The following is a 566,667-nucleotide window of genomic DNA, read 5'->3' as shown; positions in this document are numbered from 1 at the left end:
CTGGTAGTGCAGGCAGGGCAGGCAGTGCAGGCAGCGCAGGCAGGGCAGGCAGTGCAGGCAGGGCTGGCAGTGCAGGCAGTGCGGGCAGTGTGGGCAGTGTGGGCAGTGTGGGCAGTGTGGGCAGGGCTGGCAGTGCAGGCAGGGGGGGCAGTGTGGGCAGGGGGGGCAGTGCAGGCAGTGCAGGCAGTGCGGGCAGTGTGGGCAGTGTGGGCAGGGGGGGCAGTGCAGGCAGTGCAGGCAGCGCAGGCAGCGCAGGCAGGGGGGCAGTACAGGCAGGGGGGGCAGTGCAGGCAGGGGGGGCAGCGCAGGCAGGGTGGGTAGGGAGGGCAGTGCGGGCAGTGCAGGCAGCGCAGGCAGGGAGGGCAGTGCAGGCGGGGGAGCAGTGCAGGCAGCGCAGGCAGGGCTGGCAGTGCAGGCAGGAGGCCGAGCCCGTCCTGCAGCCGCCCCGGGCCGGCAGCTGCCGGGGGATGGCACTCGAGTGTCGCGACAGGAGATGTCGGGCCAGAGAGGGCCAGAGAGGGAGGGCCGGGCCCTGAGCTGAGCCCCGGTTGTGGCCCCGGATCCTGAGCTGAGCCCCCGTTCCTGTCCCTGAGCCCCATTTGTGTCCCTGAGCCCCGTTCCTGTCCCTGAGCCCCCATCGGAGTCCCTGAGCCCTGAGCTGAGCTCCCATTCATGTCCCTGAGCCCCCGTTCGTGTCCCCGAGCCCCCATTTGTGTCCCTGAGCCCCCATCGGTGTCCCCGAGCCCCGTTCGTGTCCCCGAGCCCCCGTTCGTGTCCCTGAGCCCCCATTTGTGTCCCTGAGCCCCCGTTCGTGTCCCTGAGCCCCCGTCCCTGTCCCCGAGCCCCCGTTCGTGTCCCCGAGCCCCCATTTGTGTCCCTGAGCCCCCATTGGTGTCCCCGAGCCCCGTTCGTGTCCCCGAGCCCCCATTTGTGTCCCTGAGCCCCCATCGGTGTCCCTGAGCCCCATTTGTGTCCCTGAGCCCCATTTGTGTCCCTGAGCCCCCATTTGTGTCCCTGAGCCCCGTTCCTGTCCCTGAGCCCCGTTGGTGTCCCTGAGCCCCGTTCCTGTCCCTGAGCCCCCGTTCCTGTCCCTGAGCCCCCATTTGTGTCCCTGAGCCCCGTTCCTGTCCCTGAGCCCCCGTTCCTGTCCCTGAGCCCCCATCGGTGTCCCCGAGCCCCGTTCCTGTCCCTGAGCCCCCATCGGTGTCCCCGAGCCCCGTTCCTGTCCCTGAGCCCCATTTGTGTCCCTGAGCCCTGAGCTGAGCTCCCATTTGTGTCCCTGAGCCCCATTTGTGTCCCCGAGCCCCGTTCGTGTCCCTGAGCCCCCCTTTGTGTCCCTGAGCCCCCATTTGTGTCCCCGAGCCCCCGTTGGTGTCCCTGAGCCCCCATTTGTGTCCCTGAGCCCCATTTGTGTCCCTGAGCCCCGTTCCTGTCCCTGAGCCCCCATCGGAGTCCCTGAGCCCTGAGCTGAGCTCCCATTCGTGTCCCTGAGCCTCCGTTGGTGTCCCTGAGCCCCCATTCATGTCCCTGAGCCCCCGTTCGTGTCCCCGAGCCCCCATTTGTGTCCCTGAGCCCCCGTTCCTGTCCCTGAGCCCCCGTTCATGTCCCTGAGCCCCTATTTGTGTCCCTGAGCCCCCATCGGTGTCCCCGAGCCCCCTTTGTGTCCCTGAGCCCCCGTTCGTGTCCCTGAGCCCCCATTTGTGTCCCTGAGCCCCCGTTCCTGTCCCTGAGCCCCCGTTCGTGTCCCTGAGCCCCCATTTGTGTCCCTGAGCCCCCGTTCCTGTCCCTGAGCCCCCATTTGTGTCCCCGAGCCCCCGTTCGTGTCCCTGAGCCCCCGTTCCTGTCCCTGAGCCCCCGTTCCTCTCCCTGAGCCCCCGTTCGTGTCCCTGAGCCCCCGTTCCTGTCCCCGAGCCCCCATTTGTGTCCCTGAGCCCCCGTTGGTGTCCCTGAGCCCCATTCCTGTCCCTGAGCCCCCATTAGTGTCCGGACCAGCAGGAACGACCCCAGCCCTCCCCGGCAGTGCCGGAGCGGGGACGGTCCCTGACAGCGCCGGGGAACGGGGAATGATTTCACCGAACGTGCGCCTCGACTGCCTTCGCTCAGCTGCTTTTATGTGTCCCCCACGAGACCCTCACGGTGCCCCGAGGAACCTCCAGTTCCCCCCGATTCCCCCCAAAGATCCATCCCGTCACCCCTCAATTCCCCCCCATTTCCCCCCAGATTTCCCCCATTTCCCCTCAATTCCCCCTCAAATGCCCCCATTTCCCCTCAGATTTCCCCCCATTCTCCCTCAAATCCCCCTATTCCCCCCATTTCCCCTCAGATTACCCCCATTTCTCCTCAATTCCCTCTCAAATGCCCCGATTTCCCCTCAGATTCCCCCCATTTCCCCCTCAGATTCCCCCCATTTCCCCTCAATTCCCCCTCAACCCCCCCATTTCCCCTCAGATTCCCCCCATTCCCCCTCAAACCCCCCTATTCCCCCCATATCCCACTCAGATTCCCCTCATTACTGTTCAATTCCCCCTCAAATCCCCCATTTCCCCTCAGATTTCCCCCCATTTCCCCTCAATTCCCCCTCAAATCCCCCATTTCCCCTCAATTCCCCCTCAGATTTCCCCCCATTTCCCCTCAGATTTCCCCCCATTTCCCCTCAATTCCCCCATTTCCCCTCAGATTCCCCTCATTACTGTTCAATTCCCCCTCAAATCCCCCATTTCCCCTCAATTCCCCCTCAAATCCCCCATTCCCCCTCAGATTCCCCCCATTTCCTCTCAGATTCCCCCTCAAATCCCCCATTCCCCCTCAGATTCTCCCCATTTCCCCTCAGATTCCCCCTCAAATCCCCCCATTTCCCCTCAATTGCCTCCATTTCCCTGCAATTCTCCCTCAAATCCCTCCATTTCCCCTCAGATTCCCCCCATTTCCCCTCAGATTTCCTTCCATTTCCCCTCAGATTCCTCTGATTGCCCCTCAATTCCCCCTCAGATTCCCCCCATTTCCCCTCAGATTCCCCCCATTTCCCTCTCAACCCCTCCCATTTCCCCCTCAAATCCCCCCATTTCCCCTCATTTCCCCTTCACACTCCCCCATTTCCCCTCAATTCCTCCTCAAACTCCCCCATTCCCCCTCAGATTTCCCATTTCCCCCTGATTCCCCCCATGTCCCCTCAATTCCCCCTCAAATCCCCCATTTCCCCTCAGATTTTCCCCATTTCCCCTCAATTCCCCCTCAAGCCCCCCATTTCTCCTCAGATTCCCCCCATTTCCCCTCAAACCCCCCTATTCCCCCCATTTCCCCTCAGATTCCCCTCATTACTGTTCAATTCCCCCTCAAATCCCCCATTTCCCCTCAGATTTCCCCCCATTTCCCCTCAATTCCCCCATTTCCCCTCAGATTTCCCATTTCCTCTCAATTCCCCCTCAAATCCCCCATTTCCCCTCAATTCACCCTCAAATCCCCCATTTCCCCTCAATTCCCCCTCAAACCCCACCATTTCCTCTCAGATTCCCCCCATTACTATTCAATTCCCCCTCAAATCCCCCCATTTCCCCTCAAATCCCCCATTTCCCCCTCAAATGCCCCAATTTTCTCTTCAGATTCCCCCTCAATTCCCCCTCAAAACCCATTTCCCCTCAGATTCCCCCCACTCCCCTTCAATTCCCCCTCAAGCCCCCTATTTCCCCCTCAGATTCCCCCCATTTCCCCTCAACCCCCCCTATTTCCCCCATTCCCCCTCAAATCCTGCCATTTCCCCTCAGATTCCCCTCATTACTGTTCTATTCCCCCTCAAAATCCCCCCATTTCCCCTCAGATTCCCCCCATTCCCCCTCAAATCCCCTCAAACCCCCCCATTTCCCCTCAAATCCCCCCATTCCCCCCCCCCCGGCCGTCGCGGTTCGAGTTTCCCGCGCTCGGAGCTGATTGGCTGAGGGGCCGGTGAGACCAGCGCTGATTGGCTGAGGGGCCGGTGAGACCGGCGTTGATTGGCTGAGGGGCCGGTGAGACCGGCGCTGATTGGCTGAGGGGGGAAAAGGCGGGAAAAGGAGCACGGGACGGGGGGGGGAGGTGAAGGGGGGAGGGGCTGAGGGAGCGTGAGAGGAAAATGGGGGAAAATTGGAAATAATGGGAGAGAAATGGGGTAAAATTGGAAATAATGGGAGGGAAATGGGGTAAAATTGGAAATAATGGGAGGGAAATGGGGTAAAATGGGGGATAAAGGGAGGGAAATGAGGGGAAGTGGGAGATAATGGGGGAAATGGGGTAAAATGGGGGATAATGGGAGAGAAATGGGGGGAAATGGAGATAATGGGAGGGAAATCGGAGAGAAATGGGGGATATTGGGAGGGAAATGGGGGGAAATTGGGGATATGCGGAAATGGGGGATAATGGGGAAAAATAGGGGAAAAATGGGGAAATGAGGGAAACTAGGGGACAATGGGCAAATGAGGTAAAAAAGGGGATAATGGGGAAATAGGGGACAATGGGGGTCACTCCAAGACCTCCCTTCCCTCCCTTTCCCCCCTCCCATCAGACCCTGAGCTCCCATCTGCCTCCCCCTCCCGATTAATTAACCCCTCGTTAATTACTAACGAGTAATTAACACCCCCCCAAGTAATTATCCCTCCAAAAACCCACAGGAGCCCCTCGGGCAGTGCAGCAGCTTTATTTTGGGGGGGTCAGGAAAGAAAAGAGGCTCTGTCACACTCCTGAGCCCCTTTCTGAAAGGGCCGTTCAAGGCAAGGCCCAAGCCCTGCCCCGGGCTCCGGGATGCAGGAAAGCCTTTGGGGAACTGGAACCGGCTTTAGTGGCACCTCCTGCACTGGGACCACTGGACTGAGAAAAACCTTGGGAGCTGGTCGGGCAGGAAAGGTCCCCTCTGGCACTGGGAGTGTTGACACAAGGACTGGGATCCTGGAAGAGCAAAGGGACCCCCAATTCTCCCTGTCCCCAGAGAGCAGAGCCACGGGGACCAGGGCAGGTCCCCCAGCAGGTCCCACTGCAAATGGCCTGGTTTGTGCTCCAGGGAGGAACAGGCAAGGACCCAGCTTGGGAGAAGATGCTCCAGGAAAGGACCGAGTCTGTCCAAGACACAGGATTTGGACAGGAACACACCTCAGTGCCCCCTCACATACATGTGGTGTGAGTGAGAACAGCCCAGGGCAGAAACACTCACCTGCCCGGGGGCCCCAGCAGTGGGTCAGCACCAGGCTGCAAACAGGGCAGGGCAAAACTTGGCCCTGCAGACCCCACAGCCGAGGCCAAAGAGAGACCAGCCAGGCCACCACCCCCAGCCCAGCCTATTGCACCTCCGGACACAAGAGTGGGGACCAAAGCTGTGCTTCTCCTTCCTCCTCTGCACCCAGGAGCCACAGCCCGGGGCACGATCCTGCCCCCAGCAGCACAGACTGCCAGGTCCCTGAGCCCCTGGGGCAGGAGCTCCTCGGGGCACAGCCCCTGGGCCCTGCAGCACCACAACCTCCTGGAGGGCTGCCCCTGCCTGGGCTCAAACTGCCCAGCACGAGGGAAACCAGGAGCCAGAGAGCAGAGCTGGGGGCCTGCAGAACATCAGCATTTCCTGCCCTGCACAGCCAGGACAGTTTTCCAGAGCTCACTTAAAACAGCCCCTCCAGAACTTTCAGGGTGTTCCACAGGGCCCAGTCAGTCCCAGGATGATCCCAGTCAGTCCCAGCCTGTTCCCAGTCAGTCCCAGCCTGTTCCCAGTCAGTCCTGGTCTCTCCCAGTATATCCCAGTTGCCCCCAGCTGCCCCCCCACCCCGAGCTGCCGTCGGACGCCGCCCCCCAAGATGCCGACGGGGGTCGGGGGCTCCGTGCTGGGGTTCCTCTGCCTGGGCCTGCATGGAATGAAGGGGCCAAGGTGACACTGCAGGGCCTCCTGGAACCAAAGAACCCTGAGACATTTGGGAACCTCCTGCAATCAAGGGACAATTGGGACCCTGCAGGGCCTCCTGGAAAAAAGGGACCCTGAGACACTGTGGAAACTCCTGGAATCCAGGGGCCTTTGTGACATGGGGGCCTCGTGGAACCAAAGGAACCTGGAAACATTTGGGGAAGTTGTGGAATCAAGGGACCATTGTGACACTGTGTCAGAGACTGAGATAGTTGATGATTTATGCATTCTCAGGCTTTTGACACACCTACTGTCCTGAAAACAACAACTGACCTTGGGTTTTTGACACACCTGCTGGGCGATTAGTTACCTCTGATAGCCCATGAAGAGTCAACCTTGCAGGCTCTTGCCTATTGACACCTCTGCTGGGCGAACAACAACTGAAAAGACAATGTGCCTCTGGAGGACTAAGTCCAAAAAAGGGAAAAGCAACCCCTCATGCCAGGGAGGCGCCAGAGCATATAAACTTACTGGTGACTTTGGGAATTTGGGAGTTCTTCTCCCCCACCGCCTGCGAATCAAGACCATCAAGCATCGCTGGACCCCGTGGGCGGTGACTATGGACATCTATCTACTCTCTTACTCTCCCTGGCTCTTATCCTGCCTTTCTCTCCCCTATGCATTTTTCTCCTCCCCAGAAAGCTTATGACAGCACCCAAAGGTGTTAGTTTACTTATTGATTATGACAGCACCCAAAAATGTTAACCTATCTGTTGATACAAAACTGTTAAAATAAATCTTATTAACTTACCTGTTGATACAAAACTGTTGAAATAAATCTTATATATTTTCATACACCGATTATTTAGTGTCGCTTCGCTTTAATCCACCCCAAAGGAATTTTTGATAAAACCTGAGTTACCCCCCCCCCCCCCTCTTTTCCTGGGGCGGGTCGTAACACACTGCAGGGCAGGATGGAATGACAGGCACACTGGGACACTGTGGCAGGACATTCCCCCCTGGAATGGGACCAAGACAATGCCCTATTTGCAAATGTATCAGTGCTGAGCTGAGAGGGGCCCAGGCCAGGCCAGGAGATGTTGGAACCAGTCTGGGTTCAACCCTGAATTAACATCCTGATGGTGAGGCAACCCTGGAGTCCAAGGGCTGTCAGTCCATCACTTGATACTATAAAGTTCCAGTCCCCTTTCCCAGGGGCAGGTTCTTCCAACATAACCCCTCTTGGGGTGTATGAGTGGAGATTCCTCCCTTGGCTGGGGAACCCCCCAAGGTCAGTCCTGGAGGGTGAGCAAAAGAGATCTCCCCAGGAGCCTTGGTCTAGGTAAGTTACATCAAATGTCTACTTAATAATTATTTTTTTTTGCCAGCTTTAGTATAATTCCTTCAATTATATTGTACTTATCCTGTACTACTGGTAGTTTTAGTGTTTATATTGTGTAGTAAATAATACTGATTAAAATTTTTTGTCTGTTCATCTGTGATAATGAATAGTTCATTTTATATCAATATTTCTGATTTGCCATCATTAAAACCTGCAGGACAAAAGTGGTTCAATCACAGCTCTGTAATTCCTTAAATTCCAACCCTTGGCATAATCCCGGGCTGAGATTGGATCCAGCCACCCCCGGGCTCCTCTCTGAGCAGGAGTTTAGAAAGCCAGGGAGTCCTTTCTGCACCTCGGGACTCAAGGGCAGGACTTCTTTAATGAACTTTGTCTAAGCCTTCCACTCCCCCCGGCAACAGGGGATGACAGGGAAAAGGGAGGGGGAAAGGGGAGAAAAGGTGGAAAAAGGGGGTGGGACCCCCAGAGCAGGGCACGGGGAAGCTGTGGTTTGATGGGATGATCAGAAAGGGGTGGGAGAGAAGGGAAAAGGGGTGGGATCCCCAAAACTGAGTGTGAGGGGGGTTGTGACCCCCAGCCTAAGGGGGAGGGGTTGGGAGCCCCCGGCTGAGCACGGAGGGTCTGGGGATTGGGGGGACGTTGGGAAAGAGGAGGGAGAGGGGGGAAGAGGGAGGTGGGACAGAAGGTTCAGGGGTCCCTTTGTGTCCCCCATCACATGGGGCAGAGGGGGGTGGCAAAGGGGGGTCCGGGGTGGCCCCCTGTTTGTCCCACCCGGCTGCAGGAACAGCAACGCCAGCGAGGGCTGACAGGCTTTGGAAAGCTCCGACCTGCAGGAGCTGTCAGGGCTCCGAGGCACAGCCCGGGGGCCCAACAGAGGAACGGGGCCGGTCCCCAGCACAGCTTGGGAACAAACGGTTTCCATCTGTCCCGCTGGGAATTGGCACCGGGGCACAAACTGTCACTGCTCCGAGCAGCAGCACTTTGGAGGTGTTACTGCTGTTTTTTGGGATTACCAGGCGCAGCTGGGGATGTGGGAGGGGATCTCCTTCCAGCCGGGATCCGGGAGCTTCGTAGCGGCCACCGGCACCACCCAGATCAGCAGAGGTGCTGGGAATGTGAAGGGATTGAGGATGAGCAGTGGATGAAGTACCTGGGACACAACTGCATCAAAGAGCTCCAGGAATACATCAGATACGGGCAGGAGGCACTGGAGTGTAAAGCTGGGGGGAGGAGGAATTCCCTTGGAAAGATGGGATTTGGGAACATGGGATTTGGGAACATAGGTGGATCTCACCCCCATCCCATTCCCATGGGAATTCTATGAACAGATCTCACCGTTATCCCATTCCAGAGCCTCCTGTTGTCCATGTGTCCAGAAAAGTGGAACTGGAACACGGGATCCTGACAATGTCCTGCCCTCCGTATGGATTCTACCCCAGGACCATCGGGATCAGCTGGATGAAGGGGCATGAAATCTGGGATCAGGAGACAGAGTGGGCTGGGATTGTTCCCAACAGCAGTGGCACCTTCCACAGCTGGGCCAGGATGGAGGCAGCATTCTGGGGATCCTGTGCCAAGGGTGCAGATCCCGCTTCATTTCCATAGGGAAGAGGGAGAGGAATGGATACAACACGACAACTGTAGAGTTGCAGTGGCGGATCTGGCTCTGGATCCTCTCCATATGGATGCCGGGATGGATCCAGGGCTCTGCAGGCTGCCAAAGAGCCATGAGGTCCCGTGCTGTCCCAGGGGCTCCCTGGTGACCTCCCAGGGGTCTCTGGGGATGAGGAAGAGCCCCGTGGTCAGAGGCTGTCACAGCAATTCCATGGTGACATCCCAGGGGACTTTTGGCTGCTACGGCACCGATCTGTCCCAGGCACTCCCAGGGGCTCCCTGGGGACATTCCCAGGGTCTCCAGGCTGCTAAAAAGATGGGATGTCACAGGCACTCCCAGGGGTTCCATGGGGACATTCCCAGGGTCTCCAGGCTGCAAAAGAGCCGGGATGTCACAGGCACTCCCAGGAGTTTCTGTCCTGGGCACAGTGGGAGCTTCAGGCAAAGTTTATCAGAGAAGCTGCCACTGAGTCATGAGGTGCAGAAACACCCCCAGAGACCCCAAATCCCCCAGGACTGCCCTGGATCCAATCCCAGTCTCAGACTTTGTCAATGGTTTCTGTGTAAAGGATTATAGAGGTGTGATTAAACCTTTATACAGCTTTGTCCCCCAGGACTAAGGATGGCAAACCAGATATATATATATAGAAAGAGATATGATTTATTATGATCATGACTAGATAAGATCTTAATCAAAATTTTTACTACCCAGTATAGGATCTATGACAACTATTATAATATAGTGCACTAGGAAGCAATATTGAAACAATTGTATTAAGGCAAACCCAATTATTAAATAGAGATTGGTGTCACTCATCCAGACCAACGACTGTGGTCAAATCGCTTTGGCTCAGCCTCCAGGAATCTCCACCCCCCACCCCCCCAAGAAGGGACACGTCACAAGACCCTGCCCTTAAAATTTGGGGCTTTTCTCGTATAAAGTGCTGGACTGTCAGTCAGCTGTGTCCAGGCTGTGCCAGCCCAGCAGCCTTGGAGAAGTTCTCAGGGGTGTCACCTGTTTGTTCCTTTGCCCGGGGATTTTCCCAGCTCTGCCACATCTTCCCCTCCCTCTCAGGATGTTTCCCTTTGGAATTGAGGAGTCAGGCTGGTTTCAGCATTATTCAACCCAAAAGCAGCGTGATCCCCCCTTCTTCATTTCCCTCGGGGGGCTTTGCAAACAGGGCCTTGTTGGAGTTGTTTTACCCCATTCCAGGCAGAGCATCCTGCTACAGGACCCCCATGGGACCCCCTACGCCCTTTCTCACCCTTTTCCTCACTGTCCCACCCGTTTCCCACCCTCCCTGCAATCCCCTGCTCCCCCCACAGCTCGGTTTGGGGGTGGCCCCCTCCCCCACCCTGCTCAGTTCAAGGTCTCAGCCCCTTCTCACTCAGTTTGACCATGCAAAGCTCGTCCCTTTTCCCCCCTCTCCCACCCCTTTCCCGTCAGACCCCCAAACTCCAGCTGCCCCAGTTGCTCCCACTAAATCTGGGAGTCCTACCTCCCCCTTTCTCTCAGTTTTGTGGGTCCCACCCCCCTCCTTCTCCATTTGGGGACCCCAGCTGTTCCAATCCACTTCGATGCAGAGGGGAACCAGGTTCTAAAACACTCCCATAAGCCAGGTTAAGGCACAAACGAGGCCAGATGCTGGATCCCAAAACGATAATTCAACTTTGTTTTGGAACACAAAAGAGCAGAGAGAAAGAAGGGAGATAGGACAGTGGGACAAGCTAAGGGGAACTGTTAAAAGCACAGGACAGGAGTTAGCAGCCCCACGAAGAGCCGCTGCCTTGCAAGCTGGTAGATCTCTGCTGGGCTTCTGCCCTGGTCGCCTTGTAGCCTCTGAGGAACGAACCCAACCCTAGGGGAAGGGGGTGGCAGCAGCTCCCGCAGCAGTCCTGCAACAGCTCCCCACAGTCCCCGGGTACAGCCTTAAATCCCCTCGCCGTGGGAGCCCTGGATGCCCCCTGGCCCGTTCACCGGGATCCAAGCAAAGGTCTCCTGGCACCGAGATGGGCCCCGAGTGTCCCTTGGCTGGTTCCCCGGTCTCCAAGCGAGATCCGCCTGGCACACCTTCTCACAGGTTTTGATTGTCACAAGTTTTTCTCTTTTTTGCTCCTCTGCCTGCCTCTGCTGGCTTGCTGGGAGCCTCCTGGAGCTTTTGCAAGGAGCTCGGCTCCTGCAGCAGCCCGGCTGTGGCACCAAGGCTTTTGAACTCTGCTAAGGGAAAAGGTGAAGTCGCTGTTGGGCCAATGTTCCATTGCTGTTGCTAAGGGAAAATGTTAAGCTGCGGTGCATGGGGAGGATGTTGAGTTGCCCTGGAACCGGCCCAGTTTAATTAAAGCGCAGGTTGAAGGGTCGGTGCCGTTGCTAAGAGAGCAGCCCTGTTGCCGGGGAGCAGCCAATGGGGAGCTGCCCAGAGGCAGCCAATGGGGAAGCTGCGTGGTGGCGCGAAGGGCCAGCCAATGGGAGAGTGCGATGGAGCCAAGTGTAGCCAATAGACAGCCAATGGGACAGCGAGCGGACGGGCAGCCAATGAGGAGCTGTGGCCGGGAAGGTGCTGAGGGACTGCGCATGCTCGGGGCCAGGCCCCACGGGGTGCTTTTCCCAATTGTCCCCTGTTCAACTCCCTTCAGCCTCCAACACTGATAATTCCTGGCATCCCCCTGGCACTGCAGAGATCCAGATGGGTTCTGCACTTGACCGCCCTGGGGGAGGGGGTGAGCGGGGCATAACCAAGCTCAGGTGTGGACACCTGACATTTCTGGGGGTACCTAGAAGAGAAGCTTTGGGCAAGGTGACCGTGGTTAAACCTGTCGGGCCATCCAGGGACAGCCAAGATGCTCTCTCACTTCCTCTCCTCAGTCAGACAACAGGAGAAAAGCAGGTGAAGAAATCCTTGGTCAACATAAAGGGAGATTAACTGGAGAGAGGAAAGCATAAAGCAAAGGCCACATGCAGAAACAAAGAAAACCCCTGGGAGGCAAGAATTCAGTCCATGGAGAGGTTTCTTTGGAAGACAAATGTATTAATGAAGGACATCCACGTCTGCCCCCTGCCCACCTTCCTTTCTCCCTTCCTTTCTCTCAGTTTAGTGCTGATCATGCCATCCCATGGAATGGAATATCCCTTGGGTCAGTCCAGCCCAGCTGTCCCAGCCATGTCCCCTGTGAAACACTTGCCCAGCAGAGCCCATTGGGTGGGGGGGGTTGCAGAGAGGCTTCCTGCGGGGCCAGCACTGCCCAGGGACAGCCAAAGCCTTGGGCTGGGACCACCAGCGCTGCAGCCACGAGCACCAACCCAGCAGGACAGGGGCTGCTCTGGGCAAAGGGAACTGCAGCCCAGCCACAGCCAGGGCAGGGCTGCTCAGGGGGCTCTGCCAGCCTCTGGTATTCTGTGACTCAATGAAGCTTTTCCTTGGAGAGCTCTTTGAAGGCCCAAGTGAGAGAGAGGCAGAAGTGCAGCTGTCAAATGCACCAGGATAAACACAGCAGTTCCACTGAGGAACATTTCTGCCCTCAAGCTGGGCAAGGGCCTGTGAGGTCCCTTCTCTCTGCAGGAGCTGATGGCTCAGCCCGTGACTCAGGGCTGGGCCAGGGGCTCTCCAGCTGCCCCTGCCCTGGCCTGTGACAGCCCAGCACAAGGCCCCTGGCTGGCACAGGCCCTGGGAGATCCCCTGTGCCTGAGGGCCTGGGCTCCCTCCAGCAACGGGGCTTCTCTTTGGGCTGCCCCGTCCCTCGTGCTGAGCGCAGGATGGGACAGCAGCAGGCACAGCTGGGCCCTGTCTGTGCCCGCAGCTGAAAGGAGCAGCCTGGGCACAGCACGGGGAGGCTGCTGCTGGCAGGGCACAGCAAAGGGCCCGGCCAGGCTGGGCACTGGCACCCCCTTGTCCTTCCCTCAGCGTCACCCCCCAAGGCAGTGCCCCCGGCAGAGCCCTGAGCGAGGCAGGAGGGACAGGATCTGCCTTCCCCGGGCTGGGGGTCAGGGCTGGGCCTTTCTGCTGCCTCCAACCAAGCCAGGCTGTGCTCAACATCTCAGCTGCCTGCACAGAGCCTTTGCCTCCCTGCACTCACGGCCCCCAAGGATCTGCTGGAGAGTCCCTGGGGAGGCTTTGGCAGGAATGGCCCTTGGGGGCTCCTGAAGGCTTCAAGGGGCTGCAGGGTTTTCAAAGGCCTTCGGGTTTTGCTTTGGAATCTCGCAGAAGTTTGTGCAATCCTGACCTCCAGTTCTCTGCTCTAATGAGCCCCTGAAGAGGCTTGGTCAGGAAGGGCCCTCAGTGGGGCTCGTTAATGCTTGAAGGGACTAAAGGTTTATTCAGGTCCTTTGCCTTTCCTTTTGACTCTGAGTCTAGGAGAGGTTTGATCAATCATGGTCTCCAATTCTCTGCTTTAATTAGTCCCTAGAGAGGCTTTGTCAGTAGGTCCTCCAGGGTTTTTAAGGAGCTTTGGGATTTCCTTTGCAAACTGAGCCTTTGAGAGCTTTGTGCAATCATGGCCTCCAATCCTCTCCTCCAAGCAGTCCATGAGGAGCCTGTATTGGGAATGGCCCTCAGTGGGACCCATTAATGCTTTGAGATACTTTGGGTTCTCCTTCTGACTTTCACTTATGGACAGGTTGGTGCAATCTCCCCTCAGTACCTGAGGTTCAAGGACTCAGCACCAAAAGCCCCACGGGGCTCATTCAGACAAAGCAAGTCCTAACAAACCACGGCCCTTCCTGTGATTTTCCTCTAGTCTAGACAGTACATTAGGAATGTTGTCCCATGGAATCAGGGGACCATTGTGACACTGCAGGGCCCCAGGGAACTCTTTTGCCCGCGACGAGGGTCAGCACAAGAGACACCGACACCGACTCTGGAGAACAAGTGTGTAATTTTACTGCAGTGCAAAGCAGCAAAGAATGACAAAAGGCTGAGCTCAGTAATGCACCTCATCGTTCCTACCAAGAGTGCCTGGAGTGAGTAGAAAAGATCCCTGCCCAGTTGCCCTCATCTGTTCCCCTCAGCCAGGCCCGCACGGCCGAGGGGGAGCCCCGGTCGCAGCCAAGGGTTGGAGAACCCCTCCTGGGGAAGGGAAATCCTACCCAGGGCGTCCACTCGTAGGGGAGGGCTCCAACTCTGCTGGGAGGGGGTCCAGCTTTTCTGGCCTTGGATAAACGAGCTCACAGAGCTACCAGTGTGCAAAACCATCTGGGTCCCTTCTCCTCCTGGGTTCCACCCACAGCCTGGCCAGGGCTTAAGGGGAAAACCCAGGCAGTCAACCTGCCCCATCTGCTGCCAAACAAGGCCACACATCCACTGCCAGGGCCTTGACCACTCTCTAAAATCAGGAAGATAAAGATCACATTTTGCTCACAATCAGACATAAGATTTGATTAATGAACACATACAAATATCATTCACTAATGAGCTGAGACTCACAGATCTCACTAATAAGCACATTTATTTTGTTCGTGGGTGTGATCGATAAAATGAGGCTATAATTTAGGTTGCAAGGTAAAACAAAGGTTTATTAATGCCAACAAGCAAAAGCGGCCAGCCGGGCGACCGGGGAGACCCTTGCTCCACCACAGTCTGCAAAATGGGGAACCGAAACAGCAACAATTATACCCTTTGTTGACACCACCCCCCAAAGTCATGTTCATAGTCCATTGGTGGGAGGTTCGCGGGATGCTCCCTGCTTGGTTCCTCTTTCGCGGGCAGATCTGTGGTTGGCTCCTCCACTCGCGGGCATCTGCCGTTGCTGAGGGGCTTCCTCCAATGATTTTAAAGTCATTAGTCCCTATGAGGCCGTGGTCCTGGAATTTTCCATCGGGAGATGTCATCTAATCATAGGACTCCTCGTGGCTTGCCCCTCCATATTAGTCCATATCAATATGCCTGTAATCAAACAGCTCCAAAATACTGAGTCACTCGGCGTTGTGTTCTACAGCATACAAACCTGTGGTTAGATATTTCATAATCAGTCAACTCATGACTCTTAACAATGTGGTTAGTAAAATACAGCAACTTTATTAACCCCTTTGAGCAGCAAATTTCCTGGGTTCACTTATAACAATCCCCCCTCCTGATTTCCTCATAAATTTACTGATCAAATCCAATCATTGCTTCTCTAGTTGCCTCCAAAAGAGAGGCTTGATCTTCATCAGAAGATCTTCTACTCATATCCTCATATTGTTGTTTTATTGTTAATAATTGTACTGTCTCAATCCTATTCTTGGCAAATGCTATAACTTTGTTGAGGATACATGGCCCAAAAATTAGAGAAGCAAACAACATTACCAGGGGGCCTGCCAGAGTTGAGATCAAGGTTGTTAGCCAAGGAAACTGGTTATGCCAAGTATCCAGCCAACTTTGTGTGGCTTCTTTTTCTCTTTTTCTTTGCAAAATTCCTTCACGTAATTTGGACATGGACTCTTTGATAACACCCGAATGATTGGCATAAAAGCAACATTCTTCACCCAATGCCACACATAATCCTCCCTGTTGCAGAAACAGCAAATCTAGTCCCCTTCTATTTTGCAAGACCACTTCCAATAGTGAATTTAGGGAGGTCTCTAAGTATGATATGGATTTTTCTATTCGGTCCAAATCCTCATCGACTGCTGTCCTTAGGGCAGTCAACCCATGACTTTGTTGTACCAGAGAGGCAACTCCAGCTCCCGTAGCTCCCAACCCCAAAATCATTGCAATTGTTACACTTACTGGTTCCCGTTTTTGTATTCGATGCTTGCTCACTTCCCAAAATTCATAAACAGATTCTTCAGAACGATATAACATGCGAGGTAATACAGTTATTTGAATACAAAATTCATTATTCTTTCTGAATGCAGAAACGGACACACATGGAACTAGGCCTGTTTTGGAGCAAATCCACCATCCACCCTGATGTGGAATGACCCCTTTATTCCTTCCCCCTTCCAATTTATTCACCCTGGTACCACATAGGTCTTCACTACCTGGGGAAACATTTCCAATACATGTTCCTTGTCCACTAATTTGAGACATAGTGAGACCTATTTCTTTTTCTCCCCATCTGCACTGACTTGGGTTATCTTCAGTGCTGAAATTGAAAGTGAGATTTAACCCTACTCCCTCATAAAAGGGAGGTGTCACATTATAACATAACCAACAAGATTCGGTCATGTCTGGATCTGTGTAATTAATAGCTTTATATGAGGCCTCTACCATGTTTAGCATTGATCCCACTCCCCCGTGTGATACCTCGTCCTTTTTGACTGATTCGGTGGGAAAGATTTGGGTAGCCTTTGACTCCTGTGACGCTGGTCTGGTGAGGACTTTACTCTCCTTCTCCCTTTCTCTCTCCTGATTGTTATCTCTGGATTCTTTTATCTCCAGATTGGGTCCTAGAAACTGAGAATATGTCGTTAATGGCTGTTTCCTTATGGTCACATATTCACCTGGATCTGCGGACAGTCGGTCTAACCTTACTCCCCACGTTCAGCCAGTTAACCATCCCTGGTCCTCATGGTTAAGAACTTGAACCTGCAAATATTCACAATTAGAAGGTTCATTAGGGAGTACAAGCCCTCCCAAGGCGGGTGGAGTACAGTGTGGGGGTCCCCACTGCACTCGTAAGTACTTGTCTGGTCTCTCAGGTCTCCAGGCAGTAGCTATTGTTTCACAACCCCAATATCCACAGTGATAGTGCCCTGGATAATTACAGAAAGACTTCCCTGGATTAGGAGTTGGGCACCAATATGTGGCTCCTTTGTTAACTGTCACAGAAGGTTTCTTTCCTCCTTGTCCACATTCCTGGGGTATATTGGCCATCAGCAAATCACACACTGTCACATTGAATCTAGGACTTATAGCGGTTATGACATTCCTCACAACCTTAGAATCCTTTGACCTAATTATAGTCCATTCAAATGGTTGGTGGGCACATCCCAGAGGACTCATTATACTTATTAAGCCAGCAATTAGTAACCAATTTTACCCCATTTTGTTTGAGTCCCTCCTCACCGTTTTCAGTGACTCTTGTTCTTTATTCCCCACACACATATCTCTCTGCCTTCCTTCGTCTATTCCTGTGCAGGGAACAACGAGGTTTTTGAATTCTTCTCGGCAGCAGAGATATTCTTCAAGGGATAATTTAGCTCACTGAATGTTCGGACTGAGACTCGTCTACTTCAAGATTTTGGACTTGGTCAATCAACCCCAATAGATCAATATGTCTCCTTCTATTGGGTTTCTCCAATTTCCAAGAAAATCTAGTTCGGCATAACTCTATTAATGCCTTATACCAATTGTTTTCGTAGATTTCCCAAGTCTCTGGGACTAACCACTCCCAACCACAAAAGGTTTTTATTATTTCCGCTTTGGCTAATTGCTCCCTTACTGATTCGTCAGACCTTGTCCTGCACTTCATACAATAAGGTTGTCCCCTTATCGACACACAGCGCCACCTCTTACCACATTTCTTACATTCACACAGTACCCAACTGTAGTGTGTGGACTCTGGATGTTTTATACAGGGTATTCCATGCGGGCCACGTCCTTCAGGTATGTCCGTTTCCACTTCACAGCAAAAGGGTAAAACTGTTTGAGTTCCTATGACCTTATACAGTCCTGAGCCTCCAGTCTGTTCAGGTATCCTTTCTAAGTTCCAGAAGGCAAAATGCACTCTCCTTAGAGTCTGTCCTTGGGGTATCTGCAAGAAAGAATACAGGCTGGGCCTTACTGCTTCTTCATCAAAGTCCATCTGCGGGCCGTACTCTTTCAAATTTCATCTGTAAATCCCCTGGATTCGAGGTCACTTTCCACTCTGGTCCTGTTACTGGTCCCTTCACTCGTGATGCATGGGTCCACCCTGGCTCAGCTGTCCTTACTGCGGTATCTGTAGTAAGAAGAACAACAAAGGGCCCCTCCCATTGTGGAGTTAGAGATGTTTCCTTCCAAGTTTTAATTAGCACTTGATCACCCGGTTGAATCTTATGGATAGCTAAATCCAAAGGTGGTCTTTGAGTCACCAGTCCCTTCTTTCTTAACTCCTGTCTCCTCCTCATTAACTCAATGACATACTCTCTTAGATGTGTGTCTTCAACCTCAGGATGGTCTACTGGGGTCCCAAACTCATAAGGCACACCATACAACATTTCAAAAGGTGAAATACCAGTGTGTGCCCGAGGTTGAGTTCTGATGTACAGTAGTGTCAAAGGGAGACACTTTACCCAATTCATCTTTGTTTCCAACATTAATTTGGTCAAGTGTTTCTTAATTTCTCCATTCATCCTTTCTACTCTCCCCGAACTCTGAGGGTGCCAAGGGGTATGATATTCCCACTTGGTACCTAGCAATTCTGTTATTCCTTGAATTACCTTTGAAGTGAAGTGAGTTCCCCTGTCTGAATCTATCACAGTGACCACACCACACCTTGGTACAATCTCTTCTAATAAGATTTTAGATACCACTTTAGTTGTACATCTAACAGTGGGAAAGGCTTCCACAAAGTGTGTCAGATGATCCACTAACACCAATAAATACTGATACCTCCCCACCTTTGGCAACTCAGTGAAGTCAACTTGAATTTTCTCAAATGGTCTTTTCGCTAATTCTCTCCCTCCTTTGACTTTATCTCTCAAATATCCTCTATTCACCTTCTTACAAGTCAGGCATCCCTCCAGGACCTTTTTAGCTATATCATACACTCCAACGCATACATATCTGTTCCCAAAATGGTCTACCAAGGCTTGGGTACTCCAGTGCGTCTGCTCGTGCAGCCTTCCCATAATCCTACGGGCAAGGCCCTTGGGAATTACTTCTCTTCCATCTGACAACAACCACTTTCCCTGTTCTTCCCTTGCACCGACTTGCAACAACTTCTCCTTCTCTTGATTGCTAAAAGACTTAGGAACTTGTTCACTGCCTGGCTCTTGTTCATTCACCACTAACAGAGCTGCTTTCTTTGCCTCAGCATCAGCTAGATTATTTCCTCTGGCTGTCATTTTCAATCCCCTCTGATGACCTTTTACATGCACTACTGCAATCTGGTTTGGACCTCTCAAAGCTCGCAACACCTCTCGAATCAGACTCTCATGAACCAGCCCTTTTCCTCTCGCATTTGTCAGCCCTCTTTCTTCCCATATCTTCCCAAACGTGTGTACTACCCCAAAAGCATATTTTGAGTCCGTGAATACGGTCCCTATTTTCCCTTCCAACAATTGAAGAGATCTTAACAAGGCATAGAGTTCACATACTTGAGCCGACCAGGTGCCACACAAAGATCCAGATTCCCTGACTTGCAAGGTAGCTCCATCCACTATAGCATAACCTGACCTTCTTTTTCCATCTACCACTCTAGACGAACCATCAATATACAGTTTTTCCCCTACATCTAGTTCTTCTTCCTCCAGATCCTCTCTAATTTTTGTCTGTAGACTTATAACCTGGGTGCAATCATGTACTATACTTCCTTGAGGTTCACCGTATAAAAACTGAGCTGGATTTTGAAATGTGTTACTTCCAATTCCAGCTTAGAGGTATTTAGCAAAATACTTTCATATTTCAACAACCTGCTATCAGTCAACCACTTTTCTGCCCTCTGCTTTAATACTCCTCTGATATCATGAGGAGTATACACCTTTAAATCTCCACCAAAAGTAACCTTCACAGCTTCTTCCACTAAAAGTGCAGTGGCCACTATAGCCTGCAGACAGGTAGACCAACCTCTGCTGACTGGATCTAGGATTTTTGAATAATACCCTACAGGTTTCTTATGTTCAGCCCACTTCTGAGTCAATACCCCATAAGCTGTTCCATTCTCCACATTCACAAATAGATAAAAGGGTTTTCTGATGTCTGGAAGACTGAGTACAGGAGAGTTCATCAAGTCTTCCTTTAATATCTCTAACTTACTCTCATCTTCATCAGTCCACTTTACCAACCTTTCCTTAGCCAATTTTTCATATAAAATTTTATCTTATTACTATAGTTCTCTATCCATTGCCTACAATATCCCAAAAGTCCCAACATCTGTCTGATTTGCCTTTTGCTTTTAGGTGCAGGCCTGGATAATATTCCCTTTACCCTTTCAGGATCTAACCCCTTACATCCTTTACTTAGCCAATGTCCCAAGTACTTTACTTTCTCCTCTGTAAACTGTAACTTAGACTTAGACACTTTAAGGCCTTTGCCACCCAGAAAATTCAGAAGCCTAATACTTTCTTCCCTTACAGTCTCTGCATCTTTCCCTGCTATCAGCAGGTCATCAACATATTGTACCAATACTGTTCCTTCCCTAGGTTTGAAGGACTCTAACAGGTTTTCCAAAGCCTGCCCAAACAGATTTGGTGACTCTGTAAACCCTTGGGGTAGGACTGTCCACCTTAACTGCTGCTTCCTGTGGGTGTCGGGGTCTTCCCATTCAAAGGCAAAATAGTTTCTACTTTCCTCTTTAAGAGGACAAGTCCAGAAAGCGTCTTTCAGATCTATGACACTGTACCATTGATGTTCTGAGGGCACTTGGCTCAACAGAGCGTAGGGGTTAGCAACCACCGGGAATCTTGTCACTGTTCTTTTATTCACTTCTCTTAGATCTTGCACCAACCTATAAGTCCCGTCTGGCTTTTTAACCGGTAAAATGGGTGTATTATGAGGGGACATACAAGGTTCTAATAACCCTTTTGCCAACAATCTTTCTATAATAGGCTTAAGGCTCACTCTCCCTTCATTTGGGATCGGGTATTGTTTTACCCTGATAGGTCTATCTGGATCTTTTATAGATATTTCAAATGGCTCAACATCTAGCCTCCCCACAGTCTCAGGAGTAAACCACACTTCTGGGTTTATTTTCGTTTCATCTTCTGCCGTAAGGGCATAAATTTTTACCTTCAGCTGTTGTTCTGAGACTTCTAAATTAATCCCCAATTCAACCATTAAATCTCTCCCCAACAGATTATACTCTGCTTCTGGAACTAACAAAAAATGTTCCCAAGGCAAATTTATTGGAAGCCTCTATTTCAACGTTCTTAATTATAGGTACTTTAAAAGGCTCCCCTTTAGCTCCAATCACTTGAACTTTGTCGGATGAGATTACACATCCTTGAGGTAGTTGTTGTACAGTTGATCTCTCTGCTCCCGAGTCCACAAGGAACTCAATAACTTGTTGTTGAGGACCCACCTTTAATTTTATCAAGGGCTCTGTATTCTTTGGAGTCCCCAGAAGATAGAGCCCCTGACCCCCCTAGTCTTCTAAGAAAATCTGCTCGTCCCTTTGCTTCTTTTTGCAATTTTTCTGAATATGTCCCTTTTTACCACAATAATGACACAATTTCTCTGAAATTCACCTTCCTACTCCGTCTTGGCTGTGCCTGATCATGGAGCCTAAAGGATTCTTTTCTCTCTTGTTCCCTGTTACTCTTTTGTTCTCCTTTGATAGCTGCTACCAAAACCCGTGTCTGTCTTCTCTGCATATCTTCCTTTTTCTTTTGCTTCTCCTCCTCTCTTACCTCATCTCTCCGAACATACACCTCCTGCGCTTCTCTTAACAACAAATCCAAACCTTTTGTTTGCCAATCTCTATTCTTCTCTAACTTTTTTCTGATATCCTCCCACGATCCCTGGACAAATCTAAGTTTGAGTACCACCTGTCCCATGGCATCATCCTCAGGATCCATTCCTGAATACAGTTGAAAACTCTTTCTCAGTCTCTCCAACCAATCTGTGGGTGACTCGTCCTTCTTTTGATATTCCTTAAATGCTCTATCTATGTTCTGCCCTCTAGGGACAGATTCCCTTATTCCTTGCACTATCATGCCTCTTAGGTCGTCCATTTTGGCCCTGTCGTCCGGTCTCTGATTATCCCAATTAGGTTTCTCAACAGGCCACTTTGTCTCAGCAGTCGGTCCCTGCTGGTGCCTCCTATCCCAATTTTTCATACCAGCCACTCTAATCATCCCCCTTTCTTCTACCGTAAACAAGATGCCCAGTATAGCTTGCATCTCGTCCCAGGTATAGGTATTTGGTCCCAAGAACTGATCGAATCTTTCAGAAACCCCTATGGGGTCCTCTAGTAAATTCCCCATTTCCTTCTTAAAAGCTCGTACATCTCCAGAGCTAAGGGGTACCGACACAAATCCTATCCCTCCTTGTCTTCCCGTCAAAGCGGTCTCACGAAGGGGGTAAAATTGTGACTGTAGAGGGGGGTGTTCAGTTTTTCCATGAGCCGATGTCATGTCATGATTTAAGAACGACTCACTGGCCCTTTCGGCTGATAGAGGTGTAGAGGTAGATACTAAAATGGTAGGCTCTTGCCTTTGCTCAGACAAAATGGCGGACTCCCGCCCTGTTAGACACAAAATGGAGCGTCCCCGCCTTTGCGCAGGTAAAATGGCGGATTCCCGCCCTTCTGATGGTTGAATAAAAATTTCCCGCCCCTGTGTGAGTGAAATGGCGGACTCCCGCCCTTGCTCAGGTAAAATGGCGGGCTCTGTCACCGTTGGAGCACTGGGTATCACTTTACTAGCTCCACTATATGGGGGAACATAAGGTGGAGGTGAACTTCGAAATTCAGGATCTCTACTAGAGTCTACTTGCTTCCCTTTTTCTCTTAGAGGAAATAACCGGGTAGGTGTACTAGCTCCCAACCAAATAACGGCACATTGACTTTCTTCTAGACAATAGGGTCTCTTATCGCTAACATAATAATTTAAGATCTCACAAATCCAGCCTTCTAAGGTACCATAAATTGGCCAATGCACACCATCTCCGATCTGTCTACCTCCCCACACTTCAACACAATAATAAATCAGCTTATCCCTCGACTTCCCGAGAGTATGTGGGTTACTATTCCAACTTCTCAACAATATTCCTAATGGGCTGTTTGCTGGAATGCCCTGCGACCTAGCCTCAAAGCCGCTTTCTTCACATCCTCTCTCCTCCAGAGGATCTACTTTCGTCTTGCTCACAACTCCACTTCCCTTTTCGGTAGATAAATCCCTAACACGGTTCCTTTCACTCTGGGAGCCGCAGCTGCCTAGTACAGACTGTCTTTTCTCCCGAGGGCACTTCTTCGCCACATAGATTTTACTCCCTAGTCCTTTCCCCCTCTGGGAACCACCAGACCTCAGGAGCTGTTCCTCATCAGAGGACCTACCTGGCTGCTCTACCATACAGCCACCCATGGGTGGGGAAACCTTGCTCTTCCCCGAATCCATCTTCTGGGGTGCCTTCTCTCACACACACACTCACTCAAAACACAGACGCTTCCCCCTGGTCGTGGTCTGCTCCCTCGCGGGCTACAGGAACCGCACTACTGAGGGGTCCACAATCGCTTCGTTCTCAGAGAACGTCTCACGCAGGCACACCCCAGGACCCCCTCCCAACCGCCAAGGGGGTTCGCAATACTCACCTCTCCTCAGATGAGTCTTCGCTCTTTGTGGCAGCGTCACTCTGGACACTGGAGCGGACCCTCCCCAACCGGACAAACCACAACCACAACCACAGCCGCCTCGCCTTTGATCGGCTGTCGCCCTCAATCAGAGCTCACCACAAATCCTAGCTACCCTTGAGCTAGACGTTGTCCGGACCTGCATGCAGAGATTATGGAGACCGGCAGAAACCCACTTCCTTTTGCTTGTTTGCCTTAATAAACTGGTCGGTATGGAGAAGCTGAATAATAGAATCTCCTAGGGCCGTCCAAAATGGGACGGGGGCGCCCTCCCCAGAGAGTGTTTCTATCACTCAGGGGGTCTCCATCCGAGTCACGGCACCAATTGTGATCGATAAAATGAGGCTGTAATTTCGGTTGCAAGGTAAAACAAACAGGTTTAATAATGTTAACAAGCAAAAGCGGCCAGCCGGGCGACCGGGGAGACCCTTGCTCCACCACAGTCCGCAAAATGGGGAACCGAAACAGCAACAATTATACCCTTTGTTGACACCACCCCCCAAAGTCATGTTCATAGTCCATTGGTGGGAGGTTCGCTGCTCCCTGCTTGGTTCCTCTTTCGCGGGCAGATCTGTGGTTGGCTCCTCCACTCGCGGGCATCTGCCGTTGCTGAGGGGCTTCCTCCAATGATTTTAAAGTCATTAGTCCCTATGAGGCCGTGGTCCTGGAATTTTCCATCGGGAGATGTCATCTAATCATAGGACTCCTCGTGGCTTGCCCCTCCATATTAGTCCATATCAATATGCCTGTAATCAAACAGCTCCAAAATACTGAGTCACTCTGCGTTGTGTTCTACAGCATACAAACCTGTGGTTAGATATTTCATAATCAGTCAACTCATGACTCTTAACAATGTGGTTAGTAAAATACAGCAACTTTATTAACCCCTTTGAGCAGCAAATTTCCTGGGTTCACTTATAACAATGGGCAGATACACGGGGAGTCTTTCCACACTACATCTTTGACCAACAAACATACACAGTTTTAGCTAAGGAGCAAATACATGGATAAACAGACTGCTAGGTTGGAAGGTTCATCTAGAGCTCAGCTTTGGCTCAGGGCCTGTTGTTCAGCCTCAGCACTTCAGTGACAGCCACACAGGGCTTTACATTACACACACAGGTTCCAGATTCATTAGAGATTCTCCCTTACTTAAGACATAGATGTTACTTTGCTTTACACAGTCACCCCCCCTATTGCAAGTCCTTAGTTGGTCCTTTGGGGTCTCCTTCAGGGCTCTCTGGTGGGTTTTTTGGTATCTGGTGCCCCCCAAAGTTGAGGTGTCCACTTCTTGACCTCGGTTCTGAGCAGACACAGTGTCATTACCTTTCACCACAAAGACTGGAACGTTTGGGTTTGATCTTCTCTGGGCCACAGAGCTCAGCTTCCATCCTGTTTGCTTAGTTACATCCCTGATCCAGTTCTCCAGGACCTCTCCAAGATTACAGTTCTCCTTCCTTGGCCATAGAGAAATGTTGGGAGCAGTCTTCTATATCCCACATCAAATCCCCCCTTTTTTCAGACTAAGCTCCTGAAGGGATAGAGTGTCTTAGGAGCTTTATTTCATTTTACAGCTCAAGGCATTAGAACAGCTACAGCACTGAATCCTGATGCAAGCTGAAATACAAATGCCCTTCCAGCTTTGGGCAACCCTTCACAGGTGTTATTTCCACACCCCAATCCCATCCCGTTCCTTTGGGGACCAGCCAAGGATCAGTCATTTCCCCAGCAGGAAGGGTTTGAGGACATTGGGGGTGATTTCCCACAAATGGCCACTCTCATTAACACAATCCACTTTTCCTGTTCCTTCAGTGGGGGTCACAGCTTTGGACACAGGCAGGATTGTCACAGGTGGTGGGGGGTACTTGCACACTGACTGCTGGGTCTACTTTTTGGGGAACACAAGTGCTCACCCAGTGACCAGGAATCATTTCTGCCAGAATAGGGAAGGCAGAAATGGGGAATGGCTTCCTTGTCTTTTCAGGTAAAGGAGTGCACACCCAGCAATCCCTTGGAGGCAACACTTGGGTCACGTTTGAGACTAAAAGGAGATGTAAATTTTGCTCCCAAGTCAAGACCCAATTAACTATTGGCAGGAGAGCCAAAGCAGACTTAAGCATTTGGTTTCTTCTCAGACAACCTCTCAATTACCCAAGGGGCTCTGGCCTTTGGAATTCTGCAATAATGCATCCCTGACTTGACTTGTTGTACCACTTCTACAATCAAGTGGGCACCTCTGTCTGATGACATTCCCAAATGTACCTCGAATCCAGGGATTCTTGGATTCAACAGTATTCCACTCACTTCCCCAGCCCGGTTGGTGTGACAAGGAAAAGCCTCTGGCCATCCAGAGAAGGTATCCCCCAAGACCAGGAGATCTTTACACCCCCCTTGTCTGGGCAATTCAGTCACATCCATCTGCCAACATTCACCTGCAGCATTTCTGCATTTTCCATCACCTCTTCCCACTCCACTGGCAGGGTTTGGATTATTTCTCTTGCACACACCACACTGCTGACTCACTGCTTGTACAACGGGGTCAGTTTGGACCAAGAACCCACTTGGGCAAATGTTTCAATAATTTGCTTCACTCCAAGGAATACCCTCATGTTCCCCATCCACCAGGTCACAGGAGATTGGCTCAGGGACTATTATTTGCCCACTTGGGGTAACTGCCCAGCCTCCTGGAGCAAATTTTGCTCCTGAGGTTTCAAGGAGTTGACAAGCCTTAGCACTAGACTCATTTTCTTCTCCTGGGAGAAGGATCTCTGTCAGGATCTCTGACCTGGGGGTGGGGAGTTCCTGTGCATCCAGGGAATTGGTTTCCATGCCGGACAAAGCTGCCCCCACTGGGAAACAATTCCCAACCAGGACTTTCCAAGGGGCTGTCTCCTAAGCCAGCTCTGCCCGAATACACTTCTCCTCCAGTCTGGAAGCAATCCCGCTCTGGGCTTCCTTTGCTGGGGCTGGGGCAGTTGACAGGTTGCTTCTTTCCTTCCTGGCCCAGCCTCCCTTGTCCTTGGAGAATTTCAAAGCCCACAGAGGCTCCTGGGCTCTGGACTACTTGCACTTTGGGGTTGGGATACCCCCTATCCACTCAGCCCAAGGGAATTCCACAGGGCCACACTCTGACCCCAACGTTGCTGCTCAGCATCAGTGGCCATCAAAAGATCATCCACACACTGCAATAAGGCTCCAAGAGGGTGGGTTTGGACTTCCCCATTCCTCCAGTCCCTTTGCCAGTCGAGTTCCAAATATTGGGGGGCTATTTTTAAACCCCTGCAAGAGGACCACCAAAGTCAGATGGGTTTTCCTCCCCATCTTTGCATTTTCCCATTGGAAAGCAAAAAGCTCTTGACTTTCCCAACTCAAAGGGAGACATGAAAAGGCAGCTTTCAAATCTAACCCTGTGAAAAATATTAAACTCTCATTTAGGGGAGTTAGCAAAGTGTAAGGATTCCCTACAACTGCTTGTATATCTTCTACTCTATTCTTTATAGCTCTGAGGTCTTGGACTAACTGGCATAGCCTTCCATTTGCCTGCTTGACTGGCAAAACTGGAGCATTCCATTTAGATTCACGTTCTTTTCACAAGCAAAATTTCACCAATTGTTCTACAAAGGGTGAGAATCCCTTACAACTGTCTATTTGCAAAGGACATTGCTTTGGCCCCACCAACCCCACTCCAGGTTTCACTGGAATTCTCGCGGGTTCTGCTCTCTTGGATCATGGAGGCACCTCTCCAGCCCATCCTGTTGGAACCACTGCATCCCCAAGTGATGGGGGCAGATGGATTACTTCTGCTTTTGGAGACTCTCATGCAAAACCAGAAACTTCCACAGAATTAGGCTCTGCAATAATAACCTATATTGGACCAATTTTAAATTGGATTGTGGCATTTCATTTTGCCAAGAGATCTCTCCCAAGCAGAGGCTTTGGGGAATTGGGGAAATACAAAAACTGGGGAGCCAACCACTGTTTTCCCAATTTAAAAGCCACAGCATTAAAAATGGCCCAGTTTCCCAATTCCCTGGCACACCAGACAATTGTTCTAGAATTGTCCCTTGAGTTTCATTTTCCCGGATTTAACACAGAGGAACAAGTTCCCACAGCCACAAACAATTGTGCTTAGCTTGGCTGGAACCAGATGTTCTGATGGGGAAGAATCCTCTGGTGCCCCCTCAGTCGTCTTCAGTGATGCCACGAGAGGGTTGGGAGGGTTCTGAAGTTTCAGTTGCGGACAATCCCATTTCCAGTGTCCATCTTTCTTACAGGATGCACAGGGACTGAGCCCAAGTCTCTGGGGGGGATGTTTGAAGCAGGCTGCCCACGCTCTCGTCCTCTTCCTCTCCCCACGGGCACCATTTCCTCAGGGATTTCTTCCAGAACTGCAACTCCAACCTCCAACAATGTCCCCAAATTAGACTGATCTTGTCCCTCAGCTTGATTTTCCTTCCCGGGCTCACACCAAGGGCTCTGAGGGCGCTGCATTCACACCACAATCTTTCTGCCATTTCACAGGTTCTGCAAAGTGAAAAACACATCACCAGACATAACCTCCTTCCACTGCTGTTCCCCTTCTAAAACAGCATCAACTGGAACAATGGATTCTAATTCAGTGTTCCAGAACAGCCACCCACTGATTCCAACACTCCATTAAATTCTCCCTGGGAGCTGTTCCTCCGGGGGGGCCACCAATCTTCATCCAATATTGCAAAAGGCAACCAAGGGGCGACTTCTTCACAATTCCCCCTTCACATTGCCCACTTCCCAGCTCTAAACAGCAGACCCAAAATGTTACAATACAGAAACAAATACAAGTACAGAACAATAGTGATCGATACAACAAAGCCAGAGACCAAATTCCAGAGTACCAAAGAACCCACCCAAAGCGCTGGAAGATCCACAGGTCTCAGGTGAGCAGGATTCCCAAAATACCAAAGAACCCCCAGTGCGCTGAAAGATCCACACGTTTGACATGGGCAGGATTCCCCAAAAGAATGCCTTGTTATCCAGTGGGATCTCACCTGTGTCCCAGACTGGGCTGGGGATCTGTGCTCTTCTGCAGCAAAGTCCTGGGGCTGGCGTGAAGATCCAGAGATCCCTTGGATCCGCGGGAGATCAGGCAGAGGGTCCTGTCTGGGGGCCAGAAATGATACTGAAAAGCAGCAGAAACAAACTTCTTCACCCCAATTTGGAGATGTTAAAAAGAGCATTCTTCTTTATTCAGCATGCTGGGTGTTCAGAGGAGAGCTCCTCTAATCCACCGTGCCAAAGGACAGACAGGGCTTTTTATTACACACACTGTTTACATGTGCAGTCAATAGTCTGGCTTACTTAATACATATTCAGTACTTTGCTTTACATAGCCACACCCCGATTGGAAGTCCTTTTCTGGGCCTTCCGGGCCTTCTCTCTCATCCTGACCTCAGTTCTTGAGCAGCACAGCACCATTGTGTTTCACCACCAAAAATAAAGTTTGTTCTTTATTTTATCTGGGTACCCAGAGCTTAGTTTACATCCTGCTTGTTTGGGACATCCCTTATCTAATTCTCTAGGACTTCTCCAGGATTACATTGTTCCTCATTTGGGCACTCCGGGGGACTGTGAGTAGAGTTTCTATTTCTTCTCTCAGGGGTTTGATGGAGACTATGAGGAGCTGGGAACTCATTGCAGGGACAGGAGGGAGCAGTTGGGAAGTACTAGGCAGGTGGGGGAGAGAACTGTTCAGAGAACAGCTGAGATACAGCTCGAGCAAGCTGGAAACTAAACTGTCATTTGGGGTCATCCCAGATGGATTGGATTTCAGAAATTACTCAACACAGGTGCCACCTCGTCCAGCCAAGCCCAGGAGATCAACCTGCTCAGCAGCTGCAAGAGCGGGATGTTCATGTGCCTGCTGCCATCTCCCCAAAGCCATTATCCCACTCCTGCTGACAAGATGGGCAAGATGAGCATCTACCTCACAAGATCTGCTGCCGCAAGAAGAGCGTGTCCCAAAGGATGTCCTCAGCCTTCTCAGAGGGGACGTCAGATCCTCTCCAGGGATGGTCCCAGCCCTTCCCAATCCGGACTGGGCACCAGCTCCAACTCTTCCCTGGAAAACAAACAACAAATTCATGACAAGAGATTACAAACCAGAAGTGGAAACAAGAAAAAAAGGTAAAATGTTAACCTTCTGTCAGGGTTCTGAGGAAGGCCCAAGCCCTCCAGGCCAAAGAAAAACCCCACCTCCTCCAGCTCAGGAAAACCCAGGCCTTCTCCCTGCCCTGCTGCACTGGCCCAAAGAAAGGCTCCTAAGCCAAGGCAGCCCCAGCCTTTCCTGGCCTGCAGCCCAAAGCAGCTGGTGTTCTGCAGCCCCACCTTTGCTCCCCCCACGGGGTTTGTTTTTGGCAGGCTGGCTGCCCCTGCCCCAGCCCCGCCCAGCAAAGGGGCAGTGGCAGAGGCTGGGGGCAGAGCCGGGCTCCCATTTCACACCCAGCCCAGAGCACCCGCCCGCCCTCCTGCCAAGAAGCAGCTTGGCAGCTGGCTGAAGAATTCCTCAGGTTCCCCAGCAGCAAAGGGGGACCCTTCGGTGCCCAGCCAGGCTGAGCAATGCCCGCGGCCGGGAGCACCCCCGGGTGTGGACTCATCTGCAAACGGCCTGTGGAGCACGGCTTGGAGGAAGGGGCCACAATCAAAGTCCATCATCTTCAGCTCGCCGGCGTCCAGGTCAACTAAGAGCTTGTCATCCCTGACGTCGTCCTCGATGTCTCCAGCAGCAGCCCCACCCGGCACAGCTTCTCCAGAGGCCCCTTCTCCTTCCCTGGGGGCCAGACCAGGCTGTCAGCGTTCTGCCGAGGGCCCAGCTGTCTGTGAAGCGGGACCAGCAAAACCAGGTTGGATGGTGGCCACCAGCACTTGGGAGACCGGCTCTGCAGCCCAGCTCCAGCACAAAGAGGGGCGTGTTCCCGTGGGATGACCCCCCCTCAGTGCTACAGGCTGACAAAAAAGTCTGGTTTTCTTGGCTTCTTCTTGCCAAGGGATGTGTGGAGGTGTTACTTGCCAGGGCCCTGGATCAAAGTGAGCACGTGGATCTCTCCCGTCTTCTAGGGCAGGGGAATGCCCTGCACCCAAGGATGGCACAAAAGGTCTTCCAATGCTGGCCTGTCCGAGGGGCGGATGGACAAACACCACCTGATAAGGTCCTGGCAGCCTGGGGGGAAAATGGCCGGTCAGTTGGAGAAGGATCCTGTCCCTCTGTCCCACTGTCCACGTGCCCAGGCTGTGCTGGCTGTGCTCAGAGCTGTGCCCAAACTTCTCCATCGATTCTCCCTTTGGAGGAGAGCAGGATGGCAGGACACAGGCCACCTCCTCCAGCCACCCATGGGACACAAACAGCTTCAAGAGCGGCGTCCTCGTGAGCCCGCTGCCCTCTCCCAACACCGTTATTCCCCCCGTGCCACAAAGATTGGTATCCACCTGGAGAGACCCGTGCTGGGAACGGGAGCTGGTCCCAGATGGTGTCGGTGCCTTTGCAGAAAGGGTGCTTCCCGCAGACCATCTGGTAGAGCAGGATGCCCAGGGACCAGATGGTCGCCTCCTCGCCGTGGTAGCGTTTGAGGTAGATCCACTCTGGCGGGCTGTAGGACAGTGTTCCTACGGAATACAGACGCAGCTCATCAGGTGGATGCTGCCTGCTCCCAGAGCCTCACCCCAGCATCCCTGGCAATGTGGGGCCTGCCCCAGTGGCACACGCTGTGACCCACTGCCTTCTCGCCGGCCCCTGACTCTTGGTTACAAACTCTGGGTTGGAGAAGAAGCCGCTGGTGTCCAAGAGGGCAGCGGAAGCCCTGGCAAGGCCCAACCATTACATGCAAGGGAAAAACCCACCCAGAGGTGGGAAAAAGCCATGCCTTCCCCCGCCCCAACAATTCATCATAAGCCAAGGCAAAGAAGGCGAGCGGAGCAGCCCAAGCCCTTCCTCGCCTGCACACCAAGCCAGCTGGTGCACAGTTCTGACCCCCTTCTCTGCTACCCTTGCAGGGGTTTTGGTCAGGCTGGCTCCCCCCTGCCCCAGACCCAGCCCGGGACGGGGTGGCTGGCACAGGCTGTCGGCAAGGCCGGGGCCTGTCTCACAGTAACCCCCCAGCCCCATCCAAAAGCAACTTGGCTGAAGAACTAATCCTGTTCCCCCTCAGCCAAAGGGGCAATCTCCAGTGCCACACCCGGGCATGGCCACGCGATGCCCGGCACCAGGAGCATCCCCCGGCTGTGGGCTCACCTGCAAACTGGGTGTAGGCCGTGTCCTGGAGGAAGGTGCCACATCCAAAGTCAAGGAGCTTGGCCTCGCCGGTGGCCAGGTGGAGGAGGATGTTGTGGGGCTTGATGTCCCGGTGCAGGACGCCGCAGCTGGTGCAGTGCCGCACGGCCTGCAGCACCTGGCGGAACAGCCCCCACGCCATCTCCTCCGGCAGGAACCCCCACGCCGTCAGTAAGCCAGAGAGGTCCTGAGACGGCTCCGGACGCTCCATCACCAACAGGAAACCGTTGGGGAGCTCGAACCACTCCAGCAGCTGGATGACACCAGGGAAGCCATTGCACACCTTGTCCAGCAGCACGATCTCCAGGGGGGCCCGGGTGCCGTCGGGCTGCGGGGGGACCACGGGGTCGTCAGTGGGGCTGATGCCGTGCCTGTCTGCCTGCTACCCCTCGGCCAGCCCTGGATGCTCCCCGTCCCCCACCGAGCCCACGCCCGCTCTCCCTCCAGGTGTCCCGGCGGCTTCCACCCTCCCGGGCCTCGGCTCGTCCCCGCCCGGCCCGCCCCGCTTTCTCCCGCTGGCCCCGCTCGCTCACCAGCTCGCCCCAGCGCCGGATGCCATCCCGGGACACGGCTTTGATGGCCACCTGCAAGCCAAGGGGAAGGGCGGGTTGAGCTCGCCGCCCGTCCCGCTCTCCTCCTCCTCCTCCTCCTCCTCCTCCTCCTCCTCCTCTTCCTGCACTCACCGGGGCTCCGTCCGCCAGGCGGGTCCCCGCGTAGACGCGGCCGAAGCCGCCGCTGCCCAGCAGCGAATGCAGCCGGTAGCGCTCGTGCAGCGGCTCCTTGGCCTTCCGTGCGGGCGAGACGTGGCCGTCAGCGTTCGGGCCGGGGCCCGGCACGGCCCCCGAGCGCCCCTCGAGCGGCCCGGGCCGGGCTTCCCCAGCCGCAGCGGGCAGCGGCGGCTCGCTGCCGGCGGCCGGGCTGGCGAGCGGCGGAGCTCTGGCCGGGGAAGCCGCCGAGGAGGCGGCAGCGCCCGCGGCCCCCGCCGGCCCCGGCAGGCGCCGGGCTCGAGCCAGGCGGAGCCAAGGGGCGGCGAGGCCGAGCCCGTCCCACAGCCAGCCCCACAGGAGCGCCCAGCAGCGCCACAGCCGGCGCGCCGGGAGCCGGGCGAGGGCGAGACCGCGCCGGGCCGCCCAGGGCCGGGGACGGGGCGGCCCCGCCCGGCAGAGGGGAACGGCCGGGGCCATGGCCCGGGCCGGCAAGGGGAGGGGGGACCGGGAACGGGACAGGGACAGCGGGAATGGGACACCGGGAATGGGACAGGGACAGCGGGAATGGGACAGGGACACCGGGAATGGGACACCGGCACAGGGACACCGGGAATGGGACAGGGACACCGGGAATGGGACACCGGCACAGGGACACCGGGAATGGGACAGGGACACCGGGAATGGGACAGGGACAGCGGCACGGGGACACCGGGAATGGGACAGGGACACCGGGAATGGGACACCGGCACAGGGACACCGGCACAGGGACACCGGCACAGGGACACCGGGAGAGGGAGAGGAGGAGGAAGAGCTCGAGCAAGGAGAGCACGAACAAGAGTCAGAGCGAGAGCGCGTCGCTGCAGTCGCTGCTGCTGCCGCTGCTGCTGCCGAAGCGCAGGGGCCGTTGGTCCCTCGGTCCGTTTGTCCGTTCCCCGTTGGCCCCCGCCAGCCCCGGGGGCAGCCCCGGCCGCTCCGCTCCCAACCAGCCCCGGCCGCAGTCCCGGAGCTCCCCTTCCTCCCGCCCCCACGCCAAGACCACGGCCTTTTGGAGCTGCTTCACTTCACTTCAACTTCTTGGCTGCCAAGTTTGCAACTTCCCGCCGCTGCTCCCACCCCAGCCCCCCCGCTCGGCCCGCGCTGCTGTCGCTTCCTCCCAGGCCAGCCGGGCTCTGCACTTGCCCCTCAACTTTGCCAAGGGCTTTGCTCAGGGAGGAGCCCCGGCACGTCCGGCCAGCGCCAGGCAGAGCCAGCCCCGGGGCAGGGCAGAGCAGGAGGATGGGCAGGGGAAATGCAGCCCTTTGGGCTCAGCGCTGCTCCCCGACCACACCAGGGCTGGGCCTGTTTTCCTGCCCGCTTCCAGGGAAAATCGGCGGCTGCAGAGAGGATTAAGCAGAAGAGAATTAGAAGACTCTTCTTGCTGCCCTTTGGATGCCAGTCCCTCCTAATAAATGCAGGCTTAATTTGGAATGGACACGATGTAGCAGCTTTTTCAGCACCCAGTATTTAACAGCTGCCTTTCAGGGGACAATGGGAAAAGGGGGGGAGAACGGGAGAAAAGGGTGTCTGGGACCTCCAAAGTGAGCGAGGAGGGGGCTGAGACTGTGAAAGCGAGCAGGGCAGGGGGAAGAAACACCCCCAAACCGAGCTGGGGGGGAGCTGGGGACGGTGGGGATGATGGGAAAGGGGCGGGAGAGGGGAGAAAAGGGGTGTTGGACAGTGGGCAGGGGGACAGAGGGCAGGGGGTTCCCACATGGGTCTCCCCTGTCCCCCATCACTTGAGCCCTGGAGCGGTTCCCTGGGGCTCTGGGAGGGGGCAGGTCCGCACTGGGAATGTCCACTGCTTCTGTAACCCTTTGTGTGCTTGCTCTGGTCACGACTGTCCACAGGTGCCCAACCCCCCTGTCCATCCCTGGGGGGCTGATGGGGGGACTCCCCCACCCAGTAACTGGTGCTGCAGCAGCTGTGGGGCAGAGGGGGGTGGGAAAGGGGGGTCCGGGGTGGCCCCCTGAGCTCCCAACCTGCTGGGGGGGCTGAGGGCTGCTGGGGGGCACCCCCTGACCTGTGTCCCTGCACACCCAGGGCTGTTCCAGGTCCTGGGAAAAGCCGAGTGAACGGCCCCGACCGGGAGAGGTTCCTGCCCGGGTACATCTACAACTGGGAGCAGCTCAGGCACTTCAGCAAACATTTGGGCACCTGGGGGGGACACCCCGTGTGGGGAGACCCAGGCCAGGCACTGGAACGGCCAAGGGGAGTTCCTGGAGAACAGACAGGATCAGGGGACATGAACTGCTGCCACAACTACGAGAATGTGACCCCGTTTGCCCGGCCTGGGAACCCCCATTTTTGGGGTAATCTCCCCCACATCCCACCAGAAACTCCAAATCCTCCCAAATATTCCCCTGAATCCCCAAATGCCCCCAAATGCCAGTAAAATGGTGGGGCTTTAGATGTCTTTGTTGAATCTCTTTGTTTTAAATTCAACAAATCAGCTCTTCCCACTGAATTTCCCAGGTCAGTTTGTGACCCCATGGATGTTTCTCCCACTGTGTTCACCCAGGTGCCTGTGGGGAACCAGGAGGATGTGGAGACCACCAGCCAGCTGTCTTCCCAATGTGGGAAGACATCACTCCTCCAGTGGGTGATGGAGTTGGAGCAGCAGACAAAGCTCTTCCCACAGTCGAGGCACCTTTAGGGCTTCCCTTACTGGTGGGTCCGTTGGTGTGAGGTCAAGGCAGAGCTCTGGCTGAAGCTCTTCCCACACTCCCCACACTTGCAGGGCCTCTCCCCACTGTGGATGCGCCGGTGGGTGACGAGGTGGGAGCTGCGGGTGAAGCTCTTCCCACAGTGGGTGCAGAGGAAGGGCCTCTCCCCTGTGTGCATCCGCTCATGCAGGAGGAGATTCCTGCTGGTCTGAAACCTCTTCCCGCATTCCAAGCACTTGTAGGGCCGTTCCCCGGTGTGGGTGCGCTGGTGGCAGATCAGGTGGGAGCTCTGGCTGAAGCTCTTCCAACAGTCCAAGCACTTGAAGGGGTTTTTCCTTGTGTGAGACTGCTCATGGACATCCAGGTCAGGGCTCTGGCTCAAGCTCTCGTCACCTTCCCGGCACAGGCTGGCTCTTTCCTCCTCAGAGCACCCTGGGCTGGCTTTAGAGACCCTCCTCCTGGGGTACCTTCGTGGCTTTCCCTCCCCGCTGCCTTCCTGCGCCGTGGAGCCCTTCAAAACGGCCTCTCCCACCAGGCTCTGCCGGGGGGATTTGTCCTCCGGGCTCTCCGTCCTCAGCTCGGGGCCTGGGGCAGGAGGGAAGAAGGACAGGGAGGGGATTTGCCTCCGGCCCAGAGGGAAGGCCAAGGACATCCCCCCAACTCCGGCCCCGGCAGGACGGCGGCGGCAGCGGGGTTGTCCTGCAGCCGGGGGCGATGCTCAGCTGGGAGATACAGGACAAGACAGGGCAAAGGGGCACTGACTTCCTCCTCACCTGCCTGGGGGTCCTGGGGCATCTTCCTCTTCCTCGCAGCCTCCTCCTCCACCTGGCCAAGCTTTGGGAAGGAATTATTCTATGTAAACTCATTCCCTTCTGCCCAGAGTAACTAAAACTAATACACATATATCAGACCTACAGGCTCATGCCATGGAGTTTAGAGGCAGACTTCCCAAAGGGATGAATTTTTCCTGGTTTAGGAGGGAAAACAAGGTGTGGGTGCATTGGGTTGGTGGTCCCTCTGTTACAACCCGCCCCAGGAAAAGAGGGGGGGGAACCCAGGTTTTATCAATAATTCCTTTGGGGTGGATTAAAGTGAAACAACACTAAATAATCAGCGTTCAAAAACATATATTGACAAGATTTATTTTAACAATTTTGTATCAATAGGTATGTTAACATTTTGGGTACTGTCATAACCTTTTGGGGGAGGAGGAAAAAAAATGCATAGGGGAGAGAAAGACAGGGTAAGAGTAAGGGAGAGCAAGAGAAAAAAGAGGAAAGATGAGAGTGGTATAATCACCACCCACTGGATCCAGCGACGTCTTGATCCACAGGTGGTGGGGGGAGAAGAAGAAGAAAAACCCCCCAAACCCCCAAAAGTCACCAGTCAGTATCTATATCCTTTGCACCTCCCCCAGGGCGGGGGGTTGTTTTCATAGGGTGGTGTCTCCCTTTTTGGCCAGGAGTTCGTGGTCTCTTCCCGCCTTTTCAGGGCTTGACATCTTCTGCACTGGAGGAGGGGGGATGGGCCCAGTTGCCCATCAGAAAGTCAAAAGCCTGCAGAAGTCTCTTAGAATGCATAAATCATTAACTGTTCCAGTCTCTGACACCCTCCTGCCCAAGGCCATCTCTACAAGTCACCTGGAATCACCAGGAATCACCTCCAAACCACCAAGATTCAGCCCAAAACAACCCTCTCAGCAGTGGGGTTCCCCCTCACTGGTCTATCCACTTTGGGGTGCTGGGGTCCCTCCTGTGTGGGCTGCTGGAGGTCTCACATGTATTGGGGAACCCCCTCTCCAGGGTTCCCGCCCTTTCTGGGCTGCTGGAGATCCCGGGAATCCCAGGGGTCCTTCCTTTATGGGCTCCTCACTTTGCCATTCTGGGGATCCCCCTCCTCTGGGCTGCTGGGGGTCCCGGGGGTCCCGGGGGCTCCCCTCTCCGGGGTCCCTTTTAGGGTGGTCGGGGGGTTTGGGGGTCCCAGGGTCCCTTCTCCCCTGACTCTCGCCTTCGGGGTGCTGGCGATCCCAAGGTGTCCAGCCCTCTCTCCAGGCTGCCGGGGGTCCCGGCTCCCCCCACAGCCCTCGCTGCTCCCCCCTCCTCTCCAGACTGCCGGGAGTTCCCCCTCTCCGGGCCCCCGTTTCAGATTCCAACCCCCGCCTGTCCCAGGGGTCCCCAAAGCCGGTGTGTGTGTCCCGTGTCCCCCCCACTCCCCGCCGGTATCCGGCGATCGCCACGTGGCTCCGGGCACCCAACATCCCCCTGCCCAACCTGGGCACCCCCCACCTCCCCTTTCCCCAAATTCCCGTCCCGGGGGCGCTGGGGCCGAGGGGGGACCCTGGGGGGGTCCGGGGGGAGCGCTGGGCGCTGCGGGTCTGGCTGGCAACTGATGAGTCATCAGCGCTGCGCGCTCGGATTGGCTGAGCACTGCTTTGGGGGTGGGGCTGCAGGAAAGGGGGTTCTTTGCAGGGGAAGACATTTGGAGCTGGAAGGACTCCAAAGCTGAGCCGCAAATGCCCCTTGTGTGGATCGGGGGGGGTCCGCGGGAGGTGATTTGGTTTTGGGGCTGTCCCGGTGGCGGTTCCCGGCAGAGCCCCGGCGGTGGGCGGGGGGATGCGGGGTCCCCCCCCGCCGTGGGGGTTGGTCTTGTTGGAAATGATCCAACTTGCCGAAAATTTTAGGCAGGGGCAGCAGTTGACCGGGTTTCTTTTCACGGGCTCTTGTCGGTTTGATCTTTAAAGCACCCAAACTTGGAGTTTCTCTGCACTGGCTCTGATGAGCTTCCATAAACAAAGCCCCAGGGAGCTGAAGATGGGACATCTGGGATCTTAAATTCCTGGTCCTTCAAGAACATGTTGGAGGAACCAGAAGGTCCAGAGGGGATTAACAAAGACATTGCAGTCTGAGAGCTGGAGACTCTGTGTCTGAGGAGGAGTGCTAAGAGGACCAAAGAACGTGGACCAAATTAGCCAATAAGGATAGAATACTAATTAGAGTATTAATTTGTCACTGATAATGTCGGAACGGCCAAAGCGACACGAAAAAAGGTTCCAGCAAAGTTTATTCCAAGGAAAAAGCAGGGACCCCGGGGCTGCTGCGCAGCCCCTTAAGTACAGTTTTTGAACACACGTAATGCACACGGATAGGACAGTTCAAACTTTCACACCAGAATTCTTACAGCTAATAGGTGCATTTTCTAAACTCTACTTTCTCACAACAACTTTGCTCTTTCTCAAAACAGCCCAGTTCTTTCCCACAACAGTCCCGAGCACCTGCTCTTATTTTTCTCTCATGTTGATGTTTTTCCCAACTACTCTTGTTCAAAACAGGTCCTTGTTCTCATGAGACAGTGCTCCTGTTCTCATGAGACAGTGTTCTCTGTTCCCACGGGACAGCTTTCTCAGGATGCATCAGGATGTTGTCAGGATCAGGGCCTCCATTTTCAGTCCTCTCTTTCAGTCCATCTCAGGGGTATACTTTGATCTGGTCAACATCTATTGCTTCGTCAGTATGTGCCAAGGTGCTGGCAGACCCGCTGTCACCCGTGACAATTCCCCCTTTTTGTAGTTGTGCCACAAAGATGGCCTTAACAGTCTGCTGCAGGGCCCTTTGCAACAGGCTGATCAAACAGGGCATCATTAATAGCACAACCACAATAATTATCAAAATCAGCAATCCTGTTTTTATGATGGATAACAGCCAACCAGACAAACCCCATTTACCAAACAACTTATTTAACCAATCCCATCCATCATCAATTTGTAATTTGCGGACACCTTCTTTCAAAAGCTGAATGCTTCTGTGTATGGATTCACTATGGTCCGACAAATTCATGCAACACATGCCTTCAAACTCATTGCAACCGTGACCTTGTGCTAACAACAGAAAATCAATCGCAGCTCTATTCTGCAGTGTGGCATGCCTAACACTATCTACGTCAGTTAATAGACCACTCAGTGCAATAGAAGTAGCATTGGTTTGCTTACTCAACCAACATCCCAAGTTTGTCAACTTTTTTAATGCTGCCGCTGCTGCAACTCCAGGTGCAAGCGCTGATGCTGCTATAATTTCCCCGGGTCCCCAAAAAGTTACCCAATCATCACATTGTTTTGAAAATTGATGAATGCTGCGCTTCCCTCTCTTTTTATTATGAATCATAGTAAGATTAGGAGTGAGTAGAGTAAGCCTCCCCAAGCTACATGGCCCACCATTCAGTTTAGATGGAATTCCACCCCATGCTCTATCTCCACAGATAAGAAAAACTCCACTAGGTAAAGCAACAGGTACATTAAAAGATCGTGAAATGTGCTTAGAAGTATAATTACACCAAGCAGTAGCATTTCTATATACAGGCAATGTTGCATTCACACTTTGTCCTCTTCTCTTGGAGCTATATGTATAATTAAACATTATACAAGCATCCATGACCACTGAGCCTAGCAATTCCAGTTCTTGAGGTTCTTGTGTTACCTGAGGTAAGTATGCATAAACGCGGTCCCAGTTATCAACATTGATCTTTGGTGCAGAGCTGTTGCAGACTTTCTGGAACTCTGGACAAGGCCACTTATCCAGAGGTAGTCCGACCAAGCAGGTAGAAAAAGGATTCTCTGGGTTGGCTAGAGAAAGGCACAAGGTTTCCTGATGGGTCATCTCAACTAGGGTCACCCACACATTCTGCTTGGGTTGCGGGACCGTCCATCCGTTGACGGGAAGGATCATCAAGCACAGGACGGACACACCGGGCAGGTACCCAACGAGGGCCATCACCTGTGGAGACACAAGCATATCCTTTCCCCCAGGTTATAAGTTCATGAGGTCCAGACCATTGGCCTGAAACCAAATCTCGAACCTGCACTGGAGCATTGCGTGATAATGGCTTCGTGGAAGAAAGAGAAGAAAAATGCATAAAAGAAGGTAAGAGGAGTCACCAGGAAAAGTTAAAAAGTTCAGCACATATACAGCTTTATCTAACCGTGCCTGGGGGTACTCCCGACTCATTCCCCCTTTTTGTTTTTGAAGCTGTCTTTTCAAGGTACAGTGCACACGCTCTACAATAGCCTGTCCTGTTGGAGAATGTGGGGTACCGGTAACATGAGTTACACCCCATGTTGCAAAAAAGGTTTGTACCTTTTGAAAAATGTATGCCGGGCCATTATCGGTCTTCACTTCATGAGGAACGCCAAGAGTAGCAAAAGCATGCTGAAAACGACGGATTACATCACTCCCCTTTTCTCCAGAATGGGCTGTAGCAACTATAGCATGTGAAAAGGTATCTACTGACACATGTACATATTTTAAACGACTGAAGTCATCAATATGAGTGACATCAGTTTGCCAGATTTCTAGAGCTTTAATGCCCCTCGGATTGGTTCCGAAATATATTGGAATGTAAGTTCCCTGACAGTCAGGACAAGCAGCAACAACAGAGCGTGCTGCAGCTTGAGTTATCCCGAACTGTCGTCGCAGTGCAGTGCTACTCTGATGAAAAAACTGACGTGATAAGAGAGCCTGTTGCTGTATATTGGGCGTAGGACCCAGGGCTACAGCAGATACAAGGGCATCTGCCTCGGCGTTACCTTCAGTGAAAAACCCTGGCAAGGTAGTATGGCTGCGGATATGTAGAACGAAATACGGCGTAGTTCTCTGTTGTATGGTTGTCCATAACTCTAAAAGAACTGTAAACAGCTTCCGTTGGTCAACTGAGGACAAAACAGTCTGATCTAAATGAGAAAGTAAATTAGCAACATAAGCAGAATCAGTAATAATATTCACAGGTTATGGAAACAATTGAAAGGCTACAGTTACAGCTCGCAATTCAACTACTTGAGGTGAGCCTTCTTGTGTGACTACCTTATCATGCCAGCCGTGTTCATCACGCCAGACTACAGCGGCTTTACCTGTCTTTCCAGAGCCATCTGTGAAAACTGTGAGTCCATCAACCGGTTCTGATTGACTCAATATCTTCTGTCCTACGGGCACTTCACGAAAAAATTTAATCAGAGGGTGAGAGGGCAAATGATAAGAAACTTGTCCCTGAAAGTCAGACATGGCTGCTTGCAGTTCATACTTATGAGCCATGCACCATTCAAAATACGTAGACTGAACAGGCACAACAATTTGACTTGGATCTCTTCCCAGTAATTCTATGCATCGTTTTCTGGCTTTCATGATTATTTCTGCAAGAAGTTCAAACAGACCAGGAGCAGTTTTGTGAGGGTTAAAAGGGAGAAATAACCACTCCAAAATATGCAGAGGGTCAGTCCACTCAGTATTCCACTGCACAAGTGCACCAAAAGGAGTCACGTGGTCTATAAAGACAAACAACTGAACCATTTGTGTTAGGTCAATACGAGATATGAATTTAGTGTGCAGCAATGATTCCACCTTCTGGCCTGCTTGAACTGCCTCAGAATTCAGTGTTCTAGGTTCCAAAGGATTGGCAGAATGTTTGAGCAACTCTAACAAGGGTCGCAACTGAGTATTTGTAAGACCAAGATAAGGCCTAATCTAATTTATAGATCCCATCAATTTTTGTACATCCGTTAGGGTTTGTACATCAATGTTAAGTTTGACAGGTTGTGGCATCACTCTACGAGCAGTGACTATAAGGCTTCCAAATACTTCCAAGGCTCTATTTTTTGCACCTTCTCAGGTGAAATGATTAATCCAAACTGCTGTAGAGACTGTCTAGTTAATGTTTCTAATTCACTCAGTTGCTCCTCCTTGCTGGCTGCCAGCAATATATCATCCATGTAATGAAAACAATAGCATTCTGGGAAATGTTCACGTACGGGTGACAACGCTTGGGCTACAAACCACTGGCAAATCGTGGGCGAATTTTTCATGCCCTGGGGCAACACCTTCCACTGATATCTTTTGGATGGTTCAGCATGATTGATTGATGGAACAGTAAAGGCAAATTTCTCTTTGTCAGATGGTGCCAATGGAATAGTGAAAAAGCATCAATGACACCCACACGAACATCTAACCCAGCTATGATACTGCTAGATCGTCCAATTAACAGTGCACTAAACCCCTTTCCTGTTGGACCATGAGCGTCTAGTGGCACCTTGACAACATCTCTTGTTGTTATAGTTACTGTGTCGGCTGTGGATACATCCATTCCTGCTGCTCCACGGGTTTTTCCGGTGAGGCGGTCGCAGAGGGATAAGCCATCGGGGCTGTTCTCATGTATGGATTGGGTGGGTGAGGTACTTGTATCCTCACGCGCCTCATCGCGCTCTTTTTCCTGTTTCCCTGCAGCAACTGTCCATTGACATGGTATTTTGATCTACACACTTTAGAAAAGTGCCCTGCCTTTCCACATCGGCTACAAGTAACTTCTGCCTCTGCTGTTTTATTTTTCTGCTTGTTCCCCTTTTGCTGGACTGGGCATTCAGCCTTAAAATGTCCTTGCTTTCCACACCCATAGCATCTGGGATTAGGTCGAAGGACAGCAGCTAATGCAGTCATTTTATGAGCCACCGATCCCACCTTAGAGTATGCTGCCACCATTTCAGGGATTGATGGATTCCCAGGCATTGCCTCGATTATTCTTTGGCAATCCTCATTAGCATTATCTTTAGCTAACTCCAGGCAGAGCCTTTGTCTGAGATCTTCATCGTCTACCTGCTTTTCCAGTGAAGTGGTTATGCGTTTTACAAACTGCAGGAACGGTTCCTTAACCCCTTGTTTCACTGTGGTATACTTAGGCTTTGGAGCTGCTAGCTCCATTGTTTGTATGAGTGCTGACATTCCCATATGCTGGCATTGCTCTAGTACTGCAGGGGGCCACTGAGCTTGAACTTGAGGGTTTGAAAAAACTGGACCCGTTCCCATCAACGCATCAACGCCAGCCCCCCTTCTCGGGTCTCCTTGAGGCAGCTGCATGTTATCTAGTGCTGCTCTCTCAGCGAGCTTTCTCCAATTTGCTAGAAATACTTGATACTGAATCGGTTGAAACAGAATTTGTCCAAGATGTGAAATGTCATAGAGTGCTAATTGATCTGTATTTATCACCCTTATCAGTCTCATTACCTCTGCGGAATTTATCCCATATTTAGAGGCACACATCTGCAAATCCTGTACCACTTTCCACGCAAATGGAGTGTGCTCATCCTGTCTTCCCGAGCCTGGCACCGCCTTGAAAACTGGGAAAGCCCCAGGACCTGTAGACGCAGCTGCATCACACGTCTCAGAGGGATAACCGATCCTGTCCAGCAGATTCCAGTCCCCCACCTCTGCTGCCCGTTGTTTCACCTGATTCCAGAATCTGCCTGGATGTCTAGGCAGCACAGTAACAGTTACAGGGGGCAGAGTCCACGGCTCTGCTGCTTTCCGAAGGGGCCGAGAAACAGCTCCTTTCTTCCGATCAGTGACAGAGGGCTGGCAGGCCCCTCTCTCCGTGTTATCAGTGACAGGATGACTAACTACAGCCTCCTCATCCTCATCACTACTAGGCAATGCAGTATGAAGTGGATCCTCCTGAGCTTCAAACTCTGCTAGCTGCTGCGCAGGGGTCCTATAGGAAGACGGGGTGATATCTGTCAGGGATGTCCAGTACTGAGGCATTTTTAATTGCTCTTCAGGTGTAACATATTTACGACTCGGCTTAGACTCATGTTTGCTGGCAGCTAGTTGCTCGTTAGGCATGGGATATTTACGACTTGGCTTCGTGTCAGTTTCGCTATTAATTAAGCCTCCGTCCGAGCACTGCGAAGCCTGCAACTGGCCTGGATTGCTGCCAGCTGAGTCTCCACCTGAATTTTTCAAGGACTCTGACTGTCCTTTTTCTTTTTTAGTATCAGTTGAGCTCCCTTCCTTGGAATTTGGAGCATTCTGCACTGAAGCTGACTAAGTTTCATTTTCTCCTGTCTGCTGTTCTGCCTGCCACTCTTTCAGAGTATCGAACACCAAACGCCAGGTGACTGCTAGATCATTGGCGTCTTTCGATCCCTTAGATATTTCATCCCACAGCTTATCACCGACCTTTTGCCATGCAGATATACTAAACGTGGTACTAGATGTGGCCTCAAAGCCCTGCTTCCTGCACCACAACAATATGCGCCGCAAAGCAAAATCAGTAACCTTGACATTCTTTCGGCTTAGGAGGGATTTCCATGTGGATAGAACCACACTTTCCTCCTTCGTTATGTGCTGTCCCACTGTTAAAATATAGTCCCCGGTGGCACCCCCGTTAGCTTACCTAATGAGGGTCAAAAAGTTCAGGTCCGGACCATTTGGCTGGAAACTGCCCCGCTCTCAAGCTACACCGGGCTCCGTTCCCCCTGTGCCTCGCCCCACAGGTCCAATCTCTCTCTAGGAGAGAAAATCTTATTCCAAGGAAAAAGCAGGGACCCCGAGGCTGCTGCGCAGCCCCTTAAGTACAGTTTTTGAACACACGTAATGCACACGGATAGGACAGTTCAAACTTTCACGCCAGAATTCTTACAGCTAATAGGTGCATTTTCTAAACTCTACTTTCTCACAACAACTTTGCTCTTTCTCAAAACAGCCCAGTTCTTTCCCACAACAGTCCCGAGCACCTGCTCTTATTTTTCTCTCATGTTGATGTTTTTCCCAACTACTCTTGTTCAAAACAGGTCCTTGTTCTCATGAGACAGTGCTCCTGTTCTCATGAGACAGTGTTCTCTGTTCCCACGGGACAGCTTTCTCAGGATGCATCAGGATGTTGTCAGGATCAGGGCCTCCATTTTCAGTCCTCTCTTTTCAGCCCATCTCAGGGGTACACTTTGATCTGGTCAACATCTATTGCTTCATCAGTATGTGCCAAGGTGCTGACAGACCCGCTGTCACCCCTGACATTAATTAATGAAGATCATTCATTAGTTCATTAATTCGGGTAATTTAGAACCAATGAACAATCATTTTTTTGTTTGTTCAAATGTATAAATGTGTGAAAAGTCCGGAAAGGGACACGTGTGGCTGGAATGACTGGCTCCCTGTCTCTGGGAGCCAGAACAAAGCAGTGCCTGGCTCACCAACACTTCCCGGGGCGTTGGAGGGTTTCATTTCTTCCCAACGATTTTCAGGGACAATTCTTGCTGACCCAGGTGGGACAATGCTGTCGACCCTCCAGGGATTCCGGGACCCTGAGGACTCCAGCGAGCCGTGAAAATATTCTTCTGGGAGATCTCAGTCCCTGGATCTGGTGAGTTCAAAGCAAGATCCCTGGAATTTTATTAAGGCATTCCTGAGCATATAAAAGGTATACCTAAGCATCCTAGAAATGGAGCTCTAGAACAGAATAGAAAAGAATTGGGTTGTAAAAGTGATGATATAACTGTAAAAGAAGGAGTGTGATATTTGGCTTATGAGAAGAAATCACTACTGAGTGAGTGAAAGGGGTGGGTTCCAGGCCCCAGGTGTGGTTCAGGGGTGGGTTCCAGGCCCCAGGTGTGGTTCAGGGGGTGGGTTCCAGGCCCCAGGTGTGGTTCAGGGGTGGGTTCCAGGCCCCAGGTGTGGTTCAGGGGGTGGGTTCCAGGCCCCAGGTGTGGTTCAGGGGTGGGTTCCAGGCCCCAGGTGTGGTTCAGGGGTGGGTTCCAGGCCCCAGGTGTGGTTCAGGGGGTGGGTTCCAGGCCCCAGGTGTGGTTCAGGGGGTGGGTTCCAGGCCCCAGGTGTGGTTCAGGGGTGGGTTCCAGGCCCCAGGTGTGGTTCAGCGGTGGGTTCCAGGCCCCACGTGTGCTTTGCCCACAGATCAGTCACACACAGAGCTCTTGCCCATAGAGCTGCTTTGGGGAGGGCTTTGCTCAGGTAACTGTGTTTGTCAAACCCAATGGTCAGTGCTGGAGAAAGTGAAGTGTTTGGGGAGTGTGTGTTACTGGGAGTGTGTGTTATAGATTAGAATCCTGTCTGACTCAGGGACGCCCATAATAGATATAAAAAAGAAAAAATTCACTTACTGTAAGAGTGTTAAATGCAGTAGTTTGTTCTTGTGTGCATTTTAAAGCATTTGGTGCACATTAAATATTTGAAGGAAGGTAGCTGTTAAGCTGGGATTGTGTGTTCAGAGCATTCTTTAGTGTCAGCTTTAGTGTTTGCAGGGGTTGGATTTGTGTTAATTGTGCCGATATTCAATTAGTGATTAGTGAATTAGAGATTCAGGTTGTGGATTATAGTACAGTTATTCAGTTGCTGTTGTTTTGTCAGAGAAAAGAGAAGTGAACTGAAATCTCTAGATTTGTTCTTTGAACTGAGCAATATCAGGGTTTGGGAAGGTGTGGTTTGATGCCAGGGAGCAGCAGCAGCTGGGAAGGTTCCTCCAGCTGCAGGGGAAGGAGGCAGAAATGGTCCCAGTGAGAGAGGAGCAGAAGAAAGGATTTGGGTTTGGAAAGCTTTGGAGGGTTTAGTGTGAGAGCAGGGATTTGGAATGTGCGTGGGGAAGGGACAAAGAGGAGCTGCCACAGCCTGGACTCCCCCCAGGGCTCCCGGCCAGGCAGGAAGGCTCCTGCCCTTGGAAGGTGTGTGGGGGCCCAGAGGTGTCATCCCCAGCTGAACCTCTGCTACATGGACACTGGGGAGGGAGAAAATGGATTTCTTGGGAGATCCTGGAGTGGCGTGTTGGGTTTGAAAGAAGAGTAAAGGACAATTTAGTCAGAAACGATTCCTGTTGTTGGTGGCATAGGGCAAAAGGAAAATGGGCCTTTCTTTCAACCATTAAAATTTGGAATTGGTAAATGGGTGTTGGCCCTTCAATTTCTTTATGTGCCTGACTGTGCTGTACCATTCCTAGGCAAGAGATGTATTTAGTGAGTTAAATGACATTTGAAAAAGGGAAAATCCAAGTTTGTGGGTGCAGCTGCTCTGTCATTCCTGGGTTTTGGTGTCATTGTGTCACTCAGGGGTCCTGAGGAGGGTGAAGCCCTTCTGTGCAGGACATGGAGATGGTCCCTGGCCTGTCCAAATGCATTAAATGCTGCTGCTGAAGGAGCCCCCCCAGTGATTTTATCTGCATTGACCCCCTGGAGCCCACGGGCACCTGCTCCTGCCTGGACAGAAACCAGGAGCTTCCTTGGACTGATGTCCCCCAGGAAGGACATTTTCACCCCTGTTTCTGAGGCTTTTAATAGTCTTTGATCAATAAATATTTCTCCATGTGATTTCTCCTTGTGGTGTCTTCTTGAAGCCTGAAGCAAGCAGAGGAGGGGATGCCAAAGATCCGCCCTCCCCTCTCTGTTGTCACTCTGCACCCCCCAGGCCCTTCCTCTGCAGTGTCCTGTCTCCCTGGACATCCCCCCTGGAACTTGTGCCCTTCCCTGCTGGCACGGGTGGGCACACCCCCATCCCAGTCATGTTCCCAGGCACTGCCAGGGCCACCTGGGTGACCAGCAGGACATGAGTGGGGGTGGCTTGTGAGAGAGTCCCCAAAGGCTCCCTGTCCCCAGAGAGCAGAGCCACGGGGACCAGGGCAGGTCCCCCAGCAGGTCCCACTGCAAATGGCCTGGTTTGTGCTCGAGGGAGGAACAGGCAAGGACCCAGCTTGGGAGAAGATGCTCCAGGAAAGGACCAAGAGTGTCCAAGACACAGGATTTGGGCAGGAACACACCTCAGTGCCCCCTCACATACATGTGGTGTGAGTGAGAACAGCCCAGGGCAGAAACACTCACCTGCCCGGGGGCCCCAGCAGTGGGTCAGCACCAGGCTGCAAACAGGGCAGGGCAAAACTTGGCCCTGCAGACCCCACAGCCGAGGCCAAAGAGAGACCAGCCAGGCCACCACCCCCAGCCCAGCCTATTGCACCTCCGGACACAAGAGTGGGGACCAAAGCTGTGCTTCTCCTTCCTCCTCTGCACCCAGGAGCCACAGCCCGGGGCACGATCCTGCCCCCAGCAGCACAGACTGCCAGGTCCCTGAGCCCCTGGGGCAGGAGCTCCTCGGGGCACAGCCCCTGGGCCCTGCAGCACCACAACCTCCTGGAGGGCTGCCCCTGCCTGGGCTCAAACTGCCCAGCACGAGGGAAACCAGGAGCCAGAGAGCAGAGCTGGGGGCCTGCAGAACATCAGCATCTCCTGCCCTGCACAGCCAGGACAGTTTTCCAGAGCTCACTTAAAACAGCCCCTCCAGAACTTTCAGGGTGTTCCACAGGGCCCAGTCAGTCCCAGGATGATCCCAGTCAGTCCCAGGATGATCCCAGTCAGTCCCAGCCTGTTCCCAGTCAGTCCCAGGATGATCCCAGTCAGGCCCAGCCTGTTCCCAGTCAGTCCCAGCCTGTTCCCAGTCAGTCCTGGTCTCTCCCAGTATATCCCAGTTGCCCCCAGCTGCCCCCCCACCCCGAGCTGCCGTCGGACGCCGCCCCCCAAGATGCTGACGGGGGTCGGGGGCTCCGTGCTGGGGTTCCTCTGCCTGGGCCTGCATGGAATGAAGGGGCCAAGGTGACACTGCAGGGCCTCCTGGAACCAAAGAACCCTGAGACATTTGGGAACCTCCTGCAATCAAGGGACAATTGGGACCCTGCAGGGCCTACTGGAAAAAAGGGACCCTGAGACACTGTGGAAACTCATGGAATCCAGGGGCCTTTGTGACATGGGGGCCTCGTGGAACCAAAGGAACCTGGAAACATTTGGGGAAGTTGTGGAATCAAGGGACCATTGTGACACTGCAGGGCAGGATGGAATTACAGGCACACTGGGACACTGTGGCAGGACATTCCCCCCTGGAATGGGACCAAGACAATGCCCTATTTGCAAATGTATCAGTGCTGAGCTGAGAGGGGCCCAGGCCAGGCCAGGAGATGTTGGAACCAGTCTGGGTTCAACCCTGAATTAACATCCTGATGGTGAGGCAACCCTGGAGTCCAAGGGCTGTCAGTCCATCACTTGATACTATAAAGTTCCAGTCCCCTTTCCCAGGGGCAGGTTCTTCCAACATAACCCCTCTTGGGGTGTATGAGTGGAGATTCCTCCCTTGGCTGGGGAACCCCCCAAGGTCAGTCCTGGAGGGTGAGCAAAAGAGATCTCCCCAGGAGCCTTGGTCTGCAGGAATTATCAAATGTCTACTTAATAATTATTTTTTTTTTGCCAGCTTTAGTATAATTCCTTCAATTATATTGTACTTATCCTGTACTACTGGTAGTTTTAGTGTTTTACTGCGTAGTAAATAATTCTGATTAAAATGTTTTGTCTGTTCATCTGTGATAATGAATAGTTCATTTTATATCAATATTTCTGATTTGCCATCATTAAAACCTGCAGGACAAAAGTGGTTCAATCACAGCTCTGTAATTCCTTAAATTCCAACCCTTGGCACAATCCCGGGCTGAGATTGGATCCAGCCACCCCCAGGCTCCTCTCTGAGCAGGAGTTTAGAAAGCCAGGGAGTCCTTTCTGCACCTCGGGACTCAAGGGCAGGACTTCTTTAATGAACTTTGTCTAAGCCTTCCACTCCCCCCGGCAACAGGGGATGACAGGGAAAAGGGAGGGGGAAAGGGGAGAAAAGGTGGAAAAAGGGGGTGGGACCCCTTCAACTGAGCGGTTGAGGGGGTGGGACCCCCAGAGCAGGGCACGGGGAAGCTGTGGTTTGATGGGATGATCAGAAAGGGGTGGGAGAGAAGGGAAAAGGGGTGGGATCCCCAAAACTGAGTGTGAGGGGGGTTGTGACCCCCAGCCTAAGGGGGAGGGGTTGGGAGCCCCCGGCTGAGCACGGAGGGTCTGGGGATTGGGGGGACGTTGGGAAAGAGGAGGGAGAGGGGGGAAGAGGGAGGTGGGACAGAAGGTTCAGGGGTCCCTTTGTGTCCCCCATCACATGGGGCAGAGGGGGGTGGCAAAGGGGGGTCCGGGGTGGCCCCCTGTTTGTCCCACCCGGCTGCAGGAACAGCAACGCCAGCGAGGGCTGACAGGCTTTGGAAAGCTCCGACCTGCAGGAGCTGTCAGGGCTCCGAGGCACAGCCCGGGGGCCCAACAGAGGAACGGGGCCGGTCCCCAGCACAGCTTGGGAACAAACGGTTTCCATCTGTCCCGCTGGGAATTGGCACCGGGGCACAAACTGTCACTGCTCCGAGCAGCAGCACTTTGGAGGTGTTACTGCTGTTTTTTGGGATTACCAGGCGCAGCTGGGGATGTGGGAGGGGATCTCCTTCCAGCCGGGATCCGGGAGCTTCGTAGCGGCCACCGGCACCACCCAGATCAGCAGAGGTGCTGGGAATGTGAAGGGATTGAGGATGAGCAGTGGATGAAGTACCTGGGACACAACTGCATCAAAGAGCTCCAGGAATACATCAGATACGGGCAGGAGGCACTGGAGTGTAAAGCTGGAGGGAGGAGGAATTCCCTTGGAAAGATGGGATTTACGAATATGGGATTTGGGAACATAGGTGGATCTCACCCCCATCCCATTCCCATGGGAATTCTATGAACGGATCTCACCGTTATCCCATTCCAGAGCCTCCTGTTGTCCATGTGTCCAGAAAAGTGGAACTGGAACACGGGATCCTGACAGTGTTCTGCCCTCCGTATGGATTCTACCCCAGGACCATCGGGATCAGCTGGATGAAGGGGCATGAAATCTGGGATCAGGAGACAGAGTGGGCTGGGATTGTTCCCAACAGCAGTGGCACCTTCCACAGCTGGGCCAGGATGGAGGCAGCATTCTGGGGATCCTGTGCCAAGGGTGCTGATCCCGCTTCATTTCCATAGGGAAGAGGGAGAGGAATGGATACAACACGACAACTGTAGAGTTGCAGTGGCGGATCTGGCTCTGGATCCTCTCCATATGGATGCCGGGATGGATCCAGGGCTCTGCAGGCTGCCAAAGAGCCATGAGGTCCCGTGCTGTCCCAGGGGCTCCCTGGTGACCTCCCAGGGGTCTCTGGGGATGAGGAAGAGCCCCGTGGTCAGAGGCTGTCACAGCAATTCCATGGTGACATCCCAGGGGACTTTTGGCTGCTACGGCACCGATCTGTCCCAGGCACTCCCAGGGGCTCCCTGGGGACATTCCCAGGGTCTCCAGGCTGCTAAAAAGATGGGATGTCACAGGCACTCCCAGGGGTTCCATGGGGACATTCCCAGGGTCTCCAGGCTGCAAAAGAGCCGGGATGTCACAGGCACTCACAGGAGTTTCTGTCCTGGGCACAGTGGGAGCTTCAGGCAAAGTTTATCAGAGAAGCTGCCACTGAGTCATGAGGTGCAGAAACACCCCCCGAGACCCCCAAATCCCCCAGGACTGCCCTGGATCCAATCCCAGTCTCAGACTTTGTCGATGGTTTCTGTGTAAAGGATTATAGAGGTGTGATTAAACCTTTATACAGCTTTGTCCCCCAGGACTAAGGATGGCAAACCAGATATATATATATAGAAAGAGATATGATTTATTATGATCATGACTAGATAAGAAGATCTTAATCAAAATTTTTACTACCCAGTATAGGATCTATGACAACTATTATAATATAGTGCACTAGGAAGCAATATTGAAACAATTGTATTAAGGCAAACCCAATTATTAAATAGAGATTGCTGTCACTCATCCAGACCAACGACTGTGGTCAAATCGCTTTGGCTCAGCCTCCAGGAATCTCCACCCACACCCCACCCCCCCAAGAAGGGACACGTCACAAGACCCTGCCCTTAAAATTTGGGGCTTTTCTCGTATAAAGTGCTGGACTGTCAGTCAGCTGTGTCCAGGCTGTGCCAGCCCAGCAGCCTTGGAGAAGTTCTCAGGGGTGTCACCTGTTTGTTCCTTTGCCCGGGGATTTTCCCAGCTCTGCCACATCTTCCCCTCCCTCTCAGGATGTTTCCCTTTGGAATTGAGGAGTCAGGCTGGTTTCAGCATTATTCAACCCAAAAGCAGCGTGACCCCCCTTCTTCATTTCCCTCGGGGGGCTTTGCAAACAGGGCCTTGTTGGAGTTGTTTTACCCCATTCCAGGCAGAGCATCCTGCTACAGGACCCCCATGGGACCCCCTACGCCCTTTCTCACCCTTTTCCTCACTGTCCCACCCGTTTCCCACCCTCCCTGCAATCCCCTGCTCCCCCCACAGCTCGGTTTGGGGGTGGCCCCCTCCCCCACCCTGCTCAGTTCAAGGTCTCAGCCCCTTCTCACTCAGTTTGACCATGCAAAGCTCGTCCCTTTTCCCCCCTCTCCCACCCCTTTCCCGTCAGACCCCCAAACTCCAGCTGCCCCAGTTGCTCCCACTAAATCTGGGAGTCCTACCTCCCCCTTTCTCTCAGTTTTGTGGGTCCCACCCCCCTCCTTCTCCATTTGGGGACCCCAGCTGTTCCATCCACTTCGATGCAGAGGGGAACCAGGTTCTAAAACACTCCCATAAGCCAGGTTAAGGCACAAACGAGGCCAGATGCTGGATCCCAAAACGATAATTCAACTTTGTTTTGGAACACAAAAGAGCAGAGAGAAAGAAGGGAGATAGGACAGTGGGACAAGCTAAGGGGAACTGTTAAAAGCACAGGACAGGAGTTAGCAGCCCCACGAAGAGCCGCTGCCTTGCAAGCTGGTAGATCTCTGCTGGGCTTCTGCCCTGGTCGCCTTGTAGCCTCTGAGGAACGAACCCAACCCTAGGGGAAGGGGGTGGCAGCAGCTCCCGCAGCAGTCCTGCAACAGCTCCCCACAGTCCCCGGGCACAGCCTTAAATCCCCTCGCCGTGGGAGCCCTGGATGCCCCCTGGCCCGTTCACCGGGATCCAAGCAAAGGTCTCCTGGCACCGAGATGGGCCCCGAGTGTCCCTTGGTTGGTTCCCCGGTCTCCAAGCGAGATCCGCCTGGCACACCTTCTCACAGTTTTTGATTGTCACAAGTTTTTCTCTTTTTTGCTCCTCTGCCTGCCTCTGCTGGCTTGCTGGGAGCCTCCTGGAGCTTTTGCAAGGAGCTCGGCTCCTGCAGCAGCCCGGCTGTGGCACCAAGGCTTTTGAACTCTGCTAAGGGAAAAGGTGAAGTCGCTGTTGGGCCAATGTTCCATTGCTGTTGCTAAGGGAAAATGTTAAGCTGCGGTGCATGGGGAGGATGTTGAGTTGCCCTGGAACCGGCCCAGTTTAATTAAAGCGCAGGTTGAAGGGTCGGTGCCGTTGCTAAGAGAGCAGCCCTGTTGCCGGGGAGCAGCCAATGGGGAGCTGCCCAGAGGCAGCCAATGGGGAAGCTGCGTGGTGGCGCGAAGGGCCAGCCAATGGGAGAGTGCGATGGAGCCAAGTGTAGCCAATAGACAGCCAATGGGACAGCGAGCGGACGGGCAGCCAATGAGGAGCTGTGGCCGGGAAGGTGCTGAGGGACTGCGCATGCTCGGGGCCAGGCCCCAAGGGGTGCTTTTCCCAATTGTCCCCTGTTCAACTCCCTTCAGCCTCCAACACTGATAATTCCTGGCATCCCCCTGGCACTGCAGAGATCCAGATGGGTTCTGCACTTGACCGCCCTGGGGGAGGGGGTGAGCGGGGCATAACCAAGCTCAGGTGTGCACACCTGACATTTCTGGGGGTACCTAGAAGAGAAGCTTTGGGCAAGGTGACCGTGGTTAAACCTGTCGGGCCATCCAGGGACAGCCAAGTTGCTCTCTCACTTCCCCTCCTCAGTCAGACAACAGGAGAAAAGCAGGTGAAGAAATCCTTGGTCAACATAAAGGGAGATTAACTGGAGAGAGGAAAGCAAAAGCAAAGGCCACGTGCAGAAACAAAGAAAACCCCTGGGAGGCAAGAATTCAGTCCATGGAGAGGTTTCTTTGGAAGACAAATGTATTAATGAAGGACATCCACGTCTGCCCCCTGCCCACCTTCCTTTCTGCCTTCCTTTCTCTCAGTTTAGTGCTGATCATGCCATCCCATGGAATGGAATATCCCTTGGGTCAGTCCAGCCCAGCTGTCCCAGCCATGTCCCCTGTGAAACACTTGCCCAGCAGAGCCCATTGGGTGGGGGGGGTTGCAGAGAGGCTTCCTGTGGGGCCAGCACTGCCCAGGGACAGCCAAAGCCTTGGGCTGGGACCACCAGCGCTGCAGCCACGAGCACCAACCCAGCAGGACAGGGGCTGCTCTGGGCAAAGGGAACTGCAGCCCAGCCACAGCCAGGGCAGGGCTGCTCAGGGGGCTCTTCCAGCCTCTGGTATTCTGTGACTCAATGAAGCTTTTCCTTGGAGAGCTCTTTGAAGGCCCAAGTGAGAGAGAGGCAGAAGTGCAGCTGTCAAATGCACCAGGATAAACACAGCAGTTCCACTGAGGAACATTTCTGCCCTCAAGCTGGGCAAGGGCCTGTGAGGTCCCTTCTCTCTGCAGGAGCTGATGGCTCAGCCCGTGACTCAGGGCTGGGCCAGGGGCTCTCCAGCTGCCCCTGCCCTGGCCTGTGACAGCCCAGCACAAGGCCCCTGGCTGGCACAGGCCCTGGGAGATCCCCTGTGCCTGAGGGCCTGGGCTCCCTCCAGCAACGGGGCTTCTCTTTGGGCTGCCCCGTCCCTCGTGCTGAGCGCAGGATGGGACAGCAGCAGGCACAGCTGGGCCCTGTCTGTGCCCGCAGCTGAAAGGAGCAGCCTGGGCACAGCACGGGGAGGCTGCTGCTGGCAGGGCACAGCAAAGGGCCCGGCCAGGCTGGGCACTGGCACCCCCTTGTCCTTCCCTCAGCGTCACCCCCCAAGGCAGTGCCCCCGGCAGAGCCCTGAGCGAGGCAGGAGGGACAGGATCTGCCTTCCCCGGGCTGGGGGTCAGGGCTGGGCCTTTCTGCTGCCTCCAACCAAGCCAGGCTGTGCTCAACATCTCAGCTGCCTGCACAGAGCCTTTGCCTCCCTGCACTCACGGCCCCCAAGGATCTGCTGGAGAGTCCCTGGGGAGGCTTTGGCAGGAATGGCCCTTGGGGGCTCCTGAAGGCTTCAAGGGGCTGCAGGGTTTTCAAAGGCCTTCGGGTTTTGCTTTGGAATCTCGCAGAAGTTTGTGCAATCCTGACCTCCAGTTCTCTGCTCTAATGAGCCCCTGAAGAGGCTTGGTCAGGAAGGGCCCTCAGTGGGGCTCGTTAATGCTTGAAGGGACTAAAGGTTTATTCAGGTCCTTTGCCTTTCCTTTTGACTCTGAGTCTAGGAGAGGTTTGATCAATCATGGTCTCCAATTCTCTGCTTTAATTAGTCCCTAGAGAGGCTTTGTCAGTAGGTCCTCCAGGGTTTTTAAGGAGCTTTGGGATTTCCTTTGCAAACTGAGCCTTTGAGAGCTTTGTGCAATCATGGCCTCCAATCCTCTCCTCCAAGCAGTCCATGAGGAGCCTGTATTGGGAATGGCCCTCAGTGGGACCCATTAATGCTTTGAGATACTTTGGGTTCTCCTTCTGACTTTCACTTATGGACAGGTTGGTGCAATCTCCCCTCAGTACCTGAGGTTCAAGGACTCAGCACCAAAAGCCCCACGGGGCTCATTCAGACAAAGCAAGTCCTAACAAACCACGGCCCTTCCTGTGATTTTCCTCTAGTCTAGACAGTACATTAGGAATGTTGTCCCATGGAATCAGGGGACCATTGTGACACTGCAGGGCCCCAGGGAACTCTTTTGCCCGCGACGAGGGTCAGCACAAGAGACACCGACACCGACTCTGGAGAACAAGTGTGTAATTTTACTGCAGTGCAAAGCAGCAAAGAATGACAAAAGGCTGAGCTCAGTAATGCACCTCATCGTTCCTACCAAGAGTGCCTGGAGTGAGTAGAAAAGATCCCTGCCCAGTTGCCCTCATCTGTTCCCCTCAGCCAGGCCCGCACGGCCGAGGGGGAGCCCCGGTCGCAGCCAAGGGTTGGAGAACCCCTCCTGGGGAAGGGAAATCCTACCCAGGGCGTCCACTCGTAGGGGAGGGCTCCAACTCTGCTGGGAGGGGGTCCAGCTTTTCTGGCCTTGGATAAACGAGCTCACAGAGCTACCAGTGTGCAAAACCATCTGGGTCCCTTCTCCTCCTGGGTTCCACCCACAGCCTGGCCAGGGCTTAAGGGGAAAACCCAGGCAGTCAACCTGCCCCATCTGCTGCCAAACAAGGCCACACATCCACTGCCAGGGCCTTGACCACTCTCTAAAATCAGGAAGATAAAGATCACATTTTGCTCACAATCAGACATAAGATTTGATTAATGAACACATACAAATATCATTCACTAATGAGCTGAGACTCACAGATCTCACTAATAAGCACATTTATTTTGTTCGTGGGTGTGATCGATAAAATGAGGCTATAATTTCGGTTGCAAGGTAAAACAAAGGTTTATTAATGCCAACAAGCAAAAGCGGCCAGCCGGGCGACCGGGGAGACCCTTGCTCCACCACAGTCTGCAAAATGGGGAACCGAAACAGCAACAATTATACCCTTTGTTGACACCACCCCCCAAAGTCATGTTCATAGTCCATTGGTGGGAGGTTCGCGGGATGCTCCCTGCTTGGTTCCTCTTTCGCGGGCAGATCTGTGGTTGGCTCCTCCACTCGCGGGCATCTGCCGTTGCTGAGGGGCTTCCTCCAATGATTTTAAAGTCATTAGTCCCTATGAGGCCGTGGTCCTGGAATTTTCCATCGGGAGATGTCATCTAATCATAGGACTCCTCGTGGCTTGCCCCTCCATATTAGTCCATATCAATATGCCTGTAATCAAACAGCTCCAAAATACTGAGTCACTCGGCGTTGTGTTCTACAGCATACAAACCTGTGGTTAGATATTTCATAATCAGTCAACTCATGACTCTTAACAATGTGGTTAGTAAAATACAGCAACTTTATTAACCCCTTTGAGCAGCAAATTTCCTGGGTTCACTTATAACAATCCCCCCTCCTGATTTCCTCATAAATTTACTGATCAAATCCAATCATTGCTTCTCTAGTTGCCTCCAAAAGAGAGGCTTGATCTTCATCAGAAGATCTTCTACTCATATCCTCATATTGTTGTTTTATTGTTAATAATTGTACTGTCTCAATCCTATTCTTGGCAAATGCTATAACTTTGTTGAGGATACATGGCCCAAAAATTAGAGAAGCAAACAACATTACCAGGGGGCCTGCCAGAGTTGAGATCAAGGTTGTTAGCCAAGGAAACTGGTTATGCCAAGTATCCAGCCAACTTTGTGTGGCTTCTTTTTCTCTTTTTCTTTGCAAAATTCCTTCACGTAATTTGGACATGGACTCTTTGATAACACCCGAATGATTGGCATAAAAGCAACATTCTTCACCCAATGCCACACATAATCCTCCCTGTTGCAGAAACAGCAAATCTAGTCCCCTTCTATTTTGCAAGACCACTTCCAATAGTGAATTTAGGGAGGTCTCTAAGTATGATATGGATTTTTCTATTCGGTCCAAATCCTCATCGACTGCTGTCCTTAGGGCAGTCAACCCATGACTTTGTTGTACCAGAGAGGCAACTCCAGCTCCCGTAGCTCCCAACCCCAAAATCATTGCAATTGTTACACTTACTGGTTCCCGTTTTTGTATTCGATGCTTGCTCACTTCCCAAAATTCATAAACAGATTCTTCAGAACGATATAACATGCGAGGTAATACAGTTATTTGAATACAAAATTCATTATTCTTTCTGAATGCAGAAACGGACACACATGGAACTAGGCCTGTTTTGGAGCAAATCCACCATCCACCCTGATGTGGAATGACCCCTTTATTCCTTCCCCCTTCCAATTTATTCACCCTGGTACCACATAGGTCTTCACTACCTGGGGAAACATTTCCAATACATGTTCCTTGTCCACTAATTTGAGACATAGTGAGACCTATTTCTTTTTCTCCCCATCTGCACTGACTTGGGTTATCTTCAGTGCTGAAATTGAAAGTGAGATTTAACCCTACTCCCTCATAAAAGGGAGGTGTCACATTATAACATAACCAACAAGATTCGGTCATGTCTGGATCTGTGTAATTAATAGCTTTATATGAGGCCTCTACCATGTTTAGCATTGATCCCACTCCCCCGTGTGATACCTCGTCCTTTTTGACTGATTCGGTGGGAAAGATTTGGGTAGCCTTTGACTCCTGTGACGCTGGTCTGGTGAGGACTTTACTCTCCTTCTCCCTTTCTCTCTCCTGATTGTTATCTCTGGATTCTTTTATCTCCAGATTGGGTCCTAGAAACTGAGAATATGTCGTTAATGGCTGTTTCCTTATGGTCACATATTCACCTGGATCTGCGGACAGTCGGTCTAACCTTACTCCCCACGTTCAGCCAGTTAACCATCCCTGGTCCTCATGGTTAAGAACTTGAACCTGCAAATATTCACAATTAGAAGGTTCATTAGGGAGTACAAGCCCTCCCAAGGCGGGTGGAGTACAGTGTGGGGGTCCCCACTGCACTCGTAAGTACTTGTCTGGTCTCTCAGGTCTCCAGGCAGTAGCTATTGTTTCACAACCCCAATATCCACAGTGATAGTGCCCTGGATAATTACAGAAAGACTTCCCTGGATTAGGAGTTGGGCACCAATATGTGGCTCCTTTGTTCACTGTCACAGAAGGTTTCTTTCCTCCTTGTCCACATTCCTGGGGTATATTGGCCATCAGCAAATCACACACTGTCACATTGAATCTAGGACTTATAGCGGTTATGACCTTCCTCACAACCTTAGAATCCTTTGACCTAATTATAGTCCATTCAAATGGTTGGTGGGCACATCCCAGAGGACTCATTATACTTATTAAGCCAGCAATTAGTAACCAATTTTACCCCATTTTGTTTGAGTCCCTCCTCACCGTTTTCAGTGACTCTTGTTCTTTATTCCCCACACACATATCTCTCTGCCTTCCTTCGTCTATTCCTGTGCAGGGAACAACGAGGTTTTTGAATTCTTCTCGGCAGCAGAGATATTCTTCAAGGGATAATTTAGCTCACTGAATGTTCGGACTGAGACTCGTCTACTTCAAGATTTTGGACTTGGTCAATCAACCCCAATAGATCAATATGTCTCCTTCTATTGGGTTTCTCCAATTTCCAAGAAAATCTAGTTCGGCATAACTCTATTAATGCCTTATTCCAATTGTTTTCGTAGATTTCCCAAGTCTCTGGGACTAACCACTCCCAACCACAAAAGGCTTTTATTATTTCCGCTTTGGCTAATTGCTCCCTTACTGATTCGTCAGACCTTGTCCTGCACTTCATACAATAAGGTTGTCCCCTTATCGACACACAGCGCCACCTCTTACCACATTTCTTACATTCACACAGTACCCAACTGTAGTGTGTGGACTCTGGATGTTTTATACAGGGTATTCCATGCGGGCCACGTCCTTCAGGTATGTCCGTTTCCACTTCACAGCAAAAGGGTAAAACTGTTTGAGTTCCTATGACCTTATACAGTCCTGAGCCTCCAGTCTGTTCAGGTATCCTTTCTAAGTTCCAGAAGGCAAAATGCACTCTCCTTAGAGTCTGTCCTTGGGGTATCTGCAAGAAAGAATACAGTCTGGGCCTTACTGCTTCTTCATCAAAGTCCATCTGCGGGCCGTACTCTTTCAAATTTCATCTGTAAATCCCCTGGATTCGAGGTCACTTTCCACTCTGGTCCTGTTACTGGTCCCTTCACTCGTGATGCATGGGTCCACCCTGGCTCAGCTGTCCTTACTGCGGTATCTGTAGTAAGAAGAACAACAAAGGGCCCCTCCCATTGTGGAGTTAGAGATGTTTCCTTCCAAGTTTTAATTAGCACTTGATCACCCGGTTGAATCTTATGGATAGCTAAATCCAAAGGTGGTCTTTGAGTCACCAGTCCCTTCTTTCTTAACTCCTGTCTCCTCCTCATTAACTCAATGACATACTCTCTTAGATGTGTGTCTTCAACCTCAGGATGGTCTACTGGGGTCCCAAACTCATAAGGCATACCATACAACATTTCAAAAGGTGAAATACCAGTGTGTGCCCGAGGTTGAGTTCTGATGTACAGTAGTGTCAAAGGGAGACACTTTACCCAATTCATCTTTGTTTCCAACATTAATTTGGTCAAGTGTTTCTTAATTTCTCCATTCATCCTTTCTACTCTCCCCGAACTCTGAGGGTGCCAAGGGGTATGATATTCCCACTTGGTACCTAGCAATTCTGTTATTCCTTGAATTACCTTTGAAGTGAAGTGAGTTCCCCTGTCTGAATCTATCACAGTGACCACACCACACCTTGGTACAATCTCTTCTAATAAGATTTTAGATACCACTTTAGTTGTACATCTAACAGTGGGAAAGGCTTCCACAAAGTGTGTCAGATGATCCACTAACACCAATAAATACTGATACCTCCCCACCTTTGGCAACTCAGTGAAGTCAACTTGAATTTTCTCAAATGGTCTTTTCGCTAATTCTCTCCCTCCTTTGACTTTATCTCTCAAATATCCTCTATTCACCTTCTTACAAGTCAGGCATCCCTCCAGGACCTTTTTAGCTATATCATACACTCCAACGCATACATATCTGTTCCCAAAATGGTCTACCAAGGCTTGGGTACTCCAGTGCGTCTGCTCGTGCAGCCTTCCCATAATCCTACGGGCAAGGCCCTTGGGAATTACTTCTCTTCCATCTGACAACAACCACTTTCCCTGTTCTTCCCTTGCACCGACTTGCAACAACTTCTCCTTCTCTTGATTGCTAAAAGACTTAGGAACTTGTTCACTGCCTGGCTCTTGTTCATTCACCACTAACAGAGCTGCTTTCTTTGCCTCAGCATCAGCTAGATTATTTCCTCTGGCTGTCATTTTCAATCCCCTCTGATGACCTTTTACATGCACTACTGCAATCTGGTTTGGACCTCTCAAAGCTCGCAACACCTCTCGAATCAGACTCTCATGAACCAGCCCTTTTCCTCTCGCATTTGTCAGCCCTCTTTCTTCCCATATCTTCCCAAACGTGTGTACTACCCCAAAAGCATATTTTGAGTCCGTGAATACGGTCCCTATTTTCCCTTCCAACAATTGAAGAGATCTTAACAAGGCATAGAGTTCACATACTTGAGCCAACCAGGTGCCACACAAAGATCCAGATTCCCTGACTTGCAAGGTAGCTCCATCCACTATAGCATAACCTGACCTTCTTTTTCCATCTACCACTCTAGACGAACCATCAATATACAGTTTTTCCCCTACATCTAGTTCTTCTTCCTCCAGATCCTCTCTAATTTTTGTCTGTAGACTTATAACCTGGGTGCAATCATGTACTATACTTCCTTGAGGTTCACCGTATAAAAACTGAGCTGGATTTTGAAATGTGTTACTTCCAATTCCAGCTTAGAGGTATTTAGCAAAATACTTTCATATTTCAACAACCTGCTATCAGTCAACCACTTTTCTGCCCTCTGCTTTAATACTCCTCTGATATCATGAGGAGTATACACCTTTAAATCTCCACCAAAAGTAACCTTCACAGCTTCTTCCACTAAAAGTGCAGTGGCCACTATAGCCTGCAGACAGGTAGACCAACCTCTGCTGACTGGATCTAGGATTTTTGAATAATACCCTACAGGTTTCTTATGTTCAGCCCACTTCTGAGTCAATACCCCATAAGCTGTTCCATTCTCCACATTCACAAATAGATAAAAGGGTTTTCTGATGTCTGGAAGACTGAGTACAGGAGAGTTCATCAAGTCTTCCTTTAATATCTCTAACTTACTCTCATCTTCATCAGTCCACTTTACCAACCTTTCCTTAGCCAATTTTTCATATAAAATTTTATCTTATTACTATAGTTCTCTATCCATTGCCTACAATATCCCAAAAGTCCCAACATCTGTCTGATTTGCCTTTTGCTTTTAGGTGCAGGCCTGGATAATATTCCCTTTACCCTTTCAGGATCTAACCCCTTACATCCTTTACTTAGCCAATGTCCCAAGTACTTTACTTTCTCCTCTGTAAACTGTAACTTAGACTTAGACACTTTAAGGCCTTTGCCACCCAGAAAATTCAGAAGCCTAATACTTTCTTCCCTTACAGTCTCTGCATCTTTCCCTGCTATCAGCAGGTCATCAACATATTGTACCAATACTGTTCCTTCCCTAGGTTTGAAGGACTCTAACAGTTTCTCCAAAGTCTGCCCAAACAGATTTGGTGACTCTGTAAACCCTTGGGGTAGGACTGTCCACCTTAACTGCTGCTTCCTGTGGGTGTCGGGGTCTTCCCATTCAAAGGCAAAATAGTTTCTACTTTCCTCTTTAAGAGGACAAGTCCAGAAAGCGTCTTTCAGATCTATGACACTGTACCATTGATGTTCTGAGGGCACTTGGCTCAACAGAGCGTAGGGGTTAGCAACCACCGGGAATCTTGTCACTGTTCTTTTATTCACTTCTCTTAGATCTTGCACCAACCTATAAGTCCCGTCTGGCTTTTTAACCGGTAAAATGGGTGTATTATGAGGGGACATACAAGGTTCTAATAACCCTTTTGCCAACAATCTTTCTATAATAGGCTTAAGGCTCACTCTCCCTTCATTTGGGATCGGGTATTGTTTTACCCTGATAGGTCTATCTGGATCTTTTATAGATATTTCAAATGGCTCAACATTTAGCCTCCCCACAGTCTCAGGAGTAAACCACACTTCTGGGTTTATTTTCGTTTCATCTTCTGCCGTAAGGGCATAAATTTTTACCTTCAGCTGTTGTTCTGAGACTTCTAAATTAATCCCCAATTCAACCATTAAATCTCTCCCCAACAGATTATACTCTGCTTCTGGAACTAACAAAAAATGTTCCCAAGGCAAATTTATTGGAAGCCTCTATTTCAACGTTCTTAATTATAGGTACTTTAAAAGGCTCCCCTTTAGCTCCAATCACTTGAACTTTGTCGGATGAGATTACACATCCTTGAGGTAGTTGTTGTACAGTTGATCTCTCTGCTCCCGAGTCCACAAGGAACTCAATAACTTGTTGTTGAGGACCCACCTTTAATTTTATCAAGGGCTCTGTATTCTTTGGAGTCCCCAGAAGATAGAGCCCCTGACCCCCCTAGTCTTCTAAGAAAATCTGCTCGTCCCTTTGCTTCTTTTTGCAATTTTTCTGAATATGTCCCTTTTTACCACAATAATGACACAATTTCTCTGAAATTCACCTTCCTACTCCGTCTTGGCTGTGCCTGATCATGGAGCCTAAAGGATTCTTTTCTCTCTTGTTCCCTGTTACTCTTTTGTTCTCCTTTGATAGCTGCTACCAAAACCCGTGTCTGTCTTCTCTGCATATCTTCCTTTTTCTTTTGCTTCTCCTCCTCTCTTACCTCATCTCTCCGAACATACACCTCCTGCGCTTCTCTTAACAACAAATCCAAACCTTTTGTTTGCCAATCTCTATTCTTCTCTAACTTTTTTCTGATATCCTCCCACGATCCCTGGACAAATCTAAGTTTGAGTACCACCTGTCCCATGGCATCATCCTCAGGATCCATTCCTGAATACAGTTGAAAACTCTTTCTCAGTCTCTCCAACCAATCTGTGGGTGACTCGTCCTTCTTTTGATATTCCTTAAATGCTCTATCTATGTTCTGCCCTCTAGGGACAGATTCCCTTATTCCTTGCACTATCATGCCTCTTAGGTCGTCCATTTTGGCCCTGTCGTCCGGTCTCTGATTATCCCAATTAGGTTTCTCAACAGGCCACTTTGTCTCAGCAGTCGGTCCCTGCTGGTGCCTCCTATCCCAATTTTTCATACCAGCCACTCTAATCATCCCCCTTTCTTCTACCGTAAACAAGATGCCCAGTATAGCTTGCATCTCGTCCCAGGTATAGGTATTTGGTCCCAAGAACTGATCGAATCTTTCAGAAACCCCTATGGGGTCCTCTAGTAAATTCCCCATTTCCTTCTTAAAAGCTCGTACATCTCCAGAGCTAAGGGGTACCGACACAAATCCTATCCCTCCTTGTCTTCCCGTCAAAGCGGTCTCACGAAGGGGGTAAAATTGTGACTGTAGAGGGGGGTGTTCAGTTTTTCCATGAGCCGATGTCATGTCATGATTTAAGAACGACTCACTGGCCCTTTCGGCTGATAGAGGTGTAGAGGTAGATACTAAAATGGTAGGCTCTTGCCTTTGCTCAGACAAAATGGCGGACTCCCGCCCTGTTAGACACAAAATGGAGCGTCCCCGCCTTTGCGCAGGTAAAATGGCGGATTCCCGCCCTTCTGATGGTTGAATAAAAATTTCCCGCCCCTGTGTGAGTGAAATGGCGGACTCCCGCCCTTGCTCAGGTAAAATGGCGGGCTCTGTCACTGTTGGAGCACTGGGTATCACTTTACTAGCTCCACTATATGGGGGAACATAAGGTGGAGGTGAACTTCGAAATTCAGGATCTCTACTAGAGTCTACTTGCTTCCCTTTTTCTCTTAGAGGAAATAACCGGGTAGGTGTACTAGCTCCCAACCAAATAACGGCACATTGACTTTCTTCTAGACAATAGGGTCTCTTATCGCTAACATAATAATTTAAGATCTCACAAATCCAGCCTTCTAAGGTACCATAAATTGGCCAATGCACACCATCTCCGATCTGTCTACCTCCCCACACTTCAACACAATAATAAATCAGCTTATCCCTCGACTTCCCGAGAGTATGTGGGTTACTATTCCAACTTCTCAACAATATTCCTAATGGGCTGTTTGCTGGAATGCCCTGCGACCTAGCCTCAAAGCCGCTTTCTTCACATCCTCTCTCCTCCAGAGGATCTACTTTCGTCTTGCTCACAACTCCACTTCCCTTTTCGGTAGATAAATCCCTAACACGGTTCCTTTCACTCTGGGAGCCGCAGCTGCCTAGTACAGACTGTCTTTTCTCCCGAGGGCACTTCTTCGCCACATAGATTTTACTCCCTAGTCCTTTCCCCCTCTGGGAACCACCAGACCTCAGGAGCTGTTCCTCATCAGAGGACCTACCTGGCTGCTCTACCATACAGCCACCCATGGGTGGGGAAACCTTGCTCTTCCCCGAATCCATCTTCTGGGGTGCCTTCTCTCACACACACACTCACTCAAAACACAGACGCTTCCCCCTGGTCGTGGTCTGCTCCCTCGCGGGCTACAGGAACCGCACTACTGAGGGGTCCACAATCGCTTCGTTCTCAGAGAACGTCTCACGCAGGCACACCCCAGGACCCCCTCCCAACCGCCAAGGGGGTTCGCAATACTCACCTCTCCTCAGATGAGTCTTCGCTCTTTGTGGCAGCGTCACTCTGGACACTGGAGCGGACCCTCCCCAACCGGACAAACCACAACCACAACCACAGCCGCCTCGCCTTTGATCGGCTGTCGCCCTCAATCAGAGCTCACCACAAATCCTAGCTACCCTTGAGCTAGACGTTGTCCGGACCTGCATGCAGAGATTATGGAGACCGGCAGAAACCCACTTCCTTTTGCTTGTTTGCCTTAATAAACTGGTCGGTATGGAGAAGCTGAATAATAGAATCTCCTAGGGCCGTCCAAAATGGGACGGGGGCGCCCTCCCCAGAGAGTGTTTCTATCACTCAGGGGGTCTCCATCCGAGTCACGGCACCAATTGTGATCGATAAAATGAGGCTGTAATTTCGGTTGCAAGGTAAAACAAACAGGTTTAATAATGTTAACAAGCAAAAGCGGCCAGCCGGGCGACCGGGGAGACCCTTGCTCCACCACAGTCCGCAAAATGGGGAACCGAAACAGCAACAATTATACCCTTTGTTGACACCACCCCCCAAAGTCATGTTCATAGTCCATTGGTGGGAGGTTCGCTGCTCCCTGCTTGGTTCCTCTTTCGCGGGCAGATCTGTGGTTGGCTCCTCCACTCGCGGGCATCTGCCGTTGCTGAGGGGCTTCCTCCAATGATTTTAAAGTCATTAGTCCCTATGAGGCCGTGGTCCTGGAATTTTCCATCGGGAGATGTCATCTAATCATAGGACTCCTCGTGGCTTGCCCCTCCATATTAGTCCATATCAATATGCCTGTAATCAAACAGCTCCAAAATACTGAGTCACTCTGCGTTGTGTTCTACAGCATACAAACCTGTGGTTAGATATTTCATAATCAGTCAACTCATGACTCTTAACAATGTGGTTAGTAAAATACAGCAACTTTATTAACCCCTTTGAGCAGCAAATTTCCTGGGTTCACTTATAACAATGGGCAGATACACGGGGAGTCTTTCCACACTACATCTTTGACCAACAAACATACACAGTTTTAGCTAAGGAGCAAATACATGGATAAACAGACTGCTAGGTTGGAAGGTTCATCTAGAGCTCAGCTTTGGCTCAGGGCCTGTTGTTCAGCCTCAGCACTTCAGTGACAGCCACACAGGGCTTTACATTACACACACAGGTTCCAGATTCATTAGAGATTCTCCCTTACTTAAGACATAGATGTTACTTTGCTTTACACAGTCACCCCCCCTATTGCAAGTCCTTAGTTGGTCCTTTGGGGTCTCCTTCAGGGCTCTCTGGTGGGTTTTTTGGTATCTGGTGCCCCCCAAAGTTGAGGTGTCCACTTCTTGACCTCGGTTCTGAGCAGACACAGTGTCATTACCTTTCACCACAAAGACTGGAACGTTTGGGTTTGATCTTCTCTGGGCCACAGAGCTCAGCTTCCATCCTGTTTGCTTAGTTACATCCCTGATCCAGTTCTCCAGGACCTCTCCAAGATTACAGTTCTCCTTCCTTGGCCATAGAGAAATGTTGGGAGCAGTCTTCTATATCCCACATCAAATCCCCCCTTTTTTCAGACTAAGCTCCTGAAGGGATAGAGTGTCTTAGGAGCTTTATTTCATTTTACAGCTCAAGGCATTAGAACAGCTACAGCACTGAATCCTGATGCAAGCTGAAATACAAATGCCCTTCCAGCTTTGGGCAACCCTTCACAGGTGTTATTTCCACACCCCAATCCCATCCCGTTCCTTTGGGGACCAGCCAAGGATCAGTCATTTCCCCAGCAGGAAGGGTTTGAGGACATTGGGGGTGATTTCCCACAAATGGCCACTCTCATTAACACAATCCACTTTTCCTGTTCCTTCAGTGGGGGTCACAGCTTTGGACACAGGCAGGATTGTCACAGGTGGTGGGGGGTACTTGCACACTGACTGCTGGGTCTACTTTTTGGGGAACACAAGTGCTCACCCAGTGACCAGGAATCATTTCTGCCAGAATAGGGAAGGCAGAAATGGGGAATGGCTTCCTTGTCTTTTCAGGTAAAGGAGTGCACACCCAGCAATCCCTTGGAGGCAACACTTGGGTCACGTTTGAGACTAAAAGGAGATGTAAATTTTGCTCCCAAGTCAAGACCCAATTAACTATTGGCAGGAGAGCCAAAGCAGACTTAAGCATTTGGTTTCTTCTCAGACAACCTCTCAATTACCCAAGGGGCTCTGGCCTTTGGAATTCTGCAATAATGCATCCCTGACTTGACTTGTTGTACCACTTCTACAATCAAGTGGGCACCTCTGTCTGATGACATTCCCAAATGTACCTCGAATCCAGGGATTCTTGGATTCAACAGGATTCCACTCACTTCCCCAGCCCGGTTGGTGTGACAAGGAACAGCCTCTGGCCACCCAGAGAAGGTATCCCCCAAGACCAGGAGATCTTTACACCCCCCTTGTCTGGGCAATTCAGTCACATCCATCTGCCAACATTCACCTGCAGCATTTCTGCATTTTCCATCACCTCTTCCCACTCCACTGGCAGGGTTTGGATTATTTCTCTTGCACACACCACACTGCTGACTCACTGCTTGTACAACGGGGTCAGTTTGGACCAAGAACCCACTTGGGCAAATGTTTCAATAATTTGCTTCACTCCAAGGAATACCCTCATGTTCCCCATCCACCAGGTCACAGGAGATTGGCTCAGGGACTATTATTTGCCCACTTGGGGTAACTGCCCAGCCTCCTGGAGCAAATTTTGCTCCTGAGGTTTCAAGGAGTTGACAAGCCTTAGCACTAGACTCATTTTCTTCTCCTGGGAGAAGGATCTCTGTCAGGATCTCTGACCTGGGGGTGGGGAGTTCCTGTGCATCCAGGGAATTGGTTTCCATGCCGGACAAAGCTGCCCCCACTGGGAAACAATTCCCAACCAGGACTTTCCAAGGGGCTGTCTCCTAAGCCAGCTCTGCCCGAATACACTTCTCCTCCAGTCTGGAAGCAATCCCGCTCTGGGCTTCCTTTGCTGGGGCTGGGGCAGTTGACAGGTTGCTTCTTTCCTTCCTGGCCCAGCCTCCCTTGTCCTTGGAGAATTTCAAAGCCCACAGAGGCTCCTGGGCTCTGGACTACTTGCACTTTGGGGTTGGGATACCCCCTATCCACTCAGCCCAAGGAAATTCCACAGGGCCACACTCTGACCCCAACGTTGCTGCTCAGCATCAGTGGCCATCAAAAGATCATCCACACACTGCAATAAGGCTCCAAGAGGGTGGGTTTGGACTTCCCCATTCCTCCAGTCCCTTTGCCAGTCGAGTTCCAAATATTGGGGGGCTATTTTTAAACCCCTGCAAGAGGACCACCAAAGTCAGATGGGTTTTCCTCCCCATCTTTGCATTTTCCCATTGGAAAGCAAAAAGCTCTTGACTTTCCCAACTCAAAGGGAGACATGAAAAGGCAGCTTTCAAATCTAACCCTGTGAAAAATATTAAACTCTCATTTAGGGGAGTTAGCAAAGTGTAAGGATTCCCTACAACTGCTTGTATATCTTCTACTCTATTCTTTATAGCTCTGAGGTCTTGGACTAACTGGCATAGCCTTCCATTTGCCTGCTTGACTGGCAAAACTGGAGCATTCCATTTAGATTCACGTTCTTTTCACAAGCAAAATTTCACCAATTGTTCTACAAAGGGTGAGAATCCCTTACAACTGTCTATTTGCAAAGGACATTGCTTTGGCCCCACCAACCCCACTCCAGGTTTCACTGGAATTCTCGCGGGTTCTGCTCTCTTGGATCATGGAGGCACCTCTCCAGCCCATCCTGTTGGAACCACTGCATCCCCAAGTGATGGGGGCAGATGGATTACTTCTGCTTTTGGAGACTCTCATGCAAAACCAGAAACTTCCACAGAATTAGGCTCTGCAATAATAACCTATATTGGACCAATTTTAAATTGGATTGTGGCATTTCATTTTGCCAAGAGATCTCTCCCAAGCAGAGGCTTTGGGGAATTGGGGAAATACAAAAACTGGGGAGCCAACCACTGTTTTCCCAATTTAAAAGCCACAGCATTAAAAATGGCCCAGTTTCCCAATTCCCTGGCACACCAGACAATTGTTCTAGAATTGTCCCTTGAGTTTCATTTTCCCGGATTTAACACAGAGGAACAAGTTCCCACAGCCACAAACAATTGTGCTTAGCTTGGCTGGAACCAGATGTTCTGATGGGGAAGAATCCTCTGGTGCCCCCTCAGTCGTCTTCAGTGATGCCACGAGAGGGTTGGGAGGGTTCTGAAGTTTCAGTTGCGGACAATCCCATTTCCAGTGTCCATCTTTCTTACAGGATGCACAGGGACTGAGCCCAAGTCTCTGGGGGGGATGTTTGAAGCAGGCTGCCCACGCTCTCGTCCTCTTCCTCTCCCCACGGGCACCATTTCCTCAGGGATTTCTTCCAGAACTGCAACTCCAACCTCCAACAATGTCCCCAAATTAGACTGATCTTGTCCCTCAGCTTGATTTTCCTTCCCGGGCTCACACCAAGGGCTCTGAGGGCGCTGCATTCACACCACAATCTTTCTGCCATTTCACAGGTTCTGCAAAGTGAAAAACACATCACCAGACATAACCTCCTTCCACTGCTGTTCCCCTTCTAAAACAGCATCAACTGGAACAATGGATTCTAATTCAGTGTTCCAGAACAGCCACCCACTGATTCCAACACTCCATTAAATTCTCCCTGGGAGCTGTTCCTCCGGGGGGGCCACCAATCTTCATCCAATATTGCAAAAGGCAACCAAGGGGGGACTTCTTCACAATTCCCCCTTCACATTGCCCACTTCCCAGCTCTAAACAGCAGACCCAAAATGTTACAATACAGAAACAAATACAAGTACAGAACAATAGTGATCGATACAACAAAGCCAGAGACCAAATTCCAGAGTACCAAAGAACCCACCCAAAGCGCTGGAAGATCCACAGGTCTCAGGTGAGCAGGATTCCCAAAATACCAAAGAACCCCCAGTGCGCTGAAAGATCCACACGTTTGACATGGGCAGGATTCCCCAAAAGAATGCCTTGTTATCCAGTGGGATCTCACCTGTGTCCCAGACTGGGCTGGGGATCTGTGCTCTTCTGCAGCAAAGTCCTGGGGCTGGCGTGAAGATCCAGAGATCCCTTGGATCCGCGGGAGATCAGGCAGAGGGTCCTGTCTGGGGGCCAGAAATGATACTGAAAAGCAGCAGAAACAAACTTCTTCACCCCAATTTGGAGATGTTAAAAAGAGCATTCTTCTTTATTCAGCATGCTGGGTGTTCAGAGGAGAGCTCCTCTAATCCACCGTGCCAAAGGACAGACAGGGCTTTTTATTACACACACTGTTTACATGTGCAGTCAATAGTCTGGCTTACTTAATACATATTCAGTACTTTGCTTTACATAGCCACACCCCGATTGGAAGTCCTTTTCTGGGCCTTCCGGGCCTTCTCTCTCATCCTGACCTCAGTTCTTGAGCAGCACAGCACCATTGTGTTTCACCACCAAAAATAAAGTTTGTTCTTTATTTTATCTGGGTACCCAGAGCTTAGTTTACATCCTGCTTGTTTGGGACATCCCTTATCTAATTCTCTAGGACTTCTCCAGGATTACATTGTTCCTCATTTGGGCACTCCGGGGGACTGTGAGTAGAGTTTCTATTTCTTCTCTCAGGGGTTTGATGGAGACTATGAGGAGCTGGGAACTCATTGCAGGGACAGGAGGGAGCAGTTGGGAAGTACTAGGCAGGTGGGGGAGAGAACTGTTCAGAGAACAGCTGAGATACAGCTCGAGCAAGCTGGAAACTAAACTGTCATTTGGGGTCATCCCAGATGGATTGGATTTCAGAAATTACTCAACACAGGTGCCACCTCGTCCAGCCAAGCCCAGGAGATCAACCTGCTCAGCAGCTGCAAGAGCGGGATGTTCATGTGCCTGCTGCCATCTCCCCAAAGCCATTATCCCACTCCTGCTGACAAGATGGGCAAGATGAGCATCTACCTCACAAGATCTGCTGCCGCAAGAAGAGCGTGTCCCAAAGGATGTCCTCAGCCTTCTCAGAGGGGACGTCAGATCCTCTCCAGGGATGGGCCCAGCCCTTCCCAATCCGGACTGGGCACCAGCTCCAACTCTTCCCTGGAAAACAAACAACAAATTCATGACAAGAGATTACAAACCAGAAGTGGAAACAAGAAAAAAAGGTAAAATGTTAACCTTCTGTCAGGGTTCTGAGGAAGGCCCAAGCCCTCCAGGCCAAAGAAAAACCCCACCTCCTCCAGCTCAGGAAAACCCAGGCCTTCTCCCTGCCCTGCTGCACTGGCCCAAAGAAAGGCTCCTAAGCCAAGGCAGCCCCAGCCTTTCCTGGCCTGCAGCCCAAAGCAGCTGGTGTTCTGCAGCCTCACCTTTGCTCCCCCCACGGGGTTTGTTTTTGGCAGGCTGGCTGCCCCTGCCCCAGCCCCGCCCAGCAAAGGGGCAGTGGCAGAGGCTGGGGGCAGAGCCGGGCTCCCATTTCACACCCAGCCCAGAGCACCCGCCCGCCCTCCTGCCAAGAAGCAGCTTGGCAGCTGGCTGAAGAATTCCTCAGGTTCCCCAGCAGCAAAGGGGGACCCTTCGGTGCCCAGCCAGGCTGAGCAATGCCCGCGGCCGGGAGCACCCCCGGGTGTGGACTCATCTGCAAACGGCCTGTGGAGCACGGCTTGGAGGAAGGGGCCACAATCAAAGTCCATCATCTTCAGCTCGCCGGCGTCCAGGTCAACTAAGAGCTTGTCATCCCTGACGTCGTCCTCGATGTCTCCAGCAGCAGCCCCACCCGGCACAGCTTCTCCAGAGGCCCCTTCTCCTTCCCTGGGGGCCAGACCAGGCTGTCAGCGTTCTGCCGAGGGCCCAGCTGTCTGTGAAGCGGGACCAGCAAAACCAGGTTGGATGGTGGCCACCAGCACTTGGGAGACCGGCTCTGCAGCCCAGCTCCAGCACAAAGAGGGGCGTGTTCCCGTGGGATGACCCCCCCTCAGTGCTACAGGCTGACAAAAAAGTCTGGTTTTCTTGGCTTCTTCTTGCCAAGGGATGTGTGGAGGTGTTACTTGCCAGGCCCCTGGATCAAAGTGAGCACGTGGATCTCTCCCGTCTTCTAGGGCAGGGGAATGCCCTGCACCCAAGGATGGCACAAAAGGTCTTCCAATGCTGGCCTGTCCGAGGGGCGGATGGACAAACACCACCTGATAAGGTCCTGGCAGCCTGGGGGGAAAATGGCCGGTCAGTTGGAGAAGGATCCTGTCCCTCTGTCCCACTGTCCACGTGCCCAGGCTGTGCTGGCTGTGCTCAGAGCTGTGCCCAAACTTCTCCATCGATTCTCCCTTTGGAGGAGAGCAGGATGGCAGGACACAGGCCACCTCCTCCAGCCACCCATGGGACACAAACAGCTTCAAGAGCGGCGTCCTCGTGAGCCCGCTGCCCTCTCCCAACACCGTTATTCCCCCCGTGCCACAAAGATTGGTATCCACCTGGAGAGACCCGTGCTGGGAACGGGAGCTGGTCCCAGATGGTGTCGGTGCCTTTGCAGAAAGGGTGCTTCCCGCAGACCATCTGGTAGAGCAGGATGCCCAGGGACCAGATGGTCGCCTCCTCGCCGTGGTAGCGTTTGAGGTAGATCCACTCTGGCGGGCTGTAGGACAGTGTTCCTACGGAATACAGACGCAGCTCATCAGGTGGATGCTGCCTGCTCCCAGAGCCTCACCCCAGCATCCCTGGCAATGTGGGGCCTGCCCCAGTGGCACACGCTGTGACCCACTGCCTTCTCGCTGGCCCCTGACTCTTGCTTACAAACTCTGGGTTGGAGAAGAAGCCGCTGGTGTCCAAGAGGGCAGCGGAAGCCCTGGCAAGGCCCAACCATTACATGCAAGGGAAAAACCCACCCAGAGGTGGGGAAAAGCCATGCCTTCCCCCGCCCCAACAATTCATCATAAGCCAAGGCAAAGAAGGCGAGCGGAGCAGCCCAAGCCCTTCCTCGCCTGCACACCAAGCCAGCTGGTGCACAGTTCTGACCCCCTTCTCTGCTACCCTTGCAGGGGTTTTGGTCAGGCTGGCTCCCCCCTGCCCCAGACCCAGCCCGGGACGGGGTGGCTGGCACAGGCTGTCGGCAAGGCCGGGGCCTGTCTCACAGTAACCCCCCAGCCCCATCCAAAAGCAACTTGGCTGAAGAACTAATCCTGTTCCCCCTCAGCCAAAGGGGCAATCTCCGGTGCCACACCCGGGCATGGCCACGCGATGCCCGGCACCAGGAGCATCCCCCGGCTGTGGGCTCACCTGCAAACTGGGTGTAGGCCGTGTCCTGGAGGAAGGTGCCACATCCAAAGTCAAGGAGCTTGGCCTCGCCGGTGGCCAGGTGGAGGAGGATGTTGTGGGGCTTGATGTCCCGGTGCAGGACGCCGCAGCTGGTGCAGTGCCGCACGGCCTGCAGCACCTGGCGGAACAGCCCCCACGCCATCTCCTCCGGCAGGAACCCCCACGCCGTCAGTAAGCCAGAGAGGTCCTGAGACGGCTCCGGACGCTCCATCACCAACAGGAAACCGTTGGGGAGCTCGAACCACTCCAGCAGCTGGATGACACCAGGGAAGCCATTGCACACCTTGTCCAGCAGCACGATCTCCAGGGGGGCCCGGGTGCCGTCGGGCTGCGGGGGGACCACGGGGTCGTCAGTGGGGCTGATGCCGTGCCTGTCTGCCTGCTACCCCTCGGCCAGCCCTGGATGCTCCCCGTCCCCCACCGAGCCCACGCCCGCTCTCCCTCCAGGTGTCCGGGCGGCTTCCACCCTCCCGGGCCTCGGCTCGTCCCCGCCCGGCCCGCCCCGCTTTCTCCCGCTGGCCCCGCTCGCTCACCAGCTCGCCCCAGCGCCGGATGCCATCCCGGGACACGGCTTTGATGGCCACCTGCAAGCCAAGGGGAAGGGCGGGTTGAGCTCGCCGCCCGTCCCGCTCTCCTCCTCCTCCTCCTCCTCCTCCTGCTCCTCCTCCTCCTGCACTCACCGGGGCTCCGTCCGCCAGGCGGGTCCCCGCGTAGACGCGGCCGAAGCCGCCGCTGCCCAGCAGCGAATGCAGCCGGTAGCGCTCGTGCAGCGGCTCCTTGGCCTTCCGTGCGGGCGAGACGTGGCCGTCAGCGTTCGGGCCGGGGCCCGGCACGGCCCCCGAGCGCCCCTCGAGCGGCCCGGGCCGGGCTTCCCCAGCCGCAGCGGGCAGCGGCGGCTCGCTGCCGGCGGCCGGGCTGGCGAGCGGCGGAGCTCTGGCCGGGGAAGCCGCCGAGGAGGCGGCAGCGCCCGCGGCGCCCGCGGCCCCCGCCGGCCCCGGCAGGCGCCGGGCTCGAGCCAGGCGGAGCCAAGGGGCGGCGAGGCCGAGCCCGTCCCACAGCCAGCCCCACAGGAGCGCCCAGCAGCGCCACAGCCGGCGCGCCGGGAGCCGGGCGAGGGCGAGACCGCGCCGGGCCGCCCAGGGCCGGGGACGGGGCGGCCCCGCCCGGCAGAGGGGAACGGCCGGGGCCATGGCCCGGGCCGGCAAGGGGAGGGGGGACCGGGAACGGGACAGGGACAGCGGGACGGGGACACCGGGAATGGGACAGGGACACCGGCAATGGGACAGGGACACCGGGAATGGGACACCGGCACAGGGACACCGGGAATGGGACAGGGACACCGGGAATGGGACAGGGACACCGGGAATGGGACAGGGACACCGGCACAGGGACACTGGGAATGGGACAGGGACACCGGCACAGGGACACCGGGAATGGGACAGGGACAGCGGGAATGGGACAGGGACACCGGGAATGGGACAGGGACACCGGCACAGGGACACCGGCACAGGGACACCGGGAATGGGACAGGGACACCGGGAATGGGACAGGGACACCGGCACAGGGACACCAGCACAGGGACACCGGGAATGGGACAGGGACACCGGCACAGGGACAGTGGGACACCGGCACAGGGACACCGGGAGAGGGAGAGGAGGAGGAAGAGCTCCAGCAAGGAGAGCACGAACAAGAGTCAGAGCGAGAGCGCGTCGCTGCAGTCGCTGCTGCTGCCGCTGCTGCTGCCGAAGCGCAGGGGCCGTTGGTCCCTCGGTCCGTTTGTCCGTTCCCCGTTGGCCCCCGCCAGCCCCGGGGGCAGCCCCGGCCGCTCCGCTCCCAACCAGCCCCGGCCGCAGTCCCGGAGCTCCCCTTCCTCCCGCCCCCACGCCAAGACCACGGCCTTTTGGAGCTGCTTCACTTCACTTCAACTTCTTGGCTGCCAAGTTTGCAACTTCCCGCCGCTGCTCCCACCCCAGCCCGCCCGCTCGGCCCGCGCTGCTGTCGCTTCCTCCCAGGCCAGCCGGGCTCTGCACTTGCCCCTCAACTTTGCCAAGGGCTTTGCTCAGGGAGGAGCCCCGGCACGTCCGGCCAGCGCCAGGCAGAGCCAGCCCCGGGGCAGGGCAGAGCAGGAGGATGGGCAGGGGAAATGCAGCCCTTTGGGCTCAGCGCTGCTCCCCGACCACACCAGGGCTGGGCCTGTTTTCCTGCCCGCTTCCAGGGAAAATCGGCGGCTGCAGAGAGGATTAAGCAGAAGAGAGTTAGAAGACTCTTCTTGCTGTCCTTTGGATGCCAGTCCCTCCTAATAAATGCAGGCTTAATTTGGAATGGACACGATGTAGCGGCTTTTTCAGCACCCAATATTTAACAGCTGCCTTTCAGGGGACAATGGGAAAAAGGGGGGGGGGAGAACGGGAGAAAAGGGTGTCTGGGACCTCCAAAGTGAGCGAGGAGGGGGCTGAGACTGTGAAAGCGAGCAGGGCAGGGGGAAGAAACACCCCCAAACCGAGCTGGGGGGGAGCTGGGGACGGTGGGGATGATGGGAAAGGGGTGGGAGAGGGGAGAAAAGGGGTGTTGGACAGTGGGCAGGGGGACAGAGGGCAGGGGGTTCCCACATGGGTCTCCCCTGTCCCACATCACTTGAGCCCTGGCGAGGTTCCCTGGGGCTCTGGGAGGGGGCAGGTCCGCACTGGGAATGTCCACTGCTTCTGTAACCCTTTGTGTGCTTGCTCTGGTCACGACTGTCCACAGGTGCCCAACCCCCCTGTCCATCCCTGGGGGGCTGATGGGGGGACTCCCCCACCCAGTAACTGGTGCTGCAGCAGCTGTGGGGCAGAGGGGGGTGGGAAAGGGGGGTCCGGGGTGGCCCCCTGAGCTCCCAACCTGCTGGGGGGGCTGAGGGCTGCTGGGGGGCACCCCCTGACCTGTGTCCCTGCACACCCAGGGCTGTTCCAGGTCCTGGGAAAAGCCGAGTGAACGGCCCCGACCGGGAGAGGTTCCTGCCCGGGTACATCTACAACTGGGAGCAGCTCAGGCACTTCAGCAAAGATTTGGGCACCTGGGGGGGACACCCCGTGTGGGGAGACCCAGGCCAGGCACTGGAACGGCCAAGGGGAGTTCCCGGAGATCAGACAGGATCAGGGGGACATGAACTGCTGCCACAAACTACGAGAATGTGGCCCCGTTTGCCCGGCCTGGGAACCCCCATTTCTGGGGTAATCTCCCCCACATCCCACCAGAAACTCCAAATCCTCCCAAATATTCCCCTGAATCCCCAAATGCCCCCAAATGCCAGTAAAATGGTGGGGCTTTAGATGTCTTTGTTCAATGTCTTTCTTTTAAATTCAACAAATCAGCTCTTCCCACTGAATTTCCCAGGTCAGTTTGTGACCCCATGGATGTTTCTCCCACTGTGTTCACCCAGGTGCCTGTGGGGAACCAGGAGGATGTGGAGACCACCAGCCAGGTGTCTTCCCAATGTGGGAAGACATCACTCCTCCAGTGGGTGATGGAGTTGGAGCAGCAGACAAAGCTCTTCCCACAGTCGAGGCACCTTTAGGGCTTCCCTTACTGGTGGGTCCGTTGGTGTGAGGTCAAGGCAGAGCTCTGGCTGAAGCTCTTCCCACACTCCCCACACTTGCAGGGCCTCTCCCCACTGTGGATGCGCCGGTGGGTGACGAGGTGGGAGCTGCGGGTGAAGCTCTTCCCACAGTGGGTGCAGAGGAAGGGCCTCTCCCCTGTGTGTGTCCACTGATGCTTGAGGAGATCTGAGCTGGTTTGAGAGCTCTTCCCACACTCAGAACACTTGTAGGGCCGTTCCCTGGTGTGGATCTTCTGGTGGCAGATCAGGCTGGGGCTGTCACTGAAGCTCTTCCCACATTCCCCACACGTGTAGGGCCGTTCCCCCGTTGGTGGGTGAGGAGGGCAAAGCTCTTGATGAAGTTCTTCCCACATTCCAAGCACTTGAAGGGCTTCTCCCTGCTGGGAGGCTGCTCAGGGACCACCAGTTTGGAGCTCTGGCTCAAGCTCTGGCCGCATTCCCGGCACAGGCTGGCTCTTTCCTCCTCAGAGCACCCTGGGCTGGCTTTGGAGACCCTCCTCCTGGGGTACTGTGACAGACAGATAACATACAAAGGCCAAAAATTATGTTTCGCCATTGTTCCTGCCTGTCAAAAACTTCCTACCAAAACTTCTGGGTCAGTTTTCCACCAGAAGTTCTCAACAAAGTTTCCCACTGGAGTTTTCCTGCCAAAAGATCCTGGTATTGTTCATCCTTATCGTATCTCTGCGGACATCTGAACAGGGCTACGTGCCAAAACACCACAGACCACCTCCTTTGAACACTATAAAAGCTGAAGAGAAATTTGGGAAGATCAGGGAAAGAGGAGTGGGAAAGACAATTGGCTTTACCAGCTGAGAGATATTTTCCCCCCGCCTCGCCCTCCCCTTTTTTCTCTTGCCACCGAAAGCTGCCTGCCCGTCACCAGAGACTGAACCTCTGCCGTCTGGAATTGGACCGGGACCCTCCGTGCTACTCCCGTGAGTTTTTCCCCCCTGACCATATCCCGAGAACCTGGCCCGGCCTGGGGCCGCCCGATGTGAAGGGTGAGCTGTGGAGAAGCCCCATCCTGGCTGCATTCCAGACCCCCTGCAGCTAAAGAGACAACATCACACCAAAAGCCACGGAGCCAGAGAGAAAAAAAAAAGGCAAAGCTGCTTCTTTCTCTCCCTCTCCCCTCCACTCCACAAGTCAGCTTGGACGAACAGGTAGTTCTTGGGGGTAATCTTTTTCTATGCTTCTAAGAAAGTAATCTTAGCATTTTCTAACCTTATCTTATGTTTTCCTCTTTCTCTTCGCATCTCTTAGCAATTAATAAAAACAGTTTTGGCATCAACAGTTAACTTGTAGGAGTTTCAATTTTGCTCAAGGGAAGATTCGAATATAAAAATTCTTTCTGCAATATTTTAGCAGATTGTAACAGGCACCTTTGTGGCTTTCCCTCCCCGCTGCCTTCCTGCGCCGTGGAGCCCTTCAAAACAGCCTCTCCCACCAGGCTCTGCCGGGGGGATTTGTCCTCCGGGCTCTCCGTCCTCAGCTCGGGGCCTGGGGCAGGAGGGAAGAAGGACAGGGAGGGGATTTGCCTCCGGCCCAGAGGGAAGGCCAAGGACATCCCCCCAACTCCGGCCCCGGCAGGACGGCGGCGGCAGCGGGGTTGTCCTGCAGCCGGGGGCGATGCTCAGCTGGGAGATACAGGACAAGACAGGGCAAAGGGGCACTGACTTCCTCCTCACCTGCCTGGGGGTCCTGGGGCATCTTCCTCTTCCTCACAGCCTCCTCCTCCATCTGGCCAAGGTTTGGGAAGGAGAAATCCTGCTGTGGGGGGGAAAACAAGGTGTGAGTGCATTGGCTTGGGGGTTTCCCCCGCCCAAGTCCATCTCTAGATGTTACTGGGTGGCTTCTGGCCAAGAAAACCTCCAAACCACCAAGATTCAGCCCAAAACAATACTCCCAGCAGTGGGGTTCCCCCTCGCTGGTCTATCCACTTTGGGGTTCTGGGGTCCCTCCTGTGTGGGCTACTGGAGGTCTCACATGTATTGGGGAACCCCCTCTCCAGGGTTCCCGCCCTCTCTGGGCTGCCAGAGATCCCGGGAATCCCAGGGGTCCTTCCTTTATGGGCTCCTCACTTTGCCATTCTGGGGATCCCCCTCCTCTGGGCTGCTGGGGGTCCCGGGGGTCCCGGGGGCTCCCCTCTCCGGGGCCCCTTTTAGGGTGGTCGGGGGGTTTGGGGGTCCCAGGGTCCCTTCTCCCCTGACTCTCGCCTTCGGGGTGCTGGCGATCCCAAGGTGTCCAGCCCTCTCTCCAGGCTGCCGGGGGTCCCGGCTCCCCCCACAGCCCTCGCTGCTCCCCCCTCCTCTCCAGACTGCCGGGAGTTCCCCCTCTCCGGGCCCCCGTTTCAGATTCCAACCCCCGCCTGTCCCAGGGGTCCCCAAAGCCGGTGTGTGTGTCCCGTGTCCCCCCCACTCCCCGCCGGTATCCGGCGATCGCCACGTGGCTCCGGGCACCCAACATCCCCCTGCTCATCGTCGGGGCTGTGCCGGGAACCCACCCCGGGACCCCCAAAAAACACCTCCCGGGGATCCCCAATATCCCCCCAAGGGGCATTTGCGGCTCAGCTTTGGGGTCCTGCAAGATCCAAACATCCCCCCGCCCCCCACAAAAAAATTCCCAGAGTGCCTCAAGATGTTTGGGGCGAGCTCCCCCTCCCCGGTCACCTGCGGGATGCGGGGGGCGATGCTCCCGGGACGCGGGGGCTGCGGATACAGCGGGCGGTGCATCCACGTGCGTTTTCTCCTCCTCCTCCCCCTCTCCCTCCCCCTCTCCCTGGTTTTCTTTCTCCTCCCCCTCCTATTCCCGTTGGAGCTGGGGCAGGTCGGGATGGGGCAGCGCTGGGCTCTTGGCCGCTCCCGCCCGCACTCGGCCGCCGCCGCAGCCGCCACGGCCGGGACGGCGCGGGGGGGCCCGGCCTGGGCACCCCCCACCTCCCCTTTCCCCAAATTCCCGTCCCGGGGGCGCTGGGGCCGAGGGGGGACCCTGGGGGGGCCCGGGGGGAGCGCTGGGCGCTGCGGGTCTGGCTGGCAACTGATGAGTCATCAGCGCTGCGCGCTCGGATTGGCTGAGCACTGCTTTGGGGGTGGGGCTGCAGGAAAGGGGGTTCTTTGCAGGGGAAGACATTTGGAGCTGGAAGGACTCCAAAGCTGAGCCGCAAATGCCCCTTGTGGGGATCGGGGGGGGTCCGCGGGAGGTGATTTGGTTTTGGGGCTGTCCCGGTGGCGGTTCCCGGCAGAGCCCCGGCGGTGGGCGGGGGGATGCGGGGTCCCCCCCCGCGGTGGGGGTTGGTCTTGTTGGAAATGATCCAACTTGCCGAAAATTTTAGGCAGGGGCAGCAGTTGACCGGGTTTCTTTTCACGGGCTCTTGTCGGTTTGATCTTTAAAGCACCCAAACTTGGAGTTTCTCTGCACTGGCTCTGATGAGCTTCCATAAACAAAGCCCCAGGGAGCTGAAGATGGGACATCTGGGATCTTAAATTCCTGGTCCTTCAAGGACATGTTGGAGGAACCAGAAGGTCCAGAGGGGATTAACAAAGACATTGCAGTCTGAGAGCTGGAGACTCTGTGTCTGAGGAGGAGTGCTAAGAGGACCAAAGAACGTGGACCAAATTAGCCAATAAGGATAGAATACTAATTAGAGTATTAATTTGTCACTGATAATGTCGGAACGGCCAAAGCGACACGAAAAAAGGTTCCAGCAAAGTTTATTCCAAGGAAAAAGCAGGGACCCCGGGGCTGCTGCGCAGCCCCTTAAGTACAGTTTTTGAACACACGTAATGCACACGGATAGGACAGTTCAAACTTTCACACCAGAATTCTTACAGCTAATAGGTGCATTTTCTAAACTCTACTTTCTCACAACAACTTTGCTCTTTCTCAAAACAGCCCAGTTCTTTCCCACAACAGTCCCGAGCACCTGCTCTTATTTTTCTCTCATGTTGATGTTTTTCCAAACTACTCTCGTTCAAAACAGGTCCTTGTTCTCATGAGACAGTGCTCCTGTTCTCATGAGACAGTGTTCTCTGTTCCCACGGGACAGCTTTCTCAGGATGCATCAGGATGTTGTCAGGATCAGGGCCTCCATTTTCAGTCCTCTCTTTTCAGCCCATCTCAGGGGTATACTTTGATCTGGTCAACATCTATTGCTTCATCAGTATGTGCCAAGGTGCTGACAGACCCGCTGTCACCCCTGACATTAATTAATGAAGATCATTCATTAGTTCATTAATTTGGGTAAATTAGAACCAATGAACATTAATTTGTTTGTTTGTTCAAATGTATAAATGTGTGAAAAGTCCGGAAAGGGACACGTGTGGCTGGAATGACTGGCTCCCTGTCTCTGGGAGCCAGAACAAAGCAGTGCCTGGCTCACCAACACTTCCCGGGGCGTTGGAGGGTTTCATTTCTTCCCAACGATTTTCAGGGACAATTCTTGCTGACCCAGGTGGGACAATGCTGTCGACCCTCCAGGGATTCCGGGACCCTGAGGACTCCAGCGAGCCGTGAAAATATTCTTCTGGGAGATCTCAGTCCCTGGATCTGGTGAGTTCAAAGCAAGATCCCTGGAATTTTATTAAGGCATTCCTGAGCATATAAAAGGTATACCTAAGCATCCTAGAAATGGAGCTCTAGAACAGAATAGAAAAGAATTGGGTTGTAAAAGTGATGATATAACTGTAAAAGAAGGAGTGTGATATTTGGCTTATGAGAAGAAATCACTACTGAGTGAGTGAAAGGGGTGGGTTCCAGGCCCCAGGTGTGGTTCAGGGGTGGGTTCCAGGCCCCAGGTGTGGTTCAGGGGTGGGTTCCAGGCCCCAGGTGTGGTTCAGGGGTGGGTTCCAGGCCCCAGGTGTGGTTCAGGGGTGGGTTCCAGGCCCCACGTGTGCTTTGCCCACAGATCAGTCACACACAGAGCTCTTGCCCATAGAGCTGCTTTGGGGAGGGCTTTGCTCAGGTAACTGTGTTTGTCAAACCCAATGGTCAGTGCTGGAGAAAGTGAAGTGTTTGGGGAGTGTGTGTTACTGGGAGTGTGTGTCATAGTATTAGAATCCTGTCTGACTCAGGGATGCCCATAATAGATATAAAAAAGAAAAAATTCACTTACTGTAAGAGTGTTAAATGCAGTAGTTTGTTCTTGTGTGCATTTTAAAGAGTTTGGTGCACATTAAATATTTGAAGGAAGGTAGCTGTTAAGCTGGAATTGTGTGTTCAGAGCATTCTTTAGTGTCAGCTTTAGTGTTTGCAGGGGTTGGATTTGTGTTAATTGTGCCGATATTCAATTAGTGATTAGTGAATTAGAGATTCAGGTTGTGGATTATAGTACAGTTCTTCAGTTCCTGTTGTTTTGTCAGAGAAAAGAGAAGTGAACTGAAATCTCTAGATTTGTTCTTTGAACTGAGCAATATCAGGGTTTGGGAAGGTGTGGTTTGATGCCAGGGAGCAGCAGCAGCTGGGGAGGTTCCTCCAGCTGCAGGGGAAGGAGGCAGAAATGGTCCCAGTGAGAGAGGAGCAGAAGAAAGGATTTGGGTTTGGAAAGCTTTGGAGGGTTTAGTGTGAGAGCAGGGATTTGGAATGTGCGTGGGGAAGGGACAAAGAGGAGCTGCCACAGCCTGGACTCCCCCCAGGGCTCCCGGCCAGGCAGGAAGGCTCCTGCCCTTGGAAGGTGTGTGGGGGCCCAGAGGTGTCATCCCCAGCTGAACCTCTGCTACATGGACACTGGGGAGGGAGAAAATGGATTTCTTGGGAGATCCTGGAGTGGCGTGTTGGGTTTGAAATAAGAGTAAAGGACAATTTAGTCAGAAACGATTCCTGTTGTTGGTGGCACAGGGCAAAAGGAAAATGGGCCTTTCTTTCAACCATTAAAATTTGGAATTGGTAAATGGGGTGTTGGCCCTTCAATTTCTTTATGTGCCTGACTGTGCTGTACCATTCCTAGGCAAGAGATGTATTTAGTGAGTTAAATGACATTTGAAAAAGGGAAAATCCAAGTTTGTGGGTGCAGCTGCTTTGTCATTCCTGGGGTTTGGTGTCATTGTGTCACTCAGGGATCCTGAGGAGGGTGAAGCCCTTCTGTGCAGGACATGGAGATGGTCCCTGGCCTGTCCAAATGCATTAAATGCTGCTGCTGAAGGAGCCCCCCCAGTGATTTTATCTGCATTAAACCCCTGGAGCCCACGGGCACCTGCTCCTGCCTGGACAGAAACCAGGAGCTTCCTTGGACTGGTGTCCCCCAGGAAGGACATTTTCACCCCTGTTTCTGAGGCTTTTCATAGTCTTTGATCAATAAATATTTCTCCATGTGATTTCTCCTTGTGGTGTCTTCTTGAAGCCTGAAGCAAGCAGAGGAGGGGATGCCAAAGATCCGCCCTCCCCTCTCTGTTGTCACTCTGCACCCCCCAGGCCCTTCCTCTGCAGTGTCCTGTCTCCCTGGACATCCCCCCTGGAACTTGTGCCCTTCCCTGCTGGCACGGGTGGGCACACCCCCCATCCCAGTCATGTTCCCAGGCACTGCCAGGGCCACCTGGGTGACCAGCAGGACATGAGTGGGGGTGGCTTGTGAGAGAGTCCCCAAAGGCTCCCTGTCCCCAGAGAGCAGAGCCACGGGGACCAGGGCAGGTCCCCCAGCAGGTCCCACTGCAAATGGCCCGGTTTGTGCTCGGGTGAGGAACAGGCAAGGACCCAGCTTGGGAGAAGATGCTCCAGGAAAGGACCGAGTCTGTCCAAGACACAGGATTTGGGCAGGAACACACCTCAGTGCCCCCTCACATACATGTGGTGTGAGTGAGAACAGCCCAGGGCAGAAACACTCACCTGCCCGGGGGCCCCAGCAGTGGGTCAGCACCAGGCTGCAAACAGGGCAGGGCAAAACTTGGCCCTGCAGACCCCACAGCCGAGGCCAAAGAGAGACCAGCCAGGCCACCACCCCCAGCCCAGCCTATTGCACCTCCGGACACAAGAGTGGGGACCAAAGCTGTGCTTCTCCTTCCTCCTCTGCACCCAGGAGCCACAGCCCGGGGCACGATCCTGCCCCCAGCAGCACAGACTGCCAGGTCCCTGAGCCCCTGGGGCAGGAGCTCCTCGGGGCACAGCCCCTGGGCCCTGCAGCACCACAACCTCCTGTAGGGCTGCCCCTGCCTGGGCTCAAACTGCCCAGCACGAGGGAAACCAGGAGCCAGAGAGCAGAGCTGGGGGCCTGCAGAACATCAGCATTTCCTGCCCTGCACAGCCAGGACAGTTTTCCAGAGCTCACTTAAAACAGCCCCTCCAGAACTTTCCCAGTGTTCCACAGGGCCCAGTCAGTCCCAGGATGATCCCAGTCAGTCCCAGGATGATCCCAGTCAGTCCCAGCCTGTTCCCAGTCAGTCCCAGCCTGTTCCCAGTCACTCCTGGTCTCTCCCAGTATATCCCAGTTGCCCCCAGCTGCCCCCCCACCCCAAGCTGCCGTCGGACGCCGCCCCCCAAGATGCTGACGGGGGTCGGGGGCTCCGTGCTGGGGTTCCTCTGCCTGGGCCTGCATGGAATGAAGGGGCCAAGGTGACACTGCAGGGCCTCCTGGAACCAAAGAACCCTGAGACATTTGGGAACCTCCTGCAATCAAGGGACAATTGGGACCCTGCAGGGCCTCCTGGAAAAAAGGGACCCTGAGACACTGTGGAAACTCATGGAATCCAGGGGCCTTTGTGACATGGGGGCCTCGTGGAACCAAAGGAACCTGGAAACATTTGGGGAAGTTGTGGAATCAAGGGACCATTGTGACACTGCAGGGCAGGATGGAATGACAGGCACACTGGGACACTGTGGCAGGACATTCCCCCCTGGAATGGGACCAAGACAATGCCCTATTTGCAAATGTATCAGTGCTGAGCTGAGAGGGGCCCAGGCCAGGCCAGGAGATGTTGAAACCAGTCTGGGTTCAACCCTGAATTAACATCCTGATGGTGAGGCAACCCTGGAGTCCAAGGGCTGTCAGTCCATCACTTGATACTATAAAGTTCCAGTCCCCTTTCCCAGGGGCAGGTTCTTCCAACATAACCCTTCTTGGGGTGTATGAGTGGAGATTCCTCCCTTGGCTGGGGAACCCCCCCAAGGTCAGTCCTGGAGGGTGAGCAAAAGAGATCTCCCCAGGAGCCTTGGTCTGCAGGAATTATCAAATGTCTACTTAATAATTATTATTTTTTTGCCAGCTTTAGTATAATTCCTTCAATTATATTGTACTTATCCTGTACTACTGGTAGTTTTAGTGTTTTACTGCGTAGTAAATAATTCTGATTTAAATCTTTTGTCTGTTCATCTGTGATAATGAATAGTTCATTTTCTATCAATATTTCTGATTTGCCATCATTAAAACCTGCAGGACAAAAGTGGTTCAATCACAGCTCTGTAATTCCTTAAATTCCAACCCTTGGCATAATCCCGGGCTGAGATTGGATCCAGCCACCCCCAGGCTCCTCTCTGAGCAGGAGTTTAGAAAGCCAGGGAGTCCTTTCTGCACCTCGGGACTCAAGGGCAGGACTTCTTTAATGAACTTGGTCTAAGCCTTCCACTCCCCCCGGCAACACGGGATGACAGGGAAAAGGGAGGGGGAAAGGGGAGAAAAGGTGGAAAAAGGGGGTGGGACCCCTTCAACTGAGCGGTTGAGGGGGTGGGACCCCCAGAGCAGGGCACGGGGAAGCTGTGGTTTGAGGGGACGATCAGAAAGGGGTGGGAGAGAAGGGAAAAGGGGTGGGATCCCCAAAACTGAGTGTGAGGGGGGTTGTGACCCCCAGCCTAAGGGGGAGGGGTTGGGAGCCCCTGGCTGAGCACGGAGGGTCTGGGGATTGGGGGGACGTTGGGAAAGAGGAGGGAGAGGGGGGAAGAGGGAGGTGGGACAGAAGGTTCAGGGGTCCCTTTGTGTCCCCCATCACATGGGGCAGAGGGGGGTGGCAAAGGGGGGTCCGGGGTGGCCCCCTGTTTGTCCCACCCGGCGCTGCAGGAACAGCAACGCCAGCGAGGGCTGACAGGCTTTGGAAAGCTCCGACCTGCAGGAGCTGTCAGGGCTCCGAGGCACAGCCCGGGGGCCCAACAGAGGAACGGGGCCGGTCCCCAGCACAGCTTGGGAACAAACGGTTTCCATCTGTCCCGCTGGGAATTGGCACCGGGGCACAAACTGTCACTGCTCCGAGCAGCAGCACTTTGGAGGTGTTACTGCTGTTTTTTGGGATTACCAGGCGCAGCTGGGGATGTGGGAGGGGATCTCCTTCCAGCCGGGATCCGGGAGCTTCGTAGCCGCCACCGGCACCACCCAGATCAGCAGAGGTGCTGGGAATGTGAAGGGATTGAGGATGAGCAGTGGATGAAGTACCTGGGACACAACTGCATCAAAGAGCTCCAGGAATACATCAGATACGGGCAGGAGGCACTGGAGTGTAAAGCTGGGGGGAGGAGGAATTCCCTTGGAAAGATGGGATTTACGAATATGGGATTTGGGAACATAGGTGGATCTCACCCCCATCCCATTCCCATGGGAATTCTATGAACGGATCTCACCGTTATCCCATTCCAGAGCCTCCTGTTGTCCATGTGTCCAGAAAAGTGGAACTGGAACACGGGATCCTGACAGTGTTCTGCCCTCCGTATGGATTCTACCCCAGGACCATCGGGATCAGCTGGATGAAGGGGCATGAAATCTGGGATCAGGAGACAGAGTGGGCTGGGATTGTTCCCAACAGCAGTGGCACCTTCCACAGCTGGGCCAGGATGGAGGCAGCATTCTGGGGATCCTGTGCCAAGGGTGCAGATCCCGCTTCATTTCCATAGGGAAGAGGGAGAGGAATGGATACAACACGACAACTGCAGAGTTGCAGTGGCGGATCTGGCTCTGGATCCTCTCCATATGGATGCCGGGATGGATCCAGGGCTCTGCAGGCTGCCAAAGAGCCATGAGGTCCCGTGCTGTCCCAGGGGCTCCCTGGTGACCTCCCAGGGGTCTCTGGGGATGAGGAAGAGCCCCGTGGTCAGAGGCTGTCACAGCAATTCCATGGTGACATCCCAGGGGACTTTTGGCTGCTACGGCACCGATCTGTCCCAGGCACTCCCAGGGGCTCCCTGGGGACATTCCCAGGGTCTCCAGGCTGCTAAAAAGATGGGATGTCACAGGCACTCACAGGGGCTCCCTGGGGACATTCCCAGGGTCTCCAGGCTGCAAAAGAGCCGGGATGTCACAGGCACTCACAGGAGTTTCTGTCCTGGGCACAGTGGGAGCTTCAGGCAAAGTTTATCAGAGAAGCTGCCACTGAGTCATGAGGTGCAGAAACACCCCCCGAGACCCCCAAATCCCCCAGGACTCCCCTGGATCCAATCCCAGTCTCAGACTTTGTCGATGGTTTCTGTGTAAAGGATTATAGAGGTGTGATTAAACCTTTATACAGCTTTGTCCCCCAGGATTAAGGATGGCAAACCAGATATATATATATAGAAAGAGATATGATTTATTATGATCATGACTAGATAAGAAGATCTTAATCAAAATTTTTACTACCCAGTATAGGATCTATGACAACTATTATAATATAGTGCACTAGGAAGCAATATTGAAACAATTGTATTAAGGCAAACCCAATTATTAAATAGAGATTGGTGTCACTCATCCAGACCAACGACTGTGGTCAAATCACTTTGGCTCAGCCTCCAGGAATCTCCACCCACCCCCACCCCCCCAAGAAGGGACACGTCACAAGACCCTGCCCTTAAAATTTGGGGCTTTTCTCGTATAAAGTGCTGGACTGTCAGTCAGCTGTGTCCAGGCTGTGCCAGCCCAGCAGCCTTGGAGAAGTTCTCAGGGGTGTCACCTGTTTGTTCCTTTGCCCGGGGATTTTCCCAGCTCTGCCACATCTTCCCCTCCCTCTCAGGATGTTTCCCTTTGGAATTGAGGAGTCAGGCTGGTTTCAGCATTATTCAACCCAAAAGCAGCGTGACCCCCCCTTCTTCATTTCCCTCGGGGGGTTTTGTAAACAGGGCCTTGTTGGAGTTGTTTTACCCCATTCCAGGCAGAGCATCCTGCTACAGGACCCCCATGGGACCCCCTATGCCCTTTCTCACCCTTTTCCTCACTGTCCCACCCGTTTCCCACCCTCCCTGCAATCCCCTGCTCCCCCCACAGCTCGGTTTGGGGGTGGCCCCCTCCCCCACCCTGCTCAGTTCAAGGTCTCAGCCCCTTCTCACTCAGTTTGACCATGCAAAGCTCGTCCCTTTTCCCCCCTCTCCCACCCCTTTCCCGTCAGACCCCCAAACTCCAGCTGCCCCAGTTGCTCCCACTAAATCTGGGAGTCCTACCTCCCCCTTTCTCTCAGTTTTGTGGGTCACACCCCCCTCCTTCTCCATTTGGGGACCCCAGCTGTTCCGATCCACTTCGATGCAGAGGGGAACCAGGTTCTAAAACACTCCCATAAGCCAGGTTAAGGCACAAACGAGGCCAGATGCTGGATCCCAAAAGGATAATTCAACTTTGTTTTGGAACACAAAAGAGCAGAGAGAAAGAAGGGAGATAGGACAGTGGGACAAGCTAAGGGGAACTGTTAAAAGCACAGGACAGGAGTTAGCAGCCCCACGAAGAGCCGCTGCCTTGCAAGCTGGTAGATCTCTGCTGGGCTTCTGCCCTGGTCGCCTTGTAGCCTCTGAGGAACGAACCCAACCCTAGGGGAAGGGGGTGGCAGCAGCTCCCGCAGCAGTCCTGCAACAGCTCCCCACAGTCCCCGGGCACGGCCTTAAATCCCCTCGCCGTGGGAGCCCTGGATGCCCCCTGGCCCGTTCACCGGGATCCAAGCAAAGGTCTCCTGGCACCGAGATGGGCCCCGAGTGTCCCTTGGCTGGTTCCCCGGTCTCCAAGCGAGATCCGCCTGGCACACCTTCGCACAGTTTTTGATTGTCACAAGTTTTTCTCTTTTTTGCTCCTCTGCCTGCCTCTGCTGGCTTGCTGGGAGCCTCCTGGAGCTTTTGCAAGGAGCTCGGCTCCTGCAGCAGCCCGGCTGTGGCACCAAGGCTTTTGAACTCTGCTAAGGGAAAAGGTGAAGTCGCTGTTGGGCCAATGTTCCATTGCTGTTGCTAAGGGAAAATGTTAAGCTGCGGTGCATGGGGAGGATGTTGAGTTGCCCTGGAACCGGCCCAGTTTAATTAAAGCGCAGGTTGAAGGGTCGGTGCCGTTGCTAAGAGAGCAGCCGTGTTGCCGGGGAGCAGCCAATGGGGAGCTGCCCAGAGGCAGCCAATGGGGAAGCTGCGTGGTGGCGCGAAGGGCCAGCCAATGGGAGAGTGCGATGGAGCCAAGTGTAGCCAATAGACAGCCAATGGGACAGCGAGCGGACGGGCAGCCAATGAGGAGCTGTGGCCGGGAAGGTGCTGAGGGACTGCGCATGCTCGGGGCCAGGCCCCACGGGGTGCTTTTCCCAATTGTCCCCTGTTCAACTCCCTTCAGCCTCCAACACTGATAATTCCTGGCATCCCCCTGGCACTGCAGAGATCCAGATGGGTTCTGCACTTGACCGCCCTGGGGGAGGGGGTGAGCGGGGCATAACCAAGCTCAGGTGTGGACACCTGACATTTCTGGGGGTACCTAGAAGAGAAGCTTTGGGCAAGGTGACCGTGGTTAAACCTGTCGGGCCATCCAGGGACAGCCAAGATGCTCTCTCACTTCCTCTCCTCAGTCAGACAACAGGAGAAAAGCAGGTGAAGAAATCCTTGGTCAACATAAAGGGAGATTAACTGGAGAGAGGAAAGCAAAAGCAAAGGCCACGTGCAGAAACAAAGAAAACCCCTGGGAGGCAAGAATTCAGTCCATGGAGAGGTTTCTTTGGAAGACAAATGTATTAATGAAGGACATCCACGTCTGCCCCCTGCCCATCTTCCTTTCTGCCTTCCTTTCTCTCAGTTTAGTGCTGATCATGCCATCCCATGGAATGGAATATCCCTTGGGTCAGTCCAGCCCAGCTGTCCCAGCCATGTCCCCTGTGAAACACTTGCCCAGCAGAGCCCATTGGGTGGGGGGGGTTGCAGAGACGCTTCCTGCGGGGCCAGCACTGCCCAGGGACAGCCAAAGCCTTGGGCTGGGACCAACAGCGCTGCAGCCACGAGCACCAACCCAGCAGGACAGGGGCTGCTCTGGGCAAAGGGAACTGCAGCCCAGCCACAGCCAGGGCAGGGCTGCTCAGGGGGCTCTGCCAGCCTCTGGTATTCTGTGACTCAATGAAGCTTTTCCTTGGAGAGCTCTTTGAAGGCCCAAGTGAGAGAGAGGCAGAAGTGCAGCTGTCAAATGCACCAGGATAAACACAGCAGTTCCACTGAGGAACATTTCTGCCCTCAAGCTGGGCAAGGGCCTGTGAGGTCCCTTCTCTCTGCAGGAGCTGATGGCTCAGCCCGTGACTCAGGGCTGGGCCAGGGGCTCTCCAGCTGCCCCTGCCCTGGCCTGTGACAGCCCAGCACAAGGCCCCTGGCTGGCACAGGCCCTGGGAGATCCCCTGTGCCTGAGGGCCTGGGCTCCCTCCAGCAACGGGGCTTCTCTTTGGGCTGCCCCGTCCCTCGTGCTGAGCGCAGGATGGGACAGCAGCAGGCACAGCTGGGCCCTGTCTGTGCCCGCAGCTGAAAGGAGCAGCCTGGGCACAGCACGGGGAGGCTGCTGCTGGCAGGGCACAGCAAAGGCTTTGTCAGGAATGGCCCTTGGGGGCTCCTGAAGGCTTCAAGGGGCTGCAGGGTTTTCAAAGGCCTTCGGGTTTTGCTTTGGAATCTCGCAGAAGTTTGTGCAATCCTGACCTCCAGTTCTCTGCTCTAATGAGTCCCTGAAGAGGCTTGGTCAGGAAGGGCCCTCAGTGGGGCTCGTTAATGCTTGAAGGGACTAAAGGTTTATTCAGGTCTTTTGCCTTTCCTTTTGACTCTGAGTCTAGGAGAGGTTTGTTCAGTCATGGTCTCCAATTCTCTGCTTTAATTAGTCCCTAGAGAGGCTTTGTCAGTAGGTCCTCCAGGGTTTTTAAGGAGCTTTGGGATTTCCTTTGCAAACTGCGCCTTTGAGAGCTTTGTGCAATCATGGCCTCCAATCCTCTCCTCCAACCAGTCCATGAGGAGCCTGTATTGGGAATGGCCCTCAGTGGGACCCATTAATGCTTTGAGATACTTTGGGTTCTCCTTCTGACTTTCCCTTATGGACAGGTTGGTGCAATCTCCCCTCAGTACCTGAGGTTCAAGGACTCAGCACCAAAAGCCCCACGGGGCTCATTCAGACAAAGCAAGTCCTAACAAACCACGGCCCTTCCTGTGATTTTCCTCTAGTCTAGACAGTACATTAGGAATGTTGTCCCATGGAATCAGGGGACCACTGTGACACTGCAGGGCCCCAGGGAACTCTTTTGCCCGCGACGAGGGTCAGCACAAGAGACACCGACACCGACTCTGGAGAACAAGTGTGTAATTTTACTGCAGTGCAAAGCAGCAAAGAATGACAAAAGGCTGAGCTCAGTAATGCACCTCATCGTTCCTACCAAGAGTGCCTGGAGTGAGTAGAAAAGATCCCTGCCCAGTTGCCCTCATCTGTTCCCCTCAGCCAGGCCCGCACGGCAGCGGGGGAGCCCCGGTCGCAGCCAAGGGTTGGAGAACCCCTCCTGGGGAAGGGAAATCCTACCCAGGGCGTCCACTCGTAGGGGAGGGCTCCATCTCTGCTGGGAGGGGCTCCAGCTTTTCTGGCCTTGGATAAACGAGCTCACAGAGCTACCAGTGTGCAAAACCATCTGGCTCCCTTCTCCTCCTGGGTTCCACCCACAGCCTGGCCAGGGCTTAAGGGGAAAACCCAGGCAGTCAACCTGCCCCATCTGCTGCCAAACAAGGCCACACATCCACTGCCAGGGCCTTGACCACTCTCTAAAGACAGGAAGATAAAGATCACATTTTGCTCACAATCAGACATAAGATTTGATTAATGAACACATACAAATATCATTCACTAATGAGCTGAGACTCACAGATCTCACTAATAAGCACATTTATTTTGTTCATGGGCAGATACACGGGGAGTCTTTCCACACTACATCTTTGACCAACAAACATACACAGTTTTAGCTAAGGAGCAAATACATGGATAAACAGACTGCTAGGTTGGAAGGTTCATCTAGAGCTCAGCTTTGGCTCAGGGCCTGTTGTTCAGCCTCAGCACTTCAGTGACAGCCACACAGGGCTTTACATTACACACACAGGTTCCAGATTCATTAGATATTCTCCCTTACTTAAGACATAGATGTTACTTTGCTTTACACAGTCACCCCCCCTATTGCAAGTCCTTAGTTGGTCCTTTGGGGTCTCCTTCAGGGCTCTCTGGTGGGTTTTTTGGTATCTGGTGCCCCCCAAAGTTGAGGTGTCCACTTCTTGACCTCGGTTCTGAGCAGACACAGTGTCATTACCTTTCACCACAAAGACTGGAACGTTTGGGTTTGATCTTCTCTGGGCCCACAGAGCTCAGCTTCCATCCTGTTTGTTTAGTTACATCCCTGATCCAGTTCTCCAGGACCTCTCCAAGATTCTGTTTTCCCTTCCTTGGCCATAGAGAAATGTTGGGAGCAGTCTTCTATATCCCACATCAAATCCCCCCTTTTTTCAGACTAAGCTCCTGAAGGGATAGAGTGTCTTAGGAGCTTTATTTCATTTTACAGCTCAAGGCACTAGAACAGCTACAGCACTGAATCCTGATGCAAGCTGAAATACAAATGCCCTTCCAGCTTCAGGGCAACCCTTCACAGGTGTTATTTCCACACCCCAATCCCACCCCGTTCCTTTGGGGACCAGCCAAGGATCAGTCATTTCCCCAGCAGGAAGGGTTTGAGGACATTGGGGGTGATTTCCCACAAATGGCCACTCTCATTAACACAATCCACTTTTCCTGTTCCTTCAGTGGGGGTCACAGCTTTGGACACAGGCAGGATTGTCAGAGGTGGTGGGGGGTACTTGCACACTGACTGCTGGGTCTACTTTTTGGGGAACACAAGTGCTCACCCAGTGACCAGGAATCATTTCTGCCAGAATAGGGAAGGCAGAAATGGGGAATGGCTTCCTTGCCTTTTCAGGTAAAGGAGTGCACACCCAGCAATCCCTTGGAGGCAACACCTGGGTCACGTTTGAGACTAAAAGGAGATGTAAATTTTGCTCCCAAGTCAAGACCCAATTAACTATTGGCAGGAGAGCCAAAGCAGACTTAAGCATTTGGTTTCTTCTCAGACAACCTCTCAATTACCCAAGGGGCTCTGGCCTTTGGAATTCTGCAATAATGCATCCCTGACTTGACTTGTTGTACCACTTCTACAATCAAGTGGGCACCTCTGTCTGATGACATTCCCAAAGGTACCTCGAATCCAGGGATTCTTGGATTCAACAGGATTCCACTCACTTCCCCAGCCTGGTTGGTGTGACAAGGAACAGCCTCTGGCCACCCAGAGAAGGTATCCCCCAAGACCAGGAGATCTTTACACCCCCCTTGTCTGGGCAATTCAGTCACATCCATCTGCCAACATTCACCTGCAGCATTTCTGCATTTTCCATCACCTCTTCCCACTCCACTGGCAGGGTTTGGATTATTTCTCTTGCACACACCACACTGCTGACTCACTGCTTGTACAACTGGGGTCAGTTTTGGACCAAGAACCCACTTGTGCAAATGTTACAGTGCAGAAACAAATAGAAACACAAAACAAGGATCAGTGGAGAAAACAAAGCCAGAGACCAAATTGGGGAACACCAAATAACCCACCCAAAGAGCTGGAAGATCCACACGTCTTAGAGGGACAGGATTCCCCAAAAGAATGCCTTATTGTCCAGTGGGATCTTCCCCCATCCCAGACCAGTCCGGGGATCTGTGCTCTTCTCCAGGAAAGTCCTGGGGCCGGCGTGAAGATCCAGAGACCCCTCGGATCCACGGGAGATCAGGCAGAGGGGCCCATCTGGGGCCAGAAATGGTGCCCAAAAGCAGCAGAAAGCAATTCCTTAACCCCAGCTGGGAGGTGTTAAGAAGCAGGCATTCTTTAGGGCAGCGTGCTGGACACCTGCAGGAGAGTTCTAATCCAGCCTGCTCAGGGACACAGGCAGGGCTTGGGATTACACACACTGATTCCAGAGGCATTGGGTATTCCCCCTTACTGAACACATGTCCATTACTGTGCTTTACACAGTCACCCCCCTATTGCAAGTCCCTATTTGGTCATTTGGGCTCTTCTCTGGGGGTCTCTGGTGGGTTTTTTGGCATCTGGTGCCCCCAAAGCTCAGGTGTCTGCTTCTTGACCTCGGTTCTCAGCATCACTGGTTTTCCCCACAGAGACTGTCACGTTTGGTTTGATCTTCTCTGGGTCCCCAGAGCTCAGCTCACATCCTGTTTGCTTGAGTTCCAGCCCTGATCCAATTCTCCAGGACTTCTCTAACATTCTATTGTTCCTTATTTGGCCAGAGCAGAATCTTGGGAGCAATGTTCTACTTCTCCCAAACCAAGGCTCCCCCTGCCCCATCCACTGCCAAACAAGGCCAGACATCGACTGCCATGGCCTCGACCACTCTCCAGATACAGAAAGATAAAGATCAGATTTTGCTCACAATCAGACATATTTGGTTAAGGAACAGATACAAACAGGATTCACTAATGAGCCCAGACTAACAGATCTCCCTAATAAGCACACCTGTTTGGTTCAGGAGCAGATACACAGGTGGAGTCCCATCACACCACATTTGTACCAACAAATAGACCCAGTTTGAGCTCATGAGCAGATACATGGAGACACAGCCCATTAGGTTGGAAGGTTCATCTAGAGCTCAGCTTTGGCTCAGGGGCTGTTGTTCAGCCTCAGCACTTCAGGGACAGCCACACAGGGCTTTACATTACACACACAGGTTCCAGATTCATTACAGAGTCTTGCTTACTTAATACAGACACTTGTAGGCAACACTTGGATCACCTTTGGCACTAAAAAGACATGTAAATTTTCCTCCCACGTCAACAGTGCTTGAACTGTTGTCAGAAGAGCAAAACAAGAGTGAAGCATTTTGTTTCTGCAGTCAAGTGGGAACCTCTGTCTGATGACATTCCCAAAGGCATCCCAAATACAGGGAGGATTGCACTGAACAGCATTGCAGTCTCCTTCCCAACCTGCTTAGTGCAACAAGGAACAGCCTCTGGCCACCCAGAGAAGGTATCCCCCAAGAACAGGAGATCTTTACACCCCCCTTGTCTGGGCAATTCAGTCACATCCATCTGCCAACATTCACCTGCAGCATTTCTGCATTTTCCATCACCTCTTCCCACTCCACTGGCAGGGTTTGGATTATTTCTCTTGCACACACCACACTGCTGACTCACTGCTTGTACAACTGGGGTCAGTTTGGACCAAGAACCCACTTGGGCAAATGTTTCAATAATTTGCTTCACTCCAAGGAATACCCTCATGTTCCCCATCCACCAGGTCACAGGAGATTGGCTCAGGGACTATTATTTGCCCACTTGGGGTAACTGCCCAGCCTCCTGGAGCAAATTTTGCTCCTGAGGTTTCAAGGAGTTGACAAGCCTTAGCACTAGACTCATTTTCTTCTCCTGGGAGAAGGATCTCTGTCAGGATCTCTGACCTGGGGGTGGGGAGTTCCTGTGCATCCAGGGAATTGTTTTCCACGCCGGACAAAGCTGCCCCCACTGGGAAACAATTCCCAACCAGGACTTTCCAAGGGGCTGTCTCCTAAGCCAGCTCTGCCCGAATACACCTCTCCTCTAGTCTGGAAGCAATCCCGCTCTGGGCTTCCTTTGCTGGGGCTGGGGCAGTTGACAGGTTGCTTCTTTCCTTCCTGGCCCAGCCTCCCTTGTCCTTGGAGAATTCCAAAGCCCACGGAGGCTCCTGGGCTCTGGACTACTTGCACTTTGGGGTTGGGATACCCCCTATCCACTCAGCCCAAGGAAATTCCACAGGGCCACACTCTGACCCCAACGTTGCTGCTCAGCATCAGTGGCTATCAAAAGATCATCCACACACTGCAATAAGGCTCCAAGAGGGTGGGTTTGGACTTCCCCATTCCTCCAGTCCCTTTGCCAATTCAGTTCCAAATATTGGGGGGCTATTTTTAAACCCCTGCAAGAGGACCACCAAAGTCAGATGGGTTTTCCTCCCCGTCTTTGCATTTTCCCATTGGAAAGCAAAAAGCTCTTGACTTTCCCAACTCAAAGGGAGACAGAAAAAGGCAGCTTTCAAACCTAATCCTGTGAAACATAATAAACTCTCATTTAGGGGAGTTAGCAAAGTGTAAGGATTCCCTACAACTGCTTGTATATCTTCTACTCTATTCTTTATAGCTCTGAGGTCTTGGACTAACTGGCATAGCCTTCCATTTGCCTGCTTGACTGGCAAAACTGGAGCATTCCATTTAGATTCACGTTCTTTTCACAAGCAAAATTTCACCAATTGTTCTACAAAGGGTGAGAATCCCTTACAACTGTCTATTTGCAAAGGACATTGCTTTGGCCCCACCAACCCCACTCCAGGTTTCACTGGAATTCTCGCGGGTTCTGCTCTCTTGGATCATGGAGGCACCTCTCCAGCCCATCCTGTTGGAACCACTGCATCCCCAAGTGATGGGGGCAGATGGATTACTTCTGCTTTTGGAGACTCTCAGGCAAAACCAGAAACTTCCACAGAATTAGGCTCTGCAATAATAACCTATAATGGACCATTTTTAAATTGGATTGTGGCATTTCATTTTGCCAAGAGATCTCTCCCAAGCAGAGGCTTTGGGGAATTGGGGAAATACAAAAACTGGGGAGCCAACCACTGCTTTCCCAATTTAAAAGCCACAGCACTAAAAATGGCCCAGTTTCCCAATTCCCTGGCACACCAGACAATTGTTCCAGAATTGTCCCTTGAGTTTCATTTTCCCGGATTTAACACAGAGGAACAAGTTCCCACAGCCACAAACAATTGTGCTTAGCTTGGCTGGAACCAGATGTTCTGATGGGGAAGAATCCTCTGGTGCCCCCTCAGTCGTCTTCAGTGATGCCACGAGAGGGTTGGGAGGGTTCTGAAGTTTCAGTTGCGGACAATCCCATTTCCAGTGTCCATCTTTCTTACAGGATGCACAGGGACTGAGCCCAAGTCTCCTGGGGGGGATGTTTGAAGCAGGCTGCCCACGCTCTCGTCTTCTTCCTCTCCCCAGGGGCACCATTTCCTCAGGGATTTCTTCCAGAACTGCAACTCCAACCTCCAACAATGTCCCCAAATTAGACTGATCTTGTCCCTCAGCTTGATTTTCCTTCCCGGGCTCACACCAAGGGCTCTGAGGGCGCTGCATTCACACCACAATCTTTCTGCCATTTCACAGGTTCTGCAAAGCGAAAAACACATCACCAGACATAACCTCCTTCCACTGCTGTTCCCCTTCTAAAACAGCATCAGCTGGAACAATGGATTCTAATTCAGTGTTCCAGAACAGCCACCCACTGATTCCAACACTCCATTAAATTCTCCCTGGGAGCTGTTCCTCCGGGGGGGCCACCAATCTTCGTCCAATATTGCAAAAGGCAACCAAGGGGGGACTTCTTCACAATTCCCCCTTCACATTGCCCACTTCCCAGCTCTAAACAGTAGACCCCAAATGTTACAGTACAGAAACAAATACAAGTACAGAACAACAGTGATCGATCAAACAAAGCCAGAGACCAAATTCCAGAGTACCAAAGAACCCACCCAAAGCGCTGGAAGATCCACAGGTCTCAGGTGAGCAGGATTCCCAAAATACCAAAGAACCCCCAGTGCGCTGAAAGATCCACACGTTTGACATGGGCAGGATTCCCCAAAAGAATGCCTTGTTATCCAGTGGGATCTCACCTGTGTCCCAGACTGGGCTGGGGATCTGTGCTCTTCTGCAGCAAAGTCCTGGGGCTGGCGTGAAGATCCAGAGATCCCTCGGATCCGCGGGAGATCAGGCAGAGGGTCCTGTCTGGGGGCCAGAAATGATACTGAAAAGCAGCAGAAACAAACTTCTTCACCCCAATTTGGAGATGGTAAAAAGAGCATTCTTCTTTATTCAGCATGCTGGGTGTTCAGAGGAGAGCTCCTCTAATCCACTGTGCCAAAGGACAGACAGGGCTTTTTATTACACACACTGTTTACATGTGCAGTCAATAGTCTGGCTTACTTAATACATATTCAGTACTTTGCTTTACATAGCCACACCCCGATTGGAAGTCCTTTTCTGGGCCTTCCGGGCCTTCTCTCTCATCCTGACCTCAGTTCTTGAGCAGCACAGCACCACTGTGTTTCACCACCAAAAATAAAGTTTGTTCTTTATTTTATCTGGGTACCCAGAGCTTAGTTTACATCCTGCTTGTTTGGGACATCCCTTATCTAATTCTCTAGGACTTCTCCAGGATTACATTGTTCCTCATTTGGGCACTCCAGGGGACTGTGAGTAGAGTTTCTATTTCTTCTCTCAGGGGTTTGATGGAGACCATGAGGAGCTGGGAACTCATTGCAGGGACAGGAGGGAGCAGTTGGGAAGTACTAGGCAGGTGGGGGAGAGAACTGTTCAGAGAACAGCTGAGATACAGCTCGAGCAAGCTGGAAACTAAACTGTCATTTGGGGTCATCCCAGATCGATTGGATTTCAGAAATTACTCAACACAGGTGCCACCTCGTCCAGCCAAGCCCAGGAGATCAACCTCCTCAGCAGCTGCAAGAGCGGGATGTTCATGTGCCTGCTGCCATCTCCCCAAAGCCATTATCCCACTCCTGCTGACAAGATGGGCAAGATGAGCATCTACCTCACAAGATCTGCTGCCACAAGAAGAGCGTGTCCCAAAGGATGTCCTCAGCCTTCTCAGAGGGGACGTCAGATCCTCTCCAGGGATGGGCCCAGCCCTTCCCAGTCCGCACTGGGCACCAGCTCCAACTCTTCCCTGGAAAACAAACAACAAATTCATGACAAGAGATTACAAACCAAAAGTGGAAACAAGAAAAAAGGTAAAATGTTAACCTTCTGTCAGGGTTCTGAGGAAGGCCCAAGCCCTCCAGGCCAAAGAAAAACCCCACCTCCTCCAGCTCAGGAAAACCCAGGCCTTCTCCCTGCCCTGCTGCACTGGCCCAAAGAAAGGCTCCTAAGCCAAGGCAGCCCAAGCCTTTCCTGGCCTGCAGCCCAAAGCAGCTGGTGTTCTGCAGCCCCACCTTTGCTCCCCCCACGGGGTTTGTTTTTGGCAGGCTGGCTGCCCCTGCCCCAGCCCCGCCCAGCAAAGGGGCAGTGGCAGAGGCTGGGGGCAGAGCCGGGCTCCCATTTCACACCCAGCCCAGAGCACCCGCCCGCCCTCCTGCCAAGAAGCAGCTTGGCAGCCGGCTGAAGAATTCATCGGGTTCCCCAGCAGCAAAGGGGGACCCTTCGGTGCCCAGCCAGGCTGAGCAATGCCCGCGGCCGGGAGCACCCCCGGGTGTGGACTCATCTGCAAACGGCCTGTGGAGCACGGCTTGGAGGAAGGGGCCACAATCAAAGTCCATCATCTTCAGCTCGCCGGCGTCCAGGTCAACTGAGAGCTTGTCATCCCTGACGTCGTCCTCGATGTCTCCAGCAGCAGCCCCACCCGGCACAGCTTCTCCAGAGGCCCCTTCTCCTTCCCTGGGGGCCAGACCAGGCTGTCAGCGTTCTGCCGAGGGCCCAGCTGTCTGTGAAGCGGGACCAGCAAAACCAGGTTGGATGGTGGCCACCAGCACTTGGGAGACCGGCTCTGCAGCCCAGCTCCAGCACAAAGAGGGGCGTGTTCCCGTGGGATGACCCCCCCTCAGTGCTACAGGCTGACAAAAAAGTCTGGTTTTCTTGGCTTCTTCTTGCCAAGGGATGTGTGGAGGTGTTACTTGCCAGGGCCCTGGATCAAAGTGAGCACGTGGATCTCTCCCGTCTTCTAGGGCAGGGGAATGCCCTGCACCCAAGGATGGCACAAAAGGTCTTCCAATGCTGGCCTGTCCGAGGGGCGGATGGACAAACACCACCTGATAAGGTCCTGGCACCCTGGGGGGAAAATGGCCGGTCAGTTGGAGAAGGATCCTGTCCCCTCTGTCCCACTGTCCACGTGCCCGGGCTGTGCTGGCTGTGCTCAGAGCTGTGCCCAAACTTCTCCATCGATTCTCCCTTTGGAGGAGAGCAGGATGGCAGGACACAGGCCACCTCCTCCAGCCACCCATGGGACACAAACAGCTTCAAGAGCGGCGTCCTCGTGAGCCCGCTGCCCTCTCCCAACACCGTTATTCCCCCCGTGCCACAAAGATTGGTATCCACCTGGAGAGACCCGTGCTGGGAACGGGAGCTGGTCCCAGATGGTGTCGGTGCCTTTGCAGAAAGGGTGCTTCCCGCAGACCATCTGGTAGAGCAGGATGCCCAGGGACCAGATGGTCGCCTCCTCGCCGTGGTAGCGTTTGAGGTAGATCCACTCTGGCGGGCTGTAGGACAGTGTTCCTACGGAATACAGACGCAGCTCATCAGGTGGATGCTGCCTGCTCCCAGAGCCTCACCCCAGCATCCCTGGCAATGTGGGGCCTGCCCCAGTGGCACACGCTGTGACCCACTGCCTTCTCGCTGGCCCCTGACTCTTGCTTACAAACTCTGGGTTGGAGAAGAAGCCGCTGGTGTCCAAGAGGGCAGCGGAAGCCCTGGCAAGGCCCAACCATTACATGCAAGGGAAAAACCCACCCAGAGGTGGGGAAAAGCCATGCCTTCCCCCGCCCCAACAATTCATCATAAGCCAAGGCAAAGAAGGCGAGCGGAGCAGCCCAAGCCCTTCCTCGCCTGCACACCAAGCCAGCTGGTGCACAGTTCTGACCCCCTTCTCTGCTACCCTTGCAGGGGTTTTGGTCAGGCTGGCTCCCCCCTGCCCCAGACCCAGCCCGGGACGGGGTGGCTGGCACAGGCTGTCGGCAAGGCCGGGGCCTGTCTCACAGTAACCCCCCAGCCCCATCCAAAAGCAACTTGGCTGAAGAACTAATCCTGTTCCCCCTCAGCCAAAGGGGCAATCTCCGGTGCCACACCCGGGCATGGCCACGCGATGCCCGGCACCAGGAGCATCCCCCGGCTGTGGGCTCACCTGCAAACTGGGTGTAGGCCGTGTCCTGGAGGAAGGTGCCACATCCAAAGTCAAGGAGCTTGGCCTCGCCGGTGGCCAGGTGGAGGAGGATGTTGTGGGGCTTGATGTCCCGGTGCAGGACGCCGCAGCTGGTGCAGTGCCGCACGGCCTGCAGCACCTGGCGGAACAGCCCCCACGCCATCTCCTCCGGCAGGAACCCCCACGCCGTCAGTAAGCCAGAGAGGTCCTGAGACGGCTCCGGACGCTCCATCACCAACAGGAAACCGTTGGGGAGCTCGAACCACTCCAGCAGCTGGATGACACCAGGGAAGCCATTGCACACCTTGTCCAGCAGCACGATCTCCAGGGGGGCCCGGGTGCCGTCGGGCTGCGGGGGGACCACGGGGTCGTCAGTGGGGCTGATGCCGTGCCTGTCTGCCTGCTACCCCTCGGCCAGCCCTGGATGCTCCCCGTCCCCCACCGAGCCCACGCCCGCTCTCCCTCCAGGTGTCCGGGCGGCTTCCACCCTCCCGGGCCTCGGCTCGTCCCCGCCCGGCCCGCCCCGCTTTCTCCCGCTGGCCCCGCTCGCTCACCAGCTCGCCCCAGCGCCGGATGCCATCCCGGGACACGGCTTTGATGGCCACCTGCAAGCCAAGGGGAAGGGCGGGTTGAGCTCGCCGCCCGTCCCGCTCTCCTCCTCCTCCTCCTCCTCCTCCTCCTCCTCCTCCTCCTCCTGCACTCACCGGGGCTCCGTCCGCCAGGCGGGTCCCCGCGTAGACGCGGCCGAAGCCGCCGCTGCCCAGCAGCGAATGCAGCCGGTAGCGCTCGTGCAGCGGCTCCTTGGCCTTCCGTGCGGGCGAGACGTGGCCGTCAGCGTTCGGGCCGGGGCCCGGCACGGCCCCCGAGCGCCCCTCGAGCGGCCCGGGCCGGGCTTCCCCAGCCGCAGCGGGCAGCGGCGGCTCGCTGCCGGCGGCCGGGCTGGCGAGCGGCGGAGCTCTGGCCGGGGAAGCCGCCGAGGAGGCGGCAGCGCCCGCGGCGCCCGCGGCCCCCGCCGGCCCCGGCAGGCGCCGGGCTCGAGCCAGGCGGAGCCAAGGGGCGGCGAGGCCGAGCCCGTCCCACAGCCAGCCCCACAGGAGCGCCCAGCAGCGCCACAGCCGGCGCGCCGGGAGCCGGGCGAGGGCGAGACCGCGCCGGGCCGCCCAGGGCCGGGGACGGGGCGGCCCCGCCCGGCAGAGGGGAACGGCCGGGGCCATGGCCCGGGCCGGCAAGGGGAGGGGGGACCGGGAACGGGACAGGGACAGCGGGACGGGGACACCGGGAATGGGACAGGGACACCGGCAATGGGACAGGGACACCGGGAATGGGACACCGGCACAGGGACACCGGGAATGGGACAGGGACACCGGGAATGGGACAGGGACACCGGGAATGGGACAGGGACACCGGCACAGGGACACTGGGAATGGGACAGGGACACCGGCACAGGGACACCGGGAATGGGACAGGGACAGCGGGAATGGGACAGGGACACCGGGAATGGGACAGGGACACCGGCACAGGGACACCGGCACAGGGACACCGGGAATGGGACAGGGACACCGGGAATGGGACAGGGACACCGGCACAGGGACACCAGCACAGGGACACCGGGAATGGGACAGGGACACCGGCACAGGGACAGTGGGACACCGGCACAGGGACACCGGGAGAGGGAGAGGAGGAGGAAGAGCTCCAGCAAGGAGAGCACGAACAAGAGTCAGAGCGAGAGCGCGTCGCTACAGTCGCTGCTGCTGCCGCTGCTGCTGCCGAAGCGCAGGGGCCGTTGGTCCCTCGGTCCGTTTGTCCGTTCCCCGTTGGCCCCCGCCAGCCCCGGGGGCAGCCCCGGCCGCTCCGCTCCCAACCAGCCCCGGCCGCAGTCCCGGAGCTCCCCTTCCTCCCGCCCCCACGCCAAGACCACGGCCTTTTGGAGCTGCTTCACTTCACTTCAACTTCTTGGCTGCCAAGTTTGCAACTTCCCGCCGCTGCTCCCACCCCAGCCCCCCCGCTCGGCCCGCGCTGCTGTCGCTTCCTCCCAGGCCAGCCGGGCTCTGCACTTGCCCCTCAACTTTGCCAAGGGCTTTGCTCAGGGAGGAGCCCCGGCACGTCCGGCCAGCGCCAGGCAGAGCCAGCCCCGGGGCAGGGCAGAGCAGGAGGATGGGCAGGGGAAATGCAGCCCTTTGGGCTCAGCGCTGCTCCCCGACCACACCAGGGCTGGGCCTGTTTTCCTGCCCGCTTCCAGGGAAAATCGGCGGCTGCAGAGAGGATTAAGCAGAAGAGAATTAGAAGACTCTTCTTGCTGCCCTTTGGATGCCAGTCCCTCCTAATAAATGCAGGCTTAATTTGGAATGGACACGATGTAGCAGCTTTTTCAGCACCCAGTATTTAACAGCTGCCTTTCAGGGGACAATGGGAAAAGGGGGGGAGAACGGGAGAAAAGGGTGTCTGGGACCTCCAAAGTGAGCGAGGAGGGGGCTGAGACTGTGAAAGCGAGCAGGGCAGGGGGAAGAAACACCCCCAAACCGAGCTGGGGGGGAGCTGGGGACGGTGGGGATGATGGGAAAGGGGTGGGAGAGGGGAGAAAAGGGGTGTTGGACAGTGGGCAGGGGGACAGAGGGCAGGGGGTTCCCACATGGGTCTCCCCTGCCCCACATCACTTGAGCCCTGGAGCGGTTCCCTGGGGCTCTGGGAGGGGGCAGGTCCGCACTGGGAATGTCCACTGCTTCTGTAACCCTTTGTGTGCTTGCTCTGGTCACGACTGTCCACAGGTGCCCAACCCCCCTGTCCATCCCTGGGGGGCTGATGGGGGGACTCCCCCACCCAGTAACTGGTGCTGCAGCAGCTGTGGGGCAGAGGGGGGTGGGAAAGGGGGGTCCGGGGTGGCCCCCTGAGCTCCCAACCTGCTGGGGGGGCTGAGGGCTGCTGGGGGGCACCCCCTGACCTGTGTCCCTGCACACCCAGGGCTGTTCCAGGTCCTGGGAAAAGCCAAGTGAACAGCCCCGACCGGGAGAGGTTCCTGCCCGGGTACATCTACAACTGGGAGCAGCTCAGGCACTTCAGCAAAGATTTGGGCACCTGGGGGGGACACCCCGTGTGGGGAGACCCAGGCCAGGCACTGGAACGGCCAAGGGGAGTTCCTGGAGAACAGACAGGATCAGGGGACATGAACTGCTGCCACAACTACGAGAATGTGGCCCCGTTTGCCCGGCCTGGGAACCCCCATTTCTGGGGTAATCTCCCCCACATCCCACCAGAAACTCCAAATCCTCCCAAATATTCCCCTGAATCCCCAAATGCCCCCAAATGCCAGTAAAATGGTGGGGCTTTAGATGTCTTTGTTGAATCTCTTTGTTTTAAATTCAATGAATCAGCTCTTCCCACTGAATTTCCCAGGTCAGTTTGTGACCCCATGGATGTTTCTCCCACTGTGTTCACCCAGGTGCCTGTGGGGAACCAGGAGGATGTGGAGACCACCAGCCAGGTGTCTTCCCAATGTGGGAAGACATCACTCCTCCAGTGGGTGATGGAGTTGGAGCAGCAGACAAAGCTCTTCCCACAGTCGAGGCACCTTTAGGGCTTCCCTTACTGGTGGGTCCGTTGGTGTGAGGTCAAGGCAGAGCTCTGGCTGAAGCTCTTCCCACACTCCCCACACTTGCAGGGCCTCTCCCCACTGTGGATGCGCCGGTGGGTGACGAGGTGGGAGCTGCGGGTGAAGCTCTTCCCACAGTGGGTGCAGAGGAAGGGCCTCTCCCCTGTGTGCATCCGCTGATGCTTGAGGAGATTCCCGCTGGTCTGAAACCTCTTCCCGCATTCCAAGCACTTGTAGGGCCGTTCCCCGGTGTGGATGTGCTGGTGGCAGATCAGGTGGGAGCTCTGGCTGAAGCTCTTCCAACAGTCCAAGCACTTGAAGGGGTTTTTCCTAGTGTGAGACTGCTCATGGACATCCAGGTCAGGGCTCTGGCTCTGGCTCTGGCTCTGGCTCAAGCTCTCGTCACCTTCCCGGCACAGGCTGGCTCTTTCCTCCTCAGAGCACCCTGGGCTGGCTTTGGAGACCCTCCTCCTGGGGTACCTTCGTGGCTTTTCCTCCCCGCTGCCTTCCTGCGCCGTGGAGCCCTTCAAAACAGCCTCTCCCACCAGGCTCTGCCGGGGGGATTTGTCCTCCGGGCTCTCCGTCCTCAGCTCGGGGCCTGGGGCAGGAGGGAAGAAGGACAGGGAGGGGATTTGCCTCCGGCCCAGAGGGAAGGCCAAGGACATCCCCCCAACTCCGGCCCCGGCAGGACGGCGGCGGCAGCGGGGTTGTCCTGCAGCCGGGGGCGATGCTCAGCTGGGAGATACAGGACAAGACAGGGTGTTGGCCCTTCAATTTCTTTATGTGCCTGACTGTGCTGTACCATTCCTAGGCAAGAGATGTATTTAGTGAGTTAAATGACATTTGAAAAAGGGAAAATCCAAGTTTGTGGGTGCAGCTGCTCTGTCATTCCTGGGTTTTGGTGTCATTGTGTCACTCAGGGATCCTGAGGAGGGTGAAGCCCTTCCGTGCAGGACATGGAGATGGTCCCTGGCCTGTCCAAATGCATTAAATGCTGCTGCTGAAGGAGCCCCCCCGGTGATTTTATCTGCATTAAACCATTTATCTGCATTAAGCTAGCTCACAAAAGGAGGAACCAACCTGGAATCGGCCAGTGAAAGAGGAACCAAACAGGACTTAGCCCACGAAACCGCAGCCAATGGACTAATGGCATGACACTGGGGGAGGTGACTGGAAAAGGGTATAAGAAGTGTTGTTTGCTGTTCCCTTTTGCAGACCACGGCAGGAACAAGGGGTTTCCTCCGGTCGCTCAGCTGGCCGTTTTTGCTTATTTGTGGCTTTAATAAATTCGTTATTCCTTGCAACCTAAATTTATCACCTCGTATTCATCTCAATTTGGTGCCGTGACTCGGATAAAGACCCCTGAGTGGTGAAACCACTCTCTGGGGAGGGCACCCCGTCCCAATTAGGACGGTCCTGGAGAGATTTTACTACTCAGAATCTTTATTCCGACCAAATTTATTAGAGGCCAACAAGCAAAAAGAAACTCTGCAGACCCCTATAATCTCTGTATACGGGTCCGGACGACGCTTGGCTCAGGGGGAGGCCGAGGCAGGTAATATTGCTCAGCACGGGGCTGAGCGAGGTCACTTGGCTTCCAGGGAGAGAAGCCAGGTGAAGAACTGAGCCAGGAGAGGCAGCTGTGCTTTGGTCGTCCGGTCAGGGGAGGTCCGTCCCAGCACCCCGGGTGGTGCTGCTTAGGACGAAGACTCATCCAGGGAGAGGTGAGTGTTGCGGACCCCTTGGCGGTTGGGAGGGGTCCTGGGCTGTGCCTGAGTGAGGCGTCCTCTGAGGACAAAGCGAGTGCAGACCCCCAAGTGGTGTGGTTCTTGTAGCCCACGAGGGAGCAGACCACGAACGAGGGGAAGTGATTGTGATTTGAGAGCATGTGTGAGAGCAAGAAGGCACCCCAGAAGATGGGCCAGGGGAAGAGCAAGGCTGCTTCGCCCATGGGAGGCTGTAAAGTAGAGCAGCCAGGTGTCCCTCATGGTGGAGGGAGACTCGTGAGCTTTGATGTCCCCAGGAGAGGGAAAGGCTCAGGAGCAATGCTAGGAACTCGAAGAAGAACCCCCTGGGAGAAAAGGAGCTTACAGTAGGTGGCTACAACTCCCAGGGAGAAAGAAGCTTATGGTGTGGAAAGTATTACAGAAACATGGTTGATAGAAAGAGGACATGAGAGAGATGCCATAGCTCTGGTCCCACGGTAAAAAGAAAGATATTAGAAGGTCACTGTATCTGAGAAACTGGGTACGTGACAGAAGAATAGGATAAAGGGAAAGTAGAGTAAACAGCAAACAAGTAACCATAAGAAGGTGAAAGAAACAGCATTTGCACAAATATAACTTAGGTAATTATAAACCCATGATGAGCTTAGCTTTTGTAATATGCATGAGGCTAATTAGTAACCTTTATAAGCACAAAGCCTGCAGCAATAAAGTTGGATAAGTTATGATCAATTCTGTGGTCCTGTATTCTTTTCCCGTCGTCTACAACAAATGGTGAGCCCGACTTCTCGACTTAAAGAAACGGGGGAATCACGGTTGGATGGCAAGGTGTCTGAGCCTTAGCAGCGAGGCTGGTCGGAAAAAGTTGGCATAAAGAGCGACTTCGGACCCGGAGCGTTGTACAGACAAGTTCTGCCGTATGTGCTGCCGGACCTTGAAGGGCTGCAACAGCGCTGACGTAGGTATGGATAGGCAAACAGCATATAGTTTATTTTCTGAATTTTTACAGAAAAAAGGGGTTAAAGATTTAGATTTAAAAAAGGAACTCCCTGGGTTACTTGATTATGGTAATGAGAAAGGGTGCTTTGTTAATCCTCATACTGTGCATTCTTTAGAGGAATGGCGTAAATTTGGTGATAAAATATGGGAGACTGTTTTAGATGATGATAAAGTTGCAAAAAAGCTGGGAAAGCTTTGGAGGGTGGTTTATAATGCATTGTTACAACATGAGGCAGAACACCAAGCGGCAGAACAGGCTCAAAATGTGAGACAACAGAACAAAGAGTATAAGAATGCTGATTGGTTTTCTTATAAGCCTTCTCCCCCAGCTATGCAGACAGTTCACCTCCCTGCTGTGCCCCCTGATCTTTCTAAAATAAATACAGATGGGTTGCTGGAATCAGAGACATCTGCAGCTCCTACTGCACCACCTCCCCTGGCCGATGTGCCCAGCGGTCAGACCGACCCTTGGCCCAAGCCTCCTCCTCCTGCTCACTCAACCAAAGAGCCTGTCCCCGGGGCATTCAGTGACCTGGCGGAGGCCGTGGTAAAAGAACGGAGAGAAACTTGGGCTGCATTTGCTAAGCACTGTGTGGAGCAGGGTGATTCTCATGGGCTGCAGGCTGTGGATTCATATGCTTTTCCCGTTATATATAATCAGGATGGGCAGGGAGGAATGAATGCTGCTATCACTCCATTAGATTGGAAACTCTTGGCACAGTTGCGAAGTACAGTCAGTGAGTTTGGATTACACGCGGAACCAACTAAACAAATGTTAGATTATTTTTGGTATACACATCTTTTACTGCCATCTGATCTCCGATCTATAACTCGTATGATACTGACTGAACATCAACAGTTGTTATTTAATGCACATTGGCAAGCGTTAGTTCATGAAAGTGTAGCAGAACATCGGCCACCCGGAGACCCTTTGCACGGCGTCACTATAGATGAATTAATGGGTATGGGGCCATATACACGCCCTGAGGCACAAGTTCATCTTGGCCCAGATAAGATCAGAGAGGCAATGGATCTCGTTAGAAGAGCTATAGATAGAGTTAAGGAGCCAGGAGGAGTACCTTTGTATATGGGCTTAAAACAAGGAAAGGATGAATCATTTGGAGAATATGTTGACAAGTTAACAGCTGCTATCACTCGAGCAGGGGTACCAGATTATATGAAAGGAACTATGTTAAAGCAGTGTGTGTTGCAAAATGCTACTTCAACAATTAAACAAATAATAAGTACAATGGGTCCTTATTGGACTATTGAGGAATTATTAGAAAAAGCATTAGTTGTTCCTACAGGAGAAAATACTATTCAAGATTTAGCTAAGGGACTTAAGGAGCAGGCTCAAAGTTCCCAGGCTCAGGTTTTAGCTGCTCTTGCACCCCTTCAAGCAAAAGCACATAATTTTGCAGAAGGAAAAACTCGATTAAAATGTTACCAATGTGGAGCCACTGGACATTTCCAAAGAGAGTGCTGAGCAACAGGAATCTGGTGTCAGCAGTGCCAGAACTCCACCCACAACACTGCTGCCTGCCGAAATCGTTCGGGAAACTCACGACGGAGCGCGAGGAACAGCAGTGGCCACACGGACACAACTCATCACTGCAGCACAGATGACTCCAACCAACAGCTTTTCACCAACAATCCATTCCACGGACAGAAACAGCTGCAGTCTACCCCAGCCGACAGCTGCGGATTACAACTCTCCTCAACCAACACTCTCGGACTACAACCTGCCACAGCCGGCAGCCTCGGATTGGATTTGGCAACAGCAGTAGAAGTTACCTTGCTATCCACCCAACCTCAAAAGATTCCCACTGGGATTTATGGACCTTTAATAATAAATAAACAAGTGTTTGGTGCACTGCTGATAGGAAGATCATCAGCTAGTCTTGCTGGATTATTTGTGTTACCTGGACTTATTGATGCTGATTATACTGGGCAGATAATGGTTATGGCATATACTATTTTTCCACCTTTAAAAATTCCTAAAGGACAATGCATCGCTCAATTAATACCCTTACCCCAGTTAACAAAACCTTTGACCAATGACCGACAATTAATGCAACATGGAGATCGTGGATTTGGTTCTACAAGAGGACTTACCTTATTGACATTAGATTTAAGCGAACGACCAAAACATAAAGTTACAATTATCTGGAAAGATCAAACAAAAACATTGGATGCTTTACTAGATACAGGAGCAGACTCTAGTATAATAGCACCTCATTGTTGGCCGAAACATTGGCCTCTGCAACCTTCTACTACAACTGTGACTGGCATTGGAGGTGCTTCAATTGCTATGAGAACTCCTACTTTAAGTATAGAAGTGGAGGGTCGTGTAGCTAATGTTGTCCTGTCTGTTGTACAACTTCCACCAACAGTACAATGCCTAACAGGGAGAGATGACTTAACACAAATCAGAATGAAACTCTCCAATGATCACCCTTTGGGGGAATAGCCATTGCTTGGTCTTTCCCAATTCCTATTACTTGGGTTGTGGATACCCCGGTATGGGTTAAGCATTGGCCTTTAAAACGGGAAAGCCTGAAAGCTGCTCATGAATTAGTGCAAGAGCAATTTGATCAAGGGCATTTAAAACTTTCTACTAGTCCCTGGAATACACCCATGTTTGTAATAAAGAAAAAGTCCGGAAAATATCGATTACTGCATGACCTGCGAGCAGTTAATTCACAAATGGAAGCCATGGGGACTTTACAGCCTGGACTACCGAATCCCACAAGGTTTCCTATGGACTGGTCTTTACTGATTATAGATTTAAAAGACTGTTTCTTTACAATTCAATTACATCCTCGTGATACTAAGCGTTTTGCTTTTACATTACCTGCCATCAATCGAGAAAAGCCTGATCAAAGGTTTGAATGGACAGTATTACACAAGGGATGAAAAACAGTCCTACCCTATGCCAACTATATGTGGACACTGCGTTACAAGCCCTGCGGCGTAGATGGCCTGATTGTATAATCTATCACTATATGGATGAGATTTTATTCTGTCAGCCTGAAGATTTTGTACCCCAACAGATACAAATAATTCGTAAACATTTGGAACAATTTAAATTAATGATAGCGGATGAAAAAATTCAGACAACAGAACCTTGGAGATATTTAGGATGGACTATTTCCCGCCATGCTGTTATCCCACAAAAATTGATATTTCAGACAAAATTATGCACTGTAAATGATGCACAAAAACTCCTTGGGGATTTACAGTGGCTGCGTCCAGTGGTGGGAATCCCTGGCTGAGCTGCGACCCCTATTAAAGGGAACAGACCCAGCAGCAAAGATTACTGTAACAAAGCACCAACAACTCATCCTCCAACAAATTGTAGACTGTGTCACTCAAGGCCGTGTCCGAAGGCGACAGTGGGATCTACCTTTGGAACTTACATTTTGGGCTGATAAACGATATGTCCTAGGGGCCATTACACAGTCACAAACAGAAAGGGGGGAGGATATAGGTGTTATAGAATGGCTCTCAACTAGCATACAACAGTCTAAAACACTCTTACTAAAAATTGAAATGTTAGCAGCTTTAATAAAAAAGGGCAGAGAGCGTGTATTACAGATTGATGCTCAGGAACCTGTATGCATACGATTGCCAATGCAGAAAAATGTTCTGGATTGGTATCTGTGTACTGATGAAAATCTTCAAGGAGCATTATTAGGGTTATCATGTCCTATAATTACCAGTAAATTGAGCGATGTTCCTACGGCATGGATTGGCTCCTGGCAATGGATACTGAAACCTAAGAAACAGGAACAACCAATCCCACATGCCCGGATGGTTTACACAGATGCTGGCAAGAAATCTCATACAGCAACTCTCACTTGGGTAGAAAAAGGAGAATGGAAACATGAAATCATAACAGGAGACCCCGCAGACTCATTGCAGACCTTAGAGTTGCTAGCAGTAGTCAGAGCCTTAGCTAGCATGAACAGACTCCTTAATATTGATTCATTTTATGTGGCAGGAGTAGTAAACAGGATAGAAGGAGCCCTAATTAAAGAAGTTCAGAATAAGAGATTATTCCAGTTATTTTGTCAGTTATGGTTAGCAGTAACTAACAGAGATCATGAATATGCTGTCATACATGTACGAAGTCACAAATGAGACATTGGGTTAGGTGAAGGAAATGCTAGGGCAGACAGGTTAGTTTCTATGGCTACAGAGCATGAAGAAGAATTTATCAAAGCACAGAAAAATCATGAACAGTATCATCAAAATGCTAGAGGGCTAAAGAGGATGTTTGATATCACCTTAAATGATGCCAAAAACATTGTTAGATCCTGTGCAGCATGCAGCAATCATAACAGTGGTGTAGGATTAGGTATGGGAGTGAATCCTAGAGGGTTGAAGAGTAATGAGATCTGGCAAATGGATGTCACACATTATGCACCCTTTGGGAGGTTTAAATATATACATGTGTGTATTGATACATGTAGTCATTTCATATGGGCTACAGCTCAGACAGGAGAAAAAGCCCTGCATGTTAAAAGACATCTGTGTGAATGCTTTGCAGTAATGGGGAAACCACAACAAGTGAAGACAGATAATGGACCTGCTTACACGGGTACCAGAGTACAGCAGTTTATGCAAAAATGGCAGGTGACTCATCGTACAGGCATTGCTCATTCTCCCACTGGACAAGCCATTATAGAGCGGGCTCATCATACTCTAAAAATATATTTGGAAAAGCACAGACAAGTTGTAGATATAAAAGAGAGATTGAGTAAAGTGTTATTTGTGCTAAATCACCTCTGTGTGTTTGGGGACCAGAAGGTTCCCCCAGCAGTAACTCATTTTATGGCAGAACAAAAAGTAGAAAGCTCACCAGAGGTATGGGTAAGACTTAAAGATCCACATACAGGTCTATGGCAAGATCCAGCAAAAGTATTGTATTGGGGTAGAGGTTACCTCTGTGTGTCTTCGCCACAGGGACCTCTCTGGATACCTGCCAAGTGGACACGAGCTGTGGGGGATGAACAGACCCCCGGTGGCAACAGAAGCGGAAAGGAGACAAATTGAGACAAGGATCAGTCTTCTGTTGCTGCCCCAGACACATGAGATAAAAAGACTACCCAGAAATCTACGATCACAGATACAGCAGAGTGATACTTATGAATCTTATATTCAATTATTAGATGCACTATATCGCTTTATGCTGAAAGACTTTGGAATTTGGCATTGTTTTGCTTGTAAGGAATCAGGAAGCTTAGCTTGGGTTGCTATTAAGTGCTGGACTTGTGGAAATAAGTGGTGGATAGAACAATATAGTCTATCAGGTATCTGGTGTAAACTTTGTGCATTTATAATATTATTAGAAACGTGGCAGCACGAATTACAACAAACCACTGGTTTGCCACTAGCCACAGCTCTGCAACTATTTGAAAGCAGTGAGCAAAAAGCCTTGGCATATTTGGGACACAAAGTATGTTATCAAGCACATAGGTATCATAAGAGGCATTAGGATAACAGCTGCCCGTTGTCGGAAACGAACACCCTTGACAGTTATAATACCTGAGGAACCCTTTCAAGGGAATCCACAGAAATATTTAAACCTTTGTGTCAGGAAATATAATCACAGTATCCACAACAATATCTAGATTTTTGTGTAGAGGTACATGGTCGGAAATTTAAAAGAAAATGATGATTTCTTTATGGTTTTGGATTTTGAAGACAATTCTAATAATACAAGGACATCCCAGTATCGCTGTTGGGCCCAGAGAAAACATTTGGGTAACGTTTGCCAACCAAACAGGTCAAATGGGCTTCTGTCTAAGTTTAGCCTCAGCGTCAGATCCTTTTCAAACATGTTTGATTGGCATTCCTTACCTTGATACAAATGATTTTGCAGGATGGGTTAGCTCTAATCATAACAAAACCAAGGTGGAATTAACCTGCAATGCAACAAAAGAATGCACAAACGGCACCAAAGGTATGGCATCTAAACAGGACCATGATAGATAGCCCTAGTGAGTTACAATTGTTTGGAGCTGTGTATGGAAATGACTCTTGTTTTAGACTCAATATGAATAAGGAAAGGACCTTTCTACAATGGCAACAAATGATTGGGAATGTATCCACCACGAACATAACAGCACAGAACCCTCCATACGATAACATAACCTGGTGTCAAGGCTATGTCAAAAATGTGTCAGTCAGTGTGACAAAGCCAAAATATTTACCACCTGGTTATTTCTTAATTTGTGGTAATAGAGTGTGGTCTGGCATTCCTAAATACCCCATTGGTGGACCATGTTACATGGGAAAATTGACCATGTTCACACCCACTATGAGACAAATAACGCAGTTGAAAAGGAGAAATATTCGGAACAAACGAGACACTGAATTTGATAAATATTGTAAATCAGTAGAAAACCAACCCATTAAATTTTGGTCACCTACGGCAAACTTCTTTGCATCCATATTTGCCCCCATTGGAGCAAAAAAGAGCCTGGTTCTTGTCCAAAGAACAGTTTGTTGGGCAAGGAATCAAATTAATAGAACCTCGAAAATTCTAGGGGAATTGGCTCATGACTTTGATGAAATAAGACATGCTGTTTTACAGAACAGAGCAGCTATAGATTTTCTATTGTTGGCTCAGGGACATGGATGTGAAGAATTTGAAGGTATGTGTTGTATGAATCTTTCTGATCACTCTCAGTCCATCTACCAAAAACTAAAAGAAATGCAAGGTCATTTGAATGACTTTCAGATCCAAAAAGATCCTATTAGGGAATGGTTAGCAAAGTTAGGCTTAGGACCATGGCTCGCTGAGATCACTAAACAAACTATTTCCCTTTTGCTGATACTGTTGGCTGCTTTATGCGTCGTTCCTTGTGTTTTTAAATGTATACAGAACATGCTAATGAAGGCAATGAATGATGTATTTTTAACAATATCTAAAGAAAACGGGGGAAGTGTGGAAAGTATTACAGAAATGTGGTTGATAAAAAGAGGACATGAGAGAGATGCTATAGCTCTGGTCCCACGGTAAGAGAAAACTATTAGAAGGTCACTGTATCTGAGAAACTGTGTACGTGACAGAAGAATAGAATAAAGCGGATGGGAAAGCAGAGCAAATAGCAAACAAGTAACCATAAGAAGGTGAAAGAAACAGCATTTGCGCAAATATAACTTAGGTAATTAGAAGCCAATGATGAGCTTAGCTTTTGTAATATGTATGAAGCTAATTAGTAACCTTTATAAGCACAGAGCCTGCAGCAATAAAGTTGGATAAGCCATGATCAATTCTGTGGTCGTGTAAATTGTTATCCCGTCGTCTACAACAACCTATTGATACAAAATTGTTAAAATAAATCTTGTCAATATATGTTTTCAGACACCAATTATTTCGTGTTGTTTCGCTTTAATCCACCCCAAAGGAATTATTGATAAAACCTGGGTTCCCCCCCCTCTTTTCCTGGGGCGGGTTGTAACAGAGGGACTGCCAACCCAATGCACCCACACCTTGTTTTCCCTCCTAAACCAGGAAAAATTCATCCCTTTGGGAAGTCTGCCTCTAAACTCCATGGCATGAGCCTGTAGGTCTGATATATGTGTATTAGTTTTAGTTACTCTGGGCAGAAGGGAATGAGTTTACACAGAATAATTCCTTCCCAAAGCTTGGCCAGATGGAGGAGGAGGCTGCGAGGAAGAGGAAGATGCCCCAGGACCCCCAGGCAGGTGAGGAGGAAGTCAGTGCCCCTTTGCCCTGTCTTGTCCTGTATCTCCCAGCTGAGCATCGCCCCCGGCTGCAGGACAACCCCGCTGCCGCCGCAGTCCTGCCGGGGCCGGAGTTGGGGGGATGTCCTTGGCCTTCCCTCTGGGCCGGAGGCAAATCCCCTCCCTGTCCTTCTTCCCTCCTGCCCCAGCCCCCGAGCTGAGGACGGAGAGCCCGGAGGACAAATCCCCCCGGCAGAGCCTGGTGGGAGAGGCTGTTTTGAAGGGCTCCACGGCGCAGGAAGGCAGCGGGGAGGGAAAGCCACGGAGATCTCCCAGGAGGAGGGTCTCCAAAGCCAGCCCAGGGTGCTCTGAGGAGGAAAGAGCCAGCCTGTGCCGGGAAGGTGACGAGAGCTTGAGCCAGAGCCCTGACCTGGATGTCCATGAGCAGCCTCACACTAGGAAAAACCCCTTCAAGTGCTTGGACTGTTGGAAGAGCTTCAGCCAGAGCTCCCACCTGATCTGCCACCAGCACATCCACACCGGGGAACGGCCCTACAAGTGCTTGGAATGCGGGAAGAGGTTTCAGACCAGCGGGAATCTCCTCCTGCATCAGCGGATGCACAGAGAGGAGAGGCCCTTCCTCTGCACCCACTGTGGGAAGAGCTTCACCCGCAGCTCCCACCTCGTCACCCACCGGCACATCCACAGTGGGGAGAGGCCCTGCAAGTGTGGGGAGTGTGGGAAGAGCTTCAGCCAGAGCTCTGCCTTGACCTCACACCAACGGACCCACCAGTAAGGGAAGCCCTAAAGGTGCCTCGACTGTGGGAAGAGCTTTGTCTGCTGCTCCAACTCCATCACCCACTGGAGGAGTGATGTCTTCCCACATTGGGAAGACACCTGGCTGGTGGTCTCCACATCCTCCTGGTTCCCCACAGGCACCTGGGTGAACACAGTGGGAGAAACATCCATGGGGTCACAAACTGACCTGGGAAATTCAGTGGGAAGAGCTGATTTGTTGAATTTAAAACAAAGACATTGAACAAAGACATCTAAAGCCCCACCATTTTACTGGCATTTGGGGGCATTTGGGGATTCAGGGGAATATTTGGGAGGATTTGGGGGAGATTACCCCAGAAATGGGGGTTCCCAGGCCGGGCAAACGGGGCCACATTCTCGTAGTTGTGGCAGCAGTTCATGTCCCCTGATCCTGTCTGTTCTCCAGGAACTCCCCTTGGCCGTTGCAGTGCCTGGCCTGGGTCTCCCCACACGGGGTGTCCCCCCCAGGTGCCCAAATGTTTGCTGAAGTGCCTGAGCTGCTCCCAGTTGTAGATGTACCCGGGCAGGAACCTCTCCCGGTCGGGGCCGTTCACTCGGCTTTTCCCAGGACCTGGAACAGCCCTGGGTGTGCAGGGACACAGGTCAGGGGGTGCCCCCCAGCAGCCCTCAGCCCCCCCAGCAGGTTGGGAGCTCAGGGGGCCACCCCGGACCCCCCTTTCCCACCCCCCTCTGCCCCACAGCTGCTGCAGCACCAGTTACTGGGTGGGGGAGTCCCCCCATCAGCCCCCCAGGGATGGACAGGGGGGTTGGGCACCTGTGGACAGTCGTGACCAGAGCAAGCACAGAGAGGGTTACAGAAGCAGTGGACATTCCCAGTGCGGACCTGCCCCCTCCCAGAGCCCCAGGGAACCGCTCCAGGGCTCAAGTGATGGGGGACAGGGGAGACCCATGTGGGAACCCCCTGCCCTCTGTCCCCCTGCCCACTGTCCAACACCCCTTTTCTCCCCTCTCCCACCCCTTTCCCATCATCCCCACCGTCCCCAGCTCCCCCCCAGCTCGGTTTGGGGGTGTTTCTTCCCCCTGCCCTGCTCGCTTTCACAGTCTCAGCCCCCTCCTCGATCACTTTGGAGGTCCCAGACACCCTTTTCTCCCGTTCTCCCCCCCCCCGTTGTCCCATTGTCCCCTGAAAGGCAGCTGTTAAATATTGGGTGCTGAAAAAGCTGCTACATCGTGTCCATTCCAAATTAAGCCTGCATTTATTAGGAGGGACTGGCATCCAAAGGGCAGCAAGAAGAGTCTTCTAATTCTCTTCTGCTTAATCCTCTCTGCAGCCGCCGATTTTCCCTGGAAGCGGGCAGGAAAACAGGCCCAGCCCTGGTGTGGTCGGGGAGCAGCGCTGAGCCCAAAGGGCTGCATTTCCCCTGCCCATCCTCCTGCTCTGCCCTCCCCCGGGGCTGGCTCTGCCTGGCGCTGGCCGGACGTGCCGGGGCTCCTCCCTGAGCAAAGCCCTTGGCAAAGTTGAGGGGCAAGTGCAGAGCCCGGCTGGCCTGGGAGGAAGCGACAGCAGCGCGGGCCGAGCGGGCGGGCTGGGGTGGGAGCAGCGGCGGGAAGTTGCAAACTTGGCAGCCAAGAAGTTGAAGTGAAGTGAAGCAGCTCCAAAAGGCCGTGGTCTTGGCGTGGGGGCGGGAGGAAGGGGAGCTCCGTGACTGCGGCCGGGGCTGGTTGGGAGCGGAGCGGCCGGGGCTGCCCCCGGGGCTGGCGGGGGCCAACGGGGAACGGACAAACGGACCGAGGGACCAACGGCCCCTGCGCTTCGGCAGCAGCAGCGGCAGCAGCAGCGACTGTAGCGACGCGCTCTCGCTCTGACTCTTGTTCGTGCTCTCCTTGCTCGAGCTCCTCCTCCTCCTCTCCCTGTGCCGGTGTCCCACTGTCCCTGTGCCGGTGTCCCTGTCCCATTCCCGGTGTCCCTGTCCCATTCCCGGTGTCCCTGTGCCAGTGTCCCTGTGCCGGTGTCCCTGTCCCATTCCCGGTGTCCCTGTCCCATTCCCGGTGTCCCTGTCCCGGTGTCCCTGTGCCGCTGTCCCTGTCCCATTCCCCGTGTCCCTGTGCCGGTGTCCCTGTCCCATTCCCGGTGTCCCTGTCCCATTGCCGGTGTCCCTGTCCCATTCCCGGTGTCCCTGTGCCGCTGTCCCTGTCCCATTGCCGGTGTCCCTGTGCCACTGTCCCTGTCCCATTGCCGGTGTCCCTGTCCCATTCCCGGTGTCCCTGTCCCGGTGTCCCATTCCCGGTGTCCCTGTCCCATTCCCGGTGTCCCTGTCCCATTCCCGGTGTCCCATTCCCGCTGTCCCTGTCCCTGTCCCGTTCCCGGTCCCCCCTCCCCTTGCCGGCCCGGGCCATGGCCCCGGCCGTTCCCCTCTGCCGGGCGGGGCCGCCCCGTCCCCGGCCCTGGGCGGCCCGGCGCGGTCTCGCCCTCGCCCGGCTCCCGGCGCGCCGGCTGTGGCGCTGCTGGGCGCTCCTGTGGGGCTGGCTGTGGGACGGGCTCGGCCTCGCCGCCCCTTGGCTCCGCCTGGCTCGAGCCCGGCGCCTGCCGGGGCCGGCGGGGGCCGCGGGTGCCGCGGGCGCTGCCGCCTCCTCGGCGGCTTCCCCGGCCAGAGCTCCGCCGCTCGCCAGCCCGGCCGCCGGCAGCGAGCCGCCGCTGCCCGCTGCGGCTGGGGAAGCCCGGCCCGGGCCGCTCGAGGGGCGCTCGGGGGCCGTGCCGGGCCCCGGCCCGAACGCTGACGGCCACGTCTCGCCCGCACGGAAGGCCAAGGAGCCGCTGCACGAGCGCTACCGGCTGCATTCGCTGCTGGGCAGCGGCGGCTTCGGCCGCGTCTACGCGGGGACCCGCCTGGCGGACGGAGCCCCGGTGAGTGCAGGAGGAGGAGGAGCAGGAGGAGGAGGAGGAGGAGGAGGAGAGCGGGACGGGCGGCGAGCTCAACCCGCCCTTCCCCTTGGCTTGCAGGTGGCTATCAAAGCCGTGTCCCGGGATGGCATCCGGCGCTGGGGCGAGCTGGTGAGCGAGCGGGGCCAGCGGGAGAAAGCGGGGCCGGGCGGGGACGAGCCGAGGCCCGGGAGGGTGGAAGCCGCCGGGACACCTGGAGGGAGAGCGGGCGTGGGCTCGGTGGGGGACGGGGAGCATCCAGGGCTGGCCGAGGGGTAGCAGGCAGACAGGCACGGCATCAGCCCCACTGACGACCCCGTGGTCCCCCCGCAGCCCGACGGCACCCGGGCCCCCCTGGAGATCGTGCTGCTGGACAAGGTGTGCAATGGCTTCCCTGGTGTCATCCAGCTGCTGGAGTGGTTCAAGCTCCCCAACGGTTTCCTGTTGGTGATGGAGCGTCCGGAGCCGTCTCAGGACCTCTCTGGCTTACTGACGGCGTGGGGGTTCCTGCCGGAGGAGATGGCGTGGGGGCTGTTCCGCCAGGTGCTGCAGGCCGTGCGGCACTGCACCAGCTGCGGCGTCCTGCACCGGGACATCAAGCCCCACAACATCCTCCTCCACCTGGCCACCGGCGAGGCCAAGCTCCTTGACTTTGGATGTGGCACCTTCCTCCAGGACACGGCCTACACCCAGTTTGCAGGTGAGCCCACAGCCGGGGGATGCTCCTGGTGCCGGGCATCGCGTGGCCATGCCCGGGTGTGGCACCGGAGATTGCCCCTTTGGCTGAGGGGGAACAGGATTAGTTCTTCAGCCAAGTTGCTTTGGGATGGGGCTGGGGGGTGACTGTGAGACAGGCCCCGGCCTTGCCGACAGCCTGTGCCAGCCACCCCGTCCCGGGCTGGGTCTGGGGCAGGGGGGAGCCAGCCTGACCAAAACCCCTGCAAGGGTAGCAGAGAAGGGGGTCAGAACTGTGCACCAGCTGGCTTGGTGTGCAGGCGAGGAAGGGCTTGGGCTGCTCCGCTCGCCTTCTTTGCCTTGGCTTATGATGAATTGTTGGGGCGGGGGAAGGCATGGCTTTTCCCCACCTCTGGGTGGGTTTTTCCTTTGCATGTAATGGTTGGGCCTTGCCAGGGCTTCCGCTGCCCTCTTGGACACCAGTGGCTTCTTCTCCAACCCAGAGTTTGTAACCAAGAGTCAGGGGCCGGTGAGAAGGCAGTGGGTCACAGCGTGTGCCACTGGGGCAGGCCCCACATTGCCAGGGATGCTGGGGTGAGGCTCTGGGAGCAGGCAGCATCCACCTGATGAGCTGCGTCTGTATTCCGTAGGAACACTGTCCTACAGCCCGCCAGAGTGGATCTACCTCAAACGCTACCACGGCGAGGAGGCGACCATCTGGTCCCTGGGCATCCTGCTCTACCAGATGGTCTGCGGGAAGCACCCTTTCTGCAAAGGCACCGACACCATCTGGGACCAGCTCCCGTTCCCAGCACGGGTCTCTCCAGGTGGATACCAATCTTTGTGGCACGGGGAGAATAACGGTGTTGGGAGAGGGCAGCGGGCTCACGAGGACGCCGCTCTTGAAGCTGTTTGTGTCCCATGAGTGGCTGGAGGAGGTGGCCTGTGTCCTGCCATCCTGCTCTCCTCCAAAGGGAGAATCGATGGAGAAGTTTGGGCACAGCTCTGAGCACAGCCAGCACAGCCTGGGCACGTGGACAGTGGGACAGAGGGGACAGGATCCTTCTCCAACTGCCTGGCCATTTTCCCCCCAGGCTGCCAGGACCTTATCAGGTGGTGTTTGTCCATCCGCCCCTCGGACAGGCCAGCATTGGAAGACCTTTTGTGCCATCCTTGGGTGCAGGGCATTCCCCTGCCCTAGAAGACAGGAGAGATCCACGTGCTCACTTTGATCCAGGGGCCTGGCAAGTAACACCTCCACACATCCCTTGGCAAGAAGAAGCCAAGAAAACCAGACTTTTTTGTCAGCCTGTAGCACTGAGGGGGGGTCATCCCACGGGAACACGCCCCTCTTTGTGCTGGAGCTGGGCTGCAGAGCCGGTCTCCCAAGTGCTGGTGGCCACCATCCAACCTGGTTTTGCTGGTCCCGCTTCACAGACAGCTGGGCCCTCGGCAGAACGCTGACAGCCTGGTCTGGCCCCCAGGGAAGGAGAAGGGGCCTCTGGAGAAGCTGTGCCGGGTGGGGCTGCTGCTGGAGACATCGAGGACGACGTCAGGGATGACAAGCTCTTAGTTGTTGACCTGGACGCCGGCGAGCTGAAGATGATGGACTTTGATTGTGGCCCTGTGGTGGATTGTGGCCCTGTGATATGGTTTGAAGCTGGCTCCCTGCCAAGTCTCCAAACCTTACCAGGCCCCTTCCTCCAAGCCGTGCTCCACAGGCCGTTTGCAGATGAGTCCACACCCGGGGGTGCTCCCGGCCGCGGGCATTGCTCAGCCTGGCTGGGCACCGAAGGGTCCCCCTTTGCTGCTGGGGAACCCGATGAATTCTTCAGCCGGCTGCCAAGCTGCTTCTTGGCAGGAGGGCGGGCGGGTGCTCTGGGCTGGGTGTGAAATGGGAGCCCGGCTCTGCCCCCAGCCTCTGCCACTGCCCCTTTGCTGGGCGGGGCTGGGGCAGGGGCAGCCAGCCTGCCAAAAACAAACCCCGTGGGGGGAGCAAAGGCGGGGCTGCAGAACACCAGCTGCTTTGGGCTGCAGGCCAGGAAAGGCTTGGGCTGCCTTGGCTTAGGAGCCTTTCTTTGGGCCAGTGCAGCAGGGCAGGGAGAAGGCCTGGGTTTTCCTGAGCTGGAGGAGGTGGGGTTTTTCTTTGGCCTGGAGGGCTTGGGCCTTCCTCAGAACCCTGACAGAAGGTTAACATTTTACCTTTTTTTCTTGTTTCCACTTTTGGTTTGTAATCTCTGTTCATGAATTTGTTGTTTGTTTTCAAGGGAAGAGTTGGAGCTGGTGCCCACTGCGGATTGGGAAGGGCTGGGACCATCCCTGGAGAGGATCTGACGTCCCCTCTGAGAAGGCTGAGGACATCCTTTGGGACACGCTCTTCTTGCGGCAGCAGATCTTGTGAGGTAGATGCTCATCTTGCCCATCTTGTCAGCAGGAGTGGGATAATGGCTTTGGGGAGATGGCAGCAGGCACATGAACATCCCGCTCTTGCAGCTGCTGAGCAGGTTGATCTCCTGGGCTTGGCTGGACGAGGTGGCACCTGTGTTGAGTAATTTCTGAAATCCAATCCATCTGGGATGACCCCAAATGACAGTTTAGTTTCCAGCTTGCTCGAGCTGTATCTCAGCTGTTCTCTGAACAGTTCTCTCCCCCACCTGCCTAGTACTTCCCAACTGCTCCCTCCTGTCCCTGCAATGAGTTCCCAGCTCCTCATGGTCTCCATCAAACCCCTGAGAGAAGAAATAGAAACTCTACTCACAGTCCCCTGGAGTGCCCAAATGAGGAACAATGTAATCCTGGAGAAGTCCTAGAGAATTAGATAAGGGATGTCCCAAACAAGCAGGATGTAAACTAAGCTCTGGGTACCCAGATAAAATAAAGAACAAACTTTATTTTTGGTGGTGAAACACAGTGGTGCTGTGCTGCTCAAGAACTGAGGTCAGGATGACAGAGAAGGCCCGGAAGGCCCAGAAAAGGACTTCCAATCGGGGTGTGGCTATGTAAAGCAAAGTACTGAATATGTATTAAGTAAGCCAGACTATTGACTGCACATGTAAACAGTGTGTGTAATAAAAAGCCCTGTCTGTCCTTTGGCACAGTGGATTAGAGGAGCTCTCCTCTGAACACCCAGCATGCTGAATAAAGAAGAATGCTCTTTTTACCATCTCCAAATTGGGGTGAAGAAGTTTGTTTCTGCTGCTTTTCAGTATCATTTCTGGCCCCCAGACAGGACCCTCTGCCTGATCTCCCGCGGATCCGAGGGATCTCTGGATCTTCACGCCAGCCCCAGGACTTTGCTGCAGAAGAGCACAGATCCCCAGCCCAGTCTGGGACACAGGTGAGATCCCACTGGATAACAAGGCATTGTTTTTGGGAATCCTGCCCATGTCAAACGTGTGGATCTTTCAGCGCACTGGGGGTTCTTTGGTATTTTGGGAATCCTGCTCACCTGAGACCTGTGGATCTTCCAGCGCTTTGGGTGGGTTCTTTGGTACTCTGGAATTTGGTCTCTGGCTTTGTTTGATCGATCACTATTGTTCTGTACTTGTATTTGTTTCTGTATTGTAACATTTTGGGTCTGCTGTTTAGAGCTGGGAAGTGGGCAATGTGAAGGGGGAATTGTGAAGAAGTCCCCCCTTGGTTGCCTTTTGCAATATTGGATGAAGATTGGTGGCCCCCCCGGAGGAACAGCTCCCAGGGAGAATTTAATGGAGTGTTGGAATCAGTGGGTGGCTGTTCTGGAACACTGAATTAGATTCCATTGTTCCAGTTGATGCTGTTTTAGAAGGGGAACAGAAGTGGAAGGAGGTTATGTCTGGTGATGTGTTTTTCACTTTGCAGAACCTGTGAAATGGCAGAAAGATTGTGGTGTGAATGCAGCGCCCTCAGAGCCCTTGGTGTGAGCCCGGGAAGGAAAATCAAGCTGAGGGACAAGATCAGTCTAATTTGGGGACATTGTTGGAGGTTGGAGTTGCAGTTCTGGAAGAAATCCCTGAGGAAATGGTGCCCGTGGGGAGAGGAAGAGGACGAGAGCGTGGGCAGCCTGCTTCAAACATCCCCCCCAGAGACTTGGGCTCAGTCCCTGTGCATCCTGTAAGAAAGATGGACACTGGAAATGGGATTGTCCGCAACTGAAACTTCAGAACCCTCCCAACCCTCTCGTGGCATCACTGAAGACGACTGAGGGGGCACCAGAGGATTCTTCCCCATCAGAACATCTGGTTCCAGCCAAGCTAAGCACAATTGTTTGTGGCTGTGGGAACTTGTTCCTCTGTGTTAAATCTGGGAAAATGAAACTCAAGGGACAATTCTAGAACAATTGTCTGGTGTGCCAGGGAATTGGGAAACTGGGCCATTTTTAATGCTGTGGCTTTTAAATTGGGAAAACAGTGGTTGGCTCCCCAGTTTTTGTATTTCCCCAATTCCCCAAAGCCTCTGCTTGGGAGAGATCTCTTGGCAAAATGAAATGCCACAATCCAATTTAAAAATGGTCCAATATAGGTTATTATTGCAGAGCCTAATTCTGTGGAAGATTCTGGTTTTGCCTGAGAGTCTCCAAAAGCAGAAGTAATCCATCTGCCACCATCACTTGGGGATGCAGTGGTTCCAACAGGATGGGCTGGAGAGGTGCCTCCATGATCCAAGAGAGCAGAACCCGCGAGAATTCCAGTGAAACCTGGAGTGGGGTTGGTGGGGCCAAAGCAATGTCCTTTGCAAATAGACAGTTGTAAGGGATTCTCACCCTTTGTAGAACAATTGGTGAAATTTTGCTTGTGAAAAGAACGTGAATCCAAATGGAATGCTCCAGTTTTGCCAGTCAAGCAGGCAAATGGAAGGCTATGCCAGTTAGTCCAAGACCTCAGAGCTATAAAGAATAGAGTAGAAGATATACAAGCAGTTGTAGGGAATCCTTACACTTTGCTAACTCCCCTAACTGAGAGTTTAACATGTTTCACAGGATTAGGTTTGAAAGCTGCCTTTTTCTGTCTCCCTTTGAGTTGGGAAAGTCAAGAGCTTTTTGCTTTCCAATGGGAAAATGCAAAGACGGGGAGGAAAACCCATCTGACTTTGGTGGTCCTCTTGCAGGGGTTTAAAAATAGCCCCCCAATATTTGGAACTGAATTGGCAAAGGGAATGGGGAAGTCCAAACCCACCCTCTTGGAGCCTTATTGCAGTGTGTGGATGATCTTTTGATAGCCACTGATGCTGAGCAGCAACGTTGGGGTCAGAGTGTGGCCCTGTGGAATTTCCTTGGGCTGAGTGGATAGGGGGTATCCCAAACACAAAGTGCAAGTAGTCCAGAGCCCAGGAGCCTCCGTGGGCTTTGAAATTCTCCAAGGACAAGGGAGGCTGGGCCAGGAAGGAAAGAAGCAACCTGTCAACTGCCCCAGCCCCAGCAAAGGAAGCCCAGAGCGGGATTGCTTCCAGACTAGAGGAGAAGTGTATTCGGGCAGAGCTGGCTTAGGAGACAGCCCCTGGGAAAGTCCTGGTTGGGAATTGTTTCCCAGTGGGGGCAGCTTTGTCCGGCATGGAAAACAATTCCCTGGATGCACAGGAACTCCCCACCCCCAGGTCAGAGATGCTGACAGAGATCCTTCTCCCAGGAGAAGAAAATGAGTCTAGTGCTAAGGCTTGTCAACTCCTTGAAACCTCAGGAGCAAAATTTGCTCCAGGAGGCTGGGCAGTTACCCCAAGTGGGCAAATAATAGTCCCTGAGCCAATCTCCTGTGACCTGGTGGATGGGGAACATGAGGGTATTCCTTGGAGTGAAGCAAATTATTGAAACATTTGCACAAGTGGGTTCTTGGTCCAAAACTGACCCCAGTTGTACAAGCAGTGAGTCAGCAGTGTGGTGTGTGCAAGAGAAATAATCCAAACCCTGCCAGTGGAGTGGGAAGAGGTGATGGAAAATGCAGAAATGCTGCAGGTGAATGTTGGCAGATGGATGTGACTGAATTGCCCAGACAAGGGGGGTGTAAAGATCTCCTGGTCTTGGGGGATACCTTCTCTGGGTGGCCAGAGGCTGTTCCTTGTTGCACTAAGCAGGTTGGGAAGGAGACTGCAATCCTGTTCAGTGCAATCCTCCCTGTATTTGGGATGCCTTAGGGAATGTCATCAGACAGAGGTTCCCACTTGACTGCAGAAACAAAATGCTTCACTCTTGTTTTGCTCTTCTGACAACAGTTCAAACACTGTTGACGTGGGAGGAAAATTTACATGTCTTTTTAGTGCCAAAGGTGATCCAAGTGTTGCCTACAAGTGTCTGTATTAAGTAAGCAAGACTCTGTAATGAATCTGGAACCTGTGTGTGTAATGTAAAGCCCTGTGTGGCTGTCCCTGAAGTGCTGAGGCTGAACAACAGCCCCTGAGCCAAAGCTGAGCTCTAGATGAACCTTCCAACCTAATGGGCTGTGTCTCCATGTATCTGCTCATGAGCTCAAACTGGGTCTATTTGTTGGTACAAATGTGGTGTGATGGGACTCCACCTGTGTATCTGCTCCTGAACCAAACAGGTGTGCTTATTAGGGAGATCTGTTAGTCTGGGCTCATTAGTGAATCCTGTTTGTATCTGTTCCTTAACCAAATATGTCTGATTGTGAGCAAAATCTGATCTTTATCTTTCTGTATCTGGAGAGTGGTCGAGGCCATGGCAGTCGATGTCTGGCCTTGTTTGGCAGTGGATGGGGCAGGGGGAGCCTTGGTTTGGGAGAAGTAGAACATTGCTCCCAAGATTCTGCTCTGGCCAAATAAGGAACAATAGAATGTTAGAGAAGTCCTGGAGAATTGGATCAGGGCTGGAACTCAAGCAAACAGGATGTGAGCTGAGCTCTGGGGACCCAGAGAAGATCAAACCAAACGTGACAGTCTCTGTGGGGAAAACCAGTGATGCTGAGAACCGAGGTCAAGAAGCAGACACCTGAGCTTTGGGGGCACCAGATGCCAAAAAACCCACCAGAGACCCCCAGAGAAGAGCCCAAATGACCAAATAGGGACTTGCAATAGGGGTGTGACTGTGTAAAGCACAGTAATGGACATGTGTTCAGTAAGGGGGAATACCCAATGCCTCTGGAATCAGTGTGTGTAATCCCAAGCCCTGCCTGTGTCCCTGAGCAGGCTGGATTAGAACTCTCCTGCAGGTGTCCAGCACGCTGCCCTAAAGAATGCCTGCTTCTTAACACCTCCCAGCTGGGGTTAAGGAGTTGCTTTCTGCTGCTTTTGGGCACCATTTCTGGCCCCCGATGGGCCCCTCTGCCTGATCTCCCGTGGATCCGAGGGGTCTCTGGATCTTCACGCCGGCCCCAGGACTTTCCTAGAGAAGAGCACAGATCCCCGGACTGGTCTGGGATGGGGGAAGATCCCACTGGACAATAAGGCATTCTTTTGGGGAATCCTGTCCCTCTAAGACGTGTGGATCTTCCAGCTCTTTGGGTGGGTTATTTGGTGTTCCCCAATTTGGTCTCTGGCTTTGTTTTCTCCACTGATCCTTGTTTTGTGTTTCTATTTGTTTCTGCACTGTAACATTTGCACAAGTGGGTTCTTGGTCCAAAACTGACCCCAGTTGTACAAGCAGTGAGTCAGCAGTGTGGTGTGTGGAAGAGAAATAATCCAAACCCTGCCAGTGGAGTGGGAAGAGGTGATGGAAAATGCAGAAATGCTGCAGGTGAATGTTGGCAGATGGATGTGACTGAATTGCCCAGACAAGGGGGGTGTAAAGATCTCCTGGTCTTGGGGGATACCTTCTCTGGGTGGCCAGAGGCTGTTCCTTGTCACACCAACCGGGCTGGGGAAGTGAGTGGAATCCTGTTGAATCCAAGAATCCCTGGATTCGAGGTACCTTTGGGAATGTCATCAGACAGAGGTGCCCACTTGATTGTAGAAGTGGTACAAGTCAAGTCAGGGATGCATTATTGCAGAACTCCAAAGGCCAGAGCCCCTTGGGTAATTGAGAGGTTGTCTGAGAAGAAACCAAATGCTTAAGTCTGCTTTGGCTCTCCTGCCAATAGTTAATTGGGTCTTGACTTGGGAGCAAAATTTACATCTCCTTTTAGTCTCAAACGTGACCCAAGTGTTGCCTCCAAGGGATTGCTGGGTGTGCACTCCTTTACCTGAAAAGACAAGGAAGCCATTCCCCATTTCTGCCTTCCCTATTCTGGCAGAAATGATTCCTGGTCACTGGGTGAGCACTTGTGTTCCCCAAAAAGTAGACCCAGCAGTCAGTGTGCAAGTACCCCCCACCACCTGTGACAATCCTGCCTGTGTCCAAAGCTGTGACCCCCACTGAAGGAACAGGAAAAGTGGATTGTGTTAATGAGAGTGGCCCGTTTGTGGGAAATCACCCCCAATGTCCTCAAACCCTTCCTGCTGGGGAAATGACTGATCCTTGGCTGGTCCCCAAAGGAACAGGGTGGGATTGGGGTGTGGAAATAACACCTGTGAAGGGTTGCCCTGAAGCTGGAAGGGCATTTGTATTTCAGCTTGCATCAGGATTCAGTGCTGTAGCTGTTCTAATGCCTTGAGCTGTAAAATGAAATAAAGCTCCTAAGACACTCTATCCCTTCAGGAGCTTAGTCTGAAAAAAGGGGGGATTTGATGTGGGATATAGAAGACTGCTCCCAACATTTCTCTATGGCCAAGGAAGGGAAAACAGAATCTTGGAGAGGTCCTGGAGAATTGGATCAGGGATGTAACTAAGCAAACAGGATGGAAGCTGAGCTCTGTGGGCCCAGAGAAGATCAAACCCAAACGTTCCAGTCTTTGTGGTGAAAGGTAATGACACTGTGTCTGCTCAGAACCGAGGTCAAGAAGTGGACACCTCAACTTTGGGGGGCACCAGATACCAAAAAACCCACCAGAGAGCCCTGAAGGAGACCCCAAAGGACCAACTAAGGATTTGCAATAGGGGGGGTGACTGTGTAAAGCAAAGTAACATCTATGTCTTAAGTAAGGGAGAATATGTAATGAATCTGGAAACTGTGTGTGTAATGTAAAGCCCTGTGTGGCTGTCACTGAAGTGCTGAGGCTGAACAACAGGCCCTGAGCCAAAGCTGAGCTCTAGATGAACCTTCCAACCTAGCAGTCTGTTTATCCATGTATTTGCTCCTTAGCTAAAACTGTGTATGTTTGTTGGTCAAAGATGTAGTGTGGAAAGACTCCCCGTGTATCTGCCCATTGTTATAAGTGAACCCAGGAAATTTGCTGCTCAAAGGGGTTAATAAAGTTACTGTATTTTACTAACCACATTGTTAAGAGTCATGAGTTGACTGATTATGAAATATCTAACCACAAGTTTGTATGCTGTAGAACACAACGCCGAGTGACTCAGTATTTTGGAGCTGTTTGATTACAGGCATATTGATATGGACTAATATGGAGGGGCAAGCCACGAGGAGTCCTATGATTAGATGACATCTCCCGATGGAAAATTCCAGGACCACGGCCTCATAGGGACTAATGACTTTAAAATCATTGGATGAAACCCCTCACCAATGGCAGATGCCTGCGAGTGGAGGAGCCAACCACAGATCTGCCCGCGAAAGAGGAACCAAGCAGGGAGCAGCCCGCGAACCTCCCACCAATGGACTATGAACATGACTTTGGGGGGTGGTGTCAACAAAGGGTATAATTGTTGCTGTTTCGGTTCCCCATTTTGCGGACTGTGGTGGAGCAAGGGTCTCCCCGGTCGCCCGGCTGGCCGCTTTTGCTTGTTGGCATTAATAAACCTTTTTGTTTTACCTTGCAACCGAAATTATAGCCTCATTTTATCGATCACAATTGGTGCCGTGACTCGGATGGAGACCCCCTGAGTGATAGAAACACTCTCTGGGGAGGGCGCCCCCGTCCCATTTTGGACAGCCCTAGGAGATTCTATTATTCAGCTTCTCCATACCGACCAGTTTATTAAGGCAAACAAGCAAAAGGAAGTGGGTTTCTGCGGGTCTCCATAATCTCTGCATGCAGGTCCGGACAACGTCTAGCTCAAGGGTAGCTAGGATTTGTGGTGAGCTCTGATTGAGGGCGACAGCCGATCAAAGGCGAGGCGGCTGTGGTTGTGGTTGTGGTTTGTCCGGTTGGGGAGGGTCCGCTCCAGTGTCCAGAGTGACGCTGCCACAAAGAGCGAAGACTCATCCGAGGAGAGGTGAGTACTGCGAACCCCCTTGGCGGTTGGGAGGGGGTCCTGGGGTGTGCCTGCGTGAGACGTTCTCTGAGAACGAAGCGATTGTGGACCCCTCAGTAGTGCGGTTCCTGTAGCCCGCGAGGGAGCAGACCACGACCAGGGGGAAGCGTCTGTGTTTTGAGTGAGTGTGTGTGTGAGAGAAGGCACCCCAGAAGATGGATTCGGGGGTAAGCAAGGTTTCCCCACCCATGGGTGGCTGTACGGTAGAGCAGCCAGGCAGGTCCTCTGATGAGGAACAGCTCCTGAGGTCTGGTGGTTCCCGGAGGGGAAAAGGACTAGGGAGTAAAGTCTATATGGCGAAGAAGTGCCCTCGGGAGAAAAGACAGTCTGTACTAGGCAGCTGCGGCTCCCAGAGTGAAAGGAACCGTGTTAGGGATTTATCTACCAAAAAGGGAAGTGGAGTTGTGAGCAAGACGAAAGTAGATCCTCTGGAGGAGAGAGGATGTGAAGAAAGCGGCTTTGAGGCTAGGTCGCAGGGCATTCCAGCAAACAGCCCATTAGGAATATTGTTGAGAAGTTGGAATAGTAACCCACATACTCTTGGGAAGTCGAGGGATAAGCTGATTTATTATTGTGTTGAAGTGTGGGGAGGTAGACAAATCGGAGATGGTGTGCATTGGCCAATTTATGGTACCTTAGAAGGCTGGATTTGTGAGATCTTAAATTATTATGTTAGCGATAAGAGACCCTATTGTCTAGAAGAAAGTCAATGTGCCGTTATTTGGTTGGGAGCTAGTACACCTACCCGGTTATTTCCTCTAAGAGAAAAAGGGAAGCAAGTAGACTCTAGTAGAGATCCTGAATTTCGAAGTTCACCTCCACCTTATGTTCCCCCATATAGTGGAGCTCGTAAAGTGATACCCAGTGCTCCAACGGTGACAGAGCCCGCCATTTTACCTGAGCAAGGGCGGGAGTCCGCCATTTCACTCACACAGGGGCGGGAAATTTTTATTCTACCGTCAGAAGGGCGGGAATCCACCATTTTACCTGCGCAAAGGCGGGGACGCTCCATTTTGTGTCTAACGGGGCGGTAACCGCCATTTTGTCCGAGCAAGGGCGGGAATCCGCCATTTTGTCTGAGCAAGGGCAGGAATCCGCCATTTTACCTGCACAAAGGCGGGAATCCGCCATTTTGTCTGCGCCAGGGCGGGAGTCCGCCATTTTGTCTAAGCAAGGGAGAGAGCCTACCATTTTAGTATCTACCTCTACACCTCTATCAGCCGAAAGGGCCAGTGAGTCGTTCTTAAATCATGACATGACATCGGCTCATGGAAAAACTGAACACCCCCCTCTACAGTCACAGTTATACCCCCTTCGTGAGACCGCTTTGACGGGAAGACAAGGAGGGATAGGATTTGTGTCGGTACCCCTTAGCTCTGGAGGAAATGGGGAATTTACTAGAGGACCCCATAGGGGTTTCTGAAAGATTCGATCAGTTCTTGGGACCAAATACCTATACCTGGGACGAGATGCAAGCTATACTGGGCATCTTGTTTACGGTAGAAGAAAGGGGGATGATTAGAGTGGCTGGTATGAAAAATTGGGATAGGAGGCACCAGCAGGGACCGACTGCTGAGACAAAGTGGCCTTTTGGGAAACCTAATTGGGATAATCAGAGACCGGATGACAGGGCCAAAATGGACGACCTAAGAGGCATGATAGTGCAAGGAATAAGGGAATCTGTCCCTAGAGGGCAGAACATAGATAGAGCATTTAAGGAATATCAAAAGAAGGACGAGTCACCCACAGATTGGTTGGAGAGATTGAGAAAGAGTTTTCAACTGTATTCAGGAATGGATCCTGAGGATGATGCCATGGGACAGGCGGTACTCAAACTTAGATTTGTCCAGGGATCGTGGGAGGATATCAGAAAAAAGTTAGAGAAGAATAGAGATTGGCAAACAAAAGGCTTGGATTTGTTGTTAAGAGAAGCGCAGGAGGTGTATGTTCGGAGAGATGAGGTAAGAGAGGAGGAGAAGCAAAAGAAAAAGGAAGATATGCAGAGGAGACAGACACGGGTTTTGGTAGCAGCTATCAAAGGAGAACAAAACAGTAACAGGGAACAAGAGAGAAAAGAATCCTTTAGGCTCATGATCAGGCACAGCCAAGACGGAGTAGGAAGGTGAATTTCAGAGAAATTGAGTGTCATTATTGTGGTCAAAAGGGACATATTCAGAAAAGTTGCAAAAAGAAGCAGAGGGACGAGCAGATTTTCTTAGAAGACTAGGGGGGTCAGGGGCTCTATCTGCTGGGGACTCCAAAGAATACAGAGCCCTTGATAAAATTAAAGGTGGTTCCTCAGCAACAAGTTATTGAGTTCCTTGTGGACTCGGGAGCAGAGAGATCAAATGTACAACAACTACCTCAAGGATGTGTAATCTCATCTGACAAAGTTCCAGTGATTGGAGCTAAAGGGGAGCCTTTTAAAGTACCTATAATTAAGAACGTTGAAATAGAGGCTTCCAATAAATTTGCCTTGGGAACATTTTTGTTAGTTCCAGAAGCAGAGTATAATCTGTTGGGGAGAGATTTAATGGTTGAATTGGGGATTAATTTAGAAGTCTCAGAACAACAGCTGAAGGTAAAAATTTATGCCCTTACGGCAGAAGATGAAACGAAAACAAACCCAGAAGTGTGGTTTACTCCTGAGACTGTGGGGAGGCTAGATGTTGAGCCATTTGAAATATCTATAAAAGATCCAGATAGACCTATCAGGGTAAAACAATACCCGATCCCAAATGAAGGGAGAGTGGGCCTTAAGCCTATTATAGAAAGATTGTTGGCAAAAGGGTTATTAGAACCTTGTATGTCCCCTCATAATACACCCATTTTACCGGTTAAAAAGCCAGACGGAACTTATAGGTTGGTGCAAGGTTTAAGAGAAGTGAATAAAAGAACAGTGACAAGATTCCCGGTGGTTGCTAACCCCTACACTCTGTTGAGCCAAGTGTCCTCAGAACATCAATGGTACAGTGTCATAGATCTGAAAGACGCTTTCTGGACTTGTCCTCTTAAAGAGGAAAGTAGGAACTATTTTGCCTTTGAATGGGAAGACCCCGACACCCACAGGAAGCAGCAGTTAAGGTGGACAGTCCTACCCCAAGGGTTTACAGAGTCACCAAATCTGTTTGGGCAGGCTTTGGAAAACCTGTTAGAGTCCTTCAAACCTAGGGAAGGAACAGTATTGGTACAATATGTTGATGACCTGCTGATAGCAGGGAAAGATGAGGAGACTGTAAGGGAAGAAAGTATTAGGCTTCTGAATTTTCTGAGTGGCAAAGGCCTTAAAGTGTCTAAGTTACAGTTTACAGAGGAGAAAGTAAAGTACTTGGGACATTGGCTAAGTAAAGGATGTAAGGGGTTAGATCCTGAAAGAGTAAAGGGAATATTATCCATGCCTGCACCTAAAAGCAAAAGGCAAATCAGACAGATGTTGGGACTTTTGGGATATTGTAGGCAATGGATAGAGAACTATAGTAATAAAGTAAAATTTGTATATGAAAAATTGGCTAAGGAAAGGTTGGTAAAGTGGACTGATGAAGATGAGAGTAAGTTAGAGGTATTAAAGGAAGACTTGATGAACCCTCCTGTTGGGGAACACAGAGCCGAATGGGAAGAGTTTCAAGCTTGGCGCAAGATCTACAGCCCTGAATGAGACACCTTACACCGGATAAGACACAACCTCACCGAAATGAACCTTTATTTACTGGACTTGACATTGTACCGGACTGGACAGTTTTCTTGTCATCCCCAGTTTTCGCCAGTTTGTTGTTATACTGTTATATGGTTGTGTGTACCCCAGTTGTTGTTTTTAAAATTCTACCCTCCATATTGTCTCCTTCTTCCCCTCACAGTTTTTCCCGCCTTAACCCTGTTTTCCCGCTCCTCTGCCTGCCATTGGCTGATCCTTGGTGCAGTGCAGAGGCAGCTACCATTGGCCCGTTTCCCCGGTTACACCCAAACTCCTCCCCTCCTTAGCCAGTTGCCCAATCACCTTCATCCCTGAGTTGCCAGTCCTATGCTCCTCCCTAGCCCAAACTCCACCCTTGAACCTACCCTGTATAAGTTACTGTTTCCCCAGTAAAGTTTGGCATTGCTTCACGGGACCTCTGCTGTGTCCCGGACCGTTCTTGCAGTGCCCGATCCCTTTCCTTTCCCCGCGGGTCGTGGCACCTCCCGTGCTCTGTCTTCCAGACATCAGAAAACCTTTTTATTTATTTGTGAATGTGGAGAATGGAACAGCTTATGGGGTATTGACTCAGAAGTGGGCTAAACATAAGAAACCAGTAGGGTATTATTCGAAAATCCTAGACCCAGTAAGCAGAGGTTGGCCTTCCTGTCTGCAGGCTATAGTGACCACTGCACTTTTAGTGGAAGAAGCTGTGAAGGTTACTTTTGGTGGAGATTTAAAGGTGTATACTCCTCATGATATTAGAGGAGTATTAAAACAGAGGGCAGAAAAGTGGTTGACTGATAGCAGGTTGTTGAAATATGAAAGTATTTTGCTAAATACCTCTAAGCTGGAATTGGAAGTAACACATTTACAAAATCCAGCTCAGTTTTTATACGGTGAACCTCAAGGAAGTATAGTACATGATTGCACCCAGGTTATAAGTCTACAGACAAAAATTAGAGAGGATCTGGAGGAAGAAGAACTAGATGTAGGGGAAAAACTGTATATTGATGGTTCGTCTAGAGTGGTAGATGGAAAAAGAAGGTCAGGTTATGCTATAGTGGATGGGGCTACCTTGCAAGTCAGGGAATCTGGATCTTTGTGTGGCACCTGGTCGGCTCAAGTATGTGAACTCTATGCCTTGTTAAGATCTCTTCAATTGTTGGAAGGGAAAATAGGGACCGTATTCACGGACTCAAAATATGCTTTTGGGGTAGTACACACGTTTGGGAAGATATGGGAAGAAAGAGGGTTGACAAATGCGAGAGGAAAAGGGCTGGTTCATGAGAGTCTGATTCGAGAGGTGTTGCGAGCTTTGAGAGGTCCAAACCAGATTGCAGTAGTGTATGTAAAAGGTCATCAGAGGGCATTGAAAATGACAGCCAGAGGAAATAATCTAGCTGATGCTGAGGCAAAGAAAGCAGCTCTGTTAGTGGTGAGTGAACAAGAGCCAGGCAGTGAACAAGTTCCTAAGTCTTTTAGCAATCAAGAGAAGGAGAAATTGTTGCAAGTCGGTGCAAGGGAAGAACAGGGAAAGTGGTTGTTGTCAGATGGAAGAGAAGTAATTCCCAAGGGCCTTGCCCGTAGGATTATGGGAAGGCTGCACGAGCAGACGCATTGGAGTACCCAAACCTTGGTAGACCATTTTGGGAACAGATATGTATGCGTTGGAGTGTATGATATAGCTAAAAAGGTCCTGGAGGGATGCCTGACTTGTAAGAAGGTGAATAGAGGATATTTGAGAGATAAAGTCAAAGGAGGGAGAGAATTAGCAAAAAGACCATTTGAGAAAATTCAAGTTGACTTCACTGAGTTGCCAAAGGTGGGGAGGTATCAGTATTTATTGGTGTTAGTGGATCATCTGACACACTTTGTGGAAGCCTTTCCCACTGTTAGATGTACAGCTAAAGTGGTATCTAAAATCTTATTAGAAGAGATTGTACCAAAGTATGGTGTAGTCACTTGTTGGAAGGGATGAAGACGAATGGCAAAGATACGAAGCCTGGAGGAGGATTTACAACCCATAAATGGACACTTATATGTTGGACTTGACTCATTTATACTGGATGTGACACCCCATGAATATGACAGTTTCACCCCAGTTCTCCCCAGTTTATTGTTATATTGTTGTATGTTTCTCTATACCCCCAGTTGTTGTTTTTTAAATTGTCCTCCATATTGTCTTCTCCTCACGGTTTTCCCGCTTTTTCCCTGTTTTCCCGCTCCTCTGCCTGCCATTGGTCAGTGTTTGGTGCAGTGCAGAGGTAGCTGTCATTGGCCCATTTCCCTAGTTATACCCAAACTCCTCCCCTCTTTACCCAGTTATCCAATCACCTTTATCCCCAAGTTGTCAGTCTCTTGCTCCTCCCTAGCCCAAACTCCACCCTCAAACCTACCCTATATAAGTTGTTGTTCCCTCAATAAACTTTGGCATTGCACCTCGACCTCCACTGTGTGAAGAACCCTTCTTTGCAGTGCTCGACCCCATTCCCTTTTTCCCCGCGGGTCGTGGCAGTCACTGTAATAGATTCAGACAGGGGAACTCACTTCACTTCAAAGGTAATTCAAGGAATAACAGAATTGCTAGGTACCAAGTGGGAATATCATACCCCTTGGCACCCTCAGAGTTCAGGGAGAGTAGAAAGGATGAATGGAGAAATTAAGAAACATTTGACCAAATTAATGTTGGAAACAAAGATGAATTGGGTAAAGTGTCTCCCTTTGACACTACTGTACATCAGAACTCAACCTCGGGCACACACTGGTATTTCACCTTTTGAAATGTTGTATGGTATGCCTTATGAGTTTGGGACCCCAGTAGACCATCCTGAGGTTGAAGACACACATCTAAGAGAGTATGTCATTGAGTTAATGAGGAGGGGACAGGAGTTAAGAAAGAAGGGACTGGTGACTCAAAGACCACCTTTGGATTTAGCTATCCATAAGATTCAACCGGGTGATCAAGTGCTAATTAAAACTTGGAAGGAAACATCTCTAACTCCACAATGGGAGGGGCCCTTTGTTGTTCTTCTTACTACAGATACCGCAATAAGGACAGCTGAGCGGGGGTGGACCCATGCATCACGAGTGAAGGGACCAGTAACAGGACCAGAGTGGAAAGTGACCTCGAATCCAGGGGATTTACAGATGAAATTTGAAAGAGTACGGCCCGCAGATGGACTTTGATGAAGAAGCAGTAAGGCCCAGCCTGTATTCTTTCTTGCAGATACCCCAAGGACAGACTCTAAGGAGAGTGCATTTTGCCTTCTAGAACTTAGAAAGGATACCTGAACAGACTGGAGGCTCAGGACTGTATAAGGTCATAGGAACTCAAACAGTTTTACCCTTTTGCTGTGAAGTGGAAACGGACATACCTGAAGGACGTGGCCCGCATGGAATACCCTGTATAAAACATCCAGAGTCCACACACTACAGCTGGGTACTGTGTGAATGTAAGAAATGTGGTAAGAGGTGGCGCTGTGTGTCGATAAGGGGACAATCTTATTGTATGAAGTGCAGGACAAGGTCTGATGAATCAGTAAGGGAGCAATTAGCCAAAGCAGAAATAATAAAAACCTTTTGTGGTTGGGAGTGGTTAGTCCCAGAGACTTGGGAAATCTACGAAAACAATTGGTATAAGGCATTAATAGAGTTATGCCGAACTAGATTTTCTTGGAAATTGGAGAAACCTAATAGAAGGAGACATATTGATCTATTGGGGTTGATTGACCAAGTCCAAAATCTTGAAGTAGACGAGTCTCAGTCCGAACATTCAGTGAGCTAAATTATCCCTTGAAGAATATCTCTGCTGCCGAGAAGAACTCAAAAACCTCGTTGTTCCCTGCACAGGAATAGACGAAGGAAGGCAGAGAGATATGTGTGTGGGGAATAAAGAACAAGAGTCACTGAAAACGGTGAGGAGGGACTCAAACAAAATGGGGCAAAATTGGTTACTAATTGTTGGCTTAATAAGTATAATGAGTCCTCTGGGATGTGCCCACCAACCATTTGAATGGACTATAATTAGGTCAAAGGATTCTAAGGTTGTGAGGAAGGTCATAACCGCTATAAGTCCTAGATTCAATGTGACAGTGTGTGATTTGCTGATGGCCAATATACCCCAGGAATGTGGACAAGGAGGAAAGAAACCTTCTGTGACAGTTAACAAAGGAGCCACATATTGGTGCCCAACTCCTAATCCAGGGAAGTCTTTCTGTAATTATCCAGGGCACTATCACTGTGGATATTGGGGTTGTGAAACAATAGCTACTGCCTGGAGACCTGAGAGACCAGACAAGTACTTACGAGTGCAGTGGGGACCCCCACACTGTACTCCACCTGCCTTGGGAGGACTTGTACTCCCTAATGAACCTTCTAATTGTGAATATTTGCAGGTTCAAGTTCTTAACCATGAGGACCAGGGATGGTTAACTGGCCGAACGTGGGGAGTAAGGTTAGACCGACTGTCCGCAGATCCAGGTGAATATGTGACCATAAGGAAACAGCCATTAACGACATATTCTCAGTTTCTAGGACCCAATCTGGAGATAAAAGAATCCAGAGATAACAATCAGGAAAGAGAAAGGGAGAAGGAGAGTAAAGTCCTCACCAGACCAACGTCACAGGAGTCAAAGGCCACCCAAATCTTTCCCACCGAATCAGTCAAAAAGGACGAGGTATCACACGGGGGAGTGGGATCAATGCTAAACATGGTAGAGGCCTCATATAAAGCTATTAATTACACAGATCCGGATATGACTGAATCTTGTTGGTTATGTTATAATGTGACACCTCCCTTTTATGAGGGAGTAGGGTTAAATCTCACTTTCAATTTCAGCACTGAAGATAACCCAAGTCAGTGCAGATGGGGAGAAAAAGAAATAGGTCTCACTATGTCTCAAATTAGTGGACAAGGAACATGTATTGGAAATGTTTCCCCAGGTAGTGAAGACCTATGTGGTACCAGGGTGAATAAATTGGAAGGGGGAAGGAATAAAGGGGTCATTCCACATCAGGGTGGATGGTGGATTTGCTCCAAAACAGGCCTAGTTCCATGTGTGTCCGTTTCTGCATTCAGAAAGAATAATGAATTTTGTATTCAAATAACTGTATTACCTCGCATGTTATATCGTTCTGAAGAATCTGTTTATGAATTTTGGGAAGTGAGCAAGCATCGAATACAAAAACGGGAACCAGTAAGTGTAACAATTGCAATGATTTTGGGGTTGGGAGCTACGGGAGCTGGAGTTGCCTCTCTGGTACAACAAAGTCATGGGTTGACTGCCCTAAGGACAGCAGTCGATGAGGATTTGGACCGAATAGAAAAATCCATATCATACTTAGAGACCTCCCTAAATTCACTATTGGAAGTGGTCTTGCAAAATAGAAGGGGACTAGATTTGCTGTTTCTGCAACAGGGAGGATTATGTGTGGCATTGGGTGAAGAATGTTGCTTTTATGCCAATCATTCGGGTGTTATCAAAGAGTCCATGTCCAAATTACGTGAAGGAATTTTGCAAAGAAAAAGAGAAAAAGAAGCCACACAAAGTTGGCTGGATACTTGGCATAACCAGTTTCCTTGGCTAACAACCTTGATCTCAACTCTGGCAGGCCCCCTGGTAATGTTGTTTGCTTCTCTAATTTTTGGGCCATGTATCCTCAACAAAGTTATAGCATTTGCCAAGAATAGGATTGAGACAGTACAATTATTAACAATAAAACAACAATATGAGGATACGAGTAGAAGATCTTCTGATGAAGATCAAGCCTCTCTTTTGGAGGCAACTAGAGAAGCAATGATTGGATTTGATCAGTAAATTTATGAGGAAATCAGGAGGGGGGATTGTTATAAGTGAACCCAGGAAATTTGCTGCTCAAAGGGGTTAATAAAGTTGCTGTATTTTACTAACCACATTGTTAAGAGTCATGAGTTGACTGATTATGAAATATCTAACCACAAGTTTGTATGCTGTAGAACACAACGCAGAGTGACTCAGTATTTTGGAGCTGTTTGATTACAGGCATATTGATATGGACTAATATGGAGGGGCAAGCCACGAGGAGTCCTATGATTAGATGACATCTCCCGATGGAAAATTCCAGGACCACGGCCTCATAGGGACTAATGACTTTAAAATCATTGGAGGAAGCCCCTCAGCAACGGCAGATGCCCGCGAGTGGAGGAGCCAACCACAGATCTGCCCGCGAAAGAGGAACCAAGCAGGGAGCATCCCGCGAACCTCCCACCAATGGACTATGAACATGACTTTGGGGGGTGGTGTCAACAAAGGGTATAATTGTTGCTGTTTCGGTTCCCCATTTTGCGGACTGTGGTGGAGCAAGGGTCTCCCCGGTCGCCCGGCTGGCCGCTTTTGCTTGTTGGCATTAATAAACCTTTGTTTTACCTTGCAACCTAAATTATAGCCTCATTTTATCGATCACACCCACGAACAAAATAAATGTGCTTATTAGTGAGATCTGTGAGTCTCAGCTCATTAGTGAATGATATTTGTATGTGTTCATTAATCAAATCTTATGTCTGATTGTGAGCAAAATGTGATCTTTATCTTCCTGATTTTAGAGAGTGGTCAAGGCCCTGGCAGTGGATGTGTGGCCTTGTTTGGCAGCAGATGGGGCAGGTTGACTGCCTGGGTTTTCCCCTTAAGCCCTGGCCAGGCTGTGGGTGGAACCCAGGAGGAGAAGGGACCCAGATGGTTTTGCACACTGGTAGCTCTGTGAGCTCGTTTATCCAAGGCCAGAAAAGCTGGAGCCCCTCCCAGCAGAGATGGAGCCCTCCCCTACGAGTGGACGCCCTGGGTAGGATTTCCCTTCCCCAGGAGGGGTTCTCCAACCCTTGGCTGTGACCGGGGCTCCCCCGCTGCCGTGCGGGCCTGGCTGAGGGGAACAGATGAGGGCAACTGGGCAGGGATCTTTTCTACTCACTCCAGGCACTCTTGGTAGGAACGATGAGGTGCATTACTGAGCTCAGCCTTTTGTCATTCTTTGCTGCTTTGCACTGCAGTAAAATTACACACTTGTTCTCCAGAGTCGGTGTCGGTGTCTCTTGTGCTGACCCTCGTCGCGGGCAAAAGAGTTCCCTGGGGCCCTGCAGTGTCACAATGGTCCCCTGATTCCATGGGACAACATTCCTAATGTACTGTCTAGACTAGAGGAAAATCACAGGAAGGGCCGTGGTTTGTTAGGACTTGCTTTGTCTGAATGAGCCCCGTGGGGCTTTTGGTGCTGAGTCCTTGAACCTCAGGTACTGAGGGGAGATTGCACCAACCTGTCCATAAGGGAAAGTCAGAAGGAGAACCCAAAGTATCTCAAAGCATCAATGGGTCCCACTGAGGGCCATTCCCAATACAGGCTCCTCATGGACTGCTTGGAGGAGAGGATTGGAGGCCATGATTGCACAAAGCTCTCAAAGGCTCAGTTTGCAAAGGAAATCCCAAAGCTCCTTAAAAACCCTGGAGGACCTACTGACAAAGCCTCTCAAGGGACTAATTAAAGCAGAGAATTGGAGACCATGATTGATCAAACCTCTCCTAGACTCAGAGTCAAAAGGAAAGGCAAAGGACCTGAATAAACCTTTAGTCCCTTCAAGCATTAACGAGCCCCACTGAGGGCCCTTCCTGACCAAGCCTCTTCAGAGACTCATTAGAGCAGAGAACTGGAGGTCAGGATTGCACAAACTTCTGCGAGATTCCAAAGCAAAACCCAAAGGCCTTTGAAAACCCTGCAGCCCCTTGAAGCCTTCAGGAGCCCCCCAAGGGCCATTCCTGCCAAAGCCTCCCCAGGGACTCTCCAGCAGATCCTTGGGGGCCGTGAGTGCAGGGAGGCAAAGGCTCTGTGCAGGCAGCTGAGATGTTGAGCACAGCCTGGCTTGGTTGGAGGCAGCAGAAAGGCCCAGCCCTGACCCCCAGCCCGGGGAAGGCAGATCCTGTCCCTCCCACCTCGCTCAGGGCTCTGCCGGGGGCACTGCCTTGGGGGGTGACGCTGAGGGAAGGACAAGGGGGTGCCAGTGCCCAGCCTGGCCGGGCCCTTTGCTGTGCCCTGCCAGCAGCAGCCTCCCCGTGCTGTGCCCAGGCTGCTCCTTTCAGCTGCGGGCACAGACAGGGCCCAGCTGTGCCTGCTGCTGTCCCATCCTGCGCTCAGCACGAGGGACGGGGCAGCCCAAAGAGAAGCCCCGTTGCTGGAGGGAGCCCAGGCCCTCAGGCACAGGGGATCTCCCAGGGCCTGTGCCAGCCAGGGGCCTTGTGCTGGGCTGTCACAGGCCAGGGCAGGGGCAGCTGGAGAGCCCCTGGCCCAGCCCTGAGTCACGGGCTGAGCCATCAGCTCCTGCAGAGAGAAGGGACCTCACAGGCCCTTGCCCAGCTTGAGGGCAGAAATGTTCCTCAGTGGAACTGCTGTGTTTATCCTGGTGCATTTGACAGCTGCACTTCTGCCTCTCTCTCACTTGGGCCTTCAAAGAGCTCTCCAAGGAAAAGCTTCATTGAGTCACAGAATACCAGAGGCTGGCAGAGCCCCCTGAGCAGCCCTGCCCTGGCTGTGGCTGGGCTGCAGTTCCCTTTGCCCAGAGCAGCCTCTGTCCTGCTGGGTTGGTGCTCGTGGCTGCAGCGCTGTTGGTACCAGCCCAAGGCTTTGGCTGTCCCTGGGCAGTGCTGGCCCCACAGGAAGCCTCTCTGCAACCCCCCCCACCCAATGGGCTCTGCTGGGCAAGTGTTTCACAGGGGACATGGCTGGGACAGCTGGGCTGGACTGACCCAAGGGATATTCCATTCCATGGGATGGCATGATCAGCACTAAACTGAGAGAAAGGAAGGCAGAAAGGAAGATGGGCAGGGGGCAGACGAGGATGTCCTTTATTAATACATTTGTCTTCCAAAGAAACCTCTCCATGGACTGAATTCTTGCCTCCCAGGGGTTTTCTTTGTTTCTGCATGTGGCCTTTGCTTTATGCTTTCCTCTCTCCAGTTAATCTCCCTTTATGTTGACCAAGGATTTCTTCACCTGCTTTTCTCCTGTTGTCTGACTGAGGAGAGGAAGTGAGAGAGCATCTTGGCTGTCCCTGGATGGCCCGACAGGTTTAAGCACAGTCACCTTGCCCAAAGCTTCTCTTCTAGGTACCCCCAGAAATGTCAGGTGTGCACACCTGAGCTTGGTTATGCCCCGCTCACCCCCTCCCCCAGGGCGGTCAAGTGCAGAACCCATCTGGATCTCTGCAGTGCCAGGGGGATGCCAGGAATTATCAGTGTTGGAGGCTGAAGGGAGTTGAACAGGGGACAATTGGGAAAAGCACCCCTTGGGGCCTGGCCCCGAGCATGCGCAGTCCCTCAGCACCTTCCCGGCCACAGCTCCTCATTGGCTGCCCGTCCGCTCGCTGTCCCATTGGCTGTCTATTGGCTACACTTGGCTCCATCGCACTCTCCCATTGGCTGGCCCTTCGCGCCACCACGCAGCTTCCCCATTGGCTGCCTCTGGGCAGCTCCCCATTGGCTGCTCCCCGGCAACAGGGCTGCTCTCTTAGCAACGGCACCGACCCTTCAACCTGCGCTTTAATTAAACTGGGCCGGTTCCAGGGCAACTCAACATCCTCCCCATGCACCGCAGCTTAACATTTTCCCTTAGCAACAGCAATGGAACATTGGCCCAACAGCGACTTCACCTTTTCCCTTAGCAGAGTTCAAAAGCCTTGGTGCCACAGCCGGGCTGCTGCAGGAGCCGAGCTCCTTGCAAAAGCTCCAGGAGGCTCCCAGCAAGCCAGCAGAGGCAGGCAGAGGAGCAAAAAAGAGAAAAACTTGTGACAATCAAAAACTGCGAGAAGGTGTGCCAGGCGGATCTCGCTTGGAGACCGGGGAACCAGCCAAGGGACACTCGGGGCCCATCTCGGTGCCAGGAGACCTTTGCTTGGATCCCGGTGAACGGGCCAGGGGGCATCCAGGGCTCCCACGGCGAGGGGATTTAAGGCCGTGCCCGGGGACTGTGGGGAGCTGTTGCAGGACTGCTGCGGGAGCTGCTGCCACCCCCTTCCCCTAGGGTTGGGTTCGTTCCTCAGAGGCTACAAGGCGACCAGGGCAGGAGCCCAGCAGAGATCTACCAGCTTGCAAGGCACCGGCTCTTCGTGCTGCTGCTAACTCCTGTCCTGTGCTTTTAACAGTTCCCCTTAGCTTGTCCCACTGTCCTATCTCCCTTCTTTCTCTCTGCTCTTTTGTGTTCCAAAACAAAGTTGAAATATCGTTTTGGGATCCAGCATCTGGCCTCGTTTGTGCCTTAACCTGGCTTATGGGAGTGTTTTAGAACCTGGTTCCCCTCTGCATCGAAGCGGATGGAACAGCTGGGGTCCCCAAATGGAGAAGGAGGGGGGTGGGACCCACAAAACTGAGAGAAAGGGGGAGGTAGGACTCCCAGATTTAGTGGGAGCAACTGGGGCAGCTGGAGTTTGGGGGTCTGACGGGAAAGGGGTGGGAGAGGGGGGAAAAGGGACGAGCTTTGCATGGTCAAACTGAGTGAGAAGGGGCTGAGACCTTGAACTGAGCAGGGTGGGGGAAGGGGCCACCCCCAAACAGAGCTGTGGGGGGAGCAGGGGATTGCAGGGAGGGTGGGAAATGGGTGGGACAGCGAGGAAAAGGGTGAGAAAGGGCGTAGGGGGTCCCATGGGGGTCCTGTAGCAGGATGCTCTGCCTGGAATGGGGTAAAACAACTCCAACAAGGCCCTGTTTGCAAAGCCCCCCGAGGGAAATGAAGAAGGGGGGTCACGCTGCTTTTGGGTTGAATAATGCTGAAACCAGCCTGACTCCTCAATTCCAAAGGGAAACATCCTGAGAGGGAGGGGAAGATGTGGCAGAGCTGGGAAAATCCCCGGGCAAAGGAACAAACAGGTGACACCCCTGAGAACTTCTCCAAGGCTGCTGGGCTGGCACAGCTGGACACAGCTGACTGACAGTCCAGCACTTTATACGAGAAAAGCCCCAAATTTTAAGGGCAGGGTCTTGTGACGTGTCCCTTCTTGGGGGGGGTGGGGTGTGGGTGGAGATTCCTGGAGGCTGAGCCAAAGCGATTTGACCACAGTCGTTGGTCTGGATGAGTGACACCAATCTCTATTTAATAATTGGGTTTGCCTTAATACAATTGTTTCAATATTGCTTCCTAGTGCACTATATTATAATAGTTGTCATAGATCCTATACTGGGTAGTAAAAATTTTGATTAAGATCTTCTTATCTAATCATGATCATAATAAATCATATCTCTTTCTATATATATATATCTGGTTTGCCATCCTTAATCCTGGGGGACAAAGCTGTATAAAGGTTTAATCACACCTCTATAATCCTTTACACAGAAACCATCGACAAAGTCTGAGACTGGGATTGGATCCAGGGGAGTCCTGGGGGATTTGGGGGTCTCGGGGGGTGTTTCTGCACCTCATGACTCAGTGGCAGCTTCTCTGATAAACTTTGCCTGAAGCTCCCACTGTGCCCAGGACAGAAACTCCTGTGAGTGCCTGTGACATCCCGGCTCTTTTGCAGCCTGGAGACCCTGGGAATGTCCCCAGGGAGCCCCTGTGAGTGCCTGTGACATCCCATCTTTTTAGCAGCCTGGAGACCCTGGGAATGTCCCCAGGGAGCCCCTGGGAGTGCCTGGGACAGATCGGTGCCGTAGCAGCCAAAAGTCCCCTGGGATGTCACCATGGAATTGCTGTGACAGCCTCTGACCACGGGGCTCTTCCTCATCCCCAGAGACCCCTGGGAGGTCACCAGGGAGCCCCTGGGACAGCACGGGACCTCATGGCTCTTTGGCAGCCTGCAGAGCCCTGGATCCATCCCGGCATCCATATGGAGAGGATCCAGAGCCAGATCCGCCGCTGCAACTCTGCAGTTGTCGTGTTGTATCCATTCCTCTCCCTCTTCCCTATGGAAATGAAGCGGGATCTGCACCCTTGGCACAGGATCCCCAGAATGCTGCCTCCATCCTGGCCCAGCTGTGGAAGGTGCCACTGCTGTTGGGAACAATCCCAGCCCACTCTGTCTCCTGATCCCAGATTTCATGCCCCTTCATCCAGCTGATCCCGATGGTCCTGGGGTAGAATCCATACGGAGGGCAGGACATTGTCAGGATCCCGTGTTCCAGTTCCACTTTTCTAGACACATGGACAACAGGAGGCTCTGGAATGGGATAACGGTGAGATCCGTTCATAGAATTCCCATGGGAATGGGATGGGGGTGAGATCCACCTATGTTCCCAAATCCCATGTTCCCAAATCCCATCTTTCCAAGGGAATTCCTCCTCCCCCCAGCTTTACACTCCAGTGCCTCCTGCCCGTATCTGATGTATTCCTGGAGCTCTTTGATGCAGTTGTGTCCCAGGTACTTCATCCACTGCTCATCCTCAATCCCTTCACATTCCCAGCACCTCTGCTGATCTGGGTGGTGCCGGTGGCCGCTACGAAGCTCCCGGATCCCGGCTGGAAGGAGATCCCCTCCCACATCCCCAGCTGCGCCTGGTAATCCCAAAAAACAGCAGTAACACCTCCAAAGTGCTGCTGCTCGGAGCAGTGACAGTTTGTGCCCCGGTGCCAATTCCCAGCGGGACAGATGGAAACCGTTTGTTCCCAAGCTGTGCTGGGGACCGGCCCCGTTCCTCTGTTGGGCCCCCGGGCTGTGCCTCGGAGCCCTGACAGCTCCTGCAGGTCGGAGCTTTCCAAAGCCTGTCAGCCCTCGCTGGCGTTGCTGTTCCTGCAGCGCCGGGTGGGACAAACAGAGGGCCACCCCGGACCCCTCTTTGCCACCCCCCTCTGCCCCATGTGATGGGGGACACAAAGGGACCCCTGAACCTTCTGTCCCACCTCCCTCTTCCCCCCTCTCCCTCCTCTTTCCCAACGTCCCCCCAATCCCCAGACCCTCCGTGCTCAGCCGGGGGCTCCCAACCCCTCCCCCTTAGGCTGGGGGTCACAACCCCCCTCACACTCAGTTTTGGGGATCCCACCCCTTTTCCCTTCTCTCCCACCCCTTTCTGATCATCCCATCAAACCACAGCTTCCCCGTGCCCTGCTCTGGGGGTCCCACCCCCTCAACCGCTCAGTTGAAGGGGTCCCACCCCCTTTTTCCACCTTTTCTCCCCTTTCCCCCTCCCTTTTCCCTGTCATCCCCTGTTGCCGGGGGGAGTGGAAGGCTTAGACCAAGTTCATTAAAGAAGTCCTGCCCTTGAGTCCCGAGGTGCAGAAAGGACTCCCTGGCTTTCTAAACTCCTGCTCAGAGAGGAGCCTGGGGGCGGCTGGATCCAATCTCAGCCCGGGATTATGCCAAGGGTTGGAATTTAAGGAATTACAGAGCTGGGATTGAACCACTTTTGTCCTGCAAGTTTTAATGATGGCAAATCAGAAATATTGATATAAAATGAACTATTCATTATCACAGATGAACAGACAAAAAATTTTAATCAGAATTATTTACTATGCAGTAAAACACTAAAACTACCAGTAGTACAGGATAAGTACAATATAATTGAAGGAATTATACTAAAGCTGGCAAAAAATTAATAATTATTAAGTAGACATTTGATAATTCCTGCAGACCAAGGCTCCTGGGGAGATCTCTTTTGCTCACCCTCCAGGACTGACCTTGGGGGGTTCCCCAGCCAAGGGAGGAATCTCCACTCATACACCCCAAGAGGGGTTATGTTGGAAGAACCTGCCCCTGGGAAAGGGGACTGGAACTTTATAGTATCAAGTGATGGACTGACAGCCCTTGGACTCCAGGGTTGCCTCACCATCAGGATGTTAATTCAGGGTTGAACCCAGACTGGTTCCAACATCTCCTGGCCTGGCCTGGGCCCCTCTCAGCTCAGCACTGATACATTTGCAAATAGGGCATTGTCTTGGTCCCATTCCAGGGGGGAATGTCCTGCCACAGTGTCCCAGTGTGCCTGTAATTCCATCCTGCCCTGCAGTGTCACAATGGTCCCTTGATTCCACAACTTCCCCAAATGTTTCCAGGTTCCTTTGGTTCCACGAGGCCCCCATGTCACAAAGGCCCCTGGATTCCATGAGTTTCCACAGTGTCTCAGGGTCCTTTTTTTCCAGGAGGCCCAGCAGGGTCCCAATTGTCCCTTGATTGCAGGAGGTTCCCAAATGTCTCAGGGTTCTTTGGTTCCAGGAGGCCCAGCAGTGTCACCTTGGCCCCTTCATTCCATGCAGGCCCAGGCAGAGGAACCCCAGCACGGAGCCCCCGACCCCCGTCAGCATCTTGGGGGGCGGCGTCCGACGGCAGCTCGGGGTGGGGGGGCAGCTGGGGGCAACTGGGATATACTGGGAGAGACCAGGAGTGACTGGGAACAGGCTGGGAATGACTGGGAACAGGCTGGGACTGACTGGGCCCTGTGGAACACCCTGAAAGTTCTGGAGGGGCTGTTTTAAGTGAGCTCTGGAAAACTGTCCTGGCTGTGCAGGGCAGGAAATGCTGATGTTCTGCAGGCCCCCAGCTCTGCTCTCTGGCTCCTGGTTTCCCTCGTGCTGGGCAGTTTGAGCCCAGGCAGGGGCAGCCCTACAGGAGGTTGTGGTGCTGCAGGGCCCAGGGGCTGTGCCCCGAGGAGCTCCTGCCCCAGGGGCTCAGGGACCTGGCAGTCTGTGCTGCTGGGGGCAGGATCGTGCCCCGGGCTGTGGCTCCTGGGTGCAGAGGAGGAAGGAGAAGCACAGCTTTGGTCCCCACTCTTGTGTCCGGAGGTGCAATAGGCTGGGCTGGGGGTGGTGGCCTGGCTGGTCTCTCTTTGGCCTCGGTTGTGGGGTCTGCAGGGCCAAGTTTTGCCCTGCCCTGTTTGCAGCCTGGTGCTGACCCACTGCTGGGGCCCCCGGGCAGGTGAGTGTTTCTGCCCTGGGCTGTTCTCACTCACACCACATGTATGTGAGGGGGCACTGAGGTGTGTTCCTGCCTTGGGAGAAATAGCTCTCATTAAAATTTTGGAGATGGCCAAATAAAGTGAAACAAAGAACTTTATTAACAGCACTGGGTGCACCCAACTCGTGACCAGGTTCCAGCACCCCGGGATGGGAGGGACGAGCCCTTTTAAGACCCTTCGATTTGCAGAACCACTCCCTCGCTCCTCCCATGCCAGGCCTTGCTCTTTTCTTCCTTCAAAGGCCATCTTTGCTTTCTGCTGCAGTCCCTTGGTTGTCCCCATGCCCCTGTCAGGTTGTTTCCCTGCCCCGGCCGCACGGTCCCTTGGCAGTGAGCCCAGGCTGCTCTCACCACCTCACGTTCTTCCCGGCTCACCTTGGCACTGCAGCAGTGAGAAGCAGAACTGTCAGTAGCAGTAGGAACAATGAGCAGCAATGGGCAACCCCAACAGAGCTGTGTGGAGCAGCAGGTAGGCAGGACTGTAAGCAGCAGCAATCAGTAACTTTAAGCAGAACCACAAGCAGCCCACCAGTCCCTGACCACAAAATGGCTCCTCAGCTTTCCAAACAAAATGGTCCCCAGGTGTCTGGGCACGAGGCAGCCCTGGAAACCCCTGCTTGTGATAAAACCCTCTTATTTATTTCCCACATGCCCCAAATCCTGTGTCTTGGACAGACTCGGTCCTTTCCTGGAGCATCTTCTCCCAAGCTGGGTCCTTGCCTGTTCCTCCCTGGAGCACAAACCAGGCCATTTGCAGTGGGACCTGCTGGGGGACCTGCCCCGGTCCCCGTGGCTCTGCTCTCTGGGGACAGGGAGCCTCAAAGGCGGGAATCCGCCTATTTGCCTGCGCCAGGGCGGGAGTCCGCCATTTTGTCTAAGCAAGGACGAGAGCCTACCATTTTAACATCTACCTCTACACCTCTATCAGCCGAAAGGGCCAGTGAGTCGTTCTTAAATCATGACATGACATCGACTCATGGAAAAACTGAACACCCCCCTCTACAGTCACAGTTATACCCCCTTCGTGAGACCGCTTTGACGGGAAGACAAGGAGGGATAGGATTCGTGTCGGTACCCCTTAGCTCTGGAGACGTACGAGCTTTTAAAAAGGAAATGGGGAATTTACTAGAGGACCCCATAGGGGTTTGTGAAAGATTCGATCAGTTCTTGGGACCAAATACCTATACCTGGGACGAGATGCAAGCTATACTGGGCATCTTGTTTACGGTAGAAGAAAGGGGGATGATTAGAGTGGCTGGTATGAAAAATTGGGATAGGAGGCACCAGCAGGGACTGGCTGCTGAGACAAAGTGGCCTGTTGAGAAACCTAATTGGGATAATCAGAGACCGGACGACAGGGCCAAAATGGACGACCTAAGAGGCATGATAGTGCAAGGAATAAGGGAATCTGTCCCTAGAGGGCAGAACATAGATAGAGCATTTAAGGAATATCAAAAGAAGGACGAGTCACCCACAGATTGGGTGGAGAGATTGAGAAAGAGTTTTCAACTGTATTCAGGAATGGATCCTGAGGATGATGCCATGGGACAGGCGGTACTCAAACTTAGATTTGTCCAGGGATCGTGGGAGGATATCAGAAAAAAGTTAGAGAAGAATAGAGATTGGCAAACAAAAGGTTTGGATTTGTTGTTAAGAGAAGCGCAGGAGGTGTATGTTCGGAGAGATGAGGTAAGAGAGGAGGAGAAGCAAAAGAAAAAGGAAGATATGCAGAGAAGACAGACACGGGTTTTAGTAGCAGCTATCAAAGGAGAACAAAATAGTAACAGGGAACAAGAGAGAAAAGAATCCTTTAGGCTCCATGATCAGGCACAGCCAAGATGGAGTAGGAAGGTGAATTTCAGAGAAATTGTGTCATTATTGTGGTAAAAAGGGACATATTCAGAAAAATTGCAAAAAGAAGCAAAGGGACGAGCAGATTTTCTTAGAAGACTAGGGGGGTCAGGGGCTCTATCTGCTGGGGACTCCAAAGAATACAGAGCCCTTGATAAAATTAAAAGTGGCTCCTCAGCAACAAGTTATTGAGTTCCTTGTGGACTCGGGAGCAGAGAGATCAACTGTACAACAACTACCTCAAGGATGTGTAATCTCATCCGACAAAGTTCAAGTGATTGGAGCTAAAGGGGAGCCTTTTAAAGTACCTATAATTAAGAACGTTGAAATAGAGGCTTCCAATAAATTTGCCTTGGGAACATTTTTGTTAGTTCCAGAAGCAGAGTATAATCTGTTGGGGAGAGATTTAATGGTTGAATTGGGGATTAATTTAGAAGTCTCAGAACAACAGCTGAAGGTAAAAATTTATGCCCTTACGGCAGAAGATGAGACAAAAATAAACCCAGAAGTGTGGTTCACCTCTGAGACTGTGGGGAGGCTAGATGTTGAACCATTTGAAATATCTATAAAAGATCCAGATAGACCTATCAGGGTAAAACAATACCCGATCCCAAATGAAGGGAGAGTGGGCCTTAAGCCTATTATAGAAAGATTGTTGGCAAAAGGGTTATTAGAACCCTGTATGTCCCCTCATAATACACCTATTTTACCGGTTAAAAAGCCAGACAGGACTTATAGGTTGGTGCAAAATCTAAGAGAAGTGAATAAAAGAACAGTGACAAGATTCCCGGTGGTTGCTAACCCCTACGCTCTGTTGAGCCAAGTGCCCTCAGAACATCAATGGTACAGTGTAATAGATCTGAAAGACGCTTTCTGGACTTGTCCTCTTAAAGAGGAAAGTAGGAACTATTTTACCTTTGAATGGGAAGACCCCGACACCCACAGGAAGCAGCAGTTAAGGTGGACAGTCCTACCCCAAGGGTTTACAGAGTCACCAAATCTGTTTGGGCAGGCTTTGGAAAACCTGTTAGAGTCCTTCAAACCTAGGGAAGGAACAGTATTGGTACAATATGTTGATGACCTGCTGATAGCAGGGAAAGATGAGGAGACTGTAAGGGAAGAAAGTATTAGGTTTCTGAATTTTCTGAGTGGCAAAGGCCTTAAAGTGTCTATGTTACAGTTTACAGAGGAGAAAGTAAAGTACTTGGGACATTGGCTAAGTAAAGGATGTAAGGGGTTAGATCCTGAAAGGGTAAAGGGAATATTATCCATGCCTGCACCTAAAAGCAAAAGGCAAATCAGACAGATGTTGGGACTTTTGGGATATTGTAGGCAATGGATAGAGAACTATAGTAATAAAGTAAATTTTTTATATGAAAAATTGGCTAAGGAAAGGTTGGTAAAGTGGACTGATGAAGATGAGAGTAAGTTAGAGGTATTAAAGGAAGACTTGATGAACCCTCCTGTTGGGGAACACAGAGCCGAATGGGAAGAGTTTCAAGCTTGGCGCAAGATCTACAGCCCTGAATGAGACACCTTACACCGGATAAGACACAACCTCACCGAAATGAACCTTTATTTACTGGACTTGACATTGTACCGGACTGGACAGTTTTCTTGTTATCCCCAGTTTTCCCCAGTTTGTTGTTATACTGTTATATGGTTGTGTGTACCCCAGTTGTTGTTTTTAAAATTCTACCCTCCATATTGTCTCCTTCTTCCCCTCACAGTTTTTCCCGCCTTAACCCTGTTTTCCCGCTCCTCTGCCTGCCATTGGCTGATCCTTGGTGCAGTGCAGAGGCAGCTACCATTGGCCCGTTTCCCCGGTTACACCCAAACTCCTCCCCTCCTTAGCCAGTTGCCCAATCACCTTCATCCCTGAGTTGTCAGTCCTATGCTCCTCCCTAGCCCAAACTCCACCCTTGAACCTACCCTATATAAGTTACTGTTTCCCCAATAAAGTTTGGCATTGCTTCACGGGACCTCTGCTGTGTCCCGGACCGTTCTTGCAGTGCCCGATCCCTTTCCTTTCCCCGCGGGTCGTGGCACCTCCCGTGCTCAGTGTTCCAGACATCAGAAAACCCTTTTATCTATTTGTGAATGTGGAGAATGGAACAGCTTATGGGGTATTGACTCAGAAGTGGGCTGAACATAAGAAACCAGTAGGGTATTATTCGAAAATCCTAGACCCAGTAAGCAGAGGTTGGCCTTCCTGTCTGCAGGCTATAGTGGCCACTGCACTTTTAGTGGAGGAAGCTGTGAAGGTTACTTTTGGTGGAGATTTAAAGGTGTACACTCCTCATGATATTAGAGGAGTATTAAAGCAGAGGGCAGAAAAGTGGTTGACTGATAGCAGGTTGTTGAAATATGAAAGTATTTTGCTAAATACCTCTAAGCTGGAATTGGAAGTAACACATTTACAAAATCCAGCTCAGTTTTTATACGGTGAACCTCAAGGAAGTATAGTTCATGATTGCACCCAGGTTATAAGTCTACAGACGAAAATTAGAGAGGATCTGGAGGAAGAAGAACTAGATGTAGGGGAAAAACTGTATATTGATGGTTCGTCTAGAGTGGTAGATGGAAAAAGAAGGTCAGGCTATGCTACAGTGGATGGAGCTACCTTGCAAGTCAGGGAATCTGGATCTTTGTGTGGCACCTGGTTGGCTCAAGTATGTGAACTCTATGCCTTGTTAAGATCTCTTCAATTGTTGGAAGGGAAAATAGGGACCGTATTCACGGACTCAAAATATGCTTTTGGGGTAGTACACACGTTTGGGAAGATATGGGAAGAAAGAGGGCTGACAAATGCGAGAGGAAAAGGGCTGGTTCATGAGAGTCTGATTCGAGAGGTGTTGCGAGCTTTGAGAGGTCCAAAAAGGATTGCAGTAGTGTATGTAAAAGGTCATCAGAGGGGATTGAAAATGACAGCCAGAGGAAATAATCTAGCTGATGCTGAGGCAAAGAAAGCAGCTCTGTTAGTGGTGAGTGAACAAGAGCCAGACAGTGAACAAGTTCCTAAGTCTTTTAGCAATCAAGAGAAGGAGAAATTGTTGCAAGTCGGTGCAAGGGAAGAACAGGGAAAGTGGTTGTTGTCAGATGGAAGAGAAGTAATTCCCAAGGGCCTTGCCCGTAGGATTATGGGAAGGCTGCACGAGCAGACGCATTGGAGTACCCAGGCCTTGGTAGACCATTTTGGGAACAGATATGTATGCGTTGGAGTGTATGATATAGCTAAAAAGGTCCTGGAGGGATGCCTGACTTGTAAGAAGGTGAATAGAGGATATTTGAGAGATAAAGTCAAAGGAGGGAGAGAATTAGCGAAAAGACCGTTTGAGAAAATTTAAGTTGACTTCACTGAGTTGCCAAAGGTGGGGAGGTATCAGTATTTATTGGTGTTAGTGGATCATCTGACACACTTTGTGGAAGCTTTTCCCACTGCTCGGTGCACAGCTAAAGTGGTATCTAAAATCTTATTAGAAGAGATTGTACCAAGGTGTGGTGTGGTCACTGTGATAGATTCAGACAGGGGAACTCACTTCACTTCAAAGGTAATTCAGGGAATAACAGAATTGCTAGGTACCAAGTGGGAATATCATACCCCTTGGCACCCTCAGAGTTCGGGGAGAGTAGAAAGGATGAATGGAGAAATTAAGAAACACTTGGCCAAATTAATGTTGGAAACAAAGATGAATTGGGTAAAGTGTCTCCCTTTGACACTACTGTACATCAGAACTCAACCTCGGGCACACACTGGTATTTCACCTTTTGAAATGTTGTATGGTATGCCTTATGAGTTTGGGACCCCAGTAGACCATCCTGAGGTTGAAGACACACATCTAAGAGAGTATGTCATTGAGTTAATGAGGAGGAGACAGGAGTTAAGAAAGAAGGGACTGGTGACTCCAAGACCACCTTTGGATTTAGCTATCCATAAGATTCAACTGGGTGATCAAGTGCTAATTAAAACTTGGAAGGAAACATCTCTAACTCCACAATGGGAGGGGCCCTTTGTTGTTCTTCTTACTACAGATACCGCAATAAGGACAGCTGAGCCAGGGTGGACCCATGCATCACGAGTGAAGGGACCAGTAACAGGACCAGAGTGGAAAGTGACCTCGAATCCAGGAGATTTACAGATGAAATTTGAAAGAGTACGGCCCGCAGATGGACTTTGATGAAGAAGCAGTAAGGCCCAGCCTGTATTCTTTCTTGCAGATACCCCAAGGACAGACTCTAAGGAGAGTGCATTTTGCCTTCTGGAACTTAGAAAGGATACCTGAACAGACTGGAGGCTCAGGACTGTATAAGGTCATAGGAACTCAAACAGTTTTACCCTTTTGCTGTGAAGTGGAAACGGACATACCTGAAGGACGTGGCCCGCATGGAATACCCTGTATAAAACATCCAGAGTCCACACACTACAGTTGGGTACTGTGTGAATGTAAGAAATGTGGTAAGAGGTGGCGCTGTGTGTCGATAAGGGGACAACCTTATTGTATGAAGTGCAGGACAAGGTCTGATGAATCAGTAAGGGAGCAATTGGCCAAAGCGGAAATAATAAAAGCCTTTTGTGGTTGGGAGTGGTTAGTCCCAGAGACTTGGGAAATCTACGAAAACAATTGGAATAAGGCATTAATAGAGTTATGCCGAACTAGATTTTCTTGGAAATTGGAGAAACCCAATAGAAGGAGACATATTGATCTATTGGGGTTAAATGACCAAGTCCAAAATCTTGAAGTAGACGAGTCTCAGTCCGAACATTCAGTGAGCTAAATTATCCCTTGAAGAATATCTCTGCTGCCGAGAAGAATTCAAAAACCTCGTTGTTCCCTGCACAGGAATAGACGAAGGAAGGCAGAGAGATATGTGTGTGGGGAATAAAGAACAAGAGTCACTGAAAACGGTGAGGAGGGACTCAAACAAAATGGGGTAAAATTGGTTACTAATTGCTGGCTTAATAAGTATAATGAGTCCTCTGGGATGTGCCCACCAACCATTTGAATGGACTATAATTAGGTCAAAGGATTCTAAGGTTGTGAGGAAGGTCATAACCGCTATAAGTCCTAGATTCAATGTGACAGTTTGTGATTTGCTGATGGCCAATATACCCCAGGAATGTGGACAAGGAGGAAAGAAACCTTCTGTGACAGTTAACAAAGGAGCCACATATTGGTGCCCAACTCCTAATCCAGGGAAGTCTTTCTGTAATTATCCAGGGCACTATCACTGTGGATATTGGGGTTGTGAAACAATAGCTACTGCCTGGAGACCTGAGAGACCAGACAAGTACTTACGAGTGCAGTGGGGACCCCCACACTGTACTCCACCCTCCTTGGGAGGACTTGTACTCCCTAATGAACCTTCTAATTGTGAATATTTGCAGGTTCAAGTTCTTAACCATGAGGACCAGGGATGGTTAACTGGCTGAACGTGGGGAGTAAGGTTAGACCGACTGTCCGCAGATCCAGGTGAATATGTGACCATAAGGAAACAGCCATTAACGACATATTCTCAGTTTCTAGGACCCAATCTGGAGATAAAAGAATCCAGAGATAACAATCAGGAGAGAGAAAGGGAGAAGGAGAGTAAAGTCCTCACCAGACCAGCGTCACAGGAGTCAAAGGCTACCCAAATCTTTCCCACCGAATCAGTCAAAAAGGACGAGGTATCACACGGGGGAGTAGGATCAATGCTAAACATGGTAGAGGCCTCATATAAAGCTATTAATTACACAGATCCGGATATGACCGAATCTTGTTGGTTATGTTATAATGTGACACCTCCCTTTTATGAGGGAGTAGGGTTAAATCTCACTTTCAATTTCAGCACTGAAGATAACCCAAGTCAGTGCAGATGGGGAGAAAAAGAAATAGGTCTCACTATGTCTCAAATTAGTGGACAAGGAACATGTATTGGAAATGTTTCCCCAGGTAGTGAAGACCTATGTGGTACCAGGGTGAATAAATTGGAAGGGGGAAGGAATAAAGGGGTCATTCCACATCAGGGTGGATGGTGGATTTGCTCTAAAACAGGCCTAGTTCCATGTGTGTCCGTTTCTGCATTCAGAAAGAATAATGAATTTTGTATTCAAATAACTGTATTACCTCGCATGTTATATCGTTCTGAAGAATCTGTTTATGAATTTTGGGAAGTGAGCAAGCATCGAATACAAAAACGGGAACCAGTAAGTGTAACAATTGCAATGATTTTGGGGTTGGGAGCTACGGGAGCTGGAGTTGCCTCTCTGGTACAACAAAGTCATGGGTTGACTGCCCTAAGGACAGCAGTCGATGAGGATTTGGACCGAATAGAAAAATCCATATCATACTTAGAGACCTCCCTAAATTCACTATCGGAAGTAGTCTTGCAAAATAGAAGGGGACTAGATTTGCTGTTTCTGCAACAGGGAGGATTATGTGTGGCATTGGGTGAAGAATGTTGCTTTTATGCCAATCATTCAGGAGTTATCAAAGAGTCCATGTCCAAATTACATGAAGGAATTTTGCAAAGAAAAAGAGAAAAAGAAGCCACACAAAGTTGGCTGGACACTTGGCATAACCAGTTTCCTTGGCTAACAACCTTGATCTCAACTCTGGCAGGCCCCCTGGTAATGTTGTTTGCTTCTCTAATTTTTGGGCCATGTATCCTCAACAAAGTTATAGCATTTGCCAAGAATAGGATTGAGACAGTACAATTATTAACAATAAAACAACAATATGAGGATATGAGTAGATGATCTTCTGATGAAGATCAAGCCTCTCTTTCGGAGGCAACTAGAGAAGCAATGATTGGATTTGATCAGCAAATTTATGAGGAAATCAGGAGGGGGGATTGTTATAAGTGAACCCAGGAAATTTGCTACTCAAAGGGGTCAATAAAGTTGCTGCATTTTACTAACCACATTGTTAAGAGTCATGAGTTGACTGATTATGAAATATCTAACCACAGGTTTGTATGCTGTAGAACACAACGCAGAGTGACTCAGTATTTTGGAGCTGTTTGATTACAGGCATATTGATATGGACTAATATGGAGGGGCAAGCCACGAGGAGTCCTATGATTAGATGACATCTCCCGATGGAAAATTCCAGGACCACGGCCTCATAGGGACTAATGACTTTAAAATCATTGGAGGAAGCCCCTCAGCAATGGCAGATGCCCGCGAGTGGAGGAGCCAACCACAGATCTGCCCGCGAAAGAGGAACCAAGCAGGGAGCATCCCGCGAACCTCCCACCAATGGACTATGAACATGACTTTGGGGGGTGGTGTCAACAAAGGGTATAATTGTTGCTGTTTCGGTTCCCCATTTTGCGGACTGTGGTGGAGCAAGGGTCTCCCCGGTCGCCCGGCTGGCCGCTTTTGCTTGTTGGCATTAATAAACCTTTGTTTTACCTTGCAACCGAAATTATAGCCTCATTTTATCGATCACACCCACGAACAAAATAAATGTGCTTATTAGTGAGATCTGTGAGTCTCAGCTCATTAGTGAATGATATTTGTATGTGTTCGTTAATCAAATCTTATGTCTGATTGTGAGCAAAATGTGATCTTTATCTTCCTGTCTTTAGAGAGTGGTCAAGGCCCTGGCAGTGGATGTGTGGCCTTGTTTGGCAGCAGATGGGGCAGGTTGACTGCCTGGGTTTTCCCCTTAAGCCCTGGCCAGGCTGTGGGTGGAACCCAGGAGGAGAAGGGACCCAGATGGTTTTGCACACTGGTAGCTCTGTGAGCTCGTTTATCCAAGGCCAGAAAAGCTGGACCCCCTCCCAGCAGAGCTGGAGCCCTCCCCTACGAGTGGACGCCCTGGGTAGGATTTCCCTTCCCCAGGAGGGGTTCTCCAACCCTTGGCTGCGACCGGGGCTCCCCCGCTGCCGTGCGGGCCTGGCTGAGGGGAACAGATGAGGGCAACTGGGCAGGGATCTTTTCTACTCACTCCAGGCACTCTTGGTAGGAACGATGAGGTGCATTACTGAGCTCAGCCTTTTGTCATTCTTTGCTGCTTTGCACTGCAGTAAAATTACACACTTGTTCTCCAGAGTCGGTGTCGGTGTCTCTTGTGCTGACCCTCGTCGCGGGCAAAAGAGTTCCCTGGGGCCCTGCAGTGTCACAATGGTCCCCTGATTCCATGGGACAACATTCCTAATGTACTGTCTAGACTAGAGGAAAATCACAGGAAGGGCCGTGGTTTGTTAGGACTTGCTTTGTCTGAATGAGCCCCGTGGGGCTTTTGGTGCTGAGTCCTTGAACCTCAGGTACTGAGGGGAGATTGCACCAACCTGTCCATAAGGGAAAGTCAGAAGGAGAACCCAAAGTATCTCAAAGCATTAATGGGTCCCACTGAGGGCCATTCCCAATACAGGCTCCTCATGGACTGCTTGGAGGAGAGGATTGGAGGCCATGATTGCACAAAGCTCTCGAAGGCTCAGTTTGCAAAGGAAATCCCAAAGTTCCTTAAAAACCCTGGAGGACCTACTGACAAAGCCTCTCAAGGGACTAATTAAAGCAGAGAATTGGAGACCATGATTGAACAAACCTCTCCTAGACTCAGAGTCAAAAGGAAAGGCAAAGGACCTGAATAAACCTTTAGTCCCTTCAAGCATTAACGAGCCCCACTGAGGGCCCTTCCTGACCAAGCCTCTTCAGGGACTCATTAGAGCAGAGAACTGGAGGTCAGGATTGCACAAACTTCTGCGAGATTCCAAAGCAAAACCCAAAGGCCTTTGAAAACCCTGCAGGCCCTTGAAGCCTTCAGGAGCCCCCCAAGGGCCATTCCTGCCAAAGCCTCCCCAGGGACTCTCCAGCAGATCCTTGGGGGCCGTGAGTGCAGGGAGGCAAAGGCTCTGTGCAGGCAGCTGAGATGTTGAGCACAGCCTGGCTTGGTTGGAGGCAGCAGAAAGGCCCAGCCCTGACCCCCAGCCCGGGGAAGGCAGATCCTGTCCCTCCCACCTCGCTCAGGGCTCTGCCGGGGGCACTGCCTTGGGGGGTGACGCTGAGGGAAGGACAAGGGGGTGCCAGTGCCCAGCCTGGCCGGGCCCTTTGCTGTGCCCTGCCAGCAGCAGCCTCCCCGTGCTGTGCCCAGGCTGCTCCTTTCAGCTGCGGGCACAGACAGGGCCCAGCTGTGCCTGCTGCTGTCCCATCCTGCGCTCAGCACGAGGGACGGGGCAGCCCAAAGAGAAGCCCCGTTGCTGGAGGGAGCCCAGGCCCTCAGGCACAGGGGATCTCCCAGGGCCTGTGCCAGCCAGGGGCCTTGTGCTGGGCTGTCACAGGCCAGGGCAGGGGCAGCTGGAGAGCCCCTGGCCCAGCCCTGAGTCACGGGCTGAGCCATCAGCTCCTGCAGAGAGAAGGGACCTCACAGGCCCTTGCCCAGCTTGAGGGCAGAAATGTTCCTCAATGGAACTGCTGTGTTTATCCTGGTGCATTTGACAGCTGCACTTCTGCCTCTCTCTCACTTGGGCCTTCAAAGAGCTCTCCAAGGAAAAGCTTCATTGAGTCACAGAATACCAGAGGCTGGCAGAGCCCCCTGAGCAGCCCTGCCCTGGCTGTGGCTGGGCTGCAGTTCCCTTTGCCCAGAGCAGCCCCTGTCCTGCTGGGTTGGTGCTCGTGGCTGCAGCGCTGTTGGTCCCAGCCCAAGGCTTTGGCTGTCCCTGGGCAGTGCTGGCCCCACAGGAAGCCTCTCTGCAACCCCCCCCACCCAATGGGCTCTGCTGGGCAAGTGTTTCACAGGGGACATGGCTGGGACAGCTGGGCTGGACTGACCCAAGGGATATTCCATTCCATGGGATGGCATGATCAGCACTAAACTGAGAGAAAGGAAGGCAGAAAGGAAGGTGGGCAGGGGGCAGACGTGGATGTCCTTCATGTAATCGATAAAATGAGGCTATAATTTCGGTTGCAAGGTAAATCAAAGGTTTATTAATGCCAACAAGCAAAAGCGGCCAGCCGGGCGACCGGGGAGACCCTTGCTCCACCACAGTCCGCAAAATGGGGAACCGAAACAGCAACAATTATACCCTTTGTTGACACCACCCCCCCAAAGTCATGTTCATAGTCCATTGGTGGGAGGTTCGCGGGATGCTCCCTTGTTTTACCTTGCAACCGAAATTACAGTCTCATTTTATCGATCACAATTGGTGCCGTGACTCGGATGGAGACCCCCTGAGTGATAGAAACACTCTCTGGGGAGGGCGCCCCCGTCCCATTTTGGACGGCCCTAGGAGATTCTATTATTCAGCTTCTCCATACCGACCAGTTTATTAAGGCAAACAAGCAAAAGGAAGTGGGTTTCTGCAGGTCTCCATAATCTCTGCATGCAGGTCTGGACAACGTCTAGCTCAAGGGTAGCTAGGTTTTGTGGTGAGCTCTGATTGAGGGCGACAGCCAATCAAAGGCGAGGCGGCTGTGGTTGTGGTTGTGGTTTGTCCGGTTGGGGAGGGTCCGCTCCAGTGTCCAGAGTGACGCTGCCACAAAGAGCGAAGACTCATCCGAGGAGAGGTGAGTATAGCGTACCCCCTTGGCGGTTGGGAGGGGGTCCTGGGGTGTGCCTGCGTGAGACGTTCTCTGAGAACGAAGCGATTGTGGACCCCTCAGTAGTGCGGTTCCTGTAGCCCGCGAGGGAGCAGACCACGACCAGGGGGAAGTGTTTGTGTTTTGAGTGAGTGCGTGTGTGAGAGAAGGCACCCCAGAAGATGGGTTCGGGGGTAAGCAAGGTTTCCCCACCCATGGGTGGCCGTACGGTAGAGCAGCCAGGTAGGTCCTCTGATGAGGAACAGCTCCTGAGGTCTGGTGGTTCCCGGAGGGGAAAAGGACTAGGGAGTAAAGTCTATATGGCGAAGAAGTGCCCTCGGGAGAAAAGACAGTCTGTACTAGGCAGCTGCGGCTCCCAGAGTGAAAGGAACCGTGTTAGGGATTTATCTACCAAAAAGGGAAGTGGAGTTGTGAGCAAGACGAAAGTAGATCCTCTGGAGGAGAGAGGATGTGAAGAAAGCGGCTTTGAGGCTAGGTCGCAGGGCATTCCAGCAAACAGCCCATTAGGAATATTGTTGAGAAGTTGGAATAGTAACCCACATACTCTTGGGAAGTCGAGGGATAAGCTGATTTATTATTGTGTTGAAGTGTGGGGAGGTAGACAGATCGGAGATGGTGTGCATTGGCCAATTTATGGTACCTTAGAAGGCTGGATTTGTGAGATCTTGAATTATTATGTTAGCGATAAGAGACCCTATTGTCTAGAAGAAAGTCAATGTGCCGTTATTTGGCTGGGAGCTAGTACACCTACCCGGTTATTTCCTCTAAGAGAAAAAGGGAAGCAAGTAGACTCTAGTAGAGATCCTGAATTTTGAAGTTCACCTCCACCTTATGTTCCCCCATATAGTGGAGCTCGTAAAGTGATACCCAGTGCTCCAACGGTGACAGAGCCCGCCATTTTACCCGAGCAAGGGCGGGAGTCTGCCATTTCACTCACACAGGGGCGGGAAATTTTTATTCTACCGTCAGAAGGGCGGGAATCCACCATTTTACCTGCGCAAAGGCGGGAACCCACCATTTTGTGTCTAACAGGGTGGGAGTCCGCCATTTTGTCTGAGCAAGGGCGGGAATCCGCCATTTTACCTGCACAAAGGTGGGAATCCGCCATTTTGTCCGCGCCAGGGCGGGAGTCCGCCATTTTGTCTAAGCAAGGGCAAGAGCCTACCATTTTAGTATCTACCTCTACACCTCTATCAGCCGAAAGGGCCAGTGAGTCGTTCTTAAATCATGACATGACATCGACTCATGGAAAAACTGAACACCCCCCTCTACAGTCACAGTTATACCCCCTTCGTGAGACCGCTTTGACGGGAAGACAAGGAGGGATAGGATTTGTGTCGGTACCCCTTAGCTCTGGAGACGTACGAGCTTTTAAAAAGGAAATGGGGAATTTACTAGAGGACTCCATAGGGGTTTCTGAAAGATTCGATCAGTTCTTGGGACCAAATACCTATACCTGGGACGAGATGCAAGCTATACTGGGCATCTTGTTTACAGTATAAGAAAGGGGGATGATTAGAGTGGCTGGTATGAAAAATTGGCATAGGAGGCACCAGCAGGGACCGGCTGCTGAGACAAAGTGGCCCGTTGAGAAACCTAATTGGGATAATCAGAGATCGGACGACAGGGCCAAAATGGACGACCTAAGAGGCATGATAGTGCAAGGAATAAGGGAATCTGTCCCTAGAGGGCAGAACATAGATAGAGCATTTAAGGAATATCAAAAGAAGGACGAGTCACCCACAGATTGGTTGGAGAGACTGAGAAAGAGTTTTCAACTGTATTCAGGAATGGATCCTGAGGATGATGCCGTGGGACAGGCGGTACCCAAACTTAGATTTGTCCAGGGATCGTGGGAGGATATCAGAAAAAAGTTAGAGAAGAATAGAGATTGGCAAACAAAAGGTTTGGATTTGTTGTTAAGAGAAGCGCAGGAGGTGTATGTTCGGAGAGATGAGGTAAGAGAGGAGGAGAAGCAAAAGAAAAAGGAAGATATGCAGAGAAGACAGACACGGGTTTTAGTACCAGCTATCAAAGGAGAACAAAATAGTAACAGGGAACAAGAGAGAAAAGAATCCTTTAGGCTCCATGATCAGGCACAGCCAAGACGGAGTAGGAAGGTAAATTTCAGAGAAATTGAGTGTCATTATTGTGGTAAAAAGGGACATATTCAGAAAAGTTGCAAAAAGAAGCAAAGGGACGAGCAGATTTTCTTAGAAGACTAGGGGGGTCAGGGGCTCTATCTTCTGGGGACTCCAAAGAATACAGGACCCTTGATAAAATTAAAGGTGGGTCCTCAGCAACAAGTTATTGAGTTCCTTGTGGACTTGGGAGCAGAGAGATCAACTGTACAACAACTACCTCAAGGATGTGTAATCTCATCCGACAAAGTTCAAGTGATTGGAGCTAAAGGGGAGCCTTTTAAAGTACCTATAATTAAGAACGTTGAAATAGAGGCTTCCAATAAATTTGCCTTGGGAACATTTTTGTTAGTTCCAGAAGCAGAGTATAATCTGTTGGGGAGAGATTTAATGGTTGAATTGGGGATTAATTTAGAAGTCTCAGAACAACAGCTGAAGGTAAAAATTTATGCCCTTACGGCAGAAGATGAAACGAAAATAAACCCAGAAGTGTGGTTTACTCCTGAGACTGTGGGGAGGCTAGATGTTGAGCCATTTGAAATATCTATAAAAGATCCAGATAGACTTATCAGGGTAAAACAATACCCGATCCCAAATGAAGGGAGAGTGAGCCTTAAGCCTATTATAGAAAGATTGTTGGCAAAAGGGTTATTAGAACCTTGTATGTCCCCTCATAATACACCCATTTTACCGGTTAAAAAGCCAGACGGAACTTATAGGTTGGTGCAAGGTTTAAGAGAAGTGAATAAAAGAACAGTGACAAGATTCCCGGTGGTTGCTAACCCCTACACTCTGTTGAGCCAAGTGTCCTCAGAACATCAATGGTACAGTGTCATAGATCTGAAAGACGCTTTCTGGACTTGTCCTCTTAAAGAGGAAAGTAGGAACTATTTTGCCTTTGAATGGGAAGACCCCGACACCCACAGGAAGCAGCAGTTAAGGTGGACAGTCCTACCCCAAGGGTTTACAGAGTCACCAAATCTGTTTGGGCAGGCTTTGGAAAACCTGTTAGAGTCCTTCAAACCTAGGGAAGGAACAGTATTGGTACAATATGTTGATGACCTGCTGATAGCAGGGAAAGATGAGGAGACTGTAAGGGAAGAAAGTATTAGGCTTCTGAATTTTCTGAGTGGCAAAGGCCTTAAAGTGTCTAAGTTACAGTTTACAGAGGAGAAAGTAAAGTACTTGGGACATTGGCTAAGTAAAGGATGTAAGGGGTTAGATCCTGAAAGAGTAAAGGGAATATTATCCAGGCCTGCACCTAAAAGCAAAAGGCAAATCAGACAGATGTTGGGACTTTTGGGATATTGTAGGCAATGGATAGAGAACTATAGTAATAAAGTAAAATTTGTATATGAAAAATTGGCTAAGGAAAGGTTGGTAAAGTGGACTGATGAAGATGAGAGTAAGTTAGAGGTATTAAAGGAAGACTTGATGAACCCTCCTGTTGGGGAACACAGAGCCGAATGGGAAGAGTTTCAAGCTTGGCGCAAGATCTACAGCCCTGAATGAGACACCTTACACCGGATAAGACACAACCTCACCGAAATGAACCTTTATTTACTGGACTTGACATTGTACCGGACTGGACAGTTTTCTTGTTATCCCCAGTTTTCCCCAGTTTGTTGTTATACTGTTATATGGTTGTGTGTACCCCAGTTGTTGTTTTTAAAATTCTACCCTCCATATTGTCTCCTTCTTCCCCTCACAGTTTTTCCCGCCTTAACCCTGTTTTCCCGCTCCTCTGCCTGCCATTGGTTGATCCTTGGTGCAGTGCAGAGGCAGCTACCATTGGCCCGTTTCCCCGGTTACACCCAAACTCCTCCCCTCCTTAGCCAGTTGCCCAATCACCTTCATCCCTGAGTTGCCAGTCCTATGCTCCTCCCTAGCCCAAACTCCACCCTTGAACCTACCCTGTATAAGTTACTGTTTCCCCAGTAAAGTTTGGCATTGCTTCACGGGACCTCTGCTGTGTCCCGGACCGTTCTTGCAGTGCCCGATCCCTTTCCTTTCCCCGCGGGTCGTGGCACCTCCCGTGCTCTGTCTTCCAGACATCAGAAAACCTTTTTATTTATTTGTGAATGTGGAGAATGGAACAGCTTATGGGGTATTGACTCAGAAGTGGGCTAAACATAAGAAACCAGTAGGGTATTATTCGAAAATCCTAGACCCAGTAAGCAGAGGTTGGCCTTCCTGTCTGCAGGCTATAGTGACCACTGCACTTTTAGTGGAAGAAGCTGTGAAGGTTACTTTTGGTGGAGATTTAAAGGTGTATACTCCTCATGATATTAGAGGAGTATTAAAACAGAGGGCAGAAAAGTGGTTGACTGATAGCAGGTTGTTGAAATATGAAAGTATTTTGCTAAATACCTCTAAGCTGGAATTGGAAGTAACACATTTACAAAATCCAGCTCAGTTTTTATACGGTGAACCTCAAGGAAGTATAGTACATGATTGCACCCAGGTTATAAGTCTACAGACAAAAATTAGAGAGGATCTGGAGGAAGAAGAACTAGATGTAGGGGAAAAACTGTATATTGATGGTTCGTCTAGAGTGGTAGATGGAAAAAGAAGGTCAGGTTATGCTATAGTGGATGGGGCTACCTTGCAAGTCAGGGAATCTGGATCTTTGTGTGGCACCTGGTCGGCTCAAGTATGTGAACTCTATGCCTTGTTAAGATCTCTTCAATTGTTGGAAGGGAAAATAGGGACCGTATTCACGGACTCAAAATATGCTTTTGGGGTAGTACACACGTTTGGGAAGATATGGGAAGAAAGAGGGTTGACAAATGCGAGAGGAAAAGGGCTGGTTCATGAGAGTCTGATTCGAGAGGTGTTGCGAGCTTTGAGAGGTCCAAACCAGATTGCAGTAGTGTATGTAAAAGGTCATCAGAGGGCATTGAAAATGACAGCCAGAGGAAATAATCTAGCTGATGCTGAGGCAAAGAAAGCAGCTCTGTTAGTGGTGAGTGAACAAGAGCCAGGCAGTGAACAAGTTCCTAAGTCTTTTAGCAATCAAGAGAAGGAGAAGTTGTTGCAAGTCGGTGCAAGGGAAGAACAGGGAAAGTGGTTGTTGTCAGATGGAAGAGAAGTAATTCCCAAGGGCCTTGCCCGTAGGATTATGGGAAGGCTGCACGAGCAGACGCACTGGAGTACCCAAGCCTTGGTAGACCATTTTGGGAACAGATATGTATGCGTTGGAGTGTATGATATAGCTAAAAAGGTCCTGGAGGGATGCCTGACTTGTAAGAAGGTGAATAGAGGATATTTGAGAGATAAAGTCAAAGGAGGAAGGGAATTAGCAAAAAGACCATTTGAGAAAATTCAAGTTGACTTCACTGAGTTGCCAAAGGTGGGGAGGTATCAGTATTTATTGGTGTTAGTGGATCATCTGACACACTTTGTGGAAGCCTTTCCCACTGTTAGATGTACAGCTAAAGTGGTATCTAAAATCTTATTAGAAGAGATTGTACCAAGGTATGGTGTAGTCACTGTAATAGATTCAGACAGGGGAACTCACTTCACTTCAAAGGTAATTCAAGGAATAACAGAATTGCTAGGTACCAAGTGGGAATATCATACCCCTTGGCACCCTCAGAGTTCAGGGAGAGTAGAAAGGATGAATGGAGAAATTAAGAAACACTTGGCCAAATTAATGTTGGAAACAAAGATGAATTGGGTAAAGTGTCTCCCTTTGACACTACTGTACATCAGAACTCAACCTCGGGCACACACTGGTATTTCACCTTTTGAAATGTTGTATGGTATGCCTTATGAGTTTGGGACCCCAGTAGATCATCCTGAGGTTGAAGACACACATCTAAGAGAGTATGTCATTGAGTTAATGAGGAGGAGACAGGAGTTAAGAAAGAAGGGACTGGTGACTCCAAGACCACCTTTGGATTTAGCTATCCATAAGATTCAACCGGGTGATCAAGTGCTAATTAAAACTTGGAAGGAAACATCTCTAACTCCACAATGGGAGGGGCCCTTTGTTGTTCTTCTTACTACAGATACCGCAATAAGGACAGCTGAGCGAGGGTGGACCCATGCATCACGAGTGAAGGGACCAGTAACAGGACCAGAGTGGAAAGTGACCTCGAATCCAGGAGAATTGCAGATGAAATTTGAAAGAGTACGGCCCGCAGATGGACTTTGATGAAGAAGCAGTAAGGCCCAGCCTGTATTCTTTCTTGCAGATACCCCAAGGACAGACTCTAAGGAGAGTGCATTTTGCCTTCTGGAACTTAGAAAGGATACCTGAACAGACTGGAGGCTCAGGACTGTATAAGGTCATAGGAATTCAAACAGTTTTACCCTTTTGCTGTGAAGTGGAAACGGACATACCTGAAGGACGTGGCCCGCATGGAATACCCTGTATAAATCATCCAGAGTCCACACACTACAGTTGGGTACTGTGTGAATGTAAGAATTGTGGTAAGAGGTGGCGCTGTGTGTCGATAAGGGGACAACCTTATTGTATGAAGTGCAGGACAAGGTCTGATGAATCAGTAAGGGAGCAATTAGCCAAAGCGGAAATAATAAAAGCCTTTTGTGGTTGGGAGTGGTTAGTCCCAGAGACTTGGGAAATCTACAAAAACAATTGGAATAAGGCATTAATAGAGTTATGCCGAACTAGATTTTCTTGGAAATTGGAGAAACCTAATAGAAGGAGACACATTGATCTATTGGGGTTGATTGACCAAGTCCAAAATCTTGAAGTAGACGAGTCTCAGTCCGAACATTCAGTGAGCTAAATTATCCCTTGAAGAATATCTCTGCTGCCGAGAAGAATTCAAAAACCTCGTTGTTCCCTGCACAGGAATAGACGAAGGAAGGCAGAGAGATATGTGTGTGGGGAATAAAGAACAAGAGTCACTGAAAACGGTGAGGAGGGACTCAAACAAAAGGGCAAAATTGGTTACTAATTGCTGGCTTAATAAGTATAATGAGTCCTCTGGGATGTGCCCACCAACCATTTGAATGGACTATAATTAGGTCAAAGGATTCTAAGGTTGTGAGGAATGTCATAACCGCTATAAGTCCTAGATTCAATGTGACAGTTTGTGATTTGCTGATGGCCAATATACCCCAGGAATGTGGACAAGGAGGAAAGAAACCTTCTGTGACAGTGAACAAAGGAGCCACATATTGGTGCCCAACTCCTAATCCAGGGAAGTCTTTCTGTAATTATCCAGGGCACTATCACTGTGGATATTGGGGTTGTGAAACAATAGCTACTGCCTGGAGACCTGAGAGACCAGACAAGTACTTACGAGTGCAGTGGGGACCCCCACACTGTACTCCACCCGCCTTGGGAGGGCTTGTACTCCCTAATGAACCTTCTAATTGTGAATATTTGCAGGTTCAAGTTCTTAACCATGAGGACCGGGGATGGTTAACTGGCTGAACATGGGGAGCAAGGTTAGACCGACTGTCCGCAGATCCAGGTGAATATGTGACCATTTTGCAGACTGTGGTGGAGCAAGGGTCTCTCCGGTCACCCGGTTGGCCGCTTTTGCTTGTTGGCATTAATAAACCTTTGTTTTACCTTGCAACCGAAATTATAGCCTCATTTTATCGATCACACCCACGAACAAAATAAATGTGCTTATTAGTGAGATCTGTGAGTCTCAGCTCATTAGTGAATGATATTTGTATGTGTTCGTTAATCAAATCTTATGTCTGATTGTGAGCAAAATGTGATCTTTATCTTCCTGTCTTTAGAGAGTGGTCAAGGCCCTGGCAGTGGATGTGTGGCCTTGTTTGGCAGCAGATGGGGCAGGTTGACTGCCTGGGTTTTCCCCTTAAGCCCTGGCCAGGCTGTGGGTGGAACCCAGGAGGAGAAGGCAGCCAGATGGTTTTGCACACTGGTAGCTCTGTGAGCTCGTTTATCCAAGGCCAGAAAAGCTGGAGCCCCTCCCAGCAGAGCTGGAGCCCTCCCCTACGAGTGGACGCCCTGGGTAGGATTTCCCTTCCCCAGGAGGGGTTCTCCAACCCTTGGCTGCGACCGGGGCTCCCCCGCTGCCGTGCGGGCCTGGCTGAGGGGAACAGATGAGGGCAACTGGGCAGGGATCTTTTCTACTCACTCCAGGCACTCTTGGTAGGAACGATGAGGTGCATTACTGAGCTCAGCCTTTTGTCATTCTTTGCTGCTTTGCACTGCAGTAAAATTACACACTTGTTCTCCAGAGTCGGTGTCGGTGTCTCTTGTGCTGACCCTCGTCGCGGGCAAAAGAGTTCCCTGGGGCCCTGCAGTGTCACAATGGTCCCCTGATTCCATGGACAACATTCCTAATGTACTGTCTAGACTAGAGGAAAATCACAGGAAGGGCCGTGGTTTGTTAGAACTTGCTTTGTCTGAATGAGCCCCGTGGGGCTTTTGGTGCTGAGTCCTTGAACCTCAGGTACTGAGGGGAGATTGCACCAACCTGTCCATAAGTGAAAGTCAGAAGGAGAACCCAAAGTATCTCAAAGCATCAATGGGTCCCACTGAGGGCCATTCCCAATACAGGCTCCTCATGGACTGGTTGGAGGAGAGGATTGGAGGCCATGATTGCACAAAGCTCTCGAAGGCTCAGTTTGCAAAGGAAATCCCAAAGCTCCTTAAAAACCCTGGAGGACCTACTGACAAAGCCTCTCTAGGGACTAATTAAAGCAGAGAATTGGAGACCATGATTGATCAAACCTCTCCTAGACTCAGTGTCAAAAGGAAAGGCAAAGGACCTGAATAAACCTTTAGTCCCTTCAAGCATTAACGAGCCCCACTGAGGGCCCTTCCTGACCAAGCCTCTTCAGGGACTCATTAGAGCAGAGAACTGGAGGTCAGGATTGCACAAACTTCTGCGAGATTCCAAAGCAAAACCCGAAGGCCTTTGAAAACCCTGCAGCCCCTTGAAGCCTTCAGGAGCCCCCCAAGGGCCATTCCTGACAAAGCCTTTGCTGTGCCCTGCCAGCAGCAGCCTCCCCGTGCTGTGCCCAGGCTGCTCCTTTCAGCTGCGGGCACAGACAGGGCCCAGCTGTGCCTGCTGCTGTCCCATCCTGCGCTCAGCACGAGGGACGGGGCAGCCCAAAGAGAAGCCCCGTTGCTGGAGGGAGCCCAGGCCCTCAGGCACAGGGGATCTCCCAGGGCCTGTGCCAGCCAGGGGCCTTGTGCTGGGCTGTCACAGGCCAGGGCAGGGGCAGCTGGAGAGCCCCTGGCCCAGCCCTGAGTCACGGGCTGAGCCATCAGCTCCTGCAGAGAGAAGGGACCTCACAGGCCCTTGCCCAGCTTGAGGGCAGAAATGTTCCTCAGTGGAACTGCTGTGTTTATCCTGGTGCATTTGACAGCTGCACTTCTGCCTCTCTCTCACTTGGGCCTTCAAAGAGCTCTCCAAGGAAAAGCTTCATTGAGTCACAGAATACCAGAGGCTGGCAGAGCCCCCTGAGCAGCCCTGCCCTGGCTGTGGCTGGGCTGCAGTTCCCTTTGCCCAGAGCAGCCCCTGTCCTGCTGGGTTGGTGCTCGTGGTTGCAGTGCTGTTGGTCCCAGCCCAAGGCTTTGGCTGTCCCTGGGCAGTGCTGGCCCCGCAGGAAGCGTCTCTGCAACCACCCCCACCCAATGGGCTCTGCTGGGCAAGTGTTTCACAGGGGACATGGCTGGGACAGCTGGGCTGGACTGACCCAAGGGATATTCCATTCCATGGGATGGCATGATCAGCAATAAACTGAGAGAAAGGAAGGCAGAAATGGTGGGGGGAGGGGGCAGACATGTATGTCCTTCATTAATACATTTGTCTTCCAAAGAAACCTCTCCATGGACTGAATTCTTGCCTCCCAGGGGTTTTCCTTGTTTCTGCACGTGGCCTTTGCTTTGTGCTTTCCTCTCTCCAGTTAATCTCCCTTTATGTTGACCAAGGATTTCTTCACCTGCTTTTCTCCTGTTGTCTGACTGAGGAGAGGAAGGGAGAGAGCAACTTGGCTGTCCCTGGATGGCCCGACAGGTTTAACCACGGTCACCTTGCCCAAAGCTTCTCTTCTAGGTACCCCCAGAAATGTCAGGTGTCCACACCTGAGCTTGGTTATGCCCCGCTCACCCCCTCCCCCAGGGCGGTCAAGTGCAGAACCCATCTGGATCTCTGCAGTGCCAGGGGGATGCCAGGAATTATCAGTGTTGGAGGCTGAAGGGAGTTGAACAGGGGACAATTGGGAAAAGCACCCCGTGGGGCCTGGCCCCGAGCATGCGCAGTCCCTCAGCACCTTCCCGGCCACAGCTCCTCATTGGCTGCCCGTCCGCTCGCTGTCCCATTGGCTGTCTATTGGCTACACTTGGCTCCATCGCACTCTCCCATTGGCTGGCCCTTCGCGCCACCACGCAGCTTCCCCATTGGCTGCCTCTGGGCAGCTCCCCATTGGCTGCTCCCCGGCAACAGGGCTGCTCTCTTAGCAACGGCACCGACCCTTCAACCTGCGCTTTAATTAAACTGGGCCGGTTCCAGGGCAACTCAACATCCTCCCCATGCACCGCAGCTTAACATTTTCCCTTAGCAACAGCAATGGAACATTGGCCCAACAGCGACTTCACCTTTTCCCTTAGCAGAGTTCAAAAGCCTTGGTGCCACAGCCGGGCTGCTGCAGGAGCCGAGCTCCTTGCAAAAGCTCCAGGAGGCTCCCAGCAAGCCAGCAGAGGCAGGCAGAGGAGCAAAAAAGAGAAAAACTTGTGACAATCAAAACCTGTGAGAAGGTGTGCCAGGCGGATCTCGCTTGGAGACCGGGGAACCAGCCAAGGGACACTCGGGGCCCATCTCGGTGCCAGGAGACCTTTGCTTGGATCCCGGTGAACGGGCCAGGGGGCATCCAGGGCTCCCACGGCGAGGGGATTTAAGGCCATGCCCGGGGACTGTGGGGAGCTGTTGCAGGACTGCTGCGGGAGCTGCTGCCACCCCCTTCCCCTAGGGTTGGGTTCGTTCCTCAGAGGCTACAAGGCGACCAGGGCAGGAGCCCAGCAGAGATCTACCAGCTTGCAAGGCAGCGGCTCTTCGTGGGGCTGCTAACTCCTGTCCTGTGCTTTTAACAGTTCCCCTTAGCTTGTCCCACTGTCCTATCTCCCTTCTTTCTCTCTGCTCTTTTGTGTTCCAAAACAAAGTTGAATTATCGTTTTGGGATCCAGCATCTGGCCTCGTTTGTGCCTTAACCTGGCTTATGGGAGTGTTTTAGAACCTGGTTCCCCTCTGCATCGAAGTGGATTGGAACAGCTGGGGTCCCCAAATGGAGAAGGAGGGGGGTGGGACCCCCAAAACTGAGAGAAAGGGGGAGGTAGGACTCCCAGATTTAGTGGGAGCAACTGGGGCAGCTGGAGTTTGGGGGTCTGACGGGAAAGGGGTGGGAGAGGGGGGAAAAGGGACGAGCTTTGCATCGTCAAACTGAGTGAGAAGGGGCTGAGACCTTGAACTGAGCAGGGTGGGGGAGGGGGCCACCCCCAAACCGGGCTGTGGGGGGAGCAGGGGATTGCAGGGAGGGTGGGAAACGGGTGGGACAGTGAGGAAAAGGGTGAGAAAGGGCGTAGGGGGTCCCATGGGGGTCCTGTAGCAGGATGCTCTGCCTGGAATGGGGTAAAACAACTCCAACAAGGCCCTGTTTGCAAAGCCCCCCGAGGGAAATGAAGAAGGGGGGTCACGCTGCTTTTGGGTTGAATAATGCTGAAACCAGCCTGACTCCTCAATTCCAAAGGGAAACATCCTGAGAGGGAGGGGAAGATGTGGCAGAGCTGGGAAAATCCCCGGGCAAAGGAACAAACAGGTGACACCCCTGAGAACTTCTCCAAGGCTGCTGGGCTGGCACAGCCTGGACACAGCTGACTGACAGTCCAGCACTTTATACGAGAAAAGCCCCAAATTTTAAGGGCAGGGTCTTGTGACGTGTCCCTTCTTGGGGGGGGTGGGGGGTGGGTGGAGATTCCTGGAGGCTGAGCCAAAGTGATTTGACCACAGTCGTTGGTCTGGATGAGTGACACCAATCTCTATTTAATAATTGGGTTTGCCTTAATACAATTGTTTCAATATTGCTTCCTAGTGCACTATATTATAATAGTTGTCATAGATCCTATACTGGGTAGTAAAAATTTTGATTAAGATCTTCTTATCTAGTCATGATCATAATAAATCATATCTCTTTCTATATATATATATCTGGTTTGCCATCCTTAGTCCTGGGGGACAAAGCTGTATAAAGGTTTAATCACACCTCTATAATCCTTTACACAGAAACCATCGACAAAGTCTGAGACTGGGATTGGATCCAGGGCAGTCCTGGGGGATTTGGGCGTCTCTGGGGGTGTTTCTGCACCTCATGACTCAGTGGCAGCTTCTCTGATAAACTTTGCCTGAAGCTCCCACTGTGCCCAGGACAGAAACTCCTGGGAGTGCCTGTGACATCCCGGCTCTTTTGCAGCCTGGAGACCCTGGGAATGTCCCCATGGAACCCCTGGGAGTGCCTGTGACATCCCATCTTTTTAGCAGCCTGGAGACCCTGGGAATGTCCCCAGGGAGCCCCTGGGAGTGCCTGGGACAGATCGGTGCCGTAGCAGCCAAAAGTCCCCTGGGATGTCACCATGGAATTGCTGTGACAGCCTCTGACCACGGGGCTCTTCCTCATCCCCAGAGACCCCTGGGAGGTCACCAGGGAGCCCCTGGGACAGCACGGGACCTCATGGCTCTTTGGCAGCCTGCAGAGCCCTGGATCCATCCCGGCATCCATATGGAGAGGATCCAGAGCCAGATCCGCCGCTGCAACTCTACAGTTGTCGTGTTGTATCCATTCCTCTCCCTCTTCCCTATGGAAATGAAGCGGGATCTGCACCCTTGGCACAGGATCCCCAGAATGCTGCCTCCATCCTGGCCCAGCTGTGGAAGGTGCCACTGCTGTTGGGAACAATCCCAGCCCACTCTGTCTCCTGATCCCAGATTTCATGCCCCTTCATCCAGCTGATCCCGATGGTCCTGGGGTAGAATCCATATGGAGGGCAGGACATTGTCAGGATCCCGTGTTCCAGTTCCACTTTTCTGGACACATGGACAACAGGAGGCTCTGGAATGGGATAACGGTGAGATCCGTTCATAGAATTCCCATGGGAATGGGATGGGGGTGAGATCCACCTATGTTCCCAAATCCCATGTTCCCAAATCCCATCTTTCCAAGGGAATTCCTCCTCCCCCCAGCTTTACACTCCAGTGCCTCCTGCCCGTATCTGATGTATTCCTGGAGCTCTTTGATGCAGTTGTGTCCCAGGTACTTCATCCACTGCTCATCCTCAATCCCTTCACATTCCCAGCACCTCTGCTGATCTGGGTGGTGCCGGTGGCCGCTACCAAGCTCCCGGATCCCGGCTGGAAGGAGATCCCCTCCCACATCCCCAGCTGCGCCTGGTAATCCCAAAAAACAGCAGTAACACCTCCAAAGTGCTGCTGCTCGGAGCAGTGACAGTTTGTGCCCCGGTGCCAATTCCCAGCGGGACAGATGGAAACCGTTTGTTCCCAAGCTGTGCTGGGGACCGGCCCCGTTCCTCTGTTGGGCCCCGGGCTGTGCCTCGGAGCCCTGACAGCTCCTGCAGGTCGGAGCTTTCCAAAGCCTGTCAGCCCTCGCTGGCGTTGCTGTTCCTGCAGCGCCGGGTGGGACAAACAGGGGGCCACCCCGGACCCCCCTTTGCCACCCCCCTCTGCCCCATGTGATGGGGGACACAAAGGGACCCCTGAACCTTCTGTCCCACCTCCCTCTTCCCCCCTCTCCCTCCTCTTTCCCAATGTCCCCCCAATCCCCAGACCCTCCGTGCTCAGCCGGGGGCTCCCAACCCCTCCCCCTTAGGCTGGGGGTCACAACCCCCCTCACACTCAGTTTTGGGGATCCCACCCCTTTTCCCTTCTCTCCCACCCCTTTCTGATCGTCCCCTCAAACCACAGCTTCCCCGTGCCCTGCTCTGGGGGTCCCACCCCCTCAACCGCTCAGTTGAAGGGGTCCCACCCCCTTTTTCCACCTTTTCTCCCCTTTCCCCCTCCCTTTTCCCTGTCATCCCCTGTTGCCGGGGGGAGTGGAAGGCTTAGACCAAGTTCATTAAAGAAGTCCTGCCCTTGAGTCCCGAGGTGCAGAAAGGACTCCCTGGCTTTCTAAACTCCTGCTCAGAGAGGAGCCTGGGGGTGGCTGGATCCAATCTCAGCCCGGGATTATGCCAAGGGTTGGAATTTAAGGAATTACAGAGCTGTGATTGAACCACTTTTGTCCTGCAGGTTTTAATGATGGCAAATCAGAAATATTGATATAAAATGAACTATTCATTATCACAGATGAACAGACAAAACATTTTAATCAGAATTATTTACTACACAATAAAACACTAAAACTACCAATAGTACAGTATAAGATTGTTGAAGCAATTATACTAAAGCTGGTAAAAAAGAAATAATTATTAAGTAGACATTTGATGTAACACCCCCAGACCAAGGCTCCTGGGGAGATCTCTTTTGCTCACCCTCCAGGAGTGACCTTGGGGGGTTCCCCAGCCAAGGGAGGAATCTCCACTCATACACCCCAAGAGGGGTTATGTTGGAAGAACCTGCCCCTGGGAAAGGGGACTGGAACTTTATAGTATCAAGTGATGGACTGACAGCCCTTGGACTCCAGGGGTTGCCTCACCATCAGGATGTTAATTCAGGGTTGAACCCAGACTGGTTCCAACATCTCCTGGCCTGGCCTGGGCCCCTCTCAGCCCAGCACTGATACATTTGCAAATAGGGCATTGTCTTGGTCCCATTCCAGGGGGGAATGTCCTGCCACAGTGTCCCAGTGTGCCTGTAATTCCATCCTGCCCTGCAGTGTCACAATGGTCCCTTGATTCCACAACTTCCCCAAATGTTTCCAGGTTCCTTTGGTTCCACGAGGCCCCCATGTCACAAAGGCCCCTGGATTCCATGAGTTTCCCTCTCAGGGTCCCTTTTTTCCAGGAGGCCCTGCAGGGTCCCAATTGTCCCTTGATTGCAGGAGGTTCCCAAATGTCTCAGGGTTCTTTGGTTCCAGGAGGCCCTGCAGTGTCACCTTGGCCCCTTCATTCCATGCAGGCCCAGGCAGAGGAACCCCAGCACGGAGCCCCCGACCCCCGTCAGCATCTTGGGGGGCGGCGTCCGACGGCAGCTCGGGGTGGGGGGGCAGCTGGGGGCAACTGGGATATACTGGGAGAGACCAGGAGTGACTGGGAACAGGCTGGGACTGACTGGGATCATCCTGGGACTGACTGGGATCATCCTGGGACTGACTGGGAACAGGCTGGGACTGACTGGGAACAGGCTGGGACTGACTGGGATCATCCTGGGACTGACTGGGCCCTGTGGAACACTGGGAAAGTTCTGGAGGGGCTGTTTTAAGTGAGCTCTGGAAAACTGTCCTGGCTGTGCAGGGCAGGAGATGCTGATGTTCTGCAGGCCCCCAGCTCTGCTCTCTGGCTCCTGGTTTCCCTCGTGCTGGGCAGTTTGAGCCCAGGCAGGGGCAGCCCTACAGGAGGTTGTGGTGCTGCAGGGCCCAGGGGCTGTGCCCCGAGGAGCTCCTGCCCCAGGGGCTCAGGGACCTGGCAGTCTGTGCTGCTGGGGGCAGGATCGTGCCCCGGGCTGTGGCTCCTGGGTGCAGAGGAGGAAGGAGAAGCACAGCTTTGGTCCCCACTCTTGTGTCCGGAGGTGCAATAGGCTGGGCTGGGGGTGGTGGCCTGGCTGGTCTCTCTTTGGCCTCAGCTGTGGGGTCTGCAGGGCCAAGTTTTGCCCTGCCCTGTTTGCAGCCTGGTGCTGACCCACTGCTGGGGCCCCCGGGCAGGTGAGTGTTTCTGCCCTGGGCTGTTCTCACTCACACCACATGTATGTGAGGGGGCACTGAGGTGTGTTCCTGCCCTGGGAGAAATAGCTCTCATTAAAATTTGGGAGATGGCCAAATAAAGTGAAACAAAGAACTTTATTAACAGCGCTGGGTGCACCCAACTCGTGACCAGGTTCCAGCACCCCGGGATGGGAGGGACGAGCCCTTTAAAGACCCTTCCATTTGCAGAACCACTCTCTCGCTCCTCCCATGCCAGGCCTCGCTCTTTTCTTCCTTCAAAGGCCATCTTTGCTTTCTGCAAAGGGCCGGGAGCCCTGGGGGGAGTCCAGGCTGTGGCAGCTCCTGTTTGTCCCTTCCCCACGCACATTCCAAATCCCTGCTCTCACACTAAACCCTCCAAAGCTTTCCAAACCCAAATCCTTTCTTCTGCTCCTCTCTCACTGGGACCATTTCTGCCTCCTTCCCCTGCAGCTGGAGGAACCTCCCCAGCTGCTGCTGCTCCCTGGCATCAAACCACACCTTCCCAAACCCTGATATTGCTCAGTTCAAAGAACAAATCTAGAGATTTCAGTTCACTTCTCTTTTCTCTGACAAAACAACAGGAACTGAAGAACTGTACTATAATCCACAACCTGAATCTCTAATTCACTAATCACTAATTGAATATCGGCACAATTAACACAAATACAACCCTTACAAACACTAAAGCTGACACTAAAGAATGCTCTGAACACACAATCCCAGCTTAACAGCTACCTTCCTTCAAATATTTAATGTGCACCAAACGCTTTAAAATGCACACAAGAACAAACTACTGCATTTAACACTCTTACAGTAAGTGAATTTTTTCTTTTTTATATCTATTATGGGCGTCCCTGAGTCAGACAGGATTCTAATACTATAACACACACTCCCAGTAACACACACTCCCCAAACACTTCACTTTCTCCAGCACTGACCATTGGGTTTGACAAACACAGTTACCTGAGCAAAGCCCTCCCCAAAGCAGCTCTATGGGCAAGAGCTCTGTGTGTGACTGATCTGTGGGCAAAGCACACGTGGGGCCTGGAACCCACCCCTGAACCACACCTGGGGCCTGGAACCCACCCCTGAACCACACCTGGGGCCTGGAACCCACCCCCTGAACCACACCTGGGGCCTGGAACCCACCCCCTGAACCACACCTGGGACCTGGAACCCACCCCCTGAACCACACCTGGGGCCTGGAACCCACCCCCTGAACCACACCTGGGGCCTGGAACCCACCCCCTGAACCACACCTGGGGCCTGGAACCCACCCCTTTCAGTCACTCAGTAGTGATTTCTTCTCATAAGCCAAATATCACACTCCTTCTTTTACAGTTATATCATCACTTTCACAACCCAATCCTATTCTATTCTGTTCTAGAGCTCCATTTCTAGGATGCTTAGGTATACCTTTTATATGCTCAGGAATGCCTTAATAAAATTCCAGGGATCTTGCTTTGAACTCACCAGATCCAGGGACTGAGATCTCCCAGAAGAATATTTTCACGGCTCGCTGGAGTCCTCAGGGTCCCGGAATCCCTGGAGGGTCGACAGCATTGTCCCACCTGGGTCACCAAGAATTGTCCCTGAAAATCGTTGGGAAGAAATGAAACCCTCCAACGCCCCGGGAAGTGTTGGTGAGCCAGGCACTGCTTTGTTCTGGCTCCCAGAGACAGGGAGCCAGTCATTCCAGCCACACGTGTCCCTTTCCAGACTTTTCACACATTTATACATTTGAACAAACAAACAAATTAATGTTCATTGTTTCTAATTTACCCAAATTAATGAACTAATGAATGATCTTCATTAATTAATGTCAGGGGTGACAGCGGGTCTGTCAGCACCTTGGCACATACTGATGAAGCAATAGATGTTGACCAGATCAAAGTATACCCCTGAGATGGACTGAAAAGAGAGGACTGAAAATGGAGGCCCTGATCCTGACAACATCCTGATGCATCCTGAGAAAGCTGTCCCGTGGGAACAGAGAACACTGTCTCATGAGAACAGGAGCACTGTCTCATGAGAACAAGGACCTGTTTTGAACAAGAGTAGTTGGGAAAAACATCAACATGAGAGAAAAATAAGAGCAGGTGCTCGGGACTGTTGTGGGAAAGAACTGGGCTGTTTTGAGAAAGAGCAAAGTTGTTGTGAGAAAGTAGAGTTTAGAAAATGCACCTATTAGCTGTAAGAATTCTGGTGTGAAAGTTTGAACTGTCCTATCCGTGTGCATTACGTGTGTTCAAAAACTGTACTTAAGGGGCTGCGCAGCAGCCCCGGGGTCCCTGCTTTTTCCTTGGAATAAACTTTGCTGGAACCTTTTTTCGTGTCGCTTTGGCCGTTCCGACATTATCAGTGACAAATTAATACTCTAATTAGTATTCTATCCTTATTGGCTAATTTGGTCCACGTTCTTTGGTCCTCTTAGCACTCCTCCTCAGACACAGAGTCTCCAGCTCTCAGACTGCAATGTCTTTGTTAATCCCCTCTGGACCTTCTGGTTCCTCCAACATGTCCTTGAAGGACCAGGAATTTAAGATCCCAGATGTCCCATCTTCAGCTCCCTGGGGCTTTGTTTATGGAAGCTCATCAGAGCCAGTGCAGAGAAACTCCAAGTTTGGGTGCTTTAAAGATCAAACCGACAAGAGCCCGTGAAAAGAAACCCGGTCAACTGCTGCCCCTGCCTAAAATTTTCGGCAAGTTGGATCATTTCCAACAAGACCAACCCCCACCGCGGGGGGGGGACCCTGCATCCCCCCGCCCACCGCCGGGGCTCTGCCGGGAACCGCCACCGGGACAGCCCCAAAACCAAATCACCTCCCGCGGACCGCCCCCGATCCCCACAAGGGGCATTTGCGGCTCAGCTTTGGAGTCCTTCCAGCTCCAAATGTCTTCCCCTGCAAAGAACCCCCTTTCCTGCAGCCCCACCCCCAAAGCAGTGCTCAGCCAATCCGAGCGCGCAGCGCTGATGACTCATCAGTTGCCAGCCAGACCCGCAGCGCCCAGCGCTCCCCCCGGACCCCCCCAGGGTCCCCCCTCGGCCCCAGCGCCCCCGGGACGGGAATTTGGGGAAAGGGGAGGTGGGGGGTGCCCAGGCCGGGCCCCCCCGCGCCGTCCCGGCCGTGGCGGCTGCGGCGGGGGCCGAGTGCGGGCGGGAGCGGCCAAGAGCCCAGCGCTGCCCCATCCCGACCTGCCCCAGCTCCAACGGGAATAGGAGGGGGAGGAGAAAGAAAACCAGGGAGAGGGGGAGGGAGAGGGGGAGGAGGAGGAGAAAACGCACGTGGATGCACCGCCCGCTGTATCCGCAGCCCCCGCGTCCCGGGAGCATCGCCCCCCGCATCCCGCAGGTGACCGGGGAGGGGGAGCTCGCCCCAAACATCTTGAGGCACTCTGGGAATTTTTTTGTGGGGGGCGGGGGGATGTTTGGATCTTGCAGGACCCCAAAGCTGAGCCGCAAATGCCCCTTGGGGGGATATTGGGGATCCCCGGGAGGTGTTTTTTGGGGGTCCCGGGGTGGGTTCCCGGCACAGCCCCGACGATGAGCAGGGGGATGTTGGGTGCCCGGAGCCACGTGGCGATCGCCGGATACCGGCGGGGAGTGGGGGGGACACGGGACACACACACCGGCTTTGGGGACCCCTGGGACAGGCGGGGGTTGGAATCTGAAACGGGGGCCCGGAGAGGGGGAACTCCCGGCAGTCTGGAGAGGAGGGGGGAGCAGCGAGGGCTGTGGGGGGAGCCGGGACCCCCGGCAGCCTGGAGAGAGGGCTGGACACCTTGGGATCGCCAGCACCCCGAAGGCGAGAGTCAGGGGAGAAGGGACCCTGGGACCCCCAAACCCCCCGACCACCCTAAAAGGGACCCCGGAGAGGGGAGCCCCCGGGACCCCCGGGACCCCCAGCAGCCCAGAGGAGGGGGATCCCCAGAATGGCAAAGTGAGGAGCCCATAAAGGAAGGACCCCTGGGATTCCCGGGATCTCTGGCAGCCCAGAGAGGGCGGGAACCCTGGAGAGGGGGTTCCCCAATACATGTGAGACCTCCAGCAGCCCACACAGGAGGGACCCCAGAACCCCAAAGTGGATAGACCAGCGAGGGGGAACTCCACTGCTGAGAGGGTTGTTTTGGGCTGAATCTTGGTGGTTTGGAGGTTTCCTTGGCCAGAAGCCGCCCAGTAACATCTAGAGATGGACTTGGGCAGGAGGAACCCCCAAGCCAATGCACTCACACTTTGTTTTCCCCCCCACAGCAGGATTTCTCCTTCCCAAAGCTTGGCCAGATGGAGGAGGAGGCTGCGAGGAAGAGGAAGATGCCCCAGGACCCCCAGGCAGGTGAGGAGGAAGTCAGTGCCCCTTTGCCCTGTCTTGTCCTGTATCTCCCAGCTGAGCATCGCCCCCGGCTGCAGGACAACCCCGCTGCCGCCGCCGTCCTGCCGGGGCCGGAGTTGGGGGGATGTCCTTGGCCTTCCCTCTGGGCCGGAGGCAAATCCCCTCCCTGTCCTTCTTCCCTCCTGCCCCAGGCCCCGAGCTGAGGACGGAGAGCCTGGAGGACAAATCCCCCCGGCAGAGCCTGGTGGGAGAGGCTGTTTTGAAGGGCTCCACGGCGCAGGAAGGCAGCGGGGAGGGAAAGCCACAAAGGTGCCTGTTACAATCTGCTAAAATATGGCAGAAAGAATTTTTATATTCGAATGTTCCCTTGAGCAAAATTAAAACTCCTACAAGTTAACTGTTGATGCCAAAACTGTTTTTATTAATTGCTAAGAGATGCGAAGAGAAAGAGGAAAACATAAGAAAAGGTTAGAAAATGCTAAGATTACTTTTTTAGAAGCATAGAAAAAGATTACCCCCAAGAACTACCTGTTCGTCCAAGCTGACTTGTGGAGTGGGGGGGAGAGGGAGAGAAAGAAGCAGCTTTGCCTTTTTTTTTTCTCTCTGGCTCCGTGGCTTTTGGTGTGATGTTGTCTCTTTAGCTGCAGGGGGTCTGGAATGCAGCCAGGATGGGGCTTCTCCACAGCTCACCCTTCACATCGGGCGGCCCCAGGCCGGGCCAGGATCTCGGGATATGGTCAGGGGGGAAAAACTCACGGGAGTAGCACGGAGGGTCCCGGTCCAATTCCAGACGGCAGAGGTTCAGTCTCTGGTGACGGGCAGGCAGCTTTCGGTGGCAAGAGAAAAAAGGGGAGGGCGAGGCGGGGGGAAAATATCTCTCAGCTGGTAAAGCCAATTGTCTTTCCCACTCCTCTTTCCCTGATCTTCCCAAATTTCTCTTCAGCTTTTATAGTGTTCAAAGGAGGTGGTCTGTGGTGTTTTGGCACGTAGCCCTGTTCAGATGTCCGCAGAGATACGATAAGGATGAACAATACCAGGATCTTTTGGCAGGAAAACTCCAGTGGGAAACTTTGTTGAGAACTTCTGGTGGAAAACTGACCCAGAAGTTTTGGTAGGAAGTTTTTGACAGGCAGGAACAATGGCGAAACATAATTTTTGGCCTTTGTATGTTATCTGTCTGTCACAGTACCCCAGGAAGAGGGTCTCCAAAGCCAGCCCAGGGTGCTCTGAGGAGGAAAGAGCCAGCCTGTGCCGGGAATGCGGCCAGAGCTTGAGCCAGAGCTCCAAACTGGTGGTCCCTGAGCAGCCTCCCAGCAGGGAGAAGCCCTTCAAGTGCTTGGAATGTGGGAAGAGCTTCATCAAGAGCTTTGCCCTCCTCACCCACCAACGGGGGAACGGCCCTACACGAGTGGGGAATGTGGGAAGAGCTTCAGTGACAGCCCCAGCCTGATCTGCCACCAGAAGATCCACACCAGGGAACGGCCCTACAAGTGTTCTGAGTGTGGGAAGAGCTTTCAAACCAGCTCAGATCTCCTCAAGCATCAGTGGACACACACAGGGGAGAGGCCCTTCCTCTGCACCCACTGTGGGAAGAGCTTCACCCGCAGCTCCCACCTCGTCACCCACCGGCGCATCCACAGTGGGGAGAGGCCCTGCAAGTGTGGGGAGTGTGGGAAGAGCTTCAGCCAGAGCTCTGCCTTGACCTCACACCAACGGACCCACCAGTAAGGGAAGCCCTAAAGGTGCCTCAGCTGTGGGAAGAGCTTTGTCTGCTGCTCCAGCTCCATCACCCACTGGAGGAGTGATGTCTTCCCACATTGGGAAGACAGCTGGCTGGTGGTCTCCACATCCTCCTGGTTCCCCACAGGCACCAGGGTGAACACAGTGGGAGAAACATCCATGGGGTCACAAACTGACCTTGGAAATTCAGTGGGAAGAGCTGATTCATTGAATTTAAAACAAAGAAATTCAACAAAGACATCTAAAGCCCCACCATTTTACTGGCATTTGGGGGCATTTGGGGATTCAGGGGAATATTTGGGAGGATTTGGAGTTTCTGGTGGGATGTGGGGGAGATTACCCCAGAAATGGGGGTTCCCAGGCCGGGCAAACGGGGCCACATTCTCGTAGTTGTGGCAGCAGTTCATGTCCCCTGATCCTGTCTGTTCTCCAGGAACTCCCCTTGGCCGTTCCAGTGCCTGGCCTGGGTCTCCCCACACGGGGTGTCCCCCCCAGGTGCCCAAATCTTTGCTGAAGTGCCTGAGCTGCTCCCAGTTGTAGATGTACCCGGGCAGGAACCTCTCCCGGTTGGGGCCGTTCACTCGGCTTTTCCCAGGACCTGGAACAGCCCTGGGTGTGCAGGGACACAGGTCAGGGGGTGCCCCCCAGCAGCCCTCAGCCCCCCCAGCAGGTTGGGAGCTCAGGGGGCCACCCCGGACCCCCCTTTCCCACCCCCCTCTGCCCCACAGCTGCTGCAGCACCAGTTACTGGGTGGGGGAGTCCCCCCATCAGCCCCCCAGGGATGGACAGGGGGGTTGGGCACCTGTGGACAGTCGTGACCAGAGCAAGCACACAAAGGGTTACAGAAGCAGTGGACATTCCCAGTGCGGACCTGCCCCCTCCCAGAGCCCCAGGGAACCGCTCCAGGGCTCAAGTGATGTGGGGCAGGGGAGACCCATGTGGGAACCCCCTGCCCTCTGTCCCCCTGCCCACTGTCCAACACCCCTTTTCTCCCCTCTCCCACCCCTTTCCCATCATCCCCACCGTCCCCAGCTCCCCCCCAGCTCGGTTTGGGGGTGTTTCTTCCCCCTGCCCTGCTCGCTTTCACAGTCTCAGCCCCCTCCTCGCTCACTTTGGAGGTCCCAGACACCCTTTTCTCCCGTTCTCCCCCCCCCCGTTGTCCCATTGTCCCCTGAAAGGCAGCTGTTAAATACTGGGTGCTGAAAAAGCTGCTACATCGTGTCCATTCCAAATTAAGCCTGCATTTATTAGGAGGGACTGGCATCCAAAGGGCAGCAAGAAGAGTCTTCTAATTCTCTTCTTTTTCATCCTCTCTGCAGCCGCCGATTTTCCCTGGAAGCGGGCAGGAAAACAGGAGCAGCCCTGGTGTGGTCGGGGAGCAGCGCTGAGCCCAAAGGGCTGCATTTCCCCTGCCCATCCTCCTGCTCTGCCCTGCCCCGGGGCTGGCTCTGCCTGGCGCTGGCCGGACGTGCCGGGGCTCCTCCCTGAGCAAAGCCCTTGGCAAAGTTGAGGGGCAAGTGCAGAGCCCGGCTGGCCTGGGAGGAAGCGACAGCAGCGCGGGCCGAGCGGGGGGGCTGGGGTGGGAGCAGCGGCGGGAAGTTGCAAACTTGGCAGCCAAGAAGTTGAAGTGAAGTGAAGCAGCTCCAAAAGGCCGTGGTCTTGGCGTGGGGGCGGGAGGAAGGGGAGCTCCGGGACTGCGGCCGGGGCTGGTTGGGAGCGGAGCGGCCGGGGCTGCCCCCGGGGCTGGCGGGGGCCAACGGGGAACGGACAAACGGACCGAGGGACCAACGGCCCCTGCGCTTCGGCAGCAGCAGCGGCAGCAGCAGCGACTGTAGCGACGCGCTCTCGCTCTGACTCTTGTTCGTGCTCTCCTTGCTCGAGCTCCTCCTCCTCCTCTCCCTGTGCCGGTGTCCCACTGTCCCTGTGCCGGTGTCCCTGTCCCATTCCCGGTGTCCCTGTCCCGGTGTCCCTGTGCCGGTGTCCCTGTCCCATTCCCGGTGTCCCTGTCCCATTCCCGGTGTCCCTGTCCCATTCCCGGTGTCCCTGTGCCGCTGTCCCATTCCCGGTGTCCCTGTCCCATTCCCGGTGTCCCTGTGCCGCTGTCCCTGTCCCATTCCCGCTGTCCCTGTCCCATTCCCGGTGTCCCATTCCCGCTGTCCCTGTCCCGTTCCCGGTCCCCCCTCCCCTTGCCGGCCCGGGCCATGGCCCCGGCCGTTCCCCTCTGCCGGGCGGGGCCGCCCCGTCCCCGGCCCTGGGCGGCCCGGCGCGGTCTCGCCCTCGCCCGGCTCCCGGCGCGCCGGCTGTGGCGCTGCTGGGCGCTCCTGTGGGGCTGGCTGTGGGACGGGCTCGGCCTCGCCGCCCCTTGGCTCCGCCTGGCTCGAGCCCGGCGCCTGCCGGGGCCGGCGGGGGCCGCGGGCGCCGCGGGCGCTGCCGCCTCCTCGGCGGCTTCCCCGGCCAGAGCTCCGCCGCTCGCCAGCCCGGCCGCCGGCAGCGAGCCGCCGCTGCCCGCTGCGGCTGGGGAAGCCCGGCCCGGGCCGCTCGAGGGGCGCTCGGGGGCCGTGCCGGGCCCCGGCCCGAACGCTGACGGCCACGTCTCGCCCGCACGGAAGGCCAAGGAGCCGCTGCACGAGCGCTACCGGCTGCATTCGCTGCTGGGCAGCGGCGGCTTCGGCCGCGTCTACGCGGGGACCCGCCTGGCGGACGGAGCCCCGGTGAGTGCAGGAGGAGGAGGAGCAGGAGGAGGAGGAGGAGGAGGAGGAGAGCGGGACGGGCGGCGAGCTCAACCCGCCCTTCCCCTTGGCTTGCAGGTGGCCATCAAAGCCGTGTCCCGGGATGGCATCCGGCGCTGGGGCGAGCTGGTGAGCGAGCGGGGCCAGCGGGAGAAAGCGGGGCGGGCCGGGCGGGGACGAGCCGAGGCCCGGGAGGGTGGAAGCCGCCCGGACACCTGGAGGGAGAGCGGGCGTGGGCTCGGTGGGGGACGGGGAGCATCCAGGGCTGGCCGAGGGGTAGCAGGCAGACAGGCACGGCATCAGCCCCACTGACGACCCCGTGGTCCCCCCGCAGCCCGACGGCACCCGGGCCCCCCTGGAGATCGTGCTGCTGGACAAGGTGTGCAATGGCTTCCCTGGTGTCATCCAGCTGCTGGAGTGGTTCAAGCTCCCCAACGGTTTCCTGTTGGTGATGGAGCGTCCGGAGCCGTCTCAGGACCTCTCTGGCTTACTGACGGCGTGGGGGTTCCTGCCGGAGGAGATGGCGTGGGGGCTGTTCCGCCAGGTGCTGCAGGCCGTGCGGCACTGCACCAGCTGCGGCGTCCTGCACCGGGACATCAAGCCCCACAACATCCTCCTCCACCTGGCCACCGGCGAGGCCAAGCTCCTTGACTTTGGATGTGGCACCTTCCTCCAGGACACGGCCTACACCCAGTTTGCAGGTGAGCCCACAGCCGGGGGATGCTCCTGGTGCCGGGCATCGCGTGGCCATGCCCGGGTGTGGCACCGGAGATTGCCCCTTTGGCTGAGGGGGAACAGGATTAGTTCTTCAGCCAAGTTGCTTTTGGATGGGGCTGGGGGGTTACTGTGAGACAGGCCCCGGCCTTGCCGACAGCCTGTGCCAGCCACCCCGTCCCGGGCTGGGTCTGGGGCAGGGGGGAGCCAGCCTGACCAAAACCCCTGCAAGGGTAGCAGAGAAGGGGGTCAGAACTGTGCACCAGCTGGCTTGGTGTGCAGGCGAGGAAGGGCTTGGGCTGCTCCGCTCGCCTTCTTTGCCTTGGCTTATGATGAATTGTTGGGGCGGGGGAAGGCATGGCTTTTCCCCACCTCTGGGTGGGTTTTTCCCTTGCATGTAATGGTTGGGCCTTGCCAGGGCTTCCGCTGCCCTCTTGGACACCAGCGGCTTCTTCTCCAACCCAGAGTTTGTAAGCAAGAGTCAGGGGCCAGCGAGAAGGCAGTGGGTCACAGCGTGTGCCACTGGGGCAGGCCCCACATTGCCAGGGATGCTGGGGTGAGGCTCTGGGAGCAGGCAGCATCCACCTGATGAGCTGCGTCTGTATTCCGTAGGAACACTGTCCTACAGCCCGCCAGAGTGGATCTACCTCAAACGCTACCACGGCGAGGAGGCGACCATCTGGTCCCTGGGCATCCTGCTCTACCAGATGGTCTGCGGGAAGCACCCTTTCTGCAAAGGCACCGACACCATCTGGGACCAGCTCCCGTTCCCAGCACGGGTCTCTCCAGGTGGATACCAATCTTTGTGGCACGGGGGGAATAACGGTGTTGGGAGAGGGCAGCGGGCTCACGAGGACGCCGCTCTTGAAGCTGTTTGTGTCCCATGGGTGGCTGGAGGAGGTGGCCTGTGTCCTGCCATCCTGCTCTCCTCCAAAGGGAGAATCGATGGAGAAGTTTGGGCACAGCTCTGAGCACAGCCAGCACAGCCCGGGCACGTGGACAGTGGGACAGAGGGGACAGGATCCTTCTCCAACTGACCGGCCATTTTCCCCCCAGGGTGCCAGGACCTTATCAGGTGGTGTTTGTCCATCCGCCCCTCGGACAGGCCAGCATTGGAAGACCTTTTGTGCCATCCTTGGGTGCAGGGCATTCCCCTGCCCTAGAAGACGGGAGAGATCCACGTGCTCACTTTGATCCAGGGCCCTGGCAAGTAACACCTCCACACATCCCTTGGCAAGAAGAAGCCAAGAAAACCAGACTTTTTTGTCAGCCTGTAGCACTGAGGGGGGGTCATCCCACGGGAACACGCCCCTCTTTGTGCTGGAGCTGGGCTGCAGAGCCGGTCTCCCAAGTGCTGGTGGCCACCATCCAACCTGGTTTTGCTGGTCCCGCTTCACAGACAGCTGGGCCCTCGGCAGAACGCTGACAGCCTGGTCTGGCCCCCAGGGAAGGAGAAGGGGCCTCTGGAGAAGCTGTGCCGGGTGGGGCTGCTGCTGGAGACATCGAGGACGACGTCAGGGATGACAAGCTCTCAGTTGACCTGGACGCCGGCGAGCTGAAGATGATGGACTTTGATTGTGGCCCCTTCCTCCAAGCCGTGCTCCACAGGCCGTTTGCAGATGAGTCCACACCCGGGGGTGCTCCCGGCCGCGGGCATTGCTCAGCCTGGCTGGGCACCGAAGGGTCCCCCTTTGCTGCTGGGGAACCCGATGAATTCTTCAGCCGGCTGCCAAGCTGCTTCTTGGCAGGAGGGCGGGCGGGTGCTCTGGGCTGGGTGTGAAATGGGAGCCCGGCTCTGCCCCCAGCCTCTGCCACTGCCCCTTTGCTGGGCGGGGCTGGGGCAGGGGCAGCCAGCCTGCCAAAAACAAACCCCGTGGGGGGAGCAAAGGTGGGGCTGCAGAACACCAGCTGCTTTGGGCTGCAGGCCAGGAAAGGCTTGGGCTGCCTTGGCTTAGGAGCCTTTCTTTGGGCCAGTGCAGCAGGGCAGGGAGAAGGCCTGGGTTTTCCTGAGCTGGAGGAGGTGGGGTTTTTCTTTGGCCTGGAGGGCTTGGGCCTTCCTCAGAACCCTGACAGAAGGTTAACATTTTACCTTTTTTCTTGTTTCCACTTTTGGTTTGTAATCTCTTGTCATGAATTTGTTGTTTGTTTTCCAGGGAAGAGTTGGAGCTGGTGCCCAGTGCGGACTGGGAAGGGCTGGGCCCATCCCTGGAGAGGATCTGACGTCCCCTCTGAGAAGGCTGAGGACATCCTTTGGGACACGCTCTTCTTGTGGCAGCAGATCTTGTGAGGTAGATGCTCATCTTGCCCATCTTGTCAGCAGGAGTGGGATAATGGCTTTGGGGAGATGGCAGCAGGCACATGAACATCCCGCTCTTGCAGCTGCTGAGGAGGTTGATCTCCTGGGCTTGGCTGGACGAGGTGGCACCTGTGTTGAGTAATTTCTGAAATCCAATCGATCTGGGATGACCCCAAATGACAGTTTAGTTTCCAGCTTGCTCGAGCTGTATCTCAGCTGTTCTCTGAACAGTTCTCTCCCCCACCTGCCTAGTACTTCCCAACTGCTCCCTCCTGTCCCTGCAATGAGTTCCCAGCTCCTCATGGTCTCCATCAAACCCCTGAGAGAAGAAATAGAAACTCTACTCACAGTCCCCTGGAGTGCCCAAATGAGGAACAATGTAATCCTGGAGAAGTCCTAGAGAATTAGATAAGGGATGTCCCAAACAAGCAGGATGTAAACTAAGCTCTGGGTACCCAGATAAAATAAAGAACAAACTTTATTTTTGGTGGTGAAACACAATGGTGCTGTGGTGCTCAAGAACTGAGGTCAGGATGACAGAGAAGGCCCGGAAGGCCCAGAAAAGGACTTCCAATCGGGGTGTGGCTATGTAAAGCAAAGTACTGAATATGTATTAAGTAAGCCAGACTATTGACTGCACATGTAAACAGTGTGTGTAATAAAAAGCCCTGTCTGTCCTTTGGCACGGTGGATTAGAGGAGCTCTCCTCTGAACATCCAGCATGCTGAATAAAGAAGAATGCTCTTTTTACCATCTCCAAATTGGGGTGAAGAAGTTTGTTTCTGCTGCTTTTCAGTATCATTTCTGGCCCCCAGACAGGACCCTCTGCCTGATCTCCCGCGGATCCGAGGGATCTCTGGATCTTCACGCCAGCCCCAGGACTTTGCTGCAGAAGAGCACAGATCCCCAGCCCAGTCTGGGACACAGGTGAGATCCCACTGGATAACAAGGCATTCTTTTGGGGAATCCTGCCCATGTCAAACGTGTGGATCTTTCAGCGCACTGGGGGTTCTTTGGTATTTTGGGAATCCTGCTCACCTGAGACCTGTGGATCTTCCAGCGCTTTGGGTGGGTTCTTTGGTACTCTGGAATTTGGTCTCTGGCTTTGTTTGATCGATCACTATTGTTCTGTACTTGTATTTGTTTCTGTATTGTAACATTTGGGGTCTACTGTTTAGAGCTGGGAAGTGGGCAATGTGAAGGGGGAATTGTGAAGAAGTCGCCCCTTGGTTGCCTTTTGCAATATTGGATGAAGATTGGTGGCCCCCCCGGAGGAACAGCTCCCAGGGAGAATTTAATGGAGTGTTGGAATCAGTGGGTGGCTGTTCTGGAACACTGAATTAGAATCCATTGTTCCAGTTGATGCTGTTTTAGAAGGGGAACAGAAGTGGAAGGAGGTTATGTCTGGTGATGTGTTTTTCACTTTGCAGAACCTGTGAAATGGCAGAAAGATTGTGGTGTGAATGCAGCGCCCTCAGAGCCCTTGGTGTGAGCCCGGGAAGGAAAATCAAGCTGAGGGACAAGATCAGTCTAATTTGGGGACATTGTTGGAGGTTGGAGTTGCAGTTCTGGAAGAAATCCCTGAGGAAATGGTGCCCGTGGGGAGAGGAAGAGGACGAGAGCGTGGGCAGCCTGCTTCAAACATCCCCCCCAGGAGACTTGGGCTCAGTCCCTGTGCATCCTGTAAGAAAGATGGACACTGGAAATGGGATTGTCCGCAACTGAAACTTCAGAACCCTCCCAACCCTCTCGTGGCATCACTGAAGACGACTGAGGGGGCACCAGAGGATTCTTCCCCATCAGAACATCTGGTTCCAGCCAAGCTAAGCACAATTGTTTGTGGCTGTGGGAACTTGTTCCTCTGTGTTAAATCCGGGAAAATGAAACTCAAGGGACAATTCTAGAACAATTGTCTGGTGTGCCAGGGAATTGGGAAACTGGGCCATTTTTAATGCTGTGGCTTTTAAATTGGGAAAACAGTGGTTGGCTCCCCAGTTTTTGTATTTCCCCAATTCCCCAAAGCCTCTGCTTGGGAGAGATCTCTTGGCAAAATGAAATGCCACAATCCAATTTAAAAATGGTCCATTATAGGTTATTATTGCAGAGCCTAATTCTGTGGAAGTTTCTGGTTTTGCATGAGAGTCTCCAAAAGCAGAAGTAATCCATCTGCCCCCATCACTTGGGGATGCAGTGGTTCCAACAGGATGGGCTGGAGAGGTGCCTCCATGATCCAAGAGAGCAGAACCCGTGAGAATTCCAGTGAAACCTGGAGTGGGGTTGGTGGGGCCAAAGCAATGTCCTTTGCAAATAGACAGTTGTAAGGGATTCTCACCCTTTGTAGAACAATTGGTGAAATTTTGCTTGTGAAAAGAACGTGAATCTAAATGGAATGCTCCAGTTTTGCCAGTCAAGCAGGCAAATGGAAGGCTATGCCAGTTAGTCCAAGACCTCAGAGCTATAAAGAATAGAGTAGAAGATATACAAGCAGTTGTAGGGAATCCTTACACTTTGCTAACTCCCCTAAATGAGAGTTTATTATGTTTCACAGGATTAGATTTGAAAGCTGCCTTTTTCTGTCTCCCTTTGAGTTGGGAAAGTCAAGAGCTTTTTGCTTTCCAATGGGAAAATCCAAAGATGGGGAGGAAAACCCATCTGACTTTGGTGGTCCTCTTGCAGGGGTTTAAAAATAGCCCCCCAATATTTGGAACTCGACTGGCAAAGGGACTGGAGGAATGGGGAAGTCCAACCCACCCTCTTGGAGCCTTATTGCAGTGTGTGGATGATCTTTTGATAGCCACTGATGCTGAGCAGCAACGCTGGGGTCAGAGTGTGGCCCTGTGGAATTTCCTTGGGCTGAGTGGATAGGGGGTATCCCAAACACAAAGTGCAAGTAGTCCAGAGCCCAGGAGCCTCCGTGGGCTTTGAAATTCTCCAAGGACAAGGGAGGCTGGGCCAGGAAGGAAAGAAGCAACCTGTCAACTGCCCCAGCCCCAGCAAAGGAAGCCCAGAGCGGGATTGCTTCCAGACTAGAGGAGAAGTGTATTCGGGCAGAGCTGGCTTAGGAGACAGCCCCTTGGAAAGTCCTGGTTGGGAATTGTTTCCCAGTGGGGGCAGCTTTGTCCGGCATGGAAACCAATTCCCTGGATGCACAGGAACTCCCCACCCCCAGGTCAGAGATCCTGACAGAGATCCTTCTCCCAGGAGAAGAAAATGAGTCTAGTGCTAAGGCTTGTCAACTCCTTGAAACCTCAGGAGCAAAATTTGCTCCAGGAGGCTGGGCAGTTACCCCAAGTGGGCAAATAATAGTCCCTGAGCCAATCTCCTGTGACCTGGTGGATGGGGAACATGAGGGTATTCCTTGGAGTGAAGCAAATTATTGAAACATTTGCCCACGTGGGTTCTTGGTCCAAAACTGACCCCAGTTGTACCAGCAGTGAGTCAGCAGTGTGGTGTGTGCAAGAGAAATAATCCAAACCCTGCCAGTGGAGTGGGAAGAGGTGATGGAAAATGCAGAAATGCTGCAGGTGAATGTTGGCAGATGGATGTGACTGAATTGCCCAGAAAAGGGGGGTGTAAAGATCTCCTAGTCTTGGGGGATACCTTCTCTGGGTGGCCAGAGGCTGTTCCTTGTTGCACTAAGCAGGTTGGGAAGGAGACTGCAATGCTGTTCAGTGCAATCCTCCCTGTATTTGGGATGCCTTTGGGAATGTCATCAGACAGAGGTTCCCACTTGACTGCAGAAACAAAATGCTTCACTCTTGTTTTGCTCTTCTGACAACAGTTCAAACACTGTTGACGTGGGAGGAAAATTTACATGTCTTTTTAGTGCCAAAGGTGATCCAAGTGTTGCCTACAAGTGTCTGTATTAAGTAAGCAAGACTCTGTAATCAATCTGGAACCTGTGTGTGTAATGTAAAGCCCTGTGTGGCTGTCCCTGAAGTGCTGAGGCTGAACAACAGCCCCTGAGCCAAAGCTGAGCTCTAGATGAACCTTCCAACCTAATGGGCTGTGTCTCCATGTATCTGCTCATCAGCTCAAACTGGGTCTATTTGTTGGTACAAATGTGGTGTGATGGGACTCCACCTGTGTATCTGCTCCTGAACCAAACAGGTGTGCTTATTAGGGAGATCTGTTAGTCTGGGCTCATTAGTGAATCCTGTTTGTATCTGTTCCTTAACCAAATATGTCTGATTGTGAGCAAAATCTGATCTTTATCTTTCTGTATCTGGAGAGTGGTCGAGGCCATGGCAGTCGATGTCTGGCCTTGTTTGGCAGTGGATGGGGCAGGGGGAGCCTTGGTTTGGGAGAAGTAGAACATTGCTCCCAAGATTCTGCTCTGGCCAAATAAGGAACAATAGAATGTTAGAGAAGTCCTGGAGAATTGGATCAGGGCTGGAACTCAAGCAAACAGGATGTGAGCTGAGCTCTGGGGACCCAGAGAAGATCAAACCAAACGTGACAGTCTCTGTGGGGAAAACCAGTGATGCTGAGAACCGAGGTCAAGAAGCAGACACCTGAGCTTTGGGGGCACCAGATGCCAAAAAACCCACCAGAGACCCCCAGAGACCCCCAAATGACCAAATAGGGACTTGCAATAGGGGTGTGACTGTAAAGCACAGTAATGGACATGTGTTCAGTAAGGGGGAATACCCAATGCCTCTGGAATCAGTGTGTGTAATCCCAAGCCCTGCCTGTGTCCCTGAGCAGGCTGGATTAGAAGAACTCTCCTGCAGGCGTCCAGCACGCTGCCCTAAAGAATGCCTGCTTCTTAACACCTCCCAGCTGGGGTTAAGGAGTTGCTTTCTGCTGCTTTTGGGCACCATTTCTGGCCCCAGATGGGACCCTCTGCCTGATCTCCCGTGGATCCGAGGGGTCTCTGGATCTTCACGCCGGCCCCAGGACTTTCCTGGAGAAGAGCACAGATCCCCGGACTGGTCTGGGATGGGGGAAGATCCCACTGGACAATAAGGCATTCTTTTGGGGAATCCTGTCCCTCTAAGAGGTGTGGATCTTCCAGCTCTTTGGGTGGGTTATTTGGTGTTCCCCAATTTGGTCTCTGGCTTTGTTTTCTCCACTAATCCTTGTTTTGTGTTTCTATTTGTTTCTGCACTGTAACATTTGCACAAGTGGGTTCTTGGTCCAAAACTGACCCCAGTTGTACAAGCAGTGAGTCAGCAGTGTGGTGTGTGCAAGAGAAATAATCCAAACCCTGCCAGTGGAGTGGGAAGAGGTGATGGAAAATGCAGAAATGCTGCAGGTGAATGTTGGCAGATGGATGTGACTGAATTGCCCAGACAAGGGGGGTGTAAAGATCTCCTGGTCTTGGGGGATACCTTCTCTGGGTGGCCAGAGGCTGTTCCTTGTCACACCAACCGGGCTGGGGAAGTGAGTGGAATCCTGTTGAATCCAAGAATCCCTGGATTCGAGGTACATTTGGGAATGTCGTCAGACAGAGGTGCCCACTTGATTGTAGAAGTGGTACAACAAGTCAAGTCAGGGATGCATTATTGCAGAATTCCAAAGGCCAGAGCCCCTTGGGTAATTGAGAGGTTGTCTGAGAAGAAACCAAATGCTTAAGTCTGCTTTGGCTCTCCTGCCAATAGTTAATTGGGTCTTGACTTGGGAGCAAAATTTACATCTCCTTTTAGTCTCAAACGTGACCCAGGTGTTGCCTCCAAGGGATTGCTGGGTGTGCACTCCTTTACCTGAAAAGGCAAGGAAGCCATTCCCCATTTCTGCCTTCCCTATTCTGGCAGAAATGATTCCTGGTCACTGGGTGAGCACTTGTGTTCCCCAAAAAGTAGACCCAGCAGTCAGTGTGCAAGTACCCCCCCACACCTCTGACAATCCTGCCTGTGTCCAAAGCTGTGACCCCCACTGAAGGAACAGGAAAAGTGGATTGTGTTAATGAGAGTGGCCATTTGTGGGAAATCACCCCCAATGTCCTCAAACCCTTCCTGCTGGGGAAATGACTGATCCTTGGCTGGTCCCCAAAGGAACGGGATGGGATTGGGGTGTGGAAATAACACCTGTGAAGGGTTGCCCAAAGCTGGAAGGGCATTTGTATTTCAGCTTGCATCAGGATTCAGTGCTGTAGCTGTTCTAATGCCTTGAGCTGTAAAATGAAATAAAGCTCCTAAGACACTCTATCCCTTCAGGAGCTTAGTCTGAAAAAAGGGGGGATTTGATGTGGGATATAGAAGACTGCTCCCAACATTTCTCTATGGCCAAGGAAGGAAAACTGTCCTGGAGAATTAGATCAGGGATGTAACTAAGCAAACAGGATGGAAGCTGAGCTCTGTGGGCCCAGAGAAGATCAAACCCAAACGTTCCAGTCTTTGTGGTGAAAGGTAATGACACTGTGTCTGCTCAGAACCGAGGTCAAGAAGTGGACACCTCAACTTTGGGGGGCACCAGATACCAAAAAACCCACCAGAGAGCCCTGAAGGAGACCCCAAAGGACCAACTAAGGATTTGCAATAGGGGGGGTGACTGTGTAAAGCAAAGTAACATCTATGTCTTAAGTAAGGGAGAATATGTAATGAATCTGGAAACTGTGTGTGTAATGTAAAGCCCTGTGTGGCTGTCACTGAAGTGCTGAGGCTGAACAACAGGCCCTGAGCCAAAGCTGAGCTCTAGATGAACCTTCCAACCTAGCAGTCTGTTTATCCATGTATTTGCTCCTTAGCTAAAACTGTGTATGTTTGTTGGTCAAAGATGTAGTGTGGAAAGACTCTCCGTGTATCTGCCCATGAACAAAATAAATGTGCTTATTAGTGAGATCTGTGAGTCTCAGCTCATTAGTGAATGATATTTGTATGTGTTCGTTAATCAAATCTTATGTCTGATTGTGAGCAAAATGTGATCTTTATCTTCCTGTCTTTAGAGAGTGGTCAAGGCCCTGGCAGTGGATGTGTGGCCTTGTTTGGCAGCAGATGGGGCAGGTTGACTGCCTGGGTTTTCCCCTTAAGCCCTGGCCAGGCTGTGGGTGGAACCCAGGAGGAGAAGGGAGCCAGATGGTTTTGCACACTGGTAGCTCTGTGAGCTCGTTTATCCAAGGCCAGAAAAGCTGGAGCCCCTCCCAGCAGAGCTGGAGCCCTCCCCTACGAGTGGACGCCCTGGGTAGGATTTCCCTTCCCCAGGAGGGGTTCTCCAACCCTTGGCTGCGACCGGGGCTCCCCCGCTGCCGTGCGGGCCTGGCTGAGGGGAACAGATGAGGGCAACTGGGCAGGGATCTTTTCTACTCACTCCAGGCACTCTTGGTAGGAACGATGAGGTGCATTACTGAGCTCAGCCTTTTGTCATTCTTTGCTGCTTTGCACTGCAGTAAAATTACACACTTGTTCTCCAGAGTCGGTGTCGGTGTCTCTTGTGCTGACCCTCGTCGTGGGCAAAACAGTTCCCTGGGGCCCTGCAGTGTCACAATGGTCCCCTGATTCCATGGGACAACATTCCTAATGTACTGTCTAGACTAGAGGAAAATCACAGGAAGGGCCGTGGTTTGTTAGGACTTGCTTTGTCTGAATGAGCCCCGTGGGGCTTTTGGTGCTGAGTCCTTGAACCTCAGGTACTGAGGGGAGATTGCACCAACCTGTCCATAAGTGAAAGTCAGAAGGAGAACCCAAAGTATCTCAAAGCATTAATGGGTCCCACTGAGGGCCATTCCCAATACAGGCTCCTCATGGACTGGTTGGAGGAGAGGATTGGAGGCCATGATTGCACAAAGCTCTCGAAGGCTCAGTTTGCAAAGGAAATCCCAAAGCTCCTTAAAAACCCTGGAGGACCTACTGACAAAGCCTCTCAAGGGACTAATTAAAGCAGAGAATTGGAGACCATGATTGATCAAACCTCTCCTAGACTCAGAGTCAAAAGGAAAGGCAAAGGACCTGAATAAACCTTTAGTCCCTTCAAGCATTAACGAGCCCCACTGAGGGCCCTTCCTGACCAAGCCTCTTCAGGGACTCATTAGAGCAGAGAACTGGAGGTCAGGATTGCACAAACTTCTGCGAGATTCCAAAGCAAAACCCGAAGGCCTTTGAAAACCCTGCAGCCCCTTGAAGCCTTCAGGAGCCCCCCAAGGGCCATTCCTGACAAAGCCTTTGCTGTGCCCTGCCAGCAGCAGCCTCCCCGTGCTGTGCCCAGGCTGCTCCTTTCAGCTGCGGGCACAGACAGGGCCCAGCTGTGCCTGCTGCTGTCCCATCCTGCGCTCAGCACGAGGGACGGGGCAGCCCAAAGAGAAGCCCCGTTGCTGGAGGGAGCCCAGGCCCTCAGGCACAGGGGATCTCCCAGGGCCTGTGCCAGCCAGGGGCCTTGTGCTGGGCTGTCACAGGCCAGGGCAGGGGCAGCTGGAGACCCCCTGGCCCAGCCCTGAGTCACGGGCTGAGCCATCAGCTCCTGCAGAGAGAAGGGACCTCACAGGCCCTTGCCCAGCTTGAGGGCAGAAATGTTCCTCAGTGGAACTGCTGTGTTTATCCTGGTGCATTTGACAGCTGCACTTCTGCCTCTCTCTCACTCGGGCCTTCAAAGAGCTCTCCAAGGAAAAGCTTCATTGAGTCACAGAATACCAGAGGCTGGAAGAGCCCCCTGAGCAGCCCTGCCCTGGCTGTGGCTGGGCTGCAGTTCCCTTTGCCCAGAGCAGCCCCTGTCCTGCTGGGTTGGTGCTCGTGGCTGCAGCGCTGTTGGTCCCAGCCCAAGGCTTTGGCTGTCCCTGGGCAGTGCTGGCCCCACAGGAAGCCTCTCTGCAACCACCCCCACCCAATGGGCTCTGCTGGGCAAGTGTTTCACAGGGGACATGGCTGGGACAGCTGGGCTGGACTGACCCAAGGGATATTCCATTCCATGGGATGGCATGATCAGCACTAAACTGAGAGAAAGGAAGGCAGAAAGGAAGATGGGCAGGGGGCAGACGTGGATGTCCTTTATTAATACATTTGTCTTCCAAAGAAACCTCTCCATGGACTGAATTCTTGCCTCCCAGGGGTTTTCTTTGTTTCTGCACGTGGTCTTTGCTGTTTGCTTTCCTCTCTCCAGTTAATCTCCCTTTATGTTGACCAAGGATTTCTTCACCTGCTTTTCTCCTGTGGTCTGACTGAGGAGGGGAAGTGAGAGAGCAACTTGGCTGTCCCTGGATGGCCCGACAGGTTTAAGCACAGTCACCTTGCCCAAAGCTTCTCTTCTAGGTACCCCCAGAAATGTCAGGTGTCCACACCTGAGCTTGGTTATGCCCCGCTCACCCCCTCCCCCAGGGCGGTCAAGTGCAGAACCCATCTGGATCTCTGCAGTGCCAGGGGGATGCCAGGAATTATCAGTGTTGGAGGCTGAAGGGAGTTGAACAGGGGACAATTGGGAAAAGCACCCCGTGGGGCCTGGCCCCGAGCATGCGCAGTCCCTCAGCACCTTCCCGGCCACAGCTCCTCATTGGCTGCCCGTCCGCTCGCTGTCCCATTGGCTGTCTATTGGCTACACTTGGCTCCATCGCACTCTCCCATTGGCTGGCCCTTCGCGCCACCACGCAGCTTCCCCATTGGCTGCCTCTGGGCAGCTCCCCATTGGCTGCTCCCCGGCAACAGGGCTGCTCTCTTAGCAACGGCACCGACCCTTCAACCTGCGCTTTAATTAAACTGGGCCGGTTCCAGGGCAACTCAACATCCTCCCCATGCACCGCAGCTTAACATTTTCCCTTAGCAACAGCAATGGAACATTGGCCCAACAGCGACTTCACCTTTTCCCTTAGCAGAGTTCAAAAGCCTTGGTGCCACAGCCGGGCTGCTGCAGGAGCCGAGCTCCTTGCAAAAGCTCCAGGAGGCTCCCAGCAAGCCAGCAGAGGCAGGCAGAGGAGCAAAAAAGAGAAAAACTTGTGACAATCAAAAACTGTGAGAAGGTGTGCCAGGCGGATCTCGCTTGGAGACCGGGGAACCAGCCAAGGGACACTCGGGGCCCATCTCGGTGCCAGGAGACCTTTGCTTGGATCCCGGTGAACGGGCCAGGGGGCATCCAGGGCTCCCACGGCGAGGGGATTTAAGGCCGTGCCCGGGGACTGTGGGGAGCTGTTGCAGGACTGCTGCGGGAGCTGCTGCCACCCCCTTCCCCTAGGGTTGGGTTCGTTCCTCAGAGGCTACAAGGCGACCAGGGCAGAAGCCCAGCAGAGATCTACCAGCTTGCAAGGCAGCGGCTCTTCGTGGGGCTGCTAACTCCTGTCCTGTGCTTTTAACAGTTCCCCTTAGCTTGTCCCACTGTCCTATCTCCCTTCTTTCTCTCTGCTCTTTTGTGTTCCAAAACAAAGTTGAATTATCGTTTTGGGATCCAGCATCTGGCCTCGTTTGTGCCTTAACCTGGCTTATGGGAGTGTTTTAGGACCTGGTTCCCCTCTGCATCGAAGTGGATCGGAACAGCTGGGGTCCCCAAATGGAGAAGGAGGGGGGTGGGACCCCCAAAACTGAGAGAAAGGGGGAGGTAGGACTCCCAGATTTAGTGGGAGCAACTGGGGCAGCTGGAGTTTGGGGGTCTGACGGGAAAGGGGTGGGAGAGGGGGGAAAAGGGACGAGCTTTGCATGGTCAAACTGAGTGAGAAGGGGCTGAGACCTTGAACTGAGCAGGGTGGGGGAAGGGGCCACCCCCAAACCGGGCTGTGGGGGGAGCAGGGGATTGCAGGGAGGGTGGGAAACGGGTGGGACAGTGAGGAAAAGGGTGAGAAAGGGCGTAGGGGGTCCCATGGGGGTCCTGTAGCAGGATGCTCTGCCTGGAATGGGGTAAAACAACTCCAACAAGGCCCTGTTTGCAAAGCCCCCCGAGGGAAATGAAGAAGGGGGGTCACGCTGCTTTTGGGTTGAATAATGCTGAAACCAGCCTGACTCCTCAATTCCAAAGGGAAACATCCTGAGAGGGAGGGGAAGATGTGGCAGAGCTGGGAAAATCCCCGGGCAAAGGAACAAACAGGTGACACCCCTGAGAACTTCTCCAAGGCTGCTGGGCTGGCACAGCCTGGACACAGCTGACTGACAGTCCAGCACTTTATACGAGAAAAGCCCCAAATTTTAAGGGCAGGGTCTTGTGACGTGTCCCTTCTTGGGGGGGGTGGGGGGTGGGTGGAGATTCCTGGAGGCTGAGCCAAAGTGATTTGACCACAGTCGTTGGTCTGGATGAGTGACACCAATCTCTATTTAATAATTGGGTTTGCCTTAATACAATTGTTTCAATATTGCTTCCTAGTGCACTATATTATAATAGTTGTCATAGATCCTATACTGGGTAGTAAAAATTTTGATTAAGATCTTCTTATCTAGTCATGATCATAATAAATCATATCTCTTTCTATATATATATATCTGGTTTGCCATCCTTAGTCCTGGGGGACAAAGCTGTATAAAGGTTTAATCACACCTCTATAATCCTTTACACAGAAACCATCGACAAAGTCTGAGACTGGGATTGGATCCAGGGCAGTCCTGGGGGATTTGGGGGTCTCGGGGGGTGTTTCTGCACCTCATGACTCAGTGGCAGCTTCTCTGATAAACTTTGCCTGAAGCTCCCACTGTGCCCAGGACAGAAACTCCTGTGAGTGCCTGTGACATCCCGGCTCTTTTGCAGCCTGGAGACCCTGGGAATGTCCCCATGGAACCCCTGGGAGTGCCTGTGACATCCCATCTTTTTAGCAGCCTAGAGACGCTGGGAATGTCCCCAGGGAGCCCCTGGGAGTGCCTGGGACAGATCGGTGCCGTAGCAGCCAAAAGTCCCCTGGGATGTCACCATGGAATTGCTGTGACAGCCTCTGACCACGGGGCTCTTCCTCATCCCCAGAGACCCCTGGGAGGTCACCAGGGAGCCCCTGGGACAGCACGGGACCTCACGGCTCTTTGGCAGCCTGCAGAGCCCTGGATCCATCCCGGCATCCATATGGAGAGGATCCAGAGCCAGATCCGCCGCTGCAACTCTGCAGTTGTCGTGTTGTATCCATTCCTCTCCCTCTTCCCTATGGAAATGAAGCGGGATCAGCACCCTTGGCACAGGATCCCCAGAATGCTGCCTCCATCCTGGCCCAGCTGTGGAAGGTGCCACTGCTGTTGGGAACAATCCCAGCCCACTCTGTCTCCTGATCCCAGATTTCATGCCCCTTCATCCAGCTGATCCCGATGGTCCTGGGGTAGAATCCATACGGAGGGCAGAACACTGTCAGGATCCCGTGTTCCAGTTCCACTTTTCTGGACACATGGACAACAGGAGGCTCTGGAATGGGATAACGGTGAGATCCGTTCATAGAATTCCCATGGGAATGGGATGGGGGTGAGATCCACCTATGTTCCCAAATCCCATATTCGTAAATCCCATCTTTCCAAGGGAATTCCTCCTCCCCCCAGCTTTACACTCCAGTGCCTCCTGCCCGTATCTGATGTATTCCTGGAGCTCTTTGATGCAGTTGTGTCCCAGGTACTTCATCCACTGCTCATCCTCAATCCCTTCACATTCCCAGCACCTCTGCTGATCTGGGTGGTGCCGGTGGCCGCTACGAAGCTCCCGGATCCCGGCTGGAAGGAGATCCCCTCCCACATCCCCAGCTGCGCCTGGTAATCCCAAAAAACAGCAGTAACACCTCCAAAGTGCTGCTGCTCGGAGCAGTGACAGTTTGTGCCCCGGTGCCAATTCCCAGCGGGACAGATGGAAACCGTTTGTTCCCAAGCTGTGCTGGGGACCGGCCCCGTTCCTCTGTTGGGCCCCCGGGCTGTGCCTCGGAGCCCTGACAGCTCCTGCAGGTCGGAGCTTTCCAAAGCCTGTCAGCCCTCGCTGGCGTTGCTGTTCCTGCAGCGCCGGGTGGGACAAATAGGGGGCCACCCCGGACCCCCCTTTGCCACCCCCCTCTGCCCCATGTGATGGGGGACACAAAGGGACCCCTGAACCTTCTGTCCCACCTCCCTCTTCCCCCCTCTCCCTCCTCTTTCCCAACGTCCCCCCAATCCCCAGACCCTCCGTGCTCAGCCGGGGGCTCCCAACCCCTCCCCCTTAGGCTGGGGGTCACAACCCCCCTCACACTCAGTTTTGGGGATCCCACCCCTTTTCCCTTCTCTCCCACCCCTTTCTGATCGTCCCCTCAAACCACAGCTTCCCCGTGCCCTGCTCTGGGGGTCCCACCCCCTTTTTCCACCTTTTCTCCCCTTTCCCCCTCCCTTTTCCCTGTCATCCCGTGTTGCCGGGGGGAGTGGAAGGCTTAGACCAAGTTCATTAAAGAAGTCCTGCCCTTGAGTCCCGAGGTGCAGAAAGGACTCCCTGGCTTTCTAAACTCCTGCTCAGAGAGGAGCCTGGGGGTGGCTGGATCCAATCTCAGCCCGGGATTATGCCAAGGGTTGGAATTTAAGGAATTACAGAGCTGTGATTGAACCACTTTTGTCCTGCAGGTTTTAATGATGGCAAATCAGAAATATTGATATAAAATGAACTATTCATTATCACAGATGAACAGACAAAAGATTTAAATCAGAATTATTTACTACGCAGTAAAACACTAAAACTACCAGTAGTACAGGATAAGTACAATATAATTGAAGGAATTATACTAAAGCTGGCAAAAAAATAATAATTATTAAGTAGACATTTGATAATTCCTGCAGACCAAGGCTCCTGGGGAGATCGCTTTTGCTCACCCTCCAGGACTGACCTTGGGGGGTTCCCCAGCCAAGGGAGGAATCTCCACTCATACACCCCAAGAAGGGTTATGTTGGAAGAACCTGCCCCTGGGAAAGGGGACTGGAACTTTATAGTATCAAGTGATGGACTGACAGCCCTTGGACTCCAGGGGTTGCCTCACCATCAGGATGTTAATTCAGGGTTGAACCCAGACTGGTTTCAACATCTCCTGGCCTGGCCTGGGCCCCTCTCAGCCCAGCACTGATACATTTGCAAATAGGGCATTGTCTTGGTCCCATTCCAGGGGGGAATGTCCTGCCACAGTGTCCCAGTGTGCCTGTAATTCCATCCTGCCCTGCAGTGTCACAATGGTCCCTTGATTCCACAACTTCCCCAAATGTTTCCAGGTTCCTTTGGTTCCACGAGGCCCCCATGTCACAAAGGCCCCTGGATTCCATGAGTTTCCCTCTCAGGGTCCCTTTTTTCCAGGAGGCCCTGCAGGGTCCCAATTGTCCCTTGATTGCAGGAGGTTCCCAAATGTCTCAGGGTTCTTTGGTTCCAGGAGGCCCTGCAGTGTCACCTTGGCCCCTTCATTCCATGCAGGCCCAGGCAGAGGAACCCCAGCATGGAGCCCCCGACCCCCGTCAGCATCTTGGGGGGCGGCGTCCGACGGCAGCTCGGGGTGGGGGGGCAGCTGGGGGCAACTGGGATATACTGGGAGAGACCAGGAGTGACTGGGAACAGGCTGGGACTGACTGGGATCATCCTGGGACTGACTGGGATCATCCTGGGACTGACTGGGAACAGGCTGGGACTGACTGGGAACAGGCTGGGACTGACTGGGATCATCCTGGGACTGACTGGGCCCTGTGGAACACTGGGAAAGTTCTGGAGGGGCTGTTTTAAGTGAGCTCTGGAAAACTGTCCTGGCTGTGCAGGGCAGGAGATGCTGATGTTCTGCAGGCCCCCAGCTCTGCTCTCTGGCTCCTGGTTTCCCTCGTGCTGGGCAGTTTGAGCCCAGGCAGGGGCAGCCCTACAGGAGGTTGTGGTGCTGCAGGGCCCAGGGGCTGTGCCCCGAGGAGCTCCTGCCCCAGGGGCTCAGGGACCTGGCAGTCTGTGCTGCTGGGGGCAGGATCGTGCCCCGGGCTGTGGCTCCTGGGTGCAGAGGAGGAAGGAGAAGCACAGCTTTGGTCCCCACTCTTGTGTCCGGAGGTGCAATAGGCTGGGCTGGGGGTGGTGGCCTGGCTGGTCTCTCTTTGGCCTCAGCTGTGGGGTCTGCAGGGCCAAGTTTTGCCCTGCCCTGTTTGCAGCCTGGTGCTGACCCACTGCTGGGGCCCCCGGGCAGGTGAGTGTTTCTGCCCTGGGCTGTTCTCACTCACACCACATGTATGTGAGGGGGCACTGAGGTGTGTTCCTGCCCAAATCCTGTGTCTTGGACACTCTTGGTCCTTTCCTGGAGCATCTTCTCCCAAGCTGGGTCCTTGCCTGTTCCTCCCTGGAGCACAAACCGGGCCATTTGCAGTGGGACCTGCTGGGGGACCTGCCCTGGTCCCCGTGGCTCTGCTCTCTGGGGACAGGGAGCCTTTGGGGACTCTCTCACAAGCCACCCCCACTCGTGTCCTGCTGGTCACCCAGGTGGCCCTGGCAGTGCCTGGGAACATGACTGGGATGGGGGGTGTGCCCACCCGTGCCAGCAGGGAAGGGCACAAGTTCCAGGGGGGATGTCCAGGGAGACAGGACACTGCAGAGGAAGGGCCTGGGGGGTGCAGAGTGACAATAGAGAGGGGAGGGCGGATCTTTGGCATCCCCTCCTCTGCTTGCTTCAGGCTTCAAGAAGACACCACAAGGAGAAATCACATGGAGAAATATTTATTGATCAAAGACTATGTAAAGCCTCAGAAACAGGGGTGAAAACGTCCTTCCTGGGGGACATCAGTCCAAAGAAGCTCCTGGTTTCTGTCCAGGCAGGAGCAGGTGCCCGTGGGCTCCAGGGGTTCAATGCAGATAAAATCACTGGGGGGGCTCCTTCAGCAGCAGCATTTAATGCATTTGGACAGGCCAGGGACCATCTCCATGTCCTGCACAGAAGGGCTTCACCCTCCTCAGGATCCCTGAGTGACACAATGACACCAAACCCCAGGAATGACAAAGCAGCTGCACCCACAAACTTGGATTTTCCCTTTTTCAAATGTCATTTAACTCACTAAATACATCTCTTGCCTAGGAATGGTACAGCACAGTCAGGCACATAAAGAAATTGAAGGGCCAACACCCATTTACCAATTCCAAATTTTAATGGTTGAAAGAAAGGCCCATTTTCCTTTTGCCCTGTGCCACCAACAACAGGAATCGTTTCTGACTAAATTGTCCTTTACTCTTCTTTCAAACCCAACACGCCACTCCAGGATCTCCCAAGAAATCCATTTTCTCCCTCCCCAGTGTCCATGTAGCAGAGGTTCAGCTGGGGATGACACCTCTGGGCCCCCCCACACCTTCCATGGGCAGGAGCCTTCCTGCCTGGCCGGGAGCCCTGGGGGGAGTCCAGGCTGTGGCAGCTCCTCTTTGTCCCTTCCCCACGCACATTCCAAATCCCTGCTCTCACACTAAACCCTCCAAAGCTTTCCAAACCCAAATCCTTTCTTCTGCTCCTCTCTCACTGGGACCATTTCTGCCTCCTTCCCCTGCAGCTGGAGGAACCTCCCCAGCTGCTGCTGCTCCCTGGCATCAAACCACACCTTCCCAAACCCTGATATTGCTCAGTTCAAAGAACAAATCTAGAGATTTCAGTTCACTTCTCTTTTCTCTGACAAAACAACAGCAACTGAATAACTGTACTATAATCCACAACCTGAATCTCTAATTCACTAATCACTAATTGAATATCGGCACAATTAACACAAATCCAACCCCTGCAAACACTAAAGCTGACACTAAAGAATGCTCTGAACACACAGTCCCAGCTTAACAGCTACCTTCCTTCAAATATTTAATGTGCACCAAACGCTTTAAAATGCACACAAGAACAAACTACTGCATTTAACACTCTTACAGTAAGTGAATTTTTTCTTTTTTATATCTATTATGGGCGTCCCCGAGTCAGACAGGATTCTAATCTATAACACACACTCCCAGTAACACACACTCCCCAAACACTTCACTTTCTCCAGCACTGACCATTGGGTTTGACAAACACAGTTACCTGAGCAAAGCCCTCCCCAAAGCAGCTCTATGGGCAAGAGCTCTGTGTGTGACTGATCTGTGGGCAAAGCACACGTGGGGCCTGGAACCCACCCCTGAACCACACCTGGGGCCTGGAACCCACCCCTGAACCACACCTGGGGCCTGGAACCCACCCCTGAACCACACCTGGGGCCTGGAACCCACCCCCTGAACCACACCTGGGGCCTGGAACCCACCCCCTGAACCACACCTGGGGCCTGGAACCCACCCCCTGAACCACACCTGGGGCCTGGAACCCACCCCTTTCACTCACTCAGTAGTGATTTCTTCTCATAAACCAAATATCACACTCCTTCTTTTACAGTTATATCATCACTTTTACAACCCAATTCTTTTCTATTCTGTTCTAGAGCTCCATTTCTAGGATGCTTAGGTATACCTTTTATATGCTCAGGAATGCCTTAATAAAATTCCAGGGATCTTGCTTTGAACTCACCAGATCCAGGGACTGAGATCTCCCAGAAGAATATTTTCACGGCTCGCTGGAGTCCTCAGGGTCCCGGAATCCCTGGAGGGTCGACAGCATTGTCCCACCTGGGTCACCAAGAATTGTCCCTGAAAATCGTTGGGAAGAAATGAAACCCTCCAACGCCCCGGGAAGTGTTGGTGAGCCAGGCACTGCTTTGTTCTGGCTCCCAGAGACAGGGAGCCAGTCATTCCAGCCACACGTGTCCCTTTCCGGACTTTTCACACATTTATACATTTGAACAAACAAACAAATTAATGTTCACTGGTTCTAATTTACCCAAATTAATGAACTAATGAATGATCTTCATTAATTAATGTCAGGGGTGACAGCGGGTCTGTCAGCACCTTGGCACATACTGATGAAGCAATAGATGTTGACCAGATCAAAGTATACCCCTGAGATGGGCTGAAAAGAGAGGACTGAAAATGGAGGCCCTGATCCTGACAACATCCTGATGCATCCTGAGAAAGCTGTCCTGTGGGAACAGAGAACACTGTCTCATGAGAACAGGAGCACTGTCTCATGAGAACAAGGACCTGTTTTGAACGAGAGTAGTTTGGAAAAACATCAACATGAGAGAAAAATAAGAGCAGGTGCTCGGGACTGTTGTGGGAAAGAACTGGGCTGTTTTGAGAAAGAGCAAAGTTGTTGTGAGAAAGTAGAGTTTAGAAAATGCACCTATTAGCTGTAAGAATTCTGGTGTGAAAGTTTGAACTGTCCTATCCGTGTGCATTACGTGTGTTCAAAAACTGTACTTAAGGGGCTGCGCAGCAGCCCCGGGGTCCCTGCTTTTTCCTTGGAATAAACTTTGCTGGAACCTTTTTTCGTGTCGCTTTGGCCGTTCCGACATTATCAGTGACAAATTAATACTCTAATTAGTATTCTATCCTTATTGGCTAATTTGGTCCACGTTCTTTGGTCCTCTTAGCACTCCTCCTCAGACACAGAGTCTCCAGCTCTCAGACTGCAATGTCTTTGTTAATCCCCTCTGGACCTTCTGGTTCCTCCAACATGTCCTTGAAGGACCAGGAATTTAAGATCCCAGATGTCCCATCTTCAGCTCCCTCGGGCTTTGTTTATGGAAGCTCATCAGAGCCAGTGCAGAGAAACTCCAAGTTTGGGTGCTTTAAAGATCAAACCGACAAGAGCCCGTGAAAAGAAACCCGGTCAACTGCTGCCCCTGCCTAAAATTTTCGGCAAGTTGGATCATTTCCAACAAGACCAACCCCCACGGCGGGGGGACACCCCGCATCCCCCCGCCCACCGCCGGGGCTCTGCCGGGAACCGCCACCGGGACAGCCCCAAAACCAAATCACCTCCCGCGGACCGCCCCCGATCCCCACAAGGGGCATTTGCGGCTCAGCTTTGGAGTCCTTCCAGCTCCAAATGTCTTCCCCTGCAAAGAACCCCCTTTCCTGCAGCCCCACCCCCAAAGCAGTGCTCAGCCAATCCGAGCGCGCAGCGCTGATGACTCATCAGTTGCCAGCCAGACCCGCAGCGCCCAGCGCTCCCCCCGGACCCCCCCAGGGTCCCCCCTCGGCCCCAGCGCCCCCGGGACGGGAATTTGGGGAAAGGGGAGGTGGGGGGTGCCCAGGCCGGGCCCCCCCGCGCCGTCCCGGCCGTGGAGGCTGCGGCGGCGGCCGAGTGCGGGCGGGAGCGGCCAAGAGCCCAGCGCTGCCCCATCCCGACCTGCCCCAGCTCCAACGGGAATAGGAGGGGGAGGAGAAAGAAAACCAGGGAGAGGAGGAGGGAGTGGGGAGGAGGAGGAGAAAACGCACGTGGATGCACCGCCCGCTGTATCCGCAGCCCCCGCGTCCCGGGAGCATCGCCCCCCGCATCCCGCAGGTGACCGGGGAGGGGGAGCTCGCCCCAAACATCTTGAGGGACTTTGGGAATTTTTTTTTCGGGGAGCGGGGGGATGTTTGGTTTCTGCAGAACTCCAAAGCTGAGCCGCAAATGCCACTTGGGGGGATATTGGGGGGATATTGGGATATCCCCGGGAGGTGGTTTTTTTTGGGAGGAGGGATTCTGGTGACGGCTGCCGGGAGAGCCCCGACGACGGGCAGGGGGATGTTGGGTGCCCGGAGCCACGTGGCGATCGCCGGATACCGGCGGGGAGTGGGGGGACAGGAGACCCCCTGCAGCCCGGGGAGGAGCCCACGCGGAACAGGCTCCTGCAGGACTTGTGACCCCGTGGGGCACCCACGGTGGAGCAGCCTGTTCCCGAGGGACTGTCTCCCGTGCCAAGTACCCCACGCTGGACGGAGCAGACACGGACTCCTCTCCCTGAGCGGAAGCAGCGGTGGGACCCCCATCCCCCTGTGCCGCGGAGCGGAGGGAGGGAATAGGGGATAAAGTGAAGTCCGTGAAGGAGGGAGGGGTGGGGGGAGGTGTTTTATTAGGATTCGTTTGGCTTCTCATCCTCCTGCTCGGATCTGAGCCGTTCCCAACCCCATCAATGTCCCCCAGTCGGGTCTTTGGGACGGCGATCGGGCAATGCCCTGTTCCTGCCCCCCGGCCCGGGCCGCGCCACAAAATGGCGGCGGCAGAGCTCGAGTCCCGCCATGATTGGCTGCTTCTCCTCGCGCTGATTGGTCGGATCGGGCGGGCACTCCCCGCCCCCTCTCTCTGCCAGGCCAGGGCAGCGGCGGCAGCGCCCGGACGGTGCTGAGGCGGCGGCGGAGCTCGGAGGCGGCGCTGGAGCAGGTGGGACCCGCGCTCGGTCCTGCCGGGGCTCGGGGCTCGGGGCTTGGTCCTGCCGGGGCTCGGGGCTCGCTGCGGGCGGAGGGGGCGGGAGGCGCCGCGGGAAGCGGGGTCTGGCGGGCTCGGCCTGCCCCGGGCGGGCCGGTGTCGGCGGCCCTGGGGAGCGGGGTCTGGCGGGCTCGGCCCGCCGTGTCCCCCCGTGTCCCCTCCCCAGGGGCCGCTGAGGGAGCGGCTGCCCGCGGGCTCCTCCTTCCCGCTGGGCCTCGGCGGGCTCGCAACGGGTTTGTGCCTCGGCCTTGGCCGCAAACATCGCGTTCGTTCCCCGGGCTGCGACAAGCCGATAATGACACACTCGAGAGACACATTGAGTCGTTATTGTTTCAGAGTTGGCTGCCCGGGGCTGTTTCACAACTCAAGCACAACTCGCAAAGCTTTTTACGATTTCCACATGTTAGCAAACAAAGCAAAACAAGCTCACAAGCAGCTACGAGACATTAGAGCTCGAGAGAACACTTGCTGTTTTAGACTCAGCTGCTTTCCCTCCTGGAGGTTCTTGGAGAGACGGGGGGGGTGGCCTCAGGTGGGTCTGAAGGGCCGTCCAGCACCTTGGGGGGTGACCGGGGGGGCCTGGGACTGAAAACACCTCCCGGCTGTGCAAGTCCTTGGGACGACACCTTTCCAGGTGTGGTGGTGCATCCCCACCCCCCCAGGCCTCCCTGTGATCTGAGAAATGCTCCTCAGGCCTCAGCCTTGATGAACAGCCCTGGGCTGAGCTGCTCTTGAGCTGCTCAGAAACACTCTCTGCTGCCAGGAACTGGTGCTGTCTAACCAGCTCCTGCAGTTTAACCAACAGCCTGGGAAACTTCTTATTTTTCTTGCCTGAAGAACAACCAAGTGGAATCCTATTTTTGTTCTCCAACTTTCAGAGAAAGTCACAGACCTGACTTGGGGCCAGGATGGACAATTCCTGTGCCTCAAGCCCCCTCTGTGGGGGCCCCATGACCAGCGCTGCTGAGTGAGACCCTTTGAGGTCTCTGGGGCCGCAGCAGCTGCAGGGACTCTGCTCCAGCATGGGCTTCCCATGGGCTCACATCCTTCTTTTTGGACATTCCCCTGCTCTGTGGGCTCCTCCTTGAGCTGCAGGGGAATCTCAGCCCTGGTGCCTGGAGCACCTCCTGCCCCTCCTTCTGCACTGCCCTGGGGGTCTGCAGAGCTGTTCCTCTCCCCTGTTCCCACTCTGCTCTTCTCTGCACCCAATTCCATCTGCACAAGGACTTTTTCCTCCTTCAGTACTTTTTCCCCAAGGCGTCACTGCCATCTCTGATGGGCTCAGCCTTGGCCAGCGGTGGGTCCATCCTGGAGCCAGCTGGAATTGGCTCTGCTGGACATGGAGGAAGTTTCTGGCAGCTGCTCACAGAACCCAGCCCTGGAGTCCCCCTGCTACCAAAACCTGGCCACACAAACCCAATACACTGCCCAGCATGGATCACCTGGAATGTGGGTCACCAGGTCTGTGCCCAGCCTGGATCACAGTTGGGTCACTGTGGAACCAATGTGGGTCCTCCGATGGGTGATGGAGTTGGAGCAGCAGATGAAGCTCTTCCCGCAGTTTAGGTGCTCACAGGGCTTCCCTTACTGGTGGGTCCGTTGGTGTGTGGTCAAGTTAGAGCTCTGGGTGAAGCTCTTCCCACACTCCTCACACTTGTAGGGCCTCTCTCCAGTGTGGATGCGCCTGTGCAGGACAAGGTGGGAGTTGCAGTAGAAGCTCTTCCCGCAGTCAGTGCAGAGGAAGGGCCTCTCATCCGTGTGCGTCCGCTGGTGCAGGAGGAGATGTGAGCTGGTCTTAAACCTCTTCCCACACTCAGGACACTCGTATGGCCGTTCCCCGCTGTGGATCTTGTGGTGGTTGATCACATCGCATCTCAGGCTGAAGCTCTTCCCACATTCCAAGCACTTGTAGGGCCGTTTTCCGGAGTGCCAGCTCTGGTGGGTGATGAGGTTGGAGCAGTCCTTGAAGCTCTTCCCACATTCCAAGCACTTTAGGGCCGTTCCTCAGTGTGGACGATCTGGTGGCGGATCAGCAGGAGCGCCAGCTGAAGCTGCTCCCACACTCCAAGCACTCGTAGGGCCTTTCTCCGGTGTGGATGGGCTGGTGGTGGATCAGTAGCTCTGTCTTGCTAAAGTTCTTCCAACATTCCAAACACTTGTAGCGCTTCTTCCTGGTGAGAGGTTGCTCAGCGACCTCCAGGTCGGAGCTCCCACTCAAGCTCTCGTCACCTTCCCGGCACAGGCTGGGTCTTTCCTCCTCAGAGCACCTTACTGGGAGCCAACTGGGATCAACTGGAAGATACTAAAACCATGCTGGGCGGACTGGGACCACAACTGGGGCAAATGGGATCATTCTGGGAGCAACTGGGCCCACACTGGGGTCATACTGGGAGTGCCTGTAACCATACTGAGGGTGACTGGGACCACAAGGGCAGCAGGTGGGATCAACTGGCAGTGACTGGGTCTACACTGAGGACAACGGAGTGACTAGGACCCTGCTGGGGGAGACTGGGATCATAGTGGGAGTGACTGGCACTACACTGGGGCCAATTGGGACAATGATGTGGGCAAGTGGGATATAGTGGGAGCAACTGGGCTCATATTGGAGGTGTCTGGGCTCTGGAAAGTGCAGGATGGGCAGGAGGGAGTGGGCAATCCCCCTCCCACTGCTCTGCATTCCCAAAATCCTTGTTCCCAATTCCCACTCTGGCCCTGACCAGCAGATCTGCTCAGGGATCCCTTTCCCTGGGGGCACTTCCCTGCCCAGGAAGCACTTGGGAGCCTCATCCCATTGTTCCCTCCTTCTCTTCCCTATTATTATTGGGATCCCCCTGCACCCCATTTTCCTGGGCACTGGGTCCCCCTTCCCGGCCATTCCCAGTTTTCCAGCCCCCAGATCCCCCTTTCTTTGAATCCAGGACCCCCCTGGCTGTGTCCCTGGCTGTCCCTCACCCATGTCCCTGTCCCTTGGTTCTCTCTCTGCCAGCTCAGTGTGGGGCACACGGGCTGGGGGTCCCTCCTGTGCCCCCTGGGCAGCTGGCGTTGGCTGGGGGGATGTGAGGGCTGGGCCTGCTCAGCACAGCCCCGGCCTCGTGCCCAGCGCCTCTTTCCTGCCCCACACAAGAGCTTCCCAGCCCCCCCAGGGCTCCCCTGCTGCTGCCTCTGCTCCTGGCCCTGCCTTTGCTGCTCCCTTGGCTGGGGCAGCAGCTGCAGGGGGGGATGGCAGCAGCTTCAGCTCCGCGGCACTTCCTGGGGGGAGCTCAGCCCGGGGGGACGGGCAGGGACCTGATGGGGATGGACAGGATGGGGATGGACAGGGGCCCAGCAGGGACAGCCAGGGCCTGCAGGGGAAGGCACAGGGACAGTCTGCCCCCCACACTGCCAGGGCTGTCTCTGCTCCTCCTTGCAGGCTCCGTGGCCAGGCACAGTTGGTGTTCCTGGGTGCCCACCATCTCAGCACTTGGAGCCGCTCAAATCAGCGCCCGCAGCTCTGCAGCAAAGCCCCAGCTCACCTGGCACACAGGGGATGGAGAGCACCTTCTTGGTGCTGGGCACTCACAGCTTGGCCTCGTCCCCACCACGGGGCTGTCCTTCCTCAGCAGCACCTCTGCCTTGCACTTATTCTCAGGGTCACCTCAGTGCCTTTGTCTCATGAATACCTCAGTGACAGGTCTCAGGGTCACCTCAGTGCCTTTGTCTCATGAATACCTCAGTGACAGGTCTCAGGGTCACCTCAGTGCCTGGTCTCAAGGAGATGAACCTGCAGGAGGGGGAGATGATGGGGCAGCTGATGTGTGCCTGCTTGGACTGGGGCTGCGTTGGGAGAATAGAGATTGTGCGTGAACAATTTCCTTTGCATTTCTGTGAGCCTTGCCTTGGCGTGGCTGGGTGCAGACAGTAAAAGAACTGCATAGCTAATGTGGCTACAACCTTTGAAGTTAGGACAAAGAAGGCTCCCTGCCAAGGTTAAGGTGGAGTTTTGTCCTAGTTAGGACAGCTGAGATCAGTTCATCATGGTGGGTGTAACCCAAAACTGTATTCTATAGCCTTCCATGTCATTTCCCAGAAACTAGACTATTGTTGTCAATAGACTATTCGCACCCTCTGCCCATAGAGCCTGACTCCTCAGGCTATAAACTAGGTGTTAAGAGGCCTGTGAGATAGGAGGATGTTTCTGTCCTCACACCCTTTGTGAAACTCCCCGCCCTGAGGGGAGTACCAAGCATTCCTGCCTGAACTGGAGGATATATAATCTTGGAGTTTTGGAACATTTTGGAACCCACTCGTGGGATCCAGAGGACGGCTGCATCTCATCGCTCTCAACCAGACTTAGACCACCACTGGACTGCGATCACCAGTTCTGGCCAGACTGCAGCAGCTCTCCCACCAGCAGGTTCTTCCCCTCTCCCTTTACTTTGGACTCAAACAGGGCCCAAGGAACACCACTTTGTTCAGGCCCCAGGGTACTGGGTTATACATTTGGGTTTTTGTGGGTTGAGACCAATTGTTTGTTTGTATTATTGTACTTACTGTATTATTTTAATAAATTGTTATTCTGACTTATAATCTCTCCTTTGAGTTGAGTTCATTCCCCCTGCTGGTTAACTTTTAAACCAGCACAAGTTTCAAGAGGGTGAACGTGTGCCCTCAGCTCATATGGACACCTGCTGTGGTCCAATTAGCAGTGGACAACAAAGTATGTTTTCCTTATGTATCCAATGCTGTGTGAAGAAGAATCACGCCTCTGGGTGTAATAAGCAGTATATAAAGTGTGTCTTTCTTCTAATAAAGCCGACATTTGCTGATCAAATTGGTCTGTGAGCAGCCTGTCCATGCCTCTCCACCAATAGGGCTGTGGGTTTCTTTGTCCTTCTAGGACCATCTCAGAACTAACACCACATGTTTATACACCAACCTTGTATGTGTGTGTATATATATATAGATAGATATAACACCGTGTATAAAGCCTCAATTGTGTGCTGCCTTATGAATGTGCAATGTCCTTATGGGACACCCATCAGTGTTACGGTGCCAGTGCTGCTGCTCTGCTTCTCTTTCCTGTTTTTACTATTTCTTGATGCAAATCCTGATGAAGTCCTCCCGCTGCCAGCCCTTCCAGACAGCACCGGCAGCCCCGTCCCCCCTTCCCCTGCTCCTCCCGCGCATATTCCATCCCGGCTGTCCGGCTGTCGGAGCCCTGGAGCTCCTGGGGGTGATGTGGGCCTACCCCAGGAGCTGAGCCCTGAGCCGGGGCCCCTTCCCGGTGCTCCCAGTCTGCCCAGCCACCCTCGAGCACCCCAGGGAGGTTTTCAGATGGGGATGGCACACAAGTGCTGCTGCAGGGGTCTCACCTCAGCTGGGTTTGGTTTGTGCTTCCCAAGATGGGCAAAACCGTTTGCTGGAGTTTTCTGTCAGAAATCTGTCCCCTCCTGTGCTCGGCCAAAGGGATTTGGGACCTTTTTCCCTTTTTGGGGCAAATAAAACCAATGTGTTGAGTCCTGGCAGGACACAGCAGCCTTGCAGCCTGCAGAGCCCGTGCTGGCCTGTGCCTGGCAGAGGAACAAAGCAGCTCAGGGACTAATGAATCAGTGGTTAATTAGCCTAAGAAATTGCTTCTAAGTAGGGGTTGAGGGGGGGGCTTCATGTTGGGCTTTGTTGTCCTGGTGCTGGGGCTTGGCTTCTACCAAGGTGAGGGGGGTCCCCAGGGGTCGTGTCCACCCCCAGAGCGTCTGTGCCCCCCCTGCACCCCCTTTTCTCCCCACAGAGCTCCTGAGCTGCCGGTAGCCACAGCCCCTCCCCGTGGGCTTGGGCTCAGCCAGGACGCCCCCCGCAGTCCCTGTGCTGAATTTGGGGGTGTCACGGGTCCCCCCCATCCCTGCTTTTATTCCAACATCACCCGTCTGCTCCCAGTGATCCCAATAAAGCTTCCCAGTTCTCCATCTTCCTCCAATAACAGTCCCAGTTAGTGGGGGGCAGTGGGGGCGTCTTGGGGGGCAGAACTGGCCCCAGGATGGATCAGGAATGGGGAGCCCCCTGTGTCCCCCCCATGTCAACCTGCTCTAGGGGGATTCTGGGTGGCACCTGCACCCCAACACAGCACCCAGCACACCCTGAAAGGTGTCGGGACCCCCTCTAAAACACCCCACAGCTCCGCAAAGACCCCTCAAACCCATTCAGAGCTCACCCAGGACCCCCTCAAACCCTTATTTGGGGGGACCTTTAGGGGCACTGGTGGTGCTGGGACCCCTGGCTGTGGGTGAGGAGCTCTCAGCTCGGGGCGGGCAGGCAAGAAGAGGGGGGGATGGTGGGAAAGGGGATAAAAGGGGTAGTGGGACCCCCACACTGAGTGGGACCCCCCAAAAATGGAGTGGGAGAGGGGACGACAAGGATTAAGGGACAATGGGGAAGAGTGGGGAAAAGGGGAGGGTGGGACCCCCCAGAAGTGATCAGGAGGTGGCTGGGGACTGGGAGGCTGATGTGTAAGGGGTGGGAGAGGAAGTACAGTGAGGACTGTGACCCCCAAACTGATCGGGGGGGGGGGGGGGGCTGGGGACTCAGGAGATGATGGGAAAGGGGGGGAATAGGCAGAAGAGGGGAAAAGCAGAGGTTGACTGGTGGGATGGACAGTCCCATGGGGGTCTTTGGGCACAGGGAGGTTGGGAAAGGGGAGTCTGGGGTGGCTCTTTGAGCTCCCAACCTCCTCTGGGGTGTTGCAGGCTGCTGAGGTTGGGGGGGGGCACCTGTGGTGGAGGGGAGTGGAAGGCTTAAAGTTCATTAAAGAAGTCCTGCCCTTGAGTCCCAAGGTGCAGAAAGGACTCCCTGGCTTTCTAAACTCCTGCTCAGAGAGGAGCCTGGGGGTGGCTGGATCCAATCTCAGCCCGGGATTGTGCCAAGGGTTGGAATTTAAGGAATTACAGAGCTGGGATTGAACCACTTTTGTCCTGCAGGTTTTAATGATGGCAAATCAGATATACTTATATAAAATGAACTATTCATTATCACAGACAAACAGACAAAAGATTTTAATCAGAATAATTTACTACACAATACAAATACTAAAACTACCAGTAGTATAGCATAAGGTAAGACAGTGCACTACACTAAAGCAATTGTTGAAGCAATTATACTAAAGCTGGCAAAAAAGCAATAGTTATTAATTAGAGATGGATGTGACTCACCCAGACCAACGCTTGTGGGGAGATCTCTGCTCTCAGTCTCAAGGAGTGACCTTGGGGGGGTCCTCAGCCAAGGGAGGAATCTCCACTCATACACCCCAAGAAGGGTTATGTTGGAAGAACCTGCCCCTGGGAAAGGGGACTGGAACTTTATAGTATCAAGTGATGGACTGACAGTCCTTGGACTCCAGGGGTTGCCTCACCATCAGGATGTTAATTCAGGGTTGAACCCAGACTGGTTCCAACATCTCCTGGCCTGGCCTGGGCCCCTCTCAGCTCAGCACTGATACATTTGCAAATAGGGCATTGTTTGCTGTGGAGGAACAAGAATTGGAATGGCAATGCTTCCAGGCATGGAGGGACCTGTATGGTGCTTGAAGAGATGACAGCCTATGGACTTTCACATTTATATCCCCGTTCTGAACCCCATTTAATGTATTTCCCCATATATCTCTGTATTAATCCCCTTGAAATGTATTACCCAGAACTTGCCTGGACTTGCCCACAATTTTTCCTGCCAAAAGTTGCTTACTCCCTTGCTCTCCCCTGCTTTCCCGCTCATCCCACGCTGACTGGCTGAGAAGTGCCGCAGTGCGGCATCGGGGATGAGGGAGGAAAAGCACGCGAAGGGTGAAGGCGGGAAAGAGCAGCACGGGAAAAGAGTAGGCAGGTCCCTTCAGCACCACCTCCTAGGCCGCCCCCACCTCCACCTGCATACTCACAGACTTCCCCTCTGACACGCCTTCACTCACACCCTCTCCCTCCAGCTCTGCCTCCTCACCAGACCCATCCCCCTTCCGGGGTAGAAGGGGAGAAAGGGGCAGGGTCAGGCCTAGTTCTGGGACAAACTTCTGGCAACATGGCCGCGCCCATGAGGCCTATTCCACCCAGGCTTATGACACTCATTACACTCAGGACATAGACACGCACTACTCACATCATTCACTGGAAAGACACACTAAACATCTGAACATTTGGAAAGCCTTCAGGGATGAAGCGGTCCAAGCCAATGATGTGGAATTTCTGAAGGTTTTCCCCATTTACTTAGAGGAAGTCCATGCCCCTGAATGGAGGCCCATATCCTATCCAATGTTAAAGGATATAAAAAAGGCCATCATACAGTGTGGCCTTGGAGCCCCATTCACCGTGGGACTCCCGGAGTCTTTTTTCCTGGCATACCGATTAATCCCCTATGGCATCAGGGCAGTAATCAATGGCTTGCTATCCACGGTGCAGTCCTCAGTTTTTGAAACTGAGTGGAAAAAACTAATTACTACATATATAAATGAAAAGATGGAGAGAAGAGGGATTCCAGTTAGACAGGCAGTAGATATGTTATATGGAGAAGGAAACTATGTGAGCAGGGACGATCAATAGAGAATAGAGTTAAAGTATCTAGATGTTACCGAAGAGCTGGCAGTTGAGGCCCTAAAGAGGGTGGTGGACGCTTATGTCCAAACGCCACCGTTCACCCTCATCAATCAGGGCCCGAAAGAACCTTCTGTTGATTTTATAACAAGGCTAAGAGAGGCGATAACTCATCAAGTTCAACAAAAAGAGAGCCAGGATATCCTATTTAATAAATTAGTGTACAAGAAAGCCAATGAAGACTGCCAGAAGGCTCTAAAAATGTTAAAAAACCCTACCCTACTTGAAATGATAGAAGCATGCAAGAATGTAGGGTCAGGGTCACACAAGGCCCGCTTGCTTGCTGCCGCCTTGACTGGTCCCAGTCTTGTTTCAACTGCGGACAAAAGGGACACATGAAAAAACATTGCCCTAAGCTAACAACAGCATCTGATGCCCCAAGACACTTTGTAGGAGATGTGGGAAGGGCCGCCATTGGTCCTCTCATTGTAGATCCCTTACAAATGTTAACGGCGAACTCCTTCTCCCAAGGAAATCACCCCATCTAAAGAGGAAGATTGAGGAGGAACAGCAAAGTGACTGGGAGAGATTCAAGGCCTGGAGGGACTTGTACGGAGCCTGAATGACAATAATTCACGGACTTTCACATTATTCCCCAATTTATTACTATGTTCATTGCACCCCTACAGCTATTCCTATGTTAATCCCCTTGGTTTATATTTTTCAGGGCTTGTCTGGACTTGCCCTCACGTTTTCCTGCCAAAAGTTGTTTACTCCCTTACTCTCCCCTAGTTTTCCCGCTCATCTCTCACTGACTGGCTGGTGGGTGCCGCAGTGCAGAATGAGCTCTCATTGGTCCCCTTGCCTAGATACTCCTAAGTTCTACCCATCTTTTCCGTGTTCCCCAATCCTGTTCTACCCTGAGGTGTCAATCCCATGCTCCACCCCCGTTATCAGACCTCCCCTTACCCAAACCTTCTATAAGTCCCTGTTCTCCTTAATAATTTGGCCATTGCACCCTGATCTTCTACTGTGTCAGAACCCTTTTGTGCAGTGTCACGTCCCTATTCCCTTTTCCCTCGGGCCATGGCAGATGGCCCCCAACTGCAAGGCACAGTAGAAGGTCTCTCACATTGAGAGAACTCCTGTGTGCTTGCTGGGGCTCAGGTGACACCAGGAGCAGTGTCCACCCTGCCAGTCCTCCTCAGCTGGACGGACAACTGTGGACCATTGGGTCGCACAAGTCAACGCACCGGAGAAGGTGAGCAGCTGGGGACATTCCACTTCCCACCCTGACACCCAAACCCATAAAAGGGAGGATTAATAACATCACGGACAATTGTTGAAGTCGTTGTAGTCACCACGGGACTCTCGTTGTCCACCTCCCAAAAGTTCGTCTACCGACGACTCAAAGACTTTATCATTGAACACGGTCACCCCCTGGATAAAAAATACGCTAAAGTGCTTGCTAAGTGGCTGGACCACAAGGGTCACATACTTGCAGAAAACACCTCTGTGGACCAGTGGCATTTGATAGGCTATGATCTGTGGCGAGCTAATGATAGGGGGGACTGGACTGCAAAAGAAGCACTGATTACCTGGAGACTAGTTCTGATGGTGCTACAGCACCAGATGATGAACCTGGACAGTGGTCTCCACGAAACCCAAGAAGTCACATACAAAACTGCTATCTGACAAAACAACAACTACCTTGGCACGCAAACTTCACCGGTCACAAGATGGTGGGGGGGAGAGAGAAACTGCATCACGGCACAAACAAAATGGCATCGGGAAGGAGGGAGGCGAGATGCACGAGGAGCGAAGGCGGGAAAAGCTGCCACGGGAAACGCCAGTGTGGGAAAGAAGGGGGTAGGTTCCCTCAGCACCACATCCTAGACCACCTCCGCCTGCATACATCAGGGACTCCTCCCCCAACACGCCCACACGTACGCCCGGCTCCGCCTCCTCCCTGGAAAGAACCCCCTCAGGGAGAGATGGGAAGTTAGGGGTGGGGCCAGGCCAAAGGTCAGGTCAAGTTTCCGAAAACATGGCCACACCCATAGGGCCCATTCCGCCGAGCCCTACCCCACCTACCAGTCACAAGACACTGACTCAGACTATTCGCAGCACTCCCCTGAGAGGCAGGCAAATCATCCGAACATCTGGAAGTCTTTCAGGGAAGAGGCTGCTCAAGCCAGCAACGTGGACTTCCTTAAGGCCTTTCCAATTTATTTAGAGGAGGGCAAGGCCCCGGAGTGGAGGCCTATCTCTTACCCAGTGCTGAAGGACATTAAAAAAGCTATCATTCAGTAGGGGCTAGGAGCGCCCTTCACGGTTGGCCTTTTGGAATCACTCTTTTTAGCATATAGACTAGTCCCATACGATATTTGTGCAGTTGTAAATGGACTATTTTCCACTGTACAATCATACATCTTTGAGATGGAGTGGAATTAATCACTACTTATGTCAATGAAAAGATGGAGCGGAGGGGAATAGCAGTGAGACAGGCTATAGACATGCTTTATGGTGAAAGGCATTATTCAAGTAGGGACGATTAGTCCAGAATTGATTTGAAATATTTGGATGTATCAAAAGAATTGGCTATGGAAGCAGTTAAAAGGGTAGCAGATGCATATGTTCAGACTCCCTCATTTGCGCCAATTAACGAAGGTCCAAAAGAACCTTTTGCGGACTTCATTACTAGATTAAAAGAGGCTATTAGCTGACAAGTCCAACAAAAGGAAAGTCAAGACATCCTCTTTAACAAATTGGTAATTGAAAAAGCAAATGAGGATTGTCAAAAAGCTCTCAAAATGTTGAAAAACCCCTCACTACTTGATATGATAGAGGCCTGTAAGAACATTGGCTCTGGGTCCCATAAAGCATGCCTATTAGACGCCGCTCTCACCGGATCCCAGTCCTGTTTTAACTGTGGTTTAAAAGGTCATTTCAAAAAACATTGCCTGGAGTTGATGACAGAACCTAATGTCCCAAAGACACTTTGCAGGAGGTGTGGGAAGGGCCGCCATTGGTCTGCCAGTTGTAGGTCCCTAACCAATATTAATGGTGAGCCTCTTCCCCCAAGGAAATGCCCAGGACTTAAAAGGAAAGTGACTTTTAGTTCGCTACCAGACCTTCGTCCGTGCTCTTGTGAGCTCTTGGGAAACAGGGGGCAGAGCACTCAGGGGGGTGTGAAGACACAAGCATCCCCTCAGCTGCACTCCATCCTGCGCCCGACACCGCGCCCAGCTACCCCGTAGTGTGGGAGCCCGCACCGGTTCTGGTCCCAGTTAGGCAGCAATACACCCTGTTGGAGTGGATTACTCTACCTGTCATTCACCCCTCAACCCATCTCAGTTCATAAGAACAGTTGGCCAGAGTTAGGTCATCTGCCAATGTATACTCAGAACAAACGTACTTATTAGTCTCTCACTTCTCGGCAATGGAAAGGGGCGTGATGGTAGTTCCAACCCTCCTAACAGGTCTTGCCAATGACAATATTGTTGTGCTCCCACCCATGCAGCTAGAAGATCGGTTCCCTGTCGCCAAGATGATCTCTACAGATGCCCTGACTTATGTGATGTCTAAGGATGAGGAAGAGAGGAGTGAGGCACTGAAGGAGGCCACCTGGGCAACCTCTCGACCTCTCTTGACGTCTTATTTATTTTTCAGCACTGAGACATCAGCAGAAAATTAAGGTGGAAGGGCTATTGGACACGTGACTATTCTGGTAGCGCGGGACTGGCCATCCAGTTGGCTGGCCCAGTCCACTGACACCTGTGTAAGTGGTGTAGGAGGTTTGCAGCATCCAGTCAGAAGCCGAGAAATACTGACATTATGTGGGCCAGAGGGCAGGTCTGCATCCCTTCAACTGTATGTCTTTAATATTCCAATAACATTGTGGGGACAGGACGCCATGGAACAATGGCAGCTGAGCTTGAGGACAAAGGAAAATTTTTAGGGGGGGTCACTGAGCAGGTGCAGCTGCCCAGACTTAACTGGAAAACTGAAACCCCTGTTTGGGTGGATCAGTGGCCCGTACCCAAAATGAAGTTGCAAATTTTAAATGAACTAGTTAATCAAGAATTGGCTAAAGGACACTTGGAGCCTTCCACCAGTCCCTGGAACACTCCAGTGTTTGTAATACAAAAATCCTCAGGTTCCTGGAGATTTCTCCAGGACCTGCGCAAAGTCAACGAAGTCCTGGAACCGATGGGAGCCCTCCAGCAGGGAATGCCTTCTCCATCCATGCTCCCTGTTGAATGGCCCCTAGTGGTAATTGATATAAAGGACTGTTTCTTTCATATCTACCTCAATCTGGCTGATTCGATCAAATTTGCGTTCTCAGTCCCAGCCATCAACGCTTGTGAACCCCATCGCAGGTTCCAATGGAGAGTGCTTCCCCAGGGGATGAAAAATTCCCCGACACTATGCCAGATGTTTGTGGCAAAAGTGTTAGAACCCATTAGACAAAAATTTCCACAGTCAATCATCTTCCATTATAAGGATGATGTACTGATCTGTGCCAAAACAGAATCGGCAGTCGAAAAGACTCTAAATTTGATGATTTCGGCTCTAAATTCCTGAGGATTGGAAGTATCCCCTGAAAAAGTGCAGAGGGAAGCACCCTGGAGTTACCTCGGACTCCAAATCACCTCTAAATCTATCAAACCTCAATCGGTTATGATTGATAAGGAAGTCTGAAATTTAAATGACCTCCAAAAACTATTGGGAGCGATCGATTGGATCTGACCAGTATTGGGGATCACAACTGGTGATTTGTACCCCCTATTCAAATTGCTAAAAGGAGATGCAGACTTGTCCTCCCCCAGAACTTTAACTCCTGACGCAGAAAAAGCCCTTTCCACAGTCGAGAAGAAAATATCAGAGAGACAAATAGGCAGAAAGATGGAGGGACTGCCATCCTCTTTAATTATTATCAGAGAGCACAAACAGCCACTGGCCATATTAGGCCAATTCTCAATGGACACTAAAGACTTCTGTTTGTGGGAATGGATATTCTTCCCACACCAATTCCCAAAAACAATCGTTACCCTAGCGGAAATGATTGGAAAATTGGTTTTCAAGGGATGCACCAGGTGTTTGAAACTCAGTGGAGAGGAGCCAAGTTGCACAGACCTCCCACTGACTTCTGAGCAGCTGGAACAACTGCTGCGGAATTCCATCAATTTCCAGATTGCCATCGGAGGCTACCCGGGAGGAATTAAATTTCACCTCCCGGCGTGCCAATTTTTACAGAGGTTAATTCTGATCCCGGTGAAACTGAAAATTATGCAATCAGAAATGCCAATAAAAGGTGCCAAAATGTTGTTTACCAATGGGTCTGGGAGAACCAGGAACGCTGTAATCGTGTGGCAAGAAAACAGTAATTAGCAAGAAGATATTTATAAAGCCCAAGGTTCTCCCCAAATCGTGGAGTTGTCAGCAGTTGTTCGCGCCTTCGAAATCTTCAAAGATGAAGCGATCAATATTATATCAGATTCAGCTTATGTTGTGGGCATTGTGAAAAGAATTGAAAACTCGTATTTGAAAGAAGTTTCAAATGAAAAGCTATTTGGTCTGCTAAAAAACTTGTTGTTTCTAATTCATTACAGAAATTTTGAATATTACATTGTCCACACAAGATCTCACACTACTCTACCAGGCCCTGTGGAGGAGGGAAACCAGACTGCTGATCATCTGGCAGGTATGGTTGTTACCCCTAATTTGTACCAATGGGCTAAAATTTCCCACGAATTTTTTCACCAAAATGCATGGTCACTGCAAAACCAATTTGTCCTGAAATTAGCACAGGCAAAAGAGATTCTAAAAGCGTGCCCTGACTGTCAAATGGTTGCTCCGTTAGTTCCAGAGGGAACTAATCCTAGAGGATTGACGTTGTTAGAGATTTGGCAGTCGGATGTCACGCACATACCTGAATTTGGAAAATTGAAATATATACATGTGTCCATTGACACATTTTCGAAGATGATTGTGGCCACTGCACATTCTGGTGAAAAAAGCAGAGACGTGAAGAGACATTTTTTATCAGCATTTGCCAGAATGGGAGTCCCGAAACAAATTAAAATGGACAACGGGCCTTCCTATGTCTCTGCAGATACAAAAAAGTTTTTTGAGGAATGGGGTGTACACCATACCACTGGGGTCCCACATAACCCCACAGGACAAGGTATAGTAGAAAGAGCCCACCAAAATATAAAAAATTTACTAAAGAAACAGTACAGGTATGATCCCCCCAAGAAAGATTGGAAAAAGTAATGTATGTTTTAAACTTTTTAAATTTGTTGGAGGAATCAGAAACTCACACAAACAGAAGTCCAACTGGTAAGCACTTTAACTCAGGTACAACACAGGATGTAAAAAAAGCGAAGGGGATGTATAAAGATCCTTCCTGAGAAGGTGCAAAGAGAGGCACCCTGGAGATATCCTGGACTCCAAATTAATGCAAAATCTATCAGACCACAATCAGTTGCAATTGACAAAAAAATTCAAAACCTAAATGATCTCCAGAAACTGTTGGGAGCAATTCACTGGATGCGTCCTGTGCTGGGAATCACAACCAGTGATTTACACCCCCTGTTTGAGTTATTAAAAGGAGATGGAGATCTGTCCTCCCCTAGATCCTTGACTATGGAAGCAGAAGAAGCCCTTTCCATAGCTGAGGAAAAAATATCTAGACACCAAGCAAACAGGAAGATGGAAGGACTTCTTCTTTAGTAATCATCAGAGAGACCCAGCAGCCGCTGGCCATTTTAGGCCAGTTCTCGGCTAATGACAGGGACTTCTACTTATGGGAATGGATATTCCTCCCACACTAGTTTCAAAAGACTATTGTGACTGTAGCAGAGATGATTGGCAAGCAAGATGATTTTCAAAGGGTGCATGAGAAGCTTAGAGCTCAATGGAAGTGAACCAGATCGTGTCTACCTCCCATTGACCTCTGAGCAGCTCGAACAACTGCTGCAAACCTCCATAGATTTCCAAATTGCCATTGGTGGATACCCGGGAGAGATAAAATTTCACCTCCCGGTGTGTCAGTTTATCCAAAGATTAATACAAATCCCATTGAAATTAAAGATTGTTCAATCAGAGGTTCCCATAAGGGGACTTTTCACCGATGGGTCCGGAAATGTGGTCCTTGTTTGGCTGGAGAATGACCATTGGCAGCAAGACATCCACAAGGTACAAGGTTCACCACAAATTGTGGAGCTTTCAGCAGTTTTGCGTGCTTTTAAAATCTTCCAAAATGAAGCAATCAGCATTGTGTCTGATTCGGCCTATGTTGTGGGCATTGTGAAAAGAACTGAAAACTCCTACCTGAAAGAAGTTTCAAACAGACGTTTGTTTGAATTACTAAATGAATTATTATCCTTGATCCACAGTAGAAGATTCGAATACTACATTGCACATACCCGGTCTCACACTGGACTACCAGGCCCTGTGGTGGAGGAGAACCAAATTGCCAATCAACTGGCAGGTATGGCTGCAATACCAAATTTGTATCAACAGGCAAAAATCTCTCATGAATTTTTTCACCAGAATGAGCGATTGCTACAGAAACAATTCGGTTTAAAGTTAAATCAAGCGAAAGAAATCTTAAAGGCATGCTCTGACTGTCAAACGGTTGCTCCACTCACCTCAGAAGGAACCAATCCCAGAGGGCTGGAGCTGTGGGAAATTTGGCAATTGGATGTTACACATGTGCTAGAACTCGGGAGACTAAAATATGTACACGTGTCCATTGACACATTTTCAAAAATGATCGTGGCCACCGCACATTCCGGTGAAAAGAGTAAAGACGTTAAGAAACATTTCCTATCTGCATCTGTGAGAATGGGGGTCCCAAAGCAAATAAAGACGGATAATGGCCCTTCCTATACGTCTACAGAAACCAAAAAGTTTTTTAGTGACTGGGGTATTCACCATACCACAGGGATTCCTCAAAACTCCACAGGGCAAGGTATTGTAGAGCATGCCCACCAAAATATAAAAAATTTATTAAGAAAACAAAAAAGGGGGAGTATGGGTATGGCTCCTCAGGAAAGATTGGAGAAAATTATGTACATCCTAAATTTTTTAAACATTTTGGAGGAATCTGACATGCCCATAAGCAGAAGTCCTGTAGAAAGACATTTTAAATACAGAGAATGCACAAGGTCCGAAAAAAGCAAAAATACTTTATAAAGATCCTTTGACTGACAAGTGGACAGGCCCCTTTCCCCTGATTACCTGGGGGAAAGGGTATGCCTGCATTTCCGCAGATACTGGACCCAAGTGTGTCCCAGCAAGACAAGTGAAAATCTTTCAAGGAACAACATGTGGACCACATACGTCATCTCCCTTGGTATCGGAATAATCCTCACAGCACCGGAACCCACACCAGCCGTTCCAGTTTGGGCATACCAGCGACCCGAGAACATCTGGGTGAAACTGTCGCAGAAAACCAAAAATGGGTGTTATATGTCTGTCTGTTAACAACGTCAATAACTTGTTCCAAACGTGTTTGGTTGGTCTTCCCCTCAATGATAATTTTAAAAATTATTTTGAGTCTCCCTCATATACTGAAGAAGAGCCTGTCGAATTTGAGACCCTAGGATCAGTAATTACAAATCAATGCTTCAAATTTGTGTCCCGGTCCACTTCCCAAATCGAGAAAAATGATGTTACCCCTTTTAAAGAATTATACAAAGATACTTTCCTGTGGTGCAACAACACTATACCAGAGATAATCACTATGAAATCAGTGGGCTCTAAGCCTAGGGAAAGTTCTTAATATTTGGAGAAACAGTGTGGATTGGAGTCTCTTTCTACCCCATTGGAGGGCCCTGCACCACAGGTCAAATTACCTTGTTCCATCCTCTCAAATTTAAATTAATTAATGAAAAACCCGCTACCCTGATTCGGCAGAAACGGGACTTTGAATTGATAAAAATGCAGAACCCTATTCTCAAAGATATTCTGAAAGCGAAATATCCTGCAGTAGGGCTGGAGGTGAAGCCTCTCACCCCCCGACCACCAAGTCTATATACCACTCCTAAGAAACCAGTTGTTACCACTAAAAAACTTACCACAACTCGGCCCCCTCTGAAAAGTGATTGGAGACTAGCCCGTGGCCAGTCCATTGAGACCTACGGGAAAGACTCTCTCAATTATCCTACCCCCCAGTCTCCCCTTAAATGGGCAAAAGAAGGTTCTTCAACCTCATCAAAAGTCTCTCTAATTCCCCCTGGAGTCTCGTACCCTCCAGCAGGAGTCCTCCCTATCCCAAAAATTCCTGAAGATTGCGACCCCAATATCGACCTTTGGTCTACTACTGGCAATTATTTTAGTTCCTTTATAATCGCAGGAATAGGTACTTCACATGCCCTCAATACCTTGATACACATGGGATGTTGGCTCTCAAAAGAGGCCAACATGACCAGCATCGCCCTAGAAGGTTTAGTTAGAGACACACAAAAATTAAAAGAGGTGTCCCTTCAAAACAGGGCCACAACAGATTTCCTATTATTAATGCATGGCCACGGATGTCAAGACTTTGAGGGAATGTGTTGTTTGAATTTTTCTGATCATTCTGAATCGGTATTCCAAAGTATTAACACATTGCATGCTCTGATTAATGACATTAAATTTTCCCCTAAAGTATTTACCGACGATTTATTCGACAAACTAGGCTCACCCAATTTACCCAACTGGGTTAAACAGATTCTATTAATATGTTTTGGAGTTTTGTTTACTCTCTTTGTGTTATTTGCAACAGTTCGTTTGGATACATGTCCAGAATAAAGACAAGTGCCAGAAATACTCAAACACACAAAATATCTTTTATTACAGTGAGAATAATAATAATAGTAATAAACTTAGCAAGAGGAATTAAAAACTAAAAAAGGATACAAAATAACTACCTTATCGGATGGCATTAAAACAAATACTACGAACAGCATTTAATACAGTATTAACTAGTGAAAAGGGATACCAAAAAGGATCTTAACACAATATTATGGATAACACGATATTGGTTAGTAAAAAGGGAAACTAAAGGAAAAATACTATAAACATAAAAGGGGAAATAAAGGAACACTAAAAGAATATTAAAAAGTTTATTCTCTCAGTTGCTTCCTATCAAAAAACTGTGCTTACCCACACAGACAGGCCAGGGCTGTCAGGATCTGCAGCAGCTGGTCGGTACCCATGCTTAGCGGGCGTCCCCGTGGAGCAACACAGTCTCGGTGGTAGGATGAGTATCGCTCAACTCAGCAGCTCCAACACCCCATTTTTATCAGTTCCACATTACACTACGTAGGGCCAGTACGCAGTATAAGGTGATGCCTGAGTGGCAGCCAAACACCGCCTGATCATTACCTCATGGCAGCAGTCTGCGCATGCCCTACTTGTAGGGCAAGGGGCGAGCGACCCCTGCCCACATAATCTTCCTCCCATCATCATCTTTCTCACCCCTATGGATGACCTCTACCATTGTGTTTCAAGGGTAGATGTCTCTATCTTGCAATATGTAGCAAAACCAAGGAAGAACTCTGCTCTGATAATAGGGAATATCAGGCTGACTTGCTAAAAAGCACAATGGACCTTACAATTAGCTTGTGCCATGAAGTTACATTGTACCATACTCTAGTTGGTTTCACATCCTAATATGATTCCTTTCTCACGCCTCTATGCTCCATTGATCATCTAATTCAAAAGTACCCCCCTTACATTATTATTAACCATTTGCTGTGTTATAGCTACATGTAAAAGACTTACACCAAAGACCATATTTCTGTCAATCCCTCAAGAAAACAAAAAAGGGGGAGATGTGGAGGAAAAAGAATCGGGATGGCAACGCTTCCAGGCATGGAGGGACCTGTATGGTGCTTGAAGAGATGACAGCCTATGGACTTTCACATTTATATCCCCGTTCTGAACCCCATTTAATGTATTTCCCCATATATCTCTGTATTAATCCCCTTGAAATGTATTGCGCAGAACTTGCCTGGACTTGCCCAGTTTTTCCTGCCAAAAGTTGCTTACTCCCTTGCTCTCCCCTGCTTTCCCACTCATCCCACGCTGACTGGTTGAGAAGTGCCGCAGTGCGGAGTGAGCTCCCATTGGTCCTTGACTCCCAACTCCTCCCAAGTTCCTCCCTCCTTTCCCTTTGTTCTCCTATCCTGTTATACCCTGAGCTGTTGTCAGAGACTGAAATGGTTAATGATTTATGCATTCTAGGAGACTGTTGCAGGCTTTTGACTTGCATGATACCTCTGATGAGCAGTCGGGCCCCTCCCTCCCTCCAGTGCTGAAGGTGTGAAGTCCTGAAAAGGCGGGAAGAGCCGAGCTTGCAGGCTTTTGACTGTTACACTGCACCTCTGATGGCCCATGAGAGCCCATCCCCCCCACCAGTCGGGAAAAGGGCGGGAACCAGGGCAGACACAGCAGCTCTTGGGCAGGGCCCAGGGAGAGGTTGGAGGCTCGAGGCATGGCCCGTGACACTGATCATGGATATGATAATTCATACCTTCTTGGAGTGTGGGGGCTTCCCTCCTTCACCCCCAGCAGATCAAGGCCACCACTTCAAGTGACAGACATGGAAGCTGCAACTATCAAGTTTCATCGCTGGACCCCGTGGGCGGTGACTATGGACATCTGTCCACTCTCAGCTTTTCTTTCCCTTACTCTCCCTTGCTCTTATCCTGCCTTTCTCTCCCCTATGCATTTTTCTCCTCCCCAGAAAGGTTATGACAGCACCCAAAAATGTTAACTTACCTATTGATTCAAAATTGTTAAAATAAATCTTATCAATATATGTTTTCATACACCGATTATTTAGTGTCGTTTCGCTTTAATCCACCCCAAAGGAATTTTTGATAAAACCTGGGTTACCCCCCCCCCCCTCTTTTCCTGGGGCGGGTCGTAACAGCTGTCCGTCTCATGCTCTGCCCCGGTTACCGAACGTCCCTCAGCTGAACCCTAGATAAGTCCCAGTCCTCCCTTAATAAAGGGGCCATTGCACCCCAACCTTCTATCTTGTCGGACCCTTCTGTGCAGTGTTACGTCCCTATTCCTTACGCCACTGGGCCATGGCATAGTTTACTTGGACATTCCAGGGGAGATGTCCTGCCACAGGTCTAAAGTCAAAAAATTTGCTCTTCCCAATGAATTTCCAATCTTAGTCTGTGTTCTGATGAATGTTCCTCCCCCTGCCTTCATCCAGATGCCTACAGGGAACCAGGAGGATGGAGACCACCTGCCAGATGTCTTCCCAATGTGTATCATCTGGAATGTGAGTCACCAGGTCTGTGCCCAATGTGGGTCACTGTGGATCATCCAACGTGGGTCCTCCGATGGGTGATGGAGTTGGAGCAGCAGATGAAGTTCTTCCCGCAGTCAAGGCGCTCACAGGGCTTCTCTTACTGGTGGGTCCATTGGTGTGTGGTCAAGTTAGAGCTCTGATTGAAGCTCTTCCCACACTTGTCACACTTGTAGGGCCTCTCCCCGCTGTGGATGCGCCGGTGCCTGACAAGGTGGGAGCTGCTGATGAAACTCTTCCCACACTCCTCACACTGGTAGGGCCTCTCCCCGGTGTGGATGCGTTGGTGGGTGATGAGCATGGAGTTGTCCTTGAAGCTCTTCCCACAGTCGGTGCAGCGGAAGGGCCTCTCCTCCCTGTGCATCCGCTGATGCCTGAGGAGATGTGAGCTGGTCAGAAACCTCTTCCCACATTCCAAGCACTTGTAGGGCCGTTCCCCAGTGTGAGTCTTCTGGTGCAAGATCAAGTAGGAGATGCAGCTAAAGCTCTTCCCACATTCCAAGCACTTGTAGGGCCGTTCCCCAGTGTGGATGCGCTGGTGGTTCTGGAGGGTGGACTTGTCGCTGAAGCTCTTCCCACATTCCAAGCACTTGTGGGGCCGTTCCCCTGTGTGGCTGCGCTGGTGGCCGATCAGGTGAGAGCTCCGCCTGAAGCTCTTCCCACATTCCAAGCACTTGTGGGGCCGTTCCCCGGTGTGGATGATCTGGTGTCCGATCAGGTGGGATCTCCGGCTGAAGATCTGCCCACATTCCAAGCATGTGTAGAGATGCTCACGGGTGTGGATGTTCCGGTGGCGGATCAGGCTGGACCTATGACTGAAGCTCTTCCCACATTCCCCACACGTGTAGGGCTGTTCTCCCGTGTGGATGTGCTGGTGGGTGAGGAGCACGGAGCTCCGGCTGTAGGTCTTCCCACATTCCAAGCATTTGTAGCGCTTCTCCCTGGTGGGAGGTTGCTCAAGGACCTCCTGGTCGCAGCTCTGGCTCAAGCTCCGGCCACCTTCCCGGCGCAGGGTGGGTCTTTCCTCCTCAGAGCACCCTGGGCTGGCTTTGGAGACCCTCCTCCTCGGGTACCTTCGTGGCTTTTCCTCCCCGCTGCCTTCCTGTGCCGTGGAGCCCTTCAAAACAGCCTCTCCCACCAGGCTCTGCCGGGGGGATTTGTCCTCCGGGCTCTCCGTCCTCAGCTCGGGGCCTGGGGCAGGAGGGAAGAAGGACAGGGAGGGGATTTGCCTCCGGCCCAGAGGGAAGGCCAAGGACATCCCCCCAACTCCGGCCCCGGCAGGACGGCGGCGGCAGCGGGGTTGTCCTGCAGCCGGGGGCGATGCTCAGCTGGGAGATACAGGACAAGACAGGGCAAAGGGGCACTGACTTCCTCCTCACCTGCCTGGGGGTCCTGGGGCATCTTTCTCTTCCTTGCAGCCTCCTCCTCCATCTGGCCAAGCTTTGGGTAGGAGAAATCCTGTTTTGGAGGGAAAAACAAAGTGTGAGTGCATTGGCTTGGGGGTTCCTCCTGCCCAAGTCCATCTCTAAAAGTCACAAGGAGTTCTGTGTCCATAATACGAGTGACCCAACTGCAAACCATGTTGGGCACAGACCTGCTGACCCACATTCCAGGTGATCCATGTTGGTAGTGCCTTGGGTTTGCCAGGTTTTGGTAGCAGGGGGACTCCAGGGCTGGGTTGTCTGAGCAGCTGCCAGAAACTTCCCCCATGTTCAGCAGAGCCAATTCCAGCTGGCTCCAGGATGGACCCACCGCTGGCCAAGGCCGAGCCCATCAGAGATGGCAGTGACACCTCAGGGAGAATGTATTGAAGGAGGAAAAAGTCCTTGTGCAGATGGAATTGGGTGCAGAGAAGAGCAGAGTGGGAACAGGGGAGAGGAACAGCTCTGCAGACCCCCAGGGCAGTGCAGAAGGAGGGGCAGGAGGTGCTCCAGGCACCAGGGCTGAGATTCCCCTGCAGCTCAAGGAGAAGCCCACAGAGCAGGGGAATGTCCAAAAAGAAGGATGTGAGCCCGTGGGAAGCCCGTGCTGGAGCAGAGTCCCTGCAGCTGCTGCGGCCCCAGAGACCTCAAAGGGTCTCACTCAGTAGCGCTGGTTATGGGGCCCCCACAGAGGGGGCTTGAGGCACAGGAATTGTCCATCCTGGCCCCAAGTCAGGTCCATGACTTTCTCTGAAAGTTGGAGAACAAAAATAGGATTCCACTTGGTTGTTCTTCAGGCAAGAAAAATAAGAAGTTTCCCAGGCTGTTGGTTAAACTGCAGGAGCTGGTTAGAGAGCACCAGTTCCTGGCAGCAGAGAGTGTTTCTGAGCAGCTCAAGAGCAGCTCAGCCCAGGGCTGTTCATCAAGGCTGAGGCCTGAGGAGCATTTCTCAGATCACAGGGAGGCCTGGGGGGGTGGGGATGCACCACCACACCTGGAAAGGTGTCGTCCCAAGGACTTGCACAGCCGGGAGGTGTTTTCAGTCCCAGGACCCCCCGGTCACCCCCCAAGGTGCTGGACGGCCCTTCAGACCCACCTGAGGCCACCCCCCCGTCTCTCCAAGAACCTGCAAGAGGGAAAGCAGCTGAGTCTAAAACAGTAAGTGTTCTCTCGAGCTCTAATGTCTCGTAGCTGCTTGCAAGCTTGTTTTGCTTTGTTTACTAAAATGTAGAAATAGTAAAAAGCTTTGCGAGTTGTGCTTGAGTTGTGAAACAGCCCCGGGCAGCCAACTCTGAAACAATAACGACTCAATGTGTCTCTCGAGTGTGTCATTATCGGCTTGTCGCAGCCCGGGGAACGAACGCGATGTTTGCGGCCAAGGCCGAGGCACAAACCCGTTGCGAGCCCGCCGAGGCCCAGCGGGAAGGAGGAGCCCGCGGGCAGCCGCTCCCTCAGCGGCCCCTGGGGAGGGGACACGGGGGGACACGGCGGGCCGAGCCCGCCAGACCCCGCTCCCCAGGGCCGCCGACACCGGCCCGCCCGGGGCAGGCCGAGCCCGCCAGACCCCGCTTCCCGCGGCGCCTCCCGCCCCCTCCGCCCGCAGCGAGCCCCGAGCCCCGGCAGGACCGAGCCCCGAGCCCCGAGCCCCGAGCCCCGGCAGGACCGAGCGCGGGTCCCACCTGCTCCAGCGCCGCCTCCGAGCTCCGCCGCCGCCTCAGCACCGTCCGGGCGCTGCCGCCGCTGCCCTGGCCCGGAAAACGAATGCGGGGGCAGTGTCCGCCCAATCCGACCAATCAGCGCGCGAGGGCGAGGAGTGACGGGAGAAGCAGCCAATCATGGCGGGACTCGAGCTCTGCCGCCGCCATTTTGTGGCGCGGCCCGGGCCGGGGGCAGGAACAGGGCATTGCCCCATCGCCGTCCCAAAGACCCGACTGGGGGACATTGATGGGGTTGGGAACGGCTCAGATCCGAGCAGGAGGATGAGAAGCCAAACGAATCCTAATAAAACACCTCCCCCCACCCCTCCCTCCTTCACGGACTTCACTTTATCCCCTATTCCCTCCCTCCGCTCCGCGGCACAGGGGAATGGGGGTCCCACCGCTGCTTCCCGCTCAGGGAGAGGAGTCCGTGTCTGCTCCGTCCAGCGTGGGGTACTTGGCACGGGAGACAGTCCCTCGGGGCAGGAGAGGGGCTGTGTGGGCAGTTTTGGGCACCAAAGGCAGCTCAGGTCGGGTCCCCGCTGCCCTGAAACTGCTGCTTGTGAGGCTCCTCCTGCGCTGGTTCGGGTGGTTCCTGTGACAGCGATTCCTGTCGCACACAGCTCAAATCATGGCTCACAGCAACGTGAGGCACATCCATTCCAATCTCCAGCCCTGGTCCTTTTGGGCACAGCTACGAGCTCTCGACCCCATTCCCCGTGAAGTGGAGAGGGGAGTGTGGGGCAGAGCGTGTGCTGGAAGCGGGGGAGGGCAGCTGGAAAGGAGGGGAGAGGGGAAAAAAGCAGGGGTGGGACCCCCCAAAGTGAGTGGGAGAGCAGACTGGGACCCCCGAAACTAAGCGCGGACGGTGCTGAAGATTGGGGGGCAATGAGAAAGGAGAAGGAGGCGGGGAGGGCGTAAAAGGGGAGTGGGACCTCCAAGCTGAATGTGGGGGGAGCTGAGGATTGGGGGACAATGGGAAAAACGGTGGGAGTGGGGGAAATAGGGGCAGCTGGGACCCCCAAACAAAACAGGAGAGTTTGTGGGAGAATCTGGGACCTGCAAATCAGGCGTAGGCTGGGCCGGGAGGATGATGGAAAAGGGATGGGGGGCAGGAAAGGGGTGATGGGATTCCTAAACTGAGCGGGAAGGGGGCTGAAACCCTGCAACTGAGCAGAGCAGAAGGAGAGGAAATATCCCTAAACCAAGCTGGGGGGAAGCTGGGGATTAAGGGGATGATGGGAAAGGGTGAGGAGAGAGGAAAAAAGGTGAGTTGGAAACACCTGGAATTGGGATAAACATAAAGAAATTGAATAAAGACATGTAAACCCCCATCACTTTACAGGGATTTGGGGTTTGGGGGAATATTCAGGAGGATTTTGTGGTTCTGAGAGGGTTTGGGGGAGTTTTCTCCATCCCTTTGCTCCCAGAAGTTGAGAGGGATCGATCTGTTGCCACAAAATGACTCAATGCCACTGAAATTGCCTCAGTCCCACCTCAGAATATCTTGACCCCCACCTCAAAATGACTGAATCCCACCCTAAAAGTACTTGGTCCCACAGCTGCCTCTAAACCCCTGGGAGGGTGGGATGGCAACTGGGAGGTGTGAGATGGGGACTGGGAAAGCTGGGATGGGGTCTGGTAGGAGACAGCTAAAGGTTGGGGATGAAGAGGCCGGGGGGGGGACCCCGTTCCTGAGGGGGTTTCAGGGTATCCCTCTGAAGTTCTGAGGCCTGAACAACAGGCCCTGAGCCAGAGCTGATCTCTAGATGAACCTTCCGACCTACTGTTATATATAGTCATGTATCTGCTTATTAGCCAAAATCCTACGTAATCCTTAGTAAAATACGTAATACTAAACATGACAGTAAGATATATTGGTATCTACTTGTAGTGGTTTGGACTTTGTTTTCTCCCAGAGGCTAAGAAAAGTGGTAGACCCCAAGGGGTGGAAACCCCTGGAAGTTTTGGAGTTCTGCCCAATGGGCGCTCCTGCAAAAATATAAACATATCACAACCTCACCAGAAGAGATGAGTTGTAGTTTTTGGTTGTTGAGGAGAGGTGGCCATGTTGTGAGCCACGAGGAAGGGGCTCTGAGCCCCTTGGGCCCTCTGGGGCCCCCCAGCCCCTGGTGGGGGGGGGGACTGCAAAGACCTGGAACAGTGCTAGACTGGACTAAGTGTCTGTAGTTAAGCCGGGAGATGTTTTCTCCATGGGCGCAGAGCAGCAGCCAGCACTGACCAGAGAAACAGTGGCAGAGAGCCAGGAGAGATAAGGACCTGAACCGGAGAAGTAACAGAGACATGCAGCACCAGAGAAAGGACTCCTGGAAGGAGAGCTGGGAGAAAGAGAGCCAGCAGCCTGAGAGAGTTCTGGGGGTAAGACTGTACCAGCCCCCCAAAACTCCTTTGAGATCCCTCTGAGAAGAGAGGGAGATGGACTCCTATTAAGGAGAAGAGTTTTAGACATGCAGCATCGGAGAGAGAGAGGAGCTGAGAAGCTCAGAGCGTCCCGGAGCTGGACCGGGACGGCCAGATGGAATGCGGGGGGAGTTGACCTTGGCTCCCCCCCTTGCACTGCTGCCACGGTGGCAGCCTGAGGCAGGGCACAGAGGCCCTGCAAGCTTGAATCTCCTGGAGATACCAGACCGTCACGAAGACCCCCCTGTGTCTTCGTGATATGACCGTGGTGAAACGACCTTGTCTGGGGTGAACGTAGCCCACGGAAGACCCCTTTGCCTGCGTCAAGGGGGCCGAGGGAGCTTGGAGGCCTCCCTCGTGAGTGCTGGCAGAAATCCAGCTATCAGCTGCTGCATGTGGAGAAGACAGACAGAACCTGCGGCCTTAGAAGATGCTGCTGCTTAAGGACTGGAAGGGATCTGTCCTTCTTTCCCTCCTGGACTTTTATTTGGAGGGGAGAAGAGATCTGATTCACTGTAAATACTATATGTCATGGTAGAGATAGTTGTGATCGTGTGTATAATGTGATATGGTATTTATTTGTACAGTCATTGTAATATATTCCCTTTCCCCCACTTTGAGTCTGGTGTGTTTTGTCTGGAAAAACCCATCTCACATTAGGTTGAGATGTGGGAGGGGGAATGGAGCTAAGGAATTGGATTTTGGGGCTATCTCAAACCATGACACTACTTAATTAGTGAAGATTTGTATTTTTTATTAATGTATCTATCTTTCTGTATTTAGAGACTGGTCAAGGCCATGGAAGTAAATAACTGGCCTTATTGGACAGTAGTTGGTCCAAACTGACTCCCTCGATTTTCCTCTGAGTCCTGGCCAGGCTTTGAGTGAAAACTAAGGAGAGAAGAAAGCCAGACATTTTCCACACTAAGCCATGATGTAAGCTTGCTTGTTTGACAATATAAAAGCTGGACCCTCTCACAGCGAGGACAAAGGCCTCACCTGGGAGTGGATGCACTGCGTAGAATTTCCCAGTTTCCAGGCTGGTTCTCTGGCCCTTCACTGTGACCGGGGCTCCCCAGTTGATGGTAATGCATTAAATGGGGTAACTGCTGATGTATCTTTCTTAATCACTATAGACACTCTTTGTAGCAATGATTAGGTGCATTGCTAAGCTTATCCTTTTATAATTCTTGGCTTCTTTTGTAATTCTTTGCTGTTTTGCACTATAGTACATTTATAGACTTATTCTTTAAAGTTGGTGTCTGTGTTTCTTGTGCTGATCCTCGTCCCCAGTGGCAAAACGAGCTGAATGTTGGGGATGATGAGACCAGGAGGGACCTCTTTCCTGAAGGGATTTTGGGGTATCACTCCTTCCTGAGGAAGTTTTGGGATACCCTTTAGTACTGAGGGAGTTTTTGGGGTGCCCCCAATCCTGAGAGGGCTACTGGGAGATTTGAGTGGGAACACATGGCTCCAGCACTTGGAGTTGGGCACCATAAGGAGGGACACAAGAAGCCTGTTATGGAGATGATCCTGCTGCTTGCTGCTGATTTTGGGGGCTAGAAACGTCTTTTGGGGTTCCCCCTCCTCATTCTCAGGGGCTGAGGTGAACCTATGCCCACATAGTGGGTGTAGGGAACTGAGATTATGACCCTGGGAGAAACTTAGAAGGGGAACTTGGCAGGATAAACGTGGACATGGTGAGATGTGTCCCTGTGTGTGGGTGTAGCAGTTTTAGTATAGAATCATGGAATCATAGAATCAGCTGGGTTGGAAGGGACCTCTGAGATCATCAAGTCCAACCCTTGATCCAACCCTGCCATGGTTCCCAGACCATGGCACTGATGCCACATCCAGTCTTATCTTAAACACCTCCAGGGACGGAGAATCCACCACTTCCCTGGGCAGCCCATTCCAATGTCTGATCACCCTCTCTGGAAAGAATTTCTTCCTAATATCCAACCTAAATCTCCCCTGGCACAGCTTAAGACCATACCCTCTTATCTTACTAATAGCTGCCTGGGAGAAGAGACCAACCCCCCCCGGCTACAACCTCCTGTCAGGGAGTTGCAGAGAGTGAGGAGGTCTCCCCCGAGCCTCCTCTTCCCCAGCTCCCTCAGCCTCCACTTGTGCTCCAGTCCCTTCCCCAGCCTTGTTGCGCTTCTCAGCACCTGCTCCAGCCCCTCCATGGCCTTCCTGAGCTGAGGGCCCAGAGCTGGACACAGCACTCCAGGGGTGGCCTCACCAGCGCTCAGTCCAGGGGAAGAATCACTTCCCTGCTCCTGCTGCCACACTGTTCCTGATCCAGGCCAGGATCCACTGGCCCTCTTGGCCACCTGGGCACACTCTGGCTCATGTTCAGCTGCTGTCAATCCACACTCCCAGCTCCCTTTCTGCCTGGCTGCTCTCCAGCCACTCTGTCCCCAGCCCGGGGGGCTGCCGGGGGTTGTTGTGGCCAAAGGACAAGACCCGGCACTTGGCCTTGTTGAACCTCATCCCGTCAGAATCAGCCCAACTCTCCAGCATGTCCAGGTCCCTCTGCAGAGCCCTCCTGCCTTCCAGCACATCAACACACCCCCCAGCTTGGTGTCATCTGCAAATTTGCTGATGGTGGACTCAATTCCCTCATCTAAATCATCAATAAAGATATTAAATAGAACTGGGCCCAGCACTGATCCCCGGGGACACCACTAGTGACCGGATCCCAACTGGATGCAGCTCCATCCCCACCACTCCCTGGGCCCTTAACCCAGCAGAGTGCCCCTGTCCAAGCCTTGGCTGCAGCTTTTCCAGGAGTGTGCCATGGAAAACAGTGTCCAAGGCTGTGCTGCAGTCCGCGTAGACACATCCACAGCCTTCCCCTCATCCACCAAGTGGGTCACTTCGTCATAAAAGGAGATCAGGGTGATCAGACAGGACCTGCCCCTCCTAAACCTGTGCTGGCTGGGTCTGATCCCTTCCTGGCAACCAGCTCGAAACCAGGGAAGTGCCCTGGTGTGTTCCCAGAATTCCATTCTATTCCTTACGTAAGCAGAGGTATCAATACAAGGGGGAGGAAATCGGCTGGCCAGACGTCTTCTGGCCAGGTTGGAGAGAAGGGGCAGCTTCGCTGAGCTCCTGTGAGGGGCTGTGGGGCCTCGCAGGCCTCGGGAGGTGGTTGCTTCGTCCCGACTCGTAGGGGAAGTCTGTTGGCACAGTTCTGCTTTCTCAAGGGAAGTATTAAGATTCTTTTTGCTTGCTGGCTCTCTATTAGCCATGTATATTTGGGTATATCTGTTTTTCATTTTTTTGGGGTTCTCTTTTCTTCTATGTGTATAGGTTTTTGTAACTGCAATTCAGTGTAAATATATAAATATTGCTTTAGTTCAGTTTATTTTGGGTCCTTTGGGGGTTTTTTCCCTTTTCCCTTCTGTCTCCTTTACCCAATGTAGGGGGGGAAGACGTTTGCTGTAGTTCGGGGACATTGGCTGGGAAACTTTGGGTTATCTTGGTTTGTTTTGGTACAGTGTCTGGGAATGTTTGGGAACATTACCGGGAAAGCTGCCAAGAGCACTTTGTTTATATAAACATGGCCCTTAGTTTTGCATAGATTAGGATGTTGGTTAGCAAAACAGACAAATGCTACTAGTCAGGCTGTTGCAGATTTATTGACCAATGCTCAGTCAGTAAGACAAGTTACTTTGAAAAACAGAGCTGCTATTGACTTTTTGCTTTTAGCACAGGGACAAGATGGGAAGGATTTGATGGAATGTGTTGCATGAACTTGAGTGACAAATCAACCTCCATTCACAAAAGCTTTACAACAGTTACAGGACCTAACAAAGAAACTGATGGTGAACAACAGATGGAACCCCTCTGAAGGATGGGATTGGACTTTGGGATTAGGGCCATGGGTGAAAAAGATTTCAAGCCTTGGTGGTACAAGTCCATACAGCTTTAACTTAAGTTCCTTAGAAAATAAAGAAGAGGGAGATGTAGGGAACCAAGATTACAGGACCCTGGCAGAAACTTAAGGGGAACTTGGCAAGATAAAAGTGGACGTGGTGAGATGTGTCTTTGTGTGGGGAAAAGTGCTTGGGAGTATTTTTCTCATGGGCAGTGAATGCTTAACTAAAAAGTAGATCTAGAGAAGAGTTACTAACAGGAATTTACTGCTGCTGTAACGGGGTATATAAACCGTGAAAGAACTGTAATAAAGGATTCCATTACACCTCATGGCATCTCTGCCCGAGATGTCACGGACGCCCACCCGGCTACACCCTCCTGTCAGGGAGTTGTAGAGACTGAGGAGGTCTCCCCCGAGCATCCTCTTCTCCAGCTCCTTCAGCCTCTCCTCACACCACCTGTGCTCCAGTTCCTTCCTCAGCCTCGTTGCTCTTCTCTGCACCTGCTCCAGCCCCTCCATGGCCTTCCTGAGCTGAGGGCCCAGAGCTGGACACAGCACTCCAGGGGTGGCCTCACCAGCGCTCAGTCCAGGGGAAGAATCACTTCCCTGCTCCTGCTGCCACACTCTTCCTCAGCCAGGCCAGGATCCATTGGTCTTCTTGGCCACCTGGGCACACTCTGGCTCATGTTCAGCTTCCTGTCAATCCACACTCCCAGCTCCCTTTCTGCCTGGCTGCTCTCCAGCCATTCTGTCCTAGCCTGGAGCTGCCGGGGCTTGTTGGGTCCAAAGGGCAGGTCCTGGCATTTGGCCTTGTTGAACCTCATCCCGTTGTAATCAGCCCAACTCTCCAGCATGTCCAGGTCCCTCTGCAGAGCCCTCCTGCCTTCCAGCAGATGAACATTTCCCCCCCAACTTAGTGTCATCTGCAAATTTGCTGATGGTGGACTCAATTCCCTCATCTAAATCATCAATAAAGATATTAAATAGAATGTCCCTAGGGGACACCACTGGTGACCAGATCCCAACGGGATCAGCACTGTTCCCCTGCGTGCCGTTGCTCATGCAGGAAAAGACATGAACTGCTCCAAAACCTCTTCCCACACTCGGGACACTTGCAGGGCCGTTCCCCCGTGTGCGTCTGCTGATGGACGAGGAGATGGGAGCTGGTCTGGAACCTCTTCCCACACTTGGGACACTTGTAGGGCCGTTCCCCACTGTGGATCTTCTGGTGGCAGATGAGGTTGGACCTGACGCTGAAGCTCTTCCCACACTCAGGGCACTTATAGGGTCGGTGCTGGTGGGTGATGCGTTAGAAGCAGTCACTGAAGCTCTTCCCACATTTCCCACACGTGTAGGGCCGTTCCCCCATGTGGATCATTTGGTGGTGGATCAGGTGTGAGCCCAAGCTGAAGCTCTCCCCACATTTCTGACACTTGTAGGGCTTCTCCCCCGTGTGCAGACGCTGGTGGGTGATGAGGCAGGAGTTCCAACTGAAGCTCTTCCACATTCCAAGCACTTGTAGGGCTGTTCCTCAGTGTGCAGGGATTGGTGGGTGCAAAGCTTGGAGCTCTGGTTGAAGCTCTTCCACAATTTCAATCACACCGGCCCCTCCTCAGTGTGTACCTGTTGGTGGTAGAAGAGGTGAGAGATCTGGGCGAAGCTCTTCCGACACTCCAAGCACCTGTAAGGCTTCTCTCTGGGGTGAAACTGAATGTGGACCATCAGGTCAGGGCTCTGGATGAAGGTCCGTCCGCCTTCCCGGCGCAGGGTGGGTCTTTCCTCCTCAGAGCACCCTGGGCTGGCTTTGGAGCCCCTCCTCCTGGGAGATCTCCGTGGCTTTCCCTCCCCGCTGCCTTCCTGTGCCGTGGAGCCCTTCAAAACGGCCTCTCCCACCAGGCTCTGCCGGGGGGATTTGTCCTCCGGGCTCTCCGTCCTCAGCTCGGGGCCTGGGGCAGGAGGGAAGAAGGACAGGGAGGGGATTTGCCTCCGGCCCAGAGGGAAGGCCAAGGACATCCCCCCAACTCCGGCCCCGGCAGGACGGCGGCGGCAGCGGGGTTGTCCTGCAGCCGGGGGCGATGCTCAGCTGGGAGATACAGGACAAGACAGGGCAAAGGGGCACTGACTTCCTCCTCACCTGCCTGGGGGTCCCGGGGCATCTTCCTCTTCCTCGTAGCCTTCTCCTCCATCCAGCCAAAGTTTGGGAAGGAGAAATGCTGGTCTAGGGGGGAAAACAAGGTGTGAGTGCGTTGGGTTGGGAGTTCGTTCTACCAAAGTCCATCTCTAGAAGCACCGAGCATCTTGTGTCTGTAAAAACCTCCAAAAGACCAAGATTCATCCCATAAAAACACAAACCCATGAAGACTCTGCCTTAAAAAACCCTCCCAGGAGTTTCCCTTCTCCAGTGTCTCAACTTTGGCGTTCTGGGGTTCCCCCCTGTCCAGGCTCCTGGTGGTCCCGTGCACATTGAGGGTACCCCCTGTCCAGAGTCACCACCCTCTCCGGGCTTCTGGGGGTCCCAGGAATCCCAGGATCGCCCCCTCTCCAGTCTCCTCACTTTGGGTCCCTGGGCTTTCCCCCCTCTCCACGGTGCTGCTCAGGGATACAGGGAAGTTTGGAAGTCCCAGGGGTCCCTTCTCCCCTCTCTCTCTGCTTGGAGGTACCGGGTTCCCAAGGTCCCCCCTCTCCTGGGTCCCACCTTCCTCGGGCTCCACTTTCAGGCTCCCGAGGTCCCCCTCCAGGCTGCCGGGGGTCCCCCAGCTCCGCTCTCGCCCCGCTCCGCTCTCCCCACTCCAGGGGTTCCTCCCCCCCACCCCCGGCTCTCCCGAGGGGTCCCCAAACCTGCTGGGTCGTGTCCGTCCGTCTGAGGCTATATATCATGTTGTAAATTGAAGAACAGATCATGTTACGAATAGTGCAATAGGAAAAAACGTTAAGGAGTATTGGTCTATTTTAAGGCTAAAAGGGATTTTGAAGTTCGCAATAAATTTTCATTCTCAATAGAAAGTGGTGTTTTCCATATTTAAGTAGATGGAGAGGATTATGGGAATTAGACTAACTATGAAGGAAGTTTTAACAGTGTGTATGATGGTTGTTGGGGAGTTTAGATAGTTTTTGGATAGGAGGGGGAGTAGGATGGGTATAGAGAGGGTAGCCAGGGTCAAGAATATAGAGGTGTTGAGGATTAATGGGAAGTCCATTACTTTTACTTGGACTTGCACCAAGATGAATGGCTCCTAAGACCAGTGGATTGCTATTATCCTTTAAAAGTAAGGGGGCTGAGGTCTTAGGCTCAGATGCAAGAGTTAGCAGTTCTTGTTGGTTAAACCTCCCCTCGGCAGGCAAGAAGAGTTTAACTTCTCTTTTTAGGATCACAGTCTAATGTTTGGTTTAAAACTATGCTTGCATGTGGGAATTCCTGAGATTAGCTCTGGTTTTAGGATGAGGAGGAGGGAGGGTAGGATGTGAAGTGTTATAAGGAGGACACCCCCGGTACCGGGGGACAGCGGAGGCGGCGGGGCCTGACCCGGGATCACCGACACCCACCGCGGGGGGGACCCGCATCCCCCCGCCCAGCGCCGGGAACCCACCCCGGGACCCCCAAAAACACCTCCCGGGGATCCTCGATATCCCCTCGAGGAGCATTTGGGGCTCAGCTTTGGGGTCCTGCAAGATCCAAACATTCACCCCCCTACCCGCCATGAACAAAAAACAACGAACCAACCAACCAAGATTTTTGGGACGAGCTCCTTCTGGCCAGGAACGTGCGGGACGGGGCGGGGCGATCCTCTCTCGTTTCCTTTTCCTCCTTTATCCCCTCCCGTTCCTCCCGCTCCGCCTTTTCCTGTTCCGTCCCTGCGGCCGCGGAGCTCTCGGGTGAGCGGGGGGGACACGGTGGGAAAGGGGGGAAGAGAGGGGGAAAGGAGGGGATGGGACCCCCAAAGTGAGCGCGAGGGGCGGTGGGTCACCCCCAAAGGGAGCTGGGAAGGAGCCGGGGTTTGGGGGGACGGTGGGAAAGGGGTGGGAGAGGGGGAATAAGGGGAGGTGGGACGGCGGGAAAGGGCTTCCCTTGGGGTCCCTTCGTGTCCCCATCCCTTGGGCCCTGGAGAGGGGGAGCCTGGCGAGAGGAGACCCCCGAGCCCCCTGTCCCTAGCGAGCGGTCGGGGCCGTGCTGCTCGTTCTGAATTCCCGTCAGGCTGAACAAAGACCCACTCCCGTGTCAGGAGCTCTTGTGTTTTCTTGTCCCCAGCACTTCCAGGAGCTCCCCCCGCATTCCCAAAGTCCTGGCGGGCGCTGGCTCGCAAGGCCCAGCAGAGCCCCCCAGTCCCCGCCGTGCCCCCCCAAGCTCGGTGCGGGGGTGGGACAGAACAGGAGAGCCGGGCTGGGCCCGGGGAAAGGCCGGGAAGGGAAGCAGGAATGGCCCCGGGGCTTGGATGCCGCGTTGGTGCTGCCGCGGGGCTGGGCCGGAGCTGGGAAACAGGGCCGGGCAAGGGAGGAGAGAGAAAGTGCTGCGGGACTCCAGAGCCGAGCCCCGAATGTCTGGGGGGCTCTGGGTTTGTGGGGTTTTGAGGGAGAGGATGTTTGGGTGTTGCAGGACCCCAAAGCTGAGCCGCAAATGCGCCTTGGGGGGCTATCGGGGGTCCCCGGGAGGTGTTTTTGGGGGTGCCGGTGTGGGTTCCCGGCGGTAGGTGGGGGATGCGGGTGTCCCCCCCGCGGTGGGGTCGGTGTTGCTGGGTCAGGCCCTTGGTTGCCAGCCCGGAGCAGGGAGAGGGGGGAGCCCTGGTAGCCCGAGAGGGGGATCCGGGAGGGGGGGACCCTCGGGCCCCCAAAGTGGAGAGAGCAGAGAGGGGGAAGTGCTGGCAGGGTTATTTTGGGCTGAGTCTTGGGGGTGCAGGGGGGACACAGTGCTGGGGAAGGGGGTTCCCGGGGGTCCCAGGTCTAAGTAAAGGGGGTGCAGAGATTGGAGAGGTGGGATGGGGTGTCAGTGGGGATCCAGGGGTCCTCGGTGTCAGGGAAAGGGGGAGTCACAGGGTAGGGGGACACAGAATGATAGGAAAGGGGGTTCAGGGGGTTCCTCAGTGCTCAAAACACGGGGTTCTGGGGTTTCAGAAAGGCAGGAATGGGAGTCCAGGGGGTCCCAGGGTCAAGGAAAAGGGAGACCTGGGGGCTGGGAGAGGCGGGATGGCAGGGGAAGGGGGTGCAGGGGGTATTGGTGCAGGATAAGTGGTTAAGAGGGGTTCCTGTGCCCAGGAATGGGGGCTCAAGGGGGGTCCCAGAATCAAGGAGAAAGTGAGAATGTAGGGACTGGCACTAGAGTGGGTCTAGAGGGTCCCTGTGCCCAGGAAAGGGGGGTCCAGGGGCCTCCAGTGTCAGGGAAAGGTGGTTCATTGGGTGGGGACAGCTGGGATGTCCCAGAAGGTGGTTCAGAGGGTCCTGGGTGTTAGGAAAGGGAGGGTTGTGGGCTGGAAGAGGCAGGAGTGGGGGTCCAGGGGGTGCCAGGGTCAAGGAAAAGGGACTATGGAGTCTGGGAGAGGTGGAATGGCCAGGAAATTGGGGTGCAGGGGGGTCCTAATTCACAGCAGTGGGGGTCCAGAGAGTCCCAGGGTCAAGGAAAAGGGAGTGTGGAGTCTGGGAGAGGTGAGGTGGCCAGGAAGTGGGTGCAGGGGGTCCCGGTCCCAGATAAGGGACTGCACGGGGGGTCTCAGTGCACAGAACTGGGGGGTTCAGGGACCCCCTGGGACACCCCAGGACCCCCCTGCAGGAAGCACTGGGAGTGGGGAACTGGGGAGACACGGAGATTTGGGTGTTGGGGTTATCCCAAGGTCAAGGAAAGGGGGGAACTGGGAGAGCTGGCAAGGGGCTGCAGGGGCTGCTGGGGTGAAGGAAAGGGGGGCTGGGGGTTAGGTGACCTGGGGTGGCCAGGAATGGGGGCTAAGGAAAAGGGGGATCCAAGGGCTAGGAGAGGCAGGATGACCAGGAAAGAGAGGGCAGGGGGGTCCCAGAATCAAAGAAAGGGAGGTCTGGGGGCTGGAAAACTGGGAATGGCCGGGCAGGGGGTCCCAGTGCCCAGGAAAAGGGGGTGCAGGAGGATCCTGGTAATAACAGGGAAGAGAAGGAGGAAACAATGGGATGAGGCTCCCAAGTGCTGATTTCCAGGAGCAGGAAGGCGGGGAGAGGGCAGGGAAGTGTCCCCAGGGAAAGGGATCCCTGAGCAGATCTGCTGGTCAGGGCCAGAGTGGGAACTGGGAACAAGGATTTTGGGAATGCAGAGCAGCAGGAAGGGGTTTGCCCTCTCCCTCCTGCCCCTCCTGTGCTTTCCAGAGCCCAGTCACTTCCAGTATGAGCCCAGTTGCTCCCACTATATCCCACTTGCCCACAACATGGTCCCAATTGGCCCCAGCATAGTGCCAGTCACTCCCAGTATGATCTCAGTGTGAGCCCAGTTTCTCCTAGTATGATTCCAGGTGCCCCAGCTGTGGTTCCAGTCCCCCCAGCATGGTTCCAGTATCTTCCAGTTGATCCCACTTGCTGCCAGCATGGACCAAGAAGCTCCCAGTAACCCCCAGTAAGGTTCCATTCACACCCACTGTAATCCCAGTTGCTCCCAGTATGGTCCCAGTCGCTTCCTGCCACTGCCAATATGAACCCAGTATCATGGCAGTTCCTTCCAGTCATTCCCAGTATGATCCCAGTTCCCTTCAACAAGCTTCCATTTGCTCCCCTTGTGAAACCAGTTACTTCCAGTATGATGCCATTTACATGGTCCCAGTTGCTCCCACTCAACCCCAGTATGATGCCAGTCACTCCCAGATACTGCTGGTATTATTCCAGACACTGGTTCCTGTCACCCCCAGTATATCCCAGTCACTCCCAGTTCCTCCCAGTTACTTCCAGCATGATCCCAGCGATGCTCACAGCCACTCCCAGTCACCCTCAGTGTGGTCCCAGTCACTCCCAGTTTGACCCAGTCACCTTGAGCATTGTTTCAGTTGCCCCCACCAAGGTCCCAATTGCCCCCAGCATGCTCTTTGTCCCTGCCAGTACGATCCCAGTTGCCACCATCATGGTCCCATTTGCTCCCTGTTCGTCCCAGTGTAGTCCTAGTTGCCCCTAGCATAGTCCCAGTCACTGCCAGTATCATCCCAGTCTGTCCCAGCAGGTTCCCAGTCACCCCCAGTATAGACCCAGTCACTGCCTCTTGCTCCCAGTTGTCCCCAGCATGGTCCCAGTCATCCCCAGTATGGTTACAGACAGCCCCAATATATCCCAGTTGCCTGCAGCACGCACCCAGTCCTTCCCAGTGACTCCCAGTTGCTTCCAGCATGATCCCAGTTTCTGTCAGTTGCTCCCAGTAGCCCAAAGTGTGGTCCCTGTTGCTCCAGTTGTGGTTCCAGTCCCCCCAGCATGGTTCCAACATGGTCCCAGTTGCCCCCAGCATGCTCCTTGTCACTCCCAGTATGATCCCAGTCCCACTCACTGTGATCCCAGTCTCCCCAGGACGGGCCCAGCTGCTCACAGTGTGATCCCAGTATGATCCCAGCTGCTCCCAGCATGGTTCCAGTGTCTCCCTGTTCCTCCCACTGTGATCCCAGTTGCACCCAGGTGCTCCTAGTATAATCCCAGTCACTCCCAGTATGACCCCAGTGTCTCCCAGCATAGTCCCTGTTGCCCCCAGGGTGGTGCCAGTCACCCCCAGTGTGGTTACAGACACTCCCTGTATGATCCCAGTGTAGCCCAGTCTCTCCCAATATGATCTCAGGATGATCCCAGTGTAGCCCAGTCACTGTCAGGATGATCCCAGCATAGCCCAGTCTCTCCCAGTACCATATCAGGATGATCCCAGTGTAGCCCAGTCACTCCCAGTATGATCTCAGGATGATCCCAGTGTAGCCCAGTTGCTCCCAGTACGATCTCGGGATGATCCCAGTGTAGCCCAGTTGCTCCCAGTACGATCTCAGGATGATCCCAGTGTAGCCCAGTTGCTCCCAGGATGAGCCCAAAGCTCCTGGAACCCACCCAGAGGAGGGTCCCTCCAGGTTCTGCAGCTGCAGAAGAGCCCCCAAGAGCCGAGGTCCCCCCAGAGCCCCCCAGACAGGAGAAGGGGGTGACAACTCTCCAGCCCGGGGTCCTGGGAGCACCAGGGGGTCTCCAGCCTGACCCCCCAGCAAGGGGCTCCCACAACCCCTCACGCTGCCCCCAAAATCCCTCGGGATTCCCCATTGTCCATCTCTGCATTCCCCCTCCAAGATCTGCAGGCTCCTGAGATGAACCCAAAGGGCTGGAAGTGCCACAAGCCCTGAATTTTTATCTCCAGCCACCCCTTTTCCCTCTTTTACTGTTCTTTTGCCCTTCCTGGGATCCCCCCAGGGGGTGGGAGCAGCCAAGAGCCCAGTGCCGCCCCATCCCGACCTGCCCCAGCTCCATCCCTGCTCCTCCCGCGGGATGTGATGGGTTTGGGGGGAATGGGGGCCAAGGGTGGGCGCTGGTCCTGGGGGGAGGAGGAGAAGGGATGGAGGAGGAGGAGGGGAAGGAAGAGGACCTTCAGAGTGGGGAGAGCAAAGAGAAGTGATGCTAGAACTGGGGGACCCCTAAACCCTGAAACAGGGGCCTGGAAGAGGGGCTACCCTTGGGACCCCTGAAACACTGAAGTGGGAGCCCAGAAAGGGGGGAGCCCTTGGACCCCCAGCAGTGCAGACAGGGGGGACCCTGGAGAAAGGGGAGCCTGGAGAAGGGGGAGTCTTGAGAGGGGGTACTCCCAGTACATGTGGGACGCCCAGGAACCTTGGCCAGGGAATCCCCAGAACCCCAAAGTACAGAGACCAGAGAGGGAGGACTACTGGGAGGGCTTTTTGGGCTGAATCTTGGTGTTTTGGAGGTTTTCTTGGCCAGAAGCCACCCAGTAACATCTAGAGATAGACTTGGGCGGGGGAAACCCCCAACCCAATGCACTCACACCTTGTTTTCCCCCCCAGACCAGCATTTCTTCTTCCCAAAGCTTGGCCGGATGGAGGAGGAGGCTGTGAGGAAGAGGAAGATGCCCCAGGACCCCCAGGCAGGTGAGGAGGAAGTCAGTGCCCCTTTGCCCTGTCTTGTCCTGTATCTCCCAGCTGAGCATCGCCCCCGGCTGCAGGACAACCCCGCTGCCGCCGCCGTCCTGCCGGGGCCGGAGTTGGGGGGATGTCCTTGGCCTTCCCTCTGGGCTGGAGGCAAATCCCCTCCCTGTCCTTCTTCCCTCCTGCCCCAGGCCCCGAGCTGAGGACGGAGAGCCCGGAGGACAAATCCCCCCGGCAGAGCCTGGTGGGAGAGGCTGTTTTGAAGGGCTCCACGGCGCAGGAAGGCAGCGGGGAGGAAAAGCCACGAAGGTACCCGAGGAGGAGGGTCTCCAAAGCCAGCCCAGGGTGCTCTGAGGAGGAAAGACCCAGCCTGTGCTGGGAAGGCGACGAGAGCTTGAGTGAGAGCTCCGACCTGGAGGTCCATGAGCAGCTCCATGCTGGGAAAAGGCCGTTCAAGTGCTTGGAATGTGGGAAGAGGTTTAGCAAGAGATACCACCTGATCCGCCACCAGCGCATCCACACTGGAGAAAGGCCCTACGAGTGCTTGGAGTGTGGGAGCAGCTTCAGCCAGCGCTTCTGCCTGATCCGCCACCAGATTGTTCACACCGGAGAACAACCCTACCAGTGTGGGGAATGTGGGAAGAGCTTCAATGACCGCTCCAACCTCATCACCCACCAGCGCCTGCACTCCAGGAAACGGCCCTACAAGTGCTTGGAATGTGGGAAGAGCTTCTGCCTGAGCTCCGACCTGGTCCGCCACCAGAAGATCCACAGTGGGGAACGGCCCTACAAGTGTCCTGAGTGTGGGAAGAGGTTTAAGACCAGCTCACATCTCCTCCTGCATGAGCGGACGCACACGGATGAGAGGCCCTTCCTCTGCACTGACTGCGGGAAGAGCTTCAACCGCAACTCCCACCTTGTCCTGCACAGGCGCATCCACACTGGAGAGAGGCCCTACAAGTGTGAGGAGTGTGGGAAGAGCTTCATCCAGAGCTCTGCCTTGACCTCACACCAACGGACCCACCAGTAAGCGAAGCCCTGTGAGCACCTCAACTGCGGGAAGAGCTTCGTCTGCTGCTCCAACTCCATCACCCATCGGAGGACCCACATTGGTTCCACAGTGACCCACACTGGGCACAGATCTGTTGACTCATGTTCCAGATGATCCATGCTGGGCAATGTATTGGGTTTGCCAGGGTTTGGTAGCAGGGGGACTCCAGGGCTGTGTTCTGTGAGCAGCTGCCAGAAACTTCCTCCATGTCCAGCAGAGCCAATTCCAGCTGGCTCCAGGATGGACCCACCACTGGCCAAGGCCGAGCCCATCAGAGATGGCAGTGACGCCTTGGGGAGAATGTATTTGTCTTAGTTTTAGCTGCTCCCCCCAGGGCTGGGAGCTGGGGTGGTTGGTCCCAGGAGAGTTTCCCGCTGAGGGACCAATCGCAGCTGTTCTTTTTTGCTCTTTTGAAATTAAATATTCACAACAGCCGGAAGTTGTTGGCAGTTTTAGTTGTGTGTGAGACCGTGTGTGTGTGTGAGAGAGAAGCCGGAAGGGTGGACGGGGGCCCCCCATAACCCAGGGGGGGCCCCTGTGCCCCCACGGCCCTGGCTCAGCCAGGGCTGAAGGCAGTGTGTAGGAGTATGTGTGTGTTGTGAGGGAGACTCCCTCTTCCCCCCCAGCTAGACTGCAGGGCTTGGGACAGTGTGAACTGGACTGAGTACCCTGTGGCCAAGGCGAGGGAGCTCTCTTTTTCTTCCCCCCCCGCCTGGGAAGGCGGTGGTGTGGATTCAAGGCATGCTCGGCATTGGAGCTAGAGGGGTCCAGAGCCTGGAGAAGTGGCTGGGATATATGGAAAAGCTGGAAGAACTCCAGGCTGAAGGAATTGGAGATGGGCCAGAGGGCCTTGGAGGTGCCATACGTTGGGTTTGGACCTGGGCTACTGAAATTGAAAACTGCAGCAGCTAAGGAAGAGTGAGAGAGCCAAACCAGCAGGTTTTTCTGGGTAAGGACTTTTTGTTGAAAACTATTTGGGGTAAAAAAGGACTGAGCAGAGACTCAGAGCCTGCAACCTGGAGAGTGAGAAATGGAACATCTTACTCCCTAGGAGGAAACCTTCACGAAACCAAGGAGGAAGGACTCAGAGCTGACTCCCTAGACCTTTTTGTGATGAAGACCTGGTGAAGTGAGTGTTTCCCTGGCAGCCCAGGATGAGACCTCAGCAGGAGCTGAGGGCTGGTGGGGGTGCAAGAGAACCCCTTTCCCTGATACCCCAATGAGAGAGAGACTTTTTCATTATCGCCCTGAAGACGACTTCTGAACTGATGTGGGAGGGCTCAAGGGGAGCTGTGTTAATATTATATATAATTGCTTTTTAGTTTGTATAGTATTTATTGGGTAGTAATAAATTGTATGTAATTCCCTTCCCACATACTGTGTGCCTGTCTGAAAATTTCTCTTCGGTGTTGAGGCAAATTGTGAGGGGAGCTTGAAGATTGGATTTATGTGGAGGTCGATCCCCCACAGTACTGAAGGAGGAAAAAGTCCTTGTGCAGATGGAATTGGGTGCAGAGAAGAGCAGAGTGGGAACAGGGGAGAGGAACAGCTCTGCAGACCCCCAGGGCAGTGCAGAAGGAGGGGCAGGAGGTGCTCCAGGCACCAGGGCTGAGATTCCCCTGCAGCCCAAGGAGGAGCCCACAGAGCAGGGGGATGCCCAAAATGAAGGATGTGAGCCCGTGGGAAGCCCATGCTGGAGCAGAGTCCCTGCAGCTGCTGTGGCCCCAGAGACCTCAAAGGGTCTCACTCAGTAGCGCTGGTCATGGGGCCCCCACAGAGGGGACTTGAAACACAGGAATTGTCCATCCTGGCCCCAAGTCAGGTCCGTGACTTTCTCTGAAAGTTGGAGAACAAAAATAGGATTCCACTTGGATTGTTCTTCAGGCAAGAAAAATAAGAAGTTTCCCAGGCTGTTGGTTAAACTGCAGGAGCTGGTTAGACAGCACCAGTTCCTGGCAGCAGAGAGTGTTTCTGAGCAGCTCAAGAGCAGCTCAGCCCAGGGCTGTTCATCAAGGCTGAGGCCTGAGGAGCATTTCTCAGATCACAGGGAGGCCTGGGGGGGTGGGGATGCACCACCACACCTGGAAAGGTGTCGTCCCAAGGACTTGCACAGCCGGGAGGTGTTTTCAGTCCCAGGCCCCCCCGGTCACCCCCCAAGGTGCTGGACGGCCCTTCAGACCCACCTGAGGACACCCCCCTGTCTCTCCAAGAACCTGCAGGAGGGAAAGCAGCTGAGTCTAAAACAGCAAGTGTTCTCTCGAGCTCTAATGTCTCGTAGCTGCTTGCGAGCTTGTTTTGCTTTGTTTGCTAACATGTGGAAATCGTAAAAAGCTTTGCGAGTTGTGCTTGAGTTGTGAAACAGCCCCGGGCAGCCAACTCTGAAACAATAACGACTCAATGTGTCTCTCGAGTGTGTCATTATCGGCTTGTCGCAGCCCGGGGAACGAACGCGATGTTTGCGGCCAAGGCCGAGGCACAAACCCGTTGCGAGCCCGCCGAGGCCCAGCGGGAAGGAGGAGCCCGCGGGCAGCCGCTCCCTCAGCGGCCCCTGGGGAGGGGACACGGGGGGACACGGCGGGCCGAGCCCGCCATACCCCGCTCCCCAGGGCCGCCGACACCGGCCCGCCCGGGGCAGGCCGAGCCCACCAGACCCCGCTTCCCGCGGCGCCTCCCGCCCCCTCCGCCCGCCTCCCCCCGCCCGGTCCCGGGTCCGAGCCCAGCGCGCTCCGGGTCCCGCCGCGGGTCCCGCTCGACCAATCAGCGCGCGACGACGAGGAGTGACGTAGGAAAGAGCCAATCGGAGCGAAGCGTTGGGTTTTTGCACCCGGCACATAATGGCCTCTCCCAATGACGTCATGGCGATGTCTGGCCAGCTGGGGCCGAGCTGCCCAGTTCCGCCCAGTGCGGGCCCGTGTCACTCCCAGCTGGGTCCAGGGGCTCCCACTGACCCTCAGTATGGGCCGCGTCACTCCCAGTCTGATATTAGTCACTTTCAGTCACGCCCAGTATGATTCCAGTCACTCCCAGGAAGATACCAGTAAGATACCAGCATGGTCCCAGTTGCTTCCATTCACTCCCAGTATGGTTCCACCCACTCGTAGTATGGTTTTAGTCACCCCCAATATCATCCCAGTAAGAACCCAATGACCGCCAGCATGGTCCCAGTTACTCCCAGTCACCCCCAGTATGGCTTCAGTCGCTTCCAGTCCCTCCCAGAATGATTCCAGTATGATGCCAAATGCTCCATATATGGTCCCAGTCACTTCCAGTATGAATCCTGTCACTCCCAGTCTCTCCCAGTATATCCCAGGCATCCCCAGAATGCTCCCAGTATATCCCAGTATGATCCCAGTCACTCCTGGTCTCTCCCAGTTGCTCCCAGCAGCTTTCAGCATGATCCCAGTTGCTCACAGCCACCCCCCATCACCTCCAGAGTGGTCCTAGTTGCTCCCAGTCACCTCTGGCATGATCCCACTCGCTCCCAGTATATCCCAGTTGCCCCAGCATGATCCCAATTACCTGCAGCATGCTCCTAGGCACTGCCAGTATGATTCCAGTAGAAGCCCAGTCAGCCTCAGTCAAGTCCCAGTTGCTCCCAGTATGATCCCTGTTGCCTCAGTTCTGGTCCTGCTGGGTCCTAGTCCTGGTCCCAGTGTATCCCGGTATCCCAGTCCACCCTAGTCCATCCCATCCTGTCCCAATCCATCCTGGTCCCTTCCCGGCAGCCGCCGCTGTTTCCCGGATCCTGCCCTCCCCCCTCCCGACCCAGAGCTGCCGCCGGACACCGCCCCCCATCCTGGTGTCACCCTCTTTTCTCTCCCCACAGAGCTCCTGACCCAGCTCCTGCTCCTCCCAGGGAGGGCTTTTGGGAGCCCCCCCATTTCCTGACCCCTGGGATCCCCTTGAATCCCCATTCCTGGGCACTGAGACGCCCCTGCAACTCCTTCCCCAGATTCAGGACCCCCCTGCACCCCCTTATCTGGCTCTGGGACGTCCTGCAACCCCTTTCCCAGCCATCTCACCTCTCCCAGCCCCCAGCCTCCCCGTTCCTTGACCCTGGGACCCCTCTGAACTCCCATTCCTGGACACTGGGATACCCCTGCACCCACTTCCCTGGGAAACCCGTGACTGGGAAAGGGGTTCTCCAGCCCCTCTGGCATTTAGGATCACCCCGAGGAAAGGGAGATAAGAACTTCCCTGGGAAGCTCTAGAAGGTAGTATCCAGGAGGGATGAGGAGGGTCTGCGGGGGGCAGTGGGGAGGGCACTGCGCGGGGAGGGCACTGGCACAGGGATGTAATAGCCAATAAAGACCAAAGGAGAGATAATTTGCTTATCAAATTATATTTGCAACATTGTAATTACGAGTTGCGATAAACAAAGTCCCAAGTTTCTATAAGTTCCAAATAATAATTTCATTTGGTGTTTGTCTTGACTACCTCATGCATATTGATTGTATCATATACCTGTATATTCTGTGAGTTTTTGGCAAAATGTTTAATGAGAAGTTTTCTCATAACTGAAGCTGAGAGTTATCTCTACAACTAGTCATAGTTCATGTATTCTTAGATGAACAGGCGCCTAAAGATTTAAAGTTCCATTATATTTACAGCTAAGGTTAAAAGAGCTATCTCTGCAGCCAGTCCTAATTCATGTACTCTTGGACGAGTAGGCGCCTAAAGACTTAAAGTTGTACTATATTTCATCCTTAGGATAGTGAGAAGGTTTAGGCCTTTTGACCTTGAGAGGGTCTGTTTTGTTTCATTGTGGGGGTGTAGTTAAGTTTTAGAATCTATTTAGTCTGTTTTTAATGTAGTCACCCATTTGCTTCACGAATCACAATTATTTATATATATCACACAAACCATAATGTTATGTTACCATAATTAGTGATATTTTGTTATGTTATGTAAGAAGAAAAAGAACTGAAAAAGAGAACAGAACTCTCTTCCAGTGGCAAGACAGCACATGCGCAGAAAAAGCTGACTACATCAAAAGGATGAAGTGAACAGAGCCGAGCTTGTCTCCTAGCAACAAGATACGCATGTGTAAAGCCTCTTGGCAACAAGAACAGAGCCTGCGCAGATAAACCTGATGAACAAAGGAGGGGATTTTAAAGGAGATAAGCAGCTCCAAACCTATAAAAGGCAGACTGAAAATTATTGAAGTGTGCCTTAGATGAGCAAGGAAAGCTCACTAAGACACCCAGCGCTGTTTTGCTTATTTGATTTTTATATAAATCTATAATAAAACTTTTTACTACGATATTTGAGCCTAGTGCCGATTTTACTTATAACAATTTTGGTGCCGTGACTCGGATGAGGGTTCCTGGGCGGCGGAACTGCTACCCGGGACGGGTACCCCCGTCCTTGTTTTTTGGACGGTCCTGGGGAGAGGTTCCGCAGCACAGACTCTGAAATTCCGACCGAGAAGATTTAGAAAAAGCAAATAAGCAAATAAAATTACTGCAGTTCCCTGTAATTCTTATGCATAAGCCCGGGCGAAGACTAACTCCAGGAAAAAGTGAGTAGTGAAACCTCTTCAGTCGGGAGGGACCGTTCGACAAGAGTTCAACGGAGACTTACTCCGGGGGGAGTAAGTGTTTTACTCCAAGAGAGAGTAAAAGTACCAGGTGCCGCTCGGTTTGGGAAGGGACCGTCCAGCGAGGAGTTGGATGAAGACTTATCCAGGAGAGGTAAGTATTTGCGTACCCCTCTCGGTGGGGAGGGAATCCCGGAGTGCGAGGGATTGAGAAGTCCAGCAGGACAAGTGATTGAGACCTCCCGGTAGTGCAGTTCTGGTATTTCCAGAAGAGACAAATCACGAAAGGAGGGAAGCGACTGAGGTGAATTTGTGTGTGAAAGCATTCTGGAAGATGGGACAGAAGAAAAGTAAATCTTCTACTCCCATGGGTGGCTGTGAATTAGTGCAGGACAGCCCTAAGAGTGAAGAAAAACCCAAAGGGAGGGGTGAAATGGGGGATCATAAGGAGAAGCTGCAAGATACCCCACAGGAGAAGAAAAAACTAGAGAATGAGTTTGTGGTGGGGTTACCAACTATACCCCCGGATAGTCCTTTAGGAGTTATGATCAAGTATTGGAATGATTATCCCTCTAGAGAAGGAAAATCGAGGGAGAAGATGGTGCATTATTGTATGGAAGTATGGGGAGGAAAGCAAATCAGACAGGATTATTTGTTTTGGCCGGTGTATGGTTCATTTGAAGATTGGATATGTCAGGCTTTGAATTTGTATGTGAATGGCAAAAGACCATTTTGTGCAGAGGAATGTGAGTATGCTAGCCTATGGATAGAAGTGGATACTAGAATCTCTCTCTCCCCGTTAAGTGAAGAGAAAGGACAGAAGACGGCTTATGACCTAAAAGAGTTTCAAAAAATACCCCCCCCATATGTCCTGCCTTGGCCTATGCCCAGGGGGTCACCTCCGTATGGTGCTGTAATTCAGAATGATCACAAGAGTGTATTCACTCCCACAGCTCCAGCAAAATCATCCCTCTCCCCTATTGAAACTGAGGGAGCCACCCTGTCAGTGGCTGCTGGAGTGAGAAATCAGCAAACACCCTATCCACCCCCCCCTCAGGAAGCGCAGCAGTCAGCAGCTCCTGAAACACAGAGTCCTAACATAATATCCCCAATGACTCCACAGTCCATGCAAACAGAGCATTGTTCTTCAGGAATAGTCTCTTTATCCACGAACACGTCACAGTTGTACCCCTTAAGAGAGACTACAATGGGGGGAGGAAGAAATCAAGGGGATAGGATAGGGTTTATATCAGTTCCCTTGAATTCAGGAGATGTTAGAGCATTTAAGAAAGAGATGGGAAATCTCTTAGAGGATCCTTTGGGAGTGGCTGAGAGGTTTGACCAGTTTTTAGGTCCTAATATATATACTTGGGAGGAAATACAGTCAATTTTAGGAATATTATTTACTGTGGAAGAACGGGGAATGATTAGAAAAGCGGGAATGAAAGGTTGGGATCAAAGGCACCGGCAGGGTCCAGCTGCAGATGTTAAATGGCCTTTAGAAAACCCTAATTGGAACCATAATGAGCCAAATCATAGAAGAAATATGAATGATCTGAGAGAAATAATTGTCGAGGGGATAAAGGAATCTGTCCCTAGAGGGCAGAATGTTACAAAGGCTTTCAGTGAATATCAAAGGAAAGAGGAAAGCCCAACTGAATGGTTAGAGAGACTTAGAAGGACTTTCCAGCTTTATTCTGGTATGGATCCAGGTGATGGAATGGGACAGCAAGTGCTTAAGATGCGGTTTGTGAGTGGAGCATGGGCAGATATTAAAAAGAAGCTGGAAGACATAGATGATTGGCAGTGTAAGGAAATGGATGAATTGTTGAGGATTGCGCAGAAAGTATATGTGCGGAGGGAGGAAGAGAGTCAAAAGGAACGAGAGGAGAGACAGGAAAAATTACAGAAGAGAGAGGAAGAAAGGCAGAAAAGACAAGAAGAAATGCAGAGGAAGCAGACAAGAATTTTAGTGGCAGCTATAAAAGGAGGACAAAGAGGGGATAGAGAACGGAGACGGAAGACCCCTTGTGGACCTAATAAACGTGAACCCTTTAGAGAACGTGTGCAGTTAGACTTAAGTGAAATAGAGTGTTACTACTGTGGGCAGAAAGGACACATAAAAAGAAATTGCAGGAAGAGATTGCAAGATGAACAGATTTACCAAGAGGAATAGGGGAGTCAGGGGCTCTATTTGCTGGGGACCCAGAAGAATACAGAGCCCTTGATAAAACTTAAAATAGGTCCCCAGCAACAAGAACTTGAGTTCCTAGTGGATTCAGGGGCAGAAAGATCGACAGTTCAAAAGTTACCTTGGGGTTGCACGACTTCCTCAGACACAATCCAAGTTGTAGGGGCCAAGGGAGAACCATTTAAGGTGCCCCTCATAAAAGATGTGGAAATAGAAGCCCAGAATAAATATGCATTAGGAACATTTCTATTAGTTCCTGAGGCTGAGTATAATCTGTTAGGGAGAGATTTAATAATAGAATTGGGAATAAATTTAGAAGTGAAAGATCAAAAATTACAAGTCCAAATATATGCCCTTACGGCGGAGGACGAAAAAAAAATAAATCCTGAGGTGTGGTTTACTCCTGATTCTGTGGGAAAGCTAGATATAAAACCATTTGAGGTCTCAATTCGAAATCCAGAAGAACCAATAAGAGTGAAACAATATCCCATCCCATATAAAGGAAGAGTTGGACTTAAACCGACCATAGAAAGACTTTTAACACAAGGATTATTAGAACCATGTAAGTCACCTCATAATACTCCCATTTTGCCGGTAAGGAAATCTGACGGATCATATCGTCTGGTGCAGGATTTAAGGGAAGTAAACAAACGGACAATTACCCGGTACCCTGTAGTCGCTAATCCTTATACTTTACTAAACCAACTCTCACCTGACCATAAGTGGTATAGTGTGATCGACCTGAAAGATGCATTTTGGACTTGTCCTCTGAAAGAAGAGAGTAGAGACTATTTTGCTTTTGAATGGGAAGATCCTGACTCACATAGGAAACAACAACTTAGATGGACTGTTCTACCTCAGGGATTTACAGAATCCCCTAATTTGTTTGGACAAGCCTTAGGACAATTATTAGAGTCTTTTGAACCTCGCCAGGGTACGGTTTTGATTCAATATGTTGATGATTTGTTAGTTGCCGGAGAAAAGTTAGAAGATGTCAGAGATGAAAGCATTAGACTTCTGAATTTCTTAAGTTTAAAAGGTTTGAAAGTGTCAAAGTCCAAATTGCAATTTACAGAGGAAGAAGTTAAGTATTTAGGACATTGGTTGAGCAAGGGACATAAGAAATTAGATCCTGATCGAGTAAATGGAATTCTGTCACTATCTGTACCCAGGAGCAAAAGACAGGTTAGACAACTTCTGGGCCTATTTGGGTATTGTAGGCAATGGATTGAAAATTACAGTAGTAAAGTCAAATTTTTGTATGAAAAATTAACCAAGGAGGGGCTAGTAAAGTGGAGTGATGAGGATGAACAGCACTTAGAAAAATTGAAGGAGGATTTAGTAAATGCACCTGTGTTAAGTCTGCCAGACAATCGGAAACCTTTTTATCTATTTGTAAATACAGAAAATGGTACAGCATATGGAGTCCTAACCCAGACCTGGGCCGGACAGAGGAAACCGGTAGGGTACTATTCAAAATTGCTGGATCCAGTAAGTAGAGGTTGGCCCACCTGTTTGCAATGTGTAGTTGCTACAGCTCTGTTAGTTGAAGAAGCTATAAAGGTGACTTTTGGAGGAAAATTAAAAGTATTTACTCCCCATAATATAAGAGGAGTATTACAACAGAGGGCTGAGAAATGGTTGACTGATAGTCGACTATTAAAATATGAAAGTATCCTATTGCACTCCCCGGATCTGGAGTTAGAGATGACACATGTGCAAAATCCAGCTCAATTTTTATATGGAGAACCTAAAGAAGATCTAGGACATGACTGTTTACAGGTAATAAATCTTCAAACAAAGATTAGGGAGGATTTAGAAGAAGAAGAACTGAGTTCGGGAGAGAAAATATACATCGATGGTTCTTCTAGGGTGGTTAATGGGAATCGAAAGTCAGGATATGCAGTGATAGATGGAGAAAATTTTCAGGTCAGAGAATCTGGACCCTTAGATAAGACATGGTCAGCCCAAGCTTGTGAGTTATATGCACTGTTGAGAGCGTTACAATTATTAGATGGAAAAGCAGGCACTATCTTCACAGACTCTAAGTATGCATTTGGAGTAGTTCACACCTTCGGCAAGATATGGGAAGAGAGAGGATTGATTAATACCCAGGGTAAAGGACTTGTTCATGAAACTCTAATACGAGAAATCTTAAAAGCTTTGAGAAAGCCAAAGCAGATTGCAATAGTACATATTAAAGGGCATCAGAAAGGGTTAAAAGCTACTGTTAGGGGCAACAATTTAGCAGATGAGGAAGCAAAGAAAGCAGCTTTATTAGTAATGGCAAGTTCAGAACCAGAAGATAGAAATGTCCTGAAAAGTTTTAGTGATCAAGAGAAAAAGAAACTGCAGCAATCTGGAGCGAAAGAAGAAAATAATAAATGGTTATTAGCAGATGGTCGAGAAGTACTTCCAAAAGGGCTTGCTCAGAGAATAATGAAGAAATTACATGAGACAACCCACTGGGGAATACAGGCATTAGTGGATCAGTTTGAAAACAAGTTTGCCTGTGTGGGAGTTTATGGAATAGCAAAGAAAATTTTAGAAGGGTGTTTAACCTGTCAGAGGGTAAACAAAAGGCAATTGAGAGAACGAGTACAAGGGGGACGAGAAATAGCTAAGAGACCTTTTGAGAAAGTACAGACAGATTTTACTGAATTACCTAAAGTAGGCAGGTATCGCCACCTACTGGTGTTAGTGGACCATCTCACCCACTTTGTAGAAGCCTTTCCGGTAGCCCGATGTACAGCCAAAACAGTGATTAAGATTTTATTAGAAGAAATTATTCCAAGGTATGGTGCTGTGGCAATAGTAGATTCGGACAGGGGACCACACTTTACTTCTAAAATAATTAAAGAAACAACAGAACTTTTTGGAACCAAATGGGAGTACCATACTCCTTGGCATCCACAGAGCTCTGGTAAAGTAGAAAGAATGAATGGAGAAATAAAGAAGCAATTGACTAAATTAATGATAGAAACTAAAATGAATTGGGTAAAGTGTTTGCCATTGGCCTTATTATATATACGGACCCAACCACGTACCGACACAGGAATCTCACCATTTGAAATGCTGTATGGGATGCCATATGATTTTGGAATCCCGATTGAAAATCCCAAGGTGGAAGATACCCTCTTGAGGGAATATATAATTGAGTTAATGAAAAGGAGACAGGAATTGAGGAAAAAAGGATTAGTAACTCAGAGACCCCCGTTGGATATGGCAATACACAGAATTCAACCTGGAGACAGGGTATTAATTAAAACATGGAAAGAGTCTTCATTAACGCCTCGTTGGGAAGGACCCTTTGTTGTTCTTCTTACCACAGATACAGCCATTCGTACCGCTGAAAGAGGATGGACTCACGCATCTCGGGTTAAGGGGCCAGTCAACACTCCTGAATGGACTGTAACTCCTCAGCCTGGGAATCTCCGAATGACGTTCAGAAAAACTGGACTGGTAAATGAATAACCCTGAACGAGACTGGGACCCAGCCCAGCCTATACTCCTGGTCTGAAGTACCTCGAGACCTAACCTTAATAAGGGTTCGGTATAGACATTGATAAGTGGGCTAATCCTCTACCAGGCTGGGGAAAGTGGATATACCAAATTGCTGAAAAAGGTAAAACTTTTCCTCATTGTTGTGATCTTGAGACTGAAATTACTTTGCCAGAAAGACCTGCACAGAAGATACCCTGTATAAAACACCCAGTTTCAAGACCCCGGAGCTGGGTCAGTTGTAAATGTACATTATATGGTATAGAGTGATATTGTACAGCAGTAGGCAGGACACCCATCGTACGAATTGCCGAGAGTTCTTTGTTGCTTCTGATGAGAAACTGAATGTTTAGAAATTGATAAGTTATTCTGTAGATAGGAGTAGTTGGTACCAGAGAACTGGGAAGTCCATGATAAAATATTTTCTAATTTTGGTACAAAACTCTAGAACAGTGTGCCGTTAAAATTGCCTAGAAAACAGAGTTCACAACCAACCAACTTTTAGAAAACATATGGATCTAGAGAAATAAAGGAAAAGGTCACAAGAACCTATCAAGAGCCCATATTCTCCTGAAGAATATTGACTGCTGCCGAGAAGATATAGAACCCCGTTGCTCCCAGCAAAGGAGTAGACGGAGGAGGCAGAGCAATAATACAGTGGAGAACAGATATGGGAAATTATATATGGATTGTAGTATTTTTGTGGCAGCTTTCCCCAAGCAGGGAAAGCCCACATCGGCCGTACAAGTGGACTCTGAACAGATGGAGTGATCTAAAAACAGTTAGGACTAATCTTACTGTAGGATCTCCCAGTTTCTCTGCTACACTGTGTCAAATAGCTCCTGTACCACATTGTTCAAATTTGAAACCTTATTATCTCTGTCCTGCATCTAATCCAGGGAAAGGATATTGTAACTACCCTGATCAATATTATTGTGCACACTGGGACTGTGCCACTATTGCTTCCGCCTGGACCCCTAATTCTCAAGATAAATATCTAACGACAACATGGGGACCACCTGGCTGTAAACCTTCACAATTTGTTTTGTCTAGAGGATCGAAGAGGTATAGCGATTGTAAGTATATTACCATCCAGGTACTGCAACCAGAAGACCCAGGATGGTTGATAGGAAGAACTTGGGGAATCAGATACTGGGAAGCTGGCACAGACAGGGGAGGGCTAATATTCATAAAAAAACAAGAAATCACCCACCGCCCTCTGGCAGTAGGACCCAATAAAGTAATAAAGAGAAAAGAGGATAATTTGAATCAGAAAGAGAGTAGAAAAAGACACACCTCCACAGTTTCAACTGCCCCGACTGTAAGTTTTAATGACTCTAGTAGAATCTCAACCTACACTAAGGTACATGAGAAAACAGAACCGTTGTTAAAATTGATGCAAGCGGCCTATAACACACTTAACCACACCGACTCTAACTTAACTAACTCCTGTTGGTTGTGTTATGACATCAAACCTCCATTCTATGAGGGGATAGCTCTGAACACCTCAGTTACGATATCCAATCAGGGCAACCCTACGCAATGTAATTGGGGGGAAAAACAAATAGGAATCACTCTCCAGCAGGTGAGAGGACAAGGAGTGTGCATAGGAAATGTACCTCCAACGAAAAGAAACTTATGCAGCTATACCCTCAAGAAACTTGATAAAACCAAGAAATGGGTTATACCTAGCAAAGAAGGATGGTGGATATGCTCCAAGACGGGGGTCACTCCCTGCTTGTCTTTACGAATATTTAATGAAAATAAAGACTTTTGTGTTCAAATAACAATAATACCCCGAATTCTTTATCATTCGAAGGAATTGGTTCTTGACCAATGGGATGATAATAAACACAGGATACAAAAGAGGGAACCATTTACTGCCATAACTATCGCCATGCTCCTTGGGCTGGGAGCGGCGGGAACGGCAACAGGAATTGCATCCCTCATTGAACAAAATAAAGGGATTACATCTCTAAGAGCAGCAGTTGATGAAGACTTAGTGAGAATCGAAAAATCAATATCATACTTAGAGAAGTCTCTTACTTCACTTTCTGAAGTAGTCCTACAGAATAGGAGAGGATTAGACTTATTATTCTTACAACAAGGGGGGCTATGTGTTGCATTAGGAGAAGAATGTTGCTTTTATGCAGATCATTCAGGGGTAGTTCGTGAATCTATGACTAAATTACGTGAAGGAATTCTTCAAAGGAAAAGAGAAAGAGAGACTCAACAAAACTGGTTTGAATCATGGTTTCACAAATCACCCTGGTTAACTACTTTAATTTCTACCCTAATAGGCCCCCTAATAATGTTGTTAATTACTTTGACATTTGGTCCTTGTATTTTGAATAAATTTGTAACTTTTGTTAAAGGTAGGATTGAAACAGTACAACTTATGGTAATGAGACAGCCATATTCCGAATCGAGCGAAGAAACATCTAAAGCTGAACCATTTCCTACCTTGAGTGCAGCCCGAGAAGCTGTAATAAGGTTTGATAAGCAAATTAATGATAAATAGAAGAGGGGGAAATTGTAATAGCCAATAAAGACCAAAGGAGAGATAATTTGCTTATCAAATTATATTTGCAACATTGTAATTACGAGTTGCGATAAACAAAGTCCCAAGTTTCTATAAGTTCCAAATAATAATTTCATTTGGTGTTTGTCTTGACTACCTCATGCATATTGATTGTATCATATACCTGTATATTCTGTGAGTTTTTGGCAAAATGTTTAATGAGAAGTTTTCTCATAACTGAAGCTGAGAGTTATCTCTACAACTAGTCATAGTTCATGTATTCTTAGATGAACAGGCGCCTAAAGATTTAAAGTTCCATTATATTTACAGCTAAGGTTAAAAGAGCTATCTCTGCAGCCAGTCCTAATTCATGTACTCTTGGACGAGTAGGCGCCTAAAGACTTAAAGTTGTACTATATTTCATCCTTAGGATAGTGAGAAGGTTTAGGCCTTTTGACCTTGAGAGGGTCTGTTTTGTTTCATTGTGGGGGTGTAGTTAAGTTTTAGAATCTATTTAGTCTGTTTTTAATGTAGTCACCCATTTGCTTCACGAATCACAATTATTTATATATATCACACAAACCATAATGTTATGTTACCATAATTAGTGATATTTTGTTATGTTATGTAAGAAGAAAAAGAACTGAAAAAGAGAACAGAACTCTCTTCCAGTGGCAAGACAGCACATGCGCAGAAAAAGCTGACTACATCAAAAGGATGAAGTGAACAGAGCCGAGCTTGTCTCCTAGCAACAAGATACGCATGTGTAAAGCCTCTTGGCAACAAGAACAGAGCCTGCGCAGATAAACCTGATGAACAAAGGAGGGGATTTTAAAGGAGATAAGCAGCTCCAAACCTATAAAAGGCAGACTGAAAATTATTGAAGTGTGCCTTAGATGAGCAAGGAAAGCTCACTAAGACACCCAGCGCTGTTTTGCTTATTTGATTTTTATATAAATCTATAATAAAACTTTTTACTACGATATTTGAGCCTAGTGCCGATTTTACTTATAACAGGGAGATCCCCCCCCCCGTCTCCGCGGGATCCGCAGATCCCGGCGCTTCCCCCGCTTTGGCCCCAGACCAGCGGGTTTAAGGCCGCGTTTAACCGCAGGGCCCGGGAGTTCAGCTCAGCCCGGCCCGGGGTCCCGCAATACGTGGCCGAGGAGGGTCGCAGGGAGGCCCAGGGGGTGCCCGGAGGGGTCCCAAAGGGGATCCAGGAGAATTCCCAGGAATTCCCCCGTCCCCGCCCCCCCCGCGCTCCCTCAGTCACTTCCGCCTCACAACCTCCCCCACCGGGATCTGCTCGACGACCGGTGACGTCACGAGCAGATCGTGCTGCCATTGGCGATCAGGAAATAGCGGCGCCAATCGCGGGGCCGGAGGCGGTGTTGTGGGCGGGGCCCAGGCTGTGGGCGGGGCCAGCGGAGCAGCGCGATGGCTCCGGCGCTGGGTCTGGGGGCGCTCCTGGGGGTCCTGGGGCTCCTGAGGACCCCGGCGGGGGCGGCGGAGGGTAAGTGGGGCCCTCGGAACCGGGAGCTCCTGGACCGCCACTTCCGGGCACGGGACCCCCCTGAACCCCCATTCCTGGCACCGGGACGCCCCTGAACTCCCATTCCTGGCCACTGGGTCCCCCTTGAATCCCCTTATCCAGCACCGGGACCACCTGAAACCCCCGTTCCTGTACACAGGGACCCTGTACCCCCTCATCCGGCACCGGAACCCCCCTGCACCCCTTTTCCCGGCCATCCCACCTGTGCCAGATACCCCTTTTCGCTGACCTTGAGACCCCCTGGATCCTCATTCCCTCCTTTCCCAGCCCCCAACCCTTCTTTTCTGCAACACCGAGGACCTCCGGGACCCCCATTCCTGGCCATTCTGGGTCTCCCCACCCCGTGACCCCCCTTTCCTTGGCAGAGGGACCCCCTGGACCACCCATCCCACCTCTCTGAGCCCCTGCCCCCTCTTTCTTAACTCTGAGACCTCTTGAAATCCCCCTTCCCCTGCACCAGCGCCCCTTATCCTGCACCAATATCCCCCTGTACCCCTCTTCCCAACCATCCCTCCTCTCCCATACCCCCCTTTTCCTTGACCCTAAGACCCCCTGACCCCATTCCTGCCTTCCCCAGCCCCCAAACCCCCATTTCTTCTACACTGAGGAGCCCTGGGATCCCCATTCTCGGCCATCCTGGGTCTCCCCATTCCATGACCCCCCTTTCCTCAATACTGGGACCCCCTGGACCCCTCATTCCTGCCTTTCCCCACTTTCCTCAACACTGGGGACCACTGTACCCCCCTTTCCTGGGCACAGGACCCCTGAACTTCCATTCTGCCTCTTCTGGTGCCCTCACCCCCTTTCCTTGACACTGGGACCCTCCAAACCTCCATTCCTGGGCATGGGGACTCTCCTGCACCTCAATATTCAGCACCCAGATCCCCCTGAACCCCCTTAATTGGGACTGGGACCCTCTCCATGCCCTTATTGGGCACTGGGACCCCCCCTACACCCCCTTCCTCAGGCACAGGGACCCCCCTACACCCCCTTTCCTGGGTGCAGGGACCCTCCTACACCCCCTTGTGTGGCAGCAAGACCCCCCTGAACCTCTATTCCTGTGCACTGGGATCCCCCTACTCCCCCTTATCCTTTACCAGTACCCCCCTGCATCCGCTTCCTGGCCATCCAGCCTCTCCCAGACTCCAAACACCTCCTTTTCCTTGACCCTGGGACCCCCTGGAGCCCCATTCCTGCCTTTTACAGCCCCAGGCCCCTCTTTTCCAGAACAAAGGGGACCCCTGTGACCCCCCATTCTTGGCCATCCCAGGTTTCCCCACCCCATGACCCCTTTTTTCCCAGCACTTGGGGCCCCTTGGACCCCCCTTTCCTGGGCACAGGGACCCCCTGGAACTCCCTATCCCACCTCTCCCCATCCCTGCATCCCTCTTTCCTTGACCCTGGGACCCCCAAGCCCCCTTTCTGGCTCTCCCGGCTCTCCCAGTTCCCCGTGAGCCCCCCCAGGCCCCCCAGCTCTCTGTGTCCCCCCAGTTGTGCACTCCCTGCGTTACCTGCGCGTGGCGGTGTCAGAGCCGGGCCCGGGGCTGCCCCGGTACGTGGCCGTGGCGTCCGTGGACGGGACCCCCTTCGTGCGCTACGACAGCGAGCGGGGCCGGCTGGAGCCGCAGACTCTGTGGATGGCGGCTGGAGCCGAGCCGGGATATTGGGACACCGAGACCCAGATCAATGGGAGGTACCGGCAAAAGGACCCCGACCACCTGAAGATGCTGCAGGGCCGGTACAACCAGAGCGGGGGTGAGTGGGGGGAGCCGGGGAAGGCGGGATCTGTGGGGCTGGGATGTGGATCTGTGGGGCTGGGATGTGGATCTGTGGGGCTCCAAGGGACTGGGACGGGATGTGTGGATCTTCCATCAGACTACGGGAGTCCATAGGGCTGGAATGGGGCCCTGTGGGGCTGGGAGACACTTCCATGGGTCTCTGTGGATCCGATTCCTCCCCCTCCAGGTCTCCACACGCTGCAGCGGGATTGCGGCTGTGAGCTCCTGTCCAATGGGAATGTCCGTGGATCCTATCGGGAAGGCTATGACGGGCGGGATTTCCTTTCCTTCGAGTTGGGATCTGGGAGCTTCGTGGCAGCTGACAGTGCTGCCCAGATCATCAAGAGGCACTGGGACTCTGATGGGATCACAGTGGACAGGTTGACAAATTTCCTGGAGCACACCTGCCTGGAAGTGCTCCAGAAACATGTCCAGTATGGGCAGGAGGTGCTGGAGAAAAAAGGTGGGGGCAGAATTCTCGTGGGAATGGGGAACTGGGGAATATGGGATTTGGGAAGGCGGATTTGAGAATGCAGGAATTCCCATGGGAATTCTGTTTACACATCTCGCCCTCATCCTGTTCTTGTGGGAATTCTGTGGATGGATCTTACTGCTGTCCCATTTCCTTGGGAATTCCATGGATAGATCTCACCATTATCCCATTGCAGAGCCTCCTGACGTCCATGTGTCTGGAAAAGTGGAACACGGGATCCTGACATTGTCCTGCCGCGCGTACGGATTCTACCCCGGGGTCATCGGGATCAACTGGCTGAAGGGGGATGAAATCTGGGATCAGGAGACGGAGTGGGGCGGGATCGTTCCCAACAGCGACGGCACCTTCCACAGCTGGGCCAGGATCGAGGCGCTGCCGGGGGAGCGGGAGCAGTACCGGTGCCGGGTGGAGCACGCCGGAATGCCGGAGCCCGGGATCTTCGCCTGGGGTGAGGCTGGGAACGGGGAATCTGGGAATTGGGAATTTGGGAATGAGGAGTTTGGGAATGTGGAGCAGTGGAATGGGGGTTCCCCTCCTGTTACGTACGACCCGCCCCAGAAAAAGGGAGGGGGGTAACCCAGGTTTTTATCAATAATTCCCTTGGGGTGGATTAGAGTGAAACGACACTGAATAATCGGTGTCTGAAAACATATACTGGCAAGGTTTATTTTAACAATTCTGTATCAACAAGCATGCTAGCAGTTTGGGTGTTGTCATAAAACAATGCAATACAGAGATAACTTTGGGGGGGGGGAGAAACTGTTTAGGGGAGAGGAAAACCAGGATGAGAGTAAGGGAAAAGAGAAGCTGAGAGTATAAAAGAAATGGACATAGTCACCGCCCACTGGATCCAGCGATGCTTGAGAGCGATGGTCTCCAGTGATGCTTGAAAGCGATGGTCTTGATTCGCAGGCGGTGGGGGAGAAGGAGAACCCAAATTCTCAAAGTCACCACTCAGTTTATATACCCTCAGCATGCTTTTGCACCTCCCTGGCGTGAGGGGTTGTTTGTCTTTTAGGGCTTAGCACTGGAGGGAGGGATGTGTCCGATTGGCCACCTGAGGTGTCTTCTTGCCTTTTAGGGCTTTAGCCCCTCTGAGGCAACTCCTTGCCTTTTTAGGGCTTAGCCCACCTGAGGCATCTCCTTGCCTTTTTAGGGCTTAGCACTGAGGGGATGGGTTCAACTGTCCATGGGGGGTATCTCCTTGCGTTTTTAGGGCAAAAGTCAAAACCTGCAAACTCCTGGAATGCATAAATCATTAACTATTTCAGTCTCTGACACCCTCCCCCTTCTCACCATCCCACGCCTTCCAGAGCCGGAATCCGGCTGGAATCTCATCCTATTGGTGGTCACGGTGTCCGTCATTGCTGCCATCATCATCATCATCGGCCTCATCCACATGAGATTTGGCATCCGGAAGCTCCAATCCGGTAACTCATGGGATAGGGATTGGGAAGAGGCACAGATCCATCCGGTGGCATTCTGGGGATCTTGTGCCACAGGTGCTGATCCCACTTTATTTCCATAGGGAAGAGGAAGAGGAAGAGATATGTTGTGGCCAATGGTGAGTACCAGCAGCGTATCCAGAACCTCTCCATGTGGATCCCGTGATGGATCCTGGAATGGGTCCAGGTGTGTGATCCAGGCCAGAATCTCATCAATCTTCTCTTTCCACAGGAACAGACATGGGAACTGACTGCTCTCTCACAGGAATGGAGCAGGATCCATGTGGTATTCCAGGGGGAAATTGGGGCAGGATAGATGGAGCAGGATTGAGACAGGATTCCAGATCAGGGCAGGATTCCAGAGTGGGATCAAGTGGAATTCTGGGGTGGGATCAGGGCTGAATTCTGAAGCAGGATCAACTGTGATGGATGGAGTGGGATTGGGGTGGGATTTCAGAGCAGAATTGGGGTGGGATGGATGGAGTGGAGTCAGATGGGATGGGTGGAGCAGGATGGGGTAGGATTCTGGTGCAGTTCCTCCTCTCCATGGGCTCCACAGCTGGATCCATCCTGTGGGATGGGCACAGGGACATGGTGACTCTGTCCCCCACTCTTGTCCCAGCAGACAACAGGAACAGCTGTTCCTGTTGTCACTCTGGTTCTCCAGGGGTGTTTCTCTTTCATCCTCCCCAAGGGATCCCTCAGGAAAAGAACATGTTGCAGTGGCTCCGCGTGTCGTGACACGGGCTCCGACAGAGCCGCGTGCGGGAAGTGCCGGGAGTGGACTTTTATTGAAGAAAAAGAGAAATTTAATTTAATGGAAATATATATACATATGTAAAGAAACCTTTGTAAATATTTTCCCCTTCCCCCAACACTAAATAGTTGTGTTTTGTCTGAAAACTCTCCACATGAGGTGAGAAAGATATCAAATCCATGCCATCACTAAACCCTCTCACAGGAGCAAATTGTGGGAGGGGGGCTTGAACTTAGAAATTGGATTCTTGGGAGTTTCAAACCACCACGGGGGGGACACAGAGGCTGGGGAGTCTGGCAGGACACTTCCTGGATAGAGCCTAAAATCTGGTCAGAGAATGCAAACAACCCAAGCTGGCTGTGCTGAGCTCCCACTGGTGCCAAGGGGCTGCTTTTAGTGTTGGGTTGTGCTAAAACCAGCCTGGTTTGCTCATTGCAAACACATACCCTGCTTTTGGAAGCAGCATTTGACTGATAAGCTGCTGGCTGACCTGGAGAAATGGGACTGGCAGTCAAACTCTTTATTACTGTAAAAGCCCAGTCCAACTTTCATGTGGCAGATTCTTCCAGACTTTCCTGGAGTGTGTAGAGCTTGTCCCGTGGAGCAGGGAGGCCTCTTCATGTTTACTGAGGGGTTGAGTTGTGGAGGATCACAAATCTGACTGGGAACGGTTCAAGGCCTGGAGGGACGTGTATGGGGCCTGAAGACTATTAATTCACAGACTGACTTGTTATTCCCCAGTTTATTACCAGTTTTATACCAAGTTCAATGTGCTCCCATGTTAATTCCCCTTGATTTATACTGTTCAGGGCTTGCCCGGACTTGCCCTCACGTTTTTCCCGCCAGAAGTTGTTTACTGCCTCGTTCTCCCTGGTTTTCCCGCTCATCTCTCACCGATTGGCTGATGGATGCCGCAGCGCAGAGGGAGCTCCCATCGGTCCTTTCCCCTGGATACTCCAGGGTTCCACCCATCTTTCTCCTATTCCCCAATCCCATTCTGCCCTGAGTTGTCAATCCCATGCTCCGCCCCAGTTGTGGAACCTCCCCTTACCCATACCCTATGTAACTCTCTGTTTCCCCCAATAAAGTGGCATAGCACCCCTGACCTTCAACTGAGTCCGAACCCTTTTGTGCAGTGTCGCGTCCCTATTCCTTTTACCCTCGGGCCGTGGCATTGAGTTGCACGGAGTTATATCAGTCTCCACTAATGATTGTTTCTTTTTACCAGCTTTGATACAATTTGATGCAATTGCTGTACTAGAATTGCTTTGATACGGGGCACTATTTTGTGCTATATTATACACTACTGGTAAGTTTTTAGTGTTTATACTGTGTAGTAAACTATTCTGGTTAAGATCTTTCTTCTGTTCACTTGTCTGTTCATTTGTCATAATAAATAACTTTATACATATAAATATATCTGATTTGCTGTCATTAAAAGCTGATTCAATCACATCTCTATCTTTTCTTAAATCCTTTGTTAACGTAATCCAAGGCTGAGATTGGATCCAGCTGACCCCAGGCTCCTGTCTGAGCAGGAGTTTAGAAAGCCAGGGAGTCCTTTCTGCACCTCGGGACTCAACAGTAGGAACTTCTCTAATAAACTTTGTCTCAAAGCCTTCCACTCCCACCCACAACAATTTGGTGTAGTCAGCAGGATGGCAAATGATTTTGAGAAACAGACAAAAGGCTTAACAGAATATTTATGGAGGCACAGTCACGCATTAACACAGATGATCGTTGGCCTGTGGATAACTGCTAGGAGTGGGAAAATATGCAAGGAAAATGTTTTTAGTGGGGTGATGAAATAAAATCAAAAGAGATGTAATGCATAATGAAACTGCGAGATCCACAGGCCCTGAGGAGACTGGTCCCTATGTGGGCAGAACTCTTGCATGACGTGGTAAACCATGCAAGGCACAGGGGCTGGGAAAATTATGCTGTGGAACACACCAAAAGGAGCCAGAAAACAACTGTGAAAACCTCCTGAAAGGCAGGTGAGGACTGTAAAGCATAACCCACCCGAGAGAAAAGAAAAATCAAACCCCTCTGTTCACTCAGAAGAACAACGAAACGAACTGCAGAAAAGAAATTAGAAAGACAAAAGCACAGTTTGAACTCCGTCTGACCACTTCTGTAAAGGATAATAAAAGTGTTTTTATAAATACATCAATAGCAAAAGGAGGGACAAAGAAAACCTCCATTCTTTGTTGGACACGAGGTTTGGGGGAACATAATTACCAAAGATGAGGAAAAGGCTGAGGTACTTAACACCTTCTTGGCCTCAGTTTTCAACAATAAGGCAGGTTGTCCTCAGGACAAGGGGCCTCCGGAGCTGGCAGACAGGGACAGGAGGCTGAACAGCCCCCCTGTAATCCAGGAGGAAGCAGTTGGTGACCTGCTGAGCCACTTAGATGCTCACAAGTCTATGGGACCAGAGGGGATCCACCCTGGGGTGATGAGGGAGCTGGTGGAAGAGCTCACCAAGCCGCTCTCCGTCATTTCCCAACAGTCCTGGCTCACTGGGGAGGTCCCAGATGATTGGAAGTTGGCCAGTGTGACCCCCATCCTTAAGAAGGGCCAGAAGGAGGATCCAGGGAACTCCAGGCCTGTCAGCCTGACCTTGGTACCCAGCAAGGTTCTGGACCAGATCATCCTAAGTGCAAACCCACAGCACCTACAGGATGGACAAGGGATCAGCCAGCCAGCACAGGTTTAGGAGGGGCAGGTCCTGTCTGACACACCTGATCTCCTTTTATGACCAGGTGACCTGCCTGGTGGATGAGGGGAAGGCTGTGGATGTGTCTACGCGGACTGCAGCACAGCCTTGGACACTGTTTCCCATGGCACACTCCTGGAAAAGCTGCAGCCAAGGCTTGGACAGGGGCACTCTGCTGGGTTAAGGGCCCAGGGAGTGGTGGGGATGGAGCTGCATCCAGTTGGGATCTGGTCACTGGTGGTGTCCCCAGGGATCAGCGCTGGGCCCAGTCCTGTTTAACATCTTTACTGATATTGTGGATGAAGGGATCGAGTGTACTGATGCCTTAAGCCCCTAATAGTTTTTTTATTTTTCTAATATTTGTAAGCCTTATACGTTTTATAAGTAGTGGAAGTAGACTCTAAAAGCAGCAACCCTCACTCCCTTGTCCCTTTCCCTGTAGCACCCTTAGTTTACACATTCCTTAACCCTCTTACCCCATTCTATGCTCCCTATATCACTCCTACCCCCAAATCCAGTGTCAATGTTTAGTCTTTTGTCAAGGCAAGGCCTAGATTGTTTGCAGAACAGCATATCAGGGCCTGAACAACAAAATGAAGTCAAGAACTGGGTGACTATGTACCCTTTGTGCTCTGAAGATGGTGAAGATGATGAAGTAGAGGGTCCCAAAATACACCCCAGACCTATTTCTCGGGGGTGGACCCGGGACGGTCCAGAGTAAAGGCCACAGGGTGGACACATTTGGGATTGCATGGATGGTGTTATAAAATGTAACATCTGGGGCACAGCGAGTGCGCGCATCATAACATCTTTGCCTTGGCATAATAAACCCTGTCTTATCTCACCCCTAATTAACTGCTCCGGAGATTTTTTTGAAGCATGGCATCAGTACCATCAGCAAATGTGCAGATGACACCAAGTGGGGGGAGAGTGTCAATCTGCCGGAGAGTTAGGCTCTGCAGAGGCATCTGGACAGGCTGGAGAGATGGGCTGATTCCAAGGGGATGAGGTTCAACAAGGCCAAGTGCTGGGTCCCGCACTTTGGCCACAACAACCTCCTGCAGCACCACAGGCTGGGGACAGAGTGGCTGGAGAGCAGCCAGGCAGAAAGGGACCTGGGGGTACTCACTGACAGAGGCTGAACAGGAGCCAGAGTGTGCCCAAGTGGCCAAGAAGGCCAATGGATCCTGGCCTGGCTCAGGAGCAGTGTGGCAGCAGGAGGAGGGAAGTGATTCTTCCCCTGGACTTATCACTGGAGAGGCCACCCCTGGAGTGCTGTGTCCAGCTCTGGGCCACACAGTTCAGGAAGGATGTTGAGGTGCTGGAGCAGGTCCAGAGAAAGGCAATGAGGCTGGTGAAGGGACTGGAGCACAAGTGCTGTGAGGAGAGGCTGAGGGAGCTGGGCTTGTTGAGCCTGGAGAGAAGGAGGCTCAGGGGAGACCTCATCACTCTCTACGACTCCCTGACAGGAGGTTGGAGCGAGATGGGGGTCGGTCTCTTCTCCCAGACAACCAGCAATAGGACAAGAGGACACAATCTTAAGCTGCACCAGGGGAGGTTTAGGTTGGACATTCAGAAGACTAGGTGCTTGGGCATTGGAATGGGCTGCCCAGAGAGGTGGTGGAGTCACCATCCCTGGAGGTGTTTAAGAAAAGACTGGATGTGGCTTAGAGCCATGGTCTGGTTGACAAGGTCGTGTTGGGTCATAGGTTGGACTCGACCTCATAGGTCTTTTCCAACCTAGTTGATTCTGTGATTCCTTCACAGCCCCTTGATTCCATGAGATTTTGCAGTGGTAAAATGGCCCTTTTATTCCATGAGATTCCGCACGTCACAATGGCCCCTTGGTTCCATGACTTTCCCTGAGCGTTCCAGGACTTTCCCTGAGCGTTCCAGGGTTCTTTTGGTTCCATGAGGCTTCTCAGTGCCACAATATCCCCTTGACTCCATGACGTTCTGCAGTGTCACAACAGCCCCTTGGTTCCACAAGGTTCTGCAGTGTCTGAGGGTTCCTTTGGTTCCATGAGGTCCCACAGTGTCACAATTGCCCCTTGATTCCATGATGTTCCACAGTGTCCCAGGGTTCCTTTGACTCCATAGGGCTGACACTGGGTTGGGAGACATAACAGATCTAATAATGGTTGCAGCAGAATGTGCCATAGAAAATTTCTGCGTAACCAAGCTGCCATGCAAAGAAACCAGCCAAGAAAAGAGACAATAAAGGCAGGAACTTGTGGTTAACAGAAGCAGCAAAGCAGGCAAAGGTGGGGTGTTACAAAGAATCACAGAATATGTTGAGTTGGAAGGAACCCATGAGGATCACCGAGTCCAACTCTTAGCCCTGCACAGGTCCATCCCCAAGAGTCACACCTTGTGCCTGAGAGCATTGTCCAAATGCCCCCTGAGCTCTGTCAGCCTTGGTGCTGTGCCCATTGCCCTGGGGAGCCTGTTCAGCGCCCAACCACCTTCTGGGGGAACAACTTCTTTCTAAGATCCAACCTAAACCTCCCCTGACACAACTTCAGGCCATTCCCTCAGTCCTATCCCTGGTCCCCCCAGAGCAGAGCTCAGGGCCTGCCCCTCCTCTGCCCCTGCCCAGGAAGTTGGACCTGCACTGAGGTCTCCCCTCAGTCTCCTCTTCTCCAGCTGAACACACCAAATGCCCTCAGTATCCTCACACGGCTTCCCCCCAAGGCCCTTCCCCATTCTCATTGCCTCCTTTGGACACTCTCTAATGGCTCAATCTCTCCCTTCCATTGTGTCCCCCCAAACTGCCCCAATGGTGCAGGTGAGGCCGCCCCAGGGCAGAGCAGAGCGGGACAATCCCCTCCCTGGCCCGGCCGACCATGCTGGGCCTGATGCCCCCAGGACAGGCTTGGCCCTCCTGGCTGCCAGGGCACCGCTGACTCAGGGCCAACTGGCCACCCACCAGCACCCCCAGGGCCCTTTCCTGGCACTGCTTTCCAGCCTCTCCTTCCCACTCTGTCTGTACATCCAGGGTTGTCCTATGCCAGGAGCAGAATCCCTTCCAGTCCCGTGTCCATGTCATTTATGAAGATGTTGAAGAGCACAGGAACTAAGATAGAACAACTGGAATCATACTGGGAGTGACTGGGAATATAGTGGAAGTGACTGGGATCATACTGGGTGTGTCTGGAACCATACTGGGAGTGGCTAGAATCATACTGGGAGAGACTGGGATTACAGGGCTGTGAATGGAACCTTACTGGGGGTGACTGGGATTACAGGGCTGTGAATGGAACCTTACTGGGGGTGACTGGGACCTACTGAGCCCATGCTGGGAGCCAACTGGGGACACACTGGGAGCAAGTTGTGGGCAAGTGGGATATAGTGGGAACAACTGGACTCATACTGGGAGTGACTGGGCTCTGGGAAAGGCAGAATAGGGAGGAGGGTGAGAGCAACCCCCCTCCCACTGCTCTGCATTCCCCAAATCCTTGTTCCCAGTTCCCACGCTGTCCCAGACGGGCAGATTGGCTCCAAGATCCCTTTCCCCGGGGACACTTCCCTGCCCTCTTCCCACCTTCCTGCCCCTGGAAATCGGCACTTTGGAGCCTCATCCCATTGTTTCCTCCTTCTCTTCCCTATTATTATCAGGATCCCCCTGTACCCTTGTGGGAAGGTGGCTGGGGGTAACCATTCGAGGAAACTGAGAAGTTCTGTTCTCATGCCAACAGGAGTTCTAATGGCACAGAAATTCCAGGGTGAAAATTGAGCTGCTGCTCCTGGATGGGACATGGGGGCAGCTCCAGGATGATTCCACGCACAACCGTCAGCACCTGCTCAGGGGTGGAAGGGAGGGAGGGCAGGCTCTGTGGGAATCCCTGCAGGGAGGGGAACTCGGGGGCACTTTGCAGCTGATAAACTGCACAGCTCCTGCCAGCCCAGGGAGAGAGGAGGAGGTGTCCTGCTGCTGAGCCAACAACTGTGGGGAAATCTCTCTCCTGGGGTGAACTTGTTTCATTAAAACCTAATTGTAATATTAACACACACCTCCTCCCTCTGGGCAGGAGCTCTAGATTTTATTGACTGTATCTTTAAAAGTGAAGTGAGAGGATTTTACACCAATCAGTAACAAAGATATTTATGACTAAAGTCACTCAAGCTCCACCTAAACATAAAGAAATAGTATAAAACTAAGTCAAGAATGGGGGAACAATGAGGCAAGACTCCACGGTAACTGTTGGATTCTGTGGATAGGCTGGACCTGTCTCTGCCCCACAGGGGCCTCTTGGGTCAGAGCCGCACTCTGGGCACTCGGAGCACTTTCCTTGGGACTAGAGCTTGTCTGGGCATTGCTTTGGATATGTTTGTGCAGTCGGACACTGTCACCAGCAACCCTGGAATCTGAGCCTGTCCAACTGTACATGAATAAAGGTTGTATTCCGCTCCCTGTCCATGTGAGTCCTGTCCGGGTGCTTGATCCATCGGGAAGGGCCATGGGGTGGGTGGGAGCAGTGGGATGAGCTCTGCCGGCAGGTCCTGGCTTTCCCCAGGGGGAGAGAAGTGGCCAGGTCCAGCTCCAGCTCCGTGGCTTGCTCAGGCGGTGATTCCAGCCGGGTTGGAGAGCCACCGTGTCCCTGTCCCCATCCCGCGGGATGGATTCCAGCCTGTGCAGGTTTTAATTTTTCTTAGCGGGTTTTTTTGGGGACACGAGTGACCCCGGCGGGAAAAGGGGGGGAGCAGAGGCGAGGGGGTCTCCAAAGGGCCGCCGGGGACGGCGGGAGCTCCGCGGGCTGGGCCGGGCCGGGCCGGGCCCAGCAGCGCCCCGGGGCCGTCGCCCAGTCGGGCCGAAGGCGCCGGCCCAGCCCGGCCCTGGGGCGCGGGGAAGTCGCGTCGTGTCGGGCGGGAGCGGCAGGAGGGAGCCGGGCGGCGGCGGGCGGGGAATCCCGTCGGCAAGGGCGAGGAGAAGGGGCCGGGGCCGCCGGCGGTGTCCGATCCCGCCAGGACGCGGGGAGGGCCCCGGGGAGCGGCGGCGGCGGGCGAGGCCCTGGGGGAGCCGCCCCGAGGGGTCCCCGTGTCACTGAAGGAGCTGCACGGCGAGACGGCCGAGATGTGAATAGAATTAAATATAACAAATAAAATAAATGGAATAAAAAGCCACACACAGGGGCCCTCCGCCACCCCGCGACTAAAAAGGCGGCACCGAGAGACCGGCGGGGCGGCACCGGGGGCTGTGAGGGGGCGATGACCGGCACGGAGGGGTCCCGGCCACCCCCTGCCACTGAAGGAGCTGCATGGCGGGACTGCGAGGTGTGAACAGAATAAAATATAAGGAATATAATAAAAGTGAATAAAATAAATAAAGAGCTGCGCTGAGGGGTTCCCGCCGCCCCCCGTCACTAAAAGCTGCACTGCAGGCGAGACGTGGTTAACGGAGCCACACCGGGGGTCACCGTCGCCTCGTGTCACTGAAGGAGCTGCACTGCGGGAGCCGCGATGTCGGAGCCGGAGCGGCTGCGACGCGACTTCCCCGCGCCCCAGGGCCGGGCTGGGCCGGCGGCTTCGACCCGACCGGGCGGCGGCCCCCGGGCGCTGCGGGCCCGGCCCGGCCCACGGAGCTGCCGCCGCCCCTGCCCCGAGCCGGGGCCCCTTCCCGGTGCTCCCAGTCTGCCCAGCCACCCCCAAGCGCCCCAGGAAGGGCTTCAGCTGGGGATGCCACACAAGTGCTGCTGGGGGGGCTCACCTCAGTTCGGTTTGGTTTGTTCTTCCCAAGCTGGGGAATCCGACTTCTGGAGTTTTCTGTCAGAAATCTGTCCCCTCCTGTGCTCGGCCAAAGGGACTGGGGGCTTTATCCCTTTTTGGGGCAAATAAAACCAATGTGTTGAGTCCTGGCAGGACACAGCAGCCCTGCAGCCCGCGGAGCCCGGCCTGGCCTGTGCCTGGCAGAGGAACAAAGCAGCTCAGGGACTTATGAATCAGCGATTAATTAGCCTAAGAAATTGCTTCTAAATAGGGGGCAGGAGAAGTGAAGGAAGCCAGGGCTTCCACTGAACCAGTGCTGTGCCACACACACGTCTGGGAAAGCCAGGCCATGAGCTCCACAAAACTGTATTTGTATCTATTTATAGATAGATCTGGCATTTCATTGATTGATTCTCGAAATTTTATACTTCTTTTAATCAATTCTTTTGCCACCTTCCCCCAAGTCCAAATTTTATGTTCTCTGCGGTTGTGGTTGGGGGTTATTTTCTCCTCTAAGGTGGCTTCCCCATATGTGAGGCTTGCTATTTGTCCCTCTAGCTGGATGCCCATCAGGGATCCAGTTTCAGGGATTCAGGAAACCTCTAATGAGGGGAGTCATTCTTTCAGGGTCCACAGGCATCATCATAGGTGACTCATGTCATGGCGTGGCTTTAATTATTTATCATACATCATCTTGTAAGCAAGCAGCTTTCTGCACACTTTCCACAGTCTCATCAACATTCCCCACTATTGCCAGGGGATCTCCCCTTTCCAGGGGATTAAGTCCACCTGTCCCCCTGTATGAGGGACCAGGGAGCTTGGTTGTCTCCTGTCAGGAAGACCCCTGGTCCCCAGTACCCCTCTGCCACTTTCTCTGATAATAAGATTTGGTCACCCCCAGTAAGGGAGATTCTCCAGACATGTTCAGTTTCAGATTCTTTGGAGGTTTGGCTGTATTCTTTTTTCAATTTGGCCAGTTCAGTAGCTGTATACGGGATTTCTTTTGTGGTTATTTGAGATGTCTCGTCTTCCGAACCCTCATCTGTGTATTCTGTTTTAATCAGGGGGTGTAGCGAGACTTCCAACTTCTCAAGTTGATGCAAGAACTGTAAGTCAGAGGTGGGGTAGGAAGTAGTTTCTTTAGGTGGCCCCGATTCTAATTCATTTTCCCCTTCTCTCATCAGTCTCTCATTTAGCTCCTGCAGGAGCATACAGGCAGCAACCCTCTCATTTTTCAATTCCTCCTGGAGGATATAGGCAGTAGCCCTCTCCTCCTCCAGCTGCAGCTGCAAGGTTTTGACTAGCTCTTGCAGTGATGCAATGGTCTCTATATCTGTTTTACACTGTTGTTCTCTGTTCTTAATTGCAGTTATTACTACAGCACCCAAAACTGCACAAACTATAGGTTTTCCCTTACCTTTTTTTCACTTTAGCTCCAGCCCGTAGGGCAGTAATTCTATCAACTATTGCTTGAATATTCCACCAGTTGCTCTGAGCCCATTCCATTCCTGGAATTTGCTTAGCACCAAATTCATTCAACAAATCAACAAGAACTTGTGCGTTATGTTCCATATTATCACAGAAGCAGAGTGGTCATTCCTGGGGAGTACCTTGCATAAGTTACACCTAATTTCCAAATTCCACTCCTCTCAGAAAGGTATCTTGCATAAGCTATGTGCCCCAAAAGTGGACTGGTCATTTCTGGGGGGTACCCTGTGTAAGTAACAGTTAATTGCCAGAAAGGTGTCTTGAGTAAGTTATGTCTATTTTACAACAAACACACAGGAGTTGTCTTCCCGAGAGGCGCCTTGTTTAAGTTACTTTCCAATGTCCCACTTCTTGCACCTCAGGAGGTACCTTGTTTTACACACTTGACAACAGTAATACACCTCATCTTGAGGGGCACCTTGCTTTAGTCACATCAGCAAAGCAGTCATACAGGTTAAAGAACGTAGTAGACTCTTAATCTTTTGTAACGAAAATAGAGCTAACCTGTAACCTTTTGAAAATAAAGCATATTTCAGGAATTATTTTTGGGACCGCAATACTCACGAGATGTACCCAATGTCAAAGTGATGGATGCAATATGATGCTTCAAACACCAGATAAAGGAACGGAACTGGTACAAACTGGACTAGTGGTCTGGCTATTAACCAAGATGGCAGAGAGCCTGCACAACAAGGAAAGTTCAAAAGTTTCACCAAGAGGAAGACCTTGAGCCTTCATCTGAAGACCCTCCAAGAAGACCCTCTGCATGATAATGTGCACGTGCAAGGAGGTAAGAAACCATGTAAATGAGTTCCGAGAAATAATTAGCTTAAACCTGCCCATTTCAAGAAAAGTAATTAATATGAATACTGTAAGTATTAATATGAATACTGTAACAGGCATGCACTGTTCCAACAGGCACACATGTTAGGAGGAGATATCCCCCGTGCTGCCCGGCCCTGTAATAGAGAATACCTGCTTAATGACACTTTGTGGCCATTGAGTTTCTTTGCTTTACAAGTAACTTCTATATCTCAAAATAATCAATTATTACAGTGCACAATTATCACCTTGGAACCAACACTCTCGCTTCTAGGGAATCCTGCCAACTATGCCAAAAATATGTTCCAATCTGCTTCGATGCAGAGGCGAACCAGGTTCTAAAACATTCTCATAAGCCAGGTTAAGGCACAAACGAGGCCAGATGCTGGATCCCAAAACGATAATTCAACTTTGTTTTGGAACACAAAAGAGCAGAGAGAAAGAAGGGAGATAGGACAGTGGGACAAGCTAAGGGGAACTGTTAAAAGCACAGGACAGGAGTTAGCAGCCCCACGAAGAGCCGCTGCCTTGCAAGCTGGTAGATCTCTGCTGGGCATCTGCCCTGGTCGCCTTGTAGCCTCTGAGGAACGAACCCAACCCTAGGGGAAGGGGGTGGCAGCAGCTCCCGCAGCAGTCCTGCAACAGCTCCCCACAGTCCCCGGGCACGGCCTTAAATCCCCTCGCCGTGGGAGCCCTGGGTGCCCCCTGGCCCGTTCACCGGGATCCAAGCAAAGGTCTCCTGGCACCGAGATGGGCCCCGAGTGTCCCTTGGCTGGTTCCCCGGTCTCCAAGCGAGATCCGCCTGGCACACCTTATTTGGGACAGTAAGTCCTTCCCATGTTTTTTGATTGTCACAAGTTTTTCTCTTTTTTGCTCCTCTGCCTGCCTCTGCTGGCTTGCTGGGAGCCTCCTGGAGCTTTTGCAAGGAGCTCGGCTCCTGCAGCAGCCCGGCTGTGGCACCAAGGCTTTTGAACTCCATGCTCAAGACAATGGGGAAGCAGACTCCATCTTGTCATCAGACTCCATCTTCTAATCACTCCATTACAAGGGGTCCTGGTGCTCCTTCCCACCCCATCCCTGGTGTCCCTGACTGGGCTCGGCATCCCCCTCTCCCAGTGTCCTGGTGGGTGGTAGAGAGGGCACAGCCCACTGCTCTCAGCCTGAACGGCACCTCCAGGGAGCTGCAGAGGATCCTGTGCCCCCTGCCAGGTCACCCACCCCCCCAGGGTCCCCTCAAGGCAGGGACAGGGTTTGACAGCCCAGAGCTGAGCTCAGGGTCATACAGAGCCCAGATAAAATGGGACCAGGGCAGATGCTCAGGGGGTATGTGGGAGGCGGGAAAGGGGTTGTGGGAGCTGGGGAAGGGGATGTGGGAGCCGGGGAAGGGGATGTGGGAGCCAGGGAAGGGGATGTGGGAGCTGACAGGGGGATGTGGGAGCCTGTGCCACTGTTGCTATGCCACAACCCCCTGCACAAATGAACGAGGCTGTTCCCTGGCTCTGCTCTTTGGGGTGTTCAAGCTCGTTATGAACAGGGAGCAAAAAGCCCTTGCCGGGGGTGCCATGAGGTTTCTTCACCCACCACCCACATTGGAGTTGTCCCACAGATGATTCTGGGGCTCCTGCAGCAGCACCTTTGGGGGGATCAGGATTAGGGGGGCCCTGAGACCTCTCGATGCAGCCCCAGGTGAGCAAAGCCCCTGAGCAGACATGGGTGTGTCCCCCCTGCTGCAGGGGAGAGACCCCCCGGCCCCAGCACCACCTCTGCCCTGCCCAGCTTTGCTCCCTCCTGCCCCTTCCTCTGCTCTTGGGAAAGGGGAGAGGAAAAACTTGCATCATCTTCCTGCTTCCCAGCCCAGAAACAGTTTGGGAGCTTCAGCTGCTGCTCAACACCCACAGCTAGGGCTGGTTTGGGCATGGTTTTATATAATTTCTTGTTCCGGGACAGATGGAGCCTTTCCCTGGAGCAGAGGCCCTGCCCAGGGGTAGGAAATGGTTCTGTGTGGGGAAGGCTGGTGGGATCCATTCCCCCTGACCCACCCGTGGCACTCACAGCCCGTGGGTGAAGGGGACGGAGGGGCCCTTGGGAGGAGGTTTTTGAGCTGCTGTCTCCCCACTCAGAGGGATTTCCTGAAGCAGCTGCTTTGATTCAAAACAGGCCTGTGAAAGCGTGGGAGTCAAGACACCTGAGAGAGAAGAAAGGAGGGGAAAAGCTCTGAGGGAGATTTCTGTGCCTCCACCTCCTTTTCCCATTTCTTCTTCCCCCACCTGTTTCTCACCCCAAAAGACCCCAAGCTGCAGCCTGGAGCAGGAGGAATTTGGGGGTTGGGGACAGTAATAAAATGCTGCATTAAACCTTATTAAAAATTCAAGCATTTGGATAGGAAAAAACATCCTTTTGGGTCTTGCCTTTGCAAATACAGGCACGGGTTTCTCACCTGGAAAATATTTACCTGGGGAAGTACCAGGTGCTGGGGCTGCTAATAACTTTATTTACACTGGTGATGACAAGAATACCTGCTGGGCATTGATGTAGAAGGTTTAGACAGTAAGTACAGAAACACTTTGCAGTTGCCAGTGACTCGGCAGCAGAGTCCACAGGTACTCCTAGTCTGTCAGTCAATCCTTGTTCTGTTTTTGGGATTTTTTCCTAATAAATATTCCAAGAATTGCTCCTATGGGATCAGTTTTGCTTTGCTGAGGAGACATGTGACTTCTGAGGGCCTTGAGGAGATTATCAGCTTTCTGTGCTTTTATTTGAGGAGCACAGGAGCATCCTGATAAAGCCCACGACGGAGCAGGACCTGTGCAGGCCCTGGGAGCTCGGGGTGTTGTCCCAGATCAGCTCGTGGCAGGAGGAGCTGAGGGTGCCCCTGTCCCCTCTGTGGCCCCAGGGGTGGCAGAAGCCCCTCGTGAGGCAGATAAAGTCACGGACCTGACTTGGGGCCAGGATGGACAATTCCTGTGCCTCAAGCCCCCTCTGTGGGGGCCCCATGACCAGCGCTGCTGAGTGAGACCCTTTGAGGTCTCTGGGGCCACAGCAGCTGCAGGGACTCTGCTCCAGCACGGGCTTCCCACGGGCTCACATCCTTCCTTTTGGGCATCCCCCTGCTCTGTGGGCTCCTCCTTGAGCTGCAGGGGAATCTCAGCCCTGGTGCCTGGAGCACCTCCTGCCCCTCCTTCTGCACTGCCCTGGGGGTCTGCAGAGCTGTTCCTCTCCCCTGTTCCCACTCTGCTCTTCTCTGCACCCAATTCCATCTGCACAAGGACTTTTTCCTCCTTCAGTACGTTTTCCCCAAGGTGTCACTGCCATCTCTGATGGGCTCAGCCTTGGCCAGCGGTGGGTCCATCCTGGAGCCAGCTGGAATTGGCTCTGCTGGACATGGAGGAAGTTTCTGGCAGCTGCTCACAGAACCCAGCCCTGGAGCCCCCCTGCTACCAAAACCTGGCCACGCAAACCCAATACACTGCCCAGCATGGATCACCTGGAATGTGGGTCACCAGGTCTGTGCCCAGCCTGGATCACCTCGAATGTGGGTCACTGTGTGTCCTAGTTAGGACAGCTGAGACCAGTTCATCACTGGATGGGTGTAACCCAAAACTGTGTATTCTATAGCCTTCCATGCCATTTCCCAGAAACTGTTTTCAATAGACTATTTACACCCTCTGCCCAGAGCAGCCTGACTCCTCAGGCTACAAAGTAGGTGTTAAGAGGCCTGCCATATAGAAGGGTGCCTCCCTGTTCTCACACCCTTTGTGAAACTCCCCGTCCTGAGGAAAGTACTGAGCATTCCTGCCTGAACTGGAGAATATATAATCTTGGAGTCTTGGGACTTTTTTAACCACTCGTGGGATCCAGAGGAAGACTGTAGATCACCAGTCTCGACTGGACTGCAAGCACCACCCTCGACCGGACTGCAACCACCACTCTGGACCAGACTGCAACAGCATCCTCACCAACAGGTTTTTCCCCCTCTCCCTTTACTTTGGACTCAGGGGGCCCAACAAACACCACTCTGTTCATGCCCCAGGGTGCTGGGTTATACATTTGGGTTTTGTGGGTTAAAACCAATTGTTTGTCTGTATAATCATACTTATTGTATTGTTTTATTAAATTGTTATTCTGACTTATAATCTCTCTTTTGGGTTGAGTTCATTTTCCCCTGCTGGTTTACCTTTAAACCAGCACACTGTGGATCATCAAATGTGGGTCCTCTGATGGCTGATGGAGTTGGAGCAGCAGATGAAGCTCTTCCCACAGCTGAGGTGCTCACAGGGCTTCCCTTACTGGTGGGTCCGTTGGTGTGTGATCAAGGTAGAGCTCTGGGTAAAGCTCTTCCCACACTCCTCACACTTGTAGGGCCTCTCCCCGCTGTGGATACGCCTGTGCATGACAAGGTGGGAGCTGCGGGTGAAGCTCTTCCCACAGTCGGTGCAGTGGAAGGGCCTCTCCCCTGTGTGTGTCTGCTCATGTAGGAGGAGATGTGAGCTGGTCTTAAACCTCTTCCCACACTCAGGACACTTGCAGGGCTGTTCCCCACTGTGGATCTTCTGGTGGTGGACCAGTTCGGAGCTCAGGCAGAAGCTCTTCCCACATTCCAAGCACTTGTAGGGCCGTTCCTCAGTGTGGACGATCTGGTGGCGGATCAGGCAGAAGCGCTGGCTGAAGCTGCTCCCACACTCCAAGCACTTGTAGGGCCTTTCCCCAGTGTGGGTGCGCTGGTGGTGGACCAGGTGGTCGCTCCTGCTAAAGCTCTTCCCACATTCCAAACACTTGTAGGTCTTCTTCCTGCTGGGAGGCTGCTCAGGGATCATCGGGTTGGAGCTCTGGCTCAAGCTCTGGCAGCCTTCCTGGCACAGGCTGGGTCTTTCCTCCTCAGAGCACCCTGGGCTGGCTTTAGAGACCCTCCTCCTGGGGTATCTTCATGGCTTTTCCTCCCCGCTGCCTTCCTGCGCCGTGGAGCCCTTCAAAACGGCCTCTCCCACCAGGCTCTGCCGGGGGGATTTGTCCTCCGGGCTCTCCGTCCTCAGCTCGGGGCCTGGGGCAGGAGGGAAGAAGGACAGGGAGGGGATTTGCCTCCGGCCCAGAGGGAAGGCCAAGGACATCCCCCCAACTCCGGCCCCGGCAGGACGGCGGCGGCAGCGGGGTTGTCCTGCAGCCGGGGGCGATGCTCAGCTGGGAGATACAGGACAAGACAGGGCAAAGGGGCACTGACTTCCTCCTCACCTGCCTGGGGGTCCTGGGGCATCTTCCTCTTCCTCACAGCCTCCTCCTCCATCTGGCCAAGGTTTGGGAAGGAGAAATCCTGCTGTGGGGGGAAAAACAAGGTGTGAACACAGCAGCTAGGGGGTTCCTCCTGCCCAAGTCCACCTCTAGAAGTCACTTGGAGTCTTGTGTCCATAATAACCCCTACAAGTGCCCCAGCTGCAAACCATGTTGGGCACAGATCTGGTGACCAATGTTCCAGGTGATCCATGTTGGGCACAGACCTGGTGACCCACATTCCAGGTGATCCATGCTGGGCAGTGCCTTGGGTTTGCCAGGTTTTGGTAGCAGGAGGGCTCCAGGGCTGAGTCTAAAACAGCAAGTGTTCTGTTGAGCTTTAATGTCTCCTAGCTGCTTGCAAGCTTGTTTTGCTTTGTTTGCTAACAGGTATAAATAGGATAGTGCCCCCACTTTAGGAGAAACCCTCAAGGCCATTCAGCAGGTGAAAATCGGCAAGGCAGCTGGGGTTGATGGAATTCCACCTGAAGTCTGGAAACATGGGGGCCTTGCACTCCACACCAAATTTCACGAGTTTGTGGTGCGCTGTTGGGAACTAGGCCAACTACCATCAGACCTTCGAGATGCAGTCATTATCACTTTTTAAAAGAAGAAAGGAATTAAATCTGATTGCTCAAACTACCGTGGTATTACTCCGCTCTCCATTGCTGGGAAAATCCTGGCAAGAATACTCTTGAACAGACTAATACCCACTATAGCAGGAGGAATTCTACCTGAAAGTCAGTGTGGTTTCAGAGCCAACAAGAGTACCACAGACATGGGATTTGTTCTCAGACAACTGCAAGAGAAGTGTAGGGAACAGAACAAAGGTCTCTATGTCACCTTTGTCGACCTCACCAAGGCTTTTGATCCTGTGAGCAGAAAAGGTCTATAGCAGATTTTGGAACGTTTAGGTTGTCCCCCCCAAGTTCTTCAAAATGATCATCTCGCTCCATGAGGATCAGCACAGCCAAGTCAGATATGGCAATGCACTTTATGAGCCCTTTCTAATAACTAATGGTGTGAAATAAGGCTGCGTTCTTGCTCCTACCCTATTCACCATCTTCTTTAGCATGATGCTCCAAAGGGCCACGGCAGACCTCGATGATCAGGATGGTATCTACATTCGATACCGTACTGATGGAAGCCTTTTCAACCTAAGGCAGCTGAAGGCCCACACCAAGACCTTAAACCATCTTGTCCAGGAGCTGCTTTATGCTGATGATGCCGCCCTTGTTGCCCACACAGAAGCAGCTCTGCAGCGTTTAACATCCTGCTTTGCAGACACTGCTGAGCTCTTTGGTCTGGAAGTCAGTCTAAAGAAGACAGAAGTTCTCTATCAAGCAGCACCTCAGGAAGTCTTCCATCATCCCCATATGACCATTGGCCAATCAGAGCTCAAATCAGTCCAACAGGCTACCTAGGGAGCCTCATCTCCTCAGATGGTAAGATTGACGGGGAAATAGACAACAGGTTAGCAAAGGCATATAGTGCTTTTGGAAAACTCCATAAAAGGGTTTGGCAAAATAAACACCTGAAGAAAAGTACAAAGATCAGTGTTTACAAGAGCCATAGTGTTGTCTACTCTCTTATATGGATCTGAATCATGGGTCATCTACAGCCACCACCTGCGACTCCTGGAACACTTCCATCAACGCTGTCTCCGTACAATCCTAAACATCCACTGGTCAGATGATGTGACCAATACATCTGTTCTAGAACAGGCAGCAATCACAAGTATTGAGGCCATGTTGATGAGAACACAGCTGTGTTGGGCAGGGCACATCTCAAGGATGATGGACCACTGCCTCTCTAAGATCTTGCTTTATGGTGAACTTGCCACCGGCTGCCGCATGAGAGGAGCCCCAAAGAGAAGATACAAGGACTGCCTGAAACAATATCTCAGCCTTGGCCATATTGATCACCATAACTGGTCTACTCTGGAAGGCCTGGAGACACACCATCTATAACGCTGCTGTTTCCTTTGAGAACGCACGCAGGATCACTCTCGAGGAGAAAAGACAACGCAGAAAGAATCGTGTCTTGCAGAATACCCCACATAAGGAGTCTTTCTGCTGTGCCTTTTGCAATCGGATATGTCTATCTCGTATTGGCCTCATTAGCCTCATTAGCCACCAGCGTGCTTGTAACAAACGTGGATAGAGCCTTCCTAAATCTTCCTTTGCGAAGCCTAGCCATGATGATGATGATGATGATAAATAGTAAAAAGCTTTGCGAGTTGTGCTTGAGTTGTGAAACAGCCCCGAGCAGCCAACTCTGAAACAATAACGACTCAATGTGTCTCTCGAGTGTGTCATTATCGGCTTGTCGCAGCCCGGGGAACGAACGCGATGTTTGCGGCCAAGGCCGAGGCACAAACCCGTTGCGAGCCCGCCGAGGCTCAGCGGGAAGGAGGAGCCCGCGGGCAGCCGCTCCCTCAGCGGCCCCTGGGGAGGGGACACGGGGGGACACGGCGGGCCGAGCCCGCCAGACCCCGCTCCCCAGGGCCGCCGACACCGGCCCGCCCGGGGCAGGCCGAGCCCGCCAGACCCCGCTTCCCGCGGCGCCTCCCGCCCCCTCCGCCCGCAGCGAGCCCCGAACCCCGGCAGAACCGAGCCCCGAGCCCCGAACCCCGGCAGAACCGAGCCCCGAGCCCCGGCAGGACCGAGCTCCGCCCCGGCCTGGCAGAGAGAGGGGGCGGGGAGTGCCCGCCCGATCCGACCAATCAGCGCGCGGGGGCGAGGAGTGACGGGAGAAGCAGCCAATCATGGCGGGACTCGAGCTCTGCCGCCGCCATTTTGTGGCGCGGCCCGGGCCGGGGGGCGGGAACAGGGCATTGCCCGATCGCCGTCCCAAAGACCCGACTGGGGGACATTGATGGGGTTGGGAACGGCTCAGATCCGAGCAGGAGGATGAGAAGCCAAACGAATCCTAATAAAACACCTCCCCCCACCCCTCCCTCCTTCACGGACTTCACTTTATCCCCTATTCCCTCCCTCCGCTCGGCGGCACAGGGGAATGGGGGTCCCACCGCTGCTTCCGCTCAGGGAGAGGAGTCCGTGTCTGCTCCGTCCAGCGTGGGGTACTTGGCACGGGAGACAGTCCCTCGGGAACAGGCTGCTCCACCGTGGGTCCCCCACGGGGTCACAAGTCCTGCAGGAGCCTGTTCCGCGTGGGCTCCTCCCCGGGCTGCAGGGGGTCTCCTGTCCCCCCACTCCCCGCCGGTACCCGGCGATCGCCACGTGGCTCCGGGCACCCAACATCCCCCTGCTCATCGTCGGGGCTCTCCCGGCAGCCGTCACCAGGATCCCTCCTCCCCCAAAAAAAACCACCTCCCGGGGATCTCCCAATATCCCCCCAAGGGGCATTTGCGGCTCAGCTTTGGAGTTCTGCAGAATCCAAACATCCCCCCGCTCCCCGAAAAAAAAATTCCCAGAGTGCCTCAAGATGTTTGGGGCGAGCTCCCCCTCCCCGGTCACCTGCGGGATGCGGGGGGCGATGCTCCCGGGACGCGGGGGCTGCGGATACAGCGGGCGGTGCATCCACGTGCGTTTTCTCCTCCTCCTCCCCACTCCCTCCTCCTCTCCCTGGTTTTCTTTCTCCTCCCCCTCCTATTCCCGTTGGAGCTGGGGCAGGTCGGGATGGGGCAGCGCTGGGCTCTTGGCCGCTCCCGCCCGCACTCGGCCCCCGCCGCAGCCGCCACGGCCGGGACGGCGCGGGGGGGCCCGGCCTGGGCACCCCCCACCTCCCCTTTCCCCAAATTCCCGTCCCGGGGGCGCTGGGGCCGAGGGGGGACCCTGGGGGGGTCCGGGGGGAGCGCTGGGCGCTGCGGGTCTGGCTGGCAACTGATGAGTCATCAGCGCTGCGCGCTCGGATTGGCTGAGCACTGCTTTGGGGGTGGGGCTGCAGGAAAGGGGGTTCTTTGCAGGGGAAGACATTTGGAGCTGGAAGGACTCCAAAGCTGAGCCGCAAATGCCCCTTGTGTGGATCGGGGGCGGTCCGCGGGAGGTGATTTGGTTTTGGGGCTGTCCCGGTGGCGGTTCCCGGCAGAGCCCCGGCGGTGGGCGGGGGGATGCGGGGTGTCCCCCCGCCGTGGGGGTTGGTCTTGTTGGAAATGATCCAACTTGCCGAAAATTTTAGGCAGGGGCAGCAGTTGACCGGGTTTCTTTTCACGGGCTCTTGTCGGTTTGATCTTTAAAGCACCCAAACTTGGAGTTTCTCTGCACTGGCTCTGATGAGCTTCCATAAACAAAGCCCCAGGGAGCTGAAGATGGGACATCTGGAATCTTAAATTCCTGGTCCTTCAAGGACATGTTGGAGGAACCAGAAGGTCCAGAGGGGATTAACAAAGACATTGCAGTCTGAGAGCTGGAGACTCTGTGTCTGAGGAGGAGTGCTAAGAGGACCAAAGAACGTGGACCAAATTAGCCAATAAGGATAGAATACTAATTAGAGTATTAATTAATGAAGATCATTCATTAGTTCATTAATTCAGGTAATTTAGAACCAATGAACATTAATTTGTTTGTTTGTTCAAATGTATAAATGTGTGAAAAGTCTGGAAAGGGACACGTGTGGCTGGAATGACTGGCTCCCTGTCTCTGGGAGCCAGAACAAAGCAGTGCCTGGCTCACCAACACTTCCCGGGGTGTTGGAGGGTTTCATTTCTTCCCAACGATTTTCAGGGACAATTCTTGGTGACCCAGGTGGGACAATGCTGTCGACCCTCCAGGGATTCCGGGACCCTGAGGACTCCAGCGAGCCGTGAAAATATTCTTCTGGGAGATCTCAGTCCCTGGATCTGGTGAGTTCAAAGCAAGATCCCTGGAATTTTATTAAGGCATTCCTGAGCATATAAAAGGTATACCTAAGCATCCTAGAAATGGAGCTCTAGAACAGAATTGGGTTCTAGAAAAGAATTGGGTTGTAAAAATTGATGATATAACTGTAAAAGAAGGAGTGTGATATTTGGCTTATGAGAAGAAATCACTACTGAGTGAGTGAAAGGGGTGGGTTCCAGGCCCCAGGTGTGGTTCAGGGGGTGGGTTCCAGGCCCCAGGTGTGGTTCAGGGGTGGGTTCCAGGCCCCAGGTGTGGTTCAGGGGTGGGTTCCAGGCCCCACGTGTGCTTTGCCCACAGATCAGTCACACACAGAGCTCTTGCCCATAGAGCTGCTTTGGGGAGGGCTTTGCTCAGGTAACTGTGTTTGTCAAACCCAATGGTCAGTGCTGGAGAAAGTGAAGTGTTTGGGGAGTGTGTGTTACTGGGAGTGTGTGTTATAGTATTAGAATCCTGTCTGACTCGGGGACGCCCATAATAGATATAAAAAAGAAAAAATTCACTTACTGTAAGAGTGTTAAATGCAGTAGTTTGTTCTTGTGTGCATTTTAAAGCATTTGGTGCACATTAAATATTTGAAGGAAGGTAGCTGTTAAGCTGGAATTGTGTGTTCAGAGCATTCTTTAGTGTCAGCTTTAGTGTTTGCAGGGGTTGGATTTATGTTAATTGTGCCGATATTCAATTAGTGATTAGTGAATTAGAGATTCAGGTTGTGGATTATAGTACAGTTATTCAGTTGCTGTTGTTTTGTCAGAGAAAAGAGAAGTGAACTGAAATCTCTAGATTTGTTCTTTGAACTGAGCAATATCAGGGTTTGGGAAGGTGTGGTTTGATGCCAGGGAGCAGCAGCAGCTGGGGAGGTTCCTCCAGCTGCAGGGGAAGGAGGCAGAAATGGTCCCAGTGAGAGAGGAGCAGAAGAAAGGATTTGGGTTTGGAAAGCTTTGGAGGGTTTAGTGTGAGAGCAGGGATTTGGAATGTGCGTGGGGAAGGCACAAACAGGAGCTGCCACAGCCTGGACTCCCCCCAGGGCTCCCGGCCAGGCAGGAAGGCTCCTGCCCTTGGAAGGTGTGTGGGGGCCCAGAGGTGTCATCCCCAGCTGAACCTCTGCTACATGGACACTGGGGAGGGAGAAAATGGATTTCTTGGGAGATCCTGGAGTGGCGTGTTGGGTTTGAAATAAGAGTAAAGGACAATTTAGTCAGAAACGATTCCTGTTGTTGGTGGCACAGGGCAAAAGGAAAATGGGCCTTTCTTTCAACCATTAAAATTTGGAATTGGTAAATGGGTGTTGGCCCTTCAATTTCTTTATGTGTCTGACTGTGCTGTACCATTCCTAGGTAAGAGATGTATTTATTGAGATAAATGACATTTGAAAAAGGAAAAATCCAAGTTTGTGGGTGCAGCTGCTCTGTCATTCCTGGGTTTTGGTGTCATTGTGTCACTCAGGGATCCTGAGGAGGGTGAAGCCCTTCTGTGCAGGACATGGAGATGGTCCCTGGCCTGTCCAAATGCATTAAATGCTGCTGCTGAAGGAGCCCCCCCCAGTGATTTTATCTGCATTGACCCCCTGGAGCCCACGGGCACCTGCTCCTGCCTGGACAGAAACCAGGAGCTTCTTTGGACTGGTGTCCCCCAGGAAGGACATTTTCACCCCTGTTTCTGAGGCTTTTCATAGTCTTTGATCAATAAATATTTCTCCATGTGATTTCTCCTTGTGGTGTCTTCTTGAAGCCTGAAGCAAGCAGAGGAGGGGATGCCAAAGATCCGCCCTCCCCTCTCTGTTGTCACTCTGCACCCCCCAGACCCTTCCTCTGCAGTGTCCTGTCTCCCTGGACATCCCCCCTGGAACTTGTGCCCTTCCCTGCTGGCACGGGTGGGCACACCCCCATCCCAGTCATGTTCCCAGGCACTGCCAGGGCCACCTGGGTGACCAGCAGGACATGAGTGGGGGTGGCTTGAGAGAGTCCCCAAAGGCTCCCTGTCCCCAGAGAGCAGAGCCACGGGGACCAGGGCAGGTCCCCCAGCAGGTCCCACTGCAAATGGCCTGGTTTGTGCTCCAGGGAGGAACAGGCAAGGACCCAGCTTGGGAGAAGATGCTCCAGGAAAGGACCAAGAGTGTCCAAGACACAGGATTTGGGGCATGTGGGAAATAAATAAGAGGGTTTTATCACAAGCAGGGGTTTCCAGGGCTGCCTCGTGCCCAGACACCTGGGGCCATTTTGTTTGGAGAGCTGAGGAGCCATTTTGTGGTCAGGGACTGGTGGGCTGCTTGTGGTTCTGCTTAAAGTTACTGATTGCTGCTGCTTACAGTCCTGCCTACCTGCTGCTCCACACAGCTCTGTTGGGGTTGCCCATTGCTGCTCATTGTTCCTACTGCTACTGACAGTTCTGCTTCTCACTGCTGCAGTGCCAAGGTGAGCCGGGAAGAACGTGAGGTGGTGAGAGCAGCCTGGGCTCACTGCCAAGGGACCGTGCGGCCGGGGCAGGGAAACAACCTGACAGGGGCATGGGGACAACCAAGGGACTGCAGCAGAAAGCAAAGATGGCCTTTGAAGGAAGAAAAGAGCGAGGCCTGGCATGGGAGGAGCGAGGGAGTGGTTCTGCAAATCGAAGGGTCTTAAAAGGGCTCGTCCCTCCCATCCCGGGGTGCTGGAACCTGGTCACGAGTTGGGTGCACCCAGCGCTGTTAATAAAGTTCTTTGTTTCACTTTATTTGGCCATCTCCCAAATTTTAATGAGAGCTATTTCTCCCAGGGCAGGAACACACCTCAGTGCCCCCTCACATACATGTGGTGTGAGTGAGAACAGCCCAGGGCAGAAACACTCACCTGCCCGGGGGCCCCAGCAGTGGGTCAGCACCAGGCTGCAAACAGGGCAGGGCAAAACTTGGCCCTGCAGACCCCACAGCCGAGGCCAAAGAGAGACCAGCCAGGCCACCACCCCCAGCCCAGCCTATTGCACCTCCGGACACAAGAGTGGGGACCAAAGCTGTGCTTCTCCTTCCTCCTCTGCACCCAGGAGCCACAGCCCGGGGCACGATCCTGCCCCCAGCAGCACAGACTGCCAGGTCCCTGAGCCCCTGGGGCAGGAGCTCCTCGGGGCACAGCCCCTGGGCCCTGCAGCACCACAACCTCCTGTAGGGCTGCCCCTGCCTGGGCTCAAACTGCCCAGCACGAGGGAAACCAGGAGCCAGAGAGCAGAGCTGGGGGCCTGCAGAACATCAGCATCTCCTGCCCTGCACAGCCAGGACAGTTTTCCAGAGCTCACTTAAAACAGCCCCTCCAGAACTTTCACAGTGTTCCACAGGGCCCAGTCAGTCCCAGCCTGTTCCCAGTCAGTCCTGGTTTCTCCCAGTATATCCCAGTTGCCCCCAGCTGCCCCCCCACCCCGAGCTGCCGTCGGACGCCGCCCCCCAAGATGCTGACGGGGGTCGGGGGCTCCGTGCTGGGGTTCCTCTGCCTGGGCCTGCATGGAATGAAGGGGCCAAGGTGACACTGCAGGGCCTCCTGGAACCAAAGAACCCTGAGACATTTGGGAACCTCCTGCAATCAAGGGACAATTGGGACCCTGCAGGGCCTCCTGGAAAAAAGGGACCCTGAGACACTGTGGAAACTCATGGAATCCAGGGGCCTTTGTGACATGGGGGCCTCGTGGAACCAAAGGAACCTGGAAACATTTGGGGAAGTTGTGGAATCAAGGGACCATTGTGACACTGCAGGGCAGGATGGAATGACAGGCACACTGGGACACTGTGGCAGGACATTCCCCCCTGGAATGGGACCAAGACAATGCCCTATTTGCAAATGTATCAGTGCTGAGCTGAGAGGGGCCCAGGCCAGGCCAGGAGATGTTGAAACCAGTCTGGGTTCAACCCTGAATTAACATCCTGATGGTGAGGCAACCCTGGAGTCCAAGGGCTGTCAGTCCATCACTTGATACTATAAAGTTCCAGTCCCCTTTCCCAGGGGCAGGTTCTTCCAACATAACCCTTCTTGGGGTGTATGAGTGGAGGTTCCTCCCTTGGCTGGAGACCCCGCCAAAGGTCACTCCTGGAGGCTGAGAGCAGAGATTTCCCCACAAATGTTGGTCTGGGTGAGTCACATCAATCTCTATTTAATAATTGTTTCTTTTTTGTCAGCTTTAGTATAATTGTTTCAACAATCTTATACTATACTACTGGTAGTTTTAACATTTATATTGTGTAGTAAATAATTCTGATTAAAATTTTTTGTCTGTTCAATTGTAATAATGAATAGTTCATTTTATATAAGTTTATCTGATTTTCCATCATTAAAAGCTGCAGGACAAAAGTGGTTCAATCACAGCTCTGTAATTCCTTAAATTCCAACCATTGGTATAATCTGGCAGCTGCCACCAAAACCCCCCCAAAAAACCCACTTCCTGGGAACTGCTCAATATCCCCCCAAGGGACATTTGGGACTCAGCTCTGGAGTTCCCCAAGCTCCAAACCTCCACCCCCAAAACCTAAAATGAGACTCTCCCAAGATATCTGCCGTGAGCTCCCCATCCCTGGAGGTGTTGAGGGGTTGTGGGAGCCCCTTGCTGGGGGGTCGGGCTGGACACACTCCTGCACTCCTGGGGCCAGAGAGTTGTCACCCCCTTCTCCTGCCTGGGGGGGCTCTGGGGGGACCTCGGCTCCTGGGGGCTCTTCTGCAGCTGCAGAACCTGGAAGGACCCTTCTCTGGGTGGGTCCTCCAGGTGTTCCAGGAGCTTTGAGCTCATCCTGGGAGCAACTGGGCTACACTGGGATCCTCCTGAGATCATCCTGGGAGCAACTGGGCTACACTGGGATCATCCTGAGATCATACTGGGAGAGACTGGGCTACACTGGGATCATCCTGAGATCATCCTGGGAGTGACTGGGCTACACTGGGATCATCCTGAGATCATACTGGGAGAGACTGGGCTACACTGGGATCATATGGAGAGTGTCTGTAACCATACTAGGGGTGACTGGGACCATGCTGGGAGAGATTGGGGTCACACTGGGACTATACTAAGGGCAACTGTGTTCAACTGGGATCACAGTGGGAGGAATGGGAAGCAACTGAAACCATGCTGGGGGCAACTGGGACCATACTGGGATCACACTGGGAGCAGCTAGGCCCATACTGGGGGACACTGGGATCACGCTGAGGGTGACTGGGATCATAGCAGACTCATACTGAGAGTGACAAGGAGCATCCTGGGGGCAATCAGGATTCTGTTGGGGACAACTGGGATATACTTGGAGCAACTGGGATCATATTAGCAGTGACTGGGACTATGCTAGTGGCAACTGGGTGAAACTGGCAACTGGGAGGAACAGGGAGCAACTGGGACCATGCTGGGGGCAACTGGGATCATACTGCGAGTGACTAGGATCATACTGGCAGTGGCTAGGAATATGCTGGGTGCAATTGGGACCCTGTTGGGGGCAACTGGGATATACTGGGATCATGCTGGGAGTGACTGAGATCATACTGGGGGGGACTGCGAGGAACTGGGAGTAGAAAGCATTGTAACGTAAACATATGCAGGTATTCTTCCCAAGAACACCAAGGCAGTGGAAGGATTAAAAAAAGGTTTATTTCAGATGCAAGAAACACTTTTTTATGATGCAGCACATCAGACCTTTCAGGGGAATAAGGCCATGCCCCACCTTCTCCAAGGCTTCTTGTATCTTCCCTCTCTCCCCCTGCCGGCCCCAGGAGGCCTTGTACATGTCTGCAAACATGTCATCTTTCTGTATACCACACAGAGAGAGAGCTGCTCACACCTTCCCTGCAACTTTCTCTGAAACGCAGGAGGTAAAAAAACCCATCTAACCGGTTTGAAAAGGCCTTTTGCAGTTTTTCTAAGCAAAACAAGTTCTAGATTTCCGTTACAAATTCTTGCACGATTGCACCTACCCCTAAAAGCATCATACTAGGAGTGACTGGGTTAATACTGGGAGCAAGTGGCCACACACTGTAGGCAACTGGGATCATACTGGGAGTGACTGGAAGCAACTGGGCTCATGCTGGCGTTGACTGGGATCATACTGGTGTTGACAGGAAGCAACTGGGACCATGTCAGGGGCAACTGGAATCACACTGGGAATGACTGGGATCGTACTGGAAGTGACTGGAACTATACTGGGAGTGGCTGGGATCACACTGGGATTACAGGGTGTGTGAACGGAACCTTAAGTTGGGTTACTGGGACCTACAGGGCCAACACTGGGAACCAACTGGGGACAGATTGGGACCCAGCTGGGATCAACTGGAAGATACTGGAACCATACTGGGGGGACTGGGACCACAACTGGGGCAAGTGGGATCATTCTGGGAGCAACAGGGCCCATAGTGGGGTCATACTGGGAGTGTCTGGGGATGACTGAGACCACACTGGCAGCAAGTGGGATCAACTGGTAGTGACTGGGTCACTGGGGGCAACTTGGCATGCCTGGGCTCTGGGAAGCACAGGATGGGCAGGAGGGAGAGGGCAACTCCCCTCCCACTGCTCTGCATTCCCAAAATCCTTGTTCCCAGTTCCCACTCCGGCCCTGACCAGCAGATCCGCTCAGGGATCCCTTTCCCTGGGGGCACTTCCCTGCCCTCTCCCCACCTTCCCGCCCCTGGAAATCAGCACTTAGGAGCCCCATCCCATTGTTCCCTCCTTCTCTTCCCTGTTATTATTGGGATCTCCCTGCACCCCCTTTTCCTGGGCACTGGGACCCCCTGCTCAGCCATTCCTGGTTTTCCAGACCCCACTTTCTTTGACTCCTAGACCCCTGTGCTCCCCCTTTCCTGGCACTCCCTGAATCCCCCATTTCCATACACTGAGGCCCCCCTGCACCCCCTTCTGCAGACCCGTGACCACCTGCAGCCCCATTCCCCATCATCCCACCTCTCCAAGACCTCAGACCATCCCTTTTCCTTGACCCTGGCACCCCCTGGGCCCCCATTCCTGCCTCTTCCAGCCCACAACCCCTCCTTTCCTCAAATCCCAGTACTCCCTGAACCCCCTTCCTGCACATCCCAGGTCTCCCCACCCAGTGAACCACCTTTCCCTGACACTGGAGGCCCCTGGACCCCCCTTTCCTGGGCACAGGGACCCTCTAGACCCACTCTAGTGCCAGTCCCTACATTCTCACTTTCTCCTTGATTCTGGGACCCCCCTTGAGCCCCCATTCCTGGGCACAGGAACCCCTCTTAACCACTTATCCTCCACCAATACCCCCCTGCACCCCCTTCCCCTGCCATCCCGCCTCTCCCAGCCCCCAGGTCTCCCTTTTCCTTGACCCTGGGACCCCCTGGACTCCCATTCCTGCCTTTCTGAAACCCCAGAACCCCGTGTTTTGAGCACTGAGGAACCCCCTGAACCCCCTTTCCTGTCATTCTGTGTCCCCCTACCCTGTGACTCCCCCTTTCCCTGACACCGAGGACCCTTGGATCCCCACTGACACCCCATCCCACCTCTCCAATCTCTGCACCCCCTTTACTTAGACCTGGGACCCCCGGGAACCCCCTTCCCCAGCACTGTGTCCCCCCTGCACCCCCAAGACTCAGCCCAAAATAACCCTGCCAGCACTTCCCCCTCTCTGCTCTCTCCACTTTGGGGGCCCGAGGGTCCCCCCCTCCCGGATCCCCCTCTCGGGCTACCAGGGCTCCCCCCTCTCCCTGCTCCGGGCTGGCAACCAAGGGCCTGACCCAGCAACACCGACCCCACCGCGGGGGGGACACCCGCATCCCCCACCTACCGCCGGGAACCCACACCGGCACCCCCAAAAACACCTCCCGGGGACCCCCGATAGCCCCCCAAGGCGCATTTGCGGCTCAGCTTTGGGGTCCTGCAACACCCAAACATCCTCTCCCTCAAAACCCCACAAACCCAGAGCCCCCCAGACATTCGGGGCTCGGCTCTGGAGTCCCGCAGCACTTTCTCTCTCCTCCCTTGCCCGGCCCTGTTTCCCAGCTCCGGCCCAGCCCCGCGGCAGCACCAACGCGGCATCCAAGCCCCGGGGCCATTCCTGCTTCCCTTCCCGGCCTTTCCCCGGGCCCAGCCCGGCTCTCCTGTTCTGTCCCACCCCCGCACCGAGCTTGGGGGGGCACGGCGGGGACTGGGGGGCTCTGCTGGGCCTTGCGAGCCAGCGCCCGCCAGGACTTTGGGAATGCGGGGGGAGCTCCTGGAAGTGCTGGGGACAAGAAAACACAAGAGCTCCTGACACGGGAGCGGGTCTTTGTTCAGCCTGACGGGAATTCAGAACGAGCAGCACGGCCCCGACCGCTCGCTAGGGACAGGGGGCTCGGGGGTCTCCTCTCGCCAGGCTCCCCCTCTCCAGGGCCCAAGGGATGGGGACACGAAGGGACCCCAAGGGAAGCCCTTTCCCGCCGTCCCACCTCCCCTTATTCCCCCTCTCCCACCCCTTTCCCACCGTCCCCCCAAACCCCGGCTCCTTCCCAGCTCCCTTTGGGGGTGACCCACCGCCCCTCGCGCTCACTTTGGGGGTCCCATCCCCTCCTTTCCCCCTCTCTTCCCCCCTTTCCCACCGTGTCCCCCCCGCTCACCCGAGAGCTCCGCGGCCGCAGGGACGGAACAGGAAAAGGCGGAGCGGGAGGAACGGGAGGGGATAAAGGAGGAAAAGGAAACGAGAGAGGATCGCCCCGCCCCGTCCCGCACGTTCCTGGCCAGAAGGAGCTCGTCCCAAAAATCTTGGTTGGTTGGTTGGTTCGTTGTTTTTTGTTCATGGCGGGTAGGGGGGTGAATGTTTGGATCTTGCAGGACCCCAAAGCTGAGCCCCAAATGCTCCTCGAGGGGATATCGAGGATCCCCGGGAGGTGTTTTGGGGGGTCCCGGGGTGGGTTCCCGGCGCTGGGCGGGGGGATGCGGGTCCCCCCCGCGGTGGGTGTCGGTGATCCCGGGTCAGGCCCCGCCGCCTCCGCTGTCCCCCGGTACCGGCGGGGGGGGCTGGGCCGGGGGGGACGGACGGACACGACCCAGCGGGTTTGGGGACCCCTCGGGAGAGCCGGGGGTGGGGGGGAGGAACCCCTGGAGTGGGGAGAGCGGAGCGGGGCGAGAGCGGAGCTGGGGGACCCCCGGCAGCCTGGGGGGGGGGGGCGGGATCCCGAAGACGGGTCTCCTGTAAGGCTGGACAAGGAGGGAGCCTGGACAGGGTGACCCCTGAGGTCCCTGGAACAATAGAGCTGAGAAATCAGAGAGGGGGGACCTCCGGGTTTCCTGGCACCCTAAAACAGAGAGTCAGGGGAGAATAATCCCATGGGACACCCCTGCAATTGGTAAGCAGGACTCGGGAGAGAGGACCCCCAACAGCATAGAACAGGGGGACCCGCAGAACCCCAAAACTGAGAGTCCAGAGAGGGAGAGCTCCTGGGACTTTTGTTTTCAACTGAAACTTGTTCTTCTGCAGTTTTGGGGGATTAATCTAAATGTTTCTGAGGTTTTTTAGGCTGAATCTTGGTGTTTTGGAGGTTTTCTTGGCCAGAAGCCACCCAGTAACATCTAGAGATAGACTTGGGCGGGGGAAACCCCCAACCCAATGCACTCACACCTTGTTTTCCCCCCCAGACCAGCATTTCTTCTTCCCAAAGCTTGGCCGGATGGAGGAGGAGGCTGTGAGGAAGAGGAAGATGCCCCAGGACCCCCAGGCAGGTGAGGAGGAAGTCAGTGCCCCTTTGCCCTGTCTTGTCCTGTATCTCCCAGCTGAGCATCGCCCCCGGCTGCAGGACAACCCCGCTGCCGCCGCCGTCCTGCCGGGGCCGGAGTTGGGGGGATGTCCTTGGCCTTCCCTCTGGGCTGGAGGCAAATCCCCTCCCTGTCCTTCTTCCCTCCTGCCCCAGGCCCCGAGCTGAGGACGGAGAGCCCGGAGGACAAATCCCCCCGGCAGAGCCTGGTGGGAGAGGCTGTTTTGAAGGGCTCCACGGCGCAGGAAGGCAGCGGGGAGGAAAAGCCACGAAGGTACCCGAGGAGGAGGGTCTCCAAAGCCAGCCCAGGGTGCTCTGAGGAGGAAAGACCCAGCCTGTGCTGGGAAGGCGACGAGAGCTTGAGTGAGAGCTCCGACCTGGAGGTCCATGAGCAGCTCCATGCTGGGAAAAGGCCGTTCAAGTGCTTGGAATGTGGGAAGAGGTTTAGCAAGAGATACCACCTGATCCGCCACCAGCGCATCCACACTGGAGAAAGGCCCTACGAGTGCTTGGAGTGTGGGAGCAGCTTCAGCCAGCGCTTCTGCCTGATCCGCCACCAGATTGTTCACACCGGAGAACAACCCTACCAGTGTGGGGAATGTGGGAAGAGCTTCAATGACCGCTCCAACCTCATCACCCACCAGCGCCTGCACTCCAGGAAACGGCCCTACAAGTGCTTGGAATGTGGGAAGAGCTTCTGCCTGAGCTCCGACCTGGTCCGCCACCAGAAGATCCACAGTGGGGAACGGCCCTACAAGTGTCCTGAGTGTGGGAAGAGGTTTAAGACCAGCTCACATCTCCTCCTGCATGAGCGGACGCACACAGATGAGAGGCCCTTCCTCTGCACTGACTGCGGGAAGAGCTTCAACCGCAACTCCCACCTTGTCCTGCACAGGCGCATCCACACTGGAGAGAGGCCCTACAAGTGTGAGGAGTGTGGGAAGAGCTTCATCCAGAGCTCTGCCTTGACCTCACACCAACGGACCCACCAGTAAGCGAAGCCCTGTGAGCACCTCAACTGCGGGAAGAGCTTCGTCTGCTGCTCCAACTCCATCACCCATCGGAGGACCCACATTGGTTCCACAGTGACCCACACTGGGCACAGATCTGTTGACTCATGTTCCAGATGATCCATGCTGGGCAATGTATTGGGTTTGCCAGGGTTTGGTAGCAGGGGGACTCCAGGGCTGTGTTCTGTGAGCAGCTGCCAGAAACTTCCTCCATGTCCAGCAGAGCCAATTCCAGCTGGCTCCAGGATGGACCCACCACTGGCCAAGGCCGAGCCCATCAGAGATGGCAGTGACGCCTTGGGGAGAATGTATTTGTCTTAGTTTTAGCTGCTCCCCCCAGGGCTGGGAGCTGGGGTGGTTGGTCCCAGGAGAGTTTCCCGCTGAGGGACCAATCGCAGCTGTTCTTTTTTGCTCTTTTGAAATTAAATATTCACAACAGCCGGAAGTTGTTGGCAGTTTTAGTTGTGTGTGAGACCGTGTGTGTGTGTGAGAGAGAAGCCGGAAGGGTGGACGGGGGCCCCCCATAACCCAGGGGGGGCCCCTGTGCCCCCACGGCCCTGGCTCAGCCAGGGCTGGAGGCAGTGTGTAGGAGTATGTGTGTGTTGTGAGGGAGACTCCCTCTTCCCCCCCAGCTAGACTGCAGGGCTTGGGACAGTGTGAACTGGACTGAGTACCCTGTGGCCAAGGCGAGGGAGCTCTCTTTTTCTTCCCCCCCCGCCTGGGAAGGCGGTGGTGTGGATTCAAGGCATGCTCGGCATTGGAGCTAGAGGGGTCCAGAGCCTGGAGAAGTGGCTGGGATATATGGAAAAGCTGGAAGAACTCCAGGCTGAAGGAATTGGAGATGGGCCAGAGGGCCTTGGAGGTGCCATACGTTGGGTTTGGACCTGGGCTACTGAAATTGAAAACTGCAGCAGCTAAGGAAGAGTGAGAGAGCCAAACCAGCAGGTTTTTCTGGGTAAGGACTTTTTGTTGAAAACTATTTGGGGTAAAAAAGGACTGAGCAGAGACTCAGAGCCTGCAACCTGGAGAGTGAGAAATGGAACATCTTACTCCCTAGGAGGAAACCTTCACGAAACCAAGGAGGAAGGACTCAGAGCTGACTCCCTAGACCTTTTTGTGATGAAGACCTGGTGAAGTGAGTGTTTCCCTGGCAGCCCAGGATGAGACCTCAGCAGGAGCTGAGGGCTGGTGGGGGTGCAAGAGAACCCCTTTCCCTGATACCCCAATGAGAGAGAGACTTTTTCATTATCGCCCTGAAGACGACTTCTGAACTGATGTGGGAGGGCTCAAGGGGAGCTGTGTTAATATTATATATAATTGCTTTTTAGTTTGTATAGTATTTATTGGGTAGTAATAAATTGTATGTAATTCCCTTCCCACATACTGTGTGCCTGTCTGAAAATTTCTCTTCGGTGTTGAGGCAAATTGTGAGGGGAGCTTGAAGATTGGATTTATGTGGAGGTCGATCCCCCACAGTACTGAAGGAGGAAAAAGTCCTTGTGCAGATGGAATTGGGTGCAGAGAAGAGCAGAGTGGGAACAGGGGAGAGGAACAGCTCTGCAGACCCCCAGGGCAGTGCAGAAGGAGGGGCAGGAGGTGCTCCAGGCACCAGGGCTGAGATTCCCCTGCAGCCCAAGGAGGAGCCCACAGAGCAGGGGGATGCCCAAAATGAAGGATGTGAGCCCGTGGGAAGCCCATGCTGGAGCAGAGTCCCTGCAGCTGCTGTGGCCCCAGAGACCTCAAAGGGTCTCACTCAGTAGCGCTGGTCATGGGGCCCCCACAGAGGGGACTTGAAACACAGGAATTGTCCATCCTGGCCCCAAGTCAGGTCCGTGACTTTCTCTGAAAGTTGGAGAACAAAAATAGGATTCCACTTGGATTGTTCTTCAGGCAAGAAAAATAAGAAGTTTCCCAGGCTGTTGGTTAAACTGCAGGAGCTGGTTAGACAGCACCAGTTCCTGGCAGCAGAGAGTGTTTCTGAGCAGCTCAAGAGCAGCTCAGCCCAGGGCTGTTCATCAAGGCTGAGGCCTGAGGAGCATTTCTCAGATCACAGGGAGGCCTGGGGGGGTGGGGATGCACCACCACACCTGGAAAGGTGTCGTCCCAAGGACTTGCACAGCCGGGAGGTGTTTTCAGTCCCAGGCCCCCCCGGTCACCCCCCAAGGTGCTGGACGGCCCTTCAGACCCACCTGAGGACACCCCCCTGTCTCTCCAAGAACCTGCAGGAGGGAAAGCAGCTGAGTCTAAAACAGCAAGTGTTCTCTCGAGCTCTAATGTCTCGTAGCTGCTTGCGAGCTTGTTTTGCTTTGTTTGCTAACATGTGGAAATCGTAAAAAGCTTTGCGAGTTGTGCTTGAGTTGTGAAACAGCCCCGGGCAGCCAACTCTGAAACAATAACGACTCAATGTGTCTCTCGAGTGTGTCATTATCGGCTTGTCGCAGCCCGGGGAACGAACGCGATGTTTGCGGCCAAGGCCGAGGCACAAACCCGTTGCGAGCCCGCCGAGGCCCAGCGGGAAGGAGGAGCCCGCGGGCAGCCGCTCCCTCAGCGGCCCCTGGGGAGGGGACACGGGGGGACACGGCGGGCCGAGCCCGCCATACCCCGCTCCCCAGGGCCGCCGACACCGGCCCGCCCGGGGCAGGCCGAGCCCACCAGACCCCGCTTCCCGCGGCGCCTCCCGCCCCCTCCGCCCGCCTCCCCCCGCCCGGTCCCGGGTCCGAGCCCAGCGCGCTCCGGGTCCCGCCGCGGGTCCCGCTCGACCAATCAGCGCGCGACGACGAGGAGTGACGTAGGAAAGAGCCAATCGGAGCGAAGCGTTGGGTTTTTGCACCCGGCACATAATGGCCTCTCCCAATGACGTCATGGCGATGTCTGGCCAGCTGGGGCCGAGCTGCCCAGTTCCGCCCAGTGCGGGCCCGTGTCACTCCCAGCTGGGTCCAGGGGCTCCCACTGACCCTCAGTATGGGCCGCGTCACTCCCAGTCTGATATTAGTCACTTTCAGTCACGCCCAGTATGATTCCAGTCACTCCCAGGAAGATACCAGTAAGATACCAGCATGGTCCCAGTTGCTTCCATTCACTCCCAGTATGGTTCCACCCACTCGTAGTATGGTTTTAGTCACCCCCAATATCATCCCAGTAAGAACCCAATGACCGCCAGCATGGTCCCAGTTACTCCCAGTCACCCCCAGTATGGCTTCAGTCGCTTCCAGTCCCTCCCAGAATGATTCCAGTATGATGCCAAATGCTCCATATATGGTCCCAGTCACTTCCAGTATGAATCCTGTCACTCCCAGTCTCTCCCAGTATATCCCAGGCATCCCCAGAATGCTCCCAGTATATCCCAGTATGATCCCAGTCACTCCTGGTCTCTCCCAGTTGCTCCCAGCAGCTTTCAGCATGATCCCAGTTGCTCACAGCCACCCCCCATCACCTCCAGAGTGGTCCTAGTTGCTCCCAGTCACCTCTGGCATGATCCCACTCGCTCCCAGTATATCCCAGTTGCCCCAGCATGATCCCAATTACCTGCAGCATGCTCCTAGGCACTGCCAGTATGATTCCAGTAGAAGCCCAGTCAGCCTCAGTCAAGTCCCAGTTGCTCCCAGTATGATCCCTGTTGCCTCAGTTCTGGTCCTGCTGGGTCCTAGTCCTGGTCCCAGTGTATCCCGGTATCCCAGTCCACCCTAGTCCATCCCATCCTGTCCCAATCCATCCTGGTCCCTTCCCGGCAGCCGCCGCTGTTTCCCGGATCCTGCCCTCCCCCCTCCCGACCCAGAGCTGCCGCCGGACACCGCCCCCCATCCTGGTGTCACCCTCTTTTCTCTCCCCACAGAGCTCCTGACCCAGCTCCTGCTCCTCCCAGGGAGGGCTTTTGGGAGCCCCCCCATTTCCTGACCCCTGGGATCCCCTTGAATCCCCATTCCTGGGCACTGAGACGCCCCTGCAACTCCTTCCCCAGATTCAGGACCCCCCTGCACCCCCTTATCTGGCTCTGGGACGTCCTGCAACCCCTTTCCCAGCCATCTCACCTCTCCCAGCCCCCAGCCTCCCCGTTCCTTGACCCTGGGACCCCTCTGAACTCCCATTCCTGGACACTGGGATACCCCTGCACCCACTTCCCTGGGAAACCCGTGACTGGGAAAGGGGTTCTCCAGCCCCTCTGGCATTTAGGATCACCCCGAGGAAAGGGAGATAAGAACTTCCCTGGGAAGCTCTAGAAGGTAGTATCCAGGAGGGATGAGGAGGGTCTGCGGGGGGCAGTGGGGAGGGCACTGCGCGGGGAGGGCACTGGCACAGGGAGATCCCCCCCCCCGTCTCCGCGGGATCCGCAGATCCCGGCGCTTCCCCCGCTTTGGCCCCAGACCAGCGGGTTTAAGGCCGCGTTTAACCGCAGGGCCCGGGAGTTCAGCTCAGCCCGGCCCGGGGTCCCGCAATACGTGGCCGAGGAGGGTCGCAGGGAGGCCCAGGGGGTGCCCGGAGGGGTCCCAAAGGGGATCCAGGAGAATTCCCAGGAATTCCCCCGTCCCCGCCCCCCCCGCGCTCCCTCAGTCACTTCCGCCTCACAACCTCCCCCACCGGGATCTGCTCGACGACCGGTGACGTCACGAGCAGATCGTGCTGCCATTGGCGATCAGGAAATAGCGGCGCCAATCGCGGGGCCGGAGGCGGTGTTGTGGGCGGGGCCCAGGCTGTGGGCGGGGCCAGCGGAGCAGCGCGATGGCTCCGGCGCTGGGTCTGGGGGCGCTCCTGGGGGTCCTGGGGCTCCTGAGGACCCCGGCGGGGGCGGCGGAGGGTAAGTGGGGCCCTCGGAACCGGGAGCTCCTGGACCGCCACTTCCGGGCACGGGACCCCCCTGAACCCCCATTCCTGGCACCGGGACGCCCCTGAACTCCCATTCCTGGCCACTGGGTCCCCCTTGAATCCCCTTATCCAGCACCGGGACCACCTGAAACCCCCGTTCCTGTACACAGGGACCCTGTACCCCCTCATCCGGCACCGGAACCCCCCTGCACCCCTTTTCCCGGCCATCCCACCTGTGCCAGATACCCCTTTTCGCTGACCTTGAGACCCCCTGGATCCTCATTCCCTCCTTTCCCAGCCCCCAACCCTTCTTTTCTGCAACACCGAGGACCTCCGGGACCCCCATTCCTGGCCATTCTGGGTCTCCCCACCCCGTGACCCCCCTTTCCTTGGCAGAGGGACCCCCTGGACCACCCATCCCACCTCTCTGAGCCCCTGCCCCCTCTTTCTTAACTCTGAGACCTCTTGAAATCCCCCTTCCCCCGCACCAGCGCCCCTTATCCTGCACCAATATCCCCCTGTACCCCTCTTCCCAACCATCCCTCCTCTCCCATACCCCCCTTTTCCTTGACCCTAAGACCCCCTGACCCCATTCCTGCCTTCCCCAGCCCCCAAACCCCCATTTCTTCTACACTGAGGAGCCCTGGGATCCCCATTCTCGGCCATCCTGGGTCTCCCCATTCCATGACCCCCCTTTCCTCAATACTGGGACCCCCTGGACCCCTCATTCCTGCCTTTCCCCACTTTCCTCAACACTGGGGACCACTGTACCCCCCTTTCCTGGGCACAGGACCCCTGAACTTCCATTCTGCCTCTTCTGGTGCCCTCACCCCCTTTCCTTGACACTGGGACCCTCCAAACCTCCATTCCTGGGCATGGGGACTCTCCTGCACCTCAATATTCAGCACCCAGATCCCCCTGAACCCCCTTAATTGGGACTGGGACCCTCTCCATGCCCTTATTGGGCACTGGGACCCCCCCTACACCCCCTTCCTCAGGCACAGGGACCCCCCTACACCCCCTTTCCTGGGTGCAGGGACCCTCCTACACCCCCTTGTGTGGCAGCAAGACCCCCCTGAACCTCTATTCCTGTGCACTGGGATCCCCCTACTCCCCCTTATCCTTTACCAGTACCCCCCTGCATCCGCTTCCTGGCCATCCAGCCTCTCCCAGACTCCAAACACCTCCTTTTCCTTGACCCTGGGACCCCCTGGAGCCCCATTCCTGCCTTTTACAGCCCCAGGCCCCTCTTTTCCAGAACAAAGGGGACCCCTGTGACCCCCCATTCTTGGCCATCCCAGGTTTCCCCACCCCATGACCCCTTTTTTCCCAGCACTTGGGGCCCCTTGGACCCCCCTTTCCTGGGCACAGGGACCCCCTGGAACTCCCTATCCCACCTCTCCCCATCCCTGCATCCCTCTTTCCTTGACCCTGGGACCCCCAAGCCCCCTTTCTGGCTCTCCCGGCTCTCCCAGTTCCCCGTGAGCCCCCCCAGGCCCCCCAGCTCTCTGTGTCCCCCCAGTTGTGCACTCCCTGCGTTACCTGCGCGTGGCGGTGTCAGAGCCGGGCCCGGGGCTGCCCCGGTACGTGGCCGTGGCGTCCGTGGACGGGACCCCCTTCGTGCGCTACGACAGCGAGCGGGGCCGGCTGGAGCCGCAGACTCTGTGGATGGCGGCTGGAGCCGAGCCGGGATATTGGGACACCGAGACCCAGATCAATGGGAGGTACCGGCAAAAGGACCCCGACCACCTGAAGATGCTGCAGGGCCGGTACAACCAGAGCGGGGGTGAGTGGGGGGAGCCGGGGAAGGCGGGATCTGTGGGGCTGGGATGTGGATCTGTGGGGCTGGGATGTGGATCTGTGGGGCTCCAAGGGACTGGGACGGGATGTGTGGATCTTCCATCAGACTACGGGAGTCCATAGGGCTGGAATGGGGCCCTGTGGGGCTGGGAGACACTTCCATGGGTCTCTGTGGATCCGATTCCTCCCCCTCCAGGTCTCCACACGCTGCAGCGGGATTGCGGCTGTGAGCTCCTGTCCAATGGGAACGTCCGTGGATCCTATCGGGAAGGCTATGACGGGCGGGATTTCCTTTCCTTCGAGTTGGGATCTGGGAGCTTCGTGGCAGCTGACAGTGCTGCCCAGATCATCAAGAGGCACTGGGACTCTGATGGGATCACAGTGGACAGGTTGACAAATTTCCTGGAGCACACCTGCCTGGAAGTGCTCCAGAAACATGTCCAGTATGGGCAGGAGGTGCTGGAGAAAAAAGGTGGGGGCAGAATTCTCGTGGGAATGGGGAACTGGGGAATATGGGATTTGGGAAGGCGGATTTGAGAATGCAGGAATTCCCATGGGAATTCTGTTTACACATCTCGCCCTCATCCTGTTCTTGTGGGAATTCTGTGGATGGATCTTACTGCTGTCCCATTTCCTTGGGAATTCCATGGATAGATCTCACCATTATCCCATTGCAGAGCCTCCTGACGTCCATGTGTCTGGAAAAGTGGAACACGGGATCCTGACATTGTCCTGCCGCGCGTACGGATTCTACCCCGGGGTCATCGGGATCAACTGGCTGAAGGGGGATGAAATCTGGGATCAGGAGACGGAGTGGGGCGGGATCGTTCCCAACAGCGACGGCACCTTCCACAGCTGGGCCAGGATCGAGGCGCTGCCGGGGGAGCGGGAGCAGTACCGGTGCCGGGTGGAGCACGCCGGAATGCCGGAGCCCGGGATCTTCGCCTGGGGTGAGGCTGGGAACGGGGAATCTGGGAATTGGGAATTTGGGAATGAGGAGTTTGGGAATGTGGAGCAGTGGAATGGGGGTTCCCCTCCTGTTACGTACGACCCGCCCCAGAAAAAGGGAGGGGGGTAACCCAGGTTTTTATCAATAATTCCCTTGGGGTGGATTAGAGTGAAACGACACTGAATAATCGGTGTCTGAAAACATATACTGGCAAGGTTTATTTTAACAATTCTGTATCAACAAGCATGCTAGCAGTTTGGGTGTTGTCATAAAACAATGCAATACAGAGATAACTTTGGGGGGGGGGAGAAACTGTTTAGGGGAGAGGAAAACCAGGATGAGAGTAAGGGAAAAGAGAAGCTGAGAGTATAAAAGAAATGGACATAGTCACCGCCCACTGGATCCAGCGATGCTTGAGAGCGATGGTCTCCAGTGATGCTTGAAAGCGATGGTCTTGATTCGCAGGCGGTGGGGGAGAAGGAGAACCCAAATTCTCAAAGTCACCACTCAGTTTATATACCCTCAGCATGCTTTTGCACCTCCCTGGCGTGAGGGGTTGTTTGTCTTTTAGGGCTTAGCACTGGAGGGAGGGATGTGTCCGATTGGCCACCTGAGGTGTCTTCTTGCCTTTTAGGGCTTTAGCCCCTCTGAGGCAACTCCTTGCCTTTTTAGGGCTTAGCCCACCTGAGGCATCTCCTTGCCTTTTTAGGGCTTAGCACTGAGGGGATGGGTTCAACTGTCCATGGGGGGTATCTCCTTGCGTTTTTAGGGCAAAAGTCAAAACCTGCAAACTCCTGGAATGCATAAATCATTAACTATTTCAGTCTCTGACACCCTCCCCCTTCTCACCATCCCACGCCTTCCAGAGCCGGAATCCGGCTGGAATCTCATCCTATTGGTGGTCACGGTGTCCGTCATTGCTGCCATCATCATCATCATCGGCCTCATCCACATGAGATTTGGCATCCGGAAGCTCCAATCCGGTAACTCATGGGATAGGGATTGGGAAGAGGCACAGATCCATCCGGTGGCATTCTGGGGATCTTGTGCCACAGGTGCTGATCCCACTTTATTTCCATAGGGAAGAGGAAGAGGAAGAGATATGTTGTGGCCAATGGTGAGTACCAGCAGCGTATCCAGAACCTCTCCATGTGGATCCCGTGATGGATCCTGGAATGGGTCCAGGTGTGTGATCCAGGCCAGAATCTCATCAATCTTCTCTTTCCACAGGAACAGACATGGGAACTGACTGCTCTCTCACAGGAATGGAGCAGGATCCATGTGGTATTCCAGGGGGAAATTGGGGCAGGATAGATGGAGCAGGATTGAGACAGGATTCCAGATCAGGGCAGGATTCCAGAGTGGGATCAAGTGGAATTCTGGGGTGGGATCAGGGCTGAATTCTGAAGCAGGATCAACTGTGATGGATGGAGTGGGATTGGGGTGGGATTTCAGAGCAGAATTGGGGTGGGATGGATGGAGTGGAGTCAGATGGGATGGGTGGAGCAGGATGGGGTAGGATTCTGGTGCAGTTCCTCCTCTCCATGGGCTCCACAGCTGGATCCATCCTGTGGGATGGGCACAGGGACATGGTGACTCTGTCCCCCACTCTTGTCCCAGCAGACAACAGGAACAGCTGTTCCTGTTGTCACTCTGGTTCTCCAGGGGTGTTTCTCTTTCATCCTCCCCAAGGGATCCCTCAGGAAAAGAACATGTTGCAGTGGCTCCGCGTGTCGTGACACGGGCTCCGACAGAGCCGCGTGCGGGAAGTGCCGGGAGTGGACTTTTATTGAAGAAAAAGAGAAATTTAATTTAATGGAAATATATATACATATGTAAAGAAACCTTTGTAAATATTTTCCCCTTCCCCCAACACTAAATAGTTGTGTTTTGTCTGAAAACTCTCCACATGAGGTGAGAAAGATATCAAATCCATGCCATCACTAAACCCTCTCACAGGAGCAAATTGTGGGAGGGGGGCTTGAACTTAGAAATTGGATTCTTGGGAGTTTCAAACCACCACGGGGGGGACACAGAGGCTGGGGAGTCTGGCAGGACACTTCCTGGATAGAGCCTAAAATCTGGTCAGAGAATGCAAACAACCCAAGCTGGCTGTGCTGAGCTCCCACTGGTGCCAAGGGGCTGCTTTTAGTGTTGGGTTGTGCTAAAACCAGCCTGGTTTGCTCATTGCAAACACATACCCTGCTTTTGGAAGCAGCATTTGACTGATAAGCTGCTGGCTGACCTGGAGAAATGGGACTGGCAGTCAAACTCTTTATTACTGTAAAAGCCCAGTCCAACTTTCATGTGGCAGATTCTTCCAGACTTTCCTGGAGTGTGTAGAGCTTGTCCCGTGGAGCAGGGAGGCCTCTTCATGTTTACTGAGGGGTTGAGTTGTGGAGGATCACAAATCTGACTGGGAACGGTTCAAGGCCTGGAGGGACGTGTATGGGGCCTGAAGACTATTAATTCACAGACTGACTTGTTATTCCCCAGTTTATTACCAGTTTTATACCAAGTTCAATGTGCTCCCATGTTAATTCCCCTTGATTTATACTGTTCAGGGCTTGCCTGGACTTGCCCTCACGTTTTTCCCGCCAGAAGTTGTTTACTGCCTCGTTCTCCCTGGTTTTCCCGCTCATCTCTCACCGATTGGCTGATGGATGCCGCAGCGCAGAGGGAGCTCCCATCGGTCCTTTCCCCTGGATACTCCAGGGTTCCACCCATCTTTCTCCTATTCCCCAATCCCATTCTGCCCTGAGTTGTCAATCCCATGCTCCGCCCCAGTTGTGGAACCTCCCCTTACCCATACCCTATGTAACTCTCTGTTTCCCCCAATAAAGTGGCATAGCACCCCTGACCTTCAACTGAGTCCGAACCCTTTTGTGCAGTGTCGCGTCCCTATTCCTTTTACCCTCGGGCCGTGGCATTGAGTTGCACGGAGTTATATCAGTCTCCACTAATGATTGTTTCTTTTTACCAGCTTTGATACAATTTGATGCAATTGCTGTACTAGAATTGCTTTGATACGGGGCACTATTTTGTGCTATATTATACACTACTGGTAAGTTTTTAGTGTTTATACTGTGTAGTAAACTATTCTGGTTAAGATCTTTCTTCTGTTCACTTGTCTGTTCATTTGTCATAATAAATAACTTTATACATATAAATATATCTGATTTGCTGTCATTAAAAGCTGATTCAATCACATCTCTGTCTTTCCTTAAATCCTTTGTTAATGTAATCCAAGGCTGAGATTGGATCCAGCTGACCCCAGGCTCCTGTCTGAGCAGGAGTTTAGAAAGCCAGGGAGTCCTTTCTGCACCTCGGGACTCAACAGTAGGAACTTCTCTAATAAACTTTGTCTCAAAGCCTTCCACTCCCACCCACAACAATTTGGTGTAGTCAGCAGGATGGCAAATGATTTTGAGAAACAGACAAAAGGCTTAACAGAATATTTATGGAGGCACAGTCACACATTAACACAGATGATCGTTGGCCTGTGGATAACTGCTAGGAGTGGGAAAATATGCAAGGAAAATGTTTTTAGTGGGGTGATGAAATGAAATCAAAAGAGATGTAATGCATAATGAAACTGCGAGATCCACAGGCCCTGAGGAGACTGGTCCCTATGTGGGCAGAACTCTTGCATGACGTGGTAAACCATGCAAGGCACAGGGGCTGGGAAAATTATGCTGTGGAACACACCAAAAGGAGCCAGAAAACAACTGTGAAAACCTCCTGAAAGGCAGGTGAGGACTGTAAAGCATAACCCACCCGAGAGAAAAGAAAAATCAAACCCCTCTGTTCACTCAGAAGAACAACGAAACGAACTGCAGAAAAGAAATTAGAAAGACAAAAGCACAGTTTGAACTCTGTCTGACCACTTCTGTAAAGGAAAATAAAAGTGTTTTTATAAATACATCAATAGCAAAAGGAGGGACAAAGAAAACCTCCATTCTTTGTTGGACACGAGGTTTGGGGGAACATAATTACCAAAGATGAGGAAAAGGCTGAGGTACTTAACACCTTCTTGGCCTCAGTTTTCAACAATAAGGCAGGTTGTCCTCAGGACAGGGGGCCTCCGGAGCTGGCAGACAGGGACAGGAGGCTGAACAGCCCCCCTGTAATCCAGGAGGAAGCAGTTGGTGACCTGCTGAGCCACTTAGATGCTCACAAGTCTATGGGACCAGAGGGGATCCACCCTGGGGTGATGAGGGAGCTGGTGGAAGAGCTCACCAAGCCGCTCTCCGTCATTTCCCAACAGTCCTGGCTCACTGGGGAGGTCCCAGATGATTGGAAGTTGGCCAGTGTGACCCCCATCCTTAAGAAGGGCCAGAAGGAGGATCCAGGGAACTCCAGGCCTGTCAGCCTGACCTTGGTACCCAGCAAGGTTCTGGACCAGATCATCCTAAGTGCAAACCCACAGCACTTACAGGATGGACAAGGGATCAGCCAGCCAGCACAGGTTTAGGAGGGGCAGGTCCTGTCTGACACACCTGATCTCCTTTTATGACCAGGTGACCTGCCTGGTGGATGAGGGGAAGGCTGTGGATGTGTCTACGCGGACTGCAGCACAGCCTTGGACACTGTTTCCCATGGCACACTCCTGGAAAAGCTGCAGCCAAGGCTTGGACAGGGGCACTCTGCTGGGTTAAGGGCCCAGGGAGTGGTGGGGATGGAGCTGCATCCAGTTGGGATCTGGTCACTGGTGGTGTCCCCAGGGATCCGCGCTGGGCCCAGTCCTGTTTAACATCTTTACTGATATTGTGGATGAAGGGATCGAGTGTACTGATGCCTTAAGCCCCTAATAGTTTTTTTATTTTTCTAATATTTGTAAGCCTTATAAGTTTTATAAGTAGTGGAAGTAGACTCTAAAAGCAGCAACCCTCACTCCCTTGTCCCTTTCCCTGTAGCACCCTTAGTTTACACATTCCTTAACCCTCTTACCCCATTCTATGCTCCCTATATCACTCCTACCCCCAAATCCAGTGTCAATGTTTAGTCTTTTGTCAAGGCAAGGCCTAGATTGTTTGCAGAACAGCATATCAGGGCCTGAACAACAAAATGAAGTCAAGAACTGGGTGACTATGTACCCTTTGTGCTCTGAAGATGGTGAAGATGATGAAGTAGAGGGTCCCAAAATACACCCCAGACCCATTTCTCGGGGGTGGACCCGGGACGGTCCAGAGTAAAGGCCACAGGGTGGACACATTTGGGATTGGATGGATGGTGTTATAAAATGTAACATCTGGGGCACAGCGAGTGCGCGCATCATAACATCTTTGCCTTGGCATAATAAACCCTGTCTTATCTCACCCCTAATTAACTGCTCCGGAGATTTTTTTGAAGCATGGCATCAGTACCATCAGCAAATGTGCAGATGACACCAAGTAGGGGGAGAGTGTCAATCTGCTGGAAAGCAGGAGGGCTCTGCAGAGGCATCTGGACAGGCTGGAGAGATGGGCTGATTCCAAGGGGATGAGGTTCAACAAGGTCAAGTGCTGGGTCCTGCACTTTGGCCACAACAACCTCCTGCAGCACCACAGGCTGGGGACAGAGTGGCTGGAGAGCAGCCAGGCAGAAAGGGACCTGGGGGTACTCACTGACAGAGGCTGAACAGGAGCCAGAGTGTGCCCAAGTGGCCAAGAAGGCCAATGGATCCTGGCCTGGATCAGGAGCAGTGTGGCAGCAGGAGCAGGGAAGTGATTCTTCCCCTGGACTTATCACTGGAGAGGCCACCCCTGGAGTGCTGTGTCCAGCTCTGGGCCACACAGTTCAGGAAGGATGTTGAGGTGCTGGAGCAGGTCCAGAGAAAGGCAATGAGGCTGGTGAAGGGACTGGAGCACAAGTGCTGTGAGGAGAGGCTGAGGGAGCTGGGCTTGTTGAGCCTGGAGAGAAGGAGGCTCAGGGGAGACCTCATCACTCTCTACGACTCCCTGACAGGAGGTTGGAGCGAGATGGGGGTCGGTCTCTTCTCCCAGACAACCAGCAATAGGACAAGAGGACACAATCTTAAGCTGCACCAGGGGAGGTTTAGGTTGGACATTCAGAAGACTAGGTGCTTGGGCATTGGAATGGGCTGCCCAGAGAGGTGGTGGAGTCACCATCCCTGGAGGTGTTTAAGAAAAGACTGGATGTGGCTTAGAGCCATGGTCTGGTTGACAAGGTCGTGTTGGGTCATAGGTTGGACTCGACCTCATAGGTCTTTTCCAACCTAGTTGATTCTGTGATTCCTTCACAGCCCCTTGATTCCATGAGATTTTGCAGTGGTAAAATGGCCCTTTTATTCCATGAGATTCCGCACGTCACAATGGCCCCTTGGTTCCATGACTTTCCCTGAGCGTTCCAGGACTTTCCCTGAGCGTTCCAGGGTTCTTTTGGTTCCATGAGGCTTCTCAGTGCCACAATATCCCCTTGACTCCATGACGTTCTGCAGTGTCACAACAGCCCCTTGGTTCCACAAGGTTCTGCAGTGTCTGAGGGTTCCTTTGGTTCCATGAGGTCCCACAGTGTCACAATTGCCCCTTGATTCCATGATGTTCCACAGTGTCCCAGGGTTCCTTTGACTCCATAGGGCTGACACTGGGTTGGGAGACATAACAGATCTAATAATGGTTGCAGCAGAATGTGCCATAGAAAATTTCTGCGTAACCAAGCTGCCATGCAAAGAAACCAGCCAAGAAAAGAGACAATAAAGGCAGGAACTTGTGGTTAACAGAAGCAGCAAAGCAGGCAAAGGTGGGGTGTTACAAAGAATCACAGAATATGTTGAGTTGGAAGGAACCCATGAGGATCACCGAGTCCAACTCTTAGCCCTGCACAGGTCCATCCCCAAGAGTCACACCTTGTGCCTGAGAGCATTGTCCAAATGCCCCCTGAGCTCTGTCAGCCTTGGTGCTGTGCCCATTGCCCTGGGGAGCCTGTTCAGCGCCCAACCACCTTCTGGGGGAACAACTTCTTTCTAAGATCCAACCTAAACCTCCCCTGACACAACTTCAGGCCATTCCCTCAGTCCTATCCCTGGTCCCCCCAGAGCAGAGCTCAGGGCCTGCCCCTCCTCTGCCCCTGCCCAGGAAGTTGGACCTGCACTGAGGTCTCCCCTCAGTCTCCTCTTCTCCAGCTGAACACACCAAATGCCCTCAGGGTCCTCACACGGCTTCCCCCCAAGGCCCTTCCCCATTCTCATTGCCTCCTTTGGACACTCTCTAATGGCTCAATCTCTCCCTTCCATTGTGTCCCCCCAAACTGCCCCAATGGTGCAGGTGAGGCCGCCCCAGGGCAGAGCAGAGCGGGACAATCCCCTCCCTGGCCCGGCCGGCCATGCTGGGCCTGATGCCCCCAGGCCAGGCTTGGCCCTCCTGGCTGCCAGGGCACCGCTGACTCAGGGCCAACTGGCCACCCACCAGCACCCCCAGGGCCCTTTCCTGGCACTGCTTTCCAGCCTCTCCTTCCCACTCTGTCTGTACATCCAGGGTTGTCCTATGCCAGGAGCAGAATCCCTTCCAGTCCCATGTCCATGTCATTTATGAAGATGTTGAAGAGCACAGGAACTAAGATAGAACAACTGGAATCATACTGGGAGTGACTGGGAATATAGTGGAAGTGACTGGGATCATACTGGGTGTGTCTGGAACCATACTGGGAGTGGCTAGAATCATACTGGGAGAGACTGGGATTACAGGGCTGTGAATGGAACCTTACTGGGGGTGACTGGGATTACAGGGCTGTGAATGGAACCTTACTGGGGGTGACTGGGACCTACTGAGCCCATGCTGGGAGCCAACTGGGGACACACTGGGAGCAAGTTGTGGGCAAGTGGGATATAGTGGGAACAACTGGACTCATACTGGGAGTGACTGGGCTCTGGGAAAGGCAGAATAGGGAGGAGGGTGAGAGCAACCCCCCTCCCACTGCTCTGCATTCCCCAAATCCTTGTTCCCAGTTCCCACGCTGTCCCAGACGGGCAGATTGGCTCCAAGATCCCTTTCCCCGGGGACACTTCCCTGCCCTCTTCCCGCCTTCCTGCCCCTGGAAATCGGCACTTTGGAGCCTCATCCCATTGTTTCCTCCTTCTCTTCCCTATTATTATCAGGATCCCCCTGTACCCTTGTGGGAAGGTGGCTGGGGGTAACCATTCGAGGAAACTGAGAAGTTCTGTTCTCATGCCAACAGGAGTTCTAATGGCACAGAAATTCCAGGGTGAAAATTGAGCTGCTGCTCCTGGATGGGACATGGGGGCAGCTCCAGGATGATTCCACGCACAACCGTCAGCACCTGCTCAGGGGTGGAAGGGAGGGAGGGCAGGCTCTGTGGGAATCCTTGCAGGGAGGGGAACTCGGGGGCACTTTGCAGCTGATAAACTGCACAGCTCCTGCCAGCCCAGGGAGAGAGGAGGAGGTGTCCTGCTGCTGAGCCAACAACTGTGGGGAAATCTCTCTCCTGGGGTGAACTTGTTTCATTAAAACCTAATTGTAATATTAACACACACCTCCTCCCTCTGGGCAGGAGCTCTAGATTTTATTGACTGTATCTTTAAAAGTGAAGTGAGAGGATTTTACACCAATCAGTAACAAAGATATTTATGACTAAAGTCACTCAAGCTCCACCTAAACATAAAGAAATAGTATAAAACTAAGTCAAGAATGGGGGAACAATGAGGCAAGACTCCACGGTAACTGTTGGATTCTGTGGATAGGCTGGACCTGTCTCTGCCCCACAGGGGCCTCTTGGGTCAGAGCCGCACTCTGGGCACTCGGAGCACTTTCCTTGGGACTAGAGCTTGTCTGGGCATTGCTTTGGATATGTTTGTGCAGTCGGACACTGTCACCAGCAACCCTGGAATCTGAGCCTGTCCAACTGTACATGAATAAAGGTTGTATTCCGCTCCCTGTCCATGTGAGTCCTGTCCGGGTGCTTGATCCATCGGGAAGGGCCATGGGGTGGGTGGGAGCAGTGGGATGAGCTCTGCCGGCAGGTCCTGGCTTTCCCCAGGGGGAGAGAAGTGGCCAGGTCCAGCTCCAGCTCCGTGGCTTGCTCAGGCGGTGATTCCAGCCGGGTTGGAGAGCCACCGTGTCCCTGTCCCCATCCCGCGGGATGGATTCCAGCCTGTGCAGGTTTTAATTTTTCTTAGCGGGTTTTTTTGGGGACACGAGTGACCCCGGCGGGAAAAGGGGGGGAGCAGAGGCGAGGGGGTCTCCAAAGGGCCGCCGGGGACGGCGGGAGCTCCGCGGGCTGGGCCGGGCCGGGCCGGGCCCAGCAGCGCCCCGGGGCCGCCGCCCAGTCGGGCCGAAGCCGCCGGCCCAGCCCGGCCCTGGGGCGCGGGGAAGTCGCGTCGTGTCGGGCGGGAGCGGCAGGAGGGAGCCGGGCGGCGGCGGGCGGGGAATCCCGTCGGCAAGGGCGAGGAGAAGGGGCCGGGGCCGCCGGCGGTGTCCGATCCCGCCAGGACGCGGGGAGGGCCCCGGGGAGCGGCGGCGGCGGGCGAGGCCCTGGGGGAGCCGCCCCGAGGGGTCCCCGTGTCACTGAAGGAGCTGCACGGCGAGACGGCCGAGATGTGAATAGAATTAAATATAACAAATAAAATAAATGGAATAAAAAGCCACACACAGGGGCCCTCCGCCACCCCGCGACTAAAAAGGCGGCACCGAGAGACCGGCGGGGCGGCACCGGGGGCTGTGAGGGGGCGATGACCGGCACGGAGGGGTCCCGGCCACCCCCTGCCACTGAAGGAGCTGCATGGCGGGACTGCGAGGTGTGAACAGAATAAAATATAAGGAATATAATAAAAGTGAATAAAATAAATAAAGAGCTGCGCTGAGGGGTTCCCGCCGCCCCCCGTCACTAAAAGCTGCACTGCAGGCGAGACGTGGTTAACGGAGCCACACCGGGGGTCACCGTCGCCTCGTGTCACTGAAGGAGCTGCACTGCGGGAGCCGCGATGTCGGAGCCGGAGCGGCTGCGACGCGACTTCCCCGCGCCCCAGGGCCGGGCTGGGCCGGCGGCTTCGACCCGACCGGGCGGCGGCCCCCGGGCGCTGCGGGCCCGGCCCGGCCCACGGAGCTGCCGCCGCCCCTGCCCCGAGCCGGGGCCCCTTCCCGGTGCTCCCAGTCTGCCCAGCCACCCCCAAGCGCCCCAGGAAGGGCTTCAGCTGGGGATGCCACACAAGTGCTGCTGGGGGGGCTCACCTCAGTTCGGTTTGGTTTGTTCTTCCCAAGCTGGGGAATCCGACTTCTGGAGTTTTCTGTCAGAAATCTGTCCCCTCCTCCGCTCGGCCAAAGGGACTGGGGGCTTTATCCCTTTTTGGGGCAAATAAAATCAATATGTTGAGTCCTGGCAGGACACAGCAGCCCTGCAGCCCGCGGAGCCCGGCCTGGCCTGTGCCTGGCAGAGGAACAAAGCAGCTCAGGGACTTATGAATCAGCGATTAATTAGCCTAAGAAATTGCTTCTAAATAGGGGGCAGGAGAAGTGAAGGAAGCCAGGGCTTCCACTGAACCAGTGCTGTGCCACACACACGTCTGGGAAAGCCAGGCCATGAGCTCCACAAAACTGTATTTGTATCTATTTATAGATAGATCTGGCATTTCATTGATTGATTCTCGAAATTTTATACTTCTTTTAATCAATTCTTTTGCCACCTCCCCCCAAGTCCAAATTTTATGTTCTCTGCGGTTGTGGTTGGGGGTTATTTTCTCCTCTAAGGTGGCTTCCCCATATGTGAGGCTTGCTATTTGTCCCTCTAGCTGGATGCCCATCAGGGATCCAGTTTCAGGGATTCAGGAAACCTCTAATGAGGGGAGTCATTCTTTCAGGGTCCACAGGCATCATCATAGGTGACTCATGTCATGGCGTGGCTTTAATTATTTATCATACATCATCTTGTAAGCAAGCAGCTTTCTGCACACTTTCCACAGTCTCATCAACATTCCCCACTATTGCCAGGGGATCTCCCCTTTCCAGGGGATTAAGTCCACCTGTCCCCCTGTATGAGGGACCAGGGAGCTTGGTTGTCTCCTGTCAGGAAGACCCCTGGTCCCCAGTACCCCTCTGCCTCTTTCTCTGATAATAAGATTTGGTCACCCCCAGTAAGGGAGATTCTCCAGACATGTTCAGTTTCAGATTCTTTGGAGGTTTGGCTGTATTCTTTTTTCAATTTGGCCAGTTCAGTAGCTGTATACAGGATTTCTTTTGTGGTTATTTGAGATGTCTCGTCTTCCGAACCCTCATCTGTGTATTCTGTTTTAATCAGGGGGTGTAGCGAGACTTCCAGCTTCTCAAGTTGATGCAAGAACTGTAAGTCAGAGGTGGGGTAGGAAGTAGTTTCTTTAGGTGGCCCCGATTCTAATTCATTTTCCCCTTCTCTCATCAGTCTCTCATTTAGCTCCTGCAGGAGCATACAGGCAGCAACCCTCTCATTTTTCAATTCCTCCTGGAGGATATAGGCAGTAGCCCTCTCCTCCTCCAGCTGCAGCTGGAAGGTTTTGACTAGCTCTTGCAGTGATGCAATGGTCTCTATATCTGTTTTACACTGTTGTTCTCTGTTCTTAATTGCAGTTATTACTACAGCACCCAAAACTGCACAAACTATAGGTTTTCCCTTACCTTTTTTTCACTTTAGCTCCAGCCCGTAGGGCAGTAATTCTATCAACTATTGCTTGAATATTCCACCAGTTGCTCTGAGCCCATTCCATTCCTGGAATTTGCTTAGCACCAAATTCATTCAACAAATCAACAAGAACTTGTGCGTTATGTTCCATATTATCACAGAAGCAGAGTGGTCATTCCTGGGGAGTACCTTGCATAAGTTACACCTAATTTCCAAATTCCACTCCTCTCAGAAAGGTATCTTGCATAAGCTATGTGCCCCAAAAGTGGACTGGTCATTTCTGGGGGGTACCCTGTGTAAGTAACAGTTAATTGCCAGAAAGGTGTCTTGAGTAAGTTATGTCTATTTTACAACAAACACACAGGAGTTGTCTTCCCGAGAGGTGCCTTGTTTAAGTTACTTTCCAATGTCCCACTTCTTGCACCTCAGGAGGTACCTTGTTTTACACACTTGACAACAGTAATACACCTCATCTTGAGGGGCACCTTGCTTTAGTCACATCAGCAAAGCAGTCATACAGGTTAAAGAACGTAGTAGACTCTTAATCTTTTGTAACGAAAATAGAGCTAACCTGTAACCTTTTGAAAATAAAGCATATTTCAGGAATTATTTTTGGGACCGCAATACTCACGAGATGTACCCAATGTCAAAGTGATGGATGCAATATGATGCTTCAAACACCAGATAAAGGAACGGAACTGGTACAAACTGGACTAGTGGTCTGGCTATTAACCAAGATGGCAGAGAGCCTGCACAACAAGGAAAGTTCAAAAGTTTCACCAAGAGGAAGACCTTGAGCCTTCATCTGAAGACCCTCCAAGAAGACCCTCTGCATGATAATGTGCACGTGCAAGGAGGTAAGAAACCATGTAAATGAGTTCCGAGAAATAATTAGCTTAAACCTGCCCATTTCAAGAAAAGTAATTAATATGAATACTGTAAGTATTAATATGAATACTGTAACAGGCATGCACTGTTCCAACAGGCACACATGTTAGGAGGAGATATCCCCCGTGCTGCCCGGCCCTGTAATAGAGAATACCTGCTTAATGACACTTTGTGGCCATTGAGTTTCTTTGCTTTACAAGTAACTTCTATATCTCAAAATAATCAATTATTACAGTGCACAATTATCACCTTGGAACCAACACTCTCGCTTCTAGGGAATCCTGCCAACTATGCCAAAAATATGTTCCAATCTGCTTCGATGCAGAGGCGAACCAGGTTCTAAAACATTCCCATAAGCCAGGTTAAGGCACAAACGAGGCCAGATGCTGGATCCCAAAACGATAATTCAACTTTGTTTTGGAACACAAAAGAGCAGAGAGAAAGAAGGGAGATAGGACAGTGGGACAAGCTAAGGGGAACTGTTAAAAGCACAGGACAGGAGTTAGCAGCACCACGAAGAGCCGCTGCCTTGCAAGCTGGTAGATCTCTGCTGGGCTTCTGCCCTGGTCGCCTTGTAGCCTCTGAGGAACGAACCCAACCCTAGGGGAAGGGGGTGGCAGCAGCTCCCGCAGCAGTCCTGCAACAGCTCCCCACAGTCCCCGGGCACGGCCTTAAATCCCCTCGCCGTGGGAGCCCTGGATGCCCCCTGGCCCGTTCACCGGGATCCAAGCAAAGGTCTCCTGGCACCGAGATGGGCCCCGAGTGTCCCTTGGCTGGTTCCCCGGTCTCCAAGCGAGATCCGCCTGGCACACCTTATTTGGGACAGTAAGTCCTTCCCATGTTTTTTGATTGTCACAAGTTTTTCTCTTTTTTGCTCCTCTGCCTGCCTCTGCTGGCTTGCTGGGAGCCTCCTGGAGCTTTTGCAAGGAGCTCGGCTCCTGCAGCAGCCCGGCTGTGGCACCAAGGCTTTTGAACTCCATGCTCAAGACAATGGGGAAGCAGACTCCATCTTGTCATCAGACTCCATCTTCTAATCACTCCATTACAAGGGGTCCTGGTGCTCCTTCCCACCCCATCCCTGGTGTCCCTGACTGGGCTCGGCATCCCCCTCTCCCAGTGTCCTGGTGGGTGGTAGAGAGGGCACAGCCCACTGCTCTCAGCCTGAACGGCACCTCCAGGGAGCTGCAGAGGATCCTGTGCCCCCTGCCAGGTCACCCACCCCCCCAGGGTCCCCTCAAGGCAGGGACAGGGTTTGACAGCCCAGAGCTGAGCTCAGGGTCATACAGAGCCCAGATAAAATGGGACCAGGGCAGATGCTCAGGGGGTATGTGGGAGGCGGGAAAGGGGTTGTGGGAGCTGGGGAAGGGGATGTGGGAGCCGGGGAAGGGGATGTGGGAGCCAGGGAAGGGGATGTGGGAGCTGACAGGGGGATGTGGGAGCCTGTGCCACTGTTGCTATGCCACAACCCCCTGCACAAATGAACGAGGCTGTTCCCTGGCTCTGCTCTTTGGGGTGTTCAAGCTCGTTATGAACAGGGAGCAAAAAGCCCTTGCCGGGGGTGCCATGAGGTTTCTTCACCCACCACCCACATTGGAGTTGTCCCACAGATGATTCTGGGGCTCCTGCAGCAGCACCTTTGGGGGGATCAGGATTAGGGGGGCCCTGAGACCTCTCGATGCAGCCCCAGGTGAGCAAAGCCCCTGAGCAGACATGGGTGTGTCCCCCCTGCTGCAGGGGAGAGACCCCCCGGCCCCAGCACCACCTCTGCCCTGCCCAGCTTTGCTCCCTCCTGCCCCTTCCTCTGCTCTTGGGAAAGGGGAGAGGAAAAACTTGCATCATCTTCCTGCTTCCCAGCCCAGAAACAGTTTGGGAGCTTCAGCTGCTGCTCAACACCCACAGCTAGGGCTGGTTTGGGCATGGTTTTATATAATTTCTTGTTCCGGGACAGATGGAGCCTTTCCCTGGAGCAGAGGCCCTGCCCAGGGGTAGGAAATGGTTCTGTGTGGGGAAGGCTGGTGGGATCCATTCCCCCTGACCCACCCGTGGCACTCACAGCCCGTGGGTGAAGGGGACGGAGGGGCCCTTGGGAGGAGGTTTTTGAGCTGCTGTCTCCCCACTCAGAGGGATTTCCTGAAGCAGCTGCTTTGATTCAAAACAGGCCTGTGAAAGCGTGGGAGTCAAGACACCTGAGAGAGAAGAAAGGAGGGGAAAAGCTCTGAGGGAGATTTCTGTGCCTCCACCTCCTTTTCCCATTTCTTCTTCCCCCACCTGTTTCTCACCCCAAAAGACCCCAAGCTGCAGCCTGGAGCAGGAGGAATTTGGGGGTTGGGGACAGTAATAAAATGCTGCATTAAACCTTATTAAAAATTCAAGCATTTGGATAGGAAAAAACATCCTTTTGGGTCTTGCCTTTGCAAATACAGGCACGGGTTTCTCACCTGGAAAATATTTACCTGGGGAAGTACCAGGTGCTGGGGCTGCTAATAACTTTATTTACACTGGTGATGACAAGAATACCTGCTGGGCATTGATGTAGAAGGTTTAGACAGTAAGTACAGAAACACTTTGCAGTTGCCAGTGACTCGGCAGCAGAGTCCACAGGTACTCCTAGTCTGTCAGTCAATCCTTGTTCTGTTTTTGGGATTTTTTCCTAATAAATATTCCACGAATTGCTCCTATGGGATCAGTTTTGCTTTGCTGAGGAGACATGTGACTTCTGAGGGCCTTGAGGAGATTATCAGCTTTCTGTGCTTTTATTTGAGGAGCACAGGAGCATCCTGATAAAGCCCACGACGGAGCAGGACCTGTGCAGGCCCTGTGAGCTTGGGGTGTTGTCCCAGATCAGCTCGTGGCAGGAGGAGCTGAGGGTGCCCCTGTCCCCTCTGTGGCCCCAGGGGTGGCAGAAGCCCCTCGTGAGGCAGATAAAGTCACGGACCTGACTTGGGGCCAGGATGGACAATTCCTGTGCCTCAAGCCCCCTCTGTGGGGGCCCCATGACCAGCGCTGCTGAGTGAGACCCTTTGAGGTCTCTGGGGCCACAGCAGCTGCAGGGACTCTGCTCCAGCATGGGCTTCCCACGGGCTCACATCCTTCCTTTTGGGCATCCCCCTGCTCTGTGGGCTCCTCCTTGAGCTGCAGGGGAATCTCAGCCCTGGTGCCTGGAGCACCTCCTGCCCCTCCTTCTGCACTGCCCTGGGGGTCTGCAGAGCTGTTCCTCTCCCCTGTTCCCACTCTGCTCTTCTCTGCACCCAATTCCATCTGCACAAGGACTTTTTCCTCCTTCAATACGTTTTCCCCAAGGTGTCACTGCCATCTCTGATGGGCTCGGCCTTGGCCAGCGGTGGGTCCATCCTGGAGCCAGCTGGAATTGGCTCTGCTGGACATGGAGGAAGTTTCTGGCAGCTGCTCACAGAACCCAGCCCTGGAGCCCCCCTGCTACCAAAACCTGGCCACGCAAACCCAATACACTGCCCAGCATGGATCACCTGGAATGTGGGTCACCAGGTCTGTGCCCAGCCTGGATCACCTCGAATGTGGGTCACTGTGTGTCCTAGTTAGGACAGCTGAGACCAGTTCATCACTGGATGGGTGTAACCCAAAACTGTGTATTCTATAGCCTTCCATGCCATTTCCCAGAAACTGTTTTCAATAGACTATTTACACCCTCTGCCCAGAGCAGCCTGACTCCTCAGGCTACAAAGTAGGTGTTAAGAGGCCTGCCATATAGAAGGGTGCCTCCCTGTTCTCACACCCTTTGTGAAACTCCCCGTCCTGAGGAAAGTACTGAGCATTCCTGCCTGAACTGGAGAATATATAATCTTGGAGTCTTGGGACTTTTTTAACCACTCGTGGGATCCAGAGGAAGACTGTAGATCACCAGTCTCGACTGGACTGCAAGCACCACCCTCGACCGGACTGCAACCACCACTCTGGACCAGACTGCAACAGCATCCTCACCAACAGGTTTTTCCCCCTCTCCCTTTACTTTGGACTCAGGGGGCCCAACAAACACCACTCTGTTCATGCCCCAGGGTGCTGGGTTATACATTTGGGTTTTGTGGGTTAAAACCAATTGTTTGTCTGTATAATCATACTTATTGTATTGTTTTATTAAATTGTTATTCTGACTTATAATCTCTCTTTTGGGTTGAGTTCATTTTCCCCTGCTGGTTTACCTTTAAACCAGCACACTGTGGATCATCAAATGTGGGTCCTCTGATGGCTGATGGAGTTGGAGCAGCAGATGAAGCTCTTCCCACAGCTGAGGTGCTCACAGGGCTTCCCTTACTGGTGGGTCCGTTGGTGTGTGATCAAGGTAGAGCTCTGGGTAAAGCTCTTCCCACACTCCTCACACTTGTAGGGCCTCTCCCCGCTGTGGATACGCCTGTGCATGACAAGGTGGGAGTTGCGGTTGAAGCTCTTCCCACAGTCGGTGCAGCGGAAGGGCCTCTCCCCTGTGTGTGTCTGCTCATGTAGGAGGAGATGTGAGCTGGTCTTAAACCTCTTCCCACACTCAGGACACTTGCAGGGCCGTTCCCCACTGTGGATCTTCTGGTGGTGGACCAGTTCGGAGCTCAGGCAGAAGCTCTTCCCACATTCCAAGCACTTGTAGGGCCGTTCCTCAGTGTGGACGATCTGGTGGCGGATCAGGCAGAAGCGCTGGCTGAAGCTGCTCCCACACTCCAAGCACTTGTAGGGCCTTTCCCCAGTGTGGGTGCGCTGGTGGTGGACCAGGTGGTCGCTCCTGCTAAAGCTCTTCCCACATTCCAAACACTTGTAGGTCTTCTTCCTGCTGGGAGGCTGCTCAGGGATCATCGGGTTGGAGCTCTGGCTCAAGCTCTGGCAGCCTTCCTGGCACAGGCTGGCTCTTTCCTCCTCAGAGCACCCTGGGCTGGCTTTAGAGACCCTCCTCCTGGGGTATCTTCATGGCTTTTCCTCCCCGCTGCCTTCCTGTGCCATGGAGCCCTTCAAAACAGCCTCTCCCACCAGGCTCTGCCGGGGGGATTTGTCCTCCGGGCTCTCCGTCCTCAGCTCGGGGCCTGGGGCAGGAGGGAAGAAGGACAGGGAGGGGATTTGCCTCCGGCCCAGAGGGAAGGCCAAGGACATCCCCCCAACTCCGGCCCCGGCAGGACGGCGGCGGCAGCGGGGTTGTCCTGCAGCCGGGGGCGATGCTCAGCTGGGAGATACAGGACAAGACAGGGCAAAGGGGCACTGACTTCCTCCTCACCTGCCTGGGGGTCCTGGGGCATCTTCCTCTTCCTCGCAGTCTCCTCCTCCATCTGGCCAAGGTTTGGGAAGGAGAAATCCTGCTGTGGGGGGAAAAACAAGGTGTGAACACAGCAGCTAGGGGGTTCCTCCTGCCCAAGTCCACCTCTAGAAGTCACTTGGAGTCTTGTGTCCATAATAACCCCTACAAGTGCCCCAGCTGCAAACCATGTTGGGCACAGATCTGGTGACCAATGTTCCAGGTGATCCATGTTGGGCACAGACCTGGTGACCCACATTCCAGGTGATCCATGCTGGGCAGTGCCTTGGGTTTGCCAGGTTTTGGTAGCAGGAGGGCTCCAGGGCTGAGTCTAAAACAGCAAGTGTTCTGTTGAGCTTTAATGTCTCCTAGCTGCTTGCAAGCTTGTTTTGCTTTGTTTGCTAACAGGTATAAATAGGATAGTGCCCCCACTTTAGGAGAAACCCTCAAGGCCATTCAGCAGGTGAAAATCGGCAAGGCAGTTTGGGTTGATGGAATTCCACCTGAAGTCTGGAAACATGGGGGCCTTGCACTCCACACCAAATTTCACGAGTTTGTGGTGCGCTGTTGGGAACTAGGCCAACTACCATCAGACCTTCGAGATGCAGTCATTATCACTTTTTAAAAGAAGAAAGGAATTAAATCTGATTGCTCAAACTACCGTGGTATTACTCTGCTCTCCATTGCTGGGAAAATCCTGGCAAGAATACTCTTGAACAGACTAATACCCACTATAGCAGGAGGAATTCTACCTGAAAGTCAGTGTGGTTTCAGAGCCAACAAGAGTACCACAGACATGGTATTTGTTCTCAGACAACTGCAAGAGAAGTGTAGGGAACAGAACAAAGGTCTCTATGTCACCTTTGTCGACCTCACCAAGGCTTTTGATCCTGTGAGCAGAAAAGGTCTATAGCAGATTTTGGAACGTTTAGGTTGTCCCCCCCAAGTTCCTCAAAATGATCATCTTACTCCATGAGGATCAGCACAGCCAAGTCAGATATGGCAATGCACTTTATGAGCCCTTTCTAATAACTAATGGTGTGAAATAAGGCTGCGTTCTTGCTCCTACCCTATTCACCATCTTCTTTAGCATGATGCTCCAAAGGGCCACGGCAGACCTCGATGATCAGGATGGTATCTACATTCGATACCGTACTGATGGAAGCCTTTTCAACCTAAGGCAGCTGAAGGCCCACACCAAGACCTTAAACCATCTTGTCCAGGAGCTGCTTTATGCTGATGATGCCGCCCTTGTTGCCCACACAGAAGCAGCTCTGCAGCGTTTAACATCCTGCTTTGCAGACACTGCTGAGCTCTTTGGTCTGGAAGTCAGTCTAAAGAAGACAGAAGTTCTCTATCAAGCAGCACCTCAGGAAGTCTTCCATCATCCCCATATGACCATTGGCCAATCAGAGCTCAAATCAGTCCAAGAGGCTACCTAGGGAGCCTCATCTCCTCAGATGGTAAGATTGACGGGGAAATAGACAACAGGTTAGCAAAGGCATATAGTGCTTTTGGAAAACTCCATAAAAGGGTTTGGCAAAATAAACACCTGAAGAAAAGTACAAAGATCAGTGTTTACAAGAGCCATAGTGTTGTCTACTCTCTTATATGGATCTGAATCATGGGTCATCTACCGCCAACACCTGCGACTCCTGGAACACTTCCATCAACGCTGTCTCCGTACAATTCTTAACATCCACTGGTCAGATGATGTGACCAATACATCTGTTCTAGAACAGGCAGCAATCACAAGTATTGAGGCCATGTTGATGAGAACACAGCTGCGTTGGGCAGGGCACATCTCAAGGATGATGGACCACTGCCTCTCTAAGATCTTGCTTTATGGTGAACTTGCCACCGGCTGCCGCATGAGAGGAGCCCCAAAGAGAAGATACAAGGACTGCCTGAAACAATATCTCAGCCTTGGCCATATTGATCACCATAACTGGTCTACTCTGGAAGGCCTGGAGACACACCATCTATAACGCTGCTGTTTCCTTTGAGAACGCACGCAGGATCACTCTCGAGGAGAAAAGACAACGCAGAAAGAATCGTGTCTTGCAGAATACCCCACCTAAGGAGTCTTTCTGCTGTGCCTTTTGCAATCGGATATGTCTATCTCGTATTGGCCTCATTAGCCTCATTAGCCACCAGCGTGCTTGTAACAAACGTGGATAGAGCCTTCCTAAATCTTCCTTTGCGAAGCCTAGCCATGATGGTGATGATGATAAATAGTAAAAAGCTTTGCGAGTTGTGCTTGAGTTGTGAAACAGCCCCGGGCAGCCAACTCTGAAACAATAACGACTCAATGTGTCTCTCGAGTGTGTCATTATCGGCTTGTCGCAGCCCGGGGAACGAACGCGATGTTTGCGGCCAAGGCCGAGGCACAAACCCGTTGCGAGCCCGCCGAGGCCCAGCGGGAAGGAGGAGCCCGCGGGCAGCCGCTCCCTCAGCGGCCCCTGGGGAGGGGACACGGGGGGACACGGCGGGCCGAGCCCGCCAGACCCCGCTCCCCAGGGCCGCCGACACCGGCCCGCCCGGGGCAGGCCGAGCCCGCCAGACCCCGCTTCCCGCGGCGCCTCCCGCCCCCTCCGCCCGCAGCGAGCCCCGAGCCCCGGCAGGACCGAGCGCGGGTCCCACCTGCTCCAGCGCCGCCTCCAAGCTCCGCCGCCGCCTCAGCACCGTCCGGGCGCTGCCGCCGCTGCCCTGGCCCGGAAAACGAATGCGGGGGCAGTGTCCGCCCAATCCGACCAATCAGCGCGCGAGGGCGAGGAGTGACGGGAGAAGCAGCCAATCATGTCGGGACTCGAGCTCTGCCGCCGCCATTTTGTGGCGCGGCCCGGGCCGGGGGCAGGAACAGGGCATTGCCCGATCGCCGTCCCAAAGACCCGACTGGGGGACATTGATGGGGTTGGGAACGGCTCAGATCCGAGCAGGAGGATGAGAAGCCAAACGAATCCTAATAAAACACCTCCCCCCACCCCTCCCTCCTTCACGGACTTCACTTTATCCCCTATTCCCTCCCTCCGCTCCGCGGCACAGGGGGATGGGGGTCCCACCGCTGCTTCCGCTCAGGGAGAGGAGTCCGTGTCTGCTCCGTCCAGCGTGGGGTACTTGGCACGGGAGACAGTCCCTCGGGAACAGGCTGCTCCACCGTGGGTCCCCCACGGGGTCACAAGTCCTGCAGGAGCCTGTTCCGCGTGGGCTCCTCCCCGGGCTGCAGGGGGTCTCCCGTCCCCCCACTCCCCGCCGGTATCCGGCGATCGCCACGTGGCTCCGGGCACCCAACATCCCCCTGCTCATCGTCGGGGCTCTCCCGGCAGCCGTCACCAGGATCCCTCCTCCCCCAAAAAAAACCACCTCCCGGGGATCTCCCAATATCCCCCCAAGTGGCATTTGCGGCTCAGCTTTGGAGTTCTGCAGAATCCAAACATCCTCCCGCTCCCCGAAAAAAAAATTCCCAAAGTCCCTCAAGATGGTTGGGGCGAGCTCCCCCTCCCCGGTCACCTGCGGGATGCGGGGGGCGATGCTCCCGGGACGCGGGGGCTGCGGATACAGCGGGCGGTGCATCCACGTGCGTTTTCTCCTCCTCCTCCCCACTCCCTCCTCCTCTCCCTGGTTTTCTTTCTCCTCCCCCTCCTATTCCCGTTGGAGCTGGGGCAGGTCGGGATGGGGCAGCGCTGGGCTCTTGGCCGCTCCCGCCCGCACTCGGCCGCCGCCGCAGCCGCCACGGCCGGGACGGCGCGGGGGGGCCCGGCCTGGGCACCCCCCACCTCCCCTTTCCCCAAATTCCCGTCCCGGGGGCGCTGGGGCCGAGGGGGGACCCTGGGGGGGTCCGGGGGGAGCGCTGGGCGCTGCGGGTCTGGCTGGCAACTGATGAGTCATCAGCGCTGCGCGCTCGGATTGGCTGAGCACTGCTTTGGGGGTGGGGCTGCAGGAAAGGGGGTTCTTTGCAGGGGAAGACATTTGGAGCTGGAAGGACTCCAAAGCTGAGCCGCAAATGCCCCTTGTGGGGATCGGGGGCGGTCCGCGGGAGGTGATTTGGTTTTGGGGCTGTCCCGGTGGCGGTTCCCGGCAGAGCCCCGGCGGTGGGCGGGGGGATGCAGGGTCCCCCCCCGCGGTGGGGGTTGGTCTTGTTGGAAATGATCCAACTTGCCGAAAATTTTAGGCAGGGGCAGCAGTTGACCGGGTTTCTTTTCACGGGCTCTTGTCGGTTTGATCTTTAAAGCACCCAAACTTGGAGTTTCTCTGCACTGGCTCTGATGAGCTTCCATAAACAAAGCCCCAGGGAGCTGAAGATGGGACATCTGGGATCTTAAATTCCTGGTCCTTCAAGGACATGTTGGAGGAACCAGAAGGTCCAGAGGGGATTAACAAAGACATTGCAGTCTGAGAGCTGAAGACTCTGTGTCTGAGGAGGAGTGCTAAGAGGACCAAAGAACGTGGACCAAATTAGCCAATAAGGATAGAATACTAATTAGAGTATTAATTAATGAAGATCATTCATTAGTTCATTAATTCAGGTAAATTAGAACCAGTGAACATTAATTTGTTTGTTTGTTCAAATGTATAAATGTGTGAAAAGTCTGGAAAGGGACACGTGTGGCTGGAATGACTGGCTCCCTGTCTCTGGGAGCCAGAACAAAGCAGTGCCTGGCTCACCAACACTTCCTGGGGCGTTGGAGGGTTTCATTTCTTCCCAACGATTTTCAGGGACAGTTCTTGGTGACCCAGGTGGGACAATGCTGTCGACCCTCCAGGGATTCCGGGACCCTGAGGACTCCAGCGAGCCGTGAAAATATTCTTCTGGGAGATCTCAGTCCCTGGATCTGGTGAGTTCAAAGCAAGATCCCTGGAATTTTATTAAGGCATTCCTGAGCATATAGAAGGTATACCTAAGCATCCTAGAAATGGAGCTCTAGAACAGAATAGAAAAGAATTGGGTTGTAAAAATTGATGATATAACTGTAAAAGAAGGAGTGTGATATTTGGCTTATGAGAAGAAATCACTACTGAGTGAGTGAAAGGGGTGGGTTCCAGGCCCCAGGTGTGGTTCAGGGGTGGGTTCCAGGCCCCAGGTGTGGTTCAGGGGGTGGGTTCCAGGCCCCAGGTGTGGTTCAGGGGGTGGGTTCCAGGCCCCAGGTGTGGTTCAGGGGTGGGTTCCAGGCCCCAGGTGTGGTTCAGGGGTGGGTTCCAGGCCCCAGGTGTGGTTCAGGGGTGGGTTCCAGGCCCCACGTGTGCTTTGCCCACAGATCAGTCACACACAGAGCTCTTGCCCATAGAGCTGCTTTGGGGAGGGCTTTGCTCAGGTAACTGTGTTTGTCAAACCCAATGGTCAGTGCTGGAGAAAGTGAATTGTTTGGGGAGTGTGTGTTACTGGGAGTGTGTGTTATAGTATTAGAATCCTGTCTGACTCGGGGACGCCCATAATAGATATAAAAAAGAAAAAATTCACTTACTGTAAGAGTGTTAAATGCAGTAGTTTGTTCTTGTGTGCATTTTAAAGCATTTGGTGCACATTAAATATTTGAAGGAAGGTAGCTGTTAAGCTGGAATTGTGTGTTCAGAGCATTCTTTAGTGTCAGCTTTAGTGTTTGCAGGGGTTGGATTTGTGTTAATTGTGCCGATATTCAATTAGTGATTAGTGAATTAGAGATTCAGGTTGTGGATTATAGTACAGTTCTTCAGTTCCTGTTGTTTTGTCAGAGAAAAGAGAAGTGAACTGAAATCTCTAGATTTGTTCTTTGAACTGAGCAATATCAGGGTTTGGGAAGGTGTGGTTTGATGCCAGGGAGCAGCAGCAGCTGGGGAGGTTCCTCCAGCTGCAGGGGAAGGAGGCAGAAATGGTCCCAGTGAGAGAGGAGCAGAAGAAAGGATTTGGGTTTGGAAAGCTTTGGAGGGTTTAGTGTGAGAGCAGGGATTTGGAATGTGCGTGGGGAAGGCACAAACAGGAGCTGCCACAGCCTGGACTCCCCCCAGGGCTCCCGGCCAGGCAGGAAGGCTCCTGCCCTTGGAAGGTGTGTGGGGGCCCAGAGGTGTCATCCCCAGCTGAACCTCTGCTACATGGACACTGGGGAGGGAGAAAATGGATTTCTTGGGAGATCCTGGAGTGGCGTGTTGGGTTTGAAATAAGAGTAAAGGACAATTTAGTCAGAAACGATTCCTGTTGTTGGTGGCACAGGGCAAAAGGAAAATGGGCCTTTCTTTCAACCATTAAAATTTGGAATTGGTAAATGGGTGTTGGCCCTTCAATTTCTTTATGTGTCTGACTGTGCTGTACCATTCCTAGGTAAGAGATGTATTTAGTGAGTTAAATGACATTTGAAAAAGGGAAAATCCAAGTTTGTGGGTGCAGCTGCTCTGTCATTCCTGGGTTTTGGTGTCATTGTGTCACTCAGGGATCCTGAGGAGGGTGAAGCCCTTCTGTGCAGGACATGGAGATGGTCCCTGGCCTGTCCAAATGCGTTAAATGCTGCTGCTGAAGGAGCCCCCCCCAGTGATTTTATCTGCATTGACCCCCTGGAGCCCACGGGCACCTGCTCCTGCCTGGACAGAAACCAGGAGCTTCTTTGGACTGGTGTCCCCCAGGAAGGACATTTTCACCCCTGTTTCTGAGGCTTTTCATAGTCTTTGATCAATAAATATTTCTCCATGTGATTTCTCCTTGTGGTGTCTTCTTGAAGCCTGAAGCAAGCAGAGGAGGGGATGCCAAATATCCGCCCTCCCCTCTCTGTTGTCACTCTGCACCCCCCAGACCCTTCCTCTGCAGTGTCCTGTCTCCCTGGACATCCCCCCTGGAACTTGTGCCCTTCCCTGCTGGCACGGGTGGGCACACCCCCCATCCCAGTCATGTTCCCAGGCACTGCCAGGGCCACCTGGGTGACCAGCAGGACATGAGTGGGGGTGGCTTGAGAGAGTCCCCAAAGGCTCCCTGTCCCCAGAGAGCAGAGCCACGGGGACCAGGGCAGGTCCCCCAGCAGGTCCCACTGCAAATGGCCCGGTTTGTGCTCCAGGGAGGAACAGGCAAGGACCCAGCTTGGGAGAAGATGCTCCAGGAAAGGACCAAGAGTGTCCAAGACACAGGATTTGGGGCATGTGGGAAATAAATAAGAGGGTTTTATCACAAGCAGGGGTTTCCAGGGCTGCCTTGTGCCCAGACACCTGGGGCCATTTTGTTTGGAAAGCTGAGGAGCCATTTTGTGGTCAGGGACTGGTGGGCTGCTTGTGGTTCTGCTTAAAGTTACTGATTGCTGCTGCTTACAGTCCTGCCTACCTGCTGCTCCACACAGCTCTGTTGGGGTTGCCCATTGCTGCTCATTGTTCCTACTGCTACTGACAGTTCTGCTGCCTCACTGCTGCAGTGCCAAGGTGAGCCGGGAAGAACGTGAGGTGGTGAGAGCAGCCTGGGCTCACTGCCAAGGGACCGTGCGGCCGGGGCAGGGAAACAACCTGACAGGGGCATGGGGACAACCAAGGGACTGCAGCAGAAAGCAAAGATGGCCTTTGAAGGAAGAAAAGAGCGAGGCCTGGCATGGGAGGAGCGAGGGAGTGGTTCTGCAAATCGAAGGGTCTTAAAAGGGCTCGTCCCTCCCATCCCGGGGTGCTGGAACCTGGTCACGAGTTGGGTGCACCCAGCGCTGTTAATAAAGTTCTTTGTTTCACTTTATTTGGCCATCTCCCAAATTTTAATGAGAGCTATTTCTCCCAGGGCAGGAACACACCTCAGTGCCCCCTCACATACATGTGGTGTGAGTGAGAACAGCCCAGGGCAGAAACACTCACCTGCCCGGGGGCCCCAGCAGTGGGTCAGCACCAGGCTGCAAACAGGGCAGGGCAAAACTTGGCCCTGCAGACCCCACAGCCGAGGCCAAAGAGAGACCAGCCAGGCCACCACCCCCAGCCCAGCCTATTGCACCTCCGGACACAAGAGTGGGGACCAAAGCTGTGCTTCTCCTTCCTCCTCTGCACCCAGGAGCCACAGCCCGGGGCACGATCCTGCCCCCAGCAGCACAGACTGCCAGGTCCCTGAGCCCCTGGGGCAGGAGCTCCTCGGGGCACAGCCCCTGGGCCCTGCAGCACCACAACCTCCTGGAGGGCTGCCCCTGCCTGGGCTCAAACTGCCCAGCACGAGGGAAACCAGGAGCCAGAGAGCAGAGCTGGGGGCCTGCAGAACATCAGCATCTCCTGCCCTGCACAGCCAGGACAGTTTTCCAGAGCTCGCTTAAAACAGCCCCTCCAGAACTTTCACAGTGTTCCACAGGGCCCAGTCAGTCCCAGCCTGTTCCCAGTCACTCCTGGTCTCTCCCAGTATATCCCAGTTGCCCCCAGCTGCCCCCCCACCCCGAGCTGCCGTCGGACGCCGCCCCCCAAGATGCCGACGGGGGTCGGGGGCTCCGTGCTGGGGTTCCTCTGCCTGGGCCTGCATGGAATGAAGGGGCCAAGGTGACACTGCAGGGCCTCCTGGAACCAAAGAACCCTGAGACATTTGGGAACCTCCTGCAATCAAGGGACAATTGGGACCCTGCAGGGCCTCCTGGAAAAAAGGGACCCTGAGACACTGTGGAAACTCATGGAATCCAGGGGCCTTTGTGACATGGGGGCCTCGTGGAACCAAAGGAACCTGGAAACATTTGGGGAAGTTGTGGAATCAAGGGACCATTGTGACACTGCAGGGCAGGATGGAATGACAGGCACACTGGGACACTGTGGCAGCACATTCCCCCCTGGAATGGGACCAAGACAATGCCCTATTTGCAAATGTATCAGTGCTGAGCTGAGAGGGGCCCAGGCCAGGCCAGGAGATGTTGAAACCAGTCTGGGTTCAACCCTGAATTAACATCCTGATGGTGAGGCAACCCTGGAGTCCAAGGGCTGTCAGTCCATCACTTGATACTATAAAGTTCCAGTCCCCTTTCCCAGGGGCAGGTTCTTCCAACAAAACCCTTCTTGGGGTGTATGAGTGGAGGTTCCTCCCTTGGCTGGAGACCCCGCCAAAGGTCACTCCTGGAGGCTGAGAGCAGAGATTTCCCCACAAATGTTGGTCTGGGTGAGTCACATCAATCTCTATTTAATAATTGTTTCTTTTTTGTCAGCTTTAGTATAATTGTTTCAACAATCTTATACTATACTACTGGTAGTTTTAACATTTATATTGTGTAGTAAATAATTCTGATTAAAATTTTTTGTCTGTTCAATTGTAATAATGAATAGTTCATTTTATATAAGTTTATCTGATTTTCCATCATTAAAAGCTGCAGGACAAAAGTGGTTCAATCACAGCTCTGTAATTCCTTAAATTCCAACCATTGGTATAATCTGGCAGCTGCCACCAAAACCCCCCCAAAAAACCCACTTCCTGGGAACTGCTCAATATCCCCCCAAGGGACATTTGGGACTCAGCTCTGGAGTTCCCCAAGCTCCAAACCTCCACCCCCAAAACCTAAAATGAGACTCTCCCAAGATATCTGCCGTGAGCTCCCCATCCCTGGAGGTGTTGAGGGGTTGTGGGAGCCCCTTGCTGGGGGGTCGGGCTGGACACACTCCTGCACTCCTGGGGCCAGAGAGTTGTCACCCCCTTCTCCTGTCTGGGGGGCTCTGGGGGGACCTCGGCTCCTGGGGGCTCTTCTGCAGCTGCAGAACCTGGAAGGACCCTTCTCTGGGTGGGTCCTCCAGGTGTTCCAGGAGCTTTGAGCTCATCCTGGGAGCAACTGGGCTACACTGGGATCATCCTGAGATCATCCTGGGAGTGACTGGGCTACGCTGGGATCATCCTGAGATCATACTGGGAGAGACTGGGCTACACTGGGATCATCCTGAGATCATCCTGGGAGTGACTGGGCTACACTGGGATCATCCTGAGATCATACTGGGAGAGACTGGGCTACACTGGGATCATCCTGAGATCATCCTGGGAGTGACTGGGCTACGCTGGGATCATCCTGAAATCATACTGGGAGAGACTGGGCTACACTGGGATCATCCTGAGATCATACTGGGAGAGACTGGGCTACACTGGGATCATATGGAGAGTGTCTGTAACCATACTAGGGGTGACTGGGACCATGCTGGGAGAGACTGGGGTCACACTGGGACTATACTAGGGGCAACTGTGTTCAACTGGGATCACAGTGGGAGGAATGGGAAGCAACTGAAACCATGCTGGGGGCAATTGGGACCATACTGGGATCACACTGGGAGCAGCTAGGCCCATACTGGGGGACACTGGGATCACGCTGAGGGTGACTGGGATCATAGTAGACTCATACTGAGAGTGACAAGGAGCATCCTGGGGGCAATCAGGATTCTGCTGGGGACAACTGGGATATACTTGGAGCAACTGGGATCATATTAGCAGTGACTGGGACTGCTAGTGGCAACTGGGTGAAACTGGCAACTGGGAGGAACAGGGAGCAACTGGGACCATGCTGGGGGCAACTGGGATCATACTGCGAGTGACTAGGATCATACTGGCAGTGGCTAGGAATATGCTGGGTGCAATTGGGACCCTGTTGGGGGCAACTGGGATATACTGGGATCATGCTGGGAGTGACTGAGATCATACTGGGGGGGACTGCGAGGAACTGGGAGTAAAAAGCATTGTAACGTAAACATATGCAGGTATTCTTCCCAAGAACACCAAGGCAGTGGAAGGATTAAAAAAAGGTTTATTTCAGATGCAAGAAACACTTTTTTATGATGCAGCACATCAGACCTTTCAGGGGAATAAGGCCATGCCCCACCTTCTCCAAGGCTTCTTGTATCTTCCCTCTCTCCCCCTGCCGGCCCCAGGAGGCCTTGTACATGTCTGCAAACATGTCATCTTTCTGTATACCACAGAGAGAGAGAGCTGCTCACACCTTCCCTGCAACTTTCTCTGAAACGCAGGAGGTAAAAAAACCCATCTAACCCGTTTGAAAAGGCCTTTTGCAGTTTTTCTAAGCAAAACAAGTTCTAGATTTCCGTTACAAACTCTTGCACGATTGCACCTACCCCTAAAAGCATCATACTAGGAGTGACTGGGTTAATACTGGGAGCAAGTGGCCACACACTGTAGGCAACTGGGATCATACTGGGAGTGACTGGAAGCAACTGGGCTCATGCTGGCGTTGACTGGGATCATACTGGTGTTGACAGGAAGCAACTGGGACCATGTCAGGGGCAACTGGAATCACACTGGGAATGACTGGGATCGTACTGGAAGTGACTGGAACTATACTGGGAGTGGCTGGGATCACACTGGGATTACAGGGTGTGTGAACGGAACCTTAAGTTGGGTTACTGGGACCTACAGGGCCAACACTGGGAACCAACTGGGGACAGATTGGGACCCAGCTGGGATCAACTGGAAGATACTGGAACCATACTGGGGGGACTGGGACCACAACTGGGGCAAGTGGGATCATTCTGGGAGCAACAGGGCCCATAGTGGGGTCATACTGGGAGTGTCTGGGGATGACTGAGACCACACTGGCAGCAAGTGGGATCAACTGGTAGTGACTGGGTCACTGGGGGCAACTTGGCATGCCTGGGCTCTGGGAAGCACAGGATGGGCAGGAGGGAGAGGGCAACTCCCCTCCCACTGCTCTGCATTCCCAAAATCCTTGTTCCCAGTTCCCACTCCGGCCCTGACCAGCAGATCCGCTCAGGGATCCCTTTCCCTGGGGGCACTTCCCTGCCCTCTCCCCACCTTCCCGCCCCTGGAAATCAGCACTTAGGAGCCCCATCCCATTGTTCCCTCCTTCTCTTCCCTATTATTATTGGGATCTCCCTGCACCCCCTTTTCCTGGGCACTGGGACCCCCTGCTCAGCCATTCCTGGTTTTCCAGACCCCACTTTCTTTGACTCCTAGACTCCTGTGCTCCCCCTTTCCTGGCACTCCCTGAATCCCCCATTTCCATACACTGAGGCCCCCCTGCACCCCCTTCTGCAGACCCGTGACCACCTGCAGCCCCATTCCCCATCATCCCACCTCTCCAAGACCTCAGACCATCCCTTTTCCTTGACCCTGGCACCCCCTGGGCCCCCATTCCTGCCTCTTCCAGCCCACAACCCCTCCTTTCCTCAAATCCCAGTACTCCCTGAACCCCCTTCCTGCACATCCCAGGTCTCTCCACCCAGTGAACCACCTTTCCCTGACACTGGAGGCCCCTGGACCCCCCTTTCCTGGGCACAGGGACCCTCTAGACCCACTCTAGTGCCAGTCCCTACATTCTCACTTTCTCCTTGATTCTGGGACCCCCCTTGAGCCCCCATTCCTGGGCACAGGAACCCCTCTTAACCACTTATCCTCCACCAATACCCCCCTGCACCCCCTTCCCCTGCCATCCCGCCTCTCCCAGCCCCCAGGTCTCCCTTTTCCTTGACCCTGGGACCCCCTGGACTCCCATTCCTGCCTTTCTGAAACCCCAGAACCCCGTGTTTTGAGCACTGAGGAACCCCCTGAACCCCCTTTCCTGTCATTCTGTGTCCCCCTACCCTGTGACTCCCCCTTTCCCTGACACCGAGGACCCTTGGATCCCCACTGACACCCCATCCCACCTCTCCAATCTCTGCACCCCCTTTACTTAGACCTGGGACCCCCGGGAACCCCCTTCCCCAGCACTGTGTCCCCCCTGCACCCCCAAGACTCAGCCCAAAATAACCCTGCCAGCACTTCCCCCTCTCTGCTCTCTCCACTTTGGGGGCCCGAGGGTCCCCCCCTCCCGGATCCCCCTCTCGGGCTACCAGGGCTCCCCCCTCTCCCTGCTCCGGGCTGGCAACCAAGGGCCTGACCCAGCAACACCGACCCCACCGCGGGGGGGACACCCGCATCCCCCACCTACCGCCGGGAACCCACACCGGCACCCCCAAAAACACCTCCCGGGGACCCCCGATAGCCCCCCAAGGCGCATTTGCGGCTCAGCTTTGGGGTCCTGCAACACCCAAACATCCTCTCCCTCAAAACCCCACAAACCCAGAGCCCCCCAGACATTCGGGGCTCGGCTCTGGAGTCCCGCAGCACTTTCTCTCTCCTCCCTTGCCCGGCCCTGTTTCCCAGCTCCGGCCCAGCCCCGCGGCAGCACCAACGCGGCATCCAAGCCCCGGGGCCATTCCTGCTTCCCTTCCCGGCCTTTCCCCGGGCCCAGCCCGGCTCTCCTGTTCTGTCCCACCCCCGCACCGAGCTTGGGGGGGCACGGCGGGGACTGGGGGGCTCTGCTGGGCCTTGCGAGCCAGCGCCCGCCAGGACTTTGGGAATGCGGGGGGAGCTCCTGGAAGTGCTGGGGACAAGAAAACACAAGAGCTCCTGACACGGGAGCGGGTCTTTGTTCAGCCTGACGGGAATTCAGAACGAGCAGCACGGCCCCGACCGCTCGCTAGGGACAGGGGGCTCGGGGGTCTCCTCTCGCCAGGCTCCCCCTCTCCAGGGCCCAAGGGATGGGGACACGAAGGGACCCCAAGGGAAGCCCTTTCCCGCCGTCCCACCTCCCCTTATTCCCCCTCTCCCACCCCTTTCCCACCGTCCCCCCAAACCCCGGCTCCTTCCCAGCTCCCTTTGGGGGTGACCCACCGCCCCTCGCGCTCACTTTGGGGGTCCCATCCCCTCCTTTCCCCCTCTCTTCCCCCCTTTCCCACCGTGTCCCCCCCGCTCACCCGAGAGCTCCGCGGCCGCAGGGACGGAACAGGAAAAGGCGGAGCGGGAGGAACGGGAGGGGATAAAGGAGGAAAAGGAAACGAGAGAGGATCGCCCCGCCCCGTCCCGCACGTTCCTGGCCAGAAGGAGCTCGTCCCAAAAATCTTGGTTGGTTGGTTGGTTCGTTGTTTTTTGTTCATGGCGGGTAGGGGGGTGAATGTTTGGATCTTGCAGGACCCCAAAGCTGAGCCCCAAATGCTCCTCGGGGGGATATCGAGGATCCCCGGGAGGTGTTTTGGGGGGTCCCGGGGTGGGTTCCCGGCGCTGGGCGGGGGGATGCGGGTCCCCCCCGCGGTGGGTGTCGGTGATCCCGGGTCAGGCCCCGCCGCCTCCGCTGTCCCCCGGTACCGGCGGGGGGGGCTGGGCCGGGGGGGACGGACGGACACGACCCAGCGGGTTTGGGGACCCCTCGGGAGAGCCGGGGGTGGGGGGGAGGAACCCCTGGAGTGGGGAGAGCGGAGCGGGGCGAGAGCGGAGCTGGGGGACCCCCGGCAGCCTGGGGGGGGGGCGGGATCCCGAAGACGGGTCTCCTGTAAGGCTGGACAAGGAGGGAGCCTGGACAGGGTGACCCCTGAGGTCCCTGGAACAATAGAGCTGAGAAATCAGAGAGGGGGGACCTCCGGGTTTCCTGGCACCCTAAAACAGAGAGTCAGGGGAGAATAATCCCATGGGACACCCCTGCAATTGGTAAGCAGGACTCGGGAGAGAGGACCCCCAACAGCATAGAACAGGGGGACCCGCAGAACCCCAAAACTGAGAGTCCAGAGAGGGAGAGCTCCTGGGACTTTTGTTTTCAACTGAAACTTGTTCTTCTGCAGTTTTGGGGGATTAATCTAAATGTTTCTGAGGTTTTTTAGGCTGAATCTTGATGTTTTGGAGGTTTTATGGTCACAAGATGCCCAGTGACTTCTAGAGATGGACTTGGGCAGGAGGAACTCCCAACCAAACGCACTCACACCTTGTTATTCCCCCCACAGCAGGATTTCTCCTTCCCAAACCTTGGCCAGATAGAGGAGGAGGCTGCGAGGAAGAGGAAGATGCCCCAGGACCCCCAGGCAGGTGAGGAGGAAGTCAGTGCCCCTTTGCCCTGTCTTGTCCTGTATCTCCCAGCTGAGCATCGCCCCCGGCTGCAGGACAACCCCGCTGCCGCCGCCGTCCTGCCGGGGCCGGAGTTGGGGGGATGTCCTTGGCCTTCCCTCTGGGCCGGAGGCAAATCCCCTCCCTGTCCTTCTTCCCTCCTGCCCCAGGCCCCGAGCTGAGGACGGAGAGCCCGGAGGACAAATCCTCCCGGCAGAGCCTGGTGGGAGAGGCTGTTTTGAAGGGCTCCACGGCGCAGGAAGGCAGCGGGGAGGAAAAGCCACGAAGGTACCCCAGGAGGAGGGTCTCCAAAGCCAGCCCAGGGTGCTCTGAGGAGGAAAGAGCCAGCCTGTGCCGGGAAGGTGGACGGAGCTTGAGCCAGAGCTCCAACCTGGAGGTCCATGAGCAGTTTCACACCAGGGAGAAACTCTTCAAGTGTTTGCAGTGTGGGAAGTGCTTCAGGCAGAGCGCCCACCTCCTTTCCCACCAGCGCATCCACACCGGAGAACGTCCTTACACATGTGGGAAATGTGGGAAGAGCTTCACTGACAGCTCTGCCCTGAGTAGGCACCAGAAGATCCACACTGAGAAACGGCCCTACAAGTGCTTGGAATGTGGGAAGTGCTTCAGACAGAGCTCCAACCTCCTTGCCCATCAGCACATCCACACTGGAGAACGTCCCTACACATGTGGGAAATGTGGGAAGAGCTTCAGTGACAACTCCACCCTGAGCAGACACCAGAAGATCCACACTGAGAAACGACCCTACAAGTGCTTGGAATGTGGGAAGAGCTTCAGTGAGAGGTCAACCCTGAGACGACACCAGCATATCCACACTGGAGAGCGGCCCTACAAGTGTGGGAAATGTGGGAAGAGCTTCAGCCGCAGCTCCCACCTGATCATCCACCAGATCATCCACACCGGGGAGCGACCCTTCAAGTGCTTGGAATGTGGGAAAAGCTTCAGTGACAGCTCCTACCTCCTCACCCACCAGAAGATCCACACTGGGGAACGGCCCTACAAGTGTGAGGAATGTGGGAAGAGCTTCATAAAGAGCTCCAATCTCCTCAGCCACCAGCGCATCCACACTGGGGAACAGCCCTACATTTGTGGGGAATGTGGGAAGAGCTTCAGACAGAGTTCTCACCTGATCCACCACCAGCAGATCCATACTGGGGAACGGCCCTATCCGTGTGAATGTGGGAAGAGCTTCAGCCGCCTTTCCAGCCTCCTCACCCACCAGCGGGTGCACAGCGGAGAGCGACCCTACACGTGCTTGGAATGCAGGAAGAGTTTTAGCGACAGCTCCACCCTCATCCGCCACCAGAAGATCCACAGTGGGGAACGGCCCTACAAGTGTGGGGAATGTGGGAAGAGGTTTCAGACCAGCTCGAATCTCCTCAAACATCAGCGGACGCACACAGGGGAGAGGCCCTTCCGCTGCACCGACTGCGGGAAGAGCTTCAGCCAGAGCTCCCACCTCATCAGGCACCGGCGCATCCACAGCGGGGAGAGGCCCTACAAGTGTGACGAGTGTGAAAAGAGCTTCTCCCACAGCTCTACCTTGACCAAACACCAACGGACCCACCAGTAAGAGAAGCCCTGCAAGTGCCCTGATTGCAGGAAGAGCTTCGTCCGCTGCTCCAATTCCATCAACCATCAAAGGACCCACATTGGGCACAGACCTGGTGACCCACATTCCAGGTGATCCATGCTGGGCAGTGTATTGGGTTTGCCAGGTTTTGGTAGCAGGGGGACTCCAGGGCTGGGTTCTGTGAGGAGCTGCCAGAAACTTCCCCATGTCCAACGCCTGTCGCGACCCCCACTGAGGAAGAGGGTGACCCAGGTTCTTGTTAATTGACCCCTTGGGGCAGATTAAAGTACGGTGAATGATTAGTGGTTATAACTATAAATAGTAGAGTTTAGTTTAGAATACTTTGGTTGCCATGTAAAGCAGGTTTGGAGCAGTTTTGGTTCCTGTCTATAGTGATAGAAAGCATAAAAATAACACTTAAGAAAATGTATAACCCTGGGGATCACGGGGCACTTTGGGGGTCCTTGATGGTTTGAGGCCCCTTCTCACACATCACCCTGCCTCTCCCATCTGTGGTTGAGCCAGTTGTGGCCCCTGAGAAGGGATGAAAACTTCCAGGCTCTGTGGGAATGTCCCAGTCCTTCCCCAGGGGGAGTTTTCCCCCTGAGCCAGTTGTGTAAGGGAGGACATTGCCCTGATCCAAAGCACTGTCCCCGCTGGCAGGATCTGCTTCTGAGGGGCTCTTCCCTTCTCTGGCTCCAAACCCAGCCTGCCCTCTTGGGGGGTGGGTGTTCCCCCCCTCTGTCCCTGGGCAGTTCCTTTGCCCATGGGCAGCAAATGAGGGGGGTTTTGAGGGGAACATGCAGGGCAGGGGTTGGGGCCGAGGTTGGGGGTGAGATGGGCATAACTGGCCTCCAAGATGGATCAAGAATTTGGACTCCCATGAGTCCTCCTTGTGTCACCCCACTAGAGGGCTCCTGAGGGGCCACTTGTTGCCTAAAATTGTCTCTTAAAGAAACCTCTAGGACCCAATTGGTGAGTTTTAGCAGCAGACATTCTTTATCACGATGTGCTGCACGGTCACACACGTCGGGTGCCCTGGGAATCAGTTCCCAAAGTGCACACAGAGGTGTCTCCACTGCAGCTGATATGTCAGCGTTACATGATTATTCATTTTTCATTCTCCACATTCCTGTTATGTATTCATGACATTTCCCAACACTTATTAGCATATATGCATATCCTTATAAGGTCTCTGAGGGGCTTCATCGTGAGTGTCTCATGGTCATCTGTGTCTGGAGCCCCCAAAGTTCTAAGTGACCGCCTTATGAACTTCTTTAAGACAATTCACCTGAGTTACTTAGTATTGCTTGGCTGCTGCCTCAGTTCCCTTCTTCATTGTTTCATTACTTTGCTTGGTTAGTACCTTTAAATCCCTTGCATCAGCTCTGTGGAGTTTCTATGGTACATTCTGCTGCAGAAGCTTAGTCCTTGTTACATCTCAAAACTCAAATATCACTCCCCTGTTTTTCTTAAGACTTGGCCATTAGGCCAATGTCTCATTATTCAAAGCATACTTTGAACCATAAGTGACTACAACAGCTACAGCATTAAATCATAATGCAAGATAATACACAAACATGGATTATAATTTTTATGGTTCAGTCTGTTCGCCTTTGCAATCAAATGGAGCTTTCTTAACTCGAGGATAGTGTGTCCAAGGTCCTTCTTTGCAATTGTAACTGCTGTAAATGGGGTCAACAAAGCCTGGAAAGGGCCTTTCCCCTTTGCCTGAGGGGGCTCAGAGTCTCCCCATTTGATGTGGACCCAATGGCCAGGCAGGGACAGATAGGCTGGGGTGTCCAATCCACTGGCCAAGGTGTCACCACAAATCTCTGGAGTTTCTGCAGGGTAGATCCTAAAGTGTCCATTAGTTCATAGGGGCTTAAATAGTCTCTTCTCCCAGGCTGACCCTGAATTCTCAGCAATGCCATAGGCAGGGCCTGCACCGATGTCCTTGAGGTTTCCTGGCAAATGTTACTTGTCTTGTGTCCCACTGCTGCAATAAAATCTGATCCTTTATCTGATGACATTCCTAGAGGAATTCTGAACCTGGGAATAATGCGGTTTAAGAGAACCTTCAGTACTTCTCTTGCATTGTTGGTGCAATAAGGACAGAGCTCTGGCCATCCACTAAAGGTATCGACTAGCACTAAAAATGTACTAATATCCTTCTTTCCGGGGTAACTCAGTAAAAACTATTTGCAGATAATCTCCTGGAAGATTTCCAGCTTTTGTGACTCCTACAGTTATTTTATTGCTAGTGTTTGGGTGGGGACCTCGGTGGTCTAGTGGTTAGGTTGCGGCACTCTCACCGCTGCGGCCCGGGTTTGATTCCCAGTCAGGGAAACTCCCCCGGGCAGATGGAGCTCGTCAGCCCTGTAAGGCCATCCATCTAAGAGAAGGTCACTCTAAACAAACCTACGTCCTGAGCACCTCACTGCCACTGTCCGAGCTCGCTCGGCCCCGGCAGATGAACCTCGGGATTAAAGGGTGGGCTCAGTTCAGCGCACACTGTGTCTCACCTAAAAAATCCACTGCGCAGGCTCGAAGGGTAAAGACCTTTCCCAAATCATCGCTCACAAAGACTGGCCATACTAGTGTTTGGGTTCATTCATGGTCTTTCTACATATTTTTTTCCCATATTTATAGGTGGGACTGTCACCTGCCCTGTAGAGGTGACAGCCCATCCTGTACCTTGAAAGTCAGCTTTGAGCAATTACATTCACTGAAAGCCCTTTTTTATTGTACTTTGGGGCAATTTTAGGTAACATGACCTTTTCTGGGACTAAAGCCAGAATGTCTTTTTCTGCTGCTTCTTTTGCAGATTTGTCAGCAAAATGGTTTCCAATTTCAGGGAAAGTTTTCAATGCCAAATGTTGCCTCTTTTTCCTTAAGTCCAGGGCAGTTAGTTCTGCTTTCTGAGCAGAGACAGTCGTTGGGGAGGCCAAGATTCGATTCCGTTGTCTGGGGTGGTCACTGCACACCCTGTCACTCTTTTTCCCTCCCAAACAAAGCTGCTTCCATCGTGTACAATTCCCAGTCAGGGTTTTTGGCTGGAATAGGCCTTGGCTTTTCACCGATGCCCAGGAAATTGTGCAAGCACTCCCAGAGCAACGTTCTGTCTCTCATAGGTAAACAGTTCAAATGATTTTGAGAGATCTGGCAGACCCAGAGCCGGGGCTCTCATCAGGAAATGCTTTGGCTGCTTAAAGGCTGCTCTTGCACCGTCTGTCCAGGTGAGGACATTCTTACAGGCTGTTTTTAAAAGCTCACCTAATGGTCTTACCAAAGTCCATAGTGAGCAATCCAGAGTCAACACCATCCTGCCATTCCCAGGAAGGCACTTCATGAACTGTTCATGGCTCGGGGAGGAGTCAGGTGGCTTCTTCTCCTCCTTCACAGTCGCTGGATTTTCTCATTCCTAAACAAAGATTTCTTGGCTTTCCTTGCTCAAGGGGATGCAGGAAAAGACATCTTGTAAATCTAAAACTGTAAATGATTCTAGGTTATCATTTAGGGGAGTCCTCTCAGGTCCTGCCCTAATCAATAATCTTTCCCATTTACTTTCTTTATGGGTACTTGTATTCCCAGTCTACAAGTAAATCATGCTTAGCAAATTTGTGTGCTACTGGAACCAATCCAACTTGGCTTTCTAATTTCAAAGGATTCTGCTTTTGCCTTATCAGTACAGCTTCTGGCTTAAGAGTAATTCTTACAGGGGCTGCCTTTCCTGATTTTCATGGAATCCCACTGGCCCACACGATAGGAACAACTGCATCTTCAGCTTCCCTTGGGATGTTGCTGCTAACTGGAGTTATTTCCTGCTCAAGAAGAGCTGCTGCTTCAACATATTTAGTCTCAGCAATTACAATTTCAATGTGCCCATTTTTAAATTTAATTTCTGCCTCAAGTTTTCCAATCAATCTCTTCCTAGCAAAGGTTTAGGGGAGTTTGGCAAATAGAGAAACTGATGATTGTTTTCCTAATTTAACCCCTGTCACACCAATAACCTTTGCAATGTCATTCCTTAATTCTCCTTCTGTTGTGTTAAGAACTGAGTTGCACCTGTGCCTGACTAATACATGGGCAACCCAGACAGTGGGGACTCCACCCCACACCTTTGAACCAGACAATAGTGTCAACATCATGCTCAGGATATAAAGTGGGGGAGAGAAGGAGGAAGAGGGGACCTTTGGAGTGATGGAGTTTGTCTTCCCAAGTCACTGTTCTCTGGAATGGGGCCCTGCTCTCCTGGAGGTGCTGACCACCTGCCCAACCATGGGAAGCAGGGAATGAATTCCTTGTTTTGCTTGTGTGTGCAGGTTTTGCTTGTCCTTATTAAACTGTCTTTATGTCAACCCATGAGTTTTCCAGCTTTTCCCCTCCCAGTTCTCTCCCTGATCCTGCTGGTGGGGAGTGAGAAGTGGCTGGGAGGGGCTTGGGGGCTGGATGAGGTGAAACCACAACAGCCTTTGTTGGTGTCCAGGTGGGGCTGGGAGTGTTGGAGATACTGACAGGTGGGATTGGGATGTGCTGCTGGAATTTACAGCTGCTGGTGCTGTCTGGGGCTCCTGGCTGTGTGTCAGAATCTGGTGCTCCTTAGTGGCTGCTCGTTGCTGTCACTGCTGCTGAGCTGCTCAGCTCTAATCACCTCACTGTGCTGTGCCTGGGAACGTTGGGCAACAGCCCTGGCGATGTGCTCGGGCTGGCAGGAGGCCCGGGAATTGCTGCTGCACTGGACAGGCTGGAACTCGGTGTGAACTTGAGCTGAAGGGCCTGTGACCTGTGGATGAGTCCAGGATGGAGCAGAGACCCCCCTGCAGCCCAGGGAGGAGCCCACGCCGGAGCAGGGGGTGCCCAAAGGAGGCCGAGAGCCCGTGGGAAGGCCCTGCAGAGCCTCAGAGAGAGAAGCCCACGCGGAACAGGCTCCTGCAGGACTTGTGACCCCGTGGGGGACCCACGGTGGAGCAGCCTGTTCCCGAGGGACTGACCCCATGGAAGGGACCCACAGTGAAGCAGGGGAAGGACTTCTGTCCCTGAGGGGGAAGCAACAGCACAAACATGTGATGAACTGACCGTAATCTCAATTCCCATCTCCTCTGTGCCACCAAGGGAAAGGAGGGAGGGAATCGGGGACAAAGTGAAGCTCAGTGGTTGTTTTAGGATTTGTTTCTCTTCTCATTCTCCTTCTCTGATTTGGCTGGTCATACATTGAGTTAATTTCCCCAAGTCGTGTCTGTTGTGCCTGTGACAGCGATGGGTGACTGACCTCTCCCTGCCCTTATCCTGACCCACGAGCGTTTCCTTCTGTCCCCTGCCCTGATGTGGAGGGGAGTGAGGGAGTGGCTTTGGTGGCCCCGGGCCCCCAGGCAGGACCAGCCCAGCCCAGGAATCTCTGCAAGAATTCCATCCGGCTCCATCTGTAAGGCAGCCGTGGGCAGGCGGCCCCAGAAATACCAACTGGGCACAACGGGACAGGGGTGTTGCCCGTAATCCAAAGGAGACACAAACCAACAGAGTGCCGTTTTATGCGGTGCTTTATTCGGGGCCCCGGGAACCTGCGGGCTAACGCCCCAAGTCAGGATTCCACCGACCCTCATTTTCAGTTTAGCTTTTATACACAAACAAGTTTAAGTGCAGTTTCCACGGCAAAACAGTTACAGTTTCCACAGCAAACCAGGTGCAGTTACAAACAAGCTCATACTTCATACTGGTAACAATTAATAATCATCTATTCTAATCATAAATCTTACTTAAGCTGTCTTACCCCTAGAAACTGATTAACAGACCCTTACCACATCCCAGGTAACAAATCATTATATACATGCTTGACTTAATCCTTTGATTATTGTTGCCATCTCTTCAGTACATTCCACACTCACAAGGTTGCTAGCTTACTACTTTGAAGCATTGCTTTCTAGGCCTACTCTTCTACTAAGCCTTAGCCATTCTACTACTAATTTAAATTGCTTTGCAACATGGGGAGGGGCAGTGGGTACCGGGGGGGAAGTCTCCTTCCTCCGGGCTGGCAGGGAGAGGAGGGAGAACCTGGTGCTGAGTAAAGGGGAGAGGAGGAGGGATGAGGCTGGAGCTCTGGAAGGCGCTGGGGGTGGCTGCGGGGCAGCCGCGACGTTGCTTTCCAAATCTCTGAGGTGAAAGGAAGCGCCGTGAATTCCGTCATGGAAAAGGGAGGAGAAATAGCAGGTGGTGGAAATGGCCGCCCGTTCGGACTCAGTTTTCCGTCTGGATGACATTCCCGACAGAGCCCGAGCGCCGCTGGACACCAGTCCCTGACAGCGCCGTGCCCCGAGGGATCCGAGCTCCGGCTGGCGGGGCTGGAAGCTCCATCCAGCAGCTCCGCGCCTGCTCCACGCTCACCCCTCAAAGCCCGGGATGGACCGAAGGGTCTGGGACACGGCCCCGTTCGGGGGGGCAGAGCCACCAGAGCCACTGCTGGGGGCACCGGGGGTCCGAGGGATCCTTTAACCCCCTCGTGCAGCTTCAAGCCCCCGAGGCCAAATCCTGTCTTCTAGGGCTGTCCCCTCCCCTCCCCAGCTTGCTGGGTTTGATTCCAAACTGCAGCGAGCACCCCTTGCCCCATGGCAGCAGCCGGTCCCGTGACACAGCCCCGGGAGCCGGGATAATGCCTGGCAGTGCCCAAGAGTGAATGAGGGGAGAGGGATTCATAGGGACCAGCGCCCCTTCCTGCCCATGAGAAAGGTTTTTAATCCGTCTGAGCGATTTCCCGGCGTTTCTCGGCTCGGCGGGGCCGGGCAGGCGGCAGCGGGACACGCGGGGCCCGGGCCGTGCGGGCGGACCCGGTTGGGAACTGCGGGGCGGCCCCAGCGCGGTGCCCGAGGGCGGAGCGGACCCGGTTGGGAACAACCCCCCGATCTCCCCTAGGGCCCGAGGGCGGAGCGGACCCGGTTGGGAACACCCCGCTCGGCCCCGGCCGGTCCCGCGGGACGTCGCCGCTCCTCGCGCGGGTGGAGGGGTCGGTCGGGGCCGCGCCCGCCCGTCCCTCGGGGCGGCTCTTTCGGTGACACGGGCCGGCGGGGACCCCCCGGTGCCGCTCATCGCCCCCTCACACCCCGCGGTGCTGCCCCGCCGGTCCCTCGGGGCAGCTCTTTTAGATGCGGCGGGAGCACCTCAGCGCAACCTTTTACTCCAGTGATTTTATTCTCTATATTTTATGGTTATTCGCACCTCTCCTGTCCCTCGGTGCATCTCTTTCGGTGACACGGGGTGGCGGGGGCCGCTCAGTACCGATTTTTATTCCATTCACTATTTTGTGTTCACACCTCGCCCGTCCCGCAGTGCAGCTCCTTTCGTGACACGAGGCGACAGTCACCCCGCGGTGCGGCTCCTTAAACCCCGTCCCGCCCACAGCGCAGCTCTTTTGGTGACACGGGCGGCAGGAACCCCTTAGTGCAGTTCTTTATTTATTTTATTCAATTGATTTTATTCTATTCGCTATATTTTATTGTATTCACACCTCGCAGGTCCTGCCGCGCAGCTGCTTCAGGGACACGGGGCGGCAGAGACCTCTCTGTGCCTCCTCGTCGGTCCCTTGGGGCGAGTCTTTTAGATACAAGACAGCGAAGACTCCCCAGTGCGGCTTTTATGGTGTTTTATTTTATCCTCTATATTTTACTCCATTCACAGCTTGCCCCCCGCCCTCGGCGCGGCCCTTCTGGCGACACCCGATAGCGCAGGTCCCTCGGTGCAGCTCTTTCAGTGACAGGGGGCGGCGGGGACACCTCAGTGCAGCTTTTTATTCTATTTATTTTACTCTATTTTCTGTATTTTATTCTATTCTCACCCCGCCCGTCCCTCGGGGCAGCTCTTTCAGTGACACGGGGCGGCAGAGGCCCCTCGGTGCCGTTGATCACTCCCTCACAACCCCCGGGGATGCCCCGCCGATCCCTCGCTACAACTCTTTTAGATACCGGGCGGCGGAAACCCCTCGGAGCAGATATTTTATTCCATTATTTTATTCTCTATATTTTATTCTATTTAACACCTTGCAGGTCCTGTCATGCAGCTCCTTCGGTAACACGGGGTGGTGAAGACCCCCCGATGCGATTCTTTTATTATATTTTACTCTGTGAATTTTATTCCTTTCACACCTCCCGTCCTCGGTGCCGCCCTTTTATCGCCGCCCCATGATGCGGCTTTTTCGGGGACACCGAAAATCGCCCGACCTTCCCGGTGCCGCCCCACCGGTCCCTCGGGGCAGCTCTTCTAGATACGGGGTGACGGGGACTTCGCTAGTGCAGGTTTTTTTCTATTTATTTTATTCTTTATCTTTTATTGTATTCATAGCTCGCCTGTTCCGCTGTGCAGCTTCTTCACTGACACGGGCCGGCCGGGACACCCGGGGGGTGTCATCAACCCCTCACCCCCCCCGGTTCCTCAGTGCAGCTCTTTTAGTTATGGGGTAGCGGAGACTCCCCCGCTGCGGCTATTTTGTTTTCCTTTGTTTTATTCTCTGTATTTTATTCTATTCAGACCTCGCCCCCCCTCTCTGCCGACACCCGACAAGGCTCGTCCCGCGGTGCGCTTCTTTCCCTGTATTTTCCTCTCTTGTCTGGATTTGATTCCATGCCCACCCGCCCGGCCCGGGGCGGCTCCTTCAGTGACACGGGGACCCCTCGGGGCGGCTCCCCCAGGGCCCGCCCGCCGCCGCCGCTCCCCGGGGCCCTCCCCGCGTCCTGGCGGGATCGGACACCGCCGGCGGCCCCGGCTTCAGCTGGGCACAGCACACGAGTGATGCTGGGGATCCCACCTCAGTTCGGCTTGCTTTGTGCTTCCCAGGCTGGGCAAAACCCATTGTTGGAGTTTTCTGCCAGAAATCCGTCCCCTCCTCCGCTCAGCCAAGTGGACTGGGGGCCTTTTTCCCTTCTGGGAATAAATAAAACCGATATGTTGAGCCCCGACAGGACACAGCAGCCCTGCAGCCTGCGGAGCCTGTGCTCATCTGTGCCTGGCAGAGGAACAAAGCAGCTCAGGGACAAATGAATCAGTGGTTAATAAGCCGAATGCATTGCTCCAAAACAAGGGGGGGGGGAAAAGTGAGGCTCCAGGGCTTCCAGTCCCTCACATATGGCCGGGAAAGCCGGCCTTCAGCTCCACAACACTGTATTTGTATCTATTTTTCGATAGATCTGGCGTTTCATTGATTGAATCTCGACATTTTTTAACTCTTTTAATGTCATTTTATTAATTCTCTTAGAGATCAGGATCAAGACCTTGATCTTTTATTTTCACCATTTTGGGGAGTTGAGGAGGGTTTTTCTCTCAGTGTCTGGTGCTGCAGCTTCTCGTCCTTTCCCCCGGTTTTCCATCCTCTGGAGACAACCCCCGCACCTCGATGCCCCTCACCGGAGCGTCAGGGCGAGTCCCCCCGGCAGCTGCGGGGCTGTGGCGGGGCAGGAAGCTCGGACCCCGCGGCCAGTTCACAGCAGCCCGAGCCAGCGCGGGGGGCAGCGGGGCTTTGGCTTCCTGTCCCCTCCTCGCGTGACAGCGCCGTGTCCCCACCCCCGGGTCAGTGTCTCCAGCCCTGTGCTGCGCCGGCTCTGCCGGGACATGGAGGACCAGGACGGCTCCATGATCTGAGACCGACGGGGCGAGCGGGGGCTGCGGGGAGCCCCCCGTGCCCCCCGGGTGCAGGGACTGGGAGGTCGTGCCCGCTAGACCCCCCAGGCTGGTTGGGGAGAGCAACTCGCGGGGGGTGGTGCTGGGGGCGGGGTGATGCCGCCCCTCGAGTCCCCAAGAGCTGCTCAGGGTGGGGAAACTGAGGGGCGGATTGAGGGAGGAGGGGCTGGGGGGGCTTTTCTCGAGGCTGTGGTTGGCTGCTGTCCCACTCCCCTAAGCTGGGATCCCAAAAGAGGGAGCAGAGGGATTTTTGGGGACACTCAGCTCCTCCTGCTCCTGTGCAGGGGGGTCTGCAGGGGTTTGGGGGAGTCTCACCAGGGTGCTTTGCCCCAGGACACCCTGCCTTGGCCTCTGGGGGGTTGGGGGGGTGACGGATGCTCTTGAGCCTCTCCTTTTTTCTATTCTCCTTCCTTGAACACAGGATCTGGCATCCAGTGCCTGGAGGGGTCCTTGACCGCAGCTGTCCCCCCGCTGTCCCCTCGGGGCCCTTACAGTCACCCTGGCGCTATTCCTCGGGCTGGGTGAAGAATGGCCCCCACAGGCTTTTTGGGGTGGTGGTGGAGGGGTCCGGGTACCCCTCTGGTGTTTTCAAGCATGTGAGGAACCGGGAGCAAAACCCCCAAATCAGGTTTCCTGGCTGCAAAGCTCAGTGGGGCTGCCCCATGGCACTGCACTGCCCCTGGAACCGGTCTGCACCGGGGCTGTGAGGGGGGATGGACTTGGAGCACTGGGAGGGGCTGCTTGCAGCAGCCCTGACACCCTCCCACAGATCCCCCCCTCCCCTCCAGCCTTCGCCGGGGGTGCCATGAGGTTTCTTCACCCACCACCCACATTGGGGTTGTCCCACAGATGATTCTGGGGCTCCTGCAGCAGCACCTTTGGGGGGATCAGGATTAGGGGGGCCCTGAGACCTCTCGATGCAGCCCCAGGAGAGCAAAGCCCCCTGAGCAGACATGGGTGTGTCCCCCCTGCTGCAGAGGAGAGACCCCCGGCCCCAGCACCACCTCTGCCCTGCCCAGCTCCTCTAACACTGGAGGCCTGATTGTTAAGAGGTTCTGGGACTGTGGAGTCTCTGAAATGACTGCTCTATATATGGCAGTTTCCCAGCTAGCATAGAAGTCGGGGTATTTGGATTAGAAGGAAGAAAAATAGAAATCCAAGTGTCATTAGTAAAGTATTACGATCTCAGATTTTTCTTAAAATCTAGGGACTGAAAGGTAAAGAATATTTTTCTCCCTCTGAGACATCCCAGGGACTTTGGCTGCTACAGCTCCAATCTGTCAAAGGCACTCCCAGGGGCTCCATGGGGATATTCCAAGGATCTCCAGCCTGCTAAAGAGCCGGGATGTCACAGACACTCACAGGGGTTCCTGTCCTGGGCACAGTGGGAGTTTAAGGCAAAGTCTATTAGAGAAGCTCCCATTGAGTCATGAGGTGCAGAAAGGACCCCCAACACCCCCAGAGACCCCCAACTCCCCCCACCCCCAGACCCCCTGGCTTTCTAAACTACTTCCCCCAGAGAAGCGTGGCAGTGGCTAGATCCAGTCTTAGCCCCAGACTTCATCGATGGTTTCTGTGTAAAGGATTATGCAAGTCTGATTGAACCTCCCCAGCTCTGCCCCCTCCTGCCTCTTCCTCTGCACTTGGGAGAGGAGAGAGGAAAAATCTGCATCACCCTCCTGCTTCCCGGCCCAGAAACAATTTTGGAGCTGCAGCTGCTGCTCAGCACCCACAGCTGGTTCTTATTTGGGGCTGATTTTGTTAAATCTCTTATTCTGGGAGAGAGATGGAGCCTTTCCCTGGAGCAGAGGCCCTGCTCAGGGGTGGGAAATGGTTCTGTGTGTGGAGGGCTGGTGGGATCCATTCCCCCTGACCCACCCCTTGCACTTGTGGCTGGTGGGTGAATGGGTTGGAGGGGCCCTTGGAAGGGGGGAAAAGCTTTGAGGGAGAGAGATTCCTGTGCCTCCATCCCGTTTTCCCACTTCTTCCTTCCCAACCTGTTTCTCACCCCGAAACACCCCAAGCTGCAGCCTGGAGCAGGAGGAATTTGAGGGATGGGGACAGTAACAAAGGGCTGCATCAAATAAACCTTATTAAAAATTCAAGCATTTGGACAGGAAAAAAAATTCTTTTGAGTCTTGCCTTTGCAAACACAGGCAGGGGGTTCTCACCTGGAAAATATTTACCTGGGGAAGTACCAGGTGCAGGGGCTGTAATAAATTTATTTACAATGGTGATGCATGACATCTCAGGCATAGACCCCATGCAGTATAATGGAATCCTTTATTACAGTTCTTTCATGGTTTATATACCCCGTTACATCAGCAGTAAATTCCTGTTAGTAACTTTTCTCTAGATCTACTTTTTAGTTAAGCATTCACTGCCCATGAGAAAAATACTCCCAAACAATTTCCTCCACACAAAGACACATCTCACTACGTCCGCTTTTATCTTGCCAAGTTCCTCTTAAGTTTCTGCCAGGGTCACATAATCTTGGTTCCCTACATCTCCCTCTTCTTTATTTTCTAAGGCAGTTAAAGGTAAAGCTGTATGGACTTGTACCACCAAGGCTCGATGTATTGCCTTTTGTTTCATAGATCATACAATCCCAATCAAGCATGGTAAACAGAGAATCATCCCCAATAGACCCAACACTAGAACCAAGCCACACATTAGAATCTTTTTCACCCATGGCCCTAATCCCAAAGTCCAATCCCATCCTTCAAAGGGGTTCCATCTGTTGTTCACGGTCAGTTTCTTTGTTAGGTCCTTGTCATGGTTTGAGATAGCCCCAAAATCCAATTCCTTAGCTCCATCCCCCTCCCACATCTCAACCTAATGTGAGATGGGTTTTTCCAGACAAAACACACCAGACTCAAAGTGGGGGAAAGGGAATATATTACAATGACTGTACAAATAAATACCACATCACATTATACACACGATCACAACTATCTCTACCACGACATATGTATTTACAATGATCAGATCTCTTCTCCCCTCCAAATAAAAGTCCAGGAGGGAAAGAAGGACAGATCCCTTCCAGTCCTTAAGCAGCAGCATCTTCTGAGGCAGCAGTCTGTCTGTCTTCTCCACATGCAGCAGCTGATAGCTGGATTTCTGCCAGCATCCACGAGGGAGGTATCCAAGCTCCCTCGACCCCATCACCTCCAACCAAGGGGTCTTCCGTGGGCTTCGTAACCCCAGACAAGGTCGTATCACCACATCATATCATGAAGACACAGGGGGGTCCTCGTGACGGTCTGGTATCTCCAGGAGACTCAGCTCCTTGCAGGGCCTCTGTGCCCTGTCTCTCAGGCTGCCACCGTGGCAGCAGTGCAAGGGGGGGGAGCCAAGGTCAACTCCCCCCGCATTCCTCTGGCCATCCCGGTCCAGCTCCGGGACGCTCTGAGCTTCTTAGCTCCTCTCTCTCCGGTGCTGCATGTCCAAAACTACTCTCCAAAATAGGAGTCCATGTCCCTCTTCTCCAGGAGGGGTCTCAAGGGAGTTTTAGGGGATCTGGTACAGTCTTACCCCTAGAACTCTGTCTCTCAGGCTGCTGGCTCTCTCTTTCTTCCTCGGCTCTCTTTCCAGGAGTCCTTTCTCTGGTGCTGCATGTTGTTTCTGCTGCTCCTTCAGTTCAGGTGTTATCTATCCTGGCTCTCTGCCACCGTTTCTCTGGTCAGTCCCGGCTGCTGCTCTGCGCCCATGGAGAAAACATCTCCTGGCATAACTACAGGCACCTAGCCCAGCTTTATGCTGTTCCAGGTCCCTGCAGCCCCCCAGCCAGGGGCTGGGAGGGCCCAGAGGGCCCAAGGGGCTCAGAGCCCCTTCCTTGTGGCTCTACAACATGGCCACCTCTCCTCAACAACCCAAAACTACAACTCATCTCTTCCCGTGAGCTTGTGATATGTTTACATTTCTGCAGGAGCGCCCATTGGGCAGAACTTCAAAACTTCCAGGGGTTTCCACCCCTTGGGGTCTACCACTTAATTTAGCCTCTGGGGGAAAACAAGATTCAAACCACGACAGTCCTGTAACTGTTGTAAAGCTTTTGTGAATGGAGGTTGATTTGTCACTCAAGTTCATGCAACACATTCCATCAAATCCTTCCCATCATGTCCCTGTGCTAAAAGCAAAAAGTCAATAGCAGCTCTGTTTTGCAAAGTAGCATGTCCCACTGACTGAGCATCAGTCAATAAATCTGCAATAGCCTGACTAGTAGCATTTGTCTGTTTTGCTAACCAACATCCTAATTTATTTAATGTAGCTACAGTTTTTGCAGCGGCCACTCCAAGTGCTAGGAAAGAGGCAGCAATTCTTGTCCCCTGATTCCAAAATTCTACGTTATCCCTACATTCACTAGTGAAGGTGTGTATATGTCTCTCTCATCTATAACAGTGTTTTAGGATCATTGTTGTATTAGGAGTGAACAAGGTTAATTTTCCTACTGTATAAGGTCCTCCAATAATTTGTGCTGGTACCAAAACCCAGGCTCGATCTCCACAAAAGAGGAAAAGACTGGATGGTAAGGTCATGGGACTGGAAAAGGATAGGGTACTATTATCTACATGCGAACACCATAGAGACACATTACTAAATGGTCTGGTACCTGTAACATTCCATGAGGTGCTGACCTTGTTTCTAAACATTATGCATCTATGTGCATCCAGGGATTCTAACAATTCCAGTTCTTGAGGGGGATTTGTACCTGGCTGACTTACGTGAGGCCACCACTCATCCCAGGAGTCATAAGTGTTGTCTCTCATAAGATTCTGGCAGGAGGATGGTGTATGCAGTGAGTGATTACAAAGAGTGAACAATTCCTGTAGATCTAGAGGAACACCTACTAAGCAAGTCAAAAAAGGGTTGTTGGGTGTTGCAGTGCTAAGACACAGGGTATCCTGACCCGTTACATTGGCTAATGTAACCCACACATTCTGTTTCGGTTGAGCCACCAGCCATCCTTGAGTTACTGCCATTACAGTGGCAAAAAGCATACATGAACAGGTATCAACAGATACGTGAATGTATTTTAGTCTGCTAAGGGAGGGATAATGAGCAGTATATCAGTTTGCTAGATATTCACAGGGCTGTAAGCCCCGAGGGTTCACACCGTGTGGCAAAGGCAAAGGACTTATATCCTGGCAATCAGGGCAACTGCGAATAATGTTTTGAGCCTGTTCTCCTGTGTGAAACCATAGGACCTTTGCAAAGCTTTTGCATTTTGATGGAAAAAATCATGTGAAAGTCTGGCCTGTTGATAGGCATTAGGGGTTTTTGCTGCTGCAAGCAACTGAGTCTGCTATTTGATTTCCCTGTACAATTGGGCCTGGCAACATTGAATGTAAAACAAGATATTCATGGTGATGGTATTCTAATAAAAACAACAACTGCCTAAGGAGTGAAAACAATCGTTGATTAGAAACTGTTTTGAGAAATGCTCTGTCTAAGCGCTGAATAATACCCGTGACATAAAGTGAGTCAGCAACAACATTCAAAGGACGCTGTGAAAGAAGAGTAAAGGCACGAACAGCAGCTGCCAGTTCCACTACCTTTGTAGAGCCTGTAACAAAACTAACATCTGAGTTCCATTTATCACTGTCTGTTTCCCATGCTACCACGGCTTTTCCCGTTGCCCCCGACCCATCTAGAAACAGTTAAAGCATTTGGGATAGCGGCTCGAGAAAGGTGGGTCTTTAACTGTAAAGGCAAGGCTGACAGCGAATGTAACGAGGAAGAGAAAATTTTCTCTCTCAGTAAATTCCGCTAAGGCAATCTGCAATGGCATATGCTGTTGAAGCCAAAAAGCAAGATCTTGTTTTGCAACCGCTATATGAACTACTGCAGGATCGCATGCCATTAATTGTTGCAAGCAGTGTCTGCCTCACTGTATGAGCATAGTCAACATTTCAATACCTGTGGTTACTGTTTTAGGAAAGGCATGAGGCAGAAAAACCCACTCCAGAACTTGTAAGGGGTTCATCCTACTGGCATAAGCGGGCATAAGGTTGAAAGGTATTATAAATTAAATTTTAAAAGACTGGTAATTCCAGTCTGCGACAGCTATATCGACCCTGAATAGCCTGAAGCACAAAAGACAAAGCCTGTTCTGCTTCATTAGTTAATGGACGAAGTGAAGATAAGTCAGGATCACGCTTTAACAACTCAAACAATGAGGCCAATTGTTGTGTAGATATGCCTAATTGCGGTCGCACCCGATTCATGGTGAGGAGAGGCCCGGGGAGCGGCGACCCTCGCAGGGGGCCGCCGGAGCGGGAGATGCGTTTGCTCCCAGCGGCGCTGGGAGCCGCGTGTTCCCCGCTGCTGACAGTGCCAGCAGCACGGCCGGGCAGTCTGAGGCCGTGGGGGCCGCTGCCCCCGGCCCGCTGGGCTCGCACGGCCCCGGCGGCGAGGAGGCGGCGGCGGTGGAAGTGGATGCGCGGGGCGGCGGAGCGGGGCCGAGCGGGGCTGAGCGGGACCGAGCGGGCTGAGCGGGGCGGAGCGGGGCCGAGTGGGACCGAGCGGGCGGAGCGGGGCCGAGCGGGCGGAGCGGGGCGGAGCGGGGCTGAGCGGGACCGAGCGGGCTGAGCGGGGCGGAGCGGGGCTGAGCGGGGCCGAGCGGGCTGAGCGGGGCGGAGCGGGGCTGAGCGGGCGGAGCGGGGCCGAGCGGGCGGAGCGGGGCTGAGCGGGGCCGAGCGGGCGGAGCGGGGCGGAGCGGGACTGAGCGGGGCGGAGCGGGACTGAGCGGACTGAGCGGACTAAGCGGGCGGAGCGGGACTGAGCGGGGCGGAGCGGGGCCGAGCGGGACCGAGCGGGGCGGAGCGGGCGGAGCGGGACTGAGCGGGGCGGAGCGGGACTGAGCGGACTGAGCGGGCCGAGCGGGCTGAGCGCTGCGCTGGCGGGCGGACAGAGGGCGGGATGGCGGCGGGAGCGAAGCCAGTCCTCCCTCCTCCTGTCCTTCTCCCTTCTCTTGTCCTTCTCCTTCCTACACTGCTCAAGAGTCCCACAACATTGTGAAGAATCACTGTTTTTCTCGCTTCCCACCTCGAGTTATGCGGGTTTTGCCCAAGACACGGAATTTTAGCGGCGGATTTGCCGGCGCGGCAGAAGCGGCGACGGGGAGCGAGGGGTTTAGCAGGGCTGTTCCCGAGGTGCGCGCGGTACTTTGCGGTGGGATTGTCAGCAGGAGGCGGATATAAATCCTGCTCTTTTTCAGAATCGATCCAGGGTGGGTCGAGAGGATCAACAGGGTTTGAGTCTTGGGTAGTAAACGGGGATTGTTTCTCTTTAGGATCATTCTTGGCGAGGGGCGCACTTGCCAAAGAAGGTAAATCAGTTCCATTTGTGGCTTGCAGGCGGGTTAATGCCGAAAACACCTGTTGCCACGTTGAAAGTAAACTTAAAGCTTTTTCATCTGGCGTTCGCCCCAGCTCTTCCCCAGTTCGCTTCCATATGGAAACATTCAAAGTTCCCTCTCGGGGAAACCAGGAACAATTGTCTGTTACCCAAACTAACAGTGTTACTAATGATACCTGGCATACATTACTGCCGTAAATCTTTAATATCTTTGTGAGTATTTCCATCTAATTCTTTTTTGTTCTCGTGTTAGTGATTGTCCCATGGTTCCCAGCTGCTCACCCGCTGTCCTGCAGAGGTGATGGGCACGTGTAGTCAAATTCTGACCCCGGTCTCTTTCCATGGTTCACCAGGGCTATGCCACCGGAGCTCCAGCTATGTTTTCTGGATTAAATTTGCAAACCCCACGTTCAGGATGCCATTCATGACGTCTCAGACACAGATCCCATGTGGTATAATGGAATCATTTATTACAGTTCTTTCACAGTTTATATACCCCATTACAGCAGCAGTAAATTCCTGTTAGTAACTTTTCTCTAGATCTACTTTTTAGTTAAGCATTCGTTGCCCATGAGAAAAATACTCCCAAGCAATTTCCCCCACACAAAGATACATCTCACCACGTCCACTTTTATCTTGCCAAGTTCCCCTTAAGTTTCTCCCAGGTCATATAATCTCTGTTCCCTACAGTGATGCCAAGAACACCTGCTGGGCATTGCTAAGGGGGTTTATATAGTTTTAGTAAATATAGAAACACTTTACATTTGCCAGTGACTCGGCAGCAGAGTCCACAGGTACTCCTAGTCTGTGTCAATCAATCCTTGTTCTGTTTTTGGGATTTTTTCCTAATAAATATTCCACGAATTGCTCCTATGGGATCAGTTTTGCTTTGCTGAGGAGATGTGTGACTTCTGAGGGCCTTGAGGGGATTATCAGCTTTCTGTGCTTTTATTTGAGGAGCACAGGAGCATCCTGATAAAGCCCACGACGGAGCAGGACCTGTGCAGGCCCTGGGAGCTCGGGGTGTTGTCCCAGATCAGCTCGTGGCAGGAGGAGCTGAGGGTGCCCCTGTCCCCTCTGTGGCCCCAGGGGTGGCAGAAGCCCCTCGTGAGGCAGGTCCAGAGGCACCATCTCCTGTCCTGGGGGCTCCATGAGCTGCCCTGCAAAGGGTGTGGAGACAGGGGGTGGCCTCAGGTGGGTCTGAAGGGCCGTCCAGCACCTTGGGGGGGTGACCGGGGGGGCCTGGGACTGAAAACACCTCCCAGCTGTGCAAGTCCTTGGGACGACACCTTTCCAGGTGTGGTGGTGCATCCCCACCCCCCCAGGCCTCCCTGTGATCTGAGAAATGCTCCTCAGGCCTCAGCCTTGATGAACAGCCCTGGGCTGAGCTGCTCTTGAGCTGCTCAGAAACACTCTCTGCTGCCAGGAACTGGTGCTGTCTAACCAGCTCCTGCAGTTTAACCAACAGCCTGGGAAACTTCTTATTTTTCTTGCCTGAAGAACAACCCAAGTGGAATCCAATTTTTGTTCTCCAGTGGATGACAAGGTGGGAGTTGTGGTTGAAGCTCTTCCTGTAGTCGGTGCAGCAGAAAGGCCTCTCCCCTTGTGTGTGTCTGCTAATGCAGGAGATGTGAGCTGGACCGAAACCTCTTCTCACTTTCAGGACACTTGTAGGGCTGTTCCCCACTCTGGGATCTTCTGGTGGCAGATCAAGTCAGAGCTCAGGCTGAAGCTCTTCCCGCATTCCAAGCACTTGTAGGGCCGTTTCCTGGAGTGCAGGCTCTGGTGGGTGATGAGGTTGGAGTGGTCATTGAAGCTCTTCCCACACTCCCCACACTGGTAGGGTTGTTCTCCAGTGCGGATGATCTGGTGGCGGATCAGGCAGGAGTGCCAGCTGAAGCTGCTCCCACACTCCAAGCACTTGTAGGGCCTTTCCCCGGTGTGGATGGGCTGGTGGCAGATCAGGTTTTATCTCTTCCTGATGCTCTTCATGCATTCCAAGCATTTGTAGAGCCTTTCCCCAGTGTGAAGCTGCTCATGGACCTCCAGGTCAGAGCTCAAGCTCTGGTCGCCTTCCTGGCACAGGCTGGGTCTTTCCTCCTCAGAGCACTCTGGGCTGGCTTTGGAGACCCTCCTCCTGGGGTACCTTCGTGGCTTTTCCTCCCCGCTGCCTTCCTGCGCCGTGGAGCCCTTCAAAACAGCCTCTCCCACCAGGCTCTGCCGGGGGGATTTGTCCTCCGGGCTCTCCGTCCTCAGCTCGGGGCCTGGGGCAGGAGGGAAGAAGGACAGGGAGGGGATTTGCCTCCGGCCCAGAGGGAAGGCCAAGGACATCCCCCCAACTCCGGCCCCGGCAGGACGGCGGCGGCAGCGGGGTTGTCCTGCAGCCGGGGGCGATGCTCAGCTGGGAGATACAGGACAAGACAGGGCAAAGGGGCACTGACTTCCTCCTCACCTGCCTGGGGGTCCTGGGGCTTCTTCCTCTTCCTCGCAGCCTTCAATTTTGGCTGCATGTGCGGGTCCCCACCCCCGATGGAGCAGGACTGGGCACTGTGACTCTGATCCTTGATTCCAAATCTCCTTCTCTCTTTTTCTCTTCTTGTGTCCCTTTCCTCGGGGTGATCATAAATGCCAGAACTGCTGTAGACTCCCTTCCCCAGCCATGGATTACCCATTATGGTTCCAGAGTTACCAAAAATAAAAGCCATTCCTGTTGTCACTCCAGTTCTCCAGCGGTGTTTCTCTTTCATTCCCCCCAAGGGATCCCTCAGGAAAAGAACCTGTTGCGGTGCCTCTGGGGCAGGTCATGACACGGGCTCCGACAGAGCCATGTGTGGGAAGAGCTGGGAGTGGAGAACTGGGGGGACATGGATACTGCGGGGGTTTGGAGGGTCCGTGGATTAAGAAAAGGAGGAACTGGGAGAACTGGAAGAGGCAGGAAGGGGCTTCAGAGGTACCTGGGTTCAAGGAAAGCAGGGCTAGGGGCGAGCTGACCTGGGATGGCTGGGAATGGTGGTCTGGGAGTCCCCAGGGTCAAGGAAACAGGAGATCCAGGGACTGAGAGAGGTGGGATGGCTGGAAAAGGGCTTGCAGAGCCAGGGAAATGGGTGCAGGGGTGTCCCAGTGCCCAGGAATGGGGGTTCAAAGGAGTGACAGTGTCAAGGAAAAGAGGAGGTCTGGAAGAGGGAGAGTGCCTGGGAAAGTGGTAGCAGGAGGGTATTGGTGCAGGATAAAGGGCTGCAGGGGGGTCCTGGAGATGGGAAAGGGGCTGAAGGGGCATCTCAGTGTCATGGTCACCTCAGGGAAACTCAGGGGCACCTCATGGGCATGGTCATGGCCATCTCATGGGTTTTATCACCTCATGGTCATGGTTGTGTTGTGGTCATCTCATGGTCATCTAAGTATCACAATCATCTCATGGTCAGTCATCTCATGGTTTTGATCACATCATGGTCACAATCACCTTGTGTTCATGGTCATCTCATGGTCCAGGTTGGAAAAACCCTCCGAGACCTTTAAGGCCAACCATTAACCCACCACTGCCACGGCCACCACTAAAACATGTCCTGAGGTGTCACATCCACGCTTGCTTTGGGCACCTTCAGGGATGGTGACTCTACCACTCCTCTGTGCCAGGGCTGGACAACCCTTTCCCTGGCAAAAACATTTTCCTAATATCCATCTAAACCTCCCCTGGAACAACTTGAGGCTGTTTTCACTCAGATATTTTGTTGATTTTGGACGGCCCTCATTTGTGTCCCATTGAGGTCCCCTGATCTTTTCGGGGTCACCAGGCCCTGGGTAATGACCAGTGATAGATACAATTATTGTACTGACTATAATTCTATAGAAACATATTAATATATTAGTAGAGTAATAATGCTATTTACTCTATTAATTCTAATTAATAATTCTACTAACTATAATAATTTTTACACCATAAATAGAGTCCTAACATTTGTAATTTCATTACATTTTTACCTCCCTCAATCACATTAAACTTTTGGTTTCCACATGGGAAAAATAAATAGATTAAACAGCAAAAATAACAATTTCCTAATTTTTCTCCAGTTTATTCCCCTCCCTAGGCCCGGCTGGGTGCCCCCCACCTGCCACCTCCTCAGGGGAGATGAGATCTCAGGTAGCAGGTCCAGAATCCTCCTAGGCAGGTATCTCAGATGATTTTCCTTTTTTTTTGCATCCTGAATCTTCCAGGATCTATCAGAGACTCTTCCCAGGCAGAGACTCTTCTGTCTTTTCACATCTCTTCAAGGGAGCTGAGAGCCCAGGAAGCAGCCCCAGGCTACTCCAGGGAAGCTGCCCAAGATGATTTTTTTCCCTTTTGCAGGAAACTGTGTCCTCCTGTATTCACCCAAGACTCCTCCCATGATTCTCCTGGAGTATTTTAATCTCTGATTTTGGGACCTGAGTTGCTCTCCCCAGGCTCAGAATCTTCCAAGAAAGGTGTCCAATATGTTTTTTCTCCTTTGGAGGTAAATTTTTGCTGTGGAATCCACCTCAGACTCAACCCAGGTGTGTCCCAGAGTCTTCGCATCTCCTCGAGGAAGTTGAGTTCTCAGGAAGCAGCCTCAGATTCCTCCAGGGAGGCTTTCTGAGATGTTTTTGCTTGTTTGGAAGTAGCTCTCTACTCCAGGATGCACTAGAGACTCCTCCTGGCATCTCCCAGAGTCTTTTCATCTCTGATTCAGGCACTTGATACCCTGACTGGGTAGAAGCTCTCAGTCAGGTACCCAAGATGATTTTTCTCTTTTGAAGGAAAATGCATCCTCTGGGACCCAGCTGGAGCCTTCTCAAACATTGCCTGGAGTCTTCATCTCTCATCTGGGGACCTGAAATCCTGGGTAGCAACCCTAAACTATTCCAGGGATGATTCCAGATATTGTTTTTTTTTCTTTTTGTAGTTCCAGGATCTTCCAGGATCTACCTGAGACTCCTCCCAGGCTTCTCCTGGAGTCTTGGTCTCTGATTTCAGCATCTGAAATCCCGTGTGTCAGTCCAGACTCCTCCAAGGCAGGTAGGCAAGATGATTTTTCTTCTTTTGTAGATTCTGCGTCTTCCAGGATCTACATGAGACTCCTCACAGGCATCTCCTGGAGTCTTTTCACATCTCCTCAAGGGAGCTGAGATCCCAGGGATCAGCCCCAGACTGCTCCAGGGCAGCTGCCTGAGATGATTTTGTGCAGGGCAGGAGGAAGCTCTGCAGGCCTAGAGTAGCACAGGGGCTCTGGGGCTCTGCTGGCTCAGGAGCAGTTGAATGTACCTTCTCTTGTGCCGGGGTCTCCGTCCTGTGCCCTGCTGGGCACATGGAGGAGCAGCTGAAGCTGCCCCCTGTTGCGGTAGGAATTCTTTAGGACATAGCAGACGTAAGAAATGATCTTAACCAGAAACCTTGAGATTTAAATACAGACAAGAAAGCCTGTTTACATTTGCTCTCTGATATCCTTACACTAACTTTTAATTAAATAGACTTCTAGACTACAGAAGTAAATCCCTTTACCACCTTTGTTTACCCCCATCTGTTGTGATTATGATAAAGAAATATTTGTTTATCTGTTTGAAGAAAAATATCTCCCTGTGCTTCCGAGACCTTTAACCCTAGCTGTGAATACAATGTATACCCCTCCTTCTCTGAACCCTATATAAACCAAAAGTTTTGTACAATAAACTATTCAGTTTCGGACCCTCAGACTGGATTGTTTATTATCATTCTAACCGTCTCAGCCCCCTGTGCCAGGGGGTGGGTCTGGGTTTGCTGCTGGACACAGTGGGGCACAGCTGGGCTCCTGTTGTGGCACAAGGGGCGCACGGGGTGGGCAGTGCCCTGTGGTTCTGTGGCACTGCCAGGCCTGCCTGCCCTGCTGCCCCTGCTGGCTGCTGGCCGGGGCCAGGGGCTTCCAGCCCCGCCAGCACCTGCTCCTTCTGGCTCGGGACATCCCTGGGCTGCCTCTCGTGTGGCCGGCGCAGGGCAGGAGATGGTTTGTATGAGAAATAAATAACCTGGTTTTATTATAAGCAAATGAACTTGGTAGGAAGATGGAAGGGGGTGGGTTTTTTATTTTCTAAGAGGTTTTCTTAGGCATACTGCGGAGTCTGTAAGGTGGATGGTCCTGCCTGGACCTGATGCCAGGGAACCTTTCATGGCTGGGAGTAGGGAAAAATACAAAAATAAAGATGTATCCTCCATGCGGCAGCCTATTGTGTACAGGGGGACCCCCCCCGGACAGGTCCAGGGGGATAAGTCACAATCGATCAAGAGAAACCCCCTTCTGGGTCAGAGAAATTACCCTTTAAGGCAAAAAAACAGTGGTCAATGAATACATACATAACAGTTTATGTAACGGAAAGAATACAAAAGGCGCAATTTTCAAACTGTTGGTGTGCTTTTTAGATCCTTGTGATTTTGGAGCGCCCAGCGCGCTGCATTAAAAAACTCGCTACACTTTCCTTGTCCTACAGGTATTTTTTTTGCCGTTTTTAAAGCTAAAGGAAGGATTTTTCTGGCAGTTTGCCATGGGGGGGCTGAAAGGAGAGCGGGGGACGCGCAAAGGCCGCCCAGCTCCCCCCAGCCAAGGCCTGCCGGGCCCCGCCAGCAGCGGCTGCTGGCCCAGGGCTGGGCAGATGCCGGGGCTGCAGCGCTGCGGCGCAGAGGGAGCCTCCCGGGCCCGGGCCCTGCCCGTGTCCCTCCGTGCTCGGCACTGCCGGCTCCTTGGCGTGCCGCTGGGGCTCCAGCCCCGCCAGCCGCCGCAGCCCCGGCAGCTCCTGCCCCGCCGGCGCTGGCCGCGGGCTGCGGTGCTGCTGGCCGGGCTGCCCGGCTGCCAGGGACCCCCAGCACAGGCCCTGCCCCGCTGCGGCCCTTGGCCCTGTGCTCCCGGGGCCGGGCTGCCGTGGCTCCCGGGGCTCCTGCAGCTCCGGGCGCTGCGGGGCCGGCACGGCCCGGCCCCGCCCAGGGACCCGGCCCGGCCCGGCTGCCCTGAGGCTGCCGCTGCTGCAGCTGAGGGCGGCGGCCGGAGGAGGCCTGGGCTGGAGGCGGCTGCCTCGGCACAGTGCTGGGGAGCCCGGCGCCGGCCCACCAGCGGCCTCTCCTCCTGCCCCGGCCCTCAGCTGGACTGGCCACCCGGGGGGCTCCTCAACACCCCAGGCCAGGGCGGGGCCCAAAGGCTCACAAGGTGCCCTCGGTTCCAGGAGGCCCCGCAGGGTCACAGTGGCCACTGGGCACCCGCAGGCCCCACATCACACAGCCCTGGCACTTGCCATGGAAAGGCCCCTGTCCACAACCGGCTGCAACCGGCCCGAGCAGCCCCTTCCAGCACAGCCGCTCAGGGCGGGGCCCTTTCGGCTGCTCTGGGGCACCTTTTGCCTGGAGGGAGCGTGTGGGGATCCCCCCTGCAGCCCGGACAGCGGGACAGCAGCACCTCCTTGGTGCTGACACCCCCCAGGAGTGGGGGAATGTTTGGTTTTGGCCCTGGGACATCTCTGGCTCCTTGAGGGCTGCCAGGGCTCCTGTGGGATATGTATGTAAGGAAGAAATCGAGCCATTAGAGAGCAACCAAAAGGAGGCAATGTGGATGGGGAAGGGCCCTGGGGGGAAGCCGTGTGAGGATACTGAGGGCACTTGGTGTGTTCAGCTGGAGGAGACTGAGGGGAGACCTCACTGCGGGTACAACTTCCTGGGGAGGGGCAGAGGAGGGGCAGGCCCTGAGCTCTGCTCTGGGGGGACCAGGGACAGGACTGAGGGAATGCCCCAAAGTTGTGTCAGGGGAGGTTTAGGTTGGATATTAGGAGAAGGTTCTTCGCCCATAGGGTGATTGGGCACTGAACAGGCTCCCCAGGGCAGTTGTCACAGCACCAAGGCTCAAGGAGGGTTTGGATGATCCTCTGGGACACATGGGGTGAATCTTGGGGATGGTCCTGTTCAGGGCTAAGGGTTGGACTCCATGATCCTTGTGGGTCCCTTCCAGCTCAGTGTATTCTGTGATGCTGTGACACCAGCTGGACTGGTCTAAGTGCACAAGGAACCTCTTCTTCCCCCCTCTCAAAATGTGGGTGCCCCCCATGTGGGGAGGGGTCCTAGACCTGCTGCAGGGTGCCTGGAGGAAGGAGGGACACCCTCCTCCAGGTGGGACGTCCATCAAATGTGGGACCTCCACAAGCCCCTTTTAACCCCACAAAACTGGGGGTATAACCTCTCCTCAGCCATTGGTGGAGCCATGGAGTCACCCCACAAAACTGGGGGTATAACCCCTCCTCAGCCATTGGTGGAGCCATGGAGTCACCCCAACCCCTCAAAATGAGGGGGGGGACCCCCAAGAGCCATTTATAACCCCTAAAAATTAGTTGAAAACAGCAGGATCCTGCCCAAAATGGGGTCATCTCACCTCCCAAAACGTGAGTTTATCTCAGCCCCTGAAAATGAGGAGGGGGACCCCCAAAAAGATGTTTATAATCCCCCAAGTTGGTGGAAAGCACTAGGACCCTCCCCAAAATGGGCTCCCTGGGTCCCTCCTTGTGGTGTCCCACTCCAAGTGCTGGAGCCACACATCCCCCACCCCATCTCCCAGTACCTCCTCTCAGGATTGGGGGGCACCCAAAAAACTCCCTCAGTATTAGAGGGTACCCCAAAGACCCCCCAGGAACATGGGATACCCCAAAAACCCGTCAGGCCCCTCCTGGCCTCATCATCCCCAACATTCAGCTCTCTCACTTACAGACCCCATCCCACCCCCCCCAAACTCCATCCCATCTCTCTCCAAGCCCCATCCCAGCCCTCCAACCCCATCCTACCACTCCTGGGCATGAACTTCCCCCTCTCTGGTTGCTGACACCCCACGGGGTGATCGGGGGGGGCTTTGGAGGGACTGTGTGATTGAGGCATTTTGGGGTGGGATTGAGTCATTATGAGGTGACAGATTGATCCATCTCAGCTTCTGGAGTGCAAAGTGATGGAGAAAACTCACCTGGCCTGGGTATTCCCAACTTTGAGGGAAAACTCCCCCACCCCACATCCCCCCAGAACCCACAAATCCTCCTGAATATCCCCTTGAACACCAAATTTCCCCTCCCAGAATCCCAGAAAAATGGTAAGGCTTTAAATATCTTTATTGTATTTCTTTATTTTTACCCCAATTTCAAGTGTTTTTAAGGAATGAAGATGGATCAAAACAAAATCAGGGCCAACATAAAAGGATCCTCATGTCAGCATCCTGTGAGATTGGTTTGGGTGGCCCGTCGGCCATGGAGAATTAGAAACACAGAATTATTTAGGATGGAAAAGATCTCAAAGATCACCCAGTGTTGCTTGATGCCAAATCAAATGATTGGAATGAGCAGGTGAAATTCTTCGGCGGTCTAAAGACAACAAATCCACTCTTACCAATGAATTTCTGACATCTGGTCTGTGTCCTGATGGATGTTCCTCCCCCTGCATTCACCCAGGTGCCTATAGGGAACCATAAGGATGTGCAGACTCCCAGCCAGGTGTCTTCCCAATGTGGGTCAACAGGAACTTAGGTCAGCGGGTCTATGCCCCACATGGGTGATGGAGCAGTGGATGAAGCTCTTCCCACAGTCAGAGCACTTGCAGGCCTTCCCTTAATGGTGGGTCTGTTGGTGTGTGGTCAAGGCGCAGCTCTGCTCGAAGATCTTCCCACACTCGGGACACTTGTAGGGCCATTCCCCGTGGTAGATGCACCCGTGTCTGATGAGGCTGGGCTTCTAGCTGAAGCTCTTCCCACAGTCAGTGCAGTGGAAGGGCCTCTCCCCCGTGTGCGTCCGCTGATGCACGAGGAGATTTGCGCTGCTCTGAAATGTCTTCCCACACTTGAGACACTCGTAGGGCCATTCCCCACTGTGGATCTTCTGGTGGCAGATCAAGTTGGACTTGATGCTGTAGCTCTTCTCACACTCTAGGCACTTGTAGGGCCGTTCCTTTGTGTGCAGGCGCTGGTGGTTGGTGATGTTGCAGCTCTGGCTGAAGCTCTTCCGACACTCCCCACACTCGTAGGGCCGTTCCCCGGTGTGGACTATCTGGTGGCAGATCAGGTAGGAGCTAAAGCTGAAGATCTTCCCACACTCAGGACACTTGTGGGGCCTCTTCTCAGTGTGGATGCGCCGGTGGGTGATGGGGCTGGAGTTGTGCTTGAAGCTCTTCCTGCAGTTGGTGTAGGGGAAAGGCCCCTCCCTCGTGTGCGTCCACCGATGCCTTATGAGATTTGCCCTGTTCCGAAACCCCCTCCCACACTCAGAACACTTGTAGGGACATTCCTCCGTGTGGATCACCTGGTGGCGGTTCAGGTGAAAGTTCCGGCCGAAGCTCTTCCCACATTTCTGACATTTGTAGGGCTTCTCCCCTGTGTGCAGGTGCTGGTGGGCAACAAGAGCGGAGCTACAAGTGAAGCTCTTCCCACAGTCCAAGCACTTGCAGGGCTGTTTCCCAGTGTGCAGGGACTGCTGAGTGCTAAGCTTGGAGCTCTGGTCAAAGTTCTTCAATAATGTCACACATTTGTATGGCTCCTCCTCTGTGTGTACGCTTTGGTGGTAGAAGAGATGGGAGACGTGGCTGAAATTCTTTGTACATTGCAAGCACTTGTAGGGCTTCTCCCTGGGGTGAAACTGAACGTGGACCTCCAGGTCAGGGCACCAGCTCAAGCTCCAGCTGCCTTCCTGGCACAGGTTGAGTCTTTCCTCCTCAGAGCACCCTGGGCTGGCTTTGGAGACCCTCCTCCTGGGGTACCTTTGTGGCTTTCCCTCCCCGCTGCCTTCCTGTGCCGTGGAGCCCTTCAAAACAGCCTCTCCCACCAGGCTCTGCCGGGGGGATTTGTCCTCCGGGCTCTCCGTCCTCAGCTCGGGGCCTGGGGCAGGAGGGAAGAAGGACAGGGAGGGGATTTGCCTCCGGCCCAGAGGGAAGGCCAAGGACATCCCCCCAACTCCGGCCCCGGCAGGACGGCGGCGGCAGCGGGGTTGTCCTGCAGCCGGGGGCGATGCTCAGCTGGGAGATACAGGACAAGACAGGGCAAAGGGGCACTGACTTCCTCCTCACCTGCCTGGGGGTCCTGGGGCATCTTCCTCTTCCTCGCAGCCTCCTCCTCCATCCGGCCAAGGTTTGGGAAGGAGAAATCCCGCTGTGGGGGGAAAAACAAGGTGTGAACACAGCAGCTAGGGGGTTCCTCCTGCCCAAGTCCACCTCTAGAAGTCACTTGGAGTCTTGTGTCCATAATAACCCCTACGAGTGACCCAACTGCGATCCAGGCTGGGCACGGACCTGGTGACCCACATTCCAGGTGATCCATGCTGGGCAGTGTATTGGGTTTGTGTGGCCAGATTTTGGTAGCAGGGGGACTCCAGGGCTGGGTTCTGTGAGCAGCTGCCAGAAACTTCCTCCATGTCCAGCAGAGCCAATTCCAGCTGGCTCCAGGATGGACCCACCGCTGGCCAAGGCTGAGCCCATCAGAGATGGCAGTGACACCTCAGGGAGAATGTATTGAAGGAGGAAAAAGTCCTTGTGCAGATGGAATTGGGTGCAGAGAAGAGCAGAGTGGGAACAGGGGAGGGGAACAGCTCTGCAGACCCCCAGGGCAGTGCAGAAGGAGGGGCAGGAGGTGCTCCAGGCACCAGGGCTGAGATTCCCCTGCAGCTCAAGGAGGAGCCCACAGAGCAGGGGAATGTCCAAAAAGAAGGATGTGAGCCCATGGGAAGCCCATGCTGGAGCAGAGTCCCTGCAGCTGCTGTGGCCCCAGAGACCTCAAAGGGTCTCACTCAGCAGCGCTGGTCATGGGGCCCCCACAGAGGGGGCTTGAGGCACAGGAATTGTCCATCCTGGCCCCAAGTCAGGTCCGTGACTTTCTCTGAAAGTTGGAGAACAAAAATAGGATTCCACTTGGATTGTTCTTCAGGCAAGAAAAATAAAAAGTTTCCTAGGCTGTTGGTTAAACTGCAGGAGCTGGTTAGACAGCACCAGTTCCTGGCAGCAGAGAGTGTTTCTGAGCAGCTCAGCCCAGGGCTGTTCATCAAGGCTGAGGCCTGAGGAGCATTTCTCAGATCACAGGGAGGCCTGGGGGGGTGGGGATGCACCACCACACCTGGAAAGGTGTCGTCCCAAGGACTTGCACAGCCGGGAGGTGTTTTCAGTCCCAGGACCCCCCGGTCACCCCCCAAGGTGCTGGACGGCCCTTCAGACCCACCTGAGGCCACCCCCCCGTCTCTCCAAGAACCTGCAGGAGGGAAAGCAGCTGAGTCTAAAACAGCAAGTGTTCTCTCGAGCTCTAATGTCTCGTAGCTGCTTGCGAGCTTGTTTTGCTTTGTTTGCTAAAATGTAGAAATAGTAAAAAGCTTTGCGAGTTGTGCTTGAGTTGTGAAACAGCCCCGAGCAGCCAACTCTGAAACAATAACGACTCAATGTGTCTCTCGAGTGTGTCATTATCGGCTTGTCGCAGCCCGGGGAACGAACGCGATGTTTGCGGCCAAGGCCGAGGCACAAACCCGTTGCGAGCCCGCCGAGACCCAGCGGGAAGGAGGAGCCCGCGGGCAGCCGCTCCCTCAGCGGCCCCTGGGGAGGGGACACGGGGGGACACGGCGGGCCGAGCCCGCCAGACCCCGCTCCCCAGGGCCGCCGACACCGGCCCGCCCGGGGCAGGCCGAGCCCACCAGACCCCGCTTCCCGCGGCGCCTCCCGCCCCCTCCGCCCGCAGAGAGCCCCGAACCCCGGCAGGACCGAGCCCCGAGCCCCGAGCCCCGAGCCCCGAGCCCCGGCAGGACCGAGCGCGGGTCCCACCTGCTCCAGCGCCGCCTCCGAGCTCCGCCGCCGCCTCAGCACCGTCCGGGCGCTGCCGCCGCTGCCCTGGCCTGGCAGAGAGAGGGGGCGGGGAGTGCCCGCCCGATCCGACCAATCAGCGCGCGGGGGCGAGGAGTGACGGGAGAAGCAGCCAATCATGGCGGGACTCGAGCTCTGCCGCCGCCATTTTGTGGCGCGGCCCGGGCCGGGGGGCGGGAACAGGGCATTGTCCGATCGCCGTCCCAAAGACCCGACTGGGGGACATTGATGGGATTGGGAACGGCTCGGATCCGAGCAGGAGGATGAGAAACCAAACGAATCCTAATAAAACACCTCCCCCCACCCCTCCCTCCTTCACAGACGTCACTTTATCCCCTATTCCCTCCCTCCGCTCCGCGGCACAGGGGGATGGGGGTCCCACCGCTGCTTCCGCTCAGGGAGAGGAGTCCGTGTCTGCTCCGTCCAGCGTGGGGTACTTGGCACGGGAGACAGTCCCTCGGGAACAGGCTGCTCCACCGTGGGTCCCCCACGGGGTCACAAGTCCTGCAGGAGCCTGTTCCGCGTGGGCTTCTCTCTCTGAGGCTCTGCAGGGCCTTCCCACGGGCTCTCGGCCTCCTTTGGGCACCCCCTGCTCCGGCGTGGGCTCCTCCCTGGGCTGCAGCGGGGTCTCTGCTCCATCCTGGACTCATCCACAGGTCACAGGCCCTTCAGCTCAAGTTCACACCGAGTTCCAGCCTGTCCAGTGCAGCAGCAATTCCCGGGCCTCCTGCCAGCCCGAGCACATCGCCGGGGCTGTTGCCCAACGTTCCCAGTGATTCAAAGAAACCTCTGCCAATCTGAAAAGCACTTTTATTACGGCCGGGGAATGCAAAGGGGTAGGTGTTCTCCCCAGAGCACTCCGCCGAGCCAAGAAATAACATAGCCTTTTATACAGTTTGAAAGTAGCAGGCTCAAAATTATCTTTACACACACACTTTTTGCAGTCTGTCTTATCTAAATAGACATCTAGTTTTACCTCCTATTCTTACCATTATGGCGTAGTTACATAAAGTTTTATCACTTCAAACAGTTACAGGTTAATGCGCATACACTCCTTTGCAGTTTGTTTTATCTAAATAGACACTTAGTTTTACCTCCTATTCTTACCATTATAGAGTAGTTACATAAAGTTTTATCACTTCAAACAGTTTCAGGTTATACACCCCTCTCTACGTGCTAAAAAGCCTTCCCCATTCTCTAAGCTTTTTATCTCAATTGCCCACAGTTTGGTCAGAGACTTTTAAGCAGTTTTACATTTTGCAAAGTCACACCTTCATAGCTAAATATCTAATATTTTATTTCATTCTCTATTTCACCAGGCACAGCACAGTGAGGTGATCAGAGCTGAGCAGCTCAGCAGCAGTGACAGCAACGAGCAGCCACTAAGGAGCACCAGATTCTGACACACAGCCAGGAGCTCCAGACAGCACCAGCAGCTGTAAATTCCAGCAGCACATCCCAATCCCACCTGTCAGTATCTCCAACACTCCCAGCCCCACCTGGACACCAACAAAGGCTGTTGTGGTTTCACCTCATCCAGCCCCCAAGCCCCTCCCAGCCACTTCTCACTCCCCACCAGCAGGATCAGGGAGAGAACTGGGAGGGGAAAAGCTGGAAAACTCATGGGTTGACATAAAGACAGTTTAATAAGGACAAGCAAAACCTGCACACACAAGCAAAACAAGGAATTCATTCCCTGCTTCCCATGGTTGGGCAGGTGGTCAGCACCTCCAGGAGAGCAGGGCCCCATTCCAGAGAACAGTGACTTGGGAAGACAAACTCCATCACTCCAAAGGTCCCCTCTTCCTCCTTCTCTCCCCCACTTTATATCCTGAGCATGATGTTGACACTATTGTCTGGTTCAAAGGTGTGGGGTGGAGTCCCCACTGTCTGGGTTGCCCATGTATTAGTCAGGCACAGGTGCAACTCAGTTCTTAACACAACAGAAGGAGAATTAAGGAATGACATTGCAAAGGTTATTGGTGTGACAGGGGTTAAATTAGGAAAACAATCATCAGTTTCTCTATTTGCCAAACTCCCCTAAACCTTTGCTAGGAAGAGATTGATTGGAAAACTTGAGGCAGAAATTAAATTTAAAAATGGGCACATTGAAATTGTAATTGCTGAGACTAAATATGTTGAAGCAGCAGCTCTTCTTGAGCAGGAAATAACTCCAGTTAGCAGCAACATCCCAAGGGAAGCTGAAGATGCAGTTGTTCCTATCGTGTGGGCCAGTGGGATTCCATGAAAATCAGGAAAGGCAGCCCCTGTAAGAATTACCCTTAAGCCAGAAGCTGTACTGATAAGGCAGCTCCTGCCTGTCTGTAAATGCCAGGAGGAGGAACTGGAGGAGGGAGCTGCTATTGGGCATTTGTTGTTTCATGGTATCGGTCCCTATTCCTGAAAGGAAAGACATGGAACAATTAAGACAGATGACTCTGAGCAAAGCCACTCTAGTTTTCAATGGAAAACCTGCCAGAATAAATGTTTCCTTTCCCTGGTTTTTGTTGGCTGTGAGGAGCAGGAGCTCTGCCCATGTGCTGCCAAGGACTCCGCTTTGCTCTGCTGCAGTGCAGACATGGATCTGCTTTGTGACAGCTCTGACATTCACAATGGACATCAGATGTAATCCACTGGAAAAGCTGCATCTCTGACCTTGTAACTCAGAAGACCGTGGGCTGCAGAGATAGGCTTAGCACAACCTTTTACTGATTTTACCTGTGTTTTTTCTTTTGCACCATCACATCTGGAAAATGTACTCTTTATGGGCAGAAATCCACATTCTAGTTACTGTGAATGTGAACCTGGACAGGCAAAACGGATCAGCTCTCTATGGCTTAGAGCAGAGCCAGAAGAGGTGCAATGTCCATCAGTCTGTTTCCCATCTCTCCTGAGTTTTCCCACTTACTGCCTCAAAGGTGACTTCACCTACAAATTAGTCTTGAAAAACATGACAAAACAGGACAGGAGTCCTCCCACAGAGAAGCCAAGGGCTGGCAGAGCAGAGTGTCCATCCCCAAGGGAAGGTTCAGCACTGCCCAGGATCCTGCCCAGGCAGAGCTGGGCCTTGCTGGGGGCAGCTCCAAGCCCAGCAGCACAGACCCAGCAGAGAGGGGGGGTCCTGCAAGGGAGATGTTCTCCAGGCAGAGGCAGCTCCTCACCCAGCACACAGTGCCCAGCAGAGCTGCAGGGAAGGGCCCCCAGAGCTGCCCGAATGCCCCCTCCCCCGGGCCTTGGGGGCACTTGCCCCCCACTCCCTGCCCAGGGCTCTGCTGCCGGGAGCTGTCCCTGCCAGCAGCTGCTTCCCTGTGCCCAGAGCTGGGCCCTGGCAGTGCTGCCAGAGCCCAGCCCAGCCCTGAGGGCTCAGCTCTGCCCTGCAGAGCCCTCCCAGCAGCACAGGGCACTGCCCAGGGGCATCTCTGGCTGGGCAGGCTCTGATGGCAATGTCAGAGCAACCCTGAGGAGGCTGGGAAAGCGACGCTGATGCTGCCTGTAAGGCACCATGTGCTGATCTCTGATACTGCCTGGTTTATTCACCTCTGCACCGAGCAGATTTGGAATTGCAGTGCTGCCCTCTGAAATGAGGCATTGATTTGTACTTCTCATTACTCACGAGATAAACAAGAGCATGAGGTTGAAAGAATGGGATCATCCCCTCTGAGGCAGCCCCTACCTTTCTGTGCTCATTGAAAAGTCTCCTGTGAAATCTCCTCTTGTGCTCTCCAGCTATGAGCAGCCCTGACTCACAGAGCACCTTATCCACATAAGGACTCAGCCCTCCAAGTCACTGTCCTTGCCCACAGCCCTTCTCCCCCAGCCCTGGAGCAGCTCCCCGGGCCGGCTGAGAGCTGCCCCTGGCAGGCAGCAGAGTCCCTGCCCAGCACAGCGCCCTGGGCTGCAGGACCCTGCTCTGCCCCACAGCCCTGTGAGTCTGTGGCTGCAGGGCAGGGCAGCTCCTGGAGGCATCTCTGAGCGCTCTCCAAGGTGCCAACAGATGAAAACATGGTCTAAGTCACAGGGATACGTTTTACCAAGGCCTGTAGTGGCAGAACACAGGGCAATGGCTTTAAATTGAAATAGGGGAGCTTTATGTTGGATAAAATAAAGAAATACTTATCAATTGGGCTGGCAAGAACTGCAACAGAAGAGGATGTCCCATCCCTGGATTTGTCCAAGGTCAGGAACTTTGAGCAGCCTGAATTAGTGAAGACGTCACTCTCCATGTCCAGGGATTTGGACCACATGAGCTTTTATGTCCCTTCCAAGCCAAACCATTCTTGATTCTTTGAGTCCCAAACTCCTTCTCCAAAGAATTTCTATTGCTAGGACATGAATTACTGTGTTTTTGGAGAAGCCATTGTAAACTCAGAAGGTAAAAAATCAATTCAAATAAAGTTCCAACACCTCTGTGTGAGAGCTTCACCAAGTGGGTCAATGGCAGAGCCTCCCAGGATGACTTTGCCAGTTGAAGATGGGGGTCTGATACTTATGATGAGCAACAAGAAAGCACACTTGGGGACTGTGCAAGACTTGTTGTGGGATCTGTGATGCAACTAAAAAAACCAGGATTACTTACAGGGATGTTAAAGGTATTGTCAGTCACATGAATCACAACACCAGGTGCGGCCAAGAAGGCATCTGAGTGAGAGGGACACACCACGGCTGAGTCATTAAGCCAGTCAGTAAGAGTTAGTAGACATAGTGAATTCCTCCTAGAACAGTGTCTTCCCTATGGGACATCCGGGCAGGGCTTGCTCTGCTCAGCATTCCCTACCTCCTCCCAGGATTCTAGCCTCTGCATCTGCAGAATCGGATTGCAGACCGGCTCCACTCAGGATAAGGTTCCATCAAAGGGGCTGGAAGCCAGCAGGGTCCTGTGGGAGACAGAACACAAGCACAGCCCTTCCCCATACTGAGCACTCAATAGGACCTTGTCATGAGGTGTCTTCTTGTGGGTTTTCATTCAATACTTGTTGATTCAAATTCAAAAAACTGAGGGTAAATACAACTTTGTCTACTTGGGGTATCACATTCCCCTTTTTTTGTTTTAAAAGAATGGTTTTTAATCCAGAGCACACATTTCTTGCACCTGAGATAGGCACAAGTGATAAGACCACATTTATGGTTTTTTGGTTTTCTGTCTTTTTTTTTCTTTTTTTTTCTTTCCTTTCTTTTTTTTCCTGTCTTTTTTTTCTTCTTTCTCCTTTTTTTCCCCATTTTTTTCTTTATCTTCTTTTGTCTTTCTTTCCTGGTTTTTCTTTCTTTTTTTTCTCTTTTTTCCCTCTTTTTTCTTCCCTTTTTTTTCTTTTTTTTTCCCGTTGTTTTCTATCAGTTGTATTTTCAAGGAAGATTTAAACACATATCAGAACAATCTCCATGTACATATCTTACGAAAGCAGATAATCTGCCATTGTTCCAGGTTAGTGAGGATTCCCAACATCACAAACACTGAGATACCAAGGGTGGAAGCCAAGCAACTTTATCCTGTCCCTTGCCAAAGCGTTCAGTCCACACCCAGCCCTGGATTTCTGGAAAGCTGCTGGGTGGGAGCAGCAGATGGAGCTGGTGCTTGGCAGGAGGGGCAGGCAGGCTGTGCACCTTCCGTTAGAGGCACTTCAATTATCCAGGAGATCCAATGGTTCCAGGGCTGTGTGTCCATTCTTCAGGCATCCAGCCCCGGCGTGGCCCCTGCACGGCCGCAGCCAAAAGCAGCCCCGTTTCCCAAAAGCGCCATGAGGAAGGACAGGGGTGGAAAACCCCCACCAGAGGTAAATGAACACCATTAAAGGCAGGAGAGAGAATCCCCACCGGAGGGAGATTCCCACGAGTCAAGGTAGGAGACAGAGCCCTCAGCAGAGGTCCTAAAGCCCCATCAGTGGGAATATCAATAGACTGAGCAGCAGAGCAGATACAAACTGCAGGGAATACATCCTCCTTCTCCCCGAAGATGTTGTCCAACAAGTCTAAAAGATGCATTTTCAAGGTGTCCAAATTGAAATAGAATATTACCATCATCGTCCCTTTGTCCCTTGTATTCGCGCTTAATTAGATGCTGCTAATTTTGGTCTGTGTTTTGACCCAGCCACCTCTGAGAGTCTGTTCTTCTCCTGCCAACTTTTGTGAAAACAAGCACTGAGAAACGAGAACTCCGTCCTTGAAGGAAGCATCTTGTATAAACTGGAATTAACTGGGGGCTGGCTATTGGCCGATGGCCCTCCAAGGCCATTTGAAGAAGAAAGTGAAGAGAAGGAGGATGAAGGAAGCCCCCAGACTCATTTAGGACAGACCCCCGAGGTGCAGCACGCCGGCACAGAAGGGGCACCACTTACACCATGGGGGGAGGGACCGAGGACCTCTGGCTGGGCGGTGCTGGCCACATCTGCCCGGGTAGACATCACAGGTTCATTGTATAAAAAGCAGAGAGCTCGTGCTGGGAGCAGATTCAAGCTGCACAGGGAGGACAACGTTACCTCTGCAGGGACCCTGCTAAGCCTGCCGACGCTCTGGGGATGCAGCTCCTGCTATGGGGGAATTCTGAGCATTTCGGGGTCAGTAAGACAACCTCATCAGTAACGCCTGAGTGAGTGAGGGGTTGTCTCGGGGGCTTGTTTCCCTTCTCTTTCCTGTCTCTCGGTTTCTCCTTTTGTTGGCTACTTCTTTGTAATAAATGTTGCTTTGTTGAACTTCCAACGCTTTACTGGTTTCAGTTTTGGCAATCTCCCTGCTACAATTACCCACCAAGTGCACCCAGGGCCTGCAGCAAAACCAATCCTACAGGTGGGTTTGCCTTTGCTTGAGGCAGGATTAATGCAAACTGTCTTTCCTAACACATTTCTCACGTGCACCATGGGCGCTGTATCTCTTCCAATGGTATGTGGGGGTTCTGATTGGGCAGGACCAGCTCCACTGGCAGAGCCTGGGGTGTGAACTAACCAAGTGCCCTTCGCTAAATGCAAATTGAAGGTCCCACTGCCTGTTGCTTTCAAGGGGATGTTTCACAGTCCATTGTACCATACAGTCAAGGGGCCATTGGGACAATGCAGGATCCTATGGAGGCACAGGGGCCATTGGGACACTGCGGAACATCATGGAATCAAGGGGCCATTGTGACACTGCAGGGCCTTATGGAGACAAAGGGATGATGGTGACACTTTGGAACCCGATAGAATCAAGGTACCTTTGTGACAGTGGGGAACCTTGTAGAATCAAGGGGTCATTGTGACACTGTGAAAACTTGTAGAGTCAAGAGTCCATTGGGACACTGTAAGGACTTATGGAGCCAAAGGGACCATTGTGACATTGTGGAGCTGCATGGAATCAAGGGGCCATTGTGACACTGTGGAATCTCATGGAACCAAATGGGCCATCGTGACACTGAAGGGCCTTCTTGGGCCAAAGGGACCATTGTGACCCTGAGGAACCTCCTGAAATAAAGGGGGCCTTTGGGACACTGTGGGAGCTCTTGGAATCTTGGGACCACTGTTGCAATGCAGAACCTTAAAAACTCAAGGGTGCATTGTGACACTGCATGGTCTCCTGGAACCAAAGGAACCCTAGGACACTGCAGAACCACGTGAAATCCAGTGGTCTTTTGGACACTGCAAATCATCATGGAATCAAGGGGCCATTGTGACACTGTGTGGCCTAATGGAACCAAAGGAAACCTGGGGCGCTATGGAATCTCATGGACTCAAGGGGCCTTTCTGTCACTGTGGAACCTCATTGAATCAAGGGGACATTGTTACACTGCAGGCCCTAATGTAGCATCAAGGACCATTGCGGCTCTGTGGAACCTCCTGGAATCGAGGCACCTTTGTGACACTGCATGGTTTAGCAGAACCAAAGGGACCCTGGGACACTGTGGAACATCTTGGAATCAAGGGGCCTTTTTAACACTGCAAGGCCTTATGGAGCCGCAGGGACCATCGTGACACTGTGAAACCCCATAAAATCAAAAGATCATTATGACACTGCAGGGCCTCTTGAAACCAAAGGAACCCTGGGATACTGCAGAACATCTTGGAATCAAGGGGCCTTTGAGATGGTGCAAACCCTCTTGGGATCAAAGGGCCTCTGTGACACTGTGGAGGTTTATGGAAGCCAGGGGTCATGATTACTCTCCAGAAACTCATGTAATCAAGTTTCCATTGTGACACTGCAAGGACCTGTGGAGTCAAAGGAACCCTTGTGACACTGCAGGGCCTTGTGGAACCAAAGGAAACCTGGGACACTGCAGAATCTCCTGCAATCAAGGGGCCTTTCTGACACTGTAGAACCTCATGGAATGATGGGGCCATTGTGACACTACAGGACTTCATGGACTCAGGGGGCCTTTGTGACACTGTGAAACCTCATGGAATCACAGGGCCATTGTGACATTGCAGGGCATCATGGAACTAAAGGAAACCTGGGAGACTGTGGAACCTTATGGAATAAAGGTGCAGTTTTGACACTGCAGGTCCACATGGAAAAAAAGAAACCTGGGAAGCTGCAGAAACTCATGGAATCAAGTGGCCACTGTGAAACCAAAGAGCCCAGGAAGATGGAACCTCAGGGAACCAGGAGCCTTTTGTGATCCTGCAGGGCCTCCTTAAATCAAGAGACCATTGTGACACTGCAGGGCCTGATGGAGCCAAAGGAAGCAGGGTCGCTGTGGAGTCTCATGGAACCAAGGGGCCATTGTGCCATCCAGGGTCTGATGGAACCAAAGGAACTCTGAGACATTTCTGAACCTCATGGAGTCAAGTGACACTGCAGGGCCTTCTGGAATAAAGGGGCCATCATGACTTGCAGATAAGGCAGAAAAGGAAAGTGTGTGCCCACTGGAAGGAAGGTCCAGTGACATGGGAAGAATTTAGAGATGCTGCTTGCTGCTGTAGGGAGAAAATTCATGTGGACAAAGCTCAACTGGACTTGAAGCTGCCAGAAATGTGGGGGACAAAAAAAAGGATTTTTTTCAAACAGATTAATGGCAATAGGCAGTACAGAAATATCACTGGCCCACTCTGGGATGGGGGCAGTCACCTCCCAAACAGGGACAGAGACAAGGCAGAGGTGTTTAACACTCTCTTTGCCTCTGTCTTCAACACGGATGAGGGGCCAAGGGGGACACAGTGCCCTGAGCTGCAGGACCATGACTGTGAGAATGAGTGACTCCCAGTTCAGGCCTGACGGCTGGATCTGCTGCTCCAGCTGGATCCCTACAAATCTCTGGGGCCTGATGGGATTAATCTCAGAATCCTCCAAGAGTTGCTGATGTCATCACAAAACCTCTCTCAATGATTTTTGAGAGGTCTTGGGAATCCTGGGAGATCCCGGCTGACTGGAAGCTGGTGAAAGTTGTCCCGATTTTCAAGAAGGGCAAGAAGGAGGATCCTGGAAACTACAGCCCTGTCAGTCTCCCTTCAGTGCCTGGTAAAGTTATGGAGAAGATTATTCTGGGAGGTGTTGAAAAACACCTGAAAGACAACGCAGTCATTGGTGACAGCCAGTAGGGCTTCAGGAGTGGAAAGCCCTGCTTCTCCAACTTGATTTCCTTCTATGACAAGGTGACCCACCTGGCTGATCAAGGGAAACCAGTTGATGTGATCTTTCCGGATTTCAGTAAAGGTTTCTTCTATACTGTCTCTCCCAGGATCCCTCTGGACAAACTGTCCAGCCCATGGCTGGATAAACACATCCTGTCTGGGTGAGCGATTGGCTCCCAGGTGTTACAACCCGCCCCAGGAAAAGGGGAGGGGTGTGTATCAATAATTCCCTTGGGGTGGATTAGAGTGAAACGACACTGAATAATCGGTGTCTGAAAACATATATTGGTAAGGTTTATTTTAACAATTTTGTATCAACTGGTATGCTAGCATTTTGGGTGTTGTCATATAACAACATGGCATAGAGATAACCTTTGGGGGGCGAGAAAATGCATAGGGGAGAAAGACAGGATAACTGAGTAAGGGAGAGTAAGGAAAAAGAAAAGATAACAGTGGAAAAAAACGTATATAGTCACTGCCCACGGGGTCCAGCAATGACATTTGGTAGTTGCAGCTTCCATGTCTGTCAGTTGAAGTGGTGGCCTTGATCTGCTGGGGGTGAAGGAGGGAAGCCCCCATAAGCCAAGAAGTTATGAGTTATTATATCCATGGTTAGTGTCACGGGCCATGCCTCAAGCCTCCAAACTCTCCCTGGGTTCTGCGCAAGAGTTTCTGTGTCTGGCCTGGTTCCCACCTTTTTTTAGATTGGCAGAGGGGGGATGGGCTTTTATGGGCCATCAGAGGTCCTGCGTTTTCAGGGCTTGACACCTTCAATTGCCCATCAGAGGTATAATGCAACAGTCAAAAGCCTGCAAGAGTCTCCTAGGATGCATAAATCATCAACCATTTCAGTCTCTGACACCAGGTTGGGCACAGAGGGTGACAGTGACTGGGGTGACATCACATAGGGGTCACTAGTAGGGTTCCACAGGGCTCCATCTGGACCCTATGCTCTCCAACATCTCCATCAATGACTTGGATGCAGGACTGGAAGGGACACTGAGCAAGTTTGCAGATGACCCAAAAGTGGGAGGAGCTGTTGAGTCCCTGGAAGGCAGGGAGGCCCTGCAGAGAGATCTCGACAGATCCAAGGGCTGGGAATTACCAACCATGGGAATTTCAACAAGGGGATTCTGCCCTGGGATGGAGCAACCCCAGATGAATGGACAGACTGGAAAGGAGAGGCTGGAAAGCAGGGCCGGGAAAGGGCCCTGGGGGTGCTGGTGGGTGGCCAGTTGGCCCTGAGTCAGCAGTGCCCTGGCAGCCAGGAGGGCCAAGTCTGTCCTGGGGGCATCAGGCCCAGCATGGTCGGCCGGGCCAGGGAGGGGATTGTCCCGCTCTGCTCTGCCCTGGGGCGGCCTCACCTCAACACTGGGGCAGTTTGGGGGGACCCAATGGAAGGGAGAGATTGAGCCATTAGAGAGTGTCCAAAGGAGGCAATGAGAATGGGGAAGGGCCTTGGGGGGAAGCCGTGTGAGGACACTGAGGGCACTTGGTGTGTTCAGCTGGAGAAGAGGAGACTGAGGGGAGACCTCACTGCAACCTTCAACATCCTCATGAGGGAAGAGGAGGGGCAGGGACTGATCACCCATTAGCAGTGACAGAACCCGAGGGAATGGCCTAAAGTTGTGTCAGGGCAGGGTTAGGTTGGATCTTAGAAAGAAGTTGTTCCCCCCAGGGTGGTTGGGCACTGACCAGGCTCCCCAGGGCAGTGGGCACAGCACCAAGGCTGACAGAGCTCAAGCAGCATTTGGATGATACTCTCAGACACACAGTGTGACTCTTGGGGGTGATCCTGAGCAGGGCTAAGTGTTGGACTCAGTGATCCTGTTGAGTCCCTACCACCTTGGCATATTCTTTGAGTCTGTGCTTCTGTAATGTCCTGTTGATTCCACAAGGTTCCACAATGTCCCTCTGTTGGTTTTGTGCCATGAGGCCCTGCAGTGCCACAGTGGCCTTTTGATGTCATGATGTTCTGCAGTGTCCCAGGGTTCCTTTGGCTCCATGAGTTCCCGCCTGACACAATATCCCCTTGGTTCTGTGAGGCTCCACAGTGTCCCAGGTTTGCTTTGAATCCATGAGGCCCTGCAGTGTCACAGTGTCCCCTTGATTCCATGAGTTTCCGCAGAGTTTCAAAGGCCCCTTGATTCCATCAGGATCCACAGTGTCCCAGGCTTCCCGTCATTCCATGATATTCTGCAGTGTCACAGTGACCCCTTGGAGCAGGATGTTCTACCTGGAAAAGAATCTAATGGGAGAATGCAAGCAATGCAAGCTCTCTGTGGTGAGTTATTGCTGGTGCCAAGGCGTTGGTTTAGTGTTGAATTGTGCCAAAACCAGCCTTGTTCCCCAACCTTCGAACACACATCCTGCTTTTGGAAGCAGTTTGACAGATCAGCTGCTCACTGGCCTGGGAATATGTGACTGGCGATCCATCACTGGATAAGCATAAAAGCCTAGGGTCAATTTTCATAGAGCAGATTCTTCCACAGACTTTCTTGAAGTGTGTGGAGCTTCTCCTGTGAAGCAGGGACATCTCTTCATGGTCACTGCCCAGGGGGTAAAAGAGAGCTCTGACTTGATTTATTTCTATCAGACCCCACCGGGCCCTTCCCGCTTCCTGCCGGGATCGGACACCGCCGGCGGCCCCGGCCCTGCTGGGCTCCATCAGCCTGAGGAATTGCTCCTAATTAGGGGCCATGGGTTTCATCTTGGACTTCGTCTTCCTGGTCCTGGGGTTCGGCTTCTACCTGCGCCAGAAGGTGAGGGGGGTCCCAGGGGGTCGTGTGTCCCCTCCAGAGCATCTGTGCCCCCCTGGGGACCCCCCACCCCGGTGTCACCCCCTTTTCTCTCCCCACAGAGCTCCTGAGCCGGCGGCGGCCGCAGCCCCTCCCCAGAGCCTCAGGCCCAACCTGGACCCCCCTCCCATCCCCACAAGGATTTTGGGCGGGTCATGTGTCCCCCCCAGCCCTGCTTTTATTCTGACACCACCCGGCTGCTCCCAGTGATCCCAGCAAAGCTTCCCAGTTCCCCTCAGTCCTGGTTATTGGGGGGCAGTGGCGTGGGGGGGACCCAGATGGAGGAGCTGAGTCTGTGGGGGGCAGAACCGGCCCAGGGATAGATCGGGAATTGCAACCCTCCTGTGTTCCCCCTGTGTCACCCCGCTCTGGGGGGACTTTAGGCTGGCACCTATCCCTCAATAGGCACCCAGCTCACCCCAAAAGGTGCTGGGACCTCCCCAAAACCTCCTCACAGCCCCCCAAGACCCCCAAACACACTCAAAGCCCACTCAGGACCCCACCTAACCCCTTTTTTGGAGGGACTTCTCCGGGCACTGGTGGTGCTGGGAGCCCCCCTGGCTGTGGGCAAGGAGCTCTCGGGTGAGCGGGTGGTGGGAAGGGGGGGACGGTGGGAAAAGGGGGATCAGAGGGGATAAAGGGGTGGTGGGACCCCCAACTGAGTGGGAGGGGAGTGGGACCCCCCAAAAGTGGAGGGGGAGGGACACTGAGGTTTGGGGGATGATGGGATATGGGTGGGAGAGGTCAGAAGAGTGGGGAAAGGGGAGGGTGGGATCCTCAAACTGAGCATGAGGGGGCTGGGGAGTGGGGGGATGATGTGGAAGGGGTGAGGGGGGGGGGAAAAGTGGGGGTTGGGACCCTCAGAGCGATCCTGGGGGGAAACTGGGGATCGAGAAGACCATGGAAAAGTAGGAGGAACAGGGAGAAGGGTGGAAAGGGCCCTTTAAGGACTACAACTCCCGTGGTGCCCCGCGCAGCAGAGTGGGCGGGCAGGCGGAGGGCGTGGCCGCGTACTGATTCGCTGCGCCGGGGTTTCTGAAGGCGTTGCGCGCGCAGAGCGCCGTGTTGGCTGCCGGGAAAAGATGGCGGCGGTGCTTGCGGCTGCGCTGTGAGAGCTGGCGGAGGCTGCGGGAGAGCGGGGCTCTGGGTATCCCCTCGGTGCTGCGGGGAGCGCGGCTGTGGGTGGAAAGGCTGGAGGGCTCGGGAGAGTTTAGCTGAGGGGTTCGGGGGTTCCCGAAGGTCAGAGCGCGGGGCCTGGAACCCACTCGGGGGGGCCTTGCCAACGCCCTGGCTGCACTGCGCAGGCGCGCGGGCGGAGTAGTCATGAGGGAACTGCAACTCCCATGAGGCTCCGCGCGGTCCGCCATTACCTTTCCTGCCAAGCGCCTCTGCCGGCCCGGCGGACCGACCCCAGGGAAAGGGGATCCCAATGCCCCCCCCGAACCCCAGAGACCCTCAACACTCAGCACACAGAGACCCCACAGGGAGGGGGCCCCGAGGGTCCCCTAAAGCCCAGCAGTGGGGTTCAGGGAATCTCCAAGCCCCCAGGGGAGGGGTCCTGAGGGTGCCCCGTAAAGTCTGGGGGGGAGATGTACCACATCCGGGTAAGGGGATCCCAGTGTCCCCAGTATAGCCCAGTGACCTCCCAGTGACCCTCAGTACGGCCCAGTAACCCCCTCAGTGACCAGCTAGTGTGTCCCAGTGACCTCCCACTGCCCCCCAGTATGCTCCAGTGAGCACCCAGTAACCCCCAGTATGGCCCAGTAACCTCCCAGTATCCCCTCGTGTGTCCTGGTACTCCCCCAGTAACTCCCCAGTCTTTCCCAGTGCCCTCTCAGCATCCCTCAGAAATCCCCCAGTCCCTCTTAGTGCCCCCTGCTTCCCCCCAGTATGTCCCAGTATCCCCCAGTAATCACCCAGTGCCCCCCAAAGCCCCCCAACTGTCCCCAAAGTGTCCCCAGATGCCCTTGACCTTTCTGTGAGCAGGGGGGGGGTTTGAGGTCAGAGTGTCCAGGGGGGCTCCTGGGGTGAGATGGAGGGCTGGAGTCATCAGGGATGGGGTTTGGGGACAGTGGGGACAGTGGCAAGGGGTTTGGGGACAGTGAATTGGGACTGTCAAGGGGGGAATTAGGGCCATGGGGAGGCCCTGGGGACATTGGAAACACTAGGGGGGTCTCAGGGTGTCAAGGGGGGAATTAGGGACACCCAGAGGGTCTTGGGGACACCAGGGGGGTCTCAGGACTCACCTGCTTGTGGTGCTGCCCCTCCTCTCTCCTCCCAGGCCCCATTAACCCCCCCCAAATGTCCCCCAACCCCCCTTTTCTCTTTAATCCCCTCCCCCCACAGATCCCTTTGACCCCCCAAGACCCCTTTTAACTCCCCCAGATGCACCCAAAGCTCCACAAAACCCCCCAAATCCTCATCCAACCCTCCCAGATCCCCCCAAATCTCCCCCAGCCCCCCCTCAAATCCCTTCCAACCCCTCCCAAAGAGGGATCACCTGGCACCCTGTGACAGGAGCACAGTGGGCTGTACTGGGAGGGCACTGGGGGGGCTCAGGTGTCCAGAGCTGGCCCTGAAGTGACCTTGAGAATAACTGCGAGGCAGAGGTGCTGCTGAGGAAGGACAACCCCGTGGTGGGGAACAGGCAACACTGTGAGTGCCCATCCCCGAGCAGGTGCTGTGTCCATCCCCTGTGTGCCAGGTGAGCTGGGGCTTTGCTGCAGAGCTGCGGGCGCTGATTTGAGCGGCTCCAAGTGCTGAGATGGTGGGCACCCAGGAACACAAACTGTGCCTGGCCACGGAGCCTGCAAGGAGGAACAGAGACAGCCCTGGCAGTGTGGGGGGCCAGGTTGTCCCTGTGCCTTCCCCTGCAGGCCCTGGCTGTCCCTGCTGGGCCCCTGTCCATCCCCATCCTGTCCATCCCCATCAGGTCCCTGCCCGTCCCCCCGGGCTGAGCTCCCCCCAGGAAGTGCCATGGAGCTGAAGCTGCTCCATCCCCCCCTGCAGCTGCTGCCCCAGCCAAGGGAGCAGCAAAGGCAGGGCCAGGAGCAGAGGCAGCAGCAGGGGAGCCCTGGGGGGGCCGGGAAGCTCTTGTGTGGGGCAGGAAAGAGGTGCTGGGCACGAGGCCGGGGCTGTGCTGAGCAGGCCCAACCCTCACATCCCCCCAGCCAACGCCAGCTGCCCAGGGGGCACAGGAGGGACCCCCAGCCCGTGTGCCCCACACTGAGCTGGCAGAGAGAGAGCCAAGGGACAGGGACATGGGTGAGGGGACAACCAGGGACATTGCAGGGACAGGGTCGGGCACAGCCTGTGGCAGCAGAGCTGCCAAGCTGAGCAGAGCATGAGGCCTCTTCCAGACACCTGGAGCAGCCTCACACTTGCCAGTGATGCCAAAACCGGCATAAAACAACTGCTCAGAGACAAAATTTGATCTTTAAGCAGCAAGGGTATTTATTCTGTGCAACGTTGAAGAGCTACCAGTTTGCGCTGGGCAAAATAGCTCTAAATTTTCAGTGAAAAGGTATGCAATTTATACAGTCTTGGTGAGGGATTGCAATATTTTAGGTGAATATTCATTAAAATTACAACACCTAGTTATAATATTGATATTAGGTGGGGTTCAGGTGGAGCTTGAGGCAGAGCCATCCTTTTGTGGAGGTTTCTGGGGGTCGTTCCTGTTTCTTCAGCCTCCTGAGGGTCGTTTCTCTGTTCCTCATCGTCATGAACTTTTTAACTCTTCCTGACTATGTGCGAAAGTCTTACTAAAAACCCCTTTAACTCAGCTCTTCACACCTCCCCCAAATGTCCATCCTATCTAATTTATGACTACTAGGCCAACCATTTTGTTATCTTTCATTAGAATAGAGCATACCAAGGACAAACAGGCCTCTCGGAGCCTGGTACCTTCTCTCCCTTAACTAATCTCATAACACATGTTCTCTGTCTCTGTCATTTTAACCTAAATGCAGCATTCCTCAGAGTGGGATCTGTGAACTCCTTCTCAGAGCAGGATTCAGCATCTAAAAATCCCTGCTCTGTTTCACCAGTCCCACCCTCGTGGGGTGACACCATCCCCTCCCTACAGGACACTCCCCCAGAAATCTTCGGGGGGGTCTTTGTGTATATTCCCGGTTGCTGATTCACTCTGGGGACCTGAGGGACCCTCTGCAATCCCACCCATGGGGCACAATCTGCTCTCCAGGGCTTGACTCACTGTAGACTTTGCAGGGAAATCTGTGCTGGCAGCCCAAGTATGTCCCGACCCCCCGTGCGTTCCCCCCCAGGATATTTGGGATGAGTTCCCTCTTCCCAGGAAGCCATGGGATGGGGGAGTGATTCTTCTCCTGCTGTTGCTGTTGCTGCTCCGCCTCTGTCCCTGCCCTTCCTGCCACTGTCAGGTGAGCAGAGCAGCCACGATGGGAAAGGGGCGAGAGAACGAAAAGAGAGGGTGGGACCCCCAAAGGGAGCACGAGGGGCAGTGGGTCACCCCCAAAGGGAGCTGGGGGGAGCGGGGTTTGGGGGACTGATGGGAAAGGGGTGGGAGAGTATTGATGGAGAGGCATGAACAGATTGCTCACAGACCCTTAGGATTGGCAATATGTCAAATTTATTATTTAAATCAGTTAACTTTTATACAGTTTAGTTTGTTTGGGGCACATGCTTACAACAAGATGATTGGATAGCTCAGTCTGTGCACGCGTCTCATGTCCCCAGTTCATTGGACCTGATGTTCTGTCCACGCGATCTGAAATCATCCCTGGCATAGAAACCTCTTTCTAATTAATCTGCTTTTAGGGTTTTACTAAATTTGCAGGTGTTTCATTATCTTCAGTTTCTCAAGGTTTTCTTTCTATAAACATATGTTCTCAAACCTTATAATTAGACACACAGCTAACAAGTATAAACATCACATATTTTCACACAGTCTATAAGTATAAACAATACACGCTTGTCACTTCCATGGCAAGCAAGGCCTACAGAGTGCAGGAAAAATTGTTCAGAGAAATCTCTCTGTTCCGGTGACAGGAGAGGGGGACTAAGGGGAGGGGGGAGAGCGGGAGCGGGATTGCTGTGGGGGTGCCTTGGTGTCCCCATGCCTTGATCCCTGGAGGGCAGGGGAGGCTGGAGAGAGGGGAGAGCTGTGAGAGCCCCAAGAGCCTGGAGAGGGAAGAGCTCGGGCCCCCTGTACCGGGGCAGCGGTCGGGGCCGTGCTGTTGGTGCCAAATTGTCCCTGGTCAGGCTGAGCCCAGAGCCTGCCCACGTGTCAGGGGGCCCGATCCACTCCCTGCTCTCATTGCCCTGGGGCAGCCTCTGGTGTCCCCCACCTGTGGGGCTGTTGGGTTGCCTTGGGCACAGCCAGGCCTTGTGCAGGGCTGTGCCCTTGGGGGCTCTTGGCGGAGAGCAGGAGGTGTTTTTTGGGGGTGTGTCATGGTTTGAGATAGCCCCAAAATCCAATTCCCTAGCTCCATTCCCCCTCCCACATCTCAACCTAATGTGAGATGGGTTTTTCCAGACAAAACACACCAGACTCAAAGTGGGGGAAAGGGAATATATTACAATGACTGTACAAATAAATACCATATCACATTATACACACGATCACAGCTATCTCTACCATGACATATAGTATTTGCAATGGATCAGATCTCTTCTCTCCTCCAAATAAAAGTCCAGGAGGGAAAGAAGGACAGATCCCTTTCAGTCTCTGAACAGCAGCATCTTCTGAGTCAGCAGTCTGTCTTCTTCACATGCATGTAGCAGCTGATAGCTGGATTTCTGCCAGCACTCACGAGGGAGGTATCCAAGCTCCCTCGACCCCATCACCTCCAACCAAGGGGTCTTCCGTGGGCTTCGTAACCCCAGACAGGGTCGTTTCACCACGCCATATCACGAGCACAGGGGGCTTCGTGACGGTCTGGTATCTCCAGGAGACTCAGCTCCTTGCAGGGCCTCTGTGCCCTGTCTCTCAGGCTGCCACCGTGGCAGCAGTGCAAGGGGGGGGAGCCAAGGTCAACTCCCCCCGCATTCCTCTGGCCATCCCGGTCCAGCTCCGGGACGACTTTTGAGCTTCTTAGCTCCTCTCTCTCTGGGTCTGCATGTCTAAAACTCTTCTCCTTAATAGGAGTCCATCTCCCTCTCTTCTCAGAGGGATCTCAAAGGAGTTTTGGGGGGCTGGTACAGTCTTACCCCCGGAACTCTGTCTCTCAGCTGCTGGCTCTCTTTTTTTCCTCGGCTCTCCTTCCAAGAGTCCTTCCTCTGGTGCTGCATGTCTTCTGCTGCTCCTCTGGTTCAGGTCTTATCTCTGGCTCTCTGCCACCGTTTCTCTGGTCAGTGCTGGCTGCTGCTCTGCGCCCATGGAGAAAACATCTCCCAGCATACTACAAAACACTTAGTCCACTCTAGCACTGTTCCAGGTCTTTGCAGTCCCCCCCCCCCCACCAGGGGCTGGGGGGCCCCAGAGGGCCCAAGGGGCTCAGAGCCCCTTCCTCGTGGCTCACAACATGGCCACCTCTCCTCAACAACCAAAAACTACAACTCATCTCTTCCGGTGAGGTTGTGGGATGTTGACATTTTTGCAGGAGCGCCCATTGGGCAGAACTTCAAAACTTCCAGGGGTTTCCACCCCTTGAGGTCTACCACTTTTCTTAGCCTCTGGGGGAAAACAAGGTCCAAACCACTACAGGGTGCCAGGCTGGGCTGGGGGCAAAGCCCCGGCGGTGGGTGGGGGGATGCGGGTCCCCCCCATGGTGGGGGTTGGTGTTGCTGGGTCAGGCCCCGCCGGCTCCATTGTCAGCCCGGTGCCGGCGGGGGGGACACAGCGGGTTTGGGGCCCCCCAGGAGTGCCAGGGGTGGGTGTGGAGCCCGGGAGCTGCCGAGTGTGGAGGGCAGAGCGGGGCGATGGTGGAGCTGGGGGACCCCCGGCAGCCTGGAGGGGGGAGCACGGAGAGAGAGGAGCCCTGGGACCCCTGGGAGCCTGAAATGGGGTGTGGAGAAGGGGAAACCTGGACAGTGGGGACCCCTGGGATCCTCGGGACAGCAGAGTGGAGAACCTGGAGAGAGGGAATGTCTGGGAACGTGGCACCCCAAAGGCGAGAGTCAGAGGAGAAGGAACCCTTGGGACCCCCAACACTCCCAGCATCTGTAAGTGGGACCCCCAGCATCCCAGAGAGGGGAGACCCTCTGAATCCCAGAGGGGACAGACCAGAGAGGGGGAACTTCTGGGAGAGTTTTGGAGTATTTTTTAACCGAATCTCAAGGTTTTGCAGTTTGGGGGGACGGGGGTCTTGCTATTTCTGAGGGGCTTTTTGCCTGAATCTGGGTGGTTTGGGTTATTCTGGGCTGAATCTTGGTGTTTTGGAGGTTCTTGTGGTCACAGGATGCCCGGTAACATCTAGAGATGGACTTGGGCAGGAGGAACCCCCAAGCCAATGCGCTCAGCCCTTGTTTTCCCCCCTCAGCAGGATTTCTCCTTCACAAAGCTTGGCCGAATGGAAGAGGAGGCTGTGAGGAAGAGGAAGATGCCCCAGGACCCCCAGGCAGGTGAGGAGGAAGTCAGTGCCCCTTTGCCCTGTCTTGTCCTGTATCTCCCAGCTGAGCATCGCCCCCGGCTGCAGGACAACCCCGCTGCCGCCGCCGTCCTGCCGGGGCCGGAGTTGGGGGGATGTCCTTGGCCTTCCCTCTGGGCCGGAGGCAAATCCCCTCCCTGTCCTTCTTCCCTCCTGCCCCAGGCCCCGAGCTGAGGACGGAGAGCCCGGAGGACAAATCCCCCCGGCAGAGCCTGGTGGGAGAGGCTGTTTTGAAGGGCTCCACGGCGCAGGAAGGCAGCGGGGAGGGAAAGCCACGAAGGTACCCCAGGAGGAGGGTCTCCAAAGCCAGCCCAGAGTGCTCTGAGGAGGAAAGAGCCAGCCTGTGCCAGGAAGGTGACGAGAGCGTGAGCCAGAGCTCCAAACTGGTGGTCCCTGAGCAGCCTCCCAGCAGGGAGAAGCCCTTCAGGTGCTTAGAATGTGGGAAGAGCTTCAGCAAGAGAGACCACCTGATCCGACACCAGCACACCCACACTGGAGAATGGCGCTACAAGTGTGTGGAATGTGGGAAGAACTTCAGGGACAGCACTGACCTCATCCGACACCAGCACATCCACACTGGGGAGCGGCCCTACCAGTGTAGGGAATGTGGGAAGAGCTTCAGGATCAACTCCCACCTCCATGCCCACCAGCTCATCCACACCGGGGAACGACCCTACAAGTGCTTGGAATGTGGGAAGAGGTTTCAGACCAGCTCAGATGTCCTCAGGCATGAGCGGACACACACAGGGGAGAGGCCCTTCCACTGCACCGACTGTGGGAAGAGCTTCAACCGCAACTCCACCCTCATCAGGCACCGGCGCATCCACAGCGGGGAGAGGCCCTACAAGTGTGGGGAGTGTGGGAAGAGCTTCACCAGGAGCTCTACCTTGACCTCACACCAACAGACCCATCAGTAAGGGAAGCCCTGCGAGTGCCCCGACTGCAGGAGGAGTGTCAGCTGCTGTTTCCACCCAGAATGAACCCCCTGATGGTGAGGCAGCCCCTGGAGTCCAGTGACTGTCAATCCATCCCTTTCTACCAGAAAGGGCCAGTCCCTTTCGCAGGGGCAGCTTCTTCCAACAGAACCCTTCCTGAGGATGTGTGTGGAGATTCCTGCCTTGGCTGGGGACCCCCCCAAGGTCACTCCTGAAGCTTGAGAGCAGAGATCTCCCCACCAGTGTTGGTCTAGAGGAGTTCCATACATCTCTAATTAATAATTATTGCTTTTGTATCAGCTTTAGTAGAATTGCTTCAACTCTTGCTTTAGTGTAGAGCACTGTCTTATCCTGTACTACTGGTTGTTTTAGTGTCTCTGTTGTGCAGTAAATAATTCTGATGAAGATCTTTTGTCTGATCATTTGTAACCCTAAATAATTCATTTCTATCAATAGATCTGATTTGCCATCATTAAAACCTGGGGGACAAAAGTCGTTCAGTCACACCTCTGTAATTCCTCTAAACTGAAACTGTTGGCATAATCCAAGGCTGAGATTGGATCCAGCAGCCCCCAGCACCCCACAGTAAGTTGGGAGCTCAGGGGGGCCATCCCCCTTTGCCAGCCCCCCTGTTCCCAAAGACCCCCATGGGACCGTTGGACCCGCCAGACCACCCCCCCTTTTCCACCCTTCTCCCTGTTCCTTCCACTTTTCCATGGTCCCCTCAATCCCCAACCCCCCCAGGATCACTTTGGGGGTCCCAACCCCCATTTTTTCTGCCTCTCCCACCCCTTCCACATCATCCTCCCACTCCCCAGCCCCCTCATGCTCAGTTTGAGGATCCCACCCTCCCCTTTCCCCACTCTTCTGACCTCTCCCACCCATTTCCCATCACCCCCCAAACCTCAGTGTCCCTCCCCCTCCACTTTTGGGGGGTCCCACTCCCCTCCCACTCAGTTGGGGGTCCCACCACCCCTTTATCCCCTCTGACCCCCCTTTTCCCACCGTCCCCCCCTTCCCACCACCCGCTCACCCGAGAGCTCCTTGCCCACAGCCAGGGGGGCTCCCAGCACCACCAGTGCCCAGAGAAGCCCCTCCAAAAAAGGGGTTAGGTGGGGTCCTGAGTGGGCTTTGAGTGTGTTTGGGGGTCCTTGGGGGGCTGTGAGGAGGTTTTGGGGAGGTCCCAGCACCTTTTGGGGTGAGCTGGGTGCCTATTGAGGGGCAGGTGCCCTCCCAAAGCCCCTCCAGAGTGGGTTGACACAGGGGGACACAGGGGGTCCCCATTCTCGATCCATCCCAGGGCCGGTTCTGCCCCCCCCAAACTCGGCTCCAACCCTTGGGATTCCCCCAAGCCGCTCCCCCAGTGCCCCCCAATAACCAGGACTGGGGAGAACTAGGAAGCTTTACTGGGATCACTGGGAGCAGCTGGGTGGAGGCAGAGTGACAACAGGGGAGGGGGGACACATGAGCCCCCCCAAAATCCTCGGGGAGTGGGGCAGGGTCCAGGTTGGGCCTCAGGCTCTGGGGAGGGGCTGTGGCCGCCGCCGGCTCAGGAGCTCTGTGGGGAGAGAAAAGGGGGTGACACCGGGGTGGGGGGATGGGGAACACCGAGATACACCGAGACCCGGACTGGATCCAGCGGGACCAGAAGTGGGGCAACGGGGATCATACTGGGAGCACCCGGCAGCATGTTGGAGGCAACTGGGAGTAGCTGGGAGTGACTGGAACCATAGCAGGAAATGTTCCCTCCCCATCCGGAGCTGAGCGGGGCCGGCCGGGGGGCACAGGGAGCCGTGAGCCGCCTTCTCCTCAGGCGGCTGCTGGGAAGGAGCCAGCGCTGGGAGGACCCAACGACCTCGGGCCGAGGCCGGGCAGATCCAGGTCAGAGATTGGAATAGCTGTTTTCACCGACAGGGTTGTCGGGCGCTGGAATAGGTCGCCCAGGTGGAGTCCCCATCCCTGGAGGTGTTCCAGAGGCATCTGGATCTGGTGATGAGGGACACGGTTCAGTGGTTTGGGGGTTCCTGGGGCAGTGCTGGGTGGACAGCTGGACTTCATGGAATGTGCTGAGTTGGGAGGGGCCCTTCAACATCATTGAGTCCAGCTCCTGATTTCTATGCACCTATAAACAAATTGAATGGGGATCAAACTATTGGGCTCCAAAAGGTCTTCTACCCCTACTCTACACTGCAAAGTAAAAAAAGAATGACCATGCAAAATACAGGCCTGTGTTCCGCATGAAGGGAAGGCAGGCAGTTATAAATGGGGACAATAAATGAAAGCTAAGAACATATGTTCATGGTCACCACAGTTATATGACACATAAACCCAGTCCTCTGTTCATTACTATGTAGAACTCTCATCAAGTCAAAACTTTCTGGTGTAAATATCAGTATCTTTGGATGTAATATTTGCATGCTGTGCTTCTGTGGGAAGAAGTGGATTTAAAAGGTTGTAACACTTTCGGAGATCATCTTTATGCTTATGGGTTATATTTTTTAAAAAATAGTGAAAAGCCATTTTTTACAGAAGGCAACACCAAAAGAACTCATAGTTAGCAAAATATAAATTAGGATATTAATCAGGGCAAATGTACAATTGTAAATAAAAATCATTAAACTCATTCAACTATTTGCATACCCAAAGGATATGTTTGAAAATTCTGCCTTAGAAATGAATAAAATAAAATCTCTGAGGCAGTTTGTTACAACCGTTTCAAAGTTTCCAAGAAAAATTCACCATTCTTGAAATGCAAAGTCTGAAAAATGAAACAAGTGTATACTGTTGGAATTCTTGTTGCCAGCACTGATCTCTACAGAAGTTATTACAGAGTGTAACAAAAGCAGCAACAGAAATAACCTTTGGCATTATAGCACCGTCCTGCATTAATTGGTCCTGGCAACAGGGCTTTGCTTTTAAACCCAGCTGATAACAAAACCTTTCCAGAACTGTGAGATTATAATGTTGCTTTTCTTAAAAAGTTGTGAGTCCTTAATCCAGTATCTACAGATGAGACCCTGCAATATGGGAGTCTCCTGTTCCTGACAGTCAGTGGAGAGGAGGAATCAGGTATGCTGAGCAGGATGCAGGGCTTTGATTTCTACACGTCTGTCATTTTTTATTATTTTTTTAATGGTACTTATTAACCTTGGGTTTTATAAAATAGATACATAATGGGAAAATACAGTAAAAGCTTCCGGTAATTACTTGGAGGAGTAACAAAGTAGTTTGGTTGGATTATTGCAGGAAGAAAAGGGACAGATGCCCACTTGAACAGGGCACAAGAGGTTGAGCAAGTTCTGGGTTGCCACAGATCTACCAAAGGAAAAAACACATCCCAGTGTATAAACCATTCTGGATTGTCAGTATTCCATGGATAGATGGAGGGGAGTGGGAGAGGGGAACTTGGAACACCTCTGGGGAGGGAGGATGCCTGTACACATGGAGAACCTGTCAGGAGAAGGCATTGCTGGAGTCAGGGCTCCACCTCAGGGCATGAGGATGGTTAATGATTTATAGTTCTTGATGCAAATCTACATTGAGTTTATCCAGCCTGCAGGAATGTTGGCACAGTTCAGTGGTGGTCTGTAGCACACTTAGGAAATAATAAAGCTGTAATAACATATTCTTTCTGTTTCATTTGATACAAGAAAAAAGTCCAAATGTGTGTGTCAAATCAAAAGGGGGAAAAAAGCTTTTTTCCTCTTTAGATGACAAATACATATTTACTTTATGGCAATTGGACAGGTAATGAACCTTTTTTTAAATTATGCTATTCAAACCTTTCTTAATATATTTTCTTATAATTATGTAACAAATTTCCAGTTCAGGATAATGTAAAATACGTGTTTCATCATCTGAACATAGTCTAAATCAAAATCCAAAAATATCTATTTTTTGCAATTTTTTGCAGCTACATCTCTATAAAGTCCTGTGGAAGGATCAGAGAGTCTGTACAAGAATAAACCATAGGAAAAGTCTTCTGAGTAGAGGAAGGGAAAGGAAAGAGATGAGTTAGAAGGGAAAAGTATAAAAGGGAAAAGTTTCCCAAGCTTTTGCAAAACCAAAAAATGACAAATGTCTTGAGTGTGATTACAGCTTGTAGCTCCTGGAAATTAAGGATCTTATTTTATATTTTATATCAGCAGACCCCACTCATCCCTGAGGATGCACATGGTCAGGAAGAGACTGAAAGCAACAAGCCTGTTCCAGTAAGGCATTCCCAGGATCAAGTGGCAAAGTAGCAAGTGTTGGTGCCCAATCCAGGGCTCCCAGGATGCTGCCATATGGGAAGACCTTCTGCATGGTGCTGGACAAGATCCTCCAATGGCAAAGAGAAGTGTTCCCATCCCCAGGCTCTCTCTCGATCCGGCTGTGGAGGAGCAGGATAAGGAATATCTCTGCACCTCCGTTGCTCCTGGCAGGAGCCTGCATCCTTCCCAGAGCCTCCATGGATAAGACTCTGTTCCCTTGGAGCAGTGGTTATCTGCAGACCCCACTAATCCAGTCACAGTGGGAGCTCAGCCCATTCCATTAATGGATTCCCAGGGGCAGGTGGCACAGCAGCAAGTGCTCCAGAGCCACCAGTGCCAAAGGTAGGTGTTCCCAACTCCATGGTGCTATCTTGATCTGCCTGTGGAGGGGCAGGATAAGGAACACCTCCAGAACTGGCAAGAGCCTCCATGCCTCTGATGCCTTAAGCCCCTAATGCTTTTTTATTTTTCTAATAGTTATAAGACTTGTAAATTTTATAGGTAGGTTTTAAAAGCAGAAACCCCTCTGTCCCTTGTTCCTTTCCCTTGTTTATACATTCCCTAACCCTTTTACCCCATTCTATGCCTTCTATATCAACCTACCCCCGAATCCAGTAGCAGTGTTTAGTCTTTTGTCAAGGTAAAGGCCTAGACTGTTTGGAGAACAGCGTATCAGGGCCTAAACCACAGAGTACGGTCAAAAACTAGGTGACAATATACCCTTTGTACTCTGATGAAGCTGAAGATGATGAAGTAGGTGGTCCCAAAAAGACCCCAGACCCAATTCTCAGGGGGAGGACCCGGGGCGGTCCAGAGGAAGGGCCAAAGGGTGGACACATCTGGGATTGGATGGATAATGCTATAAAATGTAACCTCTCGGGCACGGCCGGTGCGCGCGTCTATATCACCTATTGCCTTGGCAAATAAACCCTTTCTTATCTCACCCCTAATTAACTGCTCCGGAGATTTTTTTCAGAACCAAAATACACCGGCAACACCTCCCAGGGTCTCTGTAAGAATTCACAGAATCCACATGGAAGAGGCCCCCTGGATAGGTCACCCAGGTCTCTTGGAACCGAGGGGATCAGCAGACTCCGCTAATCCCTGAGGATGCACATGGCTGGGAAAAGCAAGTAACAAGCCCATTCCAGTAAGATGTTCCCAGGAGCAAGTGGCACACAAGGAAAAGTCCTGGAGCTTCCAGTGCCTGATCCAAGGCTCCCAGGATGCCTCAATGGTGCCGTAGGAGAAGACCCTCTGTGTGGTCCTGGCAAGATCCTCCAGTGCCAAAGGCAGCTGTTCCCATCTCCAGGGCACTCTCTCGATCTGGCTGTGGAGGACCAGGAGGACAAATATCTCTGCACCTCCGTTAGTTCTGGCAAGAGCCTCCATCCTTCCCAGAGCCTGTGTGGGAACTGCCTGACTCCCCAGGGATGAACCCCAAGGACAGGTCTCCCAGGTGTTCCCAACTCCAGGGTGCTCTATTGATCTGAGATTGCAGGAGCAGGATAAGGAAAATCTCTGCACCTCCATTAGTTTGGGCAAGAGCCTCCATCCCTCCCAGAGCCACCCTGAGACCTGACAGGTTTCAGACAGATAAACCCCCATGGATAGCACTGCCTGTTCCCCTGGAGCTGTGGAGATCAGCAGAGTCCGTTCATTCTTATGGCCAGGAAAAACCTGGAAGAAACGAACCCATTCCAAGCTCCCATCTAAGGCCTTCCCAGGAGCAAGTGGCACAGCAGAAAACTTTCTGGAGGTGCTGATGCCCAGTCCATGGCTCCCAGGATGCTGCCATATGGGAAGACCATCCATGCAGTCCTAGCCAAGATCTTTCAATGTCACAGGCAGCTGTTCCCATCTCCAGGATGCTCTCTCCATCCGGCTGTGGAGGAACAGGATTAGGAATGTCTCCACACCTCAGTTATTTTTGACAGGAGCCTCCATCCCTCCCAGAGCCTCCCTGAGCCCTGACACACTCCAGACCAAGGAAGCCCTGTGGACAGGACTCCCGCTACCCTTGGGGCCAGCAGGCCCTGCTGATCCCTGAGGATGCCCATGGCCAGGAAGAGCCTGGAAGTCATGAGCCCTTTCCAGGGTCCCAAGTGAGGTGTTCCCAGGAGCAAGTGGCAGGGCAGAATATTTCCTGGAGGAGCCGATGTCCAATCCATGGCTCCCAGGACGCTGCCATGTGGGACAACCCTACAAACAGTGGTGGACAAGATCCTCAAGCAACCAAGGCAGCTGTTCCCATCTCCAGGGTTCAGTCTCGATCCAGCTGTGGAGGAACAGGATGAGGAATATCTTCACAACTCAGTTACTTCTGGCAAGATCCTCCATCCCTCCAAAGGGCCTCTGTGAGAATTGCTGGAATCCAGGTAGAGGGAGCCCTGTGGACAGGTCTCAGTGCTCCCTCAGAGCCGTGGGTATCAGCAGACCCCGCTCATCCCTGAGGATGGACATGGCCAGGAAAAGCCTGGAAGTCATGAACCCTTTCCAGGCTCCCAAGGAAGGCATTCCCAGGAGCAAGTGGCACATCAGCAAGTGTCTGGGAGCTGCCAGTGCCCAATCCAAGGCTCTTAGGAAACTGTGACAGTGCTGTAGGACAAGACCCTCCAAGCAGTGCTGGACAAGATCCTCCAGTGGCAAAGGCAGCTGTTCCCATCTCCAGGGTGCTCTCTCGAGCCAGCATTGCAGAAGAAGGATAAGGAATATCTCTGCTCCTCCATTACTTCTGCCACAAGCCTCCATCCCTCCCAGAGCCTCCCCGAGACCTGCTGGACTCCAGATGGATGAGCCTCCATGGACTTTTTGGTAGGAGAAATAGAACATTACTCACAATATTCTGCTGTGGCCAAATAAGGAAGAACAAAATCTTTAGAGAAGTCTTAGAGGATTTAATCGAGGATGTACATGAAGCAAAGAGGATGTAAGCTGAACTCTGTGGACCCAGAGAAGATCAAAACCAAACGGTACAGTCTTTGTGGTGAAATAAATTGACTGTTCAGTGCCTGCTCAGAACTGAGGACATGAAGCAAAGACCTCAACTTGGGGGGGCACCAGACACAGAAAAACCCACCAGAGACCCCCAAAGAAGACCCCAAATGACCAAATAGGGACTTGCAATAGGGGTGTGACTGTGTAAAGCACAGTAATGGACATGTGTTCAGTAAGGGGGAATACCCAATGCCTCTGGAATCAGTGTGTGTAATCCCAAGCCCTGCCTGTGTCCCTGAGCAGGCTGGATTAGAACTCTCCTGCAGGTGTCCAGCACGCTGCCCTAAAGAATGCCTGCTTCTTAACACCTCCCAGCTGGGGTTAAGGAGTTGCTTTCTGCTGCTTTTGGGCACCATTTCTGGCCCCAGATGGGACCCTCTGCCTGATCTCCCGTGGATCCAAGGGGTCTCTGGATCTTCACGCCGGCCCCAGGACTTTCCTAGAGAAGAGCACAGATCCCCGGACTGGTCTGGGATGGGGGAAGATCCCACTGGACAATAAGGCATTCTTTTGGGGAATCCTGTCCCTCTAAGACGTGTGGATCTTCCAGCTCTTTGGGTGGGTTATTTGGTGTTCCCCAATTTGGTCTCTGGCTTTGTTTTCTCCACTGATCCTTGTTTTGTGTTTCTATTTGTTTCTGCACTGTAACATTTGCACAAGTGGGTTCTTGGTCCAAAACTGACCCCAGTTGTACAAGCAGTGAGTCAGCAGTGTGGTGTGTGCAAGAGAAATAATCCAAACCCTGCCAGTGGAGTGGGAAGAGGTGATGGAAAATGCAGAAATGCTGCAGGTGAATGTTGGCAGATGGATGTGACTGAATTGCCCAGAAAGGGGGGGTGTAAAGATCTCCTGGTCTTGGGGGATACCTTCTCTGGATGGCCAGAGGCTTTTCCTTGTCACACCAACCGGGTTGGGGAAGTGAGTGGAATCCTGTTGAATCCAAGAATCCCTGGATTCGGGTACCTTTGGGAATGTCATCAGACAGAGGTTCCCAATTGATTGCAGAAACAAAATGCTTCAGTCTTGTTTCACTCTCCCGACAATTGTTAATTTGGTCTTGAATTGGGAGAAAAATTTATATCTCAGTACCAAATGTGACCCAAGTGTTGCCTCAAAGCCATTATTTTGTGCACTCATTTACCATAAAACACAGGAAAGCCACGAACCATTTATTCCTTCCCAATTCCAGGAGAAATTATTCCTAGTTCCTGGGTAAGCACTTCCTTTCACCAAAACGTAGACCTGGCAGTCAGTGTGCAAATACCCACCAACATCTCTTAAAATCATGCCTATGTACAAAGCTGTAACCCCCTAAAGGAACAGGAAAATGGAAATGGCAGGTTTTTTGGAAATCATAGACAATGTACTCAAACACTTCCTATAGGGGAAATGACTCATCCTTGGCTGGTAGCCACAGGAAGAGGGTGGAATTGGAGATGTGGAAATAAAGCCCATGAAGTGTTACCCTGAGGCTGGAAAGGCCTTTGTGGTTTAGGAGCCTCAGTCGCCAACATAACAGCAACTGATAAAGGTCAAGCGCCCTTGGGACTGTGGAGAAGAAGCTCTTTGGGGCACACAAAACATACCTTAAATGCCCCAGCAGAGTGACCAACTGCATTTCATAGGTTTGTAAGATGGTTTTTACCCAGGCTGGGAGTGAGGGAAATAGAGAAAACAATAGTAAACATTTCTGCTTCCATAGGATCCAGAGAAAGTCATGCAAGAGATGCCATTCCTGCCTTCCAGGGAGAAGTGAATGGCTTGTCACAGGTTGTTTTAAAAAACTTAATGGCCTAGACCTTCTTTCAGGATCCCAAGGAGGAGTGTGCACTGTCATAACTCCAGCTGCTGTGTGCAGTGACCAGAGTGGGAGAGTGTCTCCAGATGGCCAGGAAATCCGGAAACAAAGCCAAATTTTACATCAGGTAGCTCACAATGGCACCCCTTTAGGTCTTCAAGGAATCTGGAATACCCTGACCTCCTGGTTATCTGACTTTGAGTGGCTAAAGAAGCTCTTTGTAGCTCCAATCCTAATAAGGGTCATTTGTATTTTAGCTTGCGTCATGATTCAGTGTTGTAGCTGTGGCAATGCCTTAAGCTAGAAAGTGAAATATAGATACTGAGAGACTCATTCCCTTAATAAACTTAATCACATGGAAAAAGGGGATTTGATATGAGAAATAGAACACTGCCCAAAATATTCCACTATGGCCAAATAAGGAACAACAGAATCTGAAAGAAATCCTAGAGAATTGGATCAGGGATGTACATGAACCAAACAGGATGTCAGCTGAGCTCTGTGGACCCAGAGAAGATCAAAACCAAATGTTACAGTCTTTGTAGTGAAAAACACTGACCACTGGAACTGAGGTCAAGAAGGGGACACCTCAACTTTGGGGGGCACCAGATGCCAAAAAACCCCACCAGAGAGCCCGGAAGAAGATCGCAAAGGACCAAATAAGGACTTGGGATAGGAGTGTGTAAAGCAAAATAATGTATTTGTGTTAAGGGAGAATATCTAACGAGTAAACGGTGTGTGTAACATAAATCCCTGTCTGTCTGTCACTGAAGTCCTGAGGCTGAACAACAGGCCCTGAGTAAAGTTGACTTCTAGAGCTCCAACCTGATGTTGTACTTATCCATGTATCCACTCATTAGCTAAAACTATGTATGTTTGTGAGTAAAAGATGTAGTGTGATAAGACTACAGTTGTGTATCTGCTCATCAACAAAATATGTGTGCTTATTAGTAAGACGTATTAGTATCTACTCACTAGTGAATACTGCTTGTATCTGTTCATTTACAAAATGTGTATGATTGTTAGCAACATATGGTCTTTATGTGTTTAGAGAGTGGTCAAGGCCCTGGCAGTGGATGTGTGGCCTTGTTTGGCAGCAGATGGGGCAGGTTGACTGCCTGGGTTTTCCCCTTAAGCCCTGGCCAGGCTGTGGGTGGAACCCAGGAGGAGAAGGGAGCCAGATGGTTTTGCACACTGGTAGCTCTGTGAGCTCGTTTATCCAAGGCCAGAAAAGCTGGAGCCCCTCCCAGCAGAGCTGGAGCCCTCCCCTACGAGTGGACGCCCTGGGTAGGATTTCCCTTCCCCAGGAGGGGTTCTCCAACCCTTGGCTGTGACCGGGGCTCCCCCGCTGCCGTGCGGGCCTGGCTGAGGGGAACAGATGAGGGCAACTGGGCAGGGATCTTTTCTACTCACTCCAGGCACTCTTGGTAGGAACAATGAGGTGCATTACTGAGCTCAGCCTTTTGTCATTCTTTGCTGCGTTGCACTGCAGTAAAATTACACACTCGTTCTCCAAAGTTGGTGTCGGTGTCTCTTGTGCTGACCCTCGTCGCGGGCAAAAGAGTTCCCTGGGGCCCTGCAGTGTCACAATGGTCCCCTGATTCCATGGGACAACATTCCTAATGTACTGTCTAGACTAGAGGAAAATCACAGGAAGGGCCGTGGTTTGTTAGGACTTGCTTTGTCTGAATGAGCCCCGTGGGGCTTTTGGTGCTGAGTCCTTGAACCTCAGGTACTGAGGGGAGATTGCACCAACCTGTCCATAAGTGAAAGTCTGGCCTGCTCTGGGCTCCAGGCGAGATCTTTGGAGCATGGAGACACCTGAGAATTAAAAAGAGGAGGCTGCATCTTTGACAACATTTGGGAACAAGCAGGGATTGCTGGTATGTGGATAATCTGCATGAGAATGGTTGCTTTGAGTTAAAGCACTGAATTACAATAAATGTGAGTATCTCAATGATTTGTTTGGGTTTTAAAGAGAAATATTTAAATTTTCTGTATGTTTATATTATGAAGTTGATAGATTAGAAAACAATCATAGTGACTTTCTCTCATGCAAACTTTAATTTGATCTTGGAAATTTTGAATGACACCTCTATGAGACAGATAAAACTCACAGGAAAATGGTACAAATACTGTGGGAAAACATGAAAAGTGTTAGGATGACATGTTGTGTGAATTCAGATTTTCCTCTTGAAAAAATGCCCTGTGCTTGTCCCTTGGCTAATTGGATACTTGATGCTTTCTGACCTGCTGTTCTCATCAGTAACACCTCCGAGTTGAAGAAGACTTCTCAGTGGGTGTTAGCGCTGGCTGAGAGCCACAGCAGCATCTTCAAGCCCTCACCTGGTAGAGGACATTCCCTCCCCAGGCCAACCTGAGTTCCTGAAACCCCTTTTCAGCTGAGTTGTGGCTTCATTAGGAGGCACCTGCGATGGAGGAGCTGCTGCCTTGTAGCTCCCACACTGCCAGTGTGCCCTGCAGGGAGTCCCTGTGCTCTGGGAGGGTGGGGAATGCACAGGGAGGGCTCAGCTCCCCGGGCAGCAGGAGCATTGCTGGGTCTCTGCCAGAGCTTGCAGGGCACTGGGGAGTGTTGCAAGGCTGGGCTGGGAGCGAGCGGGCCCTGGGCTGGATTTGTGGGGGCTCAGGAATCCCAGGGACAGAGCAGCAAGGACAGGAATGTTGAATTATCAGTGACTCTTTCAGAAGTTATAAAACCTGACCTGTTCAGGCAAATCAGGTATGGTGGGGAGATCAACCTCTTTGAACAACTTTCTTCTCTGGATGACTGAAAACTGCAGAACACACTGGTACTGCTTGCATGAAACTGTCTTTTAGTACAGTCAAGAACCCTTGTTACTTTTGCATGAACTGTTGCTTTCCTGTCTTGCTTAAAATGCCCCATGGATGCATCAGAGCCACTGGATTCACTGGAAGAGAGAAGCCTGGTTTACTTCCAATGGGATTCACCCCTCACCATGTAAAGGTGAATGATTCAGATCTTGGGCAGACTCCCAGATCTTTGTGTGCTGACAGAAAGCCAGGGGATGAGCTCCCATATGTGAGGAGAGCTGTCTCACTAAGGTCTAAGAACTGAGCCATTTGTTTGGATTGCCTCTCCTTGCCTTGCCTTGCCTTGCCTTGCCTTGCTTCCCTGTTTTCATCATTTTCCTCCTTTTTCACCCTCTTTCTTCTCAATGTTCTTACATTAAAAGCATCTCTTCAAGATCTGGACAAGGAATGTAAGCCAGACTGTTCAGCAAGGAGCTGGTATTTATCCATTTCCTTCCTTTTTTTTCTCCTCTATCCCCGGGCATTCCATTTAATAAAATCCCCTCTGGCCAAGCAAGTCAAGATTCCCTGATCTCTGTGGCAAAGCCAGGTCATGCAGGTTCATGGATTCTGTTCTTCCCTCACTTTGCAAACCTCCCTGCAGCAAACAGCCCCTGCTGGATTCCCAAAACTTCCTGCAGAGCTTGGTCCACCTCCCCTCCACCTGCAGTCCCGTGTGTGCTGGTGTGTGGAGTCTTTCTCTAGGCCTGAAGTGCGGGTGGTTGTGGACAGGCCATGAGCACCCTCGAAGAGCTGGGAGCCTGGGGCACCAATGCAGGTAGGACAGACCTACAAGCTGTTCACTCTGCCCATGGATCCAACCTGTCCAGATCCCTGTGCAGAGCCTTCCTGCCCTCCAGTACATCAACACTCCCCCCCAGCTTGGTGTCCTCTGGGAACTGCCTGAGGTTGCACTGCATCCCCTTGTGCAGATCACTGAGAAAGAGATTGAAGTGCCCTGAGCCCAGTGCTGAACCCTGGGAACACCCCTGGATGGAACTCCATTGCCCACCACTCCTTGGGCCTGGCCATCCACACAGATGTTTGCCCAGTGAACAGATGCTGCAGAATGTGTTTGATAAAGGTTCTGTAAGCCCAGAATATTGGGATGAGTGCAGATTTAGCTCTGCACAACACAAAAAATTCATTAACTTTATCTTTTCCTCCCTCTGTGGATCGAGGGAACTTGTGACTTCAGTGTGTGATTCCCTGTGTGCAAAGGGAAAATATGGAGAGAATCCAGGGCAGGGAGTGTTGGGAGGATCTTGGGATCTGTGCTTGACACAGAAGGGGTTTACCATTGGTCTAAGACTACCTACTGTGCAAAGTGGACTTCAGTGGAGGCAATGTGGACTTAATATACAGCAGGGGATTAAGGGTTTCTTCTTTCATTGAGCTGTGCTTTCCTTTGGTTTTGTTTGCTGGCAATAAATGAACATCCCTCTGTGTCTCGTGCAGCTCTTTCTCCAAGCCAAGCAGGTGGGAGTTGGTGCCAAGGACCTGACACCTGCAGGTCCAGCCGTCAGTGAAGGAAGCTCAGATTTGCCCAAGGCTGCTTTGAGTCCCACGGTTTTGATGAGGGAATGGTGGGGTGTTGCGGACGACGGGATAAAGACACTTTTAGACAACAGAATTGATCAATAACTTATTCAACTATATTGCTGCAGGCTCTGTGCTTATAAAGGTTACTAATTAGCTTCATACATATTACAAAAGCTAAGCTCATCATTGGCTTCTAATTACCTAAGTTATATTTGCGCAAATGCTGTTTCTTTAACCTTCTTATGTTTACTTGTTTGCTATTTGCTCTGCTTTCCCTTCCGCTTTATCCTATTCTTCTGTCACGTATACACTTTCTCAGATACAGTGACCTTCTAATAGTTTTCTCTTACCGTGGGACCAGAGCTATAGCATCTCTCTCATGTCCTCTTTCTATCAACCATGCTTCTGTAATACTTTCCACACTTCCCTAGTTTTCTTTAGATATTGTTAAAAATACATCATTCATTGCCTTCGTTAACATGTTCTGTATAAACTTAAAAATAAAAGGAACGACGCATAAAGCAGCTAGCAATATCAGCAAAAGGGAAATAGTTTAATGACCTCAGCGAGCCATGGTCCTAAGCCTAACTTTGTGAACCATTCCCTAATAGGATCCTTTTGGATTTCAAAGTCATTCAAATGACCTTGCATTTCTTTTAGTTTTTGCTAGATGGACTGAGAGTGATCAGAAAGATTCATACAACACATACCTTCAAATTCCTCACATCCATGCCCCTGAACCAAAAACAGAAAATCTATAGCTGCTCTGTTCTGTAAAACAGCATGTCTTATTTCATCAAAGTCATGAGCCAATTCTCCTAGAATTTTTGAGGCTCTTTTTTGCTCCAGTGGGGGCAAATATGGATGCAAAGAAGTTTGCCGTAGGCGTCCAAAATTCAATGGGTTGGTTTTCTACTGATTTACAATATTTATCGAATTCAGTGTCTCGTTTGTTCCGAATATTTTTCCTTTTCAACTGCGTTATTTGTCTCATAGTGGGTGTGAACATGGTCAATTTTCCCATGTGACATGGTCCACCAATGGGGTATTTAGGAATGCCAGACCATGCTCTATTACCACAAATCAAGAAATAACCAGGTGGTAAATATTTTGGCTTTGTCACATTGACTGACACATTTTTGACATAGCCTTGGCACCAGGTTATGTTATCGTATGGAGGGTTCTGTGCTGTTATGTTCGTGGTGGATACATTCCCAATCGTTTGTTGCCATTGTAGAAAGGTCCTTTCCTTATTCATATTGAGTCTAAAACAAGAGTCATTTCCATACACAGTTCCAAACAATTGTAACTCACTAGGGCTATCTATCATGGTCCTGTTTAGATTAGCCACTAACAAAAGAGATGTCATAACTTTGGTACCATTTGTGCATTCTTTTGTTACATTGCAGGCTAATTCCACCTTGGTTTTGTTATGATTAGATCTAACCCATCCTGCAAAATCATTTGTATCAAGGTAAGGAATACCAATCAGACACGTTTGAAAGGGATCTGATGCTGAAGCTAAACTTAAACAGAAGTCCAATTGACCTGTTTGGTTGGCAAATGTCACCCAAATGTTTTCTCTGGGCCCAACAGCGATACTAGGATGTCCTTGTGTTATTAGAATTATCTTCAAAATCCAAAACCACAAAGAAATCATCATTTCACAAAGAAATCACCTATTTCAGCGCTGTTGCAGCCTTTCAGGGTCCAGCAGCACGTATGGCAGAGCTTGACTCTACAACGCTCCGGGTCCGAAGTTGCACCTTTATTCCAACTTTTTGACCAGCCTCGCTGCTTAGGCTACGACACCATGCCATCTCAAAGGTGATTCCCCCGTTTCTTTAAATCGAGAAGTCCTCTTTAAATTCCTATTTAAGTCGAGAAGTCGGGGTCACCATTTGTTGCAGACGACGGGATAAAGACACTTTTAGACAACAGAATTGATCAATAACTTATTCAACTATATTGCTGCAGGCTCTGTGCTTATAAAGGTTACTAATTAGCTTCATACATATTACAAAAGCTAAGCTCATCATTGGCTTCTAATTACCTAAGTTATATTTGCTCAAATGCTGTTTCTTTAACCTTCTTATGTTTACTTGTTTGCTATTTGCTCTGCTTTCCCTTCCGCTTTATCCTATTCTTCTGTCACGTATACACTTTCTCAGATACAGTGACCTTCTAATAGTTTTCTCTTACCGTGGGACCAGAGCTATAGCATCTCTCTCATGTCCTCTTTCTATAAACCATGCTTCTGTAATACTTTCCACAGTGGGGTGGGGATAGGGATGAAGTCTGATGGATTTTCAGACATAAAGGGTCTTGATTTTCTTATCTATTCAGACTGAATTAGGAGGTGCTTGGGATCAATATCGACTAAGGATTGCTGATATCAATGTAAAACCAGGAAAAAAGTAAACAGACCACAAAAAGACATCTTTTCTCATTATTTTATTAATACAAGATATTCACTTTGAATGCACTTCTGAGATCTGTCTAATTAACCACAAAAGAATTGAAGACTTACAAGTAAATTATTCCCAGGGGCTTCTCTCGTTAAGATGCCATCACTGAAAGGAGAGTGCGGAGGAATGAGCAGACAAGGAGACCACCCCTGGGGCTGGGGAAGCAGGAAATCAAGGTCACTGGTTCCAGGTGGAAAATGGACTGTGGGATGTTTCTGTGAGAGTCCCTAAAGGGTGTGCTGGTTTCAGGTAGAGTAGAGTTAAATTTCTTCCCCGTGGCCAGTGCAGGGCTGTGTTTTGGATTTGTGCTGAACACAGGGTTGATAATCACAGAATCACAGAATAGGATGAGTTGGAAGGGACCCACAAGGATCCTCCAGTCCAACCCTTAGCCCTGCACGGGACCATCCCCAAGGATCACACCATGAGCCTGAGAGTGTCATCCAAACACTTCCGGAGCTCTGTCAGCCTTGGTGCTGTGCCCACTGCCCTGGGGAGCCTGTTCAGTGCCCAACCACTCTCTGGGGGAACAACCTCTTCTTGAGATCCAACCTAACCCTGCCCTAACACAAGTTCAGGGCATTCCCTCAGTCCAGTCCCTGGTCCCCCCAGAGCAGAGCTCAGGGTCTCCCCCTCCTCTGCCCCTGCCCAGGAAGTTGGACCTGCACTGAGGTCTCCCCTCAGTCTCCTCTTCTCCAGCTGAACACACCAAGTGCCCTCAGTGTCCTCACATGGCTTCCCCCCATGGCCCTTCCCCATCTTGGTTGCCTTCCTTTGGACACTCTCCAATGGCTCAATCTCTCCCTTCCATTGTGTCCCCCCAAACTGCCCCAATGGTGCAGGTGAGGCCGCCCCAGGGCAGAGCAGAGCAGGACAATCCCGGCCCGGCCGACCATGCTGGGCCTGATGCCCCCAGGCCAGGCTTGGCCCTCCTGGCTGCCAGGGCACTGCTGACTCAGGGCCAACTGGCCACCCAACAGCACCCCCAGGGCCCTTTCCCGGCACTGCTTTCCAGCCTCTCCTTCCCAGTCTTTCCATTCATCTGGGGTTGCTCCATCCCAGGGCAGAATCCGGCACTTCCCCCTGTTGAAGTTCTCAGGGCTCCTAAAGAGCGGTGAGGTCACTTGCTGACCCAGTGGTGACCTCCCAGGTGTCATCATGAGGAATCTCCTGGAATCAAGGGTCTATTGGGACACTGCATGGCTTTATATAGCCAAAGAGACCATTGTGACACCATGGAACCTCATGGAATCGAGAGACAAGTGTGACACTGTGGAACCTCAAGGATGTGTGCTGGAAAGTCAAACAGCAGAGAAGAGGCAGTCCAGGAGATTCCTGGAGTGTATGGAGGATAATTTCCTGTCTCAATTGGTAAATGAGCCTACCAGGGGTGGGTGCCCACTAGGCCTGCTGTTCACAAACAGAGAGGGGCTGGTGGGAGATGTGGTGGTGGTCAGAGGCCATTTGGGGCACAGTGACCATGAAATAAGAGAGTTTTCAACACTCAGAGATGCAAAGAGGGCCATAAATAAAACCTCTACCCTGGTCTTCCAGAGGGCAGATTTCAGCCTACTCAGAAGACTGGTTCAGAGGGTACCTTGGGAAACAACCCTGGAAAACAAAGGGATACAGGAGGGATGGACATGCTTCCAGAAGGAAGTCTTGAGCACACAGGAGCTGTCTCAGTGTGCTGAAAGGCGAGGTGGCAGGGAAGACAACCGGCCTGGCTGAACTGGGAGATTTTAAAGGAAATTAGGGAAAAAAGAGAGCTTACTGACAATGGAAAAAAGGGCTGGCTACTCAGGAAGAGTTTAGGAATATAATTAGGTCATTTAGAAAGAAAATTAGAGAGACCAAGGCACAATTTGAACTCAGTCTTGCCACTTCTGTCAGGGATAACAAGAAGTGCTTCTGCAAATCCATCAATAGCAAAAGGAGGGACAAGGAAAACCTCCGTTCTTCGTTGGACATGGAGGGGAAGAGTCAGCAAAGATGAGGCAAAGGTTGAGGTACTTAACACCTTCTTTGCCTCAGTTTTCAACAATATGGCAGTGCGGTGGTTTGACCCCCACAAAAATCCAATCTCCAAGCTTCCCCCACCTCCCTCGTAATTTACCTCCACACCAAAGAGAAACTTTCAGGCAAGCACACTTCTGCAGGGGGGAAGGGAAATATATACATTTATTCTATACAAATAAACATTATACAACTAAAAGCAACTATATATATACAATATTAACATACTTCTATCATCCCTCCAAACCCCTCCCACAATTTAGTCCAGGAGAAGCCCTTATACTGATAGGTAAACAGTCTTTCTCTCATTGGAGTGTTCAGGGAAAAGGGTTTCCTCTGATCCACCCCCCCCACCAGTCTTAGCTCCATGCTGAAGACTCCTCTTCCATCACGAGGTCCAAGGAGATTTTTTTCTTCCTTGGTTCTGTGAAGATTTTTCCTCCCAGGGGTAAGATGCTGTTTTAAGTTCTTACCAGGAACACATCTGCTGTGAGTTGGCTCTCTTCCATAGCTGCTGCAACTTCAATTTCTGTATCCACGTCTAAATCCAACATAGGCACCTCCGAGCCTGCCCCGGCCCGTCTCCAATTTCTCCTGAAGTTTCTTTCTTCACCTGGAGCCAAGTTGTTTGTTATCAGCCCATCTCCATTGGCTTAGCTTAAAAGACTAAACCTTAAAATCCACCCCCATCTATGAGAGGGGAAAAAGAGTCCCCACTCAGCTTTCGCTCCAGGCGTTCGGTCCAGTTATAACTGTCCCAAACTGCCCGCAGCTTAGCTGCAAAAGAGGGGGGAAAGAGGACTTGGCTGAAGGCCTACCTCTCTCTCTCCCTCTTACCAGCTGTTGTGAGTCTCTTCCCTCACAACACACACTCATTCTTACATCCTGCCTTCGGCTCTAGCCAGGCCAGGACCATGGGGTTGGGGCCTTGGGCTGGGGCCCCATCCCCCCTTGGCCTCTCTCTCACTCACACACACACACACAGAGACTGCCAACAGTTTCCAGTTCTTGTGCTATCTGATTTCACAGGAGCGGAAAAAAACAGCTGCTGTTGGTTCCCCTGGCTGGAATCTCAATTGGGACTAACCATTTCTAACTCAGGACCCCCGGGGGGGGAAACCGGTCAAACCAAGACAGGCAGGTTGTCCTCAGGACAAGAGGCCTCCGGAGCTGGTAGACAGAAACAGGAAGTCAAACAGCCCCCCTGTAATCCAGGAGGGAACAGTTAGTGACCTGCTGAGCCACTTGGATCCTCACAAGTCTATGGGACCAGATGGGATCCACCCTGGGGTGATGAGGGAGCTGGTGGAAGAGCTCACCAAGCCACTGCCTATTATTTCCCAACAATCCTGGCTCACTGGGGAGGTCCCAGATGACTGGAATTTAGTGAATGTCACACGCATCCACAAAAAGGCCGGAAGGAGGATCCAGGGAACTCCAGGCCTGTCAGCCTGACTTCAATGCCTGGCAAGGTTCTGGAGCAGATCATCCTCAGTGCAGTCCCACAGCACCTACAGGAGGACAAGGGATCAGACCCAGTCAGCATAGGTTTAGGAGGGGCAGGTCCTATCTGACCAACCTGATCTCCTTTTATGACCAGGTCACCTGCCTGGTGGATGAGGGGAAGGCTGTGGATATGTCTGTCTGGACTTCAACAAAGCCTTTAACACCATCTCCCAAGGCACACTCGTGGAAAAGCTGCAGCCGCAGCTTGGACAGGGGCACTCTGTGCTGGGTTAGGAACTGGCTGGAGGGCCGGGCCCAGAGAGTGGTGGGGATGGAGCTGCATCCAGTTGGGATCCGGTCACTAGTGGTGTCCCCGGGGATCAGTTGCCCCAGTCCTGTTTAATATCTTTACTGATGATCTGGGTGATGGGATCGAGTGTACCATCAGCAAATGTGCAGATGACACCAAACTGGGGGGGAGTGTTGATCTGCTGGAAAGCAGGAGGGCTCTGCAGAGGGACATGGACTGGCTGGAGAGATGGGCTGATTGCAAGGGGATGAGGTTCAACCAGGCCAAATGCCAGGTCCTGCACTTTGGCCACAACAACCCCCGGCAGCCCCCTGGGCTGGGGACAGAGTGGTTGGAGAGCAGCCAGGCAGAAAGGGAGCTGGGAGTGTGGATTGACAGCAGCTGAACATGAGCCAGAGTGTGCCCAGGTGGCCAAGAAGACCAATGGATCCTGGCCTGGATCAGGAACAGTGTGGCAGCAGGAGCAGGGAAGTGATTGTTGGCCTGGACTCAGCGCTGGTGAGGCCACCCCTGGAGTGCTGTGTCCAGCTCTGGGCCCTCAGCTCAGGAAGGACATGGAGGGGCTGGAGCAGGTGCAGAGAAGAGCAACAAGGCTGGGGAAGGGACTGGAGCACAAGTGCTGTGAGGAGAGGCTGAGGGAGCTGGGGTTGTTGAAGCTGGAGAAGAGGAGGCTCGGGGGAGACCTCCTCACTCTCTGCAACTCCCTGACAGGAGGGGGAAGCCAGGTGGGGGTTGGTGTCTTCTCCCAGGCAGCTATCAGTAAGACAAGAGGGCTCAGTCTTAAGCTCTGCCAGGGGAGATTTAGGTTGGATATTAGGTAGAATTTCTTTCCAGAGAGGATAATCAGGCACTGGAATGGGCTGCCCAGGGAGGTGGTGGATTCTCCGTCCCTGGAAGTTTTTAAGATGAGACTGGATGTGGTATCAGTACCATGGTCTGGTAACCACGGTGGTAGTGGATCAAGGGTTGGACTTGATGATCTCAGAGGTCTTTTCCAACCCAGCTGATCCTATGATTCTATGATTCCCTGTGCCACCTGACTCCATTTGGTCACCTGAACACCTCTATGGGCTGCCCTGGACAGAAGGAATTGTGACAGGTTCCCCTGTCCCATATGTGGGCATCTTCTGCCACTTCAGTTGGCCAAAGCAATGTCCCAGCAGCCTCCAAGAAGATCCCACAGCTGCTGCCCTGTCCCTAGGAACTGCTCCACTGGAGCCTGCAGTTCCCAGCAGGAATCTCGGTCACCTCTGGCCCCTCAGAAGGAACCAGGGGTTTGTGTCCCAGCAGGTCACTCCTGGCTTTGGTCTTCATTCATTCCCATGGGAGCTGGGACAAGGAGTCACCTGCAGGGGCCTGTTTTGGGCCCAATGAGCTGGGGCAGGAGAAATCCCAGCCCATGGGAGTTGGGGAGGGAGCTTAGTGACCTTCTGGCCCCAGGTCTGCAGAGCCACAAGGAGACACCTCTGTTGACTCAGCTGAGTCCCTTCCCTCAGTGGAGGTGAAGGAGATCCCTCCTGGGCACTGTCTGGGTTTCCTGTCTAATGATGGGACATGAAAAGGGGACTCTTGAACTTAACTCTTTGTCTGTTTGGAGAAATGCCACTGCTGAAAGAAGTGTCTGTGACCAGCTGAGAGAAGGAACATCATTATTTCCTTCAGCTGTGTGCCAACAGGTTGCCCTGAAGCCCCAGGGACAGCTGGAGGAAGCCCAGAGGGGCAGAGAAAGGGCTACCTGGGGCTGTTGTTGTGGCACAATGACCCCTTGATTCCATCAGGTTCCAGAGTGTCAAAATGGCCCCTTGATTTTCAGAGATTCCACAGTGTCCCAGGGCGCATTTGCTCACATGAGGTTCCTAAATGTCAAAGTAGCCCATTGCTTCCTAACATTTCCACAGTGTCCCCCTTTCCTTCAGTGAAACCCCAAATATCAGTATAGCCACTTGATTCCATGAATTTCCACAGTTTCAGAGGTTTCCTTTGGTTCCATGAGGCACTGCAGCCTCAGAATGGCCCCTTGATTCCATGAGCTTCTGCCCTGTCAGAGGGTCCCTTCGCTTCCATGAGCTCCTCAGTGTCAAAATAACTCTTGATTCCATGATGTTCCAAAATGTCTCAATTACCACTTGATTACAGGAAGTTTCACAGGGTCCCAGGGTTCCATGAGGCCCTGAATTGCCGCAACAGCTTTTTGATTCCATGAGTTTCCATGGTGTAATAATGGCCTCTTCATTCCATGAAGATCCAGAGTGCCCCAATAGACCCTTGATTCCAGGAGATTCCTCATGATGACACCATGGAGCCCTGCGACATCCCATGACCTCACGGCTCTTTAGGAGCCCTGAGAACTTCAACAGGGGGAAGTGCCGGATTCTGCCCTGGGATGGGGCAACCCCGCAGGGACGGACAGACTGGGAAGGAGAGGCTGGAAAGCAGTGCCGGGAAAGGGCCCTGGGGGTGCTGGTGGGTGGCCAGTTGGCCCTGAGTCAGCAGTGCCCTGGCAGCCAGGAGGGCCAAGCCTGGCCTGGGGGCATCAGGCCCAGCATGGCCGGCCGGGCCAGGGAGGGGATTGTCCCGCTCTGCTCTGCCCTGGGGCGGCCTCACCTGCACCATTGGGGCAGTTTGGGGGGACACAACGGAAGGGAGAGATTGAGCCATTGGAGAGTGTCCAAAGGAAGGCAACCAAGATGGGGAAGGGCCATGGGGGGAAGCCATGTGAGGACACTGAGGGCACTTGGTGTGTTCAGCTGGAGAAGAGGAGACTGAGGGGAGACCTCAGTGCAGGTCCAACTTCCTGGGCAGGGGCAGAGGAGGGGGAGACCCTGAGCTCTGCTCTGGGGGGACCAGGGACTGGACTGAGGGAATGCCCTGAACTTGTGTTAGGGCAGGGTTAGGTTGGATCTCAAGAAGAGGTTGTTCCCCCAGAGAGTGGTTTGGCACTGAACAGGCTCCCCAGGGCAGTGGGCACAGCACCAAGGCTGACAGAGCTCCGGAAGTGTTTGGATGACACTCTCAGGCTCATGGTGTGACCCTTGGGGATGGTCCCGTGCAGGGCTAAGGGTTGGACTGGAGGATCCTTGTGGGTCCCTTCCAACTCATCCTATTCTGTGATTCTGTGATTATCAACCCTGTGTTCAGCACAAATCCAAAACACAGCCCTGCACTGGCCACGGGGAAGAAATTTAACTCTACTCTACCTGAAACCAGCACACCCTTTAGGGACTCTCACAGAAACATCCCACAGTCCATTTTCCACCTGGAACCAGTGACCTTGATTTCCTGCTTCCCCAGCCCCAGGGGTGGTCTCCTTGTCTGCTCATTCCTCCGCACTCTCCTTTCAGTGATGGCATCTTAACGAGAGAAGCCCCTGGGAATAATTTACTTGTAAGTCTTCAATTCTTTTGTGGTTAATTAGACAGATCTCAGAAGTGCATTCAAAGTGAATATCTTGCATTAATAAAATAATGAGAAAAGATGTCTTTTTGTGGTCTGTTTACTTTTTTCCTGGTTTTACATTGATATCAGCAATCCTTAGTCGATATTGATCCCAAGCACCTCCTAATTCAGTCTGAATAGATAAGAAAATCAAGACCCTTTATGTCTGAAAATCCATCAGACTTCATCCCTATCCCCACCCCACTGTGGAAAGTATTACAGAAGCATGGTTGATAGAAAGAGGACATGAGAGAGATGCTATAGCTCTGGTCCCACGGTAAGAGAAAACTATTAGAAGGTCACTGTATCTGAGAAAGTGTATACGTGACAGAAGAATAGGATAAAGCGGAAGGGAAAGCAGAGCAAATAGCAAACAAGTAACCATAAGAAGGTGAAAGAAACAGCATTTGCGCAAATATAACTTAGGTAATTAGAAGCCAATGATGAGCTTAGCTTTTGTAATATGTATGAAGCTAATTAGTAACCTTTATAAGCACAGAGCCTGCAGCAATATAGTTGAATAAGTTATTGATCAATTCTGTTGTCTAAAAGTGTCTTTATCCCGTCGTCCGCAACACCCCACCATTCCCTCATCAAAACCGTGGGACTCAAAGCAGCCTTGGGCAAATCTGAGCTTCCTTCACTGACGGCTGGACCTGCAGGTGTCAGGTCCTTGGCACCAACTCCCACCTGCTTGGCTTGGAGAAAGAGCTGCACGAGACACAGAGGGATGTTCATTTATTGCCAGCAAACAAAACCAAAGGAAAGCACAGCTCAATGAAAGAAGAAACCCTTAATCCCCTGCTGTATATTAAGTCCACATTGCCTCCACTGAAGTCCACTTTGCACAGTAGGTAGTCTTAGACCAATGGTAAACCCCTTCTGTGTCAAGCACAGATCCCAAGATCCTCCCAACACTCCCTGCCCTGGATTCTCTCCATATTTTCCCTTTGCACACAGGGAATCACACACTGAAGTCACAAGTTCCCTCGATCCACAGAGGGAGGAAAAGATAATGAATTTTTTGTGTTGTGCAGAGCTAAATCTGCACTCATCCCAATATTCTGGGCTTACAGAACCTTTATCAAACACATTCTGCAGCATCTGTTCACTGGGCAAACATCTGTGTGGATGGCCAGGCCCAAGGAGTGGTGGGCAATGGAGTTTCATCCAGGGGTGTTCCCAGGGTTCAGCACTGGGCTCAGGGCACTTCAATCTCTTTCTCAATGATCTGCACAAGGGGATGCAGTGCAACCTCAGGCAGTTCCCAGGGCACACCAAGCTGGGGGGGAGTGTTGATGTACTGGAGGACAGGAAGTCTCTGCACAGGGATCTGGACAGGCTGGATCCATGGGCCCAGGCCACTTGGAGGAGGTTCAACAAGGCCAAGTACCCGGTCCTGCACTGGGGTCACAACCACCCCAAATCCCTGGCCATGCCCTGCAACTGGTCCCCACAGCCTGTCCTGTGTCCTTAATCCCTCCATTTCCAAGGATCTTGTGGGATAAGGGAGTTCTGTGCTCTGGGTACGGAGGGAGGTCCAAGTGCTGCTTGAGTCATCAGGTTTGTGTTCTTTGGGAGTCTGCAACTGGTGAGACTTAGAGTCACAGAAAGTTTCTCTTCATTGCCCACAAACAAAAAGTAAACTCAATAGAATTTATAAACATCCCAGCTCTTTCTGCAGCTTTCCTCAGCCACAGGGACCTTGAGAATGCCCGTCCTTGATGTCCTGGTGCCACAGCCCAGGGTGCTCCTGGCCTCCCTTGCTGCCAGGGCACACGGCTGCCTCCTGCCCAGTTCCCTGCCCACCCACAGCTTCTGACAGGGCTGCTCCCAGCCAGGCAGCTCCAGCCTGTGCCATGACCAGGCTGAGTCCCCTGCAGGGGCAGACACTGCCATTTGTCCCTCGGGGATTTCAGGAGGTTCCTGCCCAGACGTGCTCTCCTCCTCCCTGAAGCCCTTCCCCGAGCACAGAGGCCTGAGAGACCTTTCCAGGAAAGCCTCAGGCAGAGAAGCCATGGAGTCCCTGAGCACCACATCAGTGTCTGCTGGAATTAACCCCCCCTCCCCATTGCACAGCAGCCCTGCATTTCCCTCCTGCAGCCTTAGTCCAGGCTCTTTGGGCTCTGGACTTTTCCTGCAGCCCCAACTGCAGGAGAGCTTTGCCTTTCGCACAGTCCCCCCTGCACAGCCCAGGCCATGCCCAGCAATCCCTTGTCTGTCCCTGACCTTGCTGTCCCCCCCTGGCAGTGGTTCCGTGGCCCCTTTGTGCCCCGCTGCCTCCCAGTTGGTCCCACAGCCCCCTGGGCAGGCCCAGCCCAGCACAGGAGCACTCAGGGTGGGGAAGGGCCCCTCTGACGGGATGCTCAAGGCAGTCTTTGGCCTTGGCCATACAAGATGGGAGGTAAATTAAGTAGAAGGAAATTAATGATATTTTTTAGAAGACAACAATGCCAGAAGGGGGAAAAAAAAAATACTAATGCAGACAGATTTGGTCTGTCATGACACGCACTGTGAGTTATTGGCAGAGGGAAGCAGGCAGTCTCTGGCTACTGAAAAGCATCATTTTCCTCAGGGCATCCTTGAGCTCCTGGTTCCTCAGGCTGTAGATAAGGGGGTTCGCTGTTGGAGGCACCAGCGAGTACAGAACTGCCACCACCAGATCAAGGGATGGGGAGGAGATGGAGGGGGGCTTCAGGTAGGCAAAGAATTAGGTGTTGAGAAACAGGGAGACTACAGCCAGGTGAGGGAGGCACGTGGAAAAAACTTTGTGCCGTCCCTGCTGAGAGGGGATGCTCAGCACAGCCCTGAAGATCTGCACATAGGAGAAAACAATGAAAACAAAGCACACCAAAAAAAGAAAAGCTCTAAAATCAAGAATCCCAAGTTCCCTGAGGTAACCTGAGTGTGAGCAGGAGAGCTTGAGGATGCGTGGGATTTCACAGAAGAACTGGCCCAGGGCATTGCCCTGGCACAGGGGCAGGGAAAATGTATTGGCTGTGTGCAGCAGAGCAGTGAGAAACACAGTGCCCCAGGCAGCTGCTGCCATGTGGGCACAAGCTCTGCTGCCCAGGAGGGTCCTGTAGTGCAGGGGTTTGCAGATGGCAACGTAGCGGTCATAGGACATGATGGTGAGGAGGGAATACTCTGCTGATATGAAAAAGGTAAAGAGAAAAAGCTGTGAAACACATCCTTCATAGATGGTCCTTGTGTCCTGGAGGGAATTGTGCATGGCTTTGGGGACAGTGGTGCAGATGCAGCCCAGGTCTGTGAGGGAGAGGTTGAGCAGGAAGAAGCCCATGGGGGTGTGCAGGTGGTGGTCACAGGCTACGGCGCTGAGGATGAGGCCCTTGGCCAGGAGGGCAGCCAGGGAGATGGCCAGGAAGAGCCAGAAGTGCAGGAGCTGCAGCTCCCGCCTGTCTGCAAATGCCAGGAGGAGGAACTGGGTGAGGGAGCTGCTGTTGGACATGAACTTCCCTTGCACATTAGCACCTGTCTGAGGAGAAAAAGGCAGTAACAAGTAATGGTGGATGTCTCAGAAAAAAATTTATTCCAGTCCTCATGTAAACGCCTCAAATCAACTTTTCTCTCTCACAAAGAATCTGTGACTGGTCCATTTTAGGAACTCCATTGAGTGCTGACTCAGAAAGCTCCAATGAGCAGGGGGTTCTGCTGATGCTCTGGAGTACTCAGTTCTTCCCTACAACAACCGAAGAATAGAAACTGGGAGTAATGTTTGATGAGATCCCCCCATGGTATTAAACAGTTTCTCATCATTGTCACTCCCAATCCACCCCGTTGCAGAGCAGAGATGTGGGCACACTTTTTTGGTTTTTTACTTCCAGTTGCCCCACCAGAGGGGGTGGAATTTCTAAGGCAGAAATCCTTGGCATTTGTATTTCTGTCTACAAGACACTGTGTGGGTCCTGTGAGACAGAGATCATCCCTTCCTGCAGTGTGGGGCAGACAGTCTGTCCATCAGCCCTGCTCTCAGCTGCCCAAGGCTGTCACCTCCCTGAGCTGGAGGGCAAAGGCACCCAAGTGTTCCCCTGAGGAGAAACTGGACACTGCTGGGAGCTGGTGTCTCCAGATCTCCAAACTCCTTATCCTGTCTCATCCTACCAAGGGAGATCTCAGCTCTGCCCTCCCAGCCAGGGGCACAGAGGGCTCATTCCAGCTGCCTGCACACACCTTCCAACCCCACTGCCATGGCCTCAGTGCTGAGGGGCTGTGGGGAACATAGAGCTGGAATGGGAGAGCTGTGCCCTTCAGGAAGGCAGCCTGAAGCACAGCAGGATCATCCAGGGAGAGAACTGCATGTCCTAAAGATGTTACATCCTGAATGGAGAGTCTGGCAGACACTTTGTCCAGAGCTCCCACCTGAGCTGGGAACAAAGGCAGCATGAAGAGGAGGGGAAAGTGGAGACATTCCCCCCACTCCTCTGGAGGCCCTACAGGGACAAACAGATGGGCAAAGGGAGTTTCCCCTCCTCAGGGCTCCACTGCCAGGAAGGTAAGTCATGTCACTGCCCCCCTGGCCATGGAGGAAAAGGCTCTGCTGGGTGGTGGAGGAGATCAGGGCCTTGTTCTGGGCAAGAAATCAGCAGTGCAGGGGAGGGCCCAGAACTGCCCTAACCCCCTCCCAGGGCATTTCAGCAGCAGCTCCCTCTCAGTCTCTGCCCTGGGCTCTGCTGTCCCTGCCAGCAGCTGCTTCCCTGGGCCCAGGGCTGGGCCCTGGCAGTGCTGCCAGAGCCCATCCCAGCCCCAGGGGCTCAGCTCTGCCCTGCAGGGGCTGTGCAGGGGCTTAGGAGCAGCCCCGAAAGGTCATCATGAGAGCAGAGGTCTCAGTACTTTCACCAAAAAGGAGAAATAAATTCCCATCTCCCACTCCTCCCCAAGCAATGAGGAGTAGAAATCTCACAGCACAGACTCCTTCCCTTTCAGGTTAATGCTGCCTTGATGTCTTTCTTTAAAGGCCCCCGGGGTGATCTGGAGCTGTGAGCAGCACTGACCCCACTGCACCCATTCACCTGCAGAAGGACACTGCCCTGCCAGGAGTGACACCTTCCCCTGGAGCTTATCCCTGGAGCACTCTGGGGAGCTCCCCAGGAAGGCTGAGAGCTGCCCCTGGCAGGAGCAGAGCCCCTGCCCTGACATGCAGCCCCCCGGAATGAAGGGACCCTGCTCTGACAGAGAAGCCCTGGGCAACCCTGGCTCAGCACCCAGCCTCCCACCCTTACAGCCGACCCCAGGAGGAAGATTTCATGCCCTGTCTGTCCAATGGTGCCACAGAGAGTCCCTGCCCTGGAGCATGTCATTCTTCACAAGAGAAGGAGCCCTAAAACCCATCCTGCCATATCTGAGCTGCAGCAAGATGTGCAAGCTCTGGGAGAGCCTTCCAGCACACTCATGGATCACCCTGAAATCAGGGACTTACTGTGTTAAGGACTGTGCAGGTGACTCCACCAGTGAACTCTCTGCATTCTCACTCTCCACAAAGTCTCTCATCTCTCTCCCTTCTGTCCTGTGCCCTGGGTGCCCTGGCAGTGCCCTCAGCCCTGCTGGGCTGTGCAGAGGAGCTGCTCCTGGGCAGAGATGTCTCTCTGCAGTGCTGTCCGCTTGCCAGGAGCTCCCTGTGTGCCAGGAGCCCGGCCCAGCTCATCAGCTCAGCAACAACCCCAGGCATTTCATGACCCTCAGGGGGGTTTGGGAATGAGTCCCTGAACATCAGACCCTGAGGAGAGCTGAAGAAACTTCTTGAGAAACCAAGTGAGATTCAAACTGTAAAGTTTCTTGTACTGTTAATGGGTCCCACTGAGGGACACAACTGAGAAAACATCCCAGGGATCTTGTAAGAGCACAAACCTGGAAACTGTGATGACAGGTCAGAGAATTGATGCCAAAACCAGCAGAAAATAACCGCTCAGAGAAAAAATTTGGTCTTTAGGCAGCAAAGGTATTTATTTCAAGCAACATTGGGGTGCTAGGCAGCTATTGCTGCACAGACTAGCTCCGAAGTTCGCAGGGAGAAGTCAGGTAATTTACACAGTTTTGGTGAGGGATTACAATATTTTAGGTGAATATTCATTAAAATTACAACATCTAGTTATAATATTCATATTAGGTGGGTTTCTGGGGGAGCTTGAGATGGAGTCATCCTTTTGGGGAGATTCCTGGGGGTCGTTCCTGTTTCTTCAGCCTCATGAGGGTCATTTCTTTTGCTCTTCTTCGTCGTGAACTTTTCAACTCTTCCTGACTGTGCAAAAGTCTTACTAAAAACCCCTTTAACTCAGCTCTTCACACCTCCCCCAAATGTCCATCCTATCTAATTTATGACTACTAGGCCAACCATTTTGTTATCTTTCATTAGAATAGAGCATACCAAGGACAAACAGGCCTCTCGGAGCCTGGTACCTTCTCTCCCTTAACTAATCTCATAACACATGTTCTCTGTCTCTGTCATTTTAACCTAAATGCAGCATTCCTCAGAGTGGGATCTGTGAACTCCTTCTCAGAGCAGGATTCCAGCATCTAAAAATCCCTGTACTGTTTCAGAATCACAGAATCATCAAGGTTGGAAGAGACCTTTAACATCTGGTCGAACTGTCAACCCAGCACCACTATAATCACCCCTAAACCATATCCCAAAGTGCCACATCCAGATCCCATCTGAACACTTCCAGAGACTCCACCACCTCCCTGGTCTACTTGTTCCAAAGCCTAAACACTCTCACAGAGAAAAAAGGTTTTTTTAATATCTAATCTGAACCTCACCCAATGCAATTTAAGGTCATTTCCTCTCTTCCTGTCACTACAGACTTGGCAGAAGAGAATGACCCCCACCTCACTACAACTTCCTTTCAGGTCATTGTAGAGAGCAGTGAGGTATTCCCTGAGCCTCCTCTTCTCCGGACTCAACAAGCCCAGCTCCCTCAGCCGTCCCTCAGCAGACATGTTTTCCAGAGCCTTCCCCAGCTCCGTTCCCTTTTCTGGACACGCTCCAGCCCCTCAAGGGCCTTTTTGCACTGAGGGACCAGAACTGGACACAACACTCGAGGTGGGGCCTCACCAGTGCCCACCACAGAGGAGCAATCATTGCCCTGGTCCTGCTGGCCACACTGTTCTCCAGAAAGGCCACGATGCCCTTGGCCTTCTTGCCCCCCTGGGCACACTCTGGCTCATATCCAGTCCCTGTAAAGCAGCACGCCCAAGTCCCTTCCTGCTGAGCAGCTCTCCAGCCCCTCTGCCCTCAACCTGGAGCATTCCAGGGGGTTGTTGTGACCCAAGTGCAGGACCTGACACTTGGCCTTATTGATCCAGCCTGTCCAGATCCCTCTGCAGAGCCTTCCTGCCCTCCAGCAGATCCACAATCATCCCCAGCTTCACGGTATCCAAGAATTTACTGAGGATGCACCCAATCCCCTTGTCCAGATCATCAATAATGATGTTAAACAGGACCAGCCCCAACCCTGAGCCCTTGGGAACCCCACTAGTGACTGGTCCCACCTGGATTTAGTTCCATTCCCCACCACTCCCTGAGCCATCAGCCAGTTTTTCACCCAGCAAACAGTTCCCTGTGCAAACCATGAGCAGCCAGTTTGTGCAGGAGATGCTGTGGGAGATGGGGTCAAAGGCTTGACTGAAGTCAGGAGAGACACATCCACAGCCTTTGCCCCCTCTAATGAGGGGGTCATTTTGTCGTAGGAGACCAGGTTGGTCAGGCAGGATGTGCCTTTCCCAACCCCACATTGGCTGGGCCTGATCCCCTGGATGTTCTGCCTGTGTCATGGGATGGTGCACTCAGGTGCATCCCTTCTGGGCCCAGGGCCTTGTGGGGGTTTAACTGGCAGAGCAGATCACTGAGCTCTGCTGGATTCCTACTGGATTTTGGGGGCTTCACTCAGCTCCCCATCACCAGCTTCCAGCCCTAGGATCTGGAGATCCTGAGGACAAGTGGTTTTAGTAGTACAGACTGAGGCAAAGGAGGCATTAATTCCCTCAACCTTTTCCTCCTCCCTGACACTGGGCTGCCCTCTCCACCCAGCAAGAGATGGAGACTCTCTTGAGCCCTCCTTTTGCTGCCCATGGATTCAGAGACACATTGTTTGCTGTCTGGTCAAATTCTGTTCTGGTTTGTATTTGGGCCTTTGAATTTTCCCCCACATGACCTCACATCATCCTTGTAGTCCCCCCAAGTTTCCTGCCCCTCCTTCCAGAACTCATACACTCTTTTTTTTCCTGAGTTCAGGCCTAAATTCTCTGTTTGACCAAGTTGTGCTTTTTGCCCCCTGGCTTGTCTTAGGTCATATGGGCACAGCTCCTGGAGCTTTGAGACTTCCTTCTTCAAGCACTTCCAGACTTCCTGGACTCCTTTGCCCTTCAGGACTGACTCCCAAGGGACTCCATCGATCATTCTCCCAAACAGGCTAAAGTCTGCCTGCTGTCAGTCCAAGGTGTCAGTTCTGCTGCCCCCTCCTTCCTCCACCCAGAATGGAAAACTCCAGCATTTTGGGGTCTCTGTGCCCAACGGCTCTGACCACCACATCCCCCACCAGTCACAGAATCATGGAATGGTCTGGGTTGGAAGGGACCTTAAAGAGCATCTCGTTCCAACTCCCAGCCATGGGCAGGGACACCTTCCACTAGACCAGGTTGCTCAGAGCCCCATCCAACCTGGTCTTGAACAACTTCCAGGGATGAGGCAGCCAGAACTTCTCTGAGCAACCTGTGCCAGAATCTCACCATCCTCACAGTCAAGAATTTCTTCCTGATATCCCATCTAACCCTGCCCTCTCTCAGCGTGAAGCCATTCTCCTTGTCCTGTCACTCCAGGCCCTTGTAAACAGTCTCTGTCCATCTTTCTTGTCTGCTCCCTTCAGGTACTGGAAGGCCACAGTTAGGTCACCCCTGAGCCTTCTCTTCTCCAGGCTGAACAATCCCAATTCTCTCAGCCTTTTCTCACAGCAGAACTGCTCCATTCCTCTGATCCCCTTGGTGGTCTCCTCTGGACTCACTCCAGCAGATCCATGTCCTTCCTGTGCTGGAGCCCAGAGCTGGAGGCAGCTCTGCAGGGCTGACAACATTACAGCCATGTGTGTTCCAGCAAGGACATTGTGGAACCTCCTGGAGTAAAGGGGCCATTGTGACACTGTAGGGCCTTCAGGACTCAAAGGAACCCTGGGACACTGTGGAATCTGATGGAATCAAGGCAGCATTGTGACAATGTGAAAACTCATGGAATTAAGAGGCCACTGTGACACTGCAAGGCCTCATGAAACCAAAGGAACCCTGGGAGACTGTGGGAACTCATGGAATCAAGGGACCCGTGTGATGCTCCAGGGTCTCATGAAATCAAAGGAATCCTGGGACACTGTGGAACCTCATGGAACCAAGGGTTCATTGTGCCATGAAGGGCCTCATGGAACCAAGGGAGCCCTGAAACATTTCAGGAACTCGTGAAATCAAGGGGCCATTGTGACACCAAGGAACCTTGGGGACTCAAAGGCCACTGTGACACTGCAGGGCCTCATGGAATCTACGGAACCCTGGGACAATGTGGAACCACATGGAATTATTAGGCCACTGTGACACTGCAGATCATCATGGAGACAAAGGGACCCCGGGACACTGGGGACCTCAAAAAATCAAGGGACCATATTGGCCCTGTGGAACCTCCTGGAATCAAGGGGCCATTGTCACACTGCAAGGCCTCATGGAACCAAAGGATTCCTGGGACACTGTGGAATCTCATGAAACCAAGGGGTCACTGTGATATGTGGGGCCTCCTAGAACTGAAGGAGTCCTGAGACATTTTGAAAACTCATGGAATCAAGGGTCCATTATCACACTACAGAGCCTTATGAAGCCAAAGGACCCTGCGACTCTGTGGAACCTCATGGAATCCAGCGGCCATTCCCACACTGTAAAACTTCATGGGTACTCTCAGGTTCCGATTATCAAAAGACACCGCTGCCCAAATTCAGCTGCAAAGGAGACCATGTGCCAAAATCAGTAGTCCAGGTTTGATTTAACAGTAAATACAAACTAGAAAGAGAGAAAGAAATAGAAAGAGAGAGAGGGAAGAAGGGGGTGATGGGAAGACAGTGAGAGAAAGAGATTAAGTAAATATATCACACCATGTAGATCCCTGAGGTGTCCCGCCGGTCCTTCTTCACCCTGCTCTGCTCTGCTCGGTGGTGGGTCCCCAAGTTGTGCTTCTGGGCTATCACTTTTATACAGCCCAAGCCCCAGGTGTTCAGGGGGGTAGATGCTGTTCCCACAGCTTGGGCTGGCACCTGTACAAGGACTTGCTTCCTTTCCCACAGTTTGCCACGACGGCAGTTTTGCCTGGTGTGCTTCCAGTCTGCAGGTGGGAACCTTTGTCTGGATGGGTTCCTCAGACCTGCCTTACTAGCCCTGGCTTCCTGTTGGGGCTGTCTGCTCTTTCCCACAGTCTGCACAGTGCAATTCTGTCCTGAGTGCTACTTCCAAAGCTTCACCTCTGTTTAGGCCTTGGAATTAAAGACCTTCCTGTTTGCCACCATTGCTTATGTCTTGTGGCGCCTTATGGGATTTTCCTTCTTTGACGGTGTTTTGAGACAGTTCATTGTGCCCTTCAAGTCCTTACATGTGCACACACACCCCACTCTCATCAGTGTCTGACCCTCCAAAGAACACAAGACTTGATTTGTAGCTCCTACTCCAGTGGTTGGCACTTGGACCTCCCTCCTTACCCAGAGCTCAGAGCTCCCTTGTCCAGAAAGTTTAAAGATATTGTGCCTCATTCTGCCACGACAACACTTGGAAAAAAGTGTCACTCTGTGTTTTCTGGGATAAAAGCACTTTATTGTCATCTTCCAAAACCTTGGAGAGGTCAGAGAGATCTCCCAGGAAGGAATTTGGGACCTCAAGTACATGACCCGTATATAGAGGCTGAGGACTCAGGGGTCAGTGGTGTGAAGATTGAGGACAGTAGAGGAGTAGCCTGAGAGGTTGGGAAGGGGGGGGTCAGAGCTGGTGGATCTTTTCTTCATGGCAGAAGACAGCGCAAGAAAGAACTAGTGCCACCAAGGGCAGCTGGGGTGGCCTAGACTGGTGACAAGAAGTAAGAAATTTCCCTCCAAGGTCAGTGTTGTGGTGCAATATGTCATAAAGGAGTCTGGATGAGCCCAAGGCTTTGTGTGTGCAGGAAGAGCCAGGGAGGACGCAGAGATGTCAGTGCAGGAAGGTGCCAGCCAGGTGGGGCAACCGGGGGGATGAGGACAGCCTGCAGGGAAAGGGGCAGGGCATGGACACCGTAGGACAACCTGGGCTGGAGAGGAGACAGGGAGGGGGAGAAGCTGAAAGGCCCTGCCAGAGCCACCTTCTGCAGGCCTTTGGCCATGGCTGCTGTCTGTGCCACTGATGGCATGAGGAGACAAGTGACCCTTGCAGCCCTGGGGCCTCACGGCCTCCTTGTCCCTGCTCAGCAGCCTGGCAGGTGCCACCCCATGGTCCTGCCCTTGGCATTGCACATCCCACATCCCAGGGCCCCAGGAAGAGCCCTGAGGAATGAGACAGGGACAGGATCTGCCTTCACAGGGGCTAGGGGTCAGGGTTTGGTCCTTTGGATTAAGGAAACACATCCAGGTTTCCTCAGCATCAGAGCCACCTTTCCCTTGCTTCTCCATCCTTGTCATCACCGTCTGCAATTTTCTGTTCCAACTGGAATCTGGGGACACTTTCACAGTCCTGTCCCTCAGTGAGACTCATTAGCACTACAAGAAACTTTGCAATTTCAATCTCACTTTGACTTCTTGAAAGGTTGTTTGAACTTCCTCTCAGGGACTGAGTCTCATGTAAACAACACCAAACACCCCCGGGAGTCATGAAATGCCTGGGGCTCTTGCTGTGCTGTTGAGTTGGGCCAGGCTCCTGGCACACAGGGAGCTCCTGGCAAGCGGGCAGTGCTGCAGAGAGACAGCTCTGCCCAGGAGCAGCTCCTCTGCACAGCCCAGCAGGGCTGAGGGCACTGCCTGCAGCACCCAGGGCACAAAAGCAAGGCAGAGAGAGGTTACACACAGCCTGGACTGGGAGGGAAGTCGAGAGGAAGAACCACTGGAGGATGAATCTTTCCAGGCTTCCTCATGGTAAGTCAGCATGAAGGGCAATGTGTCTGCAGTTGGTGCAAAGATCTCCTAACGCTGGCACATCTCACTCCCTGCTGCAACATCCCAGGCACATCCCAGCAGGGTTCCATTCTCCCAGGGATGGCTACAGGGTTATGAAGCTCAGTTGTGCCACCCAGGCTGCCCCAAGCTGTCCTGCAGAGCAGGGTCCTGCAGCCCAGGGCTGTGCTAGGGCAGGAGCTCTGCCACTGCCAGGGGCAGCTCTCAACCGGGTTGGAGAGGTCCCTCAGGTCCCTCAGCTGGGCAGAGGCTGTGGGTGGAAAGACCAAAGCCTGGCAGGGCAGGGCAGGTTTCTTCTGCTATCAAGTGAGAGTTTCATGGGTCAGGGCTGCTCACAGAACCAGAGCACCCCAGGACATTTTGCAGGGGATACTTCAAGGGGGAGGTCCAAGGAGGGATTTCTCTCAAGCTCTCAAGCCGCATGCCTGGTGGTTTGAGTTCCAGAGGGAACTCTGAGGAGCTGCACAGGACTGAGAACAACTCCTGGCTCTGTTGGTGTCTGGGAGGTGGCACAGCTGGCTCAGGGTGATGCTGCCCTGAGTGCCAGTGGGTTCTGCCCTGGCCTCTCCCAGCTGGACCCTCCCTGTGCATTTCCTTGGTTCTCAGCTTGCCCGTGGTCCTGAGGTTGTTCCCTCCTTCTCTCAGTCAGACTCACTGGGGAGGGGAGTTCAAGCTACACAGTCCAACACTGATCCTGGGATTCCCCTCAGTCAGGTGTGTCCCTGGGAATGAGACATTCCAATTGTCCTCTGCCCTGTGGGGCTGTGGGCAGTGAAGTCTGTGGGCCTGGGTAAGGAGCTCTTTTACCCTTAATCAGACCCTGTCATTAGGACACTTGGCTCTTTTCTGAGGTGTCCTTCCAAGCTGGGCGCTGCCCTCGAGAATGCAAATCATCCTCACAGCACACTTGTGTTCTCTGAAAGCCCCAGTGGAGAGGGGCAGAGATGTTGTGTCCATGCCAGGAGATGCTGTTGGGTTGGGGAGATGAGCCACAGGTGTCCTTGGCTACAAGTGGGGTGCTGAGCCCTTGAGACAGGTTGAGACCTTGAGGGGTCTGGGATGGATCCCTCTGCTCTCAACAGTGTCTGGTGGCTTTTCAGAGGAAACTGGGAGTGTGATCAATGTCCATCTCAGGAAGAAGCAAAGCCAGGGTAGCTGGGAACAAGAGACAGGGACAGACCAGCTCCCCTCACTCGGCACTAAGCCCCAGACAATCCTCCTGCCTGGCAGGACCTGCTCTGTTCTCCCTGAGTGCATCAGAAGTGCTTAGGGGTTCTGACACCCAGGAACAATCCTCAGGAGAGATTAGGGTAGTCTGAAAAAACCCAAACCCTAACTTGTTACTGTTATTTCCTACTTGAACAGGTCCCCATGTTCAGAGGCAGCAAATGTCCAACAGCAGCTCCCTCACCCAGTTCCTCCTCCTGGCATTGGCAGACAGGCGGGAGCTGCAGCTCCTGCACTTCTGGCTCTTCCTGGCCATCTCCCTGGCTGCCCTCCTGGCCAACGGCCTCATCCTCAGCGCCGTAGCTGCGACCACCACCTGCACACCCCCATGGGCTTCTTCCTGCTCAACCTCTCCCTCACAGACCTGGACTGCATCTGCACCACTGTCCCCAAAGCCATGCACAATTCCCTCTGCAACACCACAACTATCTCCTACTCAGGATGTGCTGCACAGCTCTTTTTCTTTACCTTTTTTATGTCAGCAGAGTTTTCCCTCCTCACCATCATGTGCTACAACCGCTATGTTCCCATCTGCAAACCCCTGCACTACAGGACCCTCCTGGGCAGCAGAGCTTGTGCCCACATGGTAGCAGCTGCCTGGGGCACTGTGTTTCTCTATTCCCTGCTGCTCACAGCCAATACATTTTCCCTGCCCCTGTGCCAGGGCAATGCCCTGGGCCAGTTCTTCTGTGAAATCCTACACATCCTCAAACTCTCCTGCTCACACTCCAAACTCAGGGAAGTTTGGCTTCTTGTGGTTAGTTGCTGTTTAGGGTTTGGTTGTTTCATTTTCATTGTGTTCTCCTATGTGCAGATCTTCAGGGCTGTGCTGAGGATCCCCTCTCAGAAGGGACGACACAAAGCCTTTTCCACGTACCTCCCTCACCTGGCCGTGGTCTCCCTGTTCCTCAGCACTGGCATGTTTTCCCACTTGAAGCCCCCCTCCATCTCCTCCCAGGCCCTGGACCTGGCCCTGTCAGTTCTGTACTCGTTGGTGCCTCCAGCACTGAACCCCCTCATCTACAGCCTGAGGAACCAGGAGTTCAAGGACTCTCTGAGGAAACTGATGGCTGGATTTAGAGGCAATAATAAAGTGTGTCTTTTCTTCTGCAGAGTATGTAGAAGGTAACTACAGTCTGAGCTTTTTTTCTCCTATTTATTCTATTTTTTTGATGCATTTTCTTGTTCTTTTTCTACATTTATAAATGTTATCGAAAAATCAGTGGCATTGCTCATAAATTTCTACATTAATACCTACCATCCTTCTCTAATCCAAAGGCTTTTAAAAGGTTTGTTCTCTGTACATTTGAGTAGAATAAAGTACCCCGCCTTGATTTGTGCGTCCAAGATGCTTCTCAGCCCTTCTCTGGAGCTGCAGGGGCAGCGTCTGTGTGCAGAGCTGCAGGGAAGAGACTCCCAGCACAGCAGCACAGCCAGGGACAAGGGCACTTGCTCTTTCCACATCTGCTCTTTCCAGCTCCACACTGTCCTTCCCAGCCCTTCTGTGGGTGCAAGGCCTGAGTGCTCTGGCAGCTTGGGCACAGTCCTGCTGCGTGTCCGTGCTGGGATCACAGGCAGGGACAGGCCCTGGCACTGCTGGCACAGAGCTGGGCTCCACCCCAGCACTTTCATCAGTCAAGGGCATCTCCTGAGGGCAGGGCAGGAAGGCTTGACTCTTCCTCCATAGTCCCTGTCAGCAATGTGCTCCAGGAATGCCCTGGCAAAGCAACTGCCAGAGCCCAGTTGAGAGTGGGAGTGTGCAGGGTGGGGGCACACAGCAGTGTCCTGGCACAACCAGAGCTCCTGGCCCAGACCCGAGGGAGCAGCAGAACAGGGGCTGGGCTGTGTCTGTTCCAGGGACAGCCTGGGAAGGTGCCCCAGGGTCACAGTCACAGAGCAACCCCTGCACCCACCATTCCCAGCCCTGGCCTCTCTCCCCACCTGCACAAGGTTGGTTGTCCCTCCATGGAGGTACATCAAGGGACTAAGTCAGAAGTCCACGTTTGCTTTGTACTGAGGACACTTCAGTATGTCTGCTCCATCCCTGCCCTGCCTTCTGGCCCATCCCTTTCCCTGCCCAGCAGGAAAGCAGCCCAACTGGGCAGCATTGCCCCTGGGCAGGCAGGAAGGGCTCTGCAGGCAGGAGCGGCGCTGCCCTCCAGCAGAGGCACTTCTGCCCTTTCCCAAAGCACAGAGCACAGCTGGGCACTGGGATGCAGCCAGAGGCACCTACAGCTCCATGGATCACCCTCTGAGCTGCCTGCACAGCTTCACTGAGCACCAAACAGAGAAAGAAATGCTCTCACTCACAGGAGTCCAAGCAGGGGAGAGGGGACAGGAACACCTAAACTTTCCCTGGAAAGGGGACTAGGACAATCAGACACTGTCAACGGAATTTCCCCTGGTGGGAAGGGGGAATTTCCCATCCTTCAGAAAAACGTCTTCCTCCTTCTCTCATGACCTGCCCCATGGTTGTTTTTGGGAACAGCCTCAGCATGGGGCTGGTGCTGGCTCAGGAAATTTGTGTCACCTGCAGTCATCATTTCCTTCTTCTCCCAGATACATTGGGTGTCCCTGACATACTGGACCGCTTGCTGTGGGATTTCGCCCCAGTGCCTGAAATCTCCTGTAGTGTCACCAGGACACTCACGCCCTTTGTTTTCAGCAGTTGCTTTTTAGATCAGTTTTCCCCTTCTTGTTCATTAACCGAGGAGGAAATGAGAGATAGTTGGTCATCCCTTTGTAGCCCTTGAACATTGCTTACTGGAGTCATAGTTTAAGTTGAACAGTATTACAATTACGAGACTTTCAAAAAATTCCAGTAATTCCTGGATTAGGGACAGGGAAGCTGTTGTTGTTGGACAGACACCACACTGGGATTTTACGCAGAAAAACCTTTGTTTCAAACAAACATTACCAATTTTTAGTCTTTTTCTAGCCAGCATGTTTCATTACTATTGGTGTTTCTACTACATAAACGTTAAGATTGGCTGCTCTGTAGCTTCTTCAAACTCAGAATGATTCAGCAGACAGTTCAGGATTTCTGTCTATCACAGCTGCCCTGCAGCTCTGTCCTTCCTGTCCATCCTCTTATCTTCAATGTTTATATTCTTTCACAGCTTTGCAGCTGCAATGGTTCAAATTCAGGGCTCAAGCTGTCCACAACTCAATTGTCTCCCACAGGAAGGGAATTGACAGGTGACTGAAACCAGTAGGTGACCCTACAAACAGCACTCCTGAGTGAGGCCCTTTGGCTCTCCTGGGCTGCAGCAGCTGCACCATCACCTCCCTCTCAGTGGACACCTCTTGGAGCTCCCAAGCTCTCAGGTTTATGGGACCCAGAGGACCATCCCTGAGAGCTGACGAAGGGGCCGGGGCTGACCCCTCACTCCTCACGGCTCGACCATCACACGTTGAGAAATGCAAATGCATCAGACATGAGAATGTCACTGAACTCCAGGGGAAATTTGGACAGGTACTTTGGTACATATATCTACAGCTCTACAGCTCTGTGCCTGTATGTGCACATGGGAATTGATTCAAATGCCCTCCAGCAAGCACAGTACTTGCCATCTCAGATCTGTAATTAAATCACTGGTGTAATTGTGGGAAATCACAGACTCACAGACTCACAGAATTGTTCGGGTTTAAAGCACCACTGGAGGACACCTCGTGCAACCTCCCTGCTCAAGCAGGATCCCCTACAGACCTTTACTCCACATTCTCACTGGGCAATCTGTTCCAGTGCATGGAACTGCACAGAGTTGTCACCCCTGGACTCAGCGCTGCTGTGGCCACATCTGGGCTGGTGTGTCTGGGTGTGGGGCTCCCTGTTCTGCAGGAATGAGAGGCTCTGGAGGAGATCTGCCAGGATGGGGTTGGAGCTTGTGTGGAGAAGCTGAGGGACATGGGCCACTGCACCTTTGGAAGGGGTGCCCAGGGCTCATCCTGCAACTGTTTGAAGGAGTGTTTCAGAGATAACAGAGCTTTTCTTGAGAGTGGGAAGGGAAGGAATCCTCTACAAAGGACAGCTTGTAAGGATCAGAGTTGAGGTGAGGAAAAAGAAAGCCCATACAAAGCATAGGTGAGTGGTGCAAGAGGTCACCCAGAGGGAGTATTTGGATCATCCCATGGCTTTGTGTTCCAGGGAACAGCCAGAGATGGGTGCAGAGACATCAGTGAGGGTCTAGAAATGCTGCTGGGAGGGGGTGGGAAAGCAGGAGGGGGGTGTGCAGCCTGCAAGGCCAGAGCAGCAGCAGGGCCAGGGCAGGACAGCCTGCAGGGGAGATGGCCAAGGGCTCTGGCAGGGCTGCAAGGCCCAAAGGCACCCAGGCCTTTGTCCCCTTGCCTCTGGCAGCTGCCTCTGCCATTCAGGCCACCACAAGCAACTTTCCTGGCAGGTTCTGCCCTTGGTTTCTGCCTCGCCCCTCCCTCAGGAGCCTGGCAGGGGTTGCCCAGTTTTGGGCCTTTGTTGTTCCTCCCCCTCCCATCCCAGTGCCCCCCAAACAGCCCTGAGCCAGCCAGGAGGGACAGGATCTGCTGGGCCAGGGCCTGGGGCTCAGGCCTTGGCCTTTGTGCTCCACAAAACCAAGGCAGGCTTTGCTCAGCATTGCAGGGGCCTGCCCAGAGCCTTTGTCTGCCTGCACTCCTGGCCTCCAAGGAGCTGCTCCAAGGAGTCCCTGGGGAGGCTTTGTCAGTGCCTGCCCTCAGTAGGGCCCAGGAATGCTTCCAGGGACTTGGAGTTTGGCTTCTGACTTCTTGAGCAGCTGCTTCAATCTTCTCTCAGTACCTCAGGATCATGGACTGGGCTGCAAACACACCGTGGGGCTCATTAAAACATTGAAAAACAAGTTATTTCCCTTCCTTTAATTGTCTTCAAGTCTTCAAGACTTCTACAGCTAATTGGAGTTGTTTTGTAGTTTAGCTAAGGAGGAAGATTTTAAAGTGGAAGTCACGAAAAATATATTTTTTTTGATCAAAGGGAATGATTTACACAGAGCCTTGGGATGCAAGAGGGTCAGGGTGCGAAGGATTTGGATCCAAAGACGGAGCAAAAGAGACTAGTAGCACCTAATTATTACGTACTGAACGGTTATCAAGGGTTTAAATAGCGTTTGCTACAATTTTAACAGTGACTGAATTGTAGATTCACAACAACATTAATACCACAGTCAATTCACACCCACACCCAGGCAGAGATGTGTGCACACATCAATAGCTGGGTATGCAAAGGTCCCTCTCCAAAATTCTCCTGTTGTCAGGGAAAGACTCCAACAAATCCCTTTGTGTTTCCCATCAGACAAGGGTCCCAGCTGGAGGAGTGTTTGTGGAGGGGGATCACAATTGTCCTGGGCATCAGCGCCGCTCTTTGGAGTGTTGCAAACTGGAGGGTTCCCGAGTTGGGAGAGGCTGCCAGAGGTGTCCCACTGAGAGGGAGGTGCTGGGGAGCTGCCAGGGCCTCCCTCAGCCCCACTGGGTGTGGGCTCACAAGGTGACTGGTTTTAGTTATCTGCTGAATTTCCATCCTCATGTCAGGAATGACTGGAGTTTCCAAAATATTTAGGAATTGTATCCAAACTGTTCCATTTGGGCTACGATTCAGGCAGGGAATGTTCCGAGGCTTTCATGGGATGACTGATTATCTTGTGTTCCCCAACTGTTCCACTCTGGATTGTTCCCACCTGTATCATTCAGGAGCACCTGGTCCAGTCCAGGGACACTTCCCCACAGCCCTGGTCCAGTCCAGGGGCTCTTCATTGCTCAGCTGGTTTGGTCAAGGCTTGTCAGGAGCTCCTGAGATCAGTTAGAAGAAGGATGGGGACAGACTTAGTTGTAATAAGACAAGTGATAATGGTTTTCAACTAAAAAAGAGCAGATTTGAACTAGATATGAGGAAGAAATTTTTTACACTGAAGGTGGTGAAACACTGGCACGGGTCACCCAGAGAGGTCATAGAAGCCCCACCCTTGGAAACATTCAAGGCCAGGTTAGAAAGGGCTGTGAGCAACCTGATCTAGTTGAACGTGTCCCTGTTCATTGTAGGGGGGTTGGACTAGATGACCTATAAAGGTCCCATCAGACTCAAACTATTTAGGACTCTATAGTTCTTTCCTACAGAGCCAAAGCAGAAAAGGATCACCCAGGTTTCAGACCCAGCTGAGCATCACCTTTGATGGCCCATCTGGCAGCTCTGCTAAAAAGCTGCTGCAAAGAACCTCCAGACCTAAAGAAGCTTTTGTGCTGGGCTGAGCTGTGGCTCTTGGGGCTGGGGGGGTTGGCATTTGGCTGCCAGGTGCCCACCAAGGCTCTCCCACTCCTCCTCCTTCTCCACTCCCCTTGGTGCCTGCAGGGTTGTTTCTCCCACATTTCTCTCTCTCCTCTCTGGGTTACAGCACCCTGGACTTTATCCTTTCTCCAAAGAGTTATCACAGAAGTGCCTCTGGAATTGCTTTTTGGCTCAGCTTTGGGCACCGACTGATCCATTTTGTAGCCACCTGAAACTGGTTCTCTCTGACACAGAGTCAACTCTTGATCTCCTCTTCCCTAAGGGAAACCTGCAGCCCCCTCACTGCTACCAAACCTGATCCACAGGGTCATGAAAGTGCCCAGGAATACAGGAGGTCATTGAGCCCATTAATTCCTCAGGTTGGTTAAACAAGGCATTGTCCTCTTCCTCTCCCTGACTGCAGGTTTCTGTCAGAGCAGAGCTGGGCTGGACCTCAGCCATGCTTTGCTCCAGAGCCTGCTGGGGTGGGGGTAAATGGCAATGGAAGAGGGCCTGAGGTGCCCCAAGGAGAGCAAACCCTGCTGTCCCCAGGGCCAGAGACACAGGGCTGGGCTGGGCAGCCTGGTAGGACAGGGCTTTGCTGCCTGGGGGGGTCTCTGCCACTGTGGAGGGCCTGGAGGCTTCAGGTGACTCTGATGTGCAGGAAGGACAAGGTGCTGATGGAAATATCCTTGGTTTTGGACATCCTGTGATCCAGGAACACTGTGAAAATCACTGCTCTGTTCCTTGACTGCAGCACGAAGGGATGACTAAAGGTTATCAAGCATTGGAACAGAATGTCCAGGGAAGTGGTTGAGTCACCACGGAATCATAGAATTGTTAAGGTTGGAAAAAACCTCTAAGGTCATGGAGTGCATCCATTAACCCAACACTGGCATCTTCACCACTAAACCATGTCCCCAAGTGCCAGAGCTCAATGTTGTTTAACGCTTCCTGAGATGGTGACTGTAAGACCCCAGGTTTGAGCTACAAGCTCATGGAAGGGGATTTACCTTGAAAAATATAAAAGACACCAAAAATATCCACCCTCCAAATATTTGAAAAGGGCCTTCAGTTCTTTTAATACCTTGAGAGAGATCACAAGGAAGAAGACACTGCACACGTTTTCTCAAGTGGTCAAATAACACACTTTTACTGGCAAACTTCAGAAAATAAGGGAGCCTGGCAGAAGGTTATAGGGCACCATTCAGCCAGAACAGAGCATTCCCCAAAGCATTGACTGATCACGCGGCAACCCATCCAAGTCAGCTGGATGGTTTATTGACAATGTGTCCCGAGGGGCGGTACCTCCGATGCCACAGAAACCCCTCCCCTGGATTAGGAAACCTTTGGAATTCAGGAGCTGTTCCAGCGGAGCATGAAAATGAACAGCAACTTTCCCAAAGCCCAGCCCCAAGCAGAACAAAGCCAGGCCCCATCAGTGTCAGAGCAAAGGTCCCCCATGGCTGTGTCCCTGTGGCCGCTGAGGCGGCAGCGCAGGCCCGAGGCGGTGCCGGGTCCCGGTGCAGCCGGGGCAGAGCGGCGGCTGCGCGAGCGGCAACCCCGGCGGTGAGTGCGGCAGCCCCGTGGGAGCGGCGGCTCCGGGCACAGACGCCGGCGGCAGCCGCTGTGGCGGCGGAGCAGCGACTCCGAGGCGCTGCAGGAGCGCCGGCTCCGCTCGCAGGCGCCGGCAGTGTTGGGAAGCCGGTCCCGGGCGGCTGCGGGGCAGCGCAGGCCAAAAGCGGCAGCGGCGGCAGCCTCGTGGCAGCGGCGGCTCCGGGCAGACACGGCCCCGCTCCAGCGCTGCCGCCTCAGCGGCGCTCAGGGGACGGCGCGGCGGCTCCGGGGGCAGGGCCGGGGACTCCCTCTCGGGGCAGCCCCGGGCACCAAAGAGGACCAGGGCCCGCCGTGTTCTCGGCTCGCTTCTCTGCAGTTCTCACGGCAGCTGAGCACAGCAGGGGATGGGGAAATTGAGCTCAGCCACAACAGGAGCTCCTGGAACCGAGTGGCCACTGGGACACTGCAGGGCCTGCTGGAATCCAGGGGCCGGTGGGACACTGGGGAGCCTCTTGGAGCCAAGGGAACCCTGGGATGTTTTGGAACACTGTAGAATCAAGGAGCCATTGTGACACTGCAGGGCCTCATGGAACCAAAGGAATCCTGGGCCATAGTGGAAACTCATGAAATCATCAGGGCCACTGTGACACTGCAGAACGTCACGGAACCAAAGGAACCCTGAGAGTTTTTGGAACCTCATGGAATCAAGGGGCCATTTCTGGCAGGATGCTGTGCTCTGATAATACCTAAAAACTGGTCAGAGAATGTAAACAAAGCATGCTCTCTGTGGTGAGTTACTGCTGGTGTTAGGATGCTGTTTTTAATGTTGAATTATGCTAAACACAAAATGCTTCCTGAAACTTCAAACACACATCCTGCTTTTTAAAGCAGGATTGGACAGATAAGCTGCTACCTGGCCTGGAAATATGTCTGGCAGTCAAACCCTTTATAACTATAAAAGCCCCATCCAGCTTTCATGTGTCATAATAAATAATTCATTTTATAGAAATATTTCTGATTTGCCATCACTGAAACCTGCAGGACAAAGTGATTAAATCACACCTCTGTAATTCCTTCAGTTTAAACCAAAATCTGAGCCTGAGATTGGATCCAGCCACAGCCAGGCTCCTCTCTGAAAAGGAATTCAGAAAGCAAGGGGGTCCTTTCTGCACCTCATAGCTCAACGAGATGGCTTCTGCCATCAACTTTGTCTGAGCCTTCCACCCCCCCAGCCCCAAGCTGTGACACATGGGCATGTCTTGACCATGCAGTGCAAACATGGACTTCTGAGCTGGTCATTTGATGTCCCTCCTTGGAGGGAAGAACAAGCCCAATGGCCTGGGGTGAGAGGCCAGTGCTGGGAGCGGCGCTGGCTGTGCCAGGGCACTGCTGGTTGCCCCCACCCTGAGCACTCCCACCCTTGTGCTGGTCACTGCTGTTTTCCTCTGCAGGGCGTTGTGTTGGGCACATCCTGGAGAGCAAATTGGAAAGAAGTTGAAGCTTTGAGGCCCTGACCTGAGGAGATGCCCCTGCAGGATGGCAGTGCTGCTGCAGAGGTCAGCTCTGTGCCAGCAGTGCCCGTGGCTGTCCCTGCCTGCAGTCCCTGGACAGTCCTGCAGCAGGACTGGCACCGACTGCCAGAGCACTGAGGCCTCCAACAACACAGGGCTCTGCAGGACAGTGTGGAAGGGAAGGGAGAGGAGGCCATGCAGGAGAAGGGCTGCTGCTCCCTGGCAGTGCTGCTCTGCTGGGACTCTTTTCTGGCCCAGCTCTGCACAGAGGCACCGACCCTGCAGCTGCAGAGAAGTCAGAGAGGAAAGATGTCAGGCAAACAAGTCAATGCAGAGTTCTTTATTTGGTTTAAGCAGACAGCGAGTACAATTCCCAGTTTGTACAGCCTCTGGGACAGGCTAGAAAGGCAAACACTGATTTGAAAATGATGTATATATATATATATATGTATATATATTTATACCTATAAGGTTTTTTTAGTGTGAACAAATTCTCACAAAAATAACACCCCTACCAAAAGCAAAAAATAGAGGAGATATGGTGGGCCTTTAATGGAGTACAAACAGGATTGGCCTTTAATGACATACATAACATACAGAAGAAGGAGAGTTTATTGCTTCTGAAAAACAACCAATTATCAGTTTCCTCAGGGCATCCTTGAGCTCCTGGTTCCTCAGTCTGTAGATGAGGGGGTTCAGTGCTGGAGGAACCACCGAGTACAGAACTGACACAGTCAGATCTAGAGATGGGGATGAGATAGAGGGGGGCTTCAGGTAGGCAAAGAATGAGGTGCTGATAAACAGAGAGACCACGACCAGGTGAGGGAGGCACGTGGAAAAGGTTTTGTGTTGTCCCTGCTGAGAGGGGATGCTCAGCACAGCCCTGAAGATCTGCACATAGGAGAAAACAGTGAAAAGGAAACAGCCAAAATAAAAACAACCACTAACCCCAAGAAGCCCAAGTTCCCTGAGGTAGCCTGAGTGTGAGCAGGAGAGCTTGAGGATGTGTGGGATTTCACAGAAGAACTGGCCCAGGGCATTGCCCTGGCACAGGGGCAGGGAAAATGTATTGGCTGTGTGCAGCAGAGCAGTGAGAAAGCCAGTGGCCCAGGCAGCTGCTGCCATGTGGGCACAATCTCTGCTGCCCAGGAGGGTCCTGTAGTGCAGGGGTTTGCAGATAGCAACGTAGCGGTCGTAGCACATGATGGTGAGGAGGGAAAACTCTGCTCCGAGAAAGAAGACAAGCAGAAAGACTCGTGCAGCACATTCTGAGTAGGAGATAGTTGTGGTGTCGCAGAGGGAATTGTGCATGGCTTTGGGGACAGTGGTGCAGATGCAGCCCAGGTCTGTGAGGGAGAGGTTGAGCAGGAAGAAGCCCATGGGGGTGTGCAGGTGGTGGTCACAGGCTATGGCGCTGAGGATGAGGCCCTTGGCCAGGAGGGCAGCCAGGGAGATGACCAGGAAGAGCCAGAAGTGCAGGAGCTGCAGCTCCCGCCTGTCTGCCAATGCCAGGAGGAGGAACTGGGTGAGGGAGCTGCTGTTGGACATTTGCTGTTCCTTAGGACAGGGTCTGTTCAGAAAAGTAAAGCACAGGGAGCAATTAACACAGGCCCCTCTCAGCAAAGCCAGTGCCATTTTCAGGAAAATCCCCTCCAAGTTAAGGCATTTTTTTTCTCTTGTTTGTGCTCTCTGAGGGTGCTGTGAGGAACAGGAGCTCTGCCCATGTGCTTGCCAAGGACTCAACTTTGCTCTGCTGCAGTGCAGACATGGAGCTGCTTTGTGACAGCTCTCACGATCACAGGGGATGTCACATGGAACCCAGCTTTGATGGAAAAGTTCAGTTCCTGTACTGTTGTCTTGGAGCAATTTGGGCTGCAGGAGAAAGGCATAGTGTATCCTTAAAGTAATTTTGACTGGGTTTTTTGGTTACAATCATTAACACCTGGGGTCTGTTTTTAGGGGCAAATTTTTCAGATGTCAAATCTGAAGAATGTTGAGACAGGACAGGCAGAAGGGCTGAGCTCTCCACTGCTTATTGCAGAGCCAGGAGAGCTGCAGTGCTTCTCAACCTGTTTCCCATCTGCCCTGCACTTTCCCTTGGGTTGCCTTGAAGATGACTTCACACACAGATTCATCTTTAAAAACCCCACCAAGATCTGTGCTGAGAGCAGGGCAGCGCTGCTTGAAAGGGCAGCTTTGTGAAGTGTCCCCTGTGCCAGCCCAGAGGTGCAGCTGTGCTGGACAGAGCAGGACAGGAGCCCTCCTGCAGAGAAACCAAGGGCTGGGACAGGAGAGTGCCCACCCCCAAGGGAAGGCTCAGCACTGCCCAGGATCCTGTGCTCCTTTCTGATCCTGCCTGAAATATTCATTTCTGAGAGTAAAAGAGTTTGAATTTCAGTGCAGCCTCCTGAACTGAGAGAACAATGTCTGTGTGACAATGCCTAAGCAGGAAACACACCTCAGGACTAATTCCTTTCCTGTAGTCCCTGTCTTTTCTGAGCTTTGCAAACAATTCTGCATTAAATATGGTGTAGTGGTCTGGAGCTGTGAGCAGGTCTGACCCTGCAACAGTGAGACATGGAAAAGATCCTCCCTCCCCTGCCAGGTTTGCTCCTTGCCCACAGCCCTTCTCCCCCAGCCCTGGAGCAGCTCCCCGGGCCGGCTGAGAGCTGCCCCTGGCAGGCAGCAGAGTCCCTGCCCAGCACAGCGCCCTGGGCTGCAGGACCCTGCTCTGCCCCACAGCCCTGGGCACCCCTGGCTGCACCCCCAGCTTCACAGCTCTTCCAAAGGGCCCCAAAACAACCTCTTCCTCACCCATCCCATCAGCTGGGGCTGGGTCAGCTTTAGGAGATGCCTCCAGGAGCTGCCCCTGCACTGCCCTGCAGCCACAGACTCACCATGTGCAGCCCTGCCAAGATTCCTCCTGCAGGGAGCTCTCAGCCCTCCTGCCAGTGCTGAGCCCCTTGAAGCTGTGTCTGTGCCCTGCTGGTGTCCCTGAGCTGGCCTGGCAGTGCCCTCAGCCCTGCTGGGCTGTGCAGAGGAGCTGCTCCTGGGCAGAGCTGTCTCTCTGCAGCACTGCCCGCTTGCCAGGAGCTCCCTGTGTGCCAGGAGCCTGGCCCAACTCAACAGCACAGCAAGAGCCCCAGGCATTTCATGACTCCCGGGGGTGTTTGGTGTTGTTTACATGAGACTCAGTCCCTGAGAGGAAGTTCAAACAACCTTTCAAGAAGTCAAAGTGAGATTGAAATTGCAAAGTTTCTTGTAGTGCTAATGAGTCTCACTGAGGGACAGGACTGTGAAAGTGTCCCCAGATTCCAGTTGGAACAGAAAATTGCAGACGGTGATGACAAGGATGGAGAAGCAAGGGAAAGGTGGCTCTGATGCTGAGGAAACCTGGATGTGTTTCCTTAATCCAAAGGACCAAACCCTGACCCCCAGCCCCTGTGAAGGCAGATCCTGTCCCTGCCTCATTCCTCAGGGCTCTTCCTGGGGCCCTGGGATGTGGGATGTGCACAGGACCTGCACCTTGGGGTGCACCCAAGGTGGGTGGCACCTGCCAGGCTGCTGAGCAGGGACAAGGAGGCCGTGAGGCCCCAGGGCTGCAAAGTCTCCTCCTGGCCTCAGTGGCACAGACAGCAGCCATGGCCAAAGGCCTGCAGAAGGTGGCTCTGGCAGGACCTTTCAGCTTCTCCCCCTCCCTGTCTCCTCTCCAGCCCAGGCTGTCCTACGGTGTCCATGCCCTGCCCCTTTCCCTGCAGGCTGTCGTCACCCCCCGGCTGCCCCACCCGGCTGGCACCTTCCTGCACTGACATCTCTGCGTCCTCCCTGGCTCTTCCTGCACACACAAAGCCTTGGGCTCATCCAGACTCCTCCTGGGTGATGTGTTGCAGCACAGTGTTTTCCATGGAGTGAAATTCCTTTTTCCTCATGTCCCCTCGGGACCTCCCCAGCTGCACTTGGCATTAATTCTTTCTTTCTCATGCTCTTTTATGCTATGAGAAAAGGATCCACCACCTCTAAATCCTCCCTTCAAGCCCTCTGAGGGCTGTCCTGTACTGTCCTCAGTCTCCACACCATTGTGGCCACAGCTCCTCAGCCCCTCTATAGTGCTCATGTGCTTGAGACCTTTAAAGCCCATCTTGGGAGATCTCTGGGCACTCACTAATGTTTTTGCAGATGAAAATGTTGTGCTCATAGTCTAAGTAAATCCCAGAGATACTTTTTACCAAGGCCTGTAGTGGTAGAACATGGGGCAGTGGCTTTGAACTAAATAAGGAGAGTTTTATATTGGATAATAGGAGGAAATATTTAATGGAAAATATTATTTAAAGGAAATAATAAGGGTGACAAGAACTGGAACAGGTTTCCAGAGAAGTGGATGTCCCATCCCTGCATTTGTCCAACGACAGGGACTGTGAGTAACCTGAATTAGTAAAAGATGTCACTGTCCCTGTCCAGGGACTTAGATGACCTTTTAGCTCCCTTCCAAGCCAAATCATTCTGTGATTCTTTTGAGTCTAAAGTCCCAAACCCTTTCTTCAAAGAATTTCCGTGTTGAGGACATGAATTGCCATGTTTTTGGCGAAACCCTTCTAAGCCCAAAAGGTAAAGGATTAATTCCAAGGAAGTTCCAAGATATCTGTATGAAACTTAAAGCAAGTGGGTCAATGGCAGAACCTCTCAGGGTGACCTTGCAGCTGAGGATGGGGGATTCAACCTCGGGCTCTGAGACTCAGGATGGGCAGCCAGAAAGGGGATTTGGGGACTGGGCAAGACTTGTCATGGGATGTCTAGGAAAGAACCAAAGCAAGGGGAGGATCCCAGTGGTTTCTGGAGGAACAAGCATGAGAAAACAGAGAGAAAATAGTCTGAAAAAACTGGTCATGGTAAACAGGAGGCTGGTCAAGGCACATCCTTGGCTGTGCCCTGCAAGTGATCCCCACAACCTGTCTTGTTTTCTTAAGAACTCCATTGCCAAGAAGTTTCCGTGGGGAGGGACCTCTCTGCTCCTGGCACAGATTGGGGCCCAAGTTCCAGCCCCTGCAGCAGGAGCCACAAATAGTCAGGTCTTGTGTTCTTTGTCGACCAGACTGCCCAGACTGGGGTGTGTGTGTGTGTTGGAAGCACAAAAGAGTGATGAAAATGCAAAGCTAAACACACAGTGTAGCCTGACTTTGTCCCTAAGTGGGGGATGAGAATTGGACACAACATGTGCAGGGACAGATGGAGGGGTTTGTCCCCCTGGCCCTGCCCAGAAGGGACACCTTTCAGGAAGGGTTGTGGCCTTGGCTGTGCTGAGGGTTGCCCCGGGCAATGCAGCTTGGGATTGCAGTGGCACTGTCAGGGCTCTGCAGAGCTCCTGGCAGTTCATGCATTTGTCCCCAGCAATGCCAGAGACCTGCAGGGGTTGCAGTCAGTCACTTGTGCTCTTTGGGACTCCGACTGGCTCTGCTGAATGTCAGCAGGCCTGGAGTTCCCAGACTGTTCCTGCATCCAGGGTCGGGCCTGCAGTGACGTTTCTGCAGCATTAAATTGGTGCAGTGGCAGGATGGCCATGGATCCATTCCTGCAGAAACACAATGGTGCTCCATCCCAGGCAGGGATAGAATGGGTCCACAAATTTTGGAAGGATAAGAACCAGGGGGTTTTGGCACTGTGGAATCCCATGGAACCAAAGGAACCCTGGGACATGGCAGAACCTCATGGAATAAAGGGGACATTGTGACCCTGCAGCATCTCATGGAACCAAAGGGAGTCTGGGACGTGGCAGGGCCTGATGGAAACAAAGGAACCTCCTGGGAACAAAGGGACCCTGGACACTGCCAAAAGTCCGGGAGACAAGAGAACCTCAGAACACTGTGGAATCTCATGGAATCCAGGGGCCATTGGAATCCACTGGGGCCTCCTGGAACCAAAGGGAACATGGGACACTGTGGAACCTCATGGAATCAAAAGGACTCCGGGACTCTGTGGAACATCAGGGAATCAAGGGGCCAGTGTGACATCACAGAACCTTTGGGAACCTTTGGGAACCAACGGGACATTGTGAAATCTCATGGAATCAAGGGTCTATTATGACCTTGTGGAACCTCACAGAATCCAGGGGCCATTATGATTCTGCAAGGCCTTCTGGAGTCAAAGGGGCCATTGTGACACTGTGGAACCTCATGGAATCAAGGGTCCATTGGGACACTGGGGAAAATGATGGAATCAGTGGGCCATTGTCACACTGCAGGGCCTTGTGGAGCCCAAGAACGCTGGGAAACAGTGCAACCTCATGGAATCAAGGAGCCACGGTCGCACTGCGGAGCCTCAAGGAATAAGGGATCCAATCTTTGCCTCAGATTATATCAACAAATTAAATGTAAGGAATTACAGAAGTGGGATTGAACCACTTTTGTCCCACAGGTTTTAATGATTGTCGAAATGAGAATATTTATATAAAGTGAATCATTTATTCTTACCCAGCTATTGATGTGTGCACACATCTCTGCCTGGGTGTGGGTGTGAATTGACTGTGGTATTAATGTTGTTGTGATGTGGGTGGTGTTTCCCAGGCTGACTGCGTGTGTGTGGTGGGGTCCTGGGTCGCTTGGGAGTCCCCTGGGAACCCCCCCCGGCGGCGTGCATGCAGCGCGCACGCAGTTCAGAACCCAGGCATTGGCCACAACAGGAGAGGGCAGAGAGACAGTGGGGGAGCCTGCCGGCAGTTGCTGCACACCCATGGAGGAGGAGAGAGCAGCTTCGGAGCCCACAGAGGTTTACCGTTCCAGGTTTGGGGGGGAGAGGGAGGGGGGAGGGGGGTTAAGGGGATTGGTAGGGGGGTACAGGGGAATGGGGATGCGGGAAGAGAAGGGAGAGGTATAGTGTGGGCCATGGGGTCCTCTGATTAGCAGGAGGGAGAGCGGGGTACTCCTGTAGGAAGTGTCACAGGTGAGCAGTGCACCTGGAGATACATGGTAACTCAGTGGAGGAAGGATATGGTCAGGGTGGATAGTGGCGTTCCTTTAGAGTGATTGGGGTCCCAGACAAGCTGGGGCCTTGAAAGACACCCCAGCCTTGGATTAGTACGGAAGCCAGAACGGTTGGTCAGTTTGTTTGTCTGCTTGTTTTTGGCTCACCTGTGGCTACTGCCCAGGTTTGGCATGTTCTGGATATATTTGCTTTACTCTGTTACATCCTGATAGGGCGGGCAGGACAAAGCATTGTTCCTGGGGATCTTCTTATGTTTGTATATAAATAGGTGATAATAAAGTAGGAAATGAAAGACTTCCCAAACCGTTCTAACAGGAACATAGCCTGTGTGCCCCTGTGTGGTTACGAGATATGCTGGCGATGGTACATGCCTTCGGTAGGGTCGCCCATGCCAGACAGGTCAAAACAGCAGGGTCAGATACAATAAATCTGTGGGCAGGATGAGCTCGTTAGCCTTCTGGCAGTCATCCTAGGAGAAGGACAACTCTAATCCCAAACCCGGGCAGATGGAGTTCGTTTAGCCCTGTAAGGCCGTCCATCTAAGAGAAGGTCACTCTAATTAAACCTGTGTCCTGAGGACCTCACTGCCACCGTCCAAGCTCGCTCAGCCCTGGCAGATGAACCTCAGGATTAAAGGGTGGGTTCAGTTCCGCACATACTGCATCTCACCTAAAAAATCCACTGCGCAGGTTTGAAGGCTTTACCCACATGCAAAAAGTCCTGTAGCGACGGGCGAGGGTCGAAACGGCAGGTGAAAGGTGCACTGGAAGCCGCAGACCCAACCCTGCATGCAGGCGGTTCAGGATATTGGTCATTTCAGACTGACCGGAGATGAGTCTCTTGGGGCAGCACCCTGAACGACCAAGCAGCCTTTCCAAGGACAACACTGCTTGCTCCACTTGGAGAGGGGCCTAGAAAAGGTGGCCTAAACAAAGTTCATCTCCACTTTCACCCGGTTGGTTAACCGCAGACCAACAGGCATCTTCTTCCAATGCGGTCGCACAAAGATCAAAAGACAAAGGCATGCACCTGCCTCCAAAAGTGTACCTAAATTAACTCTAGCATGTTCGAACATCAGAACCATGCTCGATTCTGCGGATAGCAGACGTCCTGAGCATCAGTCTGCCCTAATTGCCCATGAACTGGCTCGTCTCAACATCGACATTGCTGCTCTCAGTGAAGTTCGCCTTCATGAAGAAGGCAGCCTCAGAGAACAAGGTGCCGGTTACACACTCTTTTGGTCAGGGAAGCCCAGAACCGAAAAACATGTCTCAGGTGTCGGCTTCATGATCAAAAACTCTTTTCTTCCCAAACTTGAAAATCTGCCGAGAGGTCACTCTGACCGCATTATCTCCCTACGCCTTCCACTACACAACAAACAACACCTTGTCGTCTTTAGCATATATGCCCCAACTCTCCAAGTTGACCCTGTTGAAAAAGATAAATTTTATGCTGACCTGCGCCGCCTTACCCAAAAGGTGCCCGCAGATGATAAGATCATTATCCTTGGTGATTTCAACGTCAGAGTAGGTAAAAATTTTGAATCATGGAAAGGAATATTAGGCAAGCATGGTGTTGGAAACTGCAACGATAATGGTCGCCTTCTGCTAGAATTCTGTGCGGAGCAACAGCTCACCATCACTAATACTATCTTTCAGCAGAAAGATAGTCTGAAGACAACCTGGATGCACCCCAGATCTAAGCATTGGTACCTCATCAATTATGTCCTGGTGCGACGGAGAGATGTTCGCGATGTCCACCATACCCGTGTGATGCCCAGCGCAGAATGCCAAACAGACCATCGGCTGGTGCGCTGTAAACTCAACTTCAATCTCAAATTCAAATCTAAAAGGGGCAGTATCCCAAGGAGAAGACTCCAAGTTAACAATCTCCAATCAGCCACAGTAAGAGACAGATTCCAGGCAAACTTTCAAACTCGGCTTGAAAACCATCCCACAGATTCTACAGACTCCTCTCCTGAAACAATTTGGCACCATATTAAAAACAGCATCCTGCAATCCTCCGAAGAATCCTTAGGGTTCTCCCTCAAGAAGAACAAGGACTGGTTTGGCGAAAACAACCAAGAAATCCAAGACTTGTTGAGGAAGAAGAGAACCACCCACCAAGCACACCTTGCACTGCCATCCTGTCACGCAAGAAAAACAGCCTTTTGTCTTGCATGCAGCAAGCTCCAACAGAAACTCCGTGACATCCAGAACAAGTGGTGGATTGATCTAGCTGAAAAAACTCAATTATGCGCAGATACAGGTGATCACAAAGGTTTCTATGAGGCCTTGAAAACAGCATACGGACCTAAATACCAGGTACAAAGCCCTCTACTCAGCGCTGATGGTCAAACCCTTCTAACAGATAAAACCTCCATTCTGAATCGATGGTCTGAACACTTTCAGACTCTTTTCAGGACCGACCGTGTAGTTCAAGACTCAGCAATTCAGTCCATCACACAACAACCAGTAAAGTATGAATTGGATACTACCCCCTCTTTTGGAGAAACCCTCAAGGCCATACAGCAGGTGAAAATCGGCAAGGCAGTTGGGGTTGATGGAATTCCACCTGAAGTCTGGAAACATGGGGACCTTGCACTCCACACCAAATTTCACGAGTTTGTGGTGCGCTGTTGGGAACTCGGTGAACTACCATCAGATCTTCGAGATGCAGTCATTATCATTTTGTAAAAGAAGAAAGGTATTAAATCAGATTGCTCAAACTATCGTGGTATTACTCTGCTCTCCATTGCTGGTAAAATCCTGGCAAGAATACTCTTGAACAGACTAATACCCACTATAGCAGAAGGAATCCTACCTGAAAGTCAGTGTGGCTTCAGAGCCAACAGAAGTACCACAGACATGGTGTTTGTTCTCAGACAACTGCAAGAGAAGTGTAGGGAACAAAACAAAGGTCTCTATGTGTGGAAAGTACTACAGAAATGTGGTTGATAGAAAGAGGACATGAGAAAGATGCTATAGCTCTGGTCCCACGGTAAGGGAAAACTATTAGAAGGTCACTATATCTGTGAAACTGTGTACGTGACAGAAGAATAGAATAAAGTGGATGGGAAAGCAGAACAAATAGCAAACAAGTAACCATCAGAATGTGAAAGAGACAGCATTTGTGCAAATATAACTTAGGTAATCAGAAGCCAATGATGAGCTAGCGCTTGTAATATGCATGAGGCTAATTAGTAACCTTTATAAGCTCAAAACCTGCAGCAATAAAGTTAGATAAGTTATTGATCAATTCTGTGGTCCTGTATTCTTTTCCCGTCGTCTACAACAAATGGTGACCCCGACTTCTCGACTTAAAGAAACGGGGGAATCACGGTTGGATGGCAAGGTGTCGGAGCCTTAGCAGCGAGGCTGGTCGGAAAAAGTTGGCATAAAGAGCGACTTCGGACCTGGAGCGTTGTACAGACAAGTTCTGCCGTACGTGCTGCCGGACCTTGAAGGGCTGCAACAGCGCTGACGTAGGTATGGATAGGCAAACAGCATATAGTTTATTTTCTGAATTTTTACAGAAAAAAGGGGTTAAAGATTTAGACTTGAAAAAGGAACTCCCTGGGTTGCTTATGGTAATGAGAAAGGGTGCTTTATTAATCCGCATACAGTACATTCCTTAGAGGAATGGTGTAAATTTGGTGATAACATATGGGAGACTGTTTAGATGATGATAAAGTTGCAAAAAAGATGGGAAAGCTTTGGAGCCAGTGTGACCCACCAAAATTGCATAAAAAGAAAGATACCTCACAGACGAAAGTTTCCAGCACAGAAAGCTTTTGCTTCTCGTGGTGTGCTCAGCGTGGCCCACCAACTGCACCACATAGCCAAAGATTCCAGGCTTTCTTTCTTGGGCATAAGGGCGGTTGTTTCCTATTTTCAGCCCTGCCTCCCAAATGCCAACCAGACTCCCAAAATTGCATTCGGACCAAGATTCCTCACAGAAAAAAGGTGATAGCACAGGAAGCTCTTGCTGCCCATGGAGTCCCCAGGCTGACACATCAACTGCACCACAAAGCCAAAACTTCCAGTCCTTCTTTCCTGGTCATAAGGGCTGTTGTTTCCTGTTTTCAACCCTGCCTTCCAACTGCCAACCAGACTCCCAAAATTGCATACAGACGAAGATTCCTCCCACATTGAATCCGAAAAACCAGTTCGACAAACTGCTCAGAGACTTTTGATTTTTGAGTAGCAAAGGTATTTATTAGCAGCGTTGGGAGCAAGCCAGCTATTGCTGGAAAAACTTGCTCACCGGCTCCTCAGAAAATCAGCACTTTTATACAATTTTCAGATGCGATTAAATGCATATTCGAACGATTACAACATCTATCAATACATATTAATAATAGGCGGAGTATAGGCGGAGCTTGGGGCGGTGCTTCTCTTGGCACCCCATTTCGAGGGGTCGTTCTGATCTTCATCCATAGGGCAGGGGTCTCTAACTCATTTTCCTCAGCTTGACCCTTCTTCTTTTCCATTGTTCTTGACCCGTTCACTGAAGCTTGGAAAAGGCCCTGGTTCCAGGCCTATTTCTCCTATTCAAATGTCTACCTGATCCTGTTATATTTCTAATTTATTGCTTCTAAGTCTATTACATGTTTTCGTACTATGCTCTTAAGCTTTGGTCCAGTAAGTAGAACAGAACGGGTACAGATCGTTTTGGATATTGGTAACATGTTTGCAGGCCCAAATCTCTTCGTTAACTCTTTTGGGGCCTAACCTCCTATATCAACATCAAAGGTGACAGCACAGAAAGCTCTTGCTGCCCATGGAGTCTCCAGGTTGACAAACCAACTGCACCACAAAACCAAAGCTTCCAGTCTTTCTTTCCTGGGGATAAGGGCTGTTGTTTCCTGTTTTCAGCCCTGCCTCCCAAATGCCAGCCACACTCACAAAATTGCATATGGACAAAGATTAGTCCCATGAGGAAGGTGCCAGTACAGAAAGCTCTTGCTTCTCATGGAGTGCTCAGGCTTGCATACCAATTGCACCAAAAAGCAAAAGCTTCCAGTCTTTCTTTCCTGGCGATAAGGGCTGTTGTTTCCTCTTTTCAGCCCTGCCTCCCAAATACCAGCCCAACTCCCAAAACTGCATATGGACAAAGATTTCTCCCACACCAAACATGCTAACATGGAAAGCTCTTGCTTCCCAAAGAGTCTCCATACTGAAAAATCCACTACACCACAAAGCAAGTTTACAGGTTTTCTTTCCTGGCCAGAAGGGCTGTTGTTTCCTGTTTTCAATCCTGCCTCCCAGCTACCAGCCAGACTCCCAAAATTGCATATGGAATAAGATTCCTCCCACACGAAAAAAGGTTGCACCACAGAAAGCTCTTGCTGCTTGTGGAGTCACCAGGTGGACACACCAACTGCACCAGAAAGCAAAAGCTTCTAGTCTTTCTTTCCTGGCCAGAAGGGCTGTTGTTTCCTGTTTTCAGTCCCACCTCCCAACTCCCAGCCCTACCCCCAAAATTACATACGGATGAAGATCTTTCCCACACCACTGGTGCCAGCACAGAAAGGTCTTCCTGCTCACGGAGTCCCCAGGCTGACACACCTTATGATCAGGAAAGAAAGACTGGAAGATTTTGCATTTGTTGCAGTTGGTTTGCCAGCCTGGAGACCCCTTGGGCAGCAAGAGCTTCCAATGTTGGTAACTCTGGTATGGGAGAAATCTTTGTCCGTATGCAGTTTTGAGAGTTGGGTTGGCAGTTAGGAGGCAGGGTTGAAAACAGGAAACAACAGCCTTTATCCCCAGGAAAGAAAGCCTGGAAACATTAGCTTTTTGTTGCAGTGGGTTTGTCAGCCTGGGCACTCATTGGGTAGCAAGAGAATTCCGTACGACACTTTTCTTGTGGGTGGAATCTTTGTCCACATGCAGATTTGGGAGTCTGGTTGGTAGTTGGGAGGCAGGGCTGAAAAAAGGAAACAACAACCCTTATGGTCAGGAAAGAAATACTGGAAGATATGGCTTTGTTGTGCAGTGGGTGTGTCAGCCAGGGGACTCCATGATCAGAAAGAGGTTTCTGTGCTATCGCCTTTGATCTGGGAGGAATCTTTTTCTGTATGCAATTTTGGGAGTCGAGCTGGCATTTGGGAGACAGGGTTGAAAAGAGGAAACACCAGCCCTTATGGTCTGGAAAGAAAGCCTGAAAACTTTTGCTTTGTGTTGCAGTTGGTGAGCAAGGCTGGGCATTTTATGAACACCAAGAGCTTTCTGTGCTATGACCTTTTTTCTGTGAGGAATCTTAGTCCATATGCAATTTTGGGAGTCGGGCTGGCAGCTGGGAGGTGGGGCTGAAAACAGGAAACAACAGCCCTTATCCCAAGGAGAGAAAGCCTGGAAACATTAGCTTTTTGTTGCAGTGGGTTTGTCAATATGGAGATTCTTGGGAACCAAAACCTGTCTGTGCTGGTACCTTTCTTGTGAAAGGAATCATCGTCTGTATGCAATTTTGGGAGTCTGGCTGGCAGCTGGGAGGCCGGGTTGAAAAGAGGAAACAACAGCCCTTATCCCCAGGAAAGAAAACCTGGAAACTTTGGCTTTTTGGTACAGTGAGTTTGTCAACCTGGAGACCCCTTGGGTAGCCAGAGTTTTCTGTGCTATCACCTTTGTTCTGAGAGGAATCTTAGTCCGTATGTAATTTTGGGAGTTGGGCTGGCAGTTGGGAGGCAGGGCTGAAAACAGGAAACAGGAGCCCTTACTCCTAGGAGAGAAAGACTGGAAATTTTGGCTTTGTGTTACAGTGGGTTTTTCAGCCTGGAGACCCCATGAGCATCAAGAGCTTTCTGTGCAGGCATCAGTGGTGTGGGAGGAATCTTTGTCAGTATGCAGTTTCGGTTGTTTTGTTGGCAGTTGGGAGGCAGGGCTGAAAACAGGAAACAACAGCCCTTATCTCTAGGAAAGAAAGACTGGAAGCTTTCACTTCGTGGTTCTGTTGGTTTGTCAGCCTGGAGACTCCATGGGCAGCAAGAGCTTTCAGTGGTGGCACCTTTGTTGTGGGAGGAATCTTCATAAGAAAGCAATTTTGGGAGTCTGGCTGGGAGTTGGGATGTAGGGCTGAAAACAGGGAACAGCAACCCTTATCCCCACGAAAGAAAGACTGGAAGCTTTGGCTTTGTATTACTGTTGGTGTGTCAGCCTGAGGACTCCATGGGCAGCAAGAGCTTTCTGTGCTGGCGCCTTTAGTGTGGCAGGAATCCTTGTTTGTATGCAATTTTGGGAGTCAGGCCGGCATTTGGGAGGCAGGTCTGAAACCAGGAAACAATAGTCCTTATCCCCAGGAAAGAAAGCCTGCAAGGTTTTGCTTGGTGGTCCGGTTGGTTTGTCAGCCTGGGTACTCTCTTGGCAGCAAGAGCTTTCTGTGCTGGCACCTTTGGTGTGGCAGGAATCATCGTCTGTATGCAATTTTTCAGGGTCTGACTGGAGGTTTGGAGGCAGGTCTGAAAACAGGAAACAACAACCCTTATCGCCAGGAAAGAAAGACTGGAAGATCTTGCTTTTTGGTGCAGTTGGTGGGCAAGTCTGGGGTCTCCATGGGTACCAAGAACTTTCTGTGCTGGTAACTTTTACGTGGGAGGAATCTTTGTTTGTATGCAATTTTGGGACTCGGACCGGCATTTGGGAGGCGGGTCTGAAAACAGGAAACAATAGCCCTTATCCCCAGGAAAGAAATCCTGCAAGCCTTCGCTTGGTGGTTCTGTTTGTTTGTCAACCTTGGTACTCTATTGGCAGCAAGAGCTTCCTGTGCTCGCAGCTTTAGTGTGGGAGGAATCATCGTCTGTATGCAAGTTTGGGAGTCAGGCTGTCAGTTGAGAGGCAGGGTTGAAAACAAGAAACAACAGCCCTTATTGCCAGGCAAGAAAGACTGGAAGATTTGGTTTTGTGGTGCAGTTGGGTTTGTCAGCCTGGAGACTCTTGGGCAGCAAGAGTTTTTTCTGCTGACACCTTTGGTGTGGGAGGAATCTTTGTTTGTATGCAATTTTGGGAGTCAGACTGGGAGTTGGGAGGCAGGGCTGAAAACAGGAAACAACAGCCCTTATCCCCATGAAAGAAAAACTGGAAGCTTTTGCTTGGTGGTTAGGTTTGTTTGTCAACCTGGGTACTCGATTGGCAGCAAGAACTTTCTGTGCTGGCACCTTTAGTGTGGGAGGAACCTTTTTATTCAATTTTCTGAGTCAGGTTGGCATTGGGAGGCACGGCTGAAAACAGGAAACAATAGCCCTTATGCCAAGGAAAGAAGAACTGGAAACTATGGCTTTTTGTTGCAGTTGGGTTTTTCAGCCTGGAGACTCCATGGGCAGCAAGAGTTTTCTGTGCTGGCACCTTTGGTGTGGCAGTGTTGCCCGTAACAAATAAAAAAACCACAAACCAACAGAGTGCCAGTTTATGCGGTGCTTTATTCGGGGCCCCGGGAACCTGAGGACTAGCGTCCCAAGTCAGGATTCCGAAGACCTCTATTCTCAGTTCAGCTTTTATACACAAACAAGTTTACGTGCAGTTTCCACAGCAAAACAGTTACATTCAGTTACAAACAAGCTCATAGCAGTTTCTACAACAAAACAGTTACAAGCAAGCTCATACTTCATACTGATAACAATTAATAATCATCTATTCTAATCATAAATCTTCTTAAGCTGTCTTACTCCTAGAAACTGATTAACAGATCCTTACCACATCCCAGGTAACAAATCATTATATACATGCTTGACTAAATCCTTTGATTGTTGTTACCATCTCTTCAGCACAGTCCATGCTCACAAACAAGGTTGCTAACTTACTACTTTGGAGTGCTGCTTTCTAGGCCTACTCTCCTACTAAGCCTTAGCCATTCTACTACTAAATTCGAATTATTCTGCAACATGTCCCCCCTTTTGAGCATTCTTCAGGGTTTGCCTGCAAGGATGCTCAAACATAAAAATCTTCAAGCTGTAGTTTCTTGATAGGCAGGAGGTGATCCATCTTGCGGTAAGATTACTTCTTTTCTTGTTATGGCTTTCATGATGCGTCTCGTATGTTGACCTTCTTTTACAATCATTCCTAAAAGACACTTATAAACAGTTATGGCTATGACAATAATTATTACAATCAGAATTCCGTACTGGATAACAGAAGATATCCATCCTGACACATGGAGACCTAGGGAGCTGAATAATTCTATCCAATTGTGTTCTGCTTCCTTTTGTAGTTTATGAACATTCTCATCAATTTGTTCAAGTTGATTAATGTCTTTTTCAACTTCTTGAGTGACATTTGGGATGTGTACACAACAATGCTCGTTCTTTGCATGCAGGTAGCCACAAACTCCATGTTCTTTGAGTAATATCAGGTCTAATGCCATGCGATTTTGTATAATCATTCTAGAGGTGGCTTGTAATTGTAAATTTAGATCTTTAAATCCTTTCTTAGTGACTGCTGCTAACCTTTCAGTTTGTCTCATTAATTTAAACAACATCTCTCTGTTACGGTATGTTGAGATTGGTGCAAACAGAGACTCTAATGCCCATCCAAATTTAACTCCTGCTGATGGTTCATGCCAATCTCCCAACCCCAAATCATCAATATCTTTACTAATTTCTCTTTTTCCCCGTGGTCGTATTTCTACTGATGTTAACTTATCTTGCTTCCAGAATGGACAGAGAGTAGGTATCCCTAGTGTGACAGGTACAACCGGACCATCTATTGGCATGTGGGTGGTCCACTGGCCATGCCCCATTACCCACACCAAATTTCCTGTACTCCTAACTGTGGTGGTGTGACAATCAATGTTTTTCACATGTCCTTTAATAGTATGGTTATATCCTCGACACTCACATCCTAACTGCAGGAGGGTCCTGACTGATACTAATCCTATTTCATCATCTGGGGTATCACATGTGTATATTCGAGTACAGTTCCAATTCTCCTTTGTACGTGTTTCTGTCCTCCAATTATGATTTCCTCTATTTCCTGTAGAATAAGTTTGATTCCTTTTCCCTTTCCAGTAAATGCACCACTGTACTTTTCCAATATAACTATAAGTCTCTAGTAGGCTGGGTCCCTAAATTGTTTGCCACTCTTCCATGGTTGTAGAGCTAGTAATATTTTGACATACTTCTTGTTTTTCTCGTTTTATTTGAACTTGTACTTTAGAACATGGGTAGATTACTGAACCTGAGACTAAACAATTCCCTTCTAGCTTTCCGATTTTCCCACTTTCTATCCGGAAATATCCAGGTAGTTGCTCACATTGTCTTTTAGTCATTTTGTCCCTTAATAAACATGCATCTGTCACTTCATTCCATGTTTTGGTTACAAACCTGCAATTCCATGTAGTATTCTTAAACATTTTAGGAATTTCTGGCACTGGAATTATTCCCCATGGGATTGGGTCTCCTGCAGCATGAGGCAGAGGGAGACATGCAGTGATTTTTGTGACATTCTGTACTCTCCCAAAATCACGAATTAGGCCTACGACTAGGTTTTCTTGTTCTACTTCTCTATCTGGAACCTGCAGATTACTTACTTGCCGGGTTATTCTTTCAGTCCTTATGTAGACGGCAGTGATTCCAGTATCCCACCAGTCATCTCTATTTATCCAGCAAGTATATTGGCCCTCATCTTCTCCTCTTCGTATTTCTTTGATTTTCAAAACCATTGCATCTGCTCTCTTTCCAATCTGATGTCTCTTCCCGACTTTCAAGTTCTGTCCCTTAAACCACCACCCATGTTCAGAATACTGTCCTTCTGGAATTTTGCAACTTAGAATCAGATCTTTTCCTTCCTGGGCCGGGTAAACACTGTGTTCTGGTCTGAGTCTTACTCCTTGATGTGGTACGGCTACTACTGTCCTTATCCCATAATCTTTTTCTTCTCCACATGAGACCACACAAAGAAATGTACCTTCTGTCTTTCCTAGTCTGGGATTAGAAATATTCAGCCACCCTTTACCTCCCTTACTATTTGACCACCAGCTAACTCCTTGACTTTGTGATTCCCAAGATTGATTTGCTATATTCAGTTTCCACCACTTTACTTTAATTGATTTTTGACAATCATCAAATTGGAAGGTACAATTGATTTTTAAAGGAGGACCATCCCACATGTCTGATTGTTTCCTAGTGGGTAAAACTCGCACTTTGGTCACCGTTTTCTGAGTCGTGTTTATTGTCCGTATCTCTATATGTCCATAATCAAAACTTTCCCAAATCCAAACTACACACATATATGTCCCTTCCATGGCTTTAGACACTTTGGATACCAGCAGAACGGTGTAACCCTTTTGTTGTGTAGCATCCCAAACTGTTGTCACTCCTTCTGTCATGATTTGGTCTTGATCTCTCCATCTCCACTTGACATTAACATCTCTTAATTCAGCTCCCTGGTCATCATAAAATAAACAGGTTAAATTTACATCAGTAACTTTGGGGACTAGCAGGTAAGGGTCAGGGGTTTCAATTTTCACAAAGGTCTCTGCCAAACCTATCAGTTTCAGAAATACTAAGATCTTCAAGTGGTAGTTCGACGAAACACCATTTTTGTCGGTGAGAGAGGCTCTACTGACCACGAGACGGGAACTTTCTTGATTCAGGTGTAATGGATCCAGCTGTCGATTCCCTCGACTTTCACTGCTGTGTAAGTGGTCATTATCACCTGGCGAGGACCGTCCCATGTTTCTTTCAGCGGCTCCACCGACCAGTTTCTCACGTAGACATGATCTCCCGGAGAAATGTCATGCACTGGATTCTCCAGGGGCAAAGGTCGATTCCACTGCAATGTTCCTCTGAGGGTTGTGAGAGTCTTATTTGAAGATAACACATAATTAAATATTGCTTGATCACCTACTATATGAGGATCCCCTTGGTAGGTAGCTGCATGATAGGGTTTGCTACACAATATCTCATATGGACTTACTCCTATTCTCTCCTTTGGTTTGAAGTAGGGCACATATAGTATGAGTAAGCGTTTCTACATGGCTCTACAACAACTAAATTACACAAATATATGTAAAAGGTGGGGTTTCTCGTCCCTGTAAAAGTAACAAACACCTTTTGATTTTCTTATCTAATTAAACTCCATTTGAATGGCTCATGCGGGTTTCTTGCATGTATTGGTGCTGTCAATAGTACAATAGGGATAGCAATCATGTAAACAGTGCCTGGAGAAAAACTTGTTTCTTTATTAATTCCAATTCTTTTATTAATTTGGATATTACCAGTCTTTTTATCTTCACCAGTCCTGGGGGAGTTCAGCCATCGCGGCTTTCGTGTCCCACAACCTAGGCTCTTCCATTTTTTTGGCGTTTCCTCCTCTGCCTCGCCTGTCGGCTCGATTGCTCCGAGTCACAGGGTGTTTCATCTTCTCGGCAGCAGGAGTCCCAAGTAGGAATATGCCTCTTTCTAGTGAGACGTGTTATATATGCGGGCCACGAGGCAGCCTTTACCATAGGCCTGTTACACAACACGGCACTAACATCCCGTCGGCACTGGACTTTTACTATATCCACTACGAAAGGAGCTCCTACATAATATAAATAACAGAAATTTTGAGGGTTTACTCCATAAGTGTCACAATTCCAATATTCGGGGGAATCCCACGGAACTCCCTTTCTTTCTAACTGTTTTAATGCCCAATCAGTGAATTCTCGCTCTGATCGATAGCACTGATCACAGACTCCTCTAGGAGGATATCCGTCTCTACAGTGTGTCCACCATTTCTCTTGGCACTTTTTACATTTAAAACAAACAAATGGATAACATTTACAACCTGGTGTATTACACCACACTCTTATATCTCGTGTATCAATTTCTTCTGGGTCTGCGTGTTCTCGATATGTTATGTTAAAACCTAGCTCAACATATTTTAACAGATTTTTGGTGCCCCAATTCGTAATATTTTAACACATTTTCATGCCCTAAATACTCCATAAATAATATACAAACAAAGATAGAATGAATGCCACAATAAATGCTAATAGACACCTAATTCTTAAAGGTAAAATAGTAAAGAAATTGCTTAATGTCTCTATTATAATTTTCTTCTTAAGACTAGCTTGGTGTCTTCCAGTAGTGTCGACTACTTGCCAACGTGAGGGATTCACTAGTCTCTCAATGCAACTGACGTGTCCATCTATGTTCTGCAGCTTGAATTGGTGTTTTTACATTTTCACAGCCCTGTTAAAAAAATATGCACTCACAGTGTATTTATTTAATGAGCAACGTACCACATTTTGGTATGAGACTCATCTTTGTCAGTATACTATATAGCAGCATTAAATATAGCAGCAGTAAAATCCCCATTCACTCTTCCTGCTTCTGACTCTCTTCCTCTCTCCTTCTATACACTTTCTGTGCTTCTCTCAACAACTCATCCAGTCCTCTATCTCGCCAATTTGTCAATTTCTGAATTTTCTTTCTAATGTCTTCCCATGATTTTGCCACAAATTGTGTCTTAAGGAATTCTTGTCCTACTGGGTTGTCAAGGTTAACATCTAAATACAGCTGGAGAGCTTTCCTTAATCTTTCTAGCCATTCAGTAGGACTCTCATCTTTCTTTTGCATCTTATTAAATACCTCGTACCTCCGGTTCTTTTCTTCATTTAATGGATATGATGGAGGAGACCTCCATGACTCCGAATCTTTAACAGAGTTCGTTTGGCTCTTTCTTTCTCTTAAAGAAAACAAGTAAATATCTTCACTGACTTCTAACCATATATCGGCATAAAAACTCTCCTCTGGGCAAAAGGGTTTTTTATCGCTAACATACCAATTTAAAAGTTCACAGACCCAATTCTTAAAAGTACCATATATGGGCCAGTAGGTATCATTTCCTATTCTTCTACCTCCCCACACTTCAATACAATACTTAATCATTTTCTCCTTTGATCTTCTATAAGTGCTGGAATAACAACTCCAGTTCTCTAAGAGGTTCCCTAAGGGACTCTCAGGGGGAATCCTCAGCGTCCTAGCCTCAAAGTCACCTTTTACTAATCTTCTTCTCAGAGGGCTATTTGTAATCTCTCTCTGAGGCTCCTCTTTTTTACTACTTTTAACTTCATTCAGAGGTTCCTCTTTTAACCTCTCTAAAAAGGCTGAAAGAGATTCTCCCCTATCCCTTCCCACCGAGTACAGCCCTGACCAGTCCAGCGTCCCTGGTATCTCACTTTGCACTCCCTCCACCAACAATTCTCGGTAAATTCCCAACTTTCTACAATCTCCAGACACATTTGGATCCCACCCGGGATCCTCCCGCGGCACAAAATCATCCACTGTTCCCCCCGCCGCCCGGGGCAGAGTTCGAATTCTTTCTTTCACTCTTTCCACCATCACTCTTAATACCATTTCTTTTTCTGTTGAATCCAGAATTGTATCTAACAATACCTGTAAATCATTCCAGTCCGGATTCTGAGTTTTTCTAACCATTTTTATAATAGAAGTCACCTGCTCCGGATTTTCTCTATATGTCCCAACTGACTGTTTCCAAATTAATATTTCATTAGGTAAAAAAGAAACTTTCATCATGACTTTTCCTCCGTCCACTCCAACTGCCTCCTGTAAGGGAGCCATTAATCTCGGGGGTGAAAGCGAAACTTCCCTCAACTCTCGCCCTCGCCGTCTTTCTCTACTCCTTCCTCGTTCTCTTTGTGCTCTCCGCGTTCATTCAGCTAAAGGAGTTCTATCAAAATCACATTCTCCCCTTCTCTTTTCTTCCTCATCCGAGGACGATTCTAACGGGGGCATGGTGGGTGATTGTGCCCTCACACGTGAAGGGAGACTATCTCCCGGGGGCACACTTGGAGTTATGCTGGGGGAGACTAACAAAGACACATCTTCCTCTGGTTCTGAAAACCGTATTTTCCGTTCTTGACATCCTATGCATTTATCATCCAGTTCTTTCAAAATCAACATACCACATTCTTTTTGCCATTCAGTCTTACGTTTTAAATAATAAAACAAATCTAGATACGGTATTTCATCCCACATTTCATTCTCCCGTAAATATTGGATCAAGGGGGTTATAATTTCCGGAGTCTGTGAACCATTCCTAGGCCACTGCATTCCTTCTGTCTCATATTGAGGCCATACATTATTACAATAATCAATCAATTGTTTCTTGCTTAACTCTTGTCCGAAATTTCCTTCCTTCCAATGTTTTAACAAGCAAACAAGTGGAGAATCGCTAGGAATATCATTTTCTGCACAAAATAGTGCCCTAAAGGTTTTAAATGGCATCATACTGACTCACACACACACACACACACACACCAGTCTAAATTCAAAATCAAATTCACAATAACACAACGATATAAACCAATTACTCATTCCAAAACCAAAACCAAAACCAACTCACCAATTCTCCCTATGAGTGGCGAGTGCTGGTACAGCGCGGTTTTCGCTACGTCTTATGACCAGCGCCTAGGCTTCCCAACCAAGGTACCTTTAGCCCAACCCAGTGGGTAACTCACGGTCCCGTCTTATAGGCAGGCTCCCAACCAACAAACCTAAAGGAATAAAGCACCTCCGGGCTTACCTGGATGGTTGTCCGTCGGGCGCGGGGTCGGGCACGGGTCGATGTCTCCCCAGAAATCACCTGGTTGCCGGCATGGAGTAGATCAACTCGTGAGCCGCCCCAGCTACCCCCGGAGTCCCTTCGTGGTCGCCAGAAAACTGTTGCCTGTAACAAATAAAAAACCACAAACCAACAGAGTGCCGGTTTATGCGGTGCTTTATTCGGGACCCCGGGAACCTGAGGACTAGCGTCCCAAGTCAGGATTCCGAAGACCTCTATTCTCAGTTCAGCTTTTATACACAAACAAGTTTACGTGCAGTTTCCACAGCAAAACAGTTACATTCAGTTACAAACAAGCTCATAGCAGTTTCTACAACAAAACAGTTACAAGCAAGCTCATACTTCATACTGATAACAATTAATAATCATCTACTCTAATCATAAATCTTCTTAAGCTGTCTTACTCCTAGAAACTGATTAACAGACCCTTACCACATCCCAGGTAACAAATCATTATATACATGCTTGACTAAATCCTTTGATTGTTGTTACCATCTCTTCAGCACATTCCATGCTCACAAACAAGGTTGCTAACTTACTACTTTGGAGTGCTGCTTTCTAGGCCTACTCTCCTACTAAGCCTTAGCCATTCTACTACTAAATTCGAATTATTCTGCAACAGCAGGAATCATCATTTGTATGCAATTTTTCAGGGTCTGACTGGAGGTTTGGAGGCAGGTCTGAAACCAGGAAACAACAGCCCTTATCGCCAGGCAAGAAAGATTGGATGATTTTGCTTTTTGGGGCAGTTGTTGGGCAAGTGTGGGGTCTCTATGGGCACCAGGAGGTTTTTTTGCTGGCACCTTTGGTGTGGGAGGAATCTTTCTTTGTATGCAATTCTGGGAGTCGGGCTGGCATTTGGGAGGCAGGCCTGAAAAAAGGAAACAATAGCCCTTATCCCCAGGAAAGAAATCCTGCAAGCTTTCGCTTCGTGGTTCTCTTGGTTTTTCAGCCTGGGGACTCCATGGGCAGCAAGAGCTTTCTGTGCTGGCACCTTTGGTGTGGCAGGAATCATTGTCTGTATGCAATTTTTCAGGGTCTGGCTGGGAGTTTGGGGGCAGGGCTGAAAACAGGAAACAACAGCCCTTTACCCCTCGAAAGAAAGACTTGATGATTTTGCTTTTTGTTGCAGTTGGGATTGTCAGTCTGGAGACTCCATGAGCAGCAGTGATGGTATCTTTGTTCTGGGAGGAATCTTTGTTTGTATGCAATTTTTGGAGTTGGGTTGTCAGTTGAGAGGTAGGGTTGAAAACAGGAAACAACAGCCCTTATTGCCAGGAAAGAGAGACTGGATGATTTGGCTTTTTGGTGCAGTTGGTGGTCAAGTCTGGGTCTCCATGGGCAGCAAGAGCTTTCTGTGCTGGCACCTTTGGTGTGGCAGGAATCATCGTCTGTATGCAATTTTTCAGGGTCTGGCTGGTTGTTGGGAGGCAGGTCTGAAACCAGGAAACAACAGCCCTTATCCCCAGGAAAGAAAGCCCACAAGGTTTTGCTTGGTGGTCCGGTTGGTTTGTCAGCCTGGGTACTCTATTGGCAGGAAGAGCTTTCTGTGCAAGCACCTTTGGTGTGGGAGGAATCATCATCCGTATGAAATTTTTGGTGTAGGGTTGACATTTTAGAGGTAGGCCTGAAAAGAGAAACAGCAGCCCTTAATCCCAGGAAAGAGAACCTGGAAGCTTTGGTATTGTTTTGCACTTGGTGAACCAGCCTGGAGACTCCATGGGCAGCAAGAGTTTTCTGTGGTGGCACCTTTGGTGTGGCAGCAATCTTTGTCTGTATGCAATTTTTGGAGACAGGCAGGTAGTTGGGAGGCAGGGTTGAAAACATGGGAGAACCCTGATTCTTAGTCTTAGGAGAGAAAGAATCCAGGAGACTTTGAAGTTCAACTGATGTTTCTACAGTCTCCCAGCTTTCCTCACATTAATGAAAATTGCCTTATTGAGGATAATGAGGATGCAGCTTCTGCTATGGGGAATTCTAAGCATTCTGGGATCAGTAAGACAACCTGGTAAGTAACACTTGAGCCAATGGGGGGTTGTCTTGGGAGCTTGTTTCCCTTCTTTTTTCTGTCTCTCGGTTTCTCATTTTGTTTGCTACTTTCTTTGGAATAAATGTTGTTTTGTTCAACTTTCAGCTGTGTTCTGGTTTCAGTTTTGGCAATCTCCCGGCTAGACGCAGACATAACAAACAAATGACAGCATCAGCAGATGCCTTTCCATTCCTCTTTCCCTTCCCATTCCCCGTTCCTCTTCCCTTCCCATTCCCACAACCAACACACTATTTCATTTCTCACTTTAACAAAGCTCTTTTCTCCTTCAAGCCCCTCAAAGGTGCCAAGGCCACATAGGAGGCCACACACAAACTGTACTCCTCTTCCCACTTGACTACACCATCCCCCTCACTGTTCTACAGGGAACACCAGGAATCTGCTCGCAGAGGCCTCTCGTTTCCCATCAGTAGCTCAGCACAAGGAGTTAAAGGAGCTCAAGCCTTAGGCCACAAGAGCTGACAGCGAGGAAACTTTGGGAGCAAACTAATGCTGCTAACACGGACCCAGCTGAATCCAGCACACAATCACAGAATCCAAGAGTCCTTCAGCTTGGAAAAGACCTCCAAGCTCACTGAGTCTTGTGCAGCCCCTCCCTGACCGCCTTCAGGGAGGGGATGATGCTTTGCACAAGCACCAAAAGGAATGTTGTGAAAGCCATGGCCTGCAGGAGGACACAGAGAAGGGCTTGGTTGGGGCTGGGAAGGAGGGAGCTGGCGCTGGGGGAGCGGGGATGGAGCCTCGGAGATGTGGCGCAGCAAGGACAGGGGCCCAGGCAGCTGGCAGGCGGCAAGGCCTCACCCCCTGCCCCAGCAGCAGCACCGGGCCCTGCCCAAGGCGCTCCTGCCAGGGGCTGGGCCCTGCAGGCAGGGGCAGAACCCACTCCCTGGGGCGGCCTTGCTGCCCTGGCCCTCGTCCGGCCCAGCCTCTCCCTGTGTGCGTGCTCCCCACAGCACAGGCTGCACTGGGCAGCATCCCCTGATGGGCCCTGCAGAGCTGCCCCACGGGGACACTTCCCTTTTATGTCACAGGTGCCACAGCCTGTCCCAGCCAGCCCTGCCCATTGTCCCCACCCCGACTCAGTGACTCACAGTGGCCCCTGGCAACCAAAGAACCAAAGCCCCACACCCCCAGAGTGCAGCCCTACCCATGTGCAAGGGGCCCCCAAAGGGTTCCCTGCACAAAGCAGCCCCTCCAAACCCTTGTCAGATTGAAAACTGGGGGACGTGACCCTTGGATGCTTTTAGTACAGAGATACAAGCTTTTCTTGAATAATGGAGGGGGTCACTTTTTTACTATTCATATTTACAGTTATCCATTTGGGGACAGGATGTCCTACAGGCTAATGTGGTGTCACATTTAGAGTAAAAAGTACTTTTCAAAGAAACCCAGGGTGCACGGGTGATGCAGAGCGAGCTGTCAAGTCACCCAGTGTGAAGCTCAACACTGCTTTGCACCAGCACTGCCCTTTCACACACATCTTTGGCAAAGGCAAAGATGTCAGGGTTTAGTTTCTAAATCAGTAACACTTGACAAGACCTCTTTATGAACTGACAGCAAGAGAACTTAGGAGCAGCTTAGGGTTGGCAAGTGTAGGGGCCAAGAAGAGAAAGGCTGATGGGTATGTCATGAACACTGACAGCTGGATGGTCGTGGATCCGACCAAGGACTGTTGGTAAAATAGAAAGAACAACATGTGACTGGGGAAGAGGCCATGTTTGGGAGCAGGGCAGCATCCTAGGGCAGCACTTTTCCTGGACAAACATCCTTGTTCCAGTTCAGTCAGACACAAAAACAAGTGACAGCATCAGCATCAGCATCAGCTCCTCTTTGCCTTGCCTTGCCAGACACGAAAGACATCACCTGCTGGACTCTACCCAAACACCAGCCCCCTCCTTACCCTTCTCAACCACAACCTGCACACACCCACACCTGCCAGGGCCAACTGGCTGTTTCTCTTCTCTTTTCTGCCTGGGGGTGAAGGAAGAAGGACAGGGAGGGCATTTGCCTTCAGGCCAGAGGGAAGGGGAAGGAGATCCCCCCAAATCCATCCCTGGCAGGATGGGGGCTGGGGGGGACATTGGGGGACCCCCAAGAGTATTTTCGAGGGGGGGAAGGATGGGGGCACCCACAGGGGGCTTGGGGGGAGGGACCTAGGAATCTCGTGGTGGGACACTGGGGGGTTCCCAGTAGTTTCTTGGGGGGGTTGACCCTCAGCAGTCCGGGGGGGAAAAATGGATGGAGGAATCCGCCGTAAAGGCTTGGGGAGACCCAAAAGATTCTAGGATGGGGTCGGGAGGGACCCAGGAGTCCTGAAGAGGCTTTGGGGGTCCCCAGGAGGGAGTTTGGGGGTCTGAGGTGGTCCTAGGAGATTTTGAAGGGTTAAGGGGATGCACAGGATATTTGGGGGGGAGGGGGAAAGGCGGAGGGCCGGCCCCCAGGAGGGGGGCTTTTGGAGGGTCCCCAGGATTCTTGGGGGGATCTGGGCAGTTCCTGAGAGTCTTGGGGGAGATTTGGAGGGGTCACCAGGAGCCCCCAGACCCTCCGAACTCACCCGACACCACCATGGCCTCGTTGGGGCCGCACATGAAAAATATCGCGGCGGGGGGAGACCCTGGGGCCGGGATCGATCGGGACCGATCTGGTTCAATCCCGATCCTCCCCTCCCCTGCCATCACCGCCCCGCTCCCGGTAGCCCCCGCGGAAGTTTCGACGTTCTATTGGGTGACTCACCGGCACAAGGACAGGGGCCCAGCAGAATTTGGCAATGACGTCATTCCAGCAGAGCCGTTCTATTGGCTGCGACCCACGAGGGAGCCCCAGAACCTGTTCATGGCTTGGGGGGAAGGAGAGCTGGCATGGCCAGGAACGGGGGTGCAGAGGGTGTTCCAGTGCCCAGGAAAGGGCAAAAAACTTTCCCCTCTCCCTCCCAGTGCCCCCTCAGCCCATCCCAGTGTCTCTCCCAGTGCCCCCTCAGCCCATCCCAGTGTCTCCCCTCTCTCCCAGTGCCCCCTCAGCCTATCCCAGTGTCTCCCCTGCTCTCCCAGTGCCCCCTCAGCCCATCCCAGTGTCTCCCCTCTCTCCCAGTGCCCCCTCAGCCCATCCCGGTCTCTCCCCTGCTCTCCCAGTGCCCCCGTCCATCGAGGTCCCAGCCCGGCCCTGCCCCCTGCTCTGCTCCGGCCTGGATTTCTCCCCTGCAGGGGCAGCTGAGGTGGCTCCAGGGCGGGCGGGAGCTTTCGGGGCACGGGGTGGCTCCTGACATGCTGCTGGAACCGCCCCTGTCTGGGCGGGCCCGTCAGCCTGGGGCACCTCCTCACCCGAGCCTGGGGGACGGGCCGGCAACTGGGAGGGGCTTTGGGAAGGAATGGGGAGGCTGAGAAGGGGTTGGGGGTCGTGGAGGTAACTGGGAAGGGGTTTGGGGGAGCTTGGAGGGTTGGGAGGGAGGTTTGGAAATTAGGGCGACTGTGAGGGGTTTTGGGGAATCGTCGGGGGTCTGGGAAGGGACTGGGAGAGAGTTTGGGGGCATCCTCGAGGGGAAGGGGGCAACTAGGAGAGGGTTTGAAAGGTCCTGGGAGGGCTGGAGGTAACTGGGAGGGGTTTGGGGGCATCTTGTGGGTTTTTGTGGGTCTGGGAGGCAGTCTGGGGGCCTCGGAGGGTTTGAGGGCAAGTTGGGAGTGTCCTGTGGGACCGGGATGGGATTTGAGGGCTCCTGGAGGGGCTGGGATGGCTTTATGCCTTTATACGGCGGGCATTGTCTAGTATTGATGGGGGTAATCGGTGAGCTGACTGTTTCATAATCATCCAAATTTTAACAAGACTTTGAAGGTGGTCAACCTCAGTTTGAAGCAGCTCATTTTTAGCAACAAGTTTATCCGATTTTTCTCCCGTTTCCCTCTCAAAGGCTAACGATGACTTCAACAGCACATTTTCTGATTTCAAAACAGTAGACTCAACATCAGAAATCCATTCGTGACTTCCCTGTCAGCACTTAATCCGAATGTCTGTGCTCTCACTTTGACCTGAGAGAAACCTGCTTGTTTGCAGGGCACTGACGGGGCAACTTTTCTTTTTGCGGGTGGAAAAGGGCAGATAAAAAACAGATGGGTCCAGCAGAAGTGATGCTGCTTCTGTCAAAAGCAGAGCAGAGGCACTTTAGGAAGTTGCTTGCAGAAGCACTGTGCATTCCAAGTTACAGCTCAGCAGTCTCAGTGACTTGTCCAACATGAGAACTCCTTTTCCATTTCTCAACCCCCAGATTCCTCAGGAGTAGGAAACTGAAAACACTGCCTCAGAAAAGCTCCATTCCTTCCAAATAATTGTGCTTTGCCCTTCCCATTTGACAGTGCTTATGGAAATGTGCTGGTGTGATCTGGATCTGGGAGCAGCCCTGACCTCCCACAGCACTCATCCAACGGCAGGAAGACCTTGCCTGGCTCCTGCTGGGGTTCTCGCCACCCACCGACAGCTTCTCCTTGCAGAGGTGTGGGCAACTACCCAGGCAGGATGAGACCTGACCCCGGCAGGCAGCAAAGTCCCTGCCCTGGCACGAAGAAAGCCGGGGCACAGGGACCCTGCTCTGCAGGACAGCCCCGGGCACCCCTGGCTGCACCCCCACCTTCCCACCCCGCAGCCATCCCTGGGAGAAGGAGCCCACCTGCGCTGTCCCTCTGATGGTGCTGTAGGGAAGGCCTGCCCTGGAGAACATCCTCCTCCTGTGCAACAGAGAAACTGGGAGAGTCCTGACAGATGTGCAAGGCTGTGGGATGTGGTAGCTTTAGGAGATTCCTCCAGGAACACAAGCGACATTGCCCTGCACCTGTAGACTCACTCTGCAGAGAGTGTGAAGTTGTGTCCCCTGGGGAAGTCTCAGCTGAACACCTCCCATCTTTCTTCTGCCTTTAACCTCTCTCTGCCTTGCTTCTCTTCTTTCGTGGCTACAGGCAGTGCCCTCGGCCTTGCTGGGCTGTGCAGAGGAGCTGCTCCTGGGCAGAGCTGTCTCTCTGCTGTGCTGCCCGCTTGCCAGGAGCTCCCTGTGTGCCAGGAGCCCCCTGTTTGCCAGGAGCCTGGCCCAGTTGAGCAGCAGAGCAAGAGCCAAAGGGAACCCTTTCTCTTCCCCCCTGGGTTCCCCACAGGTGTCCCTGGGGCTCCAGGGGAACCTGCTGTGGAACAGACTGAAGGAAACAATGATGTTCCCTCTTCTCCCCTCTTCTGTGACACTTCTTTCCAGCAGTGATATTTCTCTTCTTAGAAAATTAATGATGATCACCTTTTCTAGTTTCCTCACTACACAGGACACCAGGAGGGTGACAGCAAAGGATCTGGTAACTCCCTGGCACAGTGGGGGTTTTCCTGGAGTCACACACAGAAATGTGTCAGGGCTCTGAGAGGTGTTCACTCCTGAACTGGACTGATGCACTGCTCACACACGCTGGGGTGTTCAGAGACACGAGTCCTTCCCTGGCACACACACAGGCAGTTCATTGCAGCAGGGGCAGTGTCTCCCTGGGCTCCTGCTACCACTCCCAGAGCCTGGAGCCACCTCAGCCCTGGAGTGCTCCCACCCTGCCCACTCCTACACTTCAGATGAACATTGGGGTTTTCTACTCACTGGAACTGCCCAGACCAGCCCCTCCCTGGTCCCCCCATCTCCCTGCCCCGCCCCAGCCCAGCAGAGCAACACAGTCGTTTCTGGTCCTGCAGCAAGAAAGGGAGGCAATAGAGGACAGGGACAGTGACTGCATGTCTGGACTGCTCAGGAGATCATCAGCTCAGGCGGCAGCTCCTGCAGCCCCAGGGCCAGACCCTCTTCCCATTGGCCCAGCCAGCTGCTGCCACGTGGGCACAAGCTCTGCTGCCCAGGAGGGTCCTGTAGTGAAGGACTTTGCAGATGGACATGTAGCAGTCGTAGGACATGATGGTGAGAAGGGCAAGCTCCACTGTGATCAAGAAGAGAAGCAAAAAACACCTGTGCAGCTCATCCTGAATAGGAGTTGCCCCTGGTGTTCCAGAGGGAATTGACCATGGCTTTGGGGACAGTGGTGCAGATGCAGCCCGGGTGTGTGAGGGAGAGGTGGAGCAGGAAGAAGTCCCTGGGGGTGTGCAGGTGGTGGTGACAGGCTACGGCGCTGAGGATTAGGCTGCCCAGGAGGGCAGCCAGGGAGAGACCCAGGAAGAAGCAGAAGTTCAAGAGCTGCAACCCTCGCGTGCCAGGAGGAGGAAGTGGGGGATGGAGCTGCTGTTGGACATGAGCTTCCTCCGGGCATCAGGAAGTGTCCAAGGAGGAAAAGGCAGTGAAAACTTTGGGGACAGATTTCCTAGACCAAAGCCCATGAATTCCTCTGAGCATCTGCCCTCATCCCAAGTATCTGCAGTCACACATATGTAGATTCTGGACTGTAGAAGACAGACTTAGCATGACTTTAAGATGATTTCTTCTGAAATTTTTGATTTATTTTTCTACTGCCACGTCTGAGAGCTGTATCACGGTGACACAGAGGTATCGTGGAACCAAAACAACACTGAGACATTCCAGAATCCCACATGTGTTGGGTCTGTCTGAGCTGGAGTTCATTTTCTCACTGTAGCCATCACAGTGCTGTGCTTTGCATTGGGAGCTGCAAAGGGGTTAATCACACCAGTGCTTTGGCAACTGCTGAGCAGGGCTGGCACAGCATCTGCACTCTCAGCTTCCTCCCTTGAATTGGGGGCAAGATCATGGGAGGCGATACAGACAGGTCAGTTGAGCCAAATGGACCAAAGGGATATTGCAGAATATATAGCATCAGCTGAGCTACAGGAGCTCAGGAAAGGAACAGGAAAGGGGGAATCAATTTTTTTACAATACTTGCCTTCTGAGCGGTCTCTCTGTGTGGTGAAGCCCTGCTTCCCGTGAAGTGGTCAGGCATGACTGCTGACGGGAAGTAGAGAATAAAACTCTTTATTTTCCTCTTCACTGATGCATGCACAAACTTTGGCTTTTGCTTTAGTAAAGTGCCTGATCTCAAGGTAGAAGTCATTTTCCATCTTCTTCTGTCTCTCCTGTCTGGCTGGGAAGGGCAGCGATAGAGCGGCTTGGTGGGCACCTGGCATCCAGGTAAGGTCAACCCACTGCAACATTGCAGGCTCTCATGGAACCAAAGGACAGCTAGGACAATGGGGGAACTCATGGAATCAAGCGACCGTCGTGACGCTGCCCTGAATCACGGAAGCAAATGTTCCCTGGGAAACTACAGAAAACCAGGGAATTAAGGGATGTCATTGGAACGTGCGGGACCTCATGGAATTAAACAAACCCTGGGATATCTTTGGAACTTCATGGAATCAAAGGGATAAAACAAAAAAATTAAATCCAATGACCAAAAATCATTGGATGGAACATTTCTTTAAGATGCCAACTGGTGATTCATGGGGGTGCTCTGCCATGCATGAATCAAAGAATCAGTATAACTTTTGGAATATAAATACAGTGATACTTGAAAGACCCCCCCTTCACAAGCAGTCCATACTTATGATTTTGGGGTCAAATAGCATCTGGGATTTTATTCGTGGAGCAAGACTGCCATCTAGCGTCCATTTTTTTTTTCCGGGAGGGACAGTCATTTTCGCAGAGTTGTCTTCTCGTTTAGCCAGGCCCCGTAAGCATCTCTGTTTGATCTATCCGACTCCTAACCCCTAAACTAAATGTTATAGGACCAGTTAAGACATGTCTTAGAACTTCCCATTTGCTTAAACAATGTATAATTGACTTTCTTCTTTGCAGAACAATCTCTTATTAGAAAAATTTTCTGAGGCATGTAAGCTAATTTCTTGAAGATGGGCATACGATACACTCTCTATTATATTCCATGTATCCTCTACATTCTCTCTCCTAAAATTAATTGTAGTCTTAAAAACTGCTACCATGCCAAGAAAGTAAATCCCTTTTTTGATTAGGATTTTTATCTAAGAAAAAAAATTCTGAATTACGAAGTCATTTAGAAAGGATATCCTCTCTCATTTTTGTGCCTTGGTGACAATATGGGGCCTCATGTAACAAATGGAACACTGAACACTGCAGATTCCCGTGGAATCAAGGGACCATTGTGACATTCTAGGACCTCATGGAAGAGGGAGGCCCTGCAGAGAGACCTCAAAACAGAGGTTTGGGCAATCATCAACCAGAGGAAGTTCAACAAGGGGAAGTGCTGGATTCTGTCCCTGGGATGGGGTAACCCCGGATGCACAGGCAGACTGGGAATGACATGATGCATCGCAGTGCTGGAAAATGGCATCTGGGGTCCTGGTGAATGGTCAGTTGGCCAAGAGTCAATGGTGCCCTGGGGGGGCTCAGTGCTCAGTCACACGAGGGTTTTCAGACACACGATTCCTTCGCTTGCACACACACGCAGAGTGTTCAGGGCAGCAGGGGCAGTATCTCCTGGGGCTTCTGCTGCCACACCCAGAGCCTGGATGCACCTAAGCCCTTGTGGGGTGCCAACTGCTCTGCTACTGAGATGCCCCAAGGCTTCAGGGGTTGAAACGGGGAGCTCTGTCCAGAGAAGCACATCCCACAGCTGCATGCAGGGGCTTGACCAGGATTTAGTACCATAAATGCAAAGTGACACCGTGACACTCTGTCCCACATAACTTCAAGGTACCTCCAGGAGGCTGATGGCATTTGTACTTGTTCAGGGTCATCTCCCCACACCAACAGCAGGTGTGTGCTCAAGACTAGTCTTTGCAATGCCAACAGAGACACCCTCTCTAGTAGTTCAGTGTCTCTCCAAGGAAGGTTAACGAACCTCTGTGGGCTGGGTGAGAAGCCAGTGCTGGAAGTAGTGGTTCTATTGTGAGTGCCAACCAAGAGTGGTTGGCAGGTGTGGAACGCATGCCCTGGAGAGTTGACCTGGGTTTTCCTGTGCACATGGCAATTGATCACACCCTGTCCTAGTGGTCCTTCATGTCCTCCTACGGAGGTGACAGAGATGGGAAAGAGAATGAACTTTTGGGCTGTGCATCTGAGTGCCCCTCAACCTGCTGCAGATATGCTTGTTCCAGCACCTTTATTTCAGGTGTGACAGGCTGTTCCCTGGTCCTCTGAGCAAGAGGAGCAGGAGGAGGGACACAGCAGTGCTCACTTACGGAGACTGTATCTCCATGAAGTCCAAAGCAGGAGGGAGATGGCACGCCACGTCCGAGCTTTCTGTGGGCATGGTGCTTCTCCCATGCACTGCCTTGCCGTAGCACTGGCGCCACAGCCCCCGAGAAAACCCCAAGTAGTCTTTTTCCGCAGCAAAAGTGCTCCTACTGCCAGAAGGAATGCTCCCCGGAATAGACCAGGAGAGGTTAAGCCCGGGGCGCTGAGCCCGGAAGGATGTTCTTCCTTTTGTGCCCCTTGACCATTCTCACAAGCGCGTGCCCTGGAGGACAATTCAGGCGTCTCCACCTGCCAAAGAGAAGAGATGTGAAGGATGAGAGGGTGGCGGTGTCAGGAGCTCATGGCCTGTCAATGTTGAACTCCCCGATACCAACTCGCACCCCTGCCACATGCGGTGAAGGGAGGGAGAGGAAGGTAGAGTAGGGAAAGGAGGCGGAGAGGAGGCGGCCCGCCCGGTAGTAGAGAACAGCGGCTGGCGGTGTCAGTGAGACGCCGTGCGGCGGATGCGGTGTCTGCGGTGGTGGCGTGGAGTTGGGCTGGCGGAGCTGGCGGCGGTTCCGCTCAGTGCGCAGGGCTGGCGGCCGGGGACAGTGGGGACAGGGACAGCTGCTGGGGTGACCATTTAATTCCCTCCAGGTTTCCATCCTGCCTGGCAGGTTCTTCACAGAGCTCTGCCCCCGAACTCTCCTCCTGTCCATCCCTCCCTCTTCTCCAAAAAGCATTCCCTCTTAACACTCATCACTCTTTTCTTTGTCGAACCGTTCCTCTTTCCTTGCTTTACTCTCTGTCCTTCAGATATCTCCTGCTGTCCGTCCTTCCCCTTTCCATTCTTCAGTGGCTCCACCAATTCACCTATCTTTCCCACACCCATCTCTCCAGCAAATACTAATGGACACTTCCACTACAGCACACCTTGACATCCTCTTAAAATTCTTCTCCGTTTCGTCCTGACTGCTTCTATGCCCTTTTTTCTGGGAAACAACATCCAGAGAATAAAGCACTTCTAAGGGCTTTCCTTCTTTTTCTCCCCGCCAATGTCTGCAGGCAGAGTCCAGGTGCATCAGGACCCATTGGCAGAGAAAACCGAGGACTGTGAAATCACCATCAAGTGCTCACACGCAAACATAAGAATAGGAGATTTTATGCATTTCTAGCAGCAGCTCCCGGACCACAGCACCGAACTCCTGGCACGCGCTGATAAGGGGTCCAGAGAGCTGTGGGAGCCAGTGGTGCGGCTGTCTCTTTTGGGAGGTGGTCCTTGCACTGTCCTCTGGCTCTCTGACCCAGTAATGGGACGCTGTTCTCTATTCTTGTGCCCTGGCGGAAGCGGACTGATTGACACATTCATCTTTGGAGCTTGGAGATACACAACTCGGTTAATTATTTCTACAGCTGAGCAATGTAGCGCCCTTATGAAAACAAGGCGTTTCAGTCCTACACAAAGCATAGACTTCTGAGAGGATACATGAGTGCCAAGTGAGGTACACAGCACAGGGCAGCGCAAATCTGGGCATCCTGGAGTCAGTTGCAATGTGTGTCCCTATCTTCTCCTGAAGCATCGTCTCCTGGATACTCTGATCTACTGCAGGCAGGCACCGCAATTCTCTGTTCAATGAAGATTTTTCTCTTTGGATAGAAGGAGGGTTCTATACTTGCCTTTTGTGTGGAAAGACACCGTAAAAGTCCGCAAAGGCTTGGAGCGGACAGTATATCTCGGACGTGTGCTGAAAAAATTTTGAAGGTAGGGAGTAGGATGGAGCGAGAGACAGTCAAACCAGATCAAGACAAAAGCAGTAAGAAAGAAGAGACCTCCAGCCATGTGGCCCTTGGCTCAGGAAGGATAGTTGCAGGACCATCATTCATTAGCCTATCCGTACAAATGGAGAATCCTCAGTTTCTTCTAAATGTGTAATCTCTGCTCTGATATCTAAGAGGGCAGAACCATGTTAGGTGCAAACTGGCATAGGGAGTGTGAGCTTGATGCTGGTCTTCCACCTGAAAAGACTGTGAAAGTGTCAGTTTCCTGTGTTGCGACTGGTGCCTGGCAGTGCTCTGTAGTTAGTCTAGAGAAGAAGTTGGGACACTTTCACTACTGCTTACCTTGACATCCTCTTAAAATTCTTCTCCGTATGGTCCTGATTTCTTCTGTTCCCTTTTTTCAGGAAAAAAACATACAGTGCAAAAAGCACCTCTAAAGGCTTTCGTTCTCTTTCTCCCCGCCAATGTCTGCAGGTAGAGCAAAAGTGCAAGCAGGACCCATTGGTAGAGAAAACCGAGGGCAGTGAAATCACCATCAAGTTCTCACAGGAGAACATAGGAATCTGGGATTATATGCATTTTTACTGGCAGCTCCGGGCTCCTGACACACGCTGCTAAAGGGTCCGGAGAACTGCGGGAGCCAGCGGGGCGGCTCTCCTTGTCGGGAGATCGTGGTTGGACCCTCCTCTGTCTCTCAGGGCACAGGTCATGGGGACGCGGCTATGTATTCATTCTCTCCATGAAAAGAGGTCTTTTCAGTTATACACAGAGCACAGGTTTGTGAGAGAATGCCTGAGTACACATCACAGTGCAGCACAAAAAGCACCAGTGCTAGCAACTTGAATGTACCCCCGACCTTTCATCCTCTCCTCTAACTAAATTTAATAATGCATCCCTCTCTGCCTCCAGGTTGCCTCTGGCACGACTTCCACTTTTCTCCTTGCTATCAACATATTCATGGCTCCCTGTTTGCAGGATCAGCGTATATATTTCAGGTGTGACAGATTGTTCCATTGTCCTCTGAGCAGGAGGAGGGACACAGCAGATATCTCCTCACGGAGACTGCAGCCCCATGAGTTCAAAGGGATTGGGAGATATCATGTCCCGTCCGATCTTCTCCCATGCTCTTCTTTCTCCCCTAATTTCTTTAGAGAAGATCCTCTGGACTTAACTCATTCAAGACAGCAAGTATGAGATCTGCAACGATGTTTCTCTATTCAGTGGTATTCCACCAAGTGACCTATGAGGCTGTGGAATGTTTTGTGGGAGGAAGAAGAAGAATGCATTGCTGAAAAACCGGGCAGTATAGAGGAGGTGGCCCAGGGAGAAAGTGAGGGTCTGTGAGAATGGTCGAGGGGCACAAAAGGAAGAACATCCTTCCGGGCTCAGCGCCCCGGGCTTAACCTCTCCTGGTCTATTCCGGGGAGCATTCCTTCTGGCAGTAGGAGCACTTTTGCTGCGGAAAAAGACTACTTGGGGTTTTCTCGGGGGCTGTGGCACCAGTGCTACGGCAAGGCAGTGCATGGGAGAAGCACCATGCCCACAGAAAGCTCGGACGTGGCGTGCCATCTCCCTCCTGCTTTGGACTTCATGGAGATACAGTCTCCGTAAGTGAGCACTGCTGTGTCCCTCCTCCTGCTCCTCTTGCTCAGAGGACCAGGGAACAGCCTGTCACACCTGAAATAAAGGTGCTGGAACAAGCATATCTGCAGCAGGTTGAGGGGCACTCAGATGCACAGCCCAAAAGTTCATTCTCTTTCCCATCTCTGTCACCTCCGTAGGAGGACATGAAGGACCACTAGGACAGGGTGTGATCAATTGCCATGTGCACAGGAAAACCCAGGTCAACTCTCCAGGGCATGCGTTCCACACCTGCCAACCACTCTTGGTTGGCACTCACAATAGAACCACTACTTCCAGCACTGGCTTCTCACCCAGCCCACAGAGGTTCGTTAACCTTCCTTGGAGAGACACTGAACTACTAGAGAGGGTGTCTCTGTTGGCATTGCAAAGACTAGTCTTGAGCACACACCTGCTGTTGGTGTGGGGAGATGACCCTGAACAAGTACAAATGCCATCAGCCTCCTGGAGGTACCTTGAAGTTATGTGGGACAGAGTGTCACGGTGTCACTTTGCATTTATGGTACTAAATCCTGGTCAAGCCCCTGCATGCAGCTGTGGGATGTGCTTCTCTGGACAGAGCTCCCCGTTTCAACCCCTGAAGCCTTGGGGCATCTCAGTAGCAGAGCAGTTGGCACCCCACAAGGGCTTAGGTGCATCCAGGCTCCGGGTGTGGCAGCAGAAGCCCCAGGAGATACTGCCCCTGCTGCCCTGAACACTCTGCGTGTGTGTGCAAGCGAAGGAATCGTGTGTCTGAAAACCCTCGTGTGACTGAGCACTGAGCCCCCCCAGGGCACCATTGACTCTTGGCCAACTGACCATTCACCAGGACCCCAGATGCCATTTTCCAGCACTGCGATGCATCATGTCATTCCCAGTCTGCCTGTGCATCCGGGGTTACCCCATCCCAGGGACAGAATCCAGCACTTCCCCTTGTTGAACTTCCTCTGGTTGATGATTGCCCAAACCTCTGTTTTGAGGTCTCTCTGCAGGGCCTCCCTCTTCCATGAGGTCCTAGAATGTCACAATGGTCCCTTGATTCCACGGGAATCTGCAGTGTTCAGTGTTCCATTTGTTACATGAGGCCCCATATTGTCACCAAGGCACAAAAATGAGAGAGGATATCCTTTCTAAATGACTTCGTAATTCAGAATTTTTTTTCTTAGATAAAAATCCTAATCAAAAAAGGGATTTACTTTCTTGGCATGGTAGCAGTTTTTAAGACTACAATTAATTTTAGGAGAGAGAATGTAGAGGATACATGGAATATAATAGAGAGTGTATCGTATGCCCATCTTCAAGAAATTAGCTTACATGCCTCAGAAAATTTTTCTAATAAGAGATTGTTCTGCAAAGAAGAAAGTCAATTATACATTGTTTAAGCAAATGGGAAGTTCTAAGACATGTCTTAACTGGTCCTATAACATTTAGTTTAGGGGTTAGGAGTCGGATAGATCAAACAGAGATGCTTACGGGGCCTGGCTAAACGAGAAGACAACTCTGCGAAAATGACTGTCCCTCCCGGAAAAAAAAAAATGGACGCTAGATGGCAGTCTTGCTCCACGAATAAAATCCCAGATGCTATTTGACCCCAAAATCATAAGTATGGACTGCTTGTGAAGGGGGGGTCTTTCAAGTATCACTGTATTTATATTCCAAAAGTTATACTGATTCTTTGATTCATGCATGGCAGAGCACCCCCATGAATCCCCAGTTGGCATCTTAAAGAAATGTTCCATCCAATGATTTTTGGTCATTGGATTTAATTTTTTTGTTTTATCCCTTTGATTCCATGAAGTTCCAAAGATATCCCAGGGTTTGTTTAATTCCATGAGGTCCCGCACGTTCCAATGACATCCCTTAATTCCCTGGTTTTCTGTAGATTCCCAGGGAACATTTGCTTCCGTGATTCAGGGCAGCGTCACGACGGTCGCTTGATTCCATGAGTTCCCCCATTGTCCTAGCTGTCCTTTGGTTCCATGAGAGCCTGCAATGTTGCAGTGGGTTGACCTTACCTGGATGCCAGGTGCCCACCAAGCCGCTCTATCGCTGCCCTTCCCAGCCAGACAGGAGAGACAGAAGAAGATGGAAAATGACTTCTACCTTGAGATCAGGCACTTTACTAAAGCAAAAGCCAAAGTTTGTGCATGCATCAGTGAAGAGGAAAATAAAGAGTTTTATTCTCTACTTCCCGTCAGCAGTCATGCCTGACCACTTCACGGGAAGCAGGGCTTCACCACACAGAGAGGCCGCTCAGAAGGCAAGTATTGTAAAAAAATTGATTCCCCCTTTCCTGTTCCTTTCCTGAGCTCCTGTAGCTCAGCTGATGCTATATATTCTGCAATATCCCTTTGGTCCATTTGGCTCAACTGACCTGTCTGTATCGCCTCCCACGATCTTGCCCCCAATTCAAGGGAGGAAGCTGAGAGTGCACCAGCCCTGCTCAGCAGTTGCCAAAGCACTGGTGTGATTAACCCCTTTGCAGCTCCCAATGCAAAGCACAGCACTGTGATGGCTACAGTGAGAAAATGAACTCCAGCTCAGACAGACCCAACACATGTGGGATTCTGGAATGTCTCAGTGTTGTTTTGGTTCCACGAAACCTCTGTGTCACCGTGATACAGCTCTCAGACGTGGCAGTAGAAAAATAAATCAAAAATTTCAGAAGAAATCATCTTAAAGTCATGCTAAGTCTGTCTTCTACAGTCCAGAATCTACATATGTGTGACTGCAGATACTTGGGATGAGGGCAGATGCTCAGAGGAATTCATGGGCTTTGGTCTAGGAAATCTGTCCCCAAAGTTTTCACTGCCTTTTCCTCCTTGGACACTTCCTGATGCCCGGAGGAAGCTCATGTCCAACAGCAGCTCCATCCCCCACTTCCTCCTCCTGGCACGCGAGGGTTGCAGCTCTTGAACTTCTGCTTCTTCCTGGGTCTCTCCCTGGCTGCCCTCCTGGGCAGCCTAATCCTCAGCGCCGTAGCCTGTCACCACCACCTGCACACCCCCAGGGACTTCTTCCTGCTCCACCTCTCCCTCACACACCCGGGCTGCATCTGCACCACTGTCCCCAAAGCCATGGTCAATTCCCTCTGGAACACCAGGGGCAACTCCTATTCAGGATGAGCTGCACAGGTGTTTTTTGCTTCTCTTCTTGATCACAGTGGAGCTTGCCCTTCTCACCATCATGTCCTATGACCGCTACGTGGCCATCTGCAAAGCCCTTCACTACAGGACCCTCCGGGGCAGCAGAGCTTGTGCCCACGTGGCAGCAGCTGGTTGGGCCACTAGGAAGAGGGTCTGGCCCTGGGGCTGCAGGAGCTGCCGCCTGAGCTGATGATCTCCTGAGCAGTCCAGACATGCAGTCACTGTCCCTGTCCTCTATTGCCTCCCTTTCTTGCTGCAGGACCAGAAACGACTGTGCTGCTCTGCTGGGCTGGGGCGGGGCAGGGAGATGGGGGGACCGGGGAGGGACTGGTCTGGGCAGTTCCAGTGAGTAGAAAACCCCAATGTTCATCTGAAGTGTAGGAGTGGGCAGGGTGGGAGCACTCCAGGGCTGAGGTGGCTCCAGGCTCTGGGAGTGGTAGCAGGAGCCCAGGGAGACACTGCCCCTGCTGCAATGAACTGCCTGTGTGTGTGCCAGGGAAGGACTCGTGTCTCTGAACACCCCAGCGTGTGTGAGCAGTGCATCAGTCCAGTTCAGGAGTGAACACCTCTCAGAACCCTGACACATTTCTGTGTGTGACTCCAGGAAAACCCCCACTGTGCCAGGGAGTTACCAGATCCTTTGCTGTCACCCTCCTGGTGTCCTGTGTAGTGAGGAAACTAGAAAAGGTGATCATCATTAATTTTCTAAGAGGAGAAATATCACTGCTGGAAAGAAGTGTCACAGAAGAGGGGAGAAGAGAGAACATCATTGTTTCCTTCAGTCTGTTCCACAGCAGGTTCCCCTGGAGCCCCAGGGACACCTGTGGGGAACCCAGGGGGGAAGAGAAAGGGTTCCCTTTGGCTCTTGCTCTGCTGCTCAACTGGGCCAGGCTCCTGGCAAACAGGGGGCTCCTGGCACACAGGGAGCTCCTGGCAAGCGGGCAGCACAGCAGAGAGACAGCTCTGCCCAGGAGCAGCTCCTCTGCACAGCCCAGCAGGGCCGAGGGCACTGCCTGTAGCCACGAAAGAAGAGAAGCAAGGCAGAGAGAGGTTAAAGGCAGCAGAAAGATGGGAGGTGTTCAGCTGAGACTTCCGCAGGGGACACAACTTCACACTCCTCTGCAGAGTGAGTCTACAGGTGCAGGGCAATGTCGCTTGTGTTCCTGGAGGAATCTCCTAAAGCTACCACATCCCACAGCCTTGCACATCTGTCAGGACTCTCCCAGTCCCTCTGTTGCACAGGAGGAGGATGTTCTCCAGGGCAGGTCTTCCCTACAGCACCATCAGAGGGACAGCGCAGGTGGGCTCCTTCTCCCAGGGATGGCTGCGGGGTGGGAAGGTGGGGGTGCAGCCAGGGGTGCCCGGGGCTGTCCTGCAGAGCAGGGTCCCTGTGCCCCGGCTTTCTTCGTGCCAGGGCAGGGACTTTGCTGCCTGCCGGGGTCAGGTCTCACCTTGCCTCGGTAGTTGCCCACACCTCTGCAAGGAGAAGCTGTCGGTGGGTGGCGAGAACCCCAGCAGGAGCCAGGCAAGGTCTTCCTGCCGTTGGATGAGTGCTGTGGGAGGTCAGGGCTGCTCCCAGATCCAGATCACACCAGCACATTTCCAAGAGCACTGTCAAATGGGAAGGGCAAAGCACAATTATTTGGAAGGAAAGGAGCTTTTCTGAGGCAGTGTTTTCAGTTTCCTACTCCTGAGGAATCAGGGGGTTGAGAAATGGAAAAGGAGTTCTCATGTTGGACAAGTCACTGAGACTGCTGAGCTGTAACTTGGAATGCACAGTGCTTCTGCAAGCAACTTCCTAAAGTGCCTCTGCTCTGCTTTTGACAGAAGCAGCATCACTTCTGCTGGACCCATCTGTTTTTTATCTGCCCTTTTCCACCCGCAAAAAGAAAAGTTGCCCCGTCAGTGCCCTGCAAACAAGCAGGTTTCTCTCAGGTCAAAGTGAGAGCACAGACATTCGGATTAAGTGCTGACAGGGAAGTCACGAATGGATTTCTGATGTTGAGTCTACTGTTTTGAAATCAGAAAATGTGCTGTTGAAGTCATCGTTAGCCTTTGAGAGGGAAACGGGAGAAAAATCGGATAAACTTGTTGCTAAAAATGAGCTGCTTCAAACTGAGGTTGACCACCTTCAAAGTCTTGTTAAAATTTGGATGATTATGAAACAGTCAGCTCACCGATTACCCCCATCAATACTAGACAATGCCCGCCGTATAAAGGCATAAAGCCATCCCAGCCCCTCCAGGAGCCCTCAAATCCCATCCCGGTCCCACAGGACACTCCCAACTTGCCCTCAAACCCTCCGAGGCCCCCAGACTGCCTCCCAGACCCACAAAAACCCACAAGATGCCCCCAAACCCCTCCCAGTTACCTCCAGCCCTCCCAGGACCTTTCAAACCCTCTCCTAGTTGCCCCCTTCCCCTCGAGGACGCCCCCAAACTCTCTCCCAGTTCCTTCCCACATCCCCGACGATTCCCCAAAACCCCTCACAGTCGCCCTAATCCCCAACCTCCCTCCCAAACCCCCAAACTCCCCCAAACACCTTCCCAGTTACCCCCACGACCTCCAACCCCTTCTCAGCCTCCCCATTCCTTCCCAAAGCCCCTCCCAGTTGCCGGCCCGTCCCCCAGGCTCGGGTGAGGAGGTGCCCCAGGCTGACGGGCCCGCCCAGGCAGGGGCGGTTCCAGCAGCATGTCAGGAGCCACCCCGTGCCCCGAAAGCTCCCGCCCGCCCTGGAGCCACCTCAGCTGCCCCTGCAGGGGAGAAATCCAGGCCGGAGCAGAGCAGGGGGCAGGGCCGGGCTGGGACCTCGATGGACGGGGGCACTGGGAGAGCAGGGGAGAGACCGGGATGGGCTGAGGGGGCACTGGGAGAGAGGGGAGAGACCGGGATGGACTGAGGGGGCACTGGGAGAGAGGGGAGACACTGGGATGGGCTGAGGGGGCACTGGGAGAGACACTGGGATGGGTTGAGGGGGCACTGGGAGAGACACTGGGATGGGCTGAGGGGGCACTGGGAGAGACACTGGGATGGGCTGAGGGGGCACTGGGAGAGACACTGGGATGGACTGAGGGGGCACTGGGAGAGAGAGAGGGGAAAGTTTTTTGCCCTTTCCTGGGCACTGGAACACCCTCTGCACCCCCGTTCCTGGCCATGCCAGCTCTCCTTCCCCCCAAGCCACGAACAGGTTTTGGGGCTCCCTCGTGGGTCGCAGCCAATAGAACGGCTCTGCTGGAATGACGTTATTGCCAAATTCTGCTGGGCCCCTGTCCTTGTGCCGGTGAGTCACCCAATAGAACGTCGAAACTTCCGCGGGGGCTGCCGGGAGCGGGGCGGTGATGGCGGGGGAGGGGAGGATCGGGATTGAACCCGATCGGTCCCGATCGATCCCGGCCCCAGGGTCTCCCCCCGCCGCGCTGTTTTTCACGTGCAGCCCCAACGAGGCCATGGTGGTGTGGGGTGAGTTCCGGGGGTCTGAGGGCTCCTGGTGACCCCTCCAAATCTCCCCCAAGACTCTCAGGAACTGCCCAGATCCCCCCAAGAATCCTGGGGACCCTCCAAAAGCCCCCCTTCATGGGGTTGACCCCTGCACCTTTCCCCCTCCCCCCCAAATCTTCGGTGCATCCCTTTAACCCTTCAAAATCTCCTAGGACCACCTCAGACCCCCAAACTCCCTCCTGGGGACCCCCAAAGCCTCTTCAGGACTCCTGGGTCCCTCCCGACCCCATCCTAGAATCTTTTGGGTCTCCCCAAGCCTTTACGGCGGATTCCTCCATCCATTTTTCCCCCCCGGACTGCTGAGGGTCAACCCCCCCAAGAAACTACTGGGAACCCCCCAGTGTCCCACCACGAGATTCCTGGGTCCCTCCCCCCAACCCCCTGTGGGTGCCCCCATCCTTCCCCCCCCTCGAAAATTCTCTTGGGGGTCCCCCAATGTCCCTCCCAGTCCCCATCCTGCCGGGGATGGATTTGGGGGGATCTCCTTCCCCTTCCCTCTGACCCGAAGGCAAATGCCCTCCCTGTCCTTCCTTCACCCCCAGGCAGAAAAGAGAAGAGAAACAGCCAGTTGGCCCTGGCAGGTGTGGGTGTGTGCAGGCTGTGGTTGAGAAGGGTAAGGAGGGGGCTGGTGTTTGGGTAGAGTCCAGCAGGTGATGTCTTTCGTGTCTGGCAAGGCAAGGCAAAGAGGAGTTGATGCTGATGCTGATGCTGTCACTTGTTTTTGTGTCTGACTGAAGTGGAACAAGGATGTTTGTCCAGGAAAAGTGCTGCCCTAGGATGCTGCCCTGCTCCCAAACATGGCCCCTTCCCCAGTCACATGTTGTTCTTTCTATTTTACCAACAGTCCTTGGTCGGATCCACGACCATCCAGCTGTCAGTGTTCATGACATACCCATCAGCCTTTCTCTTCTTGGCCCCTACACTTGCCAACCCTAAGCTGCTCCTAAGTTCTCTTGCTGTCAGTTCATAAAGAGGTCTTGTCAAGTGTTACTGATTTAGAAACTAAACCCTGACATCTTTGCCTTTGCCAAAGATGTGTGTGAAAGGGCAGTGCTGGTGCAAAGCAGTGTTGAGCTTCACACTGGGTGACTTGACAGCTCGCTCTGCATCACCCGTGCACCCTGGGTTTCTTTGAAAAGTACTTTTTACTCCAAATGTGACACCACATTAGCCTGTAGGACATCCTGTCCCCAAATGGATAACTGTAAATATGAATAGTAAAAAAGTGACCCCCTCCATTATTCAAGAAAAGCTTGTATCTCTGTACTAAAAGCATCCAAGGGTCCTGTCCCCCAGTTTTCTATCGGACAAGGGTTTGGAGGGGCTGCTTTGTGCAGGGAAGCCTTGGGGGCCCCTTGCAGATGGGTGGGGCTGCACTCTGGGGGTGTGGGGCTTTGGTTCTTTGGTTGCCAGGGGCCACTGTGAGTCACTGAGCCGGGGTGGGGACAATGGGCAGGGCTGGCTGGGACAGGCTGTGGCACCTGTGACATAAAAGGGAAGTGTCCCCGTGGGGCAGCTCTGCAGGGCCCATCAGGGGATGCTGCCCAGTGCAGCCTGTGCTGTGGGGAGCACGCACACAGGGAGAGGCTGGGCCGGACGAGGGCCAGGGCAGCATAGTCGCCCCAGGGAGAGGGTTCTGCCCCTGCCTGCAGGGCCCAGCCCCTGGCAGGAGCTCCTTGGACAGGGCCCGGTGCTGCTGCTGGGGCAGGGGGTGAGGCCTTGCCGCCTGCCAGCTGCCTGGGCCCCTGTCCTTGCTGCGCCACATCTCCGAGGCTCCATCCCCGCTCCCCCAGCGCCAGCTCCCTCCTTCCCAGCCCCAACCAAGCCCTTCTCTGTGTCCTCCTGCAGGCCATGGCTTTCACAACATTCCTTTTGGTGCTTGTGCAAAGCATCATCCCCTCCCTGAAGGCGGTCAGGGAGGGGCTGCACAAGACTCAGTGAGCTTGGAGGTCTTTTCCAAGCTGAAGGACTCTTGGATTCTGTGATTGTGTGCTGGATTCAGCTGGGTCCGTGTTAGCAGCATTAGTTTGCTCCCAAAGTTTCCTCGCTGTCAGCTCTTGTGGCCTAAGGCTTGAGCTCCTTTAGCTCCTTGTGCTGAGCTACTGATGGGAAACGAGAGGCCTCTGCGAGCAGATTCCTGGTGTTCCCTGTAGAACAGTGAGGGGGAAGGTGGTGTCAAGTGGGAAGAGGAGTACAGTTTGTGTGTGGCCTCCTATGTGGCCTTGGCACCTTTGAGGGGCTTGAAGGAGAAAAGAGCTTTGTTAAAGTGAGAAATGAAATAGTGTGTTGGCTGTGGGAATGGGATGGGAAGAGGAACGGGGAATGGGAAGGGAAAGAGGAATGGAAAGGCATCTGCTGATGCTGTCATTTGTTTGTTATGTCTGCGTCTAGCAGGGAGATTGCCAAAACTGAAATCAGTACACAGTTGAAAGCTGAACAAAACAACATTTATTCCAAAGAAAGTAGCAAACAAAATGAGAAACCGAGAGATAGAAAAGAGAAAGGAAACAAGCTCCCAAGACAACCCCCCATTGGCTCAAGTGTTACTTACCAGGTTGTCTTACCGACCTCAGAATGCTTAGAATTCCCCATAGCAGAAATTGCATCCTCGTTATGAGCCAATTTTCATTAATGTGAGGAAAGCTGGGACACTGTAGAAACATCAGTTGAACTTCAAAGTCTCCTGGTTTCTTTCTCTCCTAAGACTTAGAATCAGGGTTCTGCCCTGTTTTCAGCCCTGCCTCCCAACTGCCAGCCTGACTCCCAAAATTGCATAGAAACAAAGATTCCTCCCAGACCAAAGGTGCCAGCACAGAAAGCTCTTGCTGCCTATGGAGTGCCAAGCCAGGTTCACCAAGTGTACCAGGAAGCCAAAGCTTCCAGGCTTTCTTTCCTGGGGGCAAAGGCTGTTTTCAGACCTACATCCCAAATGCCAGCCCGACTCTCAAAATTGCCTTCGAATGAAGATTCCTCCCAGAACAAACGTGCCAGAAGAAAAAGCTCTTGCTGCCAAGGGAGTCGCCAGGATCATACACATACTGCCCCAAAAAACCAAAACTTTCTTTCCTAGCAATAAGGGCTGTTGTTTTCTGTTTTCAGCCCTGCCTCTCAACTGACAGCCCGACTCCGAAAACTGTAGACAAACAAAGATTCCTCCCACACCAAAAGTGCCAGGACAGAAAGCTCTTGCTGCCAATGGAGTTTCCAGGCTGACAAAACAACTGAACCACCAAGCCAAAGCTTCCAGGCTTTCTTTCCTGGGGATATGGGTTCTTGTTTCCTGCTTTCAGACCTACCTCCTAGCTGCCAGCCCTATTCTCAAACTTGCATACAGATGAAGATTCCTCCCAGAACAAAGGTGCCAGCACAGAAAGCTCTTACTGCCCATAGAGTGCCCAGACTGACCCACCAAGTACACCAGAAAGCCAAAGCTTCCAGTCTTTCTTCTGTGACGTAATGACTGTTTTTTATTTTTCAGATCTGCCTCCCAACTGCCAGCCCAACTCCCAAAAATGCATACAAAGATTTCTCCCACACTAAAGGTGCCAGCACAGAAAGCTCTTGCTGCCCATAGTGTCCCCATGCTGTCCCACCAACTACACCAAAAAGCCAAAGCTTCCAGTCTTTCTTTCCTGCAGATAAGGACCCTTGTTTACTCTTTTTGCTGTGCCTTCAAAATGACAGCCTGACTTCCAGAATTGAATACAAATGAAGATATCTCACAGACTAAAGTTTCCAGCACAGAAAGCTCTTGTTGCTCATGCAGTGCCCAGCCTTGCCAACCAAGTGCACCACAAAGCCAAAGCTTCCAGGCTTTCTTTCCTGGGGAGAAGGGCTGTTGTTTCCTGTTTTCAGACCTACCTCCAAATGCCAGCCCAACTCCCAAAATTGCATACAAACAAAGATTCCTCCCACTCAAATGTGCCAGCACAGAAAGCTCTTGCTGCCCATGGAATGCCCAGGCTGACAACCCAACTAAAACAAAAAGCCATAGCTTCCAGGCTTTCTTTCCTGGAGATAAAGGCTGATGTTCCCTGTTTTCAGCCCTGCCTCCCAACTCCCAGCCCGAATCCCAAAATTGCATAAAAACAAAGATTCCTCCCACACCAAAGGTGCCAGCACAGAAAACTCTTGCTGCCTATGGAGTCTCCAGGCTGACAAACCCAACTGCAACAAAAAACCAAATCTTCCAGTCTTTCTTTCCTGGTCCTAAGGGCTGTCGTTTCCTGTTTTCAGCCCTGCCTCTCAACTGACAACCGGAATCCCAAAATTGCATACAAACAAAGATTCCTGCCACACCAAAGGTACCAACACAGAAAGCTCTTGCTGCCCATGGAGTCTCCAGGATGAAAAACCCAATTACAACAAAAAGCCATAGCTTCTAGTTGTTCTTTCCTGGGGATAAGGGCTTTTGTGTGTCTACCCCTTGTTTGATACCATTTACGTCATGCCTACTCCCACCTTTTTCCAATACATTCCATCACCACCTTTCCTGTAATTTGATATAAACTCACAGATCTCATTGTTTAGTGTATGAACTATGTCTATAAAACTCTGTTGAGTTCATTTAGCCCATGACTTTGGGCTCCATCTGACATAATACTCTGTCAGCACTGGAAAAATGGTGTCTGGTGTTGGATTGCTCCATGTTGAAACCAGTTCTTGTTCCATCACCATTCTACTTCTCTGGTCACATCAAAGTTCATTGGTCATTACTCTCAGTGATTTTTATTGTAATACCCGTGACATGGCAAACAACCAGCACAGAATTGAGAATGCATTGTGTTATTAACATTATACAGTTTTATGCATTGACTATTCTCACCCAAAATCAAATCCCCTTGAGGCACACACTGCATTTCCTATTCTCCTGAAATATCCACCAAGTGGACCCATGTCCTTGAACAACATCAATCCCATGGGTGGGTTCGCTTTTGCCTGAGGCAGGAATAACCCAGACTGTTTTCCCCAACATGTTTTTAATGTGCACTGCAGGAACTTTATCCCTTTATACGGTACATAAAAGTTTTGGCTGGCAGAGCCAGCTCAATGGGCAGATCCCCCAGAGTTGAGTGATCAGGTGGCCTTTGCTAAATGTGGATCCCAATGTTTGCAAGTCCCACCACCCACTACTCTCAGTCTCCTCTTTACCAGTCCACTGCATTATTCCATCTTTCCTGAGGCTGGTGCATGACAGGTGTGCTGGTTTTAACATCAGCAGGAAATTAAAATTCAAATAAGTCACTCCCCTTCTCCCACTCCTTTTGGTAAGGGATGGACAAAAAAGGAGAGACTCTGGGTTCAGATAACAATTTTCTGAAAGCACACAGCAATGGAATAAGACACGCACAGTAACAACAGCAATATTAAGAGCAAAAGTATACAAAAAACAAAGTGTTTCACCCCCAAAATGTATTCACCACTGGGCACACAAACAAGATGGCAGGTGCTCCTCGTGGGATGTGTCTGTGTAGTGTCCCCAGACAAAGGCAATGTGGTGGGGGAGCTCCCGCATGCTGTGCCAAGTGGTATTTGGGAAATTAAGGCAATGTGCTCAGGGAGCTAACACAGCAATGTGCCAAGGCTAACATTTCCCATCCCCTCAGCCTGAAAACAACGAAAACAAGGACAAACCAAACCCCAGGAGTTGGGCCATCCTGGTAGTGCCACACAGCCACTATTTGAGGCGCAGTCCTGCGCAGGCCTCCTTTTCTCTCACTTCAGAAGCTCAGTCTGAGGGGGGATCACCTTGTCACCACTCCATCCCTGCTGGCAGCTTCCCCACAGGAGCTGTTGGTTCAGCACTGTTGTCGATTATGTTTATCCTCTCTGTCCCTTTCAGCATCAGAGGTCCGTTGTCATGCTCTGGAGAAAGTGGGAGGGGGAACCAGTGGGGCAGAGGACAGGAAGCACAGGTCTGGTGCTGACAGTCCCTCCACCAGAGAGAGCAAAGCGGGATGGGGCACTTTGTGTCCAGAGCCCTGGCTTTTCCTGCCCAAACCACATTCCCAGCGATGACATGGATGTGGAATAAATACCTGGTCATCCCCACACTGCACTAAACTCCACCCCCTTCTCTGTAAGCAGGACACTGCAGTAACTGACCTTAGCAATGGGAATTTAGGATGGTTGCCATGGTAATTGACCTTAGCAATGAGAATTTAGGATGGTTGCCATGGTAACTGACCTTCGCAATGAATCTCAGTGGCATTGTCCATGGCAATGGGCTGTAGTAAAGGGTTTGATGATGGTTGCCATGGCAACCAACCATAGCAACAGATGGAAGAGCAAGCTGTGATAGCACCAAGATTTTGTAATGGGGCTTTATGACAGTTGCCATGGTAACCAATCTGCATCAAGAAATTCAGTGCAGGTTGCCTTGCCACCCAACACAAGCCCTGGGTCTTTGTGCAGGTTGCCATGGCAACCACCCCTTGTAATTGGACCCAGTGGAACTCTCCATAACAAAAGTCCTCAGCAACTAGAACTGGAGGAAGTTACCATGGCAAACCACCATCGTGACAGGTCATTTGCTGGTTGCCATGGAGACCACTGCCATAGCAATGGGTCTCTGTTTAATTGTTCATGGAACCAGTTTCCAGCAACAAGTCTTCTAATGGTTGCCATGCCAACTGATCATATCAAAGGGTTTCAGCTCACATCTCCATGGAAGTAGTTCCCAGTAATGGGTTTTAACTGTGCCATGGCATAGTTGCCACGTTTAACTATGCCAGCTATAGCCACCAATCTCAGTGAATGTTCCCACGGTAACCCAACTCCAGTAACTGGACTGTGATTGTTTCTGACCTCAGCAACCAACTCGTGGGAATGTTGTCACAGCAACTGCCATAGCTATGGGTCATCAGATGGTTTCCATAGAAACCAACCACAGCAATGGACCTGTATGGTGGTTGTCATGGCAACTGGCCCTGGCCATTGGTCTCAGTGCAGGTGTTCATGGAAACAGTCCCTGGCAATGGACTGAGGGATGGTTGCCATGGCAACAGTCCTAGGTCACGAGAAATGGTTCTGGTTGCCATGGCAAGAGTCCCTGGCAATGCTGGTTGCTATGGCAACAATCCCTACCGATGTCTCTCTGTTTCTCCAGCACTGCCCCTCACACCGGGTTCCATCGCTAATTGTGGTGACATCTGAGCACCTGCGGGACAGGGTACAACCCAGAGAGCAAAAGGGACCAAACTCCTGGGCTGAGGCACAGACAGTTCCATGGGAGCAGCAAAAATCAGGAACTCCCTCCCTGCTTCCCACAGGCAGGAGAGTGTTCAGCTTCCCCACGGGAGCAGGGCTCCACCTCAGGGAATGGTGACTTTGGGACACAAACACCATCGCTCCCAGTGTTCCCTCCTTCCCCAGTCTGCCCTCCTTTCCCACACCTGACAGTGATGCCACATGGTCTGGGACATTGCTGGGGTCAGTTGGGGTCACCTGTCCTGGCTGTGCCCCCTCCCAACTCCTGGTGCACCTCCAGCTCCCTTTGCTGGCAGGACAGGATGAGGAGCAGGAAAGGCCTTGGCTCTGGGCAGAAACAAAAACCTCCCAGAATTTTCCCCCCTGTTCCCAGCCCAATCCCAGAGAAGCCCCCTGGAAGGAAACTTACTCCCTCCAAGCCCAAACCATCTCCCAATGCCCACTCCCCAGCACAAGGTCTCACAGGGTCAGTGCTGTGCCCCTGCCCCAGCAACAGGGCATTGGGATGGTTACCATGACAACCAACCTTAGCAATGGATTCTTATATTGCTTGCCATGGCAACCAACCTTTCAATAAGATTGTGGGATGGTTTCCATGGCAAACAACTCATGGAAGTGCCCAGGAGTGAGGTCCCTGGCAATAGATTTATTAATGGTTGCCATGGAAACTGCAGCAACGGTCTCCCTGCAGGTTGTCATAGCAACCGACATAGCAATGGGTCTTTTTGATGGTTGCCATGGCAACCAGACTTAGCAACAGGTCTCAGTGCAAGTGGTCATGACAACAGTCTCTGGCAATGGGTTTCTATGATGATTGCCGGGACAGCTGACCCAAGCTGCCACAGAAACGTCACAGACCCAGAATTCCATGGCACAAACTCATAACAATGTGCCCTAATGCAGGTTTCCATGGCAACCAGCTACCACAACTGGTCCAAATCTTGGTTGCCATGGCACCACACTTAGGAAGGGGTCCACTGATGGGTGTTGTGGTAACTGACAAGCGGTATAGGATCGTAAATCGCTGCCATAGCAACAGACTCTGGCTACAGGACTCAGCTTGTTCCCATGGCAACCACCCCAGGGTGGTTGCATCTCCATGGAACTGCCACGGGCCATGCATGAGCAACATGTCCTGGTGATGGTTGTCATCAGGAGCAACAGGAAATTGTGATGGAGCCAATTTACCACAGCACTCACAGAGGCTTCACAGTGACAACAGAGGTGTCTATGCTGCTAAAGAGCTGTGATGTCCCATGCAGTGACAGGGTTTCCACGGTGATATCCCAGGGATCTGGACTACAAACCAGGTATATTTATATAAATATATATAGGATTTATTATGATAATGATTAAGTAAAAATATCTTAATCAGAATTATTTACTACCCAGTATAGCAGCTATAACAATTGTTGTAATATAGTGCACTAGGAAGCAATATTGAAGCAACTGTACTAAAGTAATTGCATTTAACCAAAACCAATTATTAAGTAGAGATTGATGTCACTCACCCAGACCAAAGACCTTAGGCAAATCTCTTTGGCTTAGCCTTGAGGAGTGACTTTGAGGGGCGTCCCCACTCCAGGCAGGAATCTCCACACACAATCCCAAGAAGGGATATGTCAGAAGACCCTGCCTTTAAAATCTGGGACTGAACTTTTCTAGTATAAAGTGCTGGACTGTCAGTCAGGTGTGTCCAGGCTATGCCAGCTCAGCAGCTGTGGAGAAGTTCTCAGTGGTGTCGCTTATTTATTCCTTTATATCCAGATATTTTACAAGGTCTGCCAAATATTCTCTCACTCTCAGGATGTTTAACCTAGGGATTGATGAGTCAGGCTGGTTTCAGCTTTGTTCAGTCCCCAAAACAACATGACAACCTCCTCCCCAGCCTTAATTTCCCACTGAGGGCTTTTCAAACAGGGCCTTGCTGGAGTTGTTTTACCCCATTCCAGGCAGAGCATCCTGCTACAGGACCCCCATGGGACCCCTGTGCCCGCTCTTCCAACTTTTCCTCACTGTCTCACCCCTTCCTCATCATCCTCACAATCCCCAGCTCCCCCGGTAGCTTGGTATCCCCCCTCACCTTGCTTGGATTTGGTGACCTAGCCCCTCTCAGCTCATTTTGATGGTCCAAAGCCCCATCTTTTCCTCTCTCTTCTCCCCCTTTCCAATTGTCCACAATCCCCAGCCATCACTGATCTTGGTTTGGGTTGTCACACCCCTGTCCCGCTTGGTTTGGGTGTCCCACTCCCTCTTTCCTCCTGCTTTCCCACTGTCTCTCCCCTTCCTGCTCCCCCGAGTTCCCCTTGCCTGCAGCCGGGGGGTTTCCCAGCACCACCAGTCCGGCCCCAACTCCTCCCACACAGCCCATCCCCAGCGCTGGGCAGGTACTGACACCCCAAAAGCAGCCAGGCAGTGCCGGGGGGGTCCCCAAAAGCGACCCTGGCCCACACAGCACTGGGAGCACCAGTCCAGCCCAGTTTGGAGCAGGCAGGTGGCATCACTGTCCCGGGCAGGGTCAGGTCCCTGTTGCAGTTGCCACCATGCTAAACTGAGCCTGAACTTGATCAACAGTTTATGCCTAGAGGTCCAACAGCACTTAACTTAACAGCACTTAACTGATAACTGAAGTCAAATAATTTAGCAAAGCATTCATATAGAATTTACGACACCATAACAGTAACTCACAGGCCTGACCGACTTACAAATCCAAAGTGCTGAAGAATCCAGGAGAGCAGTGTTCCCGGGACATTTGTTATGGCAGATTCACACTCACACAGACAGAAAGAGTCTGGACAAGGTACCTGGGAACAATTCCCTTGGGATTCAGGAAAATCCTCCCTTGGGATGCCATTGCACATTCTCAGAAGAACGGCTGAGCTTCGAGGAGTGAGAGGGATCAGCCCCGGATCTGCTGTCGGTCAGGATCCTCTGAGTGCAGCAAATGGGAGAGTTGGGGGCTCTGAGAGGCCCAAGCAAAGGGAGGTTGCTGTCACAGCTGCTGTGACCTCAGAGAGCTCAAAGGGTCTCAATCAGCACCGCTGGTTATGGGACCCACGCAGAGGGGGCTTTAAGGCACAGGAACTGTCCATCCTGGTCCCAGTTCAGGTTAGGGACTTTCTCTGAAAGTTGGAGAACAAAAATACGATTCCACTTGGGTTGTTCTTTGGGCAAGAAAAACAAGTTTCCAAGGCCGTTGGTTAAGAAAAGCAGGAGCTCATTAGACAGCATCAGTTCCTATGAGCAGACAGTGTTTCTGAGCAGCTCAAAAGCAGCTCAGCCCAGGGGTTGTTCACCAAGGTCGAGACCTAACGAGCATGTCTCAGATCATAGCGAGGCCTGGGGGAGGGGGTAAAGCACTACCACAGTGGGTTACAAGGAACATGGGTCACCAGAAACGTTGGTCAACAGGTCTTTACCCACCAGGTCTCTGCCCAATGTGAGTCACCATGGATCATCCAACATGGGTCCTCTGATGGTGTTCCTGACCCAGGAACACCAACGCCCACTGTGGGGGGGAACATGCATCCTCCTGCCCACTGCCGGGACTCTGACGGCAGGTTTTTGGGGACCCTCAGAAAACACCTATTGGGAACCTCAATATCCCCCCAAGGGGCATTTGCGGCTCATTTTGGAGTCTTCAAAGGTCCAAACGTCTCCCTCAAAAAACCCCCAGAAATCCCCCAAGACATTTGGGGTGAGCTCCCCCTCCCCAGTCACTTTTGGGATGCAGGAGGGAGGGGCGATGCTCCCGGGGATGGGAGGGCTGCGGATACAGTCAGCAGCAGAACAGCAACGTTCCTGCTCTTCCTGCTCCTTTTCCTCTGCTATCCCTGCTCTTCCTCCCACTACTTCTCCTCCTGCTGCATTCTTTCTCCACTTGCTCCTCCTCCTCCTCCAGGCAACTCTGTTTGTGTGTCTAGACTGGGAACAAGAGGCTTGAGAACAGCTGCAGGAAAGGGCCCTGGGGGTCCTGGTTGGTGACCAGTTGGCCATGAGTCAGCAGTGCCCTGGCAGTCAGGAGGGCCAACCCTGTCCTGAGGGGCATCAGGCCCAGCGTTGCCAACAAGGCCAAGGAGGGGATTGTCCTGCTCTGCACTGGGGCGGCCTCACCTCAAGTTCTGAGGCACTTTGGGGCACCACAATATAAAAAAGACATGAAGCCATAACAGAGTGTCCAAAGGAGGCCATGAGGATGGGGAAGGATCTGGAGGGAAGGCCTTATGAGGAGCGGCTGAGGGCACTTGGTTTGTTCAGCCTGGAGAAAAGGAGACTGAGGTCAGACCTCAGTGGGGTCTTCAACATCCTCCTGAGGGGCAGTGGAGTGGCAGGTACTGATCTCTTCACTCTTGTGACTAGTGGCAGGACTCTACAGCTGGAGCTGAGTCAGGGAGATTTAGGTGGGATGTTAGGAAAAGGTTTTTTCCCCCAGAGGGTGACTGAGCACTGGACTAGGCTTCCCGGGGAAGTGGTCACAGCACCAGGCCTGTCTGAGCTCAAGAAGCATTTGGACAATGCTCTCAGGCACAGGGTGGGATTCTTTGTGTGTCCTGTGCAGGGCCAGGAGTTGCACTCGATGATCCTGACCCTCCCAACTCAGCCCATTCTCTGGTTCTATGAACTCCCTGCTCCACCTTGAGACAGGCTCAGCCCACCCGACTCACTCCCTGGGGAAGGGCCGGATGTGCCCAAGGGAACAAAACGCCCCAGAAGTCTGTTTAACGAGAAAAGGGAGTGGATCGGGTCCCCTCGCTTTCGTTGTTCTCTCTCTTTCCTCTGCCTCTTCCCTCTTTCTCTTCTCTCTTTCCCGGCCCTGTTTCCCAGCTCTGGCCCAGTCCCGCAGCAGCACCAACGCGGCATCCAAGCCCCGGGGCCATTCTTTGTTCCCTTCCCGGCCTCTACCCGGGCCCAGCCCGGCTCTCCTGTTCTATCCCACCCCCGCACCGAACTTTGTGGGGCACGGCGGGGACTGGGGGGCTCTGCTGGGCCTTGCGAGCCAGCGCCCGGCAGGACTTTGGGAATGTGGGGGGAGCTCCTGGAAGTGTTGGGGACAAGAAAACACAAGAGCTCCTGACACAGGAGCGGGTCTTTGTTCAACCTGACGGGAATTCAGAATGAACAGCACGGCCCCGACCCCTGGTTCGAGACAGGGGGCTCGGGGGTCTCCTCTCTCCAGGCTCCCCCCTCTCCAGGGTCCAAGGGATGGAGACACGGAGGGGCCCCAATGGAACCCCTTTCCCGCCGTCCCACCTCCCCTTATTCCCCCTCTCCCACCCCCTTCCCATCGTTCCCCCAAACCCAGACTGCCCCCCAGCTCCCTCTGGGGGTGACCCACCCCCTTTCTTGCTCAGTTTGGGAGTCTCGCCCGCTCTTTTCCCCCTCTCCCCTCTTTCCCATCGTGTCCCCCCCACTGCTCACCCGAGACCGCCTCGCCCGGGCGGAACGAACAGGAGGAGGAGCTGGAGGAAGAGGAAGAGGAAGAGGAAGAGGAAGAGGAAGAGGAAGAGGAAGAGGAAGAGGAAGAGGAAGAGGATTGCCCCCCCCCCCCGCCCCGCATCACGTAGGTGACCGGGGAGGGGGAGTTCGCCGCAAATATCTTGGGGGTGTCTCTTTGGTTTTTTCCTGGGGGGCGGTTGGGGATGTTTGGATCTTGCAGGACCCCAAAGCTGAGCCGCAGATGGGGGTCCTGGGGGTAACTGAGAAGGGGTTTGGGGGAGGTTTGGGGCAACTGGTACAGACTTTGGGGATCCTGGAGGCAACTCAAAGGGAGTTTGTGGGTCTTGGGGGTACCTGGGAGGGAGCTGAGGGGAGCCAGGAGGGGGACTAGGGGTGTGATTTGAGCAAATGGGGAGGATGAGAAAGGGATTTGGGGGCTCCTGGGCCGTCCGAGAGGGGACTGGGGGAGGGTTTGGGGACTCCTCAGGGGACCGGGGACAACAGGGAGTGTGGTTGGATGGTCCTGGATGGGCTAGGAGGGGGTTTGGAGATTCCTAGGGGAACTGGGTAGGGACGTGAAAGAGGTTTCAGGAGTCCTGGTGGGCTGGGGGTGACTAGGATGAAATTTAGGAGGTCTTGGGGGGCTCTGTGAGATGTTTTGGGGGCTCCTGACCCCCCCGGACCCCCAGACATGCTTCTGGACACCACCCACGGCAAGATGCTGACGGGGGTCGGGGGCTTTGTGTTGGGCTTCGTCTTCCTGGCACTGGGGCTCAGCTTCTACCTGCACCAGAAGGTGAGGAGGGTCCCCAGGGGTCATGTCCTCCTCTCCCTGGAGTGTGTGTGCCCCCTGGGGGACTCCCCAACCCTGGTGTCACCCCCTTTTCTCTCTGCCCAGAGATCCTGAGCCAGCGGTGGCCACAGTCCCTCCCCATGGCCTCAGGTCCAGACGGACAACCCCTGTCCCCCTGATGATTTTGGGGGGTATCATGTGTCCCCCCCTCCCTGTTGTCTCTCTGCCCCTGCCCAGCTGCTCCCAATGACCCCAGTAAAGCTTCCAAGTTCTTCCCAGTCCCATTTTTTGGGGGGTAGTGAGGGGGCCTTGGGGCAAACAAATAATGCCAATATCACCATGGGAGTCTCCTCTAGACCTCCCAGCCAGGACAATGATACCGATGGATTATTCTTTGAGGAGCTAAAGGACACTTCCAAGTCAACTGCCCTTGTCCTCATGGGGGACTTCAACTTGCCAGAAATTAATTGGGAGCATCACACAAATGATACAACCCAGGCCAGAAGATTCCTTAAAAAACCTGGATGACAACTTTATGGAACAGGTCCTAGAGGAACTGACTTGGAAAGATGCCTCAGGGATGTGGTCCTGAAAAGACAGGGGCCCAGGCAGCTGAGACTGGTCCTGCGGGGTCAGAACTCCCTCCCTGGGTCAACCTTTCTACCCCGACCCTGTGAATCCGAAAAATCGGTCCAAGAAACTGCTCAGAGACTTTTTTATCTTTAAGCAGCAAGGTATTTGTTTATTCAACGTTGGGAGCAAACCAGCTCGCACTGGACAAACTTGCTCACCAGCTCCTCAGAAAATCGACACTTTTATACAATTTTCAGATGTGATTAAATGCATATTCAAGTGATTACGACGTATCAATGCATATTAATAATAGGTGGAGTATAGGTGGAGTTCAGGCAGGGCTTGGGGCTGTGCTTCTCTTGGCTCCCCATTTTGGAGGGTAGTTCCCATCTTCCTCCATGGGGCAAGGGGCTTCAACTCATCTTCCTCAGCTTGACCCTTCTTCTTTTCCATTGTTCTTGACTCGCTCACTGAAGCTTGGAAAAAGCCCTGGCTCCAAGCCTATTTCTCCTATTCAAATGTCTACCTGATCCTGTTATATTTCTAATTTGTTGCTTCTAGGCCTATTACATGTTCTTGTACTATTCTCTGAAGTTTTGGTCCAGTAAGTAGAACAGAACGAGCACAGATCGTTTTGGATGTTGGTAAATTGTTTGCAGGCCCAAATTTCTTAGTTAACTCTTTTGGACCTAGCCTCCTGTTTCATTCCCCCCTTTTTGTTTAGAATTTACAAATTCTTTCATCAAGTTCTAATGGATTTTGATAGGTATTCATCACAGCCCACATTATCTGCATCCTTCTAAACATGATACTTGATTTGTACCATAGCCAAACAATTAGGACCAGTAGTAGAATCATGCTAGCTCCTAATACCAATATTGGATGTATCAAATAGTGGAACACTTGTGATGCTGTAGGGGAGTATCCTGTAAAGATGTCCCACCAGTGGTGCTCTCCCACTTTTTCTACTTTGGTTAGAACAGTTTTTATGCTCTCACTGTCATGTTCTACTTGCCAGAGCATTCGTTTAGTCGTTCTGTTTACTTCCTGGACCAGTTTTTCTATATCAGGGTGTTTAAGCACTGCTTTAGAAGATTAATGTTCATTCCTATCTGTAACTTTGGCACATCATGGTACATTATATAATCAACTTCAATCACTTGTCTAGTAGTCACTGGAACAGTATAATCAAAGTCACAGCCTGTGATTCGAGTAAAGTTACATACACAAAAATTGGTACCATTCGCGATTTCATGACAAGCATCTATAGTAAAATTAGCACAAAAGGTCCTAACACATGCACATCCATTTCCTACGTAATAGACTTGTGATTGGGCTTTAGCATGGGGAAGCATCTCAAAGGAGCACAGACTATTCTCAGTATCTAAGCATAAATCTTTATTTTCTACTACAGCATTTTCACAGATATATCCTAATTGTCCTTTAGGAATACATGCCTCAGTACTGACTGATTGCCACTTTTTCTTGGTGTGATCATAACTTGCCCAAACATTATGGTCTATGGGTCTGACAATTACATTTTGGCATATGCCTCCTAATGTCAGGATAGGAAAGATGGTCTTTTCTTTAGCTGCACTGATAGTGAGTACATAAGCTTCAATTTGTTCATGTTGAGGGTTGTAAGTGAAGTTCCCTAACTGCCACCACGCTTGGTAATTTTTTCTCAAACTGTGTAGTAGAACTGTTTCTAACTATTATTTCTCTTACCTCCTGTGGTAATATTCCTGAAGTTCCTTCTCTTAATATTCCTGCGGCTACAGATTGTATCCACTGTTGAGTTTGGAGACATTGTATTGCAAGTGCAAACCTTTTATGGATGACACCAGCATAGTCAATAATCTTGGTGAAATCTTTTGCAGTGTGGTTTAGCTACTAATGTTAACAATTTAACTGCCAATGACTGTGTTTCTGCAAAAGTGAGCAAAGATGGCACTTTGAATTAAAGGGACTTTGAATTTTCCTAGATCAGATGTGACAGCACTTAGTTTATTCACTAATACTTCTTGATCTATGGTGTTTAATACACCTAATCCTGTGCCAAACCATCCGGTTACATCTCTTTGAATTCTGGTACGAGGGGATCTGGTCATCATCTATGCATGCCAGCCTTTAAGGCTTTGTTGAATACAGGGCTGACAATCTTTTTGTATGTTTGATATGTTTACTTGAAGGTTTATTCGAACCCTCTTCAGTGAATATGTGGGATCTAACAACAGCTTCTGCTCATTTGAGTGTCTAATCATTTGAGTGTCCAGCATAAGTTAAATTGTGGACACTCTCACAGGCTCAAGAAGGAGTTGTAAAACTGGTGGTGGACTTAGTCAATGGGGTGGTAGGAGATTTGCTGGTTGGAAATCTCCTGGTTATATTTCCTTCCCTGAATGTCCACTGACACATCACAGAAACTGATTTATCTAGAGTGAAGGTGTGCCAACACTGATCAGCCACTAATTACATTTCACAGTAACGTCAGTTCTGGGTGACCATCTAATCTGTGCCTATTAAAACACTTGCATTGTATGGGGGACCAGGATTTTACCAATTATTCAGTATCCTTGTTCCTTGGAGGACTATAACAGATGGATTGTATTGGTTCAGCTTGCCTGGGTGAACCAGAAGTTCTGGGTCTCTATAAAATTGTAGACCAGAACTCTCGTTGTAGGCTTGAGACCATAATGATTCTTGGGCAAGAATTTCATCAAACACCAATGTACTTATCAGTTCAAAGATCAGCATTGAGGAGGCTTGATAGTAGATGATTCTTCTCCCAAGGTCCATGCTTCCTCTGGATCTCTCTTGACTCGAGAGTAGTGGATCCATGTGGGTTTCTCTTTCACTCGGATCGTGTGGAGGTGGTCATCAACACCTGCTGGGGTCCATCCCACTTCTCCCGTAGTGGATCTCCTGAAAGATTCTTAACATATACCCGATCACCAGGGTTGAATGGATGTAACTTACAGTCAGGCTGCTTGGGTTGGTGTTCTAACACCACTGTAGCATTTTTCTGCAATTGTTTTCCTACAGCCATAACATAATCATATACATACTGATTACTGATTTGATCTACAGCTTCACTATTCACAGTTTACATCATGTAGGGTCTGCCAAGTAGAATTTCAAATAGTTTCTCTTTTGATCTTGGCTTGACCTTTAGCCTGATTAAAGCAATAGGTAAAGCTTGATACCAATGAAAATTTGTTTCTTGACATATTTTAGATTCATCTTTTCTACTTGCCCATTTGCTTGGAGTCTGTAGGGCATATGCAGTTGTCAATTGATTTTTAGTGCTTTACTTATTGCTTGTACAATTCATGCACAAAAGTGTGAACCTCTATCTGAAGAGATGCTCTTAGGTATTCCAAACCGTGGTATAATCTCATTCAACAAGACTTTAACCACTCCTTTTGATTCATTTTTTTCTACATGGGAAAGCTTCAGGCCATCCAGAAAATGTGTCAGTCAGAACTAAGAGATAACAGGACCCCCCCTTTTCTTGGGAGCTCAGAGAAATTAATTTGCCAGATTTCACCTGGGAAATGCCTTTTGTTTATTGCCCCTTGCTGTATTTTGTTCCAGTATTTCAGACAAAGTCCACATTGAGATGTGACTTGCTCTATTGTGATAAATAAATTTGGTCCTGCTACTCTAGTCCTTAAATGCTAATAGAGTGAGTCTAAGCCCCAATAAGTTTTATCATGTTTTACTTTTACAAATTACCACACTAATTTCTCTAATGGTATTAACTGACCTGTTTTTAGTTAACCTCATCTATTGTCTAACACCTTACCTTCATTTTCATGTATCCACTTATAATCTGTTTCTTGATATTCTACCTGTTGATCTGTGTCTAGTTCTTCTAGCACTAAAGCTGCTACTGATAGTTCTTTACTTCTTGCAGCAGCTAATTCAGCTTCTGCATCAGCTTTTCTGTTTCTTATTTCCAGGACAGTGTTACCTTTCAGGTGTCCTTGGCAGTCCATAACTGCCACCTGAGAGGGGAGTTGTACAGTTTCTAATAATCATAGAGTTTCTTCAGTATATTCCACAACTTTTCCTTGAAGAGTTAAAAGTCCTCTTTTTTTCCAAATTGCCCCATGAGCGTGAACTATGCCAAAGGTATATTTGGAGTCAGTCCAGGTGTTAATTTGTTTTCCTTCTGCCAATCCTAAAGCTCGAAAGAGAGCCATCAGTTATGCTTTCTGGACTGAGGTTCCTGCCGGCAAAGGATTTGATTTGATTACCTCAGTAGTGGTGGTCGCAGCATACCCAGGCATCTTCACACCTTGTCTTATGAAACTGCTGCCATCGGTAAACCAGTCTTCTGCATCCAGGGGTGGTTCTTCTTTAAGGTCCAGGCAGCTGGAGTGCACTGCTTCAATAGTTTCCAGGCAGTCCTGCACGACAGGTGCAGTCGAGATTCTTTCTTTCTAGGAATGAAGCTGGGTTAACAGTGTTAGTCACCTGAATGGTTATGTCATCTGATTCAGCCAAGATTACCCAATATTTCAGAAATTGGGAGGGTGACTGTCAATGATTTCCTTTCTGTTCCAGTACTGTAGATACTGTGTGGGACAGTAACACAGTCATTTTCTGTCCCATTGTACATTTCCTGGCTTCTTCTAGATCTATGATCATTGTTGCTACTGCCCTTAGGCAGGTGGGCCATCATTTGCTTACTTCATCCAATTGCTTGGAGAAGTAGGCTACTGTTCTTTTGTATGGCCTTGTTGTTGAGCCAGGACCCCCAGAACCATTCCTTGTCGTTCATGCGAGAACAAACAAAAGGGTTTCGTTACGTCAGGCAATCCCAACGCCGGGGTCCTTATGAGTTCTCACCTCAGTTTTTTGAAGGCTCCACTTGCTTCGGGGGTCCAGATGAGGTTGCTCTTAGTCATTTTCAGCAGGTCATATAAAGGCTTTGCAATTAGCCCATACTGATATATCTGTAAACAACACCAACCTGTCATTCCTAGAAAGGTTTGAAGGTTTCTCACCCTCTGTGGTTTCGATGTCTGGCAGACAGTTTCCTTTCTTGTTGTCCCCAGTGATCATTGTCCTTCAGATACTTTGTAATCCAGGTACACCACTTGTTTCTGCACCGGAAGTGCTTTCTGTTGAGAGACTCGATACTCATTTAAGTCCATAAAGTTTAAGAGGTTTACTGTCCATTGGGCACATTCTTCTTGTTTTTCAGTAACAATCAATAGATCATTCACATATTATAAAAGTACACCCTTTCCCAGTGGTGACTGCCATTGTTCTAATTCTTTAGTTAATTAATTTCCAAAATCGTGGGAATATTTTTGAACCCTTAAGGTAACACTGTCCAAACGAGCTGAGTTTTCCTTCCTGTGGTGGGATTTTTCCACTTGAAGGCAAATATCCTTTGACTTTCCTGTGTTAAGGGAAGGCAGAAAAAGGTATCTCTCAAGTCTAATACTGTGAACCAAATTACACTTTCTTTTAATACTGTTAATAAGGTATATAGGTTTGCAACAGTTGCATGTATGTTTTAGCTATTTTATTTACTACTCTTAAATCCTGAGCCAGCCTATGTGTTCCATTTGTCTTTTTGACAGGTAAAATTGGGGTGTTGAAATCTGATTCACACTCCACAAAAGCCCTAATTTCAAAAAGTTGTCTATTATTGACTCAGTTCCTCTTCTATCTTCCAACTTGAGTGCATATTGCTTCCTAACTACTGGGTTTGCTCCTGTCCATAATTCTATTTCAATGGGAGCTGCTCTTTTTGACTTTCCTGGTGTTTCAGTAGCCCAAACTCCTGGGTATACCTGATCTAAAATTTGGTTGACATTTGAATTACCCTGGCTTGGCTCCACATAGCTCATTGCTAAACTCAGAGCTGCTATTAATTGTTCTTCCTTTACCTTAAGTTCAATTTTACCTTGTTTGAATTCTATTACAGCTCCCAGATTTTCTAGTAAGTCTCTGCCCAATACGAGTTTGGATAAATTTGGTAAATACCCAAACTGATGGACTCCCATTTGTTTTCCAATTTTGAACTTTAGGGATTTCAAAAGAAAGCTTTTCTGATTGACCAGTGGCACCCACGACTTAAACATATTTATCACTTTTAGGTATTAATTCAAAACAGAAAATGTAGCTCCAGTATCAATTAGAAAATATAATTCTTCTTTTTCTTCCCCTAGCTTAAATTTTACCAGCAGGTCCCCTAGGCACTGCTGGCCCCCCCCTTCACTCAGTACTCTGTAAGCAACAACAGCCCCTCCTATGGCTCTATTTCCACCTGTTAATTCAGGGCATTCTTGCTTCCAGTGTCCCTCTTTTCTGCAATGTGCACACTGGTTCTGACCCAACCTTGTCTGTCGGGGAGGCAAACCTTACATCTGTTACACAAGGCTCATACATATAACTAACAGTTGCAAAACTGACAAATCATAATTCTAGGTCTTATCCAAAGTGATGTGCTTATAGTTAACTCTTCAGCACTACCTCTCATATAGCAACTCTTAGCATGATAATACCTTTAACTATGTGCTCCTGGATGTTTCAAGGTAAGCAAGATATATCAGGTACACAATAACAATACTTGGCCGAATACAAACAAAACCAGACCAGACCAGACCAGAGGGGATATTCCCCTGGGAGAGCGTCCTCTCCCGTGTTCCCTGCGAGACGGCGTCCTGCCTCGACTCACGGGTACCCAGAACCAGAATAAACAAAACCAGAAACCAGATACAAATACCTTTTACCAATAGGCAGTGTTCTTGTCCAACCCCCGCAAGAAGTCACCGAAGAAGGGAGCCCCTTTGGGTAAAAAGACTTACCCGAGGGCACCCAAGGGGGTCCCATCCTCCGGGGGATTCCGCAGCCGGGTGGAGAAAGTGTACTGCCACAGGTTGCCAAATGAATCCGAAAAATCGGTCCAAGAAACTGCTCAGAGACTTTTTTATCTTTAAGCAGCAAGGTATTTGTTTATTCAACGTTGGGAGCAAGCCAACTCACGCTGGACAAACTTACTCACCAGCTCCTCAGAAAATCGACACTTTTATACAATTTTCAGATGTGATTAAATGCATATTCAAGTGATTACGACATGTATCAATGCATATTAATAATAGGCGGAGTATAGGTGGAGCTCAGGCAGGGCTTGGGGCTGTGCTTCTCTTGGCTCCCCATTTTGGAGGGTAGTTCCCATCTTCCTCCATGGGGCAAGGGGCTTCAACTCATCTTCCTCAGCTTGACCCTTCTTCTTTTCCATTGTTCTTGACTTGCTCACTGAAGCTTGGAAAAAGCCCTGGCTCCAAGCCTATTTCTCCTATTCAAATGTCTACCTGATCCTGTTATATTTCTAATTTGTTGCTTCTAGGCCTATTACGTGTTCTTGTACTATTCTCTGAAGTTTTGGTCCAGTAAGTAGAACAGAACGAGCACAGATCGTTTTGGATGTTGGTAAATTGTTTGCAGGCCCAAATTTCTTAGTTAACTCTTTTGGGCCTAGCCTCCTGTTTCACCTGGGCTGGCCCAGCGTCCTCCCCCTGCACACTCCCCCACAGCACAGGCCTCACTGGGGCATTTGCTGCTGGGACCCTGCAGAGCTCCCCATGGGAACACCTCCTTTGTGAGCTCCTGAACGATCCTCTCTGCCCAGGAGTGGCCCCTGGCAACCAAAGAATCAAAGCCCCACCCCCCCACACTGCAGTGCCACCCGTGTGCAATGGGCCTCCAGGGCTTCCCTTGTCAAAGCACCCCCTCCAAACTCTTACCAGATAGAAAATGGGGGGACACCACACAGGGATACTTTTAGGAAATAAGTACAAGCTTATCTTGACTACGGGGGGGGTGTAATTTTTTATTCTTAATGTTCTGAGTTATCCATTTGGGGGATGGATATCCTAAAAGTACTGTTGTGTTCTATTTGGAGGAAGTATTTTGCAAAGAAATCCAGGCTGCATGCATGATACAGAGGAAGTTGTCCAGCCTTTGACCCACTTCTAGAAAGTTATGAAAGAACAGCTACCAAGTCAGGGCAGCACCTCCAGGACCCTGAATTTCTGTTCCCCCTTTCCCTTTCCCTTTCCCTTTCCCTTTCCCTTTCCCTTTCCCTTTCCCTTTCCCTTTCCCTTTCCCTTTCCCTTTCCTTTCCTTTAAAAATTCCAGGTATTGGGAAACACATAAATAGCCAGGAGACAGAGAAGCTAACTAAAAAAATAAACTTTTATTTGAATAAAAGGGAGCGGTCACTGAAAAAAATCTCAGTGAGATCCATCAACTCAGTGGAGGCATCAACCTCTTTTATCCCCTTTGCCCCAAGCACTGGTCCCTCCCCATTTCTCCATGGGCTGGGATGCTCGGGGGTTACAGGCTTCCTGACACACCTCCTGTATGTCCCCCGTTATGGGTTTATTAGGTGGTCCTGAAGGTCACTGACATGGTTCAAGACAGAGGCCACAGCACTTCGGACTGCAGGACATGGTCACAGGATCCTTCTGTGCTGCTGGTTGGTGCCCCTGTCTCAGGGCAAACTGTGCCTCTGTGACTGACAACTGAGCAACCGGGAACTTGTCACTTCTTCTGTGAACTGTGACTGCACTACAAACTCTGCAGGAACACCGACTGTTCCTAATATGGGGGAGGGAGGAGGGTTGGGCTCACGAGCACCGGGCACTGCCGCTACAGAGACTCAGGGCTTGCAGGGGGGCAGGAGCTGCTGCTGGGACACCAGAGTGTTCCCTGGTCAGGAGCAGCAGGAAGGAACCCTCTCGGCAGGGACAGCCCTGCTGACTCTGAGCCCCTTTGCATTGTGGTGGGTGTGAGAGTGCCTCTGTGAGGGTGACCCAGGTGACACCACAGAAGAGGGAGGAGCAGGGCGGCCCTGCTTCCAGCAGCTGCCTGAGGGCAGCGTTCAGGCAGCAGGAGGGTGTTGGGGTGGCGTGGGACAGGAGACCCCTAAATGCCTACACAGCTCCAGCTCCCTCTCAAAACCACGGGCACGGTTTTGAGCTGCCCCTGCCCAAAAAGATACAGAACAAAGGTTGAGGTGCCTTAGGTGATCTGGCTTAATTAAAATGCTGCAAAAGCTGAACTAAAGGCTGCAAAACACGATCTACTTGGTTGAAAAAGTGCAAGAAGCACGCTACAGGAGTCAAGCCGCTTTAAGTGAAAACCTACTGGAGGGAGGTTGCTTTAATCAAAACTAACCATGTTTTTTAAAACACGATGATCTATTTTTAGCAAGAAAGAGGGCCCTTCAATATAAAAAGTGTTATAGAAAAATGACCTTAATTAAACATGTCCCTTTTATAGAAAAGCACTGCCACACAGCAAGGCCTTATCCTCCCGAAGAAGGTAAAGACTGGCAAACCAGCCGATGGGTTTTCAGACCTCACCTAGGCTTTAATTAAACCCTGTTACACATTTCATACCAGCTACCAGGATATTTATGGGGTGCCCAGTGTGGCATCTTGCTGCTGCTGCTGTTGGAGGAGCTGCTGCTTCCCTGTTCCTCTGTTCCTCTGGCCCTCTGCCTGCCAGTTTGCTCACCTGAAATTGTGGTCCTACAAGCTCCTGTGCCCGCTTGGGTGCTGTAGGCTGTGCCAGCCCACACCGCTGACCTTGATTGACCCAAAGAATCCAAAGTCTTGTCACATTCCTACTGCTTTACTTCCCATGGAAGGGAACTGCCTTTTGAGGGTGTTGGCACCAAAATCCTGCTCTTGAGGGGGGTGCAGGGACACAGGGGACATGAGACTTTAAGGGGCTGGGCCGGATGGTGTGCAGGGGTCGGTGGCAGCAGTGGCATTTCCTCATGGTGGCCGTGGTATGGCAAAAAGGGCCAAGGAACCACATATGTCAGCAGGAAGGGCGACTGATGTCCGCGTGGACATCTCAACACTGCCCAGACTTCGGGTTAGGGTTAGGGTTAAGGTTAGGGTTAGGGTTCGGGTTCGGGTTTGGGTTCGGGTTAAGGTTAGGGTTAGGGTTAGGGTTAGGGTTAGGGTTCGGGTTCGGGTTTGGGTTCGGGTTAAGGTTAGGGTTAGGGTTAGGGTTAGGGTTAGGGTTAGGGTTAGGGTTCGGGTTCGGGTTCGGGTTCGGGTTCGGGTTCGGGTTCCGGTTCGGGTTCGGGTTCGGGTTAGGGTTCAGGTTCGGGTTTGGGTTCGGGTTAGGGTTAGGGTTCGGGTTCGGGTTAGGGTTCGGGTTAGGGGTTAGGGTTTGGGTTCGGGTTAGGGTTAGGGTTCGGGTTCGGGTTCAGGGTTCGGGTTTGGGTTCGGGTTCAGGGTTTGGGTTCAGGGTTCGGGTTAGGGTTAGGGTTAGGGTTAGGGTTAGGGTTAGGGTTCGGGTTGGGGTTCGGGGTTAGGGTATGGGGTTAGGGTTTGGGGTTAGGGTTTGGGGTTAGGGTTTGGGGTTAGGGTTCGGGTTAGGGTTTGGGTTCTGGTTCGGGTTCGGGGTTCGGGTTCGGGTTCGGGTTAGGGTTCGGGTTCGGGTTAGGGTTAGGGTTCGGGTTCGGGTTAGGTTTCAGGGTTAGGGTTCGGGTTCGGGTTCAGGGTTCGGGTTCAGGGTTCGGGTTCTGGTTCGGGTTCGGGGTTCGGGTTCGGGTTCGGGTTAGGGTTCGGGTTCGGGTTCGGGTTAGGGTTAGGGTTCGGGTTCGGGTTAGGGTTAGGGTTCGGGTTCGGGTTCAGGGTTAGGGTTCGGGTTCGGGTTCAGGGTTCGGGTTCGGGTTCGGGTTCAGGGTTCGGGTTCAGGGTTTGGGTTAAGGGTTCGGGTTCAGGGTTCGGGTTAGGGTTTAGGGTTAGGGTTCGGGTTCAGGGTTCGGGTTCGGGTTCGGGTTCGGGTTAGGTTTTAGGGTTCAGGTTAGGGTTCGGGTTCGGGTTAGGGTTTGGGTTCGGGTTAGGGTTCGGGTTCGGGGTTAGGGTTAGGGGTTAGGGTTCGGGGTTAGGGTTAGGGTTAGGGGTTAGGGTTAGGGGTTAGGGGTTAGGGTTAAGGGTTAGGGTTAGGGTTAGGGTTAGGGTTAGGGTTAGGGTTAGGGTTAGGGTTAGGGTTAGGGTTAGGGTTAGGGTTCAGGTCAGGGTTAGGGTAGGGTAAGGGTTAGGGTTAGGGGTTAGGTTTAGGGTTAGGGTCAGGGTTAGGATTTGGGTTAGGGTTAGGGTTAGGGTTAGGGTTAGGGTTAGGGTTACGGGTATGGGTAAGGGTTATGGTTAGGAAGAATTTGTCTCAGTGCGCGATCTAACAATCGTGGTTTTAGCCCATTCCGGACACGCAGTGGTGCCCAATAAGCCCCTCTCAGGCTATAAGCCCGATTCACTGCCCACCGCTGTCAGAATCTTGTGCTTTTTCTCTTGGGTCTCTGCTTTTGCTGTTGCTGTTCAGTTGTGTGTCTGGCAGAATACCCACCGCCGTCCAGTATGTACTCTGCTTCTATAGAGCACTGTCTCCTAACCCCAACATTAAAAGAGAGACCGGAAGCTATGCGCAAACCCTGTTCCCTAACCCTAACCCTAACCAAGAGACTGGAAGCTATGCGCAAACCTTTTTCCCTAACCCTGACCCTAAAAACGAGAATGCAAGTTATGCGCAAACCCTCTTCCCTAACCCTAACCTTAAAAAAGAGACTGTAAACTATGCGCAAACCCTGTTACCTAACCCTAACCTTAAAAAAGAGACTGCAAGCTATGTGCAAACCCTTTTCTCTGAACCTAACCTTAAAAAAGAGACTGCAAGCTATGTGCAAACCCGATTCCCTGACCCTAATCCTAAAAAAGCGAATGCAAGCTATGTGCAAACCCTGTTCCCTAACCTTAACCTTAAAAAAGAGACTGCAAGCTATGCACAAAACTAGTTCCCTAACCCTAACTTTAAAAAAGAGACTGCAAGCTACTAGGGTTAGGGTTAGGGTTAGGGTTAGGGTTAGGGTAAGGGTTAGGGTTGGGGTAAGGGTTTAGGGTTAGGGTTAGGGTTAGGGTTAGGGTTAGGGTTAGGGTTAGGGTTAGGGTTAGGGTTAGGGTAAGGGTTCGGGTTCGGGTTAGGGTTTAGGGTTCGGGTTCGGGTTAGTGTTAGGGTTTCGGTTCGGGTTAAGGTTAGGGTTAGGGTAGGGGTTAGGGGTTAGGGTTGGGGTTAGGGTTAGGGTTAGTCAGAATCTGTCTCAATGCGCGATCTAACAATCGCGGGTTTACCCCATTCCAGGAACGCAGTGGTGCCCAGTAAACCCCTCTCGGGCTATAAGCCCGATTCACTGCCCACTGCTGTCAGAATCTTTTGCTTTTTCTCTTGGGTCTCTGCTTTTGCTGTCGCTGATCTGTTGCATCTGGCAGAATACCCACCGCCGTCCAGTATGTACTCTGCTTCTATAGAGCACTGGCCCCGCCCACTGGGTGGAGTCAAGAGGTGGAGTCCGTGTTGATTGTTCTGCGTCACTGGCTCCGCCTACTGGGCAGAGTCAGTGCTGATTGGTGTTACAACCCGCCCCAGGAAAAGGGGAGAGGGGGTAACTCAGGTTTTTATTAATAATTCCCTTGGGGTGGATTAAAGTGAAACGACACTAAATAATCGGTGTCTGAAAACATATACTGGCAAGGTTTATTTTAACAATTCTGTATCAACAGGCATGCTAGCACTTTGGGTGCTGTCATACCACAATGTGACACAGTGTAAGGGGGGTACTTTTGAATTAGATGATCAATGGAGCATAGAGGCGTGAGAACGGAATCATATTAGGATGTGAAACCAACTAGAGTATGGTACAATGTAACTTCATGGTACAAGCTAATTGTAAGGTCCATTGTGCTTTTCAGCAAGTCAACCTGATATCCCCTATTATCAGAGCTGAGTTCTTCCTTGGTTTTGCTACATATTGCAAGATAGAGACATCTACCCTTGAAACACAATGGTAGAGGTCATCCATAGGGTTGAGAAAGATGATGATGGGAGGAAGATTATGTGGGCAGGGGTCGCTCGCCCCTTGCCCTACAAGTAGGGCATGCGCAGACTGCTGCCATGAGGTAATGATCAGGCGGTGTTTGGCTGCCATTCAGGCATCACCTTATACTGCGTACTGGCCCTACGTAGTGTAATGTGGAACTGATAAAAATGGGATGTCGGAGCTGCTGAGTTGAGCAATGCTCATCCTACCACCGAGACTGTGTTGCTCCGCGGGGACGCCCGCTAAGCATGGGTACCGACCAGCTGCTGCAGATCCTGACAGCCCTGGCCTGTCTGTGTGGGTGAGCACAGTTTTTTGATAGGAAGCAACTGAGAGAACAAACTTTTTTAATATCCTTTTTGTGTTCCTTTAATTCTCCTTTTATGTTTATAGTATTTTTCCTTTAGTTTTCCCTTTTTACTAACCAATATCGTGTTATCCATAATATTGTGTTAAGATCCTTCTTTGGTATCCCTTTTTCACTAGTTAATACTGTATTAAATGCTGTTCGTAGTATTTGTTTTAATGCCACCCGATAAGATAGTTATTTTGTATCCCTTTTTCTTTTTAGTTTTTAATCCCTCTTGTTAAGTTTATTACTAGTATTATTATTCTCACTGTAATAAAAGATATTTTGTGTGCTTGAGTATTTTTGGCACTTGTCTTTATTCCGGACATGTATCCGAACGTACTGCTACATAAATTGGCGTAGTCGGCAGGATACATGGAGGAATAAGCAGTGCCCCCGGGAATTCGTTGGTGGAGTGCTCAGCTGACGTGTCCCTGTGTATTGGTGGGAGATCTTCAGGTGGAGTGCACAGCCTGGAGAGCCGCGTCCCCGTGTGTGTTGTGTAAAAGGGAGATTCTCAGGTGGAGAGCATAGCCTGGAAAGCCGCGTCCCTGTGTGTGTGGTGAACTCTGTGTGGGTGCCGTGAGTGCCAGTGTCTGGGTTCATATCTTATAATTGTTTTGTTTTAAAGTGGTTTTTGTTGTTCTTGTTGATTAAGTTACTATATGGGTGGCAATGCTTGTGTTTTATATGCTTTGTTTGTTTTTTGCATATGGGAGGTAGTTCTGAGCAATTAATTGTGAGTATACCACACTTCCTGAGACCTAAAATTAAGATTTGTCCTTTTTTGCAACTGTTGTTTATATGTTTATATGTTGTTTATATGTTTATTAATTGTAATAAATATATCTTGGGACGTAGAGGCAGCCAGGAGATAAGGCTAGATCGGACTTTAAATTTTTATTGTATTCGGTGTGGAGCAAATCAAAGCCTAGAAGATACCCAGTGGATTAGGTTTTATTGTTGTTTCACTCATAGATATGTCTTTCTGAGGATTCAGAGTTACTGTAGAGTGTGTATTTTGTGGTTGGTATATAGAGATTTTAGATTTGATGTGTATGTGTAGTTAGGCTTGTTTGTGATGTAAGAGCCATAGTTTGTGGATTAGTGTGTCTCATTGTGTTTAGCTTAAAAATTGAGAATCTTTTGTCATTGTTCTGTTAGTGAGAACATTAGTAGATTAAGATGAAAAAGTGGTTAGGAGGGTCAGCCGCAGGCGACAATGAACCTAAGAAAGCTCCTCCCCGTGAATTAATAGAATTGGGGCAGGAGCCATAGATTACTTTGTAGAATAAGTGGGAAGCATGTACAAAGATTCCTCTTGAGTATTGGGGGCAGCAGACCCCAATGGAGGTATTGCAATACTGGGAGCAGTTTACCCCTACTACTAAATCAAGCAGTCATCTGGAACAGGCTGGACGAATGGGGGGGTGCACTGCTTACTGCATACAAGTTAACTGTGGAAAAATGCAAAAAACTGCAGGAGCAGCTGAATGCTCTAAGAGCCACTCAGCTGGTACAATGCCAGACTTTACTTGACCTTCAGGCCTAAAAGAACAGGGTAGAAGATAAATGTGTTACTTTAGCTGAGAAATATGCTGTGAGAACTGTTCGGCACAGACAAAGGAAAATAGACCCAAGTGATCGGGGACCAGGGGTGCGAGCTATAATCACTTCCCCTGATTGAGATCCAGAGAAGTGGGATAGTAACATATAGAGTAGTAGTGATGATTCTGATGAGGACGATTTTATAGAAAATTCAGAGAAGTTATCAACATCAGATGAGTTGGCACACAGAGCAAGGGGCTGACTCTGTGATAATAGACGATGTTGATGCCACGAAGTTTTTAGGGTTAACTAATGATGTATATGTACAAAATGCCCTTCGGCGTTTAAGACGAACACCAGGAGTTGATAGAACTTTGGTTTCAGTTATTGCTGAAGGTCTCAGTGACCGTTTTACTAATGATGGATCATGGCAGGATGGAAGTTCATCCTGGGTAACTCTGCATCAAGCAATCAAAATATTAAAGGGGGAAGAAATGAAAATAGCTATTGAGCTGCAAAGCCCTGAACTTTACATGCAACAGCCTTTAATTCCAGTAATGCGAAACAAATTGTTAGAAGGCTGTCCTGTACCCTGGAAACCATACATTATTCCACTGTTAGTGTCTAACTCAGGGGCACCCACAGAAGAGATCATAGAGAGGTTGCAGCAACTTGGTGACCTTCCAGGCCTCCCACCCACAGAACAAAACCTTAACTTGATACTGTTGTAATGAGGAGGGGTAATATGATACCTCAAGTAAATATTAAGTTGTTAGTATTTGGAAGGGGGGAGTTGTTTGTGTTTTGTCTCCCACAGGACCCTGCTGGCTTCCAGCATGTTTGATGAAACCTTATCATGAGCGGCAAGAATTCTGGACAGAGATCAGTGAATGCTGAGCAGCACAAGACCAGCCCGAATATCACATGGAAGAAAAACATATCCTAACTATAATTAATTGTGTCTACTAACTTTTGCTAACTGGTGTAATGACTCAGTTATCGTGTACCTGTCTCTCGTGTGTCTTGTCCACACCTGATGTTGTGATTTATGTAATGAACAATGTCCTGGCCAGAGGCTGGGAGGCTATAGCTACCAAAGCCATGAATACTCCTGCATTAGCCTATTCAGTGCAGGTCATGTATCTTGAATAACAAGATGGATTGGTTATTCTTTCCTGCATAGCAAGTCTTGTGTCCCAATAGATCCCTGGATCTACTGCTCCAGAGATAAGAAGTTTTATATTTCTTAGATGAGTTGCACCAACAATCTGTATGCTTCGTTTTGTATTACTGGTAAGCAACAATCAGAATTGGAATATTATTCCTGAACAGTGTGCTGCCAAGTTGTTCTGGCAGCAGTGTTAAAGGTAAAGGCTAAAGCTAAGCCCTGGCTTCAAGAAGTGAAGGACATGTGTGATGCCGTGTGCAGAGGGACTGCAATTGTGCTTGGTTTTGTCTCCTGGGATGGGGCAGACGTGCCATTAAGGGGGGAAAGAAGACAATAGAAAACTATAAAACTTGTAACATCCTGAAGCCTAATGGTCATCACTGTATAGAATGATCCGTTTCTGTGCTATTCATGCCACACCAGTGATGTTTGTGAAGATCAGGCAGAACGGTGTGGTTTGGGAATTCTAAATCAGACACTGATTGTTTTGCAGTGCTCATATTTGTATGTGTTTCATCCCGGTAGTGTTACAGCAGGTGGCAAGAATTATTTGGAATCAACAAATGACAGAAACCTTTTGGCTTACGAGTCTATACAAGAATATATGTGATTGTGAAATAACCATGTGTGAGGTGCTGGGCCTGTCAGAAGAAAAGCTTATGTTGAAAAGCTGGTTGGTAAGACTGCAAATGAAGGACTGATGTTTGTGGACCTCCCTATGGGCTCTGGTTCGCATCATGTTTACAATTTTCTTATGATGAACTGGTAATATTCTAGTTAAGTACAGAAATGATTTCACACTCAATGGTATAGTTAATATGAAGATGGATAAAATTCTTTTATAGCATGGAGGCAAGAGATAACCTGTACTATCACTCCATGAGGTGAAGGGGGATTGACTGCAGTCAGAGGTAAACTGGGGCAGGACGGTTTGCTCCCGATGAGGCCTGGAATCTGTACAGAGAGTGCAAGCTTTCTGTGGGAGCGGTTGGTGAGACCAGGATGTTGTCTGGTGTTGCATCAAACTCCAGATATACATTGCCTGTGATAGCGCCTAACAGACCTATAAACGTGTGACTGGCAGTCAACCACTTCATACTATAAAAGATGAATCCAGACTATAAAATTCTGAAATGAGTTCTGTTGTACTAGACTTTCTATTTTGCAGAAATTCCTGAGATTCATTGTGTTGTCCGAGCCCATACGATTGGACACACCTGTTCACCTGTCCAAACTTGGAAACTAGGTCTGCCAACCGGGAAAAGATTATCTCAAGTACTGTTGACTCCAAGTAAATGACCACTGTAATCCACTTAGATCTCCTCACTGGGGATGGACATGATTATATTATTGTCTGTATTTTCACTGTTACTCAGTTGTTTTGTTGTTTACATTTTTAGAAATGACACTTCATCAATACACTGTTCGAGTCATTCACCAGTGTCATGGTCCAACCATGGACCACGCGGTGGGATGGAATCCAACAGCCCCCAGGAGCTGGTTTCTCCCCTGAGGGTGCAGAGCAGCAGGGCCTTTTCCAGACCCAACTGTACCTTCCAGAAAGATATCAGCTATACTTTGCTTCTTTGCTGACTTCTGTTTTAGATGTCAATGTGTGGACCACCCTGGCCAATGTGACAAAGATGGATGTGATATGTGTGTCCATGGTAACTCCCACGAGTCCTTTTTGCACCTGTCTGGTTGGAGTACCCATTGATAACTACTGGTGGGGAACTCTATATAATGAGACCGTGTTAGCAAACTGCACATATCCAGGAGTTGACAGTTTTTCTTAGAGATATATACCAGAACGCATCAGCTTGGTGCAATGAGACTCTGCAAAAACAATTTATTCCTGGATCTGATGCAATAGGTCTCCCAAATGATCTGTTTCTCATTTGTGGACAAAGAGCATGGAAAGGTATTCCGGGAAAGGCTGTAGGAGGCCCTTGTACCTTTGGACGATTAACCTTTTTTCATCCTCGCAGCGTAACCTTGCCTAAACTAAGAAGACGCAGACGTAGCACACGGCGATTTATTCCAGACTGTAACGCTGATAGTGCACGGAAGAAGAGAAGAAAGAGTTAAGGAAGAAACCGAGAGGTCAAAGCAGCCACTGGACAGAGTGGAGAGGGTCAACGCAACATCGAAAGCGGTGAGTGACTGGGACACACCCTGCACGTCTAAGACTGCTCCCTGGGCGAAAGCCTGCCTGCAGCTCGGAGAACGAGCCGCGGAGCACCTTAAGATCGTCAGGGAAAGGCCTGTTAGTCCCCTGAGTGTCGGTCATCTGGTAAAGCGACTCTTCGCTACCGACTGTGTGGACCACGTGCAAGGAGCTTGCCGCTGCTGCGTCCTAGTAACCCCAGCCACCGCTGACCCCCGCGGAGCCCCCGCTCCAGTTTTCTGTCCAGCAGAAACTGGCCGTGGCTCCCCGCCTGCTCACCGCTGCTGACTGACCCTGCGGCGTGCTTAAAAAGCACTGCCAGCAAAAAGCCCCTGCACCGTATTCAGACCGCGCGGGTTTCACCGAGGCGCCGCGCCGCGCCTTCCGACACAGCGCGCCCCCGACCCCCGCGCCGCCCAGTGAACCGCGGGAACCCCTGGAGCCGCCGCTGCCGCCGCTGCGAACGCCGCGCTCAGCGGAGACGGAGCCGGGACCACGCCGAGCCGCCGCCACGTGACTGAGACGCCGCCGCCAGCGCCGCCGCTTCGTTCGCCGCTTTGCAACCCGCACACGCCGATCGCCGCAGCCCCAAGCCGCCGCCTCTACAACCAGCCCCCGCGTCCGTCGCTACAGCTGCCCGTGCCTGCCGCCGCCGCTTGCCGCTTGCTGCCTGCACCGGGACATCAGCCGCCGCCGACGGGACGCCACAGCCCAACCGACAGTGAGCCAACACAAATCAACAAACCGACAGACCCTCTTCAGCAGCGCACCCCAGCAGCGCCGAGACACAAAGGTACCATGGGAAACTTTTTCCCTACCGAAGTATCACGGGACACAGAAGCACTGGCTGCTCTGCTGAATCCTTACTATGGTCAGGTTACAAGGGTTGAATTATCAGAGTTGGTGCGGCTCATTAAAGCAGCCGTACCAGAACTACCTCTGGTTGAAGCCCTCAACATTCACATATGGGACAAAATAGGCAATCTTATCAAACTCAAGGCTCAGAGAGGGGATTCCCAAGCAAACAATGCTTACCCAGCCTGGCAAGCTATAATGACTGCATTAAGCAGATCCCACCAAAGAACGACGAACACATACACCCCCACTCAGGCTGCAAGCAGCAGCCCCACTTTTACGCGCCGCAGTTTGAACTCACAAAGCTCGGCAGGGGGAGGGGGTGGAGCCGTTCACAATTCAACTCTGGGGAAGGGAACCGGGAGCCCAAGGGACACGGACCGGCGGGAGGGAGCGGGGCCCCAGATGCGAGGTTCCAGTCAGTGGGACAGCAGCAGGGGGTCCCGTGACGGGAGTGGGGGGGCTAGCCCAGCTTACTCGCCAACCCATCCCACGCATGAACGCCGAGTACGCGCCCAGGAGCGGGCACCACCATCTCGCCTGCCACGCGGTTCGGACACCGACCCGTCCTTCCCCGCCCCCGCGCCGTACTCCCCAGCCACCACCACCACCCACCCACAGACAGCCGCTTTCGCCGGAGCTGCAGGGGGGGGGGAATGGGAGGAATGGGGGGAGGAGGAGGGGGATTTCGGGATAGCTCCGCCGGCAAGGGATGAAGCAACATACCGAGAAGGTACAATTGATAGGTGGGCTTTATGCAGAGAAGAGGCATTGCGTACTGGGGACTTACAAGTTATACAAGCATGTCCAGTAATTATCGGTCCACGTCAAAGCCGCAGGTTCCAACCATTACCACATGAACTAACCAAAGAACTAAGACAGTTAATGAGAGAAACTGGTGTATCATCCCCTAACACGCTTGCATTTTTAGAGTCACTAAGTTCCACATACATCTTCATGCCTCATGACTGGAGAACCCTGTTCAAATAAGCCTTTCTAACACACAGTACAATGTATTGCTGAACGATTTTAGAGAAATCTGTTCCGCCTATGCTAATGACCCGCAAGCAGGGGTATCAGCACACCAACTCACAGGGGATGGGAACTATCGTTCCATAGATGCTCAAACCGGTTACAATAGAGAGGTATACGAGGTAATAGCAAAACATGCCATGCGGGCAATAAGAAAATTACCTACATCAGACAGAGATGCAAACTTGTCATTTACCAAAATAATACAGGGCCCAACAGAACCTTACACAAAATTCCTAGATCGGCTGCAATCTGCTCTGGATAGGCAGATTGAAAATGAGGAAGCCAGGGAAATCCTTAGTAGAAGACTGGCTTTCGAAAATGCTAATGTGGATTGTAAAAGAGTTCTGCAAACCCTTCCTAAGAGGGAAACTTGCAGTATCTCAGAATTAGTTCGTGCCTGCCAAGAGGTGGGTTCTTTAACACATCAATCAGATTTGCTAGCAGTAGCACTGAGTACTCAGTTAAGGACACAGCAGGGGGCCAGACCCAAAGATGGTTGTTTCATTTGTGGGGCCCCTGACCATTTCCAAAGGGACTGCCCTCAGAAACCTCTAGCATTGGCACCTCGAAAGCAACCCAAAGTAAGGAGGATGCCAAAAAACTGGAGGCGAGGGGCGCTGTCGCACGCCCCGGTACAGCAATCACATGCGACACAGGGGAACAGGCTGGCGATTTGTGCCCCCCCAGCTCAACCAACGCTCTGTGCCCCTGCACCCCAGCCAGCGATCTGTGCCCCGCCACATCAGCCAGCGCTGGGCTGGACTTATCCAACAGGGACACAGTTCTCATAACTTCCACTGAGGTGGTGCTAATCCCGACTGGACATCGGGGTCCCCTTAATCCAGGGGTACATGCACTGCTGATTGGAAGGTCCTCTACCACCAGAATGGGTTTGTTTGTGCTGCCAGGTGTAATAGACTCGGATTCTCATAGCGAGATTCTGATAATGGCATGGACCCCTTCACCCCCCTGCTTCATCCCGAAAGGACAGAAGCTTGCTCAGTTAATCCCCTTATACAGTACGTTGCCTGCAGGGGAGGGGGGGAGGGAGCGGGATTCAGGGGCCTTTGGCATCACGGGACAACCACAAGTTTACTGGGCAGCAGCCATCACAGCAGCACAGCAGCTCATGACGTGCCAGGTTAATGGGCACCGATTTACAGGCCTTTTGGATTCGGGAGCCGATGTTTCCATCATAAAGGACTCCGAATGGCCACTTGACTGGCCTACTGTTTGCCCAGCTGCAACCATTCAAGGGGTGGGAGGCACACAAAGACCCAGACAGAGTGCTCAAGTACTCACTGTCTTGGGACCAGAGGGGCAAGTAGCAAAGGTAGCTCCATTCATAGCCCCGATCCCTTGCTCTCTGTGGGGACGTGATATACTTTCACAGTTTGGCACAGTAATGCAAATTCCTCCTGCAAGCAGCCAGGTTTTTCAATAGGGGCCATTGGTCAGCCATCCCAAGCACCGATTAAGCTGGTCTGGAAAAGTGACCAGCCGGTCTGGGTAGACCAATGGCCCATGAAAAAAGAAAGGCTTGAACATTTAAAGATGTTTGTAGAGGAACAATTGGAAGCAGGACACATTGTGCCAACAAATAGTCCCTGGAACACTCCTGTATTTTGCATTCCCAAAAAAACTGGCAAATGGAGGATGATTCAGGATCTCAGAGCAGTAAACGCAGTCATTGAGTCTATGGGGGCATTGCAACCAGGATTACCCTCACCTGCTATGCTCCCAGCGAACTGGCCTCTGACAATAATTGATTTAAAGGACTGCTTTTTCACCATATTCCTGCACCCCGAGGATGCCCCAAGGTTTGCATTTTCTATTCCAGCATTAAACAACTCACAGCCTATGCAAAGGTATCACTGGGTTGTTCTCCCTCAGGGGATGAAGAACAGTCCAACCATATGCCAAACAGTAGTTGCAAATGCTATTCAACCCGTCAGAAAACGTTTTCCCTCTGCAATAATCTACCAATACATGGATGATATTTTAATAAGCATGGCCACAGAAAATGAACTGCAAATTGTTGTTACTGCTTTAACTGATGCTGTCCAAGAAGCAGGCTTACAGGTTGCAGAAGAGAAAATCCAGCGATGGCAGCCCTGGAGCTATCTTGGATGGAGAATCACGCAACAACAGATTTCCCCACAGCCGCTGCAGCTCGAGGTAAAAGACACTTTAACCTTACATGAGTTGCAAAAACTCCTGGGAGCTATTAATTGGTTAAGGCCTGTTCTAGGCTTAACCACAGAGGAGCTACACCCTCTCTTTGTGTTACTAAAGGGGGACTCTGATCTGACGTCTAATAGGGCTCTGACAGCAGAGGCCAAACAGGCGTTAGACATCTGTGCCAAGGCGATCGAATCTAGGCAGAGCAGAAGGAGAGATCCTGAACTGCAAATCTGCCTGGCCTTAATTCCCAGCAGGTACCAGCCATTTGCAGTCTTATTCCAGTGGGACCAGACTGAAAAGGACCCACTGTTGGTTCTAGAATGGCTATTTCTGCCCCACACCCCACCTAAAACTGTATGGACAATTAATGAAATGTTTGCTAAGCTTGTTATTAAAGGCAGAGTTCGATTACAGGAACTAGATGGAAGGGATCCAGTGGTCATTACATTCCAGCCACGAAGGACAATTTAGCTTGGATGCTAGCTGGGGACACCGAGTTCCAAGCTACCTTAGCAGGTTTTGATGGTAACATTTCAGTTAATCTCCCTAAGCACAAACTTTGGGCAGAAATCGGTAATTTGCCTTTAAGAACCACGACTAGATGCAGAAGTGAGCCAGTAAAAGGCCTCACAGTTTTTACAGATGCATCTGGGCGATCACAGAAAGCTGCAGTGACTTGGATAAATCCTGATACCGGACAATGGGAACAAAAAGTACAGACCATGAACCAATGCTCTGTGCAGGTTCTGGAACTGGCTGCCATTTGTATTGCCTTGGAAAAGTTTTCTGAACAACCTGTTAATATTGTCACTGATTCTTGTTATGCTGCAGGGCTAGTTTCACGTCTAGAATGTTCATTTCTTCGGGATGTTTCTAATCCTCATTTGTTGTTTGAAATGCGTTGTATTTGGTTCCTTGTCAATCACAGAAGGTTTGATTTTTATATAATGCACATCAGGTCTCACACTGACATGCCAGGGCCAATAGCTGAAGGGAACCGAGAAGCTGACAAAGCAGCAATGTTCAACACAGTACCTAGGACCCTTGAGCAAGCAAAATTGTCCCATTCATTTTTCCACCAGAATGCACGCTCTCTAAAGAGACAATTCAAAATTACTATCAATCAGGCCCGAGATATCATATTGACTTGTCCAGACTGTCAAAAAATTACCCCCATGCCATCTCAGGAAGGTGTTAACCCCAGAGGGTTAATATCCAATCAGATATGGCAAACAGATGTTACACACATCCCAGAATTTGGCCCCTTGAAATATGTACATGTAACTGTAGACACACATTCACAGTACATCACTGCTACAGCACACACAGGTGAGAAAGCCAAGGATGTAATAAGACACTGGCTAAGCTGTTTTGCTACCCTTGGCACTCCACAACAGATTAAGACCGATAACGGACCAGCATACGTCTCTGAAAAGGTAAGGAATTTCCTATCAGAATGGGGAATTTCACATAGTACAGGAATTCCACACTCACCTACGGGACAAGCAATTGTAGAAAGGGCACACCGCACACTGAAAGAGATGCTAATAAAACAAAGAGGGGGGGAGAAGCTATACAGTCCGCAAGAACGTTTGTGGAAAGCCACATATGTTATCAATTTTTTAAATTGTGACAGTGCTGAAAGAAGCAGATATGAGAAGCAGCACAAATCTCAGGCGTTTGCCTCTCCCAGGCCATTAGTCATGGTAAAAGATTTGATCTCGGGACAATGGACAGGACCTTTAGATCTTCTGACTTGGGGGAGAGGTTACGCTTGTGTGGCAACAGGAAAAGAACTGAAGTGGATTCCCTCCAGGTGTGTAAAGCCCTATTTGGATACACAATCACAGCTGCAGGAACCAGATAACTCAGGAGTTTAAAAACAGTTATGTTATGTTTCAGTTTATATTAATGACCAATGTGGTGACAAGCAAACTGCAAATATTGGTGTGTGTATGTGTATGCGTGAATGATGACGGCCGTGGTGTGTGAGATGAGTGAATGAATAAGAGAGTTGTGTGACTGGAAAACATAAAAACACAGAATACCTCACAAGACCACATTACCTACACCACAAGGTCACCTTGAAAGAATTGAGTTTTGATATGCTTACCCTGTTTCTTGAATAAAGTTTGAAATCCCCAGTTATTAAAAAACCCTCAGATTAATAAAAGTTATAGTTTACACACAGTTGGGCTAAAGGCCCCAAGTTAATAAAATAATTATCCAAGTTGCACTACCCTATAGGAATATAAGGTTTTAAAAGGTTTATATTAGAGTTAAGAAGCTAAGCGAAGCAATGCGCTGGGTCGCTGCGAAGCTTGGTAGTTTACAATGTTCTGGTTGTTTGCACTGTTTTTTGCACTGCTTTTTGTGACTTCTTTAAGATATTAGAGAGAGGGGATATGTGGGAGGCGTGTCTGGATGCACAGGGGATGTGCCAGGGCGATGGGCCCGAGGGGACATGCGCAGTCACATATAACTCTATTGGCTGAAGAAGTCACATGGTACGCAGGGATTTAAGAGTGGGAATTTTGAATAAACTTCTCTTTGTCTCACCACCACACGAGGAGCATCATTCATTCCTTGTTATACAAGGGTCGCCTGCTGCTGTTGGACATGAGCTTCCTCCGGGCATCAGGAAATGTCCAAGGAGGAAAAGGCAGTGAAAACTTTGGGACAGGTTTCCTAGATCAAACCCATGAATTCCTCTGAGCATCTACCCTCATCCCAAGTATCTGCAGTCACACATATATAGATTCTGGACTGTAGAAGACAGGTTTAGCATGACTTTAAGATGATTTCTTCTCAATTTTTTGATTTATTTTTCTACTGCCAGGTCTGAGAGGGGCATCATGGAACCAAAGGAACCCTGAGACATTTCAGAATCCCACGTGTTGGGTCTGTCTGAGCTGGAGTTCATTTTCTCACTGCAGGCGTCACAGTGCTGTGCTTTGCATTGGGAGCTACAAAGGGGTTAATCACACCAGTGCTTTGGCAACTGCTGAGCAGGGCTGGTGCAGCATCTGCATTGTCAGCTTCGTCCCCTGAATCGGGGGCAAGATCATGGGAGGCGATACAGACAGGTCAGTTGAGCCAAATGGACCAAAGGGACATTGCAGAATATATGGCATCAGCTCAGCTACAAGAGCTCAGGAAAGGAACAGGAAAGGGGGGAAATCCATTTTTTTACAATACATGCCTTCTGAGCGGCTTCTCTGTGTGGTGAAGCCCTGCTTCCCACGAAGTGGCCAGGAAGTAGAGAGAAAATCTTTTTATTTCTCATCTATCACACACCTAGGATGAATAACTATTATTCTCAACTATAACCCCAATCTGACTTTAATTACATTCTATCTATATACTGTAACAACTTCCGCCATCTTCTTCATCCTTAACACAACCAATACCCTAAAACTATCCACTGTTATATCCACATGAACCAAAATTCCATCACTAACCACAATCCTTATGCTCACTCTCCTCTCCCTTGCAGGTCTTCCTCCCCTAACGGGATTCCTACCCAAATGGTTAATTATTCAAGAGCTCACAAAACAAGAACTAACAGTAGTAGCCACAGCTATTACCCTACTCTCTTTACTTGGACTTTTCTTCTACCTACGACTGGCCTACTGTGCAACCATCACACTACCCCCAAACTTCACTAACTACATAAAACAATGACAAACTAACAAACCAACTAACACCCTAACCACAACCTTTACCTCCTTATCAATTATACTCCTACCACTATCTCCCATAGTACTCGCAATCCCTTAGAAACTTAGGTTATTTAAACCAAAGGCCTTCAAAGCCTTAAACAAGGGCTAATCCCTCTTAGTTTCTGTTAAGGTACACAGGATACTAACCTGCATCTCCTGAATGCAACTCAGATGCTTTAATTAAGCTAGAACCTCCCCCTAGACAGATGGGCTTTGATCCCATAAAATTTTAGTTAACAGCTAAATGCCCCAACCAACAGGCTTCTGTCTACTAGATCCCGGCGCATGTTTAATGCACATCAATGAGCTTGCAACTCAACATGAACTTCACTACAGAATCGATAAGAAGAGGAATCAAACCTCTATAAAAAGGACTACAGCCTAACGCTTCTACACTCAACCATCTTACCTATGACTTTCATCAACCGTTGACTATTTTCCACTAACCACAAAGATATCGGCACACTTTACCTTATTTTTGGCGCATGAGCTGGTATAATTGGCACAGCCCTTAGTCTCCTCATTCGAGCAGAACTAGGACAGCCAGGCACCCTTTTAGGCGATGACCAAATTTACAATGTAATCGTCACCGCACATGCCTTCGTTATAATTTTCTTTATAGTAATGCCTATTATAATCGGAGGGTTTGGTAACTGATTAGTACCATTAATAATTGGTGCCCCCGACATAGCATTTCCACGAATAAATAACATGAGCTTCTGACTACTTCCTCCATCCTTCCTACTTCTTCTAGCATCTTCTACAGTAGAAGTCGGGGCCGGAACAGGATGAACAGTATACCCACCCCTAGCCGGAAATCTAGCCCACGCCGGTGCATCAGTAGACCTTGCCATCTTCTCCCTTCACCTGGCAGGTGTCTCATCCATCCTTGGGGCAATCAACTTTATCACCACAGCAATCAATATAAAACCACCTGCTCTCTCACAATACCAAACCCCTCTATTCGTTTGATCCGTCCTAATTAGTGCAGTTCTACTTCTCCTCTCCCTACCAGTCCTCGCTGCTGGCATTACAATGCTTCTAACAGATCGAAACCTAAACACTACATTCTTTGACCCCGCAGGAGGCGGAGACCCAATTTTATATCAACACTTATTCTGGTTTTTTGGCCATCCAGAAGTCTACATCCTTATCCTACCAGGATTCGGAATTATTTCCCATGTTGTAGCCTACTACGCCGGTAAAAAAGAACCCTTTGGCTACATAGGCATAGTCTGAGCCATATTATCCATTGGTTTCTTGGGTTTTATCGTATGAGCTCACCACATATTTACAGTTGGAATGGACGTAGATACCCGAGCTTACTTCACATCCGCCACCATAATTATTGCAATCCCCACTGGCATTAAAGTCTTCAGCTGACTAGCAACCCTACACGGTGGAACAATCAAATGAGACCCGCCCATACTATGAGCCCTAGGCTTTATTTTCCTCTTCACCATTGGTGGACTAACAGGCATCGTTCTTGCCAACTCCTCCCTAGACATCGCCCTGCACGACACCTACTACATAGTTGCACATTTCCACTATGTATTATCTATGGGGGCAGTATTCGCCATTTTTGCTGGCTTCACACATTGATTCCCACTGTTCACTGGCTACACCCTTCACTCTACATGAGCTAAAGCCCACTTTGGAGTAATATTCTTTGGGGTCAACCTAACATTCTTCCCACAACATTTCCTAGGCCTAGCTGGTATACCACGACGATACTCAAGACTACCCAGATGCTTATACCCTATGAAACACCCTATCCTCCATCGGCTCCCTCATCTCCATAGTAGCTGTAATTATACTAATGTTCATTATCTGAGAAGCCTTCGCATCCAAACGGAAAGTAGTGCAACCAGAACTTACCTCCACAAACATTGAATGAATTCACGGCTGCCCTCCTCCCTACCATACCTTTGAAGAACCAGCTTTTGTCCAAGTACAAGAAAGGAAGGAATCGAACCCTCATAAGCTGGTTTCAAGCCAACCGCATCAAACCACTCATGCTTCTTTCTTATCGGTTGTTAGTAAAATCATTACATAGTCTTGTCAAGACTAAATCACAGGTGAAAACCCAGCACCTCCCATCCCAACTCCATGACCAACCACTCTCAATTTGGTTTTCAAGACGCTTCATCCCCTATTATAGAAGAACTTATTGAATTTCACGACCACGCCCTAATAGTCGCACTAGCCATTTGTAGCCTAGTCCTGTATTTACTAGCTCTTATACTTATAGAAAAACTATCCTCCAACGCACAAGAAGTAGAACTTGTCTGAACAATCTTACCTGCCATTGTCCTAATTATACTAACCCTCCCATCCCTTCAAATCCTCTACATGATAGACGAAATCGATGAGCCTGACCTCACCCTCAAAGCTATTGGCCACCAATGATACTGATCCTACGAATATACAGACTTTAAAGATTTATCTTTTGACTCTTACATACTACCAACTATGGATCTACCACTCGGTCATTTCCGCCTCCTAGAAGTTGATAACCGCATTGTCATTCCAATAGAATCCCCGATTTGAATTATTGTCACGGTTGATGACGTTCTCCACTCCTGAGCTGTTCCTAGCCTTGGTGTAAAAACCCATGCAATTCCAGGACGACTGAACCAAACTTCCTTTATCACAACCCGTCCTGGAATCTTCTACGGTCAGTGCTCAGAAATCTGTGGAGGCAACCACAGCTTCATACCTATCGTAGTAGAATCAGCCCCTCTAACACACTTCGAAAACTGATCTTCACTTCTAACATCCTAATCATTAAGAAGCTATGAACCAGCACTAGCCTTTTAAGCTAGAGAAAGAGGATTATTCACCCTCCTTAATGACATGCCCCAACTAAACCCCGCACCTTGACTTTTTATCATACTAACTTCATGATTCACTTTTTCTCTTATCCTTCAACCTAAACTCTTACTATTTACCCCAACTAACTCACCCTCCAACAAAACACTACCCACTATAAAAACCCATTCCTGAAACTGACCATGAACCTAAGTTTCTTTAAACAATTCATAAGACCAACCCTCCTCGGAATCCCCCTTATCCTCATCTCGCTGTTATTCCCAACCCTATTACTTCCTTCTCCTGGCAATCGATGAGTTACAAATCATCTTTCAACTCTTCAACTCTGATTTCTCCATTTAATCACAAAACAACTAATAACCCCATTAAACAAAAAAGGCCATAAATGAGCCCTAATCCTATCATCACTCATAATTATACTTCTAACAATTAACCTATTAGGCCTCCTACCTTACACATTCACACTTACTACCCAACTATCAATAAACCTAGCCCTCGCCTTCCCTCTATGACTTGCCACCCTGCTAACAGGCCTACGAAACCAACCTTCAGCTTCCCTTGGACACCTCCTACCAGAAGGCACCCCAACACCTCTAATTCTTGCCCTCATCATAATTGAAACAACAAGCCTTCTCATTCGCCCTTTAGCCTTAGGAGTTCGCCTCACAGCCAACTTCACAGCAGGACACCTGCTCATCCAACTCATTTCAACAGCCACTACCGTCCTCCTTCCCATTATACCTACCGTGTCCCTTCTAACTAGAACAATTCTACTCCTCTTAACAATTCTAGAAGTGGCCGTGGCAATAATCCAAGCGTATGTCTTTGTACTTCTTCTAAGCCTTTACTTACAAGAAAACATTTAACCCTTAATGACACACCAAGCCCACTCATTTCACATAGTAGACCCAAGCCCTTGACCCATTTTTGGAGCAGCAGCCACCCTCCTCACTACCTCTGGGTTAGCCATATGATTTCACCACAACTCTATCCAACTCTTACTCCTAGGCCTACTCTCTATAATCCTAGTGATACTCCAATGATGACGTGACATCATACGAGAAAGCACATTCCAAGGCTACCATACCCCTACAGTCCAAAAGGGCTTACGTTACGGAATAATTTTATTTATTACATCCGAAGCATTCTTCTTCCTAGGATTCTTCTGAGCATTCTTCCACTCCAGCTTAGTCCCCACTCCAGAACTTGGAGGACAATGACCTCCTATAGGAATCAAACCTCTCAATCCAATAGAAGTCCCCCTACTAAACACTGCTATCCTCCTAGCCTCAGGAGTCACTGTCACATGAGCACATCACAGCATTACAGAGGGCAATCGGAACCAAGCTACCCAAGCCCTACTTATAACCATCCTATTAGGATTCTACTTTACAGCACTTCAAGCAATAGAATATTATGAAACTCCATTCTCAATTGCCGACGGAGTCTATGGATCAACCTTTTTCGTCGCCACAGGATTTCATGGTCTCCACGTAATCATTGGATCTTCCTTCCTCTTGATTTGCCTCCTCCGCCTCGTAAAATTCCACTTCACATCCAACCACCACTTTGGCTTTGAAGCAGCGGCCTGATACTGACATTTTGTTGACATTATCTGACTGTTCCTCTACATAACAATCTATTGATGAGGATCTTGCCCTTCTAGTATATTAATTACAATTGACTTCCAATCTCTAAAATCTGGATCAAAACCAGAGAAAGGCAATTAACATCATCCTCTTTATATTCACAATTTCTCTATCACTATGTATTATCTTAACTTCACTAAACCTTTGATTAGCTCAAATAAATCCAGATTCAGAAAAATTATCCCCATACGAATGTGGTTTTGACCCACTGGGCTATGCCCACCTCCCATTTTCAATCCGATTCTTCCTTGTCGCAATCTTATTCCTCTTGTTCGACCTAGAAATTGCCCTCCTACTGCCCCTCCCATGGGCTACTCAACTCCTCTCCCCCCTCACTACCTTAACATGAACCTCCACAGTCATTCTCCTCCTCGCACTAGGGCTAATTTATGAATGAATTCAAGGGGGCTTAGAATGAGCAGAATAACTTCAGAAAGTTAGTCTAGCAAAGACAGTTGATTTCGGCTCAACAAACCACAGTCCTACCCCGTGACTTTCTCAATGACCTTTCTGCATTTAAGCTTCTACTCTGCCTTCACCCTAAGTAGTCTAGGACTAGCCTTTCACCGAATCCACCTAATTTCTAACCTGCTATGCTTAGAAAGCATAATACTATCAATATACATTGCCCTCTCCATATGACCTATTCAAACCCAAACAACATCCCCCACCTTAATGCCCATTCTTATGTTAGCATTCTCAGCCTGTGAAGCAGGCACCGGTCTAGCAGTCCTAGTAGCTTCCACCCGAACTCACGGATCGGATCATTTACACAATCTAAACCTTCTACAATGTTAAAAATTATTCTCCCCACAGTCATATTACTCCCCATAACCCTCCTATCTCCTCCAAAATTCCTATGACTCAATGTCACCTCGCACGGCCTCTTAATTGCAACCGCTAGCTTACAATGACTTCCTTCAACCTATTACCCTAGCAAAAACCTATCACCATGACTTGGAACTGATCAAATTTCATCCCCCTTATTAGTTCTATCTTGTTGACTTCTACCTCTTATAATCCTGGCAAGCCAAAATCACCTTCAACAAGAACCTCCCACACGAAAATATATTTTTACCATAACCATAATCCTCACCCAACCATTCATTATCTTGGCCTTCTCAGCCTTAGAACTGATATTATTTTATATCGCATTCGAAGCTACCCTAATCCCTACCCTAATTCTAATCACACAATGGGGTAGCCAACCAGAACGTTTAAGTGCTGGAATCTACCTCTTATTTTATACACTAATTAGTTCTCTTCCCCTATTAGTAGTGATCCTCTATCTTCACACCCAAACAGGAACTATACACATCACTATAATAAAACTTTCACACTCATCTCTTACAAACTCCTGAATAGGCCTCATATCAAGTCTAGCCCTATTGCTCGCTTTCATAGTGAAAGCTCCCCTTTATGGACTACACCTATGACTCCCAAAAGCCCACGTAGAGGCACCAATCGCAGGATCCATACTCCTAGCTGCGCTCCTCCTCAAACTTGGGGGATACGGCATTATGCGTACCTCAATAATTACAAACTCCCTATTAGACTACCTCTACTACCCATTTTTAACCCTAGCCTTATGAGGGGCACTAATGACAAGCTCCATCTGCCTACGCCAAATCGACCTTAAGTCATTAATCACCTACTCCTCAGTAAGCCACATAGGTCTAGTCATTGCCGCAACAATACTCCAAACCCACTGATCCTTTTCAGGGGCCATAATCCTAATGATTTCACATGGACTTACCTCTTCCATACTATTTTGCCTAGCTAATACAAACTATGAACGCATACATAGTCGTACTCTCCTTCTAACACGAGGCCTACAACCCCTTTTACCTCTAACAGGAATCTGATGGCTCCTAGCCAACCTAACAAACATAGCCCTTCCTCCTACCACTAACCTGATAGCTGAATTAACTATCATAATTGCACTCTTCAACTGATCCACCTTCACCATTATCCTAACCGGAACCACAACTCTACTAACTGCAGCCTATACCCTCTACATACTCCTTATAACCCAACGAGGTCCAACTCCAACCTATATTACAACCACCCAAAATTCAAATACACAAGAACATCTCCTTACAACACTTCATATCCTACCCTCCCTCCTCCTCATCCTAAAACCAGAGCTAATCTCAGGAATTCCCACATGCAAGCATAGTTTTAACCCAAACATTAGACTGTGATCCTAAAAATAGAAGTTAAACTCTTCTTGCCTGCCGAGGGGAGGTTTAACCAACAAGAACTGCTAACTCTTGCATCTGAGCCTAAGACCTCAGCCCCCTTACTTTTAAAGGATAATAGCAATCCACTGGTCTTAGGAGCCATTCATCTTGGTGCAAGTCCAAGTAAAAGTAATGGACTTCCCATTAATCCTCAACACCTCTATATTCTTGACCCTGGCTACCCTCTCTATACCCATCCTACTCCCCCTCCTATCCAAAAACTATCTAAACTCTCCAACAACCATCATACACACTGTTAAAACTTCCTTCATAGTTAGTTTAATTCCCATAATCCTCTCCATCTACTTAAATATGGAAAATACCACTTTCTATTGAGAATGAAAATTTATTGCGAACTTCAAAATCCCTTTTAGCCTTAAAATAGACCAATACTCCTTAACGTTTTTTCCTATTGCACTATTCGTAACATGATCTATTCTTCAATTTACAACATGATATATAGCCTCAGAACCCCACACCACAAAATTCTCTCTTTACCTTCTAATCTTTCTCATTGCAATACTCATCCTAATCATCACTAATAACATATTCCTCTTATTTATTGGCTGAGAGGGAGTCGGAATTATATCCTTCCTCCTGATTGGATGGTGACACGGTCGAGCAGAAGCCAACACCGCTGCACTTCAAGCCGTACTTTACAACCGTATTGGGGATATTGGACTAATCCTCTGCATAGCATGACTGGCATCCTCAATAAACACTTGAGAAATTCAACAGCAATCCTCCCCAACCCAAATATCCCTTCTCCCTCTCTTAGGGCTCATCCTAGCCGCCACAGGTAAATCCGCCCAATTTGGCCTGCATCCATGACTCCCAGCAGCTATAGAAGGGCCAACCCCTGTATCTGCCCTACTCCATTCCAGCACAATAGTAGTTGCCGGAATCTTTCTACTTATTCGCACTCACCACATATTATGTAACAACCAAATTGCCCTAACTATGGGCCTTTGTATAGGTGCCCTATCCACCCTATTTGCCGCTACATGCGCTCTTACCCAAAACGACATCAAAAAAATTATTGCTTTCTCTACATCCAGCCAACTAGGACTAATAATAGTCACTATTGGCCTAAATCTACCTCAACTAGCCTTCCTACACATCTCTACGCATGCATTCTTTAAAGCCATACTCTTCCTTTGCTCTGGGTCTATCATTCACAGCCTTAACGGTGAACAAGACATTCGAAAAATAGGAGGATTACAGAAACTACTCCCTACAACTACCTCATGCCTGACAATCAGAAATTTAGCTCTCATAGGAACACCATTTTTAGCAGGGTTTTACTCAAAAGATCTCATTATCCAAAGTCTTAACACCTCCTATCTAAACACCTGAGCACTCCTCCTAACCCTCATAGCTACAGCTTTTACTGCAACTTACAGCCTACCTATAGCCCTACTAGTACAAACTGACTACACCCGGATTCCCTCCATTACTCCCATCAATGAAAACAACCCAGCAGTCACAAACCCAATTACTCGTCTCGCTCTCGGAAGTATTATAGCTGGTCTATTAATTACCTCTTATATCTCCCCTACAAAAACCCCTCCTATAACCATACCACTGGTCACAAAAACCACTGCTATCATTATTACAACATTAGGCATCATTCTGGCATTAGAACTATCAAAACTCACACATACCTTCTCCGCCCCCAAACAAAATATCACTATAAACTTCTCCAGCACTCTAGGATATTTTAACCCCCTTATACACCGCCTCAGCTCTACTAAACTCCTAAACAACGGCCAGAACATTGCATCCCATTTAATCGACCTATCCTGATATAAAAAAATAGGCCCAGAAGGACTAGCGACCCTTCAACTCAAAGTATCCAAAATCTCAACTACTCTACACTCCAGACTAATCAAAACCTATCTAGGATCCTTCACTCTATCTATCTTAATTATAATCTTATTTACACAGAACTAAGAATTAATGGCCCCTAACTTACGAAAACATCACCCCCTTCTAAAAATAATCAACAATTCTTTAATTGACCTCCCAACACCACCAAACATTTCCGCCTGATGAAACTTTGGATCTCTTCTTGGCATCTGTCTAACAATCCAAATCACCACTGGCCTCCTACTAGCAATACATTTTACAGCGGATATCACCCTGGCATTCACGTCCGTCGCCCATACATGCCGAAATGTTCAATTCGGCTGACTAATCCGAAACCTCCATGCAAACGGCGCCTCCTTCTTCTTCATATGCATTTACCTACACATTGGACGAGGATTCTACTATGGTTCCTACCTATATAAAGAAACCTGAAACACAGGAGTTATTCTCCTCTAATAGCAACTGCCTTCGTAGGATATGTCCTCCCATGAGGCCAAATATCATTCTGAGGCGCTACAGTAATTACTAACCTATTCTCAGCAATTCCTTACATTGGCCAAACACTTGTAGAATGAGCTTGAGGAGGATTCTCAGTTGACAACCCTACACTTACCCGGTTCTTTGCCCTCCACTTCCTCCTCCCATTCTTAATTGCAGGTCTCACCCTCATCCACTTAACTTTCTTACACGAAACAGGCTCAAACAACCCCCTAGGTATTTATTCAGACTGCGACAAAATCCCATTCCACCCCTATTTCTCAATAAAAGATATTCTAGGCCTTTTGTTCCTCCTCATTCCTCTAATAACACTTGCCATATTCTCACCCAACCTCTTAGGAGATCCAGAAAATTTTACACCTGCAAACCCATTAGTAACACCTCCCCACATTAAACCTGAGTGGTACTTCCTATTTGCATATGCCATCCTACGATCAATCCCCAACAAATTAGGAGGAGTCCTAGCCCTAGCCGCCTCCGTCTTAATTCTATTTCTAGCCCCATTCCTCCACATATCAAAGCAACGAACTATAACCTTCCGACCTCTCTCCCAACTTCTATTCTGAATCCTAATAACAAATCTTTTAATCCTTACATGAATCGGTAGCCAACCAGTCGAACATCCATTTATTATCATCGTACAACTCGCCTCAACTACCTACTTCACAATCATTCTCATCTTATTCCCCATTACTAGTCTCCTAGAAAATAAGATACTCAACCTCTAACCACTCTAATAGTTTATAAAAAACGTTGGTCTTGTAAACCAAAGACTGAAGGCCGCCCCTTCTTAGAGTTTTCCAAAAAATATCCAAGCACCCCCCAACTTTCCAATCAACACGTACATCAAGGGGAGGGGCCCCCCCCTCCCCCCATACCCTACGGTATGTATTACTTTGCATAGCATCCTCCACCACATTAGACATAACATGCATGTAGGAAAATCTGACATACTATTATTGCAAAAACCATCCAAATTTCCATACTATCTCCCATACAATCCAAAACTTGTCATTCACAGATCTAGGCACATTCCCACACAAGGACATAACATGTCATGGTCTAGGAATAATCCCGCCAAACGAACTAAAACCTAAGGCTGCTAATTTTTGCATAAAATCCTTCTCAATACAAGGAACGTCACAGAACCTAAAATCCATGGTCCATGGACCACTCACCACTTAACCTTGCTCTATGTACCAACCAAGAAGTGCTGGGTTATTTATTAGTCGTACTCCTCACGAGAAACCAGCAACCCGGCGCTAGTAATGTTTATCATGTCCAGCTTCAGGTGTATTCTTTCCCTTTCCACCAATAACCCACTCTCATAACTTGCTCTTTGTCGCCTCTGGTTCCTCGGTCAGGGCCATAACTTGCTTAATTTTCCTAAACTTGCGGTCCGTTACTAATGGTTGGGGATGCTCGGCCAACCTGGACCTCGTGATCGCGGCATTTTCTCTCTTCTAAACTTTTGGTTTTTTTTTTTGGGGTAGATCTCAATAAGCCCTTCAGAGTGCTCCGCCAGGGGGCTCCCATTAATGGTTGACATGGACCCCTTATGGTCGGCGAGTGGTTTTCTCACTTTCGCGTGAAAATTAATGATATGGTTTCAAGTGTTATTCAGTCTCATACTGTTGCACTGATGCACTGTCACGTGCTGTAGGCTTGGTTTTTCCATTACGTCTCTCATCAAGTTGCAATTTAATTAATGCACGCCAGACATATTTTTTGTCATCAATTTCACAAAAAATTACAAAAATTTTGTCATTTTTTGCAATGATCTAGGGACTTTCCCTCTATTCATCATTAATTTTTGTTTTTAAATTTTTTAACAAAAATTTCAAATTTTACAAACTTTCCATTCCCCTAATTTTCCAATTCAGACATTTGCATCATCAATTTGTTAAATTTTTTTAACACACTTTAATCTACCCCATCATTTCCTTTCAGCATTCATTTGTTCATTTGTTTGTTTACACTCTAATCTACCCCATCATTTCCTTTCATCATTCATTTCTTCATTTGTTTGTTTACACTTTAATCTACCCCAGCATTTCCTTTCATCATTCATTTCTTCATTTGTTTGTTTACACTTTAATCTACCCCATCATTTCCCTTCATCATTCATTTGTTCATTTGTTTGTTTACACTTTAATCTACCCCATCATTTCCTTTCACCCTCTTACCTCCCCAATTAATCGCCCCCACTACTCTAACTAATATTCCACCCACATACACCTTTAACAGTTGGTCCCAAACTTTTTTCCAACCCTTCAGAAAAAAAGGAATCAAACCTTTATCACCAGCTCCCAAAGCTGGCATTTTCATTAAACTATTCTCTGAACCACACCTCCTTAAACCGCCCGAATTGCCCCACGAGACAACCCTCGTACAAGTTCTAGCACAACAAACAACGTCAGCAACAGACCCCAGTCCGCAATTAAAAATTGTCCCACCCCCCAAGAAGAAAACATAGCCACTCCCTCAAAATCCAACCGAATAGATAAAACACCCCCACTATCCACCGTGTTTATCCCCAACCACTCTAACTCAGATAGCCCTATAATAAACACCCCACCCCCCAACACTAAAACTAACCCAGCACCATACCCAACAACCTGCCAGTCCCCTCAGGTCTCAGGAAATGGATCTGCTGCCAATGAAACCGAATACACAAAAACCACTAACATCCCACCTAAATATACCAGAAATAACACTAGTGATACAAAAGACACCCCCAAACTCATTAACCATCCACACCCTACAATACACGCCAACACTAACCCCACTACTGCATAGTATGGAGAAGGATTGGAAGCAACTGCTAGTCCTCCCAAAATAAAACTAACACTTAAAAATAGTATAAAGTACGTACGTCATAACAATTCCTGCTTGGCCTCTATCCAAGACCTTTGGCCTGAAAAACCATCGTTGTAATTTCAACTACAAGAACATAAAACCTTAACAAACCCGCCCACAACACTACAATCCTGCCCCTTTCTACTCTTCTAACTTCTCAACAACACATTCTTGTTATCCACTAGAACTACTTCTCCAACCACTAAACAAATCCTAAATCAATAGCAACTATTACTACAACTAAAACAAGCCCCAATAATAATCACTATGCCTATAACAGCCTTAGTCCTTGTAGCTTACAATAAAGCATAACACTGAAGATGTTAAGACGGCTATTACACATACCCAAGGACAAAAAAGACTTAGTCCTAACCTTACAGTTAGTTCTTTCCAAATATATACATGCAAGTATCCGCATCCCAGTGAAAATGCCCTCAGCACCTTAAAAAGACAGCAGGAGCAGGCATCAGGCACACCACTCCAATTGTAGCCCAAAACGCCTTGCCTAGCCACACCCCCACGGGTTTTCAGCAGTAATTAATATTAAGCAATAAGTGTAAACTTGACTTAGTTAAAGTAACTTACCAGGGTTGGTAAATCTTGTGCCAGCCACCGCGGTCACACAAGAAACCCAAATTAACTTTATACGGCGTAAAGAGTGGTTTTTCATTATCACTTCAACTAAGACTGAAATGTAACCAAGCTGTTATAAGCACAAGATGCATCCAATACTCCCATAGAAATGATCTTAGCTTCATGATCAACAAAACTCCACGAAAGCCAGGACACAAACTGGGATTAGATACCCCACTATGCCTAGCCCTAAATCCCGATGCTTTCACCACTTAAGCATCCGCCTGAGAACTACGAGCACAAACGCTTAAAACTCTAAGGACTTGGCGGTGCTCCAAACCCACCTAGAGGAACCTGTTCTATAACCGAGAACCCACGATACACCCAACCATCCCTTGCCAAATCAGCCTATATACCGCCGTCGTCAGCCCACCCCTAAACTGAGGGTTTAACAGTGGGCACAACAGCAACATCCCACTAATAAGACAGGTCAAGGTATAGCTCATGAGATGGTAGAAATGGGCTACATTTTCTAACATAGAATACCTCACGACAAGGAGTGTGAAATCACTCCTAAAAGGTGGATTTAGCAGTAAAGCAGGATAATAATGCCTCCTTTAAGCTGGCTCTGAAGCACGTACATACCGCCCGTCACCCTCCTCACAAGCTAGGATTAATTTTATTTATAATAAACCCCTAAGCTAGAGATGAGGCAAGTCGTAACAAGGTAAGTGTACCGGAAGGTGCACTTAGTCTACCAAGACGTAGCTATAACTAAAGCATTCAGCTTACACCTGAAAGATATCTGTTCCATATCAGATCGCCTTGAAGCCTAACTCTAGCTCTTCTACCAGATTACATAGAAACTAAGTTAATACTACCCATTAAATCAAAACATTTTCTCACTCAACCTAGTCTAGGCGATAGAAAGGTAAACTCAAGATGCAATAGAGATCATGTACCGTAAGGGAAGAATGAAATTGTAATGACAAACCAAGCAATAAATAGCAAAGACCAACCCTTGTACCTTTTGCATCATGATTTAGCGAGAACTACCCAAGCAAAACGCCAATTTAAGCTTGCTTCCCCAAAACCCAAGCAAGCTACTTACGAGCAGCTATCTACTGAGCAAACTCGTCTCTGTTGCAAAAGAGTGGGAAGACTCGTTAGTAGTGGTGAAAAGCCAATCGAGCTGGGTGATAGCTGGTTGCCTATGAAATGAATCTTAGTTCCCTCTTAATTCACCTCCCAGGACTACACTCAACCCACATGAAGCGAATTAAGGGCTATTTAAAGGAGGTACAGCTCCTTTAAAAAAGAATACACTCTCCCCTAGCGGATAAATTTAATTACAGCTTAATTGTGGGCCTTCAAGCAGCCACCATTAAAGAATGCGTCAAAGCTCCTCACCTAAAAAAATCTAAACTTCCTCATGACTCCCCCTTCCCCAATAGGCCAACTTACATGAAATAAGAGAATTTATGCTAAAATAAGTAACTAGGGATCCCCTCTATGGCGCAAGCTTACATTACAACATTATTAACAATCCACAGGATATTTTTTAACCTTAACAAGACCTTATACCCAAAACTCTGTTAACCCACCTATGGAACGCCCCCAAAGACGATTAAAATCTGTAAAAGGAACTAGGCAAATCCAAGGCCCGACTGTTTACCAAAAACATAGCCTTTAGCAAACCAAGTATTAAAGGTGAAGCCTGCCCAGTGACAATTCGTTCAACGGTCGCGGTATCCTAACCGTGCAAAGGTAGCGCAATCAATTGTCCCATAAATCGGCACTTGTATGAATGGCTTAACGAGGTCTTAGCTGTCTCCTACAGATAATCAGTGAAATTGATCTTCCCGTGCAAAAGCAGGAATAACCCCATAAGACAAGAAGACCCTGTGGAACTTTGAAATCTGCTACCACTCCCATAAACAATACTCACCCACAGGGCCTACTCCCCCGGGATTTTGCTGGTGTGCATTTTTTGGTTGGGGCGACCTTGGAGACAAACTTAACCTCCAAAGATCAGACAATCCATCTTAACCAAGAACTACCCATCAACGTGCTAATAGTAACCAGACCCAATATAATTGATTAATGAACCTAGTTACCCCAGGCATAACAGCGCAATCTCCTTCAAGAGCCCACATCGACAAGGAGGTTTACGACCTCGATGTTGGATCAGGACATCCTAGTGGTGCAACCGCTACCAAGGGTTCGTTTGTTCAACGATTAACAGTCCTACGTGATCTGAGTTCAGACCGCAGTAATCCAGGTCGGTTTCTATCTATGTTACAACTCCATCTAGTACGAAAGGATCGAAGAAGTAAGGCCTATGCCACAAGAGCTCCACCATAACCCCCTCCTAGAAAAGGACCGCTAGCGTGGCAGAGCTTGGCAAATGCAGAAGGCTTAAGCCCTTTACCCAGAGGTTCAAATCCTCTCCCTAGCTCCAACGCAAACCACATGACAATTCACTTAACCCTCACTTACTTTATTATATCAATATCCTATGCTCTCTCCATCCTCATCGCCGTAGCATTTCTTACCCTAGTTGAACGTAAGATTCTAAGTTATATGCAAGCCCGAAAAGGGTCTAATATTGTAGGACCATTTGGCCTCTTACAACCTATAGCAGATGGAGTAAAGCTATTCATTAAAGAACCAATTCGTCCATCAACTTCATCCCCTTACTTATTTATATCTACTCCTATCTTAGCCCTTCTCCTAGCAATTACAATCTGAACACCACTTCCCCTACCCTTTCCCCTTACTGACCTAAACCTTGGCATACTCTTCCTTCTAGTTCTATCTAGCTTGGCAGTCTACTCAATTCTATGGTCAGGGTGAGCCTCTAACTCAAAATATGCCTTAATCGGCGCCCTCCGAGCAGTCGCACAAACTATCTCTTACGAAGTTACCCTAGCCATTATTCTCCTATCCGTAATTATCCTTAGTGGTAACTACACCCTCAATACCCTAGCTACAACTCAAGAACCTCTCTACCTCATTTTCTCCTCCTGGCCCTTAGCAATAATATGATATATCTCCACTCTTGCCGAAACAAACCGCGCTCCATTTGACCTGACAGAAGGAGAATCTGAACTAGTCTCAGGGTTCAACGTAGAATATGCTGCAGGGCCATTCGCCTTGGTTTTTCTTGCCGAATATGCTAATATTATACTAATAAATGCACTCACAACCATTCTATTCCTAAAGCCCAGCTCACTTAATCTCCCTCAAGAACTCATTCCCCCTACTTTAGCTACAAAAACCCTCCTCCTTTCCGCAGGATTCTTATGAATCCACGCCTCTTACCCTCGATTCCGATATGATCAACTCATACATTTGCTTTGAAAAAACTTCTTACCCCTAACATATGCCTATGGCATACCAGCCTTCCTATCTCCTATGCAGGCCGACCCCCCTACCTAAGACACTCAAGGAAATGTGCCTGAATCCAAAAGGGTTACTATGATAAAGTAAACATAGAGGTATACCAATCCTCTCATTTCCTAATTTTAGAAAAGTCGGAATCAAACCTACACTAAAGGAATCAAAATCCTCTATACTCCCTCTATATTATTTTCTAGTAAGGTCAGCTAATTAAGCAATCGGGCCCATACCCCGAAAATGATGGTTTAACGCTACCTTAAACCCCAAACCGTAAACCCTAAAACCTAAAGCCTAACCCTTGCTAACCTTAACCCTAACCCTAACCCTAACATCTCATAGCAGAGGGAGGGGGAGGCCTGATTCCTCATCAGATATATCAACAGTCAAAAGCCTGTAAGCTCAGCTCTTGCCTTTTCAGGGCTTCACACCGTCAGCACTGGAGGGAGGGAGGGGCCCGACTGCTCATCAGAGGTATCATGCAAGTCAAAAGCCTGAAAAGTCTCCTAGAATGCATAAATCATTAACCATTTCAGTCTCTGACAATTGGTCCACACAGTAACTGCAAGCTATGCCCAAAGCCTGTTCCCTAACCTTAGAAGAGAGACTGCAACCCTCGAGATGTTGGAGGCTCGAGGCATGGTCCGTGACACTAATCATGGCTATAACTCATAACTTCTTGGAGTATGGGGACTTCCCTCCTTCCATCCCCGGCAGATCAAGGCCACCACTTCAACTGACAGACATGGAAGCATCGCTGGACCCCGCGGGCGGTGACTATATACATCTGTCCACTCTCAGCTTTTCTTTCTCTTACTCTCCCTTGCTCTTATCCTGCCTTTCTCTCCCCTATGCATTTTCTTTCCCCCCCCAAAGGTTATCTCTGTGTCCCATTGTGGTATGACAGCACCCAAACTGCTCGCATGCCTGTTGACACAGAGTTGTTAAAATAAACCTTGCCAGTATATGTTTTCAGACACTGATTATTTAGTGTCGTTTCACTTTAATCCACCCCAAGGGAATTATTAATAAAAACCTGAGTTACCCCCTCTCCCCTTTTCCTGGGGCGGGTTGTAACACCAATCAGCACTGACTCCGCCCAGTAGGCGGAGCCAGTGACGCAGAACAATCAACACGGACTCCACCTCTTGACTCCACCCAGTGGGCGGGGCCAGTGCTCTATAGAAGCAGAGTACATACCGGACGGCGGTGGGTATTCTGCCAGACACGCAACTGAACAGCAACAGCAAAAGCAGAGACCCAAGAGAAAAAGCAAAAGATTCTGACAGCGGTGGGCACTCAATCAGGCTTATAGCCCGAGAGGGGTTTACTGGGCACCACTGCGTTCCTGGAATGGGGTAAACCCGCGATAGTTAGATCGCACATTGAGACAGATTCTGACTAACCCTAACCCCAACCCCAACCCTAACCCCTAACCCTTACCCCAACCCTAACCCTAACCCTAACCCGAATCCTAACCCTAACCCTAACCCTTACCCTAACCCTAACCCTAACCCTAACCCTAACCCTAGTAGCTTGCAGTCTCTTTTTTAAAGTTAGGGTTTGGGAACTGGTTTTGTGCATAGCTTGCAGTCTCTTTTTTAAGGTTAAGGTTAGGGAACAGGGTTTGCACATAGCTTGCATTCACTTTTTTAGGATTAGGGTCAGGGAATCGAGTTTGCACATAGCTTGCAGTCTCTTTTTTAAGGTTAGGTTCAGAGAAAAGGGTTTGCGCAAAGTTTGCAGTCTCTTTTTTAAGGTTAGGGTTAGGTAACAGGGTTTGCGCATAGTTTGAAGTCTCTTTTTTCAGGTTAGGGTTAGGGAAGAGGGTTTGCGCATAACTTGCATTCTCGTTTTTAGGGTCAGGGTTAGGGAAAAGGGTTTGCGCATAGCTTGCAGTCTCACTTTTAAGGTTAGGGTTAGGGAAAAAGGTTTGCGCATAGCTTGCAGTCTCTTGGTTAGGGTTAGGGTTAGGGAACAGGGTTTGCGCATAGCTTCCAGTCTCTCTTTTAATGTTGGGGTTAGGGGACAGTGCTCTATAGAAGTAGAGTACATACTGGACGGTGGTGGATATTCTGACAGACACGCAACTGAACAGCAACAGCAAAAGCAGAGACCCAAGAGAAAAAGCACAAGATTCTGACAGCGGTGGGCAGTGAATCGGGTTTATAGTCCGAGAGGGGTTTACTGGGCACTGCTGCGTGTCCAGAATGGGCTAAAACCGCGATTGTTAGATCGCGCACTGAGACAAATTCTTCCTAACCCTAACCCTTACCCATACCCCTAACCCTAACCCTAACCCTAACAGTAACCCTGTCTTTTGCTAACCCTAAACCCTAACCCTAACCCTAACCCTAACACTAAACCCTAAACCAAAAGGAAACTTCCTTTGCTATGCCTACTGGGCAGAGTCAGTGCTGATTGGTGTTACAACCCGCCCCAGGAAAAGGGGAGAGTGGGTAACTCAGGTTTTTATTAATAATTCCCTTGGGGTGGATTAAAGTGAAACGACACTAAATAATCGGTGTCTGGAAACATATACTGGCAAGGTTTATTTTAACAACTCTGTATCACCAGGCATGCTAGCAGTTTGGGAGTTGGGCTATCAGTTGGGAGGCATGGCTGAAAACAGGAAACAACAGCCCTAATTCCCAGGGAAGAAAACCTGGAAGCTTTGGCTTTGTGGTGCAGTCGGTGGGCCACACTGGGCACTCCATGGGCAGGTAGCAAGAGTTTTCTGGATCTGGGAGTCAATCTGGGGGCCTCGGTGTGTTTGAGGGGAAGTTGGGAGTGTCCTGTGGGACCAGGATGGGATTTGAGGGCTCCTGGAGGGGCTGGGACGGGTGTATACTGCGGGCATCGTCTAGTATTGATGGGGGTAATCAGTGAGCTGACTGTTTCATAATCATCCAAATTTTAACACACAATATGATTATTAGAATAAAAAGCAAAAAGGTAATATCAACAAAACAGTAACAGGGTGAAGCTCTTGGTTGAAGACTGGTTTCTTCTTTTTCTCCAGTGATTTTAATTCTTTTTCGTCTGGGTTTTAATCCCATCTTTGGCATTTTGCTGCGAACATTTTGTCCCCATATCCATTGGAAATTGTATTAACTGTTGATGAGAACAAAGTGGAATCCCAAGGTATGTGATATATTGATAGGATTTCACTGGTTGGCTTTTAATTTGTCCAGGTTTATCGCCATAATGCTTCTGCTCTTTAACCACTTGAATCAGAATGAATTGAGTTGTTTTCTGGGTCAGGTTCTCTTTTTGAGTCCAAGGTTTTTTAGTGAATTCAGTATCAGGCACAAAGGAAATTGAGGGAGGTAAAGAATAATCTTCCCTTTGTTCATTATCACAGGGATCACTCAGTCTATTTTCATTAATGTGAGGAAAGCTGGGAGACTCTAGAAACATCAGTTGAACTTCAAATTCTCCTTGTTTCTTTCTCTCCTGAGACTTAGAATCAGGGTTCTCTGTGGTTTCCCAAGTCTCAATGCCAGGGTAAGACACTGGTTTATGAAGTTGTCTGACCAAACCAGGAGCCTGTTTTTTTAGCAACACTTTTCTCTCTGCACTCTGGCGCAACAAGACTTTGAAGGTGGTCAACCTCAGTTTGAAGCAGCTCATTTTTAGCAACAAATTTATCCGATTTTTCTCCTGTTTCCCTCTCAAAGGCTAACGATGACTTCAGCACCACATTTTCTGATTTCAAAACAGTAGATTCAACATCAGAAATCCATTCATGACTTCCCTGTCAGCACTCCATCCAAATGTCTGTGCTCTCACTTTGACCTGAGAGAAACCTCAGGCAGGTGGAAAAGGGCAGATAAAGAAAAAACAGATGGGTCCAGCAGAAGTGATGCTGCTTCTGTCAAAAGCAGAGCAGAGACTGAAAGCACTTTAGGAAGTTGCTTACAGAAGCACTTGTGCATTCCAAGTTACAGCTCAGGAGTCTCAGTGACTTGTCCAACATGAGAGTTTCTTTTCCATTTCTCAACCCCCAGATTCCTCAGGAGTAGGAAACTGGAAACACTGACTGAGAAAAGCTCCATTCCTTCCTAATAATTGTGCTTTGCCCTTCACATTTGACAGTGCTCTTGGAAATGTTCTGGTGTGATCTGGATCTGGGAGCAGCCCTGACCTCCCAGAGCACTCATCCAATGGCAGGAAGACCCCACCTGGCTCCTGCTGGGGTTCTTGCCACCACAACCCAGTATGGGTCAATGGAATGGGGAGCAGGGTGGTGGGACCAGGAAGGACCAGTTAAGGGGGTTGGGGGCACTTCAGCATCTCCATCAAGGTCAGACCATTATAGACCAGTATAGACCAGTGTAGACCAGTATACACCAGTATAGACCAGTAAAAAACCAGTACGGACCAGTATGGACCAGTATGGACCAGTACAGGTCACTAGAACAGCGAGCAGGGTGGTGGGACCAGTAAGGACCAGTTAAGGGGGTTGGGGGCACTTCAGCATCTCCATCAAGGTCAGACCAGTACAGACCGGTACAAACCAGTATGGACCAGTATAGACCAGTATAAACCAGGGTAGAGCAGTATAAACCGATATAAACCAGTACGGGTCACTGAAACAGGGAATGGGGTGGTGGGATCAGTAAGGACCAGTTAAGGGGGTTGGGGGCGCTTCATCATCTCCGTCAAGGTCAGACCAGTACAGACCAGTGTAAACCAGGATAGACCAGTATAAACCAGTATGGACCAGTACGGGTCACTGGAACGCGGAATGGGGTGGTGGGACCAGTAAGGACCAGTTAAGGCAGAACTCAGCTGGGACTTAGTGGTTTGCGGGTGGGCGTGTCCCTTCTTTAGGTGGGCGTGGTCTCTCCCTGGTGGGCGTGTCCCATCCCAAGGTGGCCATAGCCTCTGCAAGTGGGCGTGTCTTTTGCATCCTCTCCCCCTCCCTGAACTGGGAGCTCAACTGGGGCTTACTGGGTTTTAGGTGGGCGTGTCCCCTCCCAATGATGGACCCACTTTCAGCCCCTCCCCCCACCTTTAAGGCCCCCCCAAAGCCCCTCCCCCCCTTCCTGCACCTCCCCAACCCTCAGGGTCCCTCCTGTCCCTCCCCCACCCTCAGGGTCCCTTCCTTCCCCTCCCCCCAGTGAACCTGCTACCCCTCCCCCACTCTCAGGAGCCCTCCCTGCCCCTCCCCCACCTTCAGGGGCCCTCAGGACCCCTCCCCCAACCTCAGAGACTCTCCTGCCCCTCCCCCACCCTCGGGGAACTTCCTACCCTTCCCCCATCCTCAGGGACCCTCAGGGCCCCTCCTTCACTTTCGGGGTCCCTCCCTGCCCCTCCCCAACCCTCAGGACCCTCCTGCCCCTCCCCCCACCTCGGGGTCCCTCCTGCCCCTCCCCCACCCTCAGGGAACCTCCTGCCCTTCCCCCATGCTCAAGGACCATCCTGCTCCATCCCCACCCTCAGTGTTCCCTCCTTCCCCTCCCCCCCCCACTGGGGCCGTTACTGGTCCCTTACTGGTCTGTACTGGGAAGGGAGAGGGGAGGGGCCGCCCCCTCGAGGCCCCTCCCCCCCAGTGACGTCACCGGGTCCCAAAAATAGCCCCGGGGGCCCAAACTGGAGGGGGGACCTGGAGCTGCTCCCAGTGTGACCAGTTCAGGTACCGGGAGGGACTGGGAGGGAACTGGGAGGGACTGGGAGGGACTGGGAGGGGGCAGAGCTTCCCCCCCTCCCCCCCCTCCGTGTCCTTGGGGTGACCTTGGGGAGGGAGGGGGATGGGCCGCTCCCAGTGGCTCCCAGTAGCTCCCAGTAACCCCAGTAATGCCTCCGGTATCTCCAGCGACCCCCCCAGTAACCCCAGTGACCCCCCCAGTAGCTCCTAGTAGCTCCCAGTAACCCCAGTGTCTATCCCAGTAGCTCCCAGTAACTCCCAGTAATCCTAGTGTCCATCCCAGTAACTCCCAGTAACCCCAGTGTCCACCCCAGTAGCTCCCAGTAACTCCCAGTAAGCCCCCCAGTAGCTCCCAGTAACTCCCAGTAACCCCAGTGACCCCCCCAGTAGCTCCCAGTAACCCCAGTGTCCATCCCAGTAGCCCCAGTGACCCCCCCAGTAGCTTCCAGTAGCTCCCAGTAGCTTCCAGTAACTCCCAGTGTCCCCCCCAGTGCCTCCCAGTATGTCCCAGTTTAACCCAGTTCCCCCCCCCATGGGCCCTGGCCCGGGTGGGGGAGGGGCTGGCTCACATTTCCATGGCAACATCCCTTTCCCTCTGGCCCAGTTTCTCCCAGTTCCTCCCAGTTTAACCCAGTTTTTCCACATTTTTCCCCATTTTTCCACATTTCCCCCCATTTTCCCCATTTTTCCCAGATTTTCCCCCATTTTTCCACATTTACCTGAATTTTTCCCCATTTCCCCCCCATTTTCCAGATTTTTCCCAATTTTCCTACATTTTCCCAGATTTTTTTTCCCATTTTTTCCACATTTTCCACGATTTTTTATCACATTTTTCCCAGATTTGCCCAGATTTCTTCCCCCATTTTCCTGGATTTTTCCCAGAATTTCCCATATTTTCCCCATTTTTCCAAAATTTTTTTTATCTTTCCCCATTTTTCCCCATTTCCTGGAATTTCTCCCATTTTTTCCCCATTTTCCCAGATTTTTCCTCATTTTTCCCAGATTTTCCCAGATTTTTCCCCATTTTTCCCCATTTTTCCCCAGATTTTTTCCCATTTTTTTAAATCTTTCCCCATTTTTCCCCATTTTCTGGGATTTTTTCCCATTTTTCTCCATTTCCCCCCATTTTCCCCAGGATTTCCAGCATTTCCCCCCCAGTTTGTCCCCATTTTCCAGCATTTCTCCCAGATTTTCCCCTATTTTTTCCCCTTTTTCCCGGATTTTTCCCAGATTTGTCCTCCACTTTTCCCAGAATTTCCCACATTTTCCCAGATTTTTCCCAGATTTTTTCCCATTTTTCCCACATTTTCTCAGATTTTTCTCGCATTTTTTCCCATTTTTCCCACATTTTCTCAGATTTTTCTCCAGATTTTCTTCAGATTTTCCCAGATTTTCCCACATTTTCCCAGATTTTCCCCCATTTTTCTTGATTTTTCCCGATTTTCCCCATTTTTCCTGATTTTTTTCCCATTTTTTCCCATTTTCACACATTTTTCCTCATTTTCCTCCATTTTCACGGATTTCTCCTCATTTCCCCCATTTTCCCACAGTTTTTCCCAATTTTTTCACATTTTCCCAGATTTTTCCCCATTTTCCCCAGATTTTTCCCCATTTCACCCCCATTTTCTCGGATTTTTCCCCATTTTCACACATTTTCCCAAATTTTTTCCCACATTTTCCCAGATTTTTTCCCTATTTCCCCAGATTTTTCCTCAGTTTTCCCATTTTTTCCCAGATTTTTTCCCAATTATTTTCCCCATTTTCCCAGATTTCCCCCCTTTTTTTCCCACATTTCCCCGGATTTTTTCCCAATTTCCCCCCTATTTCCATGATTTTTCCCACATTTTTTCCACATTTTCCCAGATTTTTCCTCATTTCCCCCATTTTTCCCAGATTTTTCCCCATTTTTCTCACATTTTTTCCCCATATTTCCAGATTTTCCCAGAATATTCCCCATTTTCCCCCCATTTTTTCCCTATTTTCCCAGATTTTTCCCATTTTTTCCCCTTTCCCCCCCATTTTTTCCACATTTTTCCCAGATTTTCTCCCATTTTCCCCAGAATTTCCCAGGGTTTTCCCCAATTTTTCCCCATTTTCCCAGTTTTTTCCCAATTTTTTCCCCATTTTCCCGGATTTTTTCTCCATTTCCCCCCATTTTCCCAGATTTTCCCCCCATTTTTCCCACATTTTCCCAGATTTTCACACATTTTTCCCCATTTTCCCCCTTTTTTTCCCCATTTTTCCATATTTTCCCAGATGTTTTCCCCATTTTCCCCAGAATTTCCCACATTTTCCCCCATTTTTCCCCAGTTCCCCGGATTTTTCTCACATTTTTCCCAGAATTTTCCGCAATTTCCCCATTTGCCCACATTTTCCCAGATTTTTCACCATTTTCCTGATTTGCCCCCCATTTTTCCCACATTTTCACACATTTTTCTCCAGATTTCCCCCACATTTTTCCCCCATTTCCCCACATTTTCTTGGATTTTTGGGTCCTCAGTTTTCCAAATTTCCCAAATTTCCCCAGTGGGAAAAAATGGGGGGAAAAAACCAGGAATTTTGGGGAAAATGGGGAAAAATTGGGGAAAAAAGTGGGAAATTTGGTGAACACCAATGAAAAATTGGGAAAAATGGGGGAAAATTTGAGAAAAAAGTGGGAAATTTGGGGAAAATTGATAAAAATGGGGAAAAATGGGGGGAAATTTGAGAAAAAAGTGGGAAATTTGGGGAAAATTGATAAAAATGAGGAAAAATTGGGGGAAATTAAGGAAAACTGGGGGAAAATCTGGGGAAATGTGGAAAAACGGGGGAAATTTTGGGGAAAAAGTCAGAAATTTGGGGAAATGGGGGATTTTGAGGGGAAATGGAGGGAAAACTGGGAAAAAAGTAAGAAATTTGGGGAAAACGGGTGAAAAATCAGGAAAAATGGGGGATAATTGGGAAAAATTAGGGGAAATTTAGGAAAAAATTGGGAAAAAATGGCGGAATTTGGGGAAAATGGGGAAATTTGAGAAAAATGGGGTGAATTGAAAAAAAAAGGAGGAATTTGGGTAAAATTGGATGAAAAATTGGGGAAAGTTGGGAAAAATGGGGGGAAATTTGGGGAAAATGGGAAAAAATGGGGGAAATTTGGGAACAATGGAAGGAATTTGGAAAAAAAATGGGGAAAAATTGAGAAAAATGGGGAAATTTGGGAAAAATGGGGGAACTGGGGGGAAAATTGGGGAAAGAGTGGGAAATTTGGGAGAAATGGATGAAAATCTGGGAAAAATGAGGGGAAATTTGGGAAAAACTTGGGTGTCCCCCCCAGGTTCGGCCCCGCCATGGCCCCGATAGCCCCGGGATCAGGTGAGACCCCTACCCCATGCCCTGACCCCTCCCCCTCCCCGAGGTCACTGCCCTGACCCCCCGAGTCCAGGCTGTCACCCCTCCCCCACCCCGTGGCCCCTCCCACACTTTATGGCCCCTTCCCCATTCTGTGACCCCTACCCCATTCTGTAGCCCCTACCCCACTCTCTGACCCCTCTCCTACTTCATGGCCCCTCCCCCACTCTCTGACCCCTCCCCACCTCTATGGCCCCTCATCCACTTTATGGCCCCTCCCCCACTCTCAGACCCTTCCCCCACTTTATGGCCCCTCCCCCACTCTGTGGCTCCTCCCCCACTCTGTGACCCCTCCCCCATTCTGTGACCCCTCTCCCACTCTGTGGCCCCTCCCCCACTTTACGGCCTCTCCCCCACTCTGTGACCCCTCCCCCACCGGCAGCTTCTCCCTGCAGAGAGAACAGCCAACACACTATTTCACTTCTCACTTTAACAAAGCTCTTTTCTCCTTCAAGCCCCTCAAAGGCGCCAAGGCCACATAGGAGGCCACACACAAACAGTACTCCTCTTCCCACTTGACTACACCTTCTCCCTCACTGTTCTACAGGGAACACCAGGAATCTGCTCGCAGAGGCCTCTCGTTTCCCATCAGTAGCTCAGCACAAGGAGTTAAAGGAGCTCAAGCCTTAGGCCACAAGAGCTGACAGCGAGGAAACTTTGGGAGCAAACTAATGCTGCTAACACGGACCCAGCTGAATCCAGCACACAATCACAGAATCCAAGAGTCCTTCAGCTTGGAAAAGACCTCCAAGCTCACTGAGTCTTGTGCAGCCCCTCCCCAACCGCCTGCAGGGACTGGATGATGCTTTGCACAAGCACCAAAAGGAATGTTGTGAAAGCCATGGCCTGCAGGAGGACACAGAGAAGGGCTTGGTTGGGGCTGGGAAGGAGGAAGCTGACGCTGGGGGAGCGGGGATGGAGCCTCGGGGATGTGGCGCAGCAAGGACAGGGACCCAGGCAGCTGGCAGGCGGCAAGGCCTCACCCCCTGCCCCAGCAGCAGCACCGGGCCCTGCCCAAGGCGCTCCTGCCAGGGGCTGGGCCCTGCAGGCAGGGGTAGAACCCACTCCCTGGGGCGGCCTTGCTGCCCTGGCCCTCGTCCGGCCCAGCCTCTCCCTGTGTGCGTGCTCCCCACAGCACAGGCTGCACTGGGCAGCATCCCCTGATGGGCCCTGCAGAGCTGCCCCACGGGGACACTTCCCTTTTATGTCACAGGTGCCACAGCCTGTCCCAGCCAGCCCTGCCCATTGTCCCCACCCCGACTCAGTGACTCACAGTGGCCCCTGGCAACCAAAGAACAAAAGCCCCACACCCCCAGAGTGCAGCCCTACCCATGTGCAAGGGGTCCCCAAAGGGTTCCCTGCACAAAGCAGCCCCTCCAAACCCTTGTCAGATAGAAAACTGGGGGACAGGACCCTTGGATGCTTTTAGTACAGAGATACAAGCTTTTCTTGAATAATGGAGGGGGTCACTTTTTTACTATTCATATTTACAGTTATCCATTTGGGGACAGGATGTCCTACAGGCTAATGTGGTGTCACATTTGGAGTAAAAAGTACTTTTCAAAGAAACCCAGGGTGCATGGGTGATGCAGAGGAAGCTACCAAGTCACCCAATGTGAAGCTCAACACTGCTTTGCAACAGCACTGCCCTTTCACACACATCTTTGGCAAAGACAAAGATGTCAGGGTTTAGTTTCTAAATCAGTAACACTTGACAAGACCTCTTTATGAACTGACAGCAAGAGAACTTAGGAACAGCTTAGGGTTGGCAAGAAGAGAAGGGCTGATGGGTATGTCATGAACACTGACAGCTGGGTGGTCGTGGAGCCGACCAAGGACTGCCAGACACCAAAGACATCACCTGCTGGACTTGGCCCAAACACCAGCCCCTCCTCTCCCTTCTCAACCACTCAACCACAGCCTGCACACACCCACACCTGCCAGGGCCAACTGGCTGTTTCTCTTCTCTTTTCTGCCTGAGGGCGAAGGAAGGACAGGGAGGGCATTTGCCTTCGGGCCAGAGGGAAGGGGAAGGAGATCCCCCCAAATCCATCCCTGGCAGGATGGGGGCTGGAGGAGACATTGGGGGACCCCCAAGAATATTTTCGAGGGGAAGAAAGGATGGGGGCACCCACAGGGGGTTGGGGGGGGGAGGGACCCAGGAATCTCGTGGTGGGACACTGGGGAGTTCCCAGTAGTTTCTTGGCGGGGTGGACCCTCAGCAGTCCGGGGTGGAAAAATGGACGGAGGAATCCGCCGTAAAGAGTTGGTGACACCCAAAAGACTCTAGGAGGGGGTCGGGAGGGGCCCCGGAGTCCTGAAGAGTGTTTGGGGGTCCCCAGGAGGGAGTCTGGGGGTCTGAGGTGGTCCCAGGAGATTTTCAAGGGTTAAGGGGATGCACAGGAGATTTGGGGGAGGAGGGGGAAAGGCGGAGGGTCCCCAGGAGTCTTGGGGGGGATCTGGGCGGTTCCCGAGAGTCTTGGGGGAGATTCGGAGGGGTCACCAGGAGCCCCCGGACCCCCTGAACTCACCCCACACCACCATGGCCTCGTTGGGGCCGCACGTGAAAAACAGCGCGGCGGGGGGAGACCCTGGGGCCGGGATCGATCGGGACCAATCAGGTTCAATCCCGATCCTCCCCTCCCCCGCCATCACCGCCCCGCTCCCGGCAGCCCCCGCGGAAGTTTCGACGTTCTATTGGGTGACTCACCGGCACAAGGACAGGGGCCCAGCAGAATTTGGCAATGACGTCATTCCAGCAGAGCCGTTCTATTGGCTGCGACCCACGAGGGAGCCCCAAAACCTGTTCATGGCTTGGGGGGGAAGGACAGTCGGCACGGCCGGGAACGGGGGTGCAGAGGGTGTTCCAGTGCCCAGGAAAGGGGCAAAAAACTTTCCCCTCTCCCTCCCAGTGCCCCCTCAGCCCATCCCAGTGTCTCCCCTCTCTCCCAGTGCCCCCTCAGCCCATCCCAGTGTCTCCCCTGCTCTCCCAGTGCCGCCTCAGCCCATCCCAGTGTCTCTCCCAATGCCCCCTCAGCCCACCCCGGTCTCTCCCCTGCTCTCCCAGTGCCCCCGTCCATCGAGGTCCCAGCCCGGCCCTGCCCCCTGCTCTGCTCCGGCCTGGATTTCTCCCCTGCAGGGGCAGCTGAGGTGGCTCCAGGGCGGGCGGGAGCTTTCGGGGCACGGGGTGGCTCCTGACATGCTGCTGGAACCGCCCCTGTCTGGGCGGGCCCGTCAGCCTGGGGCACCTCCTCACCCGAGCCTGGGGGACGGGCCGGCAACTGGGAGGGGCTTTGGGAAGGAATGGGGAGGCTGAGAAGGGCTTGGAGGTCGTGGGGGTAAGTGGGAAGGTGTTTGGGGGAGCTTGGAGGGTTGGGAGGGAGGTTTGGAGATTGGGGCAGCTGTGAGGGGTTTTGGGGAATCGTTGGGGATGTGGGAAGGAACTGGGAGAGAGTTTGGGGGCATACTCAAGGGGAAGGGGGCAACTAGGAGAGGGTTTGAAAGGTCCTGGGAGGGCTGGAGGTAACTGGGAGGGGTTTGGGGGCATCTTGTGGGTTTTTGTGGGTCTGGGAGGCAGTCTGGGGGCCTCGGAGGGTTTAAGGGGAAGTTGGGAGTGTCCTGTGGGACCGGGATGGGATTTGAGGGTTCCTGGAGGGGCTGGGATGGCTTTATGCCTTTATACGGCGGGCATTGTCTAGTATTGATGGGGGTAATCGGTGAGCTGACTGTTTCATAATCATCCAAATTTTAACAAGACTTTGAAGGTGGTCAACCTCAGTTTGAAGCAGCTCATTTTTAGCAACAAATTTATCCGATTTTTCTCCTGTTTCCCTCTCAAAGGCTAACGATGACTTCAACACCACATTTTCTGATTTCAAAACAGTAGACTCAACAACAGAAATCCATTCATGACTTCCCTGTCACCACTCCGTCCAAATGTCTGTGCACTCACTGTGACCTGAGAGAAACCTGCCTGTTTGCAGCGCACTGACTGGGCAACTTTTCTTTTTGCAGGTGGAAAAGGGCAGATAAAGAAAAAACAGATGGGTCCAGCAGAAGTGATGCTGCTTCTGTCAAAAGCAGAGCAGAGGCCGAAAGCACTTTAGGAAGTTGCTTACAGAAGCACTTGTGCATTCCAAGTTACAGCTCAGGAGTCTCAGTGACTTGTCCAACATGGGAGCTCCTTTTCCATTTCTCAACCCCCAGGATTTCCCTGTGTGCCAGGAGCCCGGCCCAGCTGAGCAGCACAGCAAGAGCCAAAGGCAGCCCTTTCTCTGCCCCTCTGGGTTCCCCGCAGGTGTCCCTGGGGCTCCAGGGGAACCTGCTGTGGAACATACTGAAGGAAACAATGATGTTCCCTCTTCTCACCTCTTCAGTGACACTTCTTTCCAGCAGTGACACTTCTTTCCAGCAGTGACATTTCTCCTCTTAGAAAATTACCAGGGTATGATGATCACCTTTTCTAGTTTCATCATTACACAGGACACCAGGAGGGTGACAGCAAAGGATCTGGTAACTCCCTGGCACAGTGGGGGTTTTCCTGGAGTCACACACAGAAGTGTGTCAGGGTTCTGAGAGGTGTTCACTCCTGAACTGGACTGATGCACACACGGGGGTGTTCAGAGACACGAGTCCTTCCCTGGCACACACACAGGCAGTTCATTGCAGCAGGGGCAGTGTCTCCCTGGGCTCCTGCTACCACTCCCAGAGCCTGGAGCCACCTCAGCCCTGTAATGCTCCCACCCTGCCCACTCCTACACTTCAGATGAACATTGGGGTTTTCTACTCACTGGAACTGCCCAGACCAGCCCCTCCCTGGTGCCCCCATCTCCCTGCCCCGCCCCAGCCCAGCAGAGCAACACAGTCGTTTCTGGTCGTGCAGCAAGAAAGGGAGGCAATAGAGGACAGGGACAGTGACTGCATGTCTGGACTGCTCAGGAGATCATCAACTCAGGCGGCAGCTCCTGCAGCCCCAGGGCCAGACCCGCTTCCCAGTGGCCCAGGCAGCTGCTGCCACGTGGGCACAAGCTCTGCTGCCCAGGAGGGTCCTCTAGTGAAGGGCTTTGCAGATGGCCACGTAGCGGTCATAGGACATGATGGTGAGAAGGGCAAGCTCCGCTGTGATCAAGAAGAAAAGCAAAAAACACCTGTGCAGCTCATCCTGAGTAGGACATGCCCCTGGTGTTCCAGAGGGAATTGGCCATGGCTTTGGGGAGAGTGGTGCAGATGCAGCCCGGGTGTGTGAGGGAGAGGTGGAGCAGGAAGAAGTCCCTGGGGGGTGTGCAGGTGGTGGTGGCAGGCTACGGCGCTGAGGATGAGGCCGTTGCCCAGGAGGGCAGCCAGGGAGATGCCCAGGAAGAAGTAGAAGTGCAAGAGCTGCAGCCAGGAGGAGGAAGTGGGGGATGGAGCTGCTGTTGGACATGAGCTTCCTCCGGGCATCAGGAAATGTCCAAGGAGGAAAAGGCAGTGAAAACTTTGGGACAGGTTTCCTAGATCAAACCCATGAATTCCTCTGAGCATCTACCCTCATCCCAAGTATCTGCAGTCACACATATATAGATTCTGGACTGTAGAAGACAGGCTTAGCATGACTTTAAGATGATTTCTTCTCAATTTTTTGATTTATTTTTCTACTGCCAGGTCTGAGAGGGGCATCGTGGAACCAAAGGAACCCTGAGACATTTCAGAATCCCACATGTGTTGGGTCTGTCTGAGCTCGAGTTCATTTTCTCACTGCAGGTGTCACAGTGCTGTGCTTTGCATTGGGAGTTACAAAGGGGTTAATCACACCAGTGCTTTGGCAACTGCTGAGCAGGGCTGGTGCAGCATCTGCATTGTCAGCTTCGTCCCCTGAATCGGGGGCAAGATCATGGGAGGCGATACAGACAGGTCAGTTGAACCAAATGGACCAAAGGGACATTGCAGAATATATGGCGTCAGCTCAGCTACAAGAGCTCAGGAAAGGGGGGAAATCCATTTTTTTACAATACATGCCTTCTGAGCGGCTTCTCTGTGTGGTGAAGCCCTGCTTCCCATGAAGTGGCCAGGTATCGCTGCTGACAGGAAGTAGAGAGAAAATCTTTTTATTTTCCTCTTCACTTATGCATGCGCAAACTTTGGCTTTTGCTTTAGTAAAGTGCCTGATCTCAAGGTAGAAATAATTTTCCATCTTATTCTGTCTCTTCTCTCTGGCTGGGAAGGGCAGCAATAGAGCAGCTTGGTGGGCACCTGGCATCCAGGTAAGGTCAACCCACTGCAACATTGCAGGGTCTCATGGAACCAAAGGACTGCTGGGAGACTGGGGGAACTCACGGAATCAAGTGGCCGTCGTGGCACTGCCCTGCATCATAGAAGCAAATGTTCCCTGGGAAACGACAGAAACCAGGGACTTAAGGGACATTATTGGGATGTGCGGGACCTCATGGAATTAAACAAACCGTGGGATATCTTTGGAACTTCATGGAATCAAAGGGATAAAACAAAAGAATTAAACCCCATGACCAGAAACCATTGGATCGAACATTTCTTTAATATGTCAGCTGGGGATTCATGGGGGTACTCTACCATGCATGAATCAAAGAATCAGTATAAATTTCGGAGTATAAATACAGTGATACTTGAAAGACCCTCCCCTTCACAAGCAGTCCAAAATTCTCTTCTGATTTTAGGGTCAAATCGCCTCTTGGATTTTATTCGTGGAGCAAGACTGCCATCTAGCGTCCATTTCTTCTGGGAGGGGCAGTCATTTTCACCGTGTGGTCTTCTCCCTTAGCAGGCCTCGTAGCATCTCTGATTGATCTATCCGACCCCTAACCTCTAAACTAAATGCTTTAGGACCAGCTAAGATGTGTCTTAGAACTTCCCATTTGCTTAAACAATGTATAATTGACTTTCTTCTTAACAGAACAATCTCTTATTAAACAAGTTTTCTGAGGCCTGTAAGGTAATTTCTTGAAGATGGGCATATGATACACTCTCTGTTAGTTTCCATGTATCATCTACATTCTCTCTCCTACAACTAATTGTAGTCTTAAAAGAAAAGAAAAGACTGCTACCATGCCAAGAAAGCAAACCCCTTTGTTGATAAGGTTTTTTTCTAAGAAAAACTTCTGATTTTTGAAGCCATTAAGGATGGAGATCCTCTCTCATTTCAGTGCCATTGTGAATGGAACACAGAACACTGCACATTCCCAAGCAATCAAGGGGCCATTGTAACACTCATTTGCCTCATGGAAGACGGAGGCCCCGCAGAGAGACCTCAAATCAGAGGTTTGGGCAATCCTCAACCAGAGGAAGTTCAACAAGGGGAAGTGCCAGATTCTGTCCCTGTGATGGGGCAACCCCGAATGTCCGGACAGACTGGGAAGGATATTCTGCATAGCAGCGCTGGAAAATGGCCTCTGGGGTCCTGGTGGATGGCCAGTTGGCCAAGAGTCAGTGGTGCTCTAGCGGGGGCTCACTGCTCGGTCACAGGAGGGTTTTCAGACACACGAGTCCTTCGCTTGCACACAGACACAGACAGTTCATGGCAGCAGGGGCAGTATCTCCTGGGGTTCCTGCTGCCATACCAGGAGCCTGGATGCACGTTTGCCCCTGTGGGGTGCCAGCTGCTCTGCCACTATCTGAGATGCCCCACCGCCTGAGAGATGGAAACGCGGAGCTCTGTCCAAGAGAAGCACATCCTAGAGCTGCACGCATGGGCTTTGCCAGGATTTAGAACCGTAAATGCAATGTGACACCGAGACACTCTTTGTCCCACATAACTTCAAGGTCTCCCCAGGAGGTTGATGGCAATTGTTCTTGCTCAGGGTCATCTCCCCACACCAACAGCAGGTGTGTGCTCAAGACTTGTCTGTGCAATGCAAACAGATACACGCTGTCTAGTTCTTCCGGTCTCTCCAAGGAAGGCAAAAGAATCTCTGTGTGCCGGGTGAGAAGCCAGTGCTGGAAGTTGTGGTTCTATTGTGAGTGCCAAGAGGGGATGGCAGGTCTGTGATGAATGCCCTGAGGAGATGACCTGGGTTTTCCAGTGCACATGGCAATAGATCACACCCTGCTTTGGTGGTCATTTATGTCCTACGGAGGTGACAGAGATGGGAAAGACAATGAAATTTTTGAATGTGCCTCTGAGTGCCCCTCAACCTGCTGCAAATATTCAGATTCCAGTACATCCAGTTCAGGTGTGAGAAGTTGTTCCCTGGTCCTCTGAGCAAGAAGAGTTGGACGAGGGACACAGTAGAACTCGCTTACTGAGCCTGCATCTCCATGAATCCCAAAGCAAGTGTGAGGGGTTATGCCACGTCCGAGTTTTCTCAGGGGAAGGTGTTTCTCCCATGCATTGCCTCCCCGTGGCACTGGTGCAACAGCCCCCGACAAAACCACAAGTGGTCTTTGTCCCTAGCAAAAGTGCTCCTGCTGCTAGCCGGGATGTTCCACGGGAAAGGCCAGGAGAGGTTGAGCCCGGAGGGCACTGAGCCCGGAGGGATGTTCTGCATCTCGTGCCCCTCGACCATTCTCGCAAGCCCAGCCCGGCCCCGCCGGTTCTACGGTGCAGAACACGGACCGCCGCCGCGCTCCCGCCGCTGTCGCCTGGCCTCCGCCTCCAACCAGCACCCGAGGAGAGCCCGAAAGGCACCGGCGCCTGTCCCAGCCCCGGGGCGGATTTGTCGGAGGAGGACAGGGGAGGAGGGAGAGGAAGGCAGAGGAGGCGGAGAGGAGGCGGCCCGCCAGGAGCAGAGAGTCGGGGCTGGCGAGGGCAGCAGGGCACCGGGAAGCGGATCGGTGGCTGCGGCGTTGTCGGAGAGCGGGGCTGGTGACACTGGCCGCGGTTTTGATCTGTGCGCAGGGCTGGCGCCGGAGACCGTAGGGGCAGGGGCAGCCCCATGGGGTGGACGTGCATATTCCTCGAGGCTGCCCTCCTGTCTGGTAGGTTCTTCACAAAGCTCTTCTCCCGAACTAACTTCCCAGCCCTCCCTCCCTCTGGTCCATAAAGTATTCCCTGGGAACACTCATCGCTTTTTTCTTTGTCGAGCCGTTATTCTTTCCTTGCTTTACTCTCTGTCCTTCAGTGAATTCGTGCAGTCCGTCCTTCCCCTTTCCTACTTTTCTTCCTCTCTTCCCTTGGCTTAATCCCGCAGCTTTCCATTCTTCTGTGACTTCACCAATCCACTTCTCTTTTCCGCTCACCTCTCTCCAGCAAATATTAATGGACATTTCAACTACTTCACACCTTTATATCCTCTTCAAATTCTTCTCCGTATTTGCTTGACTGCTGCTGTGCCCTTTGTTTTGGCAAAAAACATCCAGTGCAAAAGCACTTCCGACGGCTTTTCTTCAGCTCCCTGCCAGTGTCTGCAGGTAGAGCCCAGGTGCAGCGGGACCCATTGGTAGAGACCAGCGGGAGCAGTGAAATCACCAAGTGCTCACAGGCCAACATACGAAACGGTGAATTTATCCATTCCTACTGGCAGCTCCCGGGTCACAGCCCCGAGTTTCTCGGTGCTAAATGGTCCAGAGAGCTGTGGGCGCCAACGGGACGGCTGTGGGTGACGGGTGATGGTCTTTCCACCATCCTCTGGCTCTCTGGGCACCGTCATGGAGACGAGTTGGGTATTAGCGCTTCTATTAAAACAGGGTTTTCAGCCATACAAAGAGAACAGGCTTGAGTACCTGGGTGCCAAGTGACGTAAAAAGCACAGCGCAGTGCAAGAGGCACCAGTGCTAGAACACTGAATTTACCCCTGACCTATCAAATCCTCATATCACTAAACTTAATAATGCGTCAGATTCTGCTTCCAGGCTGCCTCTGGCACGACCTCCAGTTTTCTCCAGGCTGCCCAAATAGTTAGAGCTCTCTGTTTTCAGGACAAGCATACATATTTCAGATGTTCCCTAGTCTTCTGAGCAGGAGAAGTGACACAACTGGGATCTCATCACGGAGACTGTATCTCCATTGGTCCAAAGCGGGTGGGAGATGCCATGCCGTGATTTCTCATGGGCAGGTGCTTCACCCATACACTGCTTCAGCGTAGAACTGGTCCACAGCCCAAGTCTAAAACTAAGGTGCTATTTGTCTCCAGCAGAAATGCTCCTGCTGACAGCTCCACTCCCCACAGACGTCGATCGGTCTCCCGGTGTATCGCAGCCCCCGTAAGCCATGGCCCACTGCAAACAGAGAGATTTGAATATGTTGCCAGCCGGGGAAAACTGGAAATCGTGCCAGAGGCAGCCTGCAGGTTGAAAGGGATACATTAATAAAGTTAGTGAGATGAGAGTTTGATAGACCGGGAGCAGCTTTGGAATGATCTCCTGATTTTCTTTAGAAAAGGAGAAATGTGTGACTGCAGAGAGAACCGAGATATCTTTTGGTGGCAGCATGTGGAGGAGAGGACAGACGGAGAGCAGAGAGAGAGAAGGAGACCTGAGCTTTCACTTCTTTCCCTCTTTATTTCTTTAGAGAAGTAAGATCGCCTGGAGTGAACACATGAAGGACAGCAAGTACATGATCTGCAGCGATGTTTCTCTATTCAGTTGTATTCCCCCACGGGGCCTGAAAAGGCAGTTGACTATTTCCTGGGAGGAAAAAGAATGCATTTATGAAAAGCTGGGATACAGAGAGGAGGTGTACCAGGCAGAAAGCGACGACGAGGTAGCCAAAATTTATGCTGAGAAGAACCTGCCTGTTTGCCGAGAGTGTCAGAAATCTCCACCCTGTGCCGAGAGAAGAGAGCTGCCAGAATCTCTTAGAGGGGGAGCAAAGGAAGCAGGAGGGCCGAGAAATGAACTGTACTTTCAGTACCTCAAATGCTCTCTTTGGGTTTCTCCCTCCCCAAGTAACATACCGTCTGGCTCCCCCAGCCGATGGCATTCTGAGCATTGCCTGGCTCTGGGGTCTCACTCATGAGCAGAGATTGTTCCCGGTCAGCTCGCAGTGCAGTCCTCCCATCCCCAGTTACAATCGCCTGCTCTGCTGCACACCCGTTGATGTGCTTTTGGGAGCTCCCGGCTTCTACCCTTCTGCACCTTTCACATCTTCCCGTGCTGTCCTCAGCTCTCTGGACTGCTTGCAACTTCCTCGGTGAACACGTGTCTCCTCCGCTTCTGTGGTTTTTCCCCTGTCCTTCTTCATCTGCCTGGGAAGAATGCCTCTCTCCCAGCTCCCCGGGAAAGGGAGATGAGCCCTGCTGGGCAGCAGCCCAGTGTCTCTAGATTTGCCTTTCTCTTCTGCGAAAACGCAAAGTCTGAGAGGAACGTGGCTCCAGCAGGGCTGCTGGATATCCCAGCTCCAGCGATGGCAAGGAGAGCATATGCCCTAGGGAATGTACTGAGGGATGAGCAGGGAACAGGATGAAGACTTTGACACACATGCAGGGAGCACATGGGGCAACTGCCAGAGTGCTGCTTGCGAGTGGTGGGGCTAGGAGAGCCCTGGCCCACCCAGGACAGTTGAAGGTCTGGGGGCTTGGCAGATGGAGACCCTTACACCCAGCCCCTTCCCTAAACCAAGTCCACAGGGATCCCAGGCACCCATCACACCACAGGAAACAGAGGCTTTCACATGCTTCCCAGGTGGGAGAGCATTATCAAGTTCACCCTCCTTATGCCTGTGTGCTCCTGAAAATTTTCTACCATCTTAAGTATCAGAGGAGAGATAACACATTTAGAGGAAGCTGAGAATTCTGCATTTTTACTGAGAGGCTAATAAAGGATGGTCTTGCAACCATCCTTCCTGAGGCCAGGGCCAAATGGCTGGAGGTCTCTCCTTTCTTACTGCTTTGCTTTCCTCTCTCACCACCTCTAACGCTTGGTCTGGCTTGGTTACACCTCGCTCCTTCGCACTGTCTGCCTTCACAGCTTCTTCAGAACACGTCCAAGATGTAGTGTTCAGATCCTTGACGAGTGACACGCCAAATCTTGCGGACCCTTACTCTCTGTCTTTTCCACACTCCAGGCAAGGCAAGAACCCCTCCTCCTATCCAAAGAGAAAGATCTTCATGAACCAGAGAATCGCGGTTCCTGCCTGGAGTGGATCAAAGTAACCAGGAGACGATGCCTCAAGAGAAGGTAGGGACACACCTGACAACTTACTGCAGGATGCCCAGATTTGCACTGCCCTGTGCTGTATAAATCACTTTGCAATCAGGCATTCTGTCGCAAGCCTGTGCTCTGTGTAGGAATGAAAAGCCATGTTTTCATAAGGGTGTTAATTTGCTCTGCCGTAGAACCAATTAACCGAGTTTTGTTTCTAAGAGAATCCCCTGGAATCTGAAGACGACAGTGTCAATGAGTCCGTGTGCGCCAGGACCCAGGAATACAGAGCCGCTTCCCATGATGGGGTCCGGAGAGCCAGAGGACGGCGGAAAGACCGTCTCCCGTCACCAACAGCCACACCGTTGGCGTCCGCAGCTCTCTGGACCATTTAGCAGCGCGTACGAGGAGATCGGGGCTGTGACCCGCGAGTTGCCGGTAGGAATGGATACGGTCTCCGGCCACCAGCCCTGCGCACAGATCAAAACCGTGACCAGCGCCGCCAGCCCCGCTCCCCGACAGCGCCGCAGCCGCCGATCCGCTTCCCGGTGCTTCGCTGCCCCCACCAGCCCCGACTCTGCCTTCCTCTCCCTCCTCCCCTGTCCTCCTCCGACAAATCCGCCCCGGGGCTGGGACAGGCGCCGGCGCCTCTCGGGCTCTCCTCGGGTGCTGGCTGGAGGCGGAGGCCAGGAGAGAGCGGCGGCAGCGCGGCAGCTGTCCGTGTTCTGCACCGTAGAACCGGCGGGGCCGGGCTGGGCTTGCGAGAATGGTCGAGGGGCACGAGAGGCAGAACATCCCTCCGGGCTCAGTGCCCTCCGGGCTCAACCTCTCCTGGCCTTTCCCGTGGAACATCCCGGCTAGCAGCAGGAGCACTTTTGCTAGGGACAAAGACCACTTGTGGTTTTGTCGGGGGCTGTGGCACCAGTGCCACGGGGAGGCAATGCATGGGAGAAACACCTTCCCCTGAGAAAACTCGGACGTGGCATAACCCCTCGCACTTGCTTTGGGATTCATGGAGATGCAGGCTCAGTAAGCGAGTTCTGCTGTGTCCCTCGTCCAGCTCTTCTTGCTCAGAGGACCAGGGAACAACCTCTCACACCTGAACTGGATGTACTGGAATCTGCATATTTGCAGCAGGTTGAGGGGCACTCAGAGGCACATTCAAAAATTTCATTGTCTTTCCCATCTCTGTCACCTCCGTAGGACATAAATGACCACCAAAGCAGGGTGTGATCTATTGCCATGTGCACTGGAAAACCCAGGTCATCTCCTCAGGGCATTCATCACAGACCTGCCATCCGCTCTTGGCACTCACAATAGAACCACAACTTCCAGCACTGGCTTCTCACCCGGCACACAGAGATCCTTTTACCTTCCTTGGAGAGACCGGAAGAACTAGACAGGGTGTATCTGTTTGCATTGCACAGACAAGTCTTGAGCACACACCTGCTGTTGGTGTGGGGAGATGACCCTGAGCAAGAACAATTGCCATCAACCTCCTGGGGAGACCTTGAAGTTATGTGGGACAAAGACTGTCTCGGTGTCACATTGCATTTACGGTTCTAAATCCTGGCAAAACCCATGCGTGCAGCTCTGGGATGTGCTTCTCTTGGACAGAGCTCCGCGTTTCCATCTCTCAGGCGGTGGGGCATCTCAGAGAGTGGCAGAGCAGGTGGCACCCCACAAGGGCTTAGGTGCATCCAGGCTCCTGGTGTGGCAGCAGGAACCCCAGGGGATACCCCCCTGCTGCCATGAACTGTCTGTGTCTGTGTGCAAACGAAGGACTCGTGTGTCTGAAAACCCTCCTGTGACCGAGCAGGGAGCCCGCGCCAGAGCACCACTGACTCTTGGCCAACTGGCCATCCACCAGGACCCCAGAGGCCATTTTCCAGCACTGCTATGCAGAATATCATTCCCAGTCCGTCCGGACATTCGGAGTTGCCCCATCACAGGGACAGAATCTGGCACTTCCCCTTGTTGAACTTCCTCTGGTTGAGGATTGCCCAAACCTCCGATTTGAGGTCTCTCTGCGGAGCCTCCGTCTTCCATGAGGCCCTGGAGTGTTACAATGGCCCCTTGATTGCTTGGGAATGTGCAGTGTTCTGTGTTCCATGTGTTACATGAGGCCCCATATTGTCACAATGACACTGAAATGAGAGAGGATCTCCATCCTTAATGGCTTCGTAAATCAGAAGTTTTTCTTAGATAAAAATCCTAATCAACAAAGGGGTTTGCTTTCTTGGCATGGTAGCAGCCTTTTCTTTTCTTTTAAGACTACAATTAGTTGTAGGAGAGAGAATGTAGATGATACATGGAAACTAATAGAGAGTGTATCATATGCCCATCTTCAAGAAATTAGCTTACAGGCCTCAGAAAACTTGTTTAATAAGAGATTGTTCTGTTAAGAAGAAAGTCTTACATTGTTTAAGCAAATGGGAAGTTCTAAGACACGTCTTAGCAGGTCCTAAAGCATTTAGTTCAGGGGTTAGGGGTCGAATAGATCAATCAGAGACGCTACGAGGCCTGCTAAGGGAGAAGACCACTCTGTGAAAATGACTGCCCCTCCCAGAAGAAATGGACGCTAGATGGCAGTCTTGCTCCACGAATAAAATCCAAGAGGCTATTTGACCCTAAAATCAGAAGAGAATTTTGGACTGCTTGTGAAGGGGAGGGTCTTTCAAGTATCACTGTATTTATACTCCGAAATTTATACTGATTCTTTGATTCATGCATGGTAGAGTACCCCCATGAATCCCCAGCTGACATATTAAAGAAATGTTCGATCCAATGGTTTCTGGTCATGGGGTTTAATTCTTTTGTTTTATCCCTTTGATTCCATGAAGTTCCAAAGATATCCCACGGTTTGTTTAATTCCATGAGGTCCCGCACATCCCAATGATGTCCCATAAGTCCCTGGTTTCTGTAGTTTCCCAGGGAACATTTGCTTCTATGATGCAGGGCAGTGCCACGACGGCCACTTGATTCCGTGAGTTCCCCCAGTCTCCCAGCAGTCCTTTGGTTCCATGAGACCGTGCAATGTTGCAGTGGGTTGACCTTACCTGGATGCCAGGTGCCCACCAAGCTGCTCTATTGCTGCCCTTCCCAGCCAGACAGAAGAGACAGAATAAGATGGAAAATTATTTCTACCTTGAGATCAGGCACTTTACTAAAGCAAAAGCCAAAGTTTGCGCATGCATAAGTGAAGAGGAAAATAAAAAGATTTTCTCTCTACTTCCTGTCAGCAGCGATACCTGGCCACTTCATGGGAAGCAGGGCTTCACCACACAGAGAAGCCGCTCAGAAGGCATGTATTGTAAAAAAATGGATTTCCCCCCTTTCCTGTTCCTTTCCTGAGCTCTTGTCGCTGAGCTGACGCCATATATTCTGCAATGTCCCTTTGGTCCATTTGGTTCAACTGACCTGTCTGTATCGCCTCCCATGATCTTGCCCCCGATTCAGGGGACGAAGCTGACAATGCAGATGCTGCACCAGCCCTGCTCAGCAGTTGCCAAAGCACTGGTGTGATTAACCCCTTTGTAGCTCCCAATGCAAAGCACAGCACTGTGACGCCTGCAGTGAGAAAATGAACTCCAGCTCAGACAGACCCAACACATGTGGGATTCTGAAATGTCTCAGGGTTCCTTTGGTTCCACGATGCCCCTCTCAGACCTGGCAGTAGAAAAATAAATCAAAAAATTGAGAAGAAATCATCTTAAAGTCATGCTAAGCCTGTCTTCTACAGTCCAGAATCTATATATGTGTGACTGCAGATACTTGGGATGAGGGTAGATGCTCAGAGGAATTCATGGGTTTGATCTAGGAAACCTGTCCCAAAGTTTTCACTGCCTTTTCCTCCTTGGACATTTCCTGATGCCCGGAGGAAGCTCATGTCCAACAGCAGCTCCATCCCCCACTTCCTCCTCCTGGTTGCAGCTCTTGCACTTCTGCTTCTTCCTGGGCATCTCCCTGGCTGCCCTCCTGGGCAACGGCCTCACCCTCAGCGCCGTAGCCTGCCACCACCACCTGCACACCCCCCAGGGACTTCTTCCTGCTCCACCTCTCCCTCACACACCCGGGCTGCATCTGCACCACTCTCCCCAAAGTCATGGCCAATTCCCTCTGGAACACCAGGGGCATGTCCTACTCAGGATGAGCTGCACAGGTGTTTTTTGCTTTTCTTCTTGATCACAGCGGAGCTTGCCCTTCTCACCATCATGTCCTATGACCGCTACGTGGCCATCTGCAAAGCCCTTCACTACAGGACCCTCCTGGGCAGCAGAGTTTGTGCCCACGTGGCAGCAGCTGCCTGGGCCACTGGGAAGCGGGGCTGGCCCTGGGGCTGCAGGAGCTGCCGCCTGAGCTGATGATCTCCTGAGCAGTCCAGACATGCAGTCACTGTCCCTGTCCTCTATTGCCTCCCTTTCTTGCTGCACGACCAGAAAAGACTGTGTTGCTCTGCTGGGCTGGGGCGGGGCAGGGAGATGGGGGCACCAGGGAGGGGCTGGTCTGGGCAGTTCCAGTGAGTAGAAAACCCCAATGTTCATCTGAAGTGTAGGAGTGGGCAGGGTGGGAGCATTACAGGACTGAGGTGGCTCCAGGCTCTAGGAGTGGTAGCAGGAGCCCAGGGAGACACTGCCCCTGCTGCAATGAACTGCCTGTGTGTGTGCCAGGGAAGGACTCGTGTCTCTGAACACCCCCGTGTGTGCATCAGTCCAGTTCAGGAGTGAACACCTCTCAGAACCCTGACACATTTCTGTGTGTGACTCCAGGAAAACCCCCACTGTGCCAGGGAGTTACCAGATCCTTTGCTGTCACCCTCCTGGTGTCCTGTGTAATGATGAAACTAGAAAAGGTAATCATCATACCCTGGTAATTTTCTAAGAGGAGAAATGTCACTGCTGGAAAGAAGTGTCACTGCTGGAAAGAAGCGTCACTGAAGAGGTGAGAAGAGGGAACATCATTGTTTCCTTCAGTCTGTTCCACAGCAGGTTCCCCTGGAGCCCCAGGGACACCTGCGGGGAACCCAGAGGGGCAGAGAAAGGGCTGCCTTTGGCTCTTGCTGTGCTGCTCAGCTGGGCCGGGCTCCTGGCACACAGGGAAATCCTGGCAAGCGGGCAGCACTGCAGAGAGACAGCTCTGCCCAGGAGCAGCTCCTCTGCACAGCCCAGCAGGGTCGAGGGCACTGCCTGTAGGCACAAGAGAAGAGAAGAAAGGCAAAGGGAGGTTAAAGGCAGCAGAAAGATGGGAGGTGTTCAGCTGAGACACAACTTGGGGACACAACTTCACACTCCTCTGCAGAGTGAGTCTACAGGTGCAGGGCAATGTCGCTTGTGTTCCTGGAGGAATCTCCTAAAGCTACCCCATCCCACAGCCTTGCACATCTGTCAGGACTCTCCCAGTTTCTCTGTTGCACAGGAGGAGGATGTTCTCCAGGGCAGGCCTTCCCTGCAGCACCATCAGAGGGACAGCGCAGGTGGGCTCCTTCTGCCAGGGATGGCTGCGGGGTGGGAAGGTGGGGGTGCAGCCAGGGGTGCCCGGGGCTGTCCTGCAGAGCAGGGTCCCTGTGCTCCGGGGTTCTTTGTGCCAGGGCAGGGACTTTGCTGCCTGCTGGGGTCAGGTCTCATCCTGCCTGGGTAGTTGCCCACCCCTCTGCAGGGAGAAGCTGTCGGTGGGTGGTGAGAACCCCAGCAGGAGCCAGGCAGGTTCTTCCTGCCGTTGGATGAGGTGTGTGTGGTCAGGGCTGTGGGAGGTCAGGGCTGCTCCCAGATCCAGATCACAGCAGCACATTTCCAAGAGCACTGTCAAATGGGAAGGACAAAGCACAATTATTAGGAAGGAATGGAGCTTTTCTCAGTCAGTGTTTTCAGTTTCCTACTCCTGAGGAATCTGGGGGTTGAGAAATTGAAAAGGAGCTCCCATGTTGGACAAGTCACTGAGACTCCTGAGCTGTAACTTGGAATGCACAAGTGTTTCTGTAAGCAACTTCCTAAAGTGCTTTCGGCCTCTGCTCTGCTTTTGACAGAAGCAGCATCACTTCTGCTGGACCCATCTGTTTTTTCTTTATCTGCCCTTTTCCACCTGCAAAAAGAAAAGTTGCCCAGTCAGTGCGCTGCAAACAGGCAGGTTCCTCTCCGGTCACAGTGAGTGCACAGACATTCGGATGGAGTGGTGACAGGGAAGTCATGAATGGATTTCTGATGTTGAGTCTACTGTTTTGAAATCAGAAAATGTGGTGTTGAAGTCATCGTTACCCCTTGAGTATGCCCCCAAACTCTCTCCCAGTTCCTTCCCACATCCCCAACGATTCCCCAAAACCCCTCACAGCTGCCCCAATCTCCCCAACCTCCCTCCCAAACCCCCAAACTCCCCCAAACACCTTCCCAGTTACCCCCACGACCTCCAACCCCTTCTCAGCCTCCCCATTCCTTCCCAAAGCCCCTCCCAGTTGCCGGCCCGTCCCCCAGGCTCGGGTGAGGAGGTGCCCCAGGCTGACGGGCCCGCCCAGACAGGGGCGGTTCCAGCAGCATGTCAGGAGCCACCCCCTGCCCCGAAAGCTCCCGCCAGCCCTGGAGCCACCTCAGCTGCCCCTGCAGGGGAGAAATCCAGGCCAGAGCAGAGCAGGGGGCAGGGCCGGGCTGGGACCTCGATGGACGGGGGCACTGGGAGAGCAGGGGAGAGACCGGGATGGGCTGAGGGGGCACTGGGGGAGAGGGGAGACACTGGGATGGGCTGAGGGGGCACTGGGGGAGAGGGTAGACACTGGGATGGGCTGAGAGGGCACTGGGGGAGAGGGGAGACACTGGGATGGGCTGAGAGGGCACTGGGAGGGAGAGGGGAAAGTTTTTTACCCCTTTCCTGGGCACTTGAACACCCTCTGAACCCCCGTTCCCGGACGTGCCGGCTGTCCTTCCCCCCCAAGCCATGAACAGGTTTTGGGGCTCCCTCGTGGGTCGCAGCCAATAGAACGGCTCTGCTGGAATGACGTCATTGCCAAATTCTGCTGGGCCCCTGTCCTTGTGCCGGTGAGTCACCCAATAGAACGTCGAAACTTCCGCGGGGGCTGCCGGGAGCGGGGCGGTGATGGCGGGGGAGGGGAGGATCTGGATTGAACCCGATTGGTCCCGATCGATCCCGGCCCCAGGGTCTCCCCCCGCCGCGCTGTTTTTCACGTGCGGTTCCAACGAGGCCATGGTGGTGTGGGGTGAGTTCAGGGGGTCCGGGGGCTCCTGGTGACCCCTCCGAATTTCCCCCAAGACTCTCAGGAACCGCCCAGATCCCCCCCAAGACTCCTGGGGACCCTCCGCCTTTCCCCCTCCCCCCCAAATCTCCTGTGCATCCCCTTAACCCTTGAAAATCTCCTGGGACCACCTCAGACCCCCAGACTCCCTCCTGGGGACCCCCAAACACTCTTCAGGACTCCGGGGCCCCTCCCGACCCCCTCCTAGAGTCTTTTGGGTGTCACCAACTCTTTACGGCGGATTCCTCCATCCATTTTTCCACCCCGGACTGCTGGGGGTCCACCCCCCCAAGAAACTACTGGGAACTCCCCAGTGTCCCACCACGAGATTCCTGGGTCCCTCCCCCCCCCAACCCCCTGTGGGTGCCCCCATCCTTTCTTCCCCTCGAAAATATTCTTGGGGGTCCCCCAATGTCTCCTCCAGCCCCCATCCTGCCAGGGATGGATTTGGGGGGATCTCCTTCCCCTTCCCTCTGGCCCGAAGGCAAATGCCCTCCCTGTCCTTCCTTCGCCCCCAGGCAGAAAAGAGAAGAGAA

General features: G+C 52.0%; 12 protein-coding genes, 6 long non-coding RNA genes and 1 pseudogene across 36 annotated transcripts; 11 read left to right on the top strand and 8 right to left on the bottom strand.

Annotated features, from left to right (window-relative positions):
* Positions 1–26,625: 26,625 nt before the first annotated feature.
* LOC127462512 (serine/threonine-protein kinase pim-1-like) lies at positions 26,626–74,592 on the bottom strand. Of its 2 annotated transcripts, XM_051771158.1 has the most exons (11): positions 73,997–74,592; positions 73,850–73,900; positions 73,600–73,644; positions 32,220–32,315; positions 32,070–32,120; positions 31,498–31,864; positions 30,696–30,872; positions 30,276–30,429; positions 29,197–30,086; positions 28,262–28,392; positions 26,627–27,758 (listed from the first exon to the last, which is right to left on the bottom strand). In XM_051771158.1, exons 1-8 carry the CDS (start codon positions 74,504–74,506, stop codon positions 30,323–30,325), a joined length of 1,404 nt encoding a protein of 467 aa, XP_051627118.1. In that variant the 5' UTR covers positions 74,507–74,592; the 3' UTR covers positions 26,627–27,758; positions 28,262–28,392; positions 29,197–30,086; positions 30,276–30,322. The 2 variants fall into 2 exon arrangements, with proteins under 2 accessions (XP_051627120.1, XP_051627118.1); XM_051771160.1 differs by lacking the exons at positions 29,197–30,086; positions 30,276–30,429; positions 30,696–30,872; ... (1 more) ...; positions 32,070–32,120; positions 32,220–32,315 and adding exons at positions 70,977–71,862; positions 72,056–72,209; positions 72,476–72,652 and having other exon boundaries at positions 26,626–27,758; positions 28,262–28,373; positions 73,278–73,644; positions 73,997–74,588.
* A 19,386-nt stretch (positions 74,593–93,978) lies between these two features.
* Positions 93,979–102,336, bottom strand: LOC127462520 (serine/threonine-protein kinase pim-1-like; the record flags this gene model as incomplete). The annotated part of the gene is made up of 8 exons (XM_051771179.1): positions 93,979–97,266; positions 97,770–97,881; positions 98,705–99,593; positions 99,783–99,936; positions 100,204–100,380; positions 101,006–101,372; positions 101,578–101,628; positions 101,728–102,336. Coding segments are annotated over 5 exons (1,311 nt in total), but the record flags the coding sequence as incomplete, so codon positions are not given.
* A 15,806-nt stretch (positions 102,337–118,142) lies between these two features.
* On the top strand, positions 118,143–121,017 carry LOC127462533 (serine/threonine-protein kinase pim-1-like; the record flags this gene model as incomplete). Its single annotated transcript, XM_051771184.1, has 6 exons — positions 118,143–118,712; positions 118,809–118,859; positions 119,061–119,427; positions 120,053–120,229; positions 120,497–120,650; positions 120,840–121,017. Coding segments are annotated over 5 exons (1,272 nt in total), but the record flags the coding sequence as incomplete, so codon positions are not given.
* A 117-nt stretch (positions 121,018–121,134) lies between these two features.
* LOC127462514 (serine/threonine-protein kinase pim-1-like) lies at positions 121,135–192,206 on the top strand. 7 transcript variants are annotated; one of them, XM_051771164.1, is made up of 6 exons: positions 184,736–185,286; positions 185,383–185,433; positions 185,639–186,005; positions 186,631–186,807; positions 187,075–187,228; positions 187,422–187,525. In XM_051771164.1, exons 1-5 carry the CDS (start codon positions 184,777–184,779, stop codon positions 187,179–187,181), a joined length of 1,212 nt encoding a protein of 403 aa, XP_051627124.1. In that variant the 5' UTR covers positions 184,736–184,776; the 3' UTR covers positions 187,182–187,228; positions 187,422–187,525. The 7 variants fall into 7 exon arrangements, 2 of the variants coding, with proteins under 2 accessions (XP_051627124.1, XP_051627125.1); XM_051771165.1 differs by having other exon boundaries at positions 187,418–187,519; XR_007900462.1 differs by lacking the exons at positions 184,736–185,286; positions 185,383–185,433; positions 185,639–186,005; ... (1 more) ...; positions 187,075–187,228; positions 187,422–187,525 and adding exons at positions 121,135–121,804; positions 122,628–122,739; positions 123,243–123,902; positions 190,406–192,206.
* On the bottom strand, positions 176,836–179,699 carry LOC127462527 (uncharacterized). 2 transcript variants are annotated; one of them, XR_007900472.1, is made up of 3 exons: positions 179,328–179,699; positions 177,675–178,096; positions 176,836–177,548 (listed from the first exon to the last, which is right to left on the bottom strand). It is a non-coding gene; the product is annotated as an uncharacterized LOC127462527 (long non-coding RNA). The 2 variants fall into 2 exon arrangements; XR_007900473.1 differs by having other exon boundaries at positions 179,355–179,699.
* A 16,704-nt stretch (positions 192,207–208,910) lies between the features above and the next one.
* Positions 208,911–371,742, bottom strand: LOC127462532 (zinc finger protein 665-like). Its single transcript, XM_051771183.1, is given in 6 exon segments — positions 208,911–210,382; positions 210,385–210,423; positions 210,426–210,690; positions 229,276–230,444; positions 284,518–284,599; positions 371,520–371,742. Coding segments are annotated over 6 exon segments (2,124 nt in total). The 5' UTR covers positions 371,679–371,742; the 3' UTR covers positions 208,911–209,972.
* Positions 238,404–242,476, bottom strand: LOC127462522 (uncharacterized). Its single transcript, XR_007900467.1, has 3 exons — positions 242,404–242,476; positions 240,813–240,896; positions 238,404–240,301 (listed from the first exon to the last, which is right to left on the bottom strand). It is a non-coding gene; the product is annotated as an uncharacterized LOC127462522 (long non-coding RNA).
* On the top strand, positions 242,515–301,462 carry LOC127462519 (zinc finger protein 436-like). Of its 2 annotated transcripts, none has more exons than XM_051771177.1 (4): positions 242,515–242,551; positions 245,129–245,240; positions 298,962–299,045; positions 299,234–301,462. In XM_051771177.1, the coding sequence occupies exons 3-4, from the start codon at positions 298,994–298,996 to the stop codon at positions 300,070–300,072; spliced, it is 891 nt and encodes a 296-aa protein (XP_051627137.1). In that variant the 5' UTR covers positions 242,515–242,551; positions 245,129–245,240; positions 298,962–298,993; the 3' UTR covers positions 300,073–301,462. The 2 variants fall into 2 exon arrangements, with proteins under 2 accessions (XP_051627137.1, XP_051627138.1); XM_051771178.1 differs by lacking the exons at positions 298,962–299,045; positions 299,234–301,462 and adding exons at positions 247,648–247,731; positions 247,920–250,148 and having other exon boundaries at positions 242,516–242,551.
* LOC127462515 (class I histocompatibility antigen, F10 alpha chain-like) lies at positions 263,945–269,661 on the top strand. Of its 2 annotated transcripts, none has more exons than XM_051771167.1 (8): positions 263,945–264,044; positions 265,575–265,838; positions 266,049–266,324; positions 266,530–266,802; positions 267,626–267,784; positions 267,883–267,918; positions 268,032–268,085; positions 268,494–269,661. In XM_051771167.1, exons 1-8 carry the CDS (start codon positions 263,969–263,971, stop codon positions 268,538–268,540), a joined length of 1,185 nt encoding a protein of 394 aa, XP_051627127.1. In that variant the 5' UTR covers positions 263,945–263,968; the 3' UTR covers positions 268,541–269,661. The 2 variants fall into 2 exon arrangements, with proteins under 2 accessions (XP_051627127.1, XP_051627128.1); XM_051771168.1 differs by having other exon boundaries at positions 267,626–267,785; positions 267,890–267,918.
* Positions 283,371–284,523, bottom strand: LOC127462521 (zinc finger protein 436-like). Its single transcript, XM_051771180.1, is given in 1 exon segment — positions 283,371–284,523. A coding segment is annotated over 1 exon segment (615 nt). The 5' UTR covers positions 284,106–284,523; the 3' UTR covers positions 283,371–283,490.
* LOC127462528 (uncharacterized) lies at positions 288,693–291,095 on the top strand. Its single transcript, XR_007900474.1, has 3 exons — positions 288,693–289,048; positions 289,239–289,357; positions 290,838–291,095. It is a non-coding gene; the product is annotated as an uncharacterized LOC127462528 (long non-coding RNA).
* On the top strand, positions 304,780–310,496 carry LOC127462513 (class I histocompatibility antigen, F10 alpha chain-like). 3 transcript variants are annotated; one of them, XM_051771162.1, is made up of 7 exons: positions 304,780–304,879; positions 306,410–306,673; positions 306,884–307,159; positions 307,365–307,637; positions 308,503–308,619; positions 308,718–308,753; positions 308,867–310,496. In XM_051771162.1, the coding sequence occupies exons 1-7, from the start codon at positions 304,804–304,806 to the stop codon at positions 309,034–309,036; spliced, it is 1,212 nt and encodes a 403-aa protein (XP_051627122.1). In that variant the 5' UTR covers positions 304,780–304,803; the 3' UTR covers positions 309,037–310,496. The 3 variants fall into 3 exon arrangements, with proteins under 3 accessions (XP_051627122.1, XP_051627123.1, XP_051627121.1); XM_051771163.1 differs by having other exon boundaries at positions 308,503–308,620; positions 308,725–308,753; XM_051771161.1 differs by having other exon boundaries at positions 308,461–308,619.
* LOC127462523 (uncharacterized) lies at positions 338,626–340,472 on the top strand. 2 transcript variants are annotated; one of them, XR_007900469.1, is made up of 3 exons: positions 338,626–339,153; positions 340,026–340,104; positions 340,293–340,472. It is a non-coding gene; the product is annotated as an uncharacterized LOC127462523 (long non-coding RNA). The 2 variants fall into 2 exon arrangements; XR_007900468.1 differs by having other exon boundaries at positions 340,023–340,104.
* Positions 340,481–370,733, top strand: LOC127462530 (zinc finger protein 135-like; the record flags this gene model as incomplete). Its single annotated transcript, XM_051771182.1, has 2 exons — positions 340,481–341,861; positions 370,070–370,733. A coding segment is annotated over one exon (1,236 nt), but the record flags the coding sequence as incomplete, so codon positions are not given.
* LOC127462517 (zinc finger protein 436-like) lies at positions 355,064–393,061 on the top strand. 6 transcript variants are annotated; one of them, XM_051771170.1, is made up of 4 exons: positions 355,064–355,356; positions 390,517–391,026; positions 391,344–391,425; positions 391,614–393,061. In XM_051771170.1, exons 2-4 carry the CDS (start codon positions 390,784–390,786, stop codon positions 392,366–392,368), a joined length of 1,080 nt encoding a protein of 359 aa, XP_051627130.1. In that variant the 5' UTR covers positions 355,064–355,356; positions 390,517–390,783; the 3' UTR covers positions 392,369–393,061. The 6 variants fall into 6 exon arrangements, with proteins under 6 accessions (XP_051627130.1, XP_051627135.1, XP_051627133.1 ...); XM_051771175.1 differs by lacking the exons at positions 355,064–355,356; positions 390,517–391,026 and adding an exon at positions 385,995–386,538 and having other exon boundaries at positions 391,347–391,425; XM_051771173.1 differs by lacking the exons at positions 355,064–355,356; positions 390,517–391,026 and adding an exon at positions 385,995–386,587 and having other exon boundaries at positions 391,347–391,425.
* On the bottom strand, positions 372,355–373,816 carry LOC127462526 (uncharacterized). Its single transcript, XR_007900471.1, has 2 exons — positions 372,666–373,816; positions 372,355–372,542 (listed from the first exon to the last, which is right to left on the bottom strand). It is a non-coding gene; the product is annotated as an uncharacterized LOC127462526 (long non-coding RNA).
* Positions 393,062–418,001: 24,940 nt separating the features above from the next.
* LOC127462531 (olfactory receptor 14J1-like) lies at positions 418,002–418,952 on the bottom strand (annotated as a pseudogene).
* A 25,919-nt stretch (positions 418,953–444,871) lies between these two features.
* LOC127462510 (uncharacterized) lies at positions 444,872–447,939 on the top strand. Its single transcript, XM_051771156.1, has 2 exons — positions 444,872–444,969; positions 445,501–447,939. Exon 2 carries the CDS (start codon positions 446,268–446,270, stop codon positions 447,879–447,881), a length of 1,614 nt encoding a protein of 537 aa, XP_051627116.1. The 5' UTR covers positions 444,872–444,969; positions 445,501–446,267; the 3' UTR covers positions 447,882–447,939.
* A 95,388-nt stretch (positions 447,940–543,327) lies between these two features.
* Positions 543,328–547,740, top strand: LOC127462525 (uncharacterized). The gene is made up of 3 exons (XR_007900470.1): positions 543,328–543,471; positions 546,794–546,831; positions 547,415–547,740. It is a non-coding gene; the product is annotated as an uncharacterized LOC127462525 (long non-coding RNA).
* The last annotated feature ends 18,927 nt before the right edge of the window (positions 547,741–566,667 follow it).

This window comes from Manacus candei, unplaced genomic scaffold, assembly GCF_025592945.1.
Source record: "Manacus candei isolate 608988 ecotype Guabito, Panama unplaced genomic scaffold, ASM2559294v1 h1tg000129l, whole genome shotgun sequence".
NCBI lineage: Eukaryota > Metazoa > Chordata > Aves > Passeriformes > Pipridae > Manacus > Manacus candei.
The sequence above is the reverse complement of the archived record's forward strand: the minus strand, read 5'-3'. Positions and strand labels throughout refer to the sequence as shown.

Coding starts and splice junctions, on each gene's coding strand:
- LOC127462512 (XM_051771158.1), bottom strand. CDS start 74,506: ATGGCCCCGGCCGTTCCCCTCTGCCGGGCGGGGCCGCCCCGTCCCCGG. Junction 73,645..73,849: donor TCCGGCGCTGGGGCGAGCTG/GTGAGCGAGCGG, acceptor GTCCCCCCGCAG/CCCGACGGCACCCGGGCCCC. Junction 30,430..30,695: donor CCCAGCACGGGTCTCTCCAG/GTGGATACCAAT, acceptor TTTTCCCCCCAG/GCTGCCAGGACCTTATCAGG.
- LOC127462519 (XM_051771177.1), top strand. CDS start 298,994: ATGGAGGAGGAGGCTGTGAGGAAGAGGAAGATGCCCCAGGACCCCCAG. Junction 299,046..299,233: donor GCCCCAGGACCCCCAGGCAG/GTGAGGAGGAAG, acceptor CTCCTGCCCCAG/GCCCCGAGCTGAGGACGGAG.
- LOC127462510 (XM_051771156.1), top strand. CDS start 446,268: ATGCTCGATTCTGCGGATAGCAGACGTCCTGAGCATCAGTCTGCCCTA.
- LOC127462515 (XM_051771167.1), top strand. CDS start 263,969: ATGGCTCCGGCGCTGGGTCTGGGGGCGCTCCTGGGGGTCCTGGGGCTC. Junction 266,803..267,625: donor GCCCGGGATCTTCGCCTGGG/GTGAGGCTGGGA, acceptor TAACTATTTCAG/TCTCTGACACCCTCCCCCTT. Junction 267,919..268,031: donor GAGATATGTTGTGGCCAATG/GTGAGTACCAGC, acceptor CTCTTTCCACAG/GAACAGACATGGGAACTGAC.
- LOC127462514 (XM_051771164.1), top strand. CDS start 184,777: ATGGCCCCGGCCGTTCCCCTCTGCCGGGCGGGGCCGCCCCGTCCCCGG. Junction 185,287..185,382: donor GCCTGGCGGACGGAGCCCCG/GTGAGTGCAGGA, acceptor CTTGGCTTGCAG/GTGGCCATCAAAGCCGTGTC. Junction 185,434..185,638: donor TCCGGCGCTGGGGCGAGCTG/GTGAGCGAGCGG, acceptor GTCCCCCCGCAG/CCCGACGGCACCCGGGCCCC.
- LOC127462513 (XM_051771161.1), top strand. CDS start 304,804: ATGGCTCCGGCGCTGGGTCTGGGGGCGCTCCTGGGGGTCCTGGGGCTC. Junction 306,674..306,883: donor CCGGTACAACCAGAGCGGGG/GTGAGTGGGGGG, acceptor CTCCCCCTCCAG/GTCTCCACACGCTGCAGCGG. Junction 308,754..308,866: donor GAGATATGTTGTGGCCAATG/GTGAGTACCAGC, acceptor CTCTTTCCACAG/GAACAGACATGGGAACTGAC.
- LOC127462517 (XM_051771170.1), top strand. CDS start 390,784: ATGGTGGAGCTGGGGGACCCCCGGCAGCCTGGAGGGGGGAGCACGGAG. Junction 391,027..391,343: donor CCCCAACACTCCCAGCATCT/GTAAGTGGGACC, acceptor TTCCCCCCTCAG/CAGGATTTCTCCTTCACAAA. Junction 391,426..391,613: donor GCCCCAGGACCCCCAGGCAG/GTGAGGAGGAAG, acceptor CTCCTGCCCCAG/GCCCCGAGCTGAGGACGGAG.